General features: G+C 47.9%; 7 protein-coding genes, 7 long non-coding RNA genes and 2 pseudogenes across 30 annotated transcripts; 9 read left to right on the plus strand and 7 right to left on the minus strand.

The window, feature by feature from the left end:
* Positions 1-593: 593 nt before the first annotated feature.
* Positions 594-40,906, plus strand: RIPK1 (receptor interacting serine/threonine kinase 1). 3 transcript variants are annotated; one of them, XM_035710499.2, is made up of 11 exons: positions 594-673; positions 10,681-10,900; positions 11,579-11,735; positions 15,386-15,523; positions 17,040-17,268; positions 19,328-19,477; positions 29,854-29,930; positions 33,329-33,425; positions 34,301-34,867; positions 36,085-36,228; positions 38,820-40,906. In XM_035710499.2, the coding sequence occupies exons 2-11, from the start codon at positions 10,749-10,751 to the stop codon at positions 39,104-39,106; spliced, it is 1,998 nt and encodes a 665-aa protein (XP_035566392.1). In that variant the 5' UTR covers positions 594-673; positions 10,681-10,748; the 3' UTR covers positions 39,107-40,906. The 3 variants fall into 3 exon arrangements, with proteins under 3 accessions (XP_035566392.1, XP_035566391.1, XP_035566390.1); XM_035710498.2 differs by lacking the exon at positions 594-673 and adding an exon at positions 830-986; XM_035710497.2 differs by lacking the exon at positions 594-673 and adding an exon at positions 1,311-1,481.
* Positions 37,765-44,592, minus strand: LOC112659330 (60S ribosomal protein L39). 3 transcript variants are annotated; one of them, XM_025445989.3, is made up of 2 exons: positions 44,064-44,592; positions 37,765-38,229 (listed from the first exon to the last, which is right to left on the minus strand). In XM_025445989.3, exons 1-2 carry the CDS (start codon positions 44,232-44,234, stop codon positions 37,975-37,977), a joined length of 426 nt encoding a protein of 141 aa, XP_025301774.3. In that variant the 5' UTR covers positions 44,235-44,592; the 3' UTR covers positions 37,765-37,974. The 3 variants fall into 3 exon arrangements, with proteins under 3 accessions (XP_025301774.3, XP_048961976.1, XP_025301781.1); XM_049106019.1 differs by lacking the exon at positions 44,064-44,592 and adding an exon at positions 43,732-43,881; XM_025445996.3 differs by lacking the exon at positions 44,064-44,592 and adding an exon at positions 39,918-40,014.
* Positions 44,593-44,692: 100 nt separating this feature from the next.
* On the plus strand, positions 44,693-81,707 carry BPHL (biphenyl hydrolase like). Of its 3 annotated transcripts, none has more exons than XM_025445952.3 (7): positions 44,693-44,949; positions 49,996-50,099; positions 52,911-53,077; positions 55,345-55,498; positions 66,466-66,597; positions 69,704-69,827; positions 81,262-81,707. In XM_025445952.3, exons 1-7 carry the CDS (start codon positions 44,825-44,827, stop codon positions 81,347-81,349), a joined length of 894 nt encoding a protein of 297 aa, XP_025301737.1. In that variant the 5' UTR covers positions 44,693-44,824; the 3' UTR covers positions 81,350-81,707. The 3 variants fall into 3 exon arrangements, with proteins under 3 accessions (XP_025301737.1, XP_025301744.1, XP_025301727.1); XM_025445959.3 differs by lacking the exon at positions 44,693-44,949 and adding an exon at positions 45,079-46,586; XM_025445942.3 differs by lacking the exon at positions 44,693-44,949 and adding an exon at positions 49,539-49,573.
* Positions 81,708-81,719: 12 nt separating this feature from the next.
* TUBB2A (tubulin beta 2A class IIa) lies at positions 81,720-136,654 on the minus strand. 4 transcript variants are annotated; one of them, XM_049106018.1, is made up of 4 exons: positions 136,358-136,536; positions 98,072-98,180; positions 83,649-83,759; positions 81,720-82,974 (listed from the first exon to the last, which is right to left on the minus strand). In XM_049106018.1, exons 1-4 carry the CDS (start codon positions 136,412-136,414, stop codon positions 81,914-81,916), a joined length of 1,338 nt encoding a protein of 445 aa, XP_048961975.1. In that variant the 5' UTR covers positions 136,415-136,536; the 3' UTR covers positions 81,720-81,913. The 4 variants fall into 4 exon arrangements, with proteins under 4 accessions (XP_048961975.1, XP_048961974.1, XP_025301712.1 ...); XM_049106017.1 differs by lacking the exon at positions 83,649-83,759 and adding an exon at positions 97,614-97,724; XM_025445927.3 differs by lacking the exons at positions 98,072-98,180; positions 136,358-136,536 and adding exons at positions 84,107-84,215; positions 86,312-86,471.
* On the plus strand, positions 86,743-87,412 carry LOC125754391 (uncharacterized). Its single transcript, XR_007408450.1, has 2 exons — positions 86,743-87,105; positions 87,219-87,412. It is a non-coding gene; the product is annotated as an uncharacterized LOC125754391 (long non-coding RNA).
* On the minus strand, positions 120,698-121,443 carry LOC112659722 (40S ribosomal protein S23-like; annotated as a pseudogene).
* A 21,480-nt stretch (positions 136,655-158,134) lies between the features above and the next one.
* LOC112659302 (uncharacterized) lies at positions 158,135-160,040 on the minus strand. Its single transcript, XR_003136294.3, has 2 exons — positions 159,526-160,040; positions 158,135-158,316 (listed from the first exon to the last, which is right to left on the minus strand). It is a non-coding gene; the product is annotated as an uncharacterized LOC112659302 (long non-coding RNA).
* Positions 160,041-164,388: 4,348 nt separating this feature from the next.
* PSMG4 (proteasome assembly chaperone 4) lies at positions 164,389-178,058 on the plus strand. Its single transcript, XM_025445834.3, has 3 exons — positions 164,389-164,612; positions 175,088-175,163; positions 177,859-178,058. The coding sequence occupies exons 1-3, from the start codon at positions 164,439-164,441 to the stop codon at positions 177,978-177,980; spliced, it is 372 nt and encodes a 123-aa protein (XP_025301619.1). The 5' UTR covers positions 164,389-164,438; the 3' UTR covers positions 177,981-178,058.
* LOC118353378 (uncharacterized) lies at positions 164,711-174,995 on the plus strand. Its single transcript, XR_007408474.1, has 3 exons — positions 164,711-165,138; positions 168,361-168,458; positions 174,806-174,995. It is a non-coding gene; the product is annotated as an uncharacterized LOC118353378 (long non-coding RNA).
* A 3,039-nt stretch (positions 178,059-181,097) lies between the features above and the next one.
* LOC118353363 (uncharacterized) lies at positions 181,098-182,813 on the minus strand. Of its 2 annotated transcripts, XM_049106049.1 has the most exons (4): positions 182,711-182,813; positions 182,464-182,666; positions 182,019-182,418; positions 181,099-181,969 (listed from the first exon to the last, which is right to left on the minus strand). In XM_049106049.1, exons 1-4 carry the CDS (start codon positions 182,735-182,737, stop codon positions 181,703-181,705), a joined length of 897 nt encoding a protein of 298 aa, XP_048962006.1. In that variant the 5' UTR covers positions 182,738-182,813; the 3' UTR covers positions 181,099-181,702. The 2 variants fall into 2 exon arrangements, with proteins under 2 accessions (XP_048962007.1, XP_048962006.1); XM_049106050.1 differs by lacking the exons at positions 182,464-182,666; positions 182,711-182,813 and having other exon boundaries at positions 181,098-181,969; positions 182,019-182,375.
* Positions 182,814-183,239: 426 nt separating this feature from the next.
* On the minus strand, positions 183,240-346,693 carry SLC22A23 (solute carrier family 22 member 23). 6 transcript variants are annotated; one of them, XM_025445525.3, is made up of 11 exons: positions 345,650-346,344; positions 310,459-310,562; positions 304,392-304,546; positions 227,955-228,123; positions 208,215-208,342; positions 199,477-199,579; positions 197,467-197,699; positions 195,844-195,876; positions 195,689-195,712; positions 194,515-194,638; positions 183,240-184,263 (listed from the first exon to the last, which is right to left on the minus strand). In XM_025445525.3, the coding sequence occupies exons 1-11, from the start codon at positions 346,259-346,261 to the stop codon at positions 183,906-183,908; spliced, it is 2,043 nt and encodes a 680-aa protein (XP_025301310.1). In that variant the 5' UTR covers positions 346,262-346,344; the 3' UTR covers positions 183,240-183,905. The 6 variants fall into 6 exon arrangements, with proteins under 6 accessions (XP_025301310.1, XP_025301312.1, XP_048962004.1 ...); XM_049106047.1 differs by lacking the exon at positions 183,240-184,263 and adding an exon at positions 190,662-193,795 and having other exon boundaries at positions 345,650-346,367; XM_025445527.3 differs by lacking the exon at positions 195,689-195,712 and having other exon boundaries at positions 345,650-346,338.
* On the plus strand, positions 237,897-239,194 carry LOC112659295 (uncharacterized). The gene is made up of 2 exons (XR_003136289.3): positions 237,897-238,352; positions 238,782-239,194. It is a non-coding gene; the product is annotated as an uncharacterized LOC112659295 (long non-coding RNA).
* On the plus strand, positions 277,306-277,419 carry LOC112660030 (U6 spliceosomal RNA; annotated as a pseudogene).
* LOC118353379 (uncharacterized) lies at positions 345,835-412,730 on the plus strand. Of its 2 annotated transcripts, none has more exons than XR_007408476.1 (4): positions 345,835-345,971; positions 352,080-352,106; positions 353,673-353,840; positions 357,119-357,200. It is a non-coding gene; the product is annotated as an uncharacterized LOC118353379 (long non-coding RNA). The 2 variants fall into 2 exon arrangements; XR_007408475.1 differs by lacking the exons at positions 352,080-352,106; positions 353,673-353,840; positions 357,119-357,200 and adding exons at positions 398,588-398,661; positions 403,973-404,180; positions 410,216-412,730 and having other exon boundaries at positions 345,845-345,971.
* A 19,809-nt stretch (positions 412,731-432,539) lies between these two features.
* LOC118353381 (uncharacterized) lies at positions 432,540-448,714 on the minus strand. Its single transcript, XR_004812200.2, has 5 exons — positions 448,439-448,714; positions 447,635-447,827; positions 443,367-443,437; positions 440,734-441,259; positions 432,540-433,925 (listed from the first exon to the last, which is right to left on the minus strand). It is a non-coding gene; the product is annotated as an uncharacterized LOC118353381 (long non-coding RNA).
* On the plus strand, positions 441,161-452,621 carry LOC112659286 (uncharacterized). Its single transcript, XR_003136286.3, has 3 exons — positions 441,161-441,299; positions 447,709-449,045; positions 452,338-452,621. It is a non-coding gene; the product is annotated as an uncharacterized LOC112659286 (long non-coding RNA).
* The last annotated feature ends 121,242 nt before the right edge of the window (positions 452,622-573,863 follow it).

The raw sequence follows: 573,863 nt of genomic DNA on the forward strand, positions 1-573,863 counted from the left end.
TAGAACTTGTGACTCCCCCAAAACCTCAATAGCCAGCTGTTGACTGACAGTCGCTTCAAGGCATATTCTACATGTCGTGTGCATTCTAACAATAAACTAGAGGAACTGTAAATGTTCAAAAATATGCGGAAGGTACATGGACAGGAGTCTACTGTAGGTGTTGGAAAGAATCCAGGTGTCAGGGGCCCCGCGCCGCTCAAGGCCCGCGGCCAAGCTGTGCGTGGCTGGCTGTCGGGTGGACAGGGCGGCGTTCCCCCGCCGGGCTGGAGCCTCGCAGGTCGCCGCGCTCACGGGCTGCAGGGCACAGACCACACTTGTCCCTCCGCGGGGCGGATCGCCTCGGCCCCGCTTCACAGGTTCGGGGCAGCCGCCGGGCCGGCCGGGCTGGGGCCTCCGCAGGGCTTACCCCGGCCGGGCCGCCTCCCCGGGCGTCGCGGTCTCCGTCACCGGTGCCCTCCGCGGCGCAGCCGAGCCTCGGCGTCCCGGGGGCCAGCTCCGGGCCGCGGCGGGGCGCGGCGGGCGCTCCCCTCCTCCCGGTTCCGGAGGCCGCGGAGGCGGGGCGAGCAGTCCACGCCCTCCCGCCGGCCCCGCGCCCCGCGCACTCGCTCACAGCCGGAGGCGCGGACGCCGGACCAGGCCTCCCGGAGCGCGCTGCCGGCGGCCCCATCCGCAGGTGCAGGTGCAGGTGCGCCCGCCGCCCGCCGCCCGCCGCCCGCCGCAGGGAGGGAGCCCGGGCCGCGCCGCAGGGCGTGCACCGCCCACGGGGGCCCCGGAGCCGGGCGCGGGGCGCGGAGGGCACGAGGGCGCGGCTCCGACTCCCCGAGCGACCCCGCCGCCAGGCTCGGACGGACGCCCGGAGAGGCCGTGGCGGCCTCGGAGGCGCCCCCGACGCTCCCGCCGCCGCCTCGCTCCGCCCTGACCGGGCCTCGGGGACTCGCCCGCAGAATCGAAAGTAAACGCGCCGAGGCCACGGTTGCCACATCCAGGTTCGCCGGCGACCGACTTCCGGGGGGCGGGGCCTTCCGCGGGGGCGGGGCTCCGGCGGGGGCGGGGCCGGCGCGCGCCGGAAGTCGGGCGGTGACGGGGCTCCCGGTGGGCGGGGCTCCGGCGGGCGGCCCGGAAGGAGGCGGGGGCGGGGCCCGCCCGGGATGGTGGCGCGGGGGCTCGGCCAGGGGTCTCGGCGAGGGGGCTCGGCGCGGGCCCGCCCTCGGGCTAGGCGGGCGCGGCGGGACTCCCGGCGGCTCCCCCTCGCCGTCCCCCCAGGGCCGCGGAGGCGAGCGGGCCACCCGGAGGGGCGGCGGGGCGGGGCGGGGCGGGCGGACCGAGACCCCGCGCGCTGCCGGTGCGCGCTGCGGGGGCGCCGCCCCTCGGGCCTCGTCGCCGGGGTGGGCGCTTCCCTCGCTGACGCCCGGGGATCGAGGCGCAGGGAAGCCCCGCACCGACGGGGGCCTCGTACCTGACCTGCAGTTTGTGAAGGCCGGGTAGGTGCCAGGGCGCGGAGGGAACCTGCGGCGCTGCGGCTCCCGTGAACACGGAAGCTGGAGGCGACGTTGCAGATTCAGGGCGGGTCATTGGACCTCGTGCTAATACAACGAGAATAATGATCGATTATTAGTCTCATAATAACTACTTAGCAGTAACTTTATAATTATTGCTGATAAGATAATGATCAATTGATTTCATGATTACTTATTAGCAATAATTAGGGAATCATTGCTAACAAAACGAAAATGATCAGTTATTAATTTCATAATAATTACTTATTAGCAATGATTTTATAATTATTGCTGATAAAGCAAAATAATGATCAATTATTAATTTTATAATAATTATTAGCAATGATTTTATAATTGTTGCTAATAAAACAAAATAATGATCAATTATTAATTTAATAATTACTTATTAGCAATGATTTTATAATTATTGCTAATAAAAAGATCAGATATTTTATGATAATTATGTATTAGAAATAATTTTATAATTATTGGTAATAAAACAAAAATAATCAATTTTTTTTCAAATATATTTTTTTAAGATATTATTTATTTATTCATGAGAGACAGAGAGAGAGAGAGAGAGGCAGAGACACAGGCAGAGGGAGAAGCAGGCTCCATGCAGGGAGCCCGACGTGGGACTCAATCCCTGGTCTCTAGGTTCAGGTTCTGGGCTGAAGGCAGGTGCTAAACCGCTTAGCCACCCGGGCTGCCCAATGATTAATTTTTTCCAATGATTAATTATTAATTAATTACTTAATTTTAATTTTCCTCTGAACTATATGGAGCAGCAGAAACACGTTGCCTTTTTTTTTTTTTTTTTTTTTTAATTTTTTAGTGGGATGTAGGGGCAGAGAAGAGAAAGAATCTTAAGCAGTCGCCACACACCCACGTGGAGGCACTAGGATGCCAGGCTCAATCTCACAACCCTGAGATGATGACCTGAGCTGACCTGGAGAGTCAGGTGCCCACACGACTGAGCTACCCAGGCACACCAATATGTTGCACTTTTAAGAACGTGAATATTAATGACAATTAAAAATTCCTAAGATATCAACTTCCAAAATGGCAAACTCCTATTTGGAGCTTATTAATCTGTAATGTGTTAATACCACCAATATGATCTGGTATTTGGAAATATATACACATAGGTTCCCATGCTTTGACTGGATGTTATATTCTGGCAAAAATGATTGACTGCATTCACCTGTAAAATGCTGATTTTTGAACCACATATTTTGTTACGCTTTAAAAATTTAGTCTGTGCATTCCCCATGTTTCTGACTGTAGCATACTCATTTAATATAGGTGACAAGGCTATAAGATTAGGTCTTTGAAATTTTTTTTTTTAAGATTTTATTTATTTATTCATGAGAGACACACAGAGAGAGTCAGGGACACAGGCAGAGGGAGAAGCAGGCCCCATGCAGGGAGCCCGACGTGGGACTCGATCCCGGGGCCCAGGATCACGCCCTGGGCTGAAGGCGGCACCAAACTGCTGAGCCACCCGGGCTGCCCTGAATGAGTTTGTTTTTTTTTTTTCCTGAATGAGTTTTTAACAAAGGTTATAGTTTGCTGTCCAGAGAAGTTGCATGTATCAGCAAATTGCTCGAGGAAGTTTGAATGAAAAAACAAAGGTTCAGTGCCAGGATCTGCCACTTTAGGTGAATGATTTAATTCCAGATTTTAATTTCCTTATTTCTTTTTTTTTTTTTAATTATTTCTAAATTGAAATGATAAGAATAAAACTTACTGCCTGGGGTCATAATGTGCTAATGTATATCAAAATACCTGTTTGAACTCTTCCAGTCTATCCTTTGCTCTTCATTTGGTTCTTCCTTACTTAGAGCTCTTATTTGGGGCCAACATTAAGCCATTAATGTTGGCTTAATGTTGAATATAATTCAGAATATAACATCCAGCCAACATTAAACCATTAATATAATAAAGAACCTGAGAGAAGCCCATGTTGGATACTTGGGTAAAATCAGAGTTTCTATTAGCAGAGGAAAGGAGGGCCATGATAGGTAGGCAACTGACGTTTTCTAACTCTTATGTATGGTCATCATTGAAAAATTGACAAAAATAGTTTTCTACCACCAAAAGGTAAGTATGAATATTTTAGAAGTGTTTTTAAAACTTTTTTTATTGAAGTGTAACATAATGTGAAGTGCATGTTTTGTAATTGTACAGCTTTATGAAGTATCATAAAGTGAACATTACCCAGGTTAAGAAATAGAACATTTCCATCCATCGTTCCTGAAGCCTCTTGTTCCTCTCTCTTCTTATTCACTATCTCCTGTCTCCTATCGTGTAGTAACTACTGTCTTGCCTGTTAATATCACAAATTAATTTTGCCTTTGTTTGTGGTATTATTATTGCTATTTCTTTGTATTTCTCCCAGTTTTACTGAGGTATAATTGACAAACAAAATTGACTATCAGTGTGAGTGTTTTGATACATAGACTCATCCTGCCTTAGAAAAAATTTTAGAGGGGATCCTTGGGCGGCTCAGCGGTTTGGCACCTGCCTTTGGCCCAGGGCCTGATCCTAGAGTCCCGGAATCGAGTCCCACATCAGGTTCCCAGCATGGAGCTTGCTTCTCCCTCTGCCTGTGTCTCTGCCTCTCTTTCTCTCTCTGATATACATAAATAAAATCTTTAAAAAAAATTTTTAGAAAGTTATGAAATTTCTTGAAATTTTTACTTAATTTTAGTGGACAAAATTTGCTTTTCTGAGTCCCTGAATTAGTATCCATTTATGAAAAAAACTAAGAAATCCTGTTAAAATGGACACAATTACATTATTAGTTCAAATTAGTTATCATAAGATGATATAAGAGGGCAGTGTGCTTTCATTAATTACCCTGCAATGGCTTTATAATACGGTTTTCTACCTGCCTACATTCAGTATTTTTGTGACTGTTGGGTACTAAACTATTCACAAGACCTTCCTAAGATGCTCAGTGCTTATAAAGTTGAATTGTTCATGGGGGAAAAAAAGAGAAAGTGGTTAAAAACAAAAGAAATCACTGGAAACCATGCAAGAGGTGTATAAGATTAAGTAAGATCAGACTAAACCAGCAAATTGCAAGACTGGAAGGAGAACTGATTTGGGTCAGGAACCAACCTCACAAAGTGCTTGGAATCACCTGGAGGCCTCCTTTCTCCAAGGTCCTTCATCTTGCAAGAGGTGCTACAAATCCTAGTTGGTCCTGGCAAATTTGAGGAGACAAGATCTTGGCTGAAGGAAAGAGAGCAACTAGAACTCCTTAAAAAAGTTGAAATCTTATACTCAAATGGCACACTTCACTGTTAATAACTCCTTCCTGTTTCTTTACTCTATGAGCCTTTTTTAAAGTCGTATACAACAGTAGTCTTGAAAACTGCCAGTTGTATATCAGAATGTGGATGCACCCTAACTTATTCTCTCTTCTGTGTATGTAAATTGTTTTATATGCTTTTGTCATTCTATGTGATGTTGCCAGGACCATCCTTGTAAATAATCTTTTCAGCATCTCTGATTTGATTAAAGAAATACTAAGTGGAGTAATTATTGTCATTAAGAAATACATTTTATTATAAATGTAATTCATGCTTATTGTAGGAAATTTGGAAAATGAAAGTGTATGGAAGAAAATAAAAATCACCCTACTATACAAATATAATCTTTGCTAACATTTTAGTGTCTTTTGTTAGGTCTTTTTTTTCTGTACATATATCTATATGTATATTTAGCCATCTATCTGTAAATATATTTTTATTTTTACTTATTATTTTGAATGGCTATATAAGCTTCCATCTTATGAATGTCCTGTAATTCATTTAACTGTATCGTTTCATTTTGGACAATTAAATAGTCCTTTTAAAAAATAATTACCCATTTAATGATCAATTAGGACATATGGAATCTTCGTGGTTTCTTATATATAATGTCATGTCTTCTGCAAATAGTGACAGCTTTGCTGTTTTCTTTCCAATTTGGGTACCTTTTCTTTTTCTTGCCTAATTGCTATGGCTAGGACTTCCCACATTATGTTGAATACAGGTGGCAAGAGTGGGTGTACTTGTCCTGTTACTGATCAGTGCCTAGGGCAAAAAATGTCAGGTTTTGCCCTAGGCACTATAGGCAGCACACAAGATAGTTTCTTGCCTCCTATGTAATTAATTAGAAATAATTCTCAAATTACAGCTATCTTAATTATTTCAAGGGAGAAGTAAAGGGTGCTATGAAAATGTCTAATGGGAAGACCTAGGATAGCTTCCTTGAGGAAATGACATTTCATTGAGAACTGAAGGATGAACAGGATGACCCAGGAGAAGATTATGCCCTCAGAGGGTTATAGGGGAGAGTGGAACGAATTACTCTATCTCCCCAGTCTTACTATTCTCACAAGGATGGATCAGTAGAGAGCTACTGAGCAGAGGATCCCAGCTGGAGACTGACATTCTCAAAGGCCACTGAAACAGGATAAATTTGGATAAATGTGGGCAGCTGGGCCTGCCATAGCCAGAACCATAAAGCAGGCAACAAATGTGTTTCCTTTGGGAAATGAGGAAATTGAGGTTTGTAAGTTACCCAAGTCATGAGGCTAATAAATTGTAGAGCTAGTGTCCATACTCTCAAGAGAAAGGCCTGTGCTTTTTCCACAGTAATATGGCTCTGCTACCTCTCTTTCAATGCCTGCCTCAATACCATCACCACCCTCTGCTCCTGGTCTTTGGCCCTTTATTTGTGTAGCCTTCCCCACCCCTTGTCTACCCCATACATAGATGTGCTTCTTCCCAGAGGGTGCTTCCTCTTGTTTGGCAATGTCTCATAGTTATAAAAAAGATGGTCCTTAGTGTTGTCTACTGTGCTGATGTGTGAACATTTTTGGGGTGATGTCGTCTGCCCACAACCTTTGTACAAGGTGCAGATGGTAACCTGAGCCAGACTGTCGTAGGCCACTACACAACACCACTACATCAAACTAAAAAGCTTCTTTACAGCAAGGGAAAACATCAACAAAATGAAAAGGCAACCTATTGAATGGGAGAAAATGTTTGCAAACCATACATCTGTTAGGAGCTTAATATCCAAAATATATAAAGAACTCATACAACTTCATAGCAAAAAAAAAAAAAAAAAAAAGATTTAACTAAAAAATGTGAGTAGAAGATCTAAATAGACATTTTTCCAAAGAAGATACATGATGACCAACAGACCCATAAAAATGATGCTCAGCGTCATCAGGGAAATGCAGATCAAAACCACAATGAGATATAATCTCCTACCTATTAGAGCTGCTGTTATCATACAGACAAGATAACAAGTGCTGGCAAGGATGTGGAGAAAGGGGAACCTTTGTACCTGTTGATGAGAATGTGAATTGTTGTAGCCATTGGAAAACGGTATGAAGCTTCCTCAAAAAATTCTGGTATTTACTCAAAGAAAACAAAAGCACAATCAAAAAGACATGTACACTCCCATGTTCATAGCAGCATTAATAGCCAAGATATGGAAATAGCTTAACAGTCCATCAATAGATAAATGGAAAAAGAAGATGTGATTTATGTATCTCAAAATGTAATGCTGATTATATTGATGGTATCGATATTGATAATATATCAATATATAATTTCATCTATATATAATATAACAATATATATTGATTGATATTCTTCAATATATCAATGTATATTCAGCCATAAAAAATAAGGAAATCTTGCCATTTGTGACAACGTGATTGATCCTTGACGGCATTGTGCTAAGTGAAATGTCAGACAAATGCCATATGATCTCATTTATTTGTAGAATCTTGAAAGAAAGGAAGGAAAAAAAAGAGAAAGCAAGCAAACAAGCTTGCTCATAGATCCAGAGAATGGGGGATGCCAGAAGCAGGGGTTGGGAGAAAGGGTAAAGGTTTTTTTAAAAAAAATTAAAAAAAAAAAAAAAAACCTAAAAGCTCCAAAAGGCAATGTAGTATCCTGGATTGGATCCTAGACCAGAAAAGGGGCATTTGTGTTAAAAAAAAAAAAAAAAAAAAAAAAAAAAAAAAAAAAAAGGGTAAAATCAGAATCAAGTGTGGGGTTTCATTACTAGTAATGTACAAGGTTGGTTTCTTAGTTTCCACATACATACTATTAGAAAGTAGGTGAGAAATATACAGGAAAAAATAAAAATAGAAACATAGAAACAAATTTTTAAAAATCTTAGAGTGATCTTTCATGTGTCTACTGTCAATATTATTTTATTCCACCTGCTTTGTCACATAGTATCTGTCTACCACTGTCTCTCTCCACCAGTCTATCTGCAAAGTAAATTGCAGATGTCAGTACCCTTCCTCCTAAATATTTTCAGCATGTACACCACTAACGAGAGTTCAATATGTTTACAGTTTTCTTTTTTTTTTTTAAGATTTATTTATGATGGACATAGAAAGAGGCAGAGACACAGGCAGAGGGAGAAGCAGGCTCCGTGCTGGGAGCCCGACGCGGGACTTGATCCTGGGACTCCAGGATTGCGCCCTGGGCCAAAGGCAGGCGCTAAACCGCTGAGCCACCCAGGGATCCCCCAGAGTTTTCTTTTGATGCAGGATTTGCCTACATTTGCTGAGTATTGACAAATGCTTATGCCTGTGTATCCCTAACCCCTGCCGAGATGGTAGAGCATTACTACCACCCTAGAACATTACCTAATGCCCCAAACTATTCATTCCTCACCCTGTCCCTGAGCAACCTGTCCCTAGAAAGTACTCCTTTTCCAAGATAGATTACTTTGTTCTAGAACTTAATATATTGGGAGGACTGGGTGGCTCAGCGGTTAAGTGTCTGCCTTTGGCTCAGGGCATGATCCCAGGTCCCGGGACCAAGTTCTGCATCGGGCTCCCCACAGGGAGCCTGCTTCTTCCTCTGCCTGTGTCTCTGCCTCTCTGTGTGTGTCTCTCATGAATAAATAAAATATTTAAAAAGCAAATAGAACTTAATATAGATGGAGTTATACAGTATGTATTCTTTTGTATGAGGCTTCTTCTATTTAGTATGTTTTGTGACTCATCCACATTGTTGTGTTCATTGCTTTTCATTTCTGAGTTGTAATCCATTGTATGAATATACAATCTTTTTTTTTTTTTTTTTCATCCAGTGTTGTCTTGATGCATCATCACTTTTTCAAGTTTGGGGTGATGAATAAAGCTGCTCTGAACTTCATACAAATCTTTGGGGACATATGTTTTCATTTCCTTTAGGCTTGGAATTGCTTGGCCCTGGTTTAAGTGTATGTTGCGTTTTTAGAAGAAACCCCTCCACCTTTTATCAGAGTGGTTGTATCACTTTATGCTCCTATTCACGATGTATGAGAATTCCAGTTGTTTCTTATCTTTACCATTATATTTGGTAGAGTCAGCCTTTTAAATTTTGGATATTTTGGTAGGTGTGTAATGGCATCTCATTATGGTCCCCCATGAGTTTTTATTCTTCAGTTTGAGGAAAATGAATGGAAGAAGGAGAAGCAAACCATTCTGTTTTGAGATTACATACACTGTATACCTTGTGTTACTTATGTACAAATTCTCCAAATCCTCATCCTCTTTCCACCTTTATATTCCTTCTAGAGAATGCATTGTTCTTTTTATATTCTTCAAATTGGTTCTTTTATTCATAGTTACTCACAACCTGTTATTTTCGAAGAGTATCCAATAGTTTAATTACCTAAAATTCCTTGGTGCCTTCTACTGCCATTGTATCTGCTGGGTCTGGCTCATGCTGAACTTTTCTCCTTTGTGTTTTGTAATTTTGGAACAGGAGCTAATGTTTTTTTTTTTTTTTTTTTTTTTTTTTTTTTTTTAGGAGCTAATGTTAAGTTAGACTTTACTTGTGGGAATTATATCTGGTCTTTCTTGAGGGTGTTTGTTTGCTTAACCTAAACTTAACTCAGGGATATCATCAGCCTGTAGCCACTTTCTTTTCATTTATTTTTTATTTATTTTTAAATATTTTATTTATTTATTCATGAGACACACAGAGAGAGGCAGAGACACAGGCAGAGGGAGAAGCAGGTCCACGCAGGGATCCTGATGCAGGACTCGATCCTGGGACTCCAGGATCACCCTCTGGGCCGAAGGCAGATGCCCAACCACTGAGCCTCCCAGGCATCCCTAGACACTTTCTTTTTAAAAAGTTCTTAGTTTGGGCCATTTTGGCCATAGAAGTATAAATTCAAAGCCCAAATCTATTTGAAGATGGGCCCAGGTTATGAATTCATTTGGAGGTGCTTTTTATCCCCCACGTCCTATCCAAGACAAGCGATTTCCTCTGCTTGGCAGACTGTTTTTCCCTGTCTGTCCCTTCACTGACAAGTGCCATTTTAAGGGGGGAGTGTCTGTTTCACCCCTCTTTTCTTCCCTTGCCATGATCTCTCCAGTCCCTGGCTGCATTTTAAACCTTGACATTTGGATGTCAAGATTGGCCATGCACATTAGAGGCACTGTCCTAGTTCAGGTGCTATAACAAAATATGGACTGAGGGCTTAAGCAGTTGACATAATTTCTCACAGTTATGGAGGCTGGAAGTTCAATATGAAGGTATCGAAAGATTCAGTGCCTGGTGAGGACGGGCTTCCTGGTTTGCAGATGGCTGTCGTCTTCTCGTATCCTCACATAGTGGAGCGAGGGAGAGAGAAAGGGAGCTCTTACAGCTTTTATAAGGACCCTAAGCTCATTCATGAGGCTTCTACTTTCATGACCCAACTACCTCCCAAAGACTGTACCTCCTAATACTGTACCGTGAGGTCAGCTTTAACCAATGAAGCTTGGGGTGAACACTTTCAGTCCATAGCAGCCACCAGTGGGGCCAATGCCTGCTCTTTGTTTTTTAATCCCTGGAATTATTCTCCTTTCTATTGGGCCCACCTATGCATTTGAATGGACATTTGTGGTATGTTATCCCATACACAGAGATCTTTTGGAGCAGGAGGGTTTTACAATTTTTGTAGTCCTCCGTGTTGCCAGAGATGGAAGTTTAAAGGAATAAAACTTGTGGTTTTCTGTAATTCTCGAAAATATGACAAATGGTGCATTTACAAGCTATATCCATCCTCAAAAAGATTAAGGCACACCAAGCACATGGTGGAACTTTACATGTTTTTTGAGTAGTGACTTTCTGCACTGAGATGTCTCCTTGTTTGCGTTTGTGTTTCTGTTGTACAGGGCACAGCTCTGAGGAGGAAAAGGTGGTGCATTTGTGGACATTCTTAGGATTCACAAGGAAACCAACCATGTCCTTGGATGACATTAAGATGAAATCTAGTGACTTTTTGGAGAAGGAGCATCTGGACAGCGGGGGCTTTGGGAAGGTGTCTTTGTGTTTACACAGATCCCATGGACTCGTAATCCTGAAAAAGGTGTACACAGGGCCCAAGCGCACTGAGTGAGTGGGGGCTGGGGCAGGTTTCGGGCTGGGCCATGGGAAGAACTCCTGTGGAGGTGTGGGCAAGCACGGCCGGAGGTTAGAAGGAGACAGACGGCGGGGTGACAGTGTGCAGACTGTGTCAGATAACGCGCTAGCTGGTCATCGTTAGCCCTGAACGGCTCCTGAGGCTGATTAGCAGGAAGCTCAGGGCCAGCTGACAATGGAAGAGGAGGGATGGGGGGGATTAGAGAGAGGGAAGGAACTGAAGGGGCAGGAGGGAGGCAGTGAGAAGAAAGTGGGAGGGGTCCGTGAGATAGACTTGGGTACTTGCTGCAGAGCTCTGCTGGGGACCGGCCTTACATAGAGGGCAAAAAGAGGTAGCCCATTAATTAGAGGTTCCAGAAGCCCCCTGTTGAAAGCAGTCGGTGGACTCGCTAGCAAGAGAGGCCGCGTGGTGTGGGGTGGCGTCTGTGGGGCTGCTTCCCCGGGGGCTCCTCGTTCCTCCCCTGCTGAGGTCTCTTGAGCACTCGCTGCACACCCCCGGGAAGGACCGAGGACCCCTCTGCCCGCCGACGCCAGCACCGGGCCCGGAAGGGGTCGAGACCCGCATGAGCCCGGACAGCAGCGTGGGCTGCGATGGCCGCGTGTCCCGCGTCCTCGGGCCTCAAGGGACACGGGCCACCTTCCGTCCCGCAGGTACAACGAGTCCCTCCTGGAGGAGGGCAGGATGATGCACAGGCTGCGGCACAGGCGGGTGGTGAAGCTCCTGGGTGTCATTCTCGAGGAAGGGAACTACTCCCTGGTGATGGAGTACATGGAGAAGGGCAACCTGATGCACGTTCTCAAGGCGGAGGTAAGTGCACTCCGCAGCCTGCTGTCCCCCCCGGGCCTGGCCGCACCTCCCCCCCACCGCCCCGTGCCCCCCATGGGCCGGTCGCAGCTGCCTTTGGTCAGCTCCCTGCATCCTCGGGGCCGGGGACAGCCCATCTCCCCGGGCCCGTTGGCTGGAAGGCCTCTGCCCCCGGGTCGTGGAAGGACACACCGCAGGTCGCCGTGCGCTCCTGTGATGCTTGCTCTCCGATGCCGCTGGAGCCTAAGTGTTAATGCATTAGCGGCCAGAAGGCTGGGTAAGGAAGGCTTGAAATAAGGACATAGAAACCGATTCTGAAAACCCCCTCCCCTTAGTAAAGCACCTTTTAGCGTCTGTCTAGCTATTAGGGGCGAGGCTTTGTGCTGGTTGCTCCGGAGCCCACAGCAAGTATGACACAGACCCGCCCGCGGCACAGATAAGGAGGAAAACCATGTGGCCTGGTGGCGTTTCCACAGGCATCCTCCCAGCCGTGGGGACACCGAGAACAGGTACGTCCCCCCAGCCATGGGGACACCGAGGACAGGTACGTCCCCCCAGCCGTAGGGACACCGAGGACAGGTACGTCCCCCCAGCCGTGGGGACATGGAGGACAGGTACATCCCCCCAGCCGTGGGGATACCGAGGACAGGTACGTCCCCCAGCCGTGGGGACACCAAGGACAGGTATATCCCCCCAGCCATGGGGACACCGAGGACAGGTACGTCCCCCAGCCGTGGGGACACCGAGGACAGGTATATCCCCCCAGCCATGGGGACACCGAGGACAGGTACATCCCCCCCAGCCGTGGGGACACCGAGGACAGGTACATCCCCCCCAGCCGTGGGGACACCGAGGACAGGTACATCCCCCCAGCTTGGGGACACCGAGGACAGGTACGTCCCCCCAGCCGTGGGGACACTGAGGACAGGTACATCCCCCCAGTCATGGGGACACCGAGGACAGGTACATCCCCCAACCGTGGGGACACCGAGGACAGGTACTCACTTCAGTGTGGGGTGGATAAGGAGGGATTCCAGAAGGACGGTTCCTGAGCCAAAGCCTGAAGGACAGGCGCAGTTAGGGAGCACGTGTTCCTGGCGGGAGGACGGCGAAGGACAGAGAATACAGCAATTTTGGAACACCGTCAAGAACTGGACTTGGCCCGAGCATGGAGGGCGTGTGGGCCTGGTGGGATTGGCTGTCTGCAGGGCAGATACCCCCCTTTCCCCACCTTCTCCCCAGCCCTACAACTGCCCAAGGTTCTGTCCCTTCTTCGATTCCTCGAAGCCCTGGGCAGCTCTCACAGGCACCGGTGGGAAGGCTAAGAGTGTGGCTTATGCACGTTGTGTTGTGGTTGGATGTGATTGCTCTTCTCCCCAAAACCAGGTTAGACCAGCTGCTGCTTGTAGTAGGCGTTGAGGCATCCTGCCAGACGCAGAGATAAGTGGACTAGTTTGGGCTCCAGAAGAATCCAGGAGGATGTCAGGGAAAAGAGCAGAAAGGAAAATGAGAAGGGGATTTTCTTTGCTTACTCCGAATGTTTTCCCAAGTCCAAAGGTGTATACCAAGGAAGGAGGGAAAATCTCCTGCTGTTTTTTGGGTGGTGGCGATCAGGCTGCCAAATCAGCCACATTATGGGTTTTAAATATGGTTTAGAGGGTTGACTTGGACTCTAACTTCCATCATTTAAATTTTTGTCCAGTTTACCAACAACCAACATATAAGTAAATTTTTAGAGAACAGCCCATTTGTAGGGACTGTATGCATGCATGCATGCACACACACACACACGCACACATACAGTTTACGTTTTTCGGTGTTAAGTAAAATTAATGTTTTGGAATTCTCTGTAATAGCATTAATATTTATATAACTAGAATACAATTGTAAGTAAGTGACTTCTGAATTTACAAAGACTTGCTGAAGTATCTGATATGAAATTATCAAGCAGCTATTCACTTCAGCATTGTTTTGTTTTTTGTTTCCTAGTGAACGTGGTATCAGGTCTCGTTTATGTTTTTTTTTTTTTTCTTTTTAAGATTTAAATTCAGTTTCCCAACATATAACACTCAGTGCTTATCCCATCAAGTGCCCCCCTCAGTGCCCGTCACCCATTCACCCCCACCCCCTGCTCACCTCCCCTTCCACTACCCCCTGTTTGTTTCCCAGAGTTAGGAGTCTCTCATGGTCTGTCTCCCTCTTTTAATTTTTCCCACTCAGTTCCCCTCCTTTCCCCTATAATCCCTTTCACTATTTTTTTCTGTTCCCCAAATGAATGAGACCATAGAATGTTTGTCCTTCTCCAATTGACTTATCACTCAGCATAATCCCCTCCAGTTCCATCCATGTTGAAGGAAATGGTGGGTATTTGTCGTTTCTAATGGCTGAGAAATATTCCATTGTGTACATAGACCACAGCTTCTCTATCCATCATCTTTCGATGAACACCGAGGCTCCTTCCACAGTTTGGCTATCGCGGACTTTGCTGCTATAAACATTGGGGTGCAGGTGTCTTGACATTTCACTGCATCTCTATCTTTGGGGTAAATCCCCAGCAGTGCCACTGCACTTCAGCCTTGTTTTAACATCATGTTACCTCATAGGTTCATCTTAAATGTTTGTAATCAGTGTAATCAGCACATTTCTTTCATATTGTCTTTTCTCGTATGATTTCATACACACGTTTCTGTGACATTGTTCGTCTATTTAATATATAGTAGCATATACTAATGGACTGTAAAAAATAATTGGTTTTTTGTTTATTTCTTTATGCCTTCATTCAACAACAATTCTAGGCACCATGCTAGGTAGTAAGTAAGGATGTATATTATAATCATCGCCATCATCATCGTGTTCTGCGCTCAAAGAGCTTAACTTTATAGCATTTTAACATATTTCCATATTAGCGTGGAAGTTTTAGTTTTACAGGACAGAACACAATAGTAATACCCTTAGCACATGGGATGAAATCTTTCTTTAAAAGGAGGCTTCTTTTAAAATGATAGCTGTGCTGCAAAGCATAGTAGAAGGAATCCTGGTGACTACAGATGGTCCCCAACTTATGGTTCGACTTACGACTTTTTCACTTTACAATGGTCAAAAGCCATGGGCATTCAGTGGAAACCATTCTTTGAATTTTGAATTTGGGTCTCTTCCTGGGCTAATGATATGCATTATAGTCCTCTCTCATGATACTGGGGCAGCAGCCGCTGAGCGGAACCACAGCTCCCGGCCAGCTGTGTGATCACAAGGTAGACAGCCAACATGCTCGCGACCATTCTGTTACACAGCCATTCTGTTTTTCACTTGCTGTTCACTATCAGTCAGTTACTTGAGATATTCAACATTTTATTATAAAATAGGCTTTGTGTTAGATGATTTTGCCCAACTAAGGCTAATGTAAGCGCTCTAAGCAGATTAAAGGTAGGTTGGGCTAAGCTATGGCGTTTGGTAGGTTAGGTGTATTAAACACATTTTCAACTCATAATACTGTCAACTTGTGATGTGTTTATTAGGACATAACACAACTCCATTGTATGTCGAGGAGGATCTGGATATCCACAGGTTCAGACCCCACAACCTTGAATAAAACAGTTGCTTTGGCCTGTTTGACTTACCTTTCCATGTCATAGACTTAATGTCCCTTGTTTTAGGTCAGTATCCCCCTTTCTGTAAAAGGAAGGATAATTATGGAGACCATTGAAGGGATGTGCTACCTCCATGGAGAAGGCGTAATACACAAGGACCTAAAGCCTGAAAACATCCTTGTCGATGATGACTTTCACATTAAGGTAAATCAGAATCTGAAAGTTTCTAGAAGATTGGGGTGGTTTTGTTTTTTTCTTAAAGATTTTGTTTATTTGTGAAAGAGAGAGAGACAGAGACAAAGATAGCAACAGAGATAGCAGCAAAGAGCAGATTCCCGCCCTGAGCAGGGAGCCTGATGCAGGGTTTAACCTGAGATGGTCCTGGGATCATAACCTGAGCCAAAAGGCAGATGCTTAACCGACTAAGCTACTCAGGTGCCCCAGGGGGGTTTTAGTTTTAATTCTCTGCTATAAACCCATTTTTGTATGTGATAAACACTAAAGGAAGACCTCGCTCAGCTTAGAACTGGTGAACGGTGGTGCCAAGGATTCACAAGAAAGATACGGACTCGATGGAGTTCATATTATTTATTTTTTTATTAATGTTATCTACGTTTTTTATCAGTTTTTTTTTTAACTATAATTTATTCCATTGTAGTAAAGGGAACAAGGGGAGGGGATTTTCCTTTTGTTCACCCAAGAGCAGATTTAAGTAGGTGGAACATCACATCTAATTGGTTTTGGCAGCAGGAATCCAAGCACGAGAATCTGAAAGGGGAAGCAGCAATGGTGGGGAGCGCAGGAGCTGCTGACTCAGAGTCCCTCCACTATGAGATTCTGCTTCTAATGCTTCCTTCTAGTCTTGGACAGATTCTTATTCCTATAACTTTAAAAGGAAGTTTCCCTCTTTAACATTAAATCACTTATTTCTTATGTATCTCTTAGGTTAAAATCGGGGGATTTTAGATCACCACATGATCTACCCAAATGCTTGGATTCCTAGAGGCAAAAGTGAAACTGTTCCCTCTGATTTCTTCTTAACTGTATTGTTCTATCCTTCCCTGTTCTATCATTGCCCTGCCACCTCTCTCTTTGTTCTGTGTCTGACCTTTGTATTTTTCTTTTGGTTTCCTTGTTGGTTTTTCTCCTTCTTCCTATCCCATCTTCTCTCAGGTTCAGGCTACCAACTCAAAACAAGTAGCACAGCAGTCTGTATCCTCAGGACTTTGGAGTTCTTAGAATCTCGCATCCATGGGCTTCGGGACACCATTTGGGAAAATTGAAGGTGCGGTATCTAGTCCCCATGTGCTATACACATCTGCTGAGAAGACCCCTTTTCTTCCTAGCCCCAGAAATAGTTGAAAAAAAAGTATGCAGAGTAAATGAGGAATTAGAATAAACACGTTCTGCTGTAGTTCATGTCAGAAATGACTTCTGCTTTTCTTTTCCCTCCCCTTCCCCTAGCAAATTACATGGTTTTATTGCATAAGAATTCAAATACCAGAATTTCACATGGACACATCTTAGGGACATTTTCCAGATAGCTGAGGAAACAAAGTTTCTATGAACTTGTTCAGAAGTAGCTGTTTTAAATCTATCTAGTGGAAATTTCTGGAAATTCACTATACCTTGCATCTATTAGTTAAGCCCAACATTTAAAGACAAGTCTAATTTGCCTCTGGCTCTCATAGAACAATCACGTTGATTTGATCTCTTGCAGATAGCTGATCTTGGCGTTGCTTCCTTTAAGACGTGGAGTAAACTGACTAAAGAGGAAATTAATGAGCAGAGGAAATTGAATAGTGTCTCTAAGAAAAATGGTGGAACCCTCTGCTATATGGCCCCAGAGCATCTGAATGACATCAACGCCAAGCCCTCGGAGAAGTCAGATGTGTACAGCTTTGGCATAGTACTTTGGGCGATATTTGCTAATAAGGAGCCATATGAAAGTAAGACATTTATAGAGGAGTGGGATCTGGCTATTAATCAAAACTGCTGAGTGAAATATTGGCCTTCAATGAAGGCAGTTAGGATTTCCAACTGTTTGTTGTTTTAAGGTCTTTCTTACCCACGAGACCACAAGCTACACGAGGGCTAGGACCATATCTGATTTATTCAGCACTATTTCCCCAGTATTCATCTCACAGTGCCTGGAACACAGTAGGTGTGCAGTACCATTATGTTGAATGCATGAGTAATCTCGGTTTAGGAATCAGGGATCACAGGACACATAGGAGCCATGATGATGTGTCTGTATTTGGGAGGTGCTGTAAAATTCCAGGATTCTTCCTGGACAGGAAAACTTACTTCCTTCTGCTTATGAGGCATATACTTCATACTTTGATTCATTATTCACTTGCTCTTTCACTTGAGAATTTTCTTTTTAGTACTTACTAGGGGTACTTTAATCAGAATTAAGAATAAAAAGATGAGAACAGATACATGGAGATACAAGATACAAGAATAAAAAGATGAGAACAGGGCAGCCCGGGTGGCTCAGCGGTTTAGCACCACCTTTGGCCCAGGGCCTGATCCTGGAGACCTGGGATCGAGTCCCACATGGGGCTCCTTGCGTGGAGCCTGCTTCTCCCTCTGCCTGTGTCTCTCTCTCTCTCTTTCTCTCTCTCTGTGTGTCTCGAATGAATGAATAAATAAATAAAATATTTTTTTTTTTTAAAAAAAAGATGAGAACAGATACATGTTCATGGAGGAGAATGGATACAAAAGTATATATATACATATATATATATACACACATCTTCAGTTTGTTAAATGTCTAAATTAATGGACATTTTCCATTTCTATTTTCTTGGGTGATTATCAGCTCCCCCAGTTTAATGATCGATCACCCATTGCCAGGGCCTCTCAAATCTCTTATCTCTATCCCTGGCCTGGATATCCATTTATCTGTTAGATCCATTACACATGCCAGAGGATCCCCAAAGCAACATCCCCCCAAATAAATTCATCTTCTACATGTGCTCCTTGTAGTCCACTCAGCTTTGCTCATGTTCAGAAAATGGCATCAGCATCCACTTACCAGTTGCCCAACCAGAAACTGTAGGCATTCCGGTCTCAGCTTTGTCCATTCAAAACCTATGAATTCAAGGTATATATATGATTCAAGATCCATCTTGAATCCCCCCACTTCTGTCCCCACCAGACTCTCTAGTTCAGACCATCCGTATTTCTACTGAGGGCTGCTCATTTCCCCATTCACCCTGCAGCCAGGCTGGTCATCCTAATAGACAAGTATGACCATCTGATTCATCTATTTATAATCTTTCCAAGGCTCCCTGGGCCTCCAGTATAGAGTTCAAATTCTTCAGCATGGAATACAAGGCCCTCTCTGGCTTTTCCATCTTTCTCTAGCCTTATTCCTTACCTCTCTTTCTTTAGTCAATATGCCCAGTTATTGAGAACTACGCATAATTTCTAGGATACATCACGATTTTGGAGACTTCCAAGCTATTCATATCCTGCCCCCCTATCCTGGAATCCTGTTCTCTGAGTCCTCCTTCCTGATTTATCGATAAATCCTTCTAGTTTTTTTTTTTGATGCAGCAAAGCCTTCTCTGACCTTCTCATCATGGTTGTGTTAGCAGAAACCTTTGTACTTAATTTTTGAATAACCATTACCAATCTGTATTTTAAGTCCCTCTCAATAAACTTAGTTCTTTACGGGTAAAAGCTGTTCCATGTTCGCCTTTGTATTAAAGTCTGGAGTCTGCCATTGTTTTTATTTGTATATTCTATTCTACCAGGAGGCCACTTTGTTGTGAATTCTTTCTTTCTTCTGCAGAGGTTAAAATGTCGTTTGATCATCTGGGCAGTAGAATATGTCAGTGCCTTGTCAGAGGGTCCTTCTGCCCCTAACAGATGAGGCGCCCGTCCTAAAAGCATACCCTAGGTAGAGGAGATCAGCAGGATTGTCCAAGTTCTGCTGCCTTCCTGCCTAAGACACGCAGGACCTGAGGAAAAAATCAACGTAAATTCTTTGCCTTATAGATGCTATCTGTGAACAGCAGCTGATACTGTGCATTAAATCTGGGAACAGGCCAGATGTGGAGGACATCATTGAGTACTGCCCAGAGGAGATTATCAGCATCATGAAGCAATGCTGGGAGGCAAAACCCGAAATTCGGCCAACATTTGCTGGTAAGAGCATCTTCTGTGACTGTGTACATTGCCAGTGAGGTGACTTTCCTGGTAAGATGTTGTCAGGAAGTTGAAGTGTTCAGAAACCTGAGTTCTACTTGTGATTTCAAATAGACTTTCTAGATTTCACACATTTTGTTCGATGAAAAGATACCATCCCTCTTAAAAATGTGAAGTTATATGAGGCCCTCTTCTTTCTTTTTTCTTTCTTTCTTTTTTTTTTTTTTTTTTCTGCATAATTAACTTTTTAAAAATTGTGTTAAGGGCAGCCCTGGTGGCTCAGCGGTTTAGCGCTACCTTCAGTCCAAGGCATGATCCTGGAGACCCAGGATCAAGTCCCACGTCTGGCTCCCTGCATAGAGCCTGCTTCTCTGCCTGTATCTCTGCCTCTCTTTCTCTCTTTGTGTGTGTCTCATGAATAAATAAAAAAAATCTTTAAAAATAAATAAATAAAAATTGTGTTAAAATATGCATAATGCATCAGTTACCATTTTAACCTTATTTAAGTGTACAGTTCAGCGGCGTTGAGTACGTTCACAGTGTTGTGCATCCAGCACCACCAGCCATCTCTAAAACCTCTTCATCTTCCCAAACTGAAACTTCGTATCCATTAAAACGCACCAACTCCCCATCCCCCTTCCCCCAGCCCTGGCAGCCACCCTTCTGACTTTTCATCCCTATGAATTTATTCTATTATTTCTATCATTACATCAATAGGCACGATTCTAGGCACCTCGTGGAGTCATACAGTTTTTGTCTTTTCGTGCCTGGCTTGTTTCACTCAGGATAATGTCTAGGGTTGCTCTGTGCTGTGGTGTGTGTCAGAAGTTCCTTCCTTTTTTTTTTTTTTTTGTAAGATTTTATTCATTTATTCATGACAGAGAGAGAGGCAGAAACACAGGCAGAGGGAGAGAGAAGGGGTGTGTGTGTGTGTGTGTGTGTGTGTGTATGTATACACACACGCCGCATTTTCTTTATTCATTCATCTGTTGATGGATACTTTGGTAGCTTCCACTGGTCCTTTTTTATTAGCATCTTTTATTTCTTCTCCTTCCCCTTGGGATGCAGACTTCTTTGGAAATGTATATTGTCATTTAGATTAGGCCTGTAGGGCAGCCCGGGTGGCTCAGCCGTTTAGCGCAGCCTTCGGCCCAGGGTGTGATCCTGGAGACCCGGGATCAAGTCCCACGTCGGGCTCCCTGCATGGAGCCTGCTTCTCCCTCTGCTTGTGTCTGTGCCTCTCTCTCTCTCTCTCTCTCTCTGTCTCTCATGAATAAATAAATAAAATCTTTAAAAAAATTAGGCCTTTAATAGAGGGCGAGGAAAGGGGACATGAATGTTTGTCACATCCTTGCATGTCTTCCCATTCCACTAGGTTACCTAGGACCTTGCTAAGATTCTAGAGGCAGAGGAAAGAAAATCAGGTAAGCAAGAAATAAATAGTAGGAAGTCACTTAGGAGCCTATTTCTGCCATGAGAAAACAGAATAAAGCCCCACCCACCACTAGAACCAAGGATTAGAAGGGTACTTTGATTTACTTGCTTGTTTTCCTATTTTCCTAGTCAGCCTGAATCCTCTCCTGACCTGGTCTCTTCTTTTCTTTCATGCCTTTTTCACTTTTTTAAAATTAAAGTTCCTATTTTGAGATAATTGTAGATGTACCTGTGGTTGTAAGAAAAACAGGGGCACCTGGCTGGCTCAGTCAATAGAGTATGCAACTCTTGATCTCGGGGGTTGTAAGTTCGAGCCCCAGGCTGGATGTACAGGTTACTAAAAAATCTTTCTAAAAAAAATAGGGAAAAGAAAAGAAATAACACAGAAATATCCCATATACCTTTTACCTAGTTTACCCCAGTGATAGCATCTGGCCAAACTACAGTATGGTTTTACAACTAGGATGTTGACCTTGATACAGTCAGATGCAGGTCATCTCCATCACCAGAAGGGTGCCTTATGTTGCCTTCTTGTACCCACACCCACTTTCCTCCCCAACGCCACCCTCCTCCTTCACCTCTGTTGATCTCTAATCTGTTCTCCGTTTCTGTCATTTTTTGTCACTTCACAAATACTACATAAGTAGAATCATAGGGACCCCTGGGTGGCTCAGCAGTTGAACATCTGCCTTTGGCTCAGGGCATGATCCCGGAGTCCTGGGAACGAGTCCCACATCAGGCTCCCCACATGGAGCCTGCTTCTCCCTCTGCCTGTGTCTCTGCCTCTCTCTCTCTGTGTCTCTCATGAATAAATAAATAAAATCTTAAAAAAAAATAGAATCATAAAATACTTTTTGGGAATGCTTTGGGTTTGGCTTTTTGCCATTCAGCATGATTCATCCAGGCTATTGTGTATACCAACGATTTGTTCTTTTTATTGCTGAGTAGTATTCCATGGTGTGGATGTACCACAGTTTGTTTATTCTTTCCTCAAAAGAAATATGGTTCGTTCTCCATTTTTGGCTATTATAACTAACACTACTGTAAGTATTCATGTGACAGGTTTTTGTGTGAATACGTCTTTATTTCTCTAGAATAAATAACCAGGAGTGAGATAGCTAGGTTATACAGTAGTTTCATGGTTGTTTTTTTGTGGATTTTTTTGCCACTGTTTTCCAGAGTGGTTGTACCATTTTATGTTCTCGCTAGCAATGTGAACCACCAGTGATCCAGTTTCTCTGCATCTTTGTTAGCATTTGTAGTGTTGTCACCATGTCATTTTAGCCATTCTGATAGGTAGGTAGTGATACCTCACTGTGGTTTTAATTTGTATTTCTCTAATGACTAATGATATTGAATATATCCTTTTTTATGCTTATTTGCTATCTGTCGATTTTGGTGAAATGTTGCTTTAGGTCTTTTGCCTGTTTTCTAATTAGATTGCTTGTTTTTTTTGCTGTTGAATTTTGAATGTTCTTTATATCGTCTATGTAGTATTCCTTCATTGGATTTGTAGTTTGCAAATATTTTCTCCAAAACATAGTGGGTTTTTTTTAATCCTCTTAAGCAGCATCTTTCACAGAGTAAAAGTTTTTGATGAATTCTAGATTATGAATTTTTCCTTTTATGGATTGTACTTTTGTTGTCAAGCCTAAGAACACTGCCAGGGTTGGATTTCAAAGATTTTCTATATGTTCTGTTCTAAAATTCTTACAATTTTACATTTAAGTCTATTTTAAGTATTTTTTTTTTCTATAACTGTCAAGGAAAATTTTTGATTGCTAACCAAAGAACAATAGCACAAAACTAAATATTTGATTCTTTCTTGCAAGTCATTCAATTTATATTTTGTTGGAAAAGTACCACAATCTATTTTGAGTAAATTTTTGTATAAGGTATGTGGTTTAGATTGAAGTTCATATTTTGCCTATGCATATCCACTTGTTCCAGTACCATTTGTTGAAAGTCTGTCTTTCCTCCATTGAATAGCTTTTTCTTCTTTGGCAGAAATCAGTTGGGGATATTTGTATGGGTTTATTTCTGGGTTCTCTATTCTGGTCCATTGAGCTGTGCATCTAGCCCTCTGCCAATACCTACAGTGATATGTCTTACTGAGTAGGCTGATTCCTTCCATTTTTTCCTTTATTTAAAAAATTATTTTAGCTAGTCTCGTTCCTTTGTCTTTCCATATAAAATTTAGAAAAATCTTGTCTATATCTACCAAATAAAAAATCTTACCTGGATTTTGATAGAAATTGTGTAAATCGGTATATCTATTTGGGGAGAATTGATATCTTTACAATACTGAGTATTCTAATCCATGAACACAATGTGTCTCTTCATTTGTTTGTATCTTTGCTTTATCAGTGTTGTATAGTTTTCAGCATACAAGTCCTATATATTTCTTTTTGAGCAACTGTAAATAGTTTGTATTTTAAATTTGGTGTCCATTTGTTTATTGCTAGAATATGAAATACAGTTGATTTTTTTGTATGTTAATCTTGTATCTTATTACCTTATTGAACTCACTTATTAGTTCTAGAAGTATTTTAGGAGATCTTTTTTTAGATTTTCATGTCATCTCCAAATAGGGACAGTTTTATTTCTTCCTTTCTGATCTGTATGACATTTATTTCCTTTTTTTACTTTATCACATTGGCTAGAATTTCTAGCATTATCTTAAATAAGAACAGTGAGAACAGACACCCTCACCTTTTCTCAATATTAGGGGAAAGCATTCAGACTTTCACTATGAAGTATGTTAGCTGTAGGTATTTTGTAGATACTCTTTATCACTGAATGAAGTTCACCATACTTATCCTTATTTTTCTGAGAATTTCTCTTGAATGGGCTTTGAATTTTGTCAAATGTTTTTTCTGCAGTGATTGATATGATCATGTGATTTCCCTTCTTTTCACTGTTAATATGGTGAATTGCATTGATTAATTTTTGAATACCAAACTAGCCTTGCATCCCAGGAATAAAATAATAATAAAACCTATTTGGTAATGGTGTATAATTCTTTTTATATGTTGTTAAATTCCATTTGCTAATATTTTGTTAAGACTTTTGCAAGTATATTCACTAGGATATTGGTCTATGGCTTTTTGCTTTTGTATTATCTGTGTCTGGTTTTGATATCAGGATCAATATTGGCTTCATAAAATAGAGGAGTTTTCCCTCCTATTTTTTGGAGGAGAATGCATGTAATTGATGTTAATTATTTAAAAGGTTTTTAGAATTTTCTCAAGAAACCATCTTGGCCTGGAAATTTCTTTTTTGGGAGTTTTTAAATTGTGAAATTGATTTCTTTAATATTATAGGAGCTATCAAGATAATCTGTATATCAGAGTAGTCTGTTTTATATCAGAGTAATATATGAAATCGTTTATTAGTTCTGGTTGTGGTAGTTTGTATTTTTTGAGGAAATGATGTATTTCATTTAAGTTGTCACATTTATATGTGTAAAGTTGTTTGTAGTATCTCTTATTATTGTTTAGCTATCTGCAGTGTTTGTATTAATGTCCTTTGTTTCATTCCTGATACTGGTTATTTATGTCTTCTGTTTTCCTTTGTTAGTAGTCTTCCTAGAGGTTTATCAATTTATTGATGTTTTTCAAATAACCAGCTTTTTGTTTCATTGATGTTCTCTATTTTTTTTTTATGTTTTTCATTTCATAGATTCCTGTTCATTTCCTTTCTTCTACTTTTTGTTTTCTTTGTTCTTCTTTTTTTAAGTTCTTGAGGTGGGAATTTAGATTATTGATTTGGATTTGAGACCTTATCTGTTTTCTAATGTGTATGTAATGCCATAAATTTCCTTCTCAGCACTGCTTTAGTTATGTCCCACAGATTTTGATAGATTGTTTTTTATTCTCATTTACTTAATTGCATTTTTAAGTTTTCTTTGAGATTTTCTCTTTGATCTATGCATTATTTAGAAGCATGTTGTTTAGTTTCCAGGAGTTTGGAGTTTTCCTGCTTTCTTTCTGTTATTGGTTTCTGGCTTGGTTTCATTGTAGTAAGAGAACACATTCTGTATGTTTAACTTCTGTCAAATTTATTGAGGTTGGTTTTATGGCTCAGGATATGGTGTATTTTGGGATATGTTCTGTGGACACTTAGGAATGGATTATTCTGCTCTTGTTGGGTAGAGTGTTGCGTAAATCTCAATTAGATCTGTAGATAATGTTGAATTCTTTTATGTCTTGGCTGATTTTCTGTCTAGTTCTTTCAGTTGTTGAGAAAGAGATGTTCAAGTCTCCCACTGTGATTGTGGATTTGTCTATTTCTGCTTTTAGTTTTATCTTTTGCTTTATAGATTTTACATCTCTTGTTTGGTGCGTATATATTTAGGATTGCTGTCTTGATGGATTGATCCTTTTATCATTAGGTAAATATCCCTTTTTGTCTCCAGTAATCTGCTCTGAAGTTTATTTTATTGAATATTAAGATAGGCACCTTCTTTCTTTTTATCAATGTTTATATGATTTATCTTTCCCCATCTTTTTACTTTAAAATGCCTAAAATCATTATGTGTGAAGTGAGTTTCTTGTGGCGGTATATACTTGGGTCATGTTTCCTTAATCTGTTTTGCCAATATGCGTCTTTTGATTTGTGTTTAGACCATATTAATTTAGTGTAATTTTTGATATGTGGTGGAGCTCACGTTTGCCATTTTATTTTGTTTTTTTGTTTACTCTTTCCTTTTTTTATTTCTCCATTTTCTTTTTGCTTCCTTCCTGTTCTTTTTTGAACATTTTTAGAATCCCATTTAAATTTATTGATAGTCTTTCTTTCTTTCTTTCTTTCTTTCTTTCTTTCTTTCTTTCTTTCTTTCTTTCTTCTTTCTCTTTTCTTTTCTTTCTTTCTTTCTTTCTTTCTTTCTTTCTTTCTTTCTTTTCTTTCTTTCTTTTCTTTCTTTCTTTCTTTCTTTCTTTCTTCTTTCTCTTTCTTTTTTTTAATAGAGAGTACACACATGCAAGAGCAGAGGAGGAGCACAGCAAGAGAGGCAGGCTTCATGTCCCAGTGCAGAGCTCAATATAGGGCTTGATCTTATAACTCTGAGATCATGATCTGAGCTGAAATGAAGAATTGGATACTTAACCAACTGAGTTACCCAGGCCCCTGAATTAATTGATAGTATCTTTGAGGATAGTTTGTCCAGTGGATGCTCTAGGTTTTATTTTATTTGTACACAATTTATCACAGCATACTGATGTTATTGTATCAGTTTGAGTGAAGTAGAAAAACTTTACTTTGTTTACTTCCCTTTACTTTCTTTTGTGTATAATTGCCTTAAATATTTCCTCTACATGTATTTAGAATACATTGACATTGTTACAGTTTTGCTTCACCTGTCATAGTTTAGAAAACTTTTCAAAAGGAGAAAGAAAGCCTATTTATTTTTATATATATATACATATATATATTTAAGATTTTATTTATTTATTCATGAGACACACAGAGAGAGAGAGAGAGAGAGAGAGAGAGAGGCAGAGACACAGGCAGAGGGAGAAGCAGGCTCCCTGCAGGGAGCCCCATGTGGGACTAGATTCGGGGCCTCCAGGATCACAATCTGGGCCAAAGGTGGCGCTAAACCGCTGAGCCACCCGCACCCCTTTAGCTTTATTTTTGATTACTGTGTTGTGGGGTGTTTTTTGTGAAACTACTTCTGATACCAAATGTGTCACAACTAGATGTCCTAGAATTCAATTAAATTCTGACACTACCTGGAGTTATTGTCAGACTCCACAGGTTTAAGGGCTTAGCTCTGCTGTAAAATTGTTCCCACTTTAGACACCAGATGGAGTTTTGGGAGTTTTTAAATTGTGAAATTTAAAGATGGAGATGGAGATAGGGTGCCCAGGCTGCTTACACTTCTGGCCCACCAAATACAAATTTGAAGGATCTCATAATACGCTGTTAAGGTTCAGTAATACAGTGGAACAACTCATAGAACTCAGGAAACTATTTTATTTATGTTTACTGGTTTATTATAAAGGACAACTCTGGAGGAGCCAAAGGAAGAGATTCATTAAGTAAGTTATTGGTGGGAGCGATGTGCCACAGAGCTCTCATACCCTCTCTGGACATGCTACTTTTCCAACAATTTACTCATTTAATGTATTCACTAACCTGGAAGCTCCCCAAACCCCATTGTTTAGAGGTTTTCGTGGAAGCTTCATTAGGTAATCTGGGGATTGAACTCAATCTCTAGTCTCCCTCCTCTCTCTGGAGGTCAGGGAGTGGTACTGAAATCTCCAACCCTGTAATCATAGCTAGGTCTTTCTGGTGACCATCCCTCATCCTGAAGCTATTTATCTTCTCCTCCTCATCCCTCTAGCCTGGAGCTATTTCATTAACATTACAAAAGATATTTTTATTGCTTAGGAGAGATCCCAGGGATCTGGGGAGCTCCCTGTCTTGAACTAAGTGAAGCTGGGGAAGAGAACAAATATTTATTTTTCAATTATAGCACATGGATTCTTTCTTCCTTCCTGATGTTCCAAGGTATCTTCTTTTATCAATTCTTGCTTGTTAAGGAACTTCCTTTAGCCATTCTCTTAGGGTGCCTCTGCTAGGAACAGATTATCATAATTTTCTTCATTTGAGAATGTCTTGGTCATACCTTCATTTGTAAAAGATATTTTTTGCTGGGTGTAGGATTCTGGGTTGACAATTCTTTTCTTTCAAGACTTAATAAATACTGTACCACTTACTCTGGCCTCCATGGTTTCAGTTAAGAAATTCTTTTTTTTTTTTTTTAACATATAGGTAAGGCATTTTCTCTGGCTGTTTTCACTTTTTATCTTTCAGAGGTTTATTATTTGTCTTGGTATGAATTTGGGTTTATTCTATTTGAGTTTTGTTTTGATTTTTGAATCTGTAGGTGTATGTCCCTTGCCACATTTGAGAAGCTTTCAGCCATTATCTCTTTGAGTACTTTTTTCATCCATGCTCTCTTTTTCCTCTCTGAGACTGAGATAACAGAAATAGTAGATCTTTTGTTATAGTTTCACTTGTCCCTGAGTCTCTACTCTTTTTTTTTTTTTTAAAGGTTTTATTTATTTAATCGAGAGGGGGGAGGGGCAGAGACACAGGCAGAGGGAGAAGCAGGCTCCATGCAGGGAGCCCGATGTGGGACTCCATCCCGGGTCTCCAGGATCATGCCCCGGGCTGTAGGCGGCGCTAAACCTCTGAGCCACCTGGGCTGCCCTCTACACATTTTTTTTGTTTATTTTCTCTCTCTTGATCAGATTGGGTTATTTCTATCATTCTATCTTTAAGTCTACTGACTTTCCTATGTCTCCTTTATTCTGCTGTTGAACTCATCTACTTTGGTTTATTATATTTTTCAGTTCAAAAATTTTATTGAACTTTCTTTTTTATCTTATGTTTCTTTGTTGAGGCTTTCTGTTTTCTCATTTGTTCTAAGCTTGTTTGTAATTGCTTATTGAAGCATTTGTATCATGGCTGTTTAAAAATCTTTAAACAGCTAGTTCTAATATCTCTGGTATCAATTATCTTTTTTCTTTCAGTTTTAAATCTTCCAGTTCTTAGTCTGGTGAGTGATTTTTCTCTTGAAACTTGCACATTTTTTTACAATGCTAGGAGTTTTGGGGTATTCTTCAATCCTTCTACATTAGCTGGCCTTTTTTTGACATGGATTTGGCAGTGGAAGAGTAGCTGCCACCTTGTTCATGACAGGTAGAGGGGAGTCTAGGACACCTGAGAAGGGGGGGGCGTTCCTTGTTTGTCCTGGTCAGGGTGGAAGTTCCAGTGAAGTCCATGGACACTGCAATGGAGGCGAAAGTTCTGACTCCCACTAGGCTTCTGACACTTCTCCGTTGGAATGGGTAGGAGCACCTTATTATTGCAAAGTAAGAGTGCAAGTCTAGTCTACCTTCATAGTCCATTGAAACCACAGAGTAGAGAGGCTCATTACCATCTGGCAGGAAGGAAGGCACAGCAGTGGTTCTTCCCATGCCCCTAGCACCCACATGGAGGCCACATGTTTAGGAATGGACCAGGAGGAGGAAAGGACTTCCTATTGGCCCTCTCTGACATCACCGTGCTGGGGGTGTTGAAGTACCCTGTTCCTGTCTCATGAGGTTGGAAATCTTAGCTCCCTACTTGGCCTTTGCTGGTAAGGTTGGGGGTGGAGCCACAGTGTTTTCTGTGATGTTTGGCTGGAGAGTGGTTATTGACTAAAAGTCTTTTGTCTTGCTAGGCTACCCTTTGCTTAGTCCTTTGGCTAGAAAAAGCAGGCTTTTGTTAGGATTTTGTTGTTGTTGTTCGGTTGCCAGCTTCCTTAAGTGCAAGTCTGGGATCTAAGAGGCAAAAAGAAATACTAGTGAACTCATCGCCATGTCTCCTCAGATCCCAGAGTCCCTAGTTTGTCTGCCTTTGTCTTTCCTCCTTTCATGCTCTTTTTATGTTTGTTTTATGTGTGATTTTATAGGGGTTCTTGTGCTTAGAGGGAGAAATAAGGAAAGGTATGTCTACTCCATCTTCTTGAAAGTGGAAGTTGCCTTTTTCTTTTAAGGCTAGCAGCTTTGAACTCTTTATATCAAATCCCTATTCTGAGTGTTCTAGCCTATAATCATTTTGATACCAGAGAGACCAAAACAAGGAGTTGTCCATCCCTATTCAGTTGGAGATTAATTCATAATAAATTGGGCTTTGTGCTGCAGTTGGAGAAACATGCTATTAGGCAATATTTCTTGGTTTCCAGTGTTGCCTTGTCCCTTCGTCTGTCTACTTAGTTATTAGTCTTATTAGTCTCTTCATATAAGTCAGTGATTTGGCATTAAAATTTTTATTTTACTGCTTTGTCCACAGATTAAGGTAAGTAATTAAAAAATAATAGATTACTGGTTATTTAAATTTTAGTTTAGAAAATACCTAAGAAATTTAAAGTACTATTTTTTTTTACATAGGCATTGAAGAAAAATTTAGGCCTTTTTATGAAGATCAATTAGAAGAAAATGTAGAAGAAGATGTGACAAGTTTAAAAGTAGGTAACATAGCAGGTACTCAAAACATTAACATATCAAAGCATATGTATTACCAGTTTTGAAAACCAAAGCAATATAATTTGTTACTAAGATTTGAGGTAAGCTAGCTTGGTAACCACATGAAACAAAATTAGCAATTCTATACAGATAACCATCAAGTTGGCACACTGGACCCATTCCTCCATCAAAACTAATGAAATGAGAGAAATTATATATATAGCAATGTGGAAACAAAAGCACAACCTCACTGGAGTAGAACGGAAAGTACCATAGGAGGATCAGTCATTTTGAGGAATTCTTGGAAGCCAACAGAATTTTATTTCCTAAGACCTATAACAGAAAAAGAAAATGCTAACCCAAAACATAATGCTGAAGGAGTACTGGAGGAACAAGTCTATGTCCATTTGTAGAAGAAACAGCATAGTCAGCTGGGGCATTGGTGTAAGACTGTCACTTGGGAACCATGCTTGTGCCAGTTACAAAAGTTGGCTCCTCCCTCTGAGTCCCTTGTGCTGTGCAACACATGGGAGCAGCATCTTCCTCAACCTGAAACAGTGAATTTGGTCTGGGGACTAGAAGTATATCAAAGGTTATTACCAGCCAAGTAGCCAAGACAAACAAAGACCTTCCCTACACACACACTTAGGAAACAAGCTGCTGGCACAAGTACAGCAACATGCTGCTAGATTCATGAGGGGAAGAACTACAGTCAATAAAACAGGCAGGCATATGGAGATTTCAAAATGAAGATAAAAACCGGAGAGGCGAGAATTACCAGACTTCTGAGGGATACCTATACTATAAAAGGAAAGGTATCCAATGGAAACCATGCTTGGGCATCAAAAGAACGTCAGGAAAGAGAGTCACTAGGGATAAGTCACAATAATCAGAAATATATCATAACTATAAAAAGTTCAACTCACCAGGAAGATAATAACAGCTTTAAATATGTGCATGCCCTTAATAACATGGTCTCAATATCAAAACCAAACTTGATAAAACTCAAAGGAGCAAAAGACAAATTCAGAATCATAGTTGGAGATTTTAATATACAAATTTCTCTTTAACTGACAGAACAAATAGACAAAAAAAATCAGTAAGGATATAGGAAATTTGAAGAACATGATTAACATTTGACTGAATGGAAATATAGAAAACACTGCATTTAATAACTACAATAGGCTTTTCAAGCACATACAGACATACTTTAAAATTGACTGTGTCCTGGGAAATAAAACAGTTCTCAACCAATTTTAAAAGGATTATAATCATATTAAGAATTTTCTCTGATTACATTTCAGTTATGCTAGAAATTAATCTTAAAATTTAAAACTCTCATGTGGTTAGTAAAGAAATATATTTTTAAATAGCCTGTGGATTAAAAAGGAATCACAATGGAATTTAGAAAAATTTTGAACTGAAGACTAACAAAAGCACTACATATTAAAACAAAATGCAAATGTGACTAAGAAAAAAACTTAAAGGAAATACCAAAATGTTAATTTTGTCCTTGGAGTGAAGGCAGAATGTGTAGGTTTTAAATATAATTCTGTACATTTTCTATATTTTCAATAATGAGTGGTATCACTTTTATAGCAAAAAAGAGTTTCTTTTTCCTTTTTTTTTATTTTGGTAAAATACACATAACATAAAATTTACCATCTTACCTTTTCTTTTTTTTAAAAGATTTATTTATTTTAGAGAGAGAGCGTACATGCATATGTGCATGGGGGAAGGGGGGAAAGGGGGAGAGAGAGAGAGAGTCTTAAGCCGACTCCAGGCTGACTGCAGAGCCTGACACTGGGCTCCATCTCATGACCCAGAGATCACGACCTGAGCCAATACCAGGAGTCTTATGCTTAAGCAACTGCACCCCTCAGCTGCCCCACCATCTTACCCATCTTTCAGTGTAGAATTCAGTAGCATTAAGTACACTCACAGTGCTGTACAAACATCACTTAGTGTCCATTTCCATTTTTAAATATTCCAAACAGAAACTCTGTGCCCATTAAACAACTGTTCCCCATTCCTCTTCCCAGTTCCTGGTAACGTGTAATTCCACTTTCTATGAATTTGCCTCTTTAGGTACCTTGCAGACGTGGGGATCAAACAATATTCATTTTTTTGTGTCTGCCATATTTCACTCAGCATAATGTTTTATAGGTTCATCCATGTTAACATGTTTTAAGAGCTTCGTTCCTTTTTAAGGCTGAGTAATTCTCCATTTTCTGTGTATATCACAGTTTGATTATTAATTCAACTGTGATGGATACTGAGTTGTTTCCACCTTTTATCTGTGAACATTGATGTACAATTTTTTTTGAGCTCCTCCTTTCAATTCTTTTGGGTATATACACGAGTGTAATTGCTACATTGTATGATGATACTATGTTAAATTTTGAGGAACCATCAAATTGTTTTCCATAAGGGTCCTACCATTTTACATTTCTGGGTTCCAATTTCTCTACATTCTCACCAGCATTTTTCATTCTCAGGGTTTTGTTTGTTTTGTTTTTTAAATGATAGCCATCTAGAGTGTGAAGTCGTGTGAAGTAATGTATAACTCATGGTGGTTTTGAAGGATATTTTCCCAATGATGTTGAGCACTTTTTCATGTACCATTTGTATATTTTCTTTAGAGAAATGGCCCTTTGGCCATTTTTGAATTGAGTTGTTTGTGCCTTATCGTTGAATTATGCAAATTCTTTATATAATCTGGATAGTCATCTCTTATCAGAGATATGATTTGCCAGTATTTTTTTCCTATTCTCTGGGTTATCTTTTCACTCTCTTAATAGCGTCCTTTGATGCACAGAGGCTTTAATTTAGATGTACTCCAATTTATTTATTTTTATTTTGTTACCTGTGTTATTGGTGTCATGTCTAAGAAATTACTATCAAATTGAATGTCGTGAATCTTTCCCCCTATGTTTTCTTCTGATGTTTATATGGTTTGAGCACTTCAGCTTCAGTGTTTGGGTCCATGTGAGTTAATTTTTGTATATAATAAAAGTAAGGGTCCAACTTCATTCTTTTAGGTTTGTATCCAGTGTTCCCCCATTGCATGGTTTGGCACCCTTGTTGAAAATCAGTTCACCATATAAGGGTTTATTTCTGGATTCTCTACCTTTCATTGGTCTATGCCTGTCCTTAGAGCAATACCACACTGTTTTGATTACTGTAATCTTGTAGTGAGTTTTGAAATCAAGAAGTGTGAACCCTCCAAATTTATTCTTCTTTTTCAGGATTGTTTTGGCTATTTGGGGAAAAAAGATTTATTCCTTGTAAGAGCTATATGAAATCTCTACCTTTTGAAAAGATTTCATTTTTCTATAATAATTTTTTGGAACTATTTTCTACTGTTTACTAAAGTGTACATTTATGCTGTCAATTATAGAAAGAGTATCCAGACCCAGCCCAAAATTCAGTTGTGAAGAGAATGCAGTCTCTCCAGATTGACTGTGTAGCAACACCTCCAAGCAGGTCAAATTCAGGTAACATACTATGATTGAAAATAACGTATTCACTTGTTTGTTCGTGCATGCACTCTGTTCTCAAAAATACTCTTCATGAACATATAAGAAACAGAAGAAGCTATAAAATTTAACTCTTGCCTTAAAGGAATCTATAATATATTTAGAATGAAGATAACATATATTTGAAATAGTAAGTAACAGGGTGTTCACTAAAATCATAAAACATCCTGAACATAAGAGGCCTAACATATATCTGATAGGGAGAGTGTAAGGGCTCAGGATAAAGAGGGGACATATGTGGAAGCAAGGTCCTTGAGGTCAGGGATGATATCCAGAGAATTAGCAGAGAGGTTGGTCTTGGATTCAAGGAGGGATACTTTTTTCATTTTCACAAAAGGAAAAACAGAGTATAGGATATTGAAGCCACTTACTAGCTATCTGTTCTAGGGCAAATTAACCTCTTGTAAACCTCATCCCTCAAATCATAATATAATTGCTCCTATTCTTACAGGGCTTTTAGAGAATAAAAGAATCCATGGAGAGTGCTTAGCACCAAGCTGCTCCGGGTCTTATTTTCCAGCCCTGCACCACACCAAGGACACAGCCACCTTCTCTACTAAAGACCAGTCCCTTTCTCCCTTGGTCATTCCTGTGACACTCATGTTGCCATTGCCTGTTAACATTTCTCTAGTGCTCTCTCACCACCCTGCAGGGGCTTCCACAAATTACTTACATATTTGTAGGAAGAGGACCATCAAGTCAATGCTTTTTTTATTTGCTTGCAAAGGTTGCAGTATGTTATTCTGAGACACAGATGTGTGGCAGTGCCCAGGTTTTATTTTATTTCTTGTTGCTGTCTGAAACTCTTTCCAATGTTGATCATTTCTCCTCAGCCCCAGAACAGCCCAGTTCGCTGCACAGTTCCCAGGGACTGGGGATAGGTCCCGTGGAAGAGTCCTGGTTTGCTCCCTCCCTGGAGAACCAGCAGGATGAGAACCAGCTCAGCTTGCAGAGTAAACTCCAGGAGGAAGCCAACTACCATCTTTATGGCAGCCGCATGGACAGGCAGACGAAACCACTCAGACAGAGTGTGGCTTATAATAGAGAGGAGGAAAGGAGACGAAGGGTCTCCCATGACCCTTTTGCACAGCAGAGACCTTATGAAAACATTCAGAACCCAGGAGTAAAAGGCCTTCCTTATTCTATTGCAACCAGTCCTGGTAATGCAGTACACCAGCCAAAGGGGCTAACCAGCCAACCCCCAGTAAGGTACTGGAACAATGAATTGTACAGTCCATTCAATTTTAGAACAAGACCACTGGCTCTGGGAACAACAGGTTCAAGAGTCTGGTATCAGCCAAATCCAAGCCATATCCCAAGCGTGAATAAAACTCCAGTGCCGGAGACCAACCTACTGGGGAACACGCCCACCATTCCATTCAGCTCCTTCCCATCAAGAGGTAAACAGTTCTTTTTAGCTATAATCTTTTTTAAATGTTTCTGAAAATAAAGCAGCTATTAGCTCTGATGTAGACTCTAAGGTTACAAGGGTGAGTTGTTTATAGTCTTCAGCTGCCACATGCCGTTTGCAGCCATGGACTAGTCTCCATCAGAGCACTTGGCTTTGGTTTGAGTAGGATTCATTGCAGCTACCCACAGGTGTTGGGTTACAGGTCCTTGTAACCAGTGGGTATCTTCTGCTTTAATCTGCATCACAGTGGTCCCATTATACCCAATCGCTGATGGGTTTGTGTTCTTTTACTTGCTTGCTGTTTTCTGAAGGTAAGAAAGAAGTCTTGGATATTTTAATTCTTATCTTATATCGGCCAAAGACTGCATTGGTGAGGAAACCATAGTGTTGGGCTACCATCACCACCATTTATCTCTGGAACTCTTTTCATCTTCCCAAACTGACACTCTGTACTCATCAGACACTAACTCCCCATTCCCCTACCCCCAGCCCCTGGCAACCACCATTCTTTCTGTCTCTATGAATTTGACTGCTATAGGGTACTTGATATATGTGGAATCATACAGTCTTTGTCCTTTTGTGACTGGCTTATTTCACTGAACACAATGTCCTCAAGGTTTGCCAATATTGTAGCATGTGTCAGGATTTCCTTCCTTTTTTTTAAGGCTGAATAATATTCCATTGTCCGTACATAACACATTTTGTGTATCTGTTCATCTGTTGGTGGACCCTGAGTGACTTCCACCTTTTGGATGTTGTGGATAATGCTGCTGTAAACATGGCTATATAAATATCTGTTTGGGGCCTTGCTTTCAGTTCCTTTGAGTAAATACCCATAAATGGAATTGCTACATCTTAGAGTAAGTCTATTTTTAATTTTTGAGGGAAGTCTATTTTTAATTTTTGAGGGATCTCCATATCATTTATCACACCATTTTGTATTACCGCCAGCAGCACACCTTGGTTTCAGTTCATCCACATCCTTGCCAACACTGTTACTTTTTTTTTTTTTTTTTTTATAGTAGCCATTTTGGTGGATGTAAGGTTAGTTCAGCTACATTTTGAAGAGGAAAATTTCAAAGACTGTCATAGGATAAATAATTTAACTTCTATATCTAGAATAAAGCCCTGTCCTTTTACCATGTTGTATTTATTTCTCTTGCTTTCAACCTAGATTTACTTACCTGTGTGTTTCACTCTATTCAGATGAGTCTGTAAAATGTACCATATACAACAGTTCTGGCATTCAGGTTGGAGAGCATAATTATATGGAGGTTGGTGGAATGAGTTCAGCCCTGCTCGACATGAACGTGAAAGAAGAGCCAGCTTATAAGTACCAAGATATCTTTGGTAAGATGCCCTTTAAGGACACATTTTCTAGCAACCTTGAACTTTATTGCTTAGAGGGATATAGTGGAATCCTGAAATTTCTCTGATTTATTCTCCCTGACAGTTGACCCATGTTTTCTCTGTAAAATATCTCTGTAACTTCGATATAATCCGTTGTGATTTATTAATGCTTAATATGGGGATAATTACAATATCTAACTCATGGATTTGTTGTGAAAATTATCATCAATATGTATAAAGAGTGTAGAACACTGCCTGGCATGTAGTTAAGATCTGTGAAAGTACTGAACATATCATCAATATCACTATTCAGACCTAGGAGAGGTATCTCCCTCAGGTCTTCATCAAAAGTGATTCTGAAAAAATAGAAGACTATGCCCTCAACAGCACCCCTGTAATAAAAACAAGAGAGCTTTCTCTTATGGGCTTTTAACTGTGCAGGCTCAAAACATTAATCCCAAAACACAACCTGGGAATCATAGTCATGAGGCCAAATCAATGGGATTTAAGAGCCCAGCTTTATGTTTAACTCTAGGATTGGCAAAATGTTTCTATCAAGGGCCAGATAGAAATTATTTTAGGCTTCACTGGCCCTGAGATCTCTGTTGCAACTACCTGACATTGTAGTGCAATAGCAGCCACAGACAAGATGTACATGAATGGACATGGCTGTGTTCCAATAAAACTTCACTTAACAAAACGAGGCAGCAGGCCAGATTTGACCCACAGGCCATAGTTTGCCAATCCCTGGCCTAATCCATTTGAAAAATAGTCTTTAACATTCTTAGAGAGGAGGTTCCTAACTTTTGGGGTGACAAAAGTACCTTGGAGGATCTGATGAAACCCAGGGTCCCTCTCCCAGAGGAACTCACAAAACTAGGCTAATATCTTGGAAGGTTTTTGGACTGCTGATGTCCTTTGGTGATAACAGAAGCTGCATTGTGGGGAGCTAAGGAGAGGATGGGAGTTGAGGGGGGGGGCAGAAATGAGATGTCTTTTTCCTTATATTCAGCTTATTGAGGTAGGTTGAAGATCAAGGAAAATGTGTGTGGTGGTGATGGTAGTTTTATACTTTAGTTTACTTTTGTTATTTTTTTTAAAAAAGATTTTATTTGGGAATCCCTGGGTGGCTCAGCGGTTTAGCGCCTGCCTTCAGCCCAGGGTGTGATCCTGGAGTATCGGGATCGAGTCTCACGTCGGACTCCCTGCATGGGGCCTGCTTCTCCCTCTGCCTGTGTCTCTGCCTCTCTTTCTGTCTCTCTCATGAATAAATAAAATCTTTAGGAAAAAAAAAAAAGATTTTATTTGAGAGAGAGCACCTGAGCAGGGGGAGGGGCAGACATGCAGTCTCCCCGTCAAGACCAGAGCCAAAGGCAGATGCTTAGCAGAGCCACACAGGCGTCCCCTAGCCGTACTTTAAATACTTGGATGTCAAGGGCCATTTCTATCACTGCAGAAAGTTCTATCAGACAGTGCTATGTGAGATCTGACAGGAGGGGGATTTCAGTACTTCACAAATCAGAACACAACAGCAGCTCAGCTGAAAGGTGTCGCATTTATTACTGAACCAGCCTACTGGTATAGAGGCATAGGAACAGACAAGAACGTTTCCTTAATAAGACATGTCTATTGGCCAGGTAGGAAGGGTGTTTCCATATTGACAGGATAGGAACATGTGATCTCCATGCAGCTTAAATATGTGTGCCAATTATATTTGCTATTTCATGATGTGCGATGGATGCTTCCTCATAGACCCAGCTTGGTTCTTCTCCAGTGCCTCCTCTTGGAGTTGTACCTGATTTTATTACCAGTTTTCATCCGAATCCACTGGGGAATGGGACGATTCTGCTTTTGTTTCTTGGCCAGGAATCGCTTGATTCTGAAAGTCTTGTGAGAAGACATGGCGGTAACAGTCAACCACACGCAACCAGGATAGCGGCTCCTTTTGTTATTTTTATGAAGGCCAGAGAGGAAGGAACCAGTTAGAAAGGGAGGCTGTGGCTGTAAGAGAAGAGAAGACGGCACTTAGAGGAGAGTTGAGTCCCAAAATAGACCTGGAAAAGTAGATACCTCATTCTTTAAAAGACAAGGGAAGGCATTATAATTGCAGGAGTTCACACTTGATGGCCTCAGTTTCCCTAAGTAAGAGGAAAGTAGACCATTGGGTGCAGGGGATGAGGAGTTGAATGACCCTGATTCTGGCCAGGTATGTAGATGATGCCAAAAGGAACAAAAATAGTATTTTCCCTCTTTGTATCAGGAAGGTCTGAAATTAACCAGGGCCATTGGCTAAGGTCATAGAGGACAGCCTAGAAGCCAAGCAGAGCTTGTATTCCCAAAGCCACCAGCTGTGGCTCAGAGATGCATCTGCTAGGAGGTAGAGGTTCTCTGCTGTATTCATATACACACTGCACATGGGCTTCCAGACATGTAAAGGATCCCCTAAGGAATGAGTCCACAACTATGTAATGAAGTTTTTTTTGTTGTTGTTGTTGTTTTACCGTCTCCTGATACTGTCTCTACAGGTTTTTAAAACTAGAATGTTCAAATGAGTTATAGTTTGATGCCTTCTTATCTTTTCTGTTTGGCAGATAATGTCACTAGTCTGACTGATAAACATCTGGACCCAGTCAGGGAAAATCTGGGAAAGCAATGGAAAAACTGTGCCCGCAAACTGGGCTTCACTGAACCTCAGATTGATGAAATTGACCACGACTATGAGCGAGATGGACTCAAAGAAAAGGTTTACCAGATGCTCCAAAAGTGGCTGATGAGGGAAGGCAATAAAGGGGCCACGGTTGGAAAGCTGGCCTATGCGCTCTACCAGTGCTCAAGAATAGACCTTTTGAACTATTTGATACACATCAGCCAGAACTAACTCGAGAAGGGGCTTGGGCAGCATGGGGTATTCTCCTCGCGTAGTGAGTAAGTCACCCACTGAAAGCGCGCTGCCTCTGATCCTTCAGAATTCTTCCCTCACTAATACAGGTTCTGGGTCTGCATAAAAATCTCCTGCATTCCGTAGGTGGAGAATGGGAAAGAAGCCTACAGCAAACCGCCTACTAACCAGGAAGACCTATTAATGTCTGAGGCCAAGTCCAAAAAGAAGCCTAACTGGGTTTTGAAGGGGAGAGAGATATTTGAGGAAGATCATTTTCTTTCAGTTCGTTCCTCAGCGTTCACTGATGCCATTCATTTAACTTACTGGAGTTTTGCTAGAGTAAGAAAAAAATTCAGAGGACATAAACTAAGTCAACTTTCTTATTTTACGCTCTCTTCACGAGTACAGTGAAATTTTAAGTTCTCTTCAAATAGGGTTTTTTTTTTTTGTTTTTTGTTTTGTATTCTAACCATGGTTTGCTCTGAAACTATAATGTCTGTTAACTTCAGTATCAAATGTTGTGTCAGTCACTACAGGCTTCAAAAATTACATGCAGTCTCCACTCCAAAAAAATTAACTAACTGGAGGAATTTTAAGGAATACTAAGATGGAAAAAAAAAATAGAGAACAAAAATACTAGAATTTTCCAGGCGGTTGTTACAAGGAATTGTTACTAACTGTGGTGATGACAGAAATTCTTGATGAAGTTTTTAAGTTTTTTCCTAGCATTCTGATACTTTATGTACTTTCCCAACCTCTGTGCCCTGCAGAGGGAGCATGGATGCAGGGAATTTTGATCTCTTCACACCTGGCTGTGACTGGAGCCTCAGGACTGGTCACTACTGAGCAGCTTCCTCAGGTTACCCCAGGATACTGTAGAAGTATTTTCGTTTTTTTTCTGTGAGCTATAACGTAAAAAAAAAAAAAAAAAAAAAAAAGAACGCTTCAAAGGTTGATAATTGTGCTTCTAACACTCGACCTCTCAAAGCCCACCTGAAACTTGAATGTGTGAAAGGAACCTGAAGACTAGAAGACTGAGGCGGGCAGGCCATCCAGTTATCACTGCCTGCGCTCGGCTAACCCGAGAGCGTGTCATTGTGCTCAGCCTGTCCAGGAGGGAGGGAGTGCAGGATGCAGTCTGGTGACTCTGGATATCAGAACAGATTCTAGGGTCTGGTGGGCTGAGAACAATATTGCGGTTCCGATTCTAAAATCCCCTAGCCACAGCTGATATACACACACACCTGAAGTGTTGGGACTGGAAAACAATTTCTCAACTTCTGTACCTACTGGCATCTTGGGCCAGGTTATTCTTTATTGTGGGGGCTGTCCCGTGCAGGGTAAGATCTGGCCATGTGAAAGCATCCTCTAACTACTAGATGCCAATGGTGGCATCCCCTTCTTCCCTCTTCCTGCTCCCCAGCTGTGACAAGCCGAAATGTTTGGAGACATTGCCAGATGTTCCCTGGAAGGACAGAGCTGCCCCAGTCGAGAAGAGCACTGCTACGAAGGAATGAACCCCAGTCTCTTATCCACACACATATCCAGGTCCACTTAGTTTCCATATAACATAGCATTAGACTACACAGACCAGAAGAAAAGTTGGATGGGGAAAGAGTCCCAGGCTTTGCTAGAGAGGAATGGATGGATGATTGCTTTTCTAAACGTACCCCTTGTACCTCTTTCCTAACAGTGTTTAAATTTTCTAATTCCAAAGAAATTGATCAATGTTAAAGCCAAAAATGAAAGGTATTTTTAATGGACTTTTCAAAATAAAACTTTGTACCTCAAATATAAGCAATTGAAATGATGTGTTTATATAAATGAGACCGTTTGGGCTTCTTCACTGAGGTTGGCATTTCCTATATGTACTGCCCTTTTCACCCTCCTGCCTTTAGCAGGCAAGAGGAAGCTGATGGTAAAAAGAGAAGTTTCTGGACAGCTTTCTGGCTCTCAGGATGAAAACACGCTGCTTGAGAGCCTGCAGCCCATCTGTCCTTAGACATGGTTCCAAAGTCTTTCCTTCAGCCCCTATTCTCTAAAAACTGGGCTGAAAAGAGTCAAATTTGTATCTGAAGAGTTTCAATACAAGAGAATCAATTGGGCAGAAAATTAAGTGAGAGGACACAGACTATAATGAGAAAGATGATTATCCATATTTGGTTCCAAAAAAGATACTCAGACCGTAAGGTTTCTTCTGGTAAAGAACACCCACTTCCAACCCTCACAGCCTTGTGAAATCAGCATTTTCCACTTGTTGCTGTGGTTACAATATTTGTTTGGGGTCCATCGTATGAAGTTAGATCTTCAAAAATAGTTTGTTCTTTCTCCGAAAAAAATTTTTTTTAAGATTTTATTTATGAGAGACACAGAGAGGCAGAGACACAGGCAGAGGGAGAAGCAGGCTCCATGCAGGGAGGCGGACGTGGGACTCGATCCCGGGTCTCCAGGATCATGCCCTAGGCTGAAGGAGGGGGCTAAACCGCTGAGCCACCCGCGCTGCCCTGAAAATGTTAAGTAGTATTTTGATGTACATTTTAAGGTATGTTTTTTATAAAGGCTTTCTTTTTATAATAAAACTTGGTGTTTCCTAAGACAGACGACTTAACAATTGCAGATAAAAACGTTTTGCATCAGAAACAGGCTGTGACCTAACAATGGAAAAAAGCTCAACCTGATTTTATGGTGAAAGCTCCCTTGCCAGAACGTACACTGATAGATGATACTTTTGATTTCTTTCTATAAGAGGGTAACCATGTCAACAAGATCAATTCTTTTAGTCACATCTGTTGTAGGATAAAAATTTCTAACTGCCAAAACAATGTAATACAACATCGTGGTTTAAATTTTAAATTTAACTCATCAGGTGTTACTGTTATAGAACTAAGAAGTGAAAGACTGATGATTTTTACTCATTGCAATCAGCAGGGTTACTGTGCAATTTCACTGCAAAGGACTGAGGTCAAGAAAACCAAACCAAACCAAAAAAACAAAGCAGAGGGTAGCCTGGATGGCTCAGCAGTTTAGCGGTGCGTTCATTCAGTTCAGTGCCTGATCCTGGGGTCCTGGGATCCATTCCCACGTCGGGCTCCCTGCATGGAGCCTGCTTCTCCCTCTGCCTGTGTCCCTGCCTCTCTGTGTGTCTATGAATAAATAAAATTTACAAAGCAGGACACTAGGTGTCTATGTGGCCAAGATTTTAGAAGGATCTGATTACAAAGAAATTCTTGAAGGCCTAACGCTATTCCAGTGAATTCCGTAACAACCCAAGTACAGGTTGCGAAATCAAGTAGGCTTAACTTCCCCTCGGCTCCTCTTTTGCTGTGTACCAAGAGCCTGCTTCCTAACCTCTCTTAGCCTCCATTCTCTCTTCTATAAATAGGCAGTAAGGCTGACCCGAGGATCAAAATAATGCACCATAAGGTGCCTGGCACAAAGTTATTTTTAAAGCTGTGCAACAGTGTTACACAGTAAGGACTAGTTCTCAAGTGTGCATTTAATACATTGTGACACCAATCACCTAGAGCCCCACAAGTGCTACGGTTTAACATGTTAAAATTGTACAATTATTTTTACTTTCGTGATCTCCGACAAGAAATCCCAAAACAGCGGCTCAGGGAAAAAAAAAAAAAAAGGAAATGTTGATCTACCAAAGGTTTCTGAAAGTCAGATGACAGTAGTCAGCTGAAATGTATTTCTCTTTCCTTCTATGCGGGGAAAATTGATGTGACACATTCATGTTGAAGGAATATTTTTGCATAATCCATTTTTAGGCCAGTCTTAGTTAAAAAAAAAAAAACTCAAATGGCCAGTGAGAACACTACAGGTATCAGAACTTTCCATGGCTGTTAACACTGAAAAGTATTATGTATATAAGACCATTACAACAGGAGGGATTCGGGCAGCCGGGTGGCTCAGCGGTTAGCGCTGCCTTCAGCCCAGGGCCTGATCCTGGAGATCTGGGATCGAGTCCCGCGTCGGGCTCCGTGCATGGAGCCTGCTTCTCTGCCGCTCTGTGTGTCTCGTGAATAAATAAATAAAATCTTTAAAAAAGGGGGGGGGGATTCAAGGAGGAGAAACAATGCAATATGCAAGGAAGCTGTTGCCATCCTGAATAATTCTAGCCGGGGCTAAACGGTGGCCATGGACCTGCCAGTTCTTTGCAGTCAAGGCAGAGTGGTGGCCAGAATTACAGGAGTGTTTTTTGTTTTTTCCTCCACTGAAGTGTCCAGTGCAGGTAACGCTTATAACCTTTAAAAAGCTTGAATTCTATGATCTAAATAAGCTGAGATTCGGAGACGCCCGAGGGCCGGGGCGGGGGTGGGGGGTGGGGCTCAGCGGTGGAGCATCTGCCTTGGCCCGGGGCGTGACCCGGGGGTCCTGGAATCGAGTCCCGCGTCAGGCCCCCGCGGGGAGCTGCTGGTCCCTCTGCCTGCGCCTCTGATGAGCGAATACATAAAACCTTCAAAACCCGTCTTCTGATACAACACAAACAAGGCTTAGTTCGCTGGCATCCAGCGGCCCCGCATCGCGCACCGCGTCCGCCTCCGTAACGGAAGCTCGGAAGCTCGGGCCCACCGGGCGCCGCCCGCCCCGCCCCGCCCTCGCGGCCCCCGGTGCACCTGTTCCACCCGTTCCACGTGCCTTCCCGGGCGCCTCGCACCGGACGCGGCACCTGCCCCGCACGGCTCGTGCTCACTTGGCCTCAGCCTCCGTCCTGCGCGTCGCAGCCCCAACCTGGCTACGGGACGCGCCGTGCCCCCTGCGCAGAAGCCTCCCCCCACCACGGGCGTCCGGCCCGAGGCCTCTACCCCCCGCGGCCCCGCCCCGCCCCGCCGCCGACGCCCCCGGGAGGCCGCGAAGCGCGGGTGGCGCGGCGAAGGGCGGGCCCGCACACTGACGTGCTCCTCGAGCGCCAGGGCCGCCCCGCGGGACGACGACGTGCGGGCAGTACCGTGGGACCCGAGCTCCGCTCCCGCCGAGGGTCAGAGACAGCGCGGCGGGCAGTGCGGCCGACCGGCCCCGCCGACCAGGCCCGACGGGACACGTTACTCCGGCCGGCGGCGGAGCGGGTCCTGGCGCGTGCGTGTTCCCCGGCCGCCTGGCGGAGCGAGTCGTGGCGCATGCGTGTTCCCCGGCCGCCCGGCGGAGGGAGTCAAGGCGCATGCGTGTTCCCCGGCCGTCCGGCAGCGGGAGTCGTGGCGCATGCGTGTTCCCCAGACGCCCGGCGGAGGGAGTCGTGGCGCATGCGTGTTCCCCAGACGCCCGGCGGAGCGGGTTCTTCGCGCCTGCGTATTCCCGGCCGCCCGGCGGAGCGGGTCCTCAGCACATGCAGGTTCTCCGGACGTCCGGCGGAGGGAGTCGTGGCGCATGCGTGTTCCCCAGACGCCCGGCGGAGCGGGTTCTTCGCGCCTGCGTATTCCCGGCCGCCCGGCGGAGCTCGTCCTCAGCGCATGCAGGTTCTCCGGCCGTCCGGCGGAGCGGGTCCGCGGCGCATGCGTGTTCTTCGGCTGTCCGGCGAAGCGGGTCCGCGGCGCATGCGCGTTCCCCAGACGCCCCCGGAGCGGGCCCTCGGCGCATGCGTGTTCCCCGCCGCCCGGCGGAGCGGGTTCTCCGCGCCTGCGTGTTGCTAGCGCCTCCTCCTAGCGGGCCCGGAGCGCGGTGTGGGGCGGGGCGCAGGTGTGTTCTCCCGGGGCGCTCCTTGGAGCGCGGCGCATGCACACGCCGAGGCCGATGGCTGCGGTGCTGGACCGCCGGGCGTCGCGGCAGCTGCGGATGATCCTGTCGGCGCTGAAGGCCGGGAGCCGGGTGCCGCGTGCCGGGCCGGCGGCCGCATTCGGGTAATGGTGCGCCCCGCCCCCGGGAGCCCGCGCGGCCAGGTGCGCGTCGAGAGGGGCGCGGGGGCCGGGGGGGGGGGGGGCGTGGCCCGGGGGCCGTGACCTGGGCGCAGGAGCCGGCTCCGGGTCTGACTCGACCCCCGGGGGCTGGGGGGGGGGACCCTCCGCACCTGCGGGGCGCCAGGCTCGCGGACGTGCACCGCCCTCTCCTTTCCTGCTGGTTTTGGACTTTGATGCTCCAAAGAGCCCCCTGCAGAAGCCGGGGAACCTCCAGGCCCTTGGCCTGACTCCGGTTCGCTGCAGCTGGAGGAGACAAGAGTCTGCCTTTTCAGGCCCCCCATCCCCCACCGCCACGTCCACTTTGAGATAAGACGACTAGAGTAGCCTGGGACCCGCTGCCCGAAATGCGGGCGCCCCTGGGTCTGGAGAGAGAGAAATCCAGCGGAAAACGCGGTGCGGGCGGCGCGAAGCCTGCGCATCCGCGCACACCTGTGCCGGGCCACGCGGACCTACCTGGGCGGCGAATGCAGCTAGCCCATTGACGGATCGGTTGCATTTATCACCAGCAAAAGTCCAGTGCTACCTGGGGAGAACCTGAAGTTCTCATTTGAGACATCTCGTTTGAAATTTCTCGTTTGAAAATGTAATTGCGAAAGAGGAGGGGAAATCTACTCAGCTTTATGTTGTGACTGATCAGGTCTTGAGTTTTCATGTCGAAGTTCTTTATTATTTTAGAGCTTCTAAGTTTTCAGGGATCGTTTAAGGCAGATGGTGGGGGAAAAAATGCATCATTGTTCACGGCTGTGTAAAGCAACATTGAAAAATGACAGTTTTTCCAGTTTCCTGTTTGCAGAAAGAGATTGAAATAAGGTTACTATGTACCAGTACGCAAGTCTAAGATAAGTTATTTAATGGTTGCAGGAAGGCTCTGTCCATTTAGTGTAAATCATTCTTCCTGAAATATCTCTGAAAAACCGGTTCCCCTGGATTTTGAAACTGCCGTCTTATAAATGCAGTTGCAAGTTGATATTATATGTAATATCAGAGAAAACCAGCGGTGCTGCTGGTTGATCCTGAAATGAGGCTGCAGCCCAGCGTAAGTAGGAGAAAGCACTCCCTAAAAACGTTTGTTTCGGAGCCTCAGGACCCAAACCACACTTTATGAGTTGTGTTCCATAAGCTTTGGTTAAGTCTGCGGTTTGGAACTCTTGACTCTTATTTCGTAATCTGTAAACTGGTTTGTTCCAGGACCAGGTAAAAATAAATAAATAATAATTAAAAGCCTTTTCTGCCTGCAGTTGTATGTTGAGTACAGTTACAGTATTAATAATTTATAGAACCTAACAACCTCCCAGAAGAAAAACGTTTTCTGAGTTCAACCTCGGGGTGCTGTGCTTGAGAATCAGAGAGACCCTTCCTTCTTGCCCTGGCACCTGCTTCCACCTTCTTCCTGTCTGGCCGTCAGGGTGAGGGAGGGCCCCAGGGCCAGAGCCCCATTGGAGAGACTTTGTTCAGCCTCGATAACAGCGTGGCTTCCAGGAAGCTGTACAAAGGGGAACCAGGTTATTGAACCTCTTTGAATCTAGAGCCTTGTAGAATTGTTCTGCAGATTTGAGACCATAAGTAGCAAAACAAATGAGGTAAGTAAGCTCTTAATGTTATTCATTATTGGGATCTCTGGGTGGTGCAGCGGTTTAGCGCCTGCCTTTGGCCCAGGGCACGATCCTGGAGACTCGGGATCAAATCCCACGTCGGACTCCCGGTGCATGGAGCCTGCTTCTCCCTCTGCCTATGTCTCTGCCTCTCTCTCTCTCTCTCTCTCTCTCTGTGACTATCATAAATAAATAAAAAATTAAAGAATATATTATTCATTATTTAGCTTATAATAAAACTAAACGATAGTTTATTTTCCCAAGCTGTTAGATTCTTGCCTTCTGCCACAGGGGAGGGAAACTTCCCTTCCTTGAAGGGAACAAACAGTTCAATCAGGACGTTATTGTCCTTGTATTGCTTATGACATCCTTTCCTTTCACTAACTTCCCTATCCGGCTTCCCAGCAAAAGAGGGACTGGAAGTAAGGCACAGGCCTTCTGGGTGAGCATGCCTTCTTAATAGAGAGGAAGGACTTTTTTTTTTTACCCCTTCTAAAGAAATTAACTCAGGAAAAATACAGATGTCTGTGTCCCACTCCAGAGATTTTGCAGCCTAGGCATCTGGAATTTTTTTTTTTTTTTTTAAGATTTATTTAAAACGACTGCCCCAGTCGTTGAGTCTCCGAGGATTGTCCTAGGCAGATGTAGGTTTAACTCTCCACAGGTGATTCTGACGAGCACACCTGCTTTAAGAACATGTGAGTTAGAGAAGTAAAGTGATTATAAGCAGGGAGAAAGTGGCAGTAAAGACAGATTGACATCCCAAAGGAAAGAGTCATTTTTGGTCTTTAAATTACCTGAAGATTTCTCTCTTTTCCTGTGTGAGAGGTTGGGAAATCTGGCATCTTGATTGGGGTTCAAGTAATATGCATGTTTCAGGGCTACTGAAATCCTGGTCTCTCTGCAGCCTGATTTTCTTTTCAACAGACAAACAAAATGAGGCCTGAACTAGTGTCTAAGAGCCGCTTGCTAAGCTGGAGAAAAAATTACTCATTTTTGTGATCTTCTGCTAATGTGAAAATAAATCATTCAATGACTTTTTCTTAATAAAAATTTTTTCATGTGTTTGATTTGTTTTGATTTACTTTTGTTCATAAGTACTTGTCTGTCCTTTTTCCCCAACCTGGAGATTGGTAAAAGATTTTCGGTCTCCCACCTCCATTTACCCCAGGTGGGAGGCCGATGTGACAGCAGCAGGTACCTCTGGTGTGGTGACACAGAGGATGTTGATGACAAGGCACCAGGGACATTTTCTTTCCCCTTAGCCTAGCTGCAAACCCCTCCTCCCTTCCTGGCATTTGTCTGGCAACCTTTGCCACCCTCTGCCCCATACTCCTGCCAGGACAAACACTGGCTTGTCCCCACATATGTCCCTTGCTCCCTGGCCTTTGATCATGCATGCTATTTTTCCTTCTAGAAACACCCTCCCCACCACATTATTTTTCTTCAAAATTTTATTCCTCTTTGGAAGTTCAGTCCAAATGCTACTTTTTCATTCATCTCCATGTAAGGCCATGCCTTTGCTCCCTGAAGGGTGGCAGACAGAGTCAGCAACACCCAACCACAAAAACCCAGTGTTAGACATTGAGAAAGATGCTGTGGGAGTGGAGTTCCTCTTGTACATAATCTCCTTGCTGCACAAGATGATTCTTGCAGGCGTGTCCCTTGAATGCTGCAAGAAAGGGAGCCCCTCAGAAATCTTCAGGGCACGAGGTAATAAAGGTACATTATTACTAGCATGAGCCGAGTAAATGCTGGTCATCTCTAGTTATGGCGTGGCCTCATTCCTGCATGGTGAACATGAGAACTGCTAGTAACCACTTCTAGCCATGCCCCCTTGTGCTCCTGGCCTCAGCCATAACCTGCCCCCCCGCCCGGTTTGCAGAGCGAATCTCTTGTCTCTTTGTCTTTTCTCCTACCAGGTTGTGGGCAAAATTAAATGCGTCAATAAATGTTTGCAGAAAAGAATCTTTATTACTAGAGTATTATTTGCTTTTATCTGGATCCCAGAGTCCCCTTACCAGTATGAATGACTGAAGAATAGGACGTAGATAAGTAACTTGGTAGTGTCAGTATGACACCACCCTTGCTCAGGGGCTTTATTATTGCCCCTCATGATTTCTCTAGATAATGAGCTTATGGTTATGTCAGGCTTTGTTACCACCCAGTTGTCATTTTTGCAAAAATTGTATTAAGACTTGATGCCCCTGCCTTCAGCATTCGTTCTCATTTGAAAATGGTGATGGGAAGAAACCAAAAGAGGAAAGAGGACCTCATTTTTTTAAAAAAATGCTTCATTTCAATAACCATTTTAAGTAATTTCAGAGAGATTGATGGGATTGATGGTATGTAAAGAGAAAGAGGCAGCAGTTCATTTAAATTCCTTAACACTCTACTGGGAGAAGAGGAGCGCCTCCTTCCAGTCAGTACCTGTCCTGGCATATCAAAATGTCCCTTCCGTGTGTCACCAAGCCACCTAGGAAATTGGCAGGGAGGCTGTTAGAGCCTGATGCAGGAGCCTTGTGTACGCTCTACAGCTATAAAGCCCTGCAGAGTCCTCCTGGAGCTTCTGGAAGAGCAGCAGAGAGGTTCATCAGCAGTACCCTTGCTAATGGTACATGCATCAGTCAGAACAGGCCCCGGCTGAAGGCTGTCTCCTGTGCCAACATCTCCAGTTAGATACTGTCATGGGAGGTGTTGGGCCAAGGAGGGTCAGCGGCACAGGGTGGGCTCACCAGGTGGAAGCTTATGGACCTGCCTGTTTAACAATCAACACCAATATCTCCACATGTTAAGAAATGGGCTGGCCCTATGAGTACAGACCAGCATTCCTGCCGTGAGCCCTTCTGTGGCTGGCCAGAGAACATGAGAAGCCATATGCCTGAAGGACTACCTAGGGACCAAGGCCTTCTCTGCAGACTTCTGAGACCAGCCTCACCCTTACGAACACTGCCGATGCAGCTGAAGGTCCCCAGGTAGCCCCCCTACATGTGCTATGGGCCTGACAAATGACTCCAGGGTCTGTGCCATGGTTGCTCACCCTTACGTGTACTTGTATGAAGTTCTTGCACCCTGTACCTTGGTACCACTAGCTTTCATCTCACCGGGCATATGCCCTTGGGACTGTTTGGTCATTGATTTTAGCAACTCTCAGTACTTTAGTAGGGTAAGCCCTGGGCTGGCGCTCTAGGATACTGACACATGAAGACACACTTCAGATATACAATCTAGTCAGGTCCCCTTTTAGGTTTAGAAAACAAGCGCAAGTCAAGGTAATCCAAGAAGCCTGAGGAGGTTATTGGAGCTGACCCAGGTATATAAAGAGCAGTTTGGTCATACTGTGTTTGTACGTACGGCTCAGTAATTTTTCTTTGGGGATGGGATTTTTCTCTTTCAGCTCCTCGGTAACCTCTACCAAAGTGGCTGTGAATGGTGTCCATTTGCATTATCAGCAGACTGGAGAGGGAGAGCATGCAGTCCTGCTGCTTCCTGGAATGTTGGGTCTGGAAGTTTTTGACACAATTTGCATGCTGTGTAGTCTGTGATACATTCACGTTATTAGATGCCAAGTATTGATTATTAGTTTTAGTGCTTCGCTGAATGCTTTAATATTTGCTACAAATTTAAGTGATTCAGAAAAGAAAGATTACTGTCTACTAGCTGTATTCTTTATTCCTTTAAGTTCCCAGTTGTTTTTTTTTTTCTTATGCAGTTATGCTGTGGAGTTGCCTACAATTTGGGATGATGACAGGGATCAAGGAAAGGGGTGTGGGAAGAAGGGATAGATGAAGGAGATGAGCTAGTGACCATCCCAGTGTTCCTGGAATTGAGGGGTTCCAGGATGCAAGACTTCCAGTGCTAAAAAATGGATTGATTACCCTGTCATGATGGATTATATGTTCAGTTAAAATAAGAGCTAAGAACAAGACTTAGTTTAAAGCCCTTTTGGAAGTCAAAATTAGATTGGCATGAATGGAGCATAGTAAAGCCAACTGGATCCCAATCTCATCTTGCACATAAGTAATTTACATGTAGACAGTGCAGGGGGATCCAGTGATCCCAGGACACTTGAGTTTGGTTTTAAGGGTTTTAGTATTGTTTTAATTTGTACTTTAGTATAATTTAGTATATTTTAATTTATACTTTTTAATAATCCCAATACCTTATGATTTCTTTTCTTCTAAAAGTAAAATGCTGGGCAGCCCGGGTGGCTCAGCGGTTTAGCGCTACCTTCAGCCCAGGGCCTGATCCTGGAGTCCTGAGATCGAGTCCCGCGTCGGGCTCCCTGCATGGAGCCTGCTTCTCCCTCTGCCTGTGTCTCTGCCTCTCTCTCTCTCTCTCATGAATAAATAAATAAAATCTTAAAAAAATAAAAATAAAAGTAAAATGCTAAAATCTTCAATTACTTGGTGGTCCCACTTGACAGCCACAGCTAATTGTGGTTCCATTGTAGGTATGGAAGCATCTTTGTCTAGATAGTATTTATTTTTTATTTTTTTTTAAAGATTTATTATTTACTCATGAGAGAGAAAGAGAGAGAGGCAGAGACGTAGGCAGAAGGAGAAGCAGGCTCCCTGAGGGAGCTCCATGCGGAACTTGGGACTCGATCCCCGACCCTGGCATCACACCCTGAGCTGAAGGCAGACACTCGACCGCTGAGCCACCCAGGTGTCCCTAAATAGTATTTAGTATCTTTTTCTTCCTCTTAAACTATTGTAATGAAGGAGGACATTTACTCTAGGGACTGGTGTAGATCTAAAGGTATCTGTAAAAGCAATGAACAAGTTACTGGCTTAGATTTCCATTTTTCCAGTATTGTGATTGTTATCCAGGTATAAAACACTTTTGGCAATTTAATTTTTGTTTATGTAAAACATTAACCCATTTTTTATTAAAAACTCAAAACCACAGTGAGATTCTCCTAATCCCCTGTTCCTAGCACCCAGTACCCGTTCCCGTAGGCAACCAGTGTTGATGTGTCTCCTTCTCAGGTATCATGTACTGGTAACTATTCTTTAAAATAATTTTTTTAAAGGATTTCATTTTCTTGGCACTGGTATTCAAATGTATACTTGTGTGCCAGAAAGCTAGTGTCTCATCATTTCTGAAATTGATCTTGACTTAGACTGTTCTCTTTTCGCGTCTTCTCACCTCCTGCCCCTCTTTCAAAGTGGTTCCCATGTGGAACTTTCTCCAGGGATCATCAGAGAATCTTCGTGTGTCAGAGCAGTAGACACCAGCTTGAAATCCATTTATATTTTTGCCTTTGGTTTTCCAAACGTTGAGAAAGGTAGATGTTCCCAGGAAGAATGGTGGTCCTTGATGATGTTAAATGATCCTGTGCCCTCTTAAAAGACATTTTCTAATTAAGAGCTAGCCTATCAAGCAGGATGTTTAGCATCCGAGTGTGGCCTGAGCTACAAGCCTGTAGAAGCTAAGCCGACTTTAAAAATGAAATGCTAAAAATAATAATAATAATAAAAAATAAAAATAAATAAAATAAAAATTAAATGCTGACTTGCCCCTGGACTGGGCTCCTTGAGAGTCTGGCCTTCCACGCCACACACAGTGGGTGTGTACACGCAGTGTCCCTGACCTCATGGGCAGGCTGGGAACTGCTGACAGGCTTCTACTCCTTTACCTATGCTGCTTTTTTCTTTTTTTTTTTGTGAATGAAACAAGCGAATTTGACTTCTCTCCACATACTCCCCTCCCCGTCATTTAAGTGTTTTAGTTTCCTGGTGTTTACTTACCACCAGAAAATTAAATCTTCAGGGCTCTTCATGTTAGCTTAGTAAAAAAAACACCTGGGAATTTAGAATTCTACTTTGAATAACTTGGGCCAAATTTCATAAATTTGTTGACCGATACAATATCGAGATCACTCTCACTTGCAACAGTCGTTTTTTTAAAAAGAAAGAAAAATAACCCAGAAACCTATCATATCAGAAGTCAGTTTGTATGCAGTTGCATAAATTCCTTTTTTTTTTTTTTTTTTTTCAAGGAAGATTGACTGGAAAAGTATCAAAAGTGCTGAAATATTACAGGACCTAATGAATCAGGGCCTCTGTCCTCAAAGTAGCCACTAGGAGGAGACAAAAGGCAGGTCTGAACTCCACCAGGAAAGGAAGTCAGCCTCCCAGTAAATGAATTTTACCATCATGAGGCTACTTTGCTGAATGCATTCTGCTGCCTAACTTTGAGTAGAAACTAGTTACTTTGTTTTAAGATTGTAGTTGTTTCTGATTTTACTGTAATGTGCTTGAAATAATGAAATCATTCACCTGAGGGTAACCAAGTGGCTGTTTTTAGGAAGTGGAAAGACTGATTTTGGACCCCAGATTAAGAACCTGAATAAGAAGCTCTTCACGGTGGTTGCCTGGGATCCTCGAGGATATGGACATTCCAGACCCCCAGATCGAGATTTCCCAATGGATTTTTTGGAAAGGGATGCAAAAGATGCTGTTGATTTGATGAAGGTGGGTCTCTTAGGGAGGAGCCCAGAGGAGGGAGGATGGCTGAGCCTGTCTTCATCTATTTTGTTTTGGGTTTTTTTTTTTATTTATTTCTATAAGGGTAATACCATGTGATTCCTACAGAAAATTCAGGAAGTTCAAATAGCTATGAATTAGGAAGTAGAAATATTCCATAATCCAACTACTTAGAGATACTGCTGTTATGACTTTGAGAATCTGGCTTTCCAGCCAACCTTTTCTTTTTTTTTTTTTTTTTTTTTTTTTTTCCAATTTAGTTAACATATAGTGTATTCTTAGTTTCAGGGGTAGAATTTAGTGATTTACCCGTTGCATACAACACCCAGTGCTCATTACATCAAGTGCCCTCCTTTTTTTTTTTTTTTTAATTTTTATTTATTTATGATAGTCACAGAGAGAGAGAGAGAGAGAGAGGCAGAGACATAGGCAGAGGGAGAAGCAGGCTCCATGCACCTGGAGCCCGATGTGGGATTCGATCCCGGGTCTCCAGGATCGCGCCCTGGGCCAAAGGCAGGCGCCAAACTGCTTCAAGTGCCCTCCTTAATGCCCAGTCACCCTGTCCCCCACCCTCCTCTCCTCCAATGACCCTCAGTTTGTTTCCTAGAGTTAAGCATCTCTTATGGTTTGCCTCCATGCTTTCACCTTATTTTATTTTTCCTTCCCTTCCCCTATATTCATGTTTTGTTTCTTAAATTCCACGAGTCATATCATATGATATTTGTCTTTCTCTGACTGATTTATTTAGCATAATACTCTCTAGTTTCATCCCTCATTATAAATGGCAAGATTTCATTCTTTTAGATAGATATTCTGTTGTATGTATATATCACATCCTCTTTACCCATTCATCTGTTAACAGACATCTGGGCTCCTTCCATAGTTTGGCTATTGTGGACATTGCTGCTGTAGACATTGGGGTGCAGGTGCCCCTTCGAATCACTATGTTTGTATCTTTTGGATAAACACTCACTAGTGCAATTGCTGGGTCATAGGGTAGCTCTATTTTTAACTTTTTGAGGAACCTCCACACTGTGTTCCAGAAGGGCCGCACCAGCTTGCATTCCCAACCAACAGCGTAAGAGGGTTCCCTTCTGGCCAATCTTATTACATATATAAATACACAGTTTTGTACTGATGGCATCATACTTATACGTAATGTTTTTTCCAACTTACTGTTCTTTGAACAACTTGTCAAGGAGATCCTTCCATGTTAATAAATAATAAGTCTATGTAAGTCTTATAATAGTCACATAATATTCCACTGTAGGGATGCACTGTCTTATTTCACCTCTCTCCAATGGTGGACAAATAATCAAAAATTGTAAGTTGCTTTTCTTGTTATTATAAACAGCAGTGCAGCGAATGTTGTTGTGTCCATGGACATTTTATAAACAATGTTGGTGTGGACACCCCTGGACCTGTCTCCCGGTGCACATGTGCAGGTGTTCCATACATATTTAGGGGATGATGCTGGGTCACAGAAGATGCAAATGTTCCTTTTACAAGATAGTGCCAGTTATTACCCATCTACTTTTAGGAATATATAGTCACATCAGTATCTTGGACTGATAATTGTTTAAACTTTATTTTCCAAGTCATCCTATTTTTACTTCTAGGCAGCATCTCTCCAATGAAATCTTTGTTCAGTTTCCCTGTCAAACACATTTTCAGAGCCTGGTTGATTTAAGGACTAATATAACCTCCCTGTGACTCCCTCGTTCTCCAGCCTCCTTCAGCCTGTTCTTCCCACAGTTGCAGTCAGTGGTTTTATCAGATGCAGTGACTTCATTTCACCCAGTAAATATCAAGTTTCCCTCTCTAATCTACATTACTATTCTCAAAGCCTTTGCTCAGGCGTGGGCGTGCATGCACATGTTACTTGTTATTTCCAAGGACAGCTGATCTCCAGTGTTTCCAGAAATTCTGTCCAACCAGAAGATGTAGTTCCCTCATTGATTCAAAATAACACCATGTACATTAAGTTTTTTTTAAAAAAAATTCAATAGTATAAACATATACTGTATTATTAGTTTCAGAGGTACTTAGGACCTTACGATACTTATATTCACACCAAAACTAATGAAGAAAAACCATTTACGTCATCAAATGGTGGACTCTAGATTTTTCTTTAATTACCAACTGCTGCCCCAAGCCCCACAGGTGTATTGATTGTGACAGTTGTCCATTATCGGATTCTTCTAGCAGAGAGGACCAGCTGTGCTAATAAGCATTTCACTCTATTTCTCTCGCAGACGCTGAACTTTAAGAAAGTGTCTCTGCTGGGGTGGAGTGATGGTGGAATTACAGCACTCATTGCAGCTGCAAAATACCCATTGTACATCAACAAGATGGTGATCTGGGGAGCTAATGCCTACGTGACTGATGAAGATGAGAAGATTTATCAAGGTAGGTTTCTTTTTTTTTTATTTTTTAATTTATTTATGATAGTCACAGAGAGAGAGAGAGAGGCAGAGACATAGGCAGAGGGAGAAGCAGGCTCCATGCACTGGGAGCCCGACGTGGGATTTGATCCCGGGTCTCCAGGATCGCACCCTGGGCCAAAGGCAGGCGCTAAACCGCTGCGCCACCCAGGGTTCCCTCAAGGTAGGTTTCATGAATCAGAGAGATCAGGACAAGTGGCACCTTTGCCCTCCCTTCTCAGGTCTCACTTAGGTAGGTATTGACAAGTCTTGGCGCATATGCTTCCTCAGGTCTCAGCCCTGAGGTCATGAGTTCTCAGAAAAGTCGTACCGTGTAAGCAGTTTGTGTCCCAACGCTTTCTATTTGCAGAAGCAACACCTTCATGACTCAGGAAATAGTCCTAGAAAATCCGTGTTCCCATTTCCTACTACTGATAGTGAACCTCGGGGAGGGAGGGCTTGGCCGAAAGTGTTATTCATAACCTCATTTAAAACTATGGGAGTGTAAAAAGGAACATTGTATTCAAACATGGAACCTTATATTTTGATAAAGAAATTTTGTTCAATTTTCATGAGGTTATCCTTCAAGCTTATCTTTGACATTCTTAGAGGCGGATCAGGCACCTGCAAACTGCAGCCTGTGCACCAGATCCAGCGTGTCTGTTTTTGTAAGTCCAGACACTGATGGAGAAGGGTAGCATCATTAGAGCCTAGAGCTGAAGCGGGGGCGTCCCCTCCATCCCCATTTCCTCCCCTGCGCCCACAGTGGCTGCCTACATGGTGGTGACTGCTGGCAGCTCCCAGGCACCCAGCTGTGCAATTGCATTCAGCCGCTTGGGACTCGCTTAGCCTCCAGCATGCTGGCCAACCTGAAACAACTTGGCTTTCGGGAGGAAAGAAGGACGCATCGGGATCTAGGAGTGTCGGGGACAGAAACCAACGCTGTCCTCAGCTGCCCGCCACCACCATCGGCTGGCCAGGCCCACCAGGACTGAAGAGTCAGTCTGGTGGCTTTTTTTTTAGATTTGATTTATTTATTCATAAGAGACACACACAGAGAGAGAGAGAGAGAGAGGCAGAGACGCAGGCAGAGAGAGAAGCAGGCTCCCAGCAGGGAGCCCGATGCAGGAGTCGATCCCAGGACCCCGGGATCACTCCCTGGACCGAAGGCGGTCGCTCAACCGCCAAACCACCCGGGCATCCTGACAAGTCTAGTTTTATTCAGCTGTTCTGCAAATCCACTGGTTTCAGTAAGCCCCTAAATGGCTGTGTTCTGTTGTAGAATCTTCGTTCTTTACACTGTTTGGAAAAGGACTATGAGCCTCTTAAATGATGAGTCTGATGCAGTCACCCATCCTGATCGGTACTCCTGCCTGTCCTTGTATCCCTCCAGGGTTCAGAGGAAAGAAAACACTGAACTGAATGAAAATGCATATGACAGGGCCTGCCTTCTCTGTCTGATATTTCCAGTGTCTCGGTCATGGGGGCGGGGGGTGGTTCAGCATTTGCTGGCTGTCTTTTTCCCTTGGGAATGGGTCAGATTTGCCTGTCTGGAGGTTGTGGAGCTTTTTCATTTATTTGTTTGTTTTGTGTGTTGGTTAATTTGGGACTGTTTTCATTGTACTATGTTGTGAGACGCCATCTCTTGTTAAAACTCTGAGGAATGGTGATTTTTTTTTTTTTCTTTTCTTGGCATGCAGCCACCCTGGTTAGGTTCATTGTGAATTCTACTTAGACTTCTGTGGGTTGTAGTTCCATCATAGGGCAGTTCTCAAAAGCCTGTGCTACGCTTCTTTGTATCTGCCCCGCACAAACCCTGCTTGGGCTATGCTGGGACGTAGGTGGTGGATTCTATGGTATTCCGGTTCTTGAAGCTTATGCCCAGTGCTTTTCCTTTTTTTTTTTTTTTTTTTTTTTTTTTTTTTTTGCATCTTCCTCATATATGGAGAGCTCTGGGGTGATCCCAGGACTTGAATTGTCTCATCAGTCCGTACGCAGAATTAGGGACCCCCTTCAAAGCTCCTGTGACAAGAAAGGCAGGTTTCCATGCTTTCCTCCCCTGTTGCACAGTTCTGTGCAACCGGAGTCATCTTTAGGTACCAGTCATCTCTGGTACCTTTGGTCAGAGAGCTAGCCTGCTCTTGGGGTTGTAGGTGCCTGCCTGCCATGCCCCTTCCCAACATGGACTAGGGTAAGAAGAGAGAGAGAGAGAGAGACAGTCTCCGTCATGTGGGGGAGCATGTCCTGGTCCTCCGGCCAACCCTGGGGGTCTTCTCCTGAAGTTTCTGCCTTCAGCGCCCCCCCCCCCCCATGCACGCGTGCGACTCACGCCACCCCCACCGCATGCTTCAGAGTTGGGACTCCGAGGAAGAAAGGGGATGTCAGAAGCTCACCCCCTTTCCGGGCCACTGTTCAAGGTTTGAGTCTGCTGAGCCTGCCGCTCTGGCCGTGGCAGGTAGGTGGTCCTTGTTCTGTCTGGAGTTTAGCTTCCACCAGGGAGAGGGGCTCGCGCCAGCTTCGCCCGCACCAGGCCCGAGGGCCAGTGGGTGCTCACTTGAGCAGAGGTCCCGCGGCTTCTGCTCTGACGGGGGGCGATGCTAGCACCCCTAGTTAGCTCAGCAGCTGTCCAGCGGAACCCCTCCTGAGTCCCGGAGCTGGCTTTCTCTCTTCCCGCCGGGCGGGCACCTGCGTCCAGGTAGCCTGTGAGTCAAAACGGGCGCGTCTGCGCTGGACTCCTTACCTGACGACTCTTCCCCACCCCAGCCTGCGTGGGAGCACCGGCTACCTGGTCCTGCCGGGGGTGGGGGGGGGGCCCACCTCCTCTCATTCAGCCTCTGAAGGTGACCCCCCTCTTCCTGCCCGCGCCCTGGGTCCCGAGGGCACCTCGTCCTCTTGCTGAGGCCAAAACCTGGTCCTTTGATTCTGCTCCGTCAAGCCCTCGGGTCAGGACCTCGGGGCACCTGGGCCGGGAGGCCGTTGAGCCAGCTGCTGCCCTGGCCCCCGCCTTCCTGTACGGCTCCCACGCTGAACAGCTGCCACTCCCGGACAGGTGCTTCCTTGGCGCCCCTCTGCCCTGCCTCTGCTCGCCCGAGCGGCTCCCCTCAGCCACTCCTCACCGAGCACGGCTTCAGCCCCCATTCCAGGAAGGGGAGGGGGCCCTAAGCCCTGGGACCTGGGGGATGCTTGTGCCTGTTTGGCGCCAGGACACTTTACACAGCACTTCACGGCGGCCGCTTGTCCTGGGCAGTGCCGCCCTGTCACGCATTCCCCGCAGCCCCTGCTGGGTGCGCTTGCCATGTCCAGTGACGCTGGCTTCCCTTCTTTACGCAGACAAACCCCAAGGATCTCTCTCTTAACCTCACACCCTGGGGTTACTGTGTGCTGTGTGTGGGCTCCCCCTCTCTTTCCCAGGCACCGTTCCTACTGCCTCGTGCCCCCTCCCGTAGCTTGTGTCAAGGTGGCTTCGGACCCTCCAGGCCTGTGAAAGCAGCGCCTCGGTGCTCCCAAGCCCCCCGGAGGCTTTACTGCCCTTTGGCTCCTTGGCCATCCTGCAGCATTTGAAAATACACACGAGGTGGGGCGCCTGGGTGGCTCCGTTGAGTAAGGTCTGCCCTGGGCTCAGGTCGTGATCCCGGGGTCCTGGGATGGAGCCCTGCTTCGGCTCCCTCCTCAGCGGGGAGTCTGCTTCTCCCTCTCCCTCTGCCCCTCCCCACTACCCGTGCTCTCTCTCTGAAATGAATAAATCAAATGTTTAAAAAGAAAACACTCACATGATATGATACTGACCGCATCCCCCTTTGTGAAGCTGTCCCTACCTTGAAGTTCCTGCCACTGCGTCCACGGCTTCCCCTTCTCTCTGCTTACTCTCCCTGACACCGCCCCACTCTGTGCTGCTGGCCCTGCGACACCGGGCTCCCCCAGCCGCCATCCTTAGCTCTCACTCCTTCTTGTTCTTACACCCAAGGAGCTTCCCTCATCGCTTGGCGTCGTCAGACTCCCAAATTCCAGATATTACACTTCGAGGTCCGTTTTCTCACCTAGTTGCCCCACGGGCTCCCTACATTCAGTGTGTCTAGAGTCGAACTCATAATCTTTCCTCTGCACCTGTTCTTCCTGCTACGTTTCTCAACCTTGATAAGTGACGCTCAGTGGAATATACTTTCTTCCAGAAAAGCATATTGCATGATTTATTGAGTGCCTCCTATGAGGTAACACCGTTAACGTAGCTATTTATTACTCAGCTCGGGGCTGAGGAGGCAAAGAAACCTGGGGTGACGGCGCAGCCGGGAGGTGGGCCAGTAAGGCCTCTGCAGCTTAGCCTCTGCGGTGCAGCGATCCAGCCCTCCCCGTTCTCCCCGCCGTCTGCTGCGCTGTCTGGGATCCATCTCACCGTTTCCGTTCCTCCCGCCAGGCCCCGGGTCCAGGCCGCCCCATCTGTCTCCACTTAGATGGACCGGCACTTTCCACCCCGTCCCGCCTTTACCTCCTTTCAGTCTCCTTTCCAAACTGCTTGGATAGTCATTTGCTAAGATACGTCTTACTTGAAAACCCTCCAAGGTCTCGCATGGCTTTCCAGATAAACAGAATTCAGACTCCTCTGCTTTGCTTCCAAAGTTTGAGCGAGCCAGGACCACCTCCCCTACCCCCTCAACACCCTGCTTCTTTCCTGTGTCCCTCTGCTGCCGCTTGGTCTCCTCTACCCCCGCACGCCCATCTTTTTCTTTCGCCACCTGAAAGTTCTAGTAATAGGTGGCACGGCTCCCGTATTTGCTTGCCGGCTTCTGTTCTCGCACACTTAAATCTAGCAGTGCCTCCTCCAGGAAGCCCCCCACCACTACCACTCCCTCCCTTTGCCCCTCTGAGCTTACTGACCCTCCTCTGTCCTCCCCCGGCCTCTCCTACAACATTTACCCCATTCTTCTAAGAGGTATCTTACAACTGGGCTAGATGGTAAGCCCGTGGGAGCAGAGACTGTATCTTATTCAAGTTTGTACCTGCTGTGACTAATACTCAACAAGCTTCAAATAATGCTTACTGGATTAATTCACTAATTAATGGAGAGTGAATGAGTTTTCTGGTGCTTAGCACAAATTATATGCTCAGAAAAAGAAATGTATCAGTCTGGAGGGGGGAATATAAATTATATCCCTTTCGAATCAGCAAATAGTTTGATTCAAATAGTTATTTTAGGAACTTAACTGTGAAACATAATTGCTACTTATTTTTTGGTGGAAGTCATGCTTTGGGGTAAAGCTGACTTCCTCTTGAAAAAAAGTTAACACAAGTAAGTATATAGATACGTAGAATATTTTTGAGTGCTTATAATATGCCGTGTGCCGTGGTTAGCACATTTCATATCTAACTTATTTACTGTTTATCTCAGTGTTATTATAATTCTCATATTTCAGATGAAGAAACTAGCAGAGAGATTAAGGAACTTGCTCAGGGTCGCTGAGCTAGCAGGTGCAGGTGCTGGCATTCAGACCTAGCCATTATGACCTCTGAGCCTGTGGGCCTTACCCACAGTGCCTGCTGTGAACATCCGGCTTGCTCCAGCTACAGCTGGATTTTTCTGCCCCTCGAGATTTAGATAATATTTCCTGTGAGAGTCAAAAGCTTTGCTCCAAATTTCACATACTAATAGATACCTCTCATTCCAAATGCCTGCTTTTACTGAGTTAATTCACTTTCAGAAATCTCTCGCTCGGTGCCTGGGTCGCTTAATCTGTTAAGTGTCTGCCTTCAGCTCAGGTCATGATCTCAGGTCCTGGGATGGAGCCCCGAGGTAGGCTCGGTGCTCAGTGGGGAGCCTGCTTCTCCCTCCCCCTCTTTTCCCACTCCTCCCCACTTGTGCTCTCTGCTCTCTCTCAAATAGATAAATAAAGTCTTTAAAAAAAAAAAAAATCTTCCACTATCCCAAGAAGAGGAATTTACATTTTAGGCAGAAAAATGTCTTCATATTGAACAGTAGCCAACTTGGATCTTAAAAAGTCTTGGCTTTCCTGTCACAGGGAATTTTTTTAAATAAAAATACATATGATTTTATAAAATATATAAGTTTAAGGGGCACCTGGGTGGCTCAATGGTGGAGTGTCTGCCTTCAGCTCAGGGCGTGATCCTGAGGCCCTGGGATCGAGTCCTGAATCGGGCTCCCCTCAGGGAATCTTCTTCTCCCTCTTCCTGTCTCTGCCTCTTTCTGTGTGTCTTATTGGTAAATAAATAAAGTCTTTTAAAAATAATAATAAATATATATAAATTCAAAATGTTATATTTATATTACATATTAATTACATTAATAATATAATAAAATATATAATGCATATATAAACTAAACATTTGTATTATATCTAGTGTATCTTACAAATTGTGTATCTTACAAATATATAAGTTAATTATGAATAATGTATATGCTATATATTATATAAGGTATATATTTAAAGTTTATTTTGCAATTTGTTATATAATATTATTTTGTAATTGAATTTTATTTAATTGTATAATACTTGATACATATAATGTAACACATGTGACACTGAATTACGGGCACCCATGAGCCTACCATGGAACCTAAGATTGATCACTGCTTATACCTTTGCTGTATCCGCGTGCTTCCTCCCCAGTGTACCCCTACCTCTGGGCTGAGTCCTACCATCATCCCTGTGACTTTTTGAAAACACTTCTGTCACATATGTTTCTATTCCTAAACAATATGTAATTTAGTTTCATTATTTTCTTTGAGCTATGCAAAGTGACTTCATACTATAGATCTTCTCTGAGTCACTTTTTTTAGTGAACATTGAATTTCTAAGATTCGTTCATGCTCTTGCTGTATCATATTCCATAGGACAAATGTATTTTATGTCCTTCTCTTTTATCGATGGTCTATTTCACTCTTGCCATGAACATTGATGTACCTAGATGTCTTCAGGGCCTATGAGTAACAGTGTTGGTCTGGAGTGTAGGCCCAGACGTGAAATTTGCTGAATACTGTGTTATGCAAATACACCACGTTACAAGTGACCCATTGTTTTCCAACTAAATAAATTTGCATTTCCACCTCCAGCGTATTAGATTCCTCAATTTATATTCTCAACAGAAACTTGCAATCACCAGACTTCTTAATCCTAGCCAGTCAAATGGATGTGAAATGGTATCTTACTGGGAGACTTAATTGCATTTTCCTCCTACTGATAAGATTGAGAATCTTTTTTGCGAATTTATGCACCACTGGGGTTTCCTCTGTATTGTACCTATTCATGTCCTTATATATCTTTTTGTAGATTTAAAACTTTTATGTAATATTTGATACGTACAAAATGATACATTTAACAGGCCTACCTGGTGACACCCAGGAGACTAGAACACCTCCCATTATTATTACAGTGCTACTGATTGGCAGGGTTTTATTGATAATCTGATTATTTTCCCCTTGCTGGTTAGGAATCGTGTTAGTAGTTGTGCTGCACAGCATATGGCTTGTCCTTTTGCTTCCTTTACAGACAGAACTAACGTAAGTGTAAAAAAAAAAAAAAAGTTACAGTGTTTTGCTTTCTTGCGAGCTTGGCGAGTTTTGTGCGTTTCTACATTTACGGACCCATTTGTCACTTTCTGTACTCTCGCCTTTCCTTCTTTCATCTCAGATACTCCTGAGCTCACTTCTCCTTCTCAAGTTGTTTTTTAGAAGTTCCTTAAGGGCAGCTCTGTGAGTAGTGAGCTCAGTTTTTACCTCAAAATGTCTTTATCCCACACTCCTTGAAAGATCATTTGGCTAAGTACAGACACGTAAATGGCAAATTATTTTCTCTGCCATTTTTTTTTTAATTTTTATTTATTTATGATAGTCACACAGAGAGAGAGAGAGAGAGAGGCAGAGACCCAGGCAGAGGGAGAAGCAGGCTCCATGCACCCGGAGCCCGACGTGGGATTCAATCCTGGGTCTCCAGGATCGCGCCCTGGGCCAAAGGCAGGCGCTAAACCGCTGCGCCACCCGGGGATCCCCTGTTGTGTGTTTAGATGCAAATTCCTTTTTAGTTAATCCAGTTCGAGTTACATTCGATTTTTGTCTGTGGACTCTTACCTTTTATTTATTTTTTTTTCGGACTCTTATCTTTGATCAGGTCTGCAAACCATCCTTGCCCGTGTCCTTCCCGAATGGCTTCTCCTCTGCTCTCCCCCGTCCTCTCCTCCTTCCGGGACTGATTGGACTTTGTGGGCCTGGTCTTACCATCTTCCCTGTGTCTTGCCCATCTTCCTGTCTCTCTGTGCCCTGGTCTGCATCATTTCTTAAGCTTTCTCTTCCAATGTTCTAGCTTTTTCATTAGCTGTATAAAGATTCGGATTGTTTTCTGACCTGTCATTAGTACTCTTAACCTGAAAACACGTAAGCAAAAAGGACCATGTAGACAAATTGATGATGCTTTCCTTCAGATGGGATTTACATTACTTATGCTACTGTAGGGAACCACGGAATTAATACCAAATTGGGGCCATCTTAATCTCCAGTCAGTCTAGGAATCCCAGATTCAGCCCTACCCACCCAACCCCAGCTAGTAGTCGCGTTTCTCCCAAAAGCAACCCTGCCTTTTGAGTAGTCTTACCACTCTTTTTTCTGTTTTTAGGTTCTCTTCATTCTCACACACACACATGCATATCCTTGCTGTATCACATTCCGTAGGGCAAATGTATTTTATTCCCTTCTCTTTTATCAATGGTCTGTTTTTCATTAATGGCAGTGGCAGTTTCCGTTAATTGCTGCAACTCCAACAATGCAACAAAAAAAAAGTTTTTTATGAAAGATCTAGTTGTAGGGACACCTGGGTGGTTCAGTCGGTTAAGTGCCTGACTCTTGATCTCAGCTTAGGCGTAGGTCTCAGGTCGTGAGTTCAAGCCCTGCATTGAGCTCCACACTGGGCATGGAGCCTACTCAAAAAATAAATAAATAAATAAATAAATAAATAAATTAATTAATTAATTAATTAATTAAAATAAAATAAATAAAATAAAATAAAATAAAATAAAATAAAATAAAATCTAGTCATTTCACTGCAAGGACACCTTGCAGAGGATGTGGTCTGCAGGATGTGGTCTGCAGTAGAGCCCAAGTAGAAATATCTATGGGAGGGACGCCTGGGTGGATCAGCCATTGAGCATCTGCTTTCAGCTCAGGTCATGATCCTGGAGATCTGGGATCGAGTCCCACATTGGGCTCCCCGCAGGGAGCCTGCTTCTCCCTCTGCCTGCTTCTCCCTCTGCCTCTCCCTCTGCATCTCTCATGAATAAATAAATAAAATCTTAAAAAAAAAAAGAAAAGAACTATCTATGGGAGATTTCTTTACTGGCCATCTTTATGACATCTTGCTCCTCTCTCCTTTCCCCTCTTCCAACTCTCCTGTTTCTTCTTCCCAGATCTCGTCCCCACCCTCCTAATTTCCAGAGTTCTCTGTCCCCTCTGTGAGGTCCTTTTGTTCCTGTGCAGAGCAGGTCAGCTCTCTGGGCTTACCTCTGCAGATATGAACTGATCTGGGGTCATCTGTAACAGCATCTACCTTCCTTAGAAGGCAGTTGCAGTTGTACATGACAATTTTCCTTCCACTCTGTTATCTGTACTCACTGAGTACATACAAGGTGCCTGCCAAAGGGCCTGGCACCACCGAGAGTGCTGTGGTGGGGTTATTGTTCAGTAGTTCACATCATTAGTAATGTGTTGTCTTTGTGGTGTACTGTGTAGGGAAGCACTGCGTTAAAAGCTGTCTGTAAGCAATATGTAATATGCTCAGAAGCCTTAGAGTTATCAGTGTGTTTAAATAAATACAGAAAAGAGGGGATCCCTGGGTGGCTCAGCAGTTTGGCGCCTGCCTTTGGCCCAGGGCGTGATCCTGGGGTCCCGGGATCGAGTCCTGCATTGGGCTCCTTGTGTGGAGCCTGCTTCTCTGTCTGCCTGTGTCTCTGCCTCTCTCTCTCTCTCTCTCTCTCTCTCATGAATAAATGAATAAAATCTTTAAAAAAATTAAAACATAAAGAAATACAGAAAAGAATGAGTAATTAAATTTGTTCATGCATTTTAAAAGGAATTTTTAGCTACTATTTCTTTTCCTAAAGAATGAATCATCTGTAATAAGGTTTTGAATTCGTAGTTAGCCTTTTACACCCATATTTCTTCAGTAGCAGAAACCAGAATGAATAATTTCTCTCTTTTTCAATGGACATGAATATAATTCAGAAAAAACCTTCTCTTTTATAAATCATGTCAGTCTTACTACTCAGGTAACTCTAATTGCAGAAATATCATCTTATATCTTACGACTTTAACGGAAAGCATTGAATGCAGATCTAATTTCATTCAGTTAGTAAAAGTTTATTTTGTGCCAGGCACTGGTTTGGGTTCTGGGGATAAATGGGCAATCAAACAAAGCCAAGTTCCTTTCATCTTAGTGGGGAGACCATCTGCCAGGGGCACAGAAAATGCTGATAGATGTTAAGCAGAGTAGATGAAGGGAGAGTACTCTCGGAGGGGTGCGGCCTCAGTGACCTGGATAAAGTGAGGAGTAAGCCACGTGAAACCAGGGGCAGGAGGTGGGGTGGGCTGGGGTGGGGTGGGTTTGGGGGGCTTCCAGGCAGACAGCAGCAAACACCGTGGCTCCAGAGTAGAGTATGTTTGCAATACCTAAAGATAAACCTTAAAAAAAAAAAAAAAAAAAAAAAAAAAGATAAACCTTACTTATCATTAGACTAAACCTGTTCTTTTTTTTTTTTTTTTTTTTTTTTTTTTTTAGAGTTTATATATTTGAGAGAGTGTGAGCAAGTGAGAGAAGGAGCTGGGGGAGGAGCAGAGGGGGAGGGAGGGGTAGGCTCCCTGCTGAGCACGAAGCCCAACACAGGACTCCAGGATCATGACCTGAGCCACCCAAGTGCCCCTAGACTAAACCTGTTCTTGTCAATTCGTCTATTTTTCAGGTATCCGAGATGTTTCTAAATGGAGTGAGAAAACAAGAAAACCTCTCGAAACCTTATATGGCTATGACTACTTTGCCAAGACCTGTGAGAAGTGGGTGGATGGCATGCAACAATTTAAACATCTTCCAGATGGTAGGTTATATGAACTGTTTAGCTCTTCCTTTGCTGATTAGAGACGCTGCTTGCATTCCTCCCTTGGTGTTCCAGAATTCCTGGTGATGAATGCATTCACCCATTGTCCTTTTACACTGATGTGCGGACAGAGGATGCTAGTGATTGTATACCATACATGCTCTTGTAGAATAAATCCACCTTAAACTAGATGATGTGTATCAGGGTTCACATTAAGTCTTTAATAGCAAACTGTTCTTTCTTTCCTTCTAATCCTTTGTGCGTATGATGACAAGTAATTCTCCAGAAGCCTCAAATAGTGTTTGTCTTTTTCTAATTCTGGAGTTGGATAATCAGAAAACAAACAAGCTGCCACGTATACCATATTTTTTTTTCTTTTTCACATATAGACGCATTACATCCTCTGTCACTGGGCCAAAAAAAAAGCAGGCCTGTCCGTCCTGACCTTCAGCTCCACCAGAATTAGCCTGAGGAGAACTGTTCAGTGTATTTCCCCACCTTCAGAATTTAGTTATGTGACTGTAGCTCCCCGTCTTTATCTGAAAAATTAACATGATTTCCAGTAACAGGAAGAACTGACATCCTAAAGAGAAATTTTGAATTAAAGTTGTTTTTAAATAGCTATTTACATTTATAATCATTCTCCTATTTTAATTGCTAAAAGAATAGAGTAGCTAAGATCTAATCTGGGAGCATGTTGATGACAACATGGCTGCAGCTGCAGGACCAGTTTGATCCATTAGGTAATCATTTCCAGAGTGAGTCACACCTATCAAAACTTTCACAATGAAAAGGACATTTGGAAATGTTACTTTTTTGGTTCAGGTTCAAAACAGCAAATATATCCTGTTCAGATGCTGTACCCAGCCACAGAAATAGGCCGTGGCAAATGTGTCTCCCTCAGCTCTTAAAACAAAAATGCCATAAAAAAATGTCTAAGACGGTTCTCCTTTAAAGAAGACAGATTTTTGAAATGTGGACTTTTAATGCTTTCCTGACTGAAGGGGTAGGAAGACCCAAAGGTAGAAACAGAATTGAATTAGCAGGCTCAAAAATATGCCCTGTGTTTGTCAAAATTTAAACCTTCCATCCTAAGGAAAGACACTGTCGAGAGCATGAAAAGACAAGCCACAGACTGGGAGGAAGGAAATATTTGCAAAGGAAATACTTGCTAAAGCAGGTGATCCAGATGTACAAGACTCTTCACATCTCTTGTTAGTAAAACAAACAACCTGATTAAAAGATGAGCCAAATAACAAGATCCCAGTACTCACCTGTTAGAATGGCCAAAGCAGGATTTTGAGGGCCGTGAAAATACTCTGTGATCCCATAATTAAGGTTCCATGTCATTATACACTTGCCCAAACCCACAGAACGTGCAACACCAAGAGTGAAGCCCAATGTAAACTCCGGACTCCGGGTGACGATGACGTGTCAGTGCAGGTTTATCAGTTATAAAAACATCCCACTCTGGTGGGGAATATTGATAGCGGGGGAGGCAGTGCACGTGCACAGAGGAAATCCCTGAACCCTCCACTTTTGAAAAACCTAAATTTTTTAAAAAACAAATATAGTTAAAAAAAAAAAAGGAAAAAATGTCAAAATATAGAAGAACTAGCAGTGCATAAATAATCTTACAGCAAGACTGTTAACAAACTAATTTTCTTAAAGAATTTATTTATTTATTAATGAGGGACACAGAGCGAGGCAGAGACACAGGCAGAGGGAGAAGCAGGCTCCATGTAGGAGCCCGATGCAGGACTCGATTCCAGGACCCCAGGATCACGCCCTGGGCTGGAGGCAGACGCTTAACCTCTGAGCCACCCAGGGGTCCCTGTTAATAAACTGCTTATCTCCCCTCAACACTCATAATCTGACAGGAGCCCCCTTTTTTTCCCATAATTGTGCACTCAAGTTTGTGGGTGCTCAGTTTCACCTCGGGGCTAACTGCATGGATTTGGAGCCAGACAGGCCCGAGTGTGAAGTGTGGCCTTGCTACTTTGCTACTTGGTCGCTCTCAGAACGACGGGCAGACTTCACAACCTCTCTAAGCTGCCGCTCCCTCCCTGTGAACCCAAGAGGCGAATCACCACCCTGCAAGTGCTGTGAGGACTAAGAGGGTTCTGATCTGCGTTAGCAGGTGTGTGTCACCCCAGAGACCAGAGAGGACAGCTTCTGAGACCTAGAGAAGTACTTCCCTAGCCAACCTGTCCCCTTCTCATTGAGCAGGCCGTGACCCCCATACTGAGGAGACCAGCCGGGTGCCCAGGCAGCACCGCAGCAGGCCGGTCTGGGCAGCACCCCAGCTTTCTCAGGTTCCCAGCGACCCCAGCAGAGGCGGGGGAGGAAGGAGCTTGCTTTACGGAGTACCTGCCCACTGCCCAGAACTGTAGCTGTGACACTTCCTTTTGGCCTCACGGCCACCCCAGAGAACTGTAACTGTCCCCTGTTTGACCAGAGAGGAGGCTGAAACTCATCACCGAAGAGCCACCAAGATTCCCCAGGCAGGAAAGAGCAGGACAGGACCGGAGCCAGGTTGTCCCACCTCGGACTTAGAAGCGCTGTGACAGGAGGAGATGAGGGCCTCACCATCTCCAGAGTATGTCAGGAATGTCGCGGAGGCAGGAGGGATGAAGGGCGGCCTACTTGGCACGTGTAACTTAAAACTTCGCAGTGAGGTGTAGAAGCCCTAAGGGCTAGCTGGGACCCCAGGGAACACTAAAGACCTTATTTCAAGGGAAATGCTTTTGAGGTGCCAAGCATCTACCATCAAGTTGCAAAATGGGGACTGCTATTCATGGTATACAGAGTTGTGGGTTTTTTTGTTGTTGTTTATTTTCCTTTTTTGCATGAATTCCACATATAGTCAGGCAAAGCTGCTTGTTTACCAGGAGAGCTTTCCAAGAAGAAAAAAAAAAACCTGAGAAACAGAAAAGGAGGCCCACTGATTGGGAGAGCTAGAAGACCCCTCAAGGCCCATCCAGCGCAAACCGCCTCTTTAGGGACAGGGGCACGGAGGTCCAGGGGGAGGCAGGACACCACGCCTCTGACTCACCTGGCGCCATGGCCACCCTGAAACAGTTTCTCCGTGCTGTTTGTCTTGCAGGGAATATCTGCAGGCACCTGCTGCCCCTGGTTCAGTGCCCCACCTTAATCGTGCACGGGGAGAAGGATCCTCTGGTCCCCCGTCCCCACGTCGACTTCATACACAAACACGTGAAAGGGTCGCGGTAAGTGCAGTCCCTGCCAGTCTCTGCTCCGGCGCACCCCCCAGAGCTGAGGATGTCCCTGAAGGAGCTATTGAAAGGAAATGTTGGGGGTGGAGGGGTTTTTTCTTTAAGATTTTATTTATGTATTTGAGAGAGAGTAAGAGAGCACGAGCAAGGAGCAGGCCCATCAAAGGGAGAGGGAGGGAACCCCATAAGGGCTCAGTCCCCGGACCCTGAGATCATGACCTGAGCCGGAGGCAGATGCTGAAGCCACTGATCCGCCCAGGCGCTCCGGGGTTGGGGGTTTTTAAAGCCTTAGCCCTCCCACCCCCCACACCCTCCCAGTAAACAGTACTGACATGTTTAGGATTCCCAGGGAAACCCAGAGCACGGGGAGCCCTGACTTATGGGTAAACGGGAACCAGAAGGAAAGGAATTCTTAGACAGACCTCTTACGGCTGCCGTTGCCGCGAGAGCAAATGTGTTAATAGGTGCTGAGTTCTGTACCACTGCACACAGCTTAGATTTACAGCAAGCAGTGTTAACTAAAACGGTTTTATATAATTTGGGGATTTTCAGATGAGTTTATTGTTATAAAAGTACCATCTACCCAGGAAAGAAAATTTGTGAAATCAGAACAAGAAAACGAATTGCCCGCTGCTTGTCACTCATTTAAATATCTCTGCTGTTAGCATTATTAATGTGTGTTCCTCCTTTCTAGTATTTTAAAAACATAGATATAATTATATTCTGTATTCAACTCTGAATCCTGCTTTTTTCCCCACTTTGAATTCTGCTGTAAACTTCTCATGTTATTTCAGCCTTAAATATGTACACATCAGATGGGAAGCCTGTTATTCAGAATCACAAAATACCAACGTATACCAAGCCGTGTTGGTGGCTCGGTCGATGAAACAGGAGTTACATGTTACTTGTTCTTCGCATTCTTGTTTCTGCCAAGCAGCCTTGGGCATCGAAGCAGCTTATTATACATGTCAGCAGAAATTCTCTTCTTCAATTCCGTACATTTTTGTATGGAACAGAAACTTAATTTTTAAATACTTCGGCTGACGCAGAAGCCAGGTTTTGCTGGTACTTCTCTATCAAGATGAAAATTTGAAGTTGAATAAATTTAGTGTTTCCTTTCCATGCCATGGGTGCATACCATGGAGGAGAAAGTGAGCTGTGACAGGGGGGATAGTGACCTGATTTTATTTACTTTTTTTTTTTTTAACAAACATACTGGGAAATAAGCATTTAAGTCAGTCTCGACCCCTTCAGAGACTATGTATTAATCCCAGAGATGCTGTCATTATTCTGGACATCTTTGGGATTCTATGGAATTCTTTTGAAATTGGCTTTATTAATGACTTCAGAAAATCCTCCCTCCTTCCCTCTCTCCCTTCTTCCCCCTTTCCCTTCCTCTCTGCCTCCCTCCTTTGCTCCTTTCCCCCCATGAGCTGATTTCTGATGCCCACCTTGAGCCGGCACTGCCTGGCATGGTTAGTGCTGGTCCCTGTCCTGAGCACTCACACAATCCAGCAAGGAGAACAGACTCAGAAACGGTTCCACGGGGGCTCCCGGGTGGCTCAGTCAGTGAAGCACCTGCCTTCGGCTCAGGTCATGATCCTGGGGTCCTGGGATCGAGCCCCGTGTTGGGCTTCCCACTTAGCGGGGAGTCTGCTTCTCCCTCTGCCTCTCCCTCCTGCTCCTGCTCTCTCTCTCTCTCTCTGTGTGTCTCTCAAATAAATAAAATCCTTAAAAAAAAAACAGTTCCACTACTTTTTAAATTATTATTAATTTATTTTAATTCCAGTATAGTTAACATACAGCGTTATATTAGTTTCAGGTGCACAGTATAGTGACTCAACAATTCTGTATGTTAACTTGGGGCTCATCCTGATAAGTGTCCTCTTAATCCCCATCACCTATTTCACCCATCCCTCCACCCACCTCCCCTCAGTTTGTTCCCTGTAGTTAAGAGTCTGTTTCTTGGTTTGTCTCTCTTTTTTTTCTTTTGATTATATGTTTCCTAAATTCCACATATGAGTGAAATCATATCGTATTTATCTTTCTCTGACTGACTTCTTTCACTGACCATTATACTCTCCGGCTCCATCCATGTCGTTAAAATGGCAAGATTCCATCCTTTTTATGGCTGATATTCCATTGTGTATATATACGACCTCGTCTCTATCTATTCATCTATCAAGGGACACTTGGGCTATTACCGTAATGGGACTATTATAAATAGTGCTGCTATAAACATAGGGGTGCATGTATCCCTTTGAATTAGTGTTTTTATATTCTTTGGGGTAAATACCCAGTAGTGTGATTACTGGATTGTAGGGTAGCTCCATTTTTAACTTTTTTTGAGCAAGCTCCATGCTGTTTCCTAGAGTGCCTGCACCAGTTTGCATTCCCACCAGCAGGGTAAGAGGGTTTCTCTTTCTCTGCATCCTCATCAATGCCTTTTGTTGCCTGTGTTGTCAGTTTTAGCCTTTCTGACAGGTGTGAGCTGATACCTCCTTGTAGTTCCGACTTGTATTTCCCTGAGGATGAGTGATGTTGAACATCTTTTCATGTGTCTGTTGGCCATCTGGATGTCTTCTGTGGAAAAATGTCTACTCATGTCTTCTGCCTATTTTTTAATTGGTTTATTTGCTTCTTGGATGCTGAGTTTATAAATTCTTTACGTAGTTTGGATACTAGCCCTTTATCAGATACATCATTTGCAAATATCTTCTCTCATTCAAGAAGCTTCTTATTTTGATGAAGTCCCAATAGTTTATTCTTGCTTTTGTTTCTCTTGCCTCAGGAGACATGTCCAATGTCAGAGAAGTTACTGCCTGTGCTTTCTTCTAGGAGTTTTATGGTTTCAGGTCTCACATGTAGGTCCTTAATCCATATTGAGTTTATCTTTGTGTATGGTGTAAGCCATCCACTACTACTTTTTTTTTTTTTAAGATTTTATTTGTTTATTTATTTGAGATAGAGAGCATGAGTAGAGGGAGGGGCAGAGAGAGAGGGAGAAGCAAACTCTCAGCTGAGCAGGGAGCCCGATGCGGGGCTCGATCCCAGGACCCTGTGATCATGACCTAAGCTGAAGGCAGACACTTAACCGACTGAGCCACCGAGGGGCTCCAGCCATCCATTGCTTCTTAATCATACTATTCCATGATAAATTTCAACACATTTCTTGGAGAACTTTTAAATGTGAAGGACATGCTTTTTATTCTACAATAAAATATGATTATTATAAGCCTGTATGATTTTTAGATCTATATAGTATTTTATATTTTAAAAGGCATTTTACATACAATACGTAATTATGCTTCACAACAAACTTGTGAAAAAAAATGTTGTCCCCATTTAGATGAGAAAGTGAAGATTGAAAGATCTTAAGTAATCTCCCAAGGTTGCATAGATAGCAAATGACAAATCCTAGATTTTTTTTTCCCTCCTAATATAGCACTTTTCCCCCCACAGTACATCTGCCTCTCATAAACATACTCTTACTTTAATATGATGGTAAGATGCCTGGATTATATACTTGCCGACCTGGTTAATTGTCCTCTGGCTTCAGAAATGACAGGTTTTTGCACGCTAATGCCCATGATAAATGCAGTGTATTCTCTTAGAGAGCCAGGTTCAATAAAAGTCAGTCTGCAAGGAAGTTTAATTTAGGAATTCTGTTCCAAACCCATCTCCTAGCAACAGAATACATCAATATGGGAAAAAAATATTCCCTTCCCATTCAGATGTTAATTATTTCAGTAGACTATTTTATGGAAGATCATTTTCTTTTTTTATTTTTATTTATTTATTTATTTATTTATTTATTTATTTATTTGCGAGAGAGAGAGAGAGAGAGAGAGAGAGAGAGAGCAAGTGAGCACACGAGCAGGGGAGAGAGACGGAGGGAGAGGGAGAAGCAAACTCCCCTCCTGAGCGGGGAGTCCGAGGGGGGGCTGGATCCCAGGATCCCAGGATCATGACCTGAGACAAAGGCTGATGCTTAACCAGCTGAACCACCCAGGTGCCCCAGAAGATAATTCTCTTAGAGCAGATATTCCTTGGAATGAATGAGTGGAAGGTGAAGTGTTATTGGCAGTGATGATCTTAAACTGGCTTGCGTTTTACACCTGCTGCCTTCCTCTGCTAAAAGAGTTCTTTTTGTGGGGCCTGAACCCACCTAGAGCACAGGTGGTTTATTTCGGACCCCAGAAAAGGAAGGTGGATTCATTGAGCACCAAAGTCCTGAGATTTGGCACTGCAGGCCATGTGGCAACAGGAAAGCAAGGTTGAGTGGCAAGTTTGCAGTGAACTCGGTATTTCATTACCTTGCCAGGTACGTGTATAATTAACTGTAAGGATACAGTTTATCCCTTCAAAGATTATACCAACAAATAGATACCACGTATGAAACTAATGCCTTTTTGTCCTCAGAAGGAGGCCAAATGAAGACTCAGGTGGTTTAGCAGGCCTGTTTGCTGTGTGTGTTAATTTGTCTCTCTTTTTCTCTTTGTGAGGAACAATGGTAGTGAAGAGGCCTTAAATATCATTCCAGTTCAGCGTTTTTAAAGACTTTGTTTTTAGGTAGCTGAACCCTTCCTCCTAACAGACTCTAATGCAGAAGTCCAAGACATAATACATAACATAAAAGCTACTCTGATTCTAGCAGTGATGGGGAGTGCACCTTGTCCTGCCCCAACCCCTATGCGTCCCCTGCTCATCCAGCCCTCCCCTCTAGACTGCAAAGCCCTGACGCTGCTCACGGCCTCCTTGGGTAGCCGGCTGCTTCTTGGGCATCACTCTTCAAGGCCAGCCCCACACGCTTTCAGAGGGTTTGCACCGAGGAGAGGTTGGCAGCCTTTGGGGTTGCGGTAGACCAGCCTCAGGAGGCAGTGGGGCTGAGCCAGCTCAGAAGAGGATGTGACTTCACAGCTGGTGAAGCCACCTGTGTTCTCCCTCTGTGAGTACTGGTCAGCTAGCACCACTGTAACACGTACCACATGCTGGGTGGCTTAAACAGTAGAAATGCATCCCCTCATGGTCCTGGAGGCTCGGAATCTGAGATCAAGGTATCGCTGGGTTATTTCTTCTGAGGCTCCTTTCCTTGACTTATAGATGGCTTTTCTCTCTGTGTCCTCGCATGGTCTCTCCTCTCTGTGCCCTAATCTCCTCTTATAAGGACGCCAGTCACATGGGATTAGGTCCCACCCATATGATCTCCTTAAAGATAATCTATCTTAAAGATAATCGCCTCCTTAAAGATCTTCTATCCAAATACGGTCTCACTCTGAATTGCTAGGCGTTAGGACTTCAACATACAGATTCCTGGGACATGAATTCAGTGCACAAGCATATGTTTCTATGGAGGTGCTCAGATCTCAGGAATGAGAGGACCAGCAGAGACCAGGATCCAGGTTTCAGACCCGGCTGCAGATGACCAGCACCTTGCCTGGAATCCCTCTCCACAGCCCTCCTCTCCACCCTCTCCCATTGCCTGGCCACGTGTACTCATCTCTCAGGTAGCAACTCAGATGTAGCCTCCTCTTCCAGTTACTCATCTTTTTGAGACCACATGGTCCTTTTGAATAGCTGTGAGCATATGAATTTAATTTTCCTCCTGTTGAGCATCTCAGCACCGGTTCCAGGATGTGGTCTGGTACATTTTAAAGTGCTTAGTACGCTTTGAAAGAAAGAGAACATGAGAGGCACACAGGGGCCATTGACTGGTGACTCAGTCCCAAAAAGTGTGGTGCAGAGTCCAACTGCATGTTCCGGGGCCGAGGCCAGAGAGCCAGATCAGGTGGGAAAGAATGAGGGGCAAAGTCCATGTGTGCAAAGAGTTGGCACCAAGGGTCCAATGTGAACTGGAGGGGAGAGGTGGGAGGTGGAATCTTGCCGAGAGAGCAGAATTGGTATGCTGGGATCCTGAGCAGCGCTCCGCAGTGGGTAAGAGCACTGGCAGGGACCCCATTAAACCCGCCTTTGAGTGCTGGCTCTGGCACTGTGTGCCCGTAAGCAGTGCGCATATATTTCTGTACCTCTCTTTCTTTGTAGGTAAGATGGGGATGATACCCATCATTTCAAAATATTTTTTGAGGAATTAGGAAGTATTTGTACATTTAAGATCTAGTAAGAGCTCAGTACACAGTAGCTGCCACTTCTGTGGCTGGAATGGTGGTGTAGACGCAGGTGACCAGGGTCCCAGGAGACAGCTGGGGTGTAGCTTGACAGCAGGTCAGGGGCAAGCTGCCCTCTGACCTGACTTTCAGACCATTGTCAGTGTAGGCTTATGGGCGTCTCAGGATTCTCCAGAGACATAGAACCAGTAGGTTACACTCAACAGACACGCACACATGGAGGCTGGTTGACTTTATGGAATAAGGAATTGGCTCACGCAACTATGAAGGCTGAGAAGCCTAAGACCTTCAGTGGACAAGCTAGAGACCCAAGACAGCTGATGGTAGGCCTGAGAGCCCAGAATAGCCAGTGTTTCCGTTTGAGCCCAAAGGTAAGAAAAAGCTCATGTCCCAGTTTGAAGGCCGTCAGGCAGGAGGAATGCCTTCTTACCTGGGGAAGGGTTGGGCCTTCACCTGATTGGATGTGGCCCACCTATATCGGGGAGGACAATCTGCTTCACTGAATTGTAATGATTTAAATGTTACTCTCATCCAGAAAACACCCTCACAGAAAGGCCCAGAACAATGTTTGGCCAAATATCTGGGCATCCATGGCTCAGTCCCGTATACACACAAAACCAACCACACAACAGGGAGGGCACAGGTACCAGCTACTCTGCACGGAGGTCCTGGCCTGTGGTAGGTTATGGGAGGGTGTGCCGGCAGGCTGGCAGTGAGGGGACACGCGATGAGGCTGTCTAGGCAGTGGGCCACGTGCCACAGGTTCTCTGACTCATGGGAGGGAAGAAGGACTTCCCTCTGCAACTTCTGGGCTCTTCAAGTCGGGTCACCAGAGGTTAGATGGCCTCAGGCCTCCAGTGCAGCCCAGGAGGAGCTGAAATGAGTCGACCCTGGTGACAGAGGCTCCTGCTGACGACAGGATTGTCTTCAGTTTAGTGGTAGAGTGAGGCAGGTTACTGGGGGCAGGTGGACCCTGCAGGAGGGGTAGCCACCGTGGCTCCCACTTCCAGGCCACTCCAGCCTGGGGACAGCGGGGGGAAATCTGCGCGCCCCCCCCCCCCATCCTGACTACCCCGGACGACGTTTTGTCTGCCTCTCCACATCCCAGAACTTCTAGTTCCTCATCTCTAGCTGCTTGCTGCTGTGCTTGAAGGGAAAGCAAGTCAGCTCAAGACCCCGCTTACAGTCCAGGTACCAGTGAACACCAGACAGGATTGGCCTCGTCCTTACAGAGCTGAGTCCTTTCTATTTCAGAGGGAGTGAGGTCTCATCCTTTCTAGAGAAACTTTACCTATGACATTTTGTAAACTCTCTCTCAAGGATCTTCACTTGGAACGGATTGTGTTAGCCAAATGTAAATGCGTCATGCTCCCAAGTCAGAGCATTGATCATCGAAGCTGTACACAGAACCATAGCGAGGACTTTTGCATATTGTACAGTGCAACCCAGAGTAAGGAAAGAACAGGAAACATCTATTGCTCACTGCGTTCCCAAAGTTCCCGTACGACGCACCTTATATGCATCATCTCATTTTGTCTTTGGAATAATCCTGTCGGGTAGACGCTGTTACTTGTCCCCCTGGAAAAGTGTGGCTTAGGGAGACGAAGTAACTTGCCAGCATTGATGCCATGTTGATTAGACTGGACGCGTCCTGCCCCCGTAGAGGCCATGCCTTGAACCCTGTGGTATCACCTCCAGTTACATTCAGCTGTGACTCAAAGCTCTCAGTCCGGTCAGAGGGCTCCAAGGCTGGCTTCTCCACAGTCTGATAGACCCTGGCAGCCCAGATGGGGTCTGCTCCTGGCTGTGGCATTACCAGAAGAGCACCCTCTGAGGCAGTTTGATTTCTTTCTTTTTTTAAAGATTGTATTTATTTATTTGACAGGGAGAGAAAGAGCATGAATAGGGGAAGTGGCAGAGGGAGAGGGAGAAGCAGGGAGCCCGGTGCAGGACTCGATCCCAAGACCCCCGGATCCCAGGATCATGACCTGAGCCAAAGGCAGTCGCTTAACCAATTGAGCCACCCAGGCGCCATTTGATTTCTTTCTAAGGCTTGAGTCATGGTTGCATTTGAGAGAAGGAACTTCTCAGAAATCTTCTTCCCTTTCCCAAACATCATCCAGGAAAGAGCCTGCTGGAGAGGATGCAGGCTTGGAGGCCATCTCCCACCCCATTTCACCAGCTTAAAGGGGATTGTGGCCTACCCATTATTACCCTTTTCTTAGATGGGCTTTCTGAAAGAGGCAGAGAATAAAAAATTACTCTTTTTTTGAGAGGGAGTGCAAGTTGGGGGGCAGGTGGGGCAGAGGGAGATGGAGAGAGAGAATCCGAAGCAGGTTTCATGCCCAGGGTGAAGCCCAGCAGGCACCTCAGTCTCAACCCTGAGATCACAACCTGAGCCAAAATCAAGATTTGGATGCTTGACTGACCGAGCCACCCAGGTGCCCCGAGAATAAATAACCCAAAGGGGATGTTGTTGGCAACCCGGCCTGGGTGGCCTTGGAGGGAATGCCTGAGAGTGGCAAGTCCTCCCTGGTAGCCACATGGCTGTCCAGTTTAATAGTGGAGGAGATCCAGGCACAAAGAACCAGCAGCCTTTTTTGGTTTAAAAAAAAAAAAAAAAAAAAAAAAAAAAACAGGTGCACCTGGGTGGCTCATTTGGTTAAGCATCTGCCTTTGGTTTGGGTCATGATCTCAGGGTCCTGGGATCTAGCCCACATCAGGCTCCCTGCTCAGGGGACATCTGTTTCTACCTCTGCCCCTCCCCTGCTCGTGCTCCCTCTCCCTCTCTCAAATACATAAAATATTAAAAATTAAAAAACAAAACAGACATAACTAGCAACCTTATATACAGTTAGAGTTTTGTCATATCCAAAGCTACAGCACATTGCTCGTGACCTGCTCCAGTCTGTAGCTCTCACGGCTTGATCTGCAAGCCGTTGAAGGTTAGACTGAGGCAAGGAGGGAGAGGTAGTATGATGGGGCCAGCATGTTTGTCCTTGGCCGCCTCATCTGTAAGGAGCATCCTAGAAGGATTGTTCCCAAGCAGAAGTAAAGTGACCGCTGAATGTACACAGTGGGACCAGACACATTCTAGCTTTTCAGAAGATCTAGAGTCAAAGCTCTTTTTTTTTGAAGGTGCCAAATGCAGGCAGGAACCTCTCCTGGGAAAGAGCAGTTTGCATTTATTCCCTCGGAGGCCCCTCCATTTCCAGTTGTACCATGAGTCTGATGGTGGGGGACTTGCTACTCATTTTCCTGGAAAATGTGATTGTTTGAAAACCACCCTCCATGAAGCATGTGATTAGTTCCTTTTGTTACTTGGGCGAGAATCTACATCAGCAGTACACTGCCGCATTGCCCTGAGAGCTATATAGTTATGCTTGTCTGGGGGATTCTTTCCAAAGAGGAACACATGATAGGTTTTAAGTGTAGTGAATGCTGTGTCAGACCTAAAGGATGAGGATATAGTAAGGACCTTATAATGACCCCTAAACCGTATCAAGGAGAAGAGCAATTTTATTTTTAGCCCCATCCATCCATCCATCTCCATTCCAGGCAGTTCTAAGGTTAAATGCCTGAAAACAGGCCTCGCATATTGTTAACGAAGAGGACCTAGTTTTTATTTCCCTAAGACTCAGAGATTCCCGTAGGAATAGTGCAGGTACACTGAGGCTAAAAAGAAATGAGGCACAGCTGGTATCTCTCCTTCATTGTTGGGAATCCGAGCAAATTGTAGAAACAGGGTAGGGCATGTGATAGCCAGCTTGGTTACCCAAAAAGTGGACTTCCAGCTTGGGTAGGTCAGGGTCCCTCTGCTTCAGAGTTCAACCTAGCACACATGAGGAGATGCAGCTTAGCGTAGACATGTCCTTCTATGACTTTTCGATATCCTTGGCAGTTGGTTATTTTCTGCCTTCTACAACTGGAGGCCCTGAGCATCCCTGCAGACCCTGCTCCTTGCGTAGGGCAACTGGGATCCTGTCTTTGGGGCTGGTGCTGCTGATCCTTTTTTCTCTGAACAGCATTAGAATTGAATTTGGAGGGTTCTGGCTATTATTAATGGCATTACAAGCTTTCCCAAGGGCCTCAGAAAGATGGCAACAATATATCCTTCTTTCAAGTGGATTAAGATGTGTATCTAGGTACTTCTAGCCCACACCCCACGTGGTTGAGCTGCAGGGGCACTGACATTGTCCAAGGACAGCTATTCCCCAGTTCCTGCTCCCCACAAATCCTCCCTAGTGCTCGCTGAAGTTCATAGAGCTCTCAACCCCCAGTTGTTGAAAGGTCAGAGAATTAGTGTAATAACTGGCATTTTGCCCCAATAGGATCCTTTTAATGTCCAATTGTTATTATAGACACAACAGCCTGAACTTGTGCTTATATCCTAGCTTTAAAACTTATTATTTCTGTACTTTCACAGCCAAAAAAAAAAAGCCAATAAATAGAACTCAGGGAAAATTGCCTGTATTAAAGAAATTGCAAACCAGCCACACTTGACCAAAAGCTTATGGAAGAAGTCTTATGAGGAGCACAGTGAGGTTTGCCACAAGACATGTTGTGACAGCTGCAGAACAAAGGGTTGTTGAGGCTGGCTCCAGCTGCCCTCACCATCCCAGGGAACACTTACTTGCCTTTTGTCTGATGGCATGTATTCAGACTTACTCAGTCCTCCAAAAATGACAGGGTGATTTTGAACCTTAAATGACAAGCCGCTAGGGCCTGTGTTTTCTGATTTGGGCTTTCACTCTAGGATATCCCAGGAAGCTCCCCTATTCCAATCCAGTGGAGTCTGGACATCTCATATTTTTCTTGCCTTTCAAACCTTCTCTCTTAAAAAATCAACCTTATTAAAGAGTTTTTCCCCCCTTTAGGTAATGAAAAAAGTTTATGATTAACGGCTCAGGTCCTGATCCCCGGATCTGGGATCGAGTCCCACATTGGAGCTCCTTGTGTGGAGCCTGCTTCTCCCTCTGCCTCTCTCTCTCTCTCTCTCGTGAATAAATAAAATCTTAAAATAAAAAAAATAAAGTTAAACCATTTGTTACATGATACAGTTCCAAATTCCAAATACATTGTGTGTGCTCTGTTAAGTCAACCCCCAGGTTGGTTGTAAACTCCCCACGCAGCTTTCACCCTTATGTCTATATTCGGGAAAAGTTTATATTACATTTCCTCCCCAATAGGCATCATGAAAAAACGGACGGGGGCAGTTTTTCACTTCAGATTTTCATGAAATGCTAGAAAGGGTAAGTGTTTTAAATGGTATGCCATTAATCATAAGCTTTTTTTCTTTTCAGGTTGCATCTGATGCCAGAAGGCAAGCACAACCTCCATCTGCGCTTTGCAGATGAATTCAATAAGTTAGTAGAAGACTTCCTACAGTAAAAATGCCCGAGAACCGCAGGAACCTGATGATGCCTTACTGTGGAATCACCTGTTGGTGAGCCTCTTGCTGTCATTCCTCAGCTCACCTGCTTTCCCATACTTTCTACTCCTCCCTGCAAACTGCTCCCAAATAGAAATAATGACATTAAAACATCCTCTAGGGGTACCTGGTGGCTCAGTGATTGAGCATCTGCCTTTGGCTCAGGTCCTGATCCCGCAGTCTGGGGAATCGAGTCCCGCATCGGGCTTCCCACAGGGAGCCTGCTTCTTCCTCTGCCTCTCTGTGCCTCTCATGAATAAATAAATATAATGTTAAAAAATAAATAAAAGAATAAAAATTGCCTGAAATGAAACTGAAGAGACCACAACGTTTTGGACACATGCTTTTTTATTAGTATAGATATCTTAGACAATACTGTAGTTTTTAGGAGTTCCACATTATTACACCAACAGTGAATTTCTGACAGAGGCAAAACGGAGCACCATAGTATACAAATAGAAAGACCATGCTTGATTGAGGACAACAGAAGGTCACTAAAGATGCACAATTTATTTGAGAAGTTCTTAGGCCTCGTCCTCGCCCTCCTCCTCCTCGAACTCCCCCTGTTCGTCGGCCGTGGCGTCCTGGTACTGCTGGTACTCGGACACCAGGTCGTTCATGTTGCTCTCGGCCTCGGTGAACTCCATCTCGTCCATGCCCTCGCCCGTGTACCAGTGCAGGAAGGCCTTGCGCCGGAACATGGCCGTGAACTGCTCCGAGATGCGCTTGAACAGCTCCTGGATGGCCGTGCTGTTGCCGATGAAGGTGGCCGACATCTTCAGGCCGCGCGGCGGGATGTCGCACACGGCCGTCTTGACGTTGTTGGGGATCCACTCGACGAAGTAGCTGCTGTTCTTGTTCTGCACGTTGAGCATCTGCTCGTCCACCTCCTTCATGGACATGCGGCCGCGGAAGATAGCGGCCACCGTCAGGTAGCGGCCGTGGCGCGGGTCGCACGCGGCCATCATGTTCTTGGAGTCGAACATCTGCTGGGTGAGCTCGGGCACCGTGAGCGCGCGGTACTGCTGGCTGCCGCGGCTGGTGAGCGGGGCGAAGCCGGGCATGAAGAAGTGCAGGCGCGGGAAGGGCACCATGTTCACGGCCAGCTTGCGCAGGTCGGCGTTGAGCTGGCCCGGGAAGCGCAGGCAGGTGGTGACGCCGCTCATGGTGGCCGACACCAGGTGGTTGAGGTCGCCGTAGGTGGGGGTGGTCAGCTTCAGGGTGCGGAAGCAGATGTCGTACAGGGCCTCGTTGTCGATGGAATAGGTCTCATCGGTGTTCTCCACCAGCTGGTGCACCGACAGGGTGGCGTTGTAGGGCTCCACCACCGTGTCCGACACCTTGGGCGAGGGCATGACGCTGAAGGTGTTCATGATGCGGTCGGGGTACTCCTCGCGGATCTTGCTGATGAGCAGCGTGCCCATGCCCGAGCCCGTGCCGCCGCCCAGCGAGTGCGTCAGCTGGAAGCCCTGCAGGCAGTCGCAGCTCTCCGACTCCTTCCTCACCACGTCCAGCACCGAGTCTACCAGCTCGGCGCCCTCGGTGTAGTGGCCCTTGGCCCAGTTGTTCCCGGCACCGCTCTGGCCTGCCAGGGGGAAAGGAGAATATTAGACACTAAAACATTAGGAATTCTGAATTGTCATTGGACTGCAGACTAATCTGCAGACTTGCCGGTTCTGCTCTTATATATACCCTTTTTTACCCATGGAAAATTTTCTACATATCAATGATCCTCAAAACCACTGGAGATCATAATGAGATAAAAGCAAGTTTAGTTTATATGGAATTATTAACTTATCAGGAAGGTGGTTTAATAGGAGCTCTGTACAAGTGTTCACAGCAGATGAAATAAACAGGCAGGAGCAAGGGCACAGTATGATCCGAAGAGAAGATGGGCCCTAAGCAGCTGCCTCCACTTCTGGGCATAACCTGTGCCCCTGGCCTTTGGCTTCCTGAAGTGGCTGCCCGCTGGCCCTGGGCTGCGATGCTACCAGAAGCCCACCGACTCCTGTGGGGACGCTGGTCCCGCTCTGTGTTCTTGACCCGTCCTAGGCCGCTGCGCGCTGGGAGGGCTCTAGAGGCCGCCTTGGGCCCACACTGTCCCCAGAGCTGCCCGGAGAGGGGCCGGGGGCTCAGGCCGGGACCCAGGCCTCTGTGGACCCCCAGTCTTCACGTGGCAGGCGACGCTAAGAATCGGGACTTGCCCGGCATTGAGGAAGGAGACTCCTGGAGCCCGTTGCCCTGACCGTGACTACGTACCGAACACGAAGTTGTCGGGCCTGAAGATCTGGCCAAAGGGCCCGGAACGGACCGAGTCCATGGTGCCCGGCTCCAGATCCACCAGGATGGCCCGAGGCACGTATTTGTTACCTGCGGGGAACAGAGCCGGACTTAGACAGGCGGGGGGCACAGGGATCACAGCCCGGGCTGTGCTCCATGCGCCTCTCACAGCAGCATCATTAGAGAAAATTCTAGCACCAGAAACAAAAGGCAGCGAACAGAGCTCTGTCTCTGCCTTAGAAGAGGAGCCAGCGGCGGCTGCTTAGTCATGGCCAACATGCAGGAGTCAGGGGGGCTTCGCCAGTCATTTTTAGCAGCTGACACTTTAAATGCATGCAAGCAGCCTCTCTGTGCCGGGGCCACCGGGTGTCCCTAGGACACTGCATCTGCCCCAGCGTGCAAAGCAGGGGGACTGGGCAGAAAGCATGGCTCATCACCTGCAGCTTCATTGTAGTACACGTTGATTCTCTCCAGCTGCAAGTCGCTGTCTCCATGGTAACTGCCAGTGGGGTCGATCCCGTGCTCGTCACTGATGACCTCCCAAAACTGGGGAAAGACACACAGGTCAGGGAGGGGGCTGGCACCCTGGATGCCAGTGAAGAGGGTGGCCCCTGGGTCCCCTCCCTGACCTTGGAGCAGGGGCCCCGTGGGGGCGGGGGGGGGGGCCTAGAGCTGCACCCGTGTGCTGCGGGGGCTGCCGCAGGGGGGCTCGTCGGGGCGCAGGGCGGCGGCCCCTCCCCCAGGCTGCCAGGGGCACTGCCCCGGGAGGGGGGGCGCGGCGGAGGCCCCGGCAGGGAGAGCCCCGGATGCTGGGGAGGCGGGCGCCCCCGGCAGGGCTGAAGGTCACAGCCACCCCTGATGGGCAGGGAGGCCTGCGGAGACCCCGCCCCGCCACTGCCTGGGGGATGCGTGCTCCTGCTCGGGGTGCAAACCCCACCCAGCCCTGCAGGCAGCAGCCGGGACCTCGGACAGCAGCGGGCGGGTCGCCCTGTCCCCGCGGGGGCCGGTGGGGAGGGGTGGGGGAGAGGAGAAGGGTAGCGGTGAGGACGGAGGGGGGGAAAGGGCAGGGGCCGGAAGAGCGGCAGCCCTACAGAGTAGGGGGGGAGGGGGGAGAAGAGGGAGGGAAGAAGGGAGGAGGATGGGGAGAGGAGAGTGGGAGCGGCAGCCCTGCGGGGGTCGGTGGCTGGAGCCGGGCGCTGGGAGGGCGCAGCTCCGTGTGAATGTGCAGCGGCGGGGGGTGGGGGGGGGGGGGATGAAGGAGAGGCGGGGGGAGGCGGGGGAAGAGGCGGGGGGTGCGGAGGGGAGCGCCGGGCCCTCGGAGAGCCGCGGCCTCACCACCCCCGCCCCGCCCCCCCCGCCGCGGTCCGAGCCAGGGCCCCGCACCTGCCACCCGCCCACAGGCAGCGGCCCGCGACAGTGGGGCTCGGCGTCCGCGGCGCCCCTGTAGGCACCGAGCATCCTGGTCTTTGTAACCTAAAAAGAAGTCCCTCTAGCTCGCCACCCCAATGACACTGCATTTTTTCATTCAAACTATAGAGGGACATACACAATCGAATTAAGCTGCGCTCCAGGCCACTGGCAGCGCGGCGGCTCGCCCACCCCAGCGCCCGGGCAGCGGCCGGGAGTCCTAAGGGCCCGTGAGCGTGAGCCCCACTGCGGCTCCGCGGGCCCGGGCAGGTCGGGGCGCTCCCCGCCGCGCTCACAGGCGCCACCGGGGCCCACGGCCGCCCACACCTGGCCCCGGCCCGCCCCCGCCCCCGCCCGCACCCTGGGGCCCGCCGCCCCTCCCCCTCCCCTGCCGGGATCCGCACCCTGAGGTCCTGGCGCCCCTCCCCCTCCCCTGCAGGGATCCGCACCCTGAGGTCCCGCCGCTCCTCCCCCTCCCCTGCCGGGTCCGCACCCTGAGGTCCTGGCGCCCCTCCCCCTCCCCTGCCGGGTCCGCACCCTGAGGTCCTGGCGCCCCTCCCCCTCCCCTGCAGAGATCCGCACCCTGAGGTCCCGCCGCTCCTCCCCCTCCCCTGCCGGGTCCGCACCCTGAGGTCCCGGCGCCCCTCCCCCTCCGCTGCAGGGGTCCGCACCCTGAGGTCCTGCCGGCCCCTCCCCCTCCTCCGCTCCGATCCGCACCCTGAGGTCCCGCCGCCCCCTCCCCGTCCCCGCCCGGGTCTGCACCCTGAGGTCCCGCCGCCCCCTCCCCTTCCTCTGCGGGGTCCGCACCCTGAGGTCCCGCCGCCCCTCCCCCTCCCCTGCCGGGGTTCGCACCCTGAGGTCCCGCCACCCTCTCCCCCTCCTCTGCCGGGTCCGCATCCCTCGGAGCCCGCCGCCCCCTCCCCGCCCCCGCCGGGTCCGCACCCTGAGGTCCCGCCGCTCCTCCCCCTCCCCTGCCGGGTCCGCACCCTGAGGTCCTGCCGGCCCCTCCCCCTCCTCCACTCGGATCCGCACCCTGAGGTCCCGCCGCCCCCTCCCCGTCCCCGCCCGGGTCCGCACCCTGAGGTCCCGCCGCCCCTCCCCCTCCCCTGCCGGGGTTCGCACCCTGAGGTCCCGCCACCCTCTCCCCCGCCCCCGCCGGGGTCCGCATCCCTCGGAGCCCGCCGCCCGCTCCCCGCCCCCGCCGGGTCCGCACCCTGGGCCCCGGGCGCGCCCACCTTGGCGCCGATCTGGTTGCCGCACTGGCCGGCCTGGATGTGCACGATCTCACGCATGGTGCGGGCTGCAGGCGGGCGGAGGCGCGGCCCGGGGAGCAGAGCGCGGCGCAGCCGGCGGAGTCCGCAGCAGAGAGCAGTCGCCGCCCCCCGCCCCGCCCTTTATAGCGCGGGAGGCGCCCCCGCCGGGCCCGCGGTGACGTAATGGGGCGGGGCGGGGGGCGGGGCGGCGGGGACTGCGGCACCGCGAGGGGGAGCCGGGGCGCGGTGCGAGGTGCGCGGCGCGGGGCTGGCCGGGCGCGGGGCTCGGCTGCCGGCGCCCCCTCCCGTGGCTCCGGGCGCCCGAGGCGGGCTGGGGGCGCGGGTCCCAGACGGGGGAGGGGCCTCGGCGGGGTGCGGGGCTCCTGCCTGCGCGGGGCCTGGAGCAGGTGCGGATCCGCAGCCAGGGTGCGGGACGGACTAGGGGGAGGGGCTCCGGGGACCGCAGGTGCCACCGCGTCGGGAAGACGGTGGGTGTGCGAGGGGCTGCGCTGGCCCCGCGCATCCCCTGGGCTCTTGGGCCCTGGTAAGGGCCGTGCAGCTGCGGCGAGTTCTGCGCGGGGCCTGCGTGCCACGGAGGATGCCAGGGGCCTCAGCCCCGGATCCCGAGCCCTCCACGCGCTGTGTCACCTAATCCCCGCGGCCTCCTTCCAGGGCCGCGCAGCCCCGTTCAAAGGCCACCACGCGCGACTCCTGAACGCTTGAGATGTGCCCTAGGCGCTGTGCGTGTAAGTCAGTCACTGCATTTCATGGACTCAGTAAGTTAAGCGACTTACTAATTTTGCATATTGATAACACATCAAAATACTATTTTGGATATAGGTTTTAATTCATTTTTTTTTCTTTTACCTTCTTAAATGACTACTACAAGGGCAGCCCGGGTGGCTCAGCAGTTTAGTGCCACCTTCCACCCAGGGCGTGATCCTGGAGACCCTGGATGGAGACCCCGGTCGGGCTCCCTGCATGGAGCCTGCTTCTCCCTCTGCCTGGGTCTCTGCCTCTCTCTCTCTGTGTGTCTCTCATGAATAAATAAATAGAATATTTTTTTTAATGACTACTACACTAGTAGCGACTACTGGAAAATTTTGTTACCTGAGTGACTCACATTGTATTTCCAGTGAACAGCCCTGCTCTAGAGTAGACGTAATTACTGTCCCAATTTCGGCGAAGGAGCCTCAAAGAGCTGAGTAGCTACAAAGCCAGTAAGTGAAGGCACCTCGAGTCCTTCCACAAAGACAAAGCCCAGGTGAGTTTTAAAGGCTTGGTCAGGGTGAGGTAACATCCAGTCTTGATTGTTCTCAACGATGATCCTGAGCGTTGGGCCAGGTGAGCGGGGACCTGGGGACGGTTTCTGTTTCCCTGCACATACTCCTTTTCCTCTCTGGGGCCAGTTTCTCCAACCATAAAATGATGATAATTATAGGTGCCCTGCCGCCAGCTTTGTGAGTAGGAAATGAGAAGCTCTGGATGAAAGCAGGTCAAATTTATGGATCAAGAATACCCTATAAAAGCCGAGGTGATGCTGCTGCTGTAGGCCCGAAGCCTGCTTGCCGGGTTGGTAGTGGCATCCAGCGGCGGTGGCCCGCGTCCACCTGTGGCCTGCGGCTGCATCACAGTGTCTTAGGGGGCACCCGGGGCACCCAGGTGCTGTCTCAGGGAGGGAGGGGGTTCCCGGCTCCCGGCTCCCTCCCCCTCCCCCTCTCCTCTCCCAGCACAGAGTCCCTGCCCCCCCCCCCCCAGTCCATCCCACTGACATCATTGCCAGGTTCTTCGGCTTGGCCTCCACCATCTCTCCATCTCTATCTCCAGCTCCCATTTCCTCCCGAGCTTCTAGAGCCTTCCACTTCCTCTCCAGAGAATGGCCCTGCTCCCTGTAGCTTCACTAACAACACAGAGCTACAGAGATTTTTCTGGAGGCAATTGCCTCTTGGTCTTTGTGGTTTCCTACAAGATGAGGATTTGGGGCCAAATAGGAGAAGAATATGTGACCTGGAAGGGACCATCTTGGGGACGTGGGACCCCAGTGGGTGGACATTTCCCCACCTGTGGCAGGGAAAGATCACCCTCGTGGGGGGTGCCCGCTCCACTTCGTCCTGCTCCGGTCGCTAAGCAAGTCACCTATCCTCTCTGAGCCTCTGTTCCCACATCTGAAACAGGGAAATCTGTTTTCCTTATGCTGGGAGGCAAGAGTCACTGCCTGTGACCCGGTCGGTCGTTTCGTGAGCATGTGGTTGATAAATAAATGACAGCATGGGTTCCCCGGGCCCAGGCACCGGAGGGCTGGCCCTTGGATTCCGGCAGCCGGAGGACGCGGCCTTGGCGGTCTGGACCGGCCTCCTCCCCGGGCCGCCCGCCCCTCCCCCAGGCCCGCCTGTCCTCTGTCCTCGGTAGGCACATCCTCAGAGGCACACAGGCAGTTTATTCAATGATGCCTGCCCGGCCTAAGGTGACTCATCGAGGGCTGCCAGCTCCTACCGTCCTCCTCGGGGCCAGCGCCGCGCCAGCAGCTGTCACAGCAGCGCAGCTGTGGACGGGGGAGATGCCCTCCCCTGGAGCAGGCCTTGGGCAAGCTTTGGGGTCGGGGGTGTTCTCCGGACCCTCCCATCCAGAAAGGAGCAGCTCTTTGGGCCCTTGGGCAGGGTGGTGGGGGAGGAGAGCCAACGTCCCGCCATGTGTCATTTCCTGCTTTGGACTTGATGTCACTGATGTCAGGAGTGTGAGCCGGGCCCTGCCTGAAGGCACTTTGGGGTGATGATGACAAAATTCAAACTGGAAAGGAAAGGAGTGAATTCCCGGTAGAAGGCTGGGCCTTGCCTGCGTCGTACAAACGGGCTCAGAATCCTGCCCCTGGCTCTCGGGGCCGTCGCCTCCTGCCCTCCCTCTGCTCTGGCCGGGGTGGCCTCTGCACGCCTGGGCTGTCCTGCGGGCCACTGCTGTGAGCCGAGGCCGTCTCTGCCGGGACACCTGTGATCTGGTTGAAATAGATCTAAATTGGGATCCTGAAATTTCGAAAACGTCAATAGGATAATGAAGAGCCAAGAACCATTCCGGCAACCAGGTGGCATGAATTATTCGGGAGCAGCCTCACAGCCTGTTTGTGCCCTCGGAGAGGGTCCAGGGGACAAGGCGCCTCAAAGTCTCTTTCCTGTGAAACGCTCCTGCAGCTGTGAGCACACGTTTGCAAGCTTTTAATAAAAGCATCTCCATATGAAGATGGAGGAATTTTACTTAAAGCTTTGGAAGTGCTTCCTTTTTAAAAAGACTTCCTCAGGGGCACCTGGGTGGCTCAGTAGTTTGGCACCTGCCTTGGGCCCAGGGCGTGATCCCGGGATCCGGGGATCGAGTCCCACATCGGGCTCCCTGCATGGAGCCTGCTTCCCCCTCGGCCTGTGTCTCTGCCTCTCTCTCTTGAATAAATAAAATCTTAAAAAAAAAAAACCAAAAACCTGACTTCCTAAACTATAAATAGCCTGGACCCCAGTTTAACTTGCTTTGGAAACATCAATGCCAACAAGTTACAGTTTATAAATTTTTGCACCAGATAATAATAATTTGGAGTAAATGCACGGTAATGTTTTTCAGCCCCTTTCTGCAATGTTTCATGTCCCGGGATGTGTTATTTTTACTACAATTGTCGCTCTGGGCCTTTCGAAGTTGAAAACAACAAATGTGTGTGTGTGTGTAATAAACACATACATTACATATACGTATATATTTTATCATGGTAAGAAACTTATTTTTATATACATATTTTCTGACTATGAAATTAGAAGCTTTAGAAAATACAAAAGAATGGAAGTGTGTCTTTCTGCTCTTCTCTGTGTATACTTTTTTTTCACTGTGTTTGATGTACTACCTTCTTTTCTTCTTTCTTTCCTGGTCATTTGGGTGTTTTTGTGCGTTCCTTTTTAACGTCATTTCAGTTACATTTGCCTCGGACATTAAAAAATGAAGAAACGCTGTGTTTTCTTTCACCATGGCTTACATCACAATCTCACAGATTCTCAAACATATATAACCTTCTCCCAACTGCTACCATTTTGCCCATAAGCTAGAGCATCTGGAACATACCAGGTTCTCCGAGCAAGCCCTGCCTCACGCAGCCAAGGCTGTTCCCAAGGCCGGAATGAATGTCGCCCCGTTTGGCGCAGCCCCACATTCCCCGGATGGAGTGAAGAACACAGGCCGTGGGTGGGGTGGGTGCAAATCCCAACTCTGACACTTATTAGCTGTGTGACTGAGAGGAAGTCACTTAAACTCTCTGTGCCTCACTTGCTTCATCTGGAAGATGGGAATAAATGGCAGTACCTACCTCCTCGGGTCGCTTCGAAGACTGAATGACGGGATATGTGAAAGCACCTAGAATCCACCTGCTGTGTTACAGCAACCTCAGCCGTTGGAATTAGTATTCCTATTTCCTTCCTTCCTTCCTTCCTTCCTTCCTTCCTTCCTTCCTTCCTTCCTTCCTTCCTTCCTTCCTTCCGGGGGCTCCTCTCCCTAAATCAACTCCAGTGACGCTTTCCCCATGAGGTCACTTGCCCTCCTTTGTGCCTCATAATATGGTGTCCACATCTTCCTATCACAGCCCCAACCCTTAGTTCCTGGGCTTGCAGCAAGGAAGGCACCAGGAGAAATAAAGTCACGGAAGAATGAGCTGAGGCCCCTGTGCAGGCTGCAGCCCCCTCCCAGAGCCCAGGGCTCCGCAGGCCAGTGGGTGTTGGGGGGGCTTCTGAGCCCGCGCTGCACAGGCCCGGGAGGGCCCTGGAGGGCGTGCAACACGGGGGGCCTATTGCTGTCACTTTGCGACCCCCTGGCCCCCTGGCCGCCTGTTTTCCAAATGTGAGCCCTTTGCACGCCACAGTGTGAGTTGCCAAGTGTCTGGGTGAGGCCAACCATGCCGACTCCCACGTGGCCAAGCCCTGGGTGCACCCAGGGTGCAGGGCATTTTCCTGGGAGCCCCAGGGCTCAGCGGTGCCCCGTCTCACCGCCAGGCAGCCGGGTGGGGAAGGCTGCCGTCAGCAGGTTCCTCCCGGGCTGTGCAGGCCGCGGTCGTGCGGAGCCTGATGGCTCTGCCTCGTGCTGCAGGTGTGCTGGGAGGCTGCCAGCAGCCCGGGGCGGTGGGGGGGCAGGGGGGGGCTCCCCTGGTTCCCTGCCCCGCCTTCTTGCTGCCCTCACCTAGACTGCCAGGGTTTTAGCCCATCACGCAGGAGCCCCCCTGCCCCCCGACACAGGCCGCACAGTTTTCCCCACGATGGTCTTTGCAGGGGGAGCATCAACCGGCCCCCACCCCTCATTAGATACCCCGGGGAAAGTGCACTCAAAATATGAAGTGCCTTTTTTTTTTAGCTATAAAATGATCCTGAGGCACATTTTTAAAAGTGTTTATTGGACCTATAGTGCATTTAAATTACAGTCTGCCGAGGTCTCCCTCATTGTGCAGCCAGGCGTCTTCAGAGAAGCCTCGAAACTGTTTCTCATTCGTGGTGCCCTCCTTTTTTCCCAACTAAATTCCAGAAATGCTTGCTTTGACTACTGTGTAGGAATACTATTTATTTGTAATCATTTTCATTTTATTTTATTTTTACGGGAAGCCCGTGTGTCCTATAATCTATCTCACTCTCTATTCTCCCATCTGGCAAAGATCAGTTTGTTCTGTGTTAATAGGTTTGATTCAGCTTTTGCTTTGTTTATTTTTTTTTATTTTTTATTTTTAGATTCCACATATGAGTGAAGTCATGTGGTGTTTGTCTTCTTTATTTCATTTAGCATAATACCCTCAGTGTCCATCCATGTTGTCACAAACGACATGAACTCGCCCTCTTTATGGCTGAGTAACATTCCATGGTGTGTGTGTGTGTGTGTACCACACCTTCCTTATCCATCCATCTATCAATGGACACTTAGATTGTTTCCATGTCTTGCCTATTATAAATAATGCTGCAAGAAACAGGAAAGATTGGTGCTTTCACTTTCTCTGGGTAAATACCTAGTGGTGGAGTTATTGGATCATATGGTAATTCTATTTTTAATTGTTTTGAAGATCCTTTGCACTGTTTCCCGCAGTGGCTGCTCCAATTTACATTCCCACCAACAATGCACAGAGGCTCCTTTTTCTCCACATCTTTGCCAACGTTTGTAATTTCTGGCCTTTCTGATTCGTGCCATTCTGACAGGTGTGAGGTGATCTCTCACTGTGGTTTTGATTGGCGTTTCTTTGATGATGCGTGAGGTTGAGCATCTTTTCACGTGTCTGATGGCCATCTGGATGTCTTCTTTGGAGAAATGTCTAATCTAGTCCTCTGTCCGTATTTTAATTGGATTGTTTAGTTTTTGGCAGTGAGTTGTATAAGTTCTTTATATGCTGTGGATATTAACCCCTTATCAGATATGTCATTTGCAAATATCTTCTCCCTTTCAGTAGTTTGTCTTTTGTTATTTCCTTCACTGTGCAGAACCTTTTTATTTTTTTTTATTTTTTTTTAAATTTTTTTATTTATTTATGAGTCACAGAGAGAGAGAGAGAGAGAGAGAGAGAGAGGCAGAGACACAGGCAGAGGGAGAAGTAGGCTCCATGCACCGGGAGCCTGACGTGGGATTCGATCCCGGGTCTCCAGGATCGCGCCCTGGGCCAAAGGCAGGCGCCAAACCGCTGCGCCACCCAGGGATCCCAATTTGATGTACTCCCAATAGTTTATTTTTGCTTTGTTTCCCTTGCCTTAGGAGACATTTCTAGAAAATTTTTCTATGGCCAGTGTCAGAGAAGTTACTGCGTGTGCCCTCTTTATAGTTTCAGGTCTAACATTTAGGTCTTTGATCTATTTTGAGTTTATTTTTGTGTATGCTAATAGGCAGTGGTCAGGTCTATTCTTTTACAGTTTTCCAAGCACCATGTATTGAAGAGACTGTCTTTTTTCCACTGTATTTTTTTTTTAAGATTTTACTTGTTTATTCATGAGAGACACAGAGAGAGAGGCAGAGACACAGGCAGAGGGAGAAGCAGGCTCCCTGTGGAGAGCCCGATGTGGGACTCGATCCCAGGACCTGGGGTCATGACCTGAGCCGAAGGGAGGCGCTCAACCACTCAGCCACCCAGGTGCCCCTCCCTAGTATGTTCTTGTAATCAGTTATTCCTTATGCCTAGTTGTCATGTAGTACAAAAATAGTAATAGGCAGCATTTCAAATATGTGGTAGATTAAGTCTGTTAAATTTCACTGTACCAAATTTTGTTGAACACTCAGAGTGTGATGCCTGTGTAACGTGCTAGCAATATTCTTTTGTTTTTTATGATTACAAGGAATATTTGCTACTTCCACTCTTTTAATCTTACCAGCAAGGCCAATTTTACCCATTTTACTATTTTACCACTATGAGCATAGCACTGACTAGTTTTCAAGACCTAAGAAATTATTTCAGATCAGTGGTGGTGGGGGAGAGGGGATAAAACTTGAAAATATGAGTATGAAAACAAGAAAACTGCAATAATAAAACTAATAAATGTTTAATTACATGTCCACCAAACATGTCAATTAGTCAAATGCAACTTAACGTTTATATCATAACATAAATTACAAGTAGTGTAAACATTTTACAAAACAGGTTATTTTCTGGATACAAAAAAATAATTAGATTTTTTTCATAACTATAAAAAAAGGAGATTAAAGAAGATGGAGACAGATATGTTGGGAAAGGCATTCTCTGAAAGAGATTCATCAGAGCTGTGAATGTTGAGAGAGGAAAGGGAGGGGCATATTGTGGGCGAAAGGATCTTGGTGAAAATGAAGAGGAGGTGTGGTCGTGGACCAGGAATTTCCTCTCAGTGGCCGACAGGGGACACACTGGCCAAGGACAGCTTGGTGGGTGTGGTACGTTGGGGGAAGAAGGGAGGGTAAGGCCGTTGGGAAAACTGGAGGATAGAGAAGCAATGTATAACCAGAAATTTCTAGGTACTGGGCGTTTCAAAGTCAAATTTTTGTTAACTCAGGGAATACTGTGCTGATTCACAGGTGACTTTTAAGGGTGCAATTAGTGAGGCATCTGGGTCCCATTGAGATGCCGATACTGATAGAGGAGAAATGAGGCTGAAAATAGGGCACAGATTGAGAGTCTCCACAGTGAGGAGAGCCCACTACAGGCTGAGGAAGAGGCCCAGCAAACCAGGAGCTGAGTCAACCAATGAATAGTCAAGTCTCACTAGATATGGATGCCGGGACCAGAACCTGCTGCCCAATCTTAAACTGGAGCTGAAAGGAAGTGAGGGAGAAGCAAGACAAGGAAAGAAGGAAGTACATGTGAGAGGAAAGTTAGAATGGGCCGTTGACCCTGCGCAGCTGTCTCAAAACACCGTATGCTGCTACTCTGAGCCCAGCCCAAGATAGACGTTTCCACTGTAGCCACCTGCAGTTGCAAATTTAACTTACTGAGTTGGAACTAGTTCTTTTTTTTTTAATTTTTTTTTTTTTATTTATGATAGTCACACAGAGAGAGAGAGAGAGAGAGAGGGAGGCAGAGACACAGGCAGAGGGAGAAGCAGGCTCCATGCACCGGGAGCCCGATGTGGGATTCGATCCCGGGTCTCCAGGATCGTGCCCTGGGCCAAAGGCAGGCGCCAAACCGCTGCGCCACCCAGGGACCACCCAGGGATCCCGGAACTAGTTCTAAGTAGAACTGTTAAGAGCGGTTGAGTTTCTCTTTTGACTCTTTTTCCCACCTCTTGCTACTCCTTCCCAAATTTGAGCACATGGGCTCCATCCCCTTATGAAACTCTGTACCAAGGATACAGCTTAATACCAATCAGTTAAGGTCCTATATTGACGAGTATATTAACTGCTCCAAGAATATTCACATAGATTCTTCGACTTCAGTGGTCAAAAGGGACCTCAAAATCGTATTTTCTAAAATTAAAAGATACTCCAAAATTCATCTGTCTTGGTCGCCCCTTGCAGAATTCCCAACAGGAAGTCACATAGCCTATCCTCGAACACCTCCCTTAATGGGATGCTCACAGCAGCACCAACTGTTGCGCTGTTGTGTGACAAGTACTTTCTGTATGTTATGACGTTTAATCCCGACAATAACCCTCTAAGGTAGGTGCCATTATAATCATTTTCTGGAAAAAGGAGCTAAGGCTCAGAGAGATTGAATGCTTGCCCAAGGCCATACAGCTAGTAAGTAGAAACACCGCTTATTCTGTGACCATAGGTTCAGAGGTTGGAACCAGTTTCAAAACCCATTCCCATTCCCCCAAACCGTCCACTGGGGGAAGCAGAATTCTGACACAGCCCCCAGAGCCACCTGGCCCTGGTGTGTACATACCTTTTTCCCACTGTTCAAACACTAACCTAAGGGATTTTGCAGATGTAAGTAAGATTCCAAGTCGACTTTCAAATAGGGAAATTGTGTGGGTGGGCCGCCCCTAATCACATGAGCCCATTTAAAGCAGAGAATTTGTTCTGGCTGAGGGCAGAAAAGGATATCAGAATTTCAAAGCAGGGGCACCTGGGTGGTTCAGTGGTTGAGCTTCTGCCTTTGGCTCAGGGGTCCCATGATCGAGTCCCGCAATGGGCTTCCTGGGAGGATCCCGCTTCTCTCTCTGCTTATCTCTGCCTCTCTCTCTCTCTCTCTCTCTCATGATAAATTAATATACTCTTAAAAAAAAAAAAAGAATTTCAAAGGAGTAGAGACCCTCTCCCGCTGGCCTTGGAGGAGCCTGCCACCATGCTGTGGAGGGCCCTGTGGCAGGGAAAGGCCGGCAGCCCCGGGGAGCGAAGAAAGGCCTCTGGTCAACAGCCTGCAAGCAAACAGGAACCTCGGACCCATGAGCGTGAGGAACCGGATTCCACCGACCACCCTTGGGCCACGGAAGAGGGCCCTGGGCTCCAGATGGAGAAGCTCAGGATGGTCAGTTCAGCACGTGGGTGGAAGACCCACGACTCTCGACCCCAGAACCTGTAAGACAATTGTGATGCTTGAAGCCACGGAGTTTGTGGTAACTTGTGACCTAGCAATAAAAAACTATGGCTTCTCTTCTTTGGGGAGTGTCATAGGTCAGACCGCCAGAAGCTAACCTGAGACAAGGCTTTGGGTGACATTAACCCCAGGAAGCAGCAGGAGGGCAGTAGGGGCCTGAGCCAGGAAACGGAAGCCCCCAGGCCGCACCGGGGCGGCCACAGGGCTCCAGGCTGGGGGACCTGTAAGGGGCGAGGTGGACCATCACCCGAGAGGTCCCCCCGAGAGCCGGGGGGCTCACCTATTCAGCCTGTCCTTCTCTGCAGTCCTCCTTCCAAAAGGTGTCAGGGGCAGAACATGCGGTAGGGAGTCTGGGAAGAGCCAGTGTCACAGGAATGTGGGCAGGTGCCAACAGCACCTTCAACCAAGACATTCCTTAGAAAGCTCCTTCATAGCCACTGACCCGCGTCATTTGGCCACCCGCCCGGGCTCGGCTCCTTAGCTAACGGTGTCTGTCCTCTCCATACTTTTCAGATGCCCCTAGTTTCCATCCTCCTGAAGTGCTGGTTCCGTCCCTTCCTGGGCTCCCTCCCGCCAGGCCCATGGGACAGGATTTGGAGTCAAGGACTAGTTCGACTGTCTTGATGGTGAGCTGAGACTGCAGCCCTGACCGCGTGGCTTCTGGGCGGCCTCGTCGTACCGGTGACTCACCCGAGGCCGCCTGGTTGTCTGTGGGGCTGCTGAGAACTGTGTCACCCATCCTGTTCCTCTACTGTTAGTATCGGGATTGCAGGGAAGGACACTGCACCTCTGGGTGAGCCTGGGCACCCTGAGGGGCCAGGAAAGGCACCACGTTTCTGACCGTTGGTGCAGGTCACGATTTCAGTATTTGACATATTTACAGCAGATGCAATAAACAGGCAGGAGCAAGGGCACAGTATGATCCGAGGAGACGGGCCCTAAGCAGCTGCCTCCACTTCTGGGCATAACCTGTGCCCCTGGCCTTTGGCTTCCTGAAGTGGCTGCCCGCTGGCCCTGGGCTGCGATGCTACCAGAAGCCCACCGACTCCTGTGGGGACGCTGGTCCCGCTCTGTGTTCTTGACCCGTCCTAGGCCGCTGCGCGCTGGGAGGGCTCTAGAGGCCGCCTTGGGCCCACACTGTCCCCGGAGCCACCCGGAGAGGGGCCGGGGGCTCAGGCCGGGACCCAGGCCTCTGTGGACCCCCAGTCTCCACCTGGCAGGTGACGCTAAGAATCGGGACTTGCCCGGCATTGAGGAAGGAGACTCCTGGAGCCCGTTGCCCTGACCGTGACTACGTACCGAACACGAAGTTGTCGGGCCTGAAGATCTGGCCAAAGGGCCCGGAACGGACCGAGTCCATGGTGCCCGGCTCCAGATCCACCAGGATGGCCCGAGGCACGTATTTGTTACCTGCGGGGAACAGAGCCGGACTTAGACGGGCGGGGGGCACAGGGATCACAGCCCGGGCTGTGCTCCATGCGCCTCTCACAGCAGCATCATTAGAGAAAATTCTAGCACCAGAGACAAAAGGCAGCGAACAGAGCTGTCTCTCTGCCTTAGAAGAGGAGCCAGCGGCGGCTGCTTAGTCATGGCCAACATGCAGGAGTCAGGGGGGCTTCGCCAGTCATTTTTAGCAGCTGACACTTTAAATGCATGCAAGCAGCCTCTCTGTGCCGGGGCCACCGGCTGTCCCTAGGACACTGCGTCTGCCCCAGCGTGCAAAGCAGGGGGACTGGGCAGAAAGCATGGCTCATCACCTGCAGCTTCATTGTAGTACACGTTGATTCTCTCCAGCTGCAAGTCGCTGTCTCCATGGTAACTGCCAGTGGGGTCGATCCCGTGCTCGTCACTGATGACCTCCCAAAACTGGGGAAAGACACACAGGTCAGGGAGGGGGCTGGCACCCTGGATGCCAGTGAGGAGGGTGGCCCCTGGGTCCCCTCCCTGACCTTGGAGCAGGGGCCCCGTGGGGGCGGGGGGGGGGGACCTAGAGCTGCACCCGTGTGCTGCGGGGGCTGCCGCAGGGGGGCTCGTCGGGGCGCAGGGCGGCGGCCCCTCCCCCAGGCTGCCAGGGGCACTGCCCCGGGAGGGGGGGCGCGGCGGAGGCCCCGGCAGGGAGAGCCCCGGATGCTGGGGAGGCGGGCGCCCCCGGCAGGGCTGAAGGTCACAGCCACCCCTGATGGGCAGGGAGGCCTGCGGAGACCCCGCCCCGCCACTGCCTGGGGGATGCGTGCTCCTGCTCGGGGTGCAAACCCCACCCAGCCCTGCAGGCAGCAGCCCGACCTCGGACAGCAGCGGGCGGGTCGCCCTGTCCCCGCGGGGGGGGGGGGGGGGGGGGAGAGGGGACAGGGGAGGGGGCCGGGGTAAGGAGGGAGGGGGTAGAGGGCAGGGGGCGGGAGGAGTGGCAGCTCCACTGGGGGGGAGAAGGGAAGGGGGGAAGAAGGGAGGTGGAGGGGGGAGAGGAGAGGGGGAGCGGCAGCCCTGCGGGACCGTGTCAGAGGAAGGGGGTGGGGGGGAGAGAGCAGGGGAGGGGGGTGGGGAGAGGGGGCGGGGGGGGGGAGCGGCAGCCCCGAGGGGGCCCTGTTGTGGGAGAGGGGAGGGGGTAGGGGTGAGGAGGGAGGGGCGGGATGAACGGCAGCCCTACAGGGTGGTGGAGGAGGGGGGAGGGGGAAGGAGGTGGTAGCGGCAGCCTTTGGCGGGGGGCTAGTATCAGGGGAGAAGGTAAAGGGAGGGGGCAGGGGTGAGGAGGGAGGGGCGGGAGGAGCGGCAGCCCTACAGGGTGGGGGGGAAGGGCGAAAGGGGAGAGGGAAGGGGGCCGGAGGGGGGCGGGAGGAGAGGCAGCACCGGGGGGCCGGTGGCCCAGCGGCGTGTGAACGTGCAGGGTGCGGGGGAGGCAGGGGCAGGGGGGCGCCAGGGCCTGGGAGAGCCGCGGCCTCGCGCCCCCCCCTTCCCCCCCCACCCCCCGCCACAGGCAGCGCCAGCCACAGCGGGGCTGGGCTCTGCGGCGTCCTGGTAGGGCAAAGCCGTGGGGTTCCGGTCTGAGAAGTGGCAGGTGTCAGTCACCCGTCAGAACAGGCTCTTCTTTTACAGGCCGAGGCTGGCGGACCAGCAGGGACTGGGCAGGGACGGAGCTGGTGGGAGCAGGTGCAGAATCAGGTGGCCCAGCCGCAGCGTTGCCTCCTGGTCAGCAGGTCAGCAGGTTCTCAGACTGGACAGGTGAGGGGGGCAGTGCTCCCCTAGGCGCTTGTTTAAGCTCGGTGCAAGCCAAAATATGGGCTGTGGGCCGAGGAAAACCTGCCTACAGTTGGGTGAAGCAAAGGAGAGGGGGGAGTGGGCATCTGTGATCGCCTGGTCGTCACCTCCATGGTTTCTTAGGTACAGTGTGTGAACGCTGTGGGGTCGGAGTAACAGTCATCCTGAGGTTGGTGTTGGTTGGGCCGCAGGGGTGGGCTGCCTTCCATGTTCTCACTGGCTCTGAAGGACCCACTGTTACCATCGGCTGGGCGGGCCTCAGACCGACAGGTGTTGGAGGGTCTTCAAAATCAGGGGTGTCATAAGAGGCATACTTAGGAATATACTAAAAAGAATAACCATCAAGGGTTAAATGAGGCAGTAAAACCAGAATTTGAAGCTTGAGGGGAGTAGTTGAGCCGCCTCTGAGATGTTGGGCTTGAAGCATCCTTCGTGGCAGAATGGAGATGACAGTGGCAACCTGATGGATTTCCTGGTTTGCACTGGATATTTCTGGGGGGGCGGGCAGAGACATTTATGGGAGCTCAGGCACAGTGGTTACTTCTGAACCCTGCCCAGGTGCCCCTTCGGGAAGCCAGAATCATGTCCAATGCCAGACAACTGTTGAGGTCTATTCACTGGACTTTCCTATAGTTCTGTGGTGTTGGTGTCTTTGGTAACAGTGTCTATAGTTACGCTCTTTTCCAGAAGCAGAACATAGAAAATGTAGGAGTTCTGGCACACTTGCCGAGGGGCCCACATAGCTGCAGCTCCAGGTGCGGAGATTGTCCACGTGCAATCTGCTGTAGCAATCAAGCCTTCTGAGAGTCCTCCAAACTCCGAGCCCCTTGTTCTAGGGCCTCTTGATAACCTGGCAAAGAAGGAAAGGAAAGCCTGTCAGGGGCTGGGGTTCCACATCCAGGCTTATAGGTGTAACATGCTTTTGAAAACCTTTTTGGATCAAAAAGGCGCTGGAAAAAATGAAATCAGAGAGGAGAATATAGCTATGGTGATAAAAGCAGGCAGTCTGGCTAAAGATTTGCTATGGGCTAATAAGATTAGCTCAATAAAAAATAAATAAATAAAAATTTAAAAAAAGATTAGCTCAATAATTTGATCTATCCCAACTATAGACTTTTTTTTTTCCATACTGCTCTCTCTGGTAGACAATGTAGACCCACCCAAAGCTTGCACCCCTCTTTTAGAACACGTCCCAAATCTAGGATGTCTGAATTTCCTGCCCAAACTGCTCTAGCTCATGTCTAGTGTGTGTATAAGTCTTTCTCCCTGAGTGTCCTGGAGGGCAGGCCATGCCTGCAGTATGTGCCTCTAGAACCACGTGGAAAATGCATGTGAAGATGGGGGGATAGAGTTGGGATGTGTGGTCTGGGACACCCACAAACATGCACATGAGGCACAATAAAAACAGAACACTGAAGCTCAGAGGAGCTTCCCTGGTCGGTGACACTCCCTGCACATTTCACACATCAATGCAGTGAAAGTAACAGGTCTTGACTCCACGGGAGGACAACAGGAACTGTCTACATAGCCCTCCCGACTCGGCCCCGGGTACTCTTCCTTGACCAATTTAATTTATATCTTTTATAAATGTTACCTATAAAAACAAATCTGTAACTGTGAATATAAGAGCTTTCAGCAAGTTCTGTGAGTCCCCCCAGTGAATTATCAAATCTAAGGGTAATTTTGGAGACCCTTGACCTTTTTTTTTTTTAATTTTATTTATTTATTCATGAGAGACATGAGAGAGAGAGAGAGAGAGAGAGAGAGAGAGAGGCAGAGACACAGGCAGAGGGAGAAGGAGGCTCCATGCTGGGAACCCCAACCTGGGACTCGATCCCGGGGTCTCTAGGACCACACCCTGGGCTGAAGGCAGCGCTAAACCACTGAACCGCCCAGGCTGCCCTGGAGACCCTTGACCTTGCAGCTGAGGTCAGAAGCAGGAATGTTCTTGGGGGGCCTGGGTAGCTCAGTTGGTTAAGTGTCTGCTTTGTGCTCAGGTCATAATCTCAGGGTCCTGGGATGAAGCCCTGCATCAGGCTCCCTGGTTAGTGGGGAATCTGCTTCTCCCTCTCCCTCTGCCCCTCCCCACCACTGGTTCTCTCTCTCTCTCTCAAATAAATAAAATCTTTAAAAAAAGAAGAATTTGTGGAGGCTGAGAAAAATCAAGGCCATCCCACCTAAAGTTTAGCATTAGCACAAGTACAGCCATCTTCGGCCCCTGAATAAGAGCTGAACTTTATAGGAAAAACTGCAGAATGTCCTTGGCAGGGAATCCCATATCAGAAAGACAACTGAGCCCACGCCCGTAGTAGAAAGTCCCATATTAGAATGAGAACAGAGCTCAATGCCCTTAAGCCCCATATCAGAATGTAAACAGAACTTGAGAAATTCCTCCATCCCTTCTGAAAATCCCCTAGACCAGCCTATAAAAAACCCAGCTGTAACCCACCTCGGGGTCCAAGTCCCTGCTCCGCTGTGTCGGGTATACTTGGACCCAAGCTGGAGCTTGCTAATAAACCCTCGTGCACTTGCATCGGTGTCGGCTCCTTGGTGGTTTCTCGGATTCGCAATCTTGGGCACAACAAAGTAGAGATGCTTTTAAAGACTATTCCCTCCGACTTCACAGTTGGCCCAAATGCTTCCCAGTTTGTGTCAGAAGTGGGATTCACTAGCCTGACTCTGACTCACTGAAACATATGGCTCAAGAAGAGGAGGATGAGTGAGTGGGGGATGGTGAACCTTTGCTTCTGAAGTGACCCTTGGATACAGGAGGGGATCTATGCTGCCATTAGTCGTTGGAGATAAAAGTTGCCAAAAGAGGGGCATCTGAGTGGATCAATTGGTTAAGCATCCAACGCTTGAATTCAGCTCAGATCGTGATCTCAGAGTCATGGGACTAAGTCCCATGCCAGGCTCCACATGCAGTGTGGAGTCTACTTGTTCCTTTCCCTCTGTTCCCCACCCCTTGCTCTCTTTTTCTCAAATAAATTAATTAATTCAATATATATATTTTAAAAGTCACCAAGAGAAATGTTGGCTCCAACTCCTAAGGAGTATGGATACATAAGGAAAAGCAAAGTAACAAGAAATGAGCAAATATCAATCTCTTGGTTGTTGTTATCTGTAATAACTGAAATGAAAGGTAAAGTGTTGGGTGGATCTGGAGGCTGAGCCAAGCTTGGAATCAGGCTGTTCTGAGTTATCTCAGAGCTGCCACCAAAGGAGATAGTGAAGCTGAAATCACAGATGGCCAAGATTTGCAAGATAGTGGCAGCGGGAGGTGAAGAAGAGAGTCAAGAGACTCATCCCAGGATGGAAACCTTTAAACAGTTATTGGATAAGCACAGCAGACACTGATGGGATCAGAATAAAGGTCTCATTGAAGCACTCTCAGAAGTTGGACAGACTGATGAGAACCTGTCTGCTGCCTGCCCCACCCCCTGCCCCACATCAAAAAGCTTTAAGCAAATCTGCTTTATGGCAAAGATGAACATGGGAAAGCCACTCTAGAGTTGCCTGAGGTGATGGTCCCACAATCTAATCATGTTAAAGATTGACAGAAGTCCCAATCCGCAACTAGGGACCCAAGGGCATGTACACATGAGTGAGTAAAATGGTCAGGGAGTCTAAGAATGATATTTCTGGGACTCCCTGACATGAGAGCCTCGTGCCCCATGATGCCACAGCTGGTGAAGTCCTAACAGGGGTTGCAGTTAGATTGGGGGGACATGGAATGACACTGTCGGTGGGACTCAGGTGAAAGTTTGGATGAAGACTGAAATGTTTGAAGAGACTGTGTGGAGTTGTATCTCCTTTACCTGAATATATTAGGGGGTGAATATTTGTCTAATTGGGGAACGCTTCCCCTACCCTAGTATTATGCAATGGAAGTCATGTCAAGCCACCCTTCAGCCATTATTAAGTAGACAACCAACGGAAGTCAATAACATTGCCTGAGCTCACACGATGTGGGCTGTTGTTCATTTGAATGGGGTGACGATACAGACATATTGTCTGTACAATAACACTGTGTGGGGTGTGGGGTGCAGACCGGGGCTCCTGACAAAAGCCTGTGAGTGCCAACCAGCAGTTACCATTGGGATTTCCATTTGAAAATTCCAGAACGTTCCCACTTGAATGACAACTACTAGCTCGCTATTTGACATTAATTGAAATTTTTCCTATGACTGAAAGACATAAAATAATCTTGAAATACCCATAATGTCTTGGGTAATATAAAAAAAAGTACTGTAATGGGGAAGGGAGTGCTGAGAAGTGTTCTATAATATAAAAGAAAGCATTTATTAGGGAATGGTACCAAGGGAATCCAAGGAGAAGTACTCATGAGCCGGGAGCTCCTTCTCCTCTAGGATTGACTTTGGAAACATCTGACCCACTGCTGGACCCTATGGCCACTTGGATGTTGCCATATAAACAATTCTCCATTGACCAACAAAGAGCTGCTTGGGTTTATGGATAGCAATTCCCAAATGAACATTTCCAAGCATCCTGTTTGGAAAGCTGCCACTCTTATTGAGGAAGGTAGAAACGATTCAGTTCAGTGGGCTGGAATGCATGCTATTTGCCTCTGTGTTTGGGTTTTGACTCCTGGCGGTGACCAACGGCTGCGCTGTGGGGTCAGGCAAATAGACTGTGGAAAGCTGGCCTATTAAGGGATACCCATATAGGACACAGCCCTAGGAAAATCACGATGGGAATTTGAGGGGTACATTAAAATGGGACATGTCAGTGCCCATGAGAAGAACCTCCTCCTGGTTGATCAGAAGTGTTTGGAATTGGCAAGTGGGAATCATTGAAGTGGTCTCCTGAGTCTATGGGATAAGTGGATGGGTAGGTCCTATAGCAATGTAGAGATGGGCTATGTTTAAACATATCCCTCCCAAGGCACAAAATACCAACTGTATAGTCTGCCCACAAGAAAGATAGAGGCTTCAGGTGGTTCTGGGGCAGCCTCCAGGGGGAAGCCATACACACAGCTGTCAAATCCGGCTCATGTGGGGTAGCCCCTAGACACTACAACTGCATTCCTGCTCTAATAGACACTTGCTCTGGATTGGATTGTGCATACCTGGTGGTGGAGGTGAATGCTCCAAACCATAAAGGGACTGGACTGGAAGCCATTGTACAAATTTGGACCATCAAGTCATATTTCTTCAGCTTAAGGAACAGACTTTCATCCTGAGAGTTTGAAGATGACTAGAACAGGCAATGATTAAGGCATGAAGGGCTGGTATACAGGCCTTCATGAGTTTGGGCTCACACGCAACATGAAGGGCACCAATGAAGTGTCCACATTAGATGGATCTCTCCATTTTCCTAAGGGATCTGGGGAGTGGTCTGGGAGAGGATGCGATTACTCTACAATTCTTCCCCATGTAACATCTGCTTTCTTTTTTCCTACCTGATGCAGTGGTCCGGGGATCAGAACAACAACCACAGATGCCGGTAGCAGGGATGATCTCTAAGCAAGAAACTATCACTATACCCTTAAATCTGTCAGAATTACTAAGGGCCTGATGGAGTGGGTGGTGCCTTTATCTCCTTTTAGAAAACTGAGGTTAACAGTGAATGCAGCTACATGGCCTTGAGGTCCAGAAAGTACACTATTTCTGTACCTACAGCCCATTTCTATACCTATATAGAAATGAGAGTTGATTGAGCAGGAGGTACTTGCTAGACTAGTATTGCTAATGGCAATCGAGACCAGCACAGTAGCCAAACCTGACATCCTTTCCCCAAAACAGGTGGAAATGGTCAAATTAGAATGGTAAATGTGGAGAGGGAGGAATGGTAGATGAGGATAAAGGAATGAATAAATGGTTTATGCAGTGAAGGAAATGCACTATTAAATTGGTGACTTGAGAGACTCAGAGCAAGGAATGGTATTGTCTCTTAGCTCAATTATACCAGATGCCTTAAAAGGTGGCGTCCACGTTGGTGGGCTACTCTTGCCTTTGGAACCTTGAGAAGGTCGAACGAAAGCCTACAGATTGAGCGGCACGACGGAGGGAGAAGCCGTAAGATATGGTGATGGGCTGGACTAATTATTAAGGATTCAGTAGGGCTCTGGTCACGTGGCACATCCTTTGACTCTTCCTCTTCAGGTTGCCATGCTGTGATACGCGGTAGCACTGGCCTTGTTGATGACATTCAACCATCTAACGTAAACAGGTCTTCCGGTAATACTGATATTCGTAACTGAATATATTGAGAAATTGAGTTAAAGCCTTATCAGGATTAATAAAATGACTTGCTTGGGGGGAACAACTTGATTTAACTAACCATCAGCTAATTTTTGTGCTAAATAGTTCTACATAAGTGTATGGTAAGATACAAATAACAACATAAAAAGACGGGAAAAGAGTAATCAACCTAGTACAAAAATGTGAATATCTATGTCATGGCTTTCTAGGGTGAATTGATTAGTTGGTTACTATTGCTTTGTCTAGTAAATACTATATTAATTACGGATCCCCAGACAAAGGTGATTATTTTGCTGTTAACAGAGTCTTGCCCAGAAGCCAAGAGGTGCCACGTATCCAAAGAGAGGTCTGGCCTCTGCTCTTTGCTTCCGGGAGGTGATTTCTAGGCCCCTGGAATGTCTAATAGGAGCATCTTTATTTGCCTGAGGGCTTTGGCCACAATGTCAATGTGCTTCATGATAGAGGCTTTGTACTAGTTTTGATTTCCCGGCAACTAGAAACTGAGGTTATCAGATAACCTCCAGGAAGGACTGGAAACTAAAGGTTGGTCATGTAGGGAGTATGTGTCCCTGGTGGCTGGAGATAAAAGCCTCAATAAAAATTCTGGACACCACTGGTTCAGGTGAACTTCCTTCGGTTGGCAATCCTCTGCGGACGTTGTCATACAGAGATGCTGGGAATTAACATTGTCCTTGACTCCATGGGGATGGGACAACTGGAATCTCTGCATGCAGACCTTCTGGGACTCTTTCTCAAGTGTCTCCTCTCTTGGCTGATTTTAATCTATATACTTTCCCCATAATAAACCATAACCACGGGCATAAGAGCTGTCGGTGAGTTCTATGAATCCTTCTGGCAATATTAAAAGTGAGGTTGGTTTTGGGGGGCCCCTTGAATTTGCACCTGTTGTCAGAAGTGAGGGCAGTCTTCTGTGTGGACACTTTGTGTCCTTTAAGGCATACTGTGTCCTCTAGTTGGCCATATTTTATTCAGCAGATTAAGTGAATATTTACATTATGAATGCTGAAAACTCCAGCCTTCTACTCAGCAATTAGAATGCTGGCAGCCAGGCAGCAGAAGAAGCAAATATTGGTGGGATAATCTGGGCTATAAGATCATTTCAAGAAGATGTCATAATAATGATTATATACGCTATCTTTTGCTGCATAAAAATCCACCCCCATATTCTGTGGATTAGGACAAAATTTGTATTATTAATTATAGGTTTGAGGGTTGGCTGAGTGGTTTTGTTACAGGCCAGTTCATTTGGGGTTTGATGTTCTAGGGTAGCTTCACTCACATGTCAGTTGGTTGGCAGGCTTGTTGGTCTAGTGAGGAGCTCACTGTCATGTCTGGCAGTTGGCTTGATGTCAGCTGGAAAAGCCATGTATCTTTCATCATCCATCAGATTAATCCTGCTTGTTTATATGGTGGCAAAAGGGTCCCCAGTGGCAGAAAAGGGCAAGCCATAATCCATAAGTGCTTTTCCTACGCTTCCTTGTACCATACTTGCTAATGTTCCATTGGCAAAAGCAAACCAGGGAGCCAAACCCAGAGTCAAGAGGTGGAGAAATAGACTCCACCTCCTGATTGATAGAGTGGCAAAATCACACTATAAAAGAGTACGTATCAGTCAGTTTCTCTAGAAACAGAACCAGTAAAGCCTGAAATCTGTAGGGCAGGCCCACATGCTAGAAACTCAAGCAGGGTTACCATGTCAGAGTCTTGAAGGGATTCATCTCTGGGAAACCCCAGTTTTTGCTCTCAAGGCCTTCAACCATTTGGACGAGGCTCATCCCTATTACGAAAGGTAGTCTGTTAATAAAATGTAAGTAAACTGATTGCACATGTGAATCGTGTATATGAAATACCTGTTCTGCAACATCTAGACTAGTCTTTGACTGAAGAGCTGGATTCCATAGCTTAACCGAGTTGACACACAAGATTTCACCATCACAGAGCAAATATTCACTGTCACTGATGGTTCCCTAAGCAAATAACCAGACAGATTGCCCATAATTCACCCAATGAATCCCATGCTCAAAAAGCTCTATGCATGAACCCAGAGATCCCAAATAGTTTCTTAGTGTCTCTTCCTTAAAAAAAGAGCACAGGGTCCCCTGGGTGGCTCAGTCGGTTAAGCATCTGCCTTCAGCTCAGGTCATGATCTTGGGGTCCTGGGATCAGGCCTCACGTTGGGCTCGCTGCTCATTGAGGAGTCTGCTTCTCCCTCTCCCTCTGCACTGGTCCCCATGCTCTCTCTCTCTCTCTCTCTCTCTCAAATAAATAAATAAAATCTTAAAAAAAAAAAAGTGAACACACAACTGAAGATGACTAGATACCTGGAAGACAGAGGCTCAAACAAGCAAACAAAGATTAAGAAGAATGAAAGAAGCATGAAGAAGATTATGAAGGGAAAAGAAAACATCCTTCAAAAATCTCATGGACTTCCTCAGAGAAGAGATGAGAGTGTATCTGTGAAATAAGAACAGAGCACGTTAAAAATAAAATTAGGGACGCCTGGGTGGCTCAGTGGTTGAGCGTTTGCCTTCGACCCAGGGTGTGATCCTGGAGTCCCGGGATTGAGTCCTACGTCGGACTCTCTGCGTGGAGCCTGCTTCTCCCTCTGTCTCTGCCTCTCTCTCTCTGTCTCTCATGAATAAATACATAAAATATTTAAAATTAAATTAAGTGAAATTAAGGAATTGAGAAAGATTCTTAGAAATTAAAAAAATATAAGAGCATAATTAAAGACTCAGTTGAGACGTTGGAAGATAAAGTCAAGCAAATCTAAAAATTATAGGAAAGAAGGGTGGGGGATGGAAAACAGGAGAGAACTTGATTAAAAAACTAGAGGGCTAGCCAGAGGGCCAACAGCAGATGAATAAGAGCTCCACAGAGAAGTGGGCGTAGAAAAAAAAACAACTGGGGAGAAATATGATCATATAAATATATGAAGAAAATGACAGAAGACTGTGAGTCCAGCTCTAGTTCTGTACGGTGGAGTCTATCACCTCCTTACCATCTGAAGGCATGATCTACTTGAGAATTCCTGGTCTCCCGTTGGTCTCTCAGGAAACAAATTCGGAGAGATTTGCACCGGAAGCACACTGGAGAACCCAGGAGCCGGACTGAGGGGCTGTGCCCCTCCCCCGGGATGCCCGGGGGCGCTGATGACCCTCCAGGGACATCCCAAATTGAGGCAAGGGTGCTGAAGCTCTGCTCCACCCCCTCGCCTGCAACAGGTTCCCCAGGAAGGATGAGGCCTGTGGCTGAGAGCATCTCATCCTCCGGAGCCCAACCACAGGGAGCCTCAGGGTCCTGAGGGGGGAGTTCACTTCCTTAATTCAATTGGAAACTTCTAGTTTTGAATCCTCTGGAGTCCTGAATGCAACACGTGATCCCAGCCCCCACCACGCTGTCCAGCCCCGAGGCAGCACCCTGCGGGGGTGGGGTGGGGTGGAGTGGGGGGGTGGGCGGTGTGGCCTTGGGTGCCAGGCCCAGGCTGAGGGGGAGCAGGCTGGAGGGGGTGGAGGGGAGGCCTAGGCCCAGGGGAGGCCCAGGCTCAGGGGAGGCCCAGGCTCGGGAGGAGGCCCAGCCTGGGGGCGCGTGGAGGCTTTCCAGTTCTGAGGCGCAGCAGCAAAGGGCCCATTGTTGCCACCCGGTCAATAATATGGTTTTATCTGTAATAATGCTGCCGTTTTGCTGTGGCCGTGTCCAGCCCACACCCATCCTTCACTCGGTCTGAATTCCAGCCAAGGGAAAGGGGGTGCTGGTGACCGGCCCTTCGCACCCCTGCCAGGCAGCTGCCCGGTTGACGTTGCATCAAAGACATTGTGTTTAAAACATCTCGGATTTACAGAGGTGCCCAAACTAGAAGTATTTGCATTTTAAATGATTTTTCAATTCACAAGAGATTTATCCTCCAGGGCCACATACCACACTTTCTGATTAGCTGTTAAATACCACCGCAGTCACAGAAATTGAATTAACGTCTCATTCGTTACCAGAGCAGCTTCTAGCCCAGCTCCTCGGAGGCAGCTGTGCGGTGAAGTGTCTGCCAGGTGAGTAGGCACGAGGGAGAGCCACGCCGGTCGGATAGTACCATCAATCAAGGCACTCACCCGCACACATGCACGCACGGATGCACACCTGCACACCCACACACATGCACGCACACATGCACACCCGTACACATGCCTGCACACCCGCACACATGCACATCTGCACACATGCACACCCGCACACACACACGCGTGCACGCGCACACCTGCATGCACACACACAGGAGGCGGAGATGAGCTTGTGGAGGTGAAGACACCGGTTCAGAGGCCGTAAGGAAAGGGCCGGGCAGCGTGCGATGCCAGCGAACAACTCCGCAGTTGCATCCGGAGCCGGCTGACAGCGCGGTTGCTGGAGTTTGCCATTCCGGTTTCCTAGGTAACCAGCACCCAGCCTCCAGGACCGGCTGCAGGCAGGGGAGGAAGGGGGGACCCCCGCTAGCCCTCACCGACCAAGGGCGGGGTGCTCAGGGTGTGAGGCAGCAAGGCCCAAGGCTCCCCGCGGGATTCTGTTCGCAGTGCGGGTTTGAAGCGTCCAGAAGCTTTCTGCCCTCACTCACTCCCCTGCCCTTTCCGCCTCTCCTGGGCGTTTTGTGCCTGCAGCTGGCTCCTTCTCCCTTCTGGAGGGGAGGGCCCGAGTCCTGAGTGCCTGTGCCCTCCAGAGCCTCCCCCGGCAGAGGCCTGCGGCGGCCAGTGCCTGTGCCACCCGCCCGCCCGGCCTGGCGCCAGGCTCCGGCCGTGCTGCTCACTCAGGCCCCCCCACCCCCCAGGCTCCCCCAGAGACAGGCTTGGGCTGAGGGAGGAGGGAGGAACCAAGCGGGGGGAGGACAGTCGCCCCTTTACTGAGAAGCTGAAATGCGCTTGGCTCGCGAGCAGCTCTCTCCTGACATAAATATCAGGGACCCTGACGCTCCTGGGTGATGCTGCTAAAAGCCATTTCGCTTCGGTAGCGCTGCGCTCCGGGAACAATCGGAAAGGTCTATGGCCAGGCCAGGCCGGTCAAGGCTCAGCACCTGCACCGGAAGTGCCGAGGGACGCCGGCCCGTCCACAGGCCACGGCCAGGGACGGCAGCCTCGCTGCAGGGCTAGCCCACAGGGGAGGGCAATGCTGGGCTCAATTTTCGGTGTGGGAGGACAGCAGCAGCCAGGGGCCCGAGCTGGGGATGAGGGCGGTTGGCACCGTCTCTGGGCGGTGCAGTGCCCCAGGTCAGACTTTTAGTTTTGGACAGGCAGTGGCCACGGCTCCGCGTCCAGGCAGCAGGGCTGGCGGCGGTTCCAGCAGGAAGATGGGCTGAGCCAGCTCACAACCCCAGGACACTGCAGCTGGCAGCCTGATGTTAGGTGACCCTCTTGAATTAATGGGAAGTTTCCTGGGAGTAGTGATGGCATTGTGGGCATCACAAAGAGAATGTCTTTGTCCTTAGGAGGTGTACACTGAAACTTTTAGGGGTCAATTGTTATCAAGCCTATAATCAACTTTCAGATGATTCTGCAAAAAACATACCTATATATATTATATAGACAGATGAAGGTGGTTGGCGCATATATACACACACACACATATACACACAAGCATTAAAATGTGTATTATTAATTTAAATAATCTATTGCACAATGGGCAAAACATGAATAACTTGAAATTAGAAAAAGTAGTCAAGAATTGACAGAGTTATCCTTTCATCTTGTAGGTTTTAAGTGTTATTGTTTAAATACGTTTGTTGCTTTTAAAAAAAATTTATTTATTCATGAGAGACACAGAGAGAGGCAGAGACACAGGCAGAGGAAGAAGCAGGCTCCCTGCAGGGAGCCCGATGTGTGACTGGATCTCAGGACTCCAGGATCACACCCGAGGCTGAAGGCAGGCGCTAAACTGCTGAGCCACCCAGGGATCCCCTGTTTTTTTTTTTTTTTAAAGATCTTATTTATGTATTTGACACAGAAAGAGCACAAACGGGGGAAGAGCAGGCTCCCCACTAAGGAGGGAGTCCGACTTGGGGCTTGATCCCAGGACCCTGAGATCATGACCTGAGCCGAAGGCAGACGCACATGAAACAGATTTATTTTTATCCTAAGTGGTACAGCTGGTTAATGTTTTGCCGACTTCCTCTTTATAAACGTGGTGGAGTCCAGAAAGGACAGAATAAGGTAAAAATGCTACCTTCCACTCCACCAGATAAAAATGTGTTCCATAAAGCAGGCTGGTGAGTTCTATTTTTATCTTGTGTTTTCTTGTTCCCGCATTTTCAGTGCTTAATTGTTTTTCTCATTCAAAAGAACGTTTTATCTGACTACCCATCCTGTGGCAGGAAGTAGAAGGGAGTGCTGTCTGGAGATTAAACCACAAAAGTGGACGGCAAGTCTTCTAGATCCCGGTCATGGTTCTGCTTTTGTAGCCCTGAGGAATAACTCGATCAACCAAAACACACGGAGCTGCCACACTTGGGGCCACTTGTACATAATTAGCAAGATTATTAAAAAGGGGAGGGCATTGCTATTTAGATGCTCGTGCAAATAGAACATGAATACATGGCTCAGATGGGTAAATGCATGAAAATCACATGATCATATCTATCTCCCCTCCTAGACTAATATCCTTATGGGCAGGAGCAGTGTCTCTCTTGTTTATATTTGTTTTCCCATTGCCTAGCTCCATAAATATTTGTTGATTAAATGGGTCAATCAATAAATGAAAAATCTAGAATAAAGAGATGTGACGATATTTGAATTTCACAACAGCCAAGGATTGTGCAAATCCACAATACAATTGTTTTTTATGTTTTATCACGTCTGTGGAATAAATATAACAGACCGATGTGCAATGCCCACAGGAGAAATGCTTAGTTAATGACACAGCATGATACGCAAGTAAAATAACTGTGTAGTTAAACAATGATTCAAGCTAACGTAAAAAAAAAAACGAGACTAACTGCTGTGTTGGAGCAGTGGGATTTCAGGTAGCCTTCCTTAGCGTGTGGACCATTTGGTTTTTAATCAGAGTAATTTATAAAGGGGCATGGCCCGTGCAGGCAAGCGAACGCAGGCTGCTTAATATATAAGAAAACTGCACAACGTGGAAAATCATTTGCCTCTGTCACGAGAAACGTAGATTCCAAGTACATGTTTGTTGTTATTAGGATATGGGGAAGGAGAAGAGAGCCTGGGGAAGTAACAAAATCCTGAATCACCCAGAACCTAGGGCCCTGGCCTTGTTTCCACGAGCCGGTGGGCGGCGTGGATTGGACGGCCCGGGCAGCGCAGTGCACACATGAAAACGAAGTGTGACTTCGGCGACAAACAGCCGCAGCCTGCGGAACGGCAGGGGGTGAGTCTCAGGAGGAGGAGGACATCTCGTAAGTGGCCTGGTTAAGGCTTGACAAACTCTAGGTCTCTTCACTGCAAAGGTGAAAGCGGTGACCCCTCGTTCTGCGCGACAGGTTCATCTGCAGACCCGAAGCTGCGAACATGTTGACCGCGTGGACCACACGTGGGGGGCTTCAAAATAACGCCCCAGCAGCCTCGGACGGGGCTCATCCTCACCAAGAACCAAGAGCCAAATAGGAACAAAATGAGAGTGAGGTGCTTTTCATCAGGGTGGCTCCGTTTTTGAATCCGATTATGTCCATTGTTGGAAAATAGGAATGTGTAGGGCACCAACATGGGCATATAACAAATGTTCAGTCTTCCTGAAATTGGTCTTCATTTCCATCTCCAGAGCCGCTCTTGCGTTTGGCAGAAACAACAGCTTCAACGTAGTCAGGGTGGGTTGGCGTGGGTCGGGTCAGGAGACCCTCGGGTCTCAGGTCCCCCCTGGTCCGCGCGGGCGGAGGGCGTTTGGTGCGGGCCAGGGTGTCCGCCCTCCAGGGTCACACATTTCAGACCCCCGCCCCTGTAGGCTCACGTTATAAAGTCCACACTGACCTCTCCGGCCTTGTCCCCTTGTGATGGTTGATTTTATGTGTCATCTGGTCTGGACCACGGGGTGCCCAGATATATGGCTAAACATGATTTCTGAAGGGTGGTTCCGGATGAGGTTAGCATTTGAAACACTAACTGGGAGAGCAGATAGCTCTCGCCAGCGTGGGCAGGCATTAGCCAATGCACTGGAGGCCCCAAGAGGATGGCGCCTAGGACGGGAGCATTTGCTTCCTACCAGACCGTCGGGGCGGGATGTCTACCTCCTGCTCTCAGACATGGACTCGCCCGTTGGCTCCCGGGATTCTCAGGCCTTTGGACTCACACTGGAACTGCTCCATTCGCTCTCCTGAATCTCCAGTTTGCGGATGCCAGACCACAGGACTTCTCAGTCTCCGTAATCGTGTGAGCTAATTTTTTTTATAATAAATGTCTTTGTATGTATATACCCTATTGATTCTGTTTCTCTGGAGACCTGTGATGAACATACCCCCTGTCCGGAAAATGACTCTTTGGCTACCTCCGTTCTTCCCATGAAAACACAAAACTTTCCGTAGCTCTTTTGCAATGTTCTGGGGTCCCGCAGGGCTCCTGGGGGGCTGCTTCAGGACCTCTTGGCCCGGACATGCAACCTGTGATGTCTACTCTACTGCTGGCACATCAAGAGCTGGGAGGGAACGCGGTTCGGTTCCAAACCAAAATATAATCCAAATATCCAAAATAGAAACTGGTATGCAGATTTCTGGCTTGAGAAACTACCTAGGACTTGATCAGCGAGGAGGCTTTTGGCTGCGAGGAACAGAAGATCCAACCGAAAATGCCTTTAACAGTTAAGGAATGCAATATCCCACGTGACAAAAATATTACAGCAGTAGCTCAGAGTGTGGTCTAGTGACCCCTGGAGGTCCCTGAAGGCCCTTTCAGGGCCTCTGTATGGTCAATATGGTCAACACCATTCCAAGCGCAGGACAGACCAACAGATTTTAATTGTAATAAAGCAGAAGTTAGCAGCTATTTACAGAAGGTTTATTTCAAAAAAAGGTATGGGTTTTATTGAAATACAACCACACTCCTGTGCTTCTGTATCACTGTGGGTGCTGTTGAGCTACACGGGCTGACTTCGCAGTTATAATGGAAACTTCAAGTCCTGCAGAGTGGGAGACATTACTCTCTGGCTCTTTAGAGAAAAAATTTACTGAGCCCTGTAATAAAGTATAAGTATTTTTGGAGATCATTTCACAGTTCACATTATAAATAACCCTTAAGGAATTAGAACTTGTTAAGTTTTTGGTGTCTACCAAAGAATACCCACAATTATCCGAACATGAATAAAAATACTCCTCCTTTTCTCCACTGCAGATCTGAGTGAGGCCACTTTTGTTTGTTTTTCAACCAACACAACAGATACTAACAGACTGAATGCATAAGCAGTTATGAAAACCCAGTCGTCCCGTATGAAGCCAGACATTAAAGGGATTTGCAAAAATGTAAAACAATGCCACTCATATCTTGAAGCTATTTTTTGTTGTATAAAATATTATTTTTCACAAAAATGTTAGTTATGGTAATATGTAATGGGTTTTCAATTCTGTAATAGATTATTTAAGTTAATAATTACTCATTTTAAAATGTCTTCAATTTCAGTTAATAATATGGTAAACTTTGATGACTATCACCCCCACACACAAAAGCTTGTTGGGATCTTCGGTGATTATTAGGAGTGTGAAGGGGCCCTGAGGCAGACATGTTTGAGAACAGCTAGGTTAGGGCTAGGGCAGGTCCAGGGTTGGTTACTCCATCATCTCACTGACGTTCCCACAGACCCAGGTTTTTTCTAGACTGTTATTCTCAACACATTGTTGGCCTTCCCCTTAGATTGGCTTCCCTCACGGGTGCTATGGCAACCCTTTGTGGCATCACATGTTTTGAGAGGCAGAAAAGGCACGACTTATTTTTGCCCAACTATTTTTTAAGAGCAAGGAAAACCTCCCTCAGAACCAGAGTATTCTTTTTTTTTTAAACCACATATTAATCCCCCCCCCAAAAAAAAGCCTCATTAAAAGGAGTATATGGAAAGTACATTGATTCCAGACCAACCCTTGTGCCATAAACAACAACAGCACCAAAATCTGTGAAACAGCCATTTTCACTCCTTGGAAAACAGACCCATGGGGACTGTAGCTTCTGAAAAAAGAGGAACAAATGAGGTGAACCCAACAATCATTTCCTTGTGCTTTCTGCCTAAAGAACCTTCTAAACCATAGTACAGAGAGAAGGAATCCAGGCGGAACGCAGCAGCCTTGCTGAGCTGGGAAGACAGAGATGGATGTTTGGAATGCTGCGGGAGGTCAAAGTTGCAAAGCCACGCAAGGAAATAGCCCCATAAATCTGCATGGCACCTTTGAAGGTTCAGGCAGAGGGCCGGCTTTGTGATGTACAGGTGAGATTCCACAAGGCCAAGCAAAGCACAACCACCAGGGAGAAGGGCAAATGTTTGGTAATTATAGCTTGCAGGGGGCTGGAGACAGGTGAGTTCTGACCAGCCGCATGGAGATATTTCAAAAAACCCAGAGGATTTCCAGTAGGATTCCCAGATGGGTCCCACCTTAGGAACAGAAGGTAAGTAGCACTGAAGGACAGGCTACTCCAGAGCCACCCAACAGAGCCTGGAAACAAGCCGGGGAAGGACCATGCTGATGTACAAGTTACCTAGGGCAAGCACAAAGCCCAACACTCTTTAAAAGAACGCAGCACAATCCAAATGCTTAAAAATAAGACATTTGCAGTGTCCTCAATTCAATTAGAAGACGCTAGACAGGAAAAGAGGTAGGAAAATGTAACCCATAACCAGGGGGAGAATCCAAGCAACAGAAAGGGAGCCAGAAAGGACAGATTTTTTAAATGTCAGTATAAGACAAGGATTTAAAAACAGCTGTTCCGAATATATTGGAGGATCTAAGCGGTCGGTGAAGCGGGGCTTGCAGACAGGGTGCTGGCCTGGCAGCCGGTTGGGAGCAGGTCTTCCTGAAGTGGACTGGGCGGGGCTGTGGGGTGGGGCGGGGCCCTAGGGGAGAGGGGCGGGGCCCGAGGGGCGGGGCCGTAGGGAGAGGGGCGGGGCCGTAGGGAGAGGGGAAGGCCCGAGGGGGGCGGGGCCGTAGGAAGAGGGGAAGGCCCGAGGGGCGGGGCCGTAGGGAGAGGGGCGGGCCCGAGGGGCGGGGCCCGAGGGGGCGGGGCCGTAGGGAGAGGGGCGGGGCCCGAGGGGGGCGGGGCCGTAGGAAGAGGGGCGGGGCCGTAGGGAGAGGGGAAGGCCCGAGGGGCGGGGCCAGAGGGGGCGGGGCCGTAGGGAGAGGGGCGGGGCTGTAAGTGCGTGGGGGCGGGGCCGTAGGGGTTGGGGCGGGCCATAGGAAAGGGGTGGGGCCAGGGGCGGGGCCGTAGGGAGAGGGGCGGGGCCCGAGGGGCGGGGCCGTAGGAAAGGGGCGGGCCATAGGAAAGGGGCGGGGCCCGAGGGGTGGGGCGTGGCCGTAGGGGCGTGAGGAGGGTCGTGGGGGCGTGGCTGGAGGGTGGGGCCCCAGGGAGAGGGGCGGGGCCCCAGGGTGGGGCGGGGCTGGGGGTGGAGACGAGGCTGGGGGGCACCGCGGCCTGTGCGCTGGGTGCCGCTGCTTCATCACTCTAGGCTGCGAGCACAGGAGTCCCTGCCCGACCTGCCCCCGCCCCCCACCCCCCGCGATGCCTTGCACCGAGGCCTCTTCTGCTACCCAGACCTACGGGGCTGAGCCGCCTGTGAGGTTTTAGGAATCAGCTACCCAGCAACAAATTTTGCTCACCTGAGCCACCTCCTGAGACTCCTCCCGCACAGGCGGGAATAGCCTTGTGCCTCCCTGGAGCGCTCCCGGTGCTCCTCTCTGGGGCCGCGGCTACCTGGGCCCTCACACCTGCTCCAAATGTCACAAGGCACATTCCCGCAGTGGGTACCATCCAACTCCAGACTGGAGACGGGGACGCAAGCAGGCTTGTACACGAAGGTGGGATTACACCTAAATTGTAGAAAAGGGTGATGTCGCAGAGATTAGGGGAAGCGTGGGAGAAGTGCCTGGAAGGGAATTGGATTCCATAGCGAAAGATGAATCCAGGGAAGATAACATGGAGACGTTTAAACCTAAAATAGCTTTTCAATCAGGACAAATTCTCAGAGATTGGCAGAGGGATTGTCCTCATCAGGATTCCTGATGAAAATATCCCTCAAGAAAAGGATATTCCAGATTGCGCCTGGAGTGCCAAGAGAGTTTGAATTCCAGGCCGTGCCCATCTGCTCAGCTGCTCCAAGCAGACCTGCTGGCCTCCGCGGTACTCAGAGCTGAGTCTGGGCACTGGCTACACGGAGGAACTTGTACGAAGCAAGATGTGGCAGGTACATCTCAAAGACATCATCGAAAAGCCTAAAGTTAAAAAGTTAAAAAGATTAACATGCTGCTAATCTCCTAAACTTTGCAATTCCATGTCTTGGACTTTATCCTAAGGAATAATTATGCCAGAGAACCAAGTTCAAAAATGTTGTCTTAGGCATTGCCTAAGTATTAGTGAAACAAAAATTTCCAGTGACAGGGAATTAAATAACTTTTGGCATATCCATGCATTGCAAGGCTATGCAGTCTTTAGAGACCTGTATGGACACCGAATAAGAGATGGATCTATATTGACACCGAGGTGCCATTATAAATGGGAGTCATAATATGATCATATTTTCATAAAAATATTTATTTGTATGTGCACAGAAGTAAATCTGGAAAGATATGCAGTAGGTGTGAACTGGTTACCCTACAAATGGTGGGACCAAGTGAAATGATCTTCTCACTTATACATGTATGTATTTCTACAATAAAAACAGGTGAAACATGTCTAATAAAGGAAAAAGAAGTCTTTATTTTGTGTTATTGTTGGGGTATGTGTCTGTATGATTTTTGAATGGGGGTTGTGATTTCAAGACAGGAGCAAGAAAATTATTTTCCAAAACCCTTTCTCCATAAAAAGGAAGAACGGGCTTTTAGCAATCCAATGACGCAAAGTGAAATGGTCACAAAACTTGTCAAATTAGGGCAGAGTAGCCATGCCAAACACTAGGTGAAGCAAGATAGAACTAGTTTTAGAAGGTACAAAGTGTTTGGATTTTTCTTTCATCACATTATATCCAAAGTTGAGAAATTTCCAGGGTAGGAGCAGAGCTAAGATGCGTGACCCGCTCTGTCTCTCAGTGCTTGGCAGTAGACATCAGCGTCATGCCCTCCGGTCCTTCGCTTGCCTACTTTGTCTTCTCCTTACCCTGTGCTGACAAGCGTTTTATTGATTCTGTCTTGACAGCTGGGCTGTAAAATGTCACATAGCACGGATGACGCACGTTCACCCTGAACATTTCTCATTCCTCAGCGGTCTGAGGCCAGCTATTCACCAGCTGCTGTGAGGCCAAAACTAATGACTTGGAAGCGGGTCGAAGTCCATGGGCATCTCAGATGGGAAGCTCTGCAGGCAGGAGTTCTTACCAGGAGCCGCGGTACTTGTACCAGAATGCAGTTCAGCAAAAAGTGGCTGATGGGGAAATGGTTGGACATTTGTCTACGCTTTAGAGACTTAAAGTTTAGCAGAGAGAGAACCAGAATCTCAATGTAAAATTGTCAGAACTAGGGGGTGCAGGGAATCCACCTGGGTGTTCGGAAAAGAATTCCTGAAAGGAGTGGCAGGGAGCCACATGTGGAGGTGAGCAATGAATGTCTATAGCAAGCTGGAGGGACCAGGTGCCAAAGCTCAGAGCCTCCGAGCAGGAGACTCGGGGGACAGGTTTCTGGCACTGGGCAGGGCATGAGGTAACCGAGCTGTCCTTGAGAGGAGAAGTCTGCTTCCAGAAGGTATCAGAAGGGCCAGGTTAGGGCACTTGCCCTTTATGTTTGCAGAAACAGAATTGTAGGGTTGTTGGTTTTTTTTTAGATTTTGTTTTTTTATTTATTCATGAGAGACACAGACCGAGAGGCGGAGACACAGGCAGAGGGAGAAGCAGGCTCCATGCAGGGAGCCCGACATGGGACTCGATCCTGGGTCTCCAGGATCAGGCCCTGGGCTGAAGGCGGCGCTAAACCGCTGACCCACCCAGGCTGCCCAGAAACAGAATTGTAAAAAGAGAAATAACAGGGTCGGATTTCATTTCCAATAATCTTTCCTGCCACAGGATGAACTATGGGTTGAGATTTTTCTTCATTGCACAGGGCCTCTCACATGGTAGGTGCTCAGTAAATACCTGTCGAATGAAAGATCAGTGAAGAAAGGAAAGAATAAATTCCTTTCTAATAGGCTTCATGGGTTTGCAGGAAAAAAAGATCATGAAATTGCAGACAGGTGGTTTGTGGGTGGGGGAATGCGACACAGATGTGACAGGCACAACCGGCTGCAGCTTTGTTTTATTTTGTTTTCACTCTGCTAATGTTGCTTGGGAAAGAGTCACCTTGCCATCCTCAGAGCGAGAGCGCTTTACACTCTGCCTGCGGCTTCTAGAGCTCTGCACTCCCAGGGAGGACTGGCGGGAGCACCCCCTGCCGCTGCGCTGGGTGCCTGTCAGGCGCAGGATCCCAGCGCCCCCCCAGCCGACTGAGTCAGAATCTGCATTCTAATGGGTTCCCGGGCCAGGAGTAGACAGCTTCCAGTTGGAGGTGCCAGTCTGGGGGCAGAAGCTCTACCCTGCGTGGGGAGCCCTCGGGAGAACCGGGGAGCGCTGGGAAGAGCTAGAAGCTCCCATTTCCTTAGTTCTGAGGCTAAAAGTGGAACCAAACAGGAATCTATGGTTTGCTCCTCAAACCCTAGCAATTCCACCCAGTTCAACCTCATATTTGCTTTTTTTGTTTTTGTTTTTAGTATATGAAAATTTATTCCTGTCATGCATGCACCATGAAACCTATGATCTTGGGCTTTCCTTCTCGCCTTTTCCAAAAGTAAGACATTGACTACTTTGACATCCTTAATGTCCCCAGGGATGTAAGTGACAGCATGACCTTTCCAACCAAATCCAGCAACCAGAACTTGATCATTTTCCTCAATAAAATTCGAACAACCATCATTGGGTACAAAGGCTTTGATACGATTTCATTTCTTTTCTTTCTTTCTTTCTTTCTTCTTTCTTTCTTTCTTTCTTTCTTTTTTTTTTTTTTTTTTTTTTTTTTTGCCATTCTTGATCAGCTGGACCCTAACGTGCAGAATTTGGCTGTTTGGCTTCAATCCCCCCTTTTTCCAGCACAATTCCCTTTGCATGGGAAGCGCCTCCAAAAGAGTTGGCCTTCAGGTCTGTGCCCACATGGGCTCTCTTGTACTGCTCATGACGCCGCTGCTGATCCAGACGGTGGCTACAGAGCTTCCTGGTATATGAAGCCTGCAACCCTTGTCTGTCCTGCCAGCACCACAGGCCTGAGCAAAGGAGCTCACCTCACACTTTGGGAGCACCCAGAATGAGTCTCGTGTGTCCCTGACTTCTCTTCGCTCAGCTACCGTGTGTGTGTGTGTGTGTGTGTGTGTACGTGCACCCTCCTGCTCCCTGACCTGAGTGCCAGCCATGCCTCCAGAGGAGAGACAGGCAGGAGGCTTGCCTGGAACGGCATTCCGTTTAAGAGATGACGGCTCTCCTGTACCATCTTTAATGCTGTCCATAGTTGTGACCACAGTCAGGAATGATACCAAGCACTGCCATGTACCAAGTGCTGTTCTAGGTGCTTTGTGTGTATTTAACCTTATGGAGCAGGCTTAAGGACTGTTCCTATTTCACTGACGCAGAAACTAAAACCCAGAGACGTGAACTACCCTGCCCAAGTCACACAGCTGGTAATCAGAATGATGCCTGATTATCACTTGGGCCCCTGGGGCGAGCTGCTTGATGCCCTAGTGGACAGAACCTTTAGTGAAAGATCTTCACTTATTGCTGGCCATAAGAGCTAAAAGCTAGAGAAACTCCTCAGCAGGAGCTAGGGACTTGGTGAACAGTTTAAAACGAGTTAAGACCAGGACATAGAGGGAATCTGACAAGAAAAGAATCCTGTAACTTGGAAGTCCTTTGCTCCCAAGCTTTAGAGTTTCTAATTTCTTCCGTGAAGTTTCTAAGCTCGTCTTATGGAACTATCTTGCGAAAGGGCTCCCCACCTGGTGAGGAATGGAGGGGTGTCAGTGGACTCGTGGATTGCAGGAGCAGAGGTGACCTGCAGTGGCCTGCCTTAAGGCCTGGGCATGGGAGCTGGCACAGGGTCAGCAGGATCCCCAGAAAGGCCAGGGTGAGAGGCAGCTGGAAAGGCTGCTAGTCCTCCTGGACTTTGAATTCTCTTCCTCTTCCTCCTTCTTTGGTCAAGAGCTTCAGGCTGCATTTACTCTCAGCAGGTTCCCCTTTCTGGAAGGTCATTCTTGGGGCTCACAAAGGGAAGGCCTTCTTTAGTCCACATCCTCCTTTCACCCACCTCCTGCCTGGCCTTGCGGTTACTTCCGAGCTTCTGGTTCTGTAGGAAGCAACAGCATCACAGACCAAGAAAAAGCTGCAAAAAATAACTACATCTTTTATGTTTTTTAAAAAAATTCCAGTTGAAACCTTGCATAATTGAATACAGGACTCAACACTTAAAAAAACCAAACCAAACCATTCTTATGAATAGAAGTGAGACACACACATTGGAACTGCATAACGAAGGTCCGCCCACAAGACTGCTCTGGGTAAGAGCCGGGTAGATGGCAGCCTGCCGTCTGTCTGTGCCAGCACACACATCAACCCATTGGCTTTATGAGCATATCCAAACAAAGGAGCTTGATTCTGTGACATGCCAGCCTGGCTCCTTCACAGCCCAAGTCCACCCAGGTGATGCAGGGCTGGGGGTGAACATCACAGGTCGGGGGTGCAGGAATGCTAACTACAGGACTCCTCTTCCAGCAGAAGAGCTATAATCTGCTGGGTCTCCCACGAAGAGAAACAGATAGGATCTACAGCAAGCAGCAGCCATCCTGTCTTCCTCCCAGAGACCTGTCAACATTGCCAGGGGAAGAGGAAAAACAGATAAAAGAAGAGGAGGCCGGGATGACGGTGTTGAGAAGCACGCAGCTCTGCAGAGGAGACAGCGCTAATTACCTCTCCGCGTGTTCTCTAATAACACAGCGTGGCTGTTTCAAAAGCTGCTGTTTAAATGAGTCCACCCTCCTACCAGAACCCCGGTTCCTATGATTATATGGATCACATCAGACTTTCTAGTTTGGGGATTGTAAGTGTTGCTTCTTTCTGAAAATCGCCCTAGTCTCAGACCAGTAAGTACTAGTTGATGTCATCTCGAGGTTTCCATATTTTTGTTTTTGTTTCAGAGGTAGAAGTGAGTGATTCATCAGTTGCGTACAACACCCAGTGCTCATCACGAGTGCCCTCCTTCAAGCCCACCACCCAGGTACCCTACCCCCCACCCACCTCTCCTCCAGCAACTCTCAGTTTGTTTCCTAGAATTAAGAGTCTCTTATGGTTTGCCCCCCTCATCTTATGTTTTCCTTCCCTTCTCCTATGTTTATCTTGTTTTGTTTCTTAAATCCCACATGAGTAAAATCATATGGTATTTGTCTTTCTCTAATTGGCTTATTTTTTTCTTAGCATAATACCCCAAGTTCCAACCACGTCATTGCAAATGGCAAGATGTCATTCTTTTTGATGGCCGAGTGATATTCCATTGCATACACATGCCCCATCTTCTTTATGTATTCATCTGTCCATGGATGTCTGGGCTCTGACCATAGTTTGGCTACTGTGGGCCTTGAGGCTATTCCATAGCATCTTCACAGCAGTCACCGTAGCCTGGTTGTACTTAATTGTGCTTGTATTTGCCTTCCTGACTAACTTGGAAACTAAGGCTGGAGTATATTCATTCATATTTGTAATTTTCGCACAGTGTCGCACATAGTGGGTGCCCAATACATATTTGTTGAAGTAAATGGGTAATGAGATAGAGACGCGACAGTCAGAACTTCAAGGCTTTAGAAATGACTGGGTTCTGGGAGATGTGGAAGGTGGTGGAGGTGGGCCATAGGTTTCAATCTCCCTTGACCATCTGCCTCTCCCAGCCCCCATCAAAAAACAGACGAAGGGGCTATACTAAATGAACTCTCAAACTAAAAAAATCAAAGCTCCCTTTCAGAATAAGCTGTACAGAGAGTGAAAACGGCTGGCAGCAGACTCCATAATATGGAGGATAGGATTAATAGCAAGGAAGGAAAAAGAAGAATCCCAGTAAAAAAAAGGAGGGAGCATTAAAGATCTCTAAAGTAGCTGTGGTTTCTGAAAACAACAGAAGGGGGAGCTATAGAGCCACACAGCTCCTAAAGCTATCCTGGCCTTTCTCTTATTCCTAAAACTACAATAAGACCCATTTCACTTAAACATGGGCAACAGAAAAGGATCATGATCAAATGGATTACAAAATTATTAATAAAATCAAGAAGACTTAGGAGCAGAATAATGTCTCTGCAGATGATGACAGTATGCTAGAAAGACAACAGATACAAACTGGTGACAACTGTAACCTAAAATTTCAAATTAGCTAAAATATAAAAAAGAAAGAAAGAAAGAAAGAAAGAAAGAAAGAAAGAAAGAAAGAAAGAAAGAAAGAAAGAAAGAAAAAGAAGAAGAAGAAGAAGAAGAAGAAGAAGAAGAAGAAGAAGAAGAAGAAGAAGAAGAAGAAGAAGTTGTTGTTTAAGCAAAGGATAACAAATAAGAAAAAAATGAGAATCTCTCTGAAATGAGATTCTTGGAGAAAAGAAATATTTGTAAATAAGTAAAAGACCAGGGAACCCTGGGTGGCACAGCGGTTTAGCGCCTGCCTTTGGCCCAGGGAGCGATCCTGGAGACCCGGGATCGAATCCCACGTCGGGCTCCCAGTGCATGGAGCCTGCTTCTCCCTCTGCCTATGTCTCTGCCTCTCTCTCTCTTTCTGTGACTATCATAAAAAAAAAAAAAGATGTTGAAATATGATAAATGGTAATGTGAGAATTGCATAATATATAGAAGTGTTGAATCACTATGCTGTGCACCTGAAACTAATATAACACCGTCTGCCAACTATTCTTAAATTAAAAAAAAATTTTTTTTAAAGAGATCATCTTAATAAAAGCAGCTAGACATGAGAATGGAACATTACATCTGGGGAAACAAAGTTGGAAATGACTAGTGACTGCTCATACAGCACAAGTCTGGAGACAATAGAATGGCATCCTCACAAGTGCTGGCGGGAAACAAGGTGTCTACGTAAAATTCTATAACCAGCAAAAATATCTGTCCAATATGAAGCAGAATAAAGACTTTTTCAGCCAAACAAAAGCCGAGAGATTCGTCGTCAGCAGATGTGCACTACAAAATCATATTGACGGAAGTTTTTCAGGTGGAAGGAAATGTGACCTGCCCAAACAGGTGAAGAGACCTGAATTGTAAATATGTGGATAAATATGTTCTCCTTGGGTTTTTTTTCCCCTTCGTTTTTAATGTCTTCTAATGAAAACTGTTTGAAGCAAAAGAAATGATGGTGTATGGTGGGGTTTTCAACTATGTGAGAATAAGATATGACTACAGAAGACAGGAGGGCAAGTGGGAGCATGCTGCCTGTAGGAATCGCACCCTGTTCATGAAGTGAGGCAGAATTATTTGAGGGTAGATGATGGTAAGTTGAAGATTCCTGTTTAGAGTCCCTGGAGTAACCACTAAACACACACACACAACTAAACCAATAGTGGAGATGAAAATGGGATAAAAAAAGCCCCACTCGGGCAGCCCGGGTGGCTCACTGGTTTGGCGCCGCCTTCGGCCCAGTGCGTGATCCCGGGGTCCTGGGATCGAGTCCCACATCGGGCTCCCTGCATGGAGCCTGCTTCTCCCTCTGCCTGGGTCTCTGCCTCTCTCTCTGTGTGTCTCATGAATAAATAAATAAAATCTTAAAAAAAAAAAAGCTCCGCTCATAATAGAGAACCAACGAACAATAACCAAAATTGAAATTGAAAGTGTCAGGACCAACCTGAGATTGCCTGGCCCCCACAGCTGTGCTCTTCGTATTTCAAACATGCAAAGGCTGTGCCACGTGAGGCTTCGGTGTAATAGGTTTCTGAGAAAAAAATGGAACCTTAGCAAAACTCTAAGAGCTGAAAGCATTTGGGGAAGAGAAGTAAAGTGAGCTACTCTTGGGAGGGAGAATGGTAGGTGCAATGATGAAGGTACGAGAAGAGGAAGTACGACAGTTTTAGTTGGATAAGTTCAGCCGGGAAAGCGTTCGTGGGAGAGTAGCAGAGATTATGGAAAAGTGACGGGAGGTACAGAGCTTTGCCAGACGGTCCAGTGCTTTGAATGCAGACTTGGGCCAGTTGGTGAGACGGAGCATCTCTGAATCGGGCACCCATCCCTGGCTGCCACCCTGGACACCCCAGTTAGACGGGCTGCAATCCAGTTTTTTGGTGTTGTATCGCAAATAGCATGCACTCTGGGGCCAGAAATCCCCGGGGTTAAATCCAGGTCCTCCACTTAGGGCTGACTGATTTGGGGGCAAATTATTTAATCGGAACTGTTTTCAAAACTGTCAGTTCCCTAAAAGATGAGACTGCCAGTCACATGGCCCTTCCCTGTCCACCGCACGCCTGCTATGTGGCAGTGGATCAGTGTCTCCTTCCCCCCGCCCGCATTACTGATTCGGGGATGGGCACAGGACACGGGTCTGCCCAGTCTGGGTTCTTTTCTTTTTTTAATTTTTATTTATTTATGATAGTCACACACAGAGAGAGAGAGAGAGAGGCAGAGACACAGGCAGAGGGAGAAACAGGCTCCACGCACTGGGAGCCCGACGTGGGATTCGATCCTGGGTCTCCAGGACCGCGCCCTGGGCCAAAGGCAGGCGCTAAACCGCTGCACCACCCAGGGATCCCCTGGTCTGGGTTCTTTTCTCTGGGCCTCTAGCAATAGGGTATGAGCTTCAAGTGGCCACAATGTGGGGAGAGCCTGCCAAAGAATGAAGCCAAAACAGATGAATGCAGAGCTCAGAGAGTGATAAAGGATAAAGTTCTGGTAACATATTTAGAGGCTGCAGATGTGGTCGCGGTTGGACTTGAAAGATCTGCCCCTGCAATTTTTGATTATGTGAGTCAACAATTTCCCAAACTTACTCTTTTATAAGCAAATTTTTAAATGATTTTGGACATCGTCGAAAGCACCTAAACTAGGGTTGCCTGGGTGGCTCAGTTGGTCAAGTATCCAACTCTCGATTTTGGCTCAGGTCATGATCTCGGGGTGGTGACCCTGCCCCGCCTGAGGCCCTGAGCTTGGCGGGGAGTCTGCTTAGGATTCTTTCTCTCTCCCTTTGCCCTTCCCTGCACCCTTTCTTGCTCTCTCTCTCTTTCTCAAATAAACAAGTCTTTAAAAAAAGAAAAAATTCTAAAAGCACTTAACCTATACAGGATTTCTGTAGGATGAAATGAGATAAACATGTAACAAACAGCACACATTTGATTAATTCTGGCCATTATCATTTTCTTATTATTATCCTTAATGACATGTAAAACTCTGAACACGTAGATAGTAAGAACTTGATTTCATAGGAGGATTTATTTATTTATTTATTTATTTATTTATTTATTATTATTATTTTTTTCATAGGAGGATTTAGAGAGGGCAGTTAACCTGTCAAGGTCTCAAAGTTAACAAATGACCTAATTGAGCTCTCTCTCCATTCTACACAACAGTGTCTGCAGTGACATTCCTGGCACATGGCAGGGAGATGTTGATACTCTTCCTCTTTCCTGCATATGAGATCCTAAAATCATGCCTATCCGCTCAGAGATCTAAAGGAAAGCAGAACCTGGAAAGTTGCTTTTCTGGATCTGGCTTGCTTAGGTATAGTTCACATTAACTCTGACTGATCTTACCTACTTAACGCTTGACTCCTTCTGTCTTAACCTCTGGAAGCTCATCCCCCTCAGCTGACCTCCCAGATTCCCAGCTACCTCTGGATGTGGGCATTCCATAGAGTCCCTGGCATGGGCTGGGCCTCTGGTGCTTTGACTGCATGCGTCACTGATGCCTACCAACATCCTCCCGAGCAAGTGTGTCCCATAATTTCCTCCACGTGACCCACGTGGTCCTACAGCTGCTCATCCCCGGTGTGCTCCCTGGTGCCCTCTCCTCCCACCCATTTCAGGGAAGCAGTCTTGGTTCTTTCTCCTCAGTGATCAGGTTTGTGAATCACAGTGAAATATATTCACACACACACACAGATCCCACGGCTTTGGCTGATAAATGTTCATGATCAGCACAACCTAATATGAACATTTCTTTTTTTTTTTAATTTTTATTTATTTATGATAGTCACACAGAGAGAGAGAGAGAGAGAGGCAGAGACACAGGCAGAGGGAGAAGCAGGCTCCATGCACCGGGAGCCCGACGTGGGATTCGATCCCGGGTCTCCAGGATCGCTCCCTGGGCCAAAGGCAGGCGCCAAACCGCTGCGCTACCCAGGGATCCCCTGAACATTTCACTATAGGTTGTTGGAAGGAATTTCTCCAGAATCTTGGACGTGTGCCGTCATCAGTTGACTACGAGTTAGAAGTGCTGAAAAGTAAGTGGACATTTTGATTCAGAAATTTGAATCAAGAAATCATCTTTCATTCAGTCTTCGGCTCTCTGTTTCAGAAAATGGGGATTCTTAGCATGGAGCACTTTGCAAACTTATGTCTATGGAGAGCACTGGAAGAGGAGCAGAGAGATCTGGGTCAGTGTCATTTCTTAGCCACTCTTTAATTATGGAAGAAACTATCAGTTTCCCATACAGTGTCCATTCAACCCTTCCTTCCTTCCTTCCTTCCTTCCTTCCTTCCTTCCTTCCTTCCTTCCTTCCTTCCTTCCAATTGTTAGGGAGGGGGGATAATGTGCCCATCTAAATGCCTACTTTGTGCAACCTTCCTTGCAGAAAAGGAAATGTAAGTAGAAGTCATTCGGGGGACTCCTGACATGACCTTTAAAGTTGCTTACTCAGCTGGAAAGTACCGTTTTATCCTTCTGCTTCCTTCTCTTTCTTGCTTAGAATCCAGGTATCATGGCCAGAGCTGCAATAGGAGAACACGAAGTTGAAAGCCAGTGACAATGATCAGAGCAGAAAGAGGATATTGTGTAGCCACATGCCCTAGTCTGTGTGTCTCTAGACTCTTAAAGTGAGAGGAAAAAAAATAATTCAAAGTCATTGTTGCTAGAAGCCAAATATCAGCCCTAACTGATACAATGACCTGGGACAATGCTAATTAAGCAATGAGGCTTCATTTCCTTGTTTGCAAAATGATGGAATCACATGAGATCCCTATAGGACCCTCCATTTCTGTAACTACAATTTTAAGACTCTACAGAGGTGCACAAGTACAAAAGCCAGGGCATGCCAGGTCTCTATTCTATCTTGGCCTTCCGGGCAAATTTGAAAGCATTTATATCCTGAGTGGAAGTCAAAAAAATCATGAACATAGAGTTACCACCATGTGACCCAACAATTCTGCTCCTGGACACATATCCAGGAGAAATGAAAACAGACACACACGTGCAAGCTAGTAAATGAATGTTCATAGCAGCATTATTCTTAATAGCTAGAAAGTGGAAACAACCTAAGTGTCCACCAGTTGATGAATGGATAAACAAAATATGGCATATCCATACAATGGAATAGTATTCATCCATAAACGGGAACGAGGTCCTGAGACATTCGACAACACAGATGACCCTTGGAAACATTGTGCTAAGTAAAAACCAAAACCAAAACCAAAAACCTGGACACAAAAAATCCCCACATGTACTATATGATTCCATTTTTATGAAATGTCCAGAAAAGGTAAATCCATAATGACAGGAAGATGGGTGGTTGCCAGGGCTTGGAGGGAGAGGGGATGGAGAGGAACTGCCAATGGCCATGGGGTTTGGTTTTTTGGGTGATGAGAATGCTCTGCTGTTACATGCTGGTAATAGTGGCACGACCCCGTGAATACACCTACGCTCGTTCACTTGTACTCTTTTGCGAGGTGAATCGCATGTAAGTTCTATCTCGGTTAAAAGAAAAATAGGGCTATGAAACATTTTGAGTGAAGTAGACTGCGCCCAAACCAACTTCTCTGGGTATGGGTTGGCCATTGTGCTTTCAGAAGAACGTGAGAAAAGGGGCGCCTGGGTGGGTCCGGCAGTTAACGCGTCTGACACTTGATTTCGGCCCAGGTTGTGATCTTAGGGTCTTGAGAGGGGAGCCCAGTATTGGGTTTTGCGCACTCAGCAGAGAGTCTGTTTAGGATCTTCTCTCTCTTCTTCTTCCTCCCCTCACCCCAGCATGCACATGTCTGAGCTCTCTCTCTCTCTCTCAAACAAAACAAAACCACATGATGACTAGGGTAGACAGGGGAAAGCCTCTGAGAAGCAAAGGTATGAGTGAGTCAGTTTTTCAAGTAAATAACCAACTCAGACATACGCATAGAAAAGCCTGACCAAAAAAAAAAAAAAAAAAAAAAAAGCCTGACCACGCAGTAGGCTAGCTCTTAAACAATGGGAATAAATCAACATTATAATAGTCGTCAAATAGCTTTGTCCAGTATATGCCACTTCTTAACTAAAATGGGGGCGTGTAAAGTGCCACTTTCTACTCATTAAGTTCCCACTCATTTTCACAATTACTGTGCCCCGATAGAATATTCTTGCAACCATGATTACATTAGGACATCATGTATGTGGTGTTTTAGAACCAGGAATTTCAGCTTCATCCACCAGTGACCCCACGGGAGACCAAAGCCCTGCAGCGCTTCATCTGTGCCAAGCCCATCCAAGGAGGTTGAGCTACAGACCAAGGGACAGCTTTGGGTTTTTTCTGGAAGCCAGGAAATTTCTCTCTCCCTCCTTCATGTGGCCTTATACATAACAGGGCCTGAGAGATGGAGCTGTAAAGAGAAGAACACTGAGTCCAAGATCTGATTTGCACAGACGAAGTTCAGAGATGTTAGGTCTCTGAGCCTCAGTCTCTCTCCTTACAAAATGAGGAGGTCAGACTAGAGGATCTCTTAAGGTTGCTTTTGGGTCAAATTTCTATTAATCTAGCATACTTGTAATGAAATGGGAAATCTAACATAGTCGAAGATCACCTCTGGGGCTGATGTAGAGGTGCAGGCAAATTTGGAACATGGTAAGGTTCCTATTCCTTCTAAGACTCCTGGGAGGACCTCAGGGTAATTCCAGCTCCTCCATCCTCACCCCAACCTTTGCAACATGCATCACATCCCAGTAGGTGTTATAATTTGGATACTGTGTCTGCCTAGAAGTGAATATCCTCTTGGTGGCACATCGGGGAGTAATAGCACATTTCCTTTGTAGAGAGTTGAACACACACACACACACCACCACCACCACCACCACCACCATCCCTACCGTCACCGCTGCCACGACCGTCACCTCGACTACAAATCCCATCACACACAATGGTCATGTAACAAAGGAAACTCAGAGTTTCAAAAAGCATCTTTTAGGGGTTAGTGTGCATCTTCTTGCTTTTGAAGTGTTTTCCTAAGTATGGATTTCAAGTCATCTGGTACAACTGTGCTTTGAAAGCTTTGCCCCAGAGCATCCGCTTGACTGGCCAGTCTGGCACCCATGGTTCCAATCACGCTGAAGTAAGCTCTAGCAGCGCGCGGACGTGCACATGCTGGCGGCTGGCAGGCTGGCCTGCTGGGCGCCTGCCTGTCCCCTTCTCACCAGGTGAGAAAGGGAAGCGGGATACTTAGAGCACTCCAAGGAGCACCTGGCAGCAATCCCTGTCTTCTCCAAAGCCACTGATTCATGTGGCTGACAGGTGGTGGGGAATGCGGGCCAAGGATCCAGGGGGTCTGCGCAGCTGACCCAAGTGTCCAGGGCATTTAAAACCAATGTTACCCTTCAATTAAGTTCCTGGAAGCTTTACACCAGCTTAGCAGGACTGGCACCAGCCAGTTCACTGTTCTAGAGAATCGGGGAAGTCACTGAACACCGACCCGTTTGACCCTACTCATCACTAGGTCTAGTTTTTATAATATGTAATACTTGTAAGCTGCTGTTCTTGTCCATTTTCTCACTACTTAGACCCTGTTCACACTTTTCCTTGGAACCGTTCTTATATATACTTTGGCCTCTTTAATGTGGAAATTCCCGATGCACCCCTCACCTTTTCTCCTCTTCTTTTAGAAAAAATATTTATGTAGGAGTAGATCCAAGTAGAATGAAATAAATTCAGGGTCAGATTCAAAGTAACATTTTTTTCCTAGTTTTGCATTTGTCTACAAATCAGAAAAATCATAAGGCTACGGTCTTATTTATTCCTTCTTTCTATAGGGGTATGTAAATAGGTTTTGTGCACTTGTTTGTAACTTAACCCTCTACTTCTGTTCCCCAAATGGGAAGCTGGCCCAATATAAGGCAAAACACGGCACCATTTGGCAAAAATCTCCAGAGAAATTTGCAGGATAGTCTTCCTCATATACAATGATATATGCACAAATTTATTCTTTGGGGCACTATGAGAAAGAAGCATAAACAACCTACAGGGCCATTGGTAGGGAGGGATTAAATGAAGCATGGCACAGTTACATAACGGATACTGTATCCATCTCGAGGAGGGAAGGTCTGCATTTTAAACACACAGTTCAGTGAAGAAAAGAGGCACAGCAGTGTTACTATCATAAAATGTGTGAAGAAAGAAAAAAAGGGAATCGTCTCACACATTTGAAGATATGTGGAATATTTCTGCAAGGATGCTGCAGAGAGATCAGTGATAAGAATGTTTCCAGGGAAGAAAACCATAGCAAGGGACACGGGAGGACGAGCCGGATTTCCCACTCTCTTATCCTTTAGAATTGTGTGCTCTATGCAAGTAGTAACTATTTAAAAAAAAAAAAAAATTTTTTTTAAGGAAGAAAAGTCATAATGGGATTTCCTCATGAAAATTCACTTAGTCTGCTTCCAAGTAGGCATCCTTCCAGTTGATAAACTGTTTAAGGGCATTTGCAAATTTGTTTGATGTCACATCTCAAATTGGGTATGATTGTGGTTGGTTGAGTTTTACCACACCGACAGAGTAAATTCATTTGAACTTTTACCTATCCCTTCTGTTTTCTAGGGGGAGAATTTAATATAAATTTAATATTTGTTCTGAAAGTTGATGGACAATACAGAGGGATGTCTGGGTGAGTCCGTGGATTTGGCTCGGGTCACGATCTCAGGGTCCTTAGGATTCCAGCCCTGCATAGGCCTCCCTGCTCTGGGGAGTGGGTTGGGGGTGGGCATGGGGGTGGAATCTGCTTCTCCCTCTGCTTGTGCTCTCTAATAAATAAATAAAATCCTAAAAAAAAAAGAAAAGAAAAACCCAAACCAAAAAAAAAAAAAAAAAAGAAAGAAGTCAATAAAGAGAAGGAGACAGAAGAGAGGACACCGTTAGGACACAAACGTTTATGTGATTTTAGCCATTACAACAGTAGTTCAGAAATATCTCAAATGTTACATTGATGTGGTCAATATTACAAAAAGAAAAAAACAGAAACAAACCAAAATGACAGGCAACAGTGAAGAGCACCAGAGAACCAGCGCACACACCTAGAGAAGACCATGCTTCTTGCCTTCCACTGCCCAGAGATTCTCCGCACTAAGCCCCCCTCCCCCGCGCTTGCCTCCTGCAGGCCCGCGCCCTGGGGCGCCCTGGGGCACCCTGGGCCACCCGGGGACCTCAGGCCTCCCTAGGCCTCGTCCTCGCCCTCCTCCTCCTCGAACTCCCCCTGTTCGTCGGCCGTGGCGTCCTGGTACTGCTGGTACTCGGACACCAGGTCGTTCATGTTGCTCTCGGCCTCGGTGAACTCCATCTCGTCCATGCCCTCGCCCGTGTACCAGTGCAGGAAGGCCTTGCGCCGGAACATGGCCGTGAACTGCTCCGAGATGCGCTTGAACAGCTCCTGGATGGCCGTGCTGTTGCCGATGAAGGTGGCCGACATCTTCAGGCCGCGCGGCGGGATGTCGCACACGGCCGTCTTGACGTTGTTGGGGATCCACTCGACGAAGTAGCTGCTGTTCTTGTTCTGCACGTTGAGCATCTGCTCGTCCACCTCCTTCATGGACATGCGGCCGCGGAAGATAGCGGCCACCGTCAGGTAGCGGCCGTGGCGCGGGTCGCACGCGGCCATCATGTTCTTGGAGTCGAACATCTGCTGGGTGAGCTCGGGCACCGTGAGCGCGCGGTACTGCTGGCTGCCGCGGCTGGTGAGCGGGGCGAAGCCGGGCATGAAGAAGTGCAGGCGCGGGAAGGGCACCATGTTCACGGCCAGCTTGCGCAGGTCGGCGTTGAGCTGGCCCGGGAAGCGCAGGCAGGTGGTGACGCCGCTCATGGTGGCCGACACCAGGTGGTTGAGGTCGCCGTAGGTGGGGGTGGTCAGCTTCAGGGTGCGGAAGCAGATGTCGTACAGGGCCTCGTTGTCGATGCAGTAGGTCTCATCGGTGTTCTCCACCAGCTGGTGCACCGACAGGGTGGCGTTGTAGGGCTCCACCACCGTGTCCGACACCTTGGGCGAGGGCATGACGCTGAAGGTGTTCATGATGCGGTCGGGGTACTCCTCGCGGATCTTGCTGATGAGCAGCGTGCCCATGCCCGAGCCCGTGCCGCCGCCCAGCGAGTGCGTCAGCTGGAAGCCCTGCAGGCAGTCGCAGCTCTCCGACTCCTTCCTCACCACGTCCAGCACCGAGTCTACCAGCTCGGCGCCCTCCGTGTAGTGGCCCTTGGCCCAGTTGTTCCCGGCACCGCTCTGGCCTGCCGGGGGGAGAGATGTCATAAAATCACTGATGACTGGATTACATTCTTTCTTCCCTTAAGCCCTTTAATATAGATCAGTGAGTCAGTATTCAGATAAGATCGTTCCAGATGACCACCCAAATGGCCAGACGCTAAAATACTCGGTTATGGATATAATTACAAATGAGGAAGACTAGGAATACCTGGCTATTAAAGGTTGAAAGGCATGTTTGTTTGGTTATTTTAAAGATTTATGTATGTATTTAATCATGAGAGACACAGAGAAAGAGGCGGAGACACAGGCAGAGAGAGAAGCAGGCTCCCCGCAGGGACCTGGATGTTGGATCCCCGGCCCAGGATCCCGCCCTGGGCAGAAGGCAGATGCTCAGCCGCTGAGCCACCCAGGCATCCCTTGAAAGGCAAATTTGCTTTAGCTTATCTGAAGACTGCATGGGCACACAATAGGGTGTTCCTCATGCAGGGCGTTCCCACCGGCAGTCCTGCCCTCCACCCGGAGCTGTACAGTGTCAAATGAGCCTCCCCTGCCATCAGCCGTGCGGGTCACTCACCAAACACGAAGTTGTCGGGCCTGAAGATCTGGCCAAATGGCCCAGACCTGACCGAGTCCATGGTGCCTGGCTCCAGATCCACCAGGATGGCCCGAGGCACATATTTGTTACCTGCGGGGAACACAGCTGGACTTAGATGTGCAGGCAGAGAGCTCTAAGGAGAAAGGCTTGCCTCCCTTTTGCAGGCACAGCTGTCTCCCCAAACAAAGAAGGATGCACAACCACCAGATTCTCAAGGCTTTGGTTGTGAACCGCCCACTGAAATCCTGCAGTGAAACAGTGGGAATCCTAAATCCGCTAGCCTCCTCTCCCCTGGGGCTGCACTCCTGGAGTTAGTCCTGGGGAGGGGACAGTAAAAAAATGGTGGTGGGGGGGGGCGGGGCGGCAGGGTAATTACCAGTAGCTTCATTGTAGTACACATTGATTCTCTCCAGCTGCAAGTCGCTGTCTCCATGGTAACTGCCGGTGGGGTCGATCCCGTGCTCGTCACTGATGACCTCCCAAAACTAAGACACAGAACAGGTTTGCATTTAGCGGTGCCCATCCCCTCGCAGAGAGAGAGAGAGAGAGAGAGACCGGGTCTCACAATGGAAAGCCCTAGACTCAGTTCCAAAAACCCTAACCCTCAGGCTGCGCGACCCGGGGGCTTGGCCGCAAAAGGCTTGTATTTTTCAGGGTCAGAAAGTTGAAATTGGGCGTTTCCCCGGCGAACAGCTGCCGGCTGCAGGAGGTGGGGCGGGGGGGGGGGGCCGGGGCAGGGGGCGGGGACTGCAGGCGGCGCGCAGGGGGTGGGCTGGGAAGCGGGGCCCGGAGGGAACGAAGGGGAGCGGTTTGCATGCGGAGCACGTCCAGGGGCCTCCAGACACTCGCTGTCCTCCCCTCCCCCACGGCCCCACTGCGCCCCTGGCCCCACTGCGCCCCTGGCCCCTAGCCCCGCCCGGCCCAGCGAGGAGCGCAGAGGCCGCGGGCGCGCAGCGGGGCCGGGATTCCCGCTGGGTTACAGCAGAAAGGAAAGCGAGCCCCCCCACCCCCACCCCCACCCCCGCCTCCGAGCCCACGCCCCACACCGCCGCACGGAGCTGCCCGCAGGGTCGGGGGCCGGGACCCCGGGGCACGCTCGGGTCGAGGCTCGCGCCCCAGGGCGCCGAGGGCTTCGGGCCCGGCACCCCCGCCCCCCCCACCCCGGGGCGCGCCCACCTTGGCGCCGATCTGGTTGCCGCACTGGCCGGCCTGGATGTGCACGATCTCACGCATGGTGCTGGCGAGCTGCTTCTGGCCCTGGTCGGCGTCTGGTCAGTCTGTCCGTCCTCCCTTAAACACCCACTGCGGGGCCACCGGGAACGGGCTCGGGGACCGCCTGGCTGAGAGCGCCGGCCCCGCGGACTCGGCCTTTTATGCAGAGAGGGCGGGGCGCCCCGCGCAGGCCGCGCCCCCAGCCCGAGCCCCCCCAGTCCCCTGCGCGCTGGAGCTCTCCAGGCCTCGCTGACGTAATGCTCGGCGCCCGAGGACCGTCCTGGGGGCCGGACCCTGGGCCCGCAGCCAATCAGCACCGGCCTGCAGACCTGGCGAGGAGCGGGGGCTTGGGGTAGCAGGGGGGGGGGCGTGGGCATTGTCTAGGACTTGGGGCGGGGGGAGGCGGGAGAGCCGGGTGCTGAGAATTGGGGGTCGGTGAGCGAACTGGGGGTGGGGGTGGGGGTGGCGAAGAGAGGGCGAGCCCCGTGGCAGGCCGCAGGTGGGGGCATTGCTGGCTCTGGATGGCGGGGGGCGGGCAGGGGACCGACCGGGGCAGGTGCAGAGCCCTCAGGTGCGCCGCGCTGCGGGTGCGGCAGGTGCAAGCGCGGAGGGTCGGGTGGGTCTCACTGCACAGCCAGCGCTTAGGGAGGCGCCTCCTCGCCCCCCTACCCCCGCCCGGAGGTCCCTAAGCTGCCCCCCCCCCCCCCCGGACACCGCTGCCTCCTGCCCAGCCCTGGAAGCCGCACTGTCCCGAGGCGGAGCCCTGGCCACACGGAGCCTTCGGAGCACGGGCGAGCCCGGGAGAAGATCGCGTGGGGTCAGGCCGTTGGGGGCTGAAGGGCCGTGCCCCCGGACCCCCGAGCCCCGGGGGGGTGCCCTCCGCCCTGCCCCCAGCATCGCCCGCCCTCGCTTTGTCAAGGGCTCCGGGCTCCCTCTCCCTGCGGTTGCTGCATCCAAGGGGTGGGGCGAGCGCCTCGCCCCCTGCAGCCCCACCCGAGCCTCTCCAAGAGTCCCCAGCTCCCCGGCGGGCACCGAGGACCCCTCCACCTCCCGGGCTGGCTTTTGTTCCCGGGGAGTGGACAGGGTGGGTGTGGCTGTCCGCGCCCCGGGTCCTGTCCGGCGGTCGGAAGGAGGGTGGGGCCCGGGGGGCGGGGCTGCGGCGGAACAAAGGGCTCGCTAAAGTGAGGGGTCCCTCCCACAACTGAGCAGCACACCCCGGCGCCCTCCGGCTCTGGGTCGGGTTCACCCATTGTCCGGGAAGGAAATGGGTTCGACCGGCGGTCGTCGGCTACAGCCTGACCCCGCGGCGGCCCCGGGGTCCCCCAGCTCCGTGCTGCGGATGGGGTGAGGGACACGCCTAAAAACTGCGGCACCCGAGACCCCGAGGCGCACGGCGCGCGTGCGCGGACTCAGAGCGCTGACACCTCCAAGTCCCCAGCTTCTGGGGGGTCGAAGAAGAGGATCTCTTTGTTGCTTTCCGCGTGTCTGGGGGTGGGGGTGGGGACACCCTTAAACCTGCCTGCGTTGGAGGGTGGCCGCGGAGAGGGTGGGCTGGAATGTTCCTGTAGAGCTGGGGCCGCGCCCCTGCAATTCCACGGGGGATGCGCCCCTCCCCGTCGGCTGGGGACGGGTCGCCTGCGAGGTGACAGGACCCCTTTCCATCCTCAGGCGACAGGGGCCGAAGGGCCCGCGTTCCCGAGGGGGGAGCCGAGCCTGCAGCTGTTGAGAGCCTCCCAGACCCATCAGCAAGCTGTCACCGCCTCTCCCGCGGGGAGGTGGGAGGGGGGCTTCAGCCCAATTCCGGAGCACAAAGGGAGACCGAGAGAACAAAAGCCCAGCTCCCCCCCACCCCCACCCCCAGCGCCCAAGGCGCCCAGACTGAACCTCCGGGGGCCCCACTTCCCCAGACCCCGCTTCCCTCCTCGGGGTTGGGATGGGGTCGGGCGGGAGGCTGCGGAGCGGGGCCGGGGGGCGCCCACACGCCCCTTGCGGGCTCCAGGCACCCAGGCCCCTGAGATGCAGAAACGTGGAGGGTGAGCGGTTCCCAAGGTCACCCTGCAGGTTAACGGGGCTCAGGCTGCAGTCCTGTCCTGCAGGCGCCCCAGCGCTCGGGGAGGGGGACCCGAGCTGTGGCTGCTGCGGACACCGGGACCTGGGGATCCGGCTCCGGTGGGAGCGGGCAACGCGGGGAGGCACCCGTGTAGACGCGCGCCCCAGGGCATCTGCTGGGGGCCCGGAGGTGGGAGCCAGGCCCAGCCCCCCTCACCTAACGGTTTATTTTCTCGGCTTCGGTTAAAGAGCCAGATTTCCGCGGGGCGTAAGGTGAAAACGCGAGTTGGAGGGGATGCGCGTGAAAGGAGGACCCTTTCCCCTCGGGTTTATTTTAGGGGAAAAGGCCTGGGATGGGGTGAGGCTGGAACAACGTCTTCTGAAAACCCTGATGCCCCCCCTCTCATGCACCTGCCGGCCCTGCCCAGCCGGCATTCCTGCTAAGGGCTTTACACCTCCCCGTGCCCTCCCCTTCCCAATTTGGAATTAGGATGCTGCACACTTATAGCCTCACGAGAAGCTGATTTTGTGCGGGGAGGCTGCAGGCCGATGACAGCCAAACGCCTCCCCGCTCCGTCCATTTATGTGCTGATCCTTATCGTCCCTGTTCCCGCAGCTCGGGAGGAGAGGCTGGGTCGGCGCCTCCAAAGCACAAACAGATCCGGCCTCCGTTGGGTCCTCCTGCATTTCTTTTTGTGAATTATACCCAATTCTCTCCACCTGGGTCATCTTCTATCAGACGCCGAAGGTGTCAGGACAATGTATTTCACCATCGCAGCTGTTTGCTTTAACGATGGACCAGTATTTCTCAATTTCCCCTTCCCCGGACAGTCGTAGAAATAAAGGCAGCGTAAAATAAAATTCAGCATTATATTTTATGCAAAACAGATTGGGTGGCTGAGGTGAGTGAGACACCCCTTAAGCTACTAAAGTTGTATTTGCTCTCAGCACATTAAGAATATTTTTTTTCCTCTTTTTTCAGAGTGTTTTCAATGGCAAATTTTCAAGTGATTTTGCATGTCTCTATTACACGTAGAGCCATTATTTTAATTAACTGAAGTCTGGCGGAGAGCATTGTATTGCTGATTTGGAAGTACATTTTTAAAACATTGTTTCCTTAAAAACAGGTTTTTGTTTATTTATTTATTTATTTATTTTTAATTTTTTTTATTTTTAAATGCACTTCTCGAGACTACAGGACAGCTAGCTTGCGGACTTCCCTGCTGCCTGCCTGCATCCACCGCTTGATACGCAGCTCAGCCCCGGGAGCCTGACCGGCTGCTCCGCAGGTTTCCTAGGCAACCGACACTTGGCCAATGAATGAAGAGGAATTGAAAGAGACTGCAAATCCATCCTTATTCCTTTTTTTTTGCTCTTCTCAATACTCTCCAGCTAGAAGTACTGGAAAGCTACCAATCCTGCCATCTCTGTGTGAAGGAGTCAAATGCCCGGAGGGAGGGGTCGCAGCCCCACTTTGTGACAGTGGGGGGAAGCGGTGCCGGGCTGCCTGGGCCCCGCCGAGGGCTCCGCTTCCTCAGCTTTGTCAGCCTCCCTGCCCCGGTCCCACCGTCCTCCCCCTCCTCTCCCAGGCCTTCCCCTCCCCCATGAGAAGCCCACGGCTCCAGCCTCAGGGGCCTGGTCCTTGGCAGTCATGGGGCCCCGTGCGGAGCAGCCGGCCCAGGTGACAAAAGACCAGAACGAGCAGGGAAAAGGCTGAGTCCGTGAATGCAGGGCAGTGTGGAAATACTTACTTTTGTTCCTCGGTAAGGCCGGCTGCTGTCCCGTTGCCTGCATTCGAATTTGGGTTAAAATGGCCTCAATCCAAAGAAGAGTGCTGAGCTTTCAGGCGCCAGATCTGCCTTCTTTGTCATACAAATGGGCAGAGGCCTAGAACCCGGGCTTTCCGGGGCAGCGCCTCTCTGTTGCCAGCAGCCTCTCCTCCGCACCGCATCCGATCCCGAGGCTTCCTGGGCTGGGGGAGGGCAGGCCCGAGAAGCGGGCTCCGGACTCCCAGGTCACTGGACTTCACCGAGCAGAGCCGGGTTGTCCGGGACGGAGGCCGAGGGGTAGAAGGGGCTCTTAGGGGGGGACCAGAGAAAATGCCGACTGACGGCGGGCCCCTTGTAAGGTGCAGTGGGTGCAATGGACACATTTCTACACGAATCCCTTGTGAAGCGAGCCCAGGGCACACCCGCAGATCGGTTCCGGAGCCATTCCCGGTGGCTGTGGGGTGGGCTGCGGGTACTAGGCCTGAGGCCTGCCACCCCCCCCAGAGGCGCTTCCCGGCACCTGCTGCTCAGGAGGGTCTGGGCAGCTCACCCGGGCCCTTCTACATTTGCCCCTAGCCCTCTGCTTGCCACTTAAAATTAAAACTGTGTATTGAGTCCCTGGGAGCCACAGGTAAGCCTCCCACTCTTGATCTCAGCTCAGGCCTTGGTCTCAGGGTCATGAGTTCAATCCCCGAGTCCTGCTCCAGGTTGGGCATGGAGCCTACTTCAAACGAAACAACACAAAATAGCCCTGTGTATTCAGATGGCTAGGCACACACATACATAGGGTAACACCCTTTGCCTCTTGGATTTAGCTACCTGGTGGGTATTATCTATGTCTTCACGGAAAAGAAACTGGTCAGCTTCGGAACAGGAACTTTAAAGGGCTTGATATGGCCAGCCTACTTTTGAGAGCCACCACATATTTGTGGCACATTTTCAAGAAAATGATGCATTAAGGGAATCTCCAGGAAAACTCACTACCTCTTTCAAAATAACTCCGTAGAAAGGAAACTTATTAAAAGATACTGCTTTTCATATATGCCCAAAAGAATTGAAAGCAGAATTTCTTTTTTAAATATTTAATTAATTAATTAATTAATTTAAAAGAGAGAGAGAGAGAGAGAATAAGCAACGGGGAGGTAGAGGAGGTAGAGGGAGAAACAGACTCCCTGCTGAGCAAGGGCTTGGTCCTAGGACTCTGGGATCATGACCTGAGCCCAAGGCAGACCCTTAAACAACCCAGGTACCCTGAAAAACAGAATTTCGAAGAGATATTTGTATACTCATGTTCACAGCAACGTTATACCCAGCAAAAAGGTAGAAGAACTTAAGTGTTATCAACAGATGAATAAATAGAATGTGGCTTACACATACAATGAAATATTACTCAGCCTTTTAAAAAAAGGAAACCCTGGGCAGCCCAGGTGGCTCAGCGGTTTAGCGCCACCATCCGCCCCGGGTGTGATCCTGGAGACCGGATCGAGTCCCGCCTCGGGCTCCTTGCATGGAGCCTGCTTCTCCCTCTGTCTCTCTGCCTCTCTCTCTCTCTCTCTCTCTCTCTCTCTCTGTGTGTGTGTGTGTGTCTGTCATGAATAAATAAATAAAATAAAATAAAATAAAATAAAATAAAATAAAATAAAATAAAAAAAGGAAATCCTGACACATGCTACAACATGAACTTTGAAGAGATTAAGCTAGGGAAATAAACCAGGTATCAGAAGACAAATGCTGTATGATTTCATGTATATGAGGTCCCCAGAATTGTCAAATTCAGAGTCAGAAAGAATGGTGAGAAAAAAAAAAAAAAAAAGAATGGTGACTGCCAGGGGCTGGGAGGGGAGACAATGGGGAGTTCCTGATGAATGGAGCAGAGTTTCAGTTTTGCAAGATGAAAAGAGTTCCGGGGGATGAATGGTGGTGATGGTTGCACAGCATTAGAGACTATACTTGATGCCACTGAATTTACACTTAATAATTGCTATGATGGCAAGTTTTGTGTTCTGTGCATTTTATCACAATTAAAAATGAAAAAAAAAAACCACTCAGGATTAGTTTCTTAGCATCTCCTAAATATTAAGCAGCATTTTTGTCTTGGTGCTAATATAGTGCTCTAAGTTTCTCAATGAAAGATAGATGATGATTGATAGATAGATATTCTTAAAACCAATGTCAACATCACCATTTATTGCTCCTTCTGTTACAGGTGAACTGGGGAGGCCCTGGGCCCTGGGGGCCTGGACCCAGCCAGACTTGAAGGAGTAACGGGAGCTTCTTAGTCTTGTCACAAGAATGAATTCAAGGACAGACACACAGCATAGTGGATGAATAAGAGAAGCAGGGAAATCTATTGGAGCAAAGGTGTACTCTCAAGATACGGAAGTGGGCATGGGCGAGCTCCAGCTCTCCAGAGAGAAAGTTGTTTGCCCTGGGGGTTGGGTTCCTATCTTTTATTGATAGTTGTTAACCAGAGGACAGAATATTCACTGGGGCAGGAAGCAGGGTTTCATGATTTTACTTCCTAATTTGGCCGGGGATTTCCTGTCAATGCACCTGCCATCTTGGGCCTGTCTCGTTTGATTGGCTTCCCGTGGAGGGCTGACGGGCCTCAGGCCGGCCCAACAGCTGGTCATGACTTCCTCCCTGCTGACCTCCCGCTATCCTATCCTGTTAGAGCCTGTATAACCGCCTACTCTAACACTACCCTGGGCCAATTTACCACTGAAAGTGGTGTCAGAGACAACTAACCTACTCATTGGGCCATGGCATTTCCTTGCTCATGTATCTCCACTGACTCACTATACCTCATTGTGTATGGTCCAAATTCTTAGCATAGAGTTCAGATCCTTTGAATCTGGATGTGATCTACCTTTCCAGGGTTACCAGCCAGCCTTCTGCCTAGACACAGTACATTCCAGGAGACTTGGACTTGCCCATTGCTCTGTTTTCTAGGTCATGTTCTTTTTTTTTTTTTTTTTTTATTCATGAGAGACGCAGAGAGAGGGAGAGGCAGAGATACAGAGAGACACAGGCAGAGGGAGAAGCAGGTTCCCCACAGGGAGCTCAATGTGGGACTCAATCCCGGGACTCCAGGACCACACCCTGGGCCGAAGGCAGGAACTAAACCGCTGAGCCATCCAGGGATCCCCTCTAGGTCATGTTTTCTGAGACTTCCTGAGTCTCTGTTCACACTGCTCCCTCAACCTGGAGTGAACCTCTTCTCTTCTTCCTCCAGTGACGTTTCATGCATTCTTCATGACACAGCTCAACTATCTGTGATCTATCTCCCTGGTCACCAGGAACAGTGAATTGCCTACGTTATGCACACCCAGAAGTTTCTTCCTACACCTACTACGGGTTCTGCATTTATTACGTTAAAGCAGTGGTCACCACACTTTTCCAGTGAAAAAAGAAGAGTTGAGCGCACATTCCCAATATATGCATATTTATTTATTCACAAACCATATATGCTTATTGTTGTAAGCCAGCATTTTAAGGTGTGGATACTTAGTATGAGATACATTGTTAATGATATCGGGTGTTAATATTTTCAAATAACGTTTCTAGAACTTTTAATATTATTTTGGTCAACATCTTGCTACGCTTGAGTTCCTCGTGGTTTTCTTACCTGGCAGTGGGCCTAAGAGCTTGTAAGAACAGCAGGGTGTCAGCTCTGCCATTTCCTTATGTGTTTACATCACTAAAATCTGCTTCACCTTGCTACTTCTTTGCTGTAGTGTTTTAAGCCTCTGGCCCAGTTGAGAGGATCAGTGGAGCAAAATCGAGCTGATATGATCAGCAAACCCACTGTCAATTTCTCCTTCATGGACCTCCCTTTACAAGGAATGATTCATGACAGGTGCCCTGAAGACATAAGCATCCTGTGAGGACACTAGCCATTTGGAACATTAACTATTTAAAGAGTAACTTGTTTTGCTAGGAAATAAGTCTGAAAAGGAGTTCTCATAGTTTGTTTTCATGCTACAAAGGATGCTCTTGCCTTCCCCATCTGAGACCTTCAGATCAGATTAGAGTTAGTTCCATAGATGCCTCAGTTTCCCGCTGGTTTGTGACTTCTTGATAGCAGGGACCACACCATGTCATATTAGCCTTCATATCTCCCATGTTGCCTGGAATTTGCCTAAGTATAGGCAAACAACAACTAGTCTCTGAGTAAATGAAATACCTCAAATATGGGGCAACCATAAAAAAAAAATCTAGCTATTTCTAATCTGAAGCTGGAGCAGGTTATTCTGCAGGTAGGTAGTAAGAAACTGTCTTTCTCCTTTACCATTATCTTCCAGTCCAGCCAGGCTGAGTCCCATCCTTCCCAGACTCTGCTGCTCCAGCAGGATGGTGGATACTGTAGGTTCCACAAATGGGGGCCTTCTCTGGAATGATCTTTTGAATCCCTCCTAGCAGCTGTCCTGCCCTCCCCTTGCATTTGTGCCCTCTCTTACTCACGTTGGTAACGCCTAACTGATATTCCTGGTGAAGACTACCTAATAAGGCAGAAAGGAAGGAGAGAAGGATATTAGCCCTAGAAATTGGCATCAACTGACTAATTGATGGTGTCCTCTTTCTCATCATCAGAGGACTTAGTTCATGAGCAGGTTTGGAGATGACAGAACAAAATGGATTTTACCCCTTCTGAAAAGAGGAGAAAAACCAAAAATGTAAATCCCACCTTTCATGAATCTAGGGGAAAGATGGAACAGTCAGTATCAACTTTCTGGACCTCACTGGTAAAGAAAGAATCCTCTGGGCAACCCAGAAGAAAAGATCAAGTCATTCATAAAGGTGGGGGAAAAAAATCACAGTTGTTCCAGACTTTTCCAAACAATATTCAGTGCTAAATTCTCATGATTTTTCAAATTCTCATAAAATTTTCAAAGACAGTAAGTAAGTCCCGATATTTGTACATCCAGTTATACTGCTTTTTAATTTTAAAGGCAACAAGTATTTTTGAACATAGAAGAACTAAGGAAACATAGTATCTCTGAGTCATTTTTGGGGGGAACAAAAGGTATCCCAGAGAATGCAGAAATAGACCTTAGAAAGGTTGGCTTTTTGATAGCTTGTGACCCAAGAGATAATGAATGGGGCCTCTGAATAAAGCCTAGAAACAAGTATGGCAACCCTTCAGGTGGAGGAAGTTCTGCTCCTTCAGCAAAGGATGTTGGAAATGCTATTCTGTGATGCTGGTGATGACCCTGGCCGAGGACCTGAGGCTGCCAGACCTTTGAGTCCCCTGCAAACTGGGAATTAATTGGCCGTTGGCCAGTTTATTCTGGAAGCTACTTCTGCCGCAAAGAGCAGATGTCGGGTGACGGAACAGCAGACTGCAGAGAGGGTCAGAAAGGTCACATGATAAAATAAATCATTAACAAGTTGTAGGATTTCAGACATAAGATCAGAGCAACAAAGGCACCTTTTGGGGAACTCAGTAGGCAAATAAGAGTCTGTCTGAGGTGAGCGGCTTTAGTGACACAGTCAGAGGGCTTGAAGAAAGGAACACACTGCAGCAAAGAATCGGCTTCTTTGACAACTCAAGACAAATGCCACGTAAAGAATCAGGACAAGCTATCAGGGTGTCAAAAGTCTATAAAAATATCACTTTTTAAAATATTTATTTATTTGAGAGAGAGAGAGTGGAGGATAGGCAAAGGGAGCGAATCTTCAAGCAGACTCCTCACTGGGTGTGGAGCCTGATGCAGAGCTTGATTCCACAGCCCATGAGATCACGACCTGAGCCAGACCATTCAACTGAGTGAGCCACCCAGTGCCCCCAACGAAGATCACTTTTTTATAAGGAATTTTGTAAAACTTTCAGAGGCAAAAGTATGCTGTAATGAAGCTAAACTAGCAAAGAGATGGTGATGTCCAAACACCAGGCTTAAGAAGCGAATGACCAAATTTAAGAGAAATCTGGAACAGTTATTACGGAAAGATGACTGGAATAAGGAGCACTCTGAGCTCAGCGGACTAACAAAATTATAACAGGAACCCTTAGAAAGATGTCTAAGAAGACTTGCTTTCAGAGGGAAGGAAATTAAAACTTTAAATCATTACATTTTGCAGTTGAAACTGAGGCAGATTATTGGAATGGGATTTTTTTTTTTTTTTAATTAGAGAAGGAGGAAGATAAAGGGCTCATAGACAAATCTTTGCTAAGTCCTTGTTTCTAACATGAGCTGACTGGTGACAGATCATTTAGGCATGCTCTTTGGCCACAATTCTGCTGGGAAACAAAGTACAGCAGCGGACATTACAGATCTTTAATGACCTCTAGCTAGAGAAATCCTTGGTTCTGAAAAAGAAGCTGACTCATTATTGGGATAAATAGGAAAAAGAAACAATGGAAGTTACCAGCTGCAGAAGAAGTGAAAACTTACAAAGGGGAACGCAGACACGTTGAATGAACTATGGCCAACAGAGATATCTGATAAAACCCCAGACTGCTCTTCATGGTGACAAAGCTCATGACAGCTAGTCCCCTGTCCTCGCTGGAAGGGGAAATATGCCAGCCTGAGACAGAAATTCATGCAGCTAAACCAGGCCTCCCAGAGCGAAATCCTCGTCGTCGTGCTCCTCTGCTGCACCCACTGAACTGAGGCACACCCAGGACTCACATGGATCATGTAACCATAGCTCTGAATTTCTCTTCTCTTATGGAAGAGATATGCCCCCAAATGATCTGTCCTGGGGTGGGGTGGGGGTGTCATATGAGGTTTCTAGAACAAAATTTCCTTGGATGTGGGCTCCAGGAATCTTCATCAATAAATGCAGGAAACCTCTTTTTTACAGTGATGAGTATCAAAGGTAATGCTGGTATCAGAGAACCTGGGTTTTCAACAGAAGATGCCCACAGAGTCCACTGGGACACCTTGACCCTGCAGGTGGCTTCTGGGCCTCTGGGCCTTCTTTCACATCTCATTCTTATGGGGCTTCTCATCAAGACTTAGAGAATATTGTACACGTATGGCAGGTTTCCCCATGGACTCGGGGACATGTCTTCTGGCCCTGAAGACAGTCCAGCTTTGAGAACTGAGGCCCCCATACACTCTCCTTCTGACCTGAGAAGACCACTCCACCCGCAGGCCATCCCAGGACTAGGGACTATCGGTTTCCACCTTTTGCAAGATTAGGAATGTCTTCAGCCTCCAGACCTCACCGTCCTCTCCCGGCTGGTCACAGGACAGCTCACAGGCCTCTCTCTCAGACCTTCCTTGTGACAACAAACAGGTTGTTGGAAACATCCTCTATCCTGCAACCCATTTCCATTGTACTGTTTTTATTGAATTTCTTATTTGCTTAGGCTGATCGAAGCAAATCATGCATTGTGAGCCACAAATAAAGTAGGCTCTGACAATAAAGCTGCCTGCGACATGACCCAATCGTTTCGTTTTGGTTTCTCTAATTTGACTAACTAGCAAATTAGTTTAAACATTAGGAAAACATCATGAAAATTAAATGCCTTTTAAAAAAGATTTATTTATTTGAGAGAGGGAGAGTATGAGCAGGAGGGAGAGGTGGAGAGGGAGGAGCAGACTCCCTACTGAGCGGGGAGCCCAACTTGGGGCTCGATCCCAGGACCCTGAGATCATGACCTGAGCCAAGGGCAGGTGCTTGACCCTCTGACCCACCCTGGAACCCCTGAAATATCTTTAATAAATATTTTTAAAGTTTAGAAATGTCAAGGTACTAGAAAATGGAGAGAAACCCACCTTACTGTAATTTGAAGTGTGGTGAGGAGGTCCGCGCCTCCACTAACACCCTCACCCAGGAAACAAGTGGCCTGGAGTGCAACCACTCATGACTCGTTCCTTTGTACTGGTAGTTGCCTTTATTCTAGAAGTGGTTTGAAATCATATGTGCTCCTAACAGTGGTAGCATGCTGCCATTTTAAAGGGGGTAGGACTTGTGTGACCAGGTTTTCTCAGGATCAGAAGAACCCAGGGAGGGTGAGTGGTGCCACAGTGGGAGGTGAGGTAGGGCAAACAGTGCTTGCCTCGTGGAGCTTCCCAAAGCCACCTTGGGTCTAGGTGTAGCAGCAAGGGTGATGTACTGGCGCTGTTCCTCGGTGGGCAGAGGAAAAGGCCTGGTAGGCTTTCCAAGGAAAATGTGATGGCGCTGGCCTCCTCTTGCGGAAGAACTAGGAAGCCCGTGGTAAGATGCTTCGGGCCTTTGGAAGCACAGCTAACCCCTGAACACTGCATCACGGGTTTGAACTGTGTGGGTCACTTACATGTGGATTTTTTCCCCAATCTATACAATGCAGGACAGTCGATCTGTTTTCTCTTCCTCATAATTTTCTAAATAACATTTTCTTTTCTCTAGCTGACTTTATTGTAAGAATGCAGTGTGTAATACATGCGGCATACAAAATACATGTTGATCGATTATTTCTGATATCACTAAGGCTTCCAAGTAGCTACTAGTAGTTAAGTTTTGGGGGGGGACTCCCTAAGTCCTGTGTTGCTCAAGGGCCAACTGCACTGTCTTGTGGCCCTGGCACACCCAGTCCATCTTTAAAACAATGTCGTTACAGGCCATCCAGTTCATCCAACAAATATTTACTGCGAGCCACGCACTGTTCTGGGCATCAGCGGGACAGCAGTGCGAGAATCAGGCTTAAATGCCTGCCCTCCTGGGAGCACTTCGCTGCCCTTGCCAACTGGGTTTCTTATTTCTTTTTTTTTTTTTTTTTAAGATTTTATTTATTTATTCATGAGAGACACACAGAGAGAGAGGCAGAGACACAGGCAGAGGGAGAAGCTGGCTCCATGCCGGGAGCCCGACGTGAGACTTGATCCTGGGTCTCCAGGATCACGCCTTGGGCTGAAGGCCGCGCTAAACCGCTGAGCCACCGGGGCTGCCCTGCTTTCTTATTTCTTTACCCTTCATAAGTTTTTTTTTTTTTTTCATCCCGTTTTGATTCTTTTCCATACCTCATTCTTTGCACGTTACTTAACGTGAATGATGAGAGGGAGTAACTAAAGGTCACGAAGGACGCAGGTGGCACTGTAACACCGCGGAGTCTGGGACGGCTTAGCGCACAGGTGCAGTCGACCTATGCCAGCTCGCTGCTGCTCCCTGTAAGGACGCCGTTCCAGCCTCCGATCCAGCTTCCCTTCCTCCTGCACCCTCACTGCTCTGTTTTCTGCCCCCCTTTCCTCCATCTAAATGGCCTCAGATTACCTCGTTGAGGAAAATAAGTGACTGATCCTGGGATTTCATTGAAAACAAAGAAATAAATCCTCAGCCTAAAAATTGGCGTCTTTACTTATTACGGAATCATCACTAAGGTGACTTCTAAGTGTCTGAGAAAGTCGTGTTGGAGAGCCCCAGCCTGACCGCACTCCCACCGCCACCCAGTAGACTGAGGTCTCAGTGCTAAATGAATTCCACCTGCGGGGCTCCTCCGTGGGTCAGGTGTCCAGAAGACCGGCGAGGCTCCTTTCCCAGACATGCTCGCTCCCTGCCAGCTTAGCCAGGGGAAGGCTTGGAAGGTAGGGCCTCTTCCCAGGCAGCTATTTTCATAATGGCAAATTGATTTGGAACACAACGAGAGGCCGCTTCGCTCGCCAGGAAGGAGGCTTGCCCATCCGACGTCGCTTCCTCCGCCTTTCACCGGCCGGCTGGCAAAGCTCGAGCGAGCCGGCCTGCGCCTCCAGTGCCTCCTTCCTCTGTAGATGGGAGTAGCCAGAGAGGTAATGTGCTTTCCTGAGATGAGATAAGGTCGCCACGTGCTTTGGACGCTTCCCAGGTTGGCCCCACAGGGTCCCGTTGTGTCATTTCAGCCACCGAGGTGGCACATCACCTTTGGATGGACATGGCCTGGGGCGCTGCACGCTGCACCGTACCTTTGTCGACAGTCTATATTCTTTGATTTTGTGCTTTTTAGTCTATATTCTTTTATAAGCTTGGCCTGCACAAGTGGAACATAAATTCAATCGGAAATTGTTCATTTAGCTTCACTGAACTTTGCTTTTTTTTTTTTTTTCTTTCCTTTGTTCCCCCACGATTGTCAGTCTCGAATTACTGAGCGAGCGCTCTTGCGGAGAGAGGGTGGCTATGCTGTTGGAGCAAATCTGCAATTTTATCGCACGCAGGCGTGTGTGTTCACAAGCGAGCCGCACATGCCTAACTTCAGTCCTGCTTGACGACCTTCGGGACCGTTCTCTGCACCGTCGATGCTTCTCTAATCTTGTGTGTGTGAAATGTTTGCACCGTCTTTCCTTTTAATGAACTGTCTCCTCAAGCTACGTTGCTGTAAGTAAATGCAGAACGTGCTACCATTGCCCTGCCATGTTTTTACTCATAATTCAGCTCAAACCTGTGTTAACACGTGACTTTATGACTTCTACCTTTTTCAGGTCTCTACCGACTGAGCTTTATTTTCTTCCCGTTTAGTATGTACACCTTTTCCCTATAACCCCAGTACGCGGCACTTCTTTATGCTATTTTCAGACTCCTGCTCAAACCCCAAGTTCTTCCATCCATAAAGGGTAATCTCTCTCTCTCTCTCTCTCTCTCTCTCTCTCTCTCAGAGATGGATTGTTTGGGTGTGTAGGCTTGCCCTGAGTTTGACTCCGGGATGAAATCAGGCCAGGCCGCCTCCACACCACTCACTAAGCTCTCTGTCTCGCTCTGCCCGGGACTCAGCAGCAATTTAGAGTTTTCCGTCCCTGGAGCAACGCCCGTGGCAAGATCCCCGATGGGAGAAGTGTGCTATTCTTCTGTGAAGTCCCAGACCGGCGAGTATGAAAGCCTGGTTGGAGAAGCTGAGCCCTCAGAACACAGACGACCGCAGGCAGACACTGATAGAAAAGACGCGCGTGCGAGGCCTCCATCTGTAACGAGGCCTTAGAGCTCTCCCTCACTCTGCACGCCCAGCAAGCCTCCGTGCTCCCTGCTCAAGGTTTGCAGATTCCCCTTTGAAGTCCTCTTTGCCACATTCCAGCCACCCAGAGAGACAGCTAGAGAGAGAGAGTGAGAGTGAGCGAGAGCGAGCATACTGAGGAGCCCACCGACGCACCCGTGAGCTGGGGGTAGGGGTGGGCTTCTCCATAAGCGTGTGCACTGGGGTGCAGCAGGGCGGGTGCTGGTAGCCGTGAGTAGACACCACCCTGTCATGTAAGCTGGATCGTGCTTCCGATAGCTTATGCCTTTACCAGCTATTAGAGTTTGAAGGTTTTACCAAGACTTAGGCCTGTACAACAGGCCCCGTCCTCTGCTCTGAGCCCTACCTTAGCTACAAAGTTCGGAAAGATGAGAGAGGAGCCAGAGAAGGTGCTTCCTCCGCCCTAGGCTCGTCTCCCACCCGCTGCAAGAATGTCCGTGGCGTGCATTTGGGCAGGACAGATCTGCGGGAGGGCGGGATTCCGGAGCAGCTGGCCCATCCTTCAGCCTCAGGTGGACCTTGATCCATCCCAGAGGGTACGGACCTCTTTCCCATGGGCCGGTCAGCAGGTGCATCGGGTACGCACGCCATGCACAGAAGTTTCATTGCTGTTGATGTGGTTGTTGGCCTAGAAATCAGGCCCAGTTGGAGGCCCAGAGGGAAGGGGTGGGCTGGGCAGGATACGAGAGAAGCAACAGGTCTAGGAGTCTGTGACAAAGTTACATTGTCTTTCACCTGGGGGGCAGCCTCACGTCCAGTGCCAAGGGGAGCCCAGATGGCAGGAGTGCAGCAGAAGAGCAGAGTGGGCGAAGCACCGGGTGTGGAACGGAACAGCAAGCTCCATGGTGAAACTGAGGAAGATTAGCACCTCCCCCTTTTGCTTGAGGGAGCCCTTGACTCTCAGAGCACAGTTCCCGTGGGGCGGGTGCTCACTGATGGGTAACTACCCTCCTGGTCGTTCTGTTACAGGTGGAAGGTCCTCTGATGTGCCAGACGCTTGGGGACAAAATCTGGGCCCAGGAACGTGTGTTTCAGTGCTGTTGGCAGGAGAGGCAGGACGAGGGAGTTCGGCGGGGTGAGTGGGGTGAGCGGGGAAGACGCAGGCTGGCCTCTTGTCTCAGCCCGGGGGCTGTGGGCCCGTGAGCCAGTTGTTCACCGCCCGCCCCTTGGCTTTGTCAGTCTCCCAGTGAGACGCTGAGGTCTCCTCGTGGTGCCAGCATGGGGGCCAGAGCCGGCCCGGGTGGGGTGGGGGGTAGTGAGGGGTCCTCAGCCGTGCTTCTACTGTCCTGAGAAGCTGTGCAAGGTGGGACGGCTTCCAGAAAGTGGCTTTGGCCCCATGGGGCTCTCGGAAACGCTGTCGATTCAGAAGCTAGGAGGGGTTTAAGTAGGGTCATGTTGGAGTCAAGAGTCATTTGTGGTCTATTCTGGTTGTTGGAGGAGGACCTGTTATCCTTGGGACAGCCAAGCACACAGAAGCCCCATAGGGCGGTGGTGCTTGGTGACATTGGCTCAGAAGATGGCTGATACTCCAAGCCAGGAGTTTTCCTTTTTTCCTTTTTAATTGCGTTAAGACACACATAATAGAAATGTACCATCTTCATCGTTTTTAGGGGCCTGGTTCAGTGGCATTAAGTGCACTACTTAATGCTGTGGGACCATCGCCACCATCCACCTGCAAGACTTTTCTCATGTCGCAGAATTAATCTCTGTCCCCATTAAACACTGACTCCTCCGGCCCCGCCTACTGGCAGCCCCCCTACTCTCCTCTCTGAATCTGAGACTGTGACTGCAGCAGGAACCCCTTTCACACGGCGTAACTGGCTCATTTCACTTCAAGTAATGTCCTCGCGGTCCCTCCGTGATGTAGCCCGAGTCAGAATCCCCTTCCTGTTTGACACATGGTCGCCCCTCTCAGTGGTGCCCAGACCTTCAGCTGAGGGGTTTCCACGGCGTCATATTGACTGGGGGCGTTTTGCTGAGCGCAGTTCTTTTTATTTATTTATTTATTTATTTATTTATTTATTTATTTATTTATTTATGATAGTCAGAGAGAGAGAGGCAGAGACACAGGCAGAGGGAGGAGCAGGCTCCATGCACCGGGAGCCCGATGTGGGATTCGATCCCGGGTCTCCAGGATCGCACCCTGGGCCAAAGGTGGGCGCTAAACCGCTGCGCCACCCAGGGATCCCCTGCGAGCGCAGTTCTGTTCTTCTCTTCCATAGGCTGCCCCCTCTTAGCTCTCCCCCTAATTTAGTAACAGCTTTCTGGGCGGCTGTGTCCTGTGGCCCCACCTCGGTTCCCACAGTGTCCCCATCTTCTGATCACCTTGTCCCCACCTCCATCTGCCTTCCTCCCCCTCTCAGGCCTGGGGCCTCACTGCCCTGCCTGCCTCTCCAGCCTGGTCCATCTGACTCCTCCTCCCGCTCCTCCTCCCCTTCTGCTCTGCTCTCACCTCCTCCAGGAAGCTCTCCCGTGGGCCCCACCTGGGTTTGGTCACTCTGTTTATTTTTAGTGCAGCATTTCCTGTGTTGTGTTGAGTTTTCGCTGGTTCATTTCTTTCACTAGAAAGAGCTTTTTCGGGATGGCTGGGTGGCTCAGTGGTTGAGCATCTGCCTTTGGCTCAGGGCGTGACCCCGGGGGGCTGGGATCGATCTCTGCATCGGGCTCCCCGCATGGAGCCTGCTTCTCCCTCTGCCTGTGTCTCTGCCTCTTTTTCTCTGTGTCTCTCATGAAAAAATAAATAAAATCTTTAAAAAAAAAAGAGCTTTGTCTTCATTTTTTGCTACCCTTGCTGCCTGGCACACAGTGGGAACTCAGCAACATTGGGAGGATAACCGTGTACGAATAAACGAGAAGCTGCTTGGGGACTCGGCGTAAGAAGGCTGACCTTCTGTGCCAAGCAGAGGCCATCCCTGTGATCAGTGGGCTCGACGGCTGCGTTTTCTGGGCTGAGATTGGCCATAAAGAGGACCTTTCAGGGGGAGACATATTAAAGTTTGGGGTGAAGACTGAAGGTGCCAGAACGAGCTACAGCCTTGAGTGAAGGGAGTCCGTAGAACAGGTGCCTTTGAGGGCCTCCCGCTCCCCGGGTCAGCGCGCGAGCATGTGAGGACGAGCCTAAGGAGATGCTCAAGCTCCGAAGGCTGGATTCAAAACGCCTTTCGGGTCACAGGTGTGCAGCTCGGCGCGTGTGGCCGTCCAGAAGCCGGGGCCTTGCCTCTCCCTCCTCCTGCGGAGTGTAGCTGCTGCCCTGACCTCTAGCCCCCGGGCTCGGTTTGTCGTCGGGCCTTATGGAAACGGACTGGGACCCCAGTGTTCTCTGCCTTGCCTCCCTCCTGAGATCCTTCACCTCGGGCACAGTCCCCCCCACCCTCCCTCCCCTCCCGCCGGCTCATCCTCATCGGCAGGTGCGCAGGTGCCCTGGATGGCGAGCTTCACCCGGCCAGGTGTCTCCCCCTCCGCAGGCGCCTGCGGGGAGCTGCGGGGAGCTGCGGGGAGCCGACGGCCCCCAGGACGTGTGGCCCCGGTTTTCAAGGGCGTCTTTGTGTCCCTCCAGCACTCAGTGCGGTGCCTGGAGCACAGATGGCTTCAGTAAATGTTTGCTGAGCTAACCCCATGAATGGACATTTTGTCACTGGATCTTTTCACTTACCCCTTGGCGCATTCCCTGACTCCCCTCGCAACAGCCGCTTTCATGGGCTGCCGCTTTATTTATTGGGTAGTCGGGCTTGTGTGCGGTGCCAAGAGGAAAAAACAAGTGCAGAAATGGGTCCTCCCGGGCCACCGCATTCTCCGCAGAGGAGATCTCCTTTGTGCCAAGAACAGAACCATCTAAGGACGGGATGGGTGTTTAGAGTCCCCGGGGACTCAGAGGGCCATGTGTGGGGAATTGGAAGGGCCGAGTGACCCGGCTGGCAGACAGGCCCTGACTCACCCGATGCTGTGATGCTGCAGGCAAAGGCTTTCAATGTTCTCGGAAGCCCCCCCCCCCCCCATGCCGGCCACCCAGCCAGCCCCCCCTCCCAGCCGCAGGCCCTGCAGAAAGAGGCTGCTTCAGCATCATGTGATCTGCTTCAGCAGGAGGGAGGGGGACCGGGTGAGGGAGGAGAGAGAGATGGAGAGAAGCCGTCTTTTGTTCTCCCTTCCTCCATGAGCGCTTGTCTCTGCCTCAGGGCTCCCAAGTCAGGCCGAGGATTCTAGTACCTTCTAGTACCGCAGCGCCAGGTGCAGCCGGCAGACAGCGCGGGCTTTCCCTCGGCGCTGATTTGGACGAGGGGTACAGGTTCCCTCTTCCTGGGACCCCAGGGCTGTCTCTGCTTCCTGGTGAGTCTTATTGTGTCTTATTAACCCTACATGCCTTCCAGAGCCTGAAAGTAACCTCCCAGCACAGTCACACATATGGACGATCCCCTATTTCCCCAGCACAGTCACACATATGGATGATCTCCTGTGTCCCCAGCACAGTCATCACACATATGGACGATCCCCTATGTCCCCACCCAAATGAGGGTACACACTGTGCATGGAAAGAATGCCTCCCTGTGCGTGGGGGAGATACATGATGAAATCATATTGAGGCCTATACTTGATATGAATTGAGATACATGATGAAATCATATTGAGGCGTATCTAAAAAGAATTCTAAAAAGAATTGAGATACATGATGAAATCATATTGAGGCCTATACTTGATTGAAATATTAAAAATCAGGTTTGTGTGGGGGGAATTCCAGGATTCGGAGAAGACACTTAGAGCAAAAGGCAGCACACAGGTTCCACTGGTGTCGGTGACACGGCCCCAGGGCCGCTGTCCACCTCCATGGCTTGTTGTGGATGAACAGCCCTTGGCAGCTGGTGTGGGGAGGCCCCTTGTCCGGAAGCCTGTGGCTCCCTGGCCTGGCCCCCATCCCCCCAACCCCTCCCCCCATCCCTTATGTCCTCAGCTTCCTCAGGTCTGGCTGGGGTGGGGTGAGATGAGTTTCTGGGGCAGGTGCAGGATCTAAGGCCCAGCCCCACCACAGGGCCCAAGGACCTCTGTGCACCTCGTCTATTCCCCGAGGGTCCACTTCCTTGGGAACCAGAGCACCCGCCTCACAGGATTTTGTGAGGCATCAGGTCTTTGCTCCTGTCCCATTGGGCCACTGGCCTCCCCAGGCCCCGCGCCGCTGCCGGAGGCCCTCCAACACCCGTCTCCCGTGGCCCTGCACCCTCCTGTCTCCTCTCAGCCTGGCAGGCCTAAGCCCCCACCCCGTGGCAGGTGCCCCACCGCCCAGACTCAGCGGGCCCTGCTCCGGCCCGGCCTGCCCGCGTTGTTAGTCGTCGGTTGTCCTGCGACGGCCCGTCTGTGCTGGAGGCGGAGGTCAGGTCTCCGTTGCCCAGAGCTCAGGATCGTAAAGGGCGCCGAGAGGAGCAGAGGTCAGCAGGGTGAGGCCGACCTGCCCCCGTTCTCCTGCAGCCCCGCTGCGCTGCGTGGCCTTCCCTGGACAAGGCGGCAGCCTTGGCCCATGGGGCAGGAGCCCTGTGACTCGGCACTCAGGGCTGCCGGCAGGTGTGCAGTGCCAGGGGAGCCTTCGGGGCCGTGGGGTGGCTGCAGGGAAGAGGGGGTGGCCGCTCGGGCCTTGGTGGGCTGCCCAGTCTGATGGTGGAGGCCGCGCTGACTTCCCAGCCTTCCTCGGGGGGGGGGGGGGGCAAAGCTGGACACCAAGGCGCAGGTGCTTAAGGGCACCATTTGACATTTTTCAAAGAGTTACAAGAATCTCTTTGGGGTTGACTCCACCTGTGACTCACAGTGACACCATTTAGCTTGTGGCCAATCCACTCTGAGCTATAAAATCTGCTTCTTTCCTCCTCTGGAGCAAAGTGTTAGGATTATCTTATTTTCCTTTTGTGCCAGAGCCTGATGACATCAGAACTTGGGCAAGGGTTTTTCTGTGTGCTAAGAAACGGCGTGGGACAGCTGCTGCCAGCAAAAATATTTTGTCTGCACTTAGGAAGAGCGTGTGGGGGAAGCCGAGCGGGGCAGGCGGGCCTGGGGTGCGGGGCAGGGAAGAGGTGGATGTGCTTGAGAATACTGGCCTTGGAGGGGGGGATTCAAGGACTGACAGGGGAAATTTTTAAACACATAAGCGGTTCTTACAGCACCGAGAAAGTCTACCATTCTAGAAATCTTCCGTGGAAACAGACTGCTCGTATTTGATGATTTGGGGATGTGAACCTAATCCTCTTATTTCAAAAACGAGGCACGAGGAAAACTGCTTTGAAGAAATCACTTTGACTGTCATGTGGGGAGGAGGTGGCAAGGGGATGAGGGTGGAGGCAGGTGCCGGGGAGTCCAGAGGAGAGTCGGGGTGGAAGGGCTGGGGCTGTCAGGATCTTGGGGGGCCAGCGGGATTTGCTGAGGAACGGGCATGAGCTGGGGGAGGATGAGGGGGTCCCAGGGAGGATGCCAAAGTGTTTGACCCAACTGGAAGAACACAGGTGCCGTTTTCTGAGACGAGGAGGACTGTGGGAAAGGCGGACTTTGTTGGGGACCGTTGTTGAGTTTCCAATACACGTTCAATTGGAGGTGCTGGTTAGACAGCTGACGCTGGGACGGGGGCTCAGGAAAGCTCAGAGACACAAATGGGGAGTCATCAGCGTGTAGAAGGGATGGAGGAGGGTCCCTGATAGGGAGAGCAGCTGGAGAGGACAGCAGCCACCGGAAAACTTCCACGGGGCCGGATGGGACTCTGAGTGAGAACCCACAGAGGAGCTGGAGGCTGGGGCCTGGAGGGGGCGGTCGGCGCCCCAGCCCGAGGGAGATACTGATGGAGGCTCTAGGCCTTGCCACCTAGAGCTCTTCAGCGACCTTGGCAAGAGCCGTGTAGTGAAGGGAGGACAGCCTGATGGGAGTGAGGCTGGGGCAGGGAGGGAGAAAGAGGATCTGGAGATAATCACAGGGTCGCTTCCCAGGGGTTTGGCTGACGAGGAGGCTGAGACACGGGGCTGGAGGCGGAATGACATGACACAAAGAAAGATATCTCGTAAGATCATGTCTGTATGTTGATGACACTCATCTAGCACAGGTGAGAAAATCTGTGATGCAGAAGAGACAGGTACGGATCGCACCTGTGCTGTGTCTGAGACGGTGAGGAGGCAGGAGGGCAGGTGCACAGGTGGAGGGCTAGCTTCAGGTGGCAACAGCAGGCTCATCCGCAGTAACTGGAACAGAAGCGGGCTTCATGGGCTCAGTTGTAGACAGTTTGTTGGGTTTGGTGAGAGGAACAGATTTGGAGCAGAATGTGAATTATTGTACGTTCTTTAGATTAGAGAAAGGCCACTTGGGAGGGCAGGCACAGGCTATACCTCTTTTTTTTTTTTTTTTTTTTAAGATCTTATTTATTTATTCATGGGAGATACAGAGACAAAAGGCCGAGACCCAGGCAGAGGGAGAAGCAGGCTCCATGCAGGGAGCCCAACGTGGGACTCGATCCCGGGTCTCCAGGATCATGCCCCAGGCTGAAGGCGACGCTAAACCGCTGAGCCACCCAGGCCACCCATGAGCCCCCCGGGCTGCCCCAGGCTACACCTGTTGACCCCAGGTCCCTGGGACACCTTAGTGGAGAACCTGGGCAAACCCTGACTGGCAGGTGTAGGGACTCTCAATAAATCCTATATATATTTGCCAGTGTGGCAGGTGTAGGGCATTCTGATCGGCACGGGTGGTGAAAGAATTTACCCAAGCCAGGTCAGAGGAGATTGAAGCTTTTTGAATACATTGCCGGGGAGCAGTGGGCAGGTCAGCAGAGGAGAGGCGGCTGCCAGGAGGCGGTGCGGGGCTGTCGTGTGGCGTGGAGTGAGAAGGCAGGGGAACCCATGGGATTGTCCCTTTGTTGGTCACTGTGCCTGGTAGTAAGTAGCCCGTTGGTCAGTTAGGGCCTGTGGCCATTTCAAGGTGAGTCACTTAAGGAGCCCTTTGCGGCAGCTGAGCAGTCGCTGGGGTCCTTTGGCCTTGCTCCAGTTTTCATTGCTCAAGCCTGTTGCCTGCGGCCCCTAGAGCAGGGACATTTGGTGCCCATCAAGTGCTGTGTCTGCTTTCCAAATTTTGCACACGATCCCTCCTCCTGTCACAGGGCGGCAGCAGCAGGGGACCATTTCTGGCTATTGGCCACAAGAAGCTTTGATGTGTCGCTTCTGGGTCAGAGCATCAAAGGGCCTGACCCGTCATGCAGGCCCCTCTTCTGCTGCCGTGACCCGAGGTGTCATCTGGGTTCCTCAGGACTGTGTGGAGCCGAGTCCTCCCACCTTACATCCTCCCCTCCCCCCTACCATTGCCCTTGCAGGATCGAAGTGTCACTATAGCCTCGCCTAGCCTGTGACGAAACCACGCACCACATCACCAGTCACGGCATGTGGCAGCGTTTGACTCACCTTTCTTCACCTGGAAGGGAGGGACCAGAGAGCCGTTTCCTTATTTCTCCTCTAAAAGAATCCCGTCATTCTTGGTTCCTACTGAAATTCATGCCAGACCAAGTCTCATCACCCCAGCTGGTGGCGGAAAGAGGACAGGGATGAATGAAAGCATCGGTGCTCCCCCCCCCCCCCCCTTCTCAAGCAGAAGCTGGGAGGCTCCTCGGTGTAGCTGTGCTGCCCGGGGCTTTTGCATCTGCGGGGGTGGCCGGCGAGAAACAGGACCTGCTTGTCCCCTCCAGTCCCCCCGAGCGTTCTCAGACTGCAGAGCCAGGAGACAAGGCCCCCGGGACACAGGTCTCGAGCTCAGAGTGGGAACCGGGGACCCACCCTGCTCTCTGAAAGCCAAAGCTGCGCGGCACTTGGACCCCTTCCTTCCCACCTGCCACCTAGTGGGTCCCTGCGGCATCTGCACCCTGGTGCCCGGCGCCGCGAGGATCTGGTTACCATTCCGCATCCGCACCTGATCTTCAGGGGGCAGTGGCCTGGGAAGGCGCCTCAGAGCCAACCTGAGCCAACCTCCTCGGGTTGCAGCCAAGTAACAGAGACCTGGCTGGTTAGCGGTGGAGCCAGACCCGAGCCCGGGCCCGGGAGGCCCTTCTTCTTCCAGCATTTATTCGTTTACTCACTCAAGCATCAGTCAATATTTGTTTTGTGCTTTACCAGGTGCAGGGCCCGTGCTGGGCAGGGGGCTGCAGGTGGGAGACCCCGTAGCTGCCCTCGAGGAGCTTCCTGAGAAGGACGATGAGCACGCAGACAGGCCAGCAAAGAAAAGGATTGCTCTGCGGTCGGTACACGCAGGGCCGGGGGAGATGTGGCCCGGCTTCCCGCGGGGCGCTCCTTCAGGACGAGGGGCTTCTAGCAGCTGTGTCAGGGGCAGGCCCAGGCAGGGGGCATGGATCAGGGTGCCCAGGGCAAGCAGGTGGTGGTGAGATCCACAAGCAGCACTGTTTGCAGTGATAGGGCAGGGTCTTCAGTTATAGTTGGGGAACCTGGTCGGGGGGTGGGGGGAGCATTCACCATCAGAGGGAATGCAGGAAGCAGAGGGCTGGGGGAGGGCAGGAGGGAGAGGGTGCATTGGGTGCAGACACACCGAGGGTCCAGGCGCCTCGGGGGACAGTTAGGAAATGACGGCCTGCAGGCAGTGGGCCTGTGTGCGCCTCCGGGAAGAGCCCTGACGGCCATACAGTCATACTTTTGAGATTCGGTGACAAGCAGATTCATGGCCATGATGAGCTGGCCCAGGGTATGCGCCAGGTGAGAGGAGAGCAGGCTACAGAAGGAGCCTGTCCCGGGTGGGGCTCGCCAGAAGGCAATGTCAGAAAGTTTAGTCCGTGTATTTTTCTTTTAAGATTTTACTTATTTATTCATGAGAGACACACACACACACACAGAGAGGCAGAGACACAGGCAGAGGGAGAAGCAGGCTCCATGCAGGGAGCCCGACGGGGGACTCGATCCCGGGTCTCCAGGATCACGCCCTGGGCTGGAGGCGGCGCTAAACCGCTGAGCCACCCGGGCTGCCCATCTCGTCCTTATGGTAAGGGTGGAGTTCCTCTGCCAGGATGGTGACTGTTTAGGAATTGCTGGGCTCTGGACACAAGAAGCCCGAAACCCAACAGAACTCTTGCCGTGTCCCCTGGAGGAAGTGTCCTCCGTTTGCAAAGCAGAACCTCTACTGCCGCCGTCCCTAAGTGCAGGTTTGGGAGGGATAATCCCCTATTCCGTTCAGGCGTGATAAGAGGGGCTGCTCCTGCCCCCCTCTTGGATCCCTGACTTACCTGGTCTTTCTACTGGGAACGCAGCACCATACACAGCACTTTGGTTCAAGCTTCATGAAGGGTTTTGGAGGATGATTCTCCATCCTCGTGAATTACCACGTCTGAGCTTTTCGGCCTGCGTGGGCAGCTTGTGGGTGACGCAGACGGTGTGATGTGGCCTGTGGCTCCCACGGTTCTGGGCCCGCTCCCCCGCCTTCTTGGCTGTCTCTTGTGACGTGTGCAATGTCATGCTGCACGATGGATCACACGTCCAGCACTCAGGTAATGGCCCGAGGGCTCTGCGGACAGGAAGGGCAAAGCCACAGCTGGAATGTGTTCTATCAGAACAAACTGTTAGCTCTTCTGGGTGGAAAGAGCCCAGCCTCACCAGCTTGCTAGGTTATGGTGCCATATCAGCCTCAGCCCGGCTTCGGTTGGTAGGTAGGATGTCTGGTGACAGCAGCAGCAAGAACAACTTTGGTAAGTGGAATTCCATGCTGTGGGCCCCTCAGAACCACCACCTCTGCTACCAGGGTTCCTCCGTTGGTGGCCCAGCCCTGGCTGGCAGGAGACAGGCTAGCCAGCATCAACTGGCCAAGTCATTTTGTCTCCTCATGTTCTCTGCTGGATGATAACAGGTGGCACAATGATCTTCACACTTCATGGACATTCTAGCCACAACCTCTTCCCCTGACCTCCCTGTCCTGTCCTCTGTCTTCCCATCTTTTTCCCCAGAGTTTCCCCGATCAGACGGGCCAATGCCTGGCCCTCTGCCCATTGGTCTACGAGTACTCTAACCTCAGGCCACTGCTCTGCCCACACCACGTGGATGACCAGGTACCCTGCCTGAGTAAGGCTGCAGGACCAGTGCACCTGGTGTAACATGTACCCCTACACTGACCCATCCAAAAACCAGGCTCAGGCTTTCACCTCATTCGTCAGCCAATTCTGTGGGATCCCCCCTTACAGCCAGAGGTGCGAACTAAGACGGGGCCTGGGTGACACAGAGGTGACAGCGCTGTAGCGCATCAGTGTGATATTCTGTGGGATGTCTGGACAGTCTACATCTCTTCAGATGACATTCTGGTAGAGAGTGGATTGTTAAGACTATCTGTGAATATTGTGGTCCATTCCGTGTAGATGCAAGCTGTTTTTGTCCTCTTTTCTGACTGGAAAAGAAAATGTATTTCCCAAATCATTGGCCACATGTTATGTCCCTTTTGACAGGTCCCTTATGAGGCCTTATTATACTGCTCTTGCAGATATCACATCAGCTGCAACTGGGGCTGCTTCTTGGTTGAGTTTGTTGTAGTCTAATGTCATCTTCCAGGATTCACCTGGTCAAGTAGGAATATGATGAAGACCACCACCACCGCATCCTTTGGATCCTCGCGGCGGCACTAATTTCCACCATCCTCCCCTTGATGCAGTATTGCTTGGCTGGGGAAGGGGCAGTTTCTTAGGCTCCCACATAGCCTTCTCTGCTATGACAGCTCTCACCCCACAGGCCAAGGACCCACGGTGGGGATTGAGCCAACTTCCAAGTACGCCTATCCCAATTATATACTCAGGGACTAGGCAAATGATCCTGGGCGGGTGTGCAGACCAAATGAACCCCTAGCCAGGACTCTACGTATTGTCTGGTTCCTGTCTGCCCCTACTGTAGCAGGAGGACCTTGATGACGCTCCAGGTCTCCATATCTCAATTCCAACTCCGACTCTTGAGGTGTTCGGGTCTTCCTCTTTCCCTTGTGTAGTGCTACCTGAGTAAATGATCTTTGGTCTCTTTGAGGAGGGACCAGGAGGTCAGAGTGTGTATCCTTAATATGGTGTCGCAGGCAACCTGGGCATGTCTTTAGTTACTGGGTTCCAGGTCCAGGCACTGAACAAGGGACCATAAGATTTCACTGGTGTGACTGCACTCAGCCTCCTGATCATCCATCCCCAGTGTCTCCTGATGGTGTAAGGTGAATCAACTGTAGCCGTCGGAATCCATGGGCACTTTGATGCAAAAAAGGCCCATCACAGTTGACCTGCAATGGGCCCGCATGGCCTGGCCCCTGTACTGCCACCTGCATCCAGCACCAGGTGCGAGCTGCCCTGGGCAGGGTGTGTAGACAGACTCCAAAGGAAGTGACAGTAGAAGCCTTTCTGCTGACAGCATTTCTAGCAGCCGGGACAAGTCCTTCTGGAAGGCAGGTCTAGGCGGCCCATCTCAGAGCCCAGCACACAGTCTTGGGAGAAGCCACCAAAGTTGACAGGGTCAGGCTCTTGAGGATGTAGAGGAGCACAGGGGCAGAGCTCAGGTGGACAGATTAACCTTCAGCAAGCAGAGGGGAAACTCACCCTGATGGGGGAGGAGAAGGTGGTGAGAATGGGGTCAGATGAAGATAAGGGTTTGAGCAGAGGGACAAGGTGTTGGGGAAATCAAGCCTAATAACCTTCATTTTATTTGTAAAATTAGAAGCACCTTATGTGGTGAGCTTGAGCTTGGGGAGGGTTAGGGCTTGAGGAGAAGAGCCCCTGAGGTCACTGCCCTGCCCCTGACGCTGACCGCTGACCGCCGCAGGTTCTCAGCAAAGCCCAGCGCGGGAGGGCGGCGATTCTCCCTCCCGGCCCCGCCCCCAACACTGCCCCTCCGCCTCCCGGCCCCGCCCCCCATTCTCCCGGCCCCGCCCACAGCCCCTCCCCTCCGCCTCCCGGCCCCGCCCCAGCCCCTCCTCCCGTCCACGTCCCTCCCAGGCCCCGCCCCTTCGCCTCCCTGCCCCGCCCCCTCTTCCAGGCCCCGCCCATCCTCCCGGCCTGGCTCCCCAACACCGCCCACCCGCCTCCCAGCCCCGCCCCTATCCCCGCCCCTCCTCCTCCTCCCGGCCCCGCCCACAGCCCCGCCCCTCCGCCTCCCGGCCCCGCCCATCCTCCTCCAGGCCCCGCCCATAGCCCCGCCCCTCCGCCTCCCGGCCCCGCCCCGCCGGAGCCCCGGGGAAGCGAAGGCGCGCTCGGCCTCTCGGCGCTCGCTTGCTCGCGTCTGGCGGGGGCGGGGCGGGGCGGGGCGGGGCGGCGGCGGGGGCGGGGCCTCGGCGGGACTGGCGGCCTGGGGTGCTGGCGGCCGGGCGCATGGAGGGGCCGCGGGCCGCGGCGGGCGGGGACGTGTCCCTGCACAACTTCAGCGCGAGGCTGTGGGAGCAGCTCGTGCACTTCCACGTCATGCGGCTGACCGACTCGCTCTTCCTGTGGGTGGGGGCCACGCCGCACCTGCGCAACCTCGCCGTGGCCATGTGCAACCGCTACGTGAGTGCCGGCGGGGGGGCGGGAGGGCGGGGTCCTGGGGACCGGGCGGGGCGGGGTCGGAGGGGGTCAGGGTCGCGGCGGGGGGGGGGGGCGGCGGTTGGTGGAAGGCGGGGTCCCGGGGGTCAGGCCGGTGTGGGCCCGGGCCGGGCCGGGAGGGAGGGAGAGTAGCCGCGGTGCCGGCCCCCTGGGTCCGCGGGCTGCCCTCAGGCCTCTCTGCGCCCAGGGACCCCTTCCTGTGATGCCCTGGGGAACGGGTCGGGCTGGGCCTGCAGCACCCGGGGGCGGAGTGAGGTCAGGCCCAGGCGGCCGCCCGCCCGTCAAGGCGCGCCTCCCTGTGGTTGCGGTGCTCAGGGCCTCAGGGCCTCGTGGTGGGCCCCCTGCTCTCCCGTCACACTCTCGCCCTGGGCGAGGGCACCCACCTCCGGGTTTGATGCCCCCTCTATACTGACCACACCGAATCGTGCGTGTGTTTCTAGGCCAGCCCTCTGCCCAGTTGTGGACTCCTGTGCCCCGGCCTGGAAGCCCGGTAGGCACCTCCCACTAGCCGCCCCGGGGTGGCACCGCCTAGCCTTCCCGACCTGCTGCTTGCAGGGCAGGGCAGCCCGTCCGAGCCGCGGAAGCCCCACCTGAACCTTGACTCCTCTCTTCCGTGCTCCGCCTGGCCTGTGTCCCCGCATCTGTGGGCCCTGCCTTCCATCAGACCTGAGGGGGAGTCCATCCAGCCGGGGGGGCGACCCCAAAGGGTAGAGGCCTGGAGGCCGGGAGGCAGGGTCAGGGAAAGAGTTCACCCACCGCAGAACAAAGGAGACAGGTTTATTGGATGCCCCACAAGGGAGAGGCTGTCCCCCAGGAGGCAGTGGTGGCAGGGGAGGAGGTATGGGAACGTAAGGCGTTCTCCTCCTTCTCTGGTACCTGTGTTGGGGGGTTAGCTAGGGCTTAGGCAGGTCACCTCAGGGGCCTGTTTGGGGCTGGAGGTCACTGTGGGCCCTTCTACCTTACTTCGGTTTCCAGTGTTCAAGGTGACGACCTCAAAGGGATCTCTGCACACCCATCGCCTCCTTTTGGGCTTGTCCCCCTGGGCCAAGCCTGCAGCATCCCCTTGGCTTCTGGCCTGATTCCCCCTTTGCTGCCTCTGTTAATTTCTTAGAGCTACTGCAGCCAAGTGCCACAAGCTGGGCGGTTTATTTATTTATTTATTTATTTTTAATTTTTATTTATTTATGATAGTCACAGAGAGAGAGAGAGAGAGGCAGAGACACAGGCAGAGGGAGAAGCAGGCTCCATGCACCGGAAGCCCGACGTGGGATTCGATCCCGGGTCTCCAGGATCGCGCCCTGGGCCAAAGGCAGGCGCCAAACCGCTGCGCCACCCAGGGATCCCAAGCTGGGTGGTTTAAACCAACCAAGATTGATCCTCTCGCGGGTTAGAAGGCTGGAGGTCTGAAATCGAGGTGTCGGCAGGGCTGGTCCTTCGGGAGGCTCGGAGGGAGAACTCTTCCTATGGCTCTCCCATCTTTTGGGGGTGCTGGCAGTCCTTGGCATTCCTTGGCTTGCAGCTTCACCACTCAAGACTCTGCAGTGCCACTGGCCTTCTTTTCTGTGTGTCTTTTCATGTAAAGACGCCAGTCATAATAAATTGAGAGTCTACCCTATTCCAGTACGACGGCATCTTCAATGACAGCTTAATTACATCTGCAGAGACCCTATTTCCAATTTAAAAAAGTCACATTCACAGGTGCTAGGGGTTAGCATGTGCGCTTGTCTTTTTGGGGGACACGATTCAGCCCACAATGCTGCCTTATGGCCATTTATAGGGCAGCAGACAGCAATCAGATATTGTCATTCCCTGGCTCCAGGCCTTTCAGGAGGTACACTCGGAGCACAGTTCAGAGACTTGACAGTGACCCTTAAGCTCTGTTACCTGGTGGGGCTCCCCTGCTCCCGCCCTCGCCCTCCTCCCAGCCCACTCACAGGCCTCTTGGCTGCTCTAGTGCATGGGCTTGTCCCCAGGTATTGCTCCCTCTGCAGATTGCCATCAGTATCCATAGTGGTGGTGGTGAGGTTTGTCTTTTTATGGTCTTTGTAACCTGAATGCTTGACAAGCCACTCATTAAATTGTTTTTGAAGGAATGAATGAGGCCCCCCTCGGGGAACTCCAGGTTTGCTAGGGAAGGCTACCAGTAATCTGCATCCTGGTAGGCAGTAGGGATTGTAATCTCTGAGGGGCCTTGGGGTGGTGGGAAATCAGAGGAGTGAGCCATCAGGCAGGACCTGGGCAAAGTTTCGGGAAGGAGATAGCCTCTGAATGGGACTTCTGGATAGCTTCATACAATATCCCACTTCTGCCTTTGTCCTTCTTGCTGTTCTTTTTCCTGGGCAGGTTTTCTTTTATTTCTTTTCTAGTGGGTACCGGCAGCTGGGCCTTTGGGCAGCTGGCAATTCCTTCTTTCATTGGAGGAGAGGTAAAGGGCCTGCAGGGGCATGGGGTGATGGGTGGGGTTGTGTGTTTGGAGGTTGTGGTGCCCTGGAGCCACCTCACCATCTCTCTTTTCTAGTCCTTAGACTGTAGTGATAGACAGTGGCTAAGGCTGTGGGTCACATGGGGCCCAGGACTGCTCATTGGTAAGACCAGGCATTGCTTCCTTGAGTCAATTTCAAGATTCCTCCTGTGGGCTGCTTTGGCACACTAGCAATCTGACCATTTGGGAGTTATAGCTCCTACTAGGGTTTATTTTCTCAACTGGAAGGTCACACTAAACCAAGATCAGGTAGGAAAAGGAAAAGGGGCCAGTCTCTGTTACCAGACCTGTCAGAACTTCAGTCCTACTCATTGGCCTCGTTGTGTACTTGTATGTTGTCTTCTGGGGCAGAGAACCCACTCTCCAGCTGGAGAGAAGAGGTATAAACCATAACTTAAGGCAGGAAACACAAGATTCCTGTGGAACAGGACTTGGCAAACCATTGCCTAGGGGATGGCCTGCCTTCTACTTTTATAACCAAGGTTTTGGAACATAGTTCTGCCCATCTATTCCGTAATGTCTGTTGCAACTTTTGTATATTGATGGCAGAGTCGAACAGTTAAAATAAAAACTAAGTGATTTATCCTCTGGCCCTTCTTAGAAAAAGGGTTTTGGACCATGCATGGAGAGTGAGACCAAAGGGTCGCTGACGTCTCCTCCTCCTCCCTTCCCCCTCGATCCCCACATGTAAGACCATGTAGAACAAAACCATACTACTCTGCTGCTCTTCCAGCTAGCCTGCCTTGCATCGAGTGGTCTATTTACGGCACTGAGAGGCATTAGAACAAGGATGATATAGAGTCCCTCAACATGGTGGAGGCCCGTGACCTGGGAAGAAGGGACACTGGGGCCCTGTCTGCTCAGATGATTTAGGATGTGGTGAGCACACTTTGAGTGGACAGTGGTGCTCCAGCCATAGTAAAACTGAGCATGTATGTGCCTGGGAGACCAGCTGGGCATAGTATGATTTTGAAAATAATAAAGTACTGAGTAGGGTAACAATATGTGGTTTTTAGTTTTGTTTTTGGTGGGAAACGATCACCTTAAGGTAGATTTTCTGTTTCTAAAAGTTTAACTGTAAATACTGTTAGCATACAGCTGAATATTGAACTTGAAACTTGTAAACAGCAAATTCATTAATTGAGTTCACGATTTTGTTATCTTTTCAACAAAAAAGCTTGCAGTAAATGCTTTCATTCTTATCCTCTGTTTTTTGATCATCTCTTATAGACCTCAACAAGTTCTTTCTCCTTTTGAAGTGACTTTGAACCCCTAGGAGACAAGGAGCAGTCTCTGATCTGTGCCCTGCTCACAGTATCTGGCACATAGTAGGTGTTTATTCAGTTTACTTGTCTCTACCTGGACAATGTGGGGGAATGGGTGCCCACCCCAGAGCCTCTGGTTGCACAGGCTAGTTCCTCCAAAAATCTTGCCCTGTGGTGAGGGAGGAGTTAAGATGGTGGAGGAGTAGGGGGACCCTAAGCTTGTCTCATCCCTTGAACACAGTTAGTGATCAAATCATTCTGAACACTAAAAGAATCAACAATAGGTCTCAGAGAACAAAAACTGCAAGTCTACCAGTAGAAAAGTGACCACCTTTTGGATGGTGGGAGGTATGTAGAGTTCACTTAGGGGAGGTAAAGCTGTGGGTACAGAGGTGGGGAGGGAGCCTGCTTATGGAGGCTGCCACAAAGTATTTGAGCAATGGAGTGCAAAATCTGAACTTGTAGCAGTCTACTGTTGTGGGGGTTGTGCCTGGCTTGAAGGTGCTTAGGTGGTGAAGCAGGGCAGAGTGCCAGAAGTGACAGGGTGGTCTAAGGATTCCCTGGGTCGCAGGAAGAATGGGTGGCGCCAAGGTGCTGGGCTGTTCCCAGGCATAGGAGTGGGGATGCTGGCTGAGAGCAGTGGGTCTTGGTGCTGGCTTTCTGCTCTGACTTGCTGTAACTGTGAACTGCTGTGTGGTGGTGAGACTGCTTTCCTGGGATGGACAGAAAATGGCAGAAGTGCAGAGAGACCCTCTCCCAGAGGAACAATATGGGTCCATGCTGTGGGAGTCCCTAAAATTTGTAGTTTTGAAACTAAGTCATGTGCCTGAGATAAAAAAAAAAACCTCAGGAACATCAGTTTCTGATGGAAACTGGGAACTGGAGGGGTGATTGATTGCTCTTCCATGAGGGCTCAGTGAAGAGTTGGGGGGAGTGAACTTTCCACTCCAGGGCTGGAGAGCCTGTGGTGGCCTATCCTGTCCGTCAGCACCCAAGGCCTTCAGGGAACAAAACAGCACCACCTCGTGGAGGCCGGGCCGCTTACAACAAGCCATGCTCCCTGGTGTCCAGGAGGCCTGTTTCCACTATGGCCAGTCCACCTGCGAATCAGCCCAGCAGGCCCCTATGCATAGAAGACCAGCACACACAACTGGCTGGCACCAAGTCTACTAATCATAGAGTGCTACAGAGTTTCAGCTCTAGGGGGAAATAGGATCTAGCTTCCTTTTTGTTTGTATTCTTTATTTATTATTATTCATTCTCTTTTATCAATTCCTTTTTTAATTAATATTTTAGAATTTTATTTATGTATTTTAGACATATTTTTTATTTTTTGATTTATTTTCATTGTATTTATGTATTTTTAAAGATTTTATTTATTCTTGAAAGACGCAGAAAGAGAGAAGCAGAGACACAGGCAGAGGTAGAAACAGGCTTCATGCAGGGAGCCCAATGTGAGACTTGATCCTGGGACCCCAGGATCATGCCCTGAGCCAAAAGCAGACGCTCAACCGCTGAGCCACCCAGGAGTCCCTATTTTTTAAATTTTCCTTTAATAAGCAGACCAAAACACACCAGGATCTAGTTTTTTTTGTGTGTGTTTTTTGGTACTTTTTCTTTTCTTTTTTTTTGAGTGTGTTTTTTGTTTGTTTTATGTCTTCTTTTGTGGACAAAATGATGAGATACAGAAATTCACCCTGAAAGAAATAACAAGAAGTAGAACTCATGGCGAGGGACTTAATCAATACCGTTAAAAGTAAGATGTCTGAACTAGAATATACTTATTTATTTCTAAAAAATTTTATTTATATATTTGGGAGAGAAAGAGAGAAGGAGCAAGTGCACGAGCTGGGGAGGGAGTGGTGGGCAGAGGGGCAGAGGGAGAAGAAAACGTAGACTTCCCACTGAGCAGGGAGCCCAACATAGGGCTTGATCCCAGGACCATGAGATCATGACCTGAGCCAAAGGCAGATGGCTAACCGACTGAGCCACCTACCTGTTCCTGAACTAGAATTTCAAACAATGATAAGGAGACTAGTGGGGCTTGAAAAAAGCATAGAAGACACTAGAGAATCCCTTACTACAGAGATAGAAGAACTAAAATTTAGTCAGGGTGAAACTAAAAATGCTATAACCGAGATGCAATCCCAAGTGGAAGCCATAAAAATGAGGATGGACAAATCAGAGGAGTGAATCAGTGATATAGAAGATAAAATTATGGAAAATAATGAAGTTGAAAAGAAGAGGGAAAAAAGGTAATGGATCATGAAGGTAGATGTAGGGAACTCAGCGACTTATTAAAATATAATAACATTCATATCATAGGAGTCCCAGAAGATGAAGAGAAAGAGAAGGTTTATTTGAATAAATTATAGCTAAAAACTTTCCTAATCTGGGGAAGGACACAGACATCAAAATCCAAGAAGCACAAAGAACTGCCAGTAAATTCAGCAAAAGCTGACCATTGCCAAGGGATATCAGTCAAATTCAGAAAATACACAGATAAGGAAAGAATCCTGAAAACAACAAGGGAAAAAAAGTCCTTAACCTGCAAAGGAAGACAGATGAGGTTCGCAGCAGATCTATCCACAGAAACTTGGCAGGCCGGAAGGTAGTGGCAGGTTATATTCAACGTATTGAATGGGAAAACTATGCAGCCAAGAATTTTTTTATCCAGCAAGGCAGTCATTCAGAACAGGAGGAGAGATAAAGAGTCCCAGACAAACAAAAACTAAAGAGTTCATGCCCACTAAACCAGCCCTGCATGAAATTTTAAGGGGGACTCTTCAAGTGGAGAAAAAAAAAAATCAAAAGCAACAAAGACTAGAAAGGACAGAGAACCTCACCGGGAACACCAATTTTACAAGTAAGGCAATGGCAGTAAATTAATGTCTTTCAGGAATCACTCTGAATGTAAATGGACTAAATGCTCCAATCAAAAGATACAGGGTATCAGAATGGATTAAAAAAACAAGATCCCCATCCATATGTTGACTAGAAGACACTCATTTTAGACCTAAAGACAGCTCCGATAAAAAGTGAGGGGATGGAGAACCATCTATCATGCTAATGGATATCAAAAGAAAGCCAGGGTAGCCATACTTAATATCAGAAAAACTAGATTTTAAAACAAAGACTGTAATAAGAGATAAAAGAAGGGCATTATATCATAATTAAGGGGTCTGTCCATCAAGAAGACCTAATAATTGTAAGTATTTATACCCCCATCTTGGGAGCGCCCAAATATGTAAATCAATTATAAACATAAAGTCTTTAATAATAGTACAATAATAGTAGGGGACTTTAACATCCCACTCACAGCAATGGACAGAAAGTCAACAAGAAAGTAGTGGCTTTGAATGATACACTGGGCCAGATGGACTTACCAGATATATTCAGAACATTTCATCGTAAAGCAGCAGAATACATGTTTTCAAGTGCACTATCAAACTCTTGATCTAACATCTTTTTATGATTAGCATGCATAATAGGATTCGTAGTAAAAATGGAACATTCTCCAGAATAGATCATGTACCGGGTCAGAAACAACCCTCAACAAGTACAAAAAGATCGAGATCATACCATGTGTGTTTTCAGACCACAACTCTGAAACTTGAAGTCAACCACAAGAAAAAATTTGGAAAGACCTCAAATACATGGAGGTTAAAGAATAGCCTACTAAAGAATGAATGGGTCAACCAGGAAATTAAAGAAGAAATTAAAAAAAAAATGAAGCAAATGGAAATGAATGCACAGTGGTCACAAACCTTTGGGATACAGCAAGGCCTACTTCAAGAAACAACAAAAGTCTCAAATACAAAACTTAACCTTATACCTAAAGGAGCTAGAAAAGGAGCAGCCAGTCCACTCTCACCATTACTATTTAATATAGTACTGGAAGTCTTAGCCTCAGCAATCAGACAACAAAAATAAAGGTATCCAGATTGGCAAGGAAGAAGTTAAACTGTCACTATTTGCAGAGAGCATGATACTCTAGAAGATGCAAACAATTCCATCAAAAAATTGCTAGAAGTGATGTGTGAATTCAGCAAAGTTGCAGGATATAAAATCAGTGTGGAGAAATCTGTTGCATTTCTATATACCAACGTTGAAACAGCAGCAAAAGAAATAAAAGATGTTATCTCATTTGCAAATGCATCAAAAACAATAAGATACCTAGGAATAAACCTAACTTAAGAGGTGAAAGATCTGTACTGTGGAAACTGTAGAACACTTATGAAAGAAATTGAAAGAGGAGACAAAGAAATGGAAAAGCATTCCATGCTCATGGATTGGAAGAACAAACATTGTTAAAAAGTCTATACTACCCAAAGCAATCTACACATTTTATGTGGTCTGTGTCAAAATATGACAAGTATTATTCACAGAGCTAGAACATGTAATACTAAAATTTGTATGGAAGTACAAAAGACCTCAAATAGCGAAAGGAATCCTGAAAAAAACAGCTGGAAGGATCACAATTCTGGGTTTCAAGATCTATTACAAAGCTATAATCATTAAGACAACACGGTACTGGTAGAAAAACAGACACACTGATCAATAGAACAGAATAGAGAACCCAGAAATGGACCCACAACTCTATGGTCAAGTAATCTTTAACAAAGCAGGAAAGAATATCCAATGGGAAAGTCTCTTCAAGAAATAGTGTTGGGAAACTGCAGAAGAATGAAGCTGGACCACTTTCTTAAACCAGACACACAAAGTCAAAATGGATGAAAGACCTAAATGTGAGACAGGCAACCATCAACATCCTAGAGGAGAACACAGGCGGTAACCTCTTTGACCTTGGCCGCAGCAACTTTTTAGTAGACACATTGCTGGAGGCCAGTGAAACAAGCAAAAATGAACTATTGGGACCTCATCAAGATAAAAAGCTTTTACACAGTGAAGGAAACAGTCAACAAAACTAAAAGGCAGCCTGTGGAATGGGACAAGGTATTTGCAGATGACACATCCGATAAAGGGTTAGTATCCAAATTCTAGAAAGAACTTATTAAACTCAACACCTAAAAAACAAATAATCCAGTTAAGAAATGGGCAGAAGACATGAACAGACATTTTACCAAAGAAGACATCCAGAAGGCCAACAGACCCGTGAAAGGATGCTCAGCATTACTCATCATCAGGGAAATACAAATCAAAACCATGATGAGATACCGCCTCACATCAGTCAGAATGGCTAAAGATAACAACCCAGGAAATGCTACATGGTGAGGATGCGGAGAAGGGGGAACCCTCTTACCCTGTTGGTGGGAATGCAAACTGGTGCAGCCAGTGTGGAAAACAGTGTGGGGGTTCCCCAAGAAGTTCAAAATACCCTTGGAGCCAGCAATTGCAATACTAGGTATTTACCCAAAGGATACAAAAATACTGATCTGAAGTGATACATGCACCCCGATGTTCACAGCAGCATCATCAACAGCCAAACTATAGAGAGAGCCCAAATGTCCGTCAACAGATGACCGCATAAAGAAGATGTGGTATGTATACAATGGATATTACTCAGCCATCAAAAAGAATGAAATCTTACCATTTGCAACGACGTGGATTGAGCTAGAGTGTATTATGCTAAGTGAAATAAGTCAGAGAAAGGCAAATGCCATATGATCTTACTTATAGGTGGAATATATGAAAGAAAACAGAGGAACATACATTATGGGAAGTGGGGAAAAGAAGGGGAGGAAACAAACCATGAAAGTCTTAAAGATAGAGAACAAACAGGGTTGATGGAGGGAGGTGGGTGGGGAATGGGGATTAAGGAGGGTGCATGTGATGAGCAACTGGGTGTTGCATGTAAGTGATGGGTCACCAAATTCTGTTCCTGAAACCCGTATTGCACTGTGTGTTAACTAAAAATTAAAAAGGAGAGAAAAAGGCAAAAAAAAAAAAAAAAAAAAAAAAAAAAAAAGTCTTTGCTGAGGCTGTTTCTTTTAGAAGACTAGTATTTTGATAAAGGTAATTTTGACTATATTATAAGTTAGTTTTTTTCTTTTAAGCTAGGAATTTTAATGGTAAGGGGGATTACTTCCATAGTAATTGGAGGTTAGAGTTCTATATTTCAGAAGGGCCACATTTATTTCTTTAGTTTTACTGCTTCTTACCTGAAATGAGGATTGGTCTGACATACTCTGAGCTTTCTATTTTCATTACTTGGACACTGATGGCTGATGCCCTTTGGCGGAGTCCTAGGGCCCTTGTTGACCTTGAAGGGCCCAGACACCTTCAGGGGAGACAAGGAGATAGGCACCCTGCCTTCTCAGCTGATGGCTAACTTGGCGGCCAGAGGGACCTGGAGGCACCTGGCACCCAGACTCTGTGATGAGCTTTCTTCAGGCTGTGCCCTTAATGATCTTGTTTGCTCCCGTCTTAGTCGTAATGTTGCCCTACAGCATTGCTTTGGAGTTTCCAACACTCAAAGAAGCCTTTTATGTAAAACAAACCTTCCAACTTACTGTCAGCACTGTGATGCCAGCTTCAGTGACCGTCTTCATCCGTCCCGGCTGTCTGTTCTCCTGCGGTAGAGGGTCAGCCCACCTGGCTGTTGGCACAGGTGCCAGACCTTCTCAGGTGACCTCCCGGGACCTGCCGCTTGCCCATCCTCATGAAGAATCAGAAGCCGCAGACGCTTGGCTGATGGAGAAGCAGCATTGTGTTCTCTGTTTTCCCTTTAGGATTCCATCCCCGTGTCTACCTCCCTCCTCGGAGACACTTCTGACACGACCTCCACTGGCCTTGCGCAGCGCTTAGGTATGTACCTGTGGCCGGTGCTGCAGACGCAGCCCGATGGGGAGGGACCTTACTGTTCGATGGAACCATGAGGCTGGTCACTTCAGAAGGAGAGAATCCTTCTCCCGAGAGAGGAGCGCAGACCTCTGTATGTTGGGCCTCCTCTAAGGAGGGCTTATCCGTGCCCACGTCCCGTGTCAGGGCTGGCATGTTCTCCAGGTCAGTAAGTGACAAGGTGACTCCGCATGAGAGGAGAGTGAGTGATGCCCACAGTGCCCATCGGGCGGTGGCTCTGGGTCACCTCTGCATGATCGGGGGAGCCCGTGGAGCAGGGTGCCTGTACCGTGCAGGAGGGACTGTCCTCTGCTCTCCGTGTGGTGTCGTTCAGAGCTTGCGGGAGAGGAGGCTGGCCTGACGTGAGTGCGGTGTGGACGGTGGTGAGCAGCACTGTGAGGAAGGATGTGCCTCACACACATACTGTCTGTAACTGCCTGGGTAGTCCAGGGACAGATGTGGTGTGTACTGCCCCCCGCCAGTGCCACGGGGTGCCCGGAGACTCGGGACAGCAGGGCAGCCTGGGCCTCCCCCTGGGTCTCTGTACTCACCGGGGGTCCCCGCTGGCTCCCTGCACATGCACGTGCCGGTTGGTTCTGTCAACCTGATCCTGGCCAGGTGGGCGTTTGTGTGCCAGTGACTCCGGGGAGCACCCGCGGGAACACGGCCACACGGTGGAGCGGGGATGGGGCGTGGTGGGCAGGGTGAGGGCTGGGCGCCCTGGGCATGTCACCCTGAGCCCTGGGTGTGAGCAGGGCGGAGACCACACGGGTGGCCATGGCCGCGCAGGAACCTAACCTCCGGTGAGAGAAACCTGGCTGGTCTCTAGTGTGCACTAGTTACCCCCCTAGTAGGTACTTGGTAACCTCTTCCTAGGAAGTAATTTTAGATTTAAAGGAAACTTGTGGCACAGATACAGGAGTTCCTGCCTTTGCCTCCACCTGCATTCCCGGTTGTTCCCATTCCCTGCGTTGATACTGTTGATTTGTTCTGAACCACGTGAAAGTGAGTGGAAGACAAGATGCCCCTTTGCTCCTCCCTGCGCCCTGCCCTGCCTGGCCCGGGGGAGCCGTGGGCGTGCTCGCGTTTATAGAGCCGGGGAACTGGGGGGACGGCTCCCGCTAGATAAGGCTGGCGGAGCTTGTTCGCTGTGCCACCATTCAGGTGGGCTCGGGGGAGTCCTAGCAATGGAAGCCGAGTAGCACTTTGCGTGCAACACGCTAGTTTGTGTGTGTGTATGTGTGTGTGCTTAGTTTTGTGCAAAGGATGTTTTTTTAAATTAATGTTTCTTCTCGTGTGGTTTACATCAGTTTATCATAATCTGTATAAATTGAAACAGAACATAGACAAATACGTCTTCACCAGCTTATTAAACTCAGAGATTAGCGGAGGGTCACCTCCTGCCTGTATCAACCAAACCCAGCAGCCGCAGCCCTTAGCCATTGCCCAGCAAGGACGGGCACACAGAAAAGGCGGAAAAGTCAGCGGTGTGATATAGCTGCTGGCAGCACCAAGGGACTGGTAATGCGCGGGTGCTGGGATGGTGGAGGGGCCGCCCAGTGCCACCCTGTCCTGTGCTGGTCCTCTCGAGCTTAGGTCTTGACCCTGCAGCTGGAAATGAATGACTTGCCTAGAGGGGTAACGGGAAGAGAGCGGAGTCCCGAGACAGGATGGTCTATGGAGGATGAAAGGAAGTAGGGACAGAGACCATCTAGTGGGTTCAGAGTAACCCCGGCAGCATTGGAGGGCTTTGGATGCACGGGGACGACCTTTCTCCACAGACCAGAGGGCAGAGCTGGGTCTGTGGGTGGACAGTGCGGCCGGTGCGGCCGGGCACAGTTGCGCTCCCTGTAGGGCCCTGTCTTGCAAGTACGTGGGAGTCAGAGTGGCCCCCACCGGGGGACGAGGAATTTCCTGCCACTGAACAGCAGGAGGCCAGGCGGGCTGTAGCATGACAGGTGCCATCTCCCCTGTCCTCTCCGCGTGGCAGGGCTGGCACGGTCCTCTGATGTGTGTGGGCTGGGGCGGGGGGCCCCGTGGGGAGTCGGGAGTTTGCACTTGCCCTGTGTGGGGGGAGGCCCCAGCACCCGTGTGGTCGGTGCTACAGCGTCTGCTTCAGCTGTTACGGGTTGTGCGGGAAGGGGCTCACGCGTGTCTCCATTGTCATTGAAAGTCGTACACTTGTGTGTGGGTTTGTGTGTCATAGAAATGTAGATGTTGGTAAGTGTTGTAGGATCATCTCCGGGAAGGGAGTGCGGTCGGCAGAGAGGGTGGTAGTGAAGGAGAACTTAAATACTTTACCTAAATATTTTAAAAAAGGAAAAAAAGAAACCAGCTTTTTAGGTAGAATGGTGACATTTGACCATTAGTGCTTGGATCCCCCGGGGGGGCTTGTGACTGTAGCTCCCCCGCCGCCCCCCACTCCCCACCCCCTGCCGCTCCCACCCCACAGCTCTGGCTCGGGTGGTCCAGGTGGGGCCTGCGAAGGTGCAGGGGCTGCCGGGGCCCCAGTGGCAGAACCACTGTCGTGGAGTGAGGGGGCCTGCCCGGAGCGCCCTGTTCTCTCCCACGACCCCACTGGTCTCCCCCGTGCGCTCCGCAGAGGCACCCACGGCCTCCCGGCCTTTCGGTCTCGCGGCGCTGATGTGTCTTCTCTTTTTAGCCCGGAAGACCAACAAACAGGTGTTTGTCAGCTATAACCTTCAAAACACGGACAGTAACTTCGCGTTACTGGTAGAAAACAGGATCAAGGAAGAAATGGACGCTTTTCCGGAGAAGTTCTAGAATGCAGAGTGGCCGCAGTGAGGATTTGTAACTTTTGTACGATACACGTTTAAATAAACGGACGGCGTTGCCCTGCCACTGGGTCAGTGTGTTTCTGTTCTGTTTCTAAGCCTTCGTCCTACTGACTTGCCTCTTCCGCTCAGCAGAGCGTGGGCCCGAGGCCGCGTTGGTCGGTCTGGGGGAGGAGAGGGGCGAAAGGGCGGCCCGAGTCCCCGTGCGGCCCCTCAGGAAGAGGGGCAGGGGCTCAGAGGAGGCTTCCTTGCTCTGACGGGAGGAAGTAAATCCTCCGGACCCTGCCGTGGCTGCTCCCAATTAGAATTCAGGCAACAAGTCTTTATAAAACACGTGCTGGGGTGTCTCCTTACGTCCCGCTCCGGCTGAGCCCTTCCCTGGCTCGGCTGTTCCCGCTGTCTTCTCCCTCGGGCCTGGGTTCGACTCCTGCTCCACGCCGCTCGCTGGATTTACGGACTCGGTGAAGTCTGTAAGTTCGCTGAGCCCTGTTTCCTCACCTGCAAATCGGGAATAATCTCTACCTGGCTGGGTTATTAGGACTAAACACACACACTCCGCAGATCACGTAAGCGTCATGGTACTTCGGTCAGTGACCGTGTTTACCTACTTTGTTTTTATGGATCCAGATGCTTTATTTAGCTCCTTGCTCCTCCCGTTCCCATTGTCTGTCTTTTCCCCCAAGTCCCAAGCACCTGCTTTGGTTACTTTAACGCTTAGCCTCTTCCCACCTGCCACTTGCAGTGGATTCCAATCTCTCTAGTTCCACATGCTACACGTTTCCGTTCACACCCTTTTCCAAAATCCAGTATTTCGTGGGCCAGGGGCTCCTAACTGCAGCTTCACATCCAAATCCCCGCGGGTGGCCCTCCCCCATAGCCCAGGCCTGGCCCTTCCCCAGAGGCGCAGAGGCCCCGGAACCCAGGCTTTGGCGGATGCGAAAAGCTCTCTGTGTGCTGCTCCGTACAGGTGAGGTTGGGGACCACTGGCAAAGAACCTTCCAGTTCTCAGGGTCCACCTGGACCCCTTTTGTTGCCAGAGGCGGATGGTCCACGGCCCTGTAACACGTTTCATGCAGTGGAGTGGCAACCAGGGGTGGCTACGCCCTGGCCAAGACAGAGAGGATCAGGCCTGGGGTTCAAGAACTTGCCTCCCTCGCAGACTTCCTGTGCTAACCTCCGAGGTCGCGGCCACCACAATCGTAGCGTGGAAGCGTGGTGGGCGCCTCTCTAAGAAGAGCAAGTGACACAAAACCAGGGCTATGGAGAGAAGAGTTTGGTATAAATACTTTATTAAAGAAATAGTGTTTTCTTGTTAAAAAATACTACATTAAAGAAGAGAGTTTGGGGTTATCAGAACTTCCTCACAGAGTCACAGTGTAGGAGCGTCATCTGTTGAGCTCTCGGAACGGCCGGGCCATGGGTCAGCGGGACACCAGTACACACGCGGAAAGCACTGCAGTTGGCCGCCGGCCCGCACCCCTCGGGGGGTCTGAGAGCATCACTGAGTGGACAGTCTGTTCGATCCACTCTCTGCCTCTGCCTGCCTGGAGGCCTAGAGCCCTGCCGTCCCCGCGGGGTGAGAGCAGACTCGCTTTACCCAGGCGCTGAAGTACGGACAGCGAGAGCCGCATCGACAGGTAGAGTTTTTATTACTTGTAGTCAATGGTCGTGAAATGCCCTTCAGTGGATACCATCGGATGAGGTAGGGAAGACATTCCAGTGGAAATTTGTTAATGGGGCAACATCTTTTATTTCTGTACATTTACATACAAATTTCCCCCCAAAGGTACAACAGATGTGACATCATGCAGACGTTTAGCTTTGAACGACAGCTCAGAACTCAGCTGAGGCTTGTGCTGTGAACGAGCACCTCCAGAGTCATCCGGGTCGACGCGTACAGTAACACGGTTCGTACACAGAGACCTCCAGTGTTGGGGTTCGCAGAAAGGACAGAGGGAGGGAGGTGTCCCCCACGAGACATAACACACCGTACTGCTTTTCCAAAACACACAATACATTAACGTGAGGTGTTCTTTAAAAGAGTTGAAGCGTGGGCTCCCCCAGCACGAGCGTGCACCGCGCCACCGAGGGGCTGGCGATGCGATGGTCACACGGGTCATTTAATGGCACTTCAGTCATTTCTTGTTTGGCTCTAGGAAGCGGTAATTATGTTTGAGTGCAATGACTTCCTTTACGAGGTGGAGTTTTGCTCTTTTTTTCTGTTCTGTGGCCAAACCAACTTACCAGCCCCTCCCTCCCCGCTCCTTGCGAGGGCGTCTACGGTTCCAGAAAACAGCCCCGAAAACCTTCCCAGTGTCTCGGGCGCGGACGCTCAGGGGATGCGGCCTGAACTGCCGACTTCTGGAAAAGGACAAAAAATAAACGAAGAGGTGTCCAGCCCTGTCTCAGGTGTTCACATTTGTGCATAAGTGTTGTTGGAAGGGGCTCGCAGCTCCCTGGTAGGCCAGCGGGGTACGGGGGTGGCCGAGGGGGCTGCTGGGCACGTCTTGGGGCGTCTCCCCGGGCAGCGGGATGGGGGGTTGGGGCGTGCGGCGGGGAAGGCGGACTTGGGAGAGCAGGTGCCTGAGAAGTGTGTGCTCCCTGGCCGCGGGGCAGGCGGGACCCGGGAGTCCGCGCGCTGAGGCCTGGCAGGGCGCTGGAGGCTGCGGCCGCCTCCCACGCGGGGCAGGGCAGGGCGGGGCGGGGGTGGGGTAGGGAGGGCGGGGCAGGGCGGGGTAGGGAGGGCGGGGCGGGTTGGGCGGGGCAGGGGTGGGGTAGGGAGGGCGGGGGAGGGCGGGGCAGGGCGGGGCGGGGGCGGGGTAGGGAGGGCGGGGCGGGCCTGGGCGGGGCAGGGTAGGGAGGGCAGGGCGGGGCAGGGGTGGGGTAGGGAGGGCGGGGTAGGGAGGGCGGGGCGGGGGTGGGGTAGGGAGGGCGGGGCAGGGCGGGGTAGGGAGGGCGGGGCGGGCCTGGTCGGGGCGGGGTAGGGAGGGCAGGGCGGGGCGGGGGTGGGGTAGGGAGGGCGGGGCGGGGCGGGCCCAGGCGGGGCAGGGTCGGGGTAGGGGGGGGTGGGGTAGGGAGGGCGGGGCAGGGCGGGGGTGGGGTGGGGCAGGGAGGGCAGGGCGGGGCGGGCCCGGGCGGGGCAGGGGCGGGGTAGGGAGGGCGGGGCAGGGGCGGACGGGCAGGGGCAGACGTGCTGGGCGGCCGGGGTACCCGTGGGCCCCGCGGCCGGGAGCTCCTCCGCTCGGTCCGCCCTCCCGGGGCCTGGGGCGCGGGCTTCGGGGCAGGTGCTCGGGGCGCGGGGCGTGGGGGACGGGCCGTGGCCCCGCCGAGACCGAGACCTCGTGCGTCGGGCAGGGCGCGGTCCCGGGGGCCAGGCCTGCGCTCGCTTGTCTCCGGGCCGGCCAGAGCCCCCGGGCCTTGCGCCTTCCTCGGGGCTCGGAGCCGGCTTGCCCTACGCGAGCCCGTGCGGCCGTCCGTGTGTCCCTCTGTCCCGCCGCCGGGGGTCCGCACGGGCTAGAGGCCTGGGCGAGGTGGCACAGACGCAGGGGGTCCCGGCGGGCGCGGGAGGACCGAGGAGGCCGAGGGCGGGGCGAGCTGGGCCCACCGCGCGGCCTTCCTCTCCGCATCTCCCCGCCCGGCCCAGCACCCGCCGCGGGCGTCCCGGCTCCCGGCTCCCGGCTCGAGGCCGCGGTGGCCCTGGAGGAACGTGGCTCACGGCGAAGGCGCGTCGCAAAGTGCGGGGGGGGGGGGGGGGGGGGAAGATTCTAGAAAGGAACCAGGCTGTCCGCCCGCACCTCGGAGCTCGGAGCTCGTTGGCTGGTGGCGCGGGGCCCCGAGGAGGCCGCCCCGGTCGGGCCCCGCGACGGCGAGGGGGCGCCGGGAGGGGCGCGGGGAGAGCCCCGGGCTCCCGGGCGGGCGGCGGCTGCGGAACGTGGGTGACTTATTGCTGTCTCGCAACCGCTCCTGGTGCTTGCGGAGGCGGGGTGCGGGGGCTCGCCCGGGAGCCCGGGTCCTGGTGCTTGCTGAGGCGGGGTGCGGGGGGGCTCGCCGAGAGCCTGAGTTCTGGTGCTTGCAGGCTTGGGGGGGGGGGGCTCGCCCGAGAGCCCGGGTCCTGGTGCTTGCAGAGGTTGAGGGGGGCTCGCCAGAGAGCCCGGGCCCTGGTGCTTGCAGACTTGGGGTGGGGCTTGCCCGGGAGACCCGGTCCTGGTGCTTGCAGAGTTGGGGGGGGGCTCGCCCAAGAGCCCGGGTCCTGGTGCTTGCAGACTTGGGGGGGGGGGCTCGCCTGAGAGCCCGGGTCCTGGTGCTTGCAGAGGCCGGGGGGGCTAGCCCGAGAGCCCGAGTCCTGGTGCTTGCAGAGGCCGAGGGTCTCACCCAAGAGCCTCATCCTGGTGCTTGCAGAGGCCGGGGGGGCTCGCCGGAGAGCCCGAGTCCTGGTGCTTGCAGAGTTGGGGGGTGCTCACTCGAGAGCCCAGGTCCTGGTGCTTGCAGAGTTGGGGGGAGGCTCACCCGGGAGACCCGGTCCTGGTGCTTGCAGAGTTGGGGCGGGGGGCTCGCCCGAGAGCCCGGGTCCTGGTGCTTGCAGAGTTGGAGGGGGGCTCGCCTGAGAGCCCGGGTCCTGGTGCTTGCAGAGGCCAGGGGGGCTTGCCCGAGAGCCCGAGTCCTGGTGCTTGCAGAGGTTGGGGGGGTCGCCTGAGAGCCCGGGTCCTGGTGCTTGCAGAGGCCGAGGGTCTCACCCAAGAGCCTCATCCTGGTGCTTGCAGAGGCCGGGGGGGCTCGCCCAAGAGCCCAGGTTCTGATGCTTGCAGAGGCCGGGGTCCTGGGGGGTCTCACCCGAGAGCCCCAGTTCTGGTGCTTGCAGAGTCTGGGATCCGGGGCCCAGGGGGACACGCCCCAGAGCCCCACTCCTGGCCCGGGGGCCCCTGTGCGGCCAGAGGTGGCGGGGAGGGGGGACGCGGCTCCCCCAGGCACTGCCGTTGGGCCAAGTCAGCAGGGGACGGTCATCTGGGCTGGGCACCTGGGGACCCCACAGGCAGGTCAGCTGGGTCCCGAGGGCTTTCGGTGGCACAGTGGCCCGCGGTGGGGGTGTGACCCTGCGGGAGCCGAGGCAAGGCGGGGGCTGGGCTCCGGCCTGCTCCCCCCTGCTCCAGGCAGCTCGCCAACCGGGACCACTGGCCACTCAGGACTTCGGTGGAAGGTTTCGGCGGTTCCCCCAGGAGCTTCCAGCCTCAAGTACGAATGGATGCTCTCGAAGGAGAAGACGGAGCTGGTTTTAATGGTATTTGGGAGCTGCTTTCCCCCAGCGCGGAGCACAAGCGCTCCCCTCACAGACACGCACACAGAAACCCCTTTAAAAACCAGACACAGACTCCCTCGCAAAAACCCAATCGATTACATTTCACTCTGTCTGCAAGGCGGTCACGGGGACAGGTCTGAGCGCCGCTGGCAGGTGGGGCCCAGAGCAGGGCCCGGTCCCTGCGCGGTGCCACCTCCGTGGCTGTGACCTTCGGGGCCGCCGCTGTCCCACAGCGTCCTCCTCGCAGCCGCGACCCGCTTCCGAAGGAGGTGGTTCTGTTTTGAGATCAGTTAGAGGAAAGGGAATAAAGTGCTTCTCGTAAAAATGACCAAAATAAATACAAACATCTCATGGCAGAAAAGAAAGTCTGAAGGGTTATCTTCCAAGAATTGGCTTCCCCAACACAACACACGATCCTTAGAGTTTTGGAAAGAGAATTTCCCCACACCGCTGACAGTCTTGGCATCCGCAGGGCTGCAGCAGCAGAGAACTGGGTTCTCCTGCCCCCCGCCCCCCAGCCCTACGTCGGGTCCCTGGTCTGTAGGCCTGCGCCCAGGCAGCCCCCAACGCCCCGGGCCGGGCGGCCCACAGTACCCCCTTCGGGGACGCCTGTGCCCAGAGCTACATGGACTTCATGCCGTTGGCCGTGGCATTCTCGGGCAGCCCGTCCCCTGCGGTGGCCGCGTCGTGGAGGCCGGAGTAGTCCTTGAGCTCGGCGTTGGTGAGCAGGAGGGGCTGCTCCCCCTTCCTGTGCGACAGGAGCGGCTGCCGAGTGTAGTGCTCCCCATTGGAGATGTTCTCGGGCAGGTTCTGGTTCCTGCTCTCGGGCAGCAGGAGGATGCAGATGATGCAGATGAGCGTGCAGCAGGCGAAGATGATGTGGTGCAGGAAGTAGCCTTTCTGGTTGTGCAGGTCGATGATGGGCGCCGTCAGCATGCCGAAGCCCGCGCTGGCCAGCACCAGCCCCAGCCCGCCGCACCTACGGGAGAGCACGAGCGCACACCGTTAGCGTCTGCGGTCAGAGCCCGGGCGCCGCGGGGGGCCACGGTGACTCTGGGGTAGGGACACGCCTGAGCAGGATCCCAGGCATCACCCCAGTGCGTCCGCGTGTGGGATCCCCCAGACCACCCTCACCTTGGCTGTCTTTGTACCACCTCTGAGTAGCACTTTTTCTCCCCAGCTCAGAATTTTTTTTTTTTTACTTTATTTTAGAAGGGCAATTTTTTTTTAAAATTTTTATTTATTTATGATAGTCACAGAGAGAGAAAGAGAGGCAGAGACACAGGCAGAGAGAAGCAGGCTCCATGCACCGGGAGCCCGATGTGGGAATCGATCCTGGGTCTCCAGGATCGCGCCCTGGGCCAAAGGCAGGCGCCAAACCGCTGCGCCACCCAGGGATCCCAAGAAGGGCAATTTTATAATACTGCCGTGAATGGAAAAGCAGCAGTACTCGCCGTAGACAGGCCACGACAAAGTATTATTAAATTATGCTATCTCCCAAGGTTCGCTCTCCGCTTAGAAACGGGTTAGCGGGGCGGTGGGGGTGGGTTCACAAGGGTCATAGAGGGTCTTACGGACATACCAGCACTAACAGATTTTTCTCTGGCCATGACTAGAGAGGCTGGAAGATACTTTAAAACACAACCGTGTTTCTCACTGTGAGTTCTTGTTTATTGCTGTGCCCCGTGTCTTTCCTGAAAGCAAGCTGCCCTGTGTCTGAGAGCTGTCATGCCAGAAGCTGTGCCTGGTGACCGAAAGTCACAGCACACTGAGTTCAGGAAGTACGAAGTGCGAGCCTGGAGCAGGTGCTGCGTATCGCCACTCCTCTGCCATTTGAGGGAACCTACCAGAGTTCCAAAGTTCCGAGACAGAAATGAAATGCAACATTTAAAAGAACGAAGTTGGGTAACATCACACAGGAAAGTGAACCGAAAATGGATTACGGACTCAAAACGTAAGTGCTGAACCTGTAACGCTTTTAAGAAGAAAACATAAGGGGAAATTGTTGTGATCTTAGGTGAGGCAAAGATTTCCTACATATGACACTAAAAGCAGGATCTAGAAGAGAAGATGATCACTAGGACTTCCTCGTCCCTTGTGAAGGGTAGAAGGTTTTTTTTTTTTTTTTTTTTTTTGTGGGCAGAAGGTTTTTTTTTTTTAATTTCTCAAGAAAATGAAAAGCGAAGCCACAGACTGGGAGAACATGGATACTGAGCACGTCTGATAAAGGACTTGTATCCAGAGTATATAAAGAACACTTAGTAAGAAGACAAGCAATTTAAAATATGAGCCAGACATCTGAGTAGACATTACTTCAAAGACACTGTACAAACTGCACAACATTCAAAGCACCCAAGCAGATGTACAGTAGTGACACCGGCCATCGGAGAGATGCGCGCCCCAGCCGCAGTAAGGTGCTGCCTCACACGCGCTCGGACAGCAACAGTCAAAAAGGCAGAGAGCGACGGGGAGCCTGGGCTTTGTCTTCGGCACAGGTCATGATCCTGGGGCCCCGGGACCGATCCCCGCATCATGCTCCCTGCTCAGCGGGGAGCCTGCTATTCCCTTTCCCTCTGCCGCTCCCCCTGCTTGTATGCTCTTGCTCTCAAAGAGATAAATAAATCTTTTATAAAAAAGGTGGAGTGGCAGCTGTTGGTGAGGCTGAGCTGAGAACGCCACCCACAACCACCGCAGCTGGGAAGGCAAAGCGGGAGTGGCCGTGGAAAAGCCTGGCAGTTTCTGAAGTAGTGACATGCAAACTTGTGTGTGACCCAGCGACTCCACTCTTGGAGACACAGGAGACACAGACCCCATGAAGACTCGGAAGCCAGTGTTCGCCGCAGCATTATTCCTAACAGCCAAACCTCCGAAAGGACCTCAAAGCCCGTCACCTGGTGATGGATACAGCAAACATGGCACATCACGTCCAATGGGACAGCATTCTGCAGTCGGAAGAGAGTGGAGCGCTGACACAGGCCAGGATGTGGGGCAGTTTAAGATACTACACTATGTGACTGTGTGACTCTATTTTCTTTTTTTTTAAAAGGATTTTATGTATTTATTCATGAAAGGCACAGAGAGAGGCAGAGACATGGGCAGAGGGAGAAGCCGGCTCCGCGCAGGGAGCCCAACGTGGGACTCGATCCTGGGACTCCAGGGTCACGCCCTGGGTGGAAGGCAGACGCTCCACCGCTGAGCCACCCAGGTGTCCCTGTGTGACTATTCAAATAAAATTTTGGAAAAGCAGGGGGTTAGCAAATCTACAGAGACTGTGATGGCCTGGGGCTGCGAATGGGGACAGACGCAGATGCAGATGGCCAGGACGGAGCTTTCTGAGTGGGAATGTCCTGGAGCTGGATCTATGGTGGCGATTACACTAAAGATGACTGGATCGTAGATTTAAAATGCGTGTATTAGACGGTATGCGAATCAGAGCTCGGTAAAGCTGTTACAAGCCCCAGAACTGTGCCAGCCCGGGGACTGGGGCCTCCCGCTGACACGAACCCCCATGCTTCCAGGGTGGGGTGGCCACCCAGGCCTCCTCCTGTCACCCCGAGCTGCTCACCCCTTCTGCTTTGCTTTGCCCCCCTTGTGGCTGAGCAGCGGCTCCCTGTGGGGGGCGGGGGGCCTTCCTGGGGCTCTGCTGTCAGCACTGACCGGAGAGCCGGCCCTCTGGCCTGCAGGTCCTAGGTGGACAGGTGTGACAGGAGCGGGGGCTCCCCAGGGGGACAGGGGTACCTTAGGGCCACCTTAACGTGGACACAGAGAGTTCATGGTCAAGACAGAGGGGGGCACAGGGAAGAAACGCTTTCTCACAAAGAATGGAACAGAATGACAATCGTGGGTGCGTGGGTGGACAACGTGGGGAGCCTCCCTTCCTCATTCTGTCATTTTTTTTTTTTTTTAATTTGAGAGCGAGTGAGAGAGAGAGAGAGAGAGAGCCCATTAGCAGGGCTGGGGGAGAAGCAGGCTCCCCCCTGGGCAGGGAGCCCGATGATGCGGGGCTTGGTCCCAGGGCCCCGGGGTCATGACCTGAGCTGAGGCAGCCGCCTACCCCCCTGAGCCCCGGGGCGCCCCTGTCCTGTTTCAGAACAACAGCAAGACACTCCCCCTTTCTCTCAGCCCCAAAGGAGAAAGGCCTTTCTCTGCCACAGGACGGGGCTCCTCACAGCCCTGGTGCATGGGGGGGGGGGGGCATGGAGGGCACGGCCTGCAGGCCGACCAGGCACAGGGCCCTCGGGACAGGGTCGCGGCCCGGCAGTTGCCAGACTCCTGCGTCCCGCAGCCTCCTCTGCCCCACCCGTGACCGAGCCCCAGCCGGCTCCCCGCTCAGGCTCCTCCGGGCCGCCCTCCCTGCACGGGCCTAGCCTGCAGCCCGCGTCCCTCGGGCCCTTTCCTCACCGCTGACGAAGTGACTTTTCCAGAAGGTGGAGTGGAGCACACCCCTCCCCTTCTCGGTCTCCCGAGGGCCCCCGCCCGACGTGCACCCCGCGCCCGGCCCCTCGGCCCCGGCCCCTCCGCGAAGCTCTGGCCTCTGCTCAGCCAGCAGGGAGGCCCACCGGGGTTTGCTGTGGGGGAGGCCGGGGAGGCTCCTGCTCCTCGGCGACGGGCTCCGAGCACAGCTTGGGAGCCAGGGGCCTGGGTGAGAGCCCTGGGAGCCTCAGGGAGGATCTGGGACGCCGGGGTCCCCGGGGCCGGGGCTGCTGCTCTTCCCGCTTGTCTCGCTCCTTCTCCCTCCGTCCTTGGCCTCACCCAGCAGAAACGCTGATGGATTTCTAACGTCCTGGTTGCTGCGCTAATACGGGAGTGGCAAAGAGCAGGAAGGGACAGCAGGCAGGTCCATGGACTGGCTTGGGGTGGGAGGGTGGTGTCCCTCCGTAGGTGCTGGGGAGAAGCCTGATGGCAGGGCCCGGGGCTGAGCAAGTTCGAGAACTAAGAGGATGAAGAGCAGATGAGCCCTTCCCGCCAGTCCAGAGCCTCCCGGGAGGACGGAGACCCAAAGTCGGTTGGCGGAGCGTGCTGGCACCACTCTGCTCCTTCGTCCTGCCACCCGCAGCCCGCGTAGGGCAGGATGCCTCTGCAGCTGCCTCACGTCCACCGCCCGCCCTCTTCCTTCCAGGGACCCTGGCTCAGGCTCCGTCTATACACACACGCCTCACCTGGGCCGCCGGAGCTGCAGAAGTGCCCCGGCCCCGCTGCCCGCCCGCCGCCCGCGCCCCTCGGTGTAGCCCAGGGACCCCGGTTGCGTTTGCGTCTCTGTGTGTCTAACAGACTTCAGAGGTTTTCAGGGGCAGGACCAGGTCAGCCCAGCCCGGTGTCCCTGTGCACGGGAGGCAGCTTCCTGAAACCTCACACCTCCCAGCGTTCAGACCCTTGCATCTGGATTGTGAGCTGGGCCTAGTAATTTACTTTCCACCAATAAAATATGGGAAAGGTAATGAGACGTCCCTCCCCGTGATCAGGTTACCAAAGACCGCCTCCTAGCAGATTTTCTTGCTGGCTTTGATGAGGCAAGCTGTTAGGTCGTCATAGCAGGAACGAAGGCCGCCTCCGGTCAGCCCGGAACTGGACTGAGGCTCTGGGTGCAAGAGCCAGCGAGGAGCTGAATTCTGCTGCTCTGATCCACTGTCTGCCCCCTTCATATGTTGAACGCCCAGTGTGACCGTGTTAGGAGGTGAGGCCTCTGGGGGCTGATTAGGTCCTTTTTTTTTTTTTTTTTTGATTTTTTAAAAAAATGTATTCATGATAGACATAGAGAGAGAGAGAGAGAGGCAGAGACACAGGCAAAGGGAGAAGCAGGCTCCATGCCCGGAGCCCGAAGTGGGACTTGAGCCCGGGACCCCAGGATCGCGCCCTGGGCTAAAGGCAGGCGCTAAACTGCTGAGCCACCCAGGGATCCCCGGGTGATTGGGTCCTGAGGGAGGGGCACTCCTGAATGGAAGAGGCACCCCGGAGAGCTCCCTCACCCCTCCGCGTGCGAGGACACAGAGGGAAGACGGCTGCCAGCGAGCCGGGAAGCAGACTAACCAAACCCCAAGTCTGTGGACACCTGGATCTGAGACTTCCATCCTCCGAGACACTAAGAAATAAGCCACTGTTGTTCATGAGCCACGCAGTCTGTGCTGTTCTGCTACAGCGGCACGGACACCCGAGGCAGCCAGCAACCACGGGGTGAGCGTGAAGGCCGTGGATTGTAGCCTGTGGGAGACCCTGAAGCGGGGGGCCCAGCACGACCTCGCCAAGTCCTGCCCACAGACCCCGTGAGACAACCAACCTGCGCCGTTTTAAACCACTAACTTTGCGGGATAATTTGTTACACGGCAACAGGTAACTGGTAGGCTCAGTGAGCGACGAATTTCCCGGCTTTAGCTATGCAAGAAGAGAGACCGTCACGGCCTCTCGCCCAGGCGGTGGTGCGTCGCCAGTACCAGGTGTTAGAAAGCCTTTCACCAAGGCAGAGACAAAGTGTGGGGGGAAGAGTCACGCCATCGTGCTACTGGGCCCCCAAGGAGACACAAATCAGGAATAGCAATATTTGGGGGGGGGGCATCTTCCAGAGATACCAGCCCCCTTCCCAGGCACAGGGTCCCGGACCACCTTTTACAGACGCTCTGCGCCTCTCTGTTGGCATTTCTTCAGATGCCTGGTGTCTGTTTGCTCTGCGAGCTTGTCAAGGGCAAGGATTATTTTCTAGGGTGTCAGCTGGCATGTGTTATTTATGCTCAATAAATACTGGATGCTGCGGATTATACTGGCTTCCTGGGTGGGAAGGTCAGCTCGCCCAGATGAATGGGGTGGGTTAAAAACAGATGACCCCCGGGAAGAGCACTGTGATGGGAGTCCCGTCTAAGATGAATACAAACACCTAAAATAGCCGGTTAGTCTTTCTGGGCATTCCGGGCCACTCTGGAAACCCCAGGATGTTCCAAGGGACAGAGGGGCGCCGGGGAGAATGGATGTGTTTCCTCAGGGGTCTTCAGGACCAGTAAGACATCACTTTCCCTGAGACCGTCTGGGTTTCTGTGGACCTCCTTGTCACAAAGCGTGGATGGCCCTGATGAGCGGGGAGACGTAGCTTGCTCAGTGCTTACAAGTCCACGTGCGCGTTACGCCACAGGGGGTAGAGCACCTGAGCCGCAGGGAAGGCTGCACACAGACCCGCCGTCGAGGGGGCAGAGGTCCGCGTGCGACAAGCTTGCTACATGTGCCAAAACACATATTGATATCTGACATTAATAAATCATGTCAAGGGGGATCCTTGGGTGGCTCAGTGGTTTAGCGTCTGCCTTCGGCCCAGGGGCTGATCCTGGAGTCCTGGGATCGAGTCCCACGTCATCAGGCTCCCTGCATATGGAGCCTGCTTCTCCCTCTGCCTGTGCCTCTGGCTCTCTCTCTCTCTCTATCATGAATGAATAAATAAAATCTTAAAAAAAAAAAAAAATCATGTCAAGTATATTTGGTTTACGGTAGGATTGGACAGCTCGCTCAAGTAGCCACGTCTATGTGCGTGTGCATATATATAAAATGCAGACTGTCCACGTGCATGCATCGTATGTGATATTATACATATTTTTATGTACTTTTTTTTTCGTGAAAGCAATTTTCTGTTTGCTTTTCTTTTTTTTTTTCTTTTTTCTGTTTGCTTTTCTATCTAGGATATCTTGCAATCATTCAGGATTAATTTGGGAACATTTCTGAATTCGGTATACCATTCTTGGCTTTGTGTTGTCTTTTTGAAATCTTGGTTTAGAGAATGGGGCCATTATTACAGGCTTGGCTTCCAGGTGCTTTACCTTCATTTTCCTCCCCTAAAATGCGGACTTGGTGCATTTCTGCTTTTCTTCAGGTCGTCACTAGATGGCAGCATATGCCCATGTTTGAATATCAGAGCCCCAGCCGCCTCAATTCATAGACAAAATAACCAGGGGGAGAATTTTGTCTCCCTGTGCTGTAGGGGCACAAAAGTTTTTAATATCTGGACTGGATATTGTTATTTCACTAGTAATAATATCTAAATTAAGGATATAAAGACTGATACACAGGCTGCTTACTATTAGCATGAAATTAAGAATTCTAGAATTTGGGACGCCCAGGTGGCTCAGCGGTTGGGCCTTCGGCTCAGGGCATGATCCTGGGGTCCTGGGAACGAGTCCCACATCAGGCTCCCTGCAGGGAGCCTGCGTTTCCCTCTGCCTGTGTCTCTGCCTCTCTCTGTGTCTCCAATGAATAAAAAAAAAAAAATCTAAAACAGGAAAAAAAAATCTAGGATCTTCAAATCATTCTTTTAAACACATGAATACCAAGCATCTTCTGTTTAAACAGAACAAGCAAACCTCCCATTTCTCACTTCCTCTTTTGTATTGCTTAATTTGTCTTGACTACATTTCTTTGAAGTCAAGGATAAGCAAATATTTGTGCTGGTTTTACAGGAATCAATATAACTGCCAAAAATATTCGGGTAGGAATCATGAATAATATCAGTTGTCATCTATTGAGGCTGCACCCTTATATATACATATATATCTATATCTACTTGTTCTTCCTCAGTATCACTTCCATAGAACAAGACAGTCATAAATAGTCTCGTTTTAGGGCAAAGAGATGCAGGCTGGCAATAGGACTTGCCCGAGGCCACACGGAGAAACGTGGCCTCTGGCACCACCCACAGCTCCATCCACGCTCTCATGCCGAAGATCCGAATCTGGGGCTCTGGGCCACAGCATGTGCACTTTGGTTGTTCATCCTGCTGCCGAACTCCTGGCCTGTGTGCCTTGGCTCCTTGGCCTTTAGCATCCGTCCTCTGCATGTGTAGGTTGTGTACTCAAGACACGCATTCATTAAGACATGAATTTTTAAAAGATGTTAAACAGACTCCAGGTGTCCCATTACACAACTCCATCCTGTCCTTGATGCCTCTTTTTGAGACAGGTTCAGAGCAGAAGACATCAGGCATCAGGTTCTCAGTCCGGAGGTGGGAACGGGGAGTAGTTACTCCGAAGGAATTTCTGAGAGAGGGCCAGTTCCAAGAAAGAAGCTTCTAGAAAAAGGGGTGGGTCAGCCCGAAGGGGAGGAAAGCAGAAGGTACAGGAAGGAGTGGCTGAGCTCATGTAGAACAGAGAACTAACAGCCAAGGCCCAGGGGCTCTGGAAAATGTGATGGGCTTATTGTGACCAGGGCCTGCCTCCTCTCTGAGCGACCCCTTTGGTGAGGGGTGAGGATGACAGTGAAGGCCTCAGGGGCTCCCAGATGGACACGGCATAGAGAAGATGATCCTGCACCAAAAAGCCACCAACTGCTTGCAGGTCAACCAGGCCCCGGGCCACTCGTCACCAAGCCAAAGGGGAGAGGGTGCTGCAGACATGGGCCTTCCCCAGGTGCCTGCAGAGGCGCCAGCTCCTGAGGCCACGAAGCGAACCGAGGAAGAGTGTGCTGCAGGTGGACAGCATCTAGGCCAGGCCCCGGCGGGAGGGAAGCACTTCTCTGCAATGTAAAGTCTGGGTGGGGTCTCATGAAACAGCAGTAAATCCTAAGTTCCTTAGACTCCAGTGAGTCTCTCATTCTGGGACGAAGGGTTTCTACAAGCCTCTGTGCAAAACCCTTCTTGTCCTCCAGTTGGCTTCTAGCTGGTTAATCCTGGCATCTCAACCCCGGCTGCCGTGCTGGGTACGAACAGCCTTGCAGAAAAAGGTTCGTTCTGTATTCAGGAAAATGAAGCGCCGTGTAACGCCATAGGTCGATTATGCTTCAATGAGTAAAAGAAAAAGCTCACCGGCCCCAAGCCACCCACCCTAGTTTATCTGGGATTTGGCTCTGTGACGTGTGAAGTGGGGTGGTGAGGGCGGCGGCGGGGGGCGGGGGGAGGTCAACTTCTGTCCCAGGGACTCGGTGGGAATTGTCGCCGAGCGTGGACGCGGGAAAGAGCCAGGCCTCTGACGGGGAGGGGCGCGGGGGTGACACCAGGACCCCTTCCTTCCCGGCCAGAGACCCCCTTTGGACTCGACTTCCTTTCGTCCCTCTGCAAGAACAAAAACAGCACCAAAGGTCAAATATTTCTTCTCGCGTGTCATCGTGGCAGGCCGGATCCAAGAGCGCATTTGTTGAATGTCTAGCGCCAGCCAGTCTCTGCGGGTCTGCCTCAGAGAGGAAGAGGCTACGGTACTGCCTTCGGCGGAGCTTGTGAAGCGAGTCTCAGCAGCGGCAGTTACGGGGTGGCGGCCCCCGGTCTCTCGGCGCTGCGGAGAGGCCAGCGGGCCGTGCGTGACCTCTGCTCTACGGGAGGGCCCTCCTCGCCGTGTTCCTTGGTCAGGGAAGGAGATTTTCACCGGCAAAGGAAAGACACGGAGGGAGATGCTGTCCGCCTGGGGCATCTTGCAACCTCAGCATGAACTAAGCTCAGGCGTCCTCTTCGCTTGGCCGCAGGAGGTCGGAACACGGTGCGCCACCGGGCGTCTAATTGCTTTTTCCCTCCTACACCGACAATCCCGTGCCATCATGTCCCACGGGCGCCCAGACTTGGCATGTATCGTGAAAATCCGGGAGAATGAAGCAAAATGAGGTCACGTGACACTCCCCTCGTGGGCATGATTCCGGAGGTGCGGAGGCAAGTCCCCGCCTGCCCCCGCCCACGTCCCCCGCAGCACCCGGACCCACAATGTCTACGCTCGAGAAGCCCGCGGGTCGGCAGTGCCCAGGCGAGGTCCAGTGTGGCACCAGCCGGGATGAACCCTGCCCTGAGCCGCAACAGCAATCGCCAGGGAAGGGGCCCGGTCCTGCGGTGGGGGCCGCCTTTCTCCATGGAGGCAAACCCTTCTATTACGCTGTTATCGTCACAGCATCGGAGGGCGCGTGGCACCTGGTGCCACTCCCCGGACTGGCAAGGACGGAGCCAACCTTCCCTCAGGAACTGAAACCCCAGCCAGTGGCCCTCCAGGGGAACGGCGCAGAGCGTCCTGCACCTCGGAGAGTGCCCCACTCCCCGCTCCCTGCTCCCCGGGCTCGCGCCAGGAGGGATGCCCCGGTCAGGTGCCAGCGGACCCTCGCGGGCCTGGGAGTCAGGGCCAAGCTCCCCCCATCTGAAGCCCTGACGGCTCAGGACGCACGCTGCGCCCCTGCCTGGAGGCCGGGGCGGGACAAGGGACACTCGGGTTCATTCCGCGGGAGCCTTGCTGCGCCCCCGGCCCCCCGAAGTCCTAGGAAGAGGCCGCAGGGTGGGGCGCCTCCCGGGACCTACCTGATTACCGTGGGGGTGATCTCCGCACAGAAGAACACGCTCAGGCTTCCCACGGCGTGGGAGGCAAACATGCCCACGATGGAAAACGCGATGGAGAATTTGTCCTTGACGCTATCGCTCATACCTGAAGGAGAATCAGAGGGGGGGCGGTGAGGGGGCGCCTGAGGGAAGGGAAAGGAGGCTGGCCAGGCAGGTGGGGGCCGTGCGAGACAGCAGCCGGGCAAGGGACGGGGGACACGGGGCGCCTTCCCCTTCCCCCTCCCCAGGTGGGGGCGCAGCCTGGCACGCTCAGTTCTGTCTGGAGACCGAGGAGCACCTCTGGGTGTACTAGGTCAGACCCTCTGGGCAGCAGACTTTGTTAGGGTTCCCGTGATTCCCCGTGGGCTTGATGCTGGAGCCCATGCTGACTGCCAGATTCCTGAGGCCACAAGCCTGGCCTGGGCCGGGGGGAAGGCTGGTGGCCCCCCCGGGGGTCCTAGCAGTGTCCCTCCTACCCCAGCCTTCAGGGAAACAAGGCCTCTGCACCCCAGAGAGCCCTGGCTCTTCCGGGCTCAGGTGTGACCCGCCCAGCACACAGGACAGGGTATGCCAGGTTGCATTTAAGGGAACAAAAACTCAAGTAACCCAAGCAGAAGACTTTACGGCCTGGAGGGACAGTGCTCGACCGGTCCAAGCACCTTGCAAACGGCAGCAGAGTCTGACTGCACACCCAGGCAGGTCTAGCACAGAGCGCTGGCATGCTGCTGGGGTCACACATTCGGGGCACGGCCCAGTTCCCTGCAAAGCTGCATCCTGAATGCAGGGATGCCACTGCAGGGAGTCTCGACAGCACGGGGGCGGGTCAGGCCAGGCGTGTGTGGCCAGCGGGTGCAGCGGCAGCTCTGCTGTCCCCGCGGCCACGGACAAAGGCGGACAGCGGCCTCCCCTGGCGGCACGGTCAGCCGGCCTCCAGCGCTCCCCGGGGGTTCCCCGGGGGTTTCTGGTGTCACCCAGGCGCTGCCCCCGAGACATGCTGCAGCGGCGTCCTGGCGCCAGCAGGGCCCCGGGCTGACTGCCGATGCCAGGGGAGGAGGTGAGGCCATGCGTGCAAGCCGGGCACAGACGGGGCAACGAGGTGCTCTTTCTAGAGGTGAGAGGAAGTAGAGAATACAAATGTATGCTCATAGTGTCCAACCTACGGCCAACTTCAGCTGCAACTCTTGAAGGATAACAGGAGAGAGGAGGAGAGAGACAGGGAGGGAAACCACAGGTCTGTGAGTCTTCATGAAAACGCCCATTGGGGTGCAACAAACAGTGGCCGGGTGCACCGCACGGGCATTGGGGGCTCACCTGAGTCAGGATGCTGGCTGTATTTCCCGATCACTGGGCCCCCGGAAATGACGGCCCCCACGTGGACGAGGACGGAGACGGTAGGTAAAGAGGGGAGAGAGGAAGCACGTTAGGGAGGAGCCACTACAGGGCTCTTACATGAGACTGGCTCCCAAGCCACCTCCCCGCCAGCTCGGGGCTGGGCCCGTGGGGGAGCAGGATCGACACCTGCCGGGGGGCCGGGTGCTACAGGGAAGCAGACGCCTGTGGGTGAGGGCGTCCCGGGACACGGGATCGGTGCCCCCTCGACGCAGATTTCTGCTGGGCGGGGAGAAAATGGACCCCTGCAGAGCGGAGGCCCCAGCACCGCTTCTAGACCTCACGCTGAAGGGTTAGTTTCCTCCTGAATAAAATCCTTCGGGAGCCACTGCAGGTCTGTGCTGGGGGAAGCAGCACGTGCTGCGGGGGTGGGGGGGGGGCAGCCCGGCCTGCGGCGTGTCTGCAGGCTCTGAGCCCGGGGGTGCCCGGCCACTCGTGTGCACCACGCGCCCGGGGTCAGAGCGGCCCCGTGACACCCCCAGGGACCACCGCCTCCCTGCACGTCCGCCCCAGGCTCCCTGGAAGGGTAGGGCCCGGGGACAGACACCCCTCCTCTGTTCCCCGATCTGTCACAGCGGAATGCAAGGCCGCTCCCCCCAAGGCCCGGAAGGCACGGGACGGGGGCAGCTCAGCAGTGGCCGGGCCGGAATCCGGAACCGGCTCGGTGGGCGCCACGAGGCCAGGCGGTTCCCAGTTCTTCCCTTTTCCTTCTGCTCCGACGCGGACGCTCGCCCCCCGACGACGGCGGGCTTTCCGTCTCCCCGCCGCTCTGACCCCCGCCGCACCTGCGCCGGCCCAGAGCCCCGGTCCTGCCCTCGGGGGCTCCCCTTGTGGAGGAGGGGAGCGGCGGGGGGCACCTGTGTCCTGCGGCCCCGAGCCGTCCTGGGGGGCCCCGAGCTTTCCCACGTCCCTCTCTGGGTGCAGGGGCGCGGGGGTGGGGGGATGCCTGGCGCTCTCTCCAGGCCCGCGTCTTACAGCTGCAGGGGCTGCGTGGATGCTCTAGTTCGTCCGTGAATTATTTTTAACATTCACTGAGGAACTCTTTGGCCCAAAGACAAGCCGATGAACTTGGGAACAGCTGCTGGAGAGCAGTGTCCCAATACAAGGGTGTCAAAGTTTCCCCGTATTTCCCATGAAAGGGCGCTTTGTTCTTCTGGTCACGTGATTGCAGCACAAAGAAACAGTGTGGCCCTCCGGGGGGAGGTCACGTCCGCGGGGCCGGGGCCTCACGTGCGGGGGATGACGGTGTGGCCAGGAAGGCCCCAGCGCTGGGTGCGGGTGGGGGGTATGGGGCGGGGGGTGGGGGCAGGCACGACGCCCTCCGCCCAGGGTAGCCCCCGTGGACCTTGCAGTTAAAACCCGTGCTTCCCAGGGCACCTTCCTCGGGCTGTGGCTTTTGGGATAACAGCGCAGGTAGCAGGGAACTGTACCCTAAAGTCTCACCCAGCTCTTGCTCAACTTCCTTTGGTGCAAGGCCAGCTCACGTCCCCTGGGCTCTGCACCCCCCGCCCCCCGCGGCCCATTCAATCCCTGGGCCCCACTCACGGTTGAGGAGGCCGAGCTGCAGGAGCGAGGCCAGGGCGGTGAGGATCATGAAGAGCAGCAGCCCGCCCCTGCGCCCCAGGAACCTGACCACGACGCACATGGCCAGGCAGGACGCCAGGGCGATGCTGGCCACCGTGTAGTAGTCGGCATAGAAGTTCTCGAGGAGCGGCACCTTCACCTCGTGGCCCATCATGCTCCTCGCAAAGCAGTGGTGAATCCCGTAGCCGGTCAGCCTGTGGGAGACACGGACCCGGGGTGGGGGGCGGGCAGTGGGCAGGGGTGCAAAGGCAGGAGGGGTCCGCGCCCGGGATGCACACGGGCAGCTCAGCCATCACAGGGGGCCTTGCCGCGAGCCTGCGGGGTGGGTGCAGTGCCTGGAGGGAGACCTCAGGGCAGCGAGGGGCGCGTGCCCCCGCCCCCGCCCCCGGGGTGCTCGCTCCGCATTCCTCTTGCCTTAGCAGAAGAGTGGGAGCCTAGAAGCAGGAGGCCTGCTGTTAAAAGCATTCTTCACGCATCGACTCACCTAATCCCACGTCCGCACCCTAAGAGCTCCCATCAGACCCATTTTACAGATGGGCTTCAGGAGGCTCCAGGAGGCTAAGCGGCCTGCACCGGTTACTTAGGCTGCCTACCTGGGCCTCTCCCTCTTCCTCCCACGCTCAGGATTCTGGAAACACGGGGGTCCTTCCAGAGAACTCCCTACCTCCCACATTCCTGCTGCTATTGACGAATGCCCCTGGGGAAGCCTAGGACGTCAGGCCAAGTGAGGTCATCTGGCCTTGGACCCTTTGTTTCAATTCCTAAAGCTTACTACAGTTTCCCTCCCTTTGCCCCGGGGCCAGGCTCTTTCCTGCCTCCCCCAGAGGATCACAGAAACCCGCTGGGAAACGTGTGTCCCAACTGCTGGAGACAGATGTCCAGTCTGGGAACTGGGGACACTAGTGCACCCGGGCCCCCGAGGGAGGCTGCAGGTGCACATGCACCACGAGGGCGGTGCTCGGAGAGCTCATTCGCAGCTATAAATTTCCTTTTCTCCACCCGCCCCTCCGCGCCCCTCCCTGCTCTGGGGAAATCAGAGTGCTTCTGTCACCCGCGAGGACGCGTCAAGGTCAATGGCAGGAGACCCCTGTCCCCGCAGGAGGAAGCTGCCCTTTGCCAAATGAACTCATTTCCACTCGGGAAATCCTCGGCAACTGGTGAGATTCGGTCCATCTCTGGGGACCCCAAATGACTGTCCCCGCTTCTCAGCCTACTGGGCTCTCAGGAAAATCTCCTCCCTCTGTGTTCCGTTAGGCAGGAAGTCCGAGCGCCACAGGTACGGAGGTCAGAGGGATGGATTCCCTCCCCGCAAACAAGCAGCACTCAAATGGAAACTTGGCATCTCTTCCATGTCACAGTTTGTGTTTCTTTCTTCCCCAGAAGTAAACGTTGGAAAAGTCATTCCATTTTTTTTTTTTTTTTTTGTCATTCCATTTCTAATGGTCCCATCAGCCTGGCTCGCATCTGAGCCTGGACCGCAGCATGGTGGCCGGGCCCGGGGCCAGCGCTGGGTCGGGAGGCTGAGGCCTGAGGGTTCGGGCCTCCCTGTCCTCGTGTATAGGACAAGGGCGTAAAGAGGACCCCAGTATCGAGAGCTGCTTCGGTGCAGCTGTGGGGCACGGTGGGCCAGAGCCCTGGGTCTCTCTCCTTCCAGGACAGCAGTCCTGAGGCCCTTCCCAGAGGGGTGTAAGCTTCCCCCCAGGGCCTCTAACACCGAACGAGAGTTAACACACCCTTTCCCTGAGCGGAGGTCACCTGTGCGGTCAGGGGAGGGCAGGACTATGAGTGAAGATGAGAAGGACCTCCTTGGTAACGGGGTGCTGGGCCCTAACCCAGGGCCCCTTGGCCGAGGGCGAAGCTCTGGCCAGCAGCCCCCGTGTGGCTGTGGGAGGGGGCGGGCCCCACGGGCCTCTCCTCTACCCCCTCTCTTTTCTAGCCTCTTCCCGCCCTCTACGCCCTCTTGTGACTCACGAGTTCACACACAGGACCACGATGTTTTTCCACAGGTTCCGAGTCCCCACCACTTTGACGATGCAGACCTTCTTGGGCCTCCGGGAAAGCTCCTTCTCCAGCTCTGCAGGGAAAGAGAGCCTGTGACCTCCCGGCAAGGCCCCGGACACGCGGCCTCACATGCGCTCCCCAGTCTGGGCATCACGACAAGGGGAGCTTTTTTTTTTCTTTTTTCTTTAAGCCTCGGGATAGAATCCGGCTCTCAAGATAGAAACGTGTCCACAGAGACACTAGCTTTGCAGCTCAAACGTCCCCGTGGGGCCTGAAGGGAGGCAGGGCAGGTGCCAGGGCACCCTGCCACCAAGAAGCTTTCTCACCAGTGAGGCAGGTTACCCACAGAGAAGCCATCAGCAGGGACTCACTCCACGTTGTGCGAGAACAAAGCCACTCTGGGTTACGGAGGCGCTAACCAGGCTCAGGCCCAGGCCGTGGCAGGAGCCAGCGGTTTCTCCCGGGGCGAGTCCCATCCGGCTGCAGGGCCGCTGGCTCAGGGCGGGAGAAGCACCTGCTCCTGCGCTCCTCGGGTTCGTGGGCAGCAAGTTCTGCGGCCGCAGCGCCCCTTGTGCTGTCGCCCTCCAGGGCGCAGGGGCCTCCAACCGCCGGGCACAGGGAAGGCATCCGCCGGAGGCTGCCGGTGCAGCTGGCACAAGGGACGGGGAGGTCCCAACAGGGAGCGCTCCAGCCTTCGGGGTCTCCCTGTGCGTTTTGGGGGCACGATGTCCCACCTTCAGCCTCCTCGGTCCCTCCTTGCTCCTCCGGCCAAGCACGGCTCCGGGGAGCGACTCTGCCCACACGCTCCCAAAGGCAAAGGACCTAACCCATCGAGTGGGCAGCCGGGGCTCCCCAGGGCCGTCCAGCCCACGAGACATGAGGCCACGGGTCGGAGGAAGCGAGGGAGGTGCGACAACTAGGCGCAATCCCGGATGGGGTCCCGAGACAGGCAGTCACTACTGGAGAGCCTGGTGACATCCGGGTGCAGGCCGGGGTTCGGCTAACAGTACTGCACCCGTGGCAGCATCTCGACTGTGACAAAGGTCCTGTCATATGTTAACAAGGGGGAGACACAGGGCAGGGTCCTCGGAAATTATGTATTAGTTTTGCAACTTTTATGTAAACCAAAAATTATTCCAAAATAAGTTTATTAAAAAACAAACAAAACAAACAAGCAAACAAAAGCAAGCAGCATGGGTGGGGAGGCCCAGGGTACTGAGAAAGGCTTCGGAGTTTGGAAGAAAGAGAATTTCCTCAGGAGGGACTCCAGAGCGGCCACCTACTGAGCGGACTGTGCTACCGAGATGCTCTCTGGTATTTCCGAGGGCCGAGGGCCGTTCCCACCCCGACGTCCCCAGTTCAGCTCTCCTCTCCTCTCTCCTTCCTGCCACCTATGGCAGGAGGGTCACAAACCTTATTAGTTATAGTTTGAAGGAAAATATGTTGCTTAACCATGAGGGTTTAGGAGTTCCTTATTTAAACAATTTTTTTTTTTTTTGGATCAATGTCCCCGGCTTGGGCATTGAAGGGTGAAGGAGAGGTCTTTCCAATGTCTGAGGCATGCCATGCCACCTGCATTTCCAGAATTTTCATCTTTCCCATATTTAGGTGTAAAATTGAGGTCTATGCACAAGTCCAAACAGCTAGCACTTCGGCTGTCTATCCACGGATTCCCCCCAACTCCCGGGGTCTTCTGAACCTTTATTTTCCCCTCTGCAAACATAAGCTAATTTGATTTACAAACATCCTTTTCCCTTGGTTAAAACACGAACAACCTTTTAAAGAACATGGAAATATTATGGTTAATGGATACTACTGGATCCAATTCTGAGTATCTTCATTGTTACAAAATTCATCAGGAGGGAACACCTGGGTGGCTGAGTTGGTCAAGCCTCTGCCTTCGGCTCAGGTCATGATCCCAGGGTCCTGGGATGGAGCCCCATGTCCAGCTCCTTCCTCAGTGGGGAGCCTGCTTCTCCCTCTCCCCCCCACCCCACCCCAGCTCACGCTCTCTCTGGCTCTCTCTAAAATAAATTAATAAAATCTTAAAAAAATAAAATAAAACTCATCAGGAATCAACTATAGCAGTCGCATTTACTCACCATGGAAATCATCCAAGAAGAAAATGGCTATTAGAATGTTTATATAAGTTTAATTTTTTTTTGTAATGTGGCCCAAACCCTACCTGTTAACATATTATTGTATATGAAACAGATGTTTATAAAGAAGCTGCAGCACTTGCAATTGTGACCTGAGTGATTTTTTTTTAAATAACATGAAACTGTAGAGCCCAAGGTCTAAGGAACTTACTGTAGTCTACAGAGGTAACTGCATTATTCTAAACAGAATTAAATTAACCTGTCTGGGGCTATTGATATGTTGTCTCTATTACACACATCACCAGCCTATTAACAACAATACAAACCGTCCTCAGCACTAGGTCTATTTCTCTGGGACAAAAATCTCCCAGCTCTGAGCTATAAGAACCATCAGACGGCTTTTGAGACACCCTAAGGGAACCGAATACGTCTCTTGTCATCAGAGGGAAACCCGGGACGTCCTCAAGTCCTTGCACGTGGCTGTGTGGCGGTACGGACGGGCCGTGTGAGCTGATCAGAGCCTGAGCACCGAGGAAATGACTGTTAAAGGCATTTCCTCTCCCTGTCCCTCCTCCCAAGCTCTCCCACCCTCTGGATTTACTGCCATTAGAAATATTTCAAAATAAAACCAAGCCAGGCTTCCTGAGTTTTGGCCAGCCGGCTCCATCCTGTAGCCCCCCCCCCCCCCCCCCCGGCCCCATCCCCTCTCCTCTGCATTTCCGCTGATCCTTGTCAGGTCACAACCTAACTTGGGATGCCGCGAAGGGTCCCACAGACCTAGCAGAACCCGTCATCATTCTTTTTATTGAGCTTCCTTGGGAAAGCTGCTCTGTGCCTCAGTTTCTCAGCTGTTAAGTGGGACAGTGCCCCTCTCTTGGAGCATTGCTATGAGGCCCAAAGGAAGGAAGCCAAAGAAGCCCCACGTGGGCCTCAGCGAGCAGGTGCCCTCCTAGCCAGTGCTTTGGCTGGCCAAGACTGCGCTGGCCTCCCCAACCAGCTGCAGAAGGGAGGGGTGTCCCTGCAGACACACAGCAGGCGGCACGGCCTCTGCATGGCGAAGAGGTCCAGGTGAGGAGCCAAAGCACGCTTCCCCAGGACAGCACGGGGACAAGGTGGTAGCAGGGCACTCAAGGCTCACGCCTGTGGGGAAACACACAGATGATAACTTGCATTTGTTTGGATGTAACGGAGGGATTAACTGGCCTTGCTTTTATACTCGTACACTGCTAACGTATTCCTGGTGAAACTGGAAAAGCATCAGTTATAGAAATGGGAAAAAAGAGACAAAAAGAGAAATGGGGGGAAAGGAGGTGGGAAGAAGAGCAGCAGCAGGAGGAGGAGCAGCAGCAGGAGGAGGAGCGGGAGGAGGAGAAGGATCAGCAGGAGGAAGAGTAGCAGGAGGAGGAGGAACAGCAGGTAGAGGAGCAGCAGGAGGAGAAGCAGCAGGAGGAGGAGGAGCAGGAGGAGGAAGAGCAGGAGGAGGAGGAGCAGGAGGAAGAGGAGGAACAGGAGGAGGAGCAGCAGGAAGAGGAGGAGGAGCAGGAAAAGCAGGAGGAGGAGCAGGAGGAGGAGGAGCAGCAGGAGGAAGAGTAGCAGGAGGAGGAGGAGGAACAGGAGAAGGAGGAGCAGGAGGAGGAGGAGCAGCAGCAGGAAGAGCAGCAGGAGGAGAAGGAGCAGCAGGAGGAGCAGCAGGAGGAACAGCAGCAGGAGGAGGAGAAGCAGCAGGAGGAGGAGCAGCGGCAGCAGGAGGAGGAGGAGCAGTGGCAGGAGGAGGAGAAGCAGCAACAGGAGGAGGAGGAGCAGCAGGAAGAAGAGGAGGAACAGGAAAAGCAGGAGGAGGAGTAGTAGTAGGAGGAGCAGCAGGAAGAGCAGCAGGAGGAGGAGGAGGAGCAGGAGGAGGAGGAGCAGCAGGAGGAAGAGTAGCAGGAGGAGGAGCAGCAGCAGCAGGAGGAGCAGGAGGAGGAGGAGCAGCAGGAGGAGGAGCAGCAGCAGGAGGAGGAAGACCAGGAAGAGAAGGAGCAGCAGGAGGAGGAGGAGGAGCAGTAGGAAGAGGACGAGCAGTAGGAAGAAGAGGAACAGGAGGAGGAGGAGGAGCAGCAGGAGGAGGAGGAGGAACAGGAGGAGGAGCAGCAGGAAGAGGAGGAGGAGCAGGAAAAGCAGGAGAAGGAGCAGCAGGAGAAGGAGCAGAAGGAGCAGGAGGAGGAGCAGCAGGAGGAGCAGCAGCAGCAGCAGGAGGAGGAGCAGCAGCAGGAGGAGGAGCAGCAGCAGGAGGAGGAGCAGCAGCAGAAGGAGGAGCAGCAGCAGCAGGAGGAGCAGCAGCAGCCACCCCTACTGGGAGCCACTGTAAAACATGTGCATAAAAGCTCCGGGCAGGGGATCCCTGGGTGGTTCAGCGGTTTAGCGCCGGCCCCAGGGCATGATCCTGGGGTCCCCGGATCGAGTCTCACATCGGGCTCCCCGCAGGGAGCCTGCTTCTCCCTCTGCCTGTGTCTCTGCCTCTCTCTCTCTCATAAATCAATCAATCAGTCAATCTTAAAAAAATAAAATAAAATAAAAGCTCTGGGCAGAGGCTCCGAGGGCCGGAAGCGGAGGAAGCACCTGCCGTGTGTTCCACGCGCCCCTCAGGCCTCAGGTAAGGGCTGGGCAGGATGGCACGTGGCCATTTGAACAAGCGCTTCAGAAGCAAGCGGGTGGGAAGGCTGCGGGGATCTCCGCGAGGTCCCTGGGCAGAGCCCACTCCCAACATCTACCCACGGGTGGGACAAGTGGCCGGAACGCTGACCCCGTGACTCCCCCTCGGGGCACGTGGCTGCCCAGGTCCCGGCCTGGAGGAGGAGGAGGTGTCCCCTAGGGTGCCGAGGGCGGGGCGCTAGCGGGGGCCAGCTGCAGGCTCCTCGCTTGCTATGCTGGGACTCTGGGCAGGGGACCTGGCCCCGGGGACCCTCAGCTCCGCACCTCACTCTGAACCGACAAGACAGACGAGCCAGAGCGGCCAGGAGGGCGCAGAACCGAGGCCCGACGCCGCGAAGGGCCGGGGAAGGCCCACCTGGGCCTGAAGCCGGGACTCGCCCACTGTCCGGGGGCCAGTCTCCGAGGGCACGCTGCAGGGACGGCCTGATGCAGGAGGACAGAGGACACCTGCCCCTGCGCGGGGCTCGCTGCTGCCACATGGGGTCCGTGGGCCGTGGGCTACGGGGCCCCCAATGCTTAGCCTCTGCGGCCCCGCTTCCCCACGTGTCAAGCAGGGGGTGGGGGTGATGCGATGACGGACCTCGCTGAGGCTCTGGCAAGAAGCAAACGCAGGTGAAGTGTGTCACCCCCGCCTGCAGCCACTGCCCGGTGACTGCCCAGCGCACCACGGCTCAGGCAGGGCGTGCGCGGGGCCCCGACACAGGGTCCTCTCGGGTGGGCCGCAAGGGCACGGCCACTGTGGGGCCCGCAGGCCTGTTCTCCTGCACTCAGTGCTGAGAGTCCCGGGCATTAGGATGAGACAAGGAGAGGCGCCTGGACCCGACACCTCCTGTGACCCAGTGGTTATAGGAACGCCGCTCCGAGCGCATCCCAACATCTACCCGCGCTCGGCTAGAGGCTCCGCAGGGGAAACCTGGCACGCTCAGAGATCCACCCGAGACGGCGCCCACAGGGGAAAGGACGGGACGATGTAGGAACATCAGGTTTCCTGGCGCGAACACAAGGGGAGGAGGCAACGGCCGGGGTGTGGGCCCCGCCCGGCCCCCCAGACCCCTCCAGGCCCAAGATTCTCATCCCCAGCCACCCCGCTGGTCCCATGAGACACTGCCCAACCCCCGTCTGGCCTGCGGACACCTCATGCACTCATTCAACAGGTAACAGGGAAAGCCTGCTCTGCGGCAGGTGTCCCCTGGGGCTGGGATGCAGAGGGACGCAGCTCCGCACTCACGGCCTGCCACGCCAGGCCTCGGGGCAGGGCAGGGCGATGGGCCTAATAAGGAGCCACACCAACCAGCCTGCCACAGCGACAGGTGAGCCACTGTCCTAACTGGAGGGTGACCGGGCCCCTGAGGAGCTGGCCAGGTGAGCGTGGAGCACGCAGGTAGGAATTGGGGTGGGGGGATGGCCAGGTGAGTATGGGGCATGCAGGGAAGAACCAGGGTGGGGGATGGCCAGGTGAGTATGGGGCATGCAGGTAAGAATGGGGGGGGGATAGCTGAGGTCACCGAGGTCACGTGGGTCGCCCCCTCCCCACCCCCAGCCTCCTGCGGGGGCGGCAGCAAAACTCATAAGCAAAGAAAGAAAAAAAAGGATTGAACACCGCTTTCTAAAAATGGGAGGAGAATGAATCAGTATAATTAGGATCGAGAAAACAAGCTTTTCCCAGACAGTATTTTACCCAGAAAGAAATGGGATGTGGTGGTTTCGTCAGGGAGACGCCAGAAGCAGATTATACCGCGGGACCCAAGGGCAGCGGGCTGCTAGTGAACTCGGGGAGACGGCTCGGGCATCCTGAACGAGCAGATGTGGCCCTGAGGGCAAGTCAGCGCGGCACTCGTGCGCGGTCACACGGGTCCCCGTCCGCGAGCGGTCACCCCTGGGAGGCAGCAGAGCGAGGCTGGGCGACCTCCGGGGCGACGCTTGGCCTCTGCGCCTGGGCGTCCTCATCTGCCGTCGGGGCCCGTACCTTCCCCACAGGACCGCGCCAGGGACTCTAAGGCCGGGCACGGGGAGCACTTAAGCGGACGTCAGTACTCGCAAACCGTTCGGAAATCTGACGGACAAGCACTCTGCGAACGTCATCCCGTTTATCGTCGTCGTCACGGGCTAGGAAGGGGCCGCGGACGAGCCTCGGCAAAGCACCAGGCCTGCGTCCCGTCCGTGTGAAGCAGACCTGGCTCCTCGTGTCCTTGTCTAGGCCGCTAAAGCAAGGGCCGCAGGCTTCCGGAACCCCGCTGCTTGTGCTGGATCGCCAGGCCGACCCAGGCAGCCCCACAGAGGGACGCAGCCCCCTCCCAGGTCAGGGGACAGGCCAAGGCATGGACGTCATCCCGCTCAAGCAGCAGCATCTGGGGAACTTTTACTGACCGGGAACCCTACGTCTGAATCAGGAGTCTAACCAAAAGCCAGCCTAGGAACCACGGAGATGCTTCCAGAAGCCCTTCCTGGCCAGTGAGACGCCAATTTCTCACGTGTTCCTTCCTCATTGTGAAAAGAGACGTGAAGCCAACGTTCTCCTACCTCGCTTAGGTCTCTGCTCCCCTGCTCCCTTGGAGCCAGGCTCCCCCACACACCTGCGACCCTTCATCACACCCTGTGCCTCTCCGCCCCGTGGAGTTTTCCGACAGCATCCAGCGTCCTGATGCGTCACACCTTGCACTGTCGCTAGGCTGTCCCCTGCTCACCTGTACGCTCCACCCACACGGCAAGGCTTTGCCTGGTTCCCCCTGTTCTAGAACAGTGCCTGGTCCACAGCGGGCACTTAGTACGTACCCGTTGGACAGAATTTCACATCATGGGGAGGGGGATTAGAGCCTGCAGGTTATTCTCCTGGGAAATCTATAACGGCAGTACCACCTGCTTCAGGTCGGCAGGTTGTTGTTGCAGGGGCTGGAGCTTGGCATCGGTTTTGCTGGGACTCTCAGAGGGTCTGTGCATCGTGTACACCAGAGTCTCTTCCAGTGCTTATTAAAAATGCAACTTCTCAGAAGTTCTTCTGCTGGGTCAGAACCTCTGGGTACAAGGCAGGGAACCAGGAACATGGACTTTTAACAATTCCCTGGTGGCACTTATGGATCCCCAGCCTGAAAACTGCGATCTAGTGCGTCGTGATGCTCCTGATACACACAAATTCTATAGATCTGACTCCCGAGGGACGCCCGGGTGGCTCAGCGGTTTAGCGCCGCCTTCAGCCCAGGGCCTGATCCTGGAGACCCGGGATCGAGTCCCACGTCGGGCTCCCTGCATGGAGCCTGCTTCTCCCTCTGCCTGTGTCTCTGCCCCTCTCTCTACATCTCTCATGAATGAATTAAAAAAAAAAAAAGAACTTAAAAAAAAAAAAAGATCTGACCCCCGAACCTAATACGCTACATGTCAACTAACTTGGATATAAAGAAAATGTTAAAAAAAAAATTCTATGGATCTGAACTACTAAATGAAAAGACTTCGCTTCTCTACTTCAGATGCCCAACAAATAGGTCAGAAACAGACAGTGGCATCCACGAAGGTGATACTCGGGGAGAGAGGCAGCGTGGACCAGCGCCACCCCACGCCCGGGCTCTGCAGGTGTATACACCTGGGTGGCAGGCAAGGCTGTGTCCCAGGCCTGTCCCAGGCCCCTCCCAAGTACTCCTGGACGACGGGGCGCGCATTGGGCTCGCGCCTCACTTCTGGTTCAGGACAGGCCCTGTGGGGACGCCGCAGGGCACTGGACTCGCTCAGGAAAGAAGCCAACACCTCGGAGGTGGAGAGGATTTCGATCCACTTGCATTCCTAGTCTAGTTGCAGACCCACCACCGAGGTTGGGAAATGACACGGGGAAGACGGCGGCTTGGTAAGACGGCGGGGAGTCTGGGCCCAGGTCGGGGGGCGCCCCTCCGGGTCGGGGTGGGGCTGCCGGCTGACCTGAGCAGTACTCACCGGGCATCACACCTTTGATGTCACTCTCCGGGTTCATGCAGTTCTTCTGCGTGAAGTGCAGGATCAGCTTCTTCGCAGACTCAAACTGCTGGGTGGCCATCAGCCACCGCAGGGACTCGGGGAATATCCTTCAAAGAGACAAAGGGAACCGGTGAAGGTCTTCAGTTCTGGGGGAGGGGGGCATCCTGCACGCAGCCTCCGCCCTGGGGGGTGGGCGGCACTCACTTCCCACCCACCTGCACCCGTGGCCGTGAATGCTCGGGACTCTCAGGAGCCGAGTCAGAGAAGCGGACACTGTGGGCAGGGAAAGGTATCTACGTTTTTTTTTCTTTCTTTCTTTTTTTTTTCTGTTTGAGCAGGTGTAAGAAATAGGATTTTTAAGGTGTGGCAGACAAGAACAAGAAACCAGTGTAAACTTTTCAAAAATAACTATGGATTTCTAGAGCAGGTTTAAACGGTTCGTGGAAGGGCTGCCTTTGTTGTATTTTGTCACAAAACCCAAATATGAACGGAACGGCTTTACGTCTAAGAAAATGCACCACGTGAGCCCCCGGACAGTTCTTTTCAGGTTTTGAACACTGGGAGGCTGCCACCGGGCGTCCCTAGACGACTGCTTGCATCTCGCTGCGGTGGTGCCGCGCTTCGGGTTTCATCAGCAACAGATTCCTTGTTTGTTTTTAGGCGGAGACCTTGTGAGGAGTCCCCCAAAACCAAAAAAACCCCAAAACCCCACTAGTGTTTTACTATCGATGCATTTTGTAAGTTTACTTTTACGACAGTATTTGCACGTCGATCAAAGAGAACGGGGCGCCTGTTTGGAACGGGGGTCGGCTCACGTTTTCTGTACAATATTAGGCGATATTCTAGGCTTTGTGGGCCGACGCGGTCCCGCGGTTAAGCCCTCGACTCTGCCACGAGGGCACGCGGCCACGACGTCACGCGCAGGAAGAGGTGTGGCCGCGTGCCCTCGGGACTTGACTGCGGAACACGCGGCATCTCTACCCGGGAGAGAGAGAAAAAGCAAAAGCTGGAAATGGGGCCTGGGCTCCGGCTCCCGCCGCGGCTCGTTCTACGGCGCCCGGGGCTGCCGTCGCTACCAAGTCACGGCTGCACCTGCTCCCCGGGCCACGCGAGCTCGGAGGAGCCGCTCCCTGGAGCAAACCAGCGGCCGGGTGGCAAAGCTGCCATTTGTTCGCACCGGATCCCATTGAATCAAGCGTGTTTTCTGTGTTGTACTTTCTCCAATGTGTCTGGTCAAGCCGTAGCGCCCAGGGAAGCACTAAGCGGCTCCTCCGAGTGTAGATCTCGGCTCCTGGTTTGGGTAGAGCCCTTCCTCGGGGGCGGGGGGCTGCGTGGATCGCAGGTGCTTCTGGAAGCAACGCTGGGGAGGCTGGATGGACAGCCTGAGGCCTCCCGGTCTCCAGGTGTCCCGGACGGCGGCCCACCACCTGCCCAGGCGCTTGGCGCCGGGCACAGGGACGAAGTGGGGCCTCCTCGAATCCCGGACCCGGAGCTGCTTGGACTGCAGGGTGCGGCTCGGCAGGGTGGGGGTGCAGGCCCCTGCTGCCGTCCTCGCCGTGCATGTGTGCACCTGCTGCAATCTGCTCAGCCGCTTCGGGAGAATCGTGGTACAAGGCATCTCAGGGGCACCTGGTGGCTCAGCGGTTGAGCATCTGCCTTCGGCCCAGGGCATGATCCCGGGGTCCCGGGATCGAGTCCCACACCGGGCTCCCCGCAGGGAGCCTGCTTCTCCTGCTGCCTGAGTCTCTGCCTCTCTCTCTGTCTCACAAATCAATAAATAAATCTTTAAAAACCACCACCGCCACCACAACAAAATATAAGGCATCTCAGAAAACCAGCTCACAGATTGCTCTGACATCACAAGTTGCTTTGCGGGTGGTCTCTGAAGTGTGGAATATGGTCTACAACAAAATGAGAAAGTTTCGAGTCCTTTTAAAATAATTCAAAGTAATTTACATCAAATGTTGATGAAACAAACTCTGCAGCAGGGAACGGAATTTGAAAATCAAGAGCACAGAGGAACACGATGCCGAAGAACAAGGCCCAGAGGGAAGGAGGAGGCAGGGGGAGGAGCACAGCTCAGCCCTCCTCGGGGAGGGGAGGCCGGGATCCCCAGGCCCAGAGGCTGCAAGTAAACAAGCAAGGGATGCACCCACCCAGTGGCGCTGGGGCCCTCTTCCCGTTTGCCCTAAGGCTTTGCCGACAGGTGGGGAGAACCCTCGTGAGATGTTCACTGTCAGCAATTCTGATCCCTGAATGGGAGGTGAGTGACAGCCGCAGGACACTACAAAGCGATGTCTATTTGATGTCACTTGTCTTCCACGGAAAGCCCTGGATTATGCATAAAGAGCCAACATTTCCATCAGTCGAGGCATTAAACCCCAGTGAGGGCAGATGCCCACCTCTTACCAGGACCCACAGAGCCCTGGCCCTTCAGGGGAAGAGGCTCCTCTTCCCAGTTTGCAAAGCTGCAGAGGCCAGGGTCCTGGGGGGGGGGGAGGGTGCGGGGCGGGGGGAGGCCTCATGTGCGCTCTGGTGGCGCATGGACTCAGGGGTCTCAGGGATGCTGCGCTACTCCTGACTGCCCGGTCACCCTCTATCACTCATTTTTATCACCCCTAAATCATGCCTAAAGGCAACCGACTTTGAATAGCTAAAATTGATAAGAAAAAAATAAATGCCCTTACGGGAAATGACAGTGAGCAAGTTTCTTCCTAGAAAATCTTTGAGAATCGCGAAGCTTGTAGAAGAGGTTTCAAGGATAGCACCATTTGCAAATGCATGGCATAGTCTTCCGATTTAGGAAGTGGATGTGGGGGCAGCTGCGTGGCTCAGCGGTTGAGCATCTGCCTTCAGCCCAGGGTGTGACCCTGGGGACCCGGGATTGAGTCCCGCATCGGGCTCCCTGTGTGGAGCCTGCGTCTCCTTCTGCCTCTCTGTGTGTGTGTCTCTCATGAATAAATAATTTTATTTATTTATTTTTAAATAAATAATTTAAAAAAGTGGTGTGGGCCTCTCTTGGAGCTCAAACATTCAGTCACCAAGTTATTTTTTTCTGATATGTGTTGATACATCCCAAACGGATACATCTCTGGCCTCAACCTAAGGGTCCTATAGAAGGAAGACTCTATAAATAAATAGGTAGATAGACAAAGTACGTAAACACACATAGACACACACACACACGATTTACAAGTGGTGCGGACAGAAGTCTGTGTATGGGGCACAGCTGGGGCCGAGGATGAGGGTGGGCAGTTACAGAAGCGGGGTGTGGGGAAGGCTTTGCAGGGTGCACTGCGTTGGGCTCCCAGGGAGACGAGCAGGTGCAGCATGCTGTGGCCGTGTGTGGGGGCAGGATCCCGAGAAGAGGTGCAGGGCCAAGGGGGGCTGCAAGCTCGTAAAACAGGAACACTGGGTGTCAGATGAGAAGGATGAGGAGGCGGAGAGGGGCAGGACCCAGGCAGCGGAGGCCTGAGCGCCACGGTGTCCCATGGGCGGCAGCCATCTGGCCAGAAGGAAAGGAAATGAAGAAACGGTGCCTCTCAGAAGATGGGGACATGAGAGCAGGGCTGAGTCCCCTTAGCCACCCAACCCCGCTTCTGTGGCCAACGGCAGTGCCAACCGTCTGCCCTAGGACTGGACTTACAACCAGCGGGCACTCTTCCGCACGGTTCCCACATACTGAACGCTTTCAAGCTTGTGATGGGGCAGCAACAGCAACGTTACCCTCCTTTCACCGATGAGAACAGTCAGGCACAGAAGGTTCGAGTTCACCGCCTAGACTCCAGAGCTGGTGAGGGGCACAGCTTGATCTGCGCCCAGGCGGTGATTCAGGAGCCGACCTCCTTCACTTGGGTGGAAGTGGCAAAGGAGCCCCCGCATGCCCAGATGGCGCGCAGGTGACGGGGCTCGGGAGGCGCTGCTCCAGCGCGGCTTCCCCAGGTGTTCCAGGGCGCCAAGAGCCCAGAGGGTGCAGGCACGGAGAGGTGGGGTTCTAGGATGCCCACCACATCCTTAAATTTACTGCAAAGTCGTAAGAACTCGCTGGACTATGAGAACGCCCAGAGGCGGCTTTCTAGTTTGGATACTGTGCAGTGGGGCCCCGTTACGGGAGCTTAATGAAATCTCTTCCGGCAAGTGCCGAATGGAATACTAACGCCATGCAAATTAAAAAGCCAGCCGACAGCCCAGGAAGCAGGAGAAACGTAGCTGAACCTCCGAGAAATCGATCATTTTCAGCGAAAATAAAAGAGCGTGGTGGGCAGCGGGAGGCCGTGTCCGCCTGGCGCAGCCTCCCGTGCGGATGGTAGCAAAGTGACCTTGAGGGGGACTTCTGGTGATCTTGACAGGGACCCGGGCGTAGGAGCCACAGTGGCTTCTCTGGCAGGTCGCTCTGCAGTGGGCTGCTGAAAGCGGCCGTGGCTCCGGGAGAAGGGAGTGTCCAAGGAGCCAATGGCTCGCCTCAACCCACAGGAGCAAGTCTCAAAAGCTGGAACTATTTAATTCTTTCAAGCTCATTATGTGGCAGTATTATTATTATCCTACTTTTTCAGATGGGGAAACTGAGGCAAAGAAAGTACAAGTACCTGGCCCAGATGACACAGCTAGTAAGTGGCAGAGCTGGATTTGAACCCGTGACTATGGAGATTTTCAGGCCAGGTGGTTCCATGAGCCCCAGGGCTTCTGCCAGAAGGATGCGGGCACAACTGTGCTCCATCTGCTCTGGTCCCACCCCCCACACAGAGAGCAAGCACGGAGCACAGCAAGGGTGGATGAGGAGCACTGCCAGGCAGGTGCCCCGTCTCTCCTCCGCCCGTGATCGTGGGTTGGATGTGCCTATTGCTCCAACGCAAATGGGTTGTTCCGAGGCCTTCTCCAAGCTACGCTGGGGATGGTCAGAAGGTTCATGATCCCGTCGTCATAATTCCAGAATCCAAAAGGTTCTGAAATCCCAAAACCTTACTGTTTAACTTGCTTGGCAATGAGACGGGAAGTGGCCTGACCTCACCGGAGGCAGAGCCAGACCTACTGTTCGTGAGCACCTGCGTCTTCAGGCTCCGCTCCTCCTCAGTGCAGACAATTCCCTGCAGGAGTACTGACTCTGATGTGGAGTAGCTGAGGGCGTGATGCGGGCTGGACACCTCAGAATTTGGGGCAGGAGAGGGTGGAGCTGCACGCGGATGGCGCAGGGGGCATCTGTGAGGTGGGCGGCGTCCTGTCTGGCTCCCCGATGGCCTCCCGGCAGCCCTCAGAGGCGAGCCACCACCTGCACTGAGCTACGTCCGGGGACACTGGGCTGAAGCAGCCATGAAATTAATTTTTCATTAGCAAATCACAGATAAATCCAGGCTCTACTTAAAAATTAAAATAAGGGCGCCTGGGTAGCTCAGGACTTTAAGCATCCGACTCTTGGTTTCAGCTCAGGTCGTGATCCCGCAGTCGTGGGACGGAGCCCCATGTCAGGCTCTGTGCTCAGTGTGGAGTCTGCTTCAGATTCTTTCTCTCTCTTCCTCTGCCCCTCCCTGCTCTCTCTCTCTCTCAAGTAAATAAATAAAATCTTAAAAAAAAATCAAAATAGGGCAGCCCGGGTGGCTCAGCAGTTTAGCACTGCCTTCAGCCCAGGCCTTGATCCTGGAGACCCAGGATCGAGTCCCACATCAGGCTCCCTCCATGGAGGCTGCTTCCCCCTCTGCCTGTGTCTCTGTCTCTCTCTCTGTGTCTCTCATGAATAAATAAATAAAATCTTTTTAAAAAAAATCAAAAATATTCCAGCCCTCTCAGACCCCTTGCCCCAATCCTGGTGTCCTTACGTGGCCCCTGTCCTCCTTCTAGGGGCTAACACCTGCCTGGTGGCGGCGATCCTTCCAATCCCGCTCTGGGCATTGTACTCTTACAATATCTTGGTGCTTCTTTTGCTGCATGGCACTGCCCCCACTTTCAGCGCAAAATGCCAGTTTCGCCCTCAAAAATTCCCTTCCTTCCAGACTGGCGCATGTCTGCCCACTGGTGGACCAGAGACCATGACTCATAAATGTGTGCACAGGGGCTTCTCTCTTGAGGTCCTGGATAAAACCCACACTAACTTCCTACTTGTGAGCTGGGAACACCTGACACAAGGCTCACCCAACTTCAGAACCACCTGAGCAGCATCATTTCCCAGCATGCACTTGGAGCATCATAAAACCACCAATCTATAGAGGTCACTTACCCCGTGGCTTCAATTACTCTACAAAAAGCCAAGAACCCGCAATCAAGTGAAAAGGGCCTCTGACTCATCAATCCCATGGAGCTTTCAAAGGCCATCCTCCAGAAGGCAGAGCGAGGTTCCCGCTCGGACAGCCGTGTTCTAGGTTTGAAGGCCCCAGGACAAACAGGAGCGGGGGAGAGGCTGTTTGGAGCGGAGGGGGCACACCGGCTCGGGCGGACAGCAGGCCAGCCGCCAACGTGGGGAAGCACTGATGTTCCAACCTCCATCAGTGGCACAGGGCTTCACACATCACGAAGGCTCACACTACTAGAACACACGCGCCTCGCACCATAGTGCAAGCCCTCTAATCGCCCACGAGAAAAGGCAAAGTTACAAAAATGAACTTCAGAGTCAAGAGTGGTGTCTGACTTGCACTTAGGCCAGCATCACAGGGGAAAGCACACGGGCTGCCCCCCCTCCCCATGCCTCTCATGGTGGGGGTACCAGCGGCAGAGTCACACCTGGACCTTGGTCTTCCTCTAGACCTCTAGACCATAGAATTTTCTCCATGCCGCACTCTGTTTATAGCATTGCTTAAAAAGCAGGACAGTCTATTTCAGAAAGACGCCCACCAAATAGCTACAATAAAATGTTGACTCTTAAAGGGTGATGTGGAAAACTTATTTACATGGAACCATTTTCCCAATGGTATCACGTAAATGATGTTACCACGTCAGGGCTGATAAGTCTTCCGCGTTCTCCTAATTGCTACCACTTGATGGTTGTCCTTCAAAGCTGTGTGTCTGGGTGCCATTCAGACAAGGTGAACACTGTCTGCTCCTCCTCTCCAGTGCTCCCTGATTCACCACCTGCTTTTCAGATCACAACACTCTATGATTTGATAGTAATGTGTTGCTTCTAATACTCTTCCCCGTCTTTGCCTTCATTCCTGCTTTTTCTGTTACTTGGCGAAGTCTTAAGCCCATGTCATTTCCATCCATGGATCCGTTTCACACCTTGGGGTCTAAAACCTAGGTAGTCACTTAGTAGAATGAGGAATTAAAACTCAATACTAAAAAACAAACAAAAAACAAACAAAAAACCCTCAATACTGTGACCCTTTCATGATACTATGAAGTCAGTATTTTTTCCTTGACATTTAAAGATAAAAATCAAGTACTCCTTCTACTCAACTGGAGAACTAGACACAGACAATACTATCTGGGCCGTCTTCTTGCTAATTCATTTAACACCTGCTCTGATAAGACGCCAACTTGGCAATTCTCTACATTAAAAGCATGTCTGTACTCTTTAAATTACTGTCGTAGAATATTTATTCATAAAGAAAAAAACAGAAAGGAAGTTAAGATTAACAGATAATACTCTATTCATTTCATCCTCATTTGTTTTTCTGAAGTATTAATTTTAGGGTGATCTGTGTGTGGACAGATATGCCTTCACGCTGTCAATGCACCATTACATCGTTCATGGAATAAATGTATATGGGGCATGGATCAACCTGCCAGCAGAGAAAAACATGTCAATTAATTGATGCTTTTTACAGGGTAAGAGCCTTCCTTAAGGAGGTCATCCAATGTAGAGGGAAGGACACGGGGGTGGGGGGTGGGGTGTTGGTAGAGCAGACTCATGAAAGTCTTTGTAGAAGTGAAGCTTCCCTGAATATGCATATGGGAAAAAAAAAATCTCTGGCTACTCTAAGGGTCTTTCTGGTTCTAGCTGTTGATACTTCAGGGTATTACCAAGTATTACAATGTTATGAAATGCTGAAAAGGGTCTCAGAGTTAAAAAAAAAAAAAGAAATGAACGCCTAGAATTGAATGAAATACAAGTTGGGAGGATGTCTGAAGTTTTTGGCCCAAAGCTCTTACAAAAATATAGGCTTGGTTCCCGTAGATAAGCTTTCACTTGGATTCTTGTTAAACTTTAGTTCTGTCTGGCATGTCTATAAAAAAAAGGTACGGCGGTTTAGTTCAGGGGAGAGCAAGTGAATACAAATTAGGTCTTTTTTTTTTTTTTAGCAAAAATTCAAATTCATGGTTTGGGCTAAACTTAGTAATTTAGGGGGAAAGGATGAGTATCATAGGATCAAATAAAAATTGGCTTTTGGGATAGTTAGGCCCCAAAGTTTTCCTGAGGCAAATGAACTCTTTGCAAATTTCTTTATAGAATATAAAGTACTTTCCTAATTAAATGGCCATCCATTTATTTGTCACATAAACTCAAAACTTTGTGTCTCTGATGTTTCCCAAAATGGTATACACCTAACTGCCACAATTCTTCCATCATAGAAAAATTATACAGGGAATGCACCCGGGGCTCCGGCTTTATACACCAGTTTTGTGACCTTGAGCCAATCACTTAACCCATTGGGACTCAGTTTCCCCACATCTGTAGGACAGGGTATGGGGTGTGGAAGGCACCTCACCCGGCACCAACATTCTCCACGTAGACTTCTATCGAGAAGCTAATGGTAACTGCTGCCTTCTTCTGAAAGGTTAAAAAAGGGGATCCCTGGGTGGCCCAGCGGTTTTGCGCCTGCCTTTGGCCCGGGGCGTGATCCTGGAGTCCTGGGATCGAGGCTCACATCAGGCTCCCAGCATGGAGCCTGCTTCTCCCTCTGCCTGGGTCTCTGCCTCTCTCTGTGTGTCTCTCATGATTAAATAAATAAATAAATCGTTAAAAAAAAAAAAAAAGAAAGGTAAAAAAGATGCTGATCACAGCAGCGCACTGTAGGAATATTCTAACGCTGCTTTAGGTCTTTGCCGGCAGAGAGAAGTCAGTACTGAAAATGTCTCTAGAAGCTAGCCTTTTAGATAAGCAACCCAGAACATTTAACAATTGATAAATAAAATCTTAAGATAAATTTAAAATCTTCCTCAGTTCCCATGCTAAACATGAAGGTTTCGAATTTGCCCCAAAATGTCCTGTAGCCTTGAGTGTCCCTGGGTTCGTTTTCTCCCCCTTCTGTTTACATCCTCTTTCTCCTGCTCCTCTTACTAGTTAATCCCCGTAAGCAATTATCAGGCTGCAGAAAGTATAAGGCACCCAGGGCATTCAAACAATAATGCTGTGGGGGGAATTACTTTGGCAGGCATTTTTGCAGCTGATAAATAAGAAAATGTAATGTCGAAAAAGAACTGGAGGGGAGAAGTGGGCAGAAGGAAATGCAGGCTTTGCGCCCCTTCTGCCTCTAGCTGGAATGGTATCGGCTCCTCTGACTTAGCAGGTTGTCCGGGGAGCCAGCTTCTCCGGACCCGTTGGCTCCCGTCTTGATGATAAAGGAGCCCATGGAGGCCACAAATTCACTGACTTGTCCCCGAGGGGCCTCTGCTGCTTCCACCCTGACCTCGGACCTGGCTCTGGGAAGCAGCTTCTTGCCATTGGCACGCCCACCCCTCCCAACCTCAACAGGAACTTGACGGAGCGAGGTCAGCCCCGTCTCATCCAGGACCCCCGCTTCTCGTAGCACCAGACGAGCACGTGCCAGGGTCCCCAGCTGACGGGGCTGGGCGCCCTTGGCCTCCCCGTTTCCATCCGCGTGGACTTTCACCAGCGGCCAGCGGGGCATCCACTCAGCAGCTATCGTTAGACACCTGTCACCAGAGGGCCATATACCTGCTTTCCGGCAGCCCATCCCCACCACTCCCACCGGACACAGGTGCACACTTGCACACGTGTGCGCACACTGGCCCCTGAGCTCGGCCTGGTTTCAAGACTCTGTGATCCTGCACATGGCCTGAAGCATCCCCAGTTTCCAAAAGGGAGTAGTGAGTGGAATGTTGGGGCGCAGCCTAGGCGTGGGGACAGTGAGGACGGGAGGACGGTGATGCTGGCCGTTAGAGCAGAGGCTACAAGGTATATAAGGGCCACATGCTCCTACCTTCGCGGTCTTTCTCCACTTCGATTTGGAAGCAGTCTTGTGGGCCGCAGGGGTTCCTGTCATCTTACATAATCTCTGCCGACGCAAAAGTCAAAAATGGGGCAGCCTCCTGCCCGAGGGTTCCCTCAAATTCCATGCCACTAGCAAATCCCCAACCACCAAGTCAGAGAACATTTTGATCTCACTTTTAATTGCTCATTCAATTGTTCCGACTGAAATGTGGGCTCCCGTTTTTATTTTATACATTTGCCTTGGTCAGTATTAACCTCCCCCACACCACCGCCATGTAGATAATTGGCAGACAAATAGGATTTAAGTTTTTTTTTTTTTTTTTGCTTTAAATTTCCTAGAAGTCTTTCCAAATTACCTGTCGGATAACCTGTAAAAATAATTATTGCAGATTTTCTGGCTCCCGGAGACTATATGCTTTTTATGATTCACCTCTTCTACTTTCCTTTGAGGAAAACATTTTCTCGTGTGACTTTACTGTTGGTCTAAGTGAATTGAGTCTCCCTCCTGCTGTGCTGGGAGCTCCTGCAGCCCTTCTTGGACCAGTAATAGACTTTGCAGCATGTGGTACTTTGACCCGCTTCTGAAATAAAACCGTTTTTGATGGAAGAAGGTATTATGTCCCTCAGTGGTGTGTGGGCAAGAAAAAAAAAAACTGATAATACACACACACACACACACACACATATATATAACGTTTTAAAGGGTCTTTTAAAACCATTACAATGACAAAAGCAAAATTAATTCATCCATTTAACAATTTTTTTTTAATTGAGTCCCCATTAGGGAAGGTACTGAAAACTCAGTGATTTTAAGAATTTTTTTTTTTTTTTTTTTTTTAAGAAATGTTTTTGTAAATGTTAAGCGAATGCTGAATCAAAAGAGGAACTAGGGGCAGCCTGGGTGGCTCAGCAGTTTAGCACCGCCTTCAGCCCAGGGTGTGATCCTGGAGTCCCGGGATCAAGTCCCACGTCCAGCTCCCTGCATGGAGCCTGCTTCTCTCTCTCTCTCTCTCTCTCTCTGTGTGTGTGTCTCATGAATAAAATAAAATAATAAAATAAAATAAAATAAAGGGAATTGGAAGAGAGAGCACTGGTGAGAAGCATCGCTCTGTGCCGGCACGGGGCTGCTCTTGGCGGGCCAGAGCCCTCCGCACCTGCCTGGGGAGCTGGCTCCTGCCCCCGGCGCCCAGCAGCACCACTCCCCGTGGGGCAGAGCCCAGAGGCGGGCAGTCCTCATTCCCTGCTGGCTTTCACTCCTCGGCTCCAGGTACCAGGTCTAGGACAGCAAAGCAAGCTGTCAAATACCCCCATGCCTCAGTTTCCCCCTCTGTACTAGAGGCCTTCCTAGTACCTACTTCAGAGAGTCACTGGGAGGATCCAAATTATTGAAAGTGCTTGGCGGTGCCTGGCTCAGGGCAAACCCTCCAGAAATATGAAAATTTAGTATTATTCTGGCTAAAATATTTCTGCTGATACTTAAAAAGAGCCAGTGTTACGTTGGACCATTTACATGTTGGAACTGTTGGTAATATTTTTACGCTAGATATTTATCGAATCTGAGGCCATTTAAGTGTTTTACAATGGCTTTTTTTCCTTGAATTTTTTAAAAATTAAAATCCCTTTCAGCACATACCTTTTCCCTAAGGGTTTTAATGGTTTCACTCCTCCACCCTGTGAGCTTCTTACGACAGCGAGCTCTAATTTCCCCCGTTTCAAGGGTTTGCTTTCATTTGGGGAACTGATACTATTACTTATTCTCGGTGCTATGCAGTGCAGCTTGATCTTCCTCTAATTTCCTCATTATTTCCCATATGGTTTATTATCTCCTTCTTACTGCCTCCCCAGATGCTTCTGACGATCTCGCTGCCCGCCAGCAGCACTTTTTCTCCCATCAGGATGAAACTGCAACTGAAGGGGATCCCTGGGTGGCGCAGCGGTTTAGCGCCTGCCTTTGGCCCAGGGCGCGATCCTGGAGACCCGGGATCAAATCCCATGTCAGGCTCCCGGTGCATGGAGCCTGCTTCTCCCTCTGCCTCACTCTCTCTCTCTCACTGTGTGCCTATCATAAATAAATTAAAAAAAAAAAAAAAAAAAAAAGAAACTGCAACTGAACAAAGTGCGGTTCATGATTCACCATCTTCCCAGATCTCCACCAGGCCTGTGGTCTCTCGAAGCAGCGCATGCAGACCACACGTTAGGGGAGTCTGCGATGAGAGGCCTCCCTGGCTGGGTCCTTGGCTAAAGGCGTTGGAGGAAAACTGTGGCCAGCGTTCTCCGTGGGGGTGGGAGGCGGTGCTCAGAGGACAGGGGAGCCAGGGGGAGAAACCTGGCCCTCGTGACCCTTCATCACAGGCTGCGATCTAAGACTCCGAACCACGGGCGTGTGGAGGTTCAAGTCCTCATAGTGCGGATAAAATTATTAGACCCAGGATCTGGAATTTTTTTTTTTTTTTTTTTTTTTTGCCTTCTTTCATCAGTGTGGAGAATACCTATGGCCTCTGCTGCTCTGCGAGGATAAGTCACACTCGCTCTCTGCACGGATCTGGGTTGCACAGCGGGGCCTTGCGGGACAGCTCATCCCTCCTCAAGCTTGGCATCTGGCTCCTTTCCCTACAGAACCGAGAAACCGGGGCGCCTGGGGGGCTTGGGGATGAGCATCTGCCTTTGGCTCAAGGCGTGACCCCGGGGTCCCGGGATCGAGTCCCGCAGGGAGCCTGCTTCTCCCTCTGCCTGTGTCTCTGCCTCTCTCTGTGTCTCTCATGAATAAATAAATAAAATCTTTTTTTTTTAAATAAATAAAATCTTAAAAAAAAAAAAAAAGAACCGAGAACTGTCTTCTGGTGAGAAGCGTGGCTCCTCCCAGCTGACTCGAATCTTCCCTTGGGCCTTGACACCATCTTTTACTTGGGGCGGGGGTTTCGGTCCCTCAGTCCACGCCAGGACGTCTGGCTTTTTCCTCTGTACCCATCCTCCTTCTCGAACTTGAGCGCTCAGCACCCCCAGGAGGGCCTCTGAAGCCACAGAGCTGCTCCCAGGGCAGGGGCTTGGGGTGGACCCTGGGAATGTGTGTTTCTGACCAGTTCCCAGGTGGGAATGGGGCTGCGGGTCCAGGGACCCCACAAGGAGAACTACTGATGTCCGAAAAGCAGCTTCTGGTGACTTCCTCATGCTGGAGTGTCCTGGAGAAGCTTCCGGAAGCCCTGGTTTCCCAGCTAAAAACAGCACTAGTCCCACCAGCCTGATCCAGGGGTTAGTGGCCGGTAGAGTGTCACACACAGAGGCTAGCAGCTGATCTCGGGGAAAGCGGGTCTCTCAAATTTTAAGGCACGTTTAAACCAGCATATGCTACAGGGCCTTTGCCCCGAAGGAGGCACAAGATGTGAGGCGCGTGATGCTTCCCTTCCTCGCCGAGCTGTGCCACGATGACACCCCGACACCGGCACATGCTGCTGATGGAGGCCGGGTGTTCTCATGTCGCAGTGCCAGCGTTCGTTGAGGACCTTACGGGATCGACGCCGTAGTGGTCCCCCAGCCCACGCCAGGCCCGGAGCTGACGCGCGCATGCACTTGGGATTTAGGAACGATCACCTGTACCCAGCGTCATTAATTCACATGTTAAGGCACGGTGATGTCACGCCCCAACGTTTTGGAAGAGTGGCACTGCCACCTTCATGTCTTGCGAGTCCTGCTCTGCGTCGCTCCCTGAAAACGCTTTAAGGAGATGCCCCGTGGGTGCCTCCCCCACAGCCTCTCGCCCGGGGCCATCCTTCAGCAGGGAGATCCGCCCGGAGAGCTGACCCGGCGCCGCCCGGTCTGGGGGTCAGCCTCCCGATGCTCCAGCCGGCAGTTCTCTAAGATGCTGTCCCTCGGCGCAGACCTGGATCCCCAAACACACCGGCCCGGGCTGCGCCTTGCACGAGGGCTCCTGGCCGAGAAGGGCACAGTGTCACCGAGCCGCGCCCTGGAGCGGCTGCAGCGGGAAGGGACACCGGCTCCGCACTCGGCGCAACTGGAGAGCAGCAGCCCTCCAACCACTGCTTCTTCCTTCTTCCATCTGGGCTCATCCGCACGTAGCAGGTAGCAGCACGTCTGAGCAGAGGTTCCCTTCCAGTCTCCCTTCACCTGTATTCGGGGTTCTGAATCTGCACGCCCCCCACCCAACCCCACTTGTTTTCTGCGGCCCTGGAAGAAATGCACATTTATTCTGGAAAAAAAGTCAGTGGGAGTTCCTTCTAGATCATTCCGGATGCTCCGCTGCCTTTTCTTAAGTGATAATGCAGACCCGGGCAAGATGACTAAGCGAGTACTTCTGTTAGGTTCTGGTGTCCCAAAAAGAGTGCGGCCCGCGGCCGCGGGCACCAGTGGGGATCACCCACGGCCTCGCCAGGATTTCCGTGCGGGGGGTGGCGGGGTGGGTGGGAATCTCTCCTGTTCCTGCCTCGTGACGCTGTGCCTGAATTGGACTCCGCGAAGCATCCAGCTCCCAAGCAAGCACAGCCTTCGGTTCTGCTGGGCCGCTCAGCCTCTGCGGCTCGTCCCTCCCCCCGGCCCCGCTGGACAACAGCAGCTGCTCCTGCCGGGCCCCGGGAGGGAGAAGCGTCCCCCTCGTCGTCGTTCACAAGCCACGTCCTCCCCGGGATGCACCTGTACTCACCACACCCCCCGTCAAACCCCGTCCAGTCCGTGGGCCCCTCACGCCCCTTCCCTGACTGGCCTCTTCATTCCAGAGCATTCTGCAACCCTGGGAGCTGCTGCGGGGCTGCGTATTACTCATGCCTTATTTCCTGTACTTCCCGATGTTTCTGGAAGACTGCCCCCACCTCCGGTTAGCCAATTCTTGGGGACAGGCAACACTTCACCTTTCTTTTCTTTTCTCTTTTATGATTTCACCTTTCGAGTACAAACCGACCAATCAGTGCCCGCACCCCAACTGCCCACCTCCTCCGCGGGCTCTCACGTTCCAGCCACTGGGCACCTGCTCTCAGCGCCCCAGGACCAGGTGCCAGACAGCAGGGACGGCCCCTGGGCCCCAGAATCTGCAGAAATTACTCACCCTCGCCAACCCAGAGCCGGCTTACCCGGCCTCACCCCGTTTATTTCCAGCCAGAACTGCAGTGAGGGCTCTTGCCCCGTTCCCCTCCCTCCTCCTCCTCCTGCCTGCGGACCAGCTGATGCTTCCCTGCGGGGAGGCCCTGGGATGTGATGCGCCCCCTTCTCTTGGGGACTGAGAGCAGCACCCTGTCTTCTCCACAGCCGGTGGCCAGCATCTCCTGACCCTCTGGCCTCACCCGTCTACGCTTCCAAATGGGCTGGGTTGCCCTCAGGGCTCCTGGCTCCCCTCGGCAGGGGCGTCTCTGTTGCCTGCGTAATCGGACCCTCCCTCTCCCCGCCAGTCACCCCCTTTCTGCTACTCTTCGGGCTTCCCCCAGGTCAGGACTCGATGCTCCGGGCCCCCGATGGCCCTGTCCCGCCGCCCCAGGAGACTCCGGGTCCTGGCTCCTCGCGCACCTGGGCCCAGCCTTTGCAGGTGAGCATCCACCCTGCCTCTGGGCCCACCCCGGGCCACCCTGGGGCCACCCGGGCACCCAGCCACCTAGTCAGAGCGCCCCAGGGCACATTCCTCCCCTGCTCCAGCCTCCATGTGTTTTCAGGGCTTTTAGGACCAGCTCATGGCGCTGAGGCCCCCGGGGTCCGACCCACCTGGGCGTCTGAGTGTGTCCTTGGCCCTTGGCCCTGCTGATCGTCCTCCTCCTCCAGGAGCAGCCATGGGGAGGCCACCTTCAGTCCCCTTTGCTTACTTTTTCACCCAGAACTTCGTGTGACTTCTTTTTGGTCATTCCTTGAGGCGTCAGCCTGAACGCCAGTCCCGCAGAGATGCCTTTCCCGAGGGCCCAGTCGCTCTCGGTCCCACCGCTTGAGTCCATGTCTTCCTAGTGCTGGTTATTCGGAAGAATATTATTTGCTCCCTTAGGAGATCACGGTCTCTGGGCCCCCCGGCCCCACATGCCCATTTTGGCCCACGTAGGTCCCAAATGCGGAGAGATTTTCGCCCACGCGCCTGTGCGGTGTCCGGGATACTTGGTGTCAAGGACGGCACTCGGCACGCGGTTGTGGTAACAACCTTAACAAACTGAACCACCTTCTTTTTCAGGTTGCTCTACTTTCTAGAGTTCCTGAGACGCAAATTTCTCAATTTATAGTCTCAGGCCCTCGCCACCATGGATTCCCACGGACTCTGTGAATTTTGGCTCGGAGTTCATCTTTGGTGAGAACTTGCTTCCCCGCGAGTCTCAAGGGCCTGGCTGCAGCAACCCTCCCCTGAGGTTTCCTTCTTGACCCCGAGGGTCCAACGAGCTCCTCTGGCTCTTATGATAATTTCCCAGCCTCACAATGCGGTGGGAGCGTGGAATACACGGCCACGTGCGGCGCAGACTTCACGGCTCCACTGTCTCCCGGGTGGATCATTTCGCCCACAGTCCGAGGCATCAGCCAGCTTCGGAGGTGGGTCCCTGCGGTGGGCAAAGGTTTTCTAATCCTGTTATTAGAGCAGTTATCAGAGTCCTGGCGTCATGCATGGAGCTCAGTTAGAAGTGCACGAAGGGCCTGGGATCTTAGCTCCAGCCCTCGGTGCAGGTGTTGAGACTCCAGCTCAGTTCAGATGCCCCGCAGGCCGCTCCCGCGTCCACTCCTGGTTGAATGTTCTCCTTGGTCCGGGCCCTCGCGTGCCCCCGTCTGGCACTGGAGCTGAGCATTGTGTACATATCTGGTTGACGTGATATCTCATCCAGCACTGGGTGTGCAGCCCACCATATGGACCAGAGAATCCCTCCCGGTCAGTCTTCACCCCTTGTCTTATTGCCCCCCTGCCAAGACCCTACAGGCCGGGGACTCTGCATTGCACAGTTTGGCCTTTGGTCCTTGTCAACACACCTGCGTCCTCGTCCACTCTCAGAGGTGCTCCAAAGTACAAAGCCCACTGCCGGGCACCCACCATAAGTACTTGCTCATTAAAGGAAAGAGAGTTTCAGTATTTTGTCATCCACAGCTGGCCTAGGGCATCCCCCCCCCCCCCCCATCCTGGCAAACTATGGAGCCTGCAGGAGGGAGGAACTTCCTACCGCAGCAGATGGGAGGAGGGGTGGCGGGCGAGAAAAAGCCCAGGATTCCTAGGCAAAGGTGGAATGCATCTCTCAGCACTGATTTCTTTAGCCGGCCCCCAGCTTCACCCTGGTTCCCATGCATGTTAAGGGGCGACACAATCATAGCCATAAAGCCGCTGACCTTTGCCAGCCCTTATAGGTCAGACACGTGTCAGGCGCCTTAGAGAATAACATAAATAATAAATAATTACCACGATGATCACGGCAGTTGCCATATTTGGGCAGCGCCAGAGCTGTGACCACACGGTGTCAGTGACTTGGAACGGCCGTCCATCTGTTCGTCTGCGTACGAGTCTTACGTATCAAAGTACCCGAGTGCCCTTTTGTACTAGAAAGTTCTGTTTTTACTTTCAGGAATTTCAAGGAATTTTTTTTTTTTTAGCTTTTATGGTATATTTAAATGCACGAATGTCTTACCTGCCATGAAACCCTGATAGACAAAGTCTGATATACTTTTTAAGTTTAAATAAGAAAATGAAATAAGATTAACAAAAACCCCAGTCCTTTAACCATGTGGGCCAGTCCCCCAGAGCCACCCCAAACCCTTCCCTGACGTCTCTCCCTGCCAGGTGTCCTCCTACTTGGGGCAGGTGGGAACAGCGCCCAGCTGAGCCTTATAGGAGTATGAGCCTCTCAGAGGCTGTGCCACTCCCTCCCCAGGCCTCCAGCATCCCCTACCCCGGGGGCCAGCAGACAGCCCTGGGGGCCCTTGGACACTGAAGTGCGTGCGGATGCCAGGCCTCACAGAGGCTCCTCCGGGGCGACAGTGCTTTTCTCCCAGAACAAGGGTCTCCAGTGGTCAGAGACAAGAGTCAGCTGCTCAGGGAAGGCAGGAGACAGCACTACGTATGGTAAGAGTGGCCCGGGTTCAGGGGCCAGCTGACGGCCTCAGTTTTGTCATCCGTATAGTGGGGTGACGAAATACAAAGATTTGAATAATCTCCTATTTGTACAGTGCTTGCAATTTGTGTTTGACATAAACACAGAATAAGGATTTGTTGAATAAATAAATGCCCTTGAATTCTGAAACAAGCAGGGCCCAGCTCGAGGTGCAGCGAGCGAAGGAAAAGGAGGGACTTGCCTGGAAGACAGAAGGAAGAGCTGCCCATCCCACCCCGCTTTGGGAAATGGTTTCATTCTTTGCCTCTTAAGACCTTGCAGGAGGGAGCAGGATGTCTTGACATATGCATGGCTCCCGCAGGAGGGGGGTGATGAGCAGCGCTGGAGCAAGACACACCTGCACCCTCGTGCACCGCTGCCTCTCTGCTGGAGGACCTCCTGCCAGGGTGGGGTCAGGGCCCAGCATCATGAAGCTAAGAGGCAGGGCCTCGTTCCTCCTCCCTGGCACCTCAGAAGAGGAAGCCCAATGAATAGCCCTCTCTGCTCCAGTGGATGGTTAAAGCTGGTCAGGTCACAATCATAGCCGGACAGACCTGACCTCTCGCCAGAAATTTGGTTTTCATTAGTGACCGAATAAAAGCAACACAGTGTAGTATGTATTATCCACACTACAGTGTCTCACACTCACGTGTGACGTGAGTGCTGGCACAAAGAGGGGCGGGGAGGGGCAGGGAAAGAAAGAACTTATTTATAAAAAAGGTCAAACGCTCGTTTATTTCCCTAAACATCTCTCTATCCAAGAGCAGGGTTTTTCAACCTTGGCTAAACATTAAATCCTCTGGGGAGTTAAAAAAAAAAAAAAGTCTGGTCGCCATCTGGTTGCCCAGGTCACACGGCCCAGCCCAGTGTGTTCAGTTGTTTTTTCCCTATAGTCAACCAGCCGAAAGCCAAAGTTACACATGGTTCTCAAAGTCCTGGCGGACTCGTCAGGAGCGGGGGTGGACAAACTTTTCCTGTAAAGGACCGGAGAGTAAATATTCAGCTTTGTAGGCCAATGGGACTGTTCTACGTGTGCAACTGTAGCGTGAAAACAGCCAGGGCTGACACCTATGCAAACACGTGGGCATGGCTGTGCTGCAATAAAACTTTATTTACCCCAACAGATGGTGACGGGATTCGGTCCGTGGACTATAGTCCCTGCCCATCCCTACCCTAGAGGAGAGAAGGGGGGGGCTTTCCTAAGTCACTCCTTGAACACCTCTGTATTTCCCCCTCCCAACGCAAGAACCCTCCTTTTGCAAATCCATTCATAAAATTCATATCAAAATGAGCCAGCAGGCAGGTGTCCAACCAGATGGGCGGGGGGCAGGTTCCTGGAGTTGGATGCAGGGCACCCAACATGCATGTTTCAACACTTCCCAAGATACGAGGTTTAAAACATGAAATTTTATAGAAGAGGGAAATCCCTTCACACACACACAAAAAGCACAAGCAGAAGCCAGCAAGAAGCTGGGGGACCTGGGAAGTCGGCGATGTCACGCGTCTCCTCCCCGGGGGACGCACCCTGCAGAAAGCGTTGGCAGATGCACAGGCGGTGAAGCCTGTGGGGACGATACTCACGACCAATAGAGCAGCATGAGCAGGAAGGGGCAGATGATGAGGGCCTGCAGGACCTGCCAGTCCCGGCACAGGGCGGCCAGCCCCGGCATGAGGAACTGCCCCGCCATGGCCACGAAGCTCGCCACCATCGTGATCATGAACCGTTTCCCAGGGGGGCACAGCTCTATTCCTGGAACACAGAAGGGACAAGAGAGACGTGAGCGCCCTGCCCCATAGCCCGGAGGGGCCACGGGTACACCAGGGTCAGTGCACTTCTCAAGCAACCCCGAGAACCATAAAATCACATTTATTTGCCGGCCGCCACGAGAGCCCTACATCGCACGTCAATGTTGAAATCCTTGTTTTTACAGCTGGATGGGCCGAGGCCTGAACTGGGAAGGGAGCGATCGTCGGTTGCTCAGGGTCACAGAGCAAGTCAGTGGCAAAAGAACATTGTGATTCAGAGTTGCCGAGCCCAGAAACTAAGAAGCGCTGCTTTGTGCAGGGATACATAGTATTTGCACCACGCAATTGCTCTTCCTCTGCTTTCGGGATGTTCCTGAGCTTGCTGTAGGGCAGGATCTCTCTCATGCCCGTGTGCATTCCTTCCCATGACGATGCTGTATCAGGGGCCCCCGGAACCCCCGGATGGAGCACCAGGAGCGCCCATCTGCTCTCTCTCGCCACCTGCACCATCCCTCCTCCTGGTCCCGATGCCGGTGCTCCTTTGGAACCAAGTTCCAGGCAACCTATTTTACACTGTGAGACTAAGACAGACCAAGGGCATCACAGGTAATCTATCTGGATAAGACAAAAAAAACAAAAAAAACAAAAAAAAAACCCTGCAGAAAACAATCAGTAAAGCAGATGTGGACTGCGTGGTGAACTCCTCCTCCATGCTGGGACTCTGCGGGCCACTGCGAACGGGGGTGTCACGCGGCCCTTTCTCTGTCCCTACTAGATGGACAGACAGCTCCTCTGGCAGAGCCAAGCCTGACTCATCTGCAGGGCTTCAGAACAACACCACTGTCTGCCCTCGATGAACGTCTCCTGAATGGAGGGACACCACGGGCCCCCTTGTTGGCAAGAATCTATGCTTTTGATTTGACCTCGAGTAAAAACGATGGTCACAGAGCCTTCGGCTGGAGCCCCCGCGTGGCAGCCAGGGCACATCCAGGACGTGAAGTCCTGGAATCAAGGTCCCCAGGCACTGGAACACAAGCTCGCTTTATGTGTTTCCCCCTGCATGGAGCCCGTCATTTGTTGGCCAGTCTCCTTCTACAGCACGCAGTATTCTCTAAAGCTAGTGGGGATTTTTTTTTTTTCAAAGTATAGTTAAAATGACTCTTTAAAAAAAGAGGAGAGGAAAAAAAAAAGAGGAGAGACCCTTGGGAGACAATACTTTTTCTGCCCCTGTTACCAGAGACTGCAGATCCGCGGTTCTAGTCCATCTGCTGGTTGTGCAGGGATGGAGCAGAGGTAGCAGGTTGGAGGGGAGCAGGTTTGGGGGCAGGGGGGGGGCAGGCAGACAAACTGCACTTGGCCACAAGGCCACCGTCTGCCCTAACGAGGAGAGGGCACCAAGACGGCTGGTGTCTACCCCGGCTTGACCACAGGGAAAGGATAATAAAGTCACCAAAACGTCCCCTGCTACACTGCCACAGACACACAGATGATCCTCACAGCCAGGGCGAGCGGGCCTTGCCGCACAGAGCCTATCCAGGACTTTCTACCGGTTAACTGAGGACACGGGACTCAGCAGCCCTCTCCCGGCCACTTACAGAGATGCTGTTCAATAGGCACGGGCGGGGGGTTCCTTTAAATGATCACTTCCTAGCGGGACTGGGGTTTTCACGCCAGACCTGGCGTTTCTGCTCCTGAAAGTAACGGATCGGGGTCTTTCCAGAAAAGCCACACCGGTGCAGGTGCCAGCTCGCACTTCGCAGGCGTGAGCAGTGGACCCGCTCCGGGCTCGGCGCAGGCTCATCTCAGATAAGGGGACTCGGCCCTTGGCCCCTCGGGTGAGCATCAAAGTCGGAGACGCCGTCGCAACCGCACGTGGCTCCATGTCCGGGGCGTGCTGGTGCAGCGGGCATGGCCCAGGGCCTGCGTGATCTCTCGCTGCACTCCCTCCAGGGCTGTGTGCACCGGGCGGGTCTGACCCTGTCCGCAGCTCCGGCACCTGAGCACGTGCAATCCCACACGCCCGTCTACACTCCGGCTATCGCACGGAGGATCACAAGGCAGCTTCCCCGACTAGGGCGCAGGCTTGTGGCGGGCCAAGGAAGTCTGCCCCTTGGTGGACAAGTGATGCCCCACCCCCTGCGGCAAATGTCACGCTGTGACCGGCCCATACGTGAGCCTTACTGTTCACATGACAATGACTAACCCGCATAGCCTGTCTCCCGTCCGTCCTCTGCAGGTGGGCTGCGAATGGATGCTCTTATTCCTTGGGAGGTCCCGAAGGATCTACGCCACCGAGAGCTCCCCGGAGACGCAGACCTCAGGCCCCACCCAGACCTCCAGAATCAGTGTCTGCATTTTAGCAAGAGGCTAACCGCACTTCCCCCAAACACGGTTACCCTCCCCCACAGCGCGGCAGGCGTTCTTGCCTCCCAGACGCAGCGTCACAGAGATGAGTAAGCAGCATCCTTTGCTGACCTCTCTGCTCCTGTTTTTGCAAGGAATCTTAGCAGAGACCTCATGCTCTATTTCGCCAGGTAGAAAAATGGAAGAGCACCCTAGCTGATACGTGCACTTTAGCATTCCTGCCAGGGCAATGGAGAAACACGACAATCTGATGTAAGGACGCAGGTATGACACTTGCACATAATGACCTCTCTGCCTTGGCTCACCAGGAATTCTTTCCAAACTGCCTGAGATCAACTGTGTTCTGAAGGTGGCTATAAAGATGTTAAAAAAAAAAAAAAAAGCAATTATCAAAGAACCACAGGCGCTTCAGGCTTGCCATTAATCACAGGTTCCTTTTGGATGATGAGAAATCAGTTTTCCTGAAGTGGAAGAGAGGAAGAAATACATCAGGGCATTAAGGCCTTAGGTCGTGGCATTGGCAGCAGGGGGCACGGAAGGCCGGTGGATGGTTCCTGCCCACCAAGGGTCTGCTCCCAGCTCTGGCAACAGGAACACTTGGTGCAGAGGCTGACACACCTTGGAGACACCTACGGCCACCAGGCCAGGGCCATGGGCCTTGGGTTTGAAAGGCAGGGAAACCTGCCAGCAGCAGGGACTGGCGTCTCCGGTGCCGCCGCCTCCCTAGGACCCGGGGATCGTGGAGAACAGGCCACCGGCAGCACCTGGGTGGTAGGTCGGCCCCGAAGTCATCTTAGCAGGGTTTCACTTACGGGTAGCAACTGTCTTCCTTCATTTTGTAAAATAATAAAGGTCACACGCACAAAAATCATCTTAGGTGAGGGACTGCAGATTCAAGTATAAAAAGCCCAGATTCTGGCACCAGACGGCCTGGGCTGGAATCCGTGCTCAGCACTTAGAGCTTGGGACCTTAGAGCTTGGATCAGCCATCTGCGAGCTCCGTGCCTCAGGCTGGTCATCTGCAATATGGGCTATTGCGAGCACTAAATAAGCATAGAGTGCCTGCGTATAGAAAATGTGGTACAGCGGCTTTTCTTAGCAATACTATGGATTATGACCACACGTAATAAGATAATTATTGCCAAGTCGCTCTTTGGTCTCATTAGATCTTTTTACTATTTACCTGATCTGGTGAACTTCAGGGTAGGATGGAAGGGGCACCTGCCTGGCTCAGTTGGTAGAGCACACAACCCTTCATCTCGGGGTTATGAGTTCGAGCCCCACACTGGGTGCAGAGATTACTTAAAAAAATATAAATGAACGAATGAATGGATGGATCAATTCAGGGTTGGACTAAATTTTGTTCAAGGAGACTCAACAAGAGAACCTACGATGACAGTCTACACTTGTTCTTCTCCATGTATTTTATTTCACTGTTCAGGCCCAGCAACAATCCATCAATTAAAAAACAGAACCAAAAGAATCCAAGAAAACCATATCAGAAACCTGTACTTTTAAATTACTTTTCCCCTAACGCCGTAACAGAGAAGGCTGAAAAGCTACTCTTCCAAGCTTGACAGACTGACGGTAGGCAGAGGAATCGCAGAACCTTATGAGAATCAAGCAGCATGGGACTGCATCTTAGCGGAGGCATTCGGCCTGTAGAAGAACGAGGGACACAACCACAGCAGTCTGAGCATGCCTGGTACAGGGGCAGCCCCACGCCCCTCTGGGGATGTGTGCAGAAGCATGGCTCTGGGGCGGGAGATCTTTCCAGGGGCTGTAACCCTGGGGAGCTTTGCTTTTCAGAAGCCTTTGGGTTCCTACAAATTTCCTGGAGGACAAGAAGTGTGCTACCCAGATCAGTTGGTCTAGGTGATGGAGCTGGTCCTCCAAGTGTGAGGGGGTCACGAGCCGGCCCACCTGGCTCCTCCTTGGGAGGAGGGTATGAGGATCAGTGTGATGGGTCAACGTGATGAGGCTAGGTTCTCAGGGATTCAATCAACCGTCATCTAGGTGTTGCTATCAAGGTATTTTTAATAGATGTGATTGAAGTCCATAATCAGTTGACCTGAAGTAAGAGCGATTATCCAAAAGAATCTGGGTGAGCCTGACTCGCTCCGTAGCCAGGCCTTACAAAACAGAGCTGAGGCTTCCCCAAGGAAAAACAGAGCATCCTGCCCATGGACCCCACGCCCGAGGTCCAGCCTGTCCTTCCTGCCCGCCTGCCCTCCGGATTTCAGACCTGCCTAACCTGCCCCCATAGCTGTGGAAGCCCATTCCTTGTGGAAGATCTCTTCCTCTATGTCTCCTCCGGGTTCTGTTTCTCTGGCTGAGCCTCGATAGAGAGGTCAGGCTTCTTACACCACATGGGGTCACACAGAGCCCCCACGAGACTAGCAGAACCAGATGAAATCAGCCCCAAGGTCTGAATGGCGTTAAGGGTGCAGAGCCCCCAGGTGGGTCCAGGTGGCTCCAACAGTCACATCCAGCTCCATGGTGACCTCCGACCCAGGGGCTCTCTACTGTGGCCTCAACTCCACGGCTGGTGACAGGGCACCTCTGGGGGAACCTGACCCACTTGGAGGTGCTACAGGCAGAGCCTAGGATTCAGGGGACAATTACAGAGAAAAGTGAAGTTCCCCCAGAGAACCCCCTGAATGTCCACCAAGAACCTCACCCTGTGGAACATCCTTAGCTCACACCAAAGGCTCTGGCTTCTCGTTTATGCACTCTGCGTCGTCACGTTTAGCCTAATGGGGTTTAAAAGCCTACGGTTTAGCTGGTATTCAATGCCAAATAGTAACTTTGGAAGCTCCTTGCTGATACAATTCAATTAGGAAAAAAAAAAAAAAAAGATGCCCTGTTCAGACAGAGCAGAGTGTCTGCAGATCTGTACCCTCAGCACCAGCAGGTGCACCTGACCCCCCCTCGGGCCCCTCTGGGGGTGTTGGACCAGCGGCGCTCCACGGGCCGAGAAGCTTCCAGGCAAGGAGCACTGGGTGAGAGACAAAGCTCTGCACCAGCATCAGAGGAAGCTCATCTGTGCTTGGTGTCTAAGGGATCTGCCAGCAGGAAATATTCTCCTCCCACCTTCCCCACCCCCGCTGGATTACCTAACTGTTCGCTGGATTCAGGAATTACGATGGTTTGGTTTAAAAAAAGTGGAACCAGGCTTAAAAAGACATGTCCCATCCTTCTAGAATATCTAAGTGAATGAAACATAGTCCTAATTCTTTCTTAAAATACATATTTCAAAAACTCTGTGTATGCTTGCGGACGGCTCTATGTTCTTGGGATTGTCCAATGCTCCTAGCCTCTTCTAAAATGAGTCTATGGGGGACGCCTGGGCGGCTCAGTGGGTGAGCATCTGCCTTCGGCTCGAGGTGTGATCCTGGGGTCCTGGGTTCGAGTCCCGTATCCAGCTCCCCACTCAGCAGGAAGCCTGCTTCTCCCTCTGCCCCTGCCTGCCACTCATGCTCGCTCTTTTTCTCAGATAAATAAATAAAAATGATTAAGTTAAAAAAAGCACACCCTCCTCCTAACGGGTTCAGCGCGCTTTCAGTGTACGCCCTACCTTACGAGACAAGTGGCCCTTGCAGCTGCCCTTGCTGCCCTGCCCCGGGTCACTCAGACTAGACCCAAAACACCCGTGCACACAGGCTGAGACCTCACAAGTCTCGGGAGAGGGAGGCGAGGCCCACTCAGGGAAGGACAGTGCCTCCCCAAACCTCAGTCAAGCACCAAAACATGATGCCTGGGGTGCTGGGGGGATGGAGAGACCCATGGAAGCACGTGCGCTCCGGCCGGCCACACGGGGGGCGAGCCCACAGGACGGTGCCTGGGCCCGTGCGTCCACACCGCACGGCAAGGACACATGCCCTTCACACAGGCCGCGTGTCCAGACTCGCGGTCCTCACGGAGGGCGCCCACTCTCCCTCTCCTCTGCCAACCTTCCTCCAGGCCAATCCAGGAGCTCGGAAGCACCGCAGGCTGTAGGGGGAGGCCCTGCTATCTCCGGGCCGTCCTCCCACCTCCTCGGGGAGACCAGGCGTCGGCCACACCACCTGCCGCGCTCAGGCTCGGCCCAGGGGGCCCCCAAGCAGCTCCCGGGTCCCTGTGGGCTCCCCCTCACTTCCCTGCCAGCAAGGAGCACTCCCGTCCAATCTCTCCGGGCCTCCCGGCCTCCCGCCGCCTGGCACCTGCGAGTCCCTCCCCGCTTCCCCTCAGCCGCCCTTCCGGCTGCTTACCCAGCCGGGCCTGGCCGCCCACGTGCCACTCCGTGATTAGAGCCCTGGTGGGGGACACAGGGCCCCCGGGATCCCGAAAACCAGACCTCCGGGCCTGTGACTGTGGAGTTCCTTATAGCGACAGGGCCCGGGACTGCCAGTCGGGTGGACTCCAACAGCCTTCAAGGGTAAGACTGTAAAGGGCTGCTGTTATCAGACGGAAGGCTGCAAATCCTCCCTTCCCCGTGCAAAGCTCCCTTTTCCTCTTCATTTAGGACCTGCCAACACAGGGCAGTGGTCGCGAGCGTCTGAAAGGCTGTTGGCTCTATTTAGAGACAGAGGAAACAAACACAGAGATGGAGCTGCTGCCTACAAATCCCGCTCCCGCGTCTGCCAGACATGCGGACAGAGCACGTGAAGCCCGAGTGGAAGTGCCGCGTACATTACCAGTTGGGCGACCTACTATGGTGTCTCCACTGCCGGCCTGGGTAACAGCTCCCACGTATCGGGGGTCAAACACTGCGGGTGGCATTTGTCACACGTTAAACTCAATCCGCACAACGACTCTATGATCTAAGTATTTTTTTTTTTTTTTTGATGCTCATTTGACACAAGAGGCCCCTGAAGCTCAGAGGGATTATGTGACTCATGGAAGATCACAGAGCTGGGGAAGGCAGTAGGGAGGCGGTGAAGCCAGGTGCCCCCCCCCCCCCCCCCCCCCCCCCCCCCCCCGTGCACCCTTCCTCCACCTGCTGCAGGCAGGAGCTGTCTCCCAACAGAGCCCCGGAGGCACAGCCACCGTGCTGCGTTCCTGCCAGAGGCTCCTCCGCCTTCGCTCACCGCCCTCCCAAGGGCCTAGGACATTGCCTGGCACAGTAAATCTGTAGAAGCTCGTCTTCCATGTGAATCCAGGATGGTCCACACAGTCGCAGGCTGATCAACATTTGGGGAAACATCAACCGTAAACCCCAGCTGCCCAATGTGAACCATAAAGTTCAGTTTCCTTTCTAATAATAAAATTATTTCTATTACTTCACTGTTTTTTTTTTTTTTAATAACATTACAATTCCTCAAAATAAGGAATGGGGATTTAAATGCTCACTGTTTCTGCCCAGAAACACTATTTAAAAACAGCTACTGATGTTCGGCAGCACATCCTTAAGAATTTAAATGAATACCACTGTGTTTTTTTTTTTTTTTTTTTGGTCTCCTGGTATTTAATGAGAAGAAAAATCCAAGGAGAGAAATGACTTCAAACACCAGAACAGCCTCAAGCCCACTGAAATCCCTGCAGTTCAGATCTGCGGCTCCTTTTCAAGCTCAGAGAACTCACAGAGACAGAGAGTGGGTGATTTTAGGGTCAAGAACACACTTTAGAAATTACTGTCCAGATTCTGCAGCTGCCAGTTCCAAAGTAACCATCCTCAGTCCTCATTTTCCCTGGTACTGTCCATGCTATGGATCAAGAACAAACTTGCTGATTGATCCTGTTTGCATAATTAGATTATGCACGGGGGCCAAAGGAAGCCTCCCAGGCCTTTCGATTTGAAACAGCAGGTGTGGCCAAATAAAAGAGTCCTAAATTAGTTCCAGCCCTGACTTCCAGCAGCATGCACTGAGCTCCCCAAATGTCAGAGGGCAGAGATTACCCAATTTTCATTTCTCCCCACCACCATCATTGCCAATAGTGTCGTTATTTTATGAGACCAGCAAGCAATCCAGAACTTGGGGCTGAGTTTATGGTGACTAGAATATATCTCGATAGGAGTTCATAGGATCATCACTCGTAACGTGTAGCCACAGTAAATGCATTTCATTCTTTGGAATAACATTCCTAAATAGGGAAGAATTATTAGTGACTTAGTCCTTCTAAACGAGGCCTTCCTCTTTCCTTATTTTCTCATCTTCCCATCTTCTCTTGTATCTGTACTTTGTAAAAAAACTTTTGAAAGTTTGCATATTCGAGAAGAAGAGAGAAGAGTGTAATCAATCCCCATATACCATCTGCTAGGGTCAGCAACGATCAATGCTTTGCTTCTCTTGGTTCTTCTGTTTCTTTTCTCTCTTTCAATCTTTCCTGTAATATTTTAAATCAAGGGCAGCGGTTTAGCGCTGCCTTCAGCCCAGGGCGTGATCCTGGAGACCCGGGATCGAGTCCCATGTCAGGCTCCCTGCATGGAGCCTGCTTCTCCTTCTGCCTGTGTCTCTAGACCTCTCTGTGTGTCTCTCATGAATAAATAAATAAAGTCTTTAAAAAAATATTTTAAATCAAACGCTTGATATCAGGTCTTTCCATTTCTAAATACGAATGTATGGATGGCTCTTTATAAAAAGGGGACGCTTCCTTACATAAAGACATCATCACATCCAACAAAATCAACCATAATTCTTTAATATTATTTCATATCCAGTCTGTGTCCACATTATTCAATTTCCTCAAAAAAGTCTCCATCTGGTTGTACTTTTAAAAATCAGGTCCAAATCGGGTCTATATGTTGCACATCTCTTAGGCTTCTTTCAAGCTAGGGAAGCCTCTCCCCATCTCCTTCTCCTCCATGGCACTGTCCTGTCGAAGAAGCCAGACGGGTTCTGGGTTTATGGGATTACCTTCCCGTGGTTCTTTCATACCCGAAACTGGAGGCTAGACCTAAAGATCTGGTTGGACTCCAGTTCAACGTTGTAGGTAAGAAGGGTTCCTGGGTGGGCCTGCACTTCCTGTCGCAGCACCCAGGAGGCACATCTGCTTCAAATGATGTGAAGATTAATCAGCCATGGGGGGCGGGGGCGCATCTCAGCCTCCCGTCCTGGAATCATTCACTAATATTCTTGCTGCTGGTTTTGATCCTCTGATGATCAATGCCCACATCCATGATTTCATTGGGGGCCTCGAAATGCTGATTTGGTTTTCTGATTCCAGTATTCATTTTCTCACCTTGAATTATCTTGTAAAGGACTTTTATTCACCAACGAGTGTGATTTCTTTACCTAGAAACGTAGTTAATTTGGAAGAGGCCGCAGTATATAATCATGATCACTCCGGGTGATGGATAATTTCACATGTCACGTCACCCTTCCACTGCACTCAGCAAAACAGAGCCTTCTGCGATTACTCAAGACCTCAGGTGATCTCCACCCCCCACCCCCCCCCCCACTCCGACATCGTCATCTGCCTCCCTTCCCCTCCTTCAGGCCACTCTGGCTACAGTGGCCTCCTTGTTGCCCTTATTGGCCATCCCTGTGCCTGGGACACCGTCCCCAGAGTCACATGGGTCTCTCCTCCCTTCCGTAGGGTCTCTGCCCAAGTGGCACTGCATCAGGGAAGCTCAGTCTATGCCGAATAGTAATCCTTACCCCTTCTCACTCCCTGAGTTTCCCCCGATGACTTATCACACGGGTGATCTTAGAACACTGCTTCTCAAGCGTGGACCACCAACACCAGCAGCATAGGCATCACCCGGGAGCATGATGGAAATACAAATTTGAGGGCCTTTCTCCAGATCTACCAAATCAGCATCTGGGGTTGAGTCCAGCAAGCCGTGTTCGCCAGCCCTGCAGTGATTCCGATGATCTTCAAAGTTCAGACCCACTGCAGTGGACTTTACCCATACTGGATCACTTCATCCTCCTCTCACCCTATGAGGTAGGTAGGGTTCATCGTTGCATTTTCAAGGTGACAAAACATAAGTTTCCAGGCCCTAGGCCTGTGGGGATTTGGATTCAGGGGGGGGCCAAGGCAGGGTCTCAGAATCTGCATTTCTAACAAGTTCCCGGGTGATGCAGATGCTGCAGGTTCAGGGGCCGCACTTTGAAAATCATTGCTCTGAACCCTGCAGGCAGTTGTATACACCAGGATTAACTCTCCCTCCAAAGCATTAGCATATGGATAATAGAACAAAACAAAGCTAGTTACAGCTCCTAACACCTGTTGGCTGACTGGCCTTGGAGGGGCTGGATGCTTGCTTTTTTTTCCCTATCACTAGGATAGGAAAACTGCCTGATAGGCAAGGCAGGCAGGGGCATAAAAGACCTGGAATTGCAAAGAAATCTATTTTCTCCGTCTATTTCACAGGAAAGGAAACTCAGAGAACATCCACCAGGGCTGGTGGAGTCAAATGCCCCGTGGGTAAGAACCTGGCGTGAGGGGTGGGGCCTGAGGCGAACCACCCAGTGCTTGCCTGGATTACAGACTTTTAAATTCCATTAGACAAGACAACACTGTCTGGGTCACACAAAACATGCCCAGGGTCAGGGTCCGGCCATGCGTTGCCGGCCTGCAGCCACTGAGCCTTGCCCAAACTGCTCATTCCACTCAAGGGGAACGTAAGGTCGCGGGGTTACTTGGCAGCAGCAAAAGCAAGCGGGGGTTCCAAGCCCGGGGCTCGCTGGGCTTTACTACGTGGCCTCTGGACAACACATGTCCCCTGGATTGCTTCTGGTTTATTTTTAAATGGAGATTGCAATAAAAGCAAAGATCAAACTTGATGTGACATATGTCCATTAAAATGAGCTCTCTCCTCCTCCACCAGAGTGGAAAACCCCTTGGCACTATATTTAGCCTTAAGAGCATCACCCAATAAAGAAAAGGTCACATCAGGCCAACAGCTGGGGAGGGATTCACGAGAACTAGGTCTGCGGGGAGGGGATCCGCGGGCCAGAAGGAGCACGAGTGGTTTCCTCTCAACCCAAGTGAAGTGGAGGGTTCTCGGCAGAAGTGAGCAGGAGGTTCCGAGAGGCCCTTGCATCCGGCGCCGTCTTGCCCGCGGGCCGTCTTGTTTCCAGTTTGTCTGACTTGCTGCTGGACTTTGAACTTCCTGCGCGTGGGGTGCGGGTGGGGAGACGAGGAGACGACACGTCCTCCGTGGCCAAGTGTCTCCTCCCAAGTGGGAGAAGAGCCTCCGTGGGCACAGCTCTGAGGTCGCCCCCGGGGACCCGCACAGGCCGTACCATGTTGGTCACAGCCACGCCCTGCGGCTCGTACAGTGTGGGCTCGGCCGGTACAGGCTGAGTGGCCCGTTATAAGCTTCAAGTGAGGCTTAGGGCCCTCCGCAGCCGAGGGCCCCGTGTTTGCCAAGCTCCTGCTCCGCCGGGCGAAGCCTACGGTGACGCACCGCAGTGTGGCCTCGAGGCAGCCGTCTGTCTGGGCCCAGCCGAGCAGGGGCCTGGCCTTCCCAGGGGGGAGTGCGCCCTCCGGCTGCAGGCTCAGGTCCCGACCCCAGGGCACCAAGCTCAGGTGCTGGTGCGTGCGTGTGTGTGTGTGTGTGTGTGTGTGTGTGTGTGTGTGTCCTCCGGCGTGTGGCCGCTTACCTGGGCCGCTCCCCGAGCTCCCCAAGGAGCTGGCCCCGGGACATGTCCGAGCCTGTGGCGGATCGCGGACCCCACCGCACAGCTGCGCACAGCTGTTACACCGCAGGGTGGCTAGCGAGGCCGGGTCACGTCCACCCCGAGCGCGGCCTCCGCACCCGCCTGCCCAGCCCGCGGCTCTCCCACGACACCGGTCCCCGCCGCTCCCGGCCCCCTGCCCCCTCAAATCCCCTCCCAGCCCCCGCGGCCCAGCTGTCCCTGCACCTTCCCTCGCCAATTCCCAGGCCACCCTGCCAGATGTGACCCCCTCCCTCTGGACCCCAGGGGCGGCGCCATGCGTTCCGGAACCTCTTCCTCTGCCTTGGCCCGTGCAGCCGTGGCCTCTGCGACCACGAGAGCCCTGCTCGCTCTTCTCTGCGTCCTTCGTACTGCCTAGCATTGCGCTCAGCAGCTGCCAGATGCTCCACAAATGTTTGCTGAATGCAAACAGCAAAAGTGAGAGAGGCACGATTTTCCACGGGAGCCAGAAAATCTGGTTAATTGAGAAAGGACCGCAGGTTGCATTAAACAGGTTGACGTGAGGCCACCGGCATCTGTCGTGAATGGAACCTCTGAGGGCTCTCTGCACCGGACACGAATGCAGCGAGCTCCCCAAAGCCCCTCTACAACGTAAGAGGCCGCGGGCCCATCATTAGAGGGCACCTCGGTCCCCACTCGGGCCCCCACTCGGGCCCCCCGCCGTATCTGCTGCTTAAGGTGGAGCGTTCACGGAGCTGCTCCAGTGGGGCCGGGCCGCGGTGATGGCACCTGGCCCTTACACAGGGCAGGCACCTGTCAGTCACTGCGCTCGGCCCCTTTTCTTTTTATTCTTCTTTTCTCTTCACCCCTGCAGGGCAGCTATTAGGTCTGTTCTGTATGGATGGGATGAAGCGGGCTTGGCCAGGCTCGGTGACGCAGCCAGGTTCATGTGCAGCGGGGAGAGGGACCTCACCCACGTCCTGCTTACACGGCATCTGCAGGACCCCCCCCCCCCTTTGGGAGGCGGGAATGTCCTCACGTGAAGTCCAGCAAAGGCCCCCGACGGGCTCCTCACACAGCAGCTGCTAGAGGGAAGGGGCAGATTTGAAGCCCAGGTCTCTGTGAGCCCCGCGGGGGAGATAGCAGGAGGGAAGGCAGGACTCCCGGGTCCGTACTCCCTGCGTGCTGCTGTGCATGGGGTGTGTGAAGGGTGTAGACAGCCAGTGTGGGATAGTCCCCCGGGGACTAAGTTTTCTCATCTGGAAGAGGAAGGTTGGCCATGTGAGGATGCCACCCCAGGACATGCCACTTTGGTAAAAGCACTGGTTTTGAGCTCAAGCAGCTGAGAAACAGCAGATACAGGCAAAGCGTCTCTGCCCTCCTCCTCCTTTCTGCCTAAAGGCAGGGCGATACATTTTTCTTTGTGAAGGTGTCCCTTTCCCTCTCTTGTCCCAGGAAGAGGAAACGAGATGACTCTTGTCACCGGAGGTGACACCGACTTGAGTCCTCATAACACGGCCTTATCTCCTACTACTTCCCCTACAGAGTTATATCTCCACAAAGTGCCAGCCCTAGAGGTCTGAACCTCTTTCCTTTTGAAGGCAACCTCTCCCTATATTACCGCTCTTCGTTAAAATTATATAATAAGCTCTCAGGCCTAAGTGAGAAGGCTAACCCCTTCTTTGGGGTTTTACTTTCTTTTCTGTGAGACTTTGTGTACACACGAAAATTAAAATATTACCATCAAATAAAATCTGTATGCCTTTTGTCAGTTTAACTTACACGGCCCAGACACTGGACCTAAGAGGGTAGAGGAAAAAGATCTTTCCTCCCCTACAGTTGCACTCCTAAAATCGTAACATTTTTTAAAGATTGTGTGATAATTTTTGGTGATTTTTATTGAAAAGGAACAATGCTGTTCGAGAAAGGAAAGCCTGTGCAAAGTCAAAAGTGCTCAGTTATATGAGAAGACGGCAGACTTTTGGATTTCTTCCTTTTGTCTGAGAATGTTGGCTCTTTCCAGCCCAGAGTGCTACGCCATTAAGAATGCTGAGATGGAGAGTAAGAGGCAACAGAGATACCAAGGAAGGGGCCTCAGGAAGCGGATTGGGGGATCCAGGAGGGCTTAACAGAGAACAGAAATCCCTAAGCTGAAATCTAAGAGACGTGGTGGTGGTGCCAGATGGTGGGCTGGGGAGAGAACACAAGAGAGAACAGTGGGGTCAAAGGAGAGGGTAGGCAGTCATTCCTTAGCCCACACGATGGCTTTGTGGCTATTATTCCCACCACAACTAAAATCCATGCCAGCTTGTTGCCTGCCGATGGGGGTTTCACATCCCTTAAAACTCCCCGCCAATTCTGATTAAAAGTAAAACTGGTAGGCTTTCCCCTGGCCTCCCCACCCTACCCCCACTCCAACAACCGAGCACCATGCACGGAGGCCTTTGATAGAGACAGATGATGGTCTATCTTCAAAGACTGTGTCAAGCTTCGCTATAAAGCTTTGTGTTTCCTGCCCACTCCCCAGGTGCAGCTGAGTTCCCAGCCCTGGCCCCATCCCTCCTGGGGTGAGAGCCTCAGCTTTCCAACTCATCATGCCTCAGAGCATCTGCCCAAAGGCCAGGTTCCTGATGCAGATGTACGGGATTAAATACGACTATATCCACGAGAAGCTACCTTCTTTCTCTTGCTTTCCCACAGGCTCGCCTACAAAAAGAGTTTTATCCAAGAGAGACAGGCTGGGTGGGGAAGGCAGTGGAGAGAATGGAAGCTTTGAAGCTGGTTGGACTTTCCATCTTCCAAGTAACAGGTACATGGCATTAAGCAGGGTACTTAACATACGCATGTCTCTCTTATAAAAGGATCGTAGGTACTGTCTGCAAGAACTAGAGCAGGAATGAAAGAAAATGATGACATTCGGCAGCATGCCTGGAATGTCCGCTCTAACGCCTTGAAACAGCACATCAGTGTAATTCAAGGACACTAACCAACTGTGTGCTGGCCAGGGGGTCCGCTCACAACCATAACAGAGGCTGTGACCAAAATGCCCCTTTAGTTCCAGGTAACCATGACATAAAAGAACTTTTGTAGAAGTTTCTAACTCTTGCAAAACTTGGGGACTTTTTGCATAAGAATGGCAACTTCCAAAATGACTGGATTTCTAACCACAGTATAAAGGCCTTGCTGAATGACCTACTGTGTAAAGGGGAGGTGGGGGGGAGATTTCCACGGTCTCTTGTGAAAAAGGATGGGACAATTGCCATAGCAAATTTACAGAGCAACAGAGCACAATTCTTATGGAAAACAGACGGGGTTGATGGGGAAAGCACAGCCCCACAATGTACCGAACACAGACCTTCCCAAGGTATCTGTGGATTTTGATGGAGATCCATTTGGAATGGACACATTTAGCATTTGGAGAATGGAAGTCATTTAAGTTTAGAGTATTTATGTTTAAAAGAGTAGTGTTTTCACACTGCATTCCTTCTTTAGGGAGAAAGCTGAAGGGTAAGGAGCCCCATCTTTCATGTTCTGTAGACACACGGTCATTAACATCACATTTTGCATGCAACGATGCCTTCCGATCGGTTCATACTATTAAAAATGGCCTGCTGTGAAGTCAGGGGTTATACGGCTCCTTCGAGTTCTTGGTTCTGAAGGAAAAAAATGTTGAGAACACACAGTACTTTGTGAAGTATACACCAAGGCCGCGGACAGCCTGACCCGACTCATAGATGCCCTGACGAGGCACAGTGGAAAGAGCCTCCCAGAAACCATTCTTTCCTATCAAGTTGAGAGGAAAATAGTCAACACAAAGGATTTAAAGTCTAGAAAGGTTACGCCACAGAAATTCTTTTTTTTTTTTTTTTTTTTTGTTCAAAAGATTTTATTCTAAAAGCCTACTTCTCACATGGTGCAAGACGAAGTCTTGAGGGCACACGTGAAGCTCATGTTTAGCAAGACAACTGTCAGGCCTCACTGGAAAATTTCTTAGTGGATTTGTTTTGTCCTCTCACCCCCTCTCTCTTTGGTCCAGAACATAAAAACACAGAAAAAGCCATTCCATTACTGCACTTTGGATGGGAGTGCAGTGGGCACTGGTTAATCATTTCTGCGGTATCAGGCGACATTCAAATGTAAATGTTGTCACACAAAACGATCCCAGACGTCTGGGGGTAAATGTTCAGCCAGCATTTCTGATTCACGCTGGGTTGCCTTTGACCAAGTTGACAGAAGAGGAGGAGGCAAAAGAGCAGAAACCAAATGAACAATTCATTTATCATCTCCATGTGTGACCAAAGCTTTCCCGCCTGCATTGGGGGTGGGGCGGGGTGGGGGCAGGGGGCGAGAAGAAGCCGAGGGGAAAGCACAAGGGGAGAAACCTCCCAGCCCAGGCCTTGCCTCCCCCGCATCTGGTCTTAGAAGAACCAAATCCAACCTGTGTGATGTGCGTTATGCAAATAAACCACCCAAATCAAGTCTTTAAAAAGAAAAGTTAACAGTTTTTTTTTTTTTTTTTTGCAAAGCCATATAACCAAGCTCCATGTCCTTCTGTCATTTCCTAACAACTCCTAGGGCTCAAGTGATTAAACGTATTTCAATTCTCGGGGAGAGGACGCAATGTGCCTTGCAGAGTTAGGAAGATAATCTAAGCTCAAAAACTCCTACGCTAGGAGCCTTTTGTCCTTCTAGGTAGATGGTATTGGTTTAAATTCTAGATGAGTCCCGGTCCTCTGCCTAACATCAGAGAGAAGAACTTAATTGGAAAGCACAGACTGAGGTCAAAATGCAGGGAGCTGAGGTCCTGATTCACCAGCTTAAAACAAAATGCTGACAAAAACTAAGTTTTCTCTGGGACATACCCTCATCTCTCTGCCTGTGGATTTTGGATTTTGTTGGCGGCCCGCTGGGGACCTCGGAGCCAGGAGCCCTTGCATCCCTGCGTCCTGGTTCCAGTGGAACTTGAATTTCAAATCAAACCTGTTACGGCTTGATATTTTACGGATATATGTCTCCTTGACATAACATCGCTCTTTCAAGAAGCCTTTGTGTACTGTCGGAGAGAAAACCAGAGGCCCAAAATGGAGTCACTCTTGCCAGGCCACATCACCAAACTGGGGCTTAGTATCTAATCTGATTGTAGTTTCAACCTCTCCCAGGAATGTGGTTCCTCACCAGCCAGTCAGGAATTTTCTGGTCACCACCAATCAGGTCATCTGTCTCCAGGGCCCTCTCTGTCCTCCCAAAGGAGGCTGAAGTAATCTACTAATAAGACCCCTTGCTCTTTCCCCTAAAGGAGGTGACCTGGCCTAAAACAGTCCTTTGTTTTGCCAATTACTTCCCTGTCCTGTCTTCCTTCTTCCTTCCTACAAAACCTTTATTTGTGTCCAACTCCTTGAAGCTCCCCGGTACTTGCTACATGGGTGCTGCCTGCATCATGAATCAATCAATAAGGCCACTTAGATCTTTAAAACCTACGCAGTTGAATTTTTGTTATTTCACAGTAGCTAACAAATGGAGATAAAGCAAAACTAAAAAGAATATCTCATTTCATTTAGGCAACCGAATACTAAACTTGAAATGCAGAATGAAGTACAATGAGCCTCAGAAGCCATGCAAGGGAGGCCACCCCAGGTCATCCCCTATACTTTCTGGTCTTCCTATGTACAGAGGTCCCTGAAAGCATCCTCCAAGTGCGGCTTCTTTAACCCTCTGCATCAGATTTCCGTGGGGCCCTATGCCCAGACCTATGGAACCAAGACACTTATAGGATAGAGCCCCCTGAGGCCAGAGTTTAACAGGGGGATCCAAGAGATTCTGATGTACCTTCAAGGTTACGAACTTTTGTCCTTAAGTGTCAGCAAAATTGCCGGGATTTTCCATCTACCTCAAACCACCACTGCATGAGGAACACCTGTTACTGTTGGGGAGGAAAAACTTTTCTATATCCTCTTAGGTTCAATCATCAGGGCTGGTGAATTAAACTAACAATAGGTTAGCAAGAGAAAAGACAAAGTTTACTGGTGAAGGTGAGTATGCAAGGGCTCGTAAAGAAGGTGGCTTAGAGAAGTGGTTAGAATTTAGGGATTATATACCATCTTAACATGGGGAGGGAGTTAGGGTTTTAAGGAACGATAAATGGTAGGAAATGACCGCAAGATAGATGAGTGAAAGTACTGGAATGTAAGGTTTGTCTTAGTAAAGTCTGAGCAATTTCTCATCTCGGGGGACAGGAGTCATGCTTTTTGTCTGGAAGGGAAGCTTCTCTTAAAGGAGGATTTCTGACCGTTGAATTCTTTTGGAAGGATCTGCTTCGAGGCTGTCAGCAGAGTGCGGAGAAAGCTTCTTCCTGCATCTGTCCATTCTCAAATGCCTTCATCACAAAATAATCCTTATGCCACAGTGGTATAGTCTGGATCCTTCATTAGCAAATGCAGTCACCTGCATCACTGCATTTATGCCTAACTAACTACATTCTTGTCACAGAAACAAGAGTCGTTCTCATTTCACAGGGTGGCCCCCAGGAGGCTGGTTATCAAACAGGCTCCAGTCATATGGTTTATAATATTTAGAACTTGAACTCACACCTTTTGATTTTAAACACCATATTTATCCTTTAACAACAAAGCAAACAACCCCACCTTCCAAACACACTAGCTTCCTTTTAGTCATCTCTTTTCAGTAAGACTAGCACAAGTTATCACCATGACTGTTAACGAGATCAGCCCTTAGTAAACTACACTTATCGACGAGGCCTCTATCCAGTGTTTGCTGAGACATAATTACACACTCAGCAACCAGCCAAATGTCTAAGGACCATAGGTTGCTCTTGAATTGTCCATCTGCTTCCAAACCTAATGACACTGACTGATGACCACAGGGACTAGGATGTCGTTAAACCTAGTGAAGAGCTAATCATTGTCAAACACTAGTACCTGCTAAGCGAGCAGCTCTTACACAACAGGAAGGGAGAAAAAGGTTTCGTTTGGAAAAGGACAAGTAGAAATACAAGAGGGAACAGGAAGGAACTCATACTCTATAAATATTTAGGACATTATTTCCTTTAGTACATTTTAGACTTGGTTCGTTAATTCCTACAATCTTTTAAGAGGATTTTTTTTTTTTTTTTGCTGAGGAATGACACACAAATTAGAATATACAGCCTGGTGTCTGATAGCATTGAAGAAATAGCCTAGTTGCTGCAGCTTTTTCTTCCAGAATTGCACCTGTCCAATATGGTGACCACATACGACTATTTAAATTTTAACTTAATTAAAATTAAATAAAATTTAAAAAATGTAGTGGTTCGGTGGCACTAGTCACATTCCAAGTGTTCTATCGGAAGCACTGATCTAAACTCTGATGTTAAAGTGTTGAAATAAGGACACTTTGCAAACATTCTTGAGAAAATGTAAATACAAAGGAGGTTAAAATTGAACTCAAAAATTTTTTTAAATCATGAAATATTTCAAGTACTGTTGACTCTTGAACAATGAGGCGTTAAGGGGCACGGACACTCCAATGCAGTTGAAAATCCAGATACAATTCTTGACTTTCTCCGCCAAACTTAACTACCAATAGCTTACTGTTGACTGGTAACATAAATGGTAAATTCGCATTTACATTTTGTATATGTTTTATGCATAGTTTTCTTACAATAAAGTATAGAGAAAGAGTGTTATTAAAAATCATAAGAGAAAATACATTTATAGTACTGCTCTGTATTTTCTTAAAAAAAAAAAAAAAAACAAAACCCAACAAGCATGTATAGGTAGACTGATGCAGTTCCAACCTGTGTTGTGCAAGGATCAACTGTATAGTAAAAAAGTGTAAGAAATAACAGAAAACATGTGGGTCCCCAACACTGGGCTTGGTCAAATCTTTCCATTTGCCATCTTTTCTCTCTCTGCCTTTGCTTTCAGTGAGAAATAAAACACAACATATATATAGAAGCCCCCATTTTAACAAATTCAATAAATGCTCTACTGAGAAGTTCAAAGCCTATAAGAAATGGTGTTCAACCAAACCATGTGGTTAAGATCCTGGGCTCTGGAAGCAGACAGCATGGGTTCTAAGTTCCCTGGACAACCAAGAACAATCCTAGAATGTTTGGAGTTCCATTGAAGGTTAAAGCAAAACTAATTTGGATGCCAAAAAGTGATTCAGAAAGATCCTTCTTCTAGAGGTAGAAATGGACCACACATCTTAGAAGAACCAATTTCAAACTTAAAGCGTATTAAAGTAATTGGACACACTCTTCAATATCACAACCTTCGGTCTTTCTAGCTTCAGGAACAAGCTTCTCGCAAGCTATCAGCCCACTGTCTCCTTAGAACAGAATAAAGGGGCTTGGGTAGCTCGAAGCAAATGCGCAGGAAACATGAGTTTTTCTGGCAGCTCTGGGAACCTGAGCTGAGGCAACCATCTCTCTACTCTCGGTAAATCATTCCATACGTTTTAAGTGCCAGGAAACAAGGGGACCCCTCCCTGAGCAACCTTCCATTATACAAAGAAAATGGCTATTTATCACCCAATGCCTGACAAAGATCCATTGCTAAGTCTGTAATAAATATGACCCAATCCAAATGTGAAGAATCTATGGCTTTGTCAGAATTCTTTATTCTCTTCCACGTTAATGTCACTTCTATTATGCCCTCAAATCCAGAAGAGTCCAGGCATCAGCATTTGGGGAATGAGCACAGAGGTGTTTCAATGGCCACAGAGATTGCAGCGTTTGAGAAACAAAAGCGAAGACACATGTTTGGGTTTCATGCAATCCATCTTTACTCATCCTGGGAAAATAGTTTCTTAGCAGGACGCCACTCACTTCTAACTCATAAAGAAAGTACACGTACACGCCGTCTTTCCCAGGATGGGGAGTGGGACTTGTACGCACCCAGATGCGAGGCGGCATGGTCCACACGGTCAGAGCAGCTGACTACGGTAATACCCTTCCATTGTTTAGAAACGGTTCTGCCCCAGATGATCACTGTAACAGAACCGGCCTCCCTGATGCTAAACAGATTTCAGTTCTTGGTTTTACACATATAACCTGCTGTATATACAGCTGAGCCTCTCCCTTATTTGGGGGTTTCCTAGTCTCTACAGCATGTAGTTTGCTATATGCTTCTTTGATTTTGGAGAATACACCACATGACCCAGAAGTGACATGGAACCGACGCTCACTGTCAGCTGTCCTATGCTACAAGGAGCTTCCATGCCAGTAGTTAAAATGTTCCAGGGGCGCTGGGCTGGCTCAGTCGGTAGAACATGGGACCCTTGATCTTCAAGAGTTGTATATTCAAGCCCCGTGTTGGGTGTAGAGATTACTTAATAAAATCTTTAACCAAATAAAATAAAAAAAAAATAAAATAAAATATAAAATAAAACAAAACAAATAAAAACAAATAAAATAAAATAAAATAAAATAAAAAAAATATTCCATTTATAACCAGTTCACCCTGGTCCCTCTGAACCTCTTCCCCACTGTTACCTGCTCGAAGCCAGAGACGGGCTGCTCTCGCTTAGAGGCACGGGCTCCCCTCTGGTATGTGAGTGAGGCCGCCTTGCCCTGCCATAGGTCACAACTGTCTTCCAAGTTCCAGCTCTGCATTTCTGCTTGTAAGTCTCTGCCACACTGAAAACCCAGTACTGAACATCTGGAACTAAATTCACCATGGCCACCCTCCCCGCTGCCTGCTGCCCCCCGCATAGAAGTCAACCCCTCTACTGACCTCTTCTTCTGTGTGTTGATGGCATATGCACCACTTAATGACCCAGGTAAGAGCTGGGGCCTCTTCCTCTCCCTACCTGGACCCAGTCTTTAGATCGCACAAGCTTTCTCCCTACAGATCCTCTTAGATCCACCTTATTTCTATCATACGGCTCCAGCTCAGGTGGGGTCCTTCACCTCATCCAAATCTTTTGTCACAGAGCTTACAAGATCATTCGTCAACGATGAGGTTGCTATTCAGACTGGCATCTCACTCCTACGGTCACTAGAATTCCAGCATCTGCAGCGACTCTTCTCGCTCCACCTTCCCACCACCACCCAGGCGCTGCACCTGAGCTGCGCTCCTTCCCTTGCCATCCTGCTGACTGCCTTCCGGTCTATTTTCTATGATGCCTTTGCTAATCCTAATCCTCCTGGTAACAAATGTTACCCACCTTGCAACATCCAGCTCAGGGATCCTAGGACCTGGTACAACTGATTGGGGTCAGGACACTCATCTGACATACAGCGTCCACCCCCTTGTAGCATTTAAAGAGCAACACACACATTTTAACTTTAAACATTAAGACACACAGCACTGTAGGACATTTTGAAAATATAGGTAAGTCTACATTAAGTGAATCACCAATAATCCAAATGCCCAGTGTTCATATTCCAGAGTATTCCCTCCTGATCTGTTAGAGTTATTTAAAAAACAAAACTGGTTATCAGCTTGCTCTCCTTATTTAGCACAACACTGCAAACATTTCCTCAAGCATTAAATATGCTCTTAAAACGTGATGTTTTGGGGCATCTGGGTGGCTCAGTCTGTTGAGCGACCAACTCTGATTTTGGCTCAGGTCACGATCTCAGGATCATAGGATCGAGCCCCACGTCGGAGCCTGCGTGAGAGTCTCTCTCTCCCTCTGCCCCTCCCTCCACTTGCATTCTCTCTAACACAAATAAATAAAACCTTTAAAGTGTGATATTTCTCGAGGGCATGAGGTGGGACTCAGCTACACCATGAGTTACCTTCTCCCCTGCTTCACCGCCACACATTTGGCTTCTTCCCATTGTGTACAGTCACTTTATCTAAAATGCGTAGGTATTTATCTCCTCAGATGAACCCTGACTTGCTTCAGGGTCAGGTCCTCCCAGGAAGACCCCAAGATCTAGGTACAACCGACCCAGAATGGGCCCCGGGTACATGCCAGCTGGATGAGGGACTTGAGGATTGTACCTGCTAACTCGTGAGCTGCCCCAGAGCTTATGTCTAATAGCAGAGCTGGATATAGAGTATGGAATCCAACTGCAACAGCAACACCTGCTCATTTCCCTGGGAAACCGGAAGCCGGACTCAACCACCCCATGAATTTCCCAGCGGCTTGGATCTCTGTTTGGGTCTCTTGGAGCTCTCACACTGTTTCTCTTCCAGCTCCCCCTCCTTAGTAAGAAGCACCTGCTCCCACTCACAGCTCATGCTGGACACCTAGTGATTCTTCCGGACCCTGTCTTCTTCCTCCCAAGCCATCCCTGGCCCATGTCCTCTCCCTCTCTGCCTGTCCCCATGCTGAGCTGGTCTGCTTGCCCAGCCTCAGGACGTTTGTGGCCGAAGCCTCTGCCCAGATGCGCTTCTCCTGTCCTTCCCCATCGCTAACCCTCCATGTCCCTGTAGCCTTTTTCTCTCCGCCTCATGATCTAGATCAGGTCTTCCCACATTCTTTCATACATAGCACCTGTCACACCTGGGGGACGTAACTGATTATCTGCGTAATGGGACGTAGCTCTTCTGCCCTAGACCTACGGGGACACCGTCCTACATCTTCAATACCGTGTCTCTGAGCCTCAGTGCCTATAACACGTAGGTGTTCTGCACTCGCGGAAGGCAGGAAGGAAGTGGAGAAGGGAGGGACAGAGCTGCTTCCTGAGCATTGCCTGCTACAATGACTCCCATTTATGGGGTGGAGCCCTAACTTTACACCCAAGCCCAACTACCATCTTCCCTGGAGCAGGGGCCACATTTTCCGCGAGCTTCTGTTTTACCCTCTTGCATCTGCAAGGCTGTGCTCTGGTGGACTTGTGGCCATTGGCTTAGAATGACAACAGCAGTCTGTATCTTACTCATTTTCCTCTCACGATTCTGTATTTCGCTAGGCCACTGCCTGGTTCCTGGCTCCCATCTGTGCATCTAAGTGAGCACACACATAGGGCACTGGTCCTGTTGACAGAAGACGCATCCTGCCATTGTGCATTTACCAGCTCAGCAATTCCTTGAGTGTCCACCTTGTTTCAGAGACTGAGCTGGGTGTGGTGCTTTCTCTACTTCCAGGACCCACCTGCCAAACCCCTGAGGCTAGGCACCTCACCACAATGTCCCCTCCAAAACCAACTGAGCACCTGCCCCGGGGGAAATAGGGCTCCCAATCTTCCACCTGCATAAGGGTAACTGTGTCAGGGTCCTTGACCATGCGGACCTCCCAACCAGCCTACAGGGCAGAAGCAGTTAGGTCAGGACCAGGGCAGGGGAGAGGATGTCTGGTGTCCCTTAGATTCTTTGTTCTGGAGGGGAAGCCACTAATGCTCTCTTCCCTTCCACCCTTCACTTCAACCTTCATCACCACCCTGGAAATAGAAGCTAATCTTTCATTATCCCTTCAGAAGAGTAAACATTTCTCCCTCTGCGTAAACACGGAAGCCACAAAGCAACATCTGAGCCAGAGACACGGAAGCATGACGCTCCCTCTGGCTCTGCTAGTGCTCCTTTTCTCCCCACGGCTCTTACGTGGAACATTCCCCACTTCTCGGGCACTAGCATCCAGCTGGCCTCAGGGCTACTCTCTGTTCCTTTCTTCCTCTCAGTGGAGGCCTTCAGAGCTGAGGAAGCCCAGAGCCCTCCAGGGAGGCTGCCCGCAAGCACCAGGAAGCACAGGGCCGAGTTGGAGCTTCACACTGTTCAGTGGGAACCTCCAAACAGGTTTCTATCCCTCGCTTTTCCTTCTTCCTCCCCATTCCCATTTTCTAGAACTGGCCCAAGGCAGGAAACTGAGGATCTGTCTCCCCGCCTCCTCCCTCCCTATCCTACCTACTAGAACACTCTTCAGCCCAACTGGCTCTGAGCACCAGAACACAAAGCCAAAGCCGCAGGAGAGCCCTGGAACCCTCTCTAGGATGTGGATGGCCTACGAGGCATCCCCCGTGGGCCCTGAATTATTATAGGGCCCAAATAGTCCTTCCTTCCTCCTCCTCCACCTCCTCACAGCCTGGCTTGCAGTTAGGCTAACAGTTATGTTTGACATAAGGTGTTTGTATCAGATTAAAATGCATCATCCCTCTTCCCACACACAATTGTGTTTCTGTTTGGTGAAGAATACTGAACACCCAACCGAGTACTTTAAATATCCCTGAGTCTGGGGAGGCAGAAGAGGACAGAGATGAAGAAGGATTCTTAGAACTACTTAGAAATAAGCAGAACATGGAAGTAGGAAACTCATTTTCAGTGGGCGGTGCAACCTAATACCACCAGGACACATATTTGCTTGTTGCTCCCACTTCTCTCCAGCTATAGACCGAGGAGAGTCAACCTGTGCTGAGTCTTGACACCTCTGACACCTGCCAGAAGACGAGCACACTCACCTCCGACCCTCCTCGTCGGCTAACAACCCTAACACTCCGTTGATTCTGAGTCCGTGTTCCCTGGGGTAGACAAAAGCCCGGGGAGGGCAGGGCTGACATGACATTTTTTCCAAGTACTCCACATGGGGACCCAGTACACACATTCCAGCAACAAAAGTTTCACGATACAACCCCTGACACTCTTACTGTGTGCCATATACTAAATTCTATTTTTTTTCTTTTAAGATGCTAAGAAGGATCCCCCAAATGGGTCTTATTACTGACTAATGTGTTAAGAAGTGCGGCTTGAAAATGCTGCTTTATGATCAAGTTTGGAATCATTTCTCAGCCTTTTTGGCTGAGAGCAAGGGTAATGCAGAGCTCAGAAAACTATGACCCGCGGGCCAAATCCCACCCGAGGCCTGTTTTGCACCTCCTGCTGCCTATTTTTATTTGGCGTGTGAGCTAAGAATGGTTTTTACATTTTTAAATGGCTCCAAACAACCCAAAGAAGAATAATATTTCTTGTGTGAAATTTATGTGAAATTCACATTTCAGCGTCTGCCAACAACGTTTCACTGGAACTCGGCCACGCTCATTCACTCCAGAGTGTGCGCGGCTGCCGTGCGCCCAGAATGCCGGTGCCGAGCCGTGTGACACCAGCTGCGTGGCCCACGTGGCCTGAAACACGGAGTTTCTGACCCTTTACGGAAGAAGCGCGCCGGCGTGTGCTCTAAGGCTAGGCCAGGTGCAGACGGGATTATCTGGGTAATTGGTCAAATTGGTTGCCAGACCTAGGAGGTCACGGTTCTACTCCAGTTTGTAACAGCAAAATCAGTGGTATCACTTAAAGAAAGCAAATCATGATTTTTATTTGGGGAGCAGAGCCCTCAAGGGGGCTGAGCCACCTTCCTATCGGGGAGAGGACGCAAGTGGAATTTCTCAGGGCCTCGGGGAGACAGCCCTTCTCACTCAGGAGCTCCGAGGGCCATCAGTTAGCATCGGCAAAGGGCATTTTAATTTTTCACGCTCTTCTCTTTCTGAGGCATTCGATTCGTTGGTGGAAGAGGAAGATTTTTAAAAAGCCATCCCTTTTGCGTTTAGTAACTGGCAATCCTGAGCCTGCATTTCCTCTACAAGAAGTTACACCAGGCGGATCAGAACGAATTTCACTTAAAATTCAAGGAACCAACATCAGCTGAAAAGTACTCTCAGAGTGGCTGCAAACAAAGGCCTCGGAAAAGGCTAATGCCATTTGTATAGAATTTCAGGAAAGAAAGTGAGAGCCGGAGAGGCCCCGAAGCTAAAGCCCGGCTTTTGTGAGGCTCACACTGCATAGAAAAGCAATCTCCCTGTTAGCATCGCAGCCCAGAGTTCTTTGTGCAGTGTAATCGGAGTACGGTGGAAAATGCGGGGGATTTAGCCTCTTGGGGGGGGGGAGGGGAGGAGGGGAGAAGGAAAAGGTAAGGGGAAAAGTAATCTGATGTTATGGCTCACGCTGGCAGAAAGACAAATCTCAAGGTTTACGGGGGTGGGCGGGCCGCGCGGGCCCGGGGCTCCCCACCCGGGGTTCCGTCTGGGAATGCCGCGCCAGGCGGAGCCGTCACCGCGTGTGCACGGTCGGAACTAAGGAGCAGCCACTGTGGCGGGATAAATGGCCCTTTCTTCCCCCACCTCCATTGCCACCCAACCCCAGCAGCTCTAGGAACCTCTCCTCTTTGCCTGCCCCAGCTTCAGCTCAGGAATGTGCCACTGGCTACTTGGAAGACTCCCCACGTAGCCCCCCAAGTCCTCCCCTGCCCCCCGCAGCAGTTGGCCTCATGGAGGCCATAATTTGTTGTTTGGTACCAAAGTGGTAGCCAAGGAGCCTTGGTGCTTCCTTGTGGGCAGTCAGGAGGCCAAGGCTCTGAGATATTCTCATCAGATATGCTTACCCCCACACGGGCAGGGTGAAGGAAGACAATGCCAAGGCCTGTGTCTCTCTCTGCAGATGGTGGGACCCTCCTGAGGCAGCCCTAGTTCCCTTGGGGCAGCAGCAAGTAGGAGAGCAGGAAGGAGCGCTCAGGGTTGATGCTCGCCCAAGGCCCAACTGGCAGGGCTGCTGCTTCTCCCGACATATGTGAGATGAGAGTTGAGATGAAAGCTTTCCCAACCCCCCGCTGCTGGAAGGTGGGCAACAGAGGTGGAGAGCAAACCTGGGCCTATGGGGACCGCAGGGAAGGGTAGGTCATGAAAGGAGAAGTGCCTCTTGTCCTGTTCTGACAGGGAAGCGCGCACACGCACAGTGACACGGTGGACACGCCAAGCTTCAACTCTAACAGCGGTGTACGACAAAAGGGAAAGAAAGCTCATTGCAAGGGTCCAGTCTCTCCAGGTCCTGCTCTTTGTCTCTACCTCAGCCTCATTTTTCCACCTGGGTATCAGAAACCTCCACCGGGACTCCCCCGAATCATGGAAAACGGAATCACTTGGGTCCTTAAGTCACATTCTCACATCATGTGAAAATTGCCAATGTCTCAGCAGCAAGTTGGAGTTCTAAGAACGATTAGTGCTGCTTACCAGTATTTTTTTTTTTTTAAAAAGGACTGCAATTCTGTTATGAATCTCAGTGAGGGCTTTTTGCTGAGACGGGAAAGCATGTAGTGAAAGCCCAGTTTGCACAAGAGTTTGGAAACACCCCCGGGTTCGCCAGGCACTCAAGTTGAGAGCACTGCAAACATCTGTGCGGGTATCAGATAGCCCCCCGACCTCCCTGCTGCTGACAACCAACCGCTGCCCACCGGCTGTGCTTCAACAGAACTCTGTTGCTGGGAACAGGGCGGGCGGAAAGTCTTACTTAAAAGTGAAGGCGGTAAGTAAATATAATTACTGTACAAATATTGACTGTCCCACAACACATTGGACGGAGCTAAGACTTGCCAACACTCTGCTTAATCTAAAATCAGACATGACTTGCTAAGGTCCAAAGGAATAACCTTTATCTCCTGGAAGAAGGGATGGCAGAGGGTGGCCAAGCACACATGACTGGGGGCTTCCCCTGGCTGCCTGCGTTGAAACCTGGTTCTCCAATAAGTGCACAGAAACAGAGAAGCTCTGTTAGATTCCCCACACCACAGCCAGAACTCCAATTACGAGGGGCTTCCGTCCCCCGAGCCCCCCAGTTGCCAAATTCACCCTTCTCTGGGGCTGTTTTAGTCTGCTTTTTTTTCTTTAAGATTTTATTTATTTATTCATGAGAGACAGAGAACGAGGCAGAGACACAGGCGGAGGGAGGAGCAGGCTCCCTGCAGGGAGCCTGATGTGGGACTCGATCCCGGGACCCCGGGGTCATGACCTGAGCCCGAGGCAGGCGCTCTACTGCTGGCCACCCAGGTGCCCCTGTGGCTGTTTTAGTTTAAACAACTGCCTGCATCTCCTCAGAACCTCAGAATCTGTCATGTCACGTGGCCAAAGCAGCCTGGATTGTCCCCAACCGAGAATGCAGAGACCCTGGGCTTTGAGGCATCCTACTGCTGTGATTGAGGTGTCTTGCTACCCTTTTTTTAAAAAAAAAAAAATCACATAGATATAGTTACCAGAAAAAAAGTCCAGCTGAAAACATAAAGACTAGAAGTACTGGGGTTTGGAGGTGGTGGTGAGGGAGAGAATGTTAAGCAGACCCACCCCCCCCCCCCCAGTGAGGACCCCATGTGGGACTTGATCTCACACCCTGAGATCATGACATGAGCTGAAGTCAAGAGGCCGATGCTTACTGAGCCACCCAAGCACCCCTAGAACTACTAGGATTTTGGTCCTCAAATCACCAAATGGGTCAAGTGTTGCTCTCCCAGGGCAGGGATGGCCTCCTCTTACGGAAGCTTCTGACAAGTTCCTTCTGTTCCTCCAACTGCCACCCCAATGCGCTCATGTCAGTCTTGCTCCCAGGACTGCTGTACCCAAGGGCCCCGATGCAGGGAGCCCCTGCAGCCCCTTTCTTAGTAGGGGTGGACCCCTCTTCTCCACCAGTGAACGTCTCCAGGATCCCAGCTCTGGCCCCGAGCATAACAGCACCGAAGAAACCACACGCAAGGACTCCTTGCACATCCTAGCCAGTGATTTTTCTAGATCTCCTGTGCGTGGACTGTTTTGCTTTTTCTAAGAAGACAAGGGTGAAAAATACCGTTCCTTGGGCAGCTTGACTCCTCGAATGTGTTCCCTAGAGTGACAATCGGCAAAAGCATCTTCCGATCAGGTAAAGCTCGTTGGCCGACTTGAATGGCTCGTGGGGATTTCAATGATAATCACACCTATTTATTCCTCAGAGTTGGCAAGTCCAAGGCAAGAGCCCCATGAAAGGGTCAGGGAAAACTTCCAACCCAGAAACACACAGACCGCTTAGCGTGACGGGATGGAACTGATCCTTTCCCCCTAGAGGCAAAGATACTCCTTTCAAGAGGACTTAGTGGTAGATTCAACAGAAGATGCACATTTGCCAAGAAGCCAGGAAATAAGGGCACTCTGACACTGTCCCTTCTCCTGCCTTTGGTTTAATGGCACCTTTACCTAAAGGTGAAGGAAAGAAAATCCCAGAAAGCTTGACATCCTCCTTCTCCCCTGTCCCCACTGCATTCAGTGTGTGCCTCCATCGTAGCGAATACCGTAGTGCGGTCAGATGCTAGCGTCCGACTAGAGCCTGTGCCTCAATGGCAGGACAATGTCTTTTTATCTTCAGAGTCCCAGCATCCAGCCAGCGCTCAATAAATGGTGACACACCATTTGTTAGTGGATGAACTACATCCATAAATCAAAACACGGTCTCTGGGTTTTAGGAGATGCCCATTCAGAGTCTTAGGGGAAAGACAAGGAGTTGGAGGGGTTGCTCAGATTTCAATTATTCACACCACCTCTAATTTCCTACTAATCAATCAAATAATTAGTGAATGTCTACAATGGGGAAGGTACTGTGCTGGGCCATGTTACCATGTAATTGGTTGCTGAATCTCATAATTCAATGTCATCTTCTTCAATTAATACTCATCCTTCCACATCAATTAAGAGAGTAGCTTTGTTGGTTCATGGGTAGGCAAGATAGCGTAGTAGAAAAAGTAATGATCTGAGGGCCGGAGGGGTTAGATCGTTGATTCTGTCTCTAAAAGCACGATGTGTTTGCGTGCATCTGGGCTGCACATTTTCATTTAAATTGGAAACAGGAAAAATACCCAGGCTTCTGTTATTGAGCTCACAAAAATGAAAACAAAACAACATAACAAAGAGCCCGAAACAAAACACTGCCTCTGCCTGTACAGCATGTTAGTATTTAAATCCTTATCTTCGGGTTCTTATCCTCCAGCAGCTTGGAAATGGTCTCCTCCCTTTGTGGTCACTGCCCTCGCCAATCAACAGAATAATCTCACTCCCCGATACCGGGTGGAATCTCTTCATCTTTATGTTGTGAAATAAGATGAACGGGGGAGGCCGTAGCACCATCCGTTTCCTTATCTCCGCGCTGAAAATCTGAAGTGAGAGCACCAGAGGAAAGAGATGAATGTGTTCCGTACGGCTTAAGCCTTTGAACTTAAAATAAAAAACCGGAGAAGACAAATTTCCAAACTTTAACACAGACGAAATAGAACCATGTTGTTCAATCCTGAGCAAACCCTAACGATCAAGATTGACGTCATTCCGGTTCATTCCTTCTATACCTGTCAACAGGTAGGAGCCTCCCGAACATGAAGCTGAGTTTTAAGAAAGAAAGAGGAGGAGGAGGAGGAGAAAGAAGAAAGATGGAGAAAGAAGAAAGAAGAAGGAGGAGAAGAAGGAGAGGAAGGAGGAAAAGGAGGGGGAGGAGGAGGAGGGGGAGGAGGGGGAGAAAGAGGAGGAGGAGGAGGAGAAAGAAGAAGAAAGACGAAGAAGGAGGAGAAGAAGGAGAGGGAGGAGGAAAAGGAGGGGGAGGAGGAGAGGGAGGAGGAGGAGGTGGAGGGGGGAGAAGGGAGAGGAGGGGGAGAAAGAAGAAGAAAGGAAGTTCAACAAGAACAAAGTAGGGTGCCACTTATTTTGAGCCTTTTAAACAGGTGAAACGGCACCCACGGGTTCGAGACACCGGTGAGGGATGAGGAGAGACGTGGTAAAACCGAAGGGGATTCCCGGGGACGGGAGCCGGCAACGCGAACCTCTGGGAACAGCGGGAGGAGGAGGACTGAACTACAAATGCCTCATTTCTGGGTCCGGGAGGTGGGTGCGCGGTACTGACGCCTGCCCTGCTCCACAGTCATCGTACAGGGAGAAACCCAAGCCCACACGCGCCTCTGGCCCAGCTGCCAGCACCCCACGGGGTGTGGGAGCCAGGCCGCGGGAAGGGCCGGCCTCCGGGCGGGGGTCCCCGCAGCGCCTCCCCCTTGGCCGGTTCGGCCCCCGGGGCTGGGTTTCCTGGGGCCAGGAGCTGCTGGGGCAGCTGGGGCCACGCAGGCCCTCCCGCCCGTGGCGCGGCCGCGGGCTCTGCAGAGCAACCACCCCCCCAAATACGGCGGGTGTCCGGTTACGCCCGAGCCCTGCAGAGCCCTCTCAGTCCTATAAATAGGACTATGAACATCACCCCCACCTCCGACATGGGGAGTGGCCCCCGGAAGGTCAGGGCGTGGGCACAGTGATGCCAGGCGGCACCTCCGAGGGGCGCGGGTTCGGGACGCCAGCCTCGGGCCGCGGCAGCCCAGACCACGCGGCCGGGCAGCGCACAACCCAGGACTGTGGCTCAGAAGAGGAAGCCACGCAGAACAGGTGACAGCGCAGGCACCGAGGAAGCGCTCACACGTCGGGCAGCGCCCACAGAACATGCCCGCGTCAAAGATCCAGCAGCACCGAAATGCCACGGGAGCGCTGATCACTGCTTTGGCCAAATAAACCCTCCCTTACCTCAAACAAAGGTCACATGCACCGTAAAACCCCTACTGCCAACAACCAGCTGCAGGACCGGTCAGGGCCCGGGGCAAGGCTTTGCTAATGATCACCCCCGGCTTTCACCTGCGAACACGCGCGGCCCGGCCGTGGGCCCCGGGTCAGTCCCTCATCAAGCAGCAGGAGGCAGGGACTTCGGGCACACGGCAGGCGCGCGTTCCCTAGCTCGTCACACGTTGCGCTAGCCACGGTCCCAACTCTTTCAAAAACTCAGCTCCATATACTGTGCTGGTGATGCCTTTCTAAATATCAAAAATAATAATAATAATAATAATTAAAAGCATGTCATAAATAGAAATGGACAGTCATTCTTGCTGCCTTTCTTTCTTTTTTCTTTTAGATCAGATTAAAATCTCCTTCAGTTAAAGACCATTGGACGCCCCATGCCCGGCTCCTGACCCGGAGAAAACACTGAATAATGGTGAATAAGGGAAAACGGAATGACAGCTGTGCATAATAAGTGCATTCCGTCTGCTTGCGGAGCCAGGAGGACGCAGCAGTGCCGTGCAGGGGAGAGGCAGGAGGAGCCCCTGGCCTCGGGGGCTGGCAGTCGGATGGAGGCGGCTCAAGGCCGGGAAACAAGGCCCTCCCTAGGGGAGATGCCTCTGCGGCAGGAGCCAGTCCGCCAGGAGACGCCACTTTGCACCTGCTAGGATGGCACCAAGGTGGGGAAGTTGGAGCCTCTGGGCACCGCTGGTGGCAACGCGACATGGCACAGCGGCGGCGGAAAACAGAAGGCTGGAGCCTCAGCAAGTTAAACGCAGGATTACCATACGACCCAGCAATTCCGTGGGTACCCTGGAAACATACCCCAAATAACCGGGAGCGGGGACTCCAAAAGATACTTGTGTACTCGTGTTCGGCACGAACAGCGTTACTCACGGTGGCCAAAATGTGGGGACAACCCGAATGTCCACCCACGAACGCACGTTAGATAAAACAGGGAACACGCCTGGAACAGGACAGCGTTCCGTCTTAAAAAGGAAGTTAGGCTCAGAGGAATAAGCCAGTCACGAAAAGGATTAATGCCGTATGATCCCGCTTACAGGAGGTCCCCAGAGTCACCCCAATCACAGAGACAGAAAGCACAAGGGCGGCTGCCCGGGGCCGGGGGTACCGAGACGCAAGAGGTCGGTTTAACGGGTACAAGTTCAGTGTTGCAAGATGAAAAGGTTCTGGAGATGAAGGGCAACAACGTGAAGCACTCTAGAATGGTTAAAATGGTAAATTTTATGTTATGTGTATTTTACCATAATGATAATAATAATAATAATAATAATAATAATAATAATAATAATAAATCCTCCCCTCAAACAAACAAAAGACCAAAATTTAAAGTAGGTGTATTTGCCCTTGGGAACTGGGCCCCCCGCGGTCTGTGCCCGGCCCAGCCCTATGCTACCCACGCAAGAAGGATCCTCGCGCAGGCCCCTCTTCTCCTTCGGGAGGATCGGAAAAACTCAATCACCACGAGGTGGAACGATCCACAGAGCCTGCTGCGCTCAGTTCTCAGTCCGGTGTGGCTTAAAACAGAGGATTACCTTCGAGTGGTGAGCTTTTGGCACGGGCCCAGGCGCAGGGGGTGGTTGGTTTGGGGCCTTTTCACCCCTGGGGTCGGCCCTGACAATCTCACTCCACGCATCCCCGTGCTTGGCTTGTCCGGACCTGCTTGCTCACCTGAGCCTCGGACGCTGTCCCAGGTCGTCAGGGAACGGAGGGCAGGAGCTGAGCCCTCTGTGCCACGGACAGGCTCCCCCAGACAGACGCCAGGGAGGTGGGCATCCTGCCTGGGCCAAGAGCAGGCCGGGGAGGGCGAGCTGAGGGGGGCTTCCCCGGGATGGGGGCGAGGGGCGCCACGAGCTGCGGGGGGCAGTCAGGAAGAGGAGCGCAAGGCCGGAGGGACCCCACGTCCGGGCTACAGAGAGCACCCCGCGTTTTACACGTCCACGGTTCACGTATTTTCTGTTTCTATGTATTTTAGGCTTGCCCCCAAGTGAAATGGCTCAGCTGACGTAGGACCTGGACCAGCTGGGATTCAGACCAGGGCTTCCTTCCCCTCCAGAAGCCCCGGAGCTGCACCTCACAAGGCGTACATACCCTCTGCATCGCCTTTCTACCAAAACAATGACCCACAACCAAACGGCACCTTGAGAGGGAGGACGCTGGGTCCCCCAAGCCCTCCCTTTTTAAAACAAGTTTTACGATGGTTCCTACATCACTTTTCATCTTTAAAAAAAAAAAAACTAGAATGAATTAAATCTGGCCAATGGGTGCTTTAGCCCACGTCCTGTCTTTCTCTGTCACAACCTCAAGTGCCTTGTGTCACCTCAAACAGCATCACTGTTGGCCAGGTAAGGACCAGCCCGTCGCGGTGATGGAGACGTCTAAAAGGTAGCAGCTGGGGGCCAAGATCCTGAGAGGGAACGGGGACCCTACCTGTTACCAGTTCCATCTCCAAAATTCTGGGGTTTGGGTCTCCAGGTTTGTACTTTCGACCCCAGTTTCCTAGAGGGCCAGGGACAGGGCTGATGCCCTGGCGAGGTCTCTCCGTACCACCAACCCCTCACTCTCCTCCGGAAGGGCCAGGAACATCCTATCTGTGAAGCACAGGCTTGACAACAACCGCGTTCTTTGCCAACATGCTTTCTGTTGAATCGCGTTGGACAGTAAGAAACACAAGGACACCTCAATGGACGCACAAGCCATCCGTGCAGTAAGCGCTAGCGAAGTGTGACACAGGAGCCAATTCCCATGCTAACAGTTAGGAGCGTGTGGACGCAGTCCCTACCCTGGGGGAACTACAATCAGATCCAGAACACACCCCAAATCCCAATATCGTGCTGCCTCGGGCTGCCACGCAGAGACCATAACACACGTTCTTCAGAGGTTCATATGGGTACGAGTGAAATCAAAGGCTCTGCGAACCCTTATCAGGTATGCATGTGCGCACACACGCACGCACACACACATCATCATCGTAAGGTACATACAAAGTCCATTAGTACACATTTCAACCAGGCATTGAAACACCTACTGAGGGAAGCCCTCCTTGACCCAAATGGGTGTTCCAGGGGCAAGGGCCTGCTGGGGTGCTCGCTCGTAGGGTCTCTCCACGGAGCCAGACTCTGTAGGATTAGGACTGATGAGCCTCACAAAGCTCCAGACCCATCTTTTTAAAAAAGATAGCGCAGGGCCAGAGATCTGGGGCCAGGAGGAGATCCTCAGTCTGTCGTCCACGAACGTGGTCTGTCTCTCCAGTGCTCACACTGAGCCGCAGAAAACGGTGGCCCAGCTGTAGGTCCCAGAAGCCTGCAGCACTCCCGTTAACCAGGAGAGGAAATCTTAATTAAGTGTAGATGTCAGAGTACGGTCAGATCAAGATTTCTGAGGGCAAAGGGAGCAGGGTGGCGGGGAAGCTCTGTGCCAGCCTCTGCCACGGGCCGGCCTCTCCATTGCCACGGGTGTGAATGAAATATTAAACGGGCTCAGCCAATTAATGGCCTTTCAATGATGGATGCTCAGAGGCCGAGGAACTGAGTTTTGATCCACATTTGCACTTGATGGCTCAGCAGTCGGCCGGAAGCAGTCTCCTGTTCTGCTGTTAGCATTCTGCTCACCCCCCTTCCCACCAAGCTGGCAGCGCTCGGTGGGACCTGTGCCCACCACGGCTTCTGGAAGGGCAGGGCCAGCCCCGGCAGCCTGGTCCTGGTGCCTAAAGCAGGTGCCGTTCCTGCCCGAAGAAGCCTAATGAGGGCCTTTCACCGCTACCCCAGGGCCTGCCCGCCCACAACTTCTGGAAAGGTCAGAAATGGGCTTTCCACTCAGCTGAGGACAAGAGGTGTCTTTTGTGTGTGTGTGTGTGTGTGTGTGGCTGTGCTCCAATAAAACTTTATTTACAAAAACAAGTGGCGGGCCATAGTTTGCCGAGCTCTGCTCCAGAGGCAGCAGTGAATGGGGTCATCGTTAGCAGACAATTGCAGGGAACAGGGTGTGGTGGGTGGTGGGAGATGGCGAGATGAGGACCCGATCCAGGGGCTGCAAATAGAGGCCAGAACGCCACATTCTTTTTCAATTTGGAAGGCATTGTTCAGAGAATATTTATTTTGCTTCACATTACCATGAGCTGATGGTTGGGCCAGACCAGGAGAACCTTAACTTCTGCGGTTCTTCTAAGATGGGATCATTAGAATTGCAATTTCAGTATTTGAAATCTAACAACTGGCCTCAGTTGTTGTTGTTGTTTTTTTTCTCCTTTAGGACCCTTTCTCTTTGTTTTGTTTTGTTTTTGTTTGTTTTTTTTTTTTAAATGACTGTGACCACCTAAGCAGTGGCAATTTTCTCCTGTGACTCAGCTTCACATTGTTTTAAAATGAATAAACAACCACGAGCAGTTGGTTCTTGCCTCCACCAGTCAGGTGCTTCTTCCTGTAGCCCTGGCTCGTCTGTCCCCACGCACAGCAGCAGGGGAGACGCTCAGACAGCGCAGAGAGCCATGTCACGTCGGGCTGATGGCCAGCAGGGGCCTGTGGGGCTCTGTCCCAGGGGCCAGGCCACCAGCCAAAACAGGACATAAGACATGGCCCCACTGGGATGCTGCAGGCTCAGCAGAGAACAGTGATGCCCCAGGGGGCAGAGACTGAAGAGAGGCTGGGAGGGAAGTAGGGGGGTGGCGGGGGGGTGGTGGTCAGGAAGAGGGAGGAGGTCAGATCGTGGCTCATGGGCTCGCTTCCTCACTCGCTGCCTGGCTGTCCAGGGGTCACCTGGATGGTCTCATCAGGGGCCCAGCAGCCACACCTAGACTAGGACTCGGCACCCAGCGTGGAGGGGCCTGCCGACGACTCTCCCAGGCCAGCGGCACTCCGAAAATGCAAACCTAGCACTGCGCCTGGCCCCTCCTTGCTCCAGCCACTGCCCTGCCCTGGGGAGAAAGAAATAGGCTTTTCCAGGGGCAGGGGTGGGGGGAAGCCCATCTCAGCCTCTGCTCAGGCTGCCCGTCAGCAGGTAATCTGTCGCCCACTCCCTTCCACCTGCCCCCCGCCCCTCTTATCCTGGCACACTCAGGGGCACTAGCTTTACATTCCCGAGACGACACAGGGACATGGGATAGAGCCACAGCCTGCCCGACCCCACGAGTCATCAGCCACCTACTAGGCGCAGCCAAAGGGCGTGTGTAAACTTTAGGCTACAAGACCTGAGTCTGGCCTAGTTGGTGGCACAGACGGGTGCCGACCTCACCTGGCCTGACCCGTGGGCCCAGGAGGCACAGGACCGTGGCGTGGCCCAACATGCACACACCTTACCACATCAGGCCTCCCTTGTCCAGCTCTCCCGGGGTGCTTTTCTCAGTCCCTTCAGGATAGAGGAGGTAAAGCATATACAGAGGGGAAAAGCCCACCAGCCAATCTGCAAACAAACGTGCAAAATGATCTCACTTGAAGATGAGCAACAAGTGTCTTGACAAGGCCACTGAACACCTGCACAGTTTCCTGGTCTGGAAGAGCCTTTCCACATAACGAGCGCATTTGATCCTGCATCACGGGGGGAGGTGAAACACGTACAATTCTCATTTTATGTTTTACCAACCTGAGGGTCAGCTCTCTGTAGTAAGCTGCCTGGGCACAGAGTGAATGAAGGCCTCACTTGAGGACCAGAATCCATGTTTTCAGACTCCTAGGTTAAGACTCTTTCATATTTAATTCCTTTCTGAAAACAAGAAACAAGGGGCACCTGGTGGCTCAGTGGTTGAGCATCTGCCTTTGGCTCAGGTCATGATCCTGGAGACCCGGGATGGAGTCCCACATCGGGCTCCCCACAGGGAGCCTGCTTCTCCCTCTGCCTGTGTCTCTGCCTCTCTGTGTCTCTCATGCATAAATAAGTAAAATCTTTAAAGAACAACAACAAACAAACAAATAATAGTTGGGGTCAGAGCTGGTAAAGCACCGTGGGATGAAGCTACACCTGTCTCCCATGCTCTGCTCACACCGTGTGAGGACACGCCTGGGTCTAGGCAGCTTGTCATACTACAGGATGAGGCCACACCTGTCCCACGTGCCCTGCTCACACCATGGGATGAGGTCCTACAGGGCTTAACTCAACACAGACCTAGGGGACAGTGTCCCCACTGCCACATTTCAGGGTCAGTTCACGAAGTGCGTATGCGAAGGAGCAGCGGGAGAGGGAGAAGTTCTCCAGGCCACGGAAACCACCAGGGCAGGAGGACACATGCCCCGTACCCATCCCTGGGCCTGCCGCTCGGGATGCGCCCGGCTGGGAAGTCCAGTGCAGGGGGTGGCAGGAGATGTGTGGCCGATAAGCCTGGGGCTCAGGTCGCTGAAAGGATTCTCAGCCTCACGGATGATGGGATGGGTTCAGAGTGGTCACTGGCTGTGGAGCGGAGAGTGGATCCGAAGGAGGGTGAAGCTGCTCTGAGTCCTTGGGAGCCAAGTGGAGATGAAAGGAACGAGAGAAAAGGTGGGGGGGTCGGCTGCATCGCTAAGGTGGTAAACGGCTGTGGTGCACATGCACCGGTCCCCCGTCCTGTACTCTGGGCTGGGAAGACACGGGAAGACGCTGCAATCGTCCTCGCTCGGCACAAAGCTTGGAGAAGGGGAGGACTACCTGACATACCGGCTTCTGACCAGCCCAGCCAGTCACCAAGTCTTCGCTGAGCCCCCACCGTGTGCCCGTCCCGCAGCTGCGGCAGGGAACAAAGCTGGCAGGGAGGCCTGCCCCTGGAGCGCACCCACTTTCTATCTGAGAGTGTTTGCTGGCAAAGAACTCAACACTAAAGAATACAGACTAAACCTATAATTATAGAAACCATCCATTATGGGTTTTCTAGAATACGTCTGTTAAAAAAAACTTGTTTTCTGTTGTTACCATAAGACAAGCATTAAGCTGAAGGTGACCAGACTCACTTCGACCTGCTCCACGAGCGAAACGCCTGCCCAGAATATCCATCGTAGAAGAGCACTAAACCCCAGAGCACCCCTGGCAGCCAAATCTAGCCTGAGCAAGCGGCCTCTGGGTCCCACCCCATCCTCTACTTAAATATACAATTTCATTGAGATTTGTCAATGTTGCGGCAATCGCCCCAGGTATTTCCTGTGGAAGGAAAGGGCAGGCGATGGTCTCAAGTCTCAGGCAGTGAGCACACGAGAGGGTCCTAAGTCCACGCAGACACAGTCTCGGTCAAGCCGTTCAATCCTTTCAATCCACGGACCTTGATACGACCTGTTTTCCCTCACCAGACGTTGGTGTCCGCAAACCTTTAGAGAAAGTGCACGTGTAGCTTGAGGGAAATGCTCTTTTCCACGGAGCTTCCTGCTTTCCCGGGCTTCTTGGAGGTCACAGGTGCATTATTCTCAGAGGTTTCGGAAATTCCAAGCACATTTCTTACGTAGTCTGGAAATCAAACTTTTGAGGCAGGTGGAGGGTCCAGGCAGGTGCAGTTGGTTGGCTACTCAAAGCCTGTCCTTTGGTCATCATTGAAAATGTCTATTTCTCTACGCCGTCACCACAGGCGTTAGTGAGCCAGGCCTGATGGCACCTGCAGGGCCATCCTGGGGCTCCCTGTCCAGGCCTCAGCAGCACTTGCCGAGAGCTCTGTGGTCACTCCCTATGTGTGTCCCCAGAGCAGCGCAGGTCCACGGCCACCCCAGCCAGGACTGAGCCCCATCTGGGTCACAGAGAGTGAGAGGAGGAGCCAGGTAGTCACTACATGGCTTAAGCACCACCTGGACAGGAAAACATCAGTATTCATCACGTGGACAGCCCATCACTGGGTTCCAGAGAGGTCAAGGAGACTGAGAATGTGGAGAAGGGGCAGGAAGTCACGGCCACTAGGTCTTCAAAAGGACAAAAGGTGTTTTCTGGTACTGGGGTTTTCAACCAAACTTTGACTCCTTGGTTCTATGTGATAAAAATACTTGAGAGCACGTCCCTCTTGGAAATCTGCTTCCTGCTCTGGTCCTTCACCTAATGCACCTTCACATGATCCCGGCATTTGGGACACAGGTCAGGCTCCCCACCCTATGCCTGGCCCTGGCCCTGGCGCTCAACCAGAGCCATGCACTTTTCATCGTAGGATCCACAGATGTGTTTCAGGGATACCCATGAATATTCTGTACTTTTATGTAAGACGACATGGGTGTGTGGGTCTGTGTGATACGCATTTTTCCAGGGGAAGGGCCCACAGTTTTCATCAAGTTCTCATAGGGGTCTCTGACCCAAAAAAGATTCAGAGGCCTCAAAATCACTGCTTTAAAAGGAGCTTTCGTTTCCATCAAATTGGCCAAATTTCAACATAAAGTGGGTCAGAGCGATTAAAAGCTGAAGAAAGTCAAAGATGGGCGATTCAATCTGTAAGATTGTGGGGAAATTAAAACAAGCCCTCCGATGCTATGATTGAGGCAAAAGGATTCCAAGAGAAGGGGGAGCCACGGGCGGCGCAAGAACAGGAGCCAGGCAAGGGGAGCCAGGAGCAGGGGCAACAGCAGACGGAGAGGAAGCTCTGCGCGGGGCTCCACGGTGGCCTGAGATGGGTGCAGCTCCTCAGGTGGGCCCTCGGGCGGCGCGACGAGGGTGCGCTCCTATTTTTACTTACACGTACTGAAACAAAAATGTGTATACAGCACACCAGTCCTGGCATCCCTCCAGGCCCACGCTGCTGACACGTCAGGATGGCTCCGAGTGATGAGCTAATTAAAATTCTATGGTCTTTCCCAGAGATGGCTCTATTTTTGACCTAATTCTGTCACTTAAAGTGTGAGGTTTACTTTTTTTTTTTTTTTTAAGAAAATACTTTCTTTTTCCCTTCTTGATATTCCCATGAATCATTTAGCTTAGCTGATCATTCCTCCCGACTCCCTCAAGCATTTCTTTACAAGACAGAAAGGGACACTCCAGCCAGAGGGGGCTAATGAGAGCAGCTGGATCCCGTGTCCCACCCCGCAGGACCTGTCATTACAAATACAAGGACCAGGGACACCCGGGTGGCTCAGCGGTTGAGCGTCTGCCTTCGGCCCAGGGCATGACCCCGGGTTTCCCGGATTGAGTCCTGCATCGGGCTCCCTGCATGGAACCTGCTTCTCCCTCTGCCTGGGTCTCTGCCTCTCCTCTGTGTCTCATGAATAAACAAAATCATTAAAAAAAAAGATACAAGGACCAAAAAATCACCACAAGCAAGGACAAGAGTCATCAGCTCCCTCTAATTCTCCTCCAACCCTACGTTCAAGGCAGTCTCCACCTCGCCAATGCTTCCCCAAAGTTCACGTGTAACTTGCTTATTAGAAAGAACGGTGTAGTAATAACGTGTTTTTAGGTTCCCAATGTGACGTGCTTTTTTTCAGAGGCCCTGGCCTAGTCCACAGGAGGATTTTAACACACAGACTGCTGAAATGCCTCATCCTCCATATGCGTATGTGTTGAAATCACACGGCTTCAATATCAGAACTGTTTTTTTTTTTTAAATACCTTCTTAAATTTTTTTAAATTTTATTTATTTATGATAGTCACACACACACACAGAGAGAGAGAGAGAGGCAGAGACACAGGCAGAGGAAGAAGCAGGCTCCATGCAGGGAGCCCAACGTGGGATTCAATCCCGGGTTTCCAGGATCACGCCCTGGGCCAAAGGCAGGCGCTAAACCGCTGCGCCACCCAGGGATCCCCAGAACTGGTTTTCAATGTATCTTAAGCACAACTCTTTTCCTGTGAAAATTTCCCTTCCACCCAGGGACACTTCCATATTCACGAGAAAAAAGAAAAAGAAAAACTCAGTACACCGCAACTACAATGGATAGGTGTGGTGCATCCCACTTTTCTTTTAGGAGAAAGGGGCAAATGATACGAAAATAGATCCGGTTTTGCGAGGACGACGGTTTGAGGGTGGATTACGGTGCGCTGAACCTCACTTAATGGAATGCATGCTTCCATTCAAAAAAAAAAAAAAAAAGCCTTGGTTTTTTTTTTTCCTCCTAAGCTTATTTTTCCATTGATCTTCTATACAAAACTGAAGGTCTTTAGGCACAAAAATTCTTTAAAAAATTATGTTTTGGGGGAAGAAACGACTTGAAGGAAAATTATTTTAATAAACAATTGTAAATCCTTAAAACAAGTTGTGAAGGCTCTTGAATTGGTCCTGGAGGAGCTTCAAGTCTTCCCGAGGGCCCGGGGGGTGGGGCGTCCTCGCAGACTTCCGAGGGCAGGTGGCCCTGGCTCTTGGTTCTGACTCGGTAGGGCGCTTTCTCCACGCGGGTGTAAAGACTGATGCTCTCTCCTAAGACCCCTGAGCTCCGGAGATGAGTGTCCAGTGGCCGAGGAAGGAGGGCCGTACCTGGTGGAGCTGCTCAGGGCATCGGCCCCCCGTGTCGGCCTGCGGCTGCCCCTGCGGCCAGGGGAAGCTCCCGGGGTGCCCTGTGCCTCTTGCTGTCCACGGTCAGAGGCAGGGGAGCCCCTCGCTCACCTCGGCACCCATCACCTGACTATGCGCCCACGTGCCCAACAGTTGACTCAAAGTCCAAGTTGAGCAAGCCCTGACCGTGACCTTGTTGTGCTGATGCTCACCTACCCTGTCAACATTTAATGAGGAGGGGACATCGATCCTGGTTTAGTTTCAATAATCTGATTGATCTCCTGAAATCAACAGGGCCTTCAAAGCCAGGACGGCACGGATTCACTCCTCCACGCGCCTGCTGAAGGGTCTCCTGACCGCCGAACCCCCTGAGGTCCGCACTTGGTCCTAGGGCAGCTGTGCAGTAGGCCTTCCGAGGGCCGACAAGCAGCCAACTGCTAAGCGCTCAGTTTTCTGAAAACACCTCCTACCTGAGACTTATTTACCTGCTCAGCTGCTCCTGGAATGTGGCCTCATTCTTAGGAAATCACTTGATTTTATTTATTCTCTCGGAGATGCTGCACAAATATGAAGCACAATATGAAAGTTGGAAAAGGTGTCTGGGAGCATCTCTGTAACTGGTTTTCCTCTCCTGGAGCTTATGAGCATTTTATTTTGATGTTTATCTGGTGCCGTGGTAACCGGCGTGTCTGGAGGTTGACTTCCTAGACGGAGGACCGATTACAGACAGCGTAGCAAGCACTTACTTACCAAGTATGCAAGACACAGCGACGAGGCACTCTCTTCCCACAATGGAGGACACGCATCAGAGTGCAAAGAGCTAGACAGGGAGCTGGCAGATTTTCCCCTTAAAAAGCCAACTATTTCAGGTGTCGTGTGGCCATGCAGTTTCTGATGCATCCCCTCTGCTGCTCTCGTGCAAAGGCCACCGCGGATGATAAACGTATGAGCAGGGCTGTGTTCCGATAAAACTTTATTGAACAGACCCTGAAACTTAAGCTTCTCATAATTTCCATGTGTCACAAAATATTCACCTTCTTCTGATGTTTTACAACTCATAAAAAATGTAAAAGCCACTCATGGCTCACAGGCCACATTGAGAAGGCAGCTGGCCAGAGCTGGCCGGCGGGCCTATGGCTTGCAGACTCCAGGTCTGTGCCTGGCCAGCTCTGTGGGGGGGAGGAACGTTGCCCGGACTTCCCGAGCCTCACTTTGCTCATCTCCCAAGTGGGGATAAGAGTCTTTGTCTTGTATTAAAAAATCAGATACCGGGCAGCCTGGGTGGCTCAGCGGTTTAGCGCCGCCTTCAGCCCGAGGCCTGATCCTGGAGACCCCGGATCGAGTCCCACGTCAGGCTCCCTGCGTGGAGCCTGCTTCTCCCTCTGCCTGTGTCTCTGCCTCTCTCTCAATCAGTCTCTCTGTCTCTCTCTCTCTATGTCTCTCATGAATAAATAAATAAAAATCTTTAAAATAAAATCAGATACCTGAACAGAAAAAACTGATCTCCCTCCTGGAGGGGTGTCCTGTTTGATGACAATGACACTGACCATGGCAACGACAATGAACGACCCTGAACATTTGTTTCCTGCGAGGCGTGTGTTAAGTGCTACCAGCTTGTAGAGCATTTCATCTCCTCTGCGGTGCCATCCCTTACCCAATGTCCCACCAAGAAAGGAAAAGCTGCCGGCGAACCTCTGACACAGCACCGAGAATGTGATGCGTTCTGGCTTCACCCATGCCCCAGTGTGTGTATGCAGCACGGAGCGGGATGCATTTTAGAACCAATAACAACGGCATCTCTGTTCAGCCCCGAACTATCTGGCGGGCCAGGTACTACCTAGGACCTAGGTAGTACCTATCATTCCTATCGGGGAGACCGAGAAACGGTTTCGGTCTCTGCTGGCCCAGAGTTGGAAGCTCCGCTGTGTGGGCCTGAACACAGGGAAGAAGGCGAAGGAAGACAGCTGGCACTTTAAATATGAAATCCAGGGCAGGCCGGGTGGCTCAGCGGTTTAGTGCCACCTTCGGCTTGGGGCGTGACCCCGGGGTCCCGGGATCGAGTCCCACGTCGGGCTCCCTGCGTGGAGCCTGCTTCTCCCTCTGCCTGTGTCTCTGCCTCTCTCTATCTCTCATGAATAAATACATAAAATCTTAAAGAAAAATAAATATGAAATCCAGGTTGAGGACTCTGGCACAATCGAACTCTCTCCTCGGTGAGGGGACACTGATCAGGCCAGTCGGTCACATCCGTCTGGTATCCCAGAGTAGGGTGTTAATGCAGCAGGAGGTGACGGGAAACAGCGCCCCTGAAATGCAGAATAAAGTGGCAAGGCAGGCCAGCATCTGAGCTTGCGTAATGGGAATCCGTCCAGGTCATGGACGGAGCAGGGCAGAGGAGGATGGGGACACATTTCCTACTCTTGGCTGTGTTTTCCTGCGTGGAAGGAATGCTTGGGGGTAGAGCCCGAAGGCCTGACAGCGGCTCTCCTGGGAGGAGGACCAGCCTTGGGGGGCGTGCTCAGGGCGTGCGGGCCTCCCACCTCCGCTGGTCGCTGGAAGCACGACACAGGTGCACGTCTGGGGGACGCAGAAATTACGAACAATTTAGGCCAAAATTCTCTTTCAAGTTGTGAATTGTTTTTTCTCTCCGCATTTGAGCTTTACATCTCTTTCTCCCTATTATTATTTCATCACCAAGTATTAATGAAGTGCTTAAAATATGCTCAAGGGGATGCGATTTCTCTTTCTCCTGTAAAATTCCAATTAGTCAAAAGCCTCCCCAACACGTATCTTCAGTCCAACTTGCTGTGCACAAAGGAGTCCGCACAGCAGACCTGACGCCGCTCTGCCTAGGAAGGGCTCCTCGCGTGGCCAGCCCTTGGCCGGCGTCTGGGAACCTGGACGGGGCGAGTCCCGCAGTTCCCTAACTGCCGAGCGTGGCTCGCTGCGGCCACGCCGGGCGTGCAGACGGTGCGCTCTCTGCTGACCACCTGCTTGCCTTCTGCGAGTCTGGGATCTGGGACGTGCTGAGCAGAAGGTGCCGGTGTGACCGGCCTCCAGCAAAGACCTTGGGTGCTGGTCTCTGATGAGCTTCCCCGGTAGACGAGCATTTATCACGTGCTGTCACAATTCATGGCGCGAGCAATGAAGTGCATCCTGCCTGACTCAGCCTCCGGGGGCCTCCGGAAGGCTTGAGCCTGGTTTCCTCCAGACTCTGCCCCCTGCACTTTTTCCCTTTGCTGATTTTGCTCTGTACCCGTTTGCTGTGATAAATCACAGCCAAACGAGACGCTGAGATGCTGAGTCCTGTGAGGTCTACTCACTCCCCCATCAATCCCAGGGGTGGTCCTGGGGACTCTGGACACAACCATCCTCAGCCAATTCATTGAGGCAACGGTGCTGCGCCAGGCACAGGAAGGCCTGGGGGAGGGACACAGCCACGTACTCTCCTGATCTTGAAGCACGAGGCATGAGAAACCAGGTATCAGATGACCTCCTGTTCCATTCAGTGTTGACCAAGCACCCATCACATGCTCAGGGAGATACTAACCTTGTGATCCCTGCCCTTGAAATCTGCAGGCAAGTGTAAGAGACAACGATGGGGAGGACGACAAGAATGAGGTGATGGTAAGTAGGGGAGGTGACAGCTAATGCTTCCCGGGTGCTTACCACATGCCAGGCCCTCTTCTGAGCACTTTCAGTGTCAACTCACATAATTCTGACAGCAGCCCTGGGAGCTGGGTGCTCCTACTACCTCCATCCTTACAGATGAGGAAGCCGAGCACATAGGGGGAAGCACCGCCCCAGGTCCCACAGCTAGTCACTGGCAACACATCCTCTGGCTTCAGAATCTGACTTAACTATTATGCTGCACCGTCTTGCTCTCTGGACACGAGAGAAATCTGAACAAACATAAACAGGCTCAGTTGTACCTACATCTTTAACAACCATAGTGTTTACTATACACTCCCCAGCAGTAAAATTATTTGTATGCATGTGTTAATGCCTGTGCTAGACTCTAAGGTGCGTGGCCGGGCTCCTGCCCGGTGCATGTCTGGGTCTCCTCCAGGGCACCACACCCGGCATATGGTAAGCACTCAGGGGCACACAGAAGGTAGAGGACAACCCTTCAGGAGTGGGGGGTCAGCACAGCCTAGAGCTAGGTCTCAGGGAGCACTGAGGGGGATCTCAAAGGTGAGCTCTGAAGAGTCAGAAGAGAAAACAGGTAATCCACGTGGCGGTAGCAGTGTGAGCAGAGAGGTGGACCCAGCAATGACCAGGGCATAGTGCAAGGACCAAGAGAAGACTGGCTGGAGTGAGGGGTGTGCCTTGGTAAAACGGAGTGAAATCCAGTGATGACAACCTCGTATGAGAAGTTGGAGATGCAAACCTAGGGGCAGCCAGTGAGGAAGAGAGTGACAGCATTCAAAGGGCCCATTCGGTAAGACGAAGCTGGGGAAGAAGAGATGGATGGCTTGATGGGCCAGGGCCCTGGAGCCAGGTAAGGAGGTGAGAATCTTCTGGACGATGTGATGCCACCCCACAGGAGGCGAGGCCTGAGCCCGAGGGCAGGGCCAGGGCCAGGTCTGCTGGGAAGACGAGCAGGGTCCCAGAAAACGTGCCCTGCTGGTCCTTGACCATCTCAGACATTCCTTCCCGCTCTGACCCTTTAGGATCCCAATCGATTTGGGTTGGAATTAGGATGGGAACTGTGGGGTTTTAAGGACCGTTTCTGAAGAGAGAATGGTGGACTCTGATAGCTAATTACAGCGGCAGGGGTGTCAAAGTGGGTGCGGGCAACCGAGCGAGTCATGGTGACACGGACACCCGTAGGGAAGCCTGGGAATAAAATACAGACGTTCTCTATTGCACACACAAAATATGTTTATACGAACCGTCTTAAGAGCTGTAAGAAGTGAGACTTTAAATGACAATAAGCTTCAAGAAAAAAAGCAGAAAAAAAATGTAAAATCAAGCCCAAGAGGAAATGTATTAGTTGGTAGTTGCTTTATCCACCCCTATTCATCATGTCACGTCTCCAGTACGCCCAGCTTCAAAACAAACCACCCCCTGTCAAAATATTGCTTATACAACTGCAGTTGGGTCTGATTAATTCTCATGATTATATCTGAGCACACTCTGTGTTTGGAAATAGAATATCAGTTACTGACCCTCAGGAAGCTAATTGCTTTTCCACATATCCTGCCCGGTGACGCATCCAGCTCAGCCACTTGCCACGACGGTGGCGCTGCACGATAGTGAACTTGATCGCCAGGGGAGCATCACGGGCCCGCGGGCCGGGGCTGAGGCCCCGAGTGTGGCAGACAGAGGAGCTCAGGGCAGGACCGGCTGCGTCCTACGGTGCAATCACCGGTCGGCACTTGTAGCTACGGCCACGCGTACGGTCTCTCTCCCCGGGGAGGGCACGTAAAGCCTCTGATGTGTGCATCTGCATCAATATACAAGGCTGGCATTAAATAGGACAGGACGAGCATTTCTGCACAACGGCCACCTGCCGGCTAATCACCTTGCCCTGTACACACACAGTAGGTCGCTACTGGCAAAGACCAATTTCTGGTTTCCTGGGGCAGAAAGAAGAGATCCAGACATAAATGTCTATCAACGTCTCTCTTCTGATTATAATATTCCCCTTAGAGGAAAGCACATGCCTCTTCTGTTTACTTGAATTTGCCCTTTAAGTAGTTGGTAGACCAGGAATTTTAAGAGTGGAGATGACTTCATTTGGTGCTGTGTGCATTTCAATTCCATTTCTAGCAGACATTAGGAAGTTTTTTTCTATATTTTGTCTTTGAATGCCTTATAGCCATATATGTTTCTCTAGGGAAACACACGGCATTTGGGGAACTGAAGATGCTGCAGATTTCATTAAACAATCGTGCCAGTAAGAGCACAGCCGTAAATACTACTGGCTGGCTTCAGAATACAAATGCTTACTGTGTGATCCTCTCAGAGTGGCACCCGCCAGCGAGAAGCCAGACCAAACACTGGACACCAGCCTCCTCCCTTCCCTCTTCCTTCCACGGCCCAACCTGAGCAATTCATATCAGCACTGCCGTGCCTTGGCCAAACGAGGCGAACACCAAATCATGCTGCTAAGTGAATCCCTCCAGAGCTCTCCTCTTCGGCCGACCCTTCTGAGCCACGAACGAGCCCCTCTAAGCCCCGCCACCTGCCACCGCCTCTGTGCTCACGCTCCAGCTTGCATTTGATACTGTCACCATGCATCCTCTTTCGCTCTAGAATGTGCCTTCTTGTCCCTGCCATGAAATACCTCCAGCCCTCCTTCCCCTGCAGGAAGGCCTTCCCAGCTCTCAATGCTTATGTCCTTCCCTGCTCCTAAATTTCCAATGACTTTTAGCCACCCTGCATCAATCTTTAGTTCATGCACTTGTATTACAAACATCTGAGTGTCTGCAAAATGCGGCTCAGTGTATTTAGGTGCAGTTCACTGCGCAAACACCGTGTTGGGTCCGTCGGACAAAACCCGATAGGACGCACATTCACCCTGCAGCCTGGCTGGAGAGGGAAGGGCCGCTGATCCTGCAAAAGGCAAAGTCAGGTGGGGCAGGGGCTCCGAGAGTCGGGGACCGCACCCTGGCATGGGGGGTGGGGAGATGGAGGACCCGTTTGGGAAGAGGGGGTCTTGTGCTCGCCCGGGCAGCATGTGTACTAAAACTGTGGCACAGAGAAGATGAGCAGAAGATTAGCACGGCCCCTGCACAAGATAACAGGCAAATTCATGAAGCAATCCATATTTTAAGAGAGAGAAAAGATAAAAAGGCCTTTTGACTTGACCCAATGAGAAACTGGCAGGATTTTGAAATGCAAATGGTTAATGAAGGAGAAGGCATTTCAGGTAGAAGCAATGGCACAAAAATGAGGGTGTGGAGAAGAGGGTGGGGAGCAGAGTAAAGGGGGAGTCCGCAGGAAGGAGAGCCCGGGGATGGGGTGAGAGGGCCCTCCCGCTGCTCAGACGGCACCTCCTCCAGTTGCCCCCACAGGGTACACACTTTGCAGAGACCAGGTGCGGATGCCTCTCCCTCCCTCTGGTCTGTAAGCAACACGAGGATGGGCAGGTGCCCGCGTCCCTGGCTCTCGTGTGGGTCACGTTCAAGGCAGCCCACGGTACCAGAGGTCAGGCTGCTCCTCCAACTGTGGGTTGCAGCAAACTGGTTCAGCTGCAGAGTTGGAGCGGTCACGCCGTGCTCCAGAAAGACCACGGGCGCCCAGAGCCATAGTGGCCAAGGAAGAGGCTGGGGCAGGGGAAGAGTCAGGAGGCCAGGGAGGCGAGCTGGAGGTGTGGGTGCCTCACAGCTGGGGTCCCGTCTCCTCCAGGGAACCCGTGCTCCGAGAGCACAGCGAGGCCCTCCCGCGGCCCGGGCCGGTGGCCACTCCGAGAGCAGGGGACATGGCCTGCCTCTGCCACTGTTAGCACACACAGGTCAGGGCTAGGTGACACCGCCACGGGGTCTGTCTGCATCACTGTGCACAGGGAGTAGCCGGGCAGTTCTCCTAGGACATGAGACCCTCAGCCCGTGAGCAGCAGCATCCGGCAAGACTCAAGCGGCACTGGAACAGGACCTCCTACAAACTGCCACTGCTGTCATTACCCCCCAGGCCGCAGGCCTCCATCCTCCTGGAGAAGCCAACAGCTCCTCCCCTTTGCACTCTCCTAGACAGCTCCAATCCCCCTTCACCGTCTGGGGGGCCATCAGAGTTACTCAGAGGTCTCCCTTCTAACTCGGGCCGTGGGTACCTCTCTTAAGCTCTTGGGGCGCCAGATTTTAGCAGGAAGGACAAGCAGGGCTGCGGTCTGGCCCCAGGCTGCTGCAGCTCCAGCAAGCCCGTCTTTACAGGACAGCCTGGCCTGGGCCTCCCCGCCAGCCCGCCCCTGACTGCGCTGTTTCCTCCATGATGTAAGCCTGAGTCCCCTAATGAGCTCCCTGGAGAGTCCGTCCTATACCTGGCCTGCCTCTGAGACAAGTTCCACTCTCCAGTGCTGTGTGCAGACTAGAGCAGAAAGCTAAAACATCTTTCTCTTCTACCCAAGGGGCCTGAGCATCTTTCCCCCCAGAGATGCTCTTTCTCCTCTGGGCAAACGTCTTCTAATCTGCTAGATTAGAAGCTCTCTGAGGGGAAGGCCCACTTTTTAATGATAATCTCTAAATCTTAAAAGATCATCAAATGCTCTCTGAGGAAGCTCAGGCTGGTGCTTCTTATTTTCAAGGATGAAATTTTTATCTCCTGCTCTGGGACGCTGTCAGGGAAGCCGAGGACCCCGTGCACCAAGCTCAAGGTGTCCCATTTGGCTTGGCGTGGGGTGGGAGATGGGGAGGACAGACAGCAGTTCTACTTGCTTTTTTGGAAATTTTAGCTTCTGTGAAAGAGAAAGGCAAACATACCTCGTGGGGACTGGAACGCTGCCATGTTTCTTTTCCCTCAATATTAAATTTCTCCCACTAATTTTACCCCTGCTACGTATCACCTTGAACACAAGTTGAAAACCTAAACCAAAAAAAAAAAAAAAAAAAAAGAAAAGAAAACCTAAACCTCTGGGGTTTGTGTTTAAGGCAGAAACTCATGCAATTCGCACCTGAAGTCATGCAGCCGGGTGGGCTCGGATTACTGATGACTGCTCCAGCCTCCCTCAGTTCCCAGCAGACGCGTTTCAGAGGGTTCCTGCCGTTTTGCTCATTAGGGTTGATGAACAACGTGCACACCTTTCCCCAGGGTCAGGGAACTTAGAACAGGATCGATTTAAATCTTTGGGGAGGGGGCAAGCAAAAGGGAGAGAGAATGCCTGTGTGTGAGCAAGAGAAAGAGAAGACTATAAAGAACATGATGATGGATAAGGAGGAGAGAAGGTGAGAGACACAGAAATCCTAAATGTCTAAGACACCGCTGATAAGAAAACAGGTTCTGGGCTGGGACAATGCTTGATATGCCAACAATGTACTAACTCTACAGGGCTAACGGGGGTGAATGGTTTGCCCAAACTTGACAAGTTAAGCAGGTTTGGGAAATATTTAGGTGGGAGTTGCAAATGAGAAAAGAATTTAGGTGGAAGCTGCCCAGTTTGGGCAAATGGAAGTGACGTTGTTGAACACACACCTGTGCCGGCCTACCCTGTACTGTCTGACACAGCTGGGTGAGAGGTGAGTGGAAGGTCTTCCTATAGAGAATCATTTCAAAATTATTTCAGTTTGAAATAATTCTCAAACCACAATAATAAGGAATGGATAGAAAGACTATCAAGGGAATAGCTTGCACATATCAGGGAACAGTATTTCTATACACTGGAGCCCCCGGACGACCGCCTGCCAATGAAACAAACACTTCTTGACCATATCAGGAAGTCAGCTATTTTGGGATAAGACTTTGTAGTGTCTTATGGAGCTGGACCCCAATTTTGGAACTTATTTACTCTCTATAACATTCCATACACCCAAGGTTAATGCTAATACTCTTTCATGCTAGTCCGAACTCACGTCGAGTAATAACAATAATTAAAAAAAAATTGTACAAACGAGTTGTTTGCCAGGACAGAAAACTGCAGCAGGTTTGTGTAGTAGTCACGGGCTATGTCATGGTGCAGCGAAAATCAGCTCTTAACAATTTCAGAGGCTTCCAACATCGTTAGTTTATTTCTTGCTCACACTACATGCCCACTGAGGGTTGGTAGGGGGCTCTGCTGATCACGGTCACTCGGGACATGGGTTCAAAGATCAGACCATCTTGAATGTTCCTGGTTGACGTGTTACAGGCCTAGAGGCTGTCTCATTGGTAATTAAATGCTCCGGACCAGAAGGGACATGTCAGTTCCGCTTATAGCTCATTGGGCAGAAGTAGACACACGGACCTGACTGATCTCAAGGGAAATTCTGCCAAAAGGCACCAATGACATCCACACTTTGTGATGTGCAGCTGACTCTTTTAAGATGTTTCATATACACATCGTATGTGAAGACGCCGAGGTGATTTCCTGGCTGTTCTGTCCTTAGAGAAATGGCTGGCATCTCTAGGCCACTTTGTGTGTCAACACAGGAGAGCAGAACGGGGCTGACCAAGTCACCTCGGTGGTGAGGGGTATCAGGGGCATTCCCCAATAGAAGGTAACGACAGCCACACTTAAAAAAGGGTCAGTGCCAATACCAGGAGAAGCAGCGTCCCGGCGAAGGGTGGGGACTCTCCAGCTACACACATGTACAGCAATCCTGGTTCTACCGCTTACTAGCCAAGCGACCTTGGCCAAGTGACCTTCCTTCTCCGTGCTTTATTCAGCATCTGTGAAGGGGGTAATAGTACCTTCCCCCCAGGGTTGATGTAAGAGTGGAATGAGGAGCCAAGAGCTAGAACAGTACCTGGCAGTGCACGGTAAGCACTCGCTTTTGTCAATCCTGTTCTTTTTCTTAACCTCATCATTTGCACCTCCCTTCAGCCATCTTTCTTGCAAAATAACTGGCTACCACAACAAGCAAGTTGCATTCCTCACAATCATCCTGCGAGGTCGGTGTAAGTAGCCCCGTTTAAATCATGAGAAAACCAAAACTGACTCAGGTTTCAAATCTGTCTGAAGCTGCCTTGTTTCACTGCAACGTCCTACCTGGTTTGCTCCCGTATCATGAACTCAAGGGCGTGGCGTCCACGTCAACGTATGGAAGATGACCCGGCATGTGTTATTTCTCCACTTGTACCTGGACCTCCCCAAAGAAGCTTTTCTGCTCAACCCACCATTTTCTCCATCAGGCTATATGCAGTGTGCTTGGTAGAGTTAGGACGCCCACCCTCACTCTCTGTGCAGAGCCAGACAGGCTCAAGCCTCCATCGCCAGCAATGAACCAGGAAGGAGAGAGTTGGGATGAAAGATGCTAACGTAGAGATGCAAACTCTGTCCCAGCCTACAACTCAAATATTACAGGAGTATTTTCATGCGTGCCTTTAGTCTATGTCTTATGCATATACATAGTCTATATGTTATACGCACACATGACAACCTAAAAGGGGCATTTTGGTTCTACTCTGAAAGGTGCTACTTTTCCACCTTGACGACAGCCATATCATTTTGCCTTAGGGCCTGATAAGGTGCCATAAGCCCACTCTGTTTGTCCTTCTCTGTACCAGACTTGGGGGGGTCCCCTCTGGAAGGTGCAGGATGATCAAGTAGCAGTACCGATCGATAGGTAATTAAGTGCTCCGGGCCAGTAGTGATGTGTCACTTCTGCTCACAACTCATGGACCAGAACTAGACACATGGAACCAAGGAAATCCTTTAGAGCAGAGGTTGGCACACCGTAGGCTGTGGACCAAATTCGGTCCAATGTTTATTTTGTAAATACAGTGTTACTGGACCACCCATCTGTTTATGTATCATCTGTGGCTGCTTTCATGCTACAACGGCAGAGCTGAGTAGTTATGTGAGAAACCATACGGCCCCAAAGCCTAAAACAGTTACCACCTGGCCTGGTACAGAAAAAGAGTGCTGCAGTAAGGGAGGTGCAGGGAGCAAAGGCCTCTGCCAAGCAAGCATGGGGTTGTGCTGGCACCCCCATGGCTGGCCCAGGTGGTCGCATCTGACTCTTGGTTTTGTCTCAGGTCGTGATCTCAGGATCCTGAGATCGAGCCACACATCAGGCTCAGCACTCAGCAGGGAATCTGATTGGGATTCTTTCTCTCCCTCCCCCTCTGCCCTCCCCTGTCTTGTTCTTGTGTGCGTGAGTGTCCACGCTCTCTTTCTCTTTCAAATAAATAAATAAATAAATAAATAAATAAATAAATAAATAAATAAATATCAATCTATCTATAAAACAAAACAAAAGGATGGGATTGCATGGATTTCCATTCATGGGCAAACCCTCACACCAAAGGGCACAGGGCTCACTTAAGAAACAAATGCTTCTTCCATGCCAGTTATTAGGACATCACAGCAGGCAAGATAAACTCAATCTCTGCCCTTCAGGAATTTAAAATTGTGTGTCAGGATAAAGATGGGGCATGAGGGAAAGAGAAGGCACAGAAATATGTAAAAAGGCAATTACAGGCCAAATAACGCTGGTATATTCACAGGGAAGTGAAACGAATGAATTGTAGCTATAAAGGTCAACACACATGCATCTGGGGAATAATGCAGAGTGCAAAACAGTGCTGTATGATTCGACTTACTAAAAGCCCCAAGCCATGCAAAATGAAATGATATACTGCTTATGGATCCTAAAAGATGAAGCAAATTGTAAGGAAAAGCAAGGTAAGGAGTTAACACCAAAGCCAGGCTCAGGGTTAGCGGGAGGGTGGCAGGGAGACAGAGGTGGCCCGGAGGGGCATACAGGGTATTTCATAAGACACGACCATATTCCTTTCCTAGAACTGAGTGATGAGCAAGCAAGTGTGCATGGTGTCAGAATCCTTCACGTCTGATCTGTACTTCGCTCGCTCTCTTGTATCTTCTAGATACTGAAGCGGACTAAGTTTTACAAGGAGAATCAATGTGATGAGCGCTAGCGTTCGGTAAGAAAGACCCTGGGGAGTGCTGTGGGCACACAGAGGAGGGACCACTCACTTGGATGCTGTGGCTGGTAGGGGAATCCCTAGAGAAAACAGTACATGCCCCTTGAGGACTGGAGCAAATTTCACCCTGAGAAAAAGTCTGGAAAGCGTGTTCTAGCAAAGACTAGCCCGTGCAAGAGTCCAGAGATGCAACAGATTACAAAGTTCTCAAGGAACTGAAACCAGCAAACCAAGTGCTGCGTAGGGAAAGCAGGCTGGCAGGGGTCCCCGGGGCCCACTCTAGTGAGCTTTGCCAGCCACGGAGGAAAAGTGTGCACTTTATTCCAAAAGCAACTAGAACCTTTGAAAGATTTAAGCCAGAGAGTGTAGAGACATGATCGGAGCTGTCTTTTGAAAAGACTGTTCTGGCTGGGGCACCATCAGGTTACTCTGCTGCCCTCAAGTCCCCTCCGGTGTCTGCTGGGCTGAGGACAATGCCCGTTCCTGGATGTGTGTGTGTGTGTGTGTGTGTGTGTGTAGCAATGACCTGCACCCCTACTACTTAAATGAGCAAAACCAAGACGGTGTCGAGGCCAAAATGACCAGGTGCTTCATTAATATAGCAGATGCTTATTGACTATAGACCACGATAAGCAGAAATGTAGAAGTTTGGGGTAGGTCAATTTTTTGTACTTTGAAATAAATACTAGTGCACTAGTATAGGTAAGTAAGGATCAGTAAACTAGCTTACAACGGAGAAGAAGCGCCACGGCGAATCTCTTTCAAAGCAGATGATCCCTCCCTAAAATAATCTCCTACCATATGTCAACTTTATAATAATAGATTTTTAAATCTATCATTCTCATTTTATTTTTTAACGATTTAATTTATTCATGAGAGACACAGAGAGAGAGAGAGAGAGAGAGAGGCAGAGACACAGGCAGAGGGAGAAGCAGGCTCCATGCAGGGAGCCCGACGGGGGACTCGATCCCAGGACCCCGGGGTCATGACCTGAGCCAAAGACAGACGCTCAACCGCTGAGCCCCCCAGGTGTCCCTATCATTCTCATTTTTAACAAGCATTCTGTCTCAAATGCCTAATTCTAATAAATAAGTAAATAAATAAATATTTTTAAAAAGCTCGAATCTTTGAAACTATAGCTAAGTGAAGACTATAAGCACTCCAAGTGCTCTTAAGTCATAGCAAAGGAAAATCAGTTAACAGCCACGGTTCTCTAGCAGCAAGAACAAACATGGGTATACAGGATGCTACAAAGAAAACAAAACAGAAGACCAGCCCTGACTCCTGGTTTCATCATCACACCACTCCGTCCAAACTTGTACCTTAATTACTAAATAATGACTGTGTTTTTTTGCCTCCTGTTACTTCTATTTGGAAAAAAAAAAAAAAAAAAGTCAAAATCATCTCTTATTTGTTAACGCGGACAGTAATTTAGGCCAGGTCTCCAAAGATCGTCTCCGAAGAGGAGTTCTCAACACTGTACGACCGGCGACTCTGGTCCAGAGGATGCAAAAGAACTGAGAGCAGGGCCTCCAAGGTGGACAGCCACGTTGACGGCAGCGCCACTCATCACAGCCAAGAGGCAGACGCACGCTAAGTGTCCGCCAACAGGTAAGCAGATAAACAAAACGTGGTGTGGACGTACAATGGAACATTATTCAGCCTCAACAAGGAAGGAACTTCACACATGGGTTGGACCCTGAAGACATTTTGCCAAGTGAAATAAGTCAGTCACAAAAGGACAAATGCTGGATGATTCCACTTCCGTGAGGTCCCTAGGGTTGGTCAAACTCATGCAGAAGGTAGAAGGGTGGTCATTAGACTAGGGGGGTGGGCGCGGAGGGGGCGTTAGTGTTTCGTGGGTGTAGGAGAGAGACGGTGGTGACGGTGCACGACGGTGAGAGCGCACCTAACGTCACCGAGCTGTACACTTCAAAACGGTGAGAGTGCTAAATCTTGCGTTATGTGTGTTTTATCACAATAAAGCGAAGAGTTCCAAAATACGGATGCCTGAACGAACCACACAACTGCTGAGGTTGTTACAGGCTAGCCTTGTCCCTCATTGCTGGACCTCATTGTCTTGGTGCCCTTAGAAGTCTGTGGGCTCCTCGGGGGAGTCTCCCAAGGTCACGGCAAGTGCTCGGCCAGGGGTCAGGGCCTCCCGATCCACCTAGCGATGGTTCCCACGTGCGCACCTGCTACCGGCCCACATGGGAAACAGAAACCTCTGTCTTCCGAGAACACTTAGTTGCCAGGATGCACTCGAGGTGGGATGTTGTGAGGGCAAATCTGGTCGCCAATTTTTTTTTTTTTTTATTTCTTCTCTAGAGAACATCCGCAGAAGAATCCACTAGGCTGCCAAACCACAGCAACAAGTGGCCCTGCTCTGAGCTCAAGCAGCCTGCTGCCAAACTAAACGCATCGCCCTCTCACCGACACGGCAAGCAAGCTGCCCACGAAACATCAGTCCCTGCTGGACACGGAGAAGAGACGTCAATACGTTTTTAAAAGTATCTTTCCTAGGGGCACCTGGGCGGCCCAGTCGGTTGAGCATCTGCTTTGGGTTTAGGTCTTGATCCCAGGGTCCTGGGGTCGAGCCCCACGTTGTCGGGCTCCCCGCTCAGTCGGAGTCCGCTTCTCCCTCTCCCACTAACCCTGCCCCCTGCTCATGCTCTCACTTCCTCTCTAGTTCTCTCTCAAATGAATAAATAAAAAGTCTTTAAGGAAAATACCTTTCCTAGATCTGTAATTACTGGCAAGATGAATTCTTAAATGACCCAACTCAACATTAGTGGAAGTGTGAGACCGATGCCACCAAGGCTCAGAAAGCATGGTAGGGGTTTAGAAAGGGGCTGGAAGGAAGGTGAGGGGGGAGGCAGGAAGGGCTGCCTGGAGGAGGCGGCCCTCGCAGGCACCTCGGAGGTCGGGGGCAGACAGGCCTCCCAGCTGGAGAGAGAGAAGAAAAAAGGAAAAACTCACTTGTTCCCCAGAAACCATAAATAGGGCCAACATGTATGAACTCTGCGAGGGGCCCCTTGTAACTGCTTTCTCCCTATTCCTCCTGGAAAAGTTGGCTTCTTCGGAAGGTCGGGGGAGGGGCTCAGGACAAAGCAGGCGTGGGAGGCTCGAGGTCCATGTGAGAGCCTCGTTCTCAGGGCCCCAGAGGGGCTGGCAGGGCCTCAAGCCCCCCCCCCGCCCCCCGCGGCCCGGGCCCCCCACAGGCAGGCCAAGCGTGGCTGGAGGTGGCCCCAGGGCTCAGGTGAAGAAAGGGTGTCCACAGGACCCAGCAAGCCCGCTTCTGGGGGGAAGGCCAAGGGACCGAAACCCCCAGAACGTGTGCAGCCACGTTCACCGCGGCGTGACTCACCCCGGAGCGGGCAGCCCCCGGGGGCCAGGCCGGATGGCAGGACACGCACACGGCGGTGTGCACATGTGCTGGAGCACAGCCGAGGCACGGGAAGGAGCAGTGCGGCGCAGGCTGCGACCCGGGGGAGCCCTGAGGATGTCGTGCTGAGTGCGACAGGCCGGTCACCAAAGGCCGCTCGCTGCAGGAGTCCTCCCGGAGGGCCCTCGGGTCGTCAGGGTCATGGGGACGGGAAATAAAAGGGCGGCAGCCGAGCAGGGGAGTCCGTGTCCGCAGGGGACAGAGGCCCCGTCGCAAATGGATGGTGGTGACAGTTGCACAATGTGAACGTACGTGACACACTTAGACACGGTTGAGAGCGTCCATCGTACGCGTTTTCTTTTTCCACCACAATTAAAAAAATTTTTTTAGGGCATAGGCAAAGAATGAGAGTGCGAACAGAGAACCGACCCAGGGGCGTCCAGGTGAACCTCAGGGAAGGCCTCCCTGCGGAGGGCGGGGGTGGGGGGGCAGGTGTCCATGCAGGGCTCCGGCCCCTCTCATTTCCACGACTCCCCGGCCACTCCCCACAGGTTTACCTCTTCAGGCTGTTTTCGGGCAACCGCCTCCGCCTCCAACCTCAGGAAGGACTAAACTCATCAGGGTGACAAGAGTTAAGGCACCTCACTGGTCCCGGGGTGCGGGGGGTGACTGGTGAGAGCGTCGCACACGCCGTGCACACCAGCCTCGCGGGAAGGCGCGCACCGAAGTCCTGGCCACCGCTGGGAACCCCCCGTTAGCAGCTGCGAGGAACAAGTACCCGCCGGAACCGGTGGCGGAGATCTGCCCTGCCGGTGGCGTTTTTCCTAACTCTGCGAACGTGTGGTCACTTGTCTTCAGAAGAGGACACTCAGCCAGTCGAAGGGGGAGCTAATATACGAGAGTGACGTCGTTATTTTGTGCCCAGTTTGGGATGAAATGATCCGACTTCGGCTGGCACGGCTTTACCAGGCCAGCTGCCACCGTCTGTCTGGTGGCTCACTTGGAACGGCGACCAGCCTGGAAGCCACAGCCAGGCACCAGGGAACAGGGCTCCCTCCACAACCTCTTGGCCTAAACTCAATCCTGCATCCAGGGGCGCTGAGGAAGAAGAGGCCTGGAAGGAAAACGCGTGACTGCCTGGAAAATTCACACACGCTCAGCCATCTCAACTGGCTTCAAATCACAGGAGGCACTAACCAGACTTGTAAAGCTTCCCCTCCAGGAGAGCGGAGAGGGATCGAGGCACATCCTACATTCCTCCATCCGCCTCGCTGCCTCTTTCCTCCAGGCCCGAAGCCTAGCCAAGTCCCCATTCAAACCCTACATGGGGGACACCTGGGGGGCTCAGCGGTTGAGCATCTGCCTTCGACCCATGGCCTGATCCTGGGGTCCTGGGACCGAGTCCTGCATCGGGCTCCCTGCATGGAGCTTGCTTCTCCTTCTCTCTCTCTCTCTGTGTCTTTCATGAATAAATAAATAAAATCTTTAAAACCAACCAACCAACCAACCCTCCATGGGCAGGCCCAGAATCCCATTCACATCTGCAGTGACCTCAGTCCACAGGCCCTCCATGAGGAAATGTCCTCAGAGCCCAGAGCAAACCTATTTCTCCCCCAGAGCCAGAGTGATGGGGTCTACCTCACGCTCACCTGCAGGTTTAAATATCTGCAAAGGAGAGCCGGAGCCGAAGAGACATCCCCTGCAGCCACCCTGTCTCCAATTCATGATCAACCTGTGTTCTATACAAAGGCTGGATAAAAACCGGGGAGCTGGCATGTCCCCCCCCCCACACACTGGACACTTGGCATTCCCGAGTCTGGGATACATCACCGGACCCTGAGGCAGGATATATAGAATTCTGCTTTCTTTATTTTCAAAACATTAGTTTCGGGTTCTATGGGCTTAAATTAAATGCTGGCTGTGGGTCAAACCACTGGCTGGACAACATTAGAGCCAAGAAGCTGGAGTCCTGCCTAAAAGCCCCACACGCCAGTACGAGTGAACCAGAATACTTGCCGTTGATGTTGGTTCCACTCCTTAAATGAATTTGCTGAACTGCATGGATGGAATATGGAGGAACAATACCCTGACTCTTTATAATGATGAAGAGTTCCTCAAACTTACGAGAAACCCCTGATGAAATGTCTTTTCCCATCTTTTACGTGAGATGTATTACTCATCCCTCCAAAGTTCCCGTTGGGTTATTGGTCTACTGGGCAGGCACCATGGGACACATAGAGGATGTGAGATCAGCTCTGTCCCCTGTCTTGTGGAAAATGAAGAGACTGCTAATGAACCACGGAGAAATCGACTAAGAATGGTGAGGAAAGGGACGATGGTGACCCAACATCCTCATTCTTGACCAGTCCCTAGTTTTACGCCCGTTAAAACATTATCTGCACACCAATGTCCTCACCAAGTCACCGAGACCTCATTGTGACTGCTACCAGTTCCTTCATCAATGGTGGTGGGGCATGGTTGAGCTCATTTTTAAATCCAACCAACTCTTTCGGTGTCCTGCCCAAATCAATCTAGCCCACGAGGGGGTCACGAGAAATCCGAGCACATTATCTCTACTATTTACAACCGCCAAACGACAACTTCAGTTGTCCTTCACCCTTACGCTTACTACGTGGGAATTGAACTAACAAGCTCCGGCCCGTCCGGCGTTACTTTTTTACGATCACACACCTACATCTATTCTGTACTGCGCATAGATTTCCATCATGTTCCATGAATTCATTCAATGCATCCAACTCATATTGAAATAACCTTTCTGTACCAGGTACACAAGACGTAGTAGAGAAAAAGAATGGTGAGGGGCTGCTTTTGTGCAGCTCACTCTATAGAGTGGGCGAGCGGTATGCACGGAAATGCAAATAAATAGGTGTATTTTCAAGGAGTGGTAGGTGTTGAGAACAAGGCAGATGATTCTAAAGGAACTGTGGCCTGCTGATTGGACAGATGGTCTGAGAAAGCTCTGCAGATGTCATATGAGCAGAATCAGGGTGACAAGACATGGCTGGGCCCGCAGAGGTCAGGGAGGCAGCATTTCTGGCAGAGGGAAAGGGTCGTATAAATGACCTAGGGGACAAGTGAGAGCTAGCATGTAAAGAAACAAAAGGCGGCCAATTTGGAATATGGTATGAGAGCAGCAGGGGTCAGACCACACAGAACCTCTCGGGCCATGGTCCGGAGTTTACACGGCATGATAAAAGCTGTTGGAGGGAGTGGCAAAGACCACCAGCCATCCCTGACCGCCCCCCTTTCCTGCAGGCATATGTCTGTACAAAACAAGACAGCATTTTCCAGCTTGCAGTTGGGCCTGGGCAGGTCACTGAGCTATGGCTAGACGGATGTAGGAAGTGGCACCTGCCAGTTCTGGGAAGTGACCTTAATGGGAAGGAGTGCTCCCTCCTCTTCTTGGCCACCCCTCTGCTGCCTGGACATGGATGCACGTGGCGGCCGGATTAGCAAACAAGGAGAGTCTGCAGCCCTAGTGTCACGAGATGACCCCTGGCAGCCCCGGACAGACTACGTTGGTGGCAGAAATAAACTTCTACTCTGTTTAAATCCCCGTTGTTCTGGTTTTCAGTCTTTTACCGTGAAGCCACTGTGAACCAACATGCAGTGCTTGAAGCAGGCGAGCATGAGGTGTGATTCACGCTGTAGAAGTGTCACCCTGGGTGACAAAGGGGAGAATCCATTGAAGAGGTGCGGGCAGGAGGCAGACAGATGGGTCAGGAAGCTACTGTGATTCGCCAGGCAAGAAAGGCTTTGCCTCAGGGGGCTGCTGTGGAGGTGGAGAGAAATCGAGAGACTCAGAATACAATCTGGAGGAAGAGCTCAGGGGACAGGCTGACCACAGAAGAGGGAGGAAAGGGGGACTCGAACATCTCTGCCTGAGCACCTGCATGGGTGGTGGTTCTCCTCACTGCGATGAGGAAAGACCAGGCAGCAGGAGGCCCGAGGATGTGGGAGGGTGAGGGGTCTATGCTGGCCACGGTGGAACCAAATGCCTCCGGAATAGCCACCAGGCAGCTGGATATGTGAGTTTAGGACTTGGTGGGGAGGGATCCCTGGGCGGCACAGCAGTTTGGTGCCTGCCTTTGGCCCAGGGCGCGATTCTGGAGTCTGGGATCGAGTCCCATGTCGGGCTCCCTGCATGGAGCCTGCTTCTCCCTCCTCCTGTGTCTCTGCCTCTCTCTCTCTCTCTCTCTCTCTCTGTGTCTATCATAAATAAATAAATAAATAAATCTTAAAAAAAAAAGAACTTGGTGGGGAGGTCAAAACAGATGATATAAATCATACGGAGATGATTTAATGTCGTGTTTCTAGCAGATCTACCAATAGAGTAGATCTCCAGCCACTTGCAGCTACTTAAATCCAACTAATTAAAATGAACAAGATTTTAATTAACAATTACAGACTCAGCTCTTCAGTCGCATGAGCCACATCTCTAAGGTGACCAGTGGTTAGAGCCCTGGCCAGCGCACAGAGACAACGCTTCCCTCATTACAGCAATGAGAGGCTGGTTTGGGAAGCACTGGTCCGAACCTCTTCAGAGATAGTTTATGGGGCGCCTGGGTGGCTCAGTCAGCTAAGCACCCGACTGTTGGTTTCTGCCCAGGTTGTGATTTCGGTATCATGAGACCGGGCCCTGCATCAGGCTCCTGCTCAGCTTGGAGTCTGCTTGGGACTCGCTCTCCCTTTCCTGCTGGCCCTGCCCCTGCTCGCTCTTTCTCTCTTCCTCTAAAATAAATCTTAAAAAAAAAAAAAAAAAAAAAAAAAGAAATAGTATTACGATCTATTTGCCTTGCCTCATGGGATTATGTGTGAAAGAGAACTAGACAGAAAAAAAAGGAGCATGCATTTTCCCGTTTGGCTTTTTTCTTTTATAACGGACGTGCAACAGCTATCGTTCCTCCTCTTTTGCCCAAATGCTTCTGGTTCAGCTTTATAAACTGTTCGTCATAATTTTCAATATTTGAGGAAATCATAGGGCTGCACAACTTTAGGTTTTCATTTGTTCTTTCATTCTGAGTTGCCGTAGGGTACTGGAAGTGGCCTCGCCTGGCCTTCTCGCGGCCCCTTCTCTGCACTCCACACCGACGCCAGAGCAGCCGTGATGGAGTGGAAGAGCCAACTGTGCAAACATTTGCTTCCACTGTCACAAGACCAAAAGGAAAAATGCCAAAAAGGAGAATCTGGAAAAACAGCAAAAGAGCAATTATCCCCTGAAGAGAACATGAAATAAGACCCTCCAGTGACCTCACAAAGGAAATGGAAAATAAGATCCAACCACGAACAGGTCAGAGAACACCACTGTGTCCTTGGGTAATGATTACAAAGGGAAAAATGGGATTTGGGCACCGTGATACCCTGGGACTTCAGCTTGGGACTCCCTGGGTGGCGCCTTCCGTAATTCAATTAAACCTTTTTAAAGAGCAAGATTCACGTATCCTAGAGTAACTTGCTTCTCTCCACCAATTCCGAGCTCACGTGAAAGTTCTAACAATAATCCTTCTATGTGGCTAGCAGGCTCTAGTGTGTGAGCCTCGAGAAACCACCTAGAACATGAGGAAGCTGTGTGATGATTCCAAAGACCATCCAGTGACAAAATGTCAAGAAGAGGAGTGGTTTTGGTAAATCTCGTTTATGGGAACCACAGATTAAGAAGATGTGTTCTGCAGTCAACTTTCGCCCGGGATGCCATAGACTTCAAGGGGGGGAATTGTTCTGTCAAACTTGTTAAACTGCACAAACTAGTATTGCTTTCTGGCAGCCCGTGGCACAAGAAGGGAAGGACCCCTAGAGTTCTCTCCGCAAAACAGAGAACAAAAACCTGGCGATGGCTCCCCACTGCCCACAGAGAAAGCCCAAACATCCTGCTTCCTTGGCCTGAGCTCTCTGGGGAAAGCCTTCCCAGCCCCTCCTCTGTGGCATCTCTGCATGGCTCCCACCGTCAAGAGGGCAGATCCGGGCTGGCCGGGCTCCCCAGTGAGAGGGGCGAGGTCAGCATTGAGAAGGTGCCTTCCCCTCAGCATGTTGGGAGCAAGGCCAGAGAGCCATGGCGGAACCTGACCTGTGAAAGAGACAGGGGAGCACGGAGCAGACCTGAGCACGTCGTCTGCACCATCATGAAGTGGGAAAGGGAGCAGGAGGAGAGAGGACCAGGGAGAGTGGGTCACCCAGGTGGGGCCACCCTCTAGGACACCGGCTTCAGAAGTGGGGTGGGAAGACCGTGGTCATCTGTGGATGCATTCTTGGCAGTCTACAAGAATTTCTAAATTTTATGTCCTACTGTCAGTGAAAATGTTAGTCTATGTTAACATTAGGTGTAACCTGGCTCATGCGGATGAGCTGCCTGTAACCCAGGGTGGGCCTGAGATGCTCAAGCCCACGTCGCATCTAGAGGTCCACTCCCGAAGGCTGCATGAACGCTGGCTGCAAGTGGTCTGCATACAGTGGCAGGAGAACTGCGTGGCCGCACGTGTACGACGGCACAGGCATAAGGACCTCGGCGGGGCCTGGCGTCAGGCAGAGGATGGGAGTTTTGCACCTGCCGCCTCTGTGAAGGCCAACTTCGTCGGCACTGGAGTACCAGGAACAGGCAGGTGTGAAGGTTTCTAGTCTCGATGCCAGTCATAAATGGATTAAATACCAATTTAATGAATGTTTCAATAATGATGAATCTACCTTTATCTTCAAGAGGAGGAGGCAGGTGAGCAGAGCATCAAGGAGGCACCCCATCAGTGTGAGCGAGTGAGGCATCGGGCAGCAGGGGGAGCCGGCAAAGCCTTAGCACGGGTAACATCACTTTAGACAGCAAAATTCTGTGGAGAGGCATCATGTACGCTGGAATTTTTCAAGTCCGGAGGCCAAAGGAGATTAAATACGGAATTGCAGCTGAAGCTAGGTCTTTCTGCTATTTAACCCAACAAGGGCGAGCGGTGATTCTGTTTCATGGAAAGCCCTTCATCCATCACATTAAAGTACTGCTATTAATTTGGACTGTATTGGCTTCCAAATCAGATGTTGTTAACATTTTGATGTTACAGTTGGTTAGAAGTTATAGACACTAACGCAAACTCCTTACTCTGTACACATTTAAATAAGCTTATAATAACATATTTTAAGACGAAGAAAAAGGACTGTTGGAAACAACCCAACAGCAACGATCACAGACCCCGGAGCCACACAGACCTGGCTCCTTTAACTCTGGTGTAGGACCTTGGACAGGTTACCTCACCTACAAGTCAGGTTTCCATTTGTCAAATGGGGAAAGTAATGGTGCCCACACATAGACTTGTGGGGTGGGTGAAATGAAGGATTTATGTTGCATTAGCACGGCATCAGTGTGCAGTGCAAAGGCCAGTATTAGCTCTTGCTTAAAGGACCCCCTAGTGAACTAGACAAGGTCTAGGGACTAGAGGTTTCAGTTTCCTTATCTGCAAAATGGGGCCATGAGTAGGCTCTACTTTATATAGTTGCTATAAAATTTAAAATATACATGTGGAGGGGTATGCGTGTGTATGAATAACTTGGCGTAGTATCTGAAATTAGAAAACGTTCAATAAATACCTTATGATTGTCCCCAAACAACTATAGTCATGACTCTTCAGTTTCTCCTTTTCATTCCTTCACATCAGAGGCCTACTCACCGTGCTCTATACACACTAGGCATGTGCTGGAGCACACGAGGAGGGAGGTCAGCACACAAGGTTTCCCTCAACTATTCTGTTTAACCTTTGCTCGTCAGGGCTGCCTGTGATTCTTTCTAAAAGGAAAGAAGAGATTCTCTACCCACCCACCCACCCATCCATTCACCCACCCATCCATCCACCTGTCCATCTGTCCGTCCATCCATCCACCCATCCATCCATTCACCTACCCTCCCATCCATCCATCCATCGACCCATCCACCCACCCACCCATCCATCTATCCACCATCCACTCACCCATCCACCCATCTATCTACCCACCCATCTATCCGTCCATCCATCCATCCATCCATCCATCCACCCACCTGTCCATCTGTCCGTCCATCATCCATCCACCCATCCACCCATCCATCCATTCACCTACCCTCCCATCCATCCATCCATCCATCCATCCATCCATCCATCCATCCACCTACCCACCCACCCACCGACCCAACCATCCACCCACCCATCCATCTGTCCATCCATCCATCCATCCATCCATCCATCCATCCATCCATCCAACCAAGTGAGGTATCATGAGATAGCAGACAAAATCATGCTTCAAGCACTGAGGCCAGCTAAACAGTGAGCCAGTGACCAGGGACAGAGGGCCAGGTGGCCTCCCGGCACCACCTCCCATATACCAAGGAAAAGCAGTCACAGGTGCCCCCCTCCACAAAGAGGCCGATAATATTTATCAACAAGACAAATCATTTGTACCCTCACCTGCTGCTCCATCTCAGGAGCCTCTGTGGTTGCAGCCCAGGGCCTCATATGTGCAGACAGCAATGCCAGCTTGACAAATGACAGAGATGTCAGGGAAGAATAGTCAGAAATTCCAAGTCACACCAGGATCGGCAACCGTCCTCTCTTTCTTATGCAAAACTGCTGCGATGGCAGAAGGGTGGTGGGCTGGGCCGGAAGAAGGGGCCCTAATTCCTGCCCTGCCCCCACTCTGACAAAGGTTTCCAGAGAGTTCTGAGCCCTTTCCCAGAACTTGCACAAAACAAAAGATCAAGCCCTGAGGCTTTCAAAAGGCACAGGTTGGGAGGGACACAGGCACCTTTCAGCTTTCAAAGAAGGGCGGGCGAGACCAGCTCTGGTTGGACACACAGTACCCCTTTCTCCAAGAATCATCCAAGAATCATCAAATCATCAAATCTCCAAGAATCATCCCAGGGGAGGAGGAAGGGACCTTGAACAGAACAGCAGCTGTGGTTGGGAGACCCGTGACTCTCCAGGTGCTGTGTTCCACACAGCAGGCCCAAAGGAGCCCCACAGCTGGCCTCTGAGCTGTCCCTCTCGGGCCACCAGAGAACGCTGCCCGCAGGGGCCCAGCTGTGATGCTTCCTGGTTCCTTGGACCCCCCCCCCCCGAGATTGGTTTCTCTCAGGGTCGAGGGCACAGCTTTAATGATGCTCAGAGACCCTGGGAGTCCAATGTCACAGAGAAGTGCCACATCCAGTCTCGGTCAGCAGGAGCCGCAAACCTGGCCAAGGGAGGGCCCACCTGTCACAGGTTTGGGGGGCTCCAGGGAGAAGAGCTGAATGGGTCCCCGCAACCCAAAAGAGAGCCTGGATGCTGGGCTGGGGGGCTAGCTCTTGTGGAAGGAACACTTCTCCAGACGGGGCAGCAAAACCAAAATTAAACACGGTGCCGTCCATCATCTCACCCCAAATATGGGGCAGGTCTTACACGCTCTTGGACCAGTAACTGGAAGGTGGCTCTGACAGCTTTTCCTCCCAAAGAGTCATTTGAAAAGAACAACAGAAAACCCTGTGCCATTTCGAAGTAAAGCTCTTCTTCATGCCCCACTCACCCCTGTCCTGGGTGCGTACGTTTTTCACACCAATCACATCAAGAACAAGAGCTGCCATCGTCCCGACATAGAGGAGGGCAGATAGACTTTCAAAAGTCACAGGTTTAGGGGCACCTGGGGGCTCAGCGGTGGAGCATCTGCCGTTGGCTCAGGGCATGATCCCAGGGTCAGGGGATCGAGTCCCACAATGGGCTCCCTACATGGAGCCTGCATCTCCCTCTGCCTGTGTCTCTGCCTCTCTCTGTCTTCTGTGTCTCTCATGAATAAATAAATAAAATCTTTAAAAAAAAAAAAGCTCACACCCAAGCAACATGCCCCCCATTTCTCTGGACCATGGTTTGCCAATGGTGATCACATCCACCTTCTGTGCATGATCCTTCACGGGTGAGACAATGGATCAGGCTGTGAGGTCCCCTGTGGCCAAGACCACAGTGGGTGAGTGGGGGCACGGCTTGCACCCCACCTTGGGGTCCCTCCCAGGAGCTTTTCCGTTGCTGACACGTGCTCGCGCACACGTGTGTTGGTGCTGAGAGGCTGGGGTGCGCTCCTCCGAGCTGGCCTTCCGGGCGGGCCACGAAACATCTCGGAGAGAGCAAGACCGTATCTCTGATTCACCGGGCTCGGAAGGCCCCATTGTTGGGCCGTGAAAATGTACTGTTTTGGGTGACTTCAAGGAAGAATAGTCATTACGGATTTGCCCCCTGATTCAATTTTTCTACCCAATTATAATGAACATTTGCCACTGTTAAAAAGGTGTGTTCTTGCACAGCAAGGATGTACTTAAGCCACTGAATGGGACCCTTAACGGCTAAAATGGTAAATTGTATGCTATATACATTTAATCACAATAAAAAAGCCATTTTCTTTGACATGGGGGCAGGACAGGATTCTGTGCAGAATACATAGAGTGAAGCCTGTACTGGAGTCACTAGATTAGGTTCCTCACTAAGTTGAGCGGTGCTTGCCTTTGCCCAGTCGCCTCCGACCTACCAGGCGGTCATTGCTACATCTAATGGGCGTTTCCCAAGCCCGGTCTTGCATCATGTCCCACCCTGTGGGCCCTTCCCTAGCTCCCCAGGTACCAGCCTATTCGGACTCTCTGCCGACTAGTCAGGCTATCACCTCCCATCTTCCCCAACTGGTTCTTCTACCTCCACCCGTTTAGTCCTCGTGTTACACGGTCCCTGGGTGATGTCAGTTATTATTCCCCGGCCCTTGACTGCTACCTGTATGCTCAGGACCCACGGATCCTGCTCCTGAACTTCTGAGTAGCCAACCACTTGCTAAATCAGCCCTCGGATGTCCTGAAGGCACCACCAAGTCATCATATCTGCTCCCGCCAAGCCTGCCAGAGGAAGGCAGTGGTCAGGAGCTTCCAAATCTACAGGATTTGGAATCAGTGCCAGGGCTGCATCCCTTTGCCCTCCAGTTGGAGGGGAATCCATCCAGCTGTCCAAGCTGGTCACCTGCCCTCCCCCCACCCCCGTTCTTCGGTCAGCTAGGCTGTGGCCACGGTGTCTTGAGGCTCTTCTCCTCCCTCACCTGCATCCTGCAGCAGCCTCCCAGCCTTGAGCCTGGCCTTCCTCCTTGGTCTGCTCTCCTCTGCCACAGCCTGAGTGATCCCCCAAGGCATACAATGGTTCGCCTGTCTTGCTTGAGACCCTTGGCTAGCCTGGCGTTGTCCCAGGGTTGTGGAGGACAGGACCTCTGGGCGCTGTCCCAGCCTCCGCCCCAAGCACGGGGCCCAGAATATACTAGGCTCTTTGGCGTCTGAGCACCCACTGCAAATAGCAAACACCCACTCTCCCTGACCTCACCAGGCTCACAGCTCAGGGGTTGCCTTCTGACACTCTCCCTTCAACCAGGCCTGTCCCTGCATCTTTACTCACTAACATCTGAGTGTCCTGGAGGGCAAGAAGTATGTGTGCCTCTGTGAGCTCAGCACCCGACAGTGCCCCGTAAGTGCTCAGGCCATTCTCCCCCCCGGCACGGAGTAGGCCCTAGCATGTCTCCCGAGTGAATGTGTGAAGGAGAAAGCAGTCTTGTGTTTCCGCCAACGTCACCAAAACCCAAAACATAAACTATCTAAAGCAGAGTTTATCTGGCATGGCACAGTCACATGATTCAGGGCTGAGTACACCTGGTTTCATGTCCCTCCAATGCTGAAGTTAAGCTTAGAACTCAAAAGCCAGGGATCCCTGGATGGCGCAGCGGTTTGGCACCTGCCTTTGGCCCAGGGCGTGATCCCGGAGACCCGGGATCGAATCCCACGTCGGGCTCCCGGTGCATGGAGCCTGCTTCTCCCTCTGCCTGTGTCTCTGCCTCTTTCTGTGTCTCTCATGAATGAATAAAATCTTAAAAAAAAAAAAAAAAAAAAAAAAGCTATAGAAGCTGCAGTAGAGACCAGTGGATTTTCATGTGGTTTTGTCCTTACTGTTACAGCAGTATTAAATGTTGTCATATAGGATCCATTGGGGGTTTTTGTTGTTGCTTTCCATCCATCTTCCCCACAAACAGTTCCAGGAAGGGATCTCACAGCTCCATAGGATGTAATTTGAAGGCCCATGTGCCTTGACTTAAGAGACAAGGGAGACAGAAGCTTTCAGATAAAGCAATTTGTCACTGACGTGGAGTAGGTCCATGGCATATGGTCCGCCGTTGCTCAGATCTCCTGATTTCCAGATCTTTTTATCTCTCCTGCTAGTGTGGTGAACTGCTTTGTTTCAACGGAAGCACCACTGAAATTCTATTCTGGGAAAAACCCGGTCCTGAAGGATGCGCATGGCTTTTGTAACACCGTCCACTATGTGGAAAAGGCATCCAAATAGTCTCATTTCAAAATGCCAGATATCAAAGTATCTGTTGTTTTCCCCTCCAATTTGGAGACAAGATTATCTTCAGCAAATTTAAAACATTAAAAAAAAAAAAGTGCTCTGAGGCGTACTTATACCCGTTGGCAACGTATACCTGCTGTCTTGCCCTAACATCTGGACAGAGGAACACGGGTGCATGGGTTACAAGGATGGCATCCTGCCCCTCACTCTTCCTCTGAGTAAGACCCCATGTTCCATCTTGACGCCGGGGGGTGGGGGGGCCTCAGTGGTTAAGCATCTGCCTTTAGCCCAGGGCGTGATCCCGGGGTCCTGGGATCGAGACCCGCATCGGGCTCCCCACACAGAGCCTGCTTCTCCCTCTGCCTGTGTCTCTGCCTCCCTCTCTATGTCTCCCATGAGTAAATAAATACAATCTTAAAAAAAAAAAAAAAAAAAAAAAAGAGGCTTTGTCAAAGGCTTTTGGTAAACTCTGACTCATTTCCTTGGTTGAAAAAAAGCTATGTCAGTAGAGCCGGTCCCACCAGAAGAACGGGGTTCTGGCTCCGTCATGCTGCTCTGGGGAGGGCTCAGGAATCTGAAGACGGGGAGGACTGAGAGAGGAAAGACGAAGGCCATAGTGACCAAGCACGCATTCTGTGCAAAACTGTCCCTTCACCCAAATGCAGTGCAAATATTTATTCCTCAGAAGAAGTGAACCAGAAGCCACTGGAAGCCACTTGTACTTGACGGTGGTAATCACCATTCTATTCATTCCATAGCTCAGCTGCTCGTTATGTGAAGAGTTCTGGTTTAGTCCTTTTTTTTTTTTTTTTTAATGTACAGCATGGCGTTGATGCTTTACAACCCAGTTGACGGAAATATGTTCTGAGGAGTAATATTTCAGAAAGACATCAAGTCATAGAAACACGTGCAGTAGTGAGGAAGAGTCACCCTGCATCAGCATGTTAGGAATTACTCAAGCACTTGGGTGAGAGGCTAAAGCCATCAGTGCCGTGCGGGGCATAGAACATCACCCCACCCAGAGCAAACTCAAGACCTTCCTGAGTCTCGTTGCCAATTAGACTTGGCTTCTGATTTTGCAAAATACTCAGTGACTTAGTCATCGGTGACATTTCTGGTCACTGCTTGATTATGTGTGAAAATTCATCCAGTGAAGCCAGTGGGGGCTTAAGGAGGGTCATTATAATGAGAACATGAAGCTTTGAGAAAAGTTTAAAAAAAAAAAAAGATTGTTCACTGTTGTTAGGTCCCAAAACAAAATTAAAGGATTGTTCATTTGCCCAAAGTAAGATATGGTCTCTGCCCCCAGCAAAAAGTAGATCAGAGTTCATTATTTCAAATTTGGGTGGCGGTGGAGAGGGGGGCAGCGACTAGGGGAGGTTGTCAATGATGGGGAAGGGGGAAGATAGATCAAATGAAGAGAGAAACTAGAAAAAGTATTTATATTGGAAAAATCGGTCTCCCATAGGACTTAGTACATCCAACATGAAGTTAACTTAAAAGGCAATAATCTCTCATGCGCTTCTTTTGAAGAAGAACATACCCTCTGATGTTAGGTATCATGTCAGCCTGTACCGAAAAGCGACTATTTCTTTAGTGGCTGATAAGGCTTCCTTTTCATAAACAAATAAGGAGACATGACCCACTGCTTCTTTTCTCCACCTGTGGTTCCCCACCTTTTGCCCAGCAGAGTCAACATTTTCTCCCCCACTTTTTTTCTCCCTAGTCCCAAGGTAAACGGATGCAATTAAGCCACTGATGTAGCCCGAGTGTGTTTAATTATTTCGGTGTCTCCCGACGGCTTCGCGGGCAGATGGGAAGCACGACGGCATCCCTACACCACGCCATCCGCCTTCACGGGTTCTTCTTGTTCGCGCCAGCGTGCACTCTGCTCCCATGTAAAGGCTCCTGGGGAAGATGCCAATAATCTCTATTTTATGTCCTAATTACACGACCACGTCTCCCTTTGATGACTCGAAGGAGACAAAAGTTTAAAGGAGAGCGTATTTAACTGCAATGTACCTTAGAAAAATTCCAAAGCAGGAAAAAAAAAAAAAACCCCTCCGGCAGCCTTGCACATAAAGCTGAAAACTTTCACAAGTCAGCAGCATTTCGCAAGACGAAGAGTCCACCCTCTCGGCAAGCTACACAAGGAACAAAATCTGCACAAATCATTACTTCCCCTACTTCCATTGCCAAGCACCTGCAGGACTCAAAGAAGGATACTCAGTTTCTCTCCTGAGAAAATACAGGCCTTTCCAGCAGATGCATTAAGTGAGATTAAAACAGCAGCAGCAACAAAAAAACCTTATGGTTGAAGGGGTTGGGGAACGGCAGGACCATTAAAAATGTATTTTCCAAATAATCAATGCCCCCAATTTAAAAAACTTTTCTTTAGAGTCAATAAATACTTGGACCCCGTGACCGGGTTCTCAGTAATTTCCTTTAAGCCAAACCAGTTCCCGAGCTCTAACTAAGCGCATATACTACCCGCGTATGGGACATCAGTGTGCACGCTAGTTTGGAAATCCAGACCCAGCCTGCGCCCTAGACCTGGAGCCGGCCTCTTCGCTTCTCAGCACCAGCCTCTGTCTTTGCCTAACGCTGCCAGAGAGGTGGGCTCCTCTCGCCCAGCACGCCCCGCACCCTGCCCGAATCGCAGTGCCCGCTACAACTTCATTTCCAGTTTTGATTGCCCTTGCCAGTCTCAGCTCTCCTGCCATCGGCCAACCTCTCCCTAATTTACACTTGAGCTTCAGTATCCCCTCAGTGAACCCCGAGTCCTCACTGGCTCCCTCTCGCTTTATTCTAACTTTGCTCTATCACGTACTGCATCTGTTCAGGCCGTAGGTTGCTGGTTGGTACCCGGGAATCCTCATTGCCGTGATGGTGGTCATGATGGTTGGCTGGTAACCCCAACTTAAGGAAACATAATTATTTATTTATGCCCTAGTCTATTTCAGAAAGAAACCTAAGGCTCCTTGCACACACACGGGGGACAGAGTAGCCCTTGCATTATGGAAACAGGAAAATGGGACAAAGGAAAAATGAAAGGAGGAAAGTTCAGGTGAAATTAGGAGAGAAGCCAGAATTTAAAGCTCAGCTCGTCAGGCTCATCACACACATGCCTGGATTAGATTCTAAGCTCTTGAGCTTCCTAGAGGCCAGTGAAGGACAGAGACTCACTCCTATCGGTGGCTGAAATATTATGGCTCACAGGTCCAACCAGGCCCACTTTCTGTTTCGGTTAAGTAAAGTTTTATTGGCACACAGCCACGCCTGTTCATTTAGGTATGACTTATGGTTGCTTTTGCCATATGGCGGCGGAGTCCGCGGCTGCTACGGAGACCTGCAAAGTCTAAAGTGTTTAGTTTGCACTAACGTTTGCAGATGACCAGGTTCTGTGATTCTGTGCACACGGGAGCAGAGCAAAGCACCTTCCGAGGATAAGCACACTCTTTGACAGAGAACGCTCTAGGATAAAGCACTCACTGTGCAATCCTGTGAAAACACATCCGAAGCTTCGTTTTCCGCAGTCAACCCAGCAAGGGGTTTCACGGGGCCGATGGCATGATGTCACAACACCTGCCAGCGAAACAGCCCTACGTGAGGCTAGAACAATACAGGCGAGGGGCAATTCTCTCCAGCTCTGGCTTAATTCAGGGAGAGTTGCAGAGGTGGCAAGTGCCATCACCCCCTCCTTTACGCACAGCAGACACGGCCAAGGACTCTGGGTGCCCTCTCCCAGGGAGCCCTGAAGCGTCCTCCTTAGTGTTCTCTACATTCCCTGGCAGCCGTGGCCAACTGCTAGCGGCTGGCATGCAAGACAGGACTGCTCTGAGGCAGTTTTCCATCAACACCCTGAGTCTGAGAAGCACCGAGCTGGTGACAAGGAGGTAATGCTCCTGCTACATTCCTGAGCGCAGCTCTTCTACTCATTCAATGTGCAGAGCCATCTCCATGAGTGGCATCTGCAAGGATGTGCTGGCCCCCTGCCATCCTGTGGGAACCAGGAGCCTCGTGAGGACAGCTGCCTGAGGAGCAAACCCATCAGGCCTTGTACATGTGTAGGGCAAGTCAGCTCTCCTCCAGAAAAGAGCATGGAAACTGCTCCTCTGCACGCAAGGACACAGGGCGTGCAAGGCCAAACAATGGCACTGGCATTGGGAACCTTCAAGCTCATTGCCCGTGTTGTTTGTTCAGAGAAACAAAGCCTGCAAACAGCCATCACCCGGACCCAATGACCTTGAACTCACATAATCCTCAGGAATCCCTCCCTGCTGGACACAAGGGTCCTCAAACACTAGTAAAGTGGAAATGGTGATTTATAAGAAAGTACGATTCGGTTCCAGGTTGGAAGAAGAAGACACAACCACCAATTGTAGATGTGAAAGGACACATCTGTCATGTTCCCAAGCTCGTTCCTGGTTTGTGACTCTGAAACGATGTTATAAATTGATTCTGAGTCTCAAACAGGCACATGTCCGAGAATCAGAGCGACTGGGCACTGTCTCTGTGTGTGACTCTTACCCCTGTTGTCAAAGAGGAAGAAGCAGGCAAAATACATTGTAAATCATTTTATGTTATTCCTAACAGACATTTCCACCCAGTAGTGAAAAAGTATAAAACCAGAAATTAAGGGACGCTGGGTGGCTCAATGGTTGAGTGTCTAACTTCGGCCCAGGGCGTGACCCCAGGGTCCTGGGATTGAGTCCCTCTTGGGGCTCATTGCATGGAGCCTGCTTCTCCCTCTGCCTGGGTCTCTGCCTCCCCCTCTGCATCTCTCACGAATAAATAGAGTTTAAAAAAAAATCTAAAAAAATAAAAAAATAAAAATAAACAGAAAATAAGTAAAACTTCAGTGCCTAAAACTTCTCTCATGAATAGATTTTTAAAAATCTAGAAAAAAAAAACCCCAAAACAAATAAAAAAACCAGAAAAATCAGTAAAACATCAGAGCCTAAAACCTCTGTCCTCACCGTGGGTTTGTGGCTATTTTGGTCAACACCAACGACCAAGAAATGAGATACAAGCACACCTGATGAGGGCATTAATACAGCCAACAAACACGTTCGATCAGTGGAGGAAACTTCTCTTTCCCCTAAAAAGGGCAGACGCTAACGCACGCTGCCCGCTGCTCTCCGGGAACGGGGCAGAGGCTCCCGCGCAGAGCGCAGCAGGTGGCACGTGAGCGCAGCCAGCGTGGACTCGACTCGGCGTGACCGCAGGGAAAGGAAACAGGACAACCTGTGGGAGCGGCGGATCCCGAGCCGGGCCAGGCCGCAGCAGCCGGGCCTGGAAGCGCGGGGTCGGGGGAGCACCGAGCACCCCGGGGAACGCAGAGGCCCGTCCACGCGAGCCCCGGCTGCACCTGGGCCGGGGTGCGGGCGGCGCCCCGGGGCCCCTGGAGCTGGCGCCTCCCAAAGCCCGCGGCCCCTCCCGTGACCTCGCGGCCCGGAGCGTCCTGCAGGGGGGCTCCGACTTACGTAGTGCGTACAAGGTGAGGATTATTCCAGCCAGACAGAACCCTTCGAAGAACCTGAGGGTGCTGAACATGGTCACGTTCACGGACAGGGCCACGGTGAGTCCAAAGATCAGAATGAAGATGATGGAGAAGAGCAGCACAGGCCGCCGGCCGACCCTGCACACGGAGAGGGCGACAGTTAGGGGTGGTCGCCGCGGACACGCTCGCCCCGGCGCCCACCCCGCGGGACGAGCAGCCCAGCAGGCTCTGCGGCCTCCAGGCCCAGCGACGCGGAGCCCGGGAAGGGCCCTCGGAGCAAGTTCAGCCCCAACACCTCGCTTTGCATTCAAGGGGGCACAGGTCAAAACAGTGTGGATAAGGGGGTGATTCAAGGCAAGAGTGACAGCATCATAACAGCTCCCCAAGCCCAGACCTTGGAATCTGCTCCAAAGTCAGCTGGGGGAGCCAAGTCGCCTCGCGTCCTTTCTCTGGGCCGCTAACCAGTCCTACCTGAGCTCAGTGCGGCCCGCCAGTCGGGGCCCTGATGGCTCCTGGTCTCTTCCAACTACATGATAAGAAATGCTTTTTAAGGGATCGCAGACTAAACCAAGAGAGTTTGAACATTAACTAAGGAGCATGGGCCTCAAAGTGAAGCCCCCACCCCTGCCCCGCCCCGGCAGGTAGCCATGGGGTTGGAAAGGACCCGGCCTACTGTGTTTCTGGAAAGGGCAGCGCGCATGCTAGGTTGGCGGGGGTTACAGAGGGGCTGGTGCAAGACTGGTGATGTTTAGGGGGCGATGCGCTTCGAGCATGGCAGGCAGGACAGAAGGGGGGGTCCTAGGGCAAGGGGTGTCACTAGTTCTCCATCCTTCCAGAGGTATCTTATCATCTCTTGCTTCATCAACTCAGTAGGGGGAAAAAAAACAACCCCAACTCTCTATCACACAAATTAACATTACAAATTCAGTTTGAACTGGAAGGATAGCTCACAGAAAAATGGGAACAGGGGACTCTCTGCCAAGGGAAAAACCTCTACACCTGGTACCCCAAACGCCTACAGAGCAGCTCAATGGCTCAGAGTGGCCCAGACATCCTTGTGACATTCTCGTGACAAAAACAGAAAGTAGATTCGTGGCCTACGGCTGAGAATAAGAATAGAGAATGCCTGGAAGCGAACGAGAGACTTCCGTCTCAGGTGATGGAAATATTGTAAACGTAGAGTGTGGTGATGGTTGTAGGACTCTGTAAATATACTAAAACTCACTGAATTACATGCTTGAAATGGGTGAGCTTTAGGGCATGTAAATTCTCTCAATAAAGCTGTTAAGAAAAAAGCAATTAGTAACGCATCTCTGTGTCCTGTGAAAGGAATGGATGCAATTTCAAGAAAATTTGGGGGAGGAAACTGCAGAGCACAATTTCTTTCATAAATTCTTAGTCACGCTGGTTTAATGAAATGAGGCCAGGACTATGAACTCAACGCCAATGCGAATCCACTCTCATCTGTGCTTTTACTAGGCACTGCTTCTCCCGACTGGTGCTGGGGCCATTAAGCCCTGGTCACTTAGGACCCTATAGGTAGTTTCATCCGAACCCAATTCACTTAAAGAAATAAATTTAGGATATGGCTTGGCTGGCCTCCTGAAATGAGGAGAAACAAAGATGAGATCTAACTTCTCCGTTGTTATTTCCCCTTCCTCGTCTGTAAAATGGGGATAACTGTCTGACTTCACAGCATTACTGAGATCACTACGGGAGATGATGGATGTGGGCACGATGCCTGCCACAGAGCGAACGGTTAAATGTCTAGCTCGCATGACTCCTTCTTACATCTCTACAGTTTGGATGCCCACCAAGCAGGGTTTGCCCTGTTCTGATACTTTAGAAAAGATCCTTGATTTTTTATTTTTAACTCGAAGAAACTATTCTAAATCTCTCCCTCCCAAATGGCTGCTAAGATCAGTAAGTAAAAATTATTTTTAGCCCCTATGGGGCAGATGTGGCCTTTAAAAGCAGCCAGCGCAGTCTTGAATACAGGCTCACCACGTAAGAGCGGACACCTTGGTCTTGAACGCAAGCTCTTGGGAAAGAGTATGCTTGTTCAGGCGAGCCTGGAGTCTTCTTTGGAGGAGGACCGGCTAATGCTGGCCGAGCGGGGTTGTTGGCAGGTGTGAATATGTGCAGGTGATGTAGCAAGTGTTCAACCAGTGCGATGATCATCGGAGTTTTAGTGCGAACTGGCTTCCTCCAGAGCAGAATGCCCTCGGAGATGACTGACAAAACCACACTCCTAAACCCGTAACACAGAGCTTGGATCTAAAGTGGGTGGAGTAGTGGCCCTCAGGGTTGTCCACGTCCTACTTCTCAGAACCTGGGAGTATGTCACCTTTTATGGGCAAAGGGGGCTCTGCAGATGCGATTAAGGTTAAAGACCCTGAGACCAGGTGATGATTCAGGTGGATCCAATCTAAGTACCTGGAGACCCTCTTCTGACTGCAGGGGGCAGAGAGAGGCGGTGTGAGCAGGACCCAAATGCCACTGCTGGCTTTGAGGCTAGGAGAGGGGCCGCGAGCCAAGGAATACGGGCGGTTGCTGGAAGCTGGAAATAGCACAGGAAAGGATCCCTTCCTGAAGCCTCCAGAAAGACCACCCTGCCCGCACCTTGACTCTAGCCTAGTGTGAACTGCACAACTGCAAGTTCATTAACTCAAGCCACTGAGTGTGTGTTAATTCGTCACGGCAGCCATAGAGAAATAACACAGGGTCTCAGCAGGAAACAGATGGCCCACTCAGAAAGAGTGATTTGAGGAGATTTTAATAAAGGGATTGATTGCAAAAGGCTGGGCAGGCTGTGAGAGAAACCGTGGGACTGGCCACAGGAGGGGTGTTGGAGGGAGGACGGTCTGGGAACCCAGGGAGAGAGGCGCTGTGTGGAGGGGCCCCTAGCGGGAGGGAGGCAGCCAGCCCCCGGAGGCCCTGCGGAGGCCCAGCTTGGGACAAAACCCCGACCCCCTTACTCTGGTCTCTCTCTTAGACCTCCAGCTGGTGCTCTGTCCCCGGGCCCGGGCTTGGCCAGGAGCGAGAGGGCAAGGGGTCCTCTGGGGCAGTCTAGAAAGGCCAGGGCCCAGGGCCAGCTGGAGAGGGTGCAGAGGGGTTCTGGAGGGAGCAGCACACACCATCCAGAACAGAACCAACACTGAGGCAAGGGAGCTCATCCCGCCAGAGCGCTCCCTGGGCTGCTCCCTCTCAAACATCTCAACTAACATGTCACAGGGCAGGACATAATGTATATCCCCAAACAGGGCTTGTGTGGAAGAAAGGTGATTTTTTTTAAAGAAAAAAATGTCCCGGGGCACCTGGCTGGCTCAGCCAATAGAGCATGAATGTGGATCTCAGGGCCATGAGTTTGAGCCCCATGCTGGTGCAGACATTAGTTTTTAAAAATTAAATATAAAAGTGTTATTGCTAAAGTTTCATTATATGCTGACTTCGGTTTTAAAAAGCTCAACCTAGGGGATCCCTGGGTGGCTCAGCAGTTTAGTGCCTGCCTTCGGCCCAGGGCCTGATCCTGGAGACCCGGGATCGAGTCCCACGTCGGGCTCCCTGCATGGAACCTGCTTCTCCCTCCTCCTGTGTCTGTCTCTGTCTCTCATGAATAAATAAATAAATAAATAAATAATCTTTAAAAAAAAAATAAAAAGCTCAACCTGTGACTTGATCAACTTCCCCATGCAGCCATGAAATGGGTGCAAACAGCTGTGAAGTTTGGAGTTCCCTCCATGTGCTTATTTCCCTTTCAGCAAGGCTCTAGCAAGGAGAAAGGGCCAAAAATAAATGAATAAATCCAGGGTGGAAAACACCAAACTTTCAAACTAGAACTGAGGTCCACTTAAGAGGTTCAAAAACCAAAGCACAAGGCGGCCTGGCCTGCCTCCCTGGGTGCCCCTGCCCACGCACCGCGGACCGTGGAAAAGCAGCCGCAGAGCTGTGGCTTTCCAACACCAGGCTCTGGGCACTTGCTGAGGAAGCCCTCTGAGCTCCTCTGTCTTTTGTCCCCAGACCTGGGGGGTGACCAGGTATGTGCAAGAAGCAAGAAATTACAAAAAGCAGCTTCTAAGCACTTGAAGCCATTACAGACTGATCTATTCACCGAAGGCCAGATTTACTTTCCTGATTGTGTTTCTGAATAAGGACCCTAAAAACCTCACCCAAGTCTGCCTTTTTTTTTTTTTTTTTTTTTAAGAAAGAAGTGACATGGATTATATGATTATATCCTCACAACCTATTCCAGTGTAGAATACTGGGAAACCAAAGTCCTCGTGGTTAAAATATTGGGATTCCAGTATATTTCAGATTAGTGTAGTTTACTCTGAAAACCTATATAAGCTCAAGCACTTTGTTTAAAAAAAACGCTACACTCTCCCTACTTCCCCACTTCACTCCCTGGCTCCCTGCAAAAAAAAAAACAAAAACAAAAACAAACAAAAGAAACACCAAAAAACCCTCAAGGGGGCCCTGGTATAGGTTTTCAGGGGTCACTGACAGCTTCTCCATCACTGCTCCCAGGGAATGTGTCCTTAAGAAGAAGCCTTTACAAAGGATGATTAAGCAAATTCTGAACACGCAGGAAATCACTTACACGTGAATACAAAGCAACTCGCACATAGATGTTTGCTTTCGGGAAGAAATTTCCAGAACTTGAAAGTGGTTTCAGAACCCCTCTGGGCCCCCCTGCCTGCCGCCCCCAGGCTCTTGCTGGAGTGCCTCGACCAGCTTTGTCAGCTAACCAGGGGACAGCGGGCAACGCAGAGCAAAGCCACAGATGGAAGGAGTTTGCTCCATATCACTCTTGGCTCTTATGACATTGGGTCAAGATGTTCTTATTCACAAAAAGTTTCCTTAAAGATAAAAGAACACCAAGGTGTGTGTGTCTGGGGGGGGGTGGGGCGGGCAACTACCCCACACACCTCTCAACTTGGCAGCCCTGGTACTAGAAAACCACGTCCACACCGGGGCACTGGGCTCCCTGCTCAGATGTGAGCTGTGACCTTGTGAATAAAAGTGCTGTGACGCAGTCACTCGTGAGGAGGCAGGCTCTGGAGCCACCGGGCTTGGGTTCAAATGTGGACTCGCCAACGTAAAGCTGAGTCAACTTGGGGATTTTACTTAGACATCTGGGCTTCTGCTTTTCCACCGTAAACAGATACTAAACAGTACCTACCTAACGGGGTGCTGGGAGGGTGGGGCATGCTGATGTGGGGCAATGGTCAGCACGGTGCTTGGCAGCCACAGTCCATCAGTGTGAGTTAGGGGCTGATATCGTTGCCATCATGATTATTATTGCTATGATTCTCTCCAGGGCCTCTCTCCGTCTTTCTAACCTTGTGGCTTTATCATGAACCACACACTTCGCTCCAGGAAGCGAAGGACTAGGAACTCCTTACCCACCCACGTCTGAACACCCGCGTCTTCATTCTCCCCTCTGGCCACCACCCATCCTCTGCCTGCAGCAAGCATCCGCTATTCAAATGCTGCCCACTTGCCGAGGTCTAGCTCCCCACGGACCCTGCAGAGGCATCTCCTGGCCAAGCCAGCTACGGGACTGTGCCTCTCTGAAATCTGTGGAGTTCTGAGATGCCCATCGGCACAGCCCTACCCGTTCAGTTCATGTGGGTAGGATCCCTAGCTCCTCCTCTTCCTGATTTTGGATGCATCTCGTACCTCTACCTCCTGGGGCCCAGCCCACAGAGACCTGAACCTCTGCCCTCCAGCTCTTCCCGACTAAACAACAAACATCAGGAGCAGATGGGACTGTAGGTCACGTGCAGGTTTTGCTAGATTCTAGCAGCTGGAACATTGCAATGAATTTAAATTCTCACTTCAAATATTCTGTTATTCTGTTATCTGCACTGGCCAATCCTTTTAGTTCTGAATTGTCCAGGTGACAGCTTCGGCCCTCTGTGCCAGCACCAACACCGGGGCTGAGAAAAGACTCGGTAACAGTAAGCTAACACTGACCACTCTTCTGCAGCCAGCAAAGGCTTGCTGTGGCTTCCAAAGGTTCGTGCACTGGGCACGTTGGTACTCACCAGTCGGCAATGCATCCAGTTATTAGGTAGCCAAAGATTAATCCAACCAGTAAGGAGAACTTAGCGATATGGACCTTCCAGGCATTATCACACACAAGATCCCACTAGAGGGGGCAAATAGAAAATAAATCAGAGAGAAACATATACAGATGCCAGTTGTAGTTAATCACAAGGATAATACAGTCACTACGGTAAGGTGCAGGACGCCGTCTGTGGCACCAAGTCACACACACCATTAAGATTCCCTTCAGTGTGTTTGGAAATCCAACAACAAGAGAGAGAATTTGCCCACAAAAGGCAGCATACCGTTGTAGTCTGGGACAGTTTTATAAAAGTCTGAGGGAGTAGCCCAGGAAATGTGGGGGCGTGCGTCCCTCTGCACCAGCCACCACGGGGACCGTAAGGAGGCCGGGCGATCCTCATCGCCGGCACCCCGTCCCACCCGCGGAGCTGTCACACGCCCGCAGAAGGGAAGGCCCCGCCAACTTCTCAAACAGGGCACCATGACACGAGGCAATTCAAAGCAACCTCTGTGTTTGCATCCCCAAGACCTCCCCCACGCTTCGTAAGTAGTCTTAAAAATAGAGCTAATAGTTAATGTCGAAATATCACCTAATAAAGCATTCTTATTTTTCCCCCTTGGAAATATCCCTTCCGTGTCCCCCATTCCATTCCAAAGGGACCTGCTCCACCTGGAGGGGAAGCCAATCGATTAGTAAATACAACACTGAGACTCTTTTTACAATTCTGTTTTATTATTCAATAAAAAAAAAATAAAACAAGTCTCCAAATTTTTTTGTCCTTCTGCAGAAGCAGGAGACAAACCCACGTTTGTTCCCTGGAAGCGATGTGTGTCCAAGTGGAAGACATGTGAGGACGTGGCGCTCATGTCTACATGCAGCTTCTATGTGGGCTTCAGGAGCAAACCGGCAGTGCCTCGGCTGGTGATGCCATGAAGACTGCACCCCCCACCCCACGTCGCCCCGCTGGACGCCCTCCTTCTGGCTGAAAGAAGTGGCTAAAGAACCTCAGGTCAGGGGAGGTGGAGAGACGCACCAGGAGGTAGGGGAGTTGGAAATGTCAGAAGTTCTGGAAGCAGAAGCGGGATTTGTTGGGGTGAAACCTGATCTTAGCTTTGTCTTACTCACTATGTCCCCCTGCGCCCTTGTCTGCCCATCTTGGGACCCACAGTAGAATGCAAGGGGGTCCTTACAAGGCATTGAAGCTCTGGTCCTGCCCCATTTCCAAACTTCTGGTCAGGGTGATGGAGCCCCCCACCCTGGGAAGGGGTGCCCTTAGCTGTGTGTGGGTCTCCACTTCACGGGCTTTGGGAAACGCCAGGCTTCTGCACCTGCCGTTGGGGACTGAAGTGCCTGGCCTGGGCGCAGCAGGAAGGCAGCCGCCTGTCTCACCGCTCCCTGGACTCCTCGGGACACACATTTGCTCACTGATGCCCCCAAGGCACATTTGACTTTCCAGATTCCAGAGACTTGGGGAAATGACTCCTCTACTGATCTGCTTCCAGAGTGATGTCCAATGCCAGGCTCAGGAAGAAAGGGAAGCACAGACCCCACGGGGCCTGGTCAACAATGGGCGGTTTGGGTTTGGTTCTTGTCAAGATCATGTGTTTGGGGACGGGCGCTGCCGGTTGCACAGATCTCATCGTTAAGAATTCAGAGACAGGAGCTCTTTAGGAGGTGAACGTCCTCCTGGGTCTATTCCAGTGGTTCTCAAAATGTGCTTCAGCGGCCAGCAGCCTCGGCATCACCTGGGAACAGGTCGGAAATACAAATTCTTGGGCTGCGTCCCAGACCCGCTGGAGTGAATGTAATTTGCAAGCCTTCTAGGCCATTCTGAGGCCTGCTCAAGTCTGAGAACCAGTGGCCAGCCCTGTCCCGTCGTTTCCCTCTCATTTTGAAGACGATGAATGAGCTTTGCAGTCCTGGGCTGGGGTTCAACCAACCCACCAAGAGTCGGGTGCGGCCAGATGCTGCACGAAGCATGCACAACAGGCCTGTCCGTTATTTTGTACTGCAGAGGCAGGACTGAAAAACCAGACTGTACGTGCGCTTTTGGAGGCAAGTCTGGAAAACCAACATTCATATATATTGTTTTCTAGGAGTAAATATATTTTTAATAATAAAAAAATACCACCCTGCAAGGTACAGCCCGGCTTCAGAAACGCAGGCCCTGCTTTCTCGTGTGAGTTACAGCATCATAACTAACTGCATGTGTAATATCCTGCTTCCCCTGCCAGGTTCATACATTCTGAAGCCATTTCGGAATCGATTTCTCTCCTCTCTGCCCAGCCCAGGACCCTGCCCACAAAGTAATCAGTTCCAAAAGTAAGAGCTACGTCTCTAAGCGCATCTGGCTAATCTGAAGAAGAGGTGCTGACAACACCAACACCTGTAATCATTAGTACCCCAATCACATCACACGGTCCCGCGCCTCCGCCTGGCACATTCTTGGCAGGAGAGTGACCTGGTCCCCTGGCTGCTGCCGAGGAGGAGGGCACCAGCTGCTGGCTCCGTTGCGGCGAACCACCACCCTCTCTCATCTCCACCCCAGACTTCCCATTGATGAGTTTATTTGAGGTTAAGAGATGCAAAAGAGCACATTATGCTGAGATTCGATGGCCAGGAGACAAAAGAGATTTTAATAAAAGCATTCAGGGAGACGGGGGAAATGCTGATGCTGCTGTGAACTCAGCCACGTGAGCGATAACCATACCTGACCTTGGGCAGCCACGACTCAATTTAGTTGCTACCTAATAAGACGTCCTGCGGTCACCTCAATGCACAACTTCTATCAATTAACAATGCTGAGCACTGGGTGTTATGCTATATGTTGGCAAATTGAACTCCAATAAAAAAAAATTAACAATGCTGAGAAAACAGATGAGAGAGACAGACAGCACTGTTCTCACGGCTGGTGAGGAAAGGAAGCTGGGCCAGAAGTATCTGCGGGCACTGTTGTCCTCAGCCGGCGGGGAGGGGGGCCCAGGACGGGGCAGCCAGTGGGGGCTCCAGCGTCTCAATCGGGCACAAGAAGAGAAAACATCTCCGACTCAACAAGCTAACAAACTAACTCTAGACTCTGCAAGATAAGGTTCCTCGTGCCTGGGGATCTGTCTGTAACACCACCCTTGGTGTTACACCCAAGGTACACATTGTACACCCTCAACGTGCCCTGAGGCACATTCTAGAAGCTGGGGAGAGTGGGGCCAGAGCGATCCACTGTGATGACATCCCTTTGACTTCCACTTCATGTATTGATCAAAAACGAACTGGGAAGACAAAATATGTTCAGACATGGTAATATCTCCAAAAGAATTTCAGAAGTATGAGGAAGCTTTGAGATCACCCTCGCTCTTGAAATTTGTTCCCGCCACTCTTGATAAGATACAGCTACTGGTCATTTTGCTAACCAAGACTGAGAGACTTAAAAAAAATCTAAAGTGTACAAAACCAGGACACCACGCCTGCCTCTCCACCCTTTGCACACCATCAAATCAATCATCAAGTCCAGAGGGTTCTCCCTTTCAAACATATCCTGCACCTGTCCCCATACTCCATCTTGACTACAGGCGATCTGACTTATCTGGACACGCCAGGGAGGCACTCACCATCCTGGTGCATGTTCCACAGGGTGAGCTGGAAGGCTAAAAACAAACCACTTCCGGACTCCCTTCCAGCTAAGGATTTGAATGTGACTTAGGTTCCGTCAATCAGTTGCACAGCCCAAAACAACTTGTAGTACACAAGCTAGATCTTAGTTTTGGGGATGACTTGAATCACAGTGTTCAGTGAGGAATACACGGGACATCCACTTTGCTGTTCGGAGCTGGCGGTGGTTGGTCTGGACGAGGCTCAGGTGTGATCTTGAACCAGCAGTTGGACAGTGACCTCCTGACTCCCTAGCTTCCTCCCTGTGACCTGGCCCCCTGGGCAGGCTAGTTCTACAGAGTTGTTCTAGGAAATCTTCTGGAGGCCCAGCCTATAGCTGCTCCTGCACTTCAGGGAATACTGTTTCCCCATATTCAATTCCTGTCTCCTTAAACACTTAGTTTCTGTTATCTGCAAGTTAAACCCTAGTTTCTGATGAAACTTCCTTGGGATGGAGTTTGCAGGGTAAGAACAGGATGTAGGCCACGCCACCATCCTCTCTTCCAGAACTAATACAAGCATCTCTGTGCATTAACTCTGGCTTCCCTCAAATCCATTCCCCACAGAACAATGAAAACAATCCTCTAATTAAACATGTTAACACTTCATCAGCAGGTTTAACACAACCACAAAAGTGCTAAAGTCATGGCCCCATTTCATAATCTTAGGCTTGCTTTCTTTGCCATTGTCCCAAGACCAGCGACATTCTATGGTGAGGCCACGTGACACTTGCTAGCCATGACTAAATGGTGAGACAGATGACCCTAAAAAGTGGTCTCAATTTTAGCTGCACATGTTGTTTCCAAAAAAAAAGGCAGAAGTTATGGAAAATCTGGCAGACTTTTTTTTTTTTACCTATACATTTCAAGGATAAGCTAAAAGAAATAAAATTTACATTATTTTCCAAGGAATGATCTAACTGCTTGACTTGCCAGAGTAGAGAAATACTCCTCAAGGAAACTAATGAAATTTCTAAAGAAGATGCAAAATAAATGGGACATAAGGAAAACAATCCCATTTTCAGTAATAAATCCTATGATAAAGCAAATGTAAAACAAGAACATAACAATATTGGAAGAAAACAGATAACTTATCCAATTTTGACGCAGAGATAAAATCCCTAAAGATAAGAACTAAGGGGAGAAACAGTTTACCTCTTACTATTTAATGACTATTCATTTAAATTATTATTTAAATTATGTGAATTTTGCTTAAATTATTTATTTAACTTATTGTTTAAGACTTCCATGCATTAGGGACACGTCAGTGGCGCAGTCAGTGAAATGTCTAACTCAGTTCTACTAATGAAAATCAAAGCACAATATTTTGTTTTCCAAAAAGAAAAAAAAATGTTTTTTTTCCCTAAATTGGCCAAAGATGTAGGAGACCCACAGAGGCACAAATCCGTACTGGGAGTGTAAACTAGACACTGTGTTTCTGGAAGGCAATTTAACAATACACATCACATTACTTCAAACATGTACACTCTTTATCCCAACAACTCCCTTTCTTGGAACTTTCCCCAAGGACATTATCAGAGATGCCCCACAGAGATCCCAGTGCCAATGATGTTCACTGGTTGTTAACTTATAAGAATAAAAAGCAGGAATTTGACTAAATGTGTAGTGATACTGTACAGCCATTAAAATTCCTGCTTTTGATATACACAATGAAATATTACTCCACTATAAAAAAGAATGAGCTCTTGCCATTTGTGACAACAGAGATGGACCTAGAGGATCTCATATCAAGTGAAATAAGTCAGACCAAAGAAAGACAAATACCATATAATTTCACTTATATGTGGAATCTAAATACAAAACAGATGAATGAACAAACAGACACATGCAAAAAGAGACCCATAAGTACAGAGAACAAAGTGGTGGTTGCCAGAGGGGACGTGGGTGGGGGAATGCGTAAAACTAGGGAACAGGGATTCAGAGGTACAGACTTCCAGGTAGACAATAAATAAGTCACGTAAATGAAAAGTACAGCATAAGGAATAGAGCCAATAATATCATAATAATGGTGTATGATGATGGTAACTTTACTCATGGTGATGAGCACTGAGTAATGTACAGACTTGCTGAATCACCACGTTGCACTCTGAAGCCAATATAACACTGTATGTCAACTATACTTCAATTAAAACAAAATTTGCCTTTGGAAATTAATGACTGAGAAAAACGCTCATGATGTTAATGGTATGAGAAAACCTCAAAATTAAAAAACCTCCAGTGAATAGAAGAGACATTTAGGTACACAGGGGAAATTATTAGAAAGTATTCCAAACTCTTCAAAGTGATCATTTTCTGGAGGGTTGAATTAAAACTGAGTTTTATTTTTACTTGTTTATTTTTTAAAGAGAGGTATTTTCTTTTTCTTTTTAATTAATTTATTTGACAGAGAGAGAGAGAGAGAGAGAGACGAGGGAGGCAGATGGAGAGGGAAAGGGAGAATCTCAAGCAGACTCCCCACTAAACGAGGAGCCTGATGTGCGGCTCGAGCTCATGACCTTGAGATCATGACCTGAACCAAAAGCAAGATTCAGCCACTAACCGACAGAGCTACCCAGGCACCCCAAGACTGGAGTTTTATCTTTTGATTTCATATTTTTCTGGATTTTTTCAAATTTTCTACAATTGACCTATGTATCTTATAATGAGAGAAAATATATGGGTAAATATGCTGTAAACTCCCATGGTGAAAAGTGGAACTGGAGGTAGTGAGGGTAAGACAAAAATCATTAAAGGTTAAAATTAACACCCAAAAAACCTTGCCACCTTTTCAGGAATATGCATTTTAACACAACCTAAGAACTGGAGCCTTAGAGGAAGCTTGTTTGGAACCTGACTTGAAGCAAACCAGATCTTCAGACTCTGAAGTTTACTCATGTTAACGCTCATTGACTAAAGCAAAAAACATTTCTTAGAAATGGGAAAAAAAGAAAATTTCCCCCCAAGTGTCATCTCTTGTAGTGGAGATCCCCCTTTGAGCTGACTCTGTTGGAAATCACATGCTTTCACCAATCCTCCCATCAGGCCTCTGTTCTAAACCTGAGGACAGTCATTTGAGATAAAAGGAAACATTTCTGCTCAGCACTGCAAAGGGGATAATGCCACTTAAAATTTCAGAAGCTTAAACAAACCTCCTGAGTTATAGGAATTAGAGAAATATAGGGTGAGCATTCATCTGCCACAGTTGCTCCCTGCAAGGTGGCATTTCAGCGGCCTCTCATGAACCACTGTTTTCTTTACCACGGACGGGCCATCTCCACATTTCTTCACTGGAAACCACAGAAATGGTACACAAACACACACACACATGCACACACACACATCCACTCACAAGATTAGCAGGGATGGACAGAAGAAAACAGCCCGCGTGAGCTAGACTGATAAAGCACAGCAGCTACAATGAACTTTTCCATGTTGAGGCAGCCTAGGCCATCCTGTGTTTTTAAACATAAATATTTTTTAATCTAGCAGTACGTGGATTTTTTTTTTCCTAAAAGATTCCAGCAAAATTCAAGATACACTGCATGTTTTGAAAACCCCGAACTGCTCTCTGCTTTTTGCCTCTAAGCTCATCCTCCAATTTTAGGAGATTCACTGTCAACAGTAGCCAACACCACTGCCAATTAAAGCTGGCATCCTTGCAAACTTCCTTAAATGACATAATGGATGCCCTTGCCAGGTACTCTGGGAGAATTTTTTTTTTTTTTTTAGTTTTGTTTCTCTGTTTTTCATTAATTGCTACTCAAATTGCTTTTCAACTTTTTTTCTTCACTTTCATTCCGAAAAACCAAATGTGGCCTGTGAAAGGAAACAGCTGCGCTGAAAATCGATTGCAAGCCCGTTCATGCTAGAGGTGAGGCACACTTTGCCTCGAAATCCCGCATTTCCAATTATTTGCAAGAAACTCAAACCACAGCACTGAAGTTGCTTACACTTCTTAAACTTGACATAGTCCCATTTCTGACTAATACAGTAATTTAGACTCATTTTATCTTTCATGCGGTGATGTCAGTCTTGTTTATTTGCTTTTTCTAATGACACCTGTTACTGCCGGCTGCCCTTTGGCTGTCACCTTCCCTGGAAGAGAAACAAAAGCTACAATGCTTCAGCTGTTGATACTGGGGACTTCCCCAATTCTTCCTGAATTCAACTATTTTTAAAGGGCTAGAAATATAAAATCTCTGTTGAAGAGGATTTTAAAAGGAACCAGAAAAAGAACCACCCGAACAGGCCCTTTGTAACTGATGTAGCATCATCTACGGGAGACATGCTTTCTCCTTGACTTTTTCTTAAAGGAAATAAAGATATGTATTCTAAGAGGAGGTTTACATGATTGAGTGTTCTTATTCATTTGGTGTAATGCCCCCTATGGCATTTGGGGAAACTGAATATATCCCATAAGGCAGCAAAGATCATAAATAAGTAATGTCCTTCTATCATCCAAAACCATGGAGAGTCTTTCCAAATTCTGCAATGCATACTCTACTAATGGCCCTCACCAACTACCTCTAAAAAGGGAAATTAAGAGTAAGCCCTACAAATTAAAGAGGCCTGTTGCAAAACCAGGAAGGAAGGAAGGCCGAAAGGAAGGAAATAAGGCAGGCCCCCACAGTCCTAAGCACTAAACAGGAGGAACTATTAATGCCCCGAGTGAAATCAACACGGGCTTCTAGCTCACTAATTATACTAAGTAACTGGAAAACTTGGACTTGCAAAATTAAGAAGTTGCCTCCTATGTTACCAGAGGGTATCTTTTGGTGTGACATAATGCATGAGCAAAACTGGACTGTAACATTAACATTGAAAATAGCGCCACTAATTCCAGAAGGAGCCAAGCATGGGAAACTTTGCACCATGGGACCAGGGAAGCTTTGGAATGAGAAGAATTTGATGACCAGGTGATCGATCACAGAAGAATTCCGAGGCAGAAGGAAAACCATCTTTCACTGGCTGAGAACAAACGCCTCCATCCCTTCCCCCTGCCTGGTGGGCTATGCTCTGACTTGACACAGCCCCCTGAAGTTCCCTTTATGAGCCAAGTTGCCCCCACCCCCGATTCACATACCTGTCCCACCTGCTAGCCAACCTTTGCCATGATCCGGCTACACCAAAGCCCCCTCCAGCCCCTAAAAAGCCTCACGCTCTTTGCCTGCATTGCTCTTCTGCACCTGCCCCACAATATCCACATATACCCCAATTTTTCTGGCTTAATGCCTATTCCAAGGACAAGACTCATTTCAACCGAAATAATTTAGCATTGTAGATCACCTGTGGGTCACAGTACACTGACTCCCTGTACGGCTTGCGTTTTTTTCCTTTCAATGAGCATATATTACCTCTGTAAACAATGAAGAGGCAAAAGGGTACAAAGTCACAAAGATTCAAATGAACACATTTCCGTATCTCTATCAAGTTTAATAAACTCAACGGAGAGAGTCTTCTTCCTAAACAGGTCCGGTACCCCTACTCTGTACTTCTTTTTTTTTTTAATTTTTATTTATTTATGATAGTCACAGAGAGAGAGAGAGAGAGAGAGAGAGGCAGAGACACAGGCAGAGGGAGAAGCAGGCTCCATGCACCGGGAGCCCGACGTGGGATTCGATCTCGGGTCTCCAGGATCGCGCCCTGGGCCAAAGGTGGGCGCCAAACCGCTGCGCCACCCAGGGATCCCCTCCTCTGTACTTCTATGGCATCCTGGATCATGATAAAGACCCAGAATATGGATCACGATACCTTGTAATTGCCTATTGTTTATAAGTTTCTCCTCGCTGGCTTGGGGGGGCGGGGGGGTCAGCAAACTACAGCCTGTAGGCCCAATATGGCCAGACCACCTGTTTTGTAAATAAAGTTTTATTGGAACACAGCCACACTCATTCATTTACATATTTGCCTTTGGCTGCTCTGGCACTACCACTGCTTGTGTAGAGTTGAGTAGTTACAACAGGGACCATATGGCCTGCAAAGCTTAAAGTATTTATTACTTGGCCCTTCATAGTTAAAGCTTGCAAACCCTGGAACTAGACTGTAAGTCCCTGGAAGAAAGGGGCCCTAGTCCCCAAGCTCATGTGGCAGGAGGTACAAAGGTATATCTTGTGTAGGAGCTCCCACTCCCAGAAGTCGAAACATTCCTTGTGTTTGCTTGTGCTCACTGTGCCATGCACCTTCTTTTTTTCCCCTGTGATTATTTCTTTGACTATAACTTAAATAATTAATACATAATTATTATACAAAATTCACGTAGGCAATATTGTTTAAACGTTTCCACTTACCTTTCCACTATTAGCGATTTTCCTCCAGGGAGAGAGATCGTTCTAGTTTTATTATAAAAGCCAACAGAATAGTGGGTATGTGAGAAATCTGTTTAAAACAACGAATAGTTCTCTTAATAGAACTAATCTATTATACGAATTCAGCATTGTTTTAAGAAGAAAGGAACTAACATTTGTTAAGTACCTGCCATGGTCTAGCATTCTGCTAGCTGCTCTGACTAGACTCTCACATTCAGGCATCAAAATGATTCTATCACCCATGTGCCCATTTTACAGACGAAGAAACCAAGGCCAAGAGAGGTGAAGCAACTAGTCAAAGGTCAAGTGGCTCTTCCATAGGAGATTACAAATCCTCGTCTGATGAAAACTTGCATTCTTTCCCCTCCATAAATTTAAAGAAATGGCTCTGGTTCATGCAAATAAAAACAATCCCCAGGTTTCTATTACATTGCCATGGGCTACACAGCATTCGTCTTGCCGGGGCTACACCACTTGCCGTACGGAAGCACGGTACCATAGCGGAAGTAGGACAGGCTTTGGTGTTATTTTGTCATTACGGTGACTAAACAAAAATAACCTGTAAAGAGCCTGTGAATAGCAGGTGTTTCATAAACGGCAGCAGTTAAAAATAAAAATATCCCGGTGTCTTTATTTTTCTTAGGAAATGTTAGCACCAAAATGCTAGGAAAAGCCAAGGTCAACATCTTAACTGAGACCAAATCTTGTCCTTCCTGTCACAGTCATCTGTTTTCATAATATATGAATCAGAGGAGTTGAGAAGCTAACCCGGCCTTTCCCCTGTTTCAACACTGCTCTCACCATCTTGAGCGGACATGAACGTTAGGTGAAAAGGTCTCTTCAAACAAGGGTGTTTTTGCTTCGTCCAGCTCAGACTGGAAGGCAGGACAGCTGTGAATCTACATGATCCCCTTTCCCACGTCCAGCTACCTCATACAGGTCGGGGCCGCACCTGCCCCATGCCCTGGCCCAGCCTACTGAACCCACAAATGGTCTGATGAGAGGAAAGTACGACTTTTTAAAATTTTTACCAATCTGACCTTTGTCTTCCCAGCACTCGGGCAGGGCTGCCGGCCACCATCCGAGGAAGAGCCTTGGAGGGAGGTTGAGACTTAGGACCCAATGGCGGGGCTGAGCCCAGGCCCCAAATGGGCCTGCCAGCGGCTGGTGGTGGGGCTGACAGCCCAGATTCCGGGTCAGGGGCACCTGAGGTGAGATTCCAGTTTCGCCCTCTGACATTCGTGGGACCCTGGGTAGGTCCTTTCACCTCTTGGGGCCTGGGCTGCAGTGTCTGTGATGTGGGCGTCACAAGACCTGTAACGTAGCCTCCTTAGGAACCAGACTCCTACAAAGAGCGGACCTCGTGCAGTAACGGGCACAAGGTGGTCGTCACTCGTTAATTTTGCCTGTCATTCTGGCAGCTCCTTGGGGGCCCCCTCTGTTGGCCAGTGACATCTGAACGTGGGCGAAATCAAGCAGCTACTTTCTCAAGGGGCTCCGATATTTCGTGTCTGCTTATCCTGCAGCCTCTCCCCACCCGATCTGCACGAAGGGGTGTCCGTCCCATCTGCGTAGGCGGCACCTGCACACAAAGTAGGAGTGGCCGGTGTAGAAGCTGCCCCCAGGGGGCAGGCAGAGCCCCCAGGGATGGGTGCAGGGGGGCACGCGGGTGCAGGGGGCACCAGGCCTCCGGGCACGGTGCCCTTCACTATGACCTCGTCAGCGGCGCAGCAACACCACTCCGGTTCCCAGACCCCACGATCATTTATTTAGATACACTGTTCCTCTGACCAAAGGTGGGGGGGGAAGATAGCAGACGATGCTATCCTACCCAAAACAGTGTTTACATTTTTTTTCCCCTTGAACTATTAATCTGCTAAAACCACTGTGCCGAACTGGCAACGTGACAGCACAGTGTGACTGTGCAGTTTGTCTCCTCAGCTGCCTGGAGCCCGGCGGGGAGCACGAGCATGCAGATAGAGCCCAGGGGGACCAGCGGGGACGGGCAGCCAGCAAGGGGTCCCTCGCCTTCCACTGCGGGGGCCTCGGATACCCCGGGCAGGCGGTTCTCCAAGCTCCGGCCTCAAACAAAACTCCAAAGCATCCTCAAGTCCAAGCCGGGCTCACCTCCCGGGGGGTCCTGCTCCCCACCGTGGATCAATTTTCCCCAGGACACCTGGCACAAGCCCACGTGGGCCTGGCCACGTGTGTGGGAGAGGGAAACGGAGAGTGTGCTAGACAGTCTGAACCTCAGCAGGAGGAGAAAGTGGGCACCGGGGCCCTTCCAAGCCAAGGTAGCTGCACCGTGACCGGGCTGTGCGAAGTGACCAGTGGCGCCCCAGTGTGGCTTTGGTGGATGTCCTCAGCCCTTTTCCCTCTTCCCACCGCCGCGAGGTCACAAGATTATGCAAGATTGAAGGCTGGCGGCAGGCCTGGGATGGCCAGCTGCGGAGAGGTCACCATCCTGCTGCTAATGGACTGGAATGACAGGACCTAGGAGCTTGTCATGAGAGGCCCCTTCCGGTGACCACAATAAGCAGCTGTTCTGCTTCTGGGGACCCTGTGGTCTTTGTGCGATAGCACTGACCACTGGGTAGTTGCAGTGTCATGAACGTGGCCTTGCTTACCTGAAGCCGGGGCACCTGAACTCCATCCCACCCCTACAGTGTGCTCTGAAAAGGCACGACTCCGACAACCCAAATTAATATCCTCCGCAAACTGCTGATGCAACAGAGCTGCCTTTACGAAGCTTGTCACGCGTCAACCAAGTCCACTTATTAGGTGTGCCTCCTTCTTCCTCTCTCCACGGCAAATAGGAAGAAAAAGATGACAGGGTGAATGGTTCGTAAGTGAAACCCTGCCCCTGGACCGTGCTCCCCTGTGTAACTGCATCTTTGAAGCACAGTCACCTCTGAGTCAGCAGCTGAAGCATCTTCTGGAGGCAGCATGCCTCAAAGGGCACCAGCAGGTGTTCGTTTCCCAAAGGGATGGCCAAATAATGTGACATCCAGCTAAACAAGGTGAAGCGGGGGTCTCATTTGCAGGAGGTCTCAGAGCCTTGACTCTGGTAACACGCTTCATGAATTCTGCGGAGGGGGGATCCGAAGGTGGCACTTCCCTGACTTATTTGACTTGGGAAACCTTCTTGTCCTTTAGAGGGCATATTTTTGGATTGTTGGATATCAGAGACGTTGCCTTGTATATTTTGTTTGCCCTTCACGACCTACTATCTCATCGCAATGCAAATCACAACACGTGACAATTCTGGGATTTTTAAGGCTGGAGTGAGACGGTCCTGTCACCCCTGGCAATCCACACGAGGGGAGGCAGGGTGCTAGCCGGGGGGAATCAAGGACATTGAAAGTAAGCACAGGGAGGGCCACCTAGGTGGCTCGGTCAGTTAAGCGCCTGCCTTCGGCTCAGGTCATGATCTCAGGGTCCTGGGATCGAGTCCCCCATATGGCTCCCTGCTCCGCGGGGAGTCGGCTTCTCCCTCTGCCTCTCTGCACTCCCCATCATGCTCTGTCTCTCTCAAATAAATAAGTAAATTTTTTTAGAGGAAATAAAAATGATAACTATTTTCCTCTGTCTTTGCAAGAGATTATAAAGGCTAATTGGTAACAGATGGACAAACATTAAACACTCTTAGGAAATGATAGGCAAAAGGTCAACCACAACAAGAGGCACTCAGCTGTGTAAAAATTCAGCCTCCTCGAAAAGCAGTGTGACTGCCCCGCACATCTCTGCCTTTCTTGCGGGAGGCCCTTCAGCAGCAGCCCAGGTGCAGCGGCACTTACGTACTCAGGGAAACTACAAACCCTCCCTCGTCCTTTACAAAGGAGTCTATGTTCCCCAAAGGAGCAGCGTTTCCGTCGGGCAAGATGCAAAAGTTCTGGAGACGTGTGGTGGTAATGGCTGCACAATGACGTGAACAATGCCACTGACCTATATACTTGAACGTGGTTAAAATGCTAATTTTTATTTTACGTATATTTTAACAGGATTTTTAAAAATATTTATTTATTTATTTATTTATTTATTTATTTATTTATTTATTTATTTATTTATTTATTTATGATAGTCACACAGTGAGAGCGAGAGAGGCAGAGACACAGGCAGAGGGAGAAGCAGGCTCCATGCACCGGGAGCCCGACGTGGGATTCGATCCCAGGTCTCCAGGATCGCGCCCTGGGCCAAAGGCAGGCGCCAAACCGCTGCGCCACCCAGGGATCCCCAAAACTTTTTTTTTTTTTAATGGATCTTTGAGTCTTAGCTTGAACCATTGAGCTGTATTCCAGTTCTATCAATGACAAACCCAAGATGTGCAACCGGGGAAACGGGCTCATCACTCGGACACAGATGGCACTACCACTTTCAAGAGAACCCCAAATTAAGGTCTTAGCGGGAAGTAACGGTGCCCTCTCTTCCTTCCTGCATATTCTCAGTCCTATGGGTAATAATCGCAAGAAAATCTGCAAGGTCCAGACCCCTGGTGTGGCATCCTCTTGCCACCAGAGTGACCAAACCTCATAGCGAGACAGACGTTCTCCTCAAACATGCCTGTGAGTGGAGGAGTGGAAAGGAAAGTCCCTCTCAAGAAAGGAAGCATGACTGTACCTTCCTATGTCATATAGTCACCCGCGCCCCTCAACCTTTGCCTTCAGCTCACAGGACATTCAAGGCAGGTGACCCCAAGTGCTTGGGTCCTGTCCTCACGCAAGTTGGTTTTCCTTCTCCTTTCGAGCCTCGGCCCCACGGCCGGCGGCTGGCCCAGGCCCACGGGGAGCTCCTTGGCAGGTCACAGAGGGTGGCACGGCCTCAGTAGTTAATGACTCTTTATTACTCATCTACCGAGTGCCACACCCCATGGAAATAACAGGGTGTGACCCCAGGGTTCCGGGATGGAGTCCCGCGTCGGGCTCCCTGCATGGGGCCTGCTTCTCCCTCGGCCTGGGTCTCTGCCTCTCCCTCTCTGTGTCTCTCAGGAATAAATACATAAAATCTTTAAAAAAAAAAAAAAAAGGCGTGGAGGAGGACTAGCCCCAGCAGTCATTTACCCTGTGGCGTGACCGGCGCTCCTGTGCCCACTACAGAGTGGCGCAGTTTGGCAGGTAGCAAGAGGGGGGCCCGGGCAAGGCAAGAGGCCCCTCACGGCGAGACAGCGGGCGGCCCTGTCCCGGAGGCTGCTGGCCGTCCGGACGCCGGCTCGAGGCTGTGCAGGTCCCCGTGGGCCGCCGGGCTGCCCGGCCCCTGGGCTGCAGTGCAGGTCCCATGTGGGAGCGGCCGCGAGGCCCACGGGCCGGAGATGCGCTGAAGTCCCGCACGGGGTGGCCTCTCTGCCCGGCGATCGGTGCCTGGAGGGTCCCCCCCAGCCCGGCACTCGGCCGAGGGGACGGGCAGCGCCAGCTCTCCACCTGCCCCCCGGCCCCCTCCCGGCCCCCGCACGGCCCCCCGAGGAGGCCTGGGGCCCGCGTGGTGCCGCAGCGCTCCCGCCTCACAGCCCCGGGGAGATGGGGGGGGGGGCGGAGCCCGTGAGTGAGCCCACGTTTAAAATCACGTCTTACAAATGTCTCTTTTCACGTCGCAGGACCACGGGCCTGCGCTCCTCTGCGCGACAGTGTGGGTGCGAAGGGCTGCCACCTCTGCTCGGGCTCCCGGTCCCCGCACAGCCGCGCCGCCGGGCCCCACGGTCGCCTCACCTGCCTGCTCAAGCAAATGCGGTGCGCGTGGGTGACACGGGTGTGCGAGCGCCGCCGGGCGTCCCGACCACGTGCCGACCGCTTCGCGAACACAGAGCGACGTGAAGACCCTGTGAACCCGCCACACTGTCGTGTGTTGAAGCGCGGGGGTGTCTGCCTACAGATCCTGGCTTCCCGGAAGATCCAGACAGCGGTGACCACTGGGGGGACTCCGTTCTCCTGCTCGCATTCCCTCGGGCCGCCGAGAACCCCCCCCTTTGATCTGAGGAAGGGAGCCGACAGGATTCTGTGGGAGGGGATCCCCTTGCCTGGGGTCCCCACACACCGGGCCTGGCTTTGCCCCGAGGTCCTCTGACCCTGCAGCGACCTGCCCTCACGGGCCTTACGGGGCCTCCCTGTGCACAGACGGGAAGGAGGTGGCGGCAAGGTCCCCACCAGCAGGAGGTGGCCCCGAAACGGCCAGGGAGCCCCGGCTGCTCGGAAGGGCTATGTGTGTCACAGGGGACGGGATGACACCACAGCCGACCTTTGAACAGCGCGAGGGTCGTGGGGTACTGACCGCGCCCCACCCCATGCAGCCGAAAACCCTCGCCTCGCCTCTAACTGCCCCCAGCCCTACTGCTGACCAGAAGCTTGGGGATTAGACGGCCGATGAACCGTCCTTCGCAAACGCACCGTGAACCGCATTCTTGGAATTCAGCAAGCCAGGGGAAAGGAGTGCAAGCGAAATCATAAGGAAAATACAGCTACTATTCTGTATTTCCTTTCTTTTTTTAAGATTTTATGTATTTATTCATGAGAGACACAGAGAGAGGCAGAGGCAGAGACACAGGCAGAGGGAGGAGCAGGCTCCATGCAGGGACCCTGATGTGGGCCTCGATCCCGGGACCCCGGGGTCATGCCCTGGGCCGAAGGCAGAGGCTCAACCGCTGAGCCACCCGGGCGCCCCACTGTTCTGTATTTCTTGAAAAACACTCCACATACAAGGAGACCCTTGTAGCTCAAAGCTCTGTTGCTCACGGGTCAGCCGTGCGTCACAAGAGCCGGGAACTCGCCCTTTGGGTGACAGGACAGCAGCTGGCTGGCCACATCACTCCCCGGCCTGGGCTCGCCCCGCCTGCCCTGACTCCTGGGCTGTCACCCCCGCCCCCCGGCCCGTTCATTCCTAGGGCCTCCTTCTCCACCCGGGGAGCGAGTCTCCGGAGCCCTGGTGCCCCAGCTCTCAAGGGCCGGGAAACCGTCCTGAGGTCCCCGCCCCACAGAGAACCTCCGCCCAGGTTCCCTGTCACTCCAGCGTCTACCCCTAAAAAGAAAAGACAAAGGAGGACACTTACCTCGATGATAAACCAGATTTCTCACTAGCTGCTCTGATTCTGTCAATCGACTTTCCAACATGAGAGCTGCGAGGTAGTGAGGACCGGAAGGGACGTACACAATTCGGGTCACGGTGCTCATGGCATCCCCGTGTGACAGCACAGACGGGGGGGGGGCACGCACGGGGTTCGCCAACAGGCGAGGCGAGAAGCTGAGGGTCTCCGCTGGGCCGCGGAGGGGACAGCTGCGGGTTCCCGCCACACAACCCAGTGTGACTGCTGTCCCTATGCTCAGAGGTGGCGCTGGAGCAAGGGGCAGACGCAGCGGCCTGCGCACCGCGTGGCTCCGCTTCTGCGATGCCCTACGCTCGGCTCAGCTCGACTCCGCTGTGGGCCCGTGAAGCAGCAGCGGCCCGTGGGGGCCTCCGCCGGGCTGGAGGCCACGCTCTCCATCTCCCCCCACCCCGGGGGCTCATGGGTGGAACAGGGGCGAAAGCCGCCAGACACTGAAAATCTGTGCCTTTGACCGGCATGTGAATTACACTCCCATTTCCCAAAATCTGGGCAATTGTCTTAAATGGGTCCTCAAAGACGAGACCGCAATACCCACCCGACTGGGGCCTCCCGGCTTCTCCCTCCCTGGCGGCTCTCGGAGGGGGCGGCAAAGGGCAAGGGGCTGCAGGTGCGTCGACCGCTCGCTGCCAGATTAGCTCCAAGAGCTGGATTAACCGCAAGGAGAGGAAGCATCTGTTTGCACTTTCCCTCTGTCCCCGCAGGTCCCCAGGCCGGGCACTCGGGGAACAGAGGGCGCACGACTCTCTCAGTTGCTTTTTCAAGGCCTGTGGTTCTTAACCAGTGCGGTTACAGGTTGTCCATCCGCCCCAAACAAGAGCGTGATTGTAAGCATATCAAAGGCAAGCAAATCCAGAGCCCTACCCTGGGCGTCCGCTGCTCCCTAGAGCCCCAGGCCTAGAGGCACCCCAGGAAGGAGCCGCGGAGCCCACCCCGCTCACACAGGCCGTGGGCCCGGGCAGGAGCTGGACCGCAGATGCTCCGGGACCCAAGGCCGCCCCTGCCACTTGGCCTACCGGGGCTGCTTAGCCACGTGCTCCTAGCCTCCCTGGACCCAAGTTCCTTACGAGTAAGCGGGAGCCAGGCCCACTTCTCAGGAGGGCTACTGTCAGGACTCTGTGGTGGCACGTGAAAGACCCCCGGCCCAGGAAACCTGCCCTGGCCGCCCCCCCATCTCCCCCGCCGAGAGGTGCTCCACAGGCACTCCCACCCTGTTTGCAGCCACCCCTTCTCTGTACCTGCCCCCTTGTCCCCACCAGGGTCCCAACAGCACACATAACACACCACCGACCCCTTGATTTCACAGCCCCTGGATGCTTCGTGTGGCCCTTGCCTTCGCTGATACTCCAGTGGGCCTGGCTCCTCCTTCTCCAGCGCACCTGCTTGGGTCTCCAGGACCAGCTGCCACCATCCACTCGCCTCCCCCAGCGTGGCCAGCCTTGTCTTCTGAAAACGTGGCACCGGGGCGCTGGAAGGCACACGTAGACGCTGGAGCTGGGGTGATGACCCCCAGTTCTCGCTAACGCGTTCCTTGGCCGAGCTCCCTCGCGGCTCCACCTCAGGGTCCTCCCCTGGCAGATGCGGCGCACGGGCCGCTCCACTGGCTCGTTTCACGGGGAAACGAGCGGCCTGCTCACAGCAGCCGGTGCACGGCGGGGGGAGGAAGGGCGCCCGGGAAGGGCACCACCGTGGCCCTGCTTGAAGTCCTTCCGTGCCCTCCATCTCCTGCCCAAGTCCGGACTGCTCTGCAGAGAGCGACGGGCTGTGTGGTCATTTACACGCCTCTTCCCGCCAGCGCCATTCTCTGCAGAACCGAACTGCGTGGGTAGCCTCCTCCCATGTAACTCGGGGTGAGTGGCCCATCCGAGGGCACAGATGGCATCCCCTGGTGAGCGGTGCTGGTTCCGGGGGTGGGTATGCGGTGACGGAGGGCAGACGACAGAGAAGGATTCGGGCACCGTGCTCGATGCTCGAGGAGAAGGCTGCTGTTTCCTCTTTTCCAAGTCACTGGGGGTTGGGGGTGAGGCATCAAATCGGCTGCCACCAGGGGAAGCCACCTTGCCACTACCAGGAGCTTAGCATTGCATCCCCTCAAAATACATCTGTTGGAAGTCCTAACCCCCTGGTTTCTCAGGACGTAGCTGTATTTGGAGAAAGGGCTTGTACTGTGGTTTAAGTTAAAATGAGGTCACTGACCAGCGTCCTTATAAGAAGAGATTAGGACACAGACACATGCAGGGGACGGCCCATGTGAGGACACAGAGAGAAGGCCATCTGCAAGCCAAAGACAGAGGCCTTCGAACGAACCAACCTGCCAACACCCTGGTCTTGGACTCCCAGCCTCCGGAACCATGAAGAATAAATTCTGTTGTTGAAGCCACTCGGTCTGTGGTACAGACTCCTCTAGCATTAGACCGCACAAGGCCTGGAAGCATGCAGGGGAGCCTCTCCTATCTCTGGACTTCTAGAAACATCACAGGTGTTTCTCTGTATGTGTTTTAAGCTTGTCTGATCTGAGGTTTTCCACGATGCGCAGCAGACAGCACCCTAACGACCCCGCCAAGCTTCCAAGGCCTCGCCAATACTGTACGTGTCCCCTCCTAACGGAAGAGCAGTGCTCCCTCCCCGTCCTTCCACGGGACGCACATTCTGGTTATTCCCCACTCATTCCCGCCCTCGTCTTCGCCATTCTTTTGCTCCACGCTCCCCTGCGCGCAGACCGCTCCCCTGCTGCCCACCTCTGCCCACGGGGACGGCCGCTCTTCAAGGCACGACTCGCAGGCTCCTGCCCCCAGAGCCTGGACATCACACACGACTCCGGGCTTTCCTTGTGGAGTATTTTCCCTGCATCTGCTTTGCACTGTACGAGATTAGGCCACTGTATAGACCCTGTAGACTCACACGCATCACTCAAGAAGAGGTGGCCATGCGTCACTGCCTCCCCACACGAAAGGAGAAAATGCCTTTTGCAGATTTTGCAGTGTGATACACTATGAGGCTCTAAATTCCCCGGTAACCTCCTTGCCTGTTCAAGGTCATTTCCGTTTCCCCCAAAATTGCTTTTGGAGATGAGATTCATAATGGAGGTCACGGTTTTCCCTTTCACCATCCCTCCCGTTAGCCGCTTATCTGAGACTCTGTCGAAAAAGAACTAGAATCATAAATGGGGAAGAATCCGACGGCAGATGAGAAATGAATTACAGAGCGAAACCACCGCTTCTACTTAAACCACAACTCAAACGTGTTATCAGCAGATACACAAAACCAAAAATAAAACAAAAACAAACCCCAAACACCCTCATCGCCTAGATGATGCGCAGATTTCCAAAGCTGCTTCTTATGGGACTTCCTGGAAAAAGACTAAACATAAAACTTCTATTAAAATGAAATAATAAAAGCCTCACCTGGGAACACAGAAGGTTTCATGACTCACCAAGCATTCTGGCTGCAGAAACAGCCAGGCCCCTATGAAGCCACATCACCCTCCTGCACGTTACCACCTCTTGCTGGCTGACCTCTAGCTGAAGAATCTTTATTTACTACTTGCAAGTTCCTTCTGAGAGCCAGAGCAGACCCTCTGTGCAGCCCCAGGGCACTAGGCTGTCTCACCATCTGTGGCCCTCGACGGTTCTTTAGTAGGGATACCCAGCACCACAAGCACAAACTCCCAAAAAGTAACACAAATGAGCAGGACAGACAGACAATACCATGAGCACCCAAGGAAGGAAAGATCTCGCTGGGGAAGGTGCCGAGGCTGCCGGGGTCTGGACCTCCATGACGTGGGACGGTTGGCTTCGGTGAATGAAGGCGAGCATCTCCCCGGCAGCCTGGCTAACACCTCTCACTCTTATTTTCACAGGTGCTGGCCCTGAGCACAGGTGGGTGTCACGCCAGGACCACTTCACGTTCACTGCCTGTGCCCAAGGGAGAGGTCAAGCCTGATCTGTTACTCAGGGAATGTAAATAGCGTTTGTGTTCGACTCTGGACTCTAGTACTTGGTGTCTGTGTCCCCTGGGGGAGTTCTTGTTTCCTGCTGCTGAAAACATTATCAAACCACCTTAATGGGAATTAATTATGGAAAAGGCTAGTCTGAATTAGAGACATTTTGAAAATAAATACCTTTTACTTCCAAATAAATGTTTCCTTTTCAAGTAATTAACCATTATTCCGAGCAGAGGTTCAAAGGACCTACTTTAATGAGTGACTTGGTCATTGGCAACATGCATTTGTACATAAATACGCTAAGGCAGTGTTTCATAACGTGCTTCCCTAGGTAGGCTCCACCTGCCCGCTGACGCGCAGTTACACCACTTAGCAAACCCTTTCTTTGCAGAGGGCAAAGAGGCCCTGGCTGCCCTGTGATCATTCCTGGTGCGATGAATCGCCCTTCTATAGCTCCCGAGCCTTCATACCAACGCTTCCCTTGTGGGTTACAGAGGAGCCAAGGTCTCACCCGGGCTGACCCCGGCCATCTGTTGGGTAAGGTCAGGAAATACAATGAACTTTTGTATTAGCCTAGACCAGGGTTTCTCAAACTTGGCATGCCTAACCGGATCATTCTTTGCTGCGGGGGCCATCCTGTGCATTGTCGGATATTCAGCAGCATCCCTGGTCTCTACCCGCTGGATGCCAGTAGCATCCCCTTTCTCAGCTGTGACAACCACAAATGTTTCCAGACACTGCCAAATGTCCCCTAGTGGGGGGTGGGGGTGGGGACTTTACCACTTGGAAATCATCCAGAGAACTTTCGAAACAACTGATGCCTGGGTCCCATGGGTAGTTCCAAAAGCTCCCAGGTGACTCTAAGAGCTCCAGCCACCACCACTGTGATCCTAGACTCAGACCAGTTCACTATATCACTTTCATGAGAAGACAAGGCTCTGGAACTTAAAGTCCTGAAAAACAGTGACTTGGTGTAAACATAATAACCCATTCCACAGCCCAGTAGGAATTCAAGTTTGATTAGCTGCTGTTTCTTAGTTTTCAGTAACTCATGAAATTTGACTTGAGGTCTAAGTTGACCCATGTGACACCTGTCCTCTTCTTCTTCTTGTCATCCTAGAATTAAATCACCTTACCTTGCCCAGATGAGAGTAAGGACCCCTCAACTATCGCTTTACCTTTGCCATTCAACAAATGTTAATTGAGCACCTACTAGGTCCACGTTCTGGGGATACAGATCTGGGCCAGGAAAGCAGGGGCAGAAGACTGGAGGGGGATTGGAATAGGGAGCCAGGAAAGGTTTTAAGAAGGTGAGAGTATGATGGGGAGGCGAGGTGGATTCTAGACTGAAGGAGTTCCACCTGCAAAGGTCAGGTTGCTTGAGAAACTGAGGTCTGGAACAGGGTCCCTGCATAGCCATGATGAGGGCAGCACCGGAGAAGCATGGAGGGTACAGACAATCAAGGACCTTGAAAACCAGCCAACCAAGCCCAAACTCATCCTGAAGGTCATGGATTTGAAGCACAGAAGTAAAAACAGCTTATCATCATCAATTTAGGACCAAAACACTGGGATTTGATGCAAGGTTGGGAGGGGGGTAGATAAGATCAGGGGCCAGATGAGAAGTCCAGTCTGGTGGGTAACCAAATACACAGAGCCAGGGCTCTAAGGAAACATCTGGGTTATGGATAAAGATCTGGTGCTGCCCTACTCAGGGTGTGTGCTGGAACTCGGATGGTATGAGCTGAACTACATCCTCCTGTGCCCGCTCTCCCAAGATAAACAAAAAACCCCCTCCAAACCCTCAAATGTTGAGTCCTGACCCTGAGGACCTCAGAATGTGACTGTAGTTGGAGATGGGAGCTTTACAAAGGTAATTAACTTAAAATGAGGTCATTGGGATTGGCCTTAATCCAACAGGACTGGTGTCCTTGTAAAAAGACACTAAAACACAGACGCACACAGAGGGAAGTCCGTGGAAGGTCACAGGGAGAAGACGGCATGCAAAAGCCAAGGAGAGAGGCCTCAGAAGGAACCAGCTTTGCCTACACTTGATCTCAGACTTCCAGGCTTTGGGATTGAAAGGAACTAAATGTCTGTTAGTTAAGCCCCACCACCACCACCACCCCGTCTGTGGTACTTGTTATGCAGCCCGAGCTGACTGAGACTCTAGGGAACCATCTGAAGGGAGTGGGTGGTGGAAAGGATTCCCAAAGGAGAAGAGCAGCCAGCGGAGGAGAAAAATCAGGACAAGCAGCCTTCCCCCATCATAAGGAGGGAGCGTCAAGGACTGAATAGTCACTGGCCATACCATGAAGAGGCTGATGGAGATCACCAAAGCAGGCTGCTAGCTGACCCTATCTGTGCCACAGAGACCATGAGGGCCAGCGGGCAAGGCAGGGATGCTGGACAAAGCCAGCACTTTCCAAGAGCACCAATCCCTAGGATGTGGCCACACCTGTGATGGGGGCTTGGTGATGGTTCTTCACAGAGGCCCAAACTAGTATGTGTGCTACAGGGGTAGCATGTGGCAGCCAGACAGAGGCCAGGAGGGCACGGTGACGCACAGACCCACCCTGGGCCTGGGCATACTTCTGCCCTGGTTCTCTACTGTCTCTCTCCACAACCTCAGATAATTCACTGTCTACTGGGGTAAAAAATCAAACAAATCCCCAAGGACTGATTCTGGGGGCCTGTGCGCTTGGGCCCCATGTTCTGCTGCATGTGTACCCCAGCCCTGGCCCTGCACTACTCTCTTCCTAGCCTTTGTCAGCTCCTCTGCAGATGAGGCCCTTTCTATCTTTCAAGACCCCAGCCCGCCTTCAGGGCCCAGCTAAACTTCCACAGCACCCGGCTCTCCCTGCCTACGATGGGCATTTCCAGGGCTAAGCACATATCTTGAGGGCTTTCTCGGGCATGCTCACCTCTGCATCACACACCCTCAGCTCCCGGCCCTCACATACTTGTCCCAGTTGCTCCCATGCTGGGCCTAGAATCCTCCATATACCAAGTGCCTTGGCTCCACCAGGAGCTCCTGTTCCAGGGCAGCGACCATCTTCTGCCCATCTGTGTCACCCACCTAAGGCGGAGCAGGAGGCCTGCCTACAGAGCAGATGTTCTGGCCGAAGGACCAGGGCCAGGCACCACACAAGTGGCTGCAGAAATCACCTCTAAAAGCGGGGAGGGGAGGGACGAAGGGGTTGTATGTAACTGTCTTCCAAAAATAGGACAATACCTATGTGCATAGCAATGTTATTTCCAAGAGCCAAAAGGTGGAAGCAACCCAAGAGTCCATCAGTAGATGAAAGGATAAACAAAACGTGGTCTATATATACAATGGAGTATTGTTCAGCCTTCAGAAGGAAGGAAATTCTGGCACATGCTACAGCGCAGACGAACGCTGAGAACGTTACGCTAAGTAAAATCAGCCAGTCGCAAAAGAACAAGTACTATAATGGTTCCACTTATGTGAGGTCCCTGGACTGGTCTGATCCAGAGACAGAGAGTGGAGTGAGTGGTGGTTGGCAGGGGCCGGGGGAGAGGAGGGCACTTAGTGGTGAATGCAGGAAGAGTTTCAGTTTGGAAAGATGACAAAGTCCCGGAGACGGATGATGGTGATGGTTGTACACACTGTGACTGTACTTAATCCCATTCAACTGCACACTTAAACATGGTTAAAATGCCAAGTTTTATGTTACGTGTATTTTACCACAATTAAAAAAAAAAACTTTTAAAAAAGTAGGACAGAAACTTTGTGTTCACTGCAAACGCTCATGTATATTCATTGGCGAACCGTGGAGTTCCTCAGTATGTAACAATCAAGGGTGCCCAATTTGTAAAGCATCTTTTAAACACACAGAAAAAAAGCAGCTTTTAATCTAATCTGGGAGGAAACACTCTGTAGTGCAAATTAGTATGCGGAGTGCATAACCCATCCATAATTTAATATGACCACTGGGACGCTTGTGGCTCTTGTACGCCAGCATCATCTTCTTTGCTCTTCTGGTTTAAATGATACTAAGAAATAAAGTGTGGCGGTTAGCTAGCAGAATTAAATTAGAGGAAGGACTGACCTTCCTCTCCACTTAAAAAACAAAAACCAAAAAACAAAAAAACAAAAATGGCCGATAGACACTTAACTAGCATTCCTATGACTTAACATTCTTTACCACACATTCCTATGACTCAGCTGTTTGGTTCACTGCTCAGATAAGTAAACCAACTGTCTCACTTCTGGGGCAGTGTTTTCAAATATAAGAAGGCTCCATGGATCCTTCTTGCTGTTGCACACCTTGAGCGAACTAAACGTTCAAAACTAAATTGGCTAGGGCTTTGTGAAGCTGTTCCCTGGGAAAAAGAGACCCACAAGAATTATGTTGCACTTTTACTACAAGAAATCTAGAAAAAAGATACAAAGCACAACCTAAGAATAGAGAAGCAGAGAAGACACTGAAAAAAAAAAAAATCAGGAAGAAAGACTTGCAAGAGCTCGGGGATACTTGCTTAGCTCTGCAGCAGATAACAGCTGGCTTGGTGAAAGATGACAGGCTAGAGGTCACCAGAAGCACCGCGACTCAGAAGGGCCCACGTCTGGCCTAATGCTAGGCTGTCATGTGTTGATCTTCATAATTTTTTGAACAAGGGGTTCTGCATTTTCTGCATTTTGCACTGGGCCCTGCAAATTATGTAGCTGGTCCTGACCAGCAGAAGGGTTTGGAAAAGCAAAGATACTCACTCTTTGGGGGTGGGGGGTGGGTAGGGCGAGGGTGGGGGCAACGATTTGTAAGCCTGCTGCAGTCTCGTTCCAAGCTCTCTCTGTGATCTGGAGCTAATAACTGAGACCGTTTATCATTATTTCTAGAAAAGAAGCCTCAGAAAGAGTATCCTTGCCAGTTCCATACTAAGCTTAAGTGGCCAGTTAAGTTACATTCCGAGTCTTTGGGAAGAAAAAGAATGCTTTGTTTAAAGCATTTAATGGCTAAATTCTCGAGATTCGATTATTCTCGATTCATTGGCAAAAAGATTCGTTTCTAATCCCTTCCACGCCAGTGAAGAATAGCTCCTACCACCCCCATCACATGGTCTGGAGGAGACCCCCAGCGCGGGGTAACTGCATCCCCTGCTCTGCAACCTGCCTGGACATCTGATTTGCCCCCAGGAATCTGGAACTCACAGAGGAATGCTGGCCTCTGTGCCGACCGCTGCCCGACCAGGTAAGCAAAAGCCTGGACAAAGTCAGTCTGTAGGGGAACAAGCTGACTTCTGGAGATAGGGCTGGGAGCACATGTGGCTTCTGACAGAAGGGCGGTGGCAACAGAGTTCCCGGAAGACTTACACGCAGCCCCCACCGCCACCCCAATTCTCTGGTTTCAGATCCCACCTTAGCTTCCCTGAGCCATTCCTGCATCTTTCCCTATTTTCTTAATGTAATGTGAAATTTTTTTCATTATTTGCAACCAAGAGTCACACAAGAGGTCCTGCGGAATATAACGCTACGCAAACAGAGCGGCCTGGAGAGCCCTCGGGCCGTGTTCTATTCCAGCAATGGTGTATTTTAGGGGAAATCCAGTTAAATCAGTCAATACCCATCGCCTCTCTCTCCTAGAGATATAGGCCTTGCCAATCTCCGGGTCACTTGTTCGGAGGAAGGTCTGCCCATACATAACGAGCAGCACTGAGCAGCCTTGAGCATGTAAGGGACAAGCCTCAAGTCACAGATGACCAAAGTCTGAAGGCTGCTGAGGCCGGTCCCGGCCCTCCCGTGAGCAGTCAGCAAGGACAGCATTCGGGGTGGGGGGACCTGCCCTCCGGGGGCACCTGCTCCTGGGGTTGGCTCTGTGCCTCAACCTCCCTGCCGTGAGGTCCAGAGTTACCATCCACTCCCCTAAAGCTCCAGTTTCTCCCACCCGCTTTCACCAGCACGGCTAGCCCGGACTTGTTAACACGTTTAGCTCGCTCTCCATTTAATGGCATCATCTCAGGTTTCTGAGCCAAGGCCTCCGTGGGGGTGTGAAGCCCCCAGCAGAGCCCTGCTCCCCGTTCCTCGAGGTCGGCCAGGAAAGCATTTTCCTTTTCAGGTCCTCTGGAGCCCTGTGACCAGTGACCTGAAAACAAACCAAGCCATTAAATGGTCTTTTTTTTTTTTTCACCCGACTGGAGGTCCTCTTTGGTCAGATTCCTGAGGCCACCCTGGATTCTGGTGTCCTGTGTGAAGGGCACACCTGGCTGGCCACGTTATCAGTTTCGGGGCGAGAGGAGGGGACAGGCGCCTTGGAGAGCCCAAGGAATAAATCACCCTCAGGTGTGGCCTATCAGCTCCTCCCCACCTAAGTGTTTCTCAGATGACTCACTCAGCTGGTCCTCACCCCGCAGACAGGAGGGACAAAGGGACCCGAGATTCCCAGGCTCCTCAGGGTTTCCCAGGCACCTGGAGGGAGGGTGGTGGGCTCTCCCCAGCTGTCCTCATTCTGGCCTCACGACGGCCCCGGAGGGCAGGTGAGCGATGACCCACTTTCCTGATGAGCGTCCTGCTGCTCCCAAAGACAAAGCTGATGGAGTTGTACCTCCCACTGCCGGTAATATCTACTGGTCCCAAGCAGCAGCCCGGACCGGAACACACTCCCGCCAAACTGCAAAGCCCTTTCTCCTCTCTACATGGTATCAAATGCAGGTGAGCTCAGACATTTATGGTGAAGGCTTTTGTGGGTCAAAGACGAGGACGACACAGCCCCAGTGGGGAAAGGGGCAGGTGCCACTCTGGCCACCACACGGCTCGTGTCAGGACAGAGACACAGCCACGTGCTCGGGGCATGAAATGAGGATGAGAGACCTGAAGGAGGAACAGGGATTGGCTGGCTGGAGGAGGGAGGAAAGGGCGTCCCAGGTGAGTGGGCCAATGAGGCAGATGCAACAGAGGTCAGGGAAGGCGGCCCGAGAGGCCGTCGGCACAAAGCCACAGCACAGCCAAGCCCACCCTGCTGGGCAGCTCCTAACGGGTGTGACCCTTCTCAGGTGGCGACAGGAGGACCTTCCTGGACAGACCAGTTACAAGGAACGAGCCCAAGCGAATGGGCAGGAGCACCCACCGGCACTTCCCGGCCCCTGTCCCTGGTGGGGGCTGCTCCTGGGCAAGAAGACCCTGCAGGGTGAGGGGAACTAGGTTCTAGCCCCCCAAGAGCTGGTGGCTCTGGATGGGTCAGTGACACCCCCCACACTCACTCCAGCCTCAGTCTCCTCATCTGTAAGCTGAGGATGTTGGACTAGGAGGTAATATTATTCCCTAGTCATGCCTGGGACGATTTTTCACCTGGCATTCGGTACAGGGAAAGCTGGTTGAGTCAAAGTAAACTCTAGACTGATGGTTTCCCATATCAGGGTCTTTCGGCCTGGTGCAAAGTCCATCAGCACTCTCCCCCTTCAAGCAGGAGGGCAGGAGAAAATTCTAGAACACTCCAATGGGCCAGTGCTGCTTCCTCTCGATAGCCCTGGAAAGAGGCTCCAGGCCCACTTACCCCAGGTCGGGCCTGGACCTGCAGCTGCCTTGCGATTTCCCACAGCTCCCCGCCAGAACCTCTCCTTGGGCTGGCGGCCTGCTTCCCACAGCCCCAACCACCCAGTTTCCCCGGGACCTTTGATGAGGCTGTGTCTCCCCATCAAATGCTGTCCCCCCTGCCCTCTGCTTCTCCACAGGGCCCCATTCCCCATCCTAGGCCTCCTCACTTCGCCGGTCTGCCTTGCGGCCCTCCATCCCGACTCATCCTCCTAGCTGAGTTGGTTCACCTCATGGCTGGTGTTCTGAACGTGACTCCCGGCCACCCTCCCCACGTTCCCACCTTCACTGCCTCCTACCAGTTCTAAGCTCTCACATACCACAGGGCCCTTGCAACTGCCATTCCCTCTCCTCTCTCTCCAGCTCAGCCCTCTGATCTCAACTCAGATGTCAGTTGCACTCAGAGACCAGGCGGTGTAGGCCGGGCTTTTTGTTCCTTCATTTCCCTTTCTTTCCACATACTTAGCTCCGTGTGTAATTAAAGGATTATTATTAATTAGTTAAGGTGTGTCCCCCCTCATTAGTCTAGAAGCTCTATGGGAGTGGAGCTGTCTCTATCATTGTATCTCGAACACATAGCACAAAGCTTGGCCCAACAGAGGGACTCATCTATGAAAGGAAGGAAAGAAAAAAGTCTATAAAAAAAAATGGAAAGGAAAGGAAAGGAGTGGCCTGGGTCTCACTTAGTGGCATAAGAATCATTGTAACGACTGGATTGTCTGCAAAACCTTGATGTGTAGTGTTTGCCACTTGCATGGTGTAAATGTTCCCGCCATGGCGGAGCGGGAGCCACCGACGAGACATCCCTGAGTGCGCAGTTGGATAGAGACGCGCTGGCTCGGAGTCAGCAGAGGCCAAGCTGGCTCTAGCACACTGCTGGCTTGTGGTGACGCCACGGCTGACATTCAGAAAGCCCATCATGTTTTTAAATGACATCAACTTTTGACTCAATCCTACTTTGGACTGAAGACCAAAATGAATTGAGGCCTGCGAAAGAATGCTACAGACAAAAGAGGGGGTAAAAAAAAAAAAAAAAGAAGAAGAAAAAAGAGGTTTCACAGCTAGATCAGAATGAGAAGATGCAGAAAGGTGAGCCCCGCTGCCTGGGCAGGAAGACTGCTGTGCTGGCTCCCAAAGATGACAAGGGCTGCCCAACAACCATTTAGCTTCTGGTCTTCCCACTGGCGCCGCTGCCAAATGCAGCGCCGAGGACATTGTTGTAGCAAGTCAAAAGCTGCATGAAATGCTGGTTATATCCAGGGACCTAATATTTATTTCCCTTTCTAGCAATTTATCCTACTGGCTCAATAAAAGCAAAATGGGCATCTGCGACACCAAATCACAGAAGTACCAAGATCAAAAAGTATTGGGAGAAAGTAGGGGTTCCCCCCCAATATCCCAGGATGATGGAAGCCCTACATCTAACGCAAAACCCAGAAACTGTAACGGATAAGATTCATTTGACTCTAAAGAAACCAAAAGTTTCTGTGTAACACCACCACCATAAATAAAATAAAAAGACAAACAAAAAGCCAGGACAAAAACATTTACCAGACATCCAGAGAGTTAATTTACTTTATGCCTGAAGTACTTCCACAGAAACGTTTGTGTACTCCTCCCCCTCCAAAAAAAAAAAAAAAAAAAAAAAAAAACATACACAGGCAAAGGACCTCAGGAGCCAGTTTAAAGAAATGGAAGCAAATGGCTCAAAAAACTTCAGAGACGTGTTTAACCTCCTTCCTCACAAGAGGAATGCAAATTATAACAACAACCGAACACACTTCCCAGGTCAAACTAGGAGACACTGAAAAGTGTGCTAAGTCCTTGGTTGGGGAGGGTGTGGGGAACAGGAGCTCCAGGATTACTGATGGAAGTGTAAATTGGTAAGATCTCTAGGGACAGCACCGAACAACATCTATCAAAATTAAAATGTCGCAACTTTGACCCTCCACTTCGAAGAATTTCACGCATGCCAGATTTCATTATATAGTACACAACGGCAAAGAGGGGGGAAACCACCTCAGCGCCCCCTTATTAGGTGCCTAATGGGGTCAATTACGGCCTGCCCACGCCGTGGAGGACTGCTGCTCGGACACCGTGTCACCGACGCGGACGGAGGGGCTCTCCACGTAGTGACAGGTGCGCATCCCCAACACTGGTGGCGACAGGCACAGAACAATGCGCAGATCATGTCATTGTTTGTGAGAGAAAAATATACAAATGAAAATATACTTGGGCTATTTCTAGAAGGATACATAAGAAACTGGTAACCATGGTTGCTTCTCAAGAGGGAAGCCGGAGGCAGAGATGGCAGGCAACGCCACTTCTACGGTCTGCTTTCTGCACCACGTGCATGCATTCTCTATCAGTTTCTAAAAACAGGCATAAAGATGTTCACCGTTGTGTTGCATACACCAGACAAAATAAGTAAAACACCCCTAGGATGACCTGACACTGGGTTATTTTTAAGATATTACTATTGCAATGAAATTGTAATTATTTTTAATCCTAATTAAATTGTACCGAATCGCTTTAAATACTTTTAGACTTGAGCCCCAGAAAAAGAATACAAATTACTTCCCAGGATATTTAAACAACCCTCAGATGTACTTACAGGATGAAAGCCAGCAATCTTTGAGACCTCATGGAGAACAGAAGAAGGAACAGAAGATTGGGGACAAACGTCCCAAACTTTATATATACAGAAAGAGAGTGGACCTTAGAAAGTTGAGCGGCGGACACTGATTTTTTTGGCTACACTCCAAGGACTCTTCAAGGAAGTGGTGAGCGTTGGAAACCAAGGGGGGGTTCACTCAGGACAACGCAGGGTCATGATGCAAATTATTAAGAGGAATATTGCAAGGTCAGCAGCATGGTTTTTGTTTTTTGTTTTTTTAACCTCGTGTAAAATCTTTGACAATCCGAGCCGCCAGCGGATGCTGGTGCGGGGACAGGGAGCCATGTCCAGCCTGGGTCCTCCCAGAGCCGACCTCTAACTGACTGCAGAACTCTGTTAGCATTTGTTTCAGGAAGGCACGGCAGGGAGATAAACCGCGGAAGTATGAATGTCACTAGGAAGTTGAACACAGGGCTCAAGGTACACAGCACCAGGCCCACTCAGGCATGTGTTAACTGATTATCCAAGATAATGCTCTGTGTGCAGACCGGCCTTGGGTTATTCAGCATTCTTAACAAAAGGAAGTAACATAATAAAAGGAAACATTTGGAAAACTTTATAGGGTCGCACGAAAAGAAAGGTGATATTATTATCATTATTATTTTGAAGGCACTGAAAGGTTTGGAACAGATAAGAAATACCGAAGACCAAGGCGCACGACAGAAATAAAGTAGATCCTAACAGGAGAGATCTAATAACCCAAAACTGTTACGATGAGGCCTAAATCGTGCGCCACGTCGCAGAAGTGTAGCCTGAGAAATCCTGGACGATGCAATCCCATAAAGATTTGGTGCCTGTGGTCTCCAGATAGAAGCAGCTTGTCATGTTTACTGAAAGCCTTCATGCATCAGCTGCAGGCTCCGTCAGAGGAAGCCGAGTGTCCGTCCACGCTCTTGATTAGAGACACGGCGTCCTCCAGGCTGTGTTCTCAGTGTCCCGTTAAAGAGACGCATATGGCAAGTGCAGCGATCGGTATGGCCGACTGTGTCATGTGTGCAGCGGCTGAAGTAGCTGGAGACTTTTTAGCCGGAAAAGAAACCTGGGTATTCTCAGATAGCTGGACATGTATTATGTAGAGGAAAAAGAACCCGTCAGGGGAGCAAGCCATACAAAGAGGCGTGAGGTGACCTGAGCTATATTCACCCAAAAGCACGCCTGCCTGCGAGGAAGAGCGACTGCGGAGTGAGCCGCCGAGCCAGCGGGGCCCTCTCCTCCCAGCCTGGAGGGGGGTGCCCATGTCAGGGATAGTAATCAGGAGGGGAGACAGGCTTGTCGGCCCCAAGATCCCTTTGAACTATCATAACTGGAGATTCTAACTGGCTTGGCAGATCCACCTGTGCAGGTGCTACTTACAGCCTACAGGTGATGGGCCGTAAAAAGTATAATATGCAATACATATATATACACTATATAGCAGGACATGCGCATACATTAATAATATGGATTTATAATACGCTGTCTTTGTAATACGACACGTACTCATAATAAAACATACACTCATAATACGATGTAACGTACGCCCGGCAGTTTTTCTGTATCCCCTGCCCACTGCACACTTGGGGACAGAAGGAACAGGACCCAGACTGGAGCGGCACATACAGGCTGAGGGACACCTAATGACAAGGACACTGCGTGAGTTTATCTGCAGGTGGATCGATCGTGGTATGGAGTGGGGAGAGAGGGTACAAAAGGCAACGGCTCAGACTCTGAACTTTCATCCACTGGCGGAAGGTGAACCTTTCTGCTTCTGCTCTTAGAAACGAAGCTGACGGGCACCTGACCTCTAGAACTGCACCCATCACGGTACACGTTCCGTATTTGTACACCTGATACAGTGTCCAGTGCCCACAGCCAGCTGAAGCGATATGGGCCTCAGTACCTGCCAAATGCGCCTAACGAGCTCCTCAAGGCATTTGTCACGGAATAGAACATTGTAGAAGGACAGTCCTTTATTTAGATCTTATTTGTGCGTGAAAATCAATATGTCCTTTCTAGCCTTTATCTTGCAAGAAAATGTGTCTCTGTTGTACCGGGGTCTTCAGCTCCCAGTTTTGTCCCGCCAGCTACAGGTAACGGTGACGTAGCCACGAAGCAGCCCCAAAACATAGTGCACCCATTACTGCCATCTTTGACTCTCCTGAGTGCTAATTTAGAAAAACTGTCCAGCTCTCCACTGTGCCTTTAAAGCCTGTTTTCAAGGACTATTTTAGTTCTCTCATCCTGCCATCCGTGGCAGAGTGTGAATAGCTGCTCCTGGGTCCCCACCACTAGGATAATGATGCTCTATCCCACACCTCCTAACTTTCAAGTTCCCTTCCCCTCTGACCTCAGGACAGAGCACCCTCTAAACACATTGGCTTTGATCTCTATTATTCCTCCTCTCCTTTAAAAAGGGGTTTAAAGTATTTGAAAATGTTGCCAAATCCTTACTTTCACAGACATACAAAGGGTATTAAAATAGTCACTGTAGTCATTGTTCTGAATTTTTCCATGCTGGTAACAAAAAACAAATGTTGCCCAGCGCGGATGGGAAACAGAGTCACAGCAACACATTTGCAAAGAAGCTCTGGAGCTGGGGGGTGGGGTGGTGGGGTGGGGGTGTCAAGGTGAACCGAGCCTGAAGGATCTTCCCCATTAACAGCTAATCCTGTCAGTTCCCACAGGACAGATCATTTCTTGCCAGGTTGGTACAAGATTAAAACAGTGATTATGATGATGTAAGAGTTTCATCTTACACATCCATGAGCTACAACTGTTTACTAACACTCATTTTGGGGCGGTGGGGCGGCGGGGAGGGGGGGGGGAAGCACACGCACATTGTCAAATTTCAGTCTCACATTTAAACAAAGCACTTAAAACTCTGCCCGGCTGCTGCCCAGAAGGAGGGGGAAGGTCTACACTTACTTTGAAATGCAAATCAGTCATTTAAAACACAGAAGGGGCAAAAAAACACACATTGCTTAGCAAATGGCTCTCACACGTTTAAAAAAAAAATCGGGAAATATAGACATGTCAGGGATTGATTGTCTAACAGTGCCCAGTCTCCATTTTTTCTGTGGGCCCCACATCTCTCAAAAAACACTGCTGCTCCTTTTCACACAATGCGATACCCCTGCCCGAGGGGTTCCTCTGGACTCCGGGCACGGCGGCCGTTGCTCAGCCGAAGCTTCCCAGGGGCTCAGTGTTTCAGACAAAAGCAGCTGCTGTGTAAGAGCCTCGGTGTCAGGGAAGACAAAACAAATTCCTAGTTTCCTTCCTGTCCTCTAGAGAGACGCCGCTCAAGTCGCGAGGAAACATTTGAGGGGACACTCGAGTGGCAAAATGTGAAGTCGATAAATACCCATCTTTGGAGCGCAAGGAGCGGGATGAGGAGGGAACAAGATTTTGCAAAAGCTCTTTGCTTCTGCGGCTGTAACTTAGGGGGAGGCTTTGGCCGCCTTTAGTCTGCACACCCAGCCTGGGTGCAGAGGCCGCGCGCAGAGCAGCACACCTGGGGCCACGACAGGGCTGTCCCGAGCAGGTATCTGTGTGCAGGAGGCGGCTGGCCCGGGCCGCGGCCGTCAGACCCGGAGCCAGGCGAGCGCTGGGCAGGCCGGCGGGTCGGCGGGTCGGCGGGTCGGCGGCCTCACCTTTCTGCAGAGCCGCCCGGGGCCGGCGGGAGCGAGCGAGGGAGGGTGACAGCTCGCAGGGGAGGGGGGACGGGGCTCGCCTTCCAAACGTGCACCGGGGGCCGGAGCTGGGGTGCGCACTAGCGAGGGCGCTGGAGCCCCGTGCAGGGCTGGGAGGCGGCGTCCCCGGGGGAGGCAGCGAGCAGCCCCGCTCCCCACCCAGGGGCCAAGCCTCGGCGGGTGCAGGCACGCGCTGGCCGTGGGTGGCGTCCCCTTCGGGCACCCTGCGTGCCCCCGGGTGGGGTGGGGGTGGGGGTGGGGGCCGGGGGCCGGGGGCCGGGCCGGGCGCAGCCCTTACCTTGCTCACCACGTTTTGGACGAGGCCGGTGCGGATGCCGTAGTCCCACGCGTGGCAGTCGCAGTGGGAGGCGTTGTCGGGCCTGTCCGGGGGGGACGGCAGGGGCGGCGCGTCGGCCCCGCCGCGGCTCGCGTTGCCCGGGGGCGCCCACGGGGCGGGCGCGGGGGCGGGGGGCGAGGCCGCGGGCCCGGTCCAGTTGGCCGCGCCGGGGACCCCCGCCGGCCCCGCGCCCTTGCCGGCCCCGCGGCACCAGAAGTTGGGCTGGTCCAGCAGGAAGGAGTCCGAGAACTGGCTGAAGCCGATGAAGAGCGCGGGGATCCAGGTGAGCAGCACGAGGGTCCTCTGGTAGCCGCCGCCCAGGCCCCCCAGGAACGGCAGCACCGAGCCGTCGTAGTCCAGCAGCAGGAGGCTGGGCGCCGCGGCCGCGCTGCAGCCCGGGGGCGCGGGGTGCGGGGCGGGCAGCGGCTGCAGGTCGCCGGCGGGGCCCGCGCGCCCCCCGAGCGCCGCCGAGGCCGCCGCGTCCCCGGGCGGCAGCGAGCCGTTCTCCTCGGCCGGGGGCGCCTGCCGCCCGGGCCCGCCGCCCGCCGCGTCCCGCCGCCGCTCTAGCGCCATGGCCCGGGCCCTGGGCGCCCGCAGACGCGCATAGACGCGCCCGGGCGGGAGGAGGGCCCCGGCCGCGGACGCGCTCGGCCGCCGCGGGGCCTCAGTGCGCCCCCATGCCGCGGCCCGGACCCTGCGGCCCCGCTCGGGCGGACGGCGGCCCGGGCCTCAGCCGCCGCCGCTCATCGGCGCCGCGATCTCCGGGGCTGCGCGCCCGCCGGGAGGCGAGGGCGAGGGCGAGGGCGAGGGCGGGGGCGGGGGCGGGGCGGGGGCGCGCGGCCGCTCCCCGGGAGCCCGCGACGGATCTGCCCGGCCTCGGGCGCTCCCGGAAGCCGCGAGCTCGGGTCCCCGCTGCCCGGCCCGCCGCGCTCTCGGGCTCCGGAGCCGGCCGCCGCCGCCGCCGCCGCCGCCTCCTCGCCCTCCGCCTCGCCCTCCTCCGCCTCCCCCTCCTCCTCCTCCCCGGCCCGCCCCCTCTCCCCCCGCCGCGGCGGAGGTAACCGCGGCACCTGCTGCGCCCCGCTCCGGCGCGCGAGCGCCCCCTCCAGCCGGGCCGGGCTCCGCGGCGGGGGGCGGGGGGCGGGGAAGCGGGGAAACCGGGCACCCGGCGGCCGCCGGGCTGGAGGATCCCGGGCTCGGGCGGGCTGCGCGCGGGGCGAGGCGGGGGAGCAGCGCTGGAGACACGGGGGCCTCCTCCGCGCGTCCTCCTTGGCCGCGCTCTGCGCTCTGCACCCTGCACCCCGGGTCCCGGCGGCGACCTCGGCGCGCTCCAGGGGGGGCCCGCTCCCCGCCGTCCACGCCCTGCTCCCGGAGCCCCAAGTGGCCGGCGTGTCGGAGCAACACCCTCGCACTTTCTTTTTTTTTTTAGATTTTTTTTTGGGGGGGGGGTTCAGATGATGGTTGATTTGTGTGTGTGTGTGTGTGTGTGTGTGTGTCCGTGGCAGGAATGCGCATCGGCCAATTTTCAGGCCGCCGGTCCCCGGCTCCCCAAATCGCCATTTCGCCCCCGCTCCCAAACGCGTGCGGTGCAAGCACCCCGCCAGCGCGAGTTACACGGCGCGCACCGAGCCGCGAGCCGGGGTGGCCGCCCCGCCCCCGCCCCCGCCCCCGCCCCCTCCCCCTCCCCGAGGTCTCGAGTTCCAGTCTGCAACGCCAAGTGCACGGGCGCGCACATCCACATTCACACACACACGCACACGCACACGGAGCCGAGGCTCTCCCCCCTCTCCGGGGCTCCTGCTCGAACCTTGCCCAGCCCTCGCTATATAAATAACACCAGGCCTGCGGCAACCCGCTGCATTAGCATATTCCCCCTTGCAGGAGCGAGGAGAGCGCGGCACCTCTCACCCCGGCGGCCCCACATGCTGGAGACATTTCGCATTCTGGGAAGTTTATTAATGGGAGTCTTAGAGCAGTCCATTTCCAGTAGGATTGGGGGAGGTGGGGGGGGGTGGGGGGAGGTGGGGCGGTTGGAGAATGTGGAAGACAGGCTCTTTCTTGCTTGACAAAGGGACACACTCTGGGCTACAAATGCTGAACGCGTTCGTGTGCATTTCCATCATTTGCTTATATTTTTAACCTGTTTGTGGGCATCGTGCGCTTACTACTAAAATACTGGCACATGGGGGAGGATTATTTCTGAAGTCTGTTAGGGGAGTTGGGCCTTGGGGATGGGAGGAGGTCATGGACTTGCCCAAGTGGCTGACAAGGGGAGATTAGATAACTGTGGGCCGCAAGGGGCCCACGGGGCTGCAGAAGACGCCAAACCTCTGAGAAATGGATGTGAAAACCTGCACATGTTTAAAGAGCTTTGAGGGGGGCGGGGGGGGGGGGAGGTGATAGGGCACATTGTAATGATTTCTATTCCAAATTCATATTATTTATTACTTTGATTTTTTTCTTTTCTCCCCTCTCCCTCTTAGATAAAAAAAAAAGCCAAAAAAAAAAAAAAAAGAGAGAGAGAGAGATAATCAATGCAAAGTGTTTACTACCATGCCTGGAACAGAGAAAGTGCTTAATAAATGTTAGCTGTTTCTTATTACCACCACAGTTACTATTCTATAAAATCTACATTCTATTTCCGAATTTAAATATGACTTTACAGATATTTATTTCCTGTTTGGTGGCTGGTTTTTCCAGAAGAGTTCTATTTTGTGTTGGGCTCTACCTCTGTACCCGAAAGTCACAAGGACCTGTTTGTTTTCTTAGAACTCATCACAAAATAAGCATTGCCAGTGATCGTGATGGCCATTCCAATCATAATAATAAACAATATTAAACTCTGCAGGGTTAGTATTCAGATACACAATCTCATTCTGTCCTCATGGAACCCCCAAGAGGTGGTCTCCCAGATGAGGCTCCAGAGGTTAAATGCCTATCAGATCAAAGAGCTGGCCTACAGCAGAGCCAAATAACGGACTTCGAACCCAGAGCTTCTAACTGAACATTCCAGGGTGCCTCTATTTTAACATGCAGGGCCAGGTTATAATACTATAGGAAGAATTTGGGGTTTTTTTCTTTTTTTTTAATTTTAAAAAATTTTATTTTTAAGTAATCTCTATACCCAATGTGGGGTTTAAACTCACAATCCTGAAATCAACAGTCACACACACTACCAACTGAGCCAACCAGGCGCCCCAGGAAGAATTTTAAGAGATATTTGTTAATTTGCATTTTTAGGTGGGAGAAACCCTAACCCCGGGGCGAAGTTTCATTGCCAAGCTGTTATTAGTCCTTGTCCCAAAAAGGTGATAGTAATCCTCGGATGGAGGGTGCCTGGCTGGTTCAGTTGGTCAAGCATCTGCCTTCAGCTCAGGGCATGATCTTTGCTGTCAAGCCCCACCAAGGCTCCCTGCTTAGCTGCAGCCACCACCCCTCCGCCCCACCATGCTTGTTCTCTCTCTCTCTCAAATAAATAAATAAAATCTTTTTTTAAAATTCCTCAAATTAGAAGATGCACTAGAAGATGGTCCCCTATAAGACCCAAGCTAAAAGGAACCAACATAAAATGTTTGCAATTAGCCATCTGCCGTCCTGACCTGGCCCTGACTTGACTTGTAATTAAGTTCCTGATTAGATTAGAGGTTTCCCTAAATCCCTCTCAGATCAGCATGCTCCCCCCAAATGTAGTCAAGAAGATAAAAAAGTAACTAATTAAAATTAAACTGGCCTTCAATTCATTAAGACATATCATAAATGACTTCTAGAGGAACCTAGAATGCAAGGAGTAAGAAAGAGGAATTTGACCCTCGGATAACCTCCAGGGTGAGTATGTTCACCCGCTAGTGTGGGGCAGCCAATCAGGCACCCACTATCATATTACTTTTCTGGGTGCTAGCTGTCATTAAGTGGTAGTTTTCTCATTTACTTCTTTAGTTACTACTTCCTACATCTAGATACATCCTTTATATTTGTACTAAGCTGTATTTCTGGTGCCTAAAACAGTGCTTGGCACATGCAAGATGCTCAATACACTCAAGACAATCAATTTGCTGAATACATTAGCATATTAAGTTATTATCACTTGATAGTATCATCAAAGACCCTACAACTCTGTTTACTTTGATTCTTAAGTCACGGAGCAACCTTTTCCTATCTGCTTGGTCTCTCATATACGGTGCTCAGATCAGCCAGCATGAGAATCCATTTGAACAATTATATTTCTGATTACAAGTTATTGTGGTTAATGGATTAGCTCCCAGTATGAAGTTCTTGTGCACAGTTATCAGCTTGCAGATAATTGACCTGGAAGCCAAATGCAGCTCACAGACCACATGCAATGTTTCCAGAAAAAATAGCTGTCAACATTTGAAAAGCAGGAGACAGAACATTTAAAAAAACAAAACATAAAACAACAACAACAACAACAACAGCAATGAAGTAACCCTGGCCCTTTTGCCCATTTTGCAGGGCTGTGCTTCCTTTGAATATAGTAGATGGGCAGGTATTTCCCAGCCACCCCTTGTCCCTGCCTGGCACACACCCTTCATGCATGCCATTTGTCTGGCCCCCAAAAGCATTTGAGTTTTTGACCCTAATTTATATTATTGTCCTGAACTCATTCATCTCCATTATGAAAAAGAAAACCACAGACCCAAATGGAGTCACTTATGCTAGGGCATGTCGTCAAACTGGGGCTTAACATCTCACCTACCTGCACTTAGAGCCTCCTCCAGAAATGTAGTCTTAGCTGGTCACTCAAGAATTTTCTGGTCAGTACCAATCAGGTCATCTGTCACATGGACCCTTTCCATCCTCCAGAGGTAGATGAGATAATCCATGCATGAAGACTTTTTGTCCCCGAAAGAAGGTATCTTCACCTGGAAGAAACTTTTTGCTTATGACTTCATTGCCATCTTTGAAAACCTTTTCCTTTCTATAGCCCTTTGGAGCTCTCATCTGTGAGCATGAATCTGTAGCCCAATTCATAAATGAATTAAGAAGGCCTATTTGATCTTTAAAATGTACTGTGTTGGGGCAGCCCCGGTGGCACAGCGGTTGAGCACGGCCTCCAGCCCAGGGCGTGATCCTGGAGACCCTGGATCGAGTCCCACGTCGGGCTCTCTGCATGGAGCCTGCTTCTCCCTCTGCCTGTGTCTCTGCCTCTCTCTCTCTCTCTGTGTCTCTATGAAGAATAAATAAATAAAATCTTAAAAATAAAATAAAATAAAATGTACTGTGTTGAACTTTTGTTATTTAACACTGTAAAGAAGCTGAGCCATTTCTCTCTTGCTTTGGAACCATGTTAGATAATCTATCAGTTTGCAATTTCCTAAAAATGGAGAAAATAAAGGAAAGATACAACCTAGTCATGAATATAACTTGAACAATTTTATTTCCTTGGAGATGATGGCAGGGAAAAAAAATTAGCTTCCTTCTAAAGTTGATAGAGATCTAATTTTAAGTCCTCCATAATTCTGTAAAGGTTAGTTCCAAGGAGTTGGTGTCAGGGTTAATTAACCTAGAATATATACTACTAGTCATAGCAAATGGGTTTCACATTAATTTTACTTGTATGTTCACTTTTTTTTTGTTTATTTATTTATGTAATCTCTACACCCAACATAGGGGTTGAACTCATGACCCTGAGATCAATAGTCACACACTCCTCTGACTGAGCCAGCCAGGCACCTCTGTATGTTCATGTTTTTTATTTATACTTGAAATTTAGATAGATACCATAGTCTGGAATATCAGGTGTCTTTCTTTTTTCTTACTGCAGTTTGATTTCTCTCTTTCAAATAATTGTTTGAAAGTGGGTTATCTTGATTTGGGGGGGCAGGAAAAAGTGGTATGAAATTACCTCAAACTCTACATGTGTGTAGTTGAACATGACTTATATCATCCTTTGACTTTTGGAATGTTAACTCTGACTTTCTAACAAGGAAGTTGACATTTACAAGACCTATCATAAATGAAAATGAAAAAGCTACTTTTGTTCAGTGGCAGAAGTAATAAAAATGTCACATAACCTATCCAAAATAAAACTACAGGTAATATCTTAAGAACTTACTCAGTGAGTACAGCCAAATTCATCCTTCCTGATCAAAAGACCAAGTAAAATAAATAACAAAATGAAGATAAGACTTCCACACAAAAGGCTATTCAATTGTAAATGTGATTGATAAATCCAAATTACTTTTAAAAGCTTGGTCAAAATTTAAGTGTGAACTCTTTTAATTGAATTAAAAAAACAATTAGTATAACAAATTGATCTAGAATTTGATGTTGGCTTCTGTTTGCTAAAAAATCACAGATTTTTACTTTTTTTTTTTTTTACTTACATTTGCTTTATTGTACTTCACAATGTTCTTTGTCTCTCTCACACACACAGAAAAAGGATAGAACGCGGGACTGACAGGTGAGCATTATGTTTCATTCCCGCATGGAAACAGCCTCTGTTGCTTGGGAGAATCCTCCCAAAATTTGCAAATGAACTTCAGCTGTCAAGTATGGATTGGGGCTCTCAGCAATGAATGGGCAATCTGAAGATCATCATTGTCAGGAGGGTGTGTGGGAACAATCAAATAACAAAGATTTAGAGAAAGAGACTGCCACTTCCTAAAACAGGTAAAATGATGCTCTTTAAACAACTCTTTCCCTGGGACTCCTGGGTGGCTCAGCGGTTGAGCTTCTGCCTTTGGCTCAGGATGTGATCCCAGGATCCTGTGATTGAGTCCAAGTCCCACATTGGGCTCCCCGCAGGAAGTCTGCTTCTCCTTCTGCCTGTATCTCTGCCCCTCTCTCGTGAATAAATAAATAAAATCTTAAAACAACAACAACAACTCTTTCCCTACTAATTCTAAATGAAGATGAAGAAAAATTCTCAACTGCATGGTTTAGGTGTCCTAGCCAAATCTAAATCTATTAAGCTTATTCCCTTCAATGACTAGAGGCTACAAGAGTATGAGAGTAAGGAATAATTTAATGGGGTAAATTATAGACCCAGAAGATGCTTTCTGAGGCAAGAGCTTTTGACTGAAAAAAAATTTTTTTAGATTAATTTTTTTGGTCTCTAATAAGGTTAGAATTGAATTAGTTTGAATTTATGGCTCTGGTCCTGAAGGACCTTTATTTGTAAAGAATTAGCCATATATGCATAGGATTGTCACTGTACATTGTGGGTCACCGAATAGGGCTTTGAATAGAAATGTAGTGCTTCTAGAGCAAAGTAATATATAAATATATAAAGTCACTGAAGCATCTTTTTTGTTAACAATATTTTAAACACGAAACTAAGCTTTTAAACTTGAGCAAAATACCCTCGCTATTTCAAAAGGTCAAACAACCCAGTAGCAATGAGCATACCTAGTACTGGTTCTTGGTTTCTAATACCATTCTCCAATAAAAGGAACCAAGGCTCCTTGAGAGAAATGGTTGATTCTAGGACTGGGCCGGGAAATATATAAGCTGAGCCCAGGGCACCTGGTGATGCCTCAAAGTGAGAAATTGCTGAGCGCCCCTCTACCCCCCACTGTGACAGGGTTGTGTCACAGGAGCCTATGGAGCTCCTAATTTAACAACAAAATAGTGTTGTATAGTAACCCAAAGTATAAAACAACTACTAATGAATACATATGGATATAAATAAATGATTGAATAAAGAAAGAAATGGGAGGAGGAGACATATTTCCCATGCAGAAGAGTTCCAAAGAATGTGAGTAGATGCATGGCCCTCGAGGAGGTCAGACATAACTCTCAAGTGTGGGCTGTACAGGGTATTTCTTTCCAGTGCAGAAAGTATGGAAGGGGAGGGACGGGAAAGAGAAAAGCTCAGTGGAGAAACCTGATAATCACTACCTGAGCCAGGCGAGCAAGATCAACATCAGTAGTGATAAGACATGTTGATAGCATGTAGCCTCCACATGATGTGATGAGAATGGCTCTTTACCTCTGTGATCTTCCTTCCTGAAACCCATAACCGCAGTTTAACCATGAGAACATCAGATGAGTCCCAAATCCAGAATGTTCTATGAAATACCTGACCATGACCAGTACTAAAGAACAAGGAGAGTTTGAGAAACTATCCCAGCCAAGATGATCAAAGTGTCAAGTGGCTTCTGCATGAGATCCTGGAACAGAAAGAGGACATGAGGTAAACACTAAGAAAATCTGAGTGAACTATAAACTTCAGTTAATAAAAATGTATCAGTGGTGGTTCATTACTTGTGACAAATGTAAGATGACAATAGGGCAAATGAGGTAAGTGGCATATAGGAACTGCCTGTCCTGTCTTTGAAACTTTTTCTATAAATCTAAAACTATTCTGAAATAAACACCTGTTTTTTTTTTAAAGAGGATTTAACAGTCTTTTCAAGCATCAATATTTCATTTAAGTGTAAATCAGTAATTTTGCCCTATGATGATCTTTTTGTGTGTGTGTGATGATCTTTTGAATCGAGTAAACATCTAATGGTTTGTAACCCAGAGTTGATGGGGGAGCAGAAGAAAATGTAAATAATTGAAAAATGTTAATAAAGTCTTGTTATAGTGACTGATTTTTTAAAAAATACTCCAAAATGTTAAAAGATGCCACCAGAAAACATTGTCAGCTGTGGTCCAGGCTCTGGTCTGTCTGAAAGGCCACCAAGCCGGGGTGAGCCTCAAGCCCCATCTGAGAAAGTCGGCAACTATAATTTTGTTTCGATTCCCCTTTCATTTGAGTTCACGTCCATAGTTTGCTATGTTTTCTCCGTACACCTAGAAATGCACTCAAATTTCCCTTTAACTTCTCAGAGATGTTTTCCTCCTGTCATGTTAACCTCCTCAAAGATTCCATTTCTTTAAAGTTAACATAGAACCTTAAGGGAGCCTGCAAAATACGTGGGTATGGGATAACCAGCACACTTTTAGGAAATGTAATAGAGAAGCCTGTGGCCTCCAGGTTAACGGTCTTTGACAGAGTCTTTTTATCAGCCAGAAAATGCTGGGAATATAAATCTAAGGGCATTCAAGTAAAACTCCATTTTCTAGTATATGTCCCTAAAGGTCCCGGTCCCTGATTTATATGCCTCGACAGCCCCACTGCCTGTCACAGGGCCTGGCACTCAATAAATATTTGGGGAATGAATGAATGAATAAATGAAGAATGGGATAATAGATAAGATTTTGTCAGGGAGGGCAGCCCGGGTGGCTCAGCGGTTTAGCGCCTGCCTTCAGCCCAGGGTGTGATCCTGGAGACCTGGGATCGAGTCCCACGTTGGGCTCCCTGCATGGAGCCTGCTTCTCCCTCTGCCTGTGTCTCTGCCTCTCTCTCTCTCTCTCTCTGTGTGTGTCTCTCATGAATAAATAAATAAAATCTTAAAAAAAAAAGATTTTGTCAGGGAGACAAAATTTTGTCAGTGTATTCCAAGTTGAAGCGGCAGCAGGAATAAAAATATAAAAGTAGTAGCAAGAATTGCATGTTTGGAAAATTTTATGGACCTCACGCATTTCTATAATATGATTTAGTTATACTTGATGGACTGAAATTTGATGATACTATTTTAAACATAAACATTATGAGCCTTGAAGTTAAGAAAATCCTAGGGAAATACCTCACTTTAAAAAAAATTTTGTTGAGCTAGATCTTACATAGGCACATTTTAACTGTGCAGTTTTATGGTGTGTACACACCTGTGAGACCATTACCCCAATCAAGATATAAAATATTTCACTCACCCAAAAAAGTTCTGTTGTGCCTCTTTGCAACAAATTCCCCAACCCCACACACGTCCTTAGGCAACTACTGATCTGCTTTCTCTCCCTATAGATACGTTTTTCCTGTTCTAGAACTTACAATACGAGGAACTGGGCAGCATGTGCTCTCTTGTGTCTACTTCTTTTACTCAGCATGACGCTTATGGAATTCACCCACGTGTTGTTGCATGTCCCAGTATTTTATTCTTTTTTATTCATTGCTGAGAATTGTTCCTTTGCGTGACTATGCTAGAACTTGTTATCCATTTTGTTAATGGGTGTTTGGGTTGTTTCCAGTTTGGGGCCACTTTGAATAAAGCTTCTAAGAACCTTCGTATGTGGTTCTTCATGTAGACATATATTTAAATTTCTCCTGGGCGTAGATCCAGGAGTAAGACTGTGCATTGTATAGAAAGTCCTATCTCACTTTTTGAAAATGATACCTGGGAGGTCACCAACTCACAAAAACTGTCCTTATGACCACTATTAAACAAAGAACCCAGGGCTGGCGAGGGCATCATCTGAGCCAGCATGGAACAGCTTACACGTCTAAGAAATCAGAAAAATGCTTGTATTCTTTGAGGACGCAAGTAACAATGAAGAGATGCCACAGGATATGCTGGCGAGTGAGTCTAAAGCTAAAGTGAATTCTTTACGTGTCAGTATCTGAAAATTGATTTCTTTTAGGTGCCATGCGAGGGTCTCATCATACTTTCTTACATAGCAAAAAAAGGTATAGGAAATTACCAATACTGGATGAGCATTAGTATTCTTTTTCATACCCAAACTATAGAAAACCCAAGGCAAACTGACTTATGCAAACAAGGGCAAACATGTTAGCTAATGTAACCGGGAAGACCAAGGCTTGCGTGGCTTTAGACATGGCCGAGTTCTGGTCTGTTTCCACCTCTTGGATTTATTTTCTTCTCTGTGACCTTCATTCTTGGGCTCGCTGCTGTGTTTCCCCTGCTCACGCTTGGCAGTTCCAACAGGAAGAGAATGCCTCTCTCCTAAAAGCTCCAACGATATCACAGCCAATCTCATTAGCTCTGATTTATGGCTAGTTGGGTCATTACTATTTTTGACACTATCACTGTGGTCCCCAGCCTACGATGCTCTGGTTGGGCAGGCTTAGCCAACATGTCACAGAGGTGGCCGTAGCCTAGTGCGAACCATGAGGATTGAAGTGGAATAGTAGACTAGCCCAGGCACAGTACGGGAAGGAGAAACAACGATGGCCATTTCCATCGTTCCTGTTAGAGATTATGTGCAAATTCTAGATTTCTGAATATTTAGAAATCATTGTGGGCCTCCAGGCTAAAGCAGAAAGTAGGTGAGGTGTTAGTTACAAACTGTGTCAGGAAAGCATCCTCCTTTTCAGGATAACACAGTGAAGAAATTAGAGGGAACTGTTACCATAAAAACCCCAAGGACTCCAAGTTAAACCCTATCTTTCATCTAAAGCAAATATGAGAACACTATTAACACGGCCCATCGTTAGGTGAAAGGGATGGAAAGGGACTTCCAAGGCCCTCCCGGCTAGGATGACGGTGGGGGATGACGTCAGAACTTTGCTCGGATCCCTCAGGCACCTCTCAACTATTTTTGGAGGTCTGGGGGTTGGAGAGAGGGAGGCCAGCTCTCAGGGGCTTTTAATTCCATCATCCCACAACTCAGACTTTTTTTCCCCCAAAGCATCACTCTTGGATTATTGAAGCTGACTTGCCAAGGAAAGAGGAAGTCTCTGGGAGTTAGTTCCCCCTTGTCCTGTGACAGGTGAGTGTGGAACAACAAAAACCCCAATTCCCTTGCTTGCTTCCTGGTGCAAGAAGCCTCATTTCAGGGTCGACTTTTAGTCATCAAAGCCCAAGTACGTGAGGATAAAAGTCTCAAGCCCAAGAAATGCTTGGTAGGAAAACAGAACATCTGAAGCCAGACTTCCTGACTGTTTGTCCAGACCTTATAACCGTCTGGTGATGTGAGCTGGAACAAGCCATATCACATTCTTCAACTGTAAAATGGGAACAATCGTAACATCTGCCTCACCCGCCTATCACGCAGTGCTGCTCTGGGAGCGAATGAGATCATGTGAACCAAGGGACTTGCGAATGTAAACAGTGGCACAAACACCCAGCATTATTTAGGTGCTATCAGAAGCAGTCATCTTGACCCCAACCACCTGAGATAGCTCTACTGAGTGTATCTGACGCTTCATCACCACAAGCCCAAGGTCAGATTTCAATAGCAATCAAATAGAGAAGGAGGTTGGAATCCCCAGCAGACATTTCATTCCATTAGCTCTGCTAAATAATTCTACAGTAGAGTCAGACAGACACAGAGCTTGAGTTTGCCGCCTGTGGTCAGACTTCCTGGTAGCGAACGTTTGCTGGCCCAGACCTTTGTGTATTGTCCTGAATGCCCGGTTGGCTCTCTTCGGCCAGCAGCAGAGGAGCCGGTCCTCCATCTTGTCTTCTAGACTAAATAAACATCATGAGGGGTGGAGAATCGGGACACCGTGTCTCGTCCATCCGGCCCAGCATTTCCTGCTCCCTGCCCCTGATTTTATCCACTGGGCAGATCTGATACTAGGTCCTGGCCTTACCTCATCCTGCTTGCCTTATCTTGCTGCAAACGCATTGCTCTGCATCTTTGACAGAACCAGAAATCTGAGCCATTCCCAATAACCTGAATAATGATCGTAGCTACCATACGTGTGTTCCCTCACTTAAAGGACCCAGCACGTCTATGGAGGTGCACACCACTGGGCCGTTTGGGAATGAGGAGGCCTAGTTTTAAAGATGTTAGGTAAGTTGCCCAAGTTCACACAGTAGCAGAACCAGGACTCAGGCCCGAAATTCAGAGCAGCCCTGTGGCAGAGCTCAGGATCCTAGTCCACTACAGGCCCCCGCCCCAAACTTTGGTAGGAGGGAGCTCCCCCACCCCCAGGTCTCTGTGATTCAATTGGATGAATGTCCAGATCTCACAGGGCTCATCCCCAGCCAGAAGGCTGCTGCCCCTCTCTCTCCGCATCCTCCCAGCAGCAAGTCACACCTACTGGGCTTCCTTGGCCCCTGTGAGTGCCCTTGCTTCTGGAACCAGCTTCCTCTCTGCTCTAACACCAGTGGCCTTGGAAAACCCCAAAGTGCTTCCCTACAGGAAAATGTCCACTTACAGATAGATCCTCACGCCGTTACTGTCACCCACTGCCCACCCGGGAGACATCTCTGAGCCCTTTGAGCTCTCCTGGAATTGTTTACCTAGTCAAGGGGGTGATTTCGGCATTAACCTTTAGCCAGTCAACAAAACAGAACTCTATCCAATGAGAGTTTCTTATACATTTGCCTGATTCCCTTTTGTTTAGGTTCAGAAACATTCTGAACATTCTCCCACTGAAAAGACTCTAGGATACAAAATTCTGTGTCTCCCTCTCTGTCTTCATTGTGTGAGATGCTCAGAAAATCCCACTGTTGCAAACAGAACTAACCAGAAGCACAGGTGAAGCACCTCAATCCCTCACCTTTCTCACCAGGCCTTGGGGATTCACCACCTCGGCTGGAGCCAGAGCTGGTTTGAGTCCTCGAGCATACATCTCGAGATCCTGGGGGATGCTTCCTACTGGAAAGATCCAAGAAAGGAGAAACTAAATTCCACGACCAATGATCCTATTTTTTGTTTTTGCCCTTTCCCCCCACCTCATTCATTTAAAAATGCCTTGCATCAGATGAGACTTTGACGTAGAAAAATAGATATTTTCCAACGAGCAGGCCTGAATGTGTACATACGAATCTCTCTCCTCTTCAACGGAGGACAATAGTCTTATAAAAAAGTGCAGCCATTGTTCAAACGTTTGTTGGCCCTCCCTTCTGGAAATTGCATTTGGAGTCTGTGGCACAACCTTTTGAATAGTCTCTCTTGTGATTTTTTTTTTTTTTACGCTCTCGACTTTAAGAAAAAGTAGCTAAAAGTCAATTGAAACCAAGTTTACCTATTAAACTGAAAAATAGTATTTGAGGCTAAAAATGATGTATGAGTGTAAAATAAAGAGGAAGAATGTCTTTTGTTGTCCTTACGGTGGCTCTGACGGTAATGATTTTCTTCTGAGGCACACAAAAGCTTTTCGGGAGAGAAACCCTCACCCTGTGACAAGGCAATTTGAGATCAGGCTCTGGCTAGCTGCTCCAGAGCTTGCTTTCTTCTCCGTCTCCACTATACAATACCACCCCTTTTTGATCTTTGCCGAGTGTTTATCATTCACATTTTCATTTAACGAGAGTGAGGAGTGTCTGAGCCCCAGGAGGAATTGGTGAAGAATTTAAATCTTTCCTTGCCCATGTGTCCTCCATATAAAGGCATGTTTGATATTTGCCTTTAATCGGATGGGCCTTGCTTTCTAACTGAGGGAAGATGAAAGGTTAGCATACAAAGTCCTCTCCCTCTGCACTCTCTCTTCCTTTTTTATGTTTCCCTTCTCAAAGGAGTAAACATGTGATGGGTTCACATTCATTCCCACCTAATGAAATCCCAGGGTGTGCAAGCTCGCTGATGGTGAGCTGGCAAGTTTCAACAGCAACTCACCTTTATCCGTAGTTTGATAGGGATCTTTGGTTCCGGGTAGCATGCTGATCAGCTACTTAGGCCATTTAGGGAAAATGATTCAGGTGGCCCCCCTTCCTCTTCCAGCTACCACGGTTTCTGGACTCCATCAGATGGCTCTCATTTTCCCCTTCAACTTTGATTCCTCACTCCCTTCTGGAAGTGTCTACACTGGCATTGAGCTTCACTGTTTCAAGTTCTCTGTTGCTAAGAGATGCTGTTCTGCTGTAGACCCAAGTGTGAACTCACGCTAATTAAGGCCTCTATGTAGCTTTGCAAAGAGCCACTTGCACTTTTGCCCAGGGCAAGGAGGACATTCTTTTCATTTGTTTCAAGAGCTGCCTGTAGGTGGCCACCATTGGTGGCTGATCAAAATATAAGAGGGGAAGGAGCAGCTTGTTCCGGGTTGGGCTTGTTACTGATTTGCTAATGCACCACACCTGGTTTGCTTGCAGGATAACAAAATATGACTGCTCCCTTTCTCAGGCAGGAAATACAGTTGTTGAATGATAACAGATAAGGAAGGTAAATGGAACCTCTCGTCACCTACCTGAAGCCTCCTCTTCTGGGAGAGGAAACTGAGGCCCCAGAGAAATGGAATCCTTTGACCTAAATCAAAGAGTCCATCAGACGTCAGCCAGGGACTAGGGCTCAGTTCTTCGGATTCCCAGTAAGACATCCTTGATGCTTGCCTCCCTGGAAACTGAATTTGTGTCGAATACCTCTTGATCAATAGCCAAACCATTGATATACAATCATTCATGTTCCCCTTTAGCAGAAATGATGGATTTTCATTTACCTCTGATGATTCTCCTACGTTATCTCTCTGAAAATAAATAGCTTACATGAATTAAAATAGGCTTCCTCCCAGAGACTTCAAAATCTCTGAAGACCCAACTGTGTATCCTTCATATTCTGTGCCTGGTAGGGGCTCAGTGAATAGCGAGTGGAGGGATGGATAACACAGGGTGAAACCAGCTAACCCACAAAGGACGGCATGGACTCTTCCGTTAGTGTCAACGAATTTAGTTAACTGGCCACACGTGAAAGCAAGTTCCGCCACCATCGTTTACCTCTATTATTTTGATGAAGTTGGCTTATTTTTAAAACATCAATGCAATACTTACAATAAATCAAAATCCAAAATGAAATGTTACTCATTCAAAGTTTCACTTTATTTCCAGATTTTTTAATTATATGAGTCCCAGAGAGAAAGGTTGTTCTTCTGAAAAGGCTACCCTCTTTCCTGAATTCTGCCCTGCTTGAAATTTCTGCTCTTTTAAAAATTTCTCTTTTTCAATCAACCTCTGACCTCACTCTGATTCTAGGAAGAGCTGACTTATGTCCCCAGGGAATCATTTCACAAATATCTGAGAGCTCCACACAAACAAGGCCACAAACAGCCCAGGCTCCCATGACTCAGCACTAATCTAGAGCTACACAGGTTGGGGGTTCCTCTAACGGCTTGTTAGGGGGGCCCAGGGCCTCGGTGGAGAAAGAGGGTCCTCTTTCTTTCTGGCAACAGAATTAAAATGCTAGACCGACACAAAGTGAAAGAGCTTTGCAAAGCTAAACACAATGCAAATGCTCATTATTATATTAGTACTGTTATTCTACTACAAAGACTCAATGTCAGGGGAAGTGAGTACTTCTGGAAGGTGGTGTTCTTCCCCAAGGGCTTGAGGGCCACTCACCGAGAGGCGTGGGCATTGCACTCTTCTTTGAGGCAAATAAGCACCAACCTGGAGGAGTTAAACCTTAGGATCAGGACTTCTTACATCACCGGAGTCTTAGGCAGATGGCTCCTCCCATCTCTTGATTCCTTTGGGCATTACATGTTTTTTATGCTTACACCATGTAGTACTTAGAGGGTGCTTGTAAACAGACTAAAAGATTCCCAAAGGGTGCTTTTCTGATTGCTACCAAGGACCTTAAGGGGTGGTGGGGAAGCTGCTTGATAAAATACTGTTTGGATCAGGCAACTGAGGACAGGACTCACTCCTTGCTTGGGCCCATGTGTCTTCTTTGTGACTGCCCCAAATGTGTTGATTCTAGTGCTGACTTCCTGTCTTCTAGACTCATAGGTAGGAACTGTGGGATTAATCCGAATTTAAAACACTTTATTAGGGGTACCTGGGGGGCTCAGTCAGTTGAGCATCCAACTCTTGGTTTTGGCTCAGGTCATGACCTCAGACTCCCTGTTGAGTTGGGAGTCTGCTTGAGATTCTCTCCCTCTCCCTCGCCCCTGGCCCCACTCACATGCATGTGCGTGTGCACACTCTCTCAAATAAATAAATCTTTTTTTTTTTAAAAACAACAACACTTTTTTAGCCAGTGATGGTAAAAGTTTTTAAAGTGTTCATGATTTTCAGTGGGTTGCTGGGATTGTTTCCGTAGCAAGAGAAATGAGGTTGCTGTGAAAGGTGTCATATGGTCACAGACACATTTTTGTTTCCAGGACATTGTGGAAAACTCTAGAACAATGCAAGGCAAGGCCTGCACCATCTTTTAGACTTGACTTAGAGTTTGTAGATACTGGAATTAAATTAAATTATTGTGTTTGTGTGTGTGTGTGTGTGGGGGGAAGATCCACATTTTTCATCAGGCTTTAAATGGGGCCCAGACTTCTGGAAAGACTAAGAGTTTCTGAAGTGGAGAACTTTTTTACACCAATTTACTAAGGTGTGCCATTAAAACACACACATAGCACTTTGCTACGAAATTTTAAGCAGGCACATTTTCTTAAATGCTGAAACTTTATAAGTAAATTTATTTTAGATTTAGAACTTAAAAAGGGGGTTGGATGTGATTACATATATTAAAGCGCTTTAGAACCATCTATTCCCTGATGAACTCTTTGAGCAAGGTGTCAACAAATGTGATTCTAGTTGATTCATATAACTTTCTTTGAGTTCATGTCATTCACCATATATTGTGATAAGAACGACTGCCCCAAAGAATCCATAGTCCAGTTAGCAAATGAGGATAAGGCTGTTTGTTTTGAGAAAAATAGATGTATTGCATACACAGACAACTCTCGACCTAGACAGGGGTTCAGAGAAACCTTAGGACAGGTGACTGTTGAAGTATATCCAGATCAGAGTTTTCGGAGTTGGCCAGAACCGGGGACGGTGGGCAGGAGGTATGGAGGCAGCAGGAGCAGTTTCATGGAGGCTGCTCAGACTAAAGTCTGTACATTAGGAATAACCTGAGGCTTGTTAAAATGCAGATTCTGAATCTTCAGGTCTGGGTTGCACCTGAAATCTGCCTTTTTAAGAAGCTGCTAGTGATCGCTGCTGGGCACCCCCACATTGTGTCTCAAGGGGAGGAGAAGAGGTGTACACAGGCCGTGTAGGGACCAACCAGCAAGTAGCCTGGGGTGGCTGGACCTCAAAGAGGGCTCAGGGTAGCTTTGCTTCAGATGCCTGGAAGAGCCTTTCTCTCTCTCTGAAATGTTTCAAACACACAGAAAAGTACAGAGAGTGATATAAGCATGTACCATCCAGACTTTACAAATGTGAACGTAACCGTTTCATGTGTTTTATTTTGTAAAGTTTACATATTTATTTGATAGAGCACAGGCAGGGGGAGCAGCAGGCAGAGGGAGAGGGAGAAGCAGGCTCCCTGCTGAGCAGAGAGCTGACGTGGGGCTCTGTCCCAGGACCCTGGGATCACGACCTGAGCTGAAGGCAGACACGTAAGTGATTGAGCCACCCACGTGCCTCGGCTTGATGTTTTTTAGAGGAACCTTTGAAACTCCTTTCACACCCTCCTTCATCTTCCCCTTATCCTGCCCTCAGCAGCCCCCTCTTCTGATCCTGGTCTCTCTCTTCCATCCATGCTTTTACGTATGTAAAATATGTGAATAATCAATATTTAGTGGTGTTTGGATTTTAGGTAAGTAACACTTTATAAGCTTTCTGCACCTTACATTTTTACTCAATTCTATGTTTTCCAAATTTGTCCCGGTTGACACTTGAAGATCTAGTAGATTTATTTTGAACGGCTATTTTAGTATTCTTTCTTTTCTTAAAAATTATTTTTGTTTATTCATTCATGAGAGACACAGAGAGAGAGGGGCAGAGACACAGGCAGAGGAAGGAGGAGGCTCCTCGAGGGGACCCCGATGCAGAACTTGATCTCAGGACCCCGGGATCACGGCCTGAGCCGAAGGCAGATGCTCAACCACTGAGCCACACAGGTGCCCCTATTTTAGTATTATTTCTATAAATGTATTACAATTCATACATTCATTTCACTACTGGTGAAGATTTGGTTCCTTTCCAACTGTTCATTCTTAAGAGCGATGACTTAGTACCCTGGGTACTAATCCCCGATCGCTCACGTGCGTTGTGAGTACCTTCTCCCAGGCTCCGGCTGATTTCCTTGTCCGTATTGGCTTTAACTTCACTTACGGGGCCTTTTGTTAGATGGAAGTATTAAATTTTGATGTAGTCCAATTTGTCAATCTTCTTCTATTGTTGGTGCTTTTTAGATATTATTTAAGAAATGAAATTGTGCTAACTCAGTATTTTGCAAACAATAGGAGTCGGTTGAGAAGAGTTGATACAGTGTTTTGGGTGAACTTGACTGTGGTTTTCTTAACTATTTTCTGAATTGTTAGTACAACGATGTCTCTTTACAATAGTTACTGCACAGAGGCGGTCTTATTTGATCTTCTTCTCAAAAAAGGCTGGTAAGTTCTTCTCAACAGATATAAAGGTAAGTCTTACACTTTTTATTTCTTTTTTTTTCTTCTTTAAAGATTTTATTTATCTATCCATAAGACACACACAGAAACAGGCAGAGACACAGGCAGAGGGAGAAGCAGGCCCCATGCAGGGAGCCCGATGTGGGACTCGATCCCGGGACCTCAGGATCATGTCCTGGGCCGAAGGCTGGCGCTAAACTGCAGAGCCACCTGGAGTCCCACACTTTTTATTTCTTAATCTTCTCTTAGTTTTTTTTATATAAATTTATTTTTTATTGGTGTTCAATTTGTCAACATATAGAATAATACCCAGTGCTCATTCCATCAAGTGCCCACCTCAGTGCCCGTCACCCATTCACCCCCACCCCCGCCCTCCTCCCCTTCCACCACCCCTAGTTCATTTCCCAGACTTAGGAGTCTTTCACGTTCTGTCTCCCTTTCTGATATTTCCCACTCATTTTTTTCTCCTTCCCCTTTATTCCCTTTCACTATTTCTATATTCACCAAATGAATGAGACAATATAATGTTTGTCCTTCTCTGATTGACTTATTCACTCAGCATCATACCCTCCAGGTCCATCCACATAGAAGCAAATGGTGGGTATTTGTTGTTTCTAATGGTTGAGGGATATCCCATTGTATACATAGACCACGTCTTCTTTATCCATTCATCTTTCGATGGACACCGAGGCTCCTTCCACAGTCTGGCTATTGTGGACATTGCTGCTAGAAACATCGGGGTGCAGGTGTCCCGGTGTTTTACTGCATCTGTATCTTTGGGTAAATCCCCAGCAGTGCAATTGCTGGGTCGTAGGGCAGATCTTTCTCTTAGTTTTTAAGTGTGTTGCCCACTGCTGGGGTCTTTGGCTGCTACTCACTGGTAGGTGGGAAAATCCCCTACTCCTTCAAAATCTTCAGCCCAGCCCCGCACACAGTGACTTCTCCTGCCTGCATGGTCTCTCCTCATGCCTTCTCTTTCCCTGGTTTCCACTCCTATTTCTTGTTTGTCCAGGTCTGGGGTGGACACCTTCTCTCTTCCATCCTTTCAATAATTCTCCATTTTTCTGACACCAACTCGATGTCCCATAATTCAGTTCAATCTTGACACTAACTGCCCAGAGTTAGCTTCGACTAAGGGACTCAGCCCCACAAGACAACCCCTGCTTCAGATGCCGGTTGCAGGTCCCAGGTCTCCAGGTGACCCATACTTCTGTCCAGCTTGGCTACAAATTCAGGGGTCCCCAGAATGCATCTTCAGATTTGATAACTTCCTAAAATGACTCACAGAACTCAGGAAAGCACTATACTTACAATTAAAGTTTAATTATGAAGTATACAACCCAGAAACAGCCTAATGGAAGAGATGTGTAGGACCAGGTCTGCAGAGGCCCTGAGTGCGAGCACTTGTGTTCCCAAGGAGTTGAGGGGCATCAGCCTCCCAGCACACCACTACGCTCACCAACCAGGATGCTCCCCCAAACCTTGTTGTTCAGAGTTTTTGTGGAGGTTTCATTACCTCGACATGATTGATTGGCCATTGATGGTTGAACTCAACCTCCAAACTCTCTCCTTAGAGGTCAGAGAGTGGGGTTGTAAGTGCTAGTCCTCTAGTCACATGGTGGTTTCTCTGTGGACCACCACCATCTTAAAGATGTTTAGGGACCCACCAGTAGTTGCCTCATTAGCATAAACTCAGGTATGGTCACAAAAGGTTCATTGTGAATAACGAAAGATATGCCCATCACTCAGGAAAAGCCAAGTATTTTAGAAGATCCGTGCCAGAAAATACATTTTTTTTATTATACCACAACCCCAAGTTGTTTCCCTTAATCCTACCCACACCTTCTGATGAATCATCTGGGGGGAATTTGTTTCCCAACTACATACCTGCGACCTCCTGCAGACACAATGGCCATCCTTCGTTCCTCCATGTGTACGTACCATCACCACAACATTTGTAACGCCACATCACAGCATCCTGAGTGCCTACGCTTGCTCTTCTCTAAATTGTAGACACCTGGAGACAGAAACATGTTCTACGCACCCCTGTATTCTCATCACTCCAGCCCAGCATCTTGCCCATAATGGTTGTCACTCATTCTTCTAATGGATTAGTGAATTATTCCATTTCTCATTCTGGGCATTCATTCATTCAGCATCTCATATGTGAGAGACTGCCCTACGTGCTGGTTACAGAGTCACTGCTAGCTGAGTCCTGATGCTCCCGTGGGCTTGGACTTCATCTTGGAGTAGACAGAAGGACTGACCAGGTTGATCTCTGTTTCTACCACACCTTGGACATGCCTCAAAAGGAACATAGGTCTCCTACACAGATATAGAGACTACCTGTGGCAGTGATGACCCCTCTGTGGCTCTCTGGCTGGGGGACAGTCGTTGCTCCCGTACCCTCATATTACAGGGACCTCAATGGCCTCTCTTCTAATACCTGAGGATCAATGGTTTATTTGACTCTGAAATGGTTTCTCCTCTTGGAGAGAACAGAAACTCTGCAGATTTTTCTCTCTGCCTGAATGGAAAGAGGGGAGAGGTTAGGATCTCAACCCCGCCTGGTTCAAATCCTGCCTCTCTACTCACTTGGGCAAGGTGCTTCATTCAGTTTGTACTTGCCTCAGTTTCCACATCAATAAAATAGGGATGATAATAATACTTATCCCTTAGAATTAATTTAAGGATTAAATGAACACTTAGAGCATGTTATAAATACCTAATAAATGTCATCTGCAACTAGCGCTTCTCCTTTATAACCATCCTTTCTGGGAGGAAATAAAATATATCTCCATGTGTACAAAGGAACGCTGGAGAGACATATCAGCAACCACTAAATAAGAGGTAGGAGAATGATTTTTTAATACACAAATTGTTAAATCAACGTTTTCACTTGTTCTGAGTTTTAACCATGAATATCTATTTTAAAAACTCTTTTCTGTTATACCTGACAGATTTCAAAGTCTTTCCTCTGTATGTATCTATGAGTATCTGAAGCTGAACATGCACACACACGCACACACTTTTGCACTCCTCCACCTCCTCCCTGCCTGACTACTTCACAATAAACATCTCCAGGGGCTTGTCTTGCAACTTCTCTACTCATCGGGGTTGAGCTAGAAAATGAGCACTGGCATTAATGGCGGGCGCAGAACACATCCCATTGGCAATGTCCTATTTATGTGAACTTGTACTTCTATCAATGATGGCAAAGAAAAACAAATATCAAAGCGGGGCCCGGATTTAAAATGATTTGAATATATTATAGAACATTAATTCCATAGAGGCTTTCAAACCAGACTGATCATGCATTTGAAAATCATTTATCTTAAGTGGGTCTCTGAAACGTTCCAGGACATTAAAAATGACGGTGAATTATGTTTACTTCATGTTTTACAGTAAAAAAATAGGAAGCATCACAATTCTTGTTCGGGATAAGGGCATTTTTTTTCTAATCCCATAATTAGCTCTGTGAGCATCCAAAATAATATCTAATTCCAGTCTTTTGAATAGCCACCTCTTTTTTAAAAACCCAGCTAATGTATGCGTTTGCAGACACAGAGACCAAAATAAATCACATGGTGCCACTTTGGTTCCTTTAGTGATGGGATACAGGGGAAAGAAATGAGAAAAGGAAGTCACGGCTGGCATATCCAGCTCCGGGAGCTTGATAGCACCCCTCCCGTATATCTGCTGAGTTGTCCGTCCTACACACAACCCCACTGATGTGGGAGATGGTGGACCAGGCTATGGCAGCAGAGATTAAGAGGGACTTTGGCCCTCAGGAGTTTGCTGTTTAATGGGAGAGACAAAACAGAATTAGTGACTCTAATACTCCATGGGAAATCCTAAATGACGGAATGACCGAAGTACTCTTAGAGCATAGAGAGGTGAGGTGCGTGTAAACATAGGTGAATCTGCTTGCAACTATTTATTGGTTTGATTATCTTAAGGATTTGTCTTGTTGGGGTTGATGTGTGGCAGTTTTCTGTTTGCTTTCTAATTCACGGTATGATGCTTGAGGCATGAAATCTAGCAATGCTTCCTTAGCAATGCTGTGTTGTGTGCGTGTGTGCGGGAATTCACTCATCAAGCCTTCACCTAGTGGAAGGCTCTATGCTCGTTTCTGGGAATACGGAGAATCCACGGGATGTTAGTTTGTGGTTTAATTATTAAACAGTGCTTACTACCAACCGATATTATGGTTCCATGTCCCTAGACAACAAATCCCCACACCAGAGAGTGTTAGCAGGGTGACTGAGAACCTAGAAAATTAAGAACACGAGAGCCCAGTGACTGATAGCCAAAGCCTCAGGTACTCTGAGCTAGGTCGCCCTCCCCGAATGCCCCAGGCAGGCCCCATGACCCAGCCAGGCCATGCTGAGACTGAACACTGCCGAGACTCCTTTACAACACAGTATTTGCTCTCCTTGGTCTCTGTTCTAAAACCGTGTCCCCAGGGGACGCCTGGGTGGCTCAGTCATTGAGCGTCTGCCTTTGGCTCAGGTCATGTCCTGGGACCCTGGGGTTGAGCCATGCATTGGGTTCCCTGCTCAGTGGGGAGTCTGCTTCTCCCTCCCCGCTCCTCCCCTTCCCCGCTCATATTCTCTCTCTCTCTCTCCCTCTCTCTGGAATAAATAAAATCTTAAAAACAAAACCAAAAACAGAGTACACAAAAGAGGATGCCGCCCTTTTTGAACTCAGCATCAGGCAAGAGGTCATTGTGAAGGGTGTGTCCCCAGGGACGAGGATAGAGATGGACTTTGGCTGTTCGACCGTTAGACTTATGGGATCTTGGAAAGCCGTGACTAGGGATTCCTTAGGTGTGCAGGGTACTAACATGCCTCCACGTTCACGATGGGATTTATCCCTTTATACTCTAGGATAAAGTTACATTTCCCCTCCCACAACAAAACTGAGACCTATTGTGGTTAAATGGCTTCCTCCTGGAAGAAGGGCCAGGATGAGAGCAGAAGTTGACCTGAATGAAGTCCACGCTCCTTCCACGATGTCATCTAAACAGATATATGCTGTTATGGACTTAGTTGCGGGACGAGTTTCCTATGCTGAAGCCCCAACCCCCAGTGTGACTGTGTTTGGAGATGGGGTATTTAAGAAGATAATTAAAGCTAAATGGGGTCATAAGGTAGGACCCTAATATGAAATGTGACAGAACTGGTGTCCCTATAAGAGGAAGAGACACCAGATCTCTTTCTCTCTCTCCACATGTGTGCAGAGAAGAGGCCACATGAGGATGTAGCAAGAAGGTGGCTGTTCACAAGTCAGGAAGAGAGCCCTTGCCAGGAGCTGAATTTGCCAGCACCTTGATCTTGGACTTGTAGCCTCCAGACCTGTAAGGAAATAACATTTCTATTGCTTAAGCCACATAGTCTATGGCATTTAGTATGGTAGCCAGAGCAGACTAATACAGATTTTGGTACCAAGAATTGGTGTACTGCTGCAACAAATTCCCCAGGACTGGAGTGGCCTCGAAACTGGGTAATGGGGAGGGGCTGGAGGAGTCTCAAGATGCGTAACAGAAAACAGCCTAGGTTGCCAGGCATGACTGTTGGTAGATGGATGTTAAAGGTGAATGTTAAAGGTGAGGATGTTATGGTGAATCTGGTGAGGTGTCAGGAAGGAAGGAGAAGAGCTGGAGAGAGAGACTCTGTCATCTTAGAGGATGTGTATATCACCATGGACAGAATGTGGGCAGAAATACGGACAGGAATGAGGAATGTGTTATTGGAAACTGGAGGAAAGATGATCCTGGGCTCAGCTGTGTTCTTGCGTTCTGTGGAAGGTAAAACTCGCAAGCAATAAAATTGGATATTTTGCTGAAGAGATTCCTAGCCAAACTGCTGAAGAAATGATTTGGTTCGCTTACAGTAAAGCATGAGGGGAGAGAAATTGGGAACAGGGACTCGAACAGCTATATTTGTATGCCCAGGGTTATAGCAGCACTCTTCACGATAGCCAAGAGGTGGAAGCAACCCAAATGTCAATCAGGGGTTGAATGGACAAAGAAAACGCGTTCTAGACGCACAATGGAATATGATTCAGCTTTAAGAAGAAAGGGCGTTGTGACACGTGCTACAATGTGAAGACATTGGCCTAAGTGAACTAAGCCAGACAGAAAAAGACTAATACTGGATAGTTCCCTTCATATGAGGTTCCCAGGGTAATCAAATTCACAGAGACAGAAAGTTAGAAGGGTGGTTGCCAGGGGCTTGGGGAGAAGGGGTGGGAAGTTAGTGATTAATAGGTAGAGAGGTACATTTGGAAAGATGAAAAGGTTCTGGTGATGCGTGGAGGTGATGGTTCTACAACATCGTGACTATACTTGATGCCACTGGACTGTATACTTAATGGCTAAAACAGTAAATTTTATGTTATGTATTTTTAGCACAATTTTTCAAAATAAGAAAAATATTTTTTAAATATTTTTTTTAAAGGAAGAAAATAACTCTTCATCTAATTTTTAGGTCACAAGAATTTGCCCTAAACTTTTGACCCAGAAGAGTCAAAACGTTTTAATCTCTCTTACCTAGAGCCTCTCTTTTCTCCATCCTTTGCACCAGATCCTGCCATTTTTACCTTGGAGTTGTCCTTTCTTTTCCATCCCCATCCTGCTACCCCAGGCCAGGCCAGGCCGGCGGCTCCTAATGCCTGCCCGACTCCTCTCTGGTTAGTGTCCCTGTGACCTCTGGTTGCTCCTATTCTGCTTCCTGACCAGTCTGAATTACCCGCCTTGCTTCGTACATCAAGGCTTTGCACACCCACAGTCAGCTGGCCTCGCCCAGCTGGGTAACCCTGTTGACCAGTTGTCCCAGCACACACCTGCTGTGCAGGCAGGCCGGCCTCCCAGAGGTCCCCGAGACAATGCCTTTCCTGTCTCTGTGCTTTGTGTCCATGTCATCCTCACACCCCACAATCCCCCCTCTCAGTGCTTCCTTTGCTCAAGTCCCAATCCTCCTCCTCCACCTGCCGCTGTTCCCAGTCATCTCCCTGTCCTTCAGCTGCTTTTACCTTCAGCACCTACGCTGCACAGTGAAGCACCTGGCTGCTGTCCTCGGCATTACCCGGCCTCCCCAGGTAAGGGAGAGAATGCTTCCTGGTGTGGACCACCAGTAAAATGCTTTTCTGCTTTCTTTGGACCTAGCAGAGTCCTGAACTCGCAATTGATATTCCATAGCTGCTGGTTGATTGATATGAATAGGTATCAGCGTAAGAGCTGAGCTGAACAAGAACATCAGGTTGCTAATCAGTTTCCAAAATATCAGCTGAGCTGTTTTGATTTTATTTAGGATGCACTGTCCTGGCCTGAGGGTACCTGCCGGTGGCAGAAATGTGCTGGGTCCTCATTTGGAAAAAGACAGCTTGCAGAGTCACTTGAGGGCAAGGCTGAGAGCATCAGGGCAGCATTGCGTGGGAAGCAGTTGAAATGTAAGACGGAGGAGCCGTCAACAAGGACTCTTCAGTCATCTTGTACAGAAACACCACTTTATGGAAAGGCAGCTTAGATTCCAGACTCTCAGATCTCAGTGGTGGGCAGGAAACAAGGTGGCCAGGCTGTCGGAGCCTAGACTGTCTTCAGGGGAAAAGGGAAGGTCAAGGTCGAAGATGACTCACCATCCCTGCCTCGCACAGCAACCACCTCCCATCCTTTCCATTCTCTCTCCTGCTGAAGCTGCATCCATCTGCGTAAATGAAATAATCAGAAGTGTTAGAGGGTAGGGCATGTCTCTGGATAGTGAGAACTTGACTTTTGAGACCTCAGTGCCCTGATACTCGTTCCTCAAATACTTGCTGGACCCCTCTATGTGCCAGGGGCTAGAATAGAGCAGCAATTCTGCAAAGACCCTGTCCTCCTGTGATGTTGCCGTGTGGTAGGCACTGTGCTAGATCCTGGAGACTCTGGGGCACATAAGGTGGCCTTACAAGAAATATGGTCAGCCGAAGAGACAGTTGTCAGCAGGCAGTTACAGCAGTGAGTGCTATGCATTCTAAATAAAGTCCTTGTTCAGGGACTTGTTTGGGACTTAGTGCTCATGTGTCCTACACTTGGTCAAAGAGGCCAGTAGGGCCACATTTCATCTTTGCTTGTTTTGCTTTTTCAAATTCCATATGATTTTTCAAAACCACCTTTCTTTGGAACACCATTCTCCAGTTTCCTCAGATCTCAGCCTCTTGCCTCCCTGTCAACACTACCAGGCCTACATAGGCCAATATCTTGATGATTTTCAAGCACCTGATCTCGGGACTGTCCTCCTGGGTCATGGTCCCTGGAGAACTGGTGGCAGAAGGCACACTTCCATCCAGACATCCTCCTTCTGTTAAAGCACCTCCAGCAACGGAAAGACTATTTCCTGTCCTTTGAGGATTACAGGTGTTGTATATAGGGTGAGAGCTAGAGCACAACTCAGTGCATTCTTGGAAAATGAGTAAATGTCTCTGTTCTAAATAAGGGAACTGACATGATAGCCTATGTCTCAGTACTTTCAGGCAAGGATGACCTCATAAAGCACTAAAATGACCTCATTCTGTTATTGGAAGAACAAATGATTTGTCTGTCCACAGATATTTTCTCACCATTAAAATCGGTGGTTGAAATTCCCACAATTAAGGTCAATTATTGAACAAGAACACCTGTTAAAATGCAAACATATGACCCATGGGAAGGGTACCTGAAAGCAATGATGGAAATGCCTGGGGGACTTTTTAAAAATTCTGAGGCCCATCCCAGACTAATCTGGATCTCTGGAAGGTGGGACCATAAGGACCTTGCTCAGGCTCCCTAGGTGGGTCTAATGTGCTGTGAAGGTTAAGGGGCTGCTGCCCTGAGTTCACAGAACACAAGGAACTGTTGAGAATTGGCCAGTCTTACTCACACATCAGCAAATCCTCTTCAAAAAGAGAATAGTGATCCTAGGAGAGGTCCTATTCCTTCCACACTCAAACTATTGTTCATAGACCACCAGCTTCAGCATCAGCATCATCTTACCATTTGTTTTAAAAATACGGAGTCTAGGGCCCACCCAAGATTGACTGGATCAAGAATCTGTATTTAAGGAGGTCTTCAGATGACTCCTGGGCATATTCCAGTTTGAAAGGGGCTGTACAAGATGATGTCTTTCAAAGACTTATTTATTTATTATGGAGAGAGTGAGTGCATGTGCATGAGCAAGGGAGGGGCAGCGGGAGAGGAAGAGGGAGAGAAGCTGAGTCCCTGCGGAGCGCAGAGCCTGTCCTGGGGCTGGATCTCATGACCCTGAGATCATGACCTGAGCTGAAATCAAGAGTCGGGCGATTACCTGCCTGAGCCACCCGGGTGCCCCCAAAGTGATGTCTTTCAAAGTCTACTTTGGTATCCACTCAGTTACTCACTGTCATGGCTGAATTGCATCCCCTCAAATTCCTATGTCAAAATCATTCTCCTCCAATACTTCAGAGTGTGAACTTATTTGGAGATTAGGGCCTTTACAGAGGAAGTCCAATTAAATTGGGTGACCTCCCACATCATCAAGGTGAGTGCTAATCCAGTATGGCTGATGTCCTTATAAAAAGGGGGAATTTGGACCCAGAGAAATACATATAGAGACAGCATCATATGAACATGGGGATGCCCTTCTACAGGCCAGGAGAGAAGCCTGGGGCAAATTCTTCCCTCACAGCCTTCAGGAAGAACCAGCTCTACTAGTACCTTGCTCTCAGATTTCTGGTCTCCGTAACTAAGAGACAATAATTTCTTGCTAAGCCTCCCAGTTTGTGGTACTTTATTACAGCAGCCATAACAAACAAACAACAAACAAACAAATTCACCCATGCTGTCTCCTATCTATTTTATATACAAACTGCCCACAAAAGGACCAAAATCTCTCCATCCACCACTGTCATTCCTGGTCCCCAGAACCTTCAGGTCAGGACAGTTCATGGACCACTAGCCAGCTTTTAGATTGGCTGCCCAGGGTCTCGAAGCCCAGGGAAAATTCCATCAGCTGTGGGTAGCGTAGTGGTGGGACCCATGACCAGCTTTCTCAGAAGGCTGAAGGGTTTCCTGGAATGGTCAGAGAGATGTTGCTGTCACCAAGTCCCCTAATCAGTCTTGAGCACCCACCATGGTCAGAACACTCTATAGGACACTGTGGGGACTAAATTATTCTTATCATTATCAAACTGCCCAAAGTATTTGCAGACTGGTTGGGAGGAAGTCTTGGTAACCCAATAGATAGTTTTGGGGGCCACTCACCTCTCTCGAGGCATCTGCTTATAGTCCAGTGTCTTCAGCCAGGTTTTGTAAGACTCAGCCCCTCTCTGCCCCAACCCCAGACCCAATTGCAAGAATTTAGCAAAATACAGGTTTTGTTGGGAGGCGGAGGAAAGGGTTGCTCCCACGGAGGCAACCGTCTTCAATATGTCTTCCAAACCTGTCTCTCCCTTTGGAGATTACCAAACTTCCCTTCTTAATCTTTAATGGCTCCACTTCATCTTCTTCTTGACACCTCTTCTTAAAATTTTGGCTTTTTAACATGTCCCACCCCATCGAACAAAAGCCAATTGAACAGCATTGTCGAGGGGCTCGGGCCACGATCACCGGGGGCACACTTGGTGTGCACTTGCACGTGGGCAAGCGGGGTTCATTACTAGCTGCAGTGAGAACCTCCCTGTGAGGAACCTGGGGATCTCAGTAGGAGGGTGCTCGAAAGGACCTGTTATAGGATTGGGGATGTGGCGGCATGATAAGGAAGCCGGGGTTGGCTCTAAGATGGACTGGTTGGAGGTTGGATGCTGTCAGAAAGTGGGAGCAATTCTTTGGGCTCCTCAGTCAATCGTTACGAGGAGGGGAGACTAGAACAACATAAAGCTCTGATTGGCAAAGTAGCAGTTGCTCATTTTAGCCCAAAGAGAGGCCTGTCGGGGGAATATTTTTGTGGGTGGTATAGCAACCTCGTTTTTGTCTGCGCTTGGATGAAATTATGAGGTGGCCTTGCTTTGTCTCATCTAATTGTGGTTTCAGAGTGATACCTGGGGTTGGGGTTCTGTGCCAACCAACGCTATGGGGGGCTACGTTTGAGAGGAGGATAGCACGGCCAGGCCGGCACCTGGCTGTCAGGGGCTGCTCTGTTAAAATTGTCTCCACATTCAGCAAAAGTAAAACCTGTGTGTTTTCAGCCCATCCCGTTTGTCTGTTGGTTTTTTTCAAACATAGCTCTGAGCAGGGGTGCGAGGCCTGTTGATCTCATGTGTCTCTTACATCAGGGCTTTTTTAATGAAACGTCAGGACAGTGTATATATGGACACGTCTATTGATCTAGTCCACATCCACTTACCGAAGGCCTCCTAGGAGCCAGGGACTGACCCGAGCATGAGGGCTTCCGGGATGAACAGTACTGATCTCCCAGATGACAAGGGGTTTATTACGCTTGTTGGAGGTGGGTGCATGAGTCTCCTGCGGCTGCTGTAGCAAATGCCATGAGCTGGGTGGCTTCGACAACAAAAATTCAGTTCTTCAAGTTCTCGAGGCTGAAGTCCAACACCACCGTGTCAGCAGGGTTCGTTCCCTCTGTGGCCTCTCTCCTTGGCTTGTAGATGCCGCTCGCCTGTGTCCTCACGTGGTCTTCCCTCGGTGTGAGTCTGTGTCCTGATCTCCCCTTCTTATGGGAACCCCAGTCACGCTGGAATGGTGCCCATGCTAGTGATCTCAACCCTAATTACCTCTTGGGGTTAGGGCTTCAGAGGTGACTTGTGTGTGGGGGGTGGAGATGGGAGGGACACCACTTAGAGGGAGGAAGGGTCAGTGCAGGGTGAGGGCGCAGAAACCCCATAGAGGGGTGGGGGCCAGGCCTTCAGGATGACTAATTACCCAGGGGGCACAGGCTTGGAGGGAGGAGGCGCGGGTTTCCTGACCACAGGGCGACAGCTGTGCAGAAGGAGCAACGAGGAGGGGCAGCTGGTTACCCCTTGCTCTCCTGGCAAGCTTTTTAGGGCAGAGATGAGGGGTGTGACCCCCCCGCTCCCCGCCTCGTTGAACGGCTGAATCTGGGATGATTGTGTCAAATTGACTCTGAGAGCTGGTTTGGCAGCCATGTGAAGAGAGCGCCCGCTCTCCCGCTGGACCCTTGGGGGCCTTCTGGTTTGTTCGTCTGTGTCCTTCGTGCCCCTGCCTCTGCGGGCCGCCCCCCTCCTCGGGTCTTTGAACAGGCTCGGACTGCAGCCTCGTCGCCTGGCAGCTGGGTGACTCCGCGCTGGTTGCTATCTTCCTCAGCTCCCGGCCCTCACCGGAGCATGGGGTGATGCCAAGTGCCCCCTAGAGCTGCCCTGAGGATGCTGGGGTACAGCGTCCGCCTCGGCTCCTTCCCTTCCTTCTGCTATAGCGCAGCGGGGACGCAGGAGACCTGGCTGGCAAAGAGAAGGGAAGCACCAGGGCAAGTGCACGCCGTCACACGCTCCACCTGCTGCGGTGCCGACACCTGTTGCATCTGAAAGTTGGAGAGGAAGGTGTGACAGGGTGTAGTTCACAGCCTAGGCACATTCCAGGTGCTACGTGTTTACGTTAAAAGGAACCTTGAGGGATGCCCGGGGGACTCAGTGGTTGAGTCTCTGCCTTTGGCTCAGGTCGTGACCCCGGGGTCCCGGGATCGAGTCCCACGTCCGGGTCTCCACAGGGAGCCTGCTTCTCCCTCTGCCTGTGTCTCTGCCTCTCTCTCTCTCTCTCTGTGTCTCCCACGAATAAATAAATAAAAATTTTTTTCTTTTAAAAAAGGAACCTCAAAACCAGCTATCCACCGCCCCATTTTATGGTTGAGGAAACTGAGGCCCGGTATGGATTGACCAGTCTCAGTGTAACAGCAAACAGCTGAGGAGAGAACGCGGGTTCGCATGCAAGACACAGCAGGGCAGGTTGGCTCACTGGGCCAGACTGGGGTCACCGAAGCAAACAAGGCCATCCTCTAAATTTAAGAATTGATCATCTTAGCTAATACTTGTGCATGGTTTTTACCACGGGCCAGGTGTTGTTCCGAGTGCTTTACCCATGTAAATGCATTCAGTTCTCTTGACGGTGCCCTGTCATAGGGGTGTAGCCCTCATTCCCATTTTACAGGTGAGGACACTGAGGCACCAACCAGGAATCGCCCAGGGCCACCCCGTGACGGAGGTGGAGCGAGGACTTGAAGCCAGGCGGTCTCGTCTGCCGGGTGTGTGTTCTTCACCCCTGTGGTTTCCTGCTCCGGGGCCGTGGCTCCCAGGGGCTCTGGGCGAGCAGCGCCTGCATCAGCAGTAGCTTGTGGAGGATGCAAGTCGCTGGGCTGGCCCGGGGGTGGGGGTGGGGGTGGGGGTGGGGGTGGGGTTGTGGGGGGTCAGCAAGCTGTGCTTTCACAGGCTGTGCGGGGGCTCTGACCTGGGCCCCAGGTGGAGAGCCTCTGCCTTTCTCTCCCCTCTTCCCTCCGAGGGCCTGTGCTGGAGGTGGAGCGGGAGGCTAGAGGGATCCATTAGCGAGGCTCTGGGAAGTTTCCTCCAGGACACACTTGGATCACTGCTTTTGAATTTTAATGAGTGTAAGAAATGATCTGGGCTGGGAAGGTGCCATATTGGTATTTCGTCCATTTATTTCTGCAGAAGTAAACTTGGGGCTTATTTATACTTTTCCTTCTTTCCCCTTGCCTAAGTACCTACCACAGAGTGGACCATTGGTAATCAATAAGCTTTTATGGTGCCCCTAAATTACTTCTTTTCCACACCAAGCTAGCCTGAAAGCAATAGATCACTGATGGAGAAAGGCTTTCGGGATGGAAATCATGTCTGTGGGAGAGAAAAAAGGACTCTGGTGTGACGAGGTGGGGAGACACTCAAAGCTGGCCTGCCTTCATGCCTGGTTCCTTGCCATTTGTTCCCTTCCTTTCCTTCCTCTTCCTCTCTTCCCTCTCCCCCTCCCCCTCTCCTCCTTTTTCCCCTCCTCCTCCTCCTCCTCCTCTTCCTCCTCCTCCTCCTCCTCCTCCTAGTAAAAGGTACAATCCAATTCCATCATTGCTATTTTAAAAGTGACTTAAATAGGGTCTTTGGCACTAATTTAGAGCATCAGCCTCAAGAGCAGAGATAAGAGCTTGACCGAGAGGAGCAAAGAAACCAGGAGCGGAAAGAAGGAGCAGCGTACTAGTTGATTTAGATGGGATTTGACTTTACCTTTTCTTTTTGATGAAGGAAGAAGGGATCCTTTATGAGTCACGCAGGAAAGCGAAGCTGCCCTGTGGAATGACCATTGCAGATTAGTGAGCTCTGGGGTCTGTTGGGATTGCTGACAGCTAAAGTGTGCAGACCTGAGAAACCCATTTGGGGGCTTCCAGGAACAGACTGACTCACGACAACACTAAGGAAATTGTTTCTGGATTGTGAGAGAGGGATGCCCCAGTGGGAAGTATTCAGGAAGCCTACTGAGAGGCAGGGGGCGAGGTGAGGAATGACTCTGCAGGGCCCCAATCAGCTGGGAGGAAGACCCCACCGCACATGTGAGATGGAGGAGCAGGAAATTTGCTTTCTTTCAGTCCTTCTTTTATTATATCCGTCCTGAGAATCTTCATAGCCCCTTCAAGATCGTTTGATTGTAGCCCTTCCCTCTTGGCAAAGAGAAAGACGCCTGTAGAGTAGTCAAGCAGATTCCACTACTTTGTATTCATTGCTGGGAGTAGGGGTCAGCTGGATTGGAAATCTCCATGCGCCTGATTTCAAATACTCTCTCTCATAAATCTAACCAGCTGAAATGCAAAGTCTTTCCAAGTGGAGGTCTCCCTGGACCTACTTCAATAAATATAGTATATTAAGAAAAGAAACAAATTGCTGTTTGAAATCAAATCCATCTGTTTTTTTTTTTTTTTTTTTTTTTAAGAGATTGGATTCTCTGAAAGGACGTGTTAGGAGTAAACACGGGATGTTGTGCTATTAATGAGGAGCCCCCCCCCCCATTTCAGCCAAGCCTCTTGATTTGGATTTGTACAGGAGGAGAGTCCAGGGCTGATCTGGGCATAAGGGCTGCAGGAGCTGAAGAGTTGCTCTACAAACCAGGGCGGGAGGCACTCGTGGTTCCTGGCAGCAATTGCGGGGGAAGGAATGAGGCAAAGGGGGAGGAAGAGTTGGGCTGACCCGGGCGCGGGTACAGGCCTGGGTTGGGCCCGGGAGGGCGCGGCTGGCCCGCAGAGGAGCTGAGCTAACATCAGGAACAGAGAGTTGACCTCGTTCTGTAAAACCTTCCTCCGTGTCCTCCCGTCTTCGGGAAGTGTGCTGGGCACGCACAGGCCCTGCGCCAGGGCGGTTTCTCTGGCAGAGATCCAGGAGGGGCCCGGCACCCACGTCGGGCCCCGGGGATGCTGCGCGGGCCCCCCTGTGGACTGACATCACCCGGAGCGGGCGTGGGCCCAGGGCCAGAGGGAACCGGGGAAAGCCTGGCGATGGCACTGAACTTGGACACGCTCTGCAGCAGGGGTGCAGGCCGGGCACGAAGGGCACTCGAGGCGTTGAGGGCGATGGTGCCACCGCTGATGTGGGTTACAAATGAGTGAGGAATGTCGCACCTGTCGCACCTTACACCACGTCTGTGAACGACGGTGGTTGGTGAGCGGTTTCCTGTCTGGCTCCTGTCGCTCTACAGATAGACATTCTGTGGAAGAACAATGCTATTTTGTGGGTATAGATTAAAATAATTGAATTCAAATGAGCCTTAGGTGGTAACTCCCTATGTGACCCCTGCAAGACCCTTAGTTCACTTTGTCAGGGTTTTCTTAGTGGAAAAACAGGTCTAATAGTAACATGTGAGCCTACTTTCCTCTGAGAATTATTAGAACAATACACATGTGAAGGACCTGAATGTGTTTTGAGCCAGGAGAGGAAGATTCTAACGTGACCCTGTGTTGGAATGCTGCCTCTCTTCCTATTTTCTTGTTTTCTGGACCCAGACCAGAACAACACAATAAAAGCACAACCCAAACCAAAACCAACAAATGCAAACATAACAACAAAAAAGAGGGACAGGTTCTTATGAGAAGAGCCAACCCCGGAGAGAGGACGGATGTTTTCTGAGGCTGCCAGCGTGGGCCACCTCCTGTTTCCTGCAGGTCTTCGTACGGAACCCAGGAGCCTGGTGGGGAAAGAAGGCTTCCGAGGAGGAGCTGTTGGACGCCGGGTGCCACGGAAGGGGGGAGCCTCTGGTCCACACCGGGGCGGATGAGGGGAACTTTCAGAGAGTCTGTGAAGGCCCCGGTGCCTGGGGGAGCCCGAGGCAGGCCTGGCTGGAGCTGCCCCGACGGCAGAGCGCAGGGAGCCGGCATCTGCAGAGGCAGGACCTGGGGAGTGCGGGTGAATGGATGGTGGAGAGTGGCCGGTGCCATCTCTTCCGATGGGACCATGGCCTGGGACCTGCCTCCGGGAGAGACAGAGTCGAGTGGCAGCTGAGAGGATGCTGGCGTGGCCGGGCGGAGGGGGGCACAGCCCACACCCAGTGGTGGGGCGTTGGGAGAGTCCTAGGAGGAGAGGTCTCTAGGGAGCCACAAGGCCACCTGTGGGAGAAAGAGAAGCCACCAATGTGCCATTTTCCTGGGTCTCCTCTCTCCCCTCTGGCCACCCTGCAGGCCAGAGGTGACATGGAGAGGGGAGTGGAGTGGAGCTTCGAGGCAGAGAAATGGCCAAGCAGCCACCTGGCTCCCTTGCCCACCCTGTGTGCCCCGGAGCCTGCCTCAGGTGAAGCTGGAAAGCAGCAAAAGGCTTAAGCTAACATTAAAGGCTTGATTTGGATCCCACGGAACTTTTTGTACCAGAAGACCATTCATTAAAATCACAAAGGTCAAGGCTTCTGAGATATATAGTCTAGGCAGGGGAAAAGGAATTTGACCTGAGGGTGATTTGGGGGAACAAGAGAAAGAAAAAGGAGGGGGGGGAAGGGCGGGAGGGGGAGGGGGAGGCATTTTGAGGTGTGTCCCTAGTGGGGCAGCTTGTTCCAACAACTGCTCATGCCTGTGTCAGGTGGCACACGAGCACGTGGCCGTGGAAGAGGGCCAGGCTATGTGCTTCATCAGCCTAAAGCAAATTTGAGCTTAAAATGAGTTCAAATAACCCATGATGACTATTACAGTGTTCCAGGAGTCCTGTAAAGCTTCATGTCCACGAGGGGCCACTGCATGCTCTCCAGTTAAAAGTCTCCAAAAAACCTTAAATCATGCGTATCCATTAGTTGAAGAAACTAATCGGTCTTATCAAATGTATTCATATGTGATTGTACAAATATATTAATTATCAAACATCATAACACACAGGGTTTCCTTGCAGATAGGAGAAAATTTAAGCAGGAAGGATTTAATACAAGAAATCAGATGCTTAGAAAGAGGTGGGGAGGAACAGGCTGTAAGAGCCAAGAAATGATTCCTAGAACAGCCCTATAGGATGGATCTGGGAAGCAGGCTTTTATGTCCCACTCAGCCTAGCAGTTGTGGGGTCAGGGTCTCCTGGCTTCAGCTGCGGAAGCCTGTGACTTTCTGAGTGCCTAATCCACCGGCAGCAGAGACCACCCCTGAGGTCCCCACCATTCCCTGGGGAGACAAGCCAGCCACGCGGGGCGGAGTGGTCACATCAGGGCTCTTCCCTCACGGAGGGGCCAGAGATTCCTGCTCACAAGGGTAGACAGCAAATCCTGGATGTAGCTAGGCCTTCCGCATCTGTGTTGTCTCCGCCACGCTGTCGCTGTGGACCTGGCATGCCTCATTCACTGTCGCGGGCTTCTGCACAGCGTGGCTTCTGGCCCGGGAAACGGCCCCATGGCGAGGGAGGTGTGGTAAGGGCCTCGCACCTCCTCGTTAGGCACATGCTCCATCACCTGGAAGCAGCCGGGGCCGGGCTGAAGGGCGGGCTGGCTTGCTGCAGACTTAGGCTGCCAGCCGGGACACAACACACTGAAGGTGGGATTCTCTCTTAAAGGATGCTTCTCAAGATCCGCGGATCCAGGAATCAAGAAATGGAAGTAGAGCTGCTCTTCTCTCCATTGTCACTAATAACCCACCCGCAGAAATCGTGCTTCTTGTTGCAGCATCCCTGAGCTCTGCTACGTTGGGGGTCTTAGTCCAAGAGTTAATGCTTCCATCATTGGACATCGCTGAGTTCTGTGATGAGACTGCCACTGGGCTGTTTTGGGCTTATTATGCCACCAGCCACTGGGTAGAAGAAGGGGTCACTCTAATGGCTGGAGTGATCAATCCCAATAACCAAGGGGGGATCGTGTTGCTGTTGCCCAATAGGGCAACAGGGACTATGTCTGGAAGCCAGGGGGTTCCTTGGGTGACTCTAAATGTTTCCATGCTTGTAGTGGAGGTTATTAGGGAACTATAGACCTCTCCCCCTCCCTCACAAAAAAAGGAAGAAGAACTCGTTGAGATTCAGACCATTTTGCCGATGAGGTTTCGGGTCATTTTACCAGGTTATGATGTAGACGAGCAGTTGCAGTTCTGGCTGAGGGCGAGGGAACTACGGGATGGGAGGTGGAAGAAGGAAACCATAGGCACCAGTTACAGGCTTGGGACCAGGGACGTGAAGGAGGCCTGAGGTGGCTCTGCCTCTTTTCTCTTTGCTTAGATGTCTCTTTACCTGTGTCTTCTCTCTTCTCCTTCCATTGTTATTTTATAAGTGAATTAACTTTATCATTTAGTCCTTAGGCTACAGAACATTTGGTGGGACTGTGACTGACTTGGAGGAGCAATGACCACATCCAGTGATGGGGACCATGGCTATGGCACCTCCTCATGAAGGGAAGGGCTGAGTACGACACTTCAAATGTGTATAAAAGAATGCATCTGGAAGCCTAGTAGCCAAAGGGGCCGAGTGTTGTCAGTGATCAATTTAGTACTTTGTATCACCAAATCTTCCCTTCTCTGAGCTTCTTCTTGATTCTGGAGCTGGATCTGTGTCCTGCAGTGCCTGGCAGCCGGAAGGTCAGCAAATCCCCACCGGTGCTGCTTCAGGTGGCTTTGGAGTGGAGGAAGTCCACCGAGGCATCTCCCAGGATGTCTGGGAGCTTTCTGAGGTACTTTAGAGACCAAAGTTCCAGCAAAGTCTGCTGGCAGAGGCACCCTAGCAACTTGTCTGCTATCGGCCTGGCCGCAGCCATGACCTCAGGGGCATGGTGCGGATCCCAGCTCGGGGAGGGGGCGGGCTGGCCTTCTCCAGTGCACTGGTCAGCCCGACAGCTATGGCTCCCTCTCACGTCTGCGCTTCCTGGAGTTCTTAGAGTTCTCTTTGCTTCTCATAGCCACCCCTCATCATTCCCTCCCCCATGATGGCTAATGATTCTCTTTGTGGAAATTTGCCTGTTTAAAATTACTGGGTGGTTTCTCTCTCTTGATTGGGCCCAGAGGGATAACATTGCAAGAAGGGGCTTCTCTGCCTGGACTCAGGGTCTTTTCCTCTTGTACCTGTGCCCTGGCTCTCCTCGGAAAGCTTCCCCCACCCAGTGGCACAAGGCAGAGCACATTCCCTGTGAGGGGTTTCATTGGTGGTGGCCCAGGTGACCTCCTGGAAGGTCTTCCTGACATCCGGGTGCTCCCCAGGGAGCCTCTCTAGCCACTTTTGCTGGCACCACGGCCAGCAGCGTCCGGCCCCAGCCTGTGGCCCTTGGTGAGCTCTTCCACCTTCCAGTAAGCCTCACCCCACCTTGCAATGAGGTCTGAATCTCAGCCATGGTGGGGCGAGGGAAACCCTGTGCGACTGCGCTGCTTCCTGGGATTTGAGTCCTCAGCCATAGAAGTAGTGGCTGCCACTTACATTCGCTACTTCTGTTTTTTTCAGTGTTTTTTCTACCCCTCTTAGGAGTGAATTCCGTGTTACTTAATAATTCTACATATTAAACTTTCTCTGTTCCAATGACTCCTGTGGCTTCTGTCTCCTGATGGGATCCTGCAAGATACATTTACTATGAAATATTGTATCTGGCAGGGTTGCTTGTGCATAACAGGAAGGCCAAGCAGAGATATAATCCAGAGAATCAGGTGCTTAAAAAAGCTGGAGGAAGATAGTCTAGGCTGGAACATGGGCAAGGCCTCCAGGAATGCACTGCAGACCAAGGCTCACAAGGGAGCTGCTACCTTTGCCACTCAGGGCATTGTGGGGTCAGGAAGCATGAACAGGGGATCCCTGGGCTCTGGGAACAGGGCGCCTTAGCAGCAAAGCAGAAAGCAGAAAGTCGCTGCCATGCTGCACCTGGGTGGCCCAGGAAGTGGATGTCCCACTTATTCCCTCGCTTAACCTTCCAAATCCAAGTCTCCTGTGATTGCAGCTGATTGCAGATGTTTTACAATACAGAGCATTAATACAAAATTAGAGGTAGATTGAGGCCAACACATCAGGAAATGATTGCCATTGGAAGGATAGCTTATTTCTCATAGATCCCAAGAGAAGCACGAACCATGCAGGACCACAAGGGAGGCAACAGGGTCATCCAGAAGGCAGAGGAAGAGAGTGGGAAACATAAATAAGAGAGTCTTTCTTGTGGTTTCTGCAGCATAGAGTGGATGAGGTGGGGTAAGCAGGCTTGGGATTGGTTAGGTTAGAAATTTTCTGCAGGCTCTGGGGCCCACTGGCTGTCCCTGCTTGTCTGGCACCTGGCCCTGGGGTGATGAGAGCAGGTGCACTGTGGCTGGAGTGGGAGAGCCCACAGGGGAGGCGGGCAGTTGGGGTGCAGGCTCTGATTAGATGGTTTGTGTTTGGAAAGTGCTCCCCACCCCAGGAAGACTCCTCCTGGTGTGCATGTGGAGGATGGGAAAGCGAGGCAGGAGGCCGAGACAAGGTGGCTCAGGCATATCACTGGGCTGTCCAGGATATGGCTCATTCAGTTTGTGCACATAGGGCAGATGTGAAAGTTTATAGAAATGAGAAACATGGTCCATACACGAAGCTCAAATACCTGTGGAACCTTAGCCATGAGGGATCCAGCAAGCGTTTTTCAGCTTTCTACGCTTTGCAATCAGGAAGACAAACCAGCAGAAGCTTGGAACTGATGCTGAGCTAGCCAGTCTCTCGTCAAACACAAACTCACACATTCACACACACACACTCACACACACACACACACACACACACACACACAGCACACTCCACAAATATGCGGAAAAAAGAGAAATTAAAAGTTGAGAGTTAAGTTTTAGGCACTCTGATAATTTCTCCCTGCACCACAGGGTCCTTTTGCAGACCTCTCTAAGGAGACTTTAAAGAACAATACTAAAAAGCCACATGACAATGCTCCATGGCAGGATGACCTCACCCACTGCAAAGGGCCCCACAGGCTTGAAATCATTTGAATCCAAACACAACATTGTGAGGTAAGCCAATCAGGTATTACCCCTATTTTATAGATCAGGAAACTGAGGCCCAGAATGGTAAGTCACTCATCCGCCATTATATCGTAAATAGTAGCAGACCAGAGGCTTGAGTTCTGATGTCTTCTTGGCCGTGCACCATAGAGTTTCATGAATATTCGAGAAGAGTTGTCAGTCTAGAAAAAAACTGATCTTGGTATCTGGGTTCTAATAATTATGTATATCTTTGATTTTCTTTTAGCTTAAGGCCAAAAGCTAAGTAAATGTTTAGGGAAAAAAAACCCTTTATTTGAACTTCAGATAACATATTAGCTAATGATGCACTGCCATAAAGTTTAATAGCTTTAAAATCCACAGCTAACATTATCCTTAATGAAGAAAACCTGAAACCTTTTTTCCTAAGGTCAGGAATAAGACAAGGACGTCCATTCTCACGAGTTTTATTCGACATAGTACTGGAAATCCTAGCCACAGCAATCAGACAACAAAAAGAAATAAAATGCATCCAAATTAGTAAGGAAGAAGTAAAACTTTCACTATTTGCAGATGATATGACACTATACAGATAAAACCCAAAGACTCCCCCCTAAAATTGCTAGAACAGATAAACAAATTCAGTAAAGTCACAGGATACAGAATCAATGCACAGAAATCTGTTGCATTTCTACACACAAATAATGAAGCAGCAGAAAGAGAAATTAAGAAAACAATCCCATGTACAGTTACACTCCAAATAATAAGATACCTAGGAATAAACCTAACCAAAGAGGTGAAAGATCTGTACTCTGAAAACCATAAAACATTGGTGGAAGCAATTGAAAATGACACAAAGAAATGGAAAGACATTCCATGCTTATGGATCAGAAGAACAAATACTGTTAAAATATCTGTACTACCCAAAGAAATCTACACATTTAATGCAATCCCTATCAAAATACCAAAAGTATTTTCCATAGAACTGGAACAAATAATCTTAAAGTTTATACGGAACCACAAAAGACCCCGAGTAGCCAAAGTAATCTTGATGGAGAAAAGCAGGCTGGAGGCATCACAATTCCAGACTTCAAGCTCTCTTACAAAGCTGTAGTGATCAAAACAGGCACAAACTGGCACAAAAATGGAGACATAGATCAATAGAACAGAATAGAAAACCCAGAAATAAACCCACAATTATATAGTCAACTAATCTTTGACAAACAGAAAAGAATATCCAATGGGGAAAAGTCTTGTCAACAAATGATACTGTGAAAACTGGACACCACATGCAAAAGAATGAAATTAGACCCCTTTCTCACACCAGACACAAAAATAAATTCAAAATGGATGAAAGACTTAAATGTGAGACCTGAAGCCATAAAAATCCTAGAAGAGACACAGGCAGTAACTTTTTTGACATGGGCTGTAGCAAGTTTTTCCTAAATAATGTCTTCTGAGACAAGGAAAACAAAAGCAAAATGAACTATTGGAACTACATCAAAATAAAAAGCTTCTGCACATTGAAGGAAACAACCAATAAAACTAAAAGGCAGCCTATGGAAAGGGAGAAAATATTTGCAGATGACATATCTGATAAAGGGTTAGTATCCAAAATACATAAAGAACTTATACAACTCAACACCCCAAAACCAAATAATCCTAAATCCAGCTAAAAAATGTGCAGAAGATACAAATAGATATTTTTCTAAAAAAGACATAGGAGTGGCCAACAGTCACATGAAAAGGTGCTCATCATCACTGATCACCAGGGAAATGGAAATCAAAACTCCAATGAGATACCACTTCACAACTGTCAGAATGGCTAAGATCAACAATGCAAGAAACGCAAGTGTTGGCGAGGATGTGGAGAAAAGGGGACCTCCGTGCATTATTGGTGAGAATGCAAACTGGTGCAGCTACTGTGGAAAATAGTGTGGAGGTTTGTCAAAAAAGTTAATGAAACTACCTTATGATCCAGCAATTGAACTACTGGGTATTACCCAAAGAATGTAGAACATCAACTCAAAGGGATGCACGCACTCCTGTGTTTATAGAAGCATCATTTACAATAGCCAAGGTATGGAAGCAGCCCAAATGCCCATTGAATGATCAATGGACTAAGAAGGTGTGCTATGTACACACACACACACACATACACACACAGGAATATTACTCAGCCATAAAAAAGACACCTTGCCATTTGCAAGAACATGGATGGGGCTAGAGAGTATTATGCTAAGTGAAATATGTCAGACGAAGAAAAATAAATACCATATGATTTCATTCATATGTGGAATTTAAAAAACAAAACAGGCAAAGGGAAAATAAGAAAGAGAAAGCAAAGCAAGAAACAGACTCTTAATGATAGAGAACAATCTGATGGTCACCAGAGGTATGGGGGGAGGTGGATGGGTGATGGATGAAATAGGTGATGGGGACTAAGGAGGACACGTGCTGTGATGAGCACTGGGTGTTGCATGGACCTGTTGAATAGCTATATTGTACACCTGAAACTCATGGAACACCGTATGTTAACCGGAATTAAAATAAAACTTTAAAACGAAGTTTAATGGACTTGAAATGGTGTGTGTAGACTCTCACCCCTGTATTCTCACGTTACCTTTCCAGTATGAACAGGCACATCCAGAGAGGGTGGCCATTTCTGATTTCTCTGATGAAGCAAGGCCAGCAATAACATGCACCGCTGCACACCAATGCAGAGCTGCAAAGGCACAGAGTGCATAGTTTTGACGTTTCTTAAGTCATATGAGCACATTCTGAAACAAAAAAAAAACATGGGATGCCTTGAGTCTTGCTGAGTAACCTGTTTCTAAATAAACCACATGCTTTGAAAAAAAAAATAGTCCATTGAGATTGAGAAAGAACCAGTGGAAAGATACCCCGAGGGAACTCGGTGACTCAACATTGTAGACAAATAAATTACACCTCTGGTTCAGACTAATTCTGTGTGTGCGCTTCTAAAAAATAGGCAAACAAATGTGAAGAGTTACTTAGAGTTTAATTGGTTTAATGCATTAATCACTGCATTGCAAAACAAGGAGGCTAAGCTAGCAAATTTAATTGTGGAAGGAGAATCCAGTTGAAGGTTTCATTTATCAGGGAAATATTTACCTCCATTTTCTCCACATTTCTATTACAGCAAGAGTAGTCCTTCTTCATTTGAGGCCTTTGTGTCACTCGAGAAACCAGAATGCTTATTTCACTTTTGTAGCACCGAATTGGAAAAAGAAATAGGTAGCTTAAGTGGGAATCAGCTAGAAGGATCAAGTTCACCTGGTGGGGAAAATCCACAGGGACCCAGTTGGCTGTTGTTTACTCTTCATGTTTACACGAAGGAGTGCCATGTCACCCCCAAAAGGGAAAGAGAACCCACGGGGTTGCCTCTGTGGTTGTTGGAGAAGCGGTCAGTTCCGGAAAAATGACGTTTTAGAATCAAATGTGCAGGAGAACGCAATACCTTTTGCCCATTAAGAAGGTATTCTATGGATTACGAATCTTTGCTGTATTCTGTGGAGAAACGTCGAATCTTAAAATACTTTTTTCTAGCATCCAGGAGCCTAGATTTTCATTTGCGTCTACCAGGGAGATTGAAACTAACCGTCTCCCTATGGGCGCAGAAAGAGTGAGAATGGAAAGCAAAATAATCTCAAGTCTGGGGTGTGACACCAAGGGCACGCAGACATCTCGTTCTAGCAGCTGGTGGCCTATCCTTCCTTCTTTCCTCTCTGACCCCTTTTATAATTCTCCAGGGGACCACTCCAGAATCTTAATTAAGAACATGAGCTTTTAATTAATCAATGGCTGAATAAAGAAACTGTCATATATATTCACACAACAGAATATTATTCAGTCATAAAAAAGAAGGAAATCTTGCCATTTGCAGGAGCATGGATAGACCTAGAGAGCATCGTGCTAAGTGAAGTTAACCAGACAGAAAAGGACAAATACTGTATGATCTCACTTATATATGGAATCTTAAAAAAAAAAAAAAAAAAAAAAAAGAAAAGAAAAGGAAAAGTAAAAAAAAAGAAACTGAGCTCATAACTACAGAGAACAGACTGGTGGTTGCCAGAGGTGAGGGCCGCAGGGATGGGGGAAAAGTGCAAAAGTGGTCAAAAGGTACAAGCTTCTGCTTATAAAGTAAATCAGTGCTGGGGAGATAATGTCCAGCATTGTGACTATACATACACAGTAACACAGTACTGTAGATTTGAAAGTTTGTAAAACAGTAGACATTGAAAGTTCTCATCGCAAGAAAAAAGCACTGTCACTCTATGGTGATGAACGTTAACTGGACCTTGCGGTGAGCATTTCATCCTGCATACGTGATCTGAATCACGGAGTCCTACACCTGACTAATATAACCTACTACATCAGTTACACCTCAGCAGTAAGGGTGGCTCAGGGCGTGACCCCGGGGTCCTGGGATCGAGTCCCGCATCCGGCTCCCCACAGGGAGCCTGCTTCTCCCTGTGCCTGTGTCTCTGCTTCTCTCTCTGTGTCTCTCGTGAATAAATAAATAAAATCTTAAAGAAAAATAAAGTATGCAAATCTTAAGCGTAGAGGTCATCTATAAAATACATAACTTTCTGGACAGAAAATCCATGAAATGGCCAGCACGATGAATGAAGAAAGCACATTGCCAAAATGCGTGGACACCAGTAAGAAGAGAAGGCCCTGAAAGCTTCCAGAGAGGAAAAAAAATGGTCACATGCAAAGCCAAGAGAATCCAAATGTTATGGGGGCCTCTCAAAAACTGTAGTAGAAGCCAGAGGACCAGGGAGAAATGATTCTCGACTTACCGATGGTCAGTCCAGAGGTGGGGTGGAGAAAGACACTTGTCAGATGTGCGTGGTGGAAAAATGTTGATGTCTCATGAGCAATTTCATGAGAGTTATTAGAGGATGTGCTCTTGAAACAGGGTGCACCAAGGAAGAGGTGGCTGACTCCAGACCAGAGAATTTGAAGCCAGACTGATGCTCCCGGCCCTGACGGAGGCAGGAGGACTGAGGGTCTGGGAGAGATGTAGCCTAGAAAAAAAAATGGGATAGTTAAGTTAGATATCTGATATGCTCGGCCACGTGGGTAACAATATTCAGAAGGTTTTCATAATTTGTTGAGGATTTTGGGAAGAATTGACAAAGAAAGCAAACAAAAAATATGATTGGCTCTAGAAATGATAGCTATCATTAGATCCAGGGGAATAAATGTAAAAATATGTGTAAGGAATGAATTAAATCACAGTTCCTGGTCATGATATTGTAAGTGCAGATGATTGATGTGACCAATAAGGGAAGGTGGGAGCGTGTGGGACAGGAGACAGAGTGCCAAGGTGATGTAATACGCAGTTTTCATGACAGGAGATCAGCAGACAATGTCTAAAATCAATAAACCAAGAAATAATGATCCAATGATATTATTTAGAATTAGGGCTGCAAATACCGGAAGAGCGAAGAGTTCAAGGTACCATCTTTCATCACAAGGCTTATTCTCTTTGATTTTAATTGTGAACTTTATCACTTTGATGACTTTTAAAAGGACATGGCAAAGAGAAAGGAAGTTCGGAGACGGTAGTGTTGGGAGAAATGGCTTCTGATTTGCAAGAGCAGGTGCTCGGGGACTTAGAAAAGGTAGCGCTCCGAGGGTGCAGTGAATGCCACAAACGGTGCGCTGCAAAGGGAGCCAATGACCCAGGCTGGATGGGTGGCTCCTCGGAGCTGGATGGGTGGCTGGGGGGTGGCTGGGGCAAGGTGCTGGAGAGGGAGCCCTCCCAGCAGGCCCGGTGCGGGGGGGGGGGGGGGGGGGGGGATGCCTCCTCGCCCCCTCCCCTCTTTCTACTTTGCGGCCCGTGGGTCAACCCTTGTTCTCTCTAACCTTAGATTTGCTACAAGAGGGGGTTGGGCTGGTGTCTCCTAAGGTCGCTTCTGTCTCTAAGATCCAGGTCATCTGTGACTACAGGGGCCCAGAGCAAGGGAGGCGAAAGTAGAAGCCAAAACGGAGAGACAATAAAGAGGAGGAGGAGAGGTGACAGGAAGAGAGAGGAGCCAGGGGGAGGGAGAATGGAAAGAGAGAGGAAACCCCCGACACCCTGCATTCTTGAGAGTGAAGCCTGTGCCTCGACATCCTGTATCCTTAATGGAGACTAATTAAATGATGGGAGCGCAGCAGAGCAAAGAGCCCTCAGCAAAGCATCTGGAAATAGAAGGCTCGGTATTTATTTGGAAGACAGTAATTTCATTTTCCAGGGAGAATTTTCGGTAAAAAGAGTTTACACGGGCAATTAAATTCTTACCTTTCAGCATAGCTGCCTGAGAGCTATAAAAATAAGAATGTCTCGTATTTCCCATGAGTCAGCACTCTCTGGACCCACGGTACCGGACTGGGCCCTCGCGGCACCATCGCGAAGTCCTACTACTCTCCGCACTCACCCAGCAGGTGCGCTGCGGCTCCCAGAGGTGGGCCCATGCGGCCAGCAAGAGGGCAGAAGCCCCGAGGGTCAAGCCAAGGTCTCTTTTATTCCCAAGCCATGTTCCTAACCTCTCCCCCCCCCACCCCTGCAGCTCTCCTAACTTCTCCCACTTCTCCATCTCCATCCCCATCCCCATCCTCTTTGTCTTTGTCTACTTCCTGGTCTTCCTTTTCATTTTCTCCATCTCAGCCTTCTCTGCCTCCTCCCCCCTCCTCTTTTATCTTCTTCATCTTTTGGAACAGGCACCGCATTCATATTGTTCAAAAATGGAACCAACAAGGAAGGTAGGCGCTGAGAAATCCTGCTCCTCCTCTGCCGCCCAACCACCCACTCCTGCCTCCACTCCGAGGCTCTGCCGTCGTTGGTTTCTTGGGTATCCTTTCAGGGCATCTTTCCGCCAACACAAGAAGACAGAAATGATGTTCCTGTTTCCTACTTTCTTACCGCAAAGTTAGCATACCACGTTATTACATACTTTTGCATTTTTCTGTTTTCACTTATTGATGTGTCCAGGCGATATTTTTATTTTAGATCGCATGGAGCTTCCTCCTTTTTTTTTTTTTTTTAAATTGCATGTATATTACAGGGGCAGGCTATTCTAGGGTGTGAATAAATCGTAGGTTTATTTAGCCAATTCCTCAGGCATGCACTTAGGTGGTTTCCAGGTGTTTTACTATCATAAACGATGCTGCAAGGACTGGTCTTGTCAGATGTAGTCCATACCGATCAGCTACAGTATAGCTCCAGAAGCAGGGTCGCTGGGTCAAAGGGGCAGCGTATTTGAAGTTTCCATGGCGACACCTCCAGGGAGAGTTGTACCCTTCCTGGCTTCCACTGAGGACGAACAGCATCTGCTTCCCTAGCATTTGGCCAGTGGGGTGTTTTGTCAAACTTTTGGAAGTTTTCCAATTTGACCAAGGACAACTTGTGCCCTCGTGGAGTTTTACTTTTCATGTCTGTGATTATGAGTGCTCACACATATTTAGGACCATTGGACTTTCTCCTCCTGTGAACTGCTCACGACCTTTGCCCATTTTCCTACTGGTCTTATGGCTTTACTCTTTATTTCTCGCAGCTCGTCACATCTTTCAGAGAAAAATCCTTTTCTGTGTCATGAGCTACAAATGCTTCCCCTAGTTGTCTTTTTTCTTTGTGTTGTGCTCTGATGACATTTTCTATATAGAGGTGATTGTTCTTGGTTCCAGTCACGATTATGAGCTTTTTTCCCCGTTGCTTCTGGAGTTTGAGACACAGATGTGCCAATCTACTCCAAGGTTATTGGATCAATCAGAGTCCTAATCAGAGTCCCAATTATGATAATTCCAGAAGAGTTTATGTACAAAGGAATTAGTTACAAGGGGTGTGGGCAAGATTTAGGCCTCCACCCCTCAAGGGCAGTACAAGAATCAGGGCCTAGGAGCAATAGAGGTGTCATTACCCCTGGGCTTCAGGGGGCAATGAGCAGAGGGGTTATTACAGCCCAGAGGGAGAGATAGCTGTGTAGACCAGGCCAGCTAGAGAAGAACATTTGTGTCTGTTGGGGAAACAGTGGCCTACAAGAGGAAGCCAAGAAGTGAACACCCTACCCTTATTTCCCTCGGGCCCTCCTGTGTCCTGCCATGGCTCCCCATTGGCCAGAGGGTGCAGGATCCTACTGGAATCATCCATGCGAGCAGCCTTTCACAGCGGACAATAGGGATGGTGAGTGGATCGGAACTCTGCGGGGTGGGGGTGGGAAGTGGAGGAGACCCAGCACAGTCAGAGAATGCCTGCTCGTAATACCTCCACAGTTTTATTTTTTACCTTTAAAACTGACCCATTGGAGTTTGCCTTGATATACTTTACTAGGTGTGGCATGGTTCCAACTTTATATTTTCCCTAATGGCTATCCACTTGTCCCAACCCTGTTTGTTACAAAGTTCGCCTTTACCCACTGATTAGAGTAACCATATTTGTCACATGATGTCAAATGGAACATCTCATGTAGATTTGGGTCTATTTCTGGATTTTCTCTTCTGTTGCATTGGACCCTCGTCTATTCACGTACCATTCTGTATTAACTACCAAGGCTTTATGATGGGTTCTAAAATCTGGGGAGACCAATCCTTCCTCATTTTTCTGTTTTAGGTTTTTCCTGGGCTCTGCTCACTGGTTTGTTTTGGCTGAACCTGCTTGTCTATTTCTGAAGGAAGGAAAGTTATTAGCACATTTTGGAGGATTATGTTAAATCTATAAATTTATGGATGGATGCCGCACATCTCTAAACCACAGTAGATTTCTTCTTTGAAACAGCGATTTGTCAAGAAACCTGGCAGGTGCTACCCTACCAATGAGAAAGTTACGATATACAATAATGGGACTGATATCAGGTCCCTCCCTATGGGATGCATTGAGAACACACCACTCAGAATAATGTTCCTGCCAAAAATGTCTAACCTACAACTCATCTTGAGAACATATTATATAGAATCAAACTGGGGGCATTTCCTGAAAGAGATGGTCTATACTATTCAAAAATATCAGTATTGTCAGTTACGACTCAATTAAGCTGAAAAACAATCAGTATCTTGAAGGACAAAAAGGGATAAGAACGTTGTTCTAGATAAAAAGAGACAAAGGACATGACAACTACAGGCACTATGTGGTCCTGTTTGGATCCTGGATCAAGGGAAAAATATCCGTAAAGGATGTTAATGGAAGAAGTGACAAAAATTGAATATGTGCTGCCGCTCAGGTCATAGTACATTGGTATCAATGTCAAATTATTTGAATTTGATAAATGTACTGTGGTTATGTAAGAGGATATTCTTGTTCTTACAAAATGCATGATGAAATATTTAGGGGCAAATGGTGTTTGCTACTCACTTTCAAAACACTCAGAAAAAAATGATACACATATGCACTTAGATAAGAGTAATAAGGTAAATACGGAAAAAATGTAAATAATTGATAACTGGATGAAAATATATAAGAACTCTTGGCTTTATTCTTAAGACTCCTTGGTAAATTTAAAATTACTCAAAAGTAAAAAGTTAAAACAAAAGAAAGTTTGGGTGAGCGGATAGAGAGAAGATAATGCTGAAAGGTATGAACTCCTTCCTGCTTTTAGCCAATTTGAGCTTGATTCTGTCTTGTAACCCGTTGTCTTAAAACCCAGAGGAATATCAAATTAATCAATATTAGTCAAGCTTTCTTTCTTTCTTTCTTTCTTTTTTTTAAAGATTTTATTTGTTTTGAGAGAGAGAGGGAGGGAGAGCACAAGTGAGGGGGAAGGGCAGAGGGAGAGGGAGAAGCAGGTGCTCCACTGAGCAGGGAGCCCAGTGGACCAACAGACATGGGGCTGGATCCCAGAACCCTGGGATCATGACCAGATGCTTAATTAACTGAACCAGCCGGGTGCTCCTGAAATCTTATTTTCAATTCCCATAGCTAATCACAACTCTGACTGCAACACACACAGCCACACACACACATCTGCTTCCACCTGAAGCAGCTCCAACTAGTGAGTTGTTATTGGGCATTGCCATGCACTGAATGCCTCCTGCTCACAGGACCAAGAGAACATGCAAGGGAGCCAAGCTTGCCCTTGGGATTTGAGTGCTCCCAGTGCCGATGACCAGCAAATGTATTTGATTTTGGTTCTCAAAACCAGAGGGAATCTCTCTGATGTTCTTCTTTGGGCCAATCCCCACAATAATAAGAACAGTGGCCTCCGTGACTGCGCCCACCACGACTAATTTCTGGAATGCTAACTGTGTTCCAGACTTTGTGTTGTTCACTTAATCTCGCATGATCTTGTTTTCTTAGAAGAACCTGGTGGGTAGTTACTATTATTACCCCCATTTGACAGATGGGCAAAGTGAGCTAACTCCCCCCTCTAACAAGTGGTAGGATTGGGACTCAAAGCTGGCCATCTGCTTCTAGAATATGCTCCTTATATTCTCTGTGGCATCTTCACAATGCCCAATGTCAGATGCAGTCTCAGAGGTAGGAATCCACCTCCCAGCCAGCAGGCGCTGGGCTGGCCACAGTGAAATTGAGAGAAGCTGTAATAATCACTAGAAACAGATAGCTCATTGCCTTATAAAGTGTGGACCACTGCTCCAGAGGATCAGAATCCTTGTTGGCCAAGAACACGGCCTCCAGGAACCTGTGAGAAGGGTTTGAGAAGGGTTTGTATACAAATTGTGCATGCTCCAGGAAAGGATTCAGAAATAAATCCTCTGGATGCAAAGGAAGAAACAAGGCCAGTGACAAAAGGAAACAGGATTCAGGAAACAGATGCTCTTTTGCAAACAGACACAGAAGCTCTAAGGGGTGGGCACAGGAAAAAGCAGCGTGAGGGACAGTGATGCCGCACGGTGAGACACTGGATGTGGAGCAGGAAGGAGCCGACTCCCACCTGGGCGACGCTTCTCAAAGCCGTTGGCAGATGAAATCCAGCATTTACTGGCCGCTCTTCTGCTGCGCTCTGAAGGCAGTCGGGAGCGTGTGTGTGCACATGTTCCATCCCCATAACACACACACGCACACACACACAGATTGCATGGAGGCTCATCTGGGTTACCTGAGGATGCCGGGGTTAACTGGATTCTTGTAAACTATTAATCCCCAATTCTTGGCAGAGCCAGATTAAGGAGTGGCCCAGCTGGGCAGCAATTGCCCGAAGTGCCACTCCACATGGGCCACAGCAGCGGCCACTCTTGGTATCTGCCCAAGTCCCCAGAGGCCCACTTGTTCTTGAGTGCCCAAGCCCCGGCCTCCCTGTGCTTTGCTTCTGGCCCCTGTGCCTGGACAACCCACGGGGGGACTAGAGAGGTTTGCCTGCATGTGCAGTCCCACTAATGTGTGGTGGTGGTGGCGGGGGGGGGGGGGGGGTGCGGCTTTAGCAACAGCTCTCTAGGGAAGGAGTATGAAAACCCAGGTCCCCTGCTTTGACAGAGGGCAAAGTCCAAGGAGTAATTTTCACTCTAGATCGATCTGAAGAACAGGCTGAGGCAGTGTTACAGCCCACTGTGGCCGCCTCCCATTTCCTGTTCCACTCTCCCCACCCTGAATAAATCACAAGCACACAAACCCTGGCCTCAGGCTCTGCTTTGAGGGAGTCTGGCCTCCAACAACCACTATCACCGTTGGAGAAATGTAACGAGGAAGAGAAAAATGACATTTGCCTATAGAACTTGACTCAGGGTTATTGCCCAATGTGCTTGGAAAGATTTCCCGATTATTTACTTGGGTGTGAGGGGTGAGCCCCACCCTCTCCAATGTGCTGGCTCAAGTGTTTTCTAGAGAATGCAGATCCAGTCCCTGTGGGCTTTTTGTTGGTGTGTTTTCTGGGCTCGATACATAAATTGGAGGGGGTGGGCTGAGCAGAATTGCTTGGGATGATGGTGTGGAGATTGAGCTTTGCGGGGAGGGGACAGGAAGGAAGAGGCTGGAGCGGCGCTGAGCTCCTCCTCGATGTAGATATTGAATGGTATTAAATTCCATTAAAACGATAGTTTTCTTGGAGCACCCTCATGCCTCCAGCTGCCCTTGCTTCCTGGTGAGAAAGAGGCGAGTTTTCTCTGAGCTCTCTGAAGAGGAACTAAGAAAGACACAGGCTGCCAGGGCGGGGAGTGATGTGCATGGAGGCCCATCTGTGGCACTGCAGTCCTCGAAGGTCTGCTGCCCATCCCAGTGGCCTGAGGGAGTCAGCGGGACCAGTGGGGACCCTCCGTGACTGTGGGACCAGTCACAGTTGGGGGAGGGGGTCTGGTGCAGTCCTGGGCAATGACATCTCATCTGTTAGCGTAGGGACATTCTCTACAAGGTAGAGAGAGAGAGAGGAGCCGGCCCCTTCCATGTCAACAACCCATCAGACCTGTACTTTAAGTCTGAATTTGGGTGGAACTTCCGTGTTATGAGCAAATTAACAGGCTAGATGACCATCCTACCAGCTAATGGATCCAGTGACTATACCTGAGGTTTAGCCAAGCTAACGTCTGCAGCACAACACAATCAGGAAATGTATGAATCACTCACATGTTTACGTATCAACTCTCCAGATGGAGTGTTAGCTTGCTGTGGGAGCCCCGTGTCATCCAACCCGACCAGCTATGGACCAGCTCCTGTGCTGCAGGTAAACAAAAGGAACAGGCCTCCCTCTGGCTTTTGATGTGCTTCCCAAGTACCTGGGAGTTATGACTTGTGTCCTAATTGATATACGAGGGGACAGACTCCGTGGCTTGCTCAGCAGCAAAGGGGCACAACGAAAGGACTGGTGTCATGAAGGGAAGGCTCAGGCTAGATTCAGTCTCCCTGAGTAGCCGGGGTGGGCGGGCGAGGTGCAGACCAGCTGAGCTCATAGAGCTGTGGTGGACAGTCAGTGGAGTGGTGCACGCTCCACGCAGAGTGTCTGGGAGAGTAGCTGGCCCAGAAAGGATGTAGAGGGTATTGTTCTTATGTACGCACACGTACACACGTGTAGTTGTGCATACTTTGTTAAATTGTGATATATGAGCACTCAGTAATGGGTAATAATAAATGATTAGGTTATAGCTCATTTTTATATGATATGTGTGATGCATTATTATTTCAATGGTTACATATACGATCATGCTTTATGTTAATATGCTATGTACGATATATTGCTATGTTGTTATATTAACATATCATGTGTAATAGCCTACAGTTCAGTAATTTATTATGAAGCATTATATATTAAATAACACTACCATTTAATTTTATATATTTAGTTAATGTATAAAATCGAACAGTATTGTGTACTAGGATGTTATATATGCAGAGTGCGTATACACAGTGCATATTATTGTGGGCAACGGTCTCATGCTGGGAATGTTCCAGCCTGAGGAGAGAAGAGGCGTCAGTCTGCTAGGTGTAGCCTGTTCCAGGACACAGAGTGGGAGGGAAGGATGGAAGGGGATTTTAGGATTCCTGTGTCATGGCTCCGCGGGGATCTGAGCTGCACTCAGTAAAGACCAGGGGACGCTCACTCCCTCACAAGCATGCCCTGAGCACTTCGTGCAGGCCAGGCACTGTGCTAGCTACGGGAGAAGCAGCCATAAATGACATAGGTGGGGCCTCTCCCTGGTGGAGGCCATCAGTGCACAGAGGGAGTCCAAGGAGACCTGGGAGGGGGTCACCCTGAGAAAGAGAAGAGAAGCCCAGGGTGCCCCCACATGGAGTGAGGAGGGACTGAGGCCCGACAGCTACGGGGAGGGGTCTCAAAGAGGCCTGGGCTCCGGCACAAGGAGTTAGGTAGGTGAATGGTGAAGAAAAGGGCTGGCTGGTGCACAAAGAAAGTCTCATACCCAAAGCCAGCTCCTCTGAGGTGCGTAGGGGGGGCCCCTGGGTGGGTGATGCCAAGCGGTAGCTCAGGGAGTCAGGGCCCTGTGCTGTGGCCGGAGAGGCAGCCTTGCACCGGAGCTGGGGCCTGGAGGCTGAGGAAGACCTGGAGGGCTCACCGAAGCCAGAACAGGGGCTCAGTGCTGAGGGGTCCTGCGCACCTGGCGCCGGGGTGCAAGAGAAGGAGGCATCAAGGGAGACTGGAAGGTTCTGGGCTTAGTGACCTGAACAAAATCCATCGTTCTTGAAGATGGGGGATGCATCTTGGGAAAAGGCTGAGCTTGTTTTAATATTTCTAGCATCAGCTTTGGAAGAGTTGGCTGAGCTTGTGTTTTTGGCTTGTTTCAGGATTCATACGTTCAAATAGACTGATGAAACAAAAACACGGTTTTTGAATTAGTCACGGATACCCTCTAACTGAACAAACCACTGGCTTGCTTGCTAATTGCTTGTAGTCGCCAGGATCATACATATGGACGATGTGGGAGTTCCCGCTCATCACACGCACGCACACAGCCCGTGAATGCGTTACAAAGGTCTAGTGATCTGACTTCTGAGAATCATGTGGAAGGATTAGAATAAAGACTAGAGGTTTAAAAAAAAAAAGGCTAGAGGACACGGGGGCCCCTTCTGACTCCGTGTGATGAACGTCTCAGCAGTTAGGGCGACGCGCGTGGACGAGCTCATTTGCAGGGAGAGGGGCACCCTCCTGCCGTGGTTCGAAGAGCCCTGATCGAGGACACAGTCTGACATGTGCACGAACGGGCAGATGGCCACAAAGGTGGCTCTCAACCCCGAGTCTACGGTCCTGGGCCCTTGCAGCCTTACAGAAGGGACCTTGGGGTCTTCTCTTACTCCCCCAGGTGACTACTTCCTGTCCACAGTTGCGTCAAATCAGGGGCCCCTATGCACAGTCTCCTTCGGGAGACCTTGGGCACACGGGCCTGGAGTCCCTGCTGGTCCCTCCTTTCTCCCCCTGGTCTGTGGGCCGGCGCCCCCCAAAGCCCTGCCCTGAGCTCCAGGAACCTGCGGCTTCCACAGTCACAGCCCTCACATCGGCCAGACTCGGCCTCTTGCCCTCACATCGGCTCCTTGCCCCATCACACAGCCACCCCCTCCTCTCCTATCTCCCCACCTCGTCACCCTTCACTCCCGCCCCCCGCCCTCACGTCACTGACAAGGGAGCAGAGCCGATGGGAGCCAAGCACTGTCTCTGCAGAGATGGCCACAAGGCTAGGAGGAGGACTCTTCCCAGGAGACCATGCTGCTCGGTGGCCTAAAGATGCAGAAGGCCAGACTGCTCGTGGCCTCCCCCAGGGTTCCAGGGTAAGGCCGTCCTGTCTGTCCCCTGCCCCTGAACTGGCACAGAGAGGCAGGTGGGAGCCTCGGCCCGTCATCCCCAGAGGCTGCGGGCTGCAGCGTGGTGGCTGGCCCGCTGTCCCCAAGCAGGGCTCCCTGTGGGCATCACCGTCGGCCAGCTGTGCCAGACCGCAGGGCTCGCCCAGGAAGGTGCGTGGCCGCGTTCACGTTCGGATGGTGGTGCACAAAGTGCTCACACCTTGAGGAGGCGGGAAAATGGCCCTGCACTGACACGCGGGACCCTGTGCCCTGGCTGACCTTGGAGACGCGGCCCACCGGGCATCCCTCTGTCTCCTCCTCTGTCTCCTCCTCCGTGGCTAGAGGTCGTCGAAAGCGGTCATCTCCCAGGCTCAGCCAGCTGGAAACCTCCATCGCCTGACAGCTGGCATTCTAGGAAGGAATTTAAATGAGCGTTTACTGTTCTGCACCCCCGTAGTGCTTCTTAGGTCACAAAATTAGGAAGTCAAAGCAAAGCTGGACACAGAATATGCCCTTCCGGGTGGCAGCTATTTCTAGTGTGTTCTTGGGCTCCAGAGCTCGCCCTCGGTCAGCAGGGTTTGTGCTTCCTCCTTTTCAGCAGCTGCTTCTTGATGCTGGCCAGGGACAGCGCTGCTCCCGCACCCACGCCTGTGTTAATGCCTCTCTGGGACCCCGGGGTGGCGGGGCACAGGAGACCGACGACATGACATTTGGGGGCAAGGAAAAAGGAAACTGATGGGAGCAGAGATAAGCCAGAGTCCGAGATTCGACCAAAGGGCATTTCCGGCCAGAGGGAGCCTTGGCCCGTCCCGGGCCCCCGGATGAGTTAGCACCGGCCAGGCAAGCACAGCCTGTCAGGCCCCGAATCTGTGATGGAGCAGGATATTGATGGTGCTGGGGTGCAAGTGAGAGAGAGCGAGGGAGGGAGGGAGGGAGAGAGGGAAGGAGGGAGCCATGGATGCCAGACGGACACAGATAAAGAAGCAAGAGGCATTCAGCCCCGGTTTTCCTTCCAAAAGCCGTTCGTGACCGCGAATGCCAGTGCCACGCGTGCAGGCCGTGTCTGTACTAAGCCCCGAGCAGCCTCAGGTGCCGCCACATAAGTGGGAGGTGGGCTGGCGTGGAGGGGAGGGCGGACCCTGGAGGCCCAGGCCTGCTGCCACCTGCCCATCGGTCTGCACAGCTGGCCACCTCTGGCCGCAGCAGCGGCTGCTCATCCCAGGCCCGGGCCCGGTTCTGCAGCGGTAGCAGTGCCTCGGGGAAGGTGCTGAGCCCAAGGAGCTCCCGGCTCACCCTTGCCTCTTTCCCGGCGGATTCTCTTGTCGTGGACGGGGTGGCCACGTTGCCAGAGAATAGGAGCCTGGAGCAGGGGACACAAAATACATTCCAGACAGAAAGAAGGGATTCACGTTTCCCTTTCCGTACGGGGTCAGCCCATCTAGGACAACAGGGCCATCTTCCCCCGCTCCTGCACCTCCCCACGGCTGTGTCTGGGATAAACCTCCCAGAGCTAGGGTGTTGGGGAGAAAAGAGAAATGAAAATGTAGTCTTTGAAGACCGGGCACCATGCACTTGTACAGGTGCAAGATTCCAGGGGGCACGTCCGTCTTGGTTTGGTTGGACGACATCTGGTGCAACACTCTGCATAGTTAACAGCACGGCAATCCAATGCAGCGAGCACTTACTAACTAGCAACTGTGTACCAGGCACGCTGCTGGCTGCGGTGGCTCAAATATGACTCAGACTCCGACTTAGACGCTTTCTCGTGGTCTTGGAGGTTGTCAGGGAGGAAGGTCGTGATAGAAGTGCTTACTGCAGCAACCTCGTGAGTGGTCACTAGAATGTTGGAAAGAATGGACGAAGACGGGGTGGTCTGCATGTGCAGTGGAATATTCCTCAGCCATCAAAAAGGACGGCTACTTTTTATTTACATCAATGGGGATGGAACCAGAGGGTCTTATGCTGAGTGAAATAAGTCAATCGGAGAAAGACAACGATATGGTTTCACTCATATGTGGAATATGAGAAATAGTGCAGAGGATCCTAAGGGGTGGAGGGATGCTGAGTGGGAAAAAATCAGAGAGGGAGACAAACCACAAGAGACTCCTGACTCTGGGGAACACACTGAGGGTCGCCGGAAGGAAGGAGGGTGAGAGGATGGGGTAACGGGGTGATGGGCATTAAGGAGGGCACGTGATGGGGTGAGCACCGGGTGCTACATGCAGCTGATGGATTATTGAAAAATACACCTGAGACTAATGAAAGGGAAAAGAACAAAAATCATTGCATTTAAATTTTACTTATTTTATAAAAGAACAAAAATAAACTGAAGTGCTTGAACCCTAAGTAAGTGTTTCTTGAGTACATATTCTCTAAATAGAAGAGTTTATGGGAAAACTCACAGTTTGGGGTTTTAGAGCTGTCCACACACACACACACACACACGCGCGTGCGCACCGGAACCCTATGTCTGGATTTCAGGACATCCCTGGTCGTCTCTTCCCAAATGAAGATGAGGATGTTGGCATTCTCCTAGTGCTTCCATTTCTCTTCCTCTTCCTCTTCATTCTGTCCAGTTATATTGTTATTTCTAGTTGAATGGAGTTCCCTAAAAAGAGAGGCCCTTGTCCTAGCCCCCCGGTGGATGTGACTCTATTTGGAATTGGGGTCTTTGCAGATGGAGTGAAGTTAATGAGGTCACGGTGGGTTACGCTGGGCCCTAACGCAGGGCGCGGTGTCCTCGTAAGGTGCGGGAAGTTTCGGCACCGACACGCAGAGGAGAGAGGGCCGTGGAGAGGCAGACGTTGGAGTCGTATAACCGTCGACGGTGGAAGGCCCAGTGTTGCTGGCAACCCCCGGGGCCTGGAAAGGATTCTTCCTTTGAGCCTCCAGAAGGAATCAACCCGGTCACCACCCTGATTTGTACCTCCAGCCTCCAGAACTGTGGGAGAACAGGTTCATGCTGCGTAAGCCCCCCCGGTCGGTGATGCCTTGTTAGGGCAGCCCCAGCAACCAGAGAGCTATTTTTACATCGTCCCAGTTTGCATTGTCTGTCTGTCCGTCGCGTCCTGGTTGGGAACCACAGCTCTCGTTGGTGTGTGATGTGTGTTGGACCCTTCCACGGAGTCACTGTTCACCTGCCGTTTCCTGAGGCATGCGGTCTCCCTTTCCTCTTGCCTGGTTTTTTTATCTTCCCGTCGTGGAAGTCTTGGTGACTTCCCCCCACCCCCCTCCACCCCCCACCCCCTGTCCTTCACCCTGTTCTTTGTGCTATGTGTCTGCTTGGCTGCCCAGCCATTCTCTCATCGGCCGCGTGCCCCGGCAGCTCTCCACAGACCTTCTGTTTGCTCTGAACTAAAGAGGATAACTTGACATTTCTCCTTCCTTCTCTGAGACCAAGTTGTTTCTCTCTATGAGCAATTTGAGGCCTGAGGACTTCCCTGTCTGTTGCCTCAGAGAATTGCAGGTGTGGAGGGAAGGTCCATTCAATGGACGTGAGCTGGTATACGTGTTGGACTACCTAGACTTTCTTTCATGAGAGGAAGTTGCGTTCACCACGTGGCGACAGGCTCTACTGCACATGGTTAGGGCATACCTGCTCTGTGGGAACTGTGCTGAGGGTTTCAGGTTATTGCCCTAAAGCAATGTGCGCTCCCCAGCGCTTTAGGTCAGGCCCTACTTCACCCACTTCCCTGTTTTGCCCATTTTCATCCACAACTGACTCCTCTACTCCTCTGTCAGAAGAGGACAGAGACAGCTCTTCTTCTAACCTGGCTCTCAGGATTTGGGGGACCCACAATTGTGACTCTGGGAGCCGTGTGGCGCCTGCTTGACCACCTGGCTCTGCTGGGTCTCTGCTCTGTGATCCATGCTACATTCTTCCTTGCCTTGGCTTCCAATTTTTGAGATGTGTTTTTTTTTTTTTTTTTTTTTTTTTTGAGTTATACTCATTTCCTCCTTGGTTGCTATTTGGAATATTCCTTTTTTTTTTTTTTTTTTTGCCAGTTTAATTTTTTTCCCTTGCTTGTGTTGAGAATTGGGAAAATTGGGAAGAGAGGGGTCCTGGGTGGCTCAATCACCTAAGCATCTGCCTTTGGCTCAGGTCATGATCCCAGGGTCCTGAGATTGAGCCCTGACTCAGGGTCCCTGCTCATGGGGGAGTCTGCTTGGCCCTCTCCCTTGGTCCCCGTTCCTGTGCTCTCTCTCATGCTCATTCTCTCTCTCAAATAAATGGATAAAATCTTTTTAAAAAGAGAGAGAGAATTGGGAAGAGAAATTCTGTAAAGCCATCTTAACTCAGAATTTCACTGCTAAAAGTTATGAACTTATGTTGAAGCTGTTTAACATCGTAGCAGCTGATGTTGACTAGGTCAGTGGTGACACTACTGTCAATCCAACTTCTAATTTCATCACCCTCCCCGCCTTTTTTTTAAAGCTTCTATTTATTTATTTGAGAAAGAAAAAAGAGAGAGTACAAGTGATGGGAAGGGGCAGAGCTCTGGAGAAGCTGACGCTCAGCTGAGCATGGAGACTGACACAGGGCTCAAACCCAGGACCCCAGGATGATGACCTGAGCCAAAGGCAGATGCCTAACCAACTGAGCCACCCAGGTGCCCCTCATTTCATCATCCTCAGCCTAGGGAATTTCTTTTCCCAATTCTCTCTCTCTTTTTAAAAAGCTTTTATCCATTTATTAAGACATCCTCATCTTAGAAAAAAGAACCACAAAGGATGAGTTTTGCTTGAGAGGCAGTGTATTAGTCAGGGTTCTCCAGAGACACAGAACCAACAGGATCAATTTACATCTGTATGTGTATCTAATTAGAGATTTATTATGAAGAATCGGTTCATGTGATTATGGGGGCTGAGAAGTTTCACAGTCCATGTGCAAGAGCAGAGACCCAGGAGAGTTGAGAGTGCAACTCCAGTGTGAGTCCAGAGGCCTGACAATGAGAGAAACCAGTGGTGACAGTTCTGGTCCAAGTCCCAAGACAGGAGAAGATCAAGCTTAAGAGTCAGACAGGGAGAGATGGAGAGCTCCCTGTTCCTCCACCTTTTTGTTCTATTTGGGACAACAGTTGATCTATTTGTTCTATCTAATCCAGCAGATGGATGAGGCCCACCCACACTGGGGAGGGCAATCTGCTTCCATGAGGCTATGGATTCAGATGCTAATGTCTTCTGGAAAAACCTTCACAGGGACAGCCCAGGCAACACTTAACCAGAGTCTGGCCGTCTTGTGACCCAGTCACGTGGACACATAAAATGAACTATCACAGGCAATATTCAGCATGATAGCTAAGAATTCGAACCCTGGAATCAGAAAGACACAGGATTTGACTTCACCTTTCCGCACCATAGATCCCCCATCTGTAAGACGGGAATGAAAAGAGTGCTTGTGATCGAGGGTAGTTGTGAGGATGGAAGGTGATAAGGCATGAAAGCCATGAGCTTTATGATTGGCTTTATGAAGAACACTTGGGCTGGAACGTATTGTAAAGTCCATCTGATCCTTTCTTGTATATTATATAGGAATGATGAAACTGGACCCCAGACAAACTCAGTCTATCTCTGAGGAGAGCGTAAGGTAATGGAATTTGTGCGTAGTGTCCAGAATGGAAATAAGAGATATAAAGCGAGATTATAGATCATACCGTACCAGGCAGTGTATTTGTTTAGCTGCATTGATGAGTCCAGCTGTCAGGGCTGCAGGGGCTGCCGTGGGCAGTGTCTGGAACAGGATCTAAAATCAATCAGGTATTTGGGCCCTTACTATCAGATTACTGGTGTAAACTCCTGGATTTATCCCAATGGGGCGGTCTTCATATTCCTCCATTTCTCCATTAGCTTTATCTTTTTGCTTTTTACCAAATATGCCCTTTTGGGGAGGAATTTTAGAAAAGCAATTAGGTGAGTGCTATGGGAGCCCAGCCATCATCAATAATGGTGTCAATACTCAGCATGATTTATTTATCACAACAAAACTTCTGAGCACAAGGCCCTCACCAGGCAATCCTTCCTTATCCTTATGCGACCTGGGGATGCAAAAGAAAGGGGTTTTTCCTCTTCTTTGGGTCTTTCCTGGGAAATGGAGGCACACAAGGGTCCAGGGTTGGTCTGGGGCACTTGCTTATCAAGAGACACTCAACAACTGAACAACTCAACCTGAAGATCACCTCCTGAGACAGGAAGTCTCAAGCCCATCGTGTCTCCTTGCAGACCACACCACCTCTCAGGTGGTCTCATCACCCTCCCACCCCCCCATCCACAGCTAGGGAGTGGGACTCCTCAGGCAGAAAATAAGGCTCATTGACATGGTTTGGCCATGGATTTTACATGTGGTTCCAGTCACCAGGATAGCAGGTACTTTCATTTCAGTACGGTGGTTTCCAAGGAAACAACTTTATGACTTAAGACTCAAGTCTTCTTGGTGTCTTCCCAGCCATGCCTTCCACTCGGCTTCAGAGGCATAGGTGGCTGCAGAGGTGTTCCTGTGTGCCCTAGGGTATCACTTAGCTTGCTATCTGTCCCAGGCCTGGTCATTCTATCCTGAGCATACTAGGTGCTCAACACATATTTGTTGAACTGACTTACATCAATGAATCTATTCATATTCAAGGAATAATGGTTTGGTAACACTGAGGATATTCCAAATAGATTTCAGAGGCAATACCAAAAGGACACCTTGCAGGGGGGCGGGGTGTCAGGGAAATTAAATAAAGGAACATCGGCTACTGTAAAGGCTTAACGCAACAATGGTTTATTTTGCCACTACATGCTAGTCCAGGGTAGGTTTGGGGCACCTCTCCCCCAGGGTCTGGGCTCTTCTGTCCCTGTCCTACCTGCAGGTAATTCCTACAGAGTCCAGCTTCTGAGCCAAATACGGATGATGAAAGTTCTAACTTCAATCGAAACTGTCCTCTGTCTCTACAAAATGCTAGACTTACAACCCAAATACTGATTTTATTTATTTTTAAAGATTTTATTTATTTATTCATGAGAGACAGAGAGGCAGAGACATAGACAGAAAGAGAAGCAGGTTCCCTGCAGGGAGCCCGATGCGGGACTTGCTCCTAGGACCCTGGGGTCATGCCCTAAGCTGAAGGCAGATGCTCAACCACTGAGCCACCCAGCTGTCCCACAAATACTGATTTAAAAAAAAAAAACAACAACTGTATTTATGCTAGTGGTCAGGAAAGCCTAATTAGAAAGTGTCATTACATTCCCAATTAGTTTTATCAAGTTATTTTGTTCTTTAAAAAAATGTATTAAATAGGTAATGGTGCTATACAATGAGCAGAATGCAAAAGAAGTAGAATGCGTTGCCCATACAAGTTAAGAATCTATCTTGGGGGGATAAACGGATAGTTTGGAAGGAAGTAAAAAGTGAGAGTGTCCTGTCTAATGGGTATCTGAAGCTGGAGACCATGTACATGCCATTAGTTTTGTTGGAAGTGGGCACATGGAGGCGTGAAATGGTGCTGTACCAAGCAGTTTGCTGACTCAGAGAGCAGATTTAAAACCATCTCCTTAACAATGTATTTGATTGACATTTTTTTTTTTTTGGTAATGTGACAATAAGTGGTCACAGAAGAAGGTGCAGGCTTAAGAAATTAACATTTATGAGATGTGAAAGACACAGTTACTAGGGTAATGTTTTTGTGGGTGGGGCCAGACAGGCAGGTGGTGGTGTGTTAAGTGGGTCCCACTGTGTTTATTTGGATATTTTTGGGGTTTTTTTTGGCTTGGCCAAAAATTCATTTTTCTGTGTACTGTGTTTTGCAGAAATCATGTGCTGATGGTTCTTAATAATAAAAAAAAAAAGGAAAAAGAAAATATGTGCATTTGTATAATGGCCAGAACTTCATTGTATATGACAGTATTAGCACTACTTCAGCTAAAGGTATAATTTTTGTGTAAACTAGAAGCAGGACAACAGCCACAGAGGAAAAGAGATAGTTTCAGCTGCACGTTTACTTTTTTTGTCTGCCTCCTTGTTGGTAACGCTAAGAGATGGTGTGGCTTACATGTTTTTTGGAGGAAAACATTACTGTTTACTTTAATCTTAATATGCAAACTATCAGATTGAAAAGAAAAAGTGAGCATCTCAGCAGGGGTGAGTCAGGGTCTTTTAGGAACATCTTGGAGAGACCCTACCTAGATCCTTGTATGACTGGGAAAGGACAAGTAGGTGAGAACTGACCGGGCAGTAGAACTTTGCAGCAGAGTGGGTTGGGGGAGGAGGCAGGAACGGAGCTCTGATAGGGGAATAGCGTGGGGGGAAGACCCGAGGCAGAGAGAGTGTGGTGCTTTCAGAGGCTGGAACAATTTCCTGTCACCGGAACATCTGGGCAGAGGAGGCAAGCGTGGCCCAAGAGCTGAGCAGGTGTCACGGCTGAAGTCCTGCCGGCTGCGCGCTGGTCAGGCCCTTGGATGTGTGTCTCCCCTTGGCTGTGTCTGGCCTTTCCTTTGCAGGCCAGCGATGCCGTCTCGGGTCCCGCCCGAGCCCTTGAGCACCTGGCAGGCATGAGGCTCGATGACCCCAGGTGAGGGGCTAGCAGAGAGCTGCAGGTGCTCCCACATCAGAGACGAGCCTCTGGGCGGGGAGGGGCATTTGCCACGTGTGTAACCCATAAAGGATCAGGGCCAGAGACCATGGAGAAGTGCTCCGAATCGGGAAGAGATAACCCAACAGAAAAACTAGGCCACGCCGTGCAGACTGCGCGTTTCATGGAAATGGAAGCGCGAGTGGCCGGTGACGAAATGAGGAGATGTCATCAGACCAGTAAGTGGGAGAACGTGCGTGATCTCGGGACGTAGGCCCTTGCGTGTCGGGTCAGGCGGGCAGAGGGGATGTTTAGGGCAAAGGGTGCCTGGTTTTCGGGTTTCATCAAGTGAGAGACCGCTGCCTTCCTTTATGGCTAAGGAGGCAAAGGCTGCGTTTTTGGTTAATCCAAGCATTTCATTTAGTTTAATTTTGGTTTCTGCAGAATAGGGAATGCAGCTGCCAGAGTCACCGGGAGTGGCAGCCTGAAGCTATCGTTGGAAGAGGGTCCTGACAAAGTTTTCCAGCTCGGCCCCCGCAGCCCTGCTCCTGTACCCATGTTCCAGGCAGAGACTAAGCCCATGGACTATGCTGCAATGTTCTGAACCCCTACAGTGCTGTATATGCCTCCCGCGCTGGTTGGACAGACGCCTTCTACTGCATCCCCCTGCCTCTGGGAAACTCCTACTCAGCCCTCAAAACCCACCTGAAAATTCCCTCTATGACACATTCTTTTCCTGATTTGCATTACTGCGGCCCCCCTTCTGGACTTCTGCCCTTAAAACAGAAAGAAAACTCTCTTCTACTCTAGCGCTTATAGTGCTATATAGTGCATGGGCTCCTCGTGTAGGGACGCTCATGTATCACTCGTCTTCTGCTTCCAGGTGTGAGACTCTCAGGATGGGAATTGCATCTCTTCACTTTTGCGTCGGGACGGTGCCTGGCCTTTGGGGGGTAAATGAGCGACTATCCTTCTACGTGAAAGTGAACATCTGTAAGGTCTCTGAATATTTTTAGGCTGATCATTTCATCTGTGAGGCAGTCTTGGTAAATGGGAACTCGGCCAACAGTAAGACCAACAAACAAAAGGCATCCTTCCAGGGACTGGTGGGTACTTCGACATTAATTCTCTCTCCCCACCCAGAATCGAGCATAACTGCTTTTGGCACCAGTGCATGATGCCCCCTGCTTCAGACTTGGGGCAACCGGTCTTCCTGAGCTGCAGTAACAGTGGAATTGCACCAAAGTATTTGTCCTTTTTGTGCCTAGAGGTCACACAGGAACTCCTTCCTCTTTGCATCCACGGGGTCCTTGCCGTCCGCAAAGACCTCACCCCACCCTGGGCAGGTATGCAGGAAGGGGACGCGAATGCCATGCTTTGCCTGTGACATTTACTCAGCTCGTGGCAGCCTATTTCAACAATCCTAGCCCAGGCTGTCACTGTCCTGCTAGAAAGGGCTTGGTCACGTTATTAAGCAAAACTTCCAGAGGACAGACTTCTTTTTTAAGATTTTATTTATTTATTCATGAGAGACACACACACAGAGAGAGAGAGAGAGAGAAAGAAAGAGAGAGAGAGAGGCAGAGACACAGGCAGAGGGAGAAGCAGGCTCCATGCAGGGAGCCCGATGTGGGACTCGATCCCAGGGCCCCAGGATCGTGCCCTGGGCTGGAGGCTGATGCTCAACTGCTGAGCCTCCCAGGGATCCCATGACTTTTCTTCTGTAGAGGGGAATCTGGATATGCTCCCAGGGCTTTGACTGGGAACAGGGCTTCCCTAGTGTTCCATGGGTGGGGACAGCCATGAATCTAGAAGCACAGTGCACCTGCAGCTCCTGATGCAGAGACTTGCTCAGCTCCTCCTGAGTGGCCAGGGGCCACGGCAACTGTCTGCGAACCTGCCCTCAGCGGTGAGTTCACCCCAGGCTCCTGCTCCCAAGGCCTCCAGGGATCCCCAGGGAAAGGACTGTGCGTTTATTCACCCGGCCTGGTGATTCAGCCCTGCTGACGGTGGAGATGGTCAAGTTTGTTTTAAGGGTGGATTAAACCTCTTAGGACCCCCAGAGGGCAGTTAGATTCCCAGACAAGGGGATTCTCAGAAATGTCCTTGTAGAGCCTGAAAGAGTTCATTAACTCCACTTAGTGAGGTATTTACTGCTAAGGATCTCAGGCCAGGTGATAGTTGATAAGATTATCTGGATAATAAAGATCAAAGAAATCCTTGCTCGGGGAGTGAATTAGCTGGACGATGCTTCAATACCCCACCATGGAGCCCTGGCTAATAAACACGTTTTTCTGATTTTGGAGTCAGACCTGTTTATACTGAAATCGACACTGGGGGCAGCAAACCTTTTCCATAAAAGGCTAGGTGGTAAATATTTTAGGGTTTGGTAGATTTTTGTTGAGAATCTACTATGTGCTGAGCGCTGGGGAAGGTGCCAGCCAACAGTTAATAAAAGGCACAGTCCCTCTCTTCATAAAGCTTATAATCAGGTCTAGTGGAGGTTACAGAAAAATGAACAGGCCTTGACACTGCTGCATGAAGAACCCTGGGTGGGGTCATTTAAGTTTCGAGAGCAGAGAAGGACTCTCCCTGCTAGACTTGAGAGGTCCTGGAGGCGGTGGCCCCAGAGCTGTCGCTGGAAGGAAGACTACGAATTGGCCAGGCTGTCCAGGGGGATCCGGATCTGGGAAAGGACAAAAGGGATCGTCCTGATGAAGGGGAAACACTGAACCTGAGAAACAGAAGGAAAGGTGCCGAGTCCCGAAGCATCGAATTCTGGGGCAAGCCGTGAGCGGTTAGCCGGAGGGATCGGGGAGGCCGAACCACGCAGGATCCAGGGAGCCGTGGAACCAAACCAAACCAAACCAACATTCGATTGAGTAAACCTGAAGATCTAATGGGCTTTATGAAGCAATTCATGAACCAGGCAACACCTCATCCTCCTCTAGCAGATATTAGGGAGCTCTGAGGAGTGGTACAAAAAGAAAGGTTTTGTAGAAAGGTGGATGGGGCCAGAAGGTCGTTAGCAAAAAAAAAAAAAAAAAAAAAAAAGGGACAGAGAGAATTGTTTCAGGCAAGGTCACCTTCCCTTGGGGAGATGGCAGGGGTCTTCCTAGGTGGGGGCCTTCCTCTGGGCGGTGGAGAGGGCCCTGGCGATGAGATTCTATCATTGGTGAAGATTCCTGACGGACTGGTGGGGAACCACGTTGCTCAGGGTGGTTGAAGCGGTCGTGAGATAAAAGCAATACCGTTTTGAGCCGGTGGTGTTCTTTTCTTTTTTAAATTCCAGTAGAGTCAACACACAGTGTTCTCTCAGGGTCAGGCGTACTAGATAGTGATTCGGTTGTCCTCTGCATTTCGCCGTGCTCATCAAAATGAGCGTCCCCTAATTCCCACCACCTATTTCACGCACCCCCGCCCCCCCGCCACCTTCCTTCTGGCAACCACCAGTTCTCTATAGTCAAGAGTCTGCTTTTTTGTGATTCTCTTTTCAACAGGATGATGGAGAAAAGATTGCACGTAAAGAGAAAGGCATCTACCTCTGGGCTGCAGTCCTACCTCCGTGCTGCAGGGAAGGACCGGGAGGATGTGGTTAGGGAATTTTTTTTTTAAGATTTTATTTATTTATTCATGAGAGATGCACAGAGAGAGAGAGAGAGAGAGAGAGAGGCAGAGACACGGGCAGACGGAGAAGCAGGCTCCGTGTGGGGAGCCCGATGTGGGATTTCATCCCAGGACCCCAGGGTCATGCCCTGACCCCAAGGCAGATGCTCAACCACTGAGCCCCCCAGGCATCCCCGGTTAGGGACACTTGTGCAGTGATCCAGACGGGGACTGGTGTTGGTGGCCAGATGAGGTGATGCCAGCAGATGTGGGAGAAGCACCTGCATTCGAGTGCATTAGGGCTGCGCAGGAGGCCACACAGGCAGACACTAATAAGTCTACGTTGATGATCGGTCCTCTTTCTCAGAGGACGAATGAGCAGGTTGGAGGTCTGTGAGGATGCAGCCGTGGGCATGGAGCCAAACTTGGATGTAGGGTCAAATGCCCCTGGGGAACCCGAAGTGGAGAGAGTGGCTCTGAGAGCCTGGCAGGGAGGCCGGCAGCGGCGGCCAACGTGACAGTTGTCGCCCGAGCCAGGCTCTAAGACCTTGGACGAGATGAAGGGAGCTGCTCGAGTGGCTGAGTGGGTGACGGGCCCGAGGGAGCCCCGCGTTCATCCCGGCCGGTGAGGGAGGCAGGGGGTCAGGCCCCGTGGCCCTCCTCGCCGCCCGGGCAAGGCTCCCTGGCAAACCTGCCCCGCACATCTTCCCTTCCTTCCTCGGGGCCGGAGCTCTGGATGAGGTACTTGCTCCCGGGGGGTCCTGGCCACTCGACGTTGCTACCCGCCAGCCAACAGCGTGGCCTCTTTGCACGGCTGCCCCATTGCCTTCTTGGGGGAGCTGCTGGCTCGGGAGGGGGAGGGAAGTGGAAGGCAGCCTGGCTTGGCTGCATCCATCCTCTTCCTCCGGCAAGTGCTCCTCCTGCACAGAGGCCCGGGTCTGTGGGGAGCTCAGGGTGCGTGGCCGTGACCGGAGCCGTGGAGTAAGGACCACCTCTCTAACCATCTCTCATCGTCTCTCTCTCATTTCTAGCTGAGCGCTCAGCAGGAGCACTGGGACGTTCATGTTTCCAGCAACATCCTGTTCAGGATGCTGTGCGTATTCCCCAAGACAATGGGCATCTCCTCTGCAGCTCTCCTTTTTTTCTTTCTAGACCCTTACCAGAATCGTCTTTAACGTCCCTATTTCTACCAAGAATTTCTCAAGGCAATCTCGGTTCTTCTAACACGTACCTCAAACCTTCTCTGGGACGCTCCCCATCACCCCATCCTAAAGATACTTCCAGATTTTTAGGTATTTATTAGAGTAGCACCCCATTTCCCAGTACCAAAATCCATATTAGAAAACAAAACAAAACAAAACAAAAACAAAACCCATATTAGTTCGCTAGAGCTGCCTTGTGCTTACCACAGACTGGGCAGCCCAAACAACAGTCTGAGTTAATTAGTCTTAATCGTCTGTGGTGGATTATTTTCTGTGTCACTTTGACACTGGGCCACGGGATTCCCAGATATGTGGTCACACGTTATTCTGAAGGACCACCATGGTAGGTGAGGTTGCCGTTTACACTGGTAAACCAAATAAAGAAGATTGTCTACTCTCATGTGGGTGGGCCTCGTCCAATCAGTCGAAGGCCTGAATAGAGCAAGAGGACTGGCCTCCCCTGAGCAAGAGACGATTCCTCCTACCTGACTGCCTTTGATGTGGGACATCAGCTTTCTTCCTGCCTTCAGACTTGCACTGAAAGATCAGCTCTTCCTGGATCTTGAGAAAGGTCCAGAATGCACTCAACTTTAGCTTGTAGAGAGATATACGGAGGCATTCAGGTGTTTCAAAGGGAGGATGAGGGGAGAGGGAAGGGATGAGTGGGGCTCACTAGTCAGGGGAGAGCAGAGTTCCAAGAGGCAGGTTGGTGGGCTCTGGTCCGCGTGAAACCCATTTGGGTTTGCTCCTTGTTGCTTATTGAAGTCAGGTTCCTACCCTCCCACAGAGGCCAGGAGCGGGGACCCTCTCTTCAGGTGTTGGCTGGAGCCAACGATTCAGTTCCTTCGGCAGCCTCAGGTTTTCTCCGGTGGGTGCTCTGGGGGGCACTAGATCATCAGAGGGATGTGGCCTTGAGCTGCCAGGAACCACGTCGGTGTTTTGTTCAAGGCCACAGTGGGTGCCTAGTTGAGAAGTGGGCTCGGAGGAGCCTGGCTAGTGTGGTCAGCAAAATGCCTGGTTCCAACCGGGACGTCTAGAGCGGGGTGGCCCTGCAGAGGCGCGGCCCTCGGAGGAGAGGCCACCGGCGCTGCTCTGTGACCGGGCCTGGACGTGCTGCCTGTGACCTGCAGGTCCCAGCTCTCAGCTGCCACGCTCCCTGCCACCAGCAGGGCCGGTGCCCAAGGCTCAGACAGGGTGGGGGTCTGCAGCGTGAGAAGCCCCTTCCTGCGGCCCAGGGGCAAGCGCTGACACCCCTAGGGTTCCCAAGAGGTTGCAGCTGAGAGGTCTCACGACTTAGCTCCTTATTCTGTCCCTGCTGACGGGGTCGGAAGGCCCGCGGAGGCACAGAAGGTGCAGAAGGAAGATGCAGAAGGTGAGGGAGCAGCGGTGCGTTCACTGGGCTGCCGAGGACGCTGTGGGTTCGCGCTCCCCATCTGGGGGCCCCGGTGCTCCCACCACGCGGCTTCATGTCCCATTTAGAGCCTTCCTTTGTTTGACTTAAGACTAACTTGGCCTTCGCAGCCCCAGTTCTGAATCTCCCTCACTCCAGCAAGGACTGAGGGAGGCGACGAGAGCCCAGGGCGTCCCACTCGCCCACGGGGAGGCTCTGACACAGGCCCCAGGGAGGGGGGGGTTAGTCTAGTAACAGGATGGGAGAGGCCACCCCCCATTGCTGGCCTTTGGTCGTCTTGCGGGATCTCACTGGTCATCCGGACGTTAGGGCAGCAACCTGGGTTCTGCCCAGACACTAATGGCAGGAAAGGCGCTTGTTTTGTTCTGTTTTGCTTTGTTTTCAGCTTTCATTGTACGGGGATGAATGCGGAGCTCAGTGTGGACGGTTTCTTTTATGATGATTCTAATCCCGGAAGAAAAGCCAACTGCCGCTTTGAGTGGAAAGAACCAAACTTCGAAGCTCGCTTGGCCCAGCTGCAGGAGGCCCAGGCCGGGGGAGCCGCCCGCCGGGACCTGGGGCCTCGAGCACACACCGGACCGCCCTCCGGCTCCGGCCTGCGCTGGGTGCACCTGCAGCCGCCCACAGGCCCCGCTCTCTTTCTCTTTCTTTTTCTTTGTTATTATTCTTTTATTGAAGTTCGATTTGCCAACATATAGTACAACACCCGGTGCTCATCCTGCCAGGTGCCCCCGTCCGTGCTGTCACCCAGTCATCCCATCCCCCCGCCCGCTCTGTCCCCAATCTGGGGACAATCAGCCTGTAGATATACTGTGCTGCACCGTCATTTTTTTTTTTTTTTCAGATTAAATCAACTTGACAAATGGACATGAAGGAGAACCGTGAAGGGGATGACTGAGGTATCTCGGAGGGTTTCTCCACCTTGCGTCGGTGTAGGAGATCCCAAAACATAGGCCCATCAGCAGTGTCCCCAGAAATTGCCCAGCTTTCCAGAGACCCCAGAAAGGAACCGGAAAAGCCTATGTCGCCAGTGACGGTGTTGTATGTCTTGAGCGTAGGGAGGATAAAACCCATATTTCAAGCCGTACGATCGTAAGAGATTATACGTCATTCGTCAGAATAAACGACCAAAGTCGTAGCAAGAAAGTTGGCTCCACGTAGCTGGGCAGTGAATTTAAGGAAAAAACACCTGCTCTGAATTCTTAGGTCAGCGCGACAGGTTGAATTGGAAAACATCCCCCCCTCCCACCACCACTGCTCTGTCACTCACCTGGCTTCACACCTGACAGGGGCACAGAGAGGGCCCTACCAGGGGCCTCAGGCCCGGGAGTGAATGGGTGCTGAGTACTTAGCGACCCGCAGATGGTAAGAAGCCCACAAAGTTAGTACTGTCTCCCTCCTGTCTTGGGGGGGGGTGTCCTGAGATCAGGGGAGCTGCCTGAGATAGCATCACCCGTGACACTCGACAGCTGTCCAACCAGACCGTGCCCTGGAGCTGCTGGGCTACCTGAATTACATTTTCTTGTCTTTTTTTTTTTTTTTTTGGACTCTCAAGTTTTAATTAAGAAATTCCAAACAGAATTTGGTCCATGACAGCAAATTAGTAAAATGTAATAAGAGTTATTTATACAGCCTTCTAAGGCTCTGAATGTCCTGCATCTGGTGTCTCTACCCCCTGGTGGTACCTTTCACATGGGAGATTTCATTCCTGTTTTCAGGAGGACATGGGAGGGTCAGAGTGTCCTCCGTGCACAGGCTGTCTCTTAAAAAACGTCTATTTTAAATAATCAATATGCCTAAGTGGCACATTTCAGGTGGCCTGCCATGGCCCCCACATTTGCATCCTGCAATGACTCACATATTATAAAGTATCACACAGAACGTGGCCACCACAATGAGTACTCCCCAAGGTTCCTATATTGCATGCTTTTAGGGCCACTACATTACTTGTATTTATTTATTTATTTATTCATTCATTCATTCATTTATCTATCTATTATTTTTACAATTTATTTTGTTTATTTCTATCATAATCATTATATTATTATAATTATATTATTTATTAAATTTTATTTTTAAAATTTATTTATTTATATTATTTATATATTTTTTTATGGGAGGTCGATTTGCCAACACATAGCATAACACCCAGTGCTCATCCCGTCAAGTGCCCCCCTCAGGGCCCATCACCCGGTCACCCTGAATTACATTTTCTTACTTGCAACATGAGCTTTTTACGACTCTTGTCAAGAACGGGGCTCCTGAGCCCAGCTTCCACAGACGGGTGACCTGTACTGTTAGGTGGGTGTTCCAGAAAGGCTTTCCCCTTAGCGGCCCCTGGGGAGTGCAGAGCCCTGAGCCAGGTGCCCGCAGCTGCGAGCGGTGGCAGGGGAACGTCCCCCAGATCCCCAAAACCCCCAGAGGAGCAGCGACTGGGGACGTGGCTGAAAGCTGCAGTGAGGGATTGGATGCTCAACCCCACGGCGGGCTGCTGATGCTGGGAAGGACGGGGTGGCCGGGCAGGGAGCCGGGGGTCGGGAGGCCTGCTTAGTTATTTTTGTCCTTTTCCCGGATTGTCCTTTAAATATGATTTCTCCCCAGGGAACGATTGCCAGGAACAAAAAAACTGGAGTGAGGCAAGCAAGGCAATGATGCTGCCCTGGTGCCTGGGCCTCGGCCGCCGATCTGGGGTGCCAGACGGGCCTGGGAAACGTGGTGGGGAAAGAGAGCTAACGTCACGGTTCTTGTGCCAAAGAAGCTTTGCAACTTTAAAAGAAGGGAGACCAGAGTCTAAGGAGAGCGAGAGGCACACTAAAGTGGCAGTTTCTGGTCTGACCGGTCACTGAGAGAGGAAAACCTAGAAGCGGACTCTTGGCGATGAAAGTGCGCGGAGGGCAGGACAGTCAGGGCCCTCCCGCAGGTGCGCACGCGGCGTCCTACCAAAGAGCAATCGTCTCTCCAAATACTTGTTGGGTGTTTCTAGTTCAACCTCTCCCGATTTGCGAAATTACCTAAAAAGTGTAAGGTCGGCGAGGTTGAAGGGCAAGGCTGTGCCAGCCCGGAGCCCCTGCCCGCTGTCCGCAGAGCCCGCCCCGGCCCGGCCTGCCCTCCCTCCGGGGCCCTTCCCCAAACAGGTGGGGGCATGTGCCCCGACTCGGCACCCCCGCCGCCACCCCGAGGTGCAGAGGTTCTGGGCTGTATGGACACGCCTCTGGCCTCCTTCTGAGTCCTGCCTGCCGGTCCGCACGGGGAAGTTTTGATCAAGCTTTACTTTTTACTTAACAAAAACATAAATGAGTGTCCAAGGTGACTCGCATTCCGATCGGAAGACGTGAGGTTTGTGGAGATCGTTTCACTTTCTCTGGGCCAGTGTGTCCACACGGTCAGGGTGGCCGCGCTTTCTGCAGCTGTCGCGGGGGCAGCGGCCGGGCCCCACGGGCGACCTGGCCGTCTGGGCTGCGTCGTCGTCGGCTCGGGGTGGCCCATGCCGCCTCGGTGGCTGCCCTCGGGCCTCTGCGGCGGACGCCGAGCTTCGTGACACTCACAGGCTGGTCTCCAGCGCGGCTGCCCCTGCAGAGGGCGTGTCCTGCCACATGTCCCCGGCCTGTCCTCCCTCCGGGGCCCGCCCAGCCTGGCGTCTGCTGTGACAGGCCCACGCGGGCCCGGCTCCTCCGCCAGCGGATGGGCCCTCCGGAGGCTGTGGGGGGCAGCGGGGCAGCGAGGGCTCCTCGAGGCCTGACACGAGCCCGGAGGCCCAGGCCCGCGGAGGCTCCTTGGGCCTGGGCCAAGTCAGAGGAGAAGAGACGCCGCCACCCGCCCTGCCCGCCCGGGGCCTCCTCCCCTCCATCCCTGGCCGCCCGTCCCCTCTGCTACAGCCACTGCTTCTCTGACGCCGACTCGGGCCCTCGGAGGGGTGGAAAGATACCCCTTGTGCCCCCCGAGCGAGAACTCCAAAGGGAAGGAAACCTCGTGGAAGGTCCTCTTTCACTACCACACCCTGGTTGAGAGCCGTCCTGCCGCAGAGAGCCGTCCTTGTCCTTGTCCTCCCGAGCCGCCCTTTCTGGTTTGATCTCCCCCGCAGCAAACCCCGATCACCCCCGGGGCAGATGGGACCCTAATGCATGGTGCGCTTAGGGAAGCGTGGAAAGTCCTTAGTGATAGTGGGGATGTAATCCTGGTGTGTGTGCGAGCATGAGTGTGTGAATAAAATAACTCTTAAAAAATAGAATCCGCCCGGACATGCGGCCCTGCATGCGTGTCCTGCTTTGTTCACGCAGCAGGTGTTTTGCATCTCACCTGTCAGGACCCACGGGCCCTTTCTTTGAATGGCACCAGGCTAACCCGCCCTATGGGTGGAGGCAGGGGAGTGCATTTAAGCCCTTTCCTGTGATCTTTCTTCTTTCCTATCAAGAACAGTGGAGGGGAAGGTCCATTGGCTCTTCCTAACGGCAGGGGAGTAAGGGTCTGCGTCGGTCACCCTGTGCCTGGGGCCCAACAGAACGAGCAGGTGGACGGAGATCGATGAACGTGCAGCAGGTGGCTTCGTCGTGCCCGGATGGGTGAAGGTATCCCCTGGCTCCTGCTGCACGTTGGCCGCAGTGTGCATTTCTAGAAGTGGAACTGTAAGCCGGGGCTATGCGCACGTCCCCGGACTCCGAGTCGCCAAGCTGTGCTCCGAGCGCGTGGTGCTAACCCGCCCGGCCTCCAGCACATCCTAGACCGACCTAGATTTCCTCAGAGGCTCGAGCCTGTCGGGCCTGGTGTGCAGGTGGCTTCCCTCGGAAAGCGATTCCGAGGAGTGGGAGGGGAGGAGGGAGGACCAGCAGGGAAGGAGGGGGAGCGGGGGTGGGCGTGTGGTTACTGAGCTGGCCACTGCTGCATCCCTCTCCGGGCGCCCAGGAGCTGTGGAGCGTGTGCGTGGAGTTGCTCTCCGAGGGATGGAGGGGAGAGCACGGGGTCTCAGCTCCCGTCAAGGTGTCGCCCCCAGAATGTGTTGCCTCTGACTTCTAGTGTGTGGCTCGCATGCCCAGAGGGGCCCAGGAAGCTGGGGTGGGGGACAGGACAGAGGGCAAGAGACTGGAGCCCACAGAGGAGAGGGCCACGGGCCGCACCTCACAGCTGGTTGCTACGACAACGGCTGGACCGCACCGGTGGGTAGCGGGGCGGGGGTGGGGTGGTGGTGGTGGTGGTGATGATGGGTGACCCATGCGCTCCTGTCACCCGGACCTTGGCTCACAGCTGAAATCCTCATGCTGCTTACTTCTTGCTGGACTGACAAATGAAAGGAGGACCCTTGCCATGTGAAAAATGTGCATGTCTTGGGGCCTCGGGGCGGGGGGGGGGGCGGGGGTCCTCAGTCGGTTAAGCATCTGCCTTCAGCTCAGGTCACGATCCCGGGGTCCTGGGATGAGCCCCACATGGGGCTCCCTGCTGAGCGGGGAGCCTGCTTCTCCCTCTGCCCCTTACCCCATTTGTGCTCACACTCTCTCTCTCTCTCTCAAATAAATAAATAAAATCTTTTTTTTAAAAAAAAGAAAAAATTGCGTTTATTTGTTGATATGGCTAAAAAGCTTATTGGCCAATTTTATTTGTTCTGTGGATTTAATATATATATAATCATGTATACATATAGGTATGCATATGCATACATATATATAAATTAATTAAAGACTCCCTTCTTGTGAAAAATTAAGATATGATTTTGACCACCCACCCCTTCCTCAGAGGGAACTACTCTTCTTATTTGGTTTTTGTTCTTTTGGATTTTTAAGCTATGCCCTTGCATAGTCATATGTTTCTATAAAAGTACATGGTTTTGTGGCTTCCCCCCCACACACACAGACACACACACACAGGCATGCAGACACAAATACACGTACGTGCGTGTATCTGTGTATCCGTATACTTGTAAACGAATGCTATTATAGGTATTTTTCTGAAGGCCATTGATTAACTCAAACACATGGTTATTTTTCATATCAGTGCATATATTGTTGCTTTGTTCTTTTAAAACACAATGTGCCACTTTATAATATGGACACAGCACATCACCCCTTGAAGATGACTATTTGGGGTTGTTTATGGAAGATCATGATTACAATCAATGCTTAGATGAACACACTCCCTTTTTGGCACATGTGTTGGCTTTTTCTGGGGTAGGTACCCCAAAGGGGGTTCATCTGCTTGAACTTTAATAACATTTTTAATAAATTCAGCAAAACACTAATTGCTTACTTTGGCACAGATGCTTGCACGCCAAGACTGCCTGCCTCTGGATGGAGCGTAGAGGTCTTAGGACATAACTGGGTGACTTGAGGCTGACGGTGCTGGGACCTTGCAATGCAGGAGCTACTGAGGAGTCCAGATCAAGACCCATCAAGGATGCTTGGCCATGCCTGTCCACAGTGTGGGGTGTGGAAGTGGGAGGGCAGGGCTCCCAAAGGTGTGGACTGTGGGTTGGCAGAGTCAGGATGGCTTCCCTACATGGGTGGCTTGGCACGGTGGGAGGCTGAGGGCCTGTTTGAAGGGGCCTTAAGTCTGATGGGCCTAGTTTGGGGGGTACAGGGCAGGAGGGAAATGAAGATGCAGGCCCTGAGACTTGCCAGTATTCCCAAAGCCCAGGGAGGAGCCAGGGGAGTGAGGAGTTGGCTCCTTCCCCTCAAGTGTATCACCTGGTGCACACACGGAATCCCACCCCTGGGAAGCCACTACCACCCTACAAGCCTCCAGTGGCTGCTGCCTCCACCTAGGCCCAGGGTGAAAGGTCCAGGGATTCAAGACCAGGTCCTAGGGTGTCTGGGGGTGTCTCTGACACCTGTCAACCTGAGCCTTCCACCTGGGCTAGCTGTGTCCTCATGGAGTTTCTTTTAAATTTTAATACATCCTGACAAATTGTTCTTGTACTTGGTTGACCTCCCACCAGGAGTGAAAGGCCTGTCTCGACACCGTCACAGACGCTTAATGTTGTCTAGCAATTTAGACAAATGAACTTCACTGCTGCGATAATTTGTCTTTTCTCGTTTAGAGTGAAGTCTCTTTTCATATGCTTTTTGGTCACTTCATTTCTTTTTTTTTTTTTTAAGGTATTTTTATTAAAGGATAGGGACAGGACCTGTGGGCAGAAAGAGCTGCTTTGGCCATTTCTGCTTCTACTGTGGATTTTCTGTTCCCATCACCTGTTCATTAAAACAATTATTTTGTCTTTTCACTATAGATTTGCAAGAATTTTTTACATATTGAAAATACTGTTTTACCTCCATCTGTCATGTAGGTTGCAAATATTTTTAGTTGTTCAGATAGTATTTAATTTCATTTCTAAATCTTCAATATTTAAGTAGCTATGCAGTTTTTATTCATGAATTTAATTTTTTATGACTTATGGGTTTTGTTTCATGCTTAAAAAGAATTTCCCCCTACACAAAGAGTTGTTTGTATTTTCTTTCCTTTTCTTTTTTTTTAAGATTTATGTATTTGGGAGAGAGAGAGAATGTGCACGAGCACATGGAGGGAGGCACAGAGGGAGAGAATCTCGAACAGAATCTCTGCTGAGTGCAGAGCCAGATATGAGGCTTGATCCAATAACCCATGAGAATATGACCAGAGCTGAAATCACAAGTCAGACTCAACTGGCTGAGCTACCCAGGTGTCCCAAGAGCTTTCTGTATTTTATTTTATTTTATTTTATTTTATTTTATTTTATTTTATTTTATTTTATTTTATTTTATTTTATTTTATTTTATTTTATATTTTTTTATTTATTTTATTTTATTTTATTTTATTATTTTATTTTATTATTTTATTTAATTAATTTATTTATTTTGCTTTCTGTATTTTAAATAATTTTACATATTGTTTTGTAATATTTAATACTGTGGCTATCTGGAATTTATTTTCCTCATGGCAGCAAGTTAGGCGGTGGAGGGGGACCATCTAACATTTCTTCCTCCCACCTTCCCCATTGTGCCAGCATCATTTATGAGGCCCCTACCTTTCCCTCACTTACGTGAAACGCCAAGTCTATACACGACTGGATTCCCGCAGACTCCTATGGGTGAAATCTTCATTTCCATTCTTTCTTCCCACTCCTCACTCCCTTTGGTAGCTCTTCCTCCAAAGAGGAAAAGTCATGTTTTGTGATTGGACAGGCTTTGACACCTGAAATACTGATGAGGTGACGTTTGAGCTTACATGTGGTCATCTCTTCGCTCTGTTGCCGGGATCGGCCCATTCGGCAGACCCACCTCCTCTTCTGGGCTTCCTTCCTCCTGTGGGCAGTGGGCTGGGCTGAACCAGCCTTTTCTCTCTTCTCCTCCCCTCCCTGCCTCCACTCTGACCAGGCAGGTCAGGAAGGCTGAAGAGGAGTCAACAGTTCGAAGGTGGTCCTCAGGGGTCGAGGTCTGTGAGGCACTGAAGTGGACCCTGGCTGTGTAGACTCCATCCCGGAGATTCAACTGATGGCGCCCTGGCAAGAAGGGGCAACTCCATGCCTGCTCACTTACTGAGAGTTATTTTTTGTTGCCTCTTTAGCTGTTGCACGGAAACTTCTTCGGGGAGGAAACTCCAAGTAGGAGGGTTGAGTTGTGGGCTAGGAACTCCCATTCCAAGCAGTGAATGCACGTGTGCACATTCGCGTAGGTTGCAAATATTTTTAGTTGGTCAGATAGTGACCAACTAAATGTGTGTGTGTGGGTTTCTGTTTCTGGTGATCTTGTGCATTTGTCTGGCAGCATCAAACTAGATACCATGCTAGCCTGCAGAGTGACGCTTGGCTAAAGGTTAAGCTCTAAAGTAGCGTATAGGGCTAATGTGGCACATAGGCAAAATTGCTGCTGAAAATCTCTTAAATTGACCATAAAGTGCAGTGGACAGAGCGCTGGGCTCAGCAAACAAATGCTCAGCACAGACGGTTTTCCCTCCATTGCTGGATCTAATTTCTGTTCTTCCACTTGGGTGAGGGGGGCGAGGGGGGCGGTGAGGAGGATGGGTTTCTTTAGGAGCGGTGTTGCGTAGACACACACCTACAGCATTAGGCCCACACACGGCCCAGCGAGAGGCTCACATCACCAGAAACCCAGCCATGGAGACTTGAGGGGAACCGCAGAACTCCGGCTCCTGCCCCTTCACACCGCCACAGTGGGCAGGCTTGCTGGCTGGCACTGGCTGCATTGATCTGATAGGGTGGCCATAGCCCAGTCCCACGGGCTGGGGGGCTGACCCAACACAGATTTGCTTCCTTGCTGTTCTGGGGCTAGAAATCCAAGATCGAGAGGTCAGCAGGTTGATTTCTTCTGTGGCTTCTCTCCTCAGCTTATAGATGGCCTTTTTTTTTTTTTTTTAAGATTTAAAAAAAGTATTTATTTGACGGAGAAACATTGCACAGGCAGGGTAAGTAGCAGGCAGAGGAAGAGTGAGAGTCAGGGGAAGAGGAAGAGCCCCCGATTTGGGGCTCCAGGATCATGACCTGAGCCGAAGGCAGATGCTTAACTGACGTGCCCCTGGATGGACTTCTTGATGCTGAGTGTCACCTGGTCTATCCTAGGGAGTTTCTGTGTGTGTTCAGTTTCCTCTTCTTATAAGGCCCCAGTCAGATTGGATTAGGGCCCAGCCTCATGATCCTGTTTAGCTTTCATTATCACTTACAGGCCCAATCTCCAAATACCGCCACATTCTGAGATACTTAGGAATTAGGACTTCAACATGTAAGTTTTAGGAAGTGGGATGAAACCCAGCCCATAACACTGTTGAAATCTCTGTCAATCAATCAATCAGGCAATCAATCAGGCAATCAATCAATCAATCTCAACCTTCTCTTCCTCTCCATCTCTATTATCTATCTATCTATCTATCTATCTATCTATCTATCTATCTATCTATCATCTATCATCATCTATCTATCTCTATCTCCCCAGAGACCCCTATGGAAGGACACCACATGGAGTACCTCATTTCATTTTTTTTAAAAGATTTTATTTATTTGTTCATGAGAGACACTGAGAGACAGGCAGAGACATAGGCAGAGGGAGAAGCGGGCTCCCTGCAGGGAGGCCGATGTGGGACTGGATCCCTGCACCTGGGATGCTCAACCGCTGAGCCACCTGGGCGTCCCACCTCATTTCATTTTCGCAAAGCACTTATGAGTGCTTTCAAGTTTCTAAGTAGGTGGATTGGGGGCTATATTTTGGTGGTTTACCTTAGCTATGTTATCAGAAAATAGCATATGTCTGATTGCCATCTATGTATCTGTCTACATGAACTTGTTAAGATTTTCTTTATGGCACAGTTTATAAGCAATTTCTTTAAATAGTAGATGAATATTTTGAAAAGATTTTCTTTTTTATAATTGTATAATTTTCTTTTTTATAATTTTATAATCTTAATTTTAATAGTATAACTATTAAATAAAGCATATTGTGCGACTCATATGCTCTCATCATATTAGTTCTTTTTCTACTGGATTTGACATAAATTTATAAATCTCATCATGATCTTATTTGAATAAACTTGAATTCCTAATTTTTTTTGTTGTAAGTACTGCCATGCAATATAATTTAGTGTTTGTCTGTTACAGTTTATTTAGAGATAGTATGTTTTATCAATAAAGTTCTTCTCAGCCTTATTTGATGTTTTGACCTTAAAATGTACTCTATGCGGGGTTACTATTTTTGCCATTTGAATTGTTAGCAGTATTCTGATATATTCTTGCTCACTTTTATTTTTTACCTTTTTCCTTTAACATTTTTTTAATAGATAAGTACCTTAAAAGTAGCATTTAGCCGTTCTTTTGCTTTTTTATTTAATCTGTTTTTTTTCTTTGAATATAAGACATGGCAAGGAGAATAATTTTATCCATGAGCACTATTATTTATTGCGATGAATGATATACTTAATCTTTCTCTTGCCATCTTATTTTATGTTTTATGTTCTTTGTGATTTCTTATTGCTTCCTTTTTTCATCTTCCCTGTCTCTTCTTTGTTTGATCATTTTTTTGGCTTTTTTTTCCTGCTCTAGGGATATGAAATATTATACCTAAATATTAGTCTAACTATGGTTACTCTTAAATTATTACAAACATATTTTTTCCTACATTCTTCTATCAAAGTTAAGAATTAAACATTATTTATAACCAGCAGCCTTCATATAGCCAAGAATTCAACATGCACTTACTTCCCTTTTCTTTCCCTTATCACCTGTTTTTTATTAAATAATCTGGAATTTTATTCATATTTCTCCTCCCATTCATTCCTCAGAAAATAGTTTAAAACTCATTAATTTGCAATGTTGTGCATAATTATGAGGATTGGAAGTTGCAGTAGTTTTAATATTTTTAGGATGGAGAAGAAAATCATTTTGGAGTGTATACCACTCTTCATTTTACAAAGAACAATTTGGTGAACTCCTTTGGTCACGTAAGAAAGTACTCATTAGGGGAAAGGTTGAGTCAGCCCACATGGAGCTGACTCAGACTGAGATGTGAAGTGTTTTGTTCAGTAGATATTTGTTAAACTGCATTAAGACTCATCTATGGTGGAAATCACTATTCTTAAGTGGTGTGTACGTCTTACAAGTCATTTATCCAGGAACAGTTTGGTCTATAACCTGGGTTTTATGCAAGGCTGATTTTTCTCCACCTCATGTAGAAGGAATGAGTGGGTTTTGCACAGATCTGGCTGTTTTGATCCAGTGGTGTCCCAGTGCGGGTTGTTCAGGAGGGAATGCCCAAGTGTTTGGGAGAGAGTATTGTGGGTGGTTAGAATTATCTTCACTGGCCCATGAGAATAGGACTTAATGTTTTGTGTTGGGTTGGGTTAGGGCAACTCGGAAGAAAATAAAAGTTTTTACTGTCAATAATCTAGTATTTCTTAATAATTGTTTTGCTATCATGTGTGTACATTTTCAATTTATGGGACTGCTATTAAGAAGATGTTGGTATTGACTCTCTCACAACTTCTTCTGAGTTCTTTACCTTTCTTCGCTGTAATTTCTATCTCTTTTCCTCTTTCATCATGTTGAGGGGGTACTTTGTTCCACTGATTTACCAATTATAAAATTTTATTTTTAACAATGTTCTTTCTGGGGCAGCCCAGGTGCCTGGCTCAGTGGTTTAGCGCCGCCTTCGGCCCAGGGCCTGATCCTGGAGACCTGGGATCAAGTCCCGCGTCGGGCTCCCTGCCTGCTTCTCCCTCTGCCTGTGTCTCTGCCTCTCTCTCTCTCTCTCTTTGTGTCTCTCATGAATAAATAAATAAAATCTTAAAAAAAAAGAAACAATGTTCTTTCTGCTGCTCAGTTCCTTGATTAAATGTTATATTTATTTGATTATTGTTCTTTCTACAATTATTTTTTATGTCTCTGGTGGGTTCTTTTTCAGAGGAGGCTTCGGATGTTACTGTGAATACTATTCAGAATTTATTAAAGATTATCTTCTGTTCTTCACATTAAATCTTTTTAATTGGGAGCCATTTGTGCTGGTTGCCTGGCTTACTGTCCTTTCTGGTTGCTCATTCTCCTCAAGAGTCTAGTAAATTACCTTGGCTTTTTCATATTTTTAAATTATAGTTCGGGCTCGTAGGACTCTCTTAGCACCTAGAAGAGGTTAATATGTAATTCTCTCTCAAGAGCATGCTGATCTACACCAGCCCTCCCACCCCTGTGAAGATGCTAACTGGAGAATGTTCTAGACTCAAAGAGGGCAACCAGTTACTTTGCTTGAGAGCCTGTGAGGTGTCCTAGTGGCTCCCTGCCTACCCTGCCTCCCTGACAGATGATTCATTCAACATATTACATTGTATTCCAGTGAATAAAGATGGCATTTAATTGAATCCAAACTGTGTTTCCTTTGGCTAATAGTCTTTCAAGTTGGTAAAAATGACAGATTTCCTTAGTTTCAGTGTAGTTATAATTCCTATGATTCATTTTTATGTGTTTGGTAGTTTTTTTTCTTTTCTTTTCTTAAAAGTTATAGATATAATTACCATTCCGAGAAGTCTTCCAAAATATTTCAATAGAGTAAATGTTTTATGTATATTTTTTATAATTTTTAATGATTGAAAGCATTAATTAATAACCTGAACTGCCTCTAAATACAGAATGGAAGTGTAGCGCACTATGAAGTTTCCCTAGGGCTAGGATTCAGAACATCTGGGTTCCAGCACTGGTTTGACACAAGCTGTGTGACTGAGAAATCACATCTGCTCCTTGGGCTTCTCTTTCAATTTTCTCATCCATTAAATGAAGGTAGATATTTCAGACATCGTGAATCCTACCAAAATTATTCATATCTTCATTCAGTAAGGACTCATAGCCAGATAGGGAACTATGCACAAAAATAAAATATTAAAAGGGAAGAAAATTAAGGAGGAAAAGAAGGAGGTAGAGGAAGAGGAAGAACAGGAGGAAGAGGAGGAGGAAAAGAGTGCCCTCAGTATGTCCTGGGTCAATCAGGAGAGACGACATTAACCCATTCAATAACTGTTATACTACAACAATGCATAGTGTTTAAGAGAGGAGTGAGATCTTCACACCTCCTGGAAGTTAGAGAATAGTTAGGATTTCTATTATAGAGGTGACTCCAACTTGAGTTCAAAGGCTGACCAGGAGTTTGTCACAGGGATAAGTGAACAGCCAGGAGGAAGGACCAGCATGAGCCAGTTGGCTGGAGACTGGGTAAGGAGAGGCTAGGAGGGGCAGTGGGTCTGGGGCACGGGTGAGGAGCCTCTGAGACCTGCTAAGGATGAAGGGCTGTGGGACACTGCTGGGGACCATCTGGAGCCCAGGAAAGGAATGTTAGAACTTATTTGGGAGGCGTACAGCAGACCTGGTGGCATGAACCATGAGGGGAAGATTATTGGTTTGTAGAAGAGTAATGGGACTGGGTGGACTGTTCTGAGGATGAGGAGACGTGGGAAAAGGACGTGCACACTTGGATGGAGGGGCTGGAGAGGCAAAATCCGCAGGACGGAGCTGGATTTTCATAGGTGCAGGAACATTTGATGAGAGTTTAAAACATCTCAGGAGACAAAAATCCAGAGGGTGCCAAAGAGAGGGTAGGGAATATGGAAATATTGTTATATCAAGTGGAAAGAAGTTGGGATAGTTGCTTGGGGATGGCAGTACCAAGAGAATAGGTGGCCCACAGGGCTCCCAGCATAGGGAGAGGATAATGGAGATGATAAGGAATGTAGGGTCAGTTGGCCTTAGCTATCACTGTCACAATAGGCTGGGCTGTTTTCCAACATGAAGACAGAGAGAAGCCAGTGACTGGCAAGAATTCCTGCTTAATAAGTCATCATAAGTATGATATTTACACTTAAAGGCACAATAGATATTTTAATTAGGTTGATGGCACGTCCAAGCAGTCATTCTAAATTAATGGCAGCCTGCTTGTGGCTGCCTTTCATCAGCCTGAGTGATCGCCCTGTCCTCTTCCTGGTCATGTCATGGACACTCCTGCTGACTCCCCATTAGCAATTGGTGGCAATCCCATCTACAAAGCTCTACCAATGAATAGCCCTTGAATTAAAAATTGTCCACTGAAAATGGAGCAGACTCCTATAGATAACACATTGGCCTTCAGAAGCCAATTGTCATGTAAGTATTTCTAATTATGCAAACGGAACAATATTTCCAAGCAGTGCCAATTGAGTAGTTCCACTGTGTTTCACGTGGAGTCCTGCCCAGGCAGGGGGAGCATTAAAGTCGAGGCACAGACTCATTTAGGGAACACTCACAGCAAGACAGGCAGGAGGATGACATTCTATCATAGAGTAAGTACACACTGTGGATACTGTTGAAAATAAGCTATTATACTATGTACACAGTCTCCAATGAGCTGTCTCACTCCATCTAGAAAATAAACACATCTTACTTTCCCCTCCTATGGTTTTTCTACTCTATTTTGTTACCATGCTTACCTCATGTTGGCTCCCCCAAGTATTCTGGAGGCATTTGGAACAAACTGCTTCCACTTAGGAGGAACTGCCCGATCAGTGCAAATCTCTTCCCCTCTTGGCAACTTCTAGGACGCCTCCCGCTCTGGGTTCCCAGGAGGGCAGGGGGTAGGAGGGTAGGTTGACGGCCAAGACTGCACTAGGATAAGTGTATTCCTGGCATCCCAGGTCGGAATGATAGTGGCTTTTCAAAACAATGTTTAGAAAGAGTGATTTGGTTTTCTGGAATAATTAGTAATGCAGTCCTGCTAGTTAATGGGCTAAACAGATTTTTTTTCCCTCTCAAATAGCCTATCCTATTTACATAATGTCTGCTTATTACAGTGCTCGAATTTTTAAGTAGCTGACTTACAATTTTTAAGTAGCTGACTTTTAAGTAGCTCAAGCTGACTTGAGCTCTCAAGCCAGACTCTGGTGGAGACACCCAGGATAGGAAAGAAGCATGCAAAGAAGATGCCAAGCACATCACACCAAAGACATTCCTTGTTTTGCCATTTTGTAATCAAACCAAATTCTACCCCTGTTGCTGGCAACCACCGATCTATTCTCCACACCTATGGTTTTGCCTTTTCCGGAATGTCGTGTAAATGGAATTATGTACTATGTAACCTCATTAGTCAGGCTTTCTACATTTAGCATAATGTACTTGAGAGTCATTTTATTTTATTTAGTATATTATTTGTTTTTGGTTTTTCGTTTCTCTGCCATGTTTTGTTCTATTCTCTTTTTCCTGGTCTTTGGACTCTTGGAAAATTTTTTCAGCATTCTATTTTTGTTTAGCTCTTGCGTTTTTTGTCTATAGATCTTTGCATTTTTATTGTTTTTTTTTTTTTCTGAGAAAGAGAGAGATAAAGAGAGAAAGAGGAAGGGGAGGGTCAGAGAGAGGGAGAGAGAATCCTAAGCAAGCTTTGTCCAAACTCACCATGGATTCGGAGGCAGGGCTCGATCTCATGACCCTGAGATCGTGACCCGAGCTAAAATCAAGAGTCGGGTGCTTAACCAACTCAGCCACCCAGGTGCCCCAATCTTTGAATTTTTAAAGTATTGTTCTAGATCCTTTGTTCTAGATCCATGTTCTAGAGCATGTACAATATACATGCTTTTTAAAAATATAGTCAACTTATCAACTTTTACCATTAAAAATATAACATAGGGATCCCTGGGTGGCAGCGGTTTAGCGCCTGCCTTTGGCCCAGAGCGCGATCCTGGAGACCCGGGATCCAATCCCACGTCGGGCTTCCGGTGCATGGAGCCTGCTTCTCCCTCTGCCTGTGTCTCTGCCTCTCTCTCTCTCTCACGGTGTGCCTATCATAAATAAAAAAAATAAAAATAAATAAATAAATAAAAATATAACATAGAAGCTATACAACTATGTAGTTCATATAATCCTGTATATATATTGGAAATGCCACCAGACATTGTACTGTTTTATTTTGTTTTGTTTTGTTTTCAATAGTCATAAATATTTTAAGAATGTAAGGGAAGAAAAGTTATTTATTTATTTAATGTATCTAGTTGGGTTATTTTGATGATTTATTTATTTATTTATACTATTTTATAGTTTTTGTAATCTCTGCCCCCAATGTGAGCTCAAACTCACAACCCTAAGATTAAGAGTTGCATGTTCTATTGATTGAGCCAGCCAGGCACCCAGGAAGCTATTTTATCTTATTTTATTTTTTAAAAATTAGTTTAAGGGTAGAATTTATTGATTTATCAGTTGCATACAATACCCAATGCTCATTACATCACATGCCCTCCTTAATGCCCATTACCCAGTTCTCCCATTCCCCCCACCCACCTCCCCTCCAGCAACCCTTGGTTTGTTTCCTAAAGTTAAGAGCCTCTTATGGCTTGTCTCCCTCTCTGTTTTCACCTTATTGTATTTTCCCTTCCCTTCCCCTATGTTCATCGGTTTCGTATCTTAAATTCCACATATGAGTGAAATCACATGGTATCTTTCTCTGACTGACTTATTTTACTTAGCATAATACCCTCTAGTTCCAAACATGTCATTGCAAATGGAAAGATTTCATTCTTTTTGATGGCTAATATTCCATTATATATATAATATTCACAACTTTTTTATCCATTCATCTGTCGATGGACTTCTGGGCTCTTTCTATATTTTAGTATTGTGGACATTGCTGCTGCAAACTTTGAGGTTCATATGCCCCTTTGAATCACTGTGTTATATCCTTTGGATAAATGCCTAGTACTGCAATTTCTGAGTGTTAAGATAGCTCTATTTTTAACTTCTTGAGGAGCCTCCATACTGTTTTCCACAGTGGCTGTACCAGTTTGCATTCCCATCAACAAGGTGAGAGGGTTCCCCTTTTTCTACATCCTCACCAACATATGTCCTTACCTGACTTGTTAATTTTAGCCATTCTGACTGGTGTGAGGTGGAATCTCATTGTGATTTTGATTTGTATTTCCCTGATGCCCAGGGAGGTTGAACATTTGAAAGAAAAGTAATTTAATGTTTATACAGATCTTTGCCAACCTGATTGCTTTTCCTTGACTCTTGAAGTTACAAGTTTTCCTCCAGCTTATAGAGCTTTATTCAGCATCCTTCTAGTTGATGTCTCTTGATGACAAATACTTTTAGTTTTTAATCATTGAGAATATGTTTCATATTAATTCCTGAAGATATTGCACTTGATATAGAATTCTGGATTGGTGAATATCTTTTAGCACTCTAAAGATGTGCTCCAATGTCTTCTAGCCTCCATGGTTATTTGATGAAAAATCCAGAGTAATTCAAATTGTTGTCCTTTTGTAATACTTTGTTTTCCTTTGGCTGCATTCAAGACATTTTCCTCATCTCTGGTTTTCAGAATTTGATTAGGTGAGTCTGGGTATGGTTTCCTTCATATTACATTTTGTTGCACTTCTTAAATCTTTAAATTTATGTCTTCTACAAATTTGGAAAATTTGCTATTATTTCTTTAAAACATTTTTTTCTTCATCAATCCTTTTCTCTTCTCCCCTAGGACAGTGACACAAATGTAAGACATTTAATAATGTTCTCCAGATCCCTCATGCTTTGTTCATTTTTCCCCAATATTATTCTCTTTTCTTCAGACTGTATAATTTCTATTTATATTCAGTGTCACTGACTTTTTCTTTGTCATCTGCATTTTGCCATTGAGCCCACCATGATTTATTAATTGGAGATGTTATATTTTTTCAGTTTTAAAAATTCCATTTAGTTCTTATTTGGTCTTTATTTATTGGCTGAGATTTTCTATTTTCCTGTTTGTGTAGAGTGTTCCTTTTTACCTCATCAAGTACAGTTACAATAGCTGCCTTTAAATACTTTGGTAGTTCCAACAGGGAATTGGACACATTTTTTCTCTTTCTATGTCACTTAATTTTGGATGAATCCTGGACATTTTGAATATTACATTATAAGGCTCTAGTTTCTGTTAAAGTCAAGAAGAAATATAAAATCTGAGGATATGCACAACAAATAAGACACTGAATCAGTAATTTAAAATTTCCCCCAAAGGAAAGCACAGGACCAGATGGCTTCACAAGTGACTTCTACTAAGCATTTGAGGGAGAATTAATACTAATTTTTCTTAAACCCTTCCAAAAAATAGAAGAGAATACTTCCTAACTCATTCTATGAGGACAGCATAGCCCTGATATCAAAGCCATACAAAGACTTGACAACAAAAGTAAACTATAGACCAATATCCTTTGTGAATGTAGATGCAAAAAATTCTCAGTAAGATACTAGCAAACCAAATTCAACAGCTTATTAAGAGGGTTAATACATCATGACCAAGTGGTATTTATCTAAGAAAGCAATGCTGGCTTAGCATGTGGAAATAGTTAATATAATATACCATATTAATAGAATAAATTTAAAAACTTATATGGATATCTTAGCTGATAGAGAAAAAGCATCTAGCAAAATCCAATACTCTTTCATGATAAAAACATTAAAAAAATCAAGAATAGGATGAAATCTCCTTGACATAATACAAGACATTTATGAAAAACTCAACAGCTAACATCATACTCAGTGAAAAAGAATAAATTGTATTTCCCAAGATCAAGATATTGGGAATCAAGATATTGCTATTCAACAGTGTATTGTAAGTTCTAGCTAGAAAAATTAGGTAAGGAAAATGAAGAAGGAAAGAAAGAAACAAACAAAAGGCATATAAATAAGAAAGGAAGAAGCAAAATAATCTCTATTGGCTGATGCCATTATCTCATATATAGAAATTGCTAAATAATGTATATACAACTACTTGAGCATATAAAGTCTGCAGAGTTAGTTGTAGGGCACAAGGTCAACACACAGAAACCACCAACTATAAACAATGCAAAAGAAATTAAGAGAACAATTTCATTTTTCATAGCATCTAAGATAATAAAATACTTAGGAATAAATATAACCAAGGAAGAGTAGAAATTGTACACTGAAAAGTATGCAACATTGCTGAAAGAAATTAAAGAAGACCTAAAAAAATGAAAAAACATCCCATGTTCACGAAATGGAAGATTTAATATTTTCAAGATGGCAAAACTACCCCAAGCAATTTACAGATTCAATCAGTCTCTACCAAAATTCCAACAGGCTTTTGCAGAAACAGAAAAGACCAACCCTCAAATTCATATGAAATTGTAAGGATCTCTAAATAGCCAAAACAATATTAAAAAAGAAAAACAAAGTTGGAAAACTTATGCTTCCCAACTTGAAAACTTACTACAAAGCTATAGTAACCAAAATAATGTGGTATTGATGTAACAACAGATATGTAGATCAATGGAATAGAAATATGTCCAGAGATAAACTTAAGTCTATAGTCGATTGATTTTGACCAGGGAACCAGGACCATTCAATAGGGGAATGAATAGTCTTTCTGATAAATGGTGCTAGGACAACTGGATATCCACATGAAAAAGAATGAAATTGGACTGCTTCATAACATTTATGAAAATTAATTTCAAGTGTATCAGGTATTAAAATATAAAAACTGAAACTATTAAACTCTTAAAAAGAAACAAATCTTTATGAGTTTGGATTTGGCAATGGTTTTCCAAATAAGACAACAAAAGCATAAGCAAAAAATTTAAAAATAGATAAGTTGGACTTTATCAAAATTAGCAATTTTGTGCAGTAAAGGACATTATCAAGAAGGGAAAAGAGAAAATATTTGCAATCTTTTATCTAACAAAGGCCTCGTATCCAGAATATATCAAGAACTTTGCTTCAACGTGGATGGAACTGGAGGGTATTATGCTGAGTGAAGTAAGTCAGTCGGTGAAGGACAAACATTATATGTTCTCATTCATTTGGGGAATATAAATAATAGTGAAATGGAATATAAGGGAAGGGAGAAGAAATGTGTGGGAAATATCAGAAAGGGAGACAGAACGTAAAGACTGCTAACTCTGGGAAACGAACTAGGGGTGGTGGAAGGGGAGAAGGGCGGGGGGTGGGAGTGAATGGGTGACGGGCACTGGGGGTTATTCTGTATGTTAGTAAATTGAACACCAATAAAAAATAAATTAAAAAAAAGGAAAAAAAAAGAACTCTAACAACTTCATAACAAAATTTCAAAAGGCCCATTAAAAAATAGGTCAAGGACATGAATAACTATTTCTCCAAAGGAGATAGACAGTTGGCCAAGAAGCACATGCAAAGATACTCACCATCATTAGTTATTAGGGAAATGCAAATTCAAACCACAGTGAGATAATACCTCGCACCCCTAGGATGGTTACAATAAAAAAGACAATAACAAGCATTGTCAGAATGAATGACAGAATGTAGTGAAACCGGAATCTTCACACATTACTGGTGGGGATGTGAAATATTACAGCTACTTTGGAAAAGAGTTTGGTGATTCCTCAAAAAGTGAAATATAAAATTCACTCCTTGGTGTACCTAAAAGTTTGAAAGCAGATATTCAAACATAAACTTCAGATGCCACTTTGTTCTGGTTGTAGCCTGACCTAGCTGTACTTCTCTTTCTGGACCTTTTTTTGTGTCTTCTAAACCTCCTTTGTTGAGAGTTTTTATCATAACTAGATGCGTCTTGTCAAATGCTTTTTCTGCATCTATTGAGATGATCATTTGATTTTTATCTTTTTTCTTATTAATTTGATCTATCATATTGATTAGTTTGTAATATTGAGCCATCCTTGCCTCCCTGACATAAATTCTACTTGATTGTGGAGAATATTTTTTTTAATGTCTGTTGAATTCAGTTTACTATATTTTGTTGAGGATATTTGCAACTATGTTCATCAGAGATGTTGGTCTATAGTTTTCTTTTTTTTGTAGTGTCTTTCCTGGTTTTGGTATCAGGTGACACTGGTGACATAGAATGAATTTGGAAGCTCTCTGTTCTTTTCCATTTTTTGGAATAGTTTGAAAAGACTAGATATTAACTCTTTTTTTTAATTAAAAATTTTAATTTAAGTCTTTAATTTTGATTCCAGTATATTTACAGTGTTATATTAATTTACAGTGTACAAAAGATTCAAGAATTCTAACATTATTCAGTGCTTATCATGATAAGTGTCTTCTTAATTCCCTTAATAACTTGTTTTATTCATCCACCCAGCCACTTCCTCTTTGGTGACCATCACTTTGTTCTCTACAGTTAACAGTCTGTTTCTTGAATTTGTTTCTCTGTCTCTCTCTTTTTTCTCCTTTGCTCATTGGTTTTGTTTCTTAAATTTCCCCTGTAGTGAAATCATATGGTATTTGTCTTTCTCTGACTTATTTCTTAGCATAATATCCTCTAGTCCCATCCACATAGTTGCAAATGGCAAGACTTCATTTTTTTATAGCTGAATAAAATTCCATTGTATAAATATACCACTTCTTCTTTATCTGTTCATCTCTTGATGGATACAATGGCTGCTTCCACAATTTGGTTATAGTAAATAATGCTGCTATAAACATAGGGGTGCATGTACTCCCTTGAATTAGTGTTTTTGTATTCTTTGGGTAAATACCCAATAGTGTGATTGCTGGATTGTAGGGGTGTTCTGTTTTTGATTTTTTGAGAAACCTTCATATTGTTTTCTACAATGACTGCACCAGTTTGCATTCCCACCAACAGTGCACAAGGTTCCTTTTTCTCCACATCCTCGTCAACACCTATTGTTTCTTGTGCTGTTGATTTTAGCCAATCTGTCAGGGGTGCAGTGATACCTCATTGTGGTTTTGATTCTCATTTCCCTGGTGATGAATGATGAATGGTAATGAGCATCTTTTCATGTGCCTGTTTGCCATCTGCATGTCTTCTTTGGAGAAATGTCTGTTCATGTCTTCTCATTTTTTAAATTGGGTTAGTTGTTTTTTGGGTGTTGAGTTATATAAATTTTTAAAATATATTTTGGATATTAACTCTATTGGATATGTCATTTGTAAATATCTTCTCCCATTCAATAGGTTGCCTTTTAGTTTTGTTGATTGTTTCCTTCACTGTGCAGAGGCTTTTTATTTTGATGTAGTTCTAATAGTTTAATTTTGTTTTTATTTCCCTTGCCTCAGGAGACATATCTAAAGAATTGTTGCTACTGCCGATGTCAGAGACATTACTGCTTGTATTCTCTTCCAGGATTTTTGTGGTTTTAGGTCTTGCATTTAAATCTTTAATTTATTTTGAGTAATTGTGTGTAATGTAAGAAAGTGGTCCAGTTTCATTCTTTTGCATGTTACTGTCCAGCTTTCCCAACACCGTTTATTGAAGAGACTGTCTTTTTTCCCATTACATATTCTTTCCTCTTTTGTTTCAGATGAATTGACCATATAATCATGCTTATTTCTGGGTCTCTACTCTGTTCCATTGATCTGTGTGTCTATTTCTGTGCCAACACCACACTGTTTTATTCACTACAGTTTTGTAGTGTAACTTAAAGTCTAGAATTGTGATACCTCCATCTTTGTCCTTTTTCAAGATTGCTTTGGCTCTTTGGGGTCTCTTTTGGTTTATACAAATTTTGGGATTATTTGTTCTATTTCTGTGAAAAATGCTTTTGGTATTTTAATAGGGGTTGCATTGAATATGTAGATTGCTTTGAGCAGTATGGGCATTTTGACAAAATTTTTCTTCCTATCCATGAACATGTACTATCTGTCCATTTCTTTGTGTCATCTTCAATGTCTTTCATCAGTGTTTTAGAGTTTTCAGAGTACACATCTTTCACCTCTGGTTAAGTTTATTGCCAGATGTTTTGTTATTTCTGGTGCAATTGTAAATGGCATTGTTTTTTAAATTTCTCTTTCTCCTGCTTCATTATTAGTGTATAGAAATGCAAAGATTTCTGTATCGATTTTGTATCCTGTGACTTTATCAATTTCATTTATCAGTTCTGGCATTTTTTTGGTGGAGTCCTTAGGGTTTTCTGTATATAGTATCATGTCATATGCCAATAGTGAAAGATTTATTTCTTTATTACCACTTTAGATGCCTTCTATTTTTTTTGTTGTCTGATTACTGTGGCTGGGACTTCCAGTACTATGTTGAATAAAAGTGGTGACAGTGGATATCCTTGTCTTGTTCCTGATCTTAGGGGAAAAGTTCTTGGTTTTCCCCCATTGAGTATGGTATAAGCTTTGGGTTTTCATATGTGGTTTTTATTATGTTAATGTATATTCTCTCTAAACCTACTTTGTTGAGGGTTTTTATCATGAATGAATGTTGTACTTTGTCAAATGCTTTTTCTGCATCTATTGAAAGGGTCATATGGTTTTTATCCTTTCTCTTGTTGATGTGATGTATCATGTTGATTGATAGGTATTAATTCTTCTTTAAATGTTTGGTAGAATTCACCTGTGAAGCCATCTCTTCCCAGATGTATATCTGTTACGAGTTTTTTGAGTATTGATTTGATTTGATTGCCAGTAATAGGTTTGTTCAAATTTTCTATTTCTTCCTGATTCAGTTTTGGAAAATTATATGTTTCTAAGAAAGTATCTATTTCTTCTAGGTTGTCCAATCTGTTGGCATATAATTTTTCATAATATTCTTTTATAATCCTTTGTATTTCTGTGGTGTTGATGTTATTTCTCCTGCATTTCTGATTTTATTTATTTGAGCCCCCTCTCTTTTTTCTTAATGAGTCTGACCAAAAAATTTTCAATTTTCTTTATCTATTCCAAGAACCAACTCCAGGTTTCATTGATCTTCTATTATTTAGTCTCTATTTCTCTATTTGTATTTATTTCTGTTCTAATCTTTATTGTTTCCTTTCTTCTACTGGCCTTGGGCTTTGTTTATTGTTTTTCTAGTCCTTTTAGGTGTAAGATTAGTTGCTTATTTGAGAGTATTCTTGTGTTTTTTTCTTTTTAAAAAGATTTATTTATTTGTTCATGAGACACACACACACACACACACACACACACAGAGAGAGAGAGAGAGAGAGATAGCCAGGCTCCCCACAGGAAAAGGAAGAAGCAGGCTCCCCAGAAAGCCTGATGCAGGACTTGATCCAGGATCCCAGGATCAAGCCCTGAGCCAAAAGGTAGACACTCAACCACTAAGCCACCCAAGCATCCCAGTTTTCTTGTTTCTTAAGGAAGTTTTATACTATTATGGTCAGAAAAGATCCATGTTATGATTTCAGTTTTCACCACTATCTAATTTTAACAGGCCTTCATGAGGATGATTGAAAGGAAGGACATTTCCAAACTGTTGATTATTCAGAATGAATGATATACACTTACTTTTCCTTTTCCTTCTAGCTACTTCTTAGGACTAAATCATCCACCAATCCATCTATCCATCCACCCATCCACTTGTCATTTACTGAGTACTTACTGTGAACCACTCTTGTTGGTAAACACTCACATATAAGTAAAGGAAGACGTTGTATGTATTTCTGAGGACTTCAAGATCTATAAGCAGAAAATAATTCTGTCTGATACACAGGAATCAATGCGCAAGTGTGTGAGTGTGTAGGTGCTTCTACCTCTCTTTTCAGTGACTCAGGATCATGTTATGATTTAGTCCATACTGAATCCTTCTATTTATTTGGGTTAAGAAAAAGAGAAAGAAAAACTGAGCCTTTCTCTACCATACAAAAACTCTTAAATCTTAAAATCAGAGTGGAGGCCAGTGTGTTTTTTTTTTTCATTGCATTGAGAATGATCAGAAGGAAAGAAAACAGCAAGTCTTAAAATCTTTTCTTGTTTTGTACCAAGTTTGGATTTTGTTTTTCCTTCACATTTTCTTTGTTCTTTCCCCAGTTTCTTTGTTGTTCTCAGGAAGGCGAAATATTCTTCCATTTTCAGCCCAGCAGAGTGGAATTTATACCCAAACATCCTCATCAGATTGACAAAGCATCCTGCAGGGACATCATGGAGCTCATTTAATCTCTGGGAGAGGTAAGAGAGCAATGAGAGCTGGACAGGGGAAACCTGCAGTGATTTTTGTTGATGTATGGTTGCTTTGTTAAAAGAGAGAAACTTGCATTTCTGTTTCTTTTTCTTTTATGAGTTTAAAAGCTAATTCTAGACCCAAATTGGAAGAAGTTTTAGAAGCAGAATTCTATAGCAGTTTGAGAGCAAAATGATGACAAATGGCATTAAAAGTATGCCTATTTTCTGACTGGAAAGGGAACTCTGGTTTATTGTTGCAGATTTTCTTTCTATATTCTGCATAACTCTAACAGTGACAGTGATTGGACCAGAAAAACAAACAAACAAACAAAACTAGTCTTCTGGGGCCCCAGAGGACCTGTGACAGTCTAAAGGGTATGAACTGTACTCCAATTTTGCCTCCTAAGTATCAGCAGAGGAAGCAGAGAGAGGGGTTGGTGGGATAATAATTGCAATAGATTTTTTAAAGATTTATTTATTTATTTTTAAGGAGAGAGAGAGAGAGAGAGAGATGAGGGAGGGCAAAGGGAGAAGGAGAGGCTCTCAAGCAGACTCCCTGCTGAGCACAGCCCAGTGGAAGACTTGATCTGACAAACTTGAGATCATGACCTGGGTAGGAATCAAGAGTCAAATGTTTAACTGACTGGGCCATCCCAGTATCCCACAAATGATGTAGACCAGGCACTGTTATGAGAGATTTGTAAATGTGAACTTATTTATTCCTCACAATACTGTGTGAGATGAACATTATTATGCACATTTTGTATATAAGAAAACCAAGATTCAGAGAGGGTGAAAAACCTGCCCAATATCACACAGCTAGGAAGGCAATGTAGTTTAAGACATCCCAAATCACAAAATTATAAAGAAGAGGACAGGGATGTCTGGGTGGCTCAGTTGGTTAAGCATCTGCCTTTGGCTCAGATCATGATCCCAGGGTCCTGAGATCGGGCCCCACGCCAGGTTCCCTGCTTAGCAGAAAAGTTTGCTTCTTCTCCCTCTACCCCTCCCCCAGCTCATGCACATTTATTCTCTCTCTCTGTCTCTCATATAAAGAAATAAAATCTTAAAAAAAGGGGACATTTACAGGAAAAAAGGAAAGATGATAATTACTTACATGTTTGAAACTCTGCAATCTTTAAGTTACTTCATATCTCATTTGGTACATTCATTCAACATATATTTATGGAGAAACTACAGATACTACGGTGCCAGATACTGTGTATTTTAAATATATAATGTATTAATAGAAAATCTGAGGTATAGTAAGGCCAACAGATCAGGGGATGATTGCCTCTGAAGACCATGGTGGGACCACATGAGAAAGCATGAGGGTTAATCAGGAGGGGAGGGGTGGGGGAAGCTGTGGGTAAGAGCCTTCATTATGTTTTCTGCAAGAAGGAGCTGGTGAGGCAAGGTAATCAGTTTTCAGATTGGCTGTTTTGAATAATTTCAGTGGGCTCTGGGACATAGGGACTGTGCCTACTTGTCTAGTACCTGACCCTGAGATGATTAGGGCAGGGAAAGAGTGGTGTAAAGCATGAAGAAGACGTTGGGATGTGGGCTTTGTATTGGTTGGTTTGTATTGAAAAGTACACTCATGGGTGAATTGTTTACAATCTCTAGGAATGGAAATTGGCTGTTCCTGGGAAAGAGTCTCTTCAGGATCAGTAAGGCGCTAGATATCAAAGCATCAAAAGTACAGAAAATAAAAGATGTGGTCAATATACTGTGCTAAATGTTAGGGATGTAGCAGTGAACAAGGCAAGTAACAACAAATGTGTGTGTGTGTGCGTATACAAGTAGTAGACATTAAAGAAGTATATGATTTAATGATTAATTGCAATCCTAGTAGATTCTGTGGCAGAGAAGTTTAAGGTTCTAGAAAAACATTCAACAGGGAACTGGCCTACCTTGGGGGTTGCCATTAAGATGTTGACTCAGTCTTCCCACCATGGACCTCTACACAGGCGATTGCTAAATCATCCTTGTGTGTCCTTACCTAGATGGCTAGGCAAGTGATGAGAGAGAAAGAGAATATTGCGGGTGGCAGCTATTCTGTTCATTACCTACCTTTGGAAATCACATTGTACCACTTCTGCTCAATTCCTTTCCTTAGAGGCAGATCACTAAGTGCGGTGCACCTTCAGGAGAGGAGAATTAGACTGAAATAAGAAGTGTCAAATAATTTTTCAACATATTTTTAAAATACTAGTCTCCTACTGTCTAATTATTTTACTTCTACAGATGCCTTAAACCCCATAATAAAATAGTTTTTTAAAAATTTAAGACATCAATTTCCCTTAAAGAAAATAAAGGAAGAAAAAGATTATCTTTTATATTTTCTTACACATTTAGCATTTCCAGTGCTCTCCACTTCCTATACACAGGAGTTTCCTTCTGATATTATTTCCTTGCAGCCTGAAAAGTTTCTTTAGAATTTTTTGTTATACAGGTCTGCTTGTGGTAAATTTTTCTGAGCTTTTGCTTATCCTGCAGTCTCAATTTTGAATGACATTTTCTTTGGGTGTAGAAATATTTATATACACATAGGTTTTACCTTCAGCACTTTAAAGCTGTTTTCCCCCACTGTTTGCTGGCATGCATTGTTTTATGTGAGAAATTTTTTGTTTTCTGGCTGTTTTGAATATTTTATCTGTATCTGTGGTTTTCAGCAGTTTGGCTATGATGTGTCAAGTTGTTGTGCTTTTGTATTTTGTACTTTGTGTTCAATGGTTGCATTGAACGCTCCTTCTTATTATGTAGGCTGATGTTTGTAACCAAATTTGAGAAGTGTTTATTTTAAATTTTTTTTTCTATTGATGTAGGGTAATACATTGATTACCACCCTTGCGTTCTGGGGCAAATTCCATTTAGTCATGGTGTATGATCTTTTAATATGCTGTTGAATTCAGCTTGCTAATTTTTGAAGGATTTTTGCATGTGTTTGTTCTTAATGGATATTGGTCTGTAGTTTACTTTTTTTTTGTGATGTCTGTATGGCTTTGGTATTAGGGTGATGCTGGTCTCATAGAGTGAATTAGAAGGTTTTTCCTACTGTTCTATTTTTTTTGTTTTAAAGAGTTTGAAGATTGGTGCTTATTCTTTAAATGTTTGGTAAAATCCACTTGCATAGCCATCTGGTCCTGAGCTTTCCTTTGTGAAGATTTTGATTATTGATTCATTCTCTTGGCTTGTTATAGATCTGGTCTGATTTTCTATATTCTCTAAGCCACTTTTAGTAATTTGTGTTTTTCTAGGAAGTTGTCCATTTCATTTAGGTTATCCAATTTGTTGGAAAATTGCTCATAGTATTCTCTTATAAGACTTTTTATTTTCTGTAAAGTCAGTAGTAGCATCAATGAATTAAAAATTCAAATATTGTCATTTTCAATTCTAGAATTCTCACACTGTTCTTTTTATAGTTTCCATTTCTAGGGTGAGATACCTCATCTGTTCACTCATTGTATTCATTTTTCCCTTTAAGTCCTAGGCTATATTTATAATAGCTATTTATAATTCCTTATAGGTAGATTTCAGCATCTAGACAATCAGTTTGTTTATATTGTTTTTTTTTCTCTTGTTTATGGCTTACATTTCCTCCTTCTTTGTATATCTATTAGTTTTTTAATTATATGACGGACATTATAGATAATAAGTTTTCAGAAGTTTGGATCATTTTCTCTTCCTTTCATGTATATTGGGTTTTGTTTTTCCAGATAGGAAATAACTGATGGGTCTTTTTGATTCTGTAAGCTTGGCTCCATTCTTTATTATTGCTTCTTCATTTCAGTTTTTTCTTTCTCTTTAGCCCTGGGGCAAGGTTTTACTCAGCGAGTTATCTTTGTTATGAAAACATTGGCTTTTTGGGTTTCAACTGAGTGCTCAAGTCCTTGGTGAAAACTCTTTGACTTGGCCAGAATTTCACCATTTTTCAATTCTTTGCAATTTCTAATCTATTTTTTCATTACTAAGCCTCATATTGGTCTTTCTTTTCTAGGTCTATGTGGAAACAATCTGCATGCTCATCAGTGTATGAATAGATATACACATGTGGATATTATTCATCCATTAAAAGGAATAAAGTACTGATACATACTACAATGTAGATTAATCTCTAAATCATTATGTTAACTGAAAGAATCCAGGCACCAAAGCTCGCATATGATTCTGTTTATTTTTATTTTTTAATTTTTTAAAGATTTTATTTATTTATTCATGAGAGACACACAGAGAGAGGCAGAGACACAGGCAGAGGGAGAAGCAGGCTTCATGCAGGGAGCCCGACATGGGACTTGATCCCGGGTCTCCAGGATCACGACCTGAACTGAAGGCAGCACTAAACTGCTGAGCCACCCAGATGCCCATGATTCTGTTTACATAAAAATCTAAAACTGGTAAATCCACGGAAACAGAAAGCAGATTGGTGATTGCCAATGGCTAGGGAGAAGGTGTAATGGGCAGTAACTCCTTAGTGAGTATGAGGTTTTATTTGTGGCTGATGATTCAATTAAAAAAATAGCTCTATAATCCATGCCCTCATATTTCACTGATAATAATTCACTAGTGGCCCTGGTGTATGTGCGTATGCATAGATTATGTAGAACACTGGAAAAGAAATGTCATTTCCAACTAAAATTTTAGTTTATTTGAATATTAATTTGTTTAGTGACATTTAAGCAAATGACTTCTCTATTAGTCTGGCAGCAACCTAATAGATGTGGAATGTGAAGTCCAATATTTAACTCAGGAACTCTGTATATTTGAGAGAAACCACTTGGAGTCTCAAATACATGAGACCTTGCTAGGGCTTATCGGAGTCATGGTGAGGAGACTTTGGGCTATGGGTTGAGGTTTAGGACATTTGACTCTTAAAGACCTGAGTGGTGTAGTGGCTGAGTGCCTGCCTTTGGCTCGGGGTCCTGGGATCGAGTCTCACATTGGGCTTCCTGCATGGAGCCTGCTTCTTCCTCTGATTGTGTCTATGCCTCTCTCTGTGTATCTCTCATGAATAAATAAATAAAATCTTTAACCAAAAAAAAAAAAAAGATGGAGGTGAAAGCTGCTCCTGACCTATGTGGGGCATGTCAGGACAGCCATAACTCTTTTCTTGAGGAGGGAAATTCTCTCCTTATATGTCCTTTGTTCTGATGGGTGCATTCTAACAGCAGAACCCCCAGGAAGTGGGACCATGACATTGAGTGACAGGCAGGGGCAGTAACGTGGCTGGACTGTCTTGGTGGAGAGAGGCTCTAGTCAACTGAGGGACCAGGAAATCATACCTGAGATGAAGATTGGAGGAAAGGAGAAAGAAAAGGAATTTTAGTAGGAAGAGAGAAGAACAAATAAGGAGTCAGGCCTGGAGAATTTGTCCTCATTTCCTAAAAGAGGGAATGATAATCTGAAGAAACAAATGGCCCTTCTAGAAATCAGAAAAGGAAGCTTTTGACCCTGGTAGGAGGAGAGCTGTTCACACGTTGGTTAAAGAGTCAGTTACAATGGGGCAGGATAAACAACTCAGGGTGTGTGCAGGGACTACACAGTGGCGCTGTGGATTATAACAGAGAACACAGTTCCAGACGCACATACCAGCTACATTTCCTGTGCCACTGAGAATTTCAGTCATTTAGACATGATTTTTGGTTACCATCCCAAACTGAGTAGCTAAATCTCATGATTTGGTGGATTGACCAGGAGGATTTTTTGCTTTATGTACTCAAGGGACTGGAATAATTGGAAAGTCCAAAATGGCTTCAGTCACGTGGTAGCAGTTGGTGCTGGCCACCAGCTGGGAGCTCAGCTGGGACCACCAGCTGGAGGGTGGGGCCCATATGGCTGCGTGGGCTTCCTCAGAGTACAGTGGCTGGTTTCCAAGAAGGAGCCTTTCAAAAGGCAGAAAGGGAAGCTATATATCTCTTAAATCCCAATCTTTGATGTTATATAGTATACTTCCATGATTAGTCTATTGGTTAAAACAGACAACTGGGCCAGTCCAGATTCAAGAGAAAGGAACATAAACTTCACCTTTTGGTAGAAGAGTGGTGAGGTCATAGAGCAAAAGAGCATTTGGAAAGGGTGTCATGCTTGTGGCCGCCTTCCGGAATGTATTCTATGGCAGGGTCTTTCTGGGTGAGAGACAGGACCCGGGAGAATGGGGAGCTCTCCATGATCGTAGACAAAACTCTGCCTATCAAGAAACTAAACTATTTACTTCTCATAACACTTTAACAACATGCTACTGCTAGTATGCCCATTTTCTTGGAGAGCGGGGAGGAATGAGTCATGGAGACATCATGTAATTTTTTTTAAGGTCACTTAGTAAGTGGAGTCAGGATTCCTACCCTGTCAGTATGGGTCTGGAATCTGCATCTCCGCTGCAATTGGTACCATCTTGACCTTAGGTTCTTCTTCACAGGTGTTTGATGAGTGGAAGGGTAATGCCAGGACTTCAGCCACAGAAGTCTTGGCTTTCTGGCATGAGCAATAAGAGCTGACAAGATCCAAGCCTCCTTTGGCATTGCATTTCATAAGGTTCTTCAGCAAAAAAAGAGCAAAATTTAGCATTAATTCATTTGGCAAACATCTAGTGAACCTCTACTATGTGCAAATCTTTGGACGGTTAGAGACAAAATGAACATAGAGCCCCAAACAGAAAAATGACAAGAATTGTGTGAACTTTGACATTGGAACTATGAAAAGCAACAAGAAGAAGCAGCAGATGGATCTCTCCTTACACAATCATTTCCCACCTTGTCCTTGTTCTCGGGTCACTAACACAGACGTTGTATCTGTTGTGTGCGTGGCACCTTAGTCTCCTCCAAGTACCATTGTGGAAATGAAGGGAGAGAAGCACAAGCCTCTACTCTCATTTCTTAAAGAACAAGAGAGTATTCACTTGCTTTTCTTTAGACTTCAAATTTTGTTTTATAAAACACAGACATGCATATGTATGCACTTACCACCTCTCCAACAGTAGCTAAGCCTATTACCCCACTCCATTTGGAAAAAGAAAGAAAGAAAGAAAGAAAGAAAGAAAGAAAGAAAGAAAGAAAGAAAGAAAGAAACCAGGTTTACTGGAGAATGCAGATTACAGAGCAGGGCTGAAGTAGTTGCTTTCACCACTAAAGCAAAAATCAATGGCTCACCTGTACTGTTCCCACAATGGAAGCCTTTAGTTTTCCAGAAGCGTGTGAAGCCAAGCGCCTGCAAGCTTGAAATGCCCTCTGTGTCACCAGCAGCTGCTCCTTCAAGGCTGGAAAATATCTCTGAATACAATTACCTGTGCTCTGCTGAGCAGGGAAAGGTCACAGATGGAGGGACTGTGGAATTCATCATCAACATGCTTTTCGTGATAAGGAGAAAGCAGACCACATTACAGGGAGCAGGGGAAGCCTGCAGATTTCAGCACGATGAGAGTGAGAAACCACAAAGATATAGTAGTTAGAGTATAACAAGCCTAATGAAAGGAGATAGGCTTTAAAATTGGCACGTGTCACCTTCTCTGCCCTCATTAATACTAGATCTTATTGCTAACACCAGAACGGCACAGACCTCTGTGGCCGAAGTGCTGGCATCATCTGTCCACGCATCCAGCATCAGCCAGCTGGACAGGCAAAGTGGAGGAAGGGACCGGGTGACCAGCGTGCGCGGTACAGAGAAGCCCAAGTGAGGGCTCAGGGAGCAGCCGCGGTGTGTCCCCAGTGACCTCGTCTCTGCGAAGATCACACGCAGAGCTGCCCAACACGTGGCCGGGTAAGTGGCAATCCCATCCAGATTGCCAGAGGCAGAGAGGCTGGGGAGTACACACTGGAAAGCTCCAGAGAATTCCACTCGCGGCAGGGGCTCTCATGGAACCCACTCGTCCTTATTGGGCTACAGATGTGGTTGTTCCATTTTCCACTGCAGGTTAAAAGCTGCAGGTAAAGATGTGTGGGGAGGTGCCACCAACGCAGGCAGAGCGAGTGACATTGGGCCCTTCCGTGTCTTGGTGGAGGCTGCTGTTTGGTCAGGCCACGTGCTGCTGAACCAGCGTGGCCTTGACCGATGCTACCGGGGGAGGCACGGCGGGCACAGTAGAACCTAGTTTTCTTTACTGCTTAGAGGGGTCCCTCTCACAGCAGTCAGGAGTAAGGCCTTGGACTGGATTACTTGAGAAGCCAGTTCATTCTTCCTTGGGCAGGTTTTTTTTTTTTTTTTAATTAAAAACATTTTTAAAAATTATGTTTAGAGTTGGTAGTTTTAATGATTCAGGATCATGTTCATAATTTGTTCTCCATTTTATGTACTGTAGTCAACTTTTCCTTTAGTAAAAAAGCCAACTTTTCAAACTTTTGCTATCACGGCCTTGTATCTGCTCTTGCATTTTCCACTAAGAGAGGTGGAGGGACAGATGCCTAGTTTTGCTTTTAAGCATGCATTTTTGAAATAGTTTTTGTGGTTTAGGATTATAACCACGGTCTAACTCTATGTGCCATGAGGACAGAGCAAGAAAAGGATGCTTTTAAATGTGTTTGCAGAAACAAACCCAGAGGATCTACTCTATGAGAAGGAAAAATTATCAGTATTTAAAGTTATTTCTTTCTTGGAAGAGAAATACGTTGGCTTTTTTCGCCCTGATTAAAAAATATCATGAAATCACTTTCCAAATTCAGAAAATATTTGGAAAGTATAAGAGAATACAAGCCACTGATTGTATCATCCCTCAAGTAATTCATTAAATTTTAATGTATATGCTCCTCACGATACTTCAGATGTGTGCCAGACACTTGCTTAGCACTTTCAAATATGTGACCTCAATTTTGGGGACAGGAGTGTTCATCTGAGATCTGCATTTAGTTTTTAAGACACTATTATAAAATTATATGGGGCATCATAGGGGCACCTGGGTGGCTTAGTCGGTTAAGTGTCCACTCCTGATTTTTGTTCAGATCATGATCTCAGCGTCCTGAGATAGAGCCCCTTTCCAAGCATACACCAGGCTGCACACTCAGTAGGAAGTTTGCTTGAGCTTCTCTTTTCCTCTGCCCAACCCCGCTGCCATGCTCACTTGCTCAGTCTCTCAGATTAATTAATTAATAGATAAGTTTTTTCTAAAAATTAAAAAAATCATGTAGAGCATCATAAACAACTAGAAAGGTGTTTTTTTTTAAGGCTTCACACTTAAAAAGGAGAGATAAGGACTGAAAGTCAAGCAACTTTTCCCGATCATTCACATCAAATCATAGTTTTTTCCCATAGATCTTATGTATATATATAGTTATATATAGTCAAATATATATATTCAGTTTTATTATAGTCAAAAAGATGTATATATGTACAGATATCTATCTATCTATCTATCTATCTATCTATCTATCTATCTATCTATCTATCATCTGTGCTTTGACTCAACCAAATCATAATGTTCCTCTTCATTTTACTACAACTAACTTTAGCAACTACCTCTTTGGGACAGTACAGAGGACCACAAGGTTTTGTGGAATGGAAACTTCTAATTAAATCTCCCTTTTAACTTCTTACAACAGCAGAGCAGAAAAAAGAGTGTCACTGGAATGGAGACAGTCCGTCCTTCCAGGGCACACAGACACAGCACCACCCTGTGCTTTGTCCTGGGCCGGCTCACGTCCACCTGGCAGGCAGTATGGCAGGGCCGCCGATCAATGAGACTGATGTTGGCCTTGGAGGTGGGATGGGAACAGGGTCTGGGACACCCCAGGGGCTGCTCATCAGCTTGTTAGTCACGGCACGGGTGGGCCTGGGCGAGGGAGGCCACTGAGAGCCTTGGCACCTCAGCTAGGGCCCAACTCAAGCTTTTGACAGCCTGTTTGTTTCTATCAGAGGATATCAGGCAAAGGTCACCCCCAACCAAAATGACCTCTGGGTTTTAAAAAAGAATAAGTGAGGGCTCATTTGAATAGATGTGCCAAGAAGCAAGCTCCTAGAAGGAGCACTTGTAGAGTTCTTATCCTGTAGGTTAGTCAGTCTCTCGGTCTCTCTTGCTCTCTTTCCTGAGTGCTAATTTCCCTCTGGTGTCTGCTGCTTATTTGACCCTTACCTCATGCTACCTGTGTTTTATCCCCCTAAGTGACAGCCTTCTTAACTAGACTGTACCCTTGAGCACGACAGTTACCTATTGCTGCAAAACAAACACCATAGTCCTAGTCACTGAGGGTCGGGAATCTGAGAGCGGCTTAGCTGGGTGCATTCTCCTGAGGTTGCATTCAAGCCATTAGCCAAGGTTGCAGGCATCTGAAGGCTTGATTGGGGCCGGAGAGTCTGCTTCTAAGCTCCCTCCCCTGGCTGCGGCAGGAGACTCGTACTTCCTCAGAACCTCCCTGTTCGTCCCTGTGTGGGATGCTCCACAGGACAACATGGCAGCCGGCTCCCATGACTGAGTGATCCAAGAGAGCAGGACAGAAGCCAGTGTCTTTAATAACCTAGATTCTGAGTGACCCCATCACTTCTGTCCTATACTATTAGTCACACACCCTAGCCCCAATGCAGTGTGGGAGGGATCCACACAAGGATGCGAGTGCCAGGAGACCACACTATTGAGGCTCATCTCAGAGGCCGGCTACCATGATCCTTCTCTGAAGAATGGCTGATTCTTAGACATCTTTTCATGGCTAATATGTAGTACAGTCTTGTTAGGTGGGAAGTGCCCAGTCAGGTCTGTTGATGATAAAGAGATGCTGGGCCCTCAGTGTAGGCTAGAATAAAAAAAATACTACTAAAAAAATATTCAGGATGATAAGGCATGCTTGCAACTATTTGCCAATAAACATAATAAATACTGCAGAATATTTTTCTGATTTTCAATTGTTCTTATTTACATTAATGAGGTAAGGCGTGGATACAATTAAATGTCTGGGGGAAGATCTGAAATGGGGTCTAGTGGGTTATTTCTTAGCTAACTACCATGGTAGGTAGCAATTCTATTCAAAATCTTCAGAAGGACAGACATCATTAGAGAAAGGTAAACCCCATGCACAGCCACATTATTCCAAATGAATTCATAGTAGGTCCTTGCCTTTTTTATTCACAGGAAACTGAAGCTGGACTCCCTGACAACAATGATGAATCTAAATTCAACAACCATTAACCAAGGATTTGTTGATTTATATGGACTTGAGGGAAGATATTATCTCTTCGACTAAGTTTGTTCTCGATAAGTTCTTAATCCTCAAGACCAGGAAAAATAGAGTATTTTTAGACTGAGCTTGGTATAAGAAAATTCCCCATCATTTTTTTCCCATTGCTTTCCAATTTATAGAAAAATAAAACCAAAATAAAAATAATGGCATTTATTCTACTCTGCCCTGTACTGTATTTTGAGGTGGATTCTTTGTTTTTTTTCTTCTATATTTCATGGTATAAATGGAGGTAAAGTAATTTGCCTAAGGTCCTAAATGTAGCATGTGATGTCCAGCTCTCTTAACTACTACCTTATCCATCAGAGTCTACAGAAATATAAATCTTCCTTCAAGACCAAATGGCACTGAATTCTAGAGTTTAATAAAACTTCATGTGAGAAATGACTGGAAGTTATATTTTTAAGGATCTCACCTCTTTTGGTAAGTTAGGTCTCAGTATTTAATGTTTTGGAGAAGGCAACCATACCCTGGCATTCTTTCTACTGGATACCTGGAGGTAATCCACAGAATATCTTTTAAAAGTGAATGTGAGCAACATAAATTCTTATTTAATAGAAGCCTGCTCTTCTCTTGATAAGCTTGATGTTGGGTTGAAATATTACCATGAAACTCTAGAGCTGATACAGCCCATTGTCATCAGAATTTGGCTTACAAGTGAGATTTGGAGTCTCTCTCTATATATGGAAAGTAAATTTTGCGAAGAAAGAAAAGGGACAATGGAAAAGCTAGGTGCATTCATCAGCCTTTTCTAAGCTCAGCAGTGCAATGGAGTGGGGCATCTGAGCCTGTCACTTCCACCATTTTGAAAATTGCCACTTAATCAACTCTTGACCGATTGACTATTTATTCTTTCATTCTTCAACAAATATTGATGGATCATGGTATTCTCAAATTATGTCATGCCTCCAGAGCCTCTCACTCCCAGCTGCCCACACCAACAACTCCCAGCAGAGAGTTAAGTATGTGGAAAGGGTTGACGTGCGGGTATGCTTTTTGGGAAATGGCAGTTTTTGTCTCTAAGTGGAAGGACCCAATAGAAATACTTAGAAAATGCTCTCGTGAAAGGCGTTCCTTTCTGTAGTTCCTTTATGAGTTCCTTCTGTAGTCTTTTCTGAGGCTGATGAGCACCTGGAGGTGTCCCTGCTGTCTCCAGTCCAGGCCCCCAGAGCCTCATAGTTTACAGCAACAGGATGTGGGAAAGAAATGGCCACACAGGCTAACAAAGGCCTGTCTGATCTCTTCAGTGGGAAAACATGTTCTTGGGACTCCCTGAAGCTGTTTGCATGGTCATTCTGATTTCCAGCATGCTGGCTCCTTGAGGTGAGCAGTGAAAAGTGAAACCCCTCTGGGTATTACTGATCTTCATATATATTGTGGCTATCCTTGGAAGTTTCTCGATTCTTTTTTTTTTTCTTTAAGATTTTATTTATTTATTCATGAGAGACACAGAGAGAGAGAGGCAGAGACACAGGCAGAGGGAGAAGCAGGCTCTGCATGGAGCTTGATGCAAGACTCGATCCCAGGACCCCAGAATCACGACCTGAGCCAAAGGCAGATGCTCAACCATTAAGCCACCCAGGTGCCCCAAGTTTCTATAAAATAAACAGCAGCTTCTCTCAAGCGAGCACTCACTATGTGAGAGGCAGGCCAGGTGGCCACCGAGTATAAGGGCTCAGGAAGCCCACAACCAGAGTCACCACGAACTTAGTCGTTGTGCTGACTCATGCTACTGTGACCCGGGCCTCAGTTTCCTCATCTGTAACATGGGGGGGGGAGAGAGGACCTGCCTCATCAACTTGTTATAAGAATTAAATGGGAAGATACATCACTAGGAAGAATTCCTGGCTCACGGCAAGTGTTCGAGAACTGTTGGCGTTATTTATCCATGTGGTTGAGTGCATTTTGTTCAATCCCCACTTGGTGAGTGAGGTGTTCTTATGATTCCATTTCACAGATGACAAAATTGAATTTGAAAGGAATTCGGTTACTGGTCTGAGGTAGCTATGAATGGCAGTATTTGGAAGAGGAGAGATTTGAACCCAAGGGTGTCTGACTCCAGAAGCAATGTTCATCGTGGAGACAGCACACTGCCCCACGTGCTGTACTGTAGCAGGGGGCAGATGTGTGGAACAAAGGATGCAGCACTTGCTCTGTCCCCCCTTCATTCATTCACTCATTCATTCAACACATACTAAGCACATGCAACATGCCAGGTATTGTACTGGACACGGACAGGGGAGTAATGAGCAATACAGACTTGTTCCTGCCCGCAGAGAACCCACAGAGGGTCAGCAGAGCTAGACCTCAATCGCACTCAAATCTGTGAGGCAGATCCACTGATGAGTGAGGTGGAAGGGCAGGGTGCTATACCAGTGTGGGATACTTCCTGAGGAGTGGCTTTTGAGCTGAAATTGCAAGGAGGAGGGACGCCAGGCAGGAGATACTGGCAGAGAAGAGAGTCTTTGGGACCAGGAGTCCTGTGGGTTGTCTGGCCCAGAGAGAAGGCCAGGGAGGCTGTAGCTCAGTGAGAGGAGGATGGGGATGAGGCTGGAGGGGAAGGCACGGGCCGGACAAGGTAGGGCCTTAGGCCTTGTAAGGCTTGTACTCTTTAAATGTGTTAAGTAGAGGATGGACACAGGGATAACTTTGGGGTTTCTATGGGTCCATTCTGGCTGAAGCATGGAGTATGGTTTGGAGGAGTACCACAGGATAAGCTGAGAGACCAGCTGAGGTCTTCGGCTTTCTGCTCATCAAAACCTTTGTCCCCCACAGCATCTCCCCCCAGGGAAACAATGCTTAAGGTCTGGAACTCATCTTTCAGGCCCTAAGAATGTGCCTTGGGGGCTTCAATCGTACGCATCTTCTCAGTGCTGGTCAGCATCTGGTCCCTTCTGTGTCCCCACCGTGGGCTGTTCCATCACAGCCGCTGCCCTCATACGTCCTCCCCCTCTGACCGTCGTCTTCTCCTCTCTCAGCCTCCCCGTCTCTACCCTCAGCTGCTGCTCTTTTCGTAATAAAACAGTTTTACAATGCCATCTTCCTGGCAATTCTTCTCCATTAAGATCAGAATTAAGGATCTCAATTTGATTTTTCAGGGGCTCATGTTTCATTCTAACATTTCCGGAATTAAAAGCATTTTAATAAAGGCTATTTAATATAGCAGCGAAGTCCAAAATAGAAAAATGATTTAGTTTCGTAGCACGAGGCTTTTATTTTTTCATAAAGTGAAAAAGAAAAGTGTTACCAGTGAGAATCTCCTCGCCTTGACCATGTTCTCACTGTAATTTCATTAAAATCGTCTCATGCATTACATGGCGACATACTTTGTAAGAGGGAAACGACAAAGACCTGGCGGTCACAAGCCAAATTCAAAGTTGCTGTTAGCACTTTGTTAGCACGTCTTCGTCCCCTGATTCTGGGTGGGGTTGGCGACCCCGTCAGGGTAGGGTCATCATTCTCCACTCAGGGCCTGTGTCACCACTCCTTCCTTGTCCTGTCCTGAAGTGTGGACCATGAAGCAGGATGGCCTTACTTGCTTCTAGAGAGCAGTAGAAAAGGGGCTGTCCTCCTGCTTAAGATAAGCATCTATGAAAAATAGGATTTCTCTCTACATTATATTGAGAAATGAAAATGCTGTGTGTTTTATTATTTGATCTGAATATCACATCCCATGGCAAATGTGGGTTTCATCACCCCAGCAGCTCCAATTTGAGGAATTCTGACAAAGGAGCTCCAGAATGATTCTCCAAAACATTCCCCTCCTCCCACCCAACCCCCCAAATGGCACTGCCCGTTCCCACCTCTATATTGACCCTGGTACAGGCAAGGACTTGATCCTTTCTACTGTAGGCAAATAATCAAGGAAAGATGTGGTCACACGTTTCTGCATTGAGACAATGTGGTGGGTGTCCTGCCTGCCATGGCCCGGGTCCCCCAAGGCTTTGGACATGCATCCTCCGCCTGAGCCACAGGTTGTCCATTTCTGTGTGCAGCTGTACCCATGACCTGTCTGGATGTCACCGCTCTTTGCTATCTTGGCTGATGGCTCTTACCTTGACTCCTCTCTGGTCTCCTGCATTTGCTGTTTGTCCACGAGCTCTCTGTGTTTGAACTTCCCCCGGGGACTTTGGCTTACCTTGGCTCAGTCCCTCTGACTGAGCACGGGCTGTTTTACATTAATTCTGGTAAAGGAAACATCTTGTCCTTGCTGGGACTAGAACTCTCTCCTCATTCACCCCCCAAACCCCCAGCCCCAGCCCCCGTGTACACTGTGGGCCAGCTGGTCAGTGCTCTCTGCCAAAGGTACAGGAGTCAGAGACATTTTTGAATGTTGGGATACTTCTGGGCTAATTCTCCTTCCCCCAACAGCCTAGCGCCTAAGATGACCCAGAGCTTGGCATCATGCATCTGTGGTTCTCAAGCCAGAGCCCGCCTCAGAATCCCCTCGATGGTCGTGAAGACAGATTCCCAGGCCCCAGCCCAGAGTTTCTGATTAGTAGGTCTGGGATGAGGCCAAGAATACGTGTTTCTAGCCAGTCCAAGAGGTACTGAAGTTCCCGTTCAGGTATTTGAGAGATGAGGAGGCAGCCAGTCGGTGGAGGGGAGAAGGCTGGCCACATCCTCTGTGACCTGCGGCGGGAGGGGTCACCCAGCACGAGGACAGGACGCGGCCCAGCGAGTACCCTTTGGCCAAGCCCCATGGGGTGGTGGAGGGAGTGGTGTTTTGGGAGAGGACACTGCTCTGCAGGGCCCTAAGGACAGGGCCGCCTTGACCGTGTAGCTAGAAGACCACAGAAAGAACGAATGCTCTGGAGTCAAGCCATTGGTCTGCATCCTGCCTCCATACCTTAAGGTTTGCGTAGCCTCTCTGGACACAGAGAGGGGGTGAAAGCAGCTGCCACATAAGGCTGTTGTGGGACGTCGATGACGTAGCCCATGGTGGGCAGGGGCTCCTCAGGAGGTCGGTGGGGCAGCTCCCTCCGATGCCCACTCGGGAATGAGCGGTGACGGGGGCGTCCTGTGGAGGCCTCCTGGACGTGCTCTTCCTCAGCACTTCCCGCGCCCACGGTTTCCACTAGGAGACCCCTGACAGGCCCCGGGAAGAAGCAGCCAGATGACAGGAAGGTGACAAGGGCGGGGACAAGAAGAGAAAGGAGGCGGGAAGGGCCCCGTGGTGGGCCGCGGGCCTCCTCTGTGTTCAGCGTCTTGCGACTTGAGGAAAGCAGAGCTCCCGGGTTCGCTTCAAGCCACCTCGTGTCCCAGGGGAGGCAACCAGAGAGGTTAAGGAGCTTGCCCAGGGCCACGCCGCTGGTTTGATGGCCGGTTTGGGAGAAGCTCAGCCACAAGCCCAGCCTCTGAGAACTAGGCTTGTCGCGCTGTATCCGACCTTCCTCCACAAACTCCACCTGAATAGTTAAACCGGGAGAAAAAGTTCTGGAGGCATTTGAGCTCTAAATAGCATTTTTGGTTTGGTTGTTACTGTTGTTTCAGACCAACTGGAGCCCGCGTTGGTTTCCCCTTTCAGGAGACAAACCATTGCTCACCACGGAAGGCTGGGAGCGGCTGTTCTGACGATGGGCCCTGGCGAGGCCCCCTGTCACCCGCTGGTCATGCTGCATCGGAGGAAGGACTTATGACTGACCAGGGACCCCTGCCCAAGGTGGCGGTCACTTTCAATAAATTTGGATCTCAAAGTTTTGTGAGAGTTCATTTGTATAGACCAGGCAAAGCATGATACGTGGCAGCTCCGTCCCTGGGGCAGTTCCAGAGGCCGGTGGAGGAGGTTCAAGTCCTGGAGAGCTAGGAGCTAGGGAAGAGATCCCGGCTCTGGAAAATTGGGGTTGGCCCCCACTGAGCAGACTAGGCTCACAGTTACTACGAGGAGATCTGTCTTCTTGATTTCCCCTGTAGCTTAATCACCACCCCCTTACACACACACACACACACACACACACACACACACACACATTTCCTCTCTCATTCTTTACATCCAAAGTGGAGTCCAAAGGTTATGCTTTCTGAATAAGTAACTTAGTGAAGTCGGATAATTGAAGTGTGGTCTCATGCTACTATTTTGGGTATTTCCATTTAAAAATCTAGCAATAGGGACACCCGGGTGGCTCAGCGGTTGAGCATCTGCCTTTGGCTCAGGGCCCGATCTCGGAGTCTCAGAATCAAGTCCCACATCGGGCTCCTTGCATGGAGCCTGCTTCTCCCTCTACCTGTGTCTCTGCCTCTCTCTCTCTCTTTCTCTCTCTGTGTGTGTCTCACATGAACAAATAAAATCTTAAAAAAAAAAATCTAGCAGTAGGATGCATTAGCTCATTAAAACCCCATCACAATCTAATTTCACTGCTCTCTCTCAGAGCCATTGCACAAATATTCATTGCACATTTTCTCTGCGGCAGGCATAGTTGGAGGTGCCTGGGGTTACGTCAGGAAACAAGAAAGACTCCTGCCCACCTCATCTTAGCAATGACAAGACAGACAGTGGGCAATGGACTTTATAAACAAGTACATTTGTAAGATGATAAATGCTAAAGAGAAAGAAAAAAGCAGAACGGGAAAGAGGGATGAGGAGGACAATGTCGACAGTTATGTGTGTGTTGGGGGGCACTTTTAAGTAAGGTGCTCAGGCTGGGCCTCACTAGGAGGGGATATCTGAGCATGAGCCTGAGGGAGGTGATAAGGGAGATCTGAAATGAAGAGCGGAACAGATTTTTCTCTCGATTTCTGGAACAACCATAGAAGCAGTGTTGGAACGAGGATTCTTGCTCATGAAAACATCGAGATGTTCTCCCGTTGTCTTGTTAGGCTTTGTTTAAATATGTCAGCCGCTCATATGGAATGGGATTTAGAAACACCCTTTCAGAGGTGACCTGTGCCCTCCTCCCTCAGGGCCTGACTCGGATGCACTGTCCTGACATGACTTTGGATGGCACTGCTCTGCATGAGGGCAGGGCAGGGGTGCAGGAGAGGCTGCTGCCGGATTTGCTTCACTCCGGCTGGAGGCTGCTTTTATTGCCAGAACACACAACCTCTCCTAGTCAGGGACGAGACGGGAGGCCAGGGCAGCAAACAGAGGTACTTGTCCTGTGGATCTAGGGGGCGTGCGATGAGCGCCGTGGAGGAACTATATGAGGGGAGCATGAACAACAAGCAAACACCCAATGGAAGATAGGCGTCCCCCACTCCTCTCATGTGGAGCCTTAGAGTCAGCAGCGGTTGGGCTTTGAGTGATCTTACCCCGTCCTCCAGGGGGAGGACACACAACCAATGTTTGTTTTTTGTAAGGGGAGTCACTTTGTGCCTCTGATGTTGAAATACACAGAGGTCCCCAGGCCCTGCCTCCTACCAGCTCAGGTTGGCCACCAGGCCACATTGGACCCACGGGAAATCAGCTCCTGGGCAGAGCTGTTCTCCGTGGCACAGGGCTGACCCGGCTGCCCTGCCTCGGGTGCCGAAATTCAGGGTGTGGGCCCCAAGAGTTTGTCAGGAGCCCACTTGGCTGCCTGGCTGAACAGCAGCCCACCCTGCATCCTGCATTATTCACAACTTGCCCCAGCACCCGCAGACCCCAGTGTGGCTGACAGAAGGGAGCAGGGAAGCTCTGCTGGTGTTGGCAGTGCCTGTGCCTACCCTCAGGCCGTGGAAACGGGGAGCTGCTCCGTCAAGTTCCAATTACCATGGTCTCTAATGTCACCACAGATGGAAAAACGGATCCTCAGAGCTTGGCTCCCCTCTGTGCCTAACTTGAAAGATAAGCTTTAAAAAACTCCTGGAGTGACTGAAAACAGCCAGTTGGTGCCTCACATTCCCTTAGAATAATCGTCCTCGGTGGAATTGTACAGGGAGTTCTTTAGAAACATCACAGTGATGCATGAAACAGGAAATGCAAGTTGTTCACATCAAAGATATTCAAAATGCAGGTTTGACAGTAATGGAAGTCCTTTCTCTTTTGATTTTCAATTCCAAATTTAATTACTGCCCAGAGAGATAGTCCTGAAAAGTTGTGAGTATGTCAAGTTCTTATACATGCATCGCTTTTACTGTCTTGACTTATAAAGTCAGTACTACCCTTTGATCCAGGCAAGCTGGTCCTGCCCGCGGCGTCTGGGAACGATGGTGCTGTCAGGCGGGCACCCTGAGCCGGGCCTGAGATCGTGTGGGCCCCAGTCCTCATTTCTTCCAAAGTCCAGGCCACTGTATTCCATCTGTTACATGGGGTTGACCAGATGGCCCTGAGCTCTGGGACTTGCATATGGGATCACCTGGGAGGGTTACCTGGCCAAGGAGTTCCTGCTGACTGGCTGATACCAAACTTCTTTCATGGGATCTTATGAAATTGGGGACCCAAATGATGCTAAAGAGCTGATATTGAGTGACTTCAAATGATCAATATACATAATGGCCCCACCCCCAAAAACTGTTATCCTCGCCCCCCACCACCCCTTGGTAGGTGTGCATAGAGTAAAATTTTCATTAATACTGAATTTCCAATTATTTAGCCAGATGATTCGACATTTTACTTTTTACCATTAAATGTAGAAGTGGTTGTTAAGCACACTGGGCATATAAACACAACATAAACACACTGGTTGAAATGTTTAAGAGAAAAAGAATTACTTCAAGCATCTTTAAAGGTCCTCTTTACAAACGATGGATCTGAATTTTAAAGTGTTCTTGTCAATTAGTTAAAACATATTATAAGAACCTCTGTACTTAATTGTATGTATTCACAAGTATGAAATGCATCTCTTTAAAATAATCCCTCTGGACTTTTCAGAACTTTGTGTGTCCATTCCCAAACTGTTAGGTCAGTGAAATTGTTTTGTATTTTTAGCGATCTTCTCTCTTTGATTCTAAGTGATATTCAGATAGTTACTGATGTTTTAAAAATTATGCATTTGGGGGCAGCCCGGGTGGCTCAGCGGTTTAGCGCCGCCTTCAGCCCAGGGTGTGATCCTGGAGACCTGGGATCGAGTCCTACGTCGGGCTCCCTGCATGGGGCCTGCTTCTCCCTCTGCCTGTGTCTGTGCCTCTCTTTCTCTCTCTGTGTCTCTCATGAATGAATAAATAAAATCTTAAAAAAATTATGCATTTGGTTAATGTCCTTCCCTTCCGGTTGCCTTTCAGAAAAGCAGCATGGAATACTAGTGAACCCTGGATGGGGTTAGAATATTACATTCACCTTCTAACTTCTTAGCAAGACTCTATTTCTCTGTTCTTTGGTGTCCTCATCTGTATAATGAATGATGTTAGACCAGGTTCATGGTTTTTAAAAACATTTGTCATGTAATCTTTTCTTCAACCCAAACCTCACATGTGGAAGCCCGACACAGAAAACAGAGTAATGTGTTTTGTTTTTTCTTTGCTCTCTTTGAAGTAGGGGTTGAAAATTCAGTACAGTGGCCACTGGGGCATCTCCGCAGAGCACACACACGACTCCATGGAACTCAGTTTAAAAAAACCACTGGACTCTCTCTCTCAATCCCACATATGGACTTAAAGCTACTGATGGAGGGAATTCTGTGGTGAAGAATCCTTGCTGGTACAAGAAATTGCTTCATGGGGCATTATTATAAATTCAGCTTTTCATATTTTGAGTCTCTTTAAAATAAAGCACACTTCATGCAATTTTTATTATGACATCTTGGTCTGTGGTCTTTACTAGATCATGTTTACAGTGAATGAAATGGCATTAGTATTTGTAATGAAACAGTCAGCCTAGTGGGATGAAATCAGTGTAGTGAAAAGTTCCTAAGTCCAGCCCTGGAGAAGGCTCAGAGCTGCTGGGCTCCACCCCGTAACCAGCCCTCTCCAGGGACTGGCTGGTGGTGATGGAGCAGGGAAGAACCATCTTGTCCCATCTGCCCTAAAAGGACTGGGCTGGGAATGGTCTCAGATGGATTTAAACTGCATCTGGAAGTGTGAAAACAGTGAGAAGGTATCAGCCAAAGCAAGTCAACAGATATAGATCTGACACATGAACAAAAGCTTCTTGATAGATTCCTTTCTTATTTGGCCTTAGAGGCAAGGATGAGGTGGGAGTGGTGGGGGTGGGGAAGAGACTCCAGGGCTCTTTGCATTACAAGTTGATCGTGTTGGAGAGGAAAAAGAGAAATAAAGTAGGCAATAAAAAGAAATGAGGCTCTTGAGCCTAACATGTATCTTAGGATATCCATAACACGGATATATATTTCACAACAGACTTGCAAATTATGTATTTCCATTTTGTACTACAAAAATGGAAGTAAGTCCAGCATCATGCTTGGTACACAGTTAGATGTCAATATACACCTTCTGACTTCATTAGAAAGGAGCCATTTTTTTAGATCAGGAGGAGAGGTGGCCACAGCCGACCCCTCTCACAGGTTAGCTTCCAGCTCCCAGTCCCATCATCTTTGTCTCTGTCAGCCCACTCAACACCAGGTAGATTTGACCATCCAACCTACTGCTTGGCCAGATTCTGACTTCCCACTCCTCACTTCCCAAGGTCAGCCAGACCAGGCACATGGGTGGACTGAATCTTTAGAAGGACCCGTAAGGTTTGGAGCCAAGTCTCCCTCAGAGCATGAAGCTTCTCAGCTAAGAAGTCTGTGTTATCTCTAGGAGAATTCTTGCTCTCCAACACACAAGTGCTCCTAGGAGCAACATTTAGTCTGCCTCCTGTCCCGATGCAGGATACCTGGGGAACTCAGGGCCATGGTTGAGCAGCAGTCCCAAGAGGGTAGGTGTCTGAGCTGATGAGGAGGTGAACCAGGCACTTTGCTTTCTCTGAGGCTTGATTTAAGGGGAGCCTTGTTGTGAAGTCACCACTGTGGCAGCACATAGAGGCTCTTCTAGGCAGAAATGTTGTTTTCCCATGGGTTTTTACTGAGTCAAAATTCAAAGATTTGGTGGGCTCTGAGAGGTCCTAAATGTGTACCCCTGGATATTGAGAGTTGGACGGGGCCCATTGGAGATCACTCTCTGGGAAGAGTCCAGAGAGAAGATAGAAAGTCCTTCCATTACCAGATGTAACCAAGCTGTAACGAGGAGGTTTAGGAGAAAAGAAAGAGACATCAGGTCTCCCCTCAAACTCCACCCCGCCAAGGCCTGTAAGGACACAGTCAATAGGCAGCCACCTGCAACTCAAGGAGAGGGGCTGAGGAGAAGCTAGCCTTGCTGACACCTTGATCTGAGACTTCCAGCCTCCAGAAAAATAATTCTGTTGTTTACACAACAGCCTGTGTTACTTTGTTATGACAGCCTGCAAAAACTGATATAGAGGCCTTGCCTAGACCCTCCTTGTCCTATCTTTGCCTTCAAGCCTGACCATCGTGGTCTTCTATGAGATGGTATTATTATGGTTGGCCTTATGTTCCTTGTTTAGTCCCACATGCCCTCCCCCCAGCACCCAGGTCGTCACAGATGAGTGATAGGTTCAAGACTTAGCAGGTGGAATTTGATGACCTGAACTCCATAACCTCTCCATCTTCCTCATGAGAACCACAATTAATTGTCTAGATCATAGCAGGTGTTCTCCAGAGTGTGTTCGCACCCACACACTCCTGTGACGCCTATAAGGGCAAGTTAGAGATCACAGATTTCCTTCCTCATATGGTTCTTACAATTTGGCCTTTAATGACTGTGCTATGAACTAGGTCTTTAAGGTTTTGTCTTCTCAACTGGACTGTAAGGGGAGGTGCGGGTGCAGATGTCTTCAGTATTTTTGCCGGTTGGATTCAGTATGAATACAGCGGCATTAATGAGCCTCCCCAGTCTGGCCCCCCAAAAGAGTTAACCTCAATAAGGAGAAGGAAATTAACTTTTTCCAGATGAATGGCTGGTTTTAAATCTTCTCCTTCTTGAAATGCTATTTCTAAGCGATCTATTCATATTTAATATTGTATGCAAAACATATTTAATCACGAGAAAACAAAAAGAAATTAGAAGGATTTGATACAGGATAATGAGAGTTTGCAAATGTTTTTAAAATATAACAAATATCTCATTTTAAAAAGTCTCTCACTCCACAAGAACAGTATTTTTCATGCCCAATTTGCTTAAGCTTAAGTTTGTTGTAATTTTCTTGTGTTGGTTGCAGAGTGCTCCTGTGAGGATTTTCTTATATTTTCTAAGCATTTTTTAAATTACAAAAGTAATATATGCTAGAAATCATAAGAGTGCTTGCCTAGAGGAAGGGAATTGAATTGAAGAGGCATGAAGAAACTAGACTGCAGAGCAGCTTTCCCACAAACAGGCAAAACAGACCAGAACCCTATTTAATATTTTCCAAGCTGATATTTCTTAGCTTACTGATGAGATAGATCACCTTTTTCATCAGTTTATTGGCTATTTAGTTTCTTCTCCCAATAAATTTCTATTTACAATCCTTAGACTCTTTATTATAATTTCCCAGGTTTCTCTTATTAATTTGCAAGAACCATTTCAGAGTACAGAGACATATTTGTGTTACCTATGTATTGCTACTTTGTCATTTTTCTATGAATTTTGGGTAGTTCAGTCATACACTGCCAACCTCTTTCTCCATCTTCGGAGACTGCAAAGAGAGATCCTGGTTTTCCTAGTGTCTAGGATTGGCCTGGTGGCACACATATAAGCAGAAGTCAGCCTGAGAGAGTTCTGAGACTCTTTTTGCTTCTTATAAGACCAAACAAGCAAACAAAACAACAATAACAACAAAACCCAGTTATGGTTTGTGGGGCTCCTTCTGACTTATTCTTGCCTTGAATATAGATTTGACTGTAGAGCTTTGGCAGCCATTTTGCAATATGAGGTGATCACCAACAGCAAGAAAAGCCCACACTTAAAGGATGGTGATGGTGGAGACACGAATGGAAAGAATACAGGTCACTGACGAAATCAGTGAATTACTGTGCCAAACCTGGGACCACTTTCCTCCAACTTTTTGTTAGATAATATTGCTATAACCTCTGATCCTCCAGTAATTGTTACTTGTACCCAAAAGTGAGTACACTTTTTGTTTTGTTTTGTTTTATGGTTATATTTGGGATGAAGGGGGGAAATTAGCATTTATGACTTTGAGAATTTTATGTAGCTAATGGTTAATCTTATCTCTGTGGCTTATGACAGAGAGAGTTGTTTTGAAGCTTTCTAATTTCATATTTATTAGTCCATCTGAGATTTATTTTAATATATGAGAAAGAATCTAAGTTTTTCCCCAATGGGTTAACCATTTGTTTCCATTCTACTGAGATGTTGTCAATTTCATGTATTATTCATTTATATTTAGGTCTGACGCTGGCACTGCTTCATTTCAAGACCAGGCTATTTTCATGATCATAACCACATAATTCAAGACCGTATTCTCATTACCTTTTAAACAAATAAACAAAACTGAATACTAAGCTGTTACAGTGCATTTAATTTTTAAGATGAACTTTACAAGTGATTTAGTTAATTTTCTCCAAATCACTCTTTTTCCCATCATAAAAAAAACAAAACAACAACAAAAAGTAAAGATAAAAAAAACCCTTTCAGGACTTTGAAATTCTGATTGGAATTGTATTAAATTATAGATCAACTGGGAAGAATTGATATATTTGCAGTCCTTCTTTCTAGAAATATTTACCCTTCTATTTAATCAAGTCTTTTTTTTTTTAAAAGCTCTTAGTTAATTCCTTGGTTTTCTTCACATTTAATATTTTGGTTGATACTTTGAATGCACTTTCTCCTATTTGTTTTATGACTGGTTATTGCTGGTCCATCAGAGAAACATTGAAGTCCTTTATAAGCTCCAATAGTTTCTAAGTGGATTCCTTTAGGTTATTCAGCAGATACTCATGTCACCTAAACATGTGGCTGCATTTACCTTTTCTCCTCCAGCATTAGCTTCTCATTTGCTTTTCTTCCCTTTAGGACAATGCTTCATCATGGCATTGGTAGGAGGCACCTTCTTTAAGGTTGTGGGATCTCCCAAAGATAAAATTTATCAGGGATAATGTACATAAAGTTGGGAAAAGATAATGAAATAAAGCCAAAAGTTTGGGGGTTATAACTGAATTAAATATATTTTTTCCTCTTAACATATATATTAGCAAATCACCATATGATTTGTCAGGGAAAAATTTGTCTCTTTTATCTTAGAGTCAATTTTTTGTTTTGAAAACTGCAAGAACATCTAAAATTTATAGAAAAACTGTGAACCATATTTTTAGAAAAAAATTAAATGTAAACTAATTTAACTCTTGATTTTAAATCTTATCATTGATATCATTGTTTCTTGATTTCATAAGATAACAAAATGTGCTTTTATCTTGATGTATCATTTAAACTAAAATTTACCTTGCTCTTCTAAGAAACATCATCATATAGAGAAAAAATACTAAACAGAAAGCAAAAGAACATGTATTCTATTTTTTCTGCCAATTAACAGCTGTGCAGTTTTGGTTACTGTCTTTTCCCCGCATCTATAAAAAAGGTATTAAGATTGCTTAGCTGATCTATCCTATGTTTTGGGGAGAATTTAATAAATGTCTGTGAAAATTTTTATTAAACTGGAAAGTCCCATGCCCATTTAAAGGATTATAATTGTGCTATATTGCTTTAATTGTACTTTGAAAGGCCTTTAGCACGCATTATTATTCAAAAAAGGGGTACTTGGTAGAAAGAGTGTAGAATTTTGTCTTTTTTTAATAATAAGTTTATTTTTTATTGGTGTTCAATTTGCCAACATACAGAATAACACCCAGTGCTCATCCCATCAAGTGCCCCCCTCAGTGCCCGTCACCCATTCACCCTCACCCCCCGCCCTCCTCCCCTTCCACCACCCCTAGTTCATTTGCCAGAGTTAGGAGTCTTCATGTTCTGTCTCCCTTTCTGATATTTCCTACCCATTTCGTCTCCATTCCCTTCTATTCCCTTTCACTATTATTTATATTCCCCAAATGAATGAGACCATATAATGTTTGTCCTTCTCCGATTGACTTATTTCACTCAGCATAATACCCTCCAGTTCCATCCACATTGAAGAAAATGGTGGGTATTTGTCATTTTTAATGGCTGGGTAATATTCCATTGTATACATGAACTTGGCCGCAGTAACTTCTTGCAAGATACATCCACGAAGGCAAAAGAAACAAAAGCAAAAATGAACTATTGGGACTTCATCAAGATAAGAAGCTTTTGCACAGCAAAGGATACAGTCAACAAAACTAAAAGACAACCTACAGAATGGGAGAAGATATTTGCAAATGACGTATCAGATAAAGGGCTAGTGTCCAAGATCTATAGAGAACTTATTAAACTCAACACAAAAGAAACAAACAATCCAATCATAAAATGGGCAAAAGACATGAACAGAAATCTCACAGAGGAAGACATAGACGTGGCCAACACGCACATGAGAAAATGTTCTGCATCACTTGCCATCAGGGAAATACAAATCAAAACCACAATGAGATCCCACCTCCCACCCATGAGAATGGGGAAAATTAACAAGGCAGGAAACCACAAATGTTGGAGAGGATGTGGAGAAAGGGGAACCCTCCTGCACTGTTGGTGGGAATGTGAACTGGTGCAGCCACTCTGAAAAACTGAGTGTAGAATTTGAATTCAGTGCAAGAGTAGTACAACATTCATCACAATTTCATTCAAGATTTGCAATCCTTATTCTTGTTTTGGAGAAAAGGGGTGGCTGTAGAGAGATCCTTCATGTCATGAGCTTCTGGATAAAGGAAGAAAGATATGTATTGATTCAACTGTTTCAACTGTTATTTGAATAATCTTAGGAATTATTCCTTTTGATTTAACTATTATCATATAGTTGTTTTTTAACTTCTCATTATGTTTACCAAAGAAGCACGATAGAGCCTAGCATAATAAATTCTCAGGAACTCTCTAGCTTTAATAATTATTACTTCATAAGCAATATGGTTTCATTTTTAGCTCACCTACACACCTCCTCCTATACTAATTGGAAGCAAATCCTAGAAGCCTCATCATTAATATCTAAATGTTTTAATATGTGTTTTTGAAAGAGTAAGACTCTGGGGTGCCTGAGTGGCTCAGTCAGCTAAGCCTCCAACTCTGGGTTTCAGCTCAGGTCAGGATCTCACAGTCGTGGGATGGAGTGCCACACTGGGTTGGACACTGCTCTCAGTGTGGGGTCTGCTTTGGATTCTTTTCTCTTTCTTTCTCCCTCTCTGCCTCTCTCCACTCTCCCCATTGTCTCTCTAACATAAGTAAATAAAATCTTAAAAAAAAGTAAGAGTAAAATGCTTTTCCCCCCACATAATTGTAATACCATTTTCATACCTTTAAACAATCAAAAATAGCTCCTCAAAAAATCAAATATTCAGTCACAATCAAATTTCCAATTGACTCATGAATGTCATTATTTTTTTCCCTTTTACGGTTTATTCACTTTAATCAAGATGTAAATGAGACCCACACTTGTGATTCAATGTCATGTATCCTATCTCTGCCAGTCTAAAGGCTCCTCTTGCATTTTATGTGTGGTGGAAACTGGGTTGCTGTCCTGTGGTTTCCCCAGATTAGTTTGCCGATGGCATCCTCACAGTGTGGATTAATATGTTCCTCAGTCCTCTGTATCTCCACTCAATTGATCAGTCAAGTTCCGTATTTAGCAGAAAGTAGGGGGAGGGTGATTATTTCCTAGGTAGTGGTGAGTTGCTTCATCAAGAAGTACCTCATTGCTCCTTCTGTCCTACAGCAATGGTCACTGAAGCTCGATGCAGGCATCCGTTAGTTTGTTACAAGTTGCAAAATAGTGCCACTCCATTACGCCTTCTTCATTTATTACTGGAATACCTCTGTAAAGAAAAACTTTCCCTAGTCTATTTGTTTACTGATAGTACAGTGTGTATAGAAAAATGAACAAATGGTTGATTTTTTTTTCTTTAGGTATCCATTAAAAAACAACAACAACAACAAAGTTGAGGGCTTTAAGCCTCCCCCAATCATGGATAGTTAGTTTTTAACAATTATGAACTCAGGATATAATTAGACTGTGTGTATTTTGATACCCTTGACCTATTGATATTCCAACTGTCCCATCTTCTTGGGCCAGTGGGAGGCTTTTTGGGTTGGTTCATGAGTCTTACTGGCCTTTAACAGTGTCCTAACTATCTGAGGGGACAAGATAGTCCAGGGTCATTGTCTCCATTCTCCACTGCAGACCTAGAGTCTCCAAGGAGATTCCATTTCTCCAAGGAGCCCTGTGAATTTTCATATTGTTTTGTGGAGAATAGTGCTTCAAGACCATCGTCTGGGAGCTGAGAGGTACTCACTGCTACTAGGCTAGACATTATTTCTGGGACATTTTGGCAGCCAGAACTAAAAAGAATATATACATTCTAAAAAATTATTTTCAAATAATACATTTTGAAATAATTAATGATATGAAAATGATACATTTTCAAATAATTAATCACAAAGCAAGTTAAGGCAAAGATTAGAAGCCATCCTCAATGATATAGTTATGTACTGAATCTCACCCGGGCTTGTTTGCGTCACTGAAACAGGCAAAGCAGTGACAACCTTCCTGGCCTGGAGCAGCAAACTTGTAGCATTGTCTTTAAAAAATTGTGACAGATATTATAGCGGGCCTGGATGCTGTCTCTATAGAAATGTTGCCAGTTTTAGTTCTAGAAGTCCCTATCCTATTTGTCTCTCAGAATAAAAAGGGATATAGACTCACACTCTTTCTATCCATGTGTAAAAATTAAGTTACTGTGTTTGTTCAGAGAGAGAGCACAGCAAAGTACATGAAAGAAAATGAGCTTTTGCTGCTAAAAGGTTTTCCCATGCTAATGAACAAGGTGGAGAAATAAAAAAGGAATCATCTTGGCTTTATTGAAAATAACATTTCCCGGCACTTGGAAGTCATGCAGCCATGTGTATGCAAATATATTTTTACTAACTTGTTTTGCTCTGTTAAGTAGTCATTTTTGCCTTGCTATTAATGAAACGAAAGACTGGTGATGACTACTTGTAATCCTTTTTTATTGTGTTTGTGTGGTATGATAGCACAAACAAAATAAAAAAGAAATTCAGGTGCCAACTAGTCCTCACTTACGCCATGTGTCGAGTACTGTACTTAATGTGTTTTTTTCGGAAAACATAGGCTCTGAATGACCACCTGGAAACAACCCTCGAAGAAAACCTGATCATTTTGATCATCTCCCTCTAGTCTGGAAGGACTATGCGTAAGTTTGATATTCCAGAAAAACCAGTCAATTTATTGTGGTTCTGAATTTTGGGTTTTCTCTGACACCAGAGTATTTTCTCATCTGTCAGAATGAATTTTCTAAATTCTTTCCTAAATTTTCTAAACTTTTGTTGACACCTAGGAGGTTGGTAAAGATTATAATAAAGCTTTATACCGAATCAGACCTCTTACAGAAAATTTACAATTTAGGAGACCCTGGATGGCTCAGTCCATTAAGTGTCCGATTTTTGATTTTGGCTCAGGTCATGATCTCAGGGTCGCGAGGTGGAGCCCGGCATCGCGCTGTGCCCTAAGCGTGGAGCCTGCTTAAAATTCTCTCCCTCTGAGTTTCCACTGCTCATGTACGCCTACATGCGCTCTCTTTCTCTCTAAAAAATAAATAAATAAAAGACTTTTAGGAAAATTTACAATTTATAATTATATTTATTTATTTTTTTTAATTTTTTTTTATTGGTGTTCAATTTACTAACATACAGAATAACACCCAGTGCCCGTCACCCATTCACTCCCACCCCCCACCCTCCTCCCCTTCTACCACCCCTAGTTCGTTTCCCAGAGTTAGCAGTCTTTACGTTCTGTCTCCCTTTCTGATATTTCCCACACATTTCTTCTCCCTTCCCTTATATTCCCTTTCACTATTATTTATATTCCCCAAATGAATGAGAACATATAATGTTTGTCCTTCTCTGACTGACTTACTTCACTCAGCTATAATTATATTTAATATTTTGTTTTGTTTCTTCAATTTTATTTGTCTTAATAAAAAGTATAGCTCTTAAAGTTGACGGTGTAGTATCTATGAATTTTTTTTCTGATTCATTTGTTCACTGGGATTAGAATAATAGAAAGCACAGATGTGGCTGTTAAAAAGCTTGAGTTACCTGAAAGCCCCTTTTCTCACATTATTAGTGATTTATTTTTTCCTCCAACATCTGTGTGTCTCTGTGAAAATCACTGGCTTAAGATGAATTAATAGTCAATTACAAAAATAATTTTCCCTTTACTTTTTTTTTTAAGATTTTATTTATTTATTCATGAGAGACACACACAGAGAGAGAGAGAGAGAGAAAGAAAGAGAGAGAGAGAGGCAGAGACACAGGCAGAGGGAGAAGCAGGCTCCATGCAGGGAGCCCGATGTGGGACTTGATCCTGGGACTCCAGGACTACACCTTGGGCTGAAGGCAGACACTTAACTGCTGAGCCACCCAGTGTCCCAATTTGTCTTTCACTTTGACTAAGAGATGAGGGGTGTGGCTTTCAGTTTTAACGGGGGGACCCGGGGACAGGTTGTTTCATCTCTCTCAAGGCCAAGAGTCCACAGCCCAGACGTGATGGGCTGGGCCAACTGGGCTGGGCCAGTTATTCTGCGTCCTGCCCCTCCTAGGTGTTCCCCGAAACAGCATCCTTTGAATCCTCCCTTCTACAAATTCTGAGCACACATTTGCCTCCTAAGGTTTGAGAGATGCTGCACCTTCACTTTAGTTAACCCAGTGTGCCCCAAACTCGTTAAAACACAGAGAGTCTTCTCCAGACAACATCCTTGGACACCCGCAGGGCTAGCGTGCAGCAGCCCACTCTGGGGAGACGCCCCTCCAGTGCGGGGCACACGGCGAAACCGCTGAAAAGCAGGAAGTGGACTAAAAATCAAAATGGCTGCACCAAAGCTTCAGTGAGGCTCGATTTTAAAGTAACGATTTCCCTCTCTTCTGCCAACGTCTTAGCCTCTTGTTTCGGGAACCCGGAACCACCTTAAAGACGTGACGAAGGAAGCTGCCAGCAAGTACACGGTTCTCATCACAACCCGCTAGAGCCTGTGCTTCCACGTAAGGCCCTTCCTCCGGGCAGGCTCGAGGGATTGAAGGCCGGGGCCTCCTGTAGCCTCCTTTGCCTGGAAGGCGATGAAGCTACTGCTCTTCTTGATCCCAGACTCCGTCTTTGAGTTATATTTTGGTCCTGAACCGTGGAGGCCGGTCTCCGACAGCCACAGTAGATACCCAGCACGCTTTGCTTTTGGTCTCCTGGCCAAGGTGGGTCGCTAGGGCTCTGGGCCTTCTGTCCACTGCACCTCCCAACTTACGTAGTTTCCAGTTAGGCCCCAAAGTCAAGCGGGGATGGAAGATGTTATTCTCAAATCGAGGCTGTGCGTGGGGTGAAGCAGGGGAAGCCACTGCGGGTTCGGCCCGCTGTCTCTGGCGCACCTGCGGGCTGACAGTCCAGGGAAGAGCGTCCACAGGCCACACGTAACAGCAAGTGTACATGTGTCGGGGGAAGGTGATCAGGGGTGGTACGAGGCGGGCCAGGGGTCAGTGCCAGCTGCGGGGTCAGTCCCCGTCCCCAAACACGCATGCACGTGCACACACAACCCCTCAGGGACACCTGTAGGGTTTGCACACACAGGTTTCAGGCCAGAGAGAGAATCAGCACCACAGAGGAGGAAAGGCAAAGAGGTGATAACCCCTGGGGCATGTTTTCTAGAAATGGGTGTGAAGGTCTGGGACTGCCCTACCGGATGGGTTTAGAGAAGACAGAAAGAGAGCAGACCCAAGAGGTCCTGGGGGTCCGCTGCCTCATTCTCCAGGGGGAGGCTTGGAGGCTGAGCGCTTACACGGCTTACCTGGCCAGTGAGTGTCGGATCTCCTGATGCCCAGGTCAGGGGCCCTCCTGCCGCCCGGCTCCATCCAACGCAGGGCTGAGGCAGCCCCGTGCACTTGGGGACTTGTTGGAGGGAAAGGAGGGGACCGACATCCACAGGCTGCTCCTTTTTGTTTCTTCAGCCTCTTTTTCTTCTTTCTATGCTGTAGTCCTAGAGGGCAATGCCTTCGTTTTCTCCACTCATGCTTTATTGTCGGAAAGTATTCTTCGGCAAACTGATACTTTTTTTAGGGCCCGCAAGTGAAAACATTTTCTCAGTTTTATACTGTCCTCCCCCAGACCTAAATCTAAGATTATTAGTTTAATCCCTGGCAGGTGATGTTGAAAGAAATCCTTTCCCAGACATTCGTAGGAGAACCTCCACTCATTCAATATTTGTGCCAGACACTGTTTAACCTCCGGGGTTCATCATGAATAAAACAGGCCCGAGCCCCAACCTCATGGAATTAACATTCTAGCACAGGGACTTAGGGCCATAAATAGTAAATATGATAAAGAAATAAATTATGTTGTCTTTTAGAATGGTGCTTCTCAAACTTTAATGTGTCTACAGGTCTCCTGGGACCTTGTTAAATGCAGACTCTGATTCTGTGGCCTGGGTTGGGGCGTGAGGTTCTGCATCTCTAACAAGCTCCCAGGGGACGCCGGGAGCACACTCTTAATCACCAAGCGTTTGAAGGTGTGCGCAATATGTGTGGGGATTGCAAAGGATAAGAGCAGCCTCGCTTTACATGGCGTTGGTCAGTGGAGGCCTCCCTGAGAAGTGACATTTGAGCAGATTCGGAGAAGATGAGATGTGAGGTGTCTTGGGTGGGGATTGGGGTGGGGATGGGGGTTCCAGGCAGAAGGAACAGTCAGGGCAAAGACCCCGAGATGGAGACATGCCTGAGGTATGGGAGAGAAGGCAAAGAGGCCCGGGCAGCAATGTGGGGAGTGAGGAGAGGAGGAGGTAGGCGGGAGGGCACAGCAACGAGAAGTCCAGGACACCAGAATGTGTGACCCTTACAGTCCATGGTGGACGCTGTGACGTCACTCCGATGAGGACAGGGAGCCAGAGAAGACTCAACAGAGAATGACAAGGCTTCCATTTTACCAGTATCCCTCTGATTGTTCAAGGTAGCTGACTTGGGCGCGGGTGGGATGAAGACCAGTTAGAAGTCATGGTGGACACTGGCTCTGGCCCTTTTGCTGGGGTGGAATGATTTGTCTGCTTTTTTTCTCTCTCTGAGCTCACTCATCTTATAAAGTTGGGCAGTATGGGGTGCCCCTCCTTGTAGCCTCCCCCCAGCTCTCCCTGCTTGTGATACTAGAGATGGATGGAGGAGTAGTGATGTCACCAAACCAGCAAGCAGCTCGGACTCATGCTGCTTCTGCCCTTCCTAAGAGGCAGCTCTGCGTGACCATACACTTGGGCCATATACTTGGGCGTTTGCCTTCTTCATGGGAGGACTCCACTCAGGCTTCCATTTTCCGTAGTATGCCTGGCTCTGTTCCTGCTCCTTGAATGAAGCATTTTGATCCGTGTTATGTTGCCTGAATGGACCTCCCAACAACCTTCACCTGCTTTAGGTTTCAGAGCCCAGCAGGCCGGCTCCGTGGCCCCACTAACTGGCTGGGTGTTTGTTCTGTTTCTGGATGGAAAAAGTGTTTTCTTGATTTGGGGGACTGTTGTGGCATTGTAACTTTCTTGGTTTTGCTTTTTCTGCTGCTGTCTGTCTGTTTGGAGCCTAGGAGGTGCAGGGCACACCCCAAAGAGGCAGCTTGCAATGCCTTTTAGACTGACACCTCCCTATTCCAGTCCACTTGTAAACAGCTTTAATCTTTCCAACACGGTGATTTGTAGAGCGCTGAAATCTGCAATTTCAGTGTGTGTCCACCTGTCCTATTTGTGTGTCCTGGAGCCACTTTAACATCTTGAAACTTGAAAGAAAGGTGCTAATGTGAAACATTTGACGTAATTTTCACCAGACAGTTCATAGACTCACAGAATGTTAGGGCTGGAAGGATTTGAAAGGCCAGCTGTTTATAACCTCATTTCATGGACAAGGCTTCGGAGAGCAGGAGCAGATTGTCCAAGGTCACACAAGTGGTTCGTGGCAGAACCAGGATGATAACCCAAGTCCATCGCTTTGCCCATCCCTCCAAACCAGACATCGTGAGGAGGCCTGGTGTGATGAGTCACAAGCACCACAAACTAAAACCACACAAGTCGCGTACCTTGTCATACCACTGTCCCTGCTGTTCCACCATTTTAAAACTCTTCGTCACAAAGGTCACTTGTCCCGTAAACTGATGATTCATTTTGCTGGCGCTACCAGTGAAAGAAATATTGTTATTTAAAAGAAATTAGAGCTTTGCTTGGAAATAATCTTACAAAATAGTAATTGGGAAATTTCAAGTTAGCGAGCATATGTTAGGATATTTAATTCCTCCTTGAATTGGATGAAATAGCTTGGAACACATTTGCCAGAATAAAACTGCTAACATCTGCAAATTTCATGTTTCCGACTGATATGTAGATAATAATTCAACTCCTTGCTCTCTGTGTAAGGAGGTATTCTTTATTATTGAACATAAGGATTATTAACACGTGTATCTTGCATTTGTGTGGCACTTTAATCTTTTTAGACCAGTTTTAATTATATTTTCCCCTCCTCTTTAGCCTTATAAAATCCCTGGGGATAGATAGTGTTTGTTTTATTATCCCCTTTTAAAGATGAGAAAATTAAGGCGTGGAAGGAATATGGAACTCATTTAAGATTGTGTATCTACTTAGTGGCAGAGTCAGGACTTATCTTATCTCCTATCCATGCAGTCTTTACAGAACACACAAGTTATACAAGATCAGGCCTTGTCTGACCCGTTTTGGTGTTCTGTGTCTGAGGCTGACATCAGGAAAAAAAAGAAATGTGTGTAAAAATATGAGCTCACTACCTGGTGATTATGAGTTACAGCAAAATAGTTTGAGCTCCCTTATCACCATCCTGGGTTGCTCATTTACGTCCTTACACGTTTATTGAGGACCTACTCTATGTGAGCAGTGTATTTTTGTATTAGATCATTTTAGGACCCCGTGAAATTCTTTCTTCTTGTGAAAAAATGGAATTTTCCAGTGGACTTGGAAAATCGTACTTCTATTAGTTTGAAGGGCAAAATACACACGATGGAATTAAGCCTGTTTTCCTCCCAAAAGTATTCTGAAAAGTTTTAAATCTAAAAGGAAAGTTGAAAGAGGTGTACAACAAATACCTATATACTCGTTAACATTTTATGACATTTGCCTTTTCTTCCATATACGGGGGTTTTGTCGTTGGTAGCTTTCTTTTTCTTTTTCCATTGAACTGTTTTCAGTAGATCGCAGATATCATGACACTCTACCCCTAAGCAACTTAGCATGTGCTCCAAAGACGGACATTAATCACATTGTCTCTGTATTCCAAATAAAAATTAGAAATTTTCAGTCCTGAAAAGAAAATCTTTATTTGTGGAAAGGCAGCTAAGCTGAGTAGACCAACTCCTTTTCAAATTTCTTCAACACACACACACACACACACGCTCATATTAGCCCTTCTTCATCCTTATGGATTTCCCTCTTTTTAAATTTCATTACGTAATCCTATTTCAGTGATTTTTCAAAAACAATCGTGGAAAGAGGAAGCAGAAGACAAGAGCTTGTATTTATAGACAAGAGATCTTAGAGTCATAGCAAATGATGGATGCATCTGTTCATAATTTCTGAGCTCCAGCTTGTTTGTCAATTCATCAGTGCAACCCTTGTCTAGGCTGGGGAGATTTGCAACATTTTTCACACCTGCAGAGTTAAGAGACCAATCTTTCTGAGCATGTCCCCTGGCTTGCTAGGATCAGGGCAGCTGGTCCTCTGGGCTTTCTGCATCCCGTCGCTGAACTTGGCTGTGTGGTATGAACTCACACAGAGGCACTTAGATTCCAGGCCAGGTGGTCCTGTAACCAGCACCCTCTCCTGCATTTCCCCTGAGCATCAGATGGTCCAGGTAGCCTTAATGGTGATGCGGGACAGAGTTCCTATGAATCCTAAGCTTGTGTGAACAGCTTGTTCTACGGAGAATTTACATTTTATAAGCCCTATATATATATTTTTTTTTTCCACTGGCCTCTGGCCCTGAATTTGGAAATACGTCCTTGTATCTTACAAGGGCACTGTTGATCAGTTGGCCCTAGTCCTCTGGGCATTTTAATATGCACTTGGATTTTTGCTCATGGGATTCTAACCCATGATTAGTATTTTAAGGTGATGAGGTAAGAAGCCTCAAGCATTAATCCAATATAATATCCAAGGGGAAAGAGATTTAAAACAGTTCTAAGAAACTCAGGAAATCTTACAAGTATTTCATAAGTCCAAAAATCCGTAAGTCATAATGACAAAATTATAGGACAGAGTTAAGAGTAGTCTAGGGTTTTTTTCCACATCTTTGGCAGTTTTCCTGAGGTTTGGTGCACATACAATAAACTATACACACTTAATGTGTGCAGTTTGATGTTCTGACCCGTGAATGTACCAATGAAACCATCACTACAATTCAGATGATGACCATGTGACTCATCCCCAACTTACCTCATTGCTGGAGTTTTATATAAATGGCATCACATAATACACACTTAGTTGTGTGTCCGGTTTTGTTCACTCAGCAAAATTACTTTGAGCTCATGCGCACTGCAGTATGTGTCAGTAGTTCATTTCTTTTTATTGCTGAGTGGTGTTCGTCACGGGCCATAATTTGTTTACCTGCTCAACTGTTGATGGGCTTGATCGAGGTTGTCTTCAGGCTGGGGCTTTTGCGAATAAAGCTGCTAAGAACATTTGTGTGTGTATATATGTCTTTGTGTGGACATCATAAGCTTCCATTCTTCTGGGAAAAATGCCCAGGAGTAGATGGTGGGCCATAAGGTTAGCAGCCTTTTAAAGTAACTGACATACTGTTTTCCGAAGTGGCTGTGCCGTATTCCATTCCCACCCGCAGTGTACAAGGGTTGCAGTTCCTCGCTTCCTCTCCAACTTTGGGCATACTTGGTTTTCTAAAATTTGGCCACCTGATAGGAGTGTGGCACTATGTACACAATAGCTTTATTTTGCATATAGGGCTACCCTTAAAAATGTGATTTAGAACATCAATGGGAGGATTATCATCTGCTGTACAATGCCTATACATCCCCAGGTAAGTCATTTAATGTCTTACAATTCCGTTTTGTCATCTAAGACTTGGAGATATGGACACCCTACTTCTATGAAGAATCACCGTGAATACAGAGTAGTTTGTAGTCAATGATCAGGGTTCGCTGACTCTTCCTTCACCGCTCCCCCACCGCTACGGGATTGTAATTTCTATGGATGTATCTCACGCGTGCTGTTGCATCTTTTGCTGGGTGCTGCTGTGCCCTCCAAGCTGCTCTGCCAGGCTCAACAGACCCTCCCGGTGCTGTGCTGGACTTCAGTGGGGTGCGTCTCTCAGGGGCCACCAATGCATAGGAGTCGCTGGCATTTTACCAACCAGGCCCCTGCCCTGTTGTTGCTCTTCATCCTTCATGAGCCATCCTATTCCATGCTGGAGGCTGCTGCTGATGCCCCGCCAGTATGGTGTCCTGAACCCTCAAAACTATAGGGAAGGGATCCCTGGGTGGCGCAGCGGTTTGGCGCCTGCCTTTGGCCCAGGGCACAATCCTGGAGACCCGGGATCAAATCCCACATCGGGCTCCCAGTGCATGGATCCTGCTTCTCCCTCTGCCTATGTCTCTGCCTCTCTCTCTCTCTCTGTGTGACTATCATAAATAAATAAATAAATTTTAAAAAAATAAATATTAAAAAAAAAACTATAGGGAAGTCTTGGAGTGCTTGGGAGGAGAAGTGACACTTTGGTCCCAAAACAGAGCTTCAGTGAGCCTCATTTTAACCTAGAACCTTCTCTCCCTTGAAAATACACACTATCTTGTAATAAAAACTGATTGTTTTATTTATTTTTTTGTTTTTTGTTGTTTTTATTTATGACAAAATTTCAGATTGTCAAAGTGACTTGCCCAAGATTACCTCCTGAGAAGATAGTAGAGACAGGAAATACATCCCACATAAAACTCATTCCACTAAACAATGCTTCTGTTCCATGTTTGTATATGTATATAAATATATCTATGTATTTATTTAAAACTTGCAGAAAAGTTAAGGCATATCACCCATAGCAGTTGGTATTCTTGTAACATGCTATAACATGAGGCAGCTAAGATGAATTTTAATGCCCTTTGATTCAAAACAAACTAATAGGTGTTTCAAAACAAAGTAATAATCAGTTTCATCATGCTAATTAGCAATAATTGAATAACTGAAAAAAATTGCTGAGGGTAAGTCATGGGAAATAAAATGAATGCTTAATTAGCAATAGTGTCAAATGTTTAAAAACACAATTAATATTAAATGCACATGTTAAGGAACATTGCTTTTTTTTTTTCCTCTCCCCTCAATGTTCTCATGAGCAGGCCTTTTTAACTTTTTTTCTTTCTGAGAAAATAAAGTGCCTTTTAAAAGTACTTCATATTAGCTGTACTTACTACAAATGATGAAAATGAAAAGCTTTATTTTTATTGTCAGAAATCTGACAATCCACAATGACACTTCTGAGAACTCATACAGTAATTTTCAATTTTCAAAACATTTTGGAAACAAAAATTCCCCGGAACCTTAAATAAAATAATTGTATATCTCACAGAGCTCTGAAACTTCTGCATTGAACAAAGCTGGCAATTGAAAAGAACAGTTAATTTTCCTGGGCTATGAAGGACAGTTTTATTGGAACATGGGCTTTACAAGCTCAGGTGTATCATCATATCATATTATTATTTAAAGACAATGTGTAGCCGAGTGGTGAAAGAATAGAAGCCAGAAACGCGAGGCTTTGTCTCTCATGTGGAACCTTTGTAAGGTTCTTGGAACAGGGTTTCTTGGCATGTGGTCTGTGAATTATCTGAATCGGAACGACCATGACAGCTTGAGAATTCAGATTCCTGGTGCTAGTGCCCCTGAACCAGTGTCTGGTGGAGCCTAGGATTATGCAATTAAAAACTCTCTGTATGGTCCGAGTCCCATACTACCTCTTGGGAAACTTCTGAGACAAACAGGAAACTATACTGAAGGTCTGTTTTCAACCCAACCTACTAAAGAGCCCAGAAGCTAATACACCCCACTGAAGATTAGTACAGTCCAAGGTTACAAGAAAACAACACAAAGAAACAATCCAACATGAGCAACAGTTGGTGGAGCAAACAGCAGAAGTCTCTTAACCCTGTTGCATAATAGAAATATTATTGGAGAGAAACTATTCAAATATTATATGGTAAAATAAACTGTATTGTAACTATAGTATTAATCTAATAGAAAATAATATGTTGTGAGATATTTCATAGTTTAATATTAAAAAACTATCAATATAATGTTTCTCAGGTGGCCCAAATCATAAAATAATTTACATAAAGCAGGAAGTGAGCAAGATACTATGACCAAAAAACAGATAATTTGGTGGAAAAAAATCACATATATATTGAGAAAATTTCAAAAAGATACATTCTTTAAAATTATAGGTGTTGATCAGATGATTATTTAACTGGTATTGTATATTTGAATATATTATTACCCAGAAGGAGAAACATAGAAATAGATTCTGAAAAACCTAAGATAAATGGACTGAGAAGTTCTGGAGCTGGAAACAGAAAAGCGCCTCCTCAAAAGATAATGTCAGAATTTTGCAGAGTTGACGAGAGACATGAATTCCTGACTTAGGAAACATTGGGGGCCAGAGAAGTTAAAAAGAAAATGACACCTAGGAATTCAAGTACAATGAAACAGCAGAATATAAAATAGAAAGAGATCTGAAAGGTGAAAAAAAAAAGGCACTGTTCACAGAGGGACAGCAATTAGACTGGCAACACTTAAAAAAAAAAAGCCAGAATATGGTAATATGTTCAAGATGTATGGTAATATGTTCAATATGTTCAAGGCAGGAGCTTCTTTATGATAAAGAGAAAATCCTTTTTTTTTTCAGATTAGAACAAAGAATTTTCCACTAACAAACCTTGCTGAAAGAAATTTTAAAAAGGATATTCCAGAAGAAGTACAAAATGAACTCAGAGGTAGGATGTGAGGTGCAAGACAAAATGATAGCATTGGCATACAGTAGACCAGTGAGACCCCTAAAGTAGAGAATCAAGAAACAGATTGCACTTACACAGCGCACCTGTATGACAAAGATGACGTTGCCAAGCGAGAGAGAAGGTACGGACTCCCTTGGATAGTCACATGGAAAAATTATGCCTGACATCTGCTTCACACCATACACAAAATTCAATTTCAGAAGCTGTCAAATATGTAAAACATAAACGATAAAGTTTTCGAAAGAAAACAGCAGACTGTCTTCATGACCTTGGAGTTGGCAAAGGTTCATTAAACAGAACAGTAAGAGTAATAAACTGGATTCTATTAAAGTTAAAAATTCTTATTGAACAAGAGGTATCAGTAAGAGTTAAAAGATGAGCTACACAGCAAAGGAAGCTATTTGTAACACCTACATCTGGGTGAGCACTTATATTCAAAGTAGATCAAGGACCTCTTTAAATCAATCACAAAAAGACAGAAAGCCTCATAGGAATATGGGGAAAGAGCACTTCCAAAGAGGATCTCCAAATGGTCAAAAAGGCGTATGCAAAATACTTGCAAGCAAAAGTAAAACTGCGGTGAGATACCACCACATGCATACTGTAGTGTTTACAAGGAAGAAGACAGGCCAAGTGCTGGAGATCAACTGAAGCAACTAGAAAGAACTCTTACACTGTTAATGGAAGAACAAATTAGTATGACCACTTTGGAAAACTGTCAGGCACAGTCATAGGTTCATGTGTGTACCTTAGGTGCTGGTGATTTTGAATAAGCTTCTGTTTGCTTACTGCTAAAATGAAGACAAGATCTATTTCACAAAGTTATTGTAAATGTGAAGTTAAAAATGCTTATATTTTAAAAATTGAAGAATCCTTAGTATTAGTTTGCTTTATTATTCATCATGGGGTAATGACAGTATTTTGTAGACTCTGGATGCTCAAAAGTTGATTGAATCAAATACTTTATAAATTAAAGAAAGTTTCTTATTTTATTAATTAGGGAGAAAACAAAATAAAGTTTTGCTCAGAAAGGAAAAAAAAAAGAAAGAGAGAAAGAAAGAAAGAGAGAGAGAGAGAAAGAAAGAGAGAGAGAAAGAAAAAAAGAACATTTCCATACCCTCCATCATTTTTTATCCATACTGGAGTGTAAGAACCCCCATCTCAGGAGTCATTCTTGCTCAAAGTGTCCAAGCAACCAAGAGTGATATGGAACAATGACCAGAGGAGAAGGGGTTGTGGCTGCAGGCAGGCATTGCAAAACACCTCTCTTATATTCTGAAGTCACCTGATGCTGAGTCCCAGGTATAGATACAGGTCAGCGGTCTGCAATAACGTATCATCATTTTTAAACAGTTCAGTAGAGTGCAATTTCTCCACCTGGAAACCAGAGCCTCAAACACATAGGTGACACAATTCAAGCCCTGAGCGCCTCAGATCAAACCTATTGTGCAATCACCAGAAAGTATATTATCGTCATACCCACTGGACTTTGACAAAACCCTCAGCAGACTCCCTCCGCGGGTAGCCAAGCCAGTGGTTTTGAGTGGATAGGCCCTGCAGAAGGTCAGAAAGCTGTGGCAGTGAGAAAATTCTGTCCATCTCCTTTATTTTTTTCTCTTACACTAGCTGAGAAATTATTTAGTTGAATTCAACTTGATGTCCACTAAGAACTTAGCATTTCATTTAAAATTTTTATTTATTTGATCTAGGAGCCCAAAATCTAGGAGTTAACCGTTGCTTGCGCGCTAGACACTGGGCTATCTTATTTATGTTGTCTTTAACGGGCTTCTCAACCCCATAGGGAAGGGATTGCAATTAACTTCATTTTACAGATGGGGAAACAAAGTCTTGAGGAACCAAGAAACAAGGTCATAGATTCAAGCCTTGAAGCCATGCCTGTGGCTCCAGTGCTTGCATTTGTAATCACTACACTGTACCGCCCCTAAAACAAATGGAGGCTATAGCTCATCAGGTTTTTCTGCAAGGATTCCGGGTGTAGAAGTATTTTCCCATTCAACACACAGTTACCGAGAATCTACTCTGCGCAAGCCTGTGCACAGAGCTCAGCAAATGGTTATTAAACCGAATGAGACCGAATTGTAGCTCAAGAAAGCAGAAGTCAGTAGAATAAGGAGTCCAGTCCTCCAGGCACAACCCCTGCTCCCAGGAGAAGATGGGAGGAGAAAATACAAATGCATGCAAGTGGTTCCAGTTTCAGGCTGGAACACGTCACGAAAGTGACAAGAAAATATGCTCTGAGAGTCTGGTAAGGTGAGAAATTAATTCTGACTTGCAGACAGCTCTATCTGAGACTATGGCAAACCCAAGGATGTTCTATTGAAAACAGTGCAGAGAGCCACCTCATCTCTAATAATAGAGAGCAATTAGATGTATGGTTATGTACCCACACAATGTAATATTAAACAGCTATTTGAAATCACACAGTGACAGAAAAAGGCCTATTGGTGTGGAAAGATGTGCACCGCATAAAAGTGAAAGTCAAAATAAACCGAAAATATCAGGATATAGTAGACTAGCTTATATATCATCTATTTTTAAAAAACAAGAGCTAAAAAAAAAAAAAAAAAACAAGAGCTACACACAATAAGGTGATATGCATATCTTCAGTTGAGCATAAAAGACACACGTGAGGCTCACATGTTTGTATGCATATTAGAGACATGTCACGTACATATATAGTTTGCATCCTATGAAAGTCACGTATGATAAGCATGTGTGTTTGTGCACAAGAAAGATATATGTGATATGTGTGTGTACATGCATGTGAAAGAACCGTCTGGTGAACATGGATATTTGCATACCTACGGCAGAAACACACGGTATATATCTATAGGTTTATATACGAGATACCCATGTAATACATATACGTTTGCATGGGCAGGAAGGTCCATGTGATAAACACACACGTTTGTGTGCATATGAAAGATGCCTGTGTTGAGTACATTTGTATGTATAGAAAGATACATCTGATGCACACGTGTGAAGATACAGGATGTGTAGGTACGTTTCTATATAGGATGCATACAGTGTGTGCATAGGTTTGCATGCACATAGGAGACACATATAGCGTACTCATGTTTGTGTGCTTGTTAATGACACATATAGGAAACACATATGATGTGCATATCTGTTTATATGCATATGGATGCCCTTGGAATGAATAAATAAAGAGGTTCTATCAGTGGCTGTTTCTAGATGATGGGGATCGTAGCTGTTTGATATGCTTCATTTGCTCATCTACATTTGCTGACGTTTCTGTAATGGGTATGTAATTTCCTTTGTCATAAGAAGTAACAATATACAAAACTCCATTTCAGAAGCCCTTCGCATTTCATGGGTTCATATCTTTCTGTGGGTTTAATATCTTTCCATGGGTTCAACATCTTACCGTGGGTTTAGTATCTTCCACATCTAGGGATATGTATTTGTTTTAAGATTTTATGTATTTGTTCATGAGAGACACAGAGAGAGGCAGAGACACAGGCAGAGGGAGAAGCAGGCTCCATGCAGGGACTCGATCCCAGGACCCCAGGATCACGCCCTGAGCCAAAGGCAGATGCTCAACGACTGAGCCACCCAGACGTCCTGCATTTGGTTCTAAGAGAGAACCAGGCACACTGTTAGTGACACAAAACCTTGAAGAGCTGGGCCATAGGGATTTTTAAAATTAAGTCCCCTTTTAAAGGTAATTTGCTTCATTGTGAATAAATAAAAGCATTTATTCAAAAGATATTGGATTTAAACTTAAGGGGAACTTTTAACTATGACCTCAGAAAGTCTTGGCTACCTGACCACCGTCCTCGTTCCTCAGACACCTTCTTCGAGGGTCTGATATAACAATAAAGCTCCAGTCCTAGTGGGGGGTGAGGGGAGGGGCACTTGTAGAAGAGATATTATCAGTTAAAATCAGGTCTGTCTCTGTTTTAACTCAACTGCTCAGGATTTCACATGTTAGTCTGTTTAATTTGTTTCTGCCAGTTATCTCCTTGTTGGTGTATCTTTCAAACAAAAAAAGTCGCCTCACTCTAACAAAACTTGGTTTATTGTCAAATGGTACCCGTGTGCATCCTAAATTTAACTGAAGTGAGTCTTAAAACAATAGGCTGGCTGATGTAAGTGTGCAGAGGTATACACCCTCTATCATTTTGAACAGAATTTGGTGCATCGCATCCTTGCAAAGGCTATACAGATGAATGATTTCACTGAGACACGCAGTCTACGGGAAAGCTGACTCCCAGCAATTAGGAAGAAAAGAGGGGCAGGGAAATGCATCCTAGAGAGCTCTGATGGGTGTTCCTATCCCTTCTCATTTCCTGTGCCCCTCTGGTGGGCTGTCTTGGCAGGCACATTCCTCCTATGGTGCCAATAAGCCAGCGTCCCATGACATTGCTGAGGATGGATGATGCTGCAGTGGCTTCAGGCTCTGGGGCGGCCTGAGTGTGATCCTGCCAAGTACAGCATCTGTGATGTGGAATTCATGCATCTTAGAGACAGAAATCGCTCTACAGCATAACCGAACCTCTGGATCAGCAAGGTGTTTCAAAGCAGGACTGTACTAGAAGTTTTTTTTTTTAATTTATTTTTTATTGGTGTTCAATTTACTAACATACAGAATAACCCCCAGTGCCCGTCACCCATTCACTCCCACCCCCCGCCCTCCTCCCCTTCTACCACCCCTAGTTCGTTTCCCAGAGTTAGCAGTCTTTATGTTCTGTCTCCCTTTCTGATATTTTCCACACATTTCTTCTCCCTTCCCTTATATTCCCTTTCACTATTATTTATATCCCCCAAATGAATGAGAACATATAATGTTTGTCTTTCTCCGACTGACTTACTTCACTCAGCATAATACCTTCCAGTTCCATCCACGTTGAAGCAAATGGTGGGTATTTGTCATTTCTAATAGCTGAGTAATATTCCATTGTATACATGGACCACATCTTCTTTATCCATTCATCTTTCGTTGGACACCGAGGCTCCTTCCACAGTTTGGCTATCGTGGCCATTGCTGCTATAAACATCGGGGTGCAGGTGTCCCGGCGTTTCATTGCATTTGTATCTTTGGGGTAAATCCCCAACAGTGCAATTGCTGGGTCGTAGGGCAGGTCTATTTTTAACTGTTTGAGGAACCTCCACACAGTTTTCCAGAGTGGCTGCACCAGTTCACATTCCCACCAACAGTGAAGGAGGGTTCCCTTTTCTCCGCATCCTCTCCAACATTTGTGGTTTCCTGTCTTGTTAATTTTCCCCATTCTCACTGGTGTGAGGTGGGATCTCATTGTGGTTTTGATTTGTATTTCCCTGATGGCAAGTGATGCAGAACATTTTCTCATACGCATGTTGGCCATGTCTATGTCTTCCTCTGTGAGATTTCTGTTCATGTCTTTTGCCCATTTCATGATTGGATTGTTTGTTTCTTTGGTGTTGAGTTTAATAAGTTCTTTATAGATCTTGGAAACTAGCCCTTTATCTGATAGGTCATTTGCAAATATCTTCTCCCATTCTGTAGGTTGTCTTTTAGTTTTGTGGACTGTATCCTTTGCTGTGCAAAAGCTTCTTATCTTGATGAAGTCCCACTGGGAGCCTTTCCCCTAAGATCAGGAACAAGAGAGGGATGTCCACTCTCACCACTGCTATTCAACATAGTACTGGAAGTCCTAGCCTCAGCAATCAGACAACAAAAAGACATTAAAGGCATTCAAATTGGCAAAGAAGAAGTCAAACTCTCCCTCTTCGCCGATGACATGATACTCTACATAGAAAACCCAAAAGTCTCCACCCCAAGATTGCTAGAACTCATACAGCAATTCGGTAGAGTGGCAGGATACAAAATCAATGCCCAGAAATCAGTGGCATTTCTATACACTAACAATGAGACTGAAGAAAGAGAAATTAAGGAGCTAATCCCATTTACAATTGCACCTAAAAGCATAAGATACCTAGGAATAAACCTAACCAAAGATGTAAAGGATCTATACCCTCAAAACTATAGAACACTTCTGAAAGAAATTGAGGAAGACACAAAGAGATGGAAAAATATTCCATGCTCATGGATTGGCAGAATTAATATTGTGAAAATGTCAATGTTATCCAGGCAATTTACACGTTTAATGCAATCCCTATCAAAATACCATGGACTTTCTTCAGAGAGTTAGAACAAATTATTTTAAGATTTGTGTGGAATCAGAAAAGACCCCGAATAGCCAGGGGAATTTTAAAAAAGAAAACCATATCTGGGGGCATCACAATGCCAGATTTCAGGTTGTACTACAAAGCTGTGGTCATCAAGACAGTGTGGTACTGGCACAAAAACAGACACATAGATCAGTGGAACAGAATAGAGAATCCAGAAGTGGACCCTGAACTTTATGGGCAACTAATATTCGATAAAGGAGGAAAGACTATCCATTGGAAGAAAGACAGTCTCTTCAATAAATGGTGCTGGGAAAATTGGACATCCACATGCAGAAGAATGAAACTAGACCACTCTCTTTCACCATACACAAAGATAAACTCAAATGGATGAAAGATCTAAATGTGAGACAAGATTCCATCAAAATCCTAGAGGAGAACACAGGCAACACCCTTTTTGAACTCGGCCATAGTAACTTCTTGCAAGATACATCCACGAAGGCAAAAGAAACAAAAGCAAACATGAACTATTGGGACTTCATCAAGATAAGAAGCTCATACTAGAAGTTTTTATTTCTGTTTTCTGGCTGTCAGACAAATGGGAGAATCCTGAGGTCCGGTCACCCCAACATCACCCACACCCTTGAAGCTGAGCATCCGAAAGATTTGCTTTTCTGATAACAAGGAATGTGTCCCCTGATGTAATGATGCCTTCTTGTTGCAATCACTCTTCCAGAAACCTCCCCGGACCAGGAATGGAGTTTCCAGAATTACCACCTAGGGAGCAGAGCATCTGTCAATCAACCACTAATCCACATCAGCTTCCAGGCAGCAGCTTTTTTTCTGAAGCTGTCTTAGGGCTTGAGTTTTCTATGGAGCTGGGGATTTCCCCCAGAAAGATAAGGTAAAAAGCATGGGATAAAGCCACGTCAAGTTTCCAGGGCCCAAGTAAGGGAAGCTTCCATCCCTCACAGAGACTTAAGGGAACAAGACAGACAATAGCATAGGTCATTGTGAATCATGAACCTCAAAAGGCCAATGGGATAGTGGTGGTTTCCATGAAGATCAAAGGGAGTGCATTTTAAACCTCTAGATAATTTTACAAAAAAGCTATTATTTATTGAGTGCTTACCTCTGCATGTGGCACTGCATTAAACCACATTAAATACATTCCCCTGTGGGGCGGCAGTGATTATCATATGTATGAACTGAGGCTCCGAGAAGCCACCTAATCTGCTGGAGACCAGGCCATTCATAAATGAGAAAGCCGGGATTCAAACTTGGTCCATCTGCCTTAAAAGCCCGTTTGTAAACATGATGTAAGAAGACTTTGGCCTTTTTGAAGTCCAGTGATATGAGTTTAATTGAAAAAAATATCTGTAAGTACAGACACACCCTAGGCCCCATGAGAACTTTGTCTCCCACACTGAGCTCTTAAAACTTTATCACATGTGTACCGCTTGGCTTTAATTCTTCTGTTTCTCTTGCAAAGAAGCCATGATGATTATCTGTATGTATCACTTCGGCTCGGCCATGGTGCCCAATTGTTTGGTCAAACATCAGTTTACATGTTGCTGCAAAGGTATATTTTTAGATGTGCTCAACACTTAAATCAGTTGACTGAGAAAAGTAGATTACCTTCCATGACGTGGGTGGGCCTCATTTAATCAGTTGAGGGTCGTAAGAGGAAAGACTGAGGTCCTGCAAGGAAGAGGGAATCCTGCTTCCAACCCACAACATAGGAATTGTGACTGAGATTCCAGTTTCCCCTGAAGATTTTGCACGCAAGGCTGCAACATCAAACCTTACCTGAATTTCCAGCCTGCGGGCCTGCGCCATGGGTTTCAGCCTTGAAAGTGTGTGAGCCAATTTTAAACAATATTTTCCCCTCCCTTTCTCTCTCTCTTTCTCTCTCCCTCTGTTATTGTAATAATAGTTATTGTATATTATTGTAATTATATTCCATAGCACACTGTATTGCATATCATTATAATAATGAGTATGTTGTTGGTTCTGTTGCTCTAGAACTCTTACTAAAACAGTAGCAAAAAAAAAGACTCATGGGACTCTCTTTAAAAGATCTTTCTTGGGATCCCTGGGTGGCGCAGCGGTTTGGCGCCTGCCTTTGGCCCAGGGCGCGATCCTGGAGACCCGGGATCGAATCCCACATCGGGCTCCCGGTGCATGGAGCCTGCTTCTCCCTCTGCCTGTGTCTCTGCCTCTCTCTCTCTCTCTGTGACTATCATAAATAAATAAAAATTAAAAAAAAATAAAAGATCTTTCTTTAGAGATGAGGAAGTGCACATAAGGAAAAAGCTGGATATTTTCACACCATTTGCTCTTTCCCTCGATGTGTAGAACCCAATATATCATCACAGCTACCTCTGACCCAGGAGTTCACATCATTTTCTCCACCTTGACAGGCTTAAAATAGATTCTCACCTTCCAGCAGCACATTTCACTGCTGCAGAAATACTATGTATGGCAGGCTCTTGTCTGTAATGAGTATGTGTCTTGTTCACTGTATTTACCCCCTCTTTCTCCTGCCAAGCTGGAAGCCAGGTCTTTAATAGCTCCTGCCTATTGTCAGGTCTTTTGCAGAAGTTTTAGTCACTGGAAGGGTGAGCCTGGAACAAGGGAGTTTGGGGGAGTAAAAGGGACAAGATGGGGTTGCTGCTATCCAGTGCAAAGGGGATGAGGTGTGCTGGTCCCGTGAGTGGTGGACTGGCACCCTGTCTCCTGCCCCATCCTTCACGATCCCTGCAGGGAGGAGGGATGCTGCTCCCTAATTTTTATGCCTCTGCAAGGAGTGGAACCCACAGTGGCAGGGAGAAAGCAGAGGCCCTGGAGTCATCAGGAGCCATGCAGAGAGATCTCAGGCAGGTCGGAAGTGGCCAGACAGGATGATGATGGAGGGGAGGAGTCCCATGATTTTTGTTACTGTAGAAGCCCCTGGGGCCTCTCAAAATCGTGATAATAAGAGTGAATGTATTTCAGGGCACACGAGTGCAAGTGGGTTCAGAGCATTACTGGTGTCAATTTAAGGAATATGTGTGTATTGTGTAATATATACTCACACTATATATATTTATATGTATATACAACCACACAAACATATGTACATATGTATCACACACCCATCTAATCTATATATAAAATTTTAAGTCCTTCAGCACTTTAAAAGTGTTATTCTTTTATTTCCTGGCCTCCATTGTTTTTATGAAGGGTCAATCAGTGTCCACATCATTATTCACTATACACACAGTGTCTCCTCCACAACCCTTTCTGGCCGCTTTTATTTTTCGTTTTATCTTTGGTGTTCAGTGGTTCGACTGCCAGTATGCCTGAGTGTGCTTTAGGTTTTTGTCTTTGTATTTATACTGACTTGCGATTCACTAAGTTTGGGCCTGTTGGTGGATGTTCCATAAATTTGGGGGAAATTCTCATCTATTATCTGCCCAAATTATTTCCCTTCTCCTTCTGTGACTTCAGTGACCTGCATCTGCAATCATTTCCTATTGTCCTGTGGCTCTTCTATTCTTTGCTTCTCTTTTCTGCTTTTTTTTAAATTTGGATAATTTCTGTCAATTTGTCTTGCTACATCCAGTCCGATGTAAAGCCCATAGATTGTATTCTTCATCTGTGTGACTGTGTTTTTTAAATCTAGCATTTCCATTTGGCCCTTTTTTTGTAGTTTTCATCTCTGTGCTGAAATTCTCCCTCTGTTCACACATATCACCCACCTTTTCCACTAGATCTTTAGCATAGTTACCACAGTTATCTTAAAGTTTAACATCCAGAATAAGTCTCGATGTAATAATATTTACTGTTTTCTCTCTTGACCAAAGGTCATGTTTTCTTCTCTTGTTGCATGTACCGTAATTTTCATTGTGTGACAGACATTGTTTGTAAAAGCATACGTGGAGACCGAAGTCAATACTCTTTACCCCCCTTTCCTCTGTCAGAATCATTCTGGTCTGTTGCTGAGCTGGGTCTGGGCTTTGTTGAAGATATGCATTTGTTTTGTTTTGTTTTTTTAGGATTTTATTTATTCATGAGACACAGACAGAGGGGCAAAGACATAGGCAGAGGGAGAACCAGGCTTCCCTTGGGGAGCCAGATGTGGGACTTGATTCCAGAACCCCGGGATCATGACCTGAGCTGAAGGCAGATGCTCAACCACCCAGGTTCTCTGCATTTGGTTTTAAGAGAGAACCAGGCATGCTCTTAATTACTTTCATTCACCACTGGTTTAGAGGTGAGGAAGGGATCATGACATTCCCTCAGCACAACTTAGTACTTGAGTACCAGCAAGACTCTGGGATTGCACAGACTGCTCAGGCCTATGGGCATGGGATATAGTGTGGGCATCAAGCAATTTGTCCATGGCCTGGCCAGGTATGCATGTACACGCCTTGGGGCCGTCCAGGGCACTGCAAGGTGGCAGGTCAGAACTTAGGCCCAGATTGGCAATGGCAATGGTGGGAACAGATCAACAGCAGCTGTTGCTATGGCTGGGGAAGAGAAAAGGGCCTCTGGGTGGGACAACATGGAGCCCTGAGGTGGGAGACTGGTTTGTCTGTCCACCCCCAGATCCTATCTTGGTGGCATCTGTGCAGGTATTCAATCTCTGGCCTGAATGCTAGTACAAGAAGGGCCAATGCTCAGGCAGGAAATAGTAAATTATTATTGAAAGCACAGACACATGGACATTGCAACTTAAAGTTACTTTAGCAGCTTCCACCTAGGAATATGTTGGGTTGGGCAACCTGGTCATAAATCAAACACTAATTGAGAACATGAGCATGTATGTGGCTTCAGTACACAGCCCGCTAGTCCCTTGGCATGATGTTTTCTTGTTCTTATGAAAGAACAAGAAGGGAGAAGAAAGAATTTGCTAGAAATTTAAAGGAAGTTGTAAAAGGTAAAGAAAAGATTTACACGGACAAAAAAAAAAGTTTTCAAAAAATAAGAATAAAGCAAAATATTTTCTGAAAGTGGAGATTTTTGGAATCAGTTTGATATAAGATTAAGACAAGAGTGAAAAGTGTTAGCGGAAGACATACTGAAACAGGAGATTAAAGAAAGTAATCAGAGGTGGAAACTTTCGAATGGCTTGATGGCCTCTCACCCCAACCAGCAGCACGGCCTGGCCCAGCCTGGCACCCAGACCGCAGGCTGCTCTTCTGGGATGCAGCCCATAATGGGACCACAGACAGCTCGCATAGGGTCTCTTGCCCCAAACGTGGCATCAGTGCAGCTGAGCACCTGTGGGAGGCAAGCATGGAAGGGGAGCCATTCCTGGCTTCCTGCTGAGCCTTTCCTCACGTGGGCAGCACCGATTGCTTGTGCCCAGGCAAAGAGCTGTATAGTGCGCTTCTCCCTGAGGTGGAGAGAGGTCGTGTTCATCCATCTGCAGTCAACTAATTTTCCAACTACTGACCAGGATAGTCTAATCGTGTTCAGGCTTTGAAATATTGCTTGGTCTCTGTGGATTTACCACATGTAAACAACCCTGTTGCAAAGTTCCCTTGGAGGCACCTTTAGACCCATCAAAAGGGAGGGTGGGTCCTAGGGTCATGATGGTTAGGTGATATGACCCAAACCACTTCAAGACCCCCTGAACTGGTAAGATGGTGATTCCCATTACATGTGGTGAGTCCTTTGACGGAGAAGATTGTTTTATCTGTGTTTCTCCAGCACCCATCATGGCACCTCAAACAGCAGGCACTCAGTAATGAGGATAGAATGAAAAGGAAGCAAAAGATTGGAAGGGGATTTAGGACCAGGGAGAAAGGAAAGCATTGTTCAGGGCACCATGCTCACAAGGGATAGTGGTATTCTTGCTTCTAATGGGCAGCTCTTGCTTCAGAGTATGGTCAGTAGGTAGAAACAATGTCTGTGTTCCCTACTTCCACCCGGTACAGGTCCTGCAGTGTGATAACCAGGGTAGACAGTCTCCTCTCCCCATGGCACCTCCCCAGGAAGAGGACGGTGTAGAGCTCCACGGGGCCATTAAGTACAGGTTCTAACATCATTTCTTTCCACCTGCCTTTGGCTGAGACAAGCTTGCAGCTCATCTTCGCCCTTGTACCTGAGGGCAGCAAGGCAAGTCATAAATAATCATAGTAATAATGTCACGTAAACACTTTAGCTGAGGAAGATGGAGGCACCAGTTTTGAATCTCCAGGATGCAGAAGATTATATATAAGTGATGATTCATTCTGTGTGTCAGCCCAAAGGAGGAATGATTTTGCCTGCCCCCCTCTGCAGAGCCCTCATTGACTGTGTGTGTATGTGTGTGTGTGTGTGTGTGTGTGTGTGGTGGGGTGGGTGGGGTGGGGGCTGGCTTTCCAAATGCTATCTTGCAGAGAGTGTCCATTTGTTTCTTGAAATTGAACAATTTTCTTGGAGACTTTCTGATTCAGTTTTGGCCCTTTGTCTTGGTCATAGGCTACCTTAAAAATTCTTATAATTAGACAATTTATTCTGTGAGGATAGGGAGCATGCCAGTCTTGTTCTAAATTAAATCCCCAAATACCAGCTGTGTAGCGGGGGCCAGGATAAGAGAGATCTTGAATGTTGTAGAAAAGTTACACATCTGATTAAACAAACCAAGAAAGGGCATGGGTGGAGAAAGCGATTCAGTGGAAGGGGCTGAGTCTAAAAGTCACAGGACTAAGGACAAAGTCTTCTCCTCTCTGAGACTGGTGGTGTGCCCTAGAACTTCAGATCCTCTCCACACCAGCTCGTCCCCTCTCTACACCAGCTCATCCCACATTTTCTATTTGCAGAACTCTTTTCCTCATGCCTGGGATATGCTAGCGCAGGCATTAGAGGCAATTAAAATCAAGACTAGGAAAGTGTTCTCTTCACCATGAAAGACCGGCTGATGAGGCGATGAAGAGAATTTATGGAATACACTCAAGTAACGATCCTCGTGCTTCCATAGTACCTTGTATCTGAGGATCTCAATGTGTTTCTTTAATTTTAATCACATTTTCATCATGAGGCTTCATATCACAGATGGAACACCGGACCTTTGCCCCAGGATGTTCCATATGCTGCTGACAAATTTACTATCTTTCTCAAACCTCTTCCTTTCCTTGGATTTCCCTTCGTGGCAAATGGCGCTTCTCTCCAAGTTGTTCTGAAGCCTGACACCTGGATATCATTCCAGACTTTCAGTTCTCCCTCACTTCCTTCCTCTACTGACTCTATCCCACAGATGTCTTCCAACCCCTCCTTTGCCTGCCTATAGTCCCCCCCCCCCTTCACTCTGGTCCTTGGATGTCTTCCTAGAAAGCAAATCTGATTATGGCAATCCCTCTGCTTAAAATCCTCCAGAAGTTCTCCATTCTCTTGTGAAAAATTCAAACTCCTAATCATGCCACACACGGTGTGTCTTTGCCTACCTCATTTTCATTGGTTACCACATGTTTCCTCAGCTGTTCTCTAACAACACACACCTGCGAGCATGAACACACACACACATACACACACACACACGCATGTCCCTATGTCACGAGTTGCAAACACATAATCCCCTATACTTGCCATTTTGTTTCAAACCCCCATGCCTTTGTACTCATTATCTACCCTCCTCTCTCCCATGGAGAACTGCTACCCATCTTGTGGGACAAGCTTAAGTGAAACCTCTTGCATGCAGTCTCCTATGCCACCAGGAAAAATGGGTCATTTCTTTTGTGTCATCCATATAACTTGAGCTTGTTTCATTACTACTGCTTACCATATGGGGTGGTAATGTTTGGGTTCAAGCTATAGTTTTTACTAGACTGAAGCATCCCTTGAGGGCAAGGCTCGAGTCTTAGTCATCTTCATATCCCAAGCATCTTTGCAATTCCTGGCACACAGCAGAGGATCCTTAGATGTCTAATGGCTTCAATGGATCGACAAATGATGGAGTGGATTCTTTCCAAAACTAGGGCAAAAGGAGATTAAATACCTCGCTCCAAAGACAGAGACAAAAGAGATGGACTACAGCCAGGAGCAATAAACTACACTGAGGCTAGCTCATTCGGCAACTATTGAAGGATGAAAATCTTGTTTTGATGTCACCACTTCAAACCAACATCTGTAGGAATGATGACTGGGAAGACTTATACCAAACCTGATAATTTCTAGAAATGAGAGTGGGGAAAGGAGAAGGGGGTCAGATAATCCCATGAGTCATTAGGGCGCTAAAGTATCTTTTGACAAAGAAAGATGCCAAAATACTTATCCACCTATAAATTATGCTGTAGTCTCACAAAAACAAAACAGGAAAGCATAGTGGCTGGATTGAATTTGTTACCCATGGGCTGGAGTGATGGATTGTAATGGCAGATTCTGTGAAGGGGCAGTCTGGAGAGAGAGTTGCCTACTGGTTAGTAATGGGATTGGAAATTGGGAATTAAGGATATCATTCTTGAATTGGCTGACCAGCAGACCCTTTGTTGACTCCAGAATTTTAGAGCTAGAAGAAATAATAAATATCACATGCTTCATCAGTTCTCACCTGGAGCGTTAAAATACACTGAATTCTTGAGCAGTTCTGGGAAATAGGAACTTGAACCACAAACTAGAAATAACCACTCAAACTGAAAGTTGAATTGCCAATGCCATCAAGTTGGGTAATGTCAGTGGAGTTGTCTCCAATGTCAAGGTGGATCATGCAGAAGACACAGATTTAGTTCAATTACTTCATTCTAAGAAGAAAGAAACCAAGGGCCAAAATAAAAGTGACTTACTCACTGTCACACTCTTCCAGGGTCACAGAGCTCTATCAAGGACATAGGTCCCCAGACTTGTAGTAACCCAATGCTCCTGTGGCTCCTCTGGGCTCATCTTTGATAACATTTACCTCCGTCCCACAGCTTCCTATGAAGTGCCCTGAATTTTAATAATGTTCCAGAGGTTTGGGGGATGGGAGGGTTGGGTATAGAATGCTGACATTTTTTAGTAACCCATCTACTTTCTGTGCTAATTTTATAATATTAACGATGTTAATTGAACTTCCTTCTGTGTACAATTATTGTTAGAATAAAGTTATTTTTTTCCAATATTTTATTTAAATTCAAGTTAGTGGGACGACTGTGTGCCTCAGTGGTTGAGTGCCTGCCTTTGGCTCAGGTCCTGATCCCAGGGTCCTGGAATCGAGTCCTGCATTAGGCTTCTTGCAGGAAGCCTTCTTCTCCCTCTGCCTGTGTTTCTGCCTCTCTCTGTGTGTCTCTCATGAAGAAATAAATAAAATCTTTAAAAATATTAGTTTCAGGGGTAGAATTTAGTGATTCATCAGTTGCATAGAACATCCAGTGCTCATTACATCACGTGCCCTCCTTCATGCCCATCACCCAGTTCCCCCATTCCCCCCTCCCTCCTCCCCTCCAGCGACCCTCAGTTTGTTTCCTAGAGTTAAGAGCTTCTTATGTTTTATCTCCCTTCTGTCTTTATCTCATTTTCCTTTCCCTTCCCTTATGTTCATTAGTTTTGTTTCTTAAATTCCACATATGAATGAGATCAGATGGTATCTGCTTTTCGTCTGATTAATTGATTTCACTCAGCATAATACACTTTAATTCCTTCCATGTTGTTGCATATGGCAAGATCTCATTCTTTCTTGAGGGCCGAATAATATTCTATCGTGTATATATGCCACATCTTCTTTATCCATTCATCTGCCAATGAACATCTGGACTCTTTCTATAGTTTGGCTATTGTGGACATTGCTCTTATAAATATTGGGGTGCAGGTGCCCCTTCAAATCACTATGTTTGCATCCTTTGGATAAATACATAGTAGTGCAATTGCTGGGTCGTAGGGTGTTAGGATAAAAATTTTAATCTATAGTAATCTAAACAGTGATTCTCCACTGAATGCAATTTTGCAAGCCCCCCCTCCCCCCCGGAATGTCTGTTAATGTTTGGAGACATTCTTGGTTGTCACGACTTAGAAGATAAGTGCTCTCGGCACCTGGTGGGCACAGGCCAGGGATGCTGCTAAACATCCAACCTTGCACTGGACAGGCCCCACAAGATGACCCAACTCAAAATGTCAGTATGGCCCAGATTGAAAAATATTCATCTAAAACAAACACCTCAAATTAAAACAGGGATCTCCCAGCTGGTTAAATAGGCTCAAATAAAAGCTCCTTATCTAAGTAGATCCAATCTTTTGAGTAATGTTGGCCAGAGAGGGGCATTCTGGGGAAGGTTTCCCTCCGTATAAATTCTCCCCAACTGGAGGCTCATCATAAGGTGTATAGATAGGATGAAGCTAACAGCGGTGCAAGTCATGAGCGAGACCTCAAATCACCCACATTAACGCAACCAGGAGAAGCAACTTTTGTACAGCAAAAGATGAGACTCTAAGGGGCTGAAGGAGAGAAAGCAGCTCTTCCAGCCTCAGGGAACCTCCGGGAGAAGTCCTGGCCCACTCTGGTCTCGGGTTTGGAAGGGAAGAATGTGAGCGGGGAAGTGGCTGGATTTGGGATGATACTTGGATGCAGGCTTTTGATCCAGTGATAATTATCTCCTTGACACTATCTCCTTGCTACTGCCCCTCTCTGCTGGAGGGAGGTGGGACTCTGAGATTACAATGTTAATACAGAAGCTATTGATACACTGTGGGTGATGCTGGATACAACGGGATTGCACCCCTAAAGACACACCGTGTAATTTGCTCCATCCACCATATTTTCCTTAGGGTTCGCAATCCCAAACATGACAATTAGTTCACCTGATGGAGCCTGTGCCAGAGTCCTGCTGATACACATATTGTGTGATAACGATTATGAGGAGTAGAAATACTCCTTACTGAAGTGTTTCTCTCCCACATAAACAGTTCTCTTGCACCGTAAGTTCATTATATAGAAAGTTCCCTGTTAGTCCCTACTTGTTAAGGGAGAAGAGAAGAGAAAACTTGCTTGTTGCTCCAAGTCTTTTTAACAGGAAGACAGAGTTCCAGGCTTCCTGCCCTTAAACAACCAAAAATTACATGAGATTCTTCCTTCAAATGTCAGAATGGCATTTAGCCTGACAGCGTGCTCATTATCATGCACAGAGAGCTTCTCTAACCAAACCTGTCAAAAATTTCTAACAGGCAGAGGCCTTGTAAACTGGGAGTCAATGTCTCAGGCTTGTGTCACGGTTTTGAAGCTTTCCGTGAGTTAAGGAGAGACACTCACTTGGGCAGTCTATCACACGGGGGAACCACAGGCTATTCCTACCCATCACATTCTGGAAGGGGAAGGAGGAAGGCTAACGTGGGAGGGGGCCTGGAGGGACATGTTCAAGGGACCGTTTTGTGGAAGACCCTAGATGTTCCTTCTGTAGTCAGTTCAGAGACAGAACAAGGGGCAGTCCAGTGGGAGAGCTGCGGAGGACACGAGTCCGTAAGGAATTCTGAGACCTCACTGGGATAAGGTGGAGTCCTGCTGTCAGTTAACAGAGTTTTCTATGTTGCCCCCCTACATGATCTGTGGTATGGGCATCAGGGACACTTCTGCTGAAGAAGATGGTGCTCCAGTTGATGGAGATACACCAGGCAAAGCCTACATGGTCCTTTAGTGTGAGGAGGTACACACCTTTTCTACTCCCTGACATCGATGGAAGGTGGGAAAAACAAGTGCTCACATGGCCCGAGACCACATCTCCCTGGGCCTCTGGCTTCCATGGCGGCACCCATGTTGCACTGGAACCAAAAACACAGGGAAGAATTGATGTGCTCGGTCAAGAAGCTCTCTTTTGCCATGGTTATAGGGCTTCCGGACCATCTTGGCTCTTTGAGAGATCCAGGCTCTGTGCCTGCCTGCCCTCCAGATGCAGCTGTTCCGACTGTCCCCTGAGACTGAGTGACTCAGGCCCCCTCCTGCCCTCCTGCCTGGTGGCACAGGTGCCACACTCCATGGGACCGTGGTGGTGGGACCCCTCTCCTGATTATCTGGGATGAACAACAAATCCAGCCTCCACCTGTTAGATGGCAGACATGGGCAGCTGGGAGTCACCTAAAGCCAATAGCCAGAGTCAGCTAAAATTCTGAAAACAATAAGGCATGGTACAGTGCTTTTATTTATTTATTTATTTTTATTTTTTTAGAAATGTGTGATTTATTTAAAGCAGTTTAACTTGTTTATGACTGCCAATAAATTGTGTGGTTTAGAAAGTGACATCTAATGAATGCATGTAAATAATCCCTTATTTTGGACATCAATAAAAAAGGTATAATATTAATTTGTATAAATTGCCACTTCTGTTAAATAAATGTTGGGTTACTATTTACAGAACATTGTCTTTGGGCACCTGGGTGGCTCAGTCACTTAAGCGTCTGTCTTCATCCCAGGGTCTGGGATGAGCCTTGCATCTGGCTCCCTGCTCAGCATGGAGTCTGCTTGTCCCTCTGCCTCTGCTCTCCTCCCCCCACCTGCCCCTGCCTCGTGCTCTCTCTCTCTCTGTCTCAAATAAATAAATAAATAAATAAATAAATAAATAAATAAAAAAATCCTAAAAATAAAAAACACATTGTCTTGAAATGGTCCAAATTATTCTCAGGGTGCCCACATGTCTTGGTCCTGCCATGGGGGCAGGAATAGGTAGGGATTCCTCATCATTTGGGGAAAGATTGTTTGCGTCTCCACACTCCTTTGGAGATGATGATGGTCATTTCCTTTTCTGCTCCTTGAGGTAGCGGCGGGGGGTGGGGGAGTGAGGGGGTGGGGAGAGAGGCCCACCCCTAACCCACGGAAGGAATTTGTTATGCAAAAGTGGAGTCTTTCCCTATCCTTCGGGGGAGTCCAGTGCCACAAAAGAGTACAGAGGAGAAGGGTGTGTTGTGTGGGAGAGGTCACCCCCCTCATGATTGAGAAACTGTGACTTGGCGCGTGACATACCTGCGTCAAGGCTGGCAATAAATTTAAGATATGTCAGCTCATTACCATCACTTTCAATGTCTATCTCTGGAGGAACTACGACATCTGTGGAGAATTTTCCATTCGGAAGCACACGCTCACTTCCAGGTCAAATTCCATGCAGCTTGCCCAGTCTCACATGTTCACCCGCCTCAGGCTGCGAGCGGAAAATGTGCAGGCCCCCCCACCCAGGGAATGTCTAAGACAAATGTCATCTCGGCCACACCGTCCAGAGATCCTCTGCTACGCTGTGGGGAAACTGAGGCTGCCTTCGTAAACTCAGCTGCTTGTGCCACAGCGGCAAGGGGCATGTGCATGCCACGGCCACCCGGCTGGCGGAGTGCTTGGCCCCCTCGGGGCTCTGTCACAGGGTGGAAGGGGGTTTACCTGCTGTGCTCATTCCTACCAACCGCTGGTGACTCCCTGGGGGTGCTGCACTGAGGCTGTAACCCCAAGGCTGGACAGGGCTGGGACAACAGTGCCGTCCCCCGGGAGCAAGGTGGCGCTTGCGTGGTGTCCCCAGCGTTCTGGGATTTCTGTAGTGATATCCTCAGTACAAAGATAGGAGCTCTTCTTTCAACTCCCTGTCCTGGTAATTCAAGGCTGAGGAACATTTGGGTCCATTTCATGGAGAGCCAGGCACAGTAAAAGGAGAATAAGCACAAGTGCATACAGCTGGAAAAGCTGGCTTACAGGTGGGGAGCCCTGACCTGCTCGGCAGGTTCAGCCGGGCCTGCTTCAGCCCCAGTCCTGGCTGGTGTCATTGTAGTAATCTGGACGCCAGAGGCCCTGGGCTTCCTCCCAGCAGAATGTTCCTCCCAAAGTCTGGAACCAGATTTCTGTGGATTATTCACGTTGGAAATATCTGACACCTTTTGAGAGAAGCAGATGTACAGGGGGGAGGGTGTGGAGAATAATGCTGCCAATACAACACCAGCGGGGGTGGGAGTGGCAGATGGAGAAGGGGAGCTGGGTTTGGCTGACTTGCCATCGATGAGCGGCTGGGGATCCCAGTCCTCGTACTTTGAGCCTCTAGCTCATGGCCAAACCGATGAGAATATAGGGTAAGAGGAAACTGGGACAATGGAAAGAAAGAAAGAGAAGTAGACTTCTAGTCTTTCTTTTTTGATGGGCCCAGTGCTAGATTATTTCCCAGGGATTATTATTTTAATTCTCCCTATAAGTGTATGAGGTAGCATGTTAGTCTGTTAGTACTGCCATAACCAGTATCCCAGATGGGGTGGCCTACACCACAGAAATGTATTTCCTCACAGTTCTGGAGTCTGGAGATGCAATATCAAGGGGTGAGCAGAGTCGATTCCTTCTGAGGCTCATAGATGCCACAGTCTTCCCCGTGCGTTTATCTGTGTCCTGATCTCTTCTTCTCGTAAGGACACCTGTCAGACTGGATTAAGGCTCACCGCATGACTTCATTTAACCAAAAGCATATTAAAGACCCTGTCTCCAAATTCAGTCATATCTGAGGTCCTGGGGGTTAGGACTTCAACAAATGAATTCTGGGGAGGGGGCATAGGTTAGCTCTCGAACAGGTAGGTCGAGTGTTGAACTGGATGGCACGGACTGGTAAAGGACAGTGCTGCATCCACACGTGGAGTGTGTGTTCTCTCTATCACGGGATGCTCCCATGTGCCCACTTTCCTAATTTAAAAATCAGAGGTTATATCTATACAAGGCTACCCCCGCCTCCATCACAGTTTTGGTGTCGGAACGTAACCAGAAAGTCAATACAAGAGAGTGCTAGACAGATAAAGTACTGATCAGGCTAAAGTACAGCACTGATTTGATTGTCCGACTGGGAGGAGGAGGGAGGAGGAGGAGGGAGTCGGGGCAATGAAGCGAAGGTTACCCACTCAGTACACGTTAGGGAAAATAGGAGAGAAACAATATGGAGACTCGTTTTAACTCGTCATCTCTGTGCTACTCAAAACCCATCCCTTCCATGCCCCCTTTTTATGTCCTAGCCTGTACACCGCCTGCTGGCGCTCACTGGGCATCAGAGCTCAGCTGACCATGTCCTCTTTGAACAGCATCTGCTGAAAGCCTGGCTCACATTTTAGTGAGCGTGTATTATTTTGTGTCTCCACATCCTCTTGCTCCCCCTGTGGTCTGAGAACTCTTCCCCTTGGAGTCCAACTATGTGTGTCTCAGGAGAGTCCTGCCACTTTGTCACATGACCTACATGACTTTCTTACAGGATGGTTAGTTTGTACCAAGAGGAGTGTCCGGTCCAGGTTGGCCCAACCCAGGATCTTTGGTTGGCACTGGCTGCTGCTGGCAGCTGTGACAGGAGGTATGTGTGCCACCAGGGGCCGAGCTCCTTGCCCTACAGAAGAACCAGTCTACCAGGGGAATGAACCTGATTCTCAGAGATGGGCCATGAGGGCCCAGGGATGGCAAGAGACCTTTAGTGGATGGTCAAAGATCCCGGTTATTCCGAAGACCAGGGTTCTCGGCAGAAGTAGGGTACAGGGAGGTTCAGCTGCTATAACTAAAGGTCAGCGACAAGATTTTCCTCAGCTCAATGCTTTCAGGAGGAAGCCTCCTAACAGCTTCCGCTAGCCCCCTCTTGCTGACACACTGCCGGACCGGCCTCAGGAAGAACATGACCTACGAAAACATGGTGTCCGTGTTTCCTGGGGCAGCAGGTCAAACTCACGTACTCGTGTCACCAATCGGTGTAGATGTTACCTTGAATGTTCTACAATATCTTGGTTGGCAAATTCTTGACACTTAGACTTTACTTCGTTTTACTTAGGCCGGATAAAAACCAGTCGCACTGTTTGTGGTTGCACAAAGGCAAAGGCCCGTGTTACGAACGCGTGGAGACAGGCTTGGAAAACATTGCTCATGCCCCTCATGACGGTCCACACTGCTGGGCTCCCACGTGGAAGACAGGGTGGGCAGAGGCTGAGCAGAATCTCAGATCTGCCCAAGTAGCCTATGTTCTTTGTGACGATTTTCTTCATCCTTAGCAGGAACGCCCCTGAGCACAATGTCTCCGGGTGTCTCTAAACAACATCCTGGAAGGAAGAGACGAGACAGAAAGGATGAAGTCTAGATACTCAAACGTTGCTTGAAAGTTGGAAGAAGGGAGATTCCCCCCCTCTAGAAAATGCCTGAAGCTCTGCATCATTTGACTCTTAAATATAGTTCTTTTTCTGCCACCACATGACAGAGGGAGGCTTCTTCTGGCAAGAGGCAAGGAAGCCTCGCTCTCCAGCGCTCTCTCAATGAAGTGAAAATTCGAATGTGCCGGCCAGCGAGAGACCCGTAGGCAACGAAAGGAGCGCTGAAGGCTTCCAGGGCCCCTTCCTGCTGTAGCCGTGACTCATCCAAGCCTCTTCCCACGTTCCACCTTCCTGACTAAAGCAACTGGGTCTCTTGTTGGCTTTCATAATTTCTCACTGAGGTGAACTCAGAAGAATGAGGCACTCTCCAGTTTGGGCACATTGCATGTTCGCAGTCTTGTTGGTTTTACTGTTGTCTATTTTCACAGGTGCTTACGTGCATAAACAAACCCAAGCAGTGCAAACATTCTGAGAGGAACTTCTACACAGATAGGAAAAGGTCCAGGCCCTAAACTAAGCACCACTCGACATCCTGATCAGAGGTTACATCGTTCCCACAGCCTTCTTCATCCTCTGTGGCCCCTGACCTCAGACTACATGGAACTTTCCTTAGCTCCCCTAAACCTCAGACAATACAGCACTCCACCCCCCACATCACCAGCTTTCTGCCTTCCTGAACCACAGCCATTGTAAGAAAGAGGTCATACATTGGAATATAGTACGCACATGTATGCACACGCAGACACACGCAAACACATTTATACACAACATAACAAAGTGCCATGTGTCCTGATATTTTCTGTTCTATTTTGGCCACTTTTCAGCCTTTATTTAAAACTGCTCACGACCGACTAACCCAATTTCATGAGCCACTAATGGGTCTAAACCCGCAGTTTGAAAAATGTGACTCTAGGCTCTACCAGGATTACCGGATAAAATAGAGCCTGCCCCATCTACCAGGATTAGCAGATGAAATAGAGCCTGCCCCATTCTGTAAAATCGTGGGATTTCTGGTCTCTACCCATGAAAATGTCTCCAGCCCTCACTTACAGAGTGACATCACTCAGGCCTCCTGGGCATTTTACTTCTTTTGGGTTCCTTGTGAATCTGCCTCAAGTTGGCCTATGTTTGGGGTTCCCTGTGGCTCCTTCCTCCCATCCTACATGTCATCACCCCTTTGGTCCTCACTTTCTCTGACCGCTCTGAGACCCGTGAGAAATGGCTGTGTGTCATCCAGTCCTTTACAACCTAAATTCCTAAAATCCATATTTGGGTAAAAAATTCTGCCTCTGCCACAATTAAACTGTAATACACATACGTCATTTCCCCACACACCACAGGATTTATTGAAATTATACAGAGAGATTTAAAAAAATAATCGTATGCAGGCCACGGTTTTGTTCTTAAATGTGAACAAGCTTTGATGACACCTTTTCCTAAGTGGATGTTCTTCTTGCCTTGATCCCGTGCTTTGCAATACATTTCCTCTCGAGGAGGAATTGGAAGCTGGTGTGCTGCTGGTGGGAGGGTGAAATGGTGAGGCCCCTTTGGAAAACGGTATAGTGGTTCCTGAAAAAAATTAAGTGTAGAATTACTACATGTGATCCAGTAATTCTACCTCTGGGTATATTCCCCCAAAGATTGGAAGTAGACACCAGAGCAGATATTTGTGCTCCCATGTTCATAGCAGCATTACTTACAATAGCCAAAAGTGGAAGTAGCCCTGGTGCCATCCACAGATGAATGATACACAGAATGTGATGTCTACATACAATGCAATACTAGGTAGCCTCAAAAAGGTAGGAACTTCTGATGCAGGCCACAGCATGGATGAGCCTTGAGGAGATGGTATGATGCTCAATGACTTAAGCCAGTCACAAAGAACAAACACCGGATGAGTCCACTTATATGAAGTATCTAGAGTAGTCAAATCCACAGAGACAGAAGGTAGAGTGATGGTCACCAGAGGCTGGGGGTGGGAACTTAATGTTTAATGGGGACAGAGTTTTAGTTTGGGAAGCTGAGTTCCATGGGCGGATGGTGGTGATGGTTGCACAACAGTGTGAATGCCGCTGCACAGAACACTTAAAATGGTTTAAATTTCATGCTATGTCTATTTTACCACCATTAAGTAAAGAATTTTTTATAAACCCCATATCATCCTGCGCAGGCTGGGCACCCAGAAGAAGTAGATGGGGCAGGCCCAACCCAAAGCATAACCCAAAGCCTCCTACCTCGTGGCAAATCGCCACCATGTCTCTTGTTCTATCCTGATAGTCATGCAATCTTTCCTTTCCTCTCCATAAAGCACCTGTTTGTTACAGTATGGTAGCATTTTAGTTATTTATTTTGCCAACTCTTCACGTGGAAATGGTTCCAGTCGGATGTGCCCAGTCAAGCCTGACCTACAACAATAGGAGCATCTTACTGCTTCGCACAAGAATCCCTGAGGTAGGAGATTTCCGGGTGTGGCCAGGACAGCAGTTCAAAGCCATCATCAAGGACCTGGAGTGCACGTTCCAACTGGTCCTCCCATGGTCCAGCTTTGTTCTCAAGGTGGTGCCCTCAGGATTGGAGGGTGGCCACCACAGTTTCAGGCACCATAAGCGTTCCTCATAAATGTCTAGCAGTGTGCTACATGACCTTGTTGGCTACTTGAGTCATTTTTTTTTTAAGACTAAAGATCATGTCCTAGAAGCCACTCGCCAGCCCTCCCCTCCTCTCTCATCAGCCAGTCTGCAGCCAGAGGTCCAAGAGCAATGGTTACCAAGATTAGTCTGTTCTAGCCAGGACCCTCCTCCAGTCATGATGGGTCTTTTCTAACAGGACCTACCTCCCAGCACAATTGGCCAATTCTAAGAAGACCTTGCCACCACTGAGACTATGACTGAAGTCTTTAGCGCGGAGAACACCCACCATCACAACCGGTCTGTTTCAAGCAGGGACACCCCCCCTCCCATCACAATGACTGGCTTCACTTGTGCAGTGTCCTCCCTTGTCCCCAACTTCTCTGTGGGAAGGCCACCGGACGCCTGAGCCAGGCGGATTTCTATGAGAAAGGAGACAGGCTCGTTGGATTTTTGAAAAAGGAAGAAAAGACTTCGAGCTCAAAACCTCAAATTGCAGGTGCTCAGAGGCTCAACTTTTGCACAATCTCCTCTCTGTCTCCTCAGCTATAAAAGAGGGCGATGCCACCTGCAGGGTGCGCCTTCTAGGCTGTGGTTTGGGATCAGCTGGAGTACGGAATGTGCACACACGTTCATGCCGGGTGTTGGTTAGAATTCTTCCCACGGGGACAAAGACAGATGTCTCAACTGTGGGGTGGTTCCTCAAGGTCACATTCGCCTGGGATGATTGTTTCCCTGTAGACCCGGCCTCTTGTTGTCAGAGGCTTGTACAAAAGTGCTCTTACTTGCAACTCTCTGCAGTTGTGACAGTTGGGGGGCCCAGGCCACCGCGCAGCTCCCCCTCGCATGGGGGTAATGATAGTTTCCAGCCAACTTGCAAGAAAGACGCAGGGAGGAAGTGGTCGTTTTCACAGCAGAGCTGGGAGCAGGAGAGAAGCACATGTCATGAGGCATCTCACGCATCCGGTGTTTGGCGAAGTTGCCGGAGCTGCCCGTTGGTGGGGCCAAGCCCTGGTGGTATTTCACCCCCGAGACGCAGCCAGGCTGTGTTTGCAGCAGGATTCCTTTTCCAATTTTGTCTTTTCTGGGTCTGAGTTAAAAACAGACAGGACACGAATACATTGAGCTGCCTCGAAGACAGCTTAGATTTGCAACCCTGTGATTTGGAGAATTTCCTCTGCAGTTAGGTGGACGTCTCCACCCCTTTGAAGCCTTTATGGATTCAAGATGTGGGACTTGATTTTCAGAGTCGAGCGCCACGTGTCAAAATGCTGAAGGGCTGACTTAGTTCTACCATCTGCAGGCAGAGCAGCCCTCCTGGAGGGCTCCTGGGGGGCGGGGGGCTCATCACCTGCCTCCACTGACTCAGCCCCCACCTCCGAGCGGTCCTCACCTCCTGCCTGCTACCCTAGCTCGCACATGCATTTTTATTTATTTTTTATTTATTTTATTTTATTTTTATTTTTTTCTCATGTATTTATAATAATGATAATAAGAACTGGTTCCCCCAAGCCCCCTGGGGAATTCGTGAAACACCAGCGCTCTTTGTCCTCAACAGCAAGATGCAGGAGACCTGGGCTTGAACCGGAAGGAGTCTGTATTTCTTTTTCTTATTAACATTCTTTCATTTTGTAAGTTTTGAAATTGTAGTGGAACACACACGAAATTTACCCCTCAACCTATGTCTACCATGACGGTGACACTTGGGTGGCACTGAGTGCAGCCACGTCATTGGGCAGCCGTCAGAACGCTTCTTGGGTTGTGGAATGAGACTCTGCACCCACCCAACACCAACTCCTGCTTCCTCCTCAGCCCCCCGCAGTCCCCAGGCTACTTCCTATCTCTAGGAACTTGCCTACTCCGGGAGCCTCACAGAAGTGGAATCACCCAGTGTTTGTCCTTCTGTGGCTGCCTTGGCTGCCTTATTTCACTGAACATAATGCCCTCTGGATCCTTCCATGTTGTAGTGGGCGTCCAAAGTTCCTTCCTGTTAGAGGCTGGTAATATTCCATGGTCTGTAGACACCACATTTTTTCATCCTTTCATTTGTTGATGGACACTTGGTTGCTTCTACCTCCTGGCTCTTGTGACTGGTGGCTCAGAGAGCCAGGGCCTGCTTTGGGGTAGAAGCCTTGGAATCACAGTAAATTAAAAAGGTTTAAGTGTTTGGGGAGCCCCTTAATGTGCTGTGTGATAATGTTTAGTAGTTGTGGGAATTGTTTTTCCCTTATGATTCTCCTTACCTCTGCCTTTTCCTTCCCCGTCCAGACAGCTCTGAGGCTCTTCTCTGCATTTGCAGTGGGGCTGCTACAACAGGGCAGCAAAAGCAAAAATGGGAGTCGATATTCGGCATCTGGATTTCAAGACAGACTTTGAAAACCTATCAGAGAGGCACTAATTTCAGGGGAAAAAACAAAACAAAACAAAGCAAAACAACTTTTTGAGTTGTAAGAGTCTAAAGGTTTCTTTCTTTTCCAAAGCCCAGACTCAGAAGGGCCAAGGACATGAATTTAATGCCTAAATGACTTGGGAAGATGAGCTGTGTCGACAGCGACCCTCACCCCACCCTGCTCCACCCCCTACTGGGTACTAAGTACCCTAGATGGATGGTTGAGGGCAAGGTGGCAGGGAGACCCTGCGGAGGCACCAGAGCTGGTCAGCAGTGCTGGTCTAGGGCACGGGCCTTGCTCTGTGTCCTCCTGTGCCCAGCCCCCTGGACAGAGGATGAGAGGACCCCCAAATATGCTGGGGACTTCAGGGCAGAGAAGGTTATGCCTCACTTTCTGAGTGAAGCCTGGGGAGGCTGCAGGCCTAGCAGATGCCCCCCACTCAGCCTGGTGGAGTCAGAATAGAAATGTGCATGGCCTTTGCAGGGAGGGCCCAGAGCCTCCTGTGGGCTCAGACAACATGGGAGGGCATCCAAAATGGACCCTGGTAACTGGCTTAGGAGTAAGTGAGGAGCAACTGGGTGACCAGGGGCCCTAGAGGTCAAGGTGAGGGGATGTGGAGCTCCTGCAAGGACCAATGACTGGGCCCCAGGTGTGGAGCATGCGTGTTTTCAAGATGCCAGCAGGAGAGGATGCCCGTGGTTGCGCTGGTGGGGTGTGGGAAGTGGTGGCCACAACAGCGGACAGATGGCAACAACTCAACCCCCTCCACTGATGCCTCAGTGATCTGTAAAGCCCCCAAAATGTCACCCAGCCCCAATGAGAAAGGGGAGAGGGTAAACCCAACTAAGAAAATGATTTAATCCTGAATTGAAGCTTCATTTTGGAAAAGTAGAAATCGTTAAAGAGAAATTTAGTTCTTCTTTCTCCTGTCCCCTTCCTTTCTTCCTCTTTGCCGTAATTGGTGGCCTCTGAAGACAGCATGCCCACGTGTGACTCAGTTTAATCGTCTGGATTGTGGAGATTAAAGCCCTGATCAGTGTTCCACCCCGGGGACTAAGGGGTTGTGATGATCACATGAGCTATGGGACGGCTGACTGAGAGGTCAGCATCACATTTCTCCAGGACCTACATTCTGGGACGCAAGTGAAACCTTTTCAAGAATGACTGTTCTGCTTGGCTCCCTGAAGGGCTACTTCTTCCTCTATTTTCAAGGTGCCATGGGTCCCACTGGGTGACCCTGCCCCACTGCTCCCACTAAGGAGCAAGTGTGAATTTGCTAAGGTGGCCGTAACAACGTTCCACAGGCTTAACCAACAAACATATTTCCTCTCCATTCTGGAGGCCGGAAGCCCAAGATCAAGGTGTCGGCAGGGCTGGTTCCATCTGAGGCCTCTCTTCTTGGCTTGCAGATGGCCTTCTCCTCGGATCTTCACATGGTCTTCCCTCTGTGTCCACCTCAAAAGTCCACTGGGACTTCCACATATGCCTCTTGGAGGGGTGGGGGACACAGTTCAGGCCCTAACAGGAGCCACACGTACACTGAAGCTGTGTGGGACGAGTCGCTGTTCTGCTTCAAATCTAAATTGTATCTCCGTTTCTAACCAGCTGCACTGGACAGGCCCTGGGAGCATGTTAGGAAATGCAGAGTCTCGGGCCCCACCCCAGACCTAGTGACTCAGCTCTGCCCCCTAACCGGTTCCCCTGGGTGACTCATGCACTGTTAGAATTCCAGAAGCACAGATTGAAACCACTCTGCCAGCCGGGAGCCTGCAGGACTTGCACAATCCCATGCCAGCAAAGCAGCGCTGCAGTCCTCACTCGGGGAAAGCCAGCAGGGCTGGGCTCTGATGGTGGAGGAGAGTCTGACTTGTCCCAGGTGAGGTGAGACGGCATCCGAGAGCCAAGCTGACTGCAGGTCCCCCAAAGGCTTGGTGGGGGTGGGGGCGCGGTGGGGAGGTGGGTGAGAGTCTCGATCTCTGGAAGCTGTGAGAAGGGGAGGGGTCACCTTGATGGAAGGTGTGGAGAACAGGATGACAAGGTGGAGTTGCCCGATTTAGCGAGTAAGAATGCAGGCAGGGCCGGGGACACGCTTACACTTAAAATGGTTTTGCTGTGGATCTGAATTTCAGTTGTAGCTGAGCATCCGGTGTCTTACCTGCAGCCCTGCCATGGAGGCCCGACCTCCGGCAGGACGCTCGTCTCCTCTTTCTTTCCTGCCCCTGCTGCCTCTCCCTGCCTGCCTTCTTCCACAAAAACTAAAGACAGAAACAGGAGCCTGGAGGCCCGGGGCACAGAGCGGAGGCCCCTGGATCCGGGGCGCTGATTCTTGCTGTCTGCCTTACGGGCCCGACACAAGCAGGTATGAGGGCCCGGCCACCCGGCTGCGTGCACTTGTCCCTCTGGGGCCACCTCCACCTGCCCAGCCTGACGCTCCCAGCCTCGGGGCTCCTGGACGAGGGGAGAGGGGAGACTGTGAGCAGCTCTCCGGGCCTCCCCATCACGGCCTTCGGCGCACGCGTGCCTGCAGCTTCTATGAGACTCTCAACCATGAAAGCCTCCAGGTCCACGTGGGGAAAAGCTTGGGTCCTCGTGGCACAATCACCTTCTCAGCGGGCTCGTCAGCGTTGGCATGATGAGCAAAGGGGGGGATTCCGGGAGCTAGAGTCAGGTCCTGGGGTGAGGGGCCAATCGACGTCTGACACACGGAGGGAGGCGGGCAGGGAGAGGAGCCCACCCTGTGGGCCCCGGGGTGCTGTCGGGTACCTGTAGTGTGCAATACCCCCGTGGCACGCCCTCCCGGGGCTGCCCCGTGGGCCCGGGCTCCTTGTTCCTGGGGACCCGCCCGGGCCTCGAGGAGTGGGAAGAGAGAAGCTGTGGGATGTTTTATGCGGGTGGCAAGTGGGTTGTCAGACTAGTCATTTACGTTGCTCACATCCAGTGGGATTCGGAGCGCTGCAGAGCTTATGGAAAGATGCTTAAAAAAAAATGATCCTTTCCCTTCAGATAGGGAGACCCCATACTTACATCACTAAATCCGAAACAGGGGCCATCGGGGGGCTCAGCGGTGGAGCATCTGCCTTCGGCTCAGGCCATGACCCCGGGGTCCTGGGATCAAGTCCCACGTCGGGCTCCCTGCAGGGAGCCTGCTTCTCCCTCTGCCTGGGTCTCTGCCTCTCTCTCTCTGTGTCTCTCATGAATAAATAAATAAAAACCTTAAAAAAAAAAGTCTGAAGCAGAACCTCAGCTGTTAAGTGCTGCTTCCTCACCAAGCGCACAGCTGGATGCAGGAGATGGAGGCAGCTCTCCAGATGCTGGCCGTGTGCCTGTGATGGATGCTCCTCGGCTGGCTCCAGTCGCCTGCTCCGACCCAGGCCACAGGACCTGCTCCCTGGACAGGACACCACTTACCCCTGCAGCCACAAAACTGAAGCCCTTTTCCTTTGAACGTGGGCATTTCCAAAGTACGATAATGCTGGGCCACCCTGTTCATATTATGTCTAGAACCTTTAGTGTGGATTAGATTTCCTTCTGCCCGAAAACCCTGTAAGGCATCGTGGTGCCCTTCGTCTTACATTCTGCAAACGCAAAAGATTAAATAAGAATCAGCCCATCTTTCCACTGTGTGCCTACACGTCTTTGCATGCATCAGCCTGTGTTACAGTCATCCACCCCGTGGAAGGTACAGAAGGAGATGACGGCCAGTGACAAGTCCCCGAGGAACATGGACTGTCTCCTCAGGACTGGGGGCAGAATTAGGGAAGATAACCTGGGAGAGGGTGACGTCCCAGTTGCCAACCCAAGAGAGAGTTTTGTTGTTTGTTTTTACTAGAAGGAGGAGACGCTCACCAGAGAGCGCACACTGAGGGGTCAGATTGGTCATGTCCTCATCCGCATGTGCAATATCCAGGACATCGTCTATTGCCCATTAGCCTCAGTTTCCCCATGAGGGAATGAGGACACTGACAGCACCCCTGATCCCAGAGGGTTGTTGAAAAGATGCAGTGAGCTAGCAGGTGTGCGCTGTTTAGTCCCTGGCATGTGGAGAGGCTCCCTGAGTTTCATTCCTCTGGAGGGAGGATTTCTCAACAACCCCAAATCGGCAGCAGATGACAGGGATGAGACTTACCACACTGTCACCCGGCTATTTATTCACAGGCCTGTCTCCATAATTAGAACATGAGTTTCAGGAGGACACAGACAAGAGCGTTAAGAGGACAAAGACAATGCCTTATTCATACATAATTGGCATTTAATACATGTTTATTGAACATGTAGCTGAATAGATGAATGAATGAATGAATAATTAATAACAAAGGGGACTGCCCCTGAGAGTCAGAGTTTTGTTCACAAATTGAATGCACGTGGAAATAATCAAAAGAGATCCTTATTCTCCTGGCGATTATCTAAATCTCTGTCACCCTCCCCCCACCCCTCCCCTGCCTCCAGGGCTCCAGGAAGCAGGTCGAAGAGGGCAATAGGAACATCACACACCTGTATTCCAAGGACAGGTATAGTCAAGCGTTAGAAAAAGAGCCACAGGAAGAGGTCAGGCATTCAAAAAAGGTAAAGGGCAAGGCTTGGCTTGGCGATGCTAATAATATTTTTTCAATCCAGGAATATTTGGAGAAGGATTCCCAATTCTGTGCTTTTGAAGTCAGTTGTTATTAGTGAGTACAGAAGTAAAAATGCCCACTGGGAAGCCTGGCCCTGACTCCCAGAGACGGCACTCAGAACGCATGCGTGGGTGTGACTGTGGCTTCTGTTGTGTTACTGTCCCCACAACCAATCAAGCCGCGCCACCACCCCAAGTGCCCTCCAGCTTTAGTAACACAGTGAAACCATTCCAGGTTCCCTTCTCTGCATGAGGGACCGGGCCAGGGCAGTACTGTGCTTTCCATTTGGAGGGTTTTTTTTTTTTTTTTTTTCAAAAAGATGCACACAGGCCAAGAATGCTTACAATGTGCATTTTTTAGAAAAGTCATGAACATTTCATGTTGCATGTGAAAGAGGAGTCAAAAGTTAAGTAAACAGGATTAGAAGCAAGATAAGAATAAGCAATTGAGAAACACTGAGTCACAGGTGGGTTTGCCAGCGTTGGAAAGGCCCAGAGCCAGCTTATCTTCCTAGTGACTGCAGTAGGATTCCTGCTATTTCACAAACAGTTCCCACCCACACCTCCCTTCCAAGCATCACCTACAGACAGTAGAGATGATCTCCCATTAATATTCCTTTCTCTGAGGGGCAGGTAGGGAGTGGTATTTGCTGGAGAAAGATTTGCCTAATTGCCCACAATGTCACGCTCTTAAAACCTATATCGATTGCCAAGGTCCTTCATAAGCTAATGCTCTCCTCGCCCTACAGCTTCCTCAAGTGCGTATTGGTTCCTGGTTCACCCGCCACCACTAAGTTAACTTTGTAAAATAAAGATGATTAAACCCAACTGAAACCCACTTTTATTTTGCCTTAGAAGTTCCCTCTTAATATTTGTCTGGCCATCTCAGAGGAAATTTAATTTATTAGCTATTAAATCACTGGAATGCCACCTTATTTGAGAGGGGCTGCCTAGGTGGTGAAGCCCTCCTTGAAAAGCAAGCATGGAACTTTCCAAGAGTAAACTAAAACGCATTTCTTTTCCCTTCCGTTAAGATAAAATGCAAATGAGGAAAATCCAATTAGAATTAATTTCAGCAAAAGAGCAAATCATTGGATCTTGTAATCAAGGACAGAGATGGAGTCAGCTTCGGGGACGACTGGGTGCAAGATTTGAATGCCCCAGCTTCCCTCGCTTCCTTTCCTCCCTGTTACGGTCTATACTGCAACCCCATTTTCTCCCACTGGATACCCACGTTCTTCCGCAGGTCCTTGGGAGTGGGTCCTAGCTCTTCTTGAAAAATCCTGGAAATGGACTTGACCACCTAACATAAGCTACTCACTCCTTAGACAATTGCTAAAACCATGGAGACAAGCATCTAGGTGGTTCAATCATTTAAGCATCTGCCTTTGGCTCAGATCATGATCCCAGGGGTCTGGGGATCAAGCCCCACATCAGGCTCCCTGCTCAGCGGGAAGTCGGCTTTTCCCTCTCCCTCTGCCCTTCCCCCTCATGTGCTCTCTCTCTCTCTCTCTCTCTCTCTCTCTCGCATAAACAAAATCTTAAAAAGAAATTTAGAAAATAAAGCCACGGAGACAATTATGTGAGGCAATGGCATCTGCTCCTCCATCATAATGTAGAGAAAGGGAGACAGTCCTCAAGAAAAGTGCCAGGCAGAGAAAGCAATAATTGTTTTATAATACTTACATATTTTTTAAAGATTTTATTTATTTGTTCATGAGAGACGCAGAGAGAGAGAGTCAGAGAGACACAGGCAGAAGGAGAAGCAGGCTCCCCGCAGGGAGCCTGATGTGGGACTCGATCCCAGGACCCTGGGGTCATGACGTGGGCAAAAGGCAGATGCTCAACCACTGAGCCACCCAGGCTCATGATGAAATTTTGACATCTTGGGGTCTGTCTTGCTGGCCTGGGCAGATGCCCCTCCAAGGGTTAGCCAGTGCCCTCAGATAGCAGACAACTCACCTGCCTGTGGGCTTTTCACATGCAAACCACCAATCCAGGGCTCACATTCCCACCACCTTCTCTATTGAGCCCTTACATCAGGCCCTGATCACCCCAGGCCCAGGTACCAGACAACCAGAGGCAGTCCCTAAGCCGCGAGAGTCCACTGAAATTATTCCTAGCCAATCCTAACTAAGCCTGTGTGTGCCCTCCCACAGAAACCATAATAAAGACCCTTGTTCACCCTCTTGCCCTCTGCGTCCTGACCAACCCCCGTGCCTCCCCACGTGGCTGTGCATGGTGTGCAGCACTGTTTCTAGGGATTTGTGAACATGCAAACTTCTTTCTTCATTTCCATGTCTGCATGTTTTATGATACTGGACTGAAACAAATCCCATTTAAGAGCACCCTTAAATCATGTTTGGTACCACAATCAGCCCAAAACAGAAGCTGCTAGAAGAACCTTTACACTCATGAGCTCTGGGACCTGATTCAACATTCAGGTCCCAAATTCTAAAGTAAGCTTGGTGATAAACAAAGTATATGTAGGTAGGGACCCAATACAGAGTTTGCTGGAATCAGAACCTGTCAAATGAGGCCATCCCCTAAAGCCAAAAACATCACAGAGTGCTTATAATGGAGAGACAGACTGGGAGAAACACAAGGGAGCCATAAATGGAGACTCCTCTGATCGTACCACTGTAGCAGAGAGGTTACGGGCATGGACTCTACTCAGACTGCCTGGGTTTAAGCCTGGCCTATTCCTGCAGTAGGGTGCATGGCCTTGAATAAGGTGCACAGACCCTGTAAGCTTTAGTTAATCTTCGAAATAAAGACAATAATAGTGTCTTCTTTCTAGTATAAAGATTAAATGATATGATTCTTGGAAAAGAGGGAAACGGGCCTGGCGAATCTTTAATGCTAGCTATCTGCTGCTAACGTCTAACTTTGTTTTTATGACAAAACAAGTGTAAGGGTAGCAAGTTAAATCATAAAATAATGTTTCTATCCCCACAGATTTGTATTTTCATTCCCTCGAAGAAAATAAAGCATTTCTAAGAACGACACAAGGCACAAAAGGCAAAAAGGAAGAGATGGACAAATAGGACCACACTGAAATGGAAAAAGTAATTTAGAGTAAAACCACTGAAAAGAAAGTTAAAAGACAAATTACAATGTGCTACAGAAAAAAAAAAAAGTGTGCACTATGGATTCTAGACAAAAGGATATTTTTCTAATATCTAAAATAATAAGAACAAAGTGTGGGCGAAGATGTGGAAAAAAGGATGCACTCTCATGCACTGCTGGTGCGAATGCAAATTGGGGTATAGAGGTTCCTCAAAAAATTAAAAATAGGATTACCATATGATCCAGTAATTTCACTACTGGATATTTACCCAAAAAAATCTGGAAACTAATTCAAAAAGATATATGCATCCCTATGTTTATTGCAGCATTATTATAATAGCTAAGATATGGAGGCAGCCTAAGTGTCCATTGATAGATGAATTGATAAAGTGTGGTGTGTGTGTGTATGATGGAATTATGGAATGTAATGCATATTATATGTACACATCTATAATGGAATGTTATTCAGCCTGTAAAAAAGAATGAAATCTTGCCATTCACAACTACATGGGTGGAGATAGAGGATAGAATCCTAAGTAAAATAAGTCAGACGGAGAAAGACAAATACCATAAAATTTCACTTCTATGTGGAATTTAAGAGAACAAAACAAAGGAAAAAAAGAGACAAACAAAAAGCCAGACTCTTAAATACAGAGAACAAACTGGGATATGGGTAAAATAGATAAAGGAGATTAAAAGATACAAACTTCTAGTTTCAAAATCAATATGCCATGGAGGTGAAAAGTACAGCATAGGGAATATTGCCAATAAGATGGTAATAGCATTGTTTGGTGACATTTGGGGATCATCCTTACTGTGATGAGCACTGAATAATGTACAGAATTGTTGAGTCATTATATTGTATACCTGAAACACATATAACACTACATGGTAATTATACCTTAATAAAAAGTAAATAAAATAAAAATTATATTTAAAGTAAATATGATGTAAAAACCTAGTAGCATTGTATTTTTAAAAATATATCTGCATGTGAAATAAAACACACACACACACACACACACACACACACACGAAGGAAGTGACCCAATAGAAAAATGAGCTAAGAACATGAGCAGAAGAAAAAAAAAAAAAAGAACATGAGCAGAAGATTCTCAGAAAGAAACCAAGCAGCCAATCAACATAATTCAAGGTGCTGTGTCAGGAGAGCTTATGGCTGCAGGCAAGAGCACCCAAATGATGACAGCTTAGGCCAGTTTGGGTTACATTTTCACATAATGAAAAATTTGCAGCAGACAAGTGGGATCCTTTAGTGAAAGGACTGAAAAACACTGAAAAACAACACGAGGAAAAAAACTCTTTCTGTATTTGCCCTGTTGCTTTAGTTGCCCAAGCTGTAATAGAGCTCCAAATACTGCAATTAAATTCAAGTTAAAGAAGGAGCACCTGGGTGGCTCAGCGGTTGAACGTCTGTCTTTGGCTCAGGTCGTGACCCTGGGGTCCTGGGATCGAGTCCTGCAACTTCCTCTGCCTGTGTCTCTGCTTCTCTCTCTGTGTCTCTCATGAATAAATAAACAAAATCTTAAAAAAAAAATATTAAAAAAAAATTCAAGACAAAGAAGAAGAGGTGGATTGGTGGAAACAGAAGGTGGTAAGAATATTCCTTTCCAGCAAATGTTCATCCAGGTCTTAGCAGCTAGGGCTGTGTGCCATGGCCACCTCCAGCTGCAAGGGAGACTGAGCAATTGAGGGATTGGTGGGTACTTAAGAAATGGGCTGGTGTTTGTCCCCAGTTTCTAGGAGGCACTCTTTAAACCATTGGAATTTCCAGAGTGAGGATGTCTTTGTTATTCATGGCGGGCCCTTCCAATGATATCTGATAGATTAGCTAACGAGGTTGACTTGATATGGTAGCTGATCATGCTGGAAAGACCAACCATATGATAGAGGGTTGGGGCTTTGATCCATTTGATATCAGCCCAGCCTCTGGGGAGAGAAGGAAGCTGGAGACTGAGTTCAACCTTGTGGCCAATGATCAATTAATCAACCTTACATGGCAACTCTGGATTGGCCAAACTCAAAGTAAAAGGCATAGCCCTCTACAACCTGCCTTCATTTCAATCACCAGCTGCAAGAGTCCCCGGGGTCACCCTCGCTTCTGACAGGCTGGCTACAGATTTGAGAGTTCAATGACCACTTTGATAATTCACTAGAGAAACTCATAGAATTCACTGAAAGCACTGTATTCATCACTGAAGTTTCATCATTGCAAAAGGATGCAATCAGAGCCAGCCAAAAGAAGGACGCATAGGGCAAAGTCTGAGAGGATTCCAAAGTGAAGCTTCCCTCTTCCTTAGGGATATAGTACCTTCCCAACACATCAATGCTTTGGCGGCCATTGGCTTCCTGTGTTTCTCCACAAAGTACCATCTGCATTTGGTGAGAGAAAATTCTTTGTTGAGAGGACTGTTCCTTGAATCAAGAGACGACGCTCACTATTCTTGACCCATGGACACTAAATCACTTCACCCATTCCGCATCTCTGTGGCAACCTCAAATTCTCTCATATTTCCCAAGGCCCCATAGGAGCCAGTCCCAATACTCCAGTTGAGAATTTCCAGCTAAGATTAATCATGAATGATTACCCAGGACCAGGCACACTGTCCTTGCAAACAAATCAGAGTTCTGTTAACAAAATAGAAGGAGAATGGACATCGGATGAGTAACTGACCGTGTTGCCCAGATTTCATTAAAGAAATGAAATTTTGCACTATAATAATGTATCATTTTTTTATACTGGTAATTGTTAAACATTTTGATAATATCCAGTGTTGGCAACAGTGTGGAAGACTTGTATTCCACTTGTAGCAGGAGTGAACAATGGTAGGATTTTTCGAGGGTCTTTTTTTCCAATATCTATCAAAATTTTAACCACCATGACCCAGCAACTCAACTCCTAAGTATACACCCCAAAGAACTGAAAATAGGCACTCAAATACTTGTACACAGATATTCATGGCGATACTATTGACGGTACCAATGTCCATTGATAGAGAACGGAAGAAGAAATTGTGGTCTATACATATGATGAACTATTATCCAACCATGAGAAGGAATAAAGTATTGATATATGCTACCATGTGGGTGTACTCTGAAAACATTATGTAAGTGAAGGAAGCCAGACACAAAAGAACACATATTGTGTGATTCCATTTCTACGAAATCTCCAGAAAAAGCAAATTTATAGATACAGAAAGCAGACTGGTGGTTGCCAGGGACTGGAAGGAGGCGGGGAAGTAAATGCTTAATGGATATGTGGTTTTATTTTGGGATGAAAATGTTCTGAAACTGTGAATGCACTAAATGACACAGAATTGTATATATTTTAACATGTATGATTTTACGTTATGTGAATTTCTCCTCTACTTAAAAAATGAAAAAAAACTAATGATCACTTTTGACTTAGCATTTCAGTTTGAGGGATACAAAGCCTATCCATTTGCACACATATGTAAAGATGTATGTACACAAATATCCCTGATAGCAGCATTTGAGAAACTGAAATGACCTAAATTCCTATGAGTGGGTCTTTCCTCAAATAATATGATGTATCCACATGATGGCATACATATGACCACTGACAAGAATGGAGTGGATTTTTATACACTGATACAGAAAAACAGTCTTAAAAAAGACAAGTGACACATCAGGCGGGTCAGAGTTTGGTTTCTGTGTCACCGTCAGTAATTTGGGGAAGTTACATAACCTCAGAGCCTTTCCTCTTGTCATTAAAGTGGGAGCTGTAGGATCCCCATTTGTATACTTGCCATAAATAAGGTCATGCCTAGGAAGGGTGTAGCCCAGTGTCTGGTACACTGCGGGCTCTTCCCAAAAGCTGGTGGATATTACTGCTGCTATTTCTCACTTAGATGGGCTTGAGCTGTGCTTTCTTTGGCAGAGACCCTAGTTATAAGCAGCCTCTACTCTCCATCCATGACCAGCAGCTGCTCAGCAGCTGGCTGAGCTCCTGTGCTATGTGCAGACTGTCTTGGCTACAACTGCTGTTGACCTCAGGGACTCCTACTCTGGGGGGACCTATCCGACAGCAGAAGCCAGCTTAGGCTTGCAGCTCCAGCCCTGCCTGGTCCAGGCATGATGGGGCAAGGAATTCTTCCTACAGCTTGGCCGCAGAGGAGGGAAGTGCTGGGAGGCAGAGCAGTGACCCGCAAGACCCCTGCATTCACATATGTCTCCAGCACAGGAATTTTGAATATGTCCCAGGCACTGGTGGGATAAGAAGCTAAGGGAGAAGGAAGCTCTCAGGCCCTGGGACTGGAGAAGATGATGCTCTCCAGCACGGACTGCTAGAACCACAGTTGTTTGGGCAGCTCAGCCATCACCAGGCTTTACCATCTTGATGACTCAGATGCCTTCTGGGGCTTCTAGGGTGTCTGCTTCTGGGGCTCTGCTGCTAATTAATTGTTTGCTGCTGTCTTCCTTTCTCTGTCTCCATGTGCCATGACTCCTGGGTACCATTGGTTGCTGGCGTCCAGTTTCAGCCTCCGGGGCTCTGGGTTGGTTTGATTGGTCTCTCCCGGCCTCTCATACAGGTGGCACATTGGCTGCCCGGCTCCGGTCAGCTGCACCCAGGGCAGTGAGTGGGTGTCACAGTGTGACAATCACTCAGGGGGTTCCTCCCTCCAGTACAGTCAAGTAGTGTGCTAGGTACTGGAGACGGTCCTGGAATAAAGAATATCCTTTTCCACTGGATTAGAACCTGTGATACCCGAGAAGGACCCTTGGCAGCCATACGTTCCATTCCGTGAAATAGAGCAGGGGTTTCAAAAAGGCAGGCCAGATGGTCAATTATTCACTTTCCCTTGGGGGAAAGGAGATACAGTGGCTCCTTTTCAGCCACATGAAATTTTCCAGCTTCCAGTGTGGCTTTGTGTAAGGTATTAATTATTGGTTATTATTTTAGGACAGACCAGCAGATCTGAGGTTGGAAGGGAGGAGGCATGTATCTGAGGAGAGGGCGGGAAGACCAAGGACACAGCTCATGTGACACCAGGAAACCTTGGGCTCTCTCTCAGAGAACCCAGCCTGCCTCTCAGTTCAGCCTCCAATATATCCTATAAACTAAGGGACAGTTCCAGAACCTCTGTTTCAACTATTTATGGAGCTGTATTGAACATAATTTTTAAAAAGTAATTATAATGAGCTCCAATATTTTTACTATTATTTATAAATTTGTACTTCCAGAGCCTTCCTCTTTAAATCTTACAGGAAATGGCTCTCTCTGGTAAGAAACTAATGAGGTTGCCAGGCTTGTGACCAGGCAGTTCAGGACTTCAGGTAAGTGGCTCCCAGCTGGAACCATGAAGATTTTTCTGGGTCCCATTTTTCTCAACAGTCATATGGCATGGGCACACAGGAGGACCACAGTCAACCAAAAGAATTGGTGTGAGAATGAAGGAATGTGTCTATAAAGCACTTCAGAAATTTTTTTGACACTTCTAATGTTGGTTGTCAGGATAAAAATACATGGCTGGGTAATGAGAAGTGACTGTCCAGTGGGTACAGGAGTTTCCATTTTGGAGTGATAAAAAATGTCTGGAACTAGATAGTGGATGGTTGTACAACACCATAGATGTGCTTCATGCCACTAAATTGTACATCTGAAAATATTAAAATTGTAGACTTTACAACATGGGTGTCTTATACCATAATAAAAATAATTTTGGAAAAAGAATAAATGGCTGAACTTCTTCCATCTATGACCAAACAGCTCAAATCATACCAACTAGTATACAAACTCATACAAACAAAAAGTCTGGTTATAATTGTTTGGAAAATAGCCATTTGAAGACATCAAAAGAGAAAATAATGCAGTCAGGGCTTGAGGGCCAGAATCCTAGGGGGAAAGTAGATGCTTTGAAGTGAGCTTGACATTCTCTACTGGGTTTCCCCCCTGAAGGATAAAGATGGAAGACTTACAGCACCAGATAGCAAGATTAATTATCAAGATAGAGCAATAGCATTAGCATAGCATGGCAATTGGATGAATAGACCAATGGAAGGCAATAGCAGGTCCAGAAAGGGCTGTATGTGTACTATATCCATGAACATGTATGTATGGCATGAGCTACTCTTTGCCTGTGGGGAAGAGTAGCTGGGTCAATTGGATAAATATATGGAGAAAAAAATGTACATTTTGACTCCTCTCCCAACTTAACTTCATATACACAAATCAATCCTAGATGGACCAAAGTCTTGAATAATGACAGGGAAAATAATAGAGCTTCTGGAAGATAGTATAGGAGAATGTTTTCATGATCCTGGGATAGGAAAATATTCTTAAACAAGAAATACAAAGGGAAAGATAATTTAGATTGCATTACAATGAACTTTTGTTCATCAAGACACCATTGAGGACACTGAAAAGGGAAGTCTTAGAATGGGAGGTATATTTTAAACATATATACATGTTTTATATTTGTATAAATATATACATACCAATGACTCATAGCCATAATACATCATTACAAAAAACCACCTACAAATAGTCAAGGAAAAGGCAAACCAATATTTTCAGAAATTGGCAAGAGATTCCAGTAGAAACTTCACAACAGAAGATATCTAGGTGGCCAATAAACTTCTGAAGGGTAAAAATGCAAATTAGAACCATAAAAAGTCACTATCACATACTCTCCAGAAGGGTTCAAAGCTACAACAACAGAAGTTGATAATACTATGTTTTGGGGAGGATGTGGGGCAACTGGATGGTCAAACACCGGGAGGATAATTTTTTCAACCATTTTGGAAAACTTTAGGGCTATATCCACTAAAGCAGAATAGTCTGCGTATATATTCAATCAAAATGCCCACATATGTACACCAAAAAGCATGTATGAAAAAGGATTAGAGTTGTGCTATTTATAGTAACCCCACACTGGAAACAACTCTAATGTCTACCATGAACAGAATACACAAACAAATAATACATTTATTTTTATAGTTCACTCATTATTTATTTGTATGTTCACTCTAATTCAAATACATTATAGGGTATTTCTATAATGGAATATTTTATGCAATACAAGTGAGTGAACTTCTACAAGCACAAAATGGATGAAATCTCATAAACACAAAGTTGAGCAAAGAAGTCAGACACCAAAGAACAGTCAGTATGATCCTACTTATATAAAATTAAAAATCTGGGGTCAGAGAAGGGAGATTACTTGTTCTCTTTGGTGGGGATGATGAGTGGGAAGGGCAGAAGAGGCACTGCTGTGGTGTTGGTCATGTTATGTATAGTTCTAACCTGGGAGGGACCGTACTGCTAAGTTCAGTTTTTAAAAATTCATGGAGCCATACACTTATCATTTGTGTACTTTTCTGTCTATACTGCAATAAAAATAAGTTAGCTTAAAGATAAATATATAAACAAATAGTTATCAAAATATACATAAAGATCTCTACAGAGAGAAGTTAAAAAGCAACTCCCTTTTTGTCCATTGCTCTTTTTTTTTTTTAATTCCAGTATATATAACATAGGGTTGTATTAGTTTCAGGGGTACAATATAGTGATTCAACAATTCTATACATTACTCAGTGCTCATTGTGATAAGGGTCCTCTAAATCCCCATCACCTATTTCACCCATTCCCTCACCCACCTTGTCTCTGGTAACCATCAGTTTGTTCTCTATAGTTAAGAATCTGTTTGTTTATTGATTCATCTCTTTTTTTATGCACTGTGTTCATTTGTTTTGTTTTTCAAATTCCACATATGAGTGAAATTATATGGAATTCATCTTTCTGTGACTTATCTCATTGAATAGTGTCCTCTCTATGTTGTTGCAAATGGCAAGATTTCATTCTTTTTTTGCCTGAGTATTATTATATATAATATATATAATATATATATATATATCTCCCACATCTTTTTGATCCACTCACCTACCAATAGACACTTGGGCTGCTTCCATAATTTGGCTATTTTAAATAATGCTACAATAAACATAGGAGTGCGTATATCTTTCTGAAATAGTGTCTTTGTATTCTTTGGGTAAATACCCCATTATGTGAGTGCTGAATCATAGTGAAGTTCTATTTTCTATCTTTAAGAATTGCTTTTGGTTTATTTCCTTCTCTTTCCCCATCATATTCATCTGTTTTGTTCCTTAAATTCCACATATGAGTGAATTCATGTGGCATTTGCCTTTCTCTGACTTATTTCACTTAGCATAATACCCTCTAGCTCTATCCACATCATTGCAAATGGCAAAGTTTCATTCTTTTTGATGGCTGAATAATATTCCATTGTGTATATATACCACATCTTCTTTATCCATTCACCGGTCGATGGACCTTTGGGCTCTTTTCATAGTTTAGCTATTGTTGATAATACGGCTATAAACACTGGAGTGCATGTACTTCTTCAAATCTGTATTTTTTGTATCCTTCAGGTAAATACATATTAGTACAATTGCTGGATTGAGGGTAGTTCCATTTTTAACTTTTTGAGGAACCTCCATACTGTTGTCCACAGTGGCTGCACCAGTTTTCAGTCCCACCAATAGTACATTTTCTCCACATCCTTGCCAACATTTGTTTCTTGTGTTTTTGATTCCAGCCATTTGGACAGGTGTGAGGTGGTATCTCTCATTGTAGTTTTGATTTACATTTCCCTGATGATCAATGATGTCGAGCATCTCTTATGTATCTGTTGGCCATATGTATGTCTTCTTTGGACAGATGTTCATGTCTTCTGCCCATTTTTTAATTGGATTATTTGTTTATTTGGCAGGGGCAGAGGAAGAGGGAGAGAGAGAATCTTAGGCAGACTCCCCACCCAGCACAGAGCCTGTCACGGGCTCAGTCTCACAACCCTGAGATCATGACCTGAGCCAAAATCAAGAGTCAGACACTTAACTAACTGAGCCACCCAGGCACCTCATTATTGATATTTTGATAGGGATTTAATTAAATCTGTGGATTGCTTTGGGTAGTATGGATATTTTAACAATATTTGTTCTTTCAATCCATGAGCATGGAATGTCTTTCCATTTCTTTGTGTAATCTTCAATTTCTTTCATCAGTGTTTTATAGTTTTCAGAGTACAGGTCTTTCACCTTCTTGGTTAAGTTTATTCCTAGGTATAATTGAGAATGAGATTGTTTTCTTAATGTCTCTTTTTGCTGCTTCATTATTAGTGTATAGAAATGAAATGGATTTTTATATTAATTTTGTATCCTGCAATCTTACTGAATTAATGTATCAGTTCTAATAGTTCTTTGATGGAGTCTTTAGGGTTTTCTATATATAGTATCTGTCCTCTGAAAATAGTGAAAGTGTACTTCTTCCTTACCAATTTCGATGTCTTTTATTTCCTTTCCTTGTCTAATTGCTGTGGTAGGACATACGTACTATGTTGAATAAAAGTGATGAGAGTGGACATCCTTGTCTTGTTCCTGATCTTAGGGGAAAGGCTCTCAGTTTTTAACCATTGAATGTGATTGTAGCTGTGCGTTTTCATATACGAATCTTTATTATGTTAAAGCATGTTCCTTCTAAACCTACTTTGTTGAGGACTTTTATCACGAATGGATGTTGTACTTTGTCAAATGCTTTTTCTCCATCTATTGAAATGATCCTATGGTTTTTATCCTTTCTCTTGTTAATGTGATGTATCACATTGATTGATTTGAAAATACTGAACCACACTTGCATCCCACACTTGATTGTGGTGAATGGTTTTTTAAAATGTATTCTTGGCTATGGTTTACTAATATTTTGTTGTGGAGTTTTGCATCTATGTTCATCAGAGATATTGGCTTGTAGTTCACTTTTTTTTTTGGTGGTGTCTTTTTCTGGTTTTGGTATCAGGGTAGCTGGCCTCAGAATGAATTTGGAAGCTCTCCATCCTCTTCTATTTTTTAGTATAGTTTGAGAATAATGGCTATTAACTCTTCTTTAAATGTTTACTAGAATTCACCAGAGAATTTGTGTGGTCTGGTCCTGGACTTTTGTTTGTTGAGAGTGTTTTAATTACTGATTCAATTTCATTACTGGTAATTGGTTTGTCAAATTTTCTATTTCTTCTTGATTCAGATTTGGAGGGTTATATGACAAAGCAAATTTTTAGAAAGATTTTATTTAAAAAAAAGATTTTATTTATTTATTCATGACACACACACACACACACACACACACACACACAGAGGCAGAGACATAGGCAGAGGCTCCATGCAGGTAGGGATTCAATGATGGGACTCCAAGATCATGCCCTGAGCCGAAGGCAGAGGCTTAACTGCTGAGCCACCCAGGTGTCCCCAAAGCAATTTTTTTAGTCAACTACCTTTTCATTGTGGTATTGTCTGGATTTTCTGCAACTGGGATGCTTTATTTGTATAATGAAAATTTATTAAATACATCTTTTAAGATAGTATATTAGGTATAAAAATGACATGGAGAAATCTAGATGACACATTAATTTGAAAAAGTGGATTTGAAAACTGTAGGCTCAACTACTTCGACATAATAATGACTACGTATGAAAAGCTAGCATCATACTTAGTGGTGAAACACTGAAAGCTTTCTCTCTTAGATCAGGAACAAGATAATGATGCCTGCTTTTGCCACCTCCATGTAACATGGTACTTGAAGTCCTAACCAGAGCAATTAGGCAGCAAAAGAAATAAAAGGCATCCAAACTCAGCAGGAAGTAGTAAATTTATCTCTGTTCACAGACAAGGTGACTTTATATGCAGAAAACCCTAAAGATTAAACACACACACTCACACAACCTACTGAGCTATTAATAAGTGAATTCAGCAAAGTTGCAAGACATAAAATTAGCATATAAAAATCCATTGCAGGGGATCCCTGGGTGGCGCAGCGGTTTGGCGCCTGCCTTTGGCCCAGGGCGCGATCCTGGAGACCCGGGATCGAATCCCACGTCGGGCTCCCGGTGCATGGAGCCTGCTTCTCCTTCTGCCTATGTCTCTGCCTCTCTCTCTCTCTCTCTCTGTGTGACTATCATAAATAAATAAAAATTAAAAAAAATAAAAAAATAAAAAATAAATAAAAAATAAAAATCCATTGCATTTCTATACACCAACAATAAACAATCCCAAAAAGAAATTAGGAAAAAATTCTATTTACAATAGCATAAAAAAAAGGAATAAGCTTAACCAAGGAGACAAAGTCTTGTATACTGGAAACCACAAAACATTGCAGAAAGAAATTAAAGAAGACACAAATAAGTGGAAAGGCATCTGTATTCATGGATTGGAACACTTAATATGAAGATGTCAATATTATTCAAAGGCATTATTTATTTAATGCAATCCCTATAAAAATCCCAATGATGTTATTTTCAGAAATTGAAAAACACATCCTAAAATTCTTATGAAATCTGAAGGGAATCTAAGTGGCCAAGGTTGAATTCTTAAAGCCTACACAAAAAATCAACTCAAAATAGATCAAAGACCTACACATAAGTGCTAAAACTACAAAACTCATAGAGAAAAAAACTTCAGGACATTGGGTTTGGCAATGATTTATTGACTATGACACCAAATGCACAGGCAACAAAAATGAAAATAGATAAGCTGGACGACATCAAAATTTCAAACTTCAGTACATCAAAGTACATAATCAACAAAGTGATGAAGCCACTTATGGGAGAAAATATTTCCAAACCATATATCTGATAAGGGATTAATAAGCAGTTAAAAGAAGAACTCCTACAACTCAACAGTGAAAACAAATTTATTTATTTATTTATTTTATTTTTATTTTATTTTTTAAATAAATTTATTTTTTATTGGTGTTCAATTTGCCAACATATAGAATAACACCCAGTGCTCATCCTGTCAAGTGCCCACCTCTGTGCCTGTCACTCAGTCACCCCCACCCCCTACCCACCTCCCCTTCCACCACGCTTAGTTCGTTTCCCAGAGTTAGGAGTCTTTCATGTTCTGTCTCCCTTTCTGATATTTCCCACTCATTTTTTCTCCTTTCTTCCCCTTTATTCCCTTTCACTATTTTTTATATTCCCCAAATGAATGAGACCATATAATGTTTGTCCTTCTCCAATTGACTTATTTCACTCAGCATAATACCCTCCAGTTCCATCCACATCGATGCAAATGGTGGGTATTTGTCATTTCTAATGGCTGAGTAATACTCCATTGTATACATAAACCACATCTTCTTTATCCATCATCTTTTGATGGACACCGAGGCTCCTTCCACAGTTTGGCTATTGTGGACATTGCTGCTATAAACATCGGGGTGCAGGTATCCCGGCGGTGAAAACCAATTTAATCTAAAAATGGTCAAAGGACTTGAATAGATATTTCTCTAAAGATAACAAATGGTCAATAAGCAAGGGAAAAGATACTCAACATCACTAATGACTAAAGAAATGCGAATCAAAATCCCAATGAAATACCAGCTCAATCCCATGAGGACGCCTACTATAAAGCAAGCAAACAAACGCCCAGAAAATAAGTGTTGGTGAGGATGTGTAAGAATTGGAATCCTTGTGTGCTGTTGTTGGGAATGAAAAATGGTACAGTCATTATGAAAAATAGTATGGGGATCTTTCCAAAAATTAAAAATAGACTTGTTCTATCCAGCAATTCCACTTCTAGGTATACACCCAAAAGAATCAAAAGTCAGATCTTGAGCAGATATTTGTACTGCCATGTTCATAGTAGCATTACTAATGGTAGCCCAAAAAGTAGAAGTGACCCAAGTGAACACTGACAGGAGAATGAACAAACAAAAGGTGATGTGTACATACAATGTAATATTGGCCTGCCTTTAGGAAACCTCCAATATGCTACCACATGGATGAGCCTTGGAGACATCGTGCTTAGTGAAATAAGTCACTCACAAAAGGACAACTACTATATGACTCCACTTATATGAATCAAATTCATAAAGACAGAAAGTGGGATGATAGTTATCAGGGACTGGGGGAAAGGGAATGGGGAGTTAACGTTTAATGAGTCTCAGTTTTGCAAGATGAAAAATTTCTGGAGATGGTGGTGATGGTTGCACAACAATGTGAATGTACTTAACTCTCTGAATTGTACACTTAAAATAGTTATGATGTTAAAAAAGACAGTTATGATTGTAAATTTTATGCTCATGTATTAAGACGCTATGTGTAAAAATAATAAAACCCAGTAGGCCCTACGGTCTCAGTTTTGGGGGTGAAAGGGAGAACTCATTTACAAAGAAAAAGCTAGAAGATCATAAACTAAAATAATAATTATAGGCAAGATTAAAAATATACAGCAAAGTGTTAATTGTTGAATCCCTGGGATAGATATATGAATAGCCATTGTAATATTTTGTAATGTTTTGATATTTAAAAAATTTTTAGAATAAAGGTTAGGGGAAATGATCATGGTAAGTGTTTCTGAGTAGTAAGATTATGGGTATTTTAGAATTGTACGTTTGCTTTTCTGTAATCCCTCCCTAAACATTTCACTTGAGTGTTAATTACTATTATAATTGGAAGACAGACTTTCAGAAGAATCGCTTGCTTGTTCACTGGCCTTATTTCCTTATTTATTATTTCACCAGTGGATGAAAATCTTATTTCTTCCAGTTCCAGTGAAGACTAGAGGGCTTCTCAGCAGAAATAGCCATAGTCCTCACCTGGGATGTGACCTCAGTGAGTTCCATTGTCTTGTGGGTAGTGGTTTGTAGATAATTACAGTAACTATTATTATCCAAAATACTACTTAATAAATAACTCAAGAAGTTTCCAAGGAAATCCTTACAATAACATCACGTTTGGTCTTATGTATTTGGATATACTTTTTTTGAGAAGGAAAGGGAAGGTATTAGGGTAGCGTCCTGAGATGTGCACGTCACCTTGAGTCCTATCCCCTCCTTGGAGGTAGAAAATGCACCAGTCATGTGTCTCGACGGTAAAAGGTTGGAGATTCCCAATGGTAGCAGGTATAAACTGTTGGTGGAAACAGTAAGGGCCACCCTCTCCACAAAATGGCACCATGGGTTTTCCTTGTTTCTGTTTCTTTCTTGGCTCATCTTCCCCAGTCCCCTCCCCCTACACTATGATGTCAGAGGGGAAAAAGAACTATCAGACTGAGGTGTATATGTTTTACAATTAAAGTAACTGATCTCATAGAGGGGGTTTACATACGACTGTGTTACTCCATTATATTTTGTGTGTATATATATATTTTATAATGTATATATATATATTTTTATATGCTTACATGGAAATATTACTTTGGACTTGATAGTGAGGGCTGAAAGGCCAAGTTTTCTGTGTGAGCATGTAAGCAAAATTTCACTGCTATGCCCCTGAAATCCACTGCATTTAGGGACAGAACAAGAGGTTGTTTGTTTGTTTGTTTTTGCACCAATGTTCCCGTCAACCTCCTCACAAAGGCATCTACTGACTTAGGAAGTAAATTGCCGGGTTTTTTTGCACTGTCCTACCGCACTTGGGGACTCTGACCTTAGTGGTTTAATAGCTAAGCAAACAAAACACAGGCTGACTTGGAGCTGTAAGAAAGCCCAGGGCTGAAGCCAAGAAATCCAAGGAATACTTAGAAAAAATTCTGCAAGTTCTGGATCATCTCTTCTTGTCAAATGGCTGTCCCTCTCGCACCTGGGCAAAGAGACCGTCTGGCTGCTCAGCTCACAGTGTGTGTAGCTAATCACAGCGGTGACTCAGGTGCCAGACAGACCCACGGCTTCTGGGAAGTAAGGCCCAGCCCTGTGCACTTTAGAGACTATACAGGGATGTTTGAAGTAGAAAGTATTGGGTCTAAATCTAAAATATGAAGTAGAGAAGGGAATGGACTCCAGAAAATGAAGTCTTGGTCTTCAGAAAGAGGCCACACATTCGAATGCTCTGTGCCCTCCTGTTGCTCTTAGAGGTTCAGAGAATATGCAAACAGTAGGTTAGGGCATGCCCCTACATCCCCTCCCAGGACACCCTAATTCTAACTGTTTTACTTTCATGGTGATTGTTTTTAAACAAGTATTTCTTTTCAGCAATACTGTTTTCTCCCCCCTGTTCTGGTACTTATGCCTGTTCTCAGATAATTTACCTTAGATTATGGCGCTGGGTTGGTCTATGGCTGCGTGGAAATTCAGCATCTCCAGTCATAGCATAAACTCCTTGAAGGTGGATCCTGATCTAAACTTTCTTTCTGCTTTGTTGCCTCAGCATCTAGATAGACATATGTAACAAACGATCCCTTTTGATCGAATTAAAAGAAAGATTTGGACAAGCCACATAATTTCTGGAGCCCAGAGCAAATGAAAAATGTGCTGTTCAAGGCACTAAAATACAGGGTTTTTTCTTTTCTTTTGAGAAAAAGAAAATGAGAAATTTCTTGACATTTGAGAAATGTCAAATGAGACATTTGACCTGTCTTGGTGTTTTTTATTTGGTCTTTAATGTTGTTTTAAGTAAAAAATAAAGTAAATCTTTAAGTTACTAGCATGATTTTTTTTCTGTTCATCTTTGGGTTGGACAATGTCAGCTTTAATTGTCAGTGTAAAAAGCATTTAACTTGTATGGGGAATCCCTGACATGACCCACTTCCTATTTCATAGCAAATACACCCATAGGTATTTTATTCTTACCTGAAGAATGGAAACTCTGCACAAAACTAGCTCAAGTGTTTTTCCTTCACTTCCTAACACACATAGATTTTACCAAAACTGACAAAGCCGTCCCAGGGGCTCAGAGTCCAAGGGCTTCCTACCTCTCTGTGGAGGTCAGCCTGGCAGCTGGGGCTGGTGGGAACGATGGTTCCAGACCTGGGCCTCCATTTCCCCGAGCCTGCAGGTTCAAACCCCTAAATTATGACTGAAGGAAGGGGGAGTAAGGCTGACTCCATAAACCAGCATGTGTGGGCTCATCCCCATACCCCCTGCCTATCAATAAATGTGCTTCCATTTCTGTCTCCTGGCCCAGAGCAACCGCTCCACGTCAGGCATGATGGCCATGACCTGTTTAAGGTGATGCCTGGTGCAGCTGATGTGCTGGGAGGAGGGAGGGGGCGGGGAGGACGGAAGGAGAGGGAGAGAAGAAGGAGGGAAAAAGGAGGGAGGTGGGGGGGAGGAGGACTCTTACCCCGCAAGACTTGGACTCATGATGCTCCCTGTTGCAGGACAGCTCTTCCCTCCTCCTTACCCTGCCCCTCTCACCCACCTCCTCTCAGGGAGCCTGTCACCTCCCCAAAGGCCACCTGAGACTATCAGGCCGCAGAGGATGTCCGGGCTCACTATTCTCTTTCTCTGTACGGTCTTCTTTCTCCTTCCAGGTCCTCACGAGAAGTGGCCAGGGATGCACAGGTGGCTTGTGTGTGGGCAAGTGACTTCCTGAGTGTCCCCGGGGCTGGGACACAGAGCTTCCTGCCTGTGCCTGCCCCCACCTCGCCTCCACCCTGCATTCCCTTGGGCAGAAAGTGAGGCCCGCTGCAGTGACCCCAGCAGAGAGTCAGGGGGAGCCAGGAGTGCCAAGCGAGGTAGCCGAGTTCCCCCCAGATCTCACTAGGGATCTGAAGAGAGCACAGATCAGCCCATGACCCGGTCAGGGTTGGGGCTTCTGACCCATAACAGGGAGAAGATTTTTTTTTTAAGTTTTTATTTTAATTTCAGTTAGTGTGTATGTTAATATGGTGTTATAGTGGGTTCAGGTTACAACACCTGAACAGTGCAGCGGTTCCATACACCACCCGTGCTCACCATGACAGGTACCCCCTTAACCCCCATCACCTATTTCACCCAGGCCCCCACCTCCCCTCTGGTAACCGTCTGCTTGTTCTCTAGAACAGGCGTCTATTTCTTGCTTTGGCTCTCCCTCTCATTTTTTTCCTTTGCTTGCTTGTTTTTTTTCTTAAATTCCTTATATATGAATGAAATCATATGGTTTTTGTCTTTCTCAGACTTATTTTGCTTGGCATTATACACTCTAGCTCCATCCACGTCATTGCAAATGGCAAGATTTCATTCTTTTTTTAGGGCTGAGTAATATTTCATTGTGTATTTACGTCATTGTCTTTATCCATTCATCAGTCAACAGATACTTGGGCTGCTTCCGCAGCTTGCCTGTTGTAAATGATGCCGCTGTAAACCCAGGAGTGCATGCATCCCTTTGAATTGGTGTTTTTGTATTCTTTGGGTAAATATCCAGTAGTGCGATTGCTGGATTGTAGGGTAGTTCCATTTTTGACTTTTTCATTTTTTTTTCAGAGAGAGAGAGAGAGGAGAAGGGCCAGAGGGAGAGGGAGAATCTTGAGCTCCACGTACAGCATGAAGCCCTGTCTCACAACGCTGAGATCATGACCTGCGCCAAAATCAAGAGTTGGACACTTAGGCCACAGAGCCACCCAGGCACGTCTCTATTTTTAACTTTTTCAGAAGCATCCACATTGTTTTCCACAGTGGCTTCACCAGTCTGCAGTCCCACCAACAGTGCGAGAGGCTTCCTTTTTCTCCTCATCCTAGCCAACACTTGTTGTTTCTCTTATTTTATATTTTAGCCATTCTGACCAGTGTGAGGTGAGATTTGCATTTCCCTGAAAAGTGATGTTGAGCCTCTTTTCACGTGTCTGTTGGCCATCTGTATGTCTTCTTTTTTTTTTTAATTTTTTTTCTTTATTTATTTATGATAGTCACACAGAGAGAGAGAGAGAGAGAGAGGCAGAGACACAGGCAGAGGGAGAAGCAGGCTCCATGCACCGGGAGCCCGACGTGGGATTCGATCCCGGGTCTCCAGGATCACGCCCTGGGCCAAAGGCAGGTGCCAAACCGCTGCGCCACCCAGGGATCCCTCTGTATGTCTTCTTTGGACAAATGTCTGTTTATGTCTTCTGCCCATTTTTAAATTGGATTATCTGGTTTTGGGGTGTTGAATTGTATAAGTTCTTTATATATTTTGGATACTAACCCTTTATTGGATGTGTCATTTGCAAGTATCTTCTCCCATTCAGTAGGTTGCCTTTTAGTTTTGTTGATTGTTTCCTTCACTGGGCACAAGCTTTTTATTTTGATGTAGTCCCAATAGTTGACTTTTGTTTTTGTTTCCCTTGCCTCAGGAGACTTATCTAGAAAAAAGTTGCTACCACTAATGTCAAAGAAGTTACTGCCTATGTTCACTTCTGGGATTTTGATGGTTTCAGGTCTCACATTCAGGTGTTTAATCCATTTTGAATTTATTTTTTGTGTGATGTAATAAAGTAGTCCAGTTTCTTTCTTTTGCATGTTACTGTTCAGTTTTCCCAACACCATTTGTTGAAGAGAATGTCTTTTTCCCATTGCATATTCTTTCCTGTTTCCTTGAAGTTTGATTGACCATATAACATTGGGTTTATTTCTGGATTTTCTATTCTGTTCTACTGATGCATGTGTCTATTTTTTTTTGCCACTACCATACTATTTTGAACACTATAGCTTTATAATATAATCTGAAGTCCAGAATTGTGATACCTCCAGGTTTCCTTTTTGTTTTTCCAGATTGTTTGGCTCTTCAGGGTCTTTATGGTTCCATACAAATTTTAGGATTGTTTGTTCTAGTTCTGTGAAAAATGCTGTTGGTATTTTGATAGGGATTGCATTAAATCTGTAGATTGCTTTGGGTAGTATGGGTATTGTAACAATATTTGTTCTTCCAATCCATGAGCATGGAAAGTCTTTCCATTTCTTTGTGCCATCTTCCATTTCTTTCATCAGGGCTTTATAGTTTTCAGAGTATAGGTCTTTCACCTCTTTGGTTAAGTTTATTCCTAAGTATCTAATTATTTTGAATACAATTATAAGTGGGATTATTTTCTTAAATTTTCTTTCCGCTGCTTCATTATTAGTGTATAGAAATGCAACAAATTTCTGTACATTGATTTTGTATCCTGAGACTACTGAATTCATTTATCAGTTCTAGCAGTTATTTGGTGGAGTCCTTAGGGTTTTCTATATATAATATCATATCATCTGCAAATAGTGCAAGCTTTACTTCTTCCTTACCTATTTTGGATTCCTTTTACTTCTTTCTGTTGTCTGATTGCTGTTGCTAGGACTTCTAGTACTATGTTGAATAAAAGTGGTGAGAGTGGACACCCTTGTTAGGTTCCTGACTGTAAAGCGAACCTCTCAGTTTTTCCCCATTAAGGATAATGTTAGCAGTGGGTATTTTACATATGGCCTTTATTATGTTGAGGTATGTTCCTTGAAAACCTATTTTCTTGTTTTTTTTTTTATCATAAATGGATGTTGCACTTTGTCAAATGCCTATTTTGCATCTATTAAGAGAATTATATGGTTCTTTTTCTTTCTCCTTTTTATGTGATATATCACATACAATGATCTAAGAATATTAAACGACCCTTGCAACTCAGAAATAAATTCCACTTGATTGTGGTGAATAATTTTTTAATGTATTGGTGAACTTGGTGTGCTAGTATTTTATTGATAATTTTCTCATCTATGTCATCAGGGATATTGGCCTATACTTCTCTTTTTATTTATTTATTTATTTATTTATTTATTTATTTATTTATTTATTTTATTTTTTATTGGTGTTCAATTTACTAACATACAGAATAACCCCCAGTGCCCGTCACCCATTCACTCCCACCCCCCGCCCTCCTCCCCTTCTACCACCTCTAGTTCGTTTCCCAGAGTTAGCAGTCTTTACGTTCTGTCTCCCTTTCTGATATTTCCCACACATTTCTTTCCCCTTCCCTTATATACATTATATGTTCTCATTCATTTGGGGAATATAAATAATATACTTCTCTTTTTTAATGGTGTCTTTGTCTGGTTTTGCTATCAGGTTAATGCTGGCCTCATAGAATGAATTTGGAACTTCTTCCTTTTCTGTTTTTTGGAGAAAAATAAACATTAACTCATCTTTAAATGTTTGGTAGATTTCACCCATGAAGAAATCTGGTTCTGGACTTTTGTTTGTTAGGAGCGTTTTGACTACTGACTCAATGTTTTTATTTGTTATCAATCTGTTCAAATTTTCTATCTTTCTTGTTAGGTATTGGGAAGTTATGTTCCTAGGAATTTATCCATTTCTTCTAGGTTGTCCAATTTGTTGGCATATAGTTTCTCATAGTATTCTCTTACGATTGTTTGTATTTCTGTGGTGTTGGTTGTGATTTCTCCTGTCTCATTTGTGATTTGTTTGAGTCCTCTCTTTTTTTCTAAGTATGGCTAGAGATGTATCAATTTTATTGATTTTTTTCAAAGAACCAGATCCTGGTTTTATTGATGTTCTCTATTGTTTTTTTGTTTTGCTTTATTTTTGTATTTTTTTTTAGCTTTTATTTCATTTATTTCTGCTCCAGTCTTTATTATGTCCTTCCTTCTGCTGGCTTTAGGCTTTATTGGTTATTCTCTTTCTAGCTACTTTAAGTGTAAAGTTTATTTGTTTATTTGAGATCTTTCTTGCCTCTTGAGACAGGCCTGCTCCACAAACTTCCATCTTAGAACAGATTTTTTGTCTTTATCTCATTTGTTTCCGTGTATTTTTAAATTTCTTCTGATTCCCTGGCTGACACATTCACTGTTTAATAGCATGTTATTTAGCCTCTATGTATTTGTAGTCTTTACAGATTTTTTTTTCTTGTGGCTGATTTCTAGTTTCATAGTGCTGTGGTCAGAAAATATTCATGGTATGATCTCGATCTTGAATTTGTTGAGGTTTGCTTTGTGGGCTAATATGTGATCGGTTGTGGAGAATGTTCTGTGTGCACTTGAAAAGAATGTGTATTCTGCTGTTTTAGGATGGAATGTTCTGAATATATCAGTTAAATCCATCTGGTCCAGTGTGTCATTCAAAGACTCTGTTGCCTTGTTGATATATAGTTTAGATGCTTTGTCCATTGATGTAAAGTCCCCTGCTATTTTTTATTATTATCAATTGGTTCCTTTAGGTTTGTTATCAACTTTCATGTATTTGGATGCTTTGATGTTGTATGCATAGATTTACCATTTATATCTTCTTATTGGAGTCTCCCCTTTATTATTACACATTATTATTGTCCTTCTTTATCTCTTGTTATAGTCTTTGTTTTAAAGTCTATTTTGTCCAATTTGAGTAATGCTACTGTAGCTTTCTTTGGACTTCCATTTGCATGATAGATATTGACATTTCTCCATCCTCTCACTTTCGATCTGCAGGTGTCTTTAAGTCTAAAATGGGTCTCTGGTAGGCAGCATAAATATGGCTCTTAACTTTTTTAATCCATTCTGCCAGCTATGTCTTTTGATTGGAGCATTTAGTCTATTTACATTGTTGGTAGCTATCTATTTATTGCTACTTTATTATTTGATTTGTTGTTTCTGAAGATTTTCTCTGATCCTTTCCTGTCTTTCTCTTTTTCATGTTTTGCTGATTTTCTTTATTGATATATTTGGATTTCTTTATCTTTATTCTTCACATATTTATTAGCAGTTTTTGATATATGATTACTGTTAGGTTTGTATACAGACTCTCCTGCATGTAGCAGTCTATATTTAGTTGATGGCTGTTTATGTTTGAACCCGCTCTTTGCTTTTCTCCTTATGTTTTAGGAATATGTTATTATATTTCATATCCTTTTCTTGTGAGTTCCTTGACTAATTTTTTTACAGAAATACTCATTTTTATTGCTTTTTTGTGTCTTCCCTCTACTGTCACTTTTGGTCTCTCCTATTCACTCAAAGAGAGGTTCTCTTTAATATTTCTTGCAAAACTGGTTTAGTGGTCACGAACTTTTTTAGTTTTTGTTTGTCTGGGAAACTGTATCTCTTTCTATTCTGAGCAATAGTCTTGCTAGATAGAGTATGCTTGGCTGCAGATTTCTCCCATTCAGCAGTAGATATATCATGCCATTCAACAGGGAGAAGAATGTTAAGGCAAGCTAAGGACGATGTCATAAACTGGATAATGGCCCCCAAAGATATCCGAATCCTAATCCCTGGTACAAGTGAATGCTACCTCATATGGGGAAAGGGACTTTGGAAATGTGATTAAATCAAAGATATTGAGAAGGAAGATGGTCAGGGTGGGCTCTAAATGTTACGACAAACATTCTGCTATAAAAAGGCAGGCAGAGGGAGAGCTGATACTACAGAACCGGTAACGTGATCCATGAACTATGATGCTCCCTACTGGCTTTGAAGATGGAGGAAGGGGTCACTAGTCTAGAAGCTGGAAAAGGCAGGGAAAAGGATTGTTCTTCAGAAACTCTGGAGGGAGCAAGTCCTTGCCAACACCTTGATTTTGACCCAGTGAAACTGATTTTGGGCTTCCACTAACTGGAACCATGAGAGAATAAATGTGTACTATTCTATGCAACTGAGTTTGTGGTGATTTATGATAGGAGCCACAGGAAACTAACATGGAAAGGTTTGTTCAGGAGCTAAATTTCCTTCTCCTACTAGACTTGCACCATCCAATATGACAGCCACCAGTTGCAGGTGGCTATTTCAAGCAATCAGTAAGAAATAAAATCAAGAAATTAATTCCTCTGTAGCACGAGCCACGTTTCATGTGCTCATGTAAAGCTAGCTGCTATTGGATTGGTGCTGTCTCATTTCTTACAAAGATCTACCTGACTCCAGTAATTTCTCTGGCATCAGCCATACCAACAATTTTCTAGATTTGTCTCCTGAGGCAAGAGAAACAAACAAAAATAAACTATTGGGGCAATGAGAATAAAAACCTTTTGTACAGGGATCTCTGAGTGGCTCAGCGGTTTGGCGCCTGCCTTTGGCCCAGGGCATGATCCTGGAGTCCCGGGATCGAGTCTCGCGTCAGGCTCCTGGCATGGAGCCTGCTTCTCCCTCTGCCTGTGTCTCTGCTTCTCTCTCTCTTTCTATCATAAATAAATAAATAAATCTTTAAAAAAAAACCTTTTGCACAATGAAGAAAACCATTAACAAACCAAAAGACAATCTACTGAATGGGAGAAGATACTTACAAATGATATATCCAATAATGAGTTTATATACAAAATATATAAAGAACTCATACAATTCAATACCAAAAAACCATAACAATCCAATTAAAAAATGAGGAGAGGACCTGAATAGATATTTTTCCAAAGAAGATATACAGATGGCCAACAAACACATGAAAAGATGCTCAACATCACTCATCCTCAGGGAAATTCAAATAAAAACCATAAGGAGGTAGCACCTCACACCTGTCAGAACAGCCAAAATCAAAATGACAAAATATAACAAGTGTTGGCGAGGACATGGAGAAAAAGGAATACTTACGCATGTTGGTGGGAATGCAAATTGGTGCAGCCACTGTGGAAGAGAGTGTGGAGGTTTTTCAAAAAATTAGAAATAGAACTACCTTGTGATCTAATAATTCCACTATTGGTTATTTACCCAAAGAAAATGAAGACACTAATTTGAAAAGATATATTCATCCCTCTATTTTTGGCAGAATTATTTATAATAGCCAAGATATGGGAGCAATCTAAGTGCTCATCAGCAGAAAAATGTTTAAGGGAAATGTGCACACACACACACATACACACACACACGTGTGCGTGCAGGTGCACAATGGAATAATATGCAGCCATAAAAAGGATGAGATTGTGCCATTTGTGACAACATGAATGGACCTAGAGGGTATTATGCTAAGTGAACTAAGTCAGGCTGAGAAAGACAAATACCATACAATTCCACTCATAAGTGGAATCTAAAAAATAAAAACAAAACAAATGAATAAACAAGCAAAAATCGGAATCAGATCTATAAATATAGAGAACAAACTGTTGGTTGGAGCTGGGCAAAATGGATAAAGGAGAGAAGGAGATAAAGCCTCCAGTTATAGGATGAATAAGTCACGAGAATAAAAGGCACAGCACAGGGAATGTAGTCAATGATATTGCAACAGCGATGTAACAGGACAGATGGTAGCTATATTTGCTATGAACATAACATAATGCATGATTTTGTCAAGTCACTAAGTTGTACACCTGAAACTAATGGAACATTGTGTGTCGAGTATAGTCAAATTTAAAAAACTAATTAAAAAAAAACCCAGGTGGCATGCCAACACGCTTACATACGTACATAAAAATGCACTGTCACCAGAGATTAACAAAACTTTTTTTCTCCTTTTCAGAACTGTGAGAGTGCCCCCGGGCCTGAATTTTTGCCTTAGAGAGGTAGGAATGGGATGAGAAGAGCCAGTGCAGAGGAGGTGAACACGAGAGCCAGGAGCAGGCAAGCACAGCATGCAGCTAGCACCGAGCAGTGTGGTTCCCCTGGACCTGGGTTCTCCACATTGGCTCTATTGACTTTGGGGCCAGATGATCCTTAGTATGGGGCCATCCTAGGCACAGCAGGGTGGTTATAAGCATTCCTGGTCTCTACTACCAGATGCCAGCAGCAAGCCCTCCCCGAGCTATGACAACCAACAACGTCTCCACATATTGCCAAATGTCTCCTAGTGGGGACAGGGGGAGGGGGAGAGCAAAATTGCCCTGGTTGAGGACTGCTGCCATAGACCCTTCTTGGGGAACCTATTGCTTCTTGTGGCTCCTAGGTCTATGCTTTCTGACCTAGTCTTTTGCTTGCGCCTCAGTCCTATCACCCAACCCTCCGCTAAACTTGTAAACACTATCCCACCCCACCATATAATCATTCTATCTTGTTTACAAGAAGGTTTACATTTTTACAGGTTTTTATTGTTTGGGTATGGCTCATAGTCATGCAACACGACGATCCTTGATTTCTGTCATCCTCCTTTCAACTAAGAGCTTTGGGAAGAACTCTTGATGGGACACGAGGCTGATGTCTGAGAAGGGCAGGAGGAGTAGGAAGATCGAAGAGGACAATTGGAGCTGAAGTTTCCTTCCACTCCTGCCTGCCACATTCTCCCTACGCTCAGTTTCCCACTGCAGACGCTCTAGAAGTCGTGTCACCAGTTACCTCCCCATCCTCAACTGAGAGCTGAAGATGAGTCAAGAAAAGCCTCTCAGTGTGAAAAACATCACACACAGTGATGATGTTCATCTTTGCCGTGGTGTGGTCAGGGTACTCAGGTGGAGGAAACACCTGACCACACAGCTCACAATTGTCCACAAGCCAACAGAGGCAAAGAGGAGCTGTCAGAGCCTACTCAGCACAGCTGGAATCAGATGCCCCGCAAATCAGTTAGGATGCATTTGGTTTCAAGAGCCAGAATATCCAACATGAGGTGTAAGCAACGATGGACACATATTATCACACATGAAGATGCCCAGGTGTGGGGGTTCCACAGTGGACTCATTCAGGAGAACAAAAAATTCAAAAGTCCAGGTTTGCTTCTCAGATTGGTTTGATTTCCCTCTTAGGACTGGAATCTGGCCTTGTCCTGTGGTGAATTTCAGATCAGATACTTAGCAAAATGATGGGTATATAAATAAAAGGACTAAAATTTTGGACACATCACACCTAGGCTGCGAAAGTGTAGAGGAGGTCTCTGCGTTGCTTCATGACCATCTTTAATCAAGGGCCAACTCTCTCAAAGAATCCAGCCTGCCTCAGCAACCCACTCCAACCCTCCTCTTTAAGGAAGCAGGCCTCCTTGGATTCTCAGCCCCTGTTCATCAAGTACAAGGTGGTCATTGATGGTTGAAGCTCAAGCACACTGTAAAAACTTGTAAGAGGTTGGCAACAAAAACAATAAGAACCATTCTTCCGACAAACAATTGCCGAGTGTCTTCTCTGGGCATCTCTGTGGCTGGTACGATGCACACAGAAGATGCAATTGCAGAGATTCGAGTCAGCCAATTCTGGCTCCCTCACCAGCCAGCTCCCCTGCCTGGATACTTTGGTAGAAACTCAGTGTACACCCCCACCAAATGACCCACCACTCCTTTTTCCCTTTGGTCATCTTTGCTCTGCCTTGTCTGAATTTGCAACAAATTATTAGTCTGGATGAGGGGAAGAAAGTGACATTTCTTTAATTTTTCAGTACAAGGTAAGCACACTGAAGATAGTTTTATCTTGTTCATGCACCTGCTGTCGAGTGACCACACAGGTCAGATTGTTCAGAGGTTGCCAGGCATCTTCCCATGCCTGGCACCTGGCCCAAGCCCCAGGATGACGCCATGCAGAAGCGCATCCTCATGTTTCTTCCCCTATCAGCATGTGCTGGCTAAGGTTGCAGTCAGCCCCGTAAGACCTGCCAAGAAATAGTTGCAAAACATGAGGCATGTTGATCTTATCCTTTGGTGGAGAAAATCAATTCAGTGCTTGTTGGGGAAACCTCATCTTGGATGAGGTCGTAGGCAATGTCTTTTCAGGTTATGCCTTTTTTTTTTTTCCTCTCCAACAACACATACAGGAAGGCATCTATGTGGGTTTTTAACTGATATTCCCTTTTAGTGTCTTGAGTCTGAATTTGAAGGGAGGGAGTTGTGAGACTTTGCTTCAGATAAAGAAAGAAAAAAAATATTCCCTTGAGAGAACTGCTATCCTCCTGGAGCATGACTGTCGATTCTTAGTTGCAGGTTGCACATGCGTGTAGCACGGATACTGCACCTGGTTGCATTTGTAGGGGCAGGAGATCAAGAGGGTATTCGTTTCCATCAGAGTTCTAAAAATGTATGCAAATCTCCCAAGAGTATATGCAGATCTTGCAGAGATTTAAGACAAAGGTTATTTTTATATACTATTTAACCCTTCCCTGATATGATTGAGTGACACAATTCAGAGCTGTCATGCCCTCCATCAGAAAGCTGAGCGACAAAGATTGATCCAGACAGCTCTCCCTGGAGAAGTGGCCCAGAAGGAGGCAAAAACATCTCTCTTTCATTGGACCCATGACCACAATCCAATAATGCAAATGCCAACTTGTGAGATGTGCTCAGAGGCATTTTACTCACATCTCTAACCAAGGGACCAATGTTATTAAGTATTTAAAAGTCAATCTTCTTCCCTTCTATCTGTTCTTGCAGTGCATATGAAATTTGTTGTGGGTCTCATTCATTCTGTCAGTATTTATTAAGTGCATATTAGGTGCTAAGCGCACTGTGTTAGAGATTAAGGTTCTAAAGCCAATGCATTTGAAGGGCTGGCAGTGTTTCATGGAGACAAATGCATAAACATATTGGTCTAGGAGCTGAGTGCTGAGATAAGTCATGAGCCGGCTGTGGACTCCAGTATGTGGGCATGTTCATCATCCCCCTGGGGCCTTTCCCCTTGACAAGTTAAGACCTCCAAATCAGTAAATCCCTAAGCCAAGAGAGGTCTCTAATTCAAATTCTAGTGATATGGCCCAACTGGTATTTCCTGCTTTCGTTCACACACACACACACACACACACACACACACACACACTAAGCACAAATGACACCAATTCTCACTTATATGACATTGTTGCACATTTGGAGACTGTACAATTTTTGATAGTTCTCCTTGTCAACCTAGGTTTGCAGTGATTATTTTAATTTATTGAACCAGGCCTTCAGTTCTTCATCCACTTCCTTGGCAAGTATCACAGTGCCCCATGGCATCCCCCATGCTGCCCCCACCCTTCTCCTGAAAGGGGCTGCTCACTTAGGTCACACAGATCTTGTAAGTTTCACTGTAATGATTTGGCAACTTTGAATGTGGGGTCATTAGAAGTCCTAAAGAATCAGCTCAGACTTGAGCTTTCCTCAAGCTTCCATGGCAAGTGTCAAGATTTGTACTGAATCATGTACTTCTTAATAACCCCAGCTCTCAAAGAGCTACATATTCACCTCACTTCTCAGATCCCAAGCCTGCATCCCACCTAAGACCCTGTAGGCAGACTTGTCTCTTTTTCTGGACTCAGTACACTGACCCAGATCTGAGATCATAAGTATCCTTAATTCTTTTTCAGAGAATCTCCTACCTGGACCTGGGTCTCCAAAAGGACTTTACCCACAGATTCAGTTAGAATGCATCTGGTTATAAGTAAAACTCATTTATTAGTGGCTTAGAACATAAGAACATTTATTCCAAAATGCCTGGCCTCAGGATTGGTTCATTGGCTCCATAATGAAAGCAAAAACCCAGGTTCAATCTTCTCAGCTTGTAACCTTGGGATGTGGAGACTGTCCTCCACATTGGTCGCAGAATCTCAGGAGCTCTATGCAAAGGATCATCACACAGTGGCATCCAAAGCTTGAGCACCCTCCTTTTAAAACATATAGTGGAAATTATTGTCCAAAGTCTCTTCTCTACCTAGCACACTTCCAGTCACACTTCACTGGCCAGGAGTGATTCACATGAGCAACCCTGGAACAAGCGCTGCAAACGCAAACATTAATCACCATTTGACTTGGATCAATTGGAAGTTATCCCCTGGAGTCAGGCACATTGTCAACCCCTTTTCTTGAAAATGAGGATTCTAGTAGCAAACTGGAAGAGGCAACGACAGTGGGGGTGGTGACCAATAGTATTTGCTATGGTTGCTTTCTCAAGAAGTTATTTAAATATAGACATAAATCTAATATTGGGTCCAGAGATTTCATACCTATTGTTTGCCACAGAATCTCTGTGGAAAGGCAGTACAGTTACATGTAACCTGCCAACTTCAATTCTATCTAGAACATTTTCTACCTCTCCATTTGCCCCTACTCCTCTAAGTGGGCTAAAAAAAAGAACATATGTATCCTTTTTATTATTTAAAAAATGGTAAGAATAAGATAATATCATTTGGAATTTAGATAAGATAATTAGCAGCACTAGTATAATTCTAGCATCATTATTTTGATGGAGGAGCCATTGACCTGATCATCATAATTTGAGTATGAGAAATGCTCTAGTGTGAATAGAGTATCTTGTGTCTGTTCTAGCTAAATATACTAACCATTAATAAAGGGGGCAAAGCTTCTCTTGTCCCAAGCACATTGAATACTGTCTGTGGCACCCTATGAATATACCTGGGAGGAGACTGTCATTCTAGATCCTACTGGACCACCAGGAAGGAACAACTAACTGTGCCCAGAGCAGGTCAGGAAAGGCTTCTAAGAGGGGGTAAGAGTCCATTGATCTTGCAGGATGAGCAGGAGTTCACCACAGACAAGGAAGAAGGGCACTTCAGTCCAAGAGACAGAGCACCAGGGCACCAAAGCATGGACAGCATGGTAGATCCCAGGCCATGAGCAGCTGGGACACGTGAGTTCTAGGATAATGAAGAGGGATCACAGAGGGAGCTGAAAAGGTGGGTGGAGGGCAGATTCTGATGGGCCCCCACTGGAGCCTAACAAGCCCCAACTTTAAGTTACAAAGAATATGAGCTGAGAAGATTCTGCAGAAAGAGAGTGATGTGGCCTGGCTTGGGCTGTGTGGTTGTTCTTGAATCTGACCGACCTTCTGTAAGCAAGAAGAGGAGATGGATTATGAGCACCTCACATCCACAGGTAACCTGAGGTCTAAGGAGTTGATAGCATTGTGTCCATACCGTATTGTGATAGAAGTGACTCTGTTTATTATACATCATGGTACCGTTCACAGGCTGAAGCCAGTCTAAAATCCCTGTGTCTAGGAAATCATTGGCTTTCTTGGTTTAACACAAACAAAACAAAAAACAAAACAAAACACCTGAGCAGCAAACCTATTGAAACAACATTGCTGGCCTGCTTAGATAGTTATACATAAAATCAATAAATTCAAATCCTTTATAGGTAACATAGGTAACATATCCTTCTGAATGCTGGGTTAAGGGAGAGTCAGTGAGAAGCTTTGGGTCCATGATTAGGCTAAGAACATGAATACAGGTATAGGGAAGTCACTATCCCTGCAAAAATGGTTGTAGAGATGCAAATGTCTACTGGTAAGTGGTCAAGTAATCCTGTTTACCATTTCAGTCCTATGAAATTGCTATATTTTTAAGATTTCAGGAATCTGTGAAGCTGTACTTTAAAACATCACTAAAAAAATGAAAAAGAACCAATGGATATCTTGCCATTGGAACTGCTTCTGTCAAAGATGGTAGATAGCTTTTGGCACTCATGTAAGCCAGGCAATTGGACTGATTGGGAAAGAGTTCTAGGACCCGGCCGGGGGCGAAGGGAAGGATCTGGGATGGGTTGCAGATACTGCCACAGGTGAGGAAAGCCAAGTGGCCTCTTGATCACGACATAGCTGCCATCCCTGGCCAAAAATGTACCCCTGTGGGAGGCTTACTTGTTGCCCAACAAATCAACATAACTCCTTGGGTTCCAGACTTTGCCTTATCTTTGAAAGAAGAAAACCCAGATCTCCAAATTTGCTAGCCCTATTAGTCTAATGAACACTCTGACACCCATTTCAAAACAGTAGGAAAAAAAAATAGGTCTGTTAAATAGTAAAAACCATAGGATCTATCATTAATTGTGCACCTACTGTATGTTATAGTTATGGGGCTGAGCTCTTTACATCCATTATCCCACTCGATCCTTACAAAATCCTGTTACAGAGCGGCAGTTACTCCAATTTGCAGGTAAGAAAATGTAGAGTCTTAAATACCTTGCCTAACTTGCCTCATCCAACAATCACAGCTAGATAACTATTGAATCATCCTAAATATCCCATAAGTTGACCTGAAGACTGACAACAAACTGCGCAACTACAGGAAGAGAGGAGGCCAAATCAAAGAAGGTGAGAAGGGAGGAGACACTTGGTTTGGGGGTGAAATGGATCACAAGTGGAGGGGAGGGAGCCCTAGTTGTGCAGGAGGGCAAGAGAGAGAGGAGCACACAAGGGAATGTACTTCCCCAAAGCCATTGGCTGGGAAAATGAGAGGGGCTGATTTTCCTAAGTTCTTAGGATGACTGGGGCTTAAAGACTGGAGTTTTAAAGGTTGGTGGCCTTGGCTGGGGAGCCCGAGGGCACTGTGTTCTCTTGAGGAGAAGGTAGGCAAATAATCCAGAGGACAGACAGTGTGGAAACAGCAATCTGAAGAATACCTGGGGCACACAGGATTGAATTATCAGCTGTTCTGGAAGCACATCCCTGACAGGCAGCACTCAGGGAGATGCCTCTCCAGGAACAAAGGAGCCAGCTGGTGCCATTTCCAACCCTGCCTCTCAGCATAGTCGCAGAGCCACCTGCAGGAAGCAGCTCAGCCCCAACACTAGCTGCCTAACATGATTACACCACATCCCAAACCCTTGGGCTCTGGTGGTATGGTCCTTTGTAGTCAAGTTTGCCTCAGTTCCAGCACCGTGAGATCCTTACCCAGAAGGGAAGCAGAAACCCATGCCCACAGAATGCCTCCCAACCAGAGAGTTCTGTAGGGCTTTAGTTCTGGTAGAAGTAGCATCAGGTCTCATTTAACAAGCAGACCAGAGCACACCTAGTTAGAACTCAACACATTCTGGCCAAGGTCCAAACACTGCCTGTGTAGGCAAGGAGAGCCTCTGCAGAAGACTGAAGGATAGAACAGCCAAAACACAATGGCAGAGGACACACACACACACCAGAGACGCTCCCTGAAGCACAGGCCCTGGGCACCATACAACCTCTTCTTCATAAAGCCATTATGCTCAGAAGCAGAGAACATAACAGTTTTTCTAACAGAAAGAGACAGAGATGTAGAAAAAGTGCCAAGATGGAGGAGTTTATCCCAAATGAAAGAATAAGGTAAGGTCACAGTCAGGGATCTAATGGAAAGAGATAGAAGTAATACCTGATGAAGACTTTAAAGCAACAATCATAAAGATACTTGCTGGGCTTGAGAAAAGAATAGAAGACTTCAAGGAGACTCTTACCACAGAGACAAGAGTTAAAAAAGAATCAGTCAGACATGAAAAATGCAGTAGCTGAGATTGAAACACTCTTGATGCAATGAAGCAGGCTGGAAGAGGCAGAGGAACGAATGAGTGGTATGGAAGATAGAATAATGGAAAACAGCAAAAATAACAAAAATTCTCAATGAAATACTGGCAAACCAAATCCAACAATACATTTAAAAAAATCAGTCACCATGATCAAGCCGGATTTATTCCTGGGCTGCAAGAGTGGTTCAATACTCACAAGTCAATTAATGTGATATACTGCATTAATAAAGAAAGGATGAGAACCATATGATCCTTTTAATAGGTGCAGAAAAAGCATTTGACGAAGTACAACATCCATTCATGACAAAAACTCTCAACAAATTAGCATTAGTGGGAACATATCCCACCATCATAAAGGCCTTATATGAAAAAATCCACTCTTAATATCATCCTCAATGGGGGAAAAACTGAGAGCTTTCCTCTCTACAGTCAGGAATAAGACAGAGATGTCCACTCTCCCCACTGTCATTTAACATAGTACTGGAAGTCCTAGCCTCAGCAATCTGAAAACAAAAAGAAATAAAAGGTATCCAAAATGATAAAGAAGAAGTAAAACTTTCACTATTTGCAGATGACATGATACTCTATGTAGAAAACCTGAAAGACTCCACCAAAGGATTGCTAGAACTGATACACGAATTCAGTAAAATCACAGGATACAAAATCAACCTACAGAAATCTGTTGCATTTCTCTACACAAATAATGAAGCAGTAGAAAGAGAAATCAAAGAATCAATCCAATTTATAGGTGCCCCCGAAATAATAAGATATAATCATTATTATTATAATTATATTATTATACATAATTATTATATAAATAATAAGGAATAAACCTAACCAAAGAGGTAAAAGACCTGTACTCTGAAAACTATAAAATATTGATGAAAAAAATTGAAGATGGCAGAAATAAATAGAAAAATACTCCATGCTCATGGATTGAAAGAACAATATTGTTAAAATGTCTATACTACCCAAAGCAATCTACACATTTAATGCAATCCCTATCAAAATACCCACATTTTCACAGAGCTAGAACAACCATCCTAAAATGTATGTGGAACCACAGAAGGTGTGAAATGGCCAAAGCAACCTTGGAAAAAAAAGCAAAGCTGGAAGCTTCACAATTCTAGTCTTCAAGTTATACTACAAGGCTGTAGCGATTAAGACAGTGTGGTGGTAGTGGCACAAAAATAGACACATGCATCAATAGAACAGAATAGAAAAACCTAGAAATAAACCCATTACTATAAGATTAATTAATCTTCAGTAAAGCAGGAAAGGATATGTAATGGGAAAAAGTCTCTGTAACAAATGGTGTTGGGAAAACTGGGCAGCAACATGCAAAAGAATGGAAGTGGACCACTTTCTTTCATTATACACAAAAATAAATGAAAAATGGGTTGAAGAACTAAATATGACACAGGAAACGATTAAAATCCTTGAAAAGAACACAGGCAATAACCTCTCTGACATTGGCTGTAGCAAGTTCTTAACTAGATATGTCTCCTGAGGCACAAGAAACAAAAGCCAAAATAAACTGTTGAGACTTCATCAAAATAAAAAGCTTTTGCACTGAAGGAAACAATCAACAAAACTAAAAGGCAACGTATAGAATGGGAGAAAATATTTGCAAATGACCTACCTGATAAAGGGTTAGTATCCAAAATATATAAAGAACTTCTAAAACTCGACAACCAAAAAACCCAAAAAATCCAATTGATAAATGGGCAGAAACACGAAAAATACATTTTTCCAAAGGAGACATACAGACGGTCGTCAGACACGTGAAAAGATGCAAAACACCACTCATCATCAGGGAAATACAAATCATTAAAACTACAATGAAATATCACCTCACACCAGTCAGAATGGTTAAAATCAACAACACAAAACACAAGCGTTGACGAGGATGTGGAATAAGGGGAATCTTCGTGCTCTGTTGGTAGGAATGCAGACTGATGCAGCCGCTGTGGAAAACGGTGGAGATTCCTCAAAAAGTTGAAATGGAAATACCCTATGATCCAGCAATTGCACTTCTAGGCATTTACCTAAAGAATACAAAAATACTAATTTGAAGGGGTGCATGCACCCCAATGTTTATAGCAGCATTATTTACAATAGCTAAATTATGGAAAGAGCCCAAATGTCCATCAACTATGAATAGATGAAGAAGATTATATATATATATATATATATATATATATATATATATATTCAAATCTATATAAAGCTTTTAATTCAAAAAGTCCTATAAAATAATAATAAATGCAGATTTCCCCATCTAGTGTAGTTAAGAAAGCAAAGGAGGCTGAAAGGCACACATTAATTTAAAATTTCATCATAGGAAGTCACATGACCTTTTGCACCCAATATAAAAAAAGTCCTCAAGTTGCTCTTTGGAATAGATGGCAGCATTCAAGGTTTTTTCTTGACACACTTTTATTCCTTTGGGAATATATATATATGAATATTATATATAATGGAATATTATATATAATGGAATATTACTCAGCCATAAAAAGGATGAAATCCTGCCATTTACAATGACATGGATGGAGGTAGAGACTATTATGTTAAGTGAAATAAGTCAGTCAGGGAAAGATAAATACCATATGATTTCACTCACATGTGGAATTTAGGAAACAAAACAAATAATCGTAGGGGAAAAAAGAGAGAGACAAACCAAGAAATAGACTCTTAACTATAGAGAACAAACTGATGGTGACAAGGGGAGGTGAGGCGGGGAGTGGGAGAAATAGGTGATGGGGATTAAGGAGGGCACCTGTTGTGATGAGCACAGGAGTTGTACGTAAGTATTGAATCACTAAATTCTACACTTGAAACTACTATTATACTCTAGGTTAGCTAACTGGAATTTGAATAAAAATTCACTAACTAAACAACTAAATCAATAACTAAGTTACCTAAGTCACACAGCTAAAAATTATTAGAGTCAGGATTTGAACCCAGGTCCACCCATCTGCAAACTCTGGCACTCAACCTCTCCAATACACTTTTTACCTGGGTGAGAACAGCTGTTGAACTCATTTGGGGCAAACACATTTAAAATAAATACGGTTAGGTATCTTCTCTCCTAGTATATACCTATACCTAAAGGGCATCCTAGAAATCTAGAATGTAAGGGATGCTCGTTCCCACAGCGTCCTGGTCCCTAGAAGAAAACCTGACGTCGAGTATTACATTTTCCACCAGTAGCAAGGAACTCGGACCCAACTGTTTCCCTGTGATCATTTGCTTCCTTTAGCTGAGAACATATTTAAGGACCACATGATATTTGGTCCCTTTGATCCTTTGTCAGTCTTTGATTCAACAGCCAGAAACTGCGTAGACCAGGTTCTACAGAAGATTTTCTAGTTTAAAGCCAAAGCAACCGCATCACAAAGGTACCGCATAATCCAGTTAGACTCAGCGTAGGAAACTATCAGAACAGACCCCACCTCCCGCCCTTGTAAAGCATTTGTAACTGGAACAATTTAGAACAGAAACCAAATGCCTCACATAGGCGTTTCACACCCAGAGCAACCGGGAAGGCAGGGTTCCTGGGGTACCCCGCTGGCGAGATCGGTCACCCCGAGGAAGGAGTGGCCATAAGACAGAGCAGTTCAACCTGCTGGCCATCTTAACCTAGTTTAACACTGCAATGAATCCGATTTACAGAACCCAGAAAACATTCCAATCACAGCCATGCACACCTTCAGCTCAGGACTCTGGGTGCAGAGGAAGGGAGGGCAGCTGGGGGAGGAGGGGTACCTCTGTGTTGCCTGCAGGGAAGGCGGTCGTTAGGGATGCGCTCAGGAGCCTTGGAAGCCTCTGTAGAGAGGGCACCACGCAGACCGCACCAGCTGCCCCTGCGATTCGCTCTGGCCTTCTTTTCAGTGTTTTAACCCCTTCTCATGCCTCAGGCCTCGCCTCCCACCTTCTCCCCGGACAGAGAACACTGATCCAGAATGGGACATTGAGGCTCACTGTGTGACAGGTGGTGTCGTACAAAGAGCAGGGACTTCGATTGCGGAGTGGACTCTCTCACCTGTGTGGGCCTGAGGGCTGGCGGCTTTCCTGGCTGAGCTCAGGCTTCCCTAGCAGACCCGCGGGGAGGGATTCCAGCTCTGACTCCCTATTTGCTCCCGGTGGGTGTCACTTTCCTTCTCTGCAAAATGGGGATGTTTTGAGCATTAATAGAGAAGAAAATATCACCACCCACTGGCTGTGTGATTATGGACAAGTTGACTTCTGTGCCTCTATTTCAGCATGTATAGAACGGGGACAGTGATAATGGTCTTGCCTAGCTCAGAGCATGTTGTGAAGATTACAGACTGGCTTATACATATAAGGGGGCTTCTAAATTGTGACATTACCGGGATTTATGCCTGCACAAGGATCCTAGGAGCTGAAGCTCATTTCTTTGACCTGGACCCCTCTTACCCACGGCTTTATCCTCCACAACCTTCCCTGTGCCATTCCCTGAATCCTGCCCTATCCAAGTGGCATTGGTCCTGCTCCAACCCCCATGCCCTGGGCCATGCTTCCCATATATCACACACATCTGTCCACAGCTGACTTGCCCAGCACACAAGGGAGCAGGGAGTGGGTGACCACATTCCACACAGACTTCTCTGATGGGAAGGTAGGGGGATGGAGACTGGGATCTTGAGCCCCAGAGTAAGTGCAGAAGGGACGTGGGGATCTCCTGAGCACTGAGGCATTGCAGCAGGATGTTTGCCCCCTAATATCCACGGAGCCAATGAAGACGCCTGTCTGTCCATCCCGCGTTGTTGATATTGATGGATCCCAGAGAGCTAATGAAACAAGGAACAGCTTACTCAGCTTAGCATGAAAATGTCAATAAGATCCCTACCTTTATAAAGTCTGCTTACCGCCCACGGCTACTTACGGTGTGCGGAGACGCCTTACCCCTGGATGTGGATTGCATCAACACGGTGCACGTTAATTTCACCACAGCGCTAAATTCCGTGACTGTCCTCCCCTCTGCTCCTCTTACTCAATAGTCATCTGCCCATCACTTAAAATATTCAAGAGGCACGTGTAACTTTAATGTATTAATAAATTAAATTAATAGATTCAGGCCAGTGTTTCTCAACTTTTTTTTTTTTTCATTAGCATCCTTCTAAGGGGCGTTTTTGGACATTTTATTCCTAGTGGCCCACCCTATGAAATTTTAGTACCACAGGTATTCAGAATATCCATTTACTTCATATATGTGTATCTGCGATTTATACAGATATAAATATGTATAATCATTTATATAAGATGATCAAGGTGTTTTCTCACCCATTAGAAACCAATTTTCTCCCTCTTGGGGGTAATACTGTCCCACCTGGGGGAGTACACAATGATCACCAGTGGTTGCTAGCTGTCCAAAAGAGAGACAACCAGACACCATGTGACCTCTGATGGAAGTCTTGCCAAACAGCAACACCCAGCAGCCAGCTACATCTCAGCAAGCATCCAGATCTAATTATCAGGTCATAAGAAAAACGGGGCATTGAGGAGTGTTAGATGATAGAATGAGGATGCAACCCGCCAGATTGTAGAAAATCCTACAGGACACACAACTCCCCTTTTCAACAATTAAGTTGTGGGGGGAAATGAGAGATGGAGGGGAAGCTATAGAGAGAGAAGTCAGAGACACATCAGTGAGCCTGCACTTGCACACAACTGCCGCGTGTGCCACGTATTAGGATCTGGTCCAACTGAGACAAACAGGGTCATCTGAACACAAACTCAACATTTGATGATGTCAACAAACCACGGCTTTTAGGTGTAATGGTGACATCATTGTTTTATCTTGAGTCATACATATTGTAATATTAAGGTAAAGTTATATTAAATCTAGGACTTGTTCAGGATACTCTGGAATGAGAAGAGTGTGGGGATGTAGTTAGTTGATCATTGTTGAACCTGTGTAATGGGCACACGGAGGCTCCTTGTAGTTCTCTCTCTCTCTCTCTCTCTCTTTTTATATATTTCACAATTAGAAGTTTAAGAAATATAATTAGGTTGCCACCCAGAGGTCTTCTCTGGGGGAGCTACCTGGACTCATGGCCCATCTCTGCAGCAGGTGCTCCGGGGGAGATGCCAGCCAGAATGCCCACAGATTGGTCCAGGCCCTGCCATCTGCGGGCCCACAGAGGGTAAGCAGCCTTACTGCGCAAGCCTTAGCTTCTGGCTGCATTTGCACAAAGGCCCAAGTTTTCCTTTCTTCATCCTCCAGAGAAGCCAAACGACCTTTGGTATTTTCTACTCAGAGCATGAGAAGCTGGTGCTTGGACCTGGACAAGCTGGCATGCAGTCCCAGCTTTGCGAGGGGGGCTGCGTGGCCCTGCTCCGTGCCTGCCTGAGCCTGCTTTCCCTGTCTGTAAAATGGACAAGGTGAATAAGACAAGGTTCTTTTTTTTTCTTTTTTTAAGATTTTATTATTTATTTGTGAGAGAGAAAGAGAGAGAGCACAAGTGCATGAGCAGATGAGGAGCAGAGGGAGAAGCAGAGTCCTCGCTGAGCAGGGAGCCTGATGCAGGGATCATGACCCGAGCTGCCTGACTGATCGAGAGCCCTTAAGCGTTCTTAATTGTTACTAATAATACCGCACTGCCCCGTTTAGGCAGAAAAGGACCTTAGTTAAGGAAAGGGTAGCTCATGGCATCATCCGAGGTGCGTGTAGAGGGATCGGGTCTGGAGGCTGTGCAGAGAACAAGTGCACCCACATTACGTGGCCAGCCTCCCCCTCGCACTGCACACCATGCCATCGGAACCCACGGGCCCTGACCGCCCTCTCCAGGCCCTGTCTGTGCAGCACGGTCCTCTCCATGCTGACATCCAGCAGAAAGTCTCCTGTGGTATTGCTGCCTGGTTGAGCATAGCTCCCATGCCAGCACCCTGGGGGAGGAGTCTGGGAAAGTGAGTGCTGTCTTCTAACTTAGGGGCAGGGCCAGGGGACACCCAAACAGAAGGGATAGTCAAGGACGCGGGATGACCAACGGCAATCATGACCTACCTAGACATGTACCCACTGCCACTCCGAGGCCTCCTGCCCACCCTTTGTGCAAATCCCCAATCTCACCTCCTTGGTTTTCCTCGCCACCGCATCGCCACATCCTCTATTGTTTTTTGTTTTTATTACAAAACCCTCTAATTACGGAACTCATCCCCTTCACAGTTTTGAAACAAGGAGAAAAGCAGAACTCTACTCACATTAAGGATTTCAGGATTTATGTAGCATTTACCAAAGCTTTGGGGGTGATGGGGAGGGAACTTCTAGTCTCTTTCTCTTCTTTTTTTCATTTGTTCCTTGTCCAGTTCCACACAGAGAACTTCTCCTTCTCACTCCCAGGGGGTTCAGGATCCTACCTTCCAACCCAAACTCTCTTCAAGGTATAATTCCTAAGTCAATGCAGTTCTCCTCCTAGGTGTCAATTTAGTGAATATAATTTTCTTCATCTCATTCCAGAGCATGATTTTGAGGGTCAAATTATATAATGATTATAAAGTATTTAGCACATTATATGTTCTCAGCAAATTATTAAGCGAAAGCATATGAGGTCCACTCAGTATGTGGGGGGAATAGAGCGTGGTTCCAAGGATGGCTTTACTGGGGTTCTTGGTTAGAAGTGAGCTGGTGATGAGCTTCAAGTCTCTGATTCCTAGGCCTGTGATTCTATCGCTACATGAAATTTATGTGGTATTTTGTAACTAAGGGATGGCTCCTTCCAAATGACAAAGGAGTCTCTTTGGGCACTTGATGGGATGAGCACTGGGTGTTATTCTATATGTTGGCAAATTGAACACCAATAAAAAATAAATTTATATAAAAAAAGAAAATAAACAGAGCTTCATGTCTTTAAATCAGGGAGGATGGAACTTTCCTGATGTCAATTTGTTCACTTCACTCTGTAAGAGAGCAGGGAAGTAAGTCTAGAAGGTGAACTCTGATTTTGTAAGCTTCCATGTTAACTGCCATGCCTCTCTAGGCTCAGACCCATGACTGCATGGAATTTCACACAGCTGGCGACATCCAGGTGCCACGTTTGTTTTGTCAGACCTTCTGGTTTTCACTTCATTCTTTTTTTTTTTCTTTTTTTTTTTATTTATGATAGTCACACACAGAGAGAGAGAGAGAGGCAGAGACATAGGCAGAGGGAGAAGCAGGCTCCATGCACCAGGAGCCCGACGTGGGATTCGATCCCGGGTCTCCAGGATTGCGCCCTGGGCCAAAGGCAGGCGCCAAACTGCTGCGCCACCCAGGGATCCCCACTTCATTCTATTTTTCAAGATATCTCAGCTACTTACTGATAAACTCCTGGCTGAATTGCAGCTCTCTCAAAAGCAATTTCTTCTTGAAATCCTTTCTTCTGAGCTACAATACTGTGAAGGAGACTTGCTTCTAAATTTAATAAGGAATTTAACATAGAGCCCTCCTTCCTTCTCTGTCCCCATCTCTCTACGCTCCAACCTAACGAGTGTTTCCATTCCTATATGAGAAATTGCCCAAGTTGTCCAATGTTGACCAAATAGCAAACATGGTGGGAAGGTGGCAGGTACCCCTCAATTAGAGCCTGACCAGGCTGCCAAGGAGGATTGAGTCTGATATTTGGAGATGAAGCTAGATCACTGTCACTGTGTGATCCATTCCTCTGACAAGAATACAAAGTAGTTGTAAAAACAAAAACAAAAAACAAACCTGTACTCTTTTATTACTTTTGTCATGATTAGGGAATTTGAAAAATTCGGAACTCTCAGTAACTGAAACTCTTGCCTGTCCCTCTTCCTGACCCTACGTGCAAATCAGCATCTTCCTAGCTTAAATTTTAAAAATGTGTTCTGCTATTTCCTGAGAACTATTCTTGGCCAGGTCATAGCCTGGCGGTTCTGTTGTCTGCTCTGGCATACACCAGCATCCAACCCCCACCCCCCACCCCCACCCCGGGCCCTAGAATCCCAATTCAGAAGCCGATTATCACACTGTACCAGCCACCACAGATGGCATTAGTTGACCCTAAGCTGGGAGCAGAATTAAAAGAAGTCATTCTTCTGTAGGTGAACTCCCACTTGTGCTAATCTCAGGCAGTACACTCTCCAGGGAAAGAACACCAAAGTCCAGGAGCTTGGTGTTTACATTTCATTTTCCACCCCACAATTTGAGTCTAGTAAATGCTTTGTGTTGGTATATACAATTCCAGGGAGCTGGCTACAAGTTCAGATCCTTAAACCAGCTCCCTGGTATTGGTGCCTAAAGAACCCGAGAGAAGAACCTCAGGGATATCTAAGAGTGTGCTTGGAATAGTAGTGTTTATACTAATGTGGAGAGTAGGGATAGTATTGGTAATATCAACACCTGATGTTTGCGTAGAGACTGTGGGACACAGGGGAGACAGAGAGTGGATCATCATCTTCTCTGAGCACTGAATAAATTGTATGGATACTCTTTGTGGACATTTTTCTCTGTGTTTACAACTACTGTGTTTACAACTACTCATCCAAGGAAGATGGCAGAAAGGCAAGAGAAGGGAGGAGTAGCTGCATGGGAAGTCATGTGGACAAGTTATTTATCCTCCCTAAGACTGTCTCCTTATCTGTGAAATGTGGTTATAACAATCTAACATGGCTCTCGGGAAGATATGTGAGTATGCCTACATCTAAGTTACTAATACCTATTATGGGCCAGGCACTGTTCTGTGCACTAGAGATTTACCAGTGAACAAAACACAGGAAGCTCTTGCCTTCATAGGTAAAAAGAAAATTCATCAGAAAGGCATAACTGTCAGAAGTAACTGAATGATGAGATACAGGAGCAAAAACTAGAAGAAATAAAGGAAGAAATTAAAAAAAATGATGCCATGAAATTTGAGCATCCTCTTCCAGTAATTGGTAGAATAATAGATTTTATAAAATAGTAAAGATATAGATAATATTATCAACCAATCTAATCTAAGCAATATACTAGACTACACTCTATATAATATATATTTTCTTTCAAGTATACATGGAATGTTCCTCTAAGTCAGGCCATATGCCAGTCTATTAAATAAGTCTCAAAAATGATCAAAAGTTTGAAATCTTACATAGAATTGAATTAGAAATTAGCAACAATGAAATATCTAGAATTATTCCTCCAAATATTTGGAAACTCAAAACACAACTAAATGACCCATTAGTCAAAGAGAAATCACAAATGAAGCTAAAAGATAGCTTCTCATTGGGTGATAATGAAATCAGAAGACATGAAAATTTCTGGGATGTTGCTAATGCTGTACGTAGAAGGAATTTTATAGTTTTAAAAGTCTATGTTAGAAAAGAATAAAGGCTTAAAGCCATGATCTACATTTCTACATTAAGAAGTTAGAACAAAAAGAGCAAGTTAAACTCGAAGCTAAGTGGAAAGAATTGAAAAGTAGAAATCAATAAAATAGAAAATGAAAGAATTAACAAAGCCAAGATTGATTCTTTGAAAAGATCAATGAAATTGATAAGGCACTAAAAAAAGACTAAGCAAGAAGAGAAAACATAGATGATCATATCAGAAGTGAAAGAATATTATTCTGGGGGCCCCTGGGTCGCTCAGTTAGTTAAGTGCCTGCCTTTGGCTCAGGTCATGATTCTGTTGTCCCAGGATTGTGCCCTGTGTTGGGCTCTCTGCTCAGTGGGGAGCCTGCTTCTCCCTCTGCTCCCCATTTGTGCTATCTCTGTCATTATCTCTGTCTCTCTCAAATAAATAAATAAAATCTTTTTTTTTTTTTAAAAAGAAAGAATATCACCATGGATACTATAGTCATTAAGATGATACTAAGGGCATAGTCTTACTGCCAGTGAAGCACATTATTTTAGATGAAATGGAAACATTTCTTAAAAGACACAATTTACAAAAACTATTTCAGGAATAAATTGAATATCTGAATATCCAATATCTATTAAAGAAATTTATTTTGTAATTGGAAACCTCCTGTCAAAGAAAACTCTAAGCTCAGATGGTTTCACCAGCTAAATATGTCAAATTTTAAGGAGTGAAGAACACCTGTCCTATACCATTTCTTTTAGAAAATAGGGAAGCTATGCATTCTGTCATGTTTTATGAGACTGGAATAATCTCATACCAAACACAAAGACATTATAAGAAAAGAAAATTACAGACCCATATCCCTCATGAACACAGATGCAAATATCCACAATACAACATTAGCAAATTGAATCTGGCAATGAATAAGAACAGATAATACCTTATGACCAAGTGGGACTTACCTGGGAATATGAGGTTGTTGCAATGTTTGAAAATCAATCAGGTAGGGATGCCTGGGTTGCTCAGTGGTTGAGCTTCTGCCTTGGGCTCGGGTCGTGATCCCAGGTTCCTGGGATTGAGTCCCACATGGGGCTTCCCATAGGGAGCCTGTTTCTCCCTCTGCCTATTTTTTTTTTGCCTCTCTCTGTGTGTCTCTCATGAATAAATAAAATCTTTAAAAAAAAAGAAAATCAATGCATGTAATGAGATAAAAGAGAAAAATTATATCATCATTTCAAAATTTTTTAAAAAGATTTTACCTATTTAATCATGAGAGACACAGAGAGAGAGAGGCAGAGACATAGGAAGAGGAAGAAGCAGGCTCCATGCAGGGAGCCCGACATGGGACTCGATCCCAGGAACCTGGAATCATGACCTGAGCCCAAGGCAGACGCTCAACCACTGAGCAGGTGCCCCGAAACATGGAGAAATTTAATACCAATTCATGACACATAAAAAAAAACAAAGAATTCAGCAAAAGGGGAGTAAAAAATGACTCCCTCAACTTGATAAAGGATATCTTTGAAAAATCTATAGCTAATCTCATGCTTAATGATGAAATATTGAATATTTTCTCTAAATATCAAAAACAAGGTAAGGATGTCCACTTCTATCCAATACCATATTGGAGATCTTGGCAATGCAGAAAGAGAAGAAAATGAAATAAAAGGCAGGCAGGAAGGAAGAAGAAAAATTATTATTATTATTTTTTTTGGAGATGATATAATTGTATCTAGGTCAACAGTTTGTTAACTGAATACCAATACTCCTCTAGCAAGGGTGTTGCCTACCATGTACCACAAGGGAACTTTAGGAAAAAAAGGATAATCTTTTCTTATTATGTCTTTGTGTTTGGTATGAGATTATTTTAGGCTCATAAAACATGATTCAAGCTGCAATTTTGGAGCTTAGAGCTCTATTCTAACAAAGTAAGGCAATTGTTTTAATACACACATTTATTGGGGTCTTCTATGGTCCAGGCCTTCTACTAGAAGGTAGGGGCAGTACAAGAATGGTCTTTGCTCTCAGCAAGGTGTTTACATTTTATGTAAGGCAGACAGATAACATAAACAGTCATTAATACCGAGTCAGAACATATCAAAAGGTGGGTCAGCTCAACATTGTCCATTGGTGGTTCTCACACTTGAGTGTGCATTGTGCTCATCCAAAGAAGGACTCTGAAACACCAACTGAGAGTCCTCACTCCCAGAGCTTCTGATTCAGTAGGAATGAGGTGTAACCTGAAAATTTGCATTTCTAACAAATTCCCAAGATGAGGGGGCAGGGATGCTGCTGGTGGTCTGGGGATCTCATTTCAAGAACCGCTGGTGTAGATGAATAATTCTCTACCCTGGTTATATATTAAAATTATTCAGGGAGCTTAGGAAAAAAATAACTGGTGCTTGGGGCTCAGTCTAAACTAATGGAAGTAGTCTCTGAGGGTAGTGCTGGATCACCCTTTAAGAAGTTTCCTCAGGTGATTCCAATATAAAACCAGGGTGGAGAACCACTAGGACAGATGCCACTTGTGTGACCAACCATTCAGGTTTGCTCAGGACTGAGGGTTTTTCTGGGAAGTGGGACTTTCAGGGCTAAACTAGGACAGTCCCAGGCAAATGAGGGCGAGGGGAAACCCTAGATGCTATAAAGAGGATGTATGTCTAGGTCAGTGGTCTTCAACCTTGAGTGACATGGAAATCACCCAGAGAGGTTTTTTTTTTAAAGATTTTATTTATTTATTAATGAAAGACACATACAGAGAGAGAGAGAGAGAGAGGCAGAGACACAGGTAGAGGGAGAAGCAGGCTCCATGCAGGGAGCCCAACATGAGACTCCATCCCGGGACTCCAGGATCACGCCCTGGGCCGAAGGCAAGCGCTAAACCACTGAGCCACCCAGGGATTCCCACCCAGAGAGTTTTAAAGAGTAATGATGCCTGGGCTCCACTCCCAGAGATTTTAATGTAATTGAATTGTTCTGGGTGCAGCTAGGGCATCTGCACTTTTTAAAGCTGCACAGGTAATTCTAATGTACAGCCAAAGTTAAGACCCACTGAGCCAGATGAAGACAAGAAGAGGTTGGATTTTGCACTTAAAACTCCACTGGTGACCTCTGAAAGATCCATTTCCAAGAAGTGTTTTAAATAATAGCCATGTTTCAGGGACCAGTGTATATAAATGTAGGAGCGTGGGGAGAAAGAGGAGGTGGTGAATATAAGACGTTATTTTGAAAAGTTTGGCAGAAAGGAGTGAGCTTGATTGGAAAGAGTTTGGCCTTCTTCTGTGCATGATACAAAAATTTCCATCCATATATACGCTCTACAGTTAAATCTACAAGTACTTCAAGGGCTCTTGTGACTTGAACACAGGAACCAGGAGAGAGTATACTGAGGTCCCCAAAGCATGTGGGGAGTAGGCTTTGAAATTCACATTTTTGCATCCATCCTCCTATGTCCGCACTGGGTAGCAGCAGGGCAGCTTGGGGTATAGACTATTTCCACAGAAGGGCCTTTGAATAAACCAACTACTCATGATTAATTCCTCTCCCTTTTCATTTTTTGGGCTCAGGAATCCAGACCTAAGCCAGTTTGCAAACGGCATTTCCGTCACAGTAGATACTAGTCAGAAGTTAGAAAGTGACCCCAGAAGGGAAGACTCTTGTTTTATGGTTGGAGGAGAGATGCTCGCCTACTGAATGTGAGCCAGTATGTAGCCAGGATCGCCACCAGGTGACCTTCAATATCCAAGGGGGAACAAACCAGCCTTAGCATAGCACTGACGCTGAGGACAATAGATGAGGGACATAGAGGAACGTAGCTCTTGGTGATGTCATTGATGCGTGCAAGCCTATTCTTACTTGAAGATTCCTGGTTGTGTGAGCTAAGCAACTGGTTTTGTATCAGCTTTTCTATTATTTACAACTGAAGACTTCCTAACTGATATGTGGGATCAGAGGGACTCTGAGAAGCAAGTGCTGGGAAAAGCAGCCTCGTTACAGAGGCAGCTTGATGAGGGCAACCAGCCATTTCAAATCACGGTACATTCGGGGGTGATTCAGACAAGCACTTGGTGCCACAGGAGCCAATCTCATGGAACAGGGCACAGCAGCAAGAAAGCAGGCTGTGGTGAGACACTCAGAAGCCAGGTAGACTGCGGTTACATTCCGCATGCCCCGGACCCACGCAGCAGGCCCAGCCATGCAGTGACACAATGCAGCCCTTGGGCAGGAGTGGGAGGTAAGGCGGGGGTACTTGCAAGAACTAGCAGTTAAATGATGACACCTGCTGCAATGTATTAAGGCCTTGCCACATGTCAGATGCGGTGCTGAATGCTTTACATACGTTATATCACCTTGAATCCTCTTTAAAAAAAAAAAAAAAAAACAACCCTTAGAAATTAGTCATGATTGCCCCTGTTTTCACATGAAGAGGTTTAGCATTTAAGTGAAGTTGGTTCGACATTCAAAAACTACTTCATGTCACTCACCGTATCACAGACCTAAGGACATGACCATCTCAATAAATACAGAGAAAGCATCTGGCAAAATTCAACCACCATCTATGAGAAAATCTCTCAGCAAACTAGGAATTAAACTAGGAATTTCCCCAAATTGGTAAAGGGCATCGGCAAAAAGTACAGCAGCTCACATCATACTTAATTAGCAAAGACTGAATGCTTTCCCCTCAAGAACAATAACAACGCAAGAATGTCGACACTTATCCCTCCTATTCAGCAATTTACTGGACTCCCTAGCTAGTGAAATACAGCAAGAAAAAGAAATAAAAGGCATCCTAGGGACTAGAAGAGGAAATAAAACTCTATTTGCAGATGATATGACTGTCTACACAGAAAATGCCTCCAAATCGAGACAAACATAACTAAAACTAATAAGTGAGATTTTCAAAGTCAGAGAGTACAACATGAAGGTACAATCAATTGTATTCTTATATATGAGCAATGATCAATTGGAAATTGAGATTAGAATTAAGCGTGGGGCCACAGGTGGGTAGTAGAAATCCAGAGAGTGGAGAATCTGGTTGGTTGCTGAGTACTATCCTGCCTGCTTCCGGTTTCTCCCTATACTCATTGCTAGCAGGAGGCAAGGAGACTTGCACCTGATGTGTACATGGGATCACAGCGCACGTCCCTGAGCTAGGTGCTGTGACCTTGACGCAACGAGACTGGATTCCAGGCATTTAGCTGCTGGGACCGAGATATCTGACATGGTCCTGCCCTCAAGATTGCCTCAGGACTACAACAGAATAGAAGCCGTAAGACGGGGGCTCTAGACCCAAATTCAAAGATGTAAGAAATGGGCGGTGGGGACTGACAGTCTTGTTGTGAAGAGACCATTTTTTGGCAGATGTTTTTTATCCAGGTTCCTGCGAAGTCACCTAGTGAATCCCCTTTTTCCTAGGTTAAGTGGAACTCAACTGGCTTGAAAAATGTCATGGTGACCCAGCAGGCATGCTGGCTCCCACTCACAGTTTGGGCAGGAGGAACCTCAGCAGCATATGACAGTCCCCACTAAGTGAGGACAGAAGTAGATGGGGACAGAGGTGCCCAGGAGGAAATGGCCAGGCAGAGAAGAGACAAACAACAGGAACGTGAGGTATCCAGGCAACCCAACCCAGGTGTTGGAGTGGGCACCATGCTTGAAATAACACTTTCGCCTTCTGGGGAGTTTGACAGCAAATCCATGCTGACAGGGATGGCCAGACTGGTGCAGAGAGGGTAGCGTACAGCGCCCAGAGATGTGACTCAGCCACAGTGAACCACGAGCTCAGATGTTCCCTTTACGTTGGCAGAGTGGAGGGATGAGTGAAGGAGGGGGATGAACGTTTATGGGGCCACTCAAGATGCTGTCATGATGCTCAGTACTTGCCTTATTGGATAAGCTGCAAGGCATCCAGGACGCTGGTTCTGGCCTGCCAGCCCTCGGGTCTGTGTCCAGCTTTCCCTTCCCGTGCTCTGCACAGCAGGCCCGATCCTGCAGGCTCTGCTGCCCAGACTCCAGTGTCATCTGGCTCCCCAGCCAGCTTCAGTCAAAGGAAGACACTGGCAGGAAGATGGAGCAAGCTATGTCTCCTTCCTCTCTACCTCAGGCATCATCTTGGACCGCCTTCTCGGGACGCATTTCCCATCCCCCAGGTCTACTACATGATCCCAGCTCCTGGGCTGCAAAGATACAGCCTCCTCCCTTTGTCTCTCCAGTTTGGGACTTGAGTTGGCTTCCTGTTAGTGCCAACCTCTAGGTAACCTCACCCTTGTCTGCTTGGCTTCTTGCCTGCTGCCCCACTTGCCTGACCCATATCCTGCATCAGATCCCTCTGATGGAAAGGTTCGCAGTCACTTCTGTTTCCTTGGTTCATCTCTCACACTCCTACTAAGCGTCCAATAATTCAGAGTGGTTTTCTCCTATACTGTTATTATCGCATCATTTATTCACCAATGGCCTGAAAAATAACCATTATTCCCCCCGTTTTAAAGAAGAGGAAACCAAGTTTCAGATATATTAAGTAACTTGCTCAAAGAGAAGATAGAATTTAGAAACAGGTCTTTCAGACTTTCCAGGTATAATTGTTCCCACCGCGCTACGCCATCTGTCTTGTTCATGATCTTAATTTTTCAAAGTGTGGAATATTTCCCTAAAGTTTCAGCAGGGATGTTGACTCAGTCAGAAAGAATGTCAGAGGAACAGCGGCATTCCATAAGAATCTACAACTTCTAAATCCTGCTAGACAATGCACCCCAGACGAGATTTCTTCTATTACCTAGTAAATTAGTTTTGCTACCAGAATATTTTATTCCTTTCCAGGATCGTGATAGAAATGAATCTTCAAATATTAACATCTCAATGGGCACCTGTCTGCAACCAGCTATAGGAGTGCTTCTGCAATTGAATCATTATGTTCGGAACAGCCTCCCAGCACAGCAAAAAAATTACCTAGGTCATCTGTGACCTTAGATGTCAATTAAAAAACAAACAAACAAAAAAAACTAAAACTCAAAACTACATAAAAAAGTTTTCTGAAAACCAGAGTCCCTACATTTCTACTAACAAGATTCAAACTTAGAAGGAAGCAGCACCCAGCATCTGGGACTTCCATCATATTAGGCACTGGTCTTTGTAGTTCCCCGGGGAGTAGAATGCATGCAAACAAATTCATCATGGAAATGGCGATTTCTAGAAAAACCTGTGACCCAACAGAATTTGTTTCATTTGAATGCTTTTAATTCTGCAGGTTTATGTCCTCTCAAGTTTGGTAAGACCTCATGAAACCACTTACACCAACCCTCACTTCCATCTTCCACTGTCATACTTGCAGGTCTCTGGTAAAGCCCTCAATCCTTCTTCTTCTTCCTCTTTTTTTTTTTTTTTTGAAAAAAAAAATACCCAGTTTTACTAAAGCAAAACTGACTTACAGTAAATTACACATCCTTAGAATGTATAATTTAGTAAGTTTTGACATGTGTCCATAACTATTAAACCATTACCACAGTCAGGATAGTGACATACCCACCAGAAATTGGGGGTGGGTGGTAGATATGTTTACTCCTATTTTGGTTAAGTACAAGTAATTATGTTTACATATTTTGTGAATTTTTTTCTTTTGTTTTGACTTGTTTATGTATTATTTTAAAAATCATATGTTCAGTGTTCTGTAGCGGTCACATGGCGGTGCTTTCACTACCACTATCTAATTCAAGAATATTTCCTCAGCCCTAAGAGAAACCCTATACCCATTAAGAGTCATACACTCGCTCCTCTCATTCCTTCCTGCCCCAGCCCTTGGAAATCACTAATCTACTTTCTATCTCTATAGATTTGCCTATGCTGGACAGTTCATGGGATGGGATCATTCGTCTTTTGCATCTCGTTTCCCTCACTTAGTGTACTGTTTGCAAGGTTCGTTGATGTTGTAGCATGTGTCAGTGGTTCATTCCTTTTTATTGCTAAATATTATTCTAGTGTATGGACATACCACATCTTGTTGATTCCTTGATCCATTGAGAGACATTTGGATTGTTTCCACTTCTTGGCTATTGTGAATAATACTGCTATGAGCATAGCAGAACTCATGCCAGAACTCCTTATAAAGTGTTGAATAGCAATGGTGAAGGTGGGCATCCTTGTCTTTTCTCTGGTAATTGAGAGAAAGCTGTCAACCACTAAATAAGACACGATGGTGGTTCAAACTGGAGTGATAGTAGTAGGGATTGTAAAAGGTGGTCTGATTCTGAATACGTTTTGATATGGGATGTGAAGGACTACATGTGATATATGAGCAAAAAAGATTGCTATACAGTGGTACCAAGATTTTCACCCCAGAGCCTGGAATGAGGGAGTAGGTATTACATGAAGACTGTGAAGTAGGGCAAGCTTAGGTGAGAAAGACCAGCAGTCTAAAAATCCCACTTGATCTCAAGAAGTATGCCATCTTTGACAAACACTGTTAATTACAAACCCAAAATCTATTCTCTCCTTGTTGGAGTGGCACTGATTCTGGTCAGGGTGGCTTTATGCTCAACCAAACAAACTCGTCATTTTCAAGCCTCCCTTGCTGCTAGGATTCAGAATTCTAGCCAATTGGAATTTTGCTTAGGGAAATCTTAGGGCATTCTCGGCTTTTTGACATAGATGCTTCTCCATATTCCTTGCCATTTACTTAGCCTACTTCCTACCTGAAATCTGGATGTGTGGCTAGAAGTAAAGCACCCATGAGGTACCCAGAGAATGAAACCCACATAAGGGATGACACAGAAGAAAGAGAAAGTGACCAGAGCCTTTAGGACAGCATGAAACTTGGACCAGCCCTAGACTCCTTCTGTTGGTTTTCCTGTTGATTGTCAAAAATAAACTCCTGTTTGGCTAAGCCACCATTGTTGAGTGTCTATGACAAGAAGCCAAAGACAATCTATGTTAACACCATGGCTTTAAGTCACCAACTTCAATAATGGTAAGCTGAGCTCTACAGGTCAGCTCTCCTTAGATAGGTACAACCTCTACTTTTTCATGTTTTACGCTGAATTCAATAACCATATTATCATCTATCCCTTGAAACTGCACTGTGTCCACAAAGACATAATAAGGAGTTCTGTTTTCTAGAAATCCAAATACGCTGTGCCCATGTCTTTTTAGTAATGCTATCTGAGTTTAGTAATGTTATCCAAAAAGGGTCTGCAGTTTCCTGGTCTTCCTTGTTCTTGGGTGAACACAGCTGCCCGTGCCTCCTCTTCTCTTTCTAAGAGTTCACAGGCCACTTATTGGATTGTCTGTATCAATGCTTTTCCTAGGATCCACGTCAAGCCTGCTGGCCCATAATCTGTGGCACTACATTCTTCCCATTGTTCAAAACAAGCACCACGTCCCTTTCCATCTCCGCTCTCAAGATGGCTCAGCAGACTTTGTGTTGTTTGTCAACATCACACTATCCACTATTCCTCTTTCTCTTTTTGTTCCAAACATAGCACAGATGCCTCCTTGTTGGCATGACAGGCTGCATGTGGGTTCTAGGATTAGACTTCCTGACCCTGTCCTTATAGATCATGGCTCTCTGTCGTGTTCATTTTCAGGATTTGTCCTTCCTCCACTTTCTGTGTTCATTTTCTTGACTAGCCTCTCTGCTCTGGGATAATTTTAGATTTACAGAAAAATAACAACCATAGTACACTGAATTTCCATATACTCCTAACCCAGTTTCCCCTAATGTTAACGTCTTATGTAACCATGGCACATTTTCCAAAGCTGAGACATTAACATTGGCACATTACTATGAACTCAACTACAAACTTTATTCAAATTTCTCCAGTGTTCCCACTAATACTTTTATTTTGTTGTTGTTCCCAGATCCAGTCTAGGATGCCACATGGCATTTAGTCTGCATTAATTTGTTTAAATCTCTTTTCAAAATCCCTTTAACAATTTGTTTTCCCTCTTTGTCAGGATTATTTGATTTGGACTAGAGGGATCACTTTGTTTCCTCTGAAGTTATTTTAATTTGCCAGGAAATGGAGGTTTTTGTTTGTTTGTTTGTTTGTTTTCTTGAAATGCTATCTCTCAAGGAGCTCATGGCATTGAATGAGTCCCAGAGATCAATGTGCCTGGAGCACATGCCCCCTCCATGATTGATGAGCTCCTTGGCTGGCTCAGAATTTGTGGCAAAGTGGTCAGCTTATCCCAAGGTTCTATTTGGCTCTATTTTACCAACTGTTCCTCCCTGGTGGCCAAAAGCACACCTTCAGTAGGCATCCACCCCAGTGATTCCTTCTCATCTTCTATCAATTGTGCCTAAGGTGATTTGCTCTAAGTGGAAACTGAAAGATGTAGAGAAGCCTCGGCTCACTGTGTAACTGAGGGAAGGCTTCTCTTTCAGAGTCCTAAGGAGAAGCTTCCCAGCGGGTGTGTGAAGAGAGCAGCAGCTGTCTCAAGCACAGCATGTGCATCCTTGGGCTGCAGGTGATTGTCACTGAAAGAAAAATCTTTAGCTTCCCTAAGTTAATAAACTTTTAACTAGGTTAAAAGGTAAACGAAGTGTGATGAGCACAGCCAGGAGTCTGATCCCGTCAGAGACTTGTCAGGGCCTCCTGCCTGGACAAGTGACAAGTCTGTGATTGGTTGGGACAGTCTGCCTGCCCAGAAACCTAGCTGTAGGAAGTTAGTGCAAAATGGAAACCAGTAGAGGTATTGTATAATGACTCCATTGTGATTTAGAAATTCCTGATCATTTCATATGACATTTCTTTTTAATCACTTAATGTGAATATATAAAGAGTTTGACATTTGTTTAGATATTTTTCTCCTTTTGATGCTATCTCTATGCATCAGGATAACTGAAATTCTGAACTGGTCAGAACTCATCCCGAAAATACAGGTAGTCTTGAACTGAACTGGACTAAATTGAATTTCTAGCACCTGCAACAAAATGTAAGATTCTTGGCTGTGACTATTAGAGGCCCCGGAACCCTACTGATGAAGTTGTTTTGTGTGAGAGTGAATGTCACTTGAGGGCTGGGAGTGGCCACAGTCATAATATCAGAGAACAAAACCTGAATAGTTGCCAATATGCCAAGTAAATAAGACATGTATGTCAAATACTCACACTATTGAAGTTCTATGCATTTTTTGAGTCCTGCTAAATCAATCCATAGCTACCAACAATTGGTTCAGGAGCCACATTTGTTGGAAAATAAAAGATACTGATATAAAACATGCCAGAAAATTTTCAGAATTTTACCCCTAGGGCTTAGTTCCACGTAAAGCTACATGGATTTGCATTTTCTTTGGAAAGACAAGAACCAGAATATGATTGAATTCAATGAGGTCTGGAGTAAGCAGTGAGGAAAATAGTCTCTTCTACGGGACAACAGAGTCAAATAAAAGAAATGGCTCCAGGCACACAGGTAGCATCATTAGGGATTAGTCACGAGCCTCAAAGTGTGACTAATGTCTTCTGTAAGTGATGGGATGGTCCTATCCTTTAGCAGTGCCCCTAGGAAACTACCATCCATTAAAGTGAAGAATATTTTCCTTAGACACAGACATTTCAAGTAGCTGGTATCTTCAAGAAGCCTTCAATTATTTGTGATGTCAGCCTGGAAAAACTTCACTCCCAGAATTTGGGCACTAATCTTAGAGAACAAGTTGGACAAGAATGAAAAAAATAATGAGGGGAAATGAGAGGCATAATATTAATTTTTTAGCTACCATGTCAAAATGCATATAGTTATTCACTCAAAGAAGCAAAAAAGATTGACATATTTTGGCGGATATTAAATTATTGCTGATGTGGCTACTTAAGCAGGCTCAAGAAATTCCCACAAAGAAAGACATATTTGGCTAAGGCTCAGAATTTTTATTTGGAATATGATTCAAGGAATTACAGTAGTAATGACAACAGATTCCCTTTATATTCATGGGAAAAGTGATATGGAAAGTCATCCCTAGGCAGGTGAATGTGATGAATGCAAAATCAGTTTGACAGGTGGGAGTTCAAAATCTACAATGGAGGGGCACTTGGGTGGCTCAGTCATTTGAGCTTCCAACTCTAGGTTTGGGCTCAGGTCATGATCTCATGGGTTTTGATCTCATGAGCCATGGTATTGATCCTCGAGTTTGGCTCCTCACTCAACAGGGAGTTGGCTTGAAGATTCTGTATCTGCCCCTCCTTCCCCTCAGGTGCCTGCACACGTGAGATCTCTGTCTCTGAAATAAATACACAAAGCTTCAAAAGAAATCTACAATTGAGAAATATTCAGATTCAAGCATTCATAATGGCTTTCTAGTCTAATTCTGCATATATAGTTTATTACTACTTATCAAATTATAATGTTTCATTTTTATTAAGCACTTATGTACTAGGTGCTCAGCTAAATGCTTTATATGTAGTATCTTATTTTATTCTCAAAACAGTAACATGAGCTTGAGCATATTATCCCCATTTTGCAGACTGGGAAACTAAAGCTTGAGGAGTTAACTAATCCAAGATCATATCAAAGTAGATCTGGGCCAAGATCCAACAAATGAGTGAGATGTGTATTCTAATTACAGCAAATACCAGGTCACGTGTGTGAAATGCTTAAAAACAAAAGCATATCTAATAATCAGCCTTATAATATGAAGTTTGATTTATAAAGAGCTTTTACATATATTAAGATCTTGTTTGGGTGCCTGGGTGGCTCAGTGGTTGAGCATCTGCCTTTGGCTCAGGGTGGTCCCAGGGTCCTGGGATTGAGTCCTGCATCAGGCTCCCCTCAGGAAGCCTACATCTCCCTCTGCCTATGTCTCTCTGTCCCTCTCTCTCTCTCTCATGAGTAAATAAAATCTTAAAAAAATTAAACTCTTGTTTAATAAAATAGTCCCATATATATATATATATATATATATTCAGTAAGTTACTTTTGGTTTCAATGAAAACCAATTACAGCTATTTTATGCATAAAAACAAAAATTTAGAAATGGTATTGGTGCAGCTCATAAAATCCAAGGCAAGAACCGAAAGCTCAATCCTCGAGAAGAGTAAGAATGAGCTTCCCAAGCCCTGACAGTGGGAGATCCTGAAAATGGCCCTGAATATAACCCTCTTCCAATAATGCTCAGTTTCTGGGTCACTGAACAGTTTAAAATTCCCAGGAGAGAAATGAGGATTGGCTCAGCCTGTGCCAGAAACCACCTCGCATAAGTCAGCGGTGGCCAGAGGGGAAGGACCATGCAGCACAGATAGGGCAACTAGGTCCACCTCCAGGATTGGGACCTTTAAGAGCAGAGACAATCGGTGAGTGCTTTGTAATCTAAGCATCTTCATTCTCTAGACCTTTTTTCCCCCTAGAGAAAGGGGACATTCTATCCCCAGAGGTAAAATCAAGCCTCTACCTCTACAGCCTGCCTGCAACTTTTTAATGTTTTGCCCTTTCCATGCCTATATCCATCTGGGTTTTAATGAATTCTTTGGCACTAAGTGCTGGGCTTTACAAATAAGAAATAAAGCTCAGGAAGCCTGAAAGATTGCCCAAGGGCACTTGCCTCATTAGTCTAGAGCTGGGACTCATATCCGTGTCTTGTGACCACAACCCCGTGCTGTTTGCACTAGGATTGAATGCTGTCCAGTACAGCATCTGTCCATCAGGTGACTCATCCCACAGGGGCAGAGCATTAGGACAAAGGACAAATAACAAAGCTTTAAACCTTAAGCTACAGAGTGAGTCACCAACTGGAGTACTTTCTGGCAAAATGCCTGGCATCAAGCAGATGCTTCTTAAATATTTGTGTAATGATTACGTGACTTCATGGGTGATTATGGGGATGCATTAAGGAAGCAACGTGGAAGAAGTTGTTTAAAAGACAGGAGACTTTTTTTGGTACGTAGGTGCCTTTCTTCCCCACCTGGATTTCTTGGTTGAGGTTTAGAAAGACTGAACATTACGTTTCTTCGGTGGCATAGTCACCACTGGTGTGAAACCAAAGACTTTCTCCAACTCACAAGTGTTTTCAAGAAGGATTTTTCTCTCTAGGCCACCTGAACCTGCCCGAGCCCATTGACAATTTTACTGTGAAATTTAAGCCTTAACCCCATTCCAAGCCCCTGGGGAGGGTTCCGGCAGAGTGTTCATGAACTCATACATTTCTGTGAAATCTGCTGGTTTGATAGTTTATTAACTTTTTTTCAAACTTATATGATATTTCTTAGATATTTAAAATTGTAAAATGACAAATTCAACCTAAGAGCAAAACATACAATAAAAGTCAATTGCTTAATGTAAATCAAGCATAGTGAAAATAAATAAATAAATAAATAAATAAATAAATAAATAAATAAATAAATAAGAGAAAAGGGCAAAAGCCGTGTGTTTAACTTTTCCAAATATGTTAACTGTAGTCAGTTAAAACTGCTGTCTCTTTCCATCCTAATTGCCCCTCTACATATTTCTCCTCTTGTAGGATAGAAGGAAAATGCAGGTATTGCTGAGGAAAAGTTAAGTTGAGAAAACATTGAGTGTAGACTTCAGATATGAACAAAGGTGGCAGTTACTTCCATGCATGGTTAAGATACTGTTAGCCACACAAATGCAGTAGTGGCTTCCAGAAAGCCCCGACCACCCACTGCACCAATTCACCAGATTCATGGTGAAAGCGTGTGGTCAGATTGTAGCCCACAGTGCACATGAACCTTGTGTGGTGCTTGCAACAGAAACGTGTGCGAATGGAGGAGAAACAGGTTGGAATGTGCAGGGCCAGAAGCTAGTCTATGGAGAGCTCATCTACTTAACTGGACTTGTCAAATTGCAAGTAAAGGATCAAGTTCTAACCAATACCTGGGCAAATTGGAAATTCTCTCCTGTCAGGAACATACTTGATAATCCAGCATATATAATAGGAAATATACTATAGTTTACTTTTTCTTTCTCTTGGAAGTTGTGTTAAGTTAGCTAGGACTTCTGGCACAGACTACATGGCTTCACCAAACAGATTTTGCTTGTCACAGCTCTGGAGGCTGGAAGTCCAGGAGCAAGGTGTGAGCAGGGTTGCTCTATCCTGAGGCTTCGCTCATTGGCTTGTCTTCTCGTGGTCTTCCTTCTATGTGTGTCTTTGTCCAAATTTCCTCTTATAAGGATATCAGTTACACTGGATTATGATCCAACTTAGCCTCGTTTTAACTTTATCACTTCGTTAAAGACATTATCTCCAAATAAGGTTACATTCTTAGGGACTAGGGGTTGAGACTTCAACATAAGAGTTTGTCGGAGGACACAATTCAGTTCAAGACATATTGGAAATAGAATGTACTTGAAATCTTGGGTAGCAGCAGCGTTAAGCAAATCTGTGTCAAGTCGCTTGTTATATGCATCCCACCATCAATAATAAAAAGCCAAATTTTGATCAGCTACACTAGAAAGACAATTGACTTCTCTTTCCAAACTCTCTATAGAAAATAATATGACAAAACTGTTGACATAAGAAAAAACAATA

Source organism: Canis lupus, chromosome 35, assembly GCF_003254725.2.
Source record: "Canis lupus dingo isolate Sandy chromosome 35, ASM325472v2, whole genome shotgun sequence".
NCBI classification, from domain to species: Eukaryota; Metazoa; Chordata; class Mammalia; order Carnivora; family Canidae; genus Canis; species Canis lupus.

Bases quoted from the DNA above. Each gene is read 5' to 3' on its own strand.
- LOC112659330 (XM_025445989.3), bottom strand. From the start codon at position 44,234: ATGCGCCACGACTCGCTCCGCCAGGCGGCCGGGGAACACGCACGCGCC. The intron at 38,230-44,063 runs GTACTGCCCGCA...CTTCTCTTACAG, and splicing joins AGCGGAGCTCGGGTCCCACG to CCACAGCCTCCCTTTCTAAC.
- TUBB2A (XM_049106018.1), bottom strand. From the start codon at position 136,414: ATGCGTGAGATCGTGCACATCCAGGCCGGCCAGTGCGGCAACCAGATC. The intron at 98,181-136,357 runs GTGGGCGCGCCC...GTCTTTCCCCAG, and splicing joins GCAACCAGATCGGCGCCAAG to TTTTGGGAGGTCATCAGTGA. The intron at 83,760-98,071 runs GTGATGAGCCAT...TGTTCCCCGCAG, and splicing joins GTACTACAATGAAGCTGCAG to GTAACAAATACGTGCCTCGG.
- PSMG4 (XM_025445834.3), top strand. From the start codon at position 164,439: ATGGAGGGGCCGCGGGCCGCGGCGGGCGGGGACGTGTCCCTGCACAAC. The intron at 164,613-175,087 runs GTGAGTGCCGGC...TTTTCCCTTTAG, and splicing joins TGGCCATGTGCAACCGCTAC to GATTCCATCCCCGTGTCTAC. The intron at 175,164-177,858 runs GTATGTACCTGT...TTCTCTTTTTAG, and splicing joins TGGCCTTGCGCAGCGCTTAG to CCCGGAAGACCAACAAACAG.
- RIPK1 (XM_035710499.2), top strand. From the start codon at position 10,749: ATGTCCTTGGATGACATTAAGATGAAATCTAGTGACTTTTTGGAGAAG. The intron at 29,931-33,328 runs GTAGGTAACATA...TGTCAATTATAG, and splicing joins AAGATGTGACAAGTTTAAAA to AAAGAGTATCCAGACCCAGC. The intron at 36,229-38,819 runs GTAAGATGCCCT...TCTGTTTGGCAG, and splicing joins TAAGTACCAAGATATCTTTG to ATAATGTCACTAGTCTGACT.
- LOC118353363 (XM_049106049.1), bottom strand. From the start codon at position 182,737: ATGAGGCTCTTGGGTGAGACCCTCGGC. The intron at 182,667-182,710 runs CTCTGCAAGCAC...GACCCCCCCAAC, and splicing joins TCTTGGGTGAGACCCTCGGC to CTCTGCAAGCACCAGGACTC. The intron at 181,970-182,018 runs CTCAGCAAGCAC...CCCGCACCCCGC, and splicing joins CGAGCCCCCCCGCACCCCGC to CTCCGCAAGCACCAGGAGCG.
- BPHL (XM_025445952.3), top strand. From the start codon at position 44,825: ATGCACACGCCGAGGCCGATGGCTGCGGTGCTGGACCGCCGGGCGTCG. The intron at 50,100-52,910 runs GTCTGGAAGTTT...GGCTGTTTTTAG, and splicing joins GCTGCTTCCTGGAATGTTGG to GAAGTGGAAAGACTGATTTT. The intron at 53,078-55,344 runs GTGGGTCTCTTA...TTTCTCTCGCAG, and splicing joins ATGCTGTTGATTTGATGAAG to ACGCTGAACTTTAAGAAAGT.
- SLC22A23 (XM_025445525.3), bottom strand. From the start codon at position 346,261: ATGGCGCTAGAGCGGCGGCGGGACGCGGCGGGCGGCGGGCCCGGGCGG. The intron at 310,563-345,649 runs GTAAGGGCTGCG...TGCCCCCTCTAG, and splicing joins TCCAAAACGTGGTGAGCAAG to TGGGATCTTGTGTGTGATAA. The intron at 197,700-199,476 runs GTGAGTCACAAG...TGTCTCCCACAG, and splicing joins GTGGTCCTGTGTGTGAACTC to GCTGACCGGCTACGGGATTC.